Source organism: Plenodomus lingam, assembly GCF_022343315.1.
Source record: "Plenodomus lingam strain CAN1 chromosome Unknown scaffold_20, whole genome shotgun sequence".
Classification (NCBI taxonomy): domain Eukaryota; kingdom Fungi; phylum Ascomycota; class Dothideomycetes; order Pleosporales; family Leptosphaeriaceae; genus Plenodomus; species Plenodomus lingam.
The window spans coordinates 2,096,681-2,595,462 of NW_027093974.1; the positions used below are offsets into that span (position 1 = coordinate 2,096,681).

Below are 498,782 nucleotides of genomic sequence, written 5' to 3' on the forward strand. Positions count from 1 at the left end.
TTAGCTATGCTAGTACTAGTACTACTAGGAGTCCTTCCTATTACTTATCACGCTCTCTATATAAGGGCAGTTAGGGCTCTAGCTAGAGGCAAGTTTAATAATTTTAATTTTAAGTTAAAGAATTCTAAGAAGTGCTAGTACTATATCTCCTAGAATAAGTATTGTAATCTAGTAAGTATCTAAGTCTAATAGGGTTCCTTTACTAATTCTAGTAGATTCCTTCTTTTATTAGCCTAGAGTACTCTACCCTTAGGGGTGCTTTAGATAAGTACTATAGCCTAGTAGCAAACCCTGCTAAAGGGGATAAGGATAAGGATACTATAGTTACTGTTGCAGGAGGGATATCAACCGGATCACGGAGCATCTTGATCCAATTAATCCTAATTAATACCCCTGTATGACCCACTATCTAATCAACTGCTAGCTTACTGCTAAGTGCCTAATAAAAAAGCAGGAGCTCTAGTAAGGAAGGTTTACTAATTATTTACCTTCTAGTAAGGGTAGCTAAAGCTCTATATATATAAGTCTGATTGTAGTAGATATAATCTAATAATCTATCTCCTAAATTATTCCTAACCTTAGTAATCTAGATTTCTATAGTTATAAGCCTAGTTCGCGCTTTATCTTATTAAAGATTGTCCTATCTATTTAAGCGTATTATTTAACTTAGACACTAAGCTAGCAAGCTTTTTTTTTATACTATTTCTTAAGTAGAAGCTTACTTATTACTCTTCTACTATAAGCAACTAAATCCTAAAGGGGGATATCCTACTTACTAGATTAACTAACTAGCCTACCTAGTATATTTAATTTAGATACTATACCCTAACTAAAGGGATCTAGGTAGAGGTAGACCCTAATACTTAGGATACTAAAAACTACTTTAAGAATAAACCTATTAAGCCTAATATGCTAATAGGTATTACGCTATCTAATATAATAAGCAAGCAGTACAAACTCTAAATAGCTTAGTACTAAGCCTACTTATTAGATTAGGTATTAAAGTTATTAGTAATCTAGAACCTTTTTATATAGGTTAATAATATAGTAGATTAAGGGATCCTTACCCTAGCCTATATAGAGCTTGTTAATTAAGGAAGAGTAACCCTCTAAGCACTTATCTAAGTGCTCTGCAATAACCTAGCGCTAACTAATTTAAGTGCTATAATACTAGCAAGATTATAGTATAAAGCTTATCTTACTAAGGTAAAGATAAGTAGCTAAGATATTAATTACTAGTAGAAGGAGTAGACAATCCTATATATATAAGCTAAGGTATACAACATTCCTAATATTAAAGGATAGCTTATAGTATAGGATTATCTTAAAGCTCTATCTACTAGGATCTTACTAGATTAGGGTTAAACTATATTTTAAAGGATTATTAAAAAGTTAGTAATAGGAGAGCTAACTTATAACCTCCTATAGGTTACTAAGATCTATTTATTACTTCTCTAAGAGCATAATATAAGATTAAGCTCTAAGGGTCCTAGAGTGTTTATAATAATAGAAGCTCTACCTTCTAATTAACCTAAGAAGAAGTCTTTATACCTATATAGTAGATCCTACCTATAGAAACCTCCTAAATACAAAAATATTATTAAAGCTTAGACTAATATAGGTAACAAGCTTACTACTACTTAATAATTAGAGATTAAGAAAAAGATTAATAGGAATTAAAAATTTAAAGAGTTAAGAAAAGCTCTAATTAAGTCCTATCCTATTAATTAAGATTATAGTAGTAAGGCAAGCGTGATTACCTATCTAGGTAGTATCTAGGCAGCACTAATTAACCCTATATTAATAGTAGAGAAAATAAATAGGATCTATTTAACTATAGACTTTAAAGCTTACGCTCTATTAAAGAGCACTATCTTTAATAATAGGGGTGTAGTACACCTAGTTAATAATATAAGCTACCTAGAAGAAAGCTTATTTAGATTAGTTAAATATAAGACAGTTAAAGCAGGAACTTAAGCTTTTCTAATCTTAGGCAGAGGGACTAGAGTAATCCCTAATACTCTTAATAGACCAAGAGGTCCAAAAATAGAAGATTTAGTGCTTACTAACGTGGTGTTAGTAGAAGGTTTTTATATAAATATTATATTAGAAGCTTAATTACTTAAAGCAGGAGTTTAGTTCCTTAGGCTAGATACTACCTTGTAGTTTAGATTATTAGGAAAGAGCGTTGTATTAGCTAATTTACTGCGCAAGTTTAACTTAACTTTCCTAGAATATAAGCCCTCTACCCCTTATTAAATAATCTAAAGCATAGTGCCTAAACAACCCTAATAATCCTAGACAACTTACCTAAGACATAATAGTAAGGAGCTTTAGCACTAATAATTAGGCTATTTAGGACCTAAGGCGCTTAAAGCTCTAGTTAAGTTAGTAATAAATATTAGGATTAAAGGAACTCCTAGGAGCAAATGCGAGCACTACGCTATTATACATACCTAATAGGTTATATTAAGATAACTAAGGGAAAGATTACTATATCTATACTACTAGGTATTATAGGATCTATTTAACATACTAACAGGTATAGCTTACAAGTAATAGATCTTAGTATTAAAGTGTAACTACTTAGGAAAGCTTTATACCTATCTACTACAAGCTAAAAACCTTAATAAGATTATATAGGTGTTTAAAAATTTTAAGAGCTTAATACTTAACTAATATAAGCTTAGTATAGTTAAGATTATATAAGATAATAATATTATAACGCTCTCTTAGCGTGGTAAATCTTGCTTTTAGATCTAGGTAGCTAATAATAGTATTAAGATTAAGAGCTTACCTATATATACCTATAAACCTAATAGAGGAGTAGAAAGAGTAGGGTAGGAGATTATAATAAAATTAATTAAAATAAGGATTAGTGCTAACCTACTAATAAAGCTCTAGCCTAAAATTATTAAAGTAGTAATTTAGCTTTATAATATAAGCCTGTCCTATACTTATAATATAATATTACCTAATAAAGTGCTAGATTATTAGTTTACTAGATACTTTAGGTAGTAGTAACTAGAGCAGATAAGGGAGGCAACTACTAATCTCTGCCCTAATTAGAGCGGAATATACGCCTATAGCTGTTAAGCTTACCCCCTTAATAGAGATTAAGTATCTAGGCGTTACAAGAGGGTTTTTAAGGTAAACCCTTAGGGTTATATTAGATATCTAGTAGGATATAGAGCATCTAATATATATAGGATATAGATCCCCTTGCTTAATTAGATTATTATAATGTAGAACGTTACCTTTAATAAGGATCTTTTCTATAAAGAGAAAGATCTGGAGTAGCTTTAATAGTTAGAGGCTTAAAAGATAGTTAATATTATTAGCAAAGATAAGATCTATAATATAGGAGAAGTATATAAAGAGCTTAATATCTTTAATTAGCTTTATATTACAGTAGAGTAATATAAGAAGTCTAGTAAGCAAGGAGGACTAAACCTAGCGTAGGAGCTAGGGGGTAGGGTAGAGCTAGAGGAGGTAGATAATTAGGCTAGCTAGCCTAGTAATTTATAACCCCCTAAGCAGACATTTCTAGCATAGGTACTAAGTATAGCTAGCTTGGCATAAAGGATCTATATAAAGTCCCCTAAGCTAATAGGGCTCTAAACTCCTAAACTAATACTAGAACTAAACTTTAGTATACACTACGGTAAAAAATTGTTTACTATAGAATGGTACGCTAGGGGTTTACTATATAGGTGTAAACTGACCTTGTGTATACCTGTAAATAGGTTTGAAGTGGTGGTTTACTTTATTATAGGTGGTTTAAATTAAGTATAAAAAGTAGTTTTATATCTATTATACGCTATAATACCTAACTAAGACTAAAAGGGGTAGAAAAGATTAGCTTCACGCTATACGCACATATGACATAATAATGAGTCATAATATTTTTACTAATAGGAGGTGGTGATAATAGAGGTGGTGATAGAGGTGGTAGAGGTAGTAGAGGTAGTGGAGGTAGTAGAGGTGGTGGAGGTAGTAGAGGTGGTGGAGGTAGTAGAGGTGGTGAAGGTAGTAATAGAGGTGGTGATAGAGGTGGTGATAGAGGTGGTGATAATAGAGGTGGTGGTAGAGGTAGTAGAGGTGGTGGATGTAGTGGAGGTAGTGGAGGTAGTGGAGGTAGTAGAGGTAGTAGTAATAGAGGTGGTGATAGAGGTGGTGGAGGTAGTAGAGGTGGTAGAGGTAGTGGAGGTGGTGATAGAGGTGGTGATAGAGGTAGTGATAGAGGTGGTGGTAGAGGTGGTGATAGAGGTGGTGGAGGTAGTAGAGGTGGTAGAGGTGGTGATAGAGGTGGTGATAGAGGTGGTAAAGAAGATTAAAGAAAGGAGGGGTAAAATCCTTAAATAGTTAGTAGGAAACTAGTTATTACTAATACTAGTAGATTAATAGAAGTAGAAATAAAAGTAGTTTACTTTTATGGAATATATGGTATAATAAACCCTATTTAGGTTTACTTCTTCTACCTAAACCACTTCTTGGTCTACTTTAGATAAATATGGCTACTGTAAACTAGTTTTGTACTGTAGTAATAGGAGATAAAGGATCTATATAGGTTATAGATTAGGGTCTTACTACCTAAGATAGTAGTAATCTAACTTACTTTAACGCCACAATAGGTAGCTCCTAGGAAAGACCTAGAAGAGAGAGTGCTATTAGTAGGTCACTCTATAAGAGCACAGAGATAGGTAAGGGCACCCTATCTAGCTCTTATAGGGGTGGTAAGTAGAGCTCCTACCTACCTACTTTAGGACTAGATTCTATATCTCCTACAGATCCCTTACAAGTAGCACCTAGAGCTCCTAGAAGAAGTAGAAAACTATAAGTTAAAGGACTACTACTAACACGTATTAGTAAAGAAGCTTAGGGATAGGACCCTAATAAACTACTAGGAGGCTCTATAAGTGCAGGGATATATATAGTAATAGATCTATTAGATATAGATCTAATTAGAAATCCCTTATATAATCTTTTAGTATATCCTAAACTAAATACTATAATCTACGCTATAATCGCAGTAGTAATAGGGAGTAAATCTCCTAAAAACCCTAAAAGAAATACGCACTAGGACGCTCTATAAAAAGAGCTAAAATAATAGAAGGATCTCTATAACTACTAAATAGGATAGCAATTTAGAGATGTAGTATATAAAGAAATTAATACTCTACTAAAAGCTAGTACCTAGGAGGAGATTAATAGGCTAACTATAGGAGAGCATCTACTCCTACTTAAATAGGTGTTTACATATAAGCTTAATTAGGATAGTTACCTAATTAAGTGTAAAGCAAGGATAGTAGTAAGAGGAGATCTATAGCTTACTAACTTAATTTATTTAACCTACGTAGCTACCCTAGCAGCTTAAACCTTTAGGACTATAATAGCTATAAAGGGCTTAGGCTTATGCCTAAGCCTAGGTCTAACACAAGATAGACTAAGTCTAACACTACTACTAAGCAAACACATTGCACACCTATAAAAAGGCGCTAAGGGCTTACCTCTCCTTTAAGATACTAAATACTATTATTAACGCTTATTGTATTCTCCCTTAAGGCTAGTCTATAATATTTTAGTATCTTCTTCTAAATATACTATAATAGTAATAAGAGATAGACGCGCTAGATATTTAGAATAACTAGGTGCAACCTAATATAGTAGAAAGGCTAATATAATAGGTCTATAGATTAATAGAATAATAGGCTTAAGACTCTGCTATAATAGCTATACTACGTTAATAGAATAAGGAAATACGCAATTAGATTCTATCCTAACCCTCCTCTAAGCCTGCTAGGTTTAATAACATGCTACCTCTGCCCTCTCCTACCTTATATTATAAACCCTTCCTAGTTAGCTTACTATATAATAGTACTAAGGTAAACTTCTCCTCCTAGTAAATAACTATAGAGTTTAAACTACGTGTAGATAAGGTCTTTATTAGGGATAAGGAGGCAAGGTTTATATATATTTAGTCCTAGTTATTACCTATAGTCTAGCGCGCTATAGCACTATACTTTAAGGATAGTACACGTAAGCGTTAGGATATAAGCAGGTTTCTTAACTACCTAGTATTCTATTATAGTAACTATTATAGGTAGGAGCGCGCCTAAGTTGCGTTAGAATACTTATATTAGGGCTAAAATTAGCCTTTTATAGAGTTCTTTATAAATTTTATATAGCTTCTTATATAGTTAGGAGGTTTATACTAGGATAATAAATAGAAGCTTTTATAACTTTAGTAATCTCTTAATAGTTGTATACGCTTAGTTTCCCTTAATAGGGGAGTCTTTAGGATAAACTATAACGCAGCTATAGAGGAATACAAGATAATTGCGGTAGATATTAAAATAGCCTCTCTAGAACTAGGTTTTCTTTAGGCTAGTAAGTCTAAGGAACCCTAGTAGAAGTCTAACTTAGATTAGGACAGCAATATAAATATAGTAGAAGTAGTAGCCTTATTAAGTGTACCTACTAAACTACTAATATTATATCCTAACTAGATCCTATAGGACCTATTTAATATATAGAAACTAGCAAAGGTCTACACCTAGTATAGATAGGGCAGTTATTTTATATATATATGCTCTAATACCCTATTACTATAACTAGTAGGTGTTAAGATAGTTATAGTATTAGTAAGTGGCTCTAATTTAGGAAACTAGCCACCCCTAACTTTAGGCTAAGTTAGGGGTATAAGGAGGACACTATAATAGAGGAATTATTAATAGTAGAGGCTATTAAGTATCCCCTAGATATTAAGGCTAGGTTAAATAATCCTCCTTTCTTTATTCCCCTCCTCCTAGGTAGAGTAGAGAACGTGTAAGCAATAGTTAATTTAGGGTGCTAGTGTTTTAGTGTAGTTAAGGAAAAGTTAGTAAGATAGATTAGTAGAAACTTTATAGATATTCCCCTGCGACCCTTATAATATACCTAGGGAATTACTAAGGGTACAAGAATTTTATAGTTAGTAGTATTAGACTATAATTTAAATAGTTAGTAGTCTTAGCTTTTAGCCTATATAGTACCTAGTCTCTCCTATTAACTAATACTAGGTAGACTATAGCTATGTAGAGAGGGCGTTATTATAGATATTCTACAAGGCGAATTAATAATTAGGAAGGCAGGAAATATAGTAGTATAGGAGAGTGGGAGACGCCTATATCCTACTTATATCTCTATTATCTTAGGTTTAGTTATAGTAGGGTTACTAAATTAAGGACCTTAATAAGAAGATATATAGGTATAAATTTTTGCAATAAATATACTAGATATTTTATAAGTAATATATAACTTATACCTAATAAAATATCTAGGAAGTATTAATAAGGGAAGTCCTATTAATATATATACTATCTATATTACTAATAGTATAGTTCCCTATAAACTTAAGTATAAAACTAGAAAGATAAAGTTGCTACTAGAACTATAAGAGTTTAGGGACCTGTTTAACAAAGAGTTAGCAAGTAGTTTACTACCCTATTAGGGTAGTATAGATTACTATATTTAGTTAATAACTCTCCTAGATAGAACCTAGCCTAACCCCCTATAGGGTCCCCTGTACCCTATATCTTATAATTAATTACTAGAACTAAGAATATAACTTACTAGATTAATAGATAAGGGCTAGATCTAAGCAAGCTCTTCTATAGCTAGAGCTCTAGTATTGCTAGTAAAGAAGCTATTAGGTAGTTAGCGCCTTTATATAGATTACTAGATACTTAATAGTATAATAATATTAGACTAATACCTGCTACTACTTATTAAGGAAACTTTACGCACACTATCTAGCGTAAATTAGTTTATAAAAGTAGATATTTGCGCTGCCTTTTATAAAGTTAGAATAGTAGAAGGTTATAAGTTCTTAATAGCTTTCTATACCTAGTTTAGGTTATATAAATAGTTAGTATATCTATTTAGTCTTAGTAGTGTACTATCTACTTTCTAATAATATATTAATACTACGCTTATAAAGTTACTTAGATTATATATAATAGCCTACCTTAATAATATCCTAATTTATTTAGGAGGAGACTAGTTTAATTATATAAAAAAAGTAAAGTGTGTACTTATACTATTAAAAGAAGTAGGACTACACCTAGACTTAGAGAAGTGTGCGTTTAGTATTAAGGAGGTACGCTACCTAGGCTATATTATTAAGGTAGGTAAATTACTTAGACCTAACCCTAAAAAGCTTAGGGCAGTATAGGAATAGGAATCCCCTAGGAATATAAGAGAGGTAAGGAGTTTTCTAGGTTTTACTAACTTCTACCACAATTTTATCGCAAAGTTTTCTAAAGTAGTAGCGCCTTTAAACTAACTAACTAAGAAGGACACCCTATTCTAATAGGGAGAGGAAGAATAGAGTATATTTAATACACTAAAAAAGGTATTTATATCTAGACTAGTACTAACGTAATAGGACCTAGCTAAAGAAATATTATTAGAAGCAGACTATTTAGGATACGCTCTTAGAGGTTGCTTATTATAAAAAGTTAGGGGCGTCTAGCGCCTAGTTACTTACTACTCTATAGTACTAACACTAGAGAGATAAAACTACACTATATATAATAAGGAATTGCTAGCTATTATTAAGTGTCTTAAAAGCTAGTTAGTAGAGTTATAGAGTATTTATAAACTATTTATAATATTTATAGACTATAAAAACCTAGAGTACTTTACTAGCCTTTAAAGCTTAAGCAAGTAATAGTGCTACTAGGTAGAGGAACTTTTAAAATATTAGTATATCCTATAGTATAGACCTAGCTATCTTATAGGATAACCTAATACCTTAAGTAGGCAACTATAAGACTTAAACTCCTCTAAAGCAACACTATAGTTAGTAATACACCCTAAATTAATTTAGGTTACAGTATTAGAAGCAGAGGAGGCGTCTAAGTTACTAAAGGGCGCTAGCCTTTTTGCTAACCTATATATATAGACACTATAGGACAAAGCAGTATTAGAAAATAAGATATACTAAGTGCGTCTTAATACAGTTTAGAAAGGCGCTAGGTCTTTCCTAGTTTCTACTAATATAAAGCAATAGATTAGGGACTATACAATTAGCGCATACAGTACTTTGCTTTAGAGGGGCATTATTTAGTTACTAATATAGGAACCCCTTATAACTACTATTATATAGCAAGTATATAAATTAGGTTTAGTAGGATATCTAGGAAAGAATATAATATTTTAAATACTACGCTGCAACTATTATTAGGATAGAATATTAGGAGATATTACATAGTATATTTAGAACTACTATTATTATAGTGCTTATATCTCCTAGAAGCGCTAATAGGGTCTATTATAACCTATACTAGTTACGTTATAATACTAGTCCTAAATATCTATAGATTTTATAGTTAACCTACCTATAAAAGATAATAGTAAACCTTAGTTCCTATTAGTTATTACTAACAGATTATCTAAATATATTTAGCTTAAAGCAACAGTCTCTATAGCAGCTAATTATTGTGTAAGGATCTTCTAGGATAACTAGTAGTAGTTCTAGGGCTTCCTATCCTCTATTATTACTAACTAAGGCTCTAACTAGTTAGGATCCTTCTAGATAATATTATACTAGATAATAAAGATAAACTAGTTACTATCTACTATATATTACCCCTAGACAGACAGCAGGACAGAGCAGGCAAACTAAGAGGTGTAGGTAGTGCTGCGTATAATAGTATACTTTAAGCAGACTAACTAGCCTAACTACCTACTAGCCTACTAACTTGCACTTAATAATAGGGACTCTAGTATAACTAGTGTTAGCCTAAATCTACTTTTAAATAGGTATACTATAGATACGCTATAAAAGATAATATTACTACTAGTAAAGCCTATAAATCCTTATAGAGAGGCTATAGCATTCTTATCACACCTATAGAGGGGTATAGAGCTAGCGCAAGCTACTATTATATTCTAATAGCAATAATAATAGGAAGTAATAAACTAGTCCTAACGCCTAGCTAAAAAGTTCCTAAAAGGTAATATAGTTTAGTTTATAATATATAATATAAAGATAAACTAACTAAGTAAAAAGTTTAACTAGCTATAGGTAAAGTATAGAGTAATAGAAGTCCCTACTCTACTTATAGTAGTATTAGATTTACTAGGGAACTTATATAAGACTATGTATATAGATCTACTAGAGAGAGCTACTAATAACCCGCTACTAAGCTAGAGGCTTTAGAACTTATAACTAGGTCTAATAGTTACTCTAGAAAATAAAGATACAACGCTAGATAAATAGGAAGTAGAAGAGATCCTTTATATAAAGAATACAAGAGGAAAAGAAAAGCGTTAAGTCCTAGTAAAATAGAAGGGGTATATTAATCTAATATAGCACCCGCTAGAGGTAGTGTAGGATACTAAGGCTCTAGATAGGTTTAAGGAATAGTATAGAGATACTACGTATAATAATAGCCTAATACGTATAAAAGCTAGGAGGTAAGGGTAAAAGGAAACTAGAATAATAACTTAGACCTTTATTATAATTAAGAAGTAAAAAGGTATTAAAGATATCTTTTTATTTATCCTAATAATACTCTAAGCAAGTGCCCTACTACTAAAGTTTTATAATATAGCTAATAATTAGGTAGTAGTGTCTATACTATTACTATCTATAACTAACCCCCCTTTAGCCCCCCTTAAACTATTATTTATATTATTCTAACGCCTTTATATCTCTTAGTAATAGTAGTAACGCTTACACGCGTTGCAGGTAGGGGAAGACTTAGTTAACAAGTACAAGCAGTAGTAGTAGTAGTAGCAGGAGGAGGGTAGTGCTTTAATAGCTTACTAACGCGTAGCACCCTAGGCCTAAAGGAAGTAAATATTAGAATAGATATAAAGGGAATAAGGGAAAATTAATACTAATAATAAGGGTCTTAATACTATAGGTAGTGCGCTTAGCAGCGCTCTTAAGCTTATTAATACAAAGGTTAGTTTAGGCCTAGGTCTTATTTATACACTAGTTAATATACTAGAAGGTAACACTAGTAGTAGTAGTAAGCTATATAATATTATTATTGCTATAACTACTATATAAAGGCGTAATAGTAGACTAAAGTAGAAATACTAGAGTACTAGTAGTAGATAGAATAATAGTACTAAGCTAATACTAATTATAGGCGCGTAAGTAGGTAGTAGGGGCAAGTAGAGTAACAGCGTTATTAGTTTAAGCCCTTAATATAAGATCCTTAAAATAATAGTAGAGCTAGTAGAACTATAGTATAAACTAGTAATAAGTGCCTTTAGTAGGTTTCCCTATAAAGGTGCTAAGGGTCCCCTTCTTTATAATATAGAGGTGATCCTCCTAGTAACTATAATAAAACTAAAGCTAGTTATAAAGGGCTTAGTAAACGTTAGGATTATTAGCAAGGATAGCTTCTAATTAAGTACAGGTCTTATAGCTATAATAGCAGGACTTGTATAAGCGCCCTAGATATAGTTAGAACTTGCTATAGAGAAAATAAAAATTAAGGGGAACTTACTACTACCTTTCTAATAGTTATACTTACTAAAGAGATAAAGCTAGTTAATACACTAATTATAGGGAAGCAGCTTTATAAAGCTACTATTATACTCCTTATTATCTAAGTTACTAGAAATAATAAAGCTGCTAAGTAGCTATATTTAGGGAGGCGTATGCTAAGCAAAAGTTAGTGCAGGAAATATAGGGAGAATACTAAAAGTACGCACCTTATCTTAGTAGGCCTAGCGCGGGGTCTAACTACCTTATAGTAGATCCCTACTACTAGCACTAGTAGCTATAGATAAAGATATAATAGGAACTAGATAGGCAGGATTAATAGAAAAAGATTAGAGAAAGGGCTAATTAGTAGGGAAAATCTGTTATATAATAAAGTAAGTTTAGGAAATTTATAGTAGGGTAGGATAGCTATATTAAAACTTTTATAGTAGGGTGCTAAAATAAGCGCACAGATGCTACACGCGTGTACTACTTAACATATAGGCCTGTTATAAATTAGGAAGGAATATAAAGATATAACAATAAAACCTAAGAATATATAGAAATAAAGCCTAAAATAGATTATAGGGTACAAACATATAACCCTAAACCCCTAGAAAGACAATTTTATAATAGTTTATAGGGAAGGTTAGGGGTATGTAAAGGGCTTAGGCTTATGCCTAAGCCTAGGTCTAACACAAGACAGACCAAGTCTAACACCACTACTAAGCAAACACATTGCACACCTATAAAAAGGCGCTAAGGGCTTACCTCTCCTTTAAGATACTAAATACTATTATTAACGCTTATTGCATTCTCCCTTAAGGCCAGTCTATAACAATAGCTATTAGAGCTAAGTTTAACCTTAAGATATATTAATATAACATTGTTAGAGCTTTCCTTAACGCCTTAAGGGATTAACACCCTATAGTTATCTATAAGCTACCTAAAGGATATTAAATACCTAGGAAGTGCGTTAAGCTTAAATAAGCTCTATATAGACTAAAAGACTTACTATTATTATAGTATAATAAGCTCTTAACTATACTCTAAGAAAATAAGCTTATTACTTCTAAAGAGGAGCTATGCCTATTCTTTAATAGAGATTGCAGTATCTTGTTAATATTCTATATAGACAATATCCTATCGCTCTATTACTAAAACTACGCAAGCTAAGCTTATAAAGTTATCTAAGCTCTAAAGCAAAGATATACTATAGAAGAAAAGGGACCTGTAAGCTAGTTTCTAGGGGTAAGAGTAATCTAGGATAGAAAGAGATAGATAATAACGCTTATTTATAATAAATACATTAATAAGATTACAAAGAAATTTAATCTAGTAGAGATAGGAAAATTCCCTGCTACACTACTATTAAGTAAAGATATTAAAAAGAGTATAGGAGAAGCCACTAAAAAAGAGATTAAGGACTATTAGGAGCGCGTTAGATTAATCCTTTACACCTTAATTATGGTGCGCCCTAATATTACCTATATAGCCTCCTAGCTCTCCTAATACCTTACTAACCTATCTAAATGTTATAGACTGGCCTTAAGGGAGAATGTAATAAGCGTTAATAATAGTATTTAGTATCTTAAAGGAGAGATAAGCCCTCTACGCCTTTTTATAGGTGTCTAGTGTGTTCGCTTAGTAGTAGTATTAGACTTGGTCCATCTTATATTAGACCTAGGCTTAGGTATAAGCCTAAGTCCTTTATATACCCCTAACCTTCCCCTATAAACTATTGTAAAATTATCTTTCTAGGGGTCTAGGGTTATATCTTTGTCCTCTATAATCTATATTAGGCTTTATTACTATATTTTTTAGTTTTATTATTATATCTTTATATTCCTTCCTAATTTATAACAGGCCTATATATTAAGTAGTACACGCGCGTAGCGTCTATACGCTTATTTTACTACCCTACTATAAAAGTTCTAATATAGCTATCCTACCCTACTATAAATTTCCTAAACTTACTTTGTTATATAATAGATTTTCCCTACTAATTAGCCCTTTCTCTAATCTTTTTCTATTAATCCTGCCTATCTAGTCCCTATTATATCTTTATCTATAGCTACTAGTGCTAGTAGTAGGGATCTACTATAAGGTAGTTAGACCCCGTGCTAGGCCTACTAAGATAAGGTGTGTACTTCTAATATTCTCCCTATATTTCCTTTACTAACTTTTTATTTAGTATATATCTCCCTAAACCTAGTTACTTAGTAGCTTTATTATTTCTAGTAACTTAGATAATAAGAAATATAATAGTAGCTTTATAAAGCTACTTCCCTATAATTAGTATATTAACTAGCTTTATCTCTTTAGCAAGTGTAACTATTAGGAGGGTAGTAGTAAGTTCCCCTTAATTTTTATTTCCTTTATAGTAAGTTCTAACTATATCTAGGGCGCTTATATAAGTCCTGCTATTATAGCTATAAGACTTATACTTAGTTAGAAGCTATCCTTACTAATAATCCTAATATTTGCTAAGCCCCCTATAACTAGCTTTAGTTTTATTATAGTTACTAGGAGGATTACCTTTATATTATAAAGAAGGGGACCCTTAGCACTTTTAAAGGGAAACCTACTAAAGGCACCTATTACTAGTTTATACTATAGTTCTACTAGCTCTACTATTATTTTAAGGATCTTATATTAAGGGCTTAAACTAATAATACTATTACTCTACTTACCCCTACTACTTACTTACGCGCCTATAATTAGTATTAGCTTAGTGCTATTATTCTATCTACTACTAGTACTCTAGCGTTTCCTTTTTAGTCTGCTATTACGCCTTTATATAGTAGTTATAGCAACAATAACGTTATATAGCTTACTACTACTACTAGTATTACCTTCTAGTATATTAACTAGCGTATAAATAAGACCTAGGCCTAAACTAACCTTTATATTAATAGGCTTAAGAGCGCTACTAAGCGTACTACCTAAGGTATTAAGACTCTTATTATTAGTATTAGTTTTCCCTTATTCCCTTTATATCTATTCTAATATTTATTTTCTTTAGGCCTAGGGTACTACGCGTTAGTAAGCTATTAAAGTACTACCCTCCTTCTAACGCTACTACTACTACTACTTATACTTATTAACTAAGTTATCCCCTACCTACGCTACGCGTAAGCGTTACTACTATTACTAAGAGATATAGAGGCGTTAGAATAATATAAATAATAGTTTAGGGGGGGCTAAAGGGGGGTTAGTTATAGATAGTAATAGTATAGATACTACTACCTAATTATTAGCTATATTATAAAACTTTAGTAGCAGGGCACTTACTTAGAGTGTTATAAGGATAATTAAAAGATTTCTTTAATACCTTTCTACTTCTTAATTATAATAAAGGTCTAAGTTATTATTCTAGTTTCCTTTTACCTTTACTTCCTAGTTTTTATATATATTAGGCTATTATTATATATAGTATCCCTATACTATTCCTTAAACCTATCTAGAGCCTTAGTATCCTATACTACCTCTAGCAGGTGCTATATTAGATTAATATACCCCTTCTATTTTACTAGGACTTAATACTTCCCTTTTCCTCTTATATTCTTTATATAAAGGATCTCTTATACTTCCTATTTATCTAGTATTATATCTTTATTTTCTAGAGTAACTATTAAACCTAGTTATAAGTCCTAAAGCTTCTAGCTTAGCAGTAGGTTATTAGTAGCTCTCTCTAGTAGATCTATATACACAGTCTTATATAAGCTCCCTAGTAGGTCTAATACTACTATAAGTAGAGTAGGAACTTCTATTACTTTATACTTTACCTATAGCTAGTTAAACTTTTTACTTAGTTAGTTTATTTTTATATTATATATTATAAACTAAACTATATTGCCTTTTAGAAACTTTTTAGCTAGGCGTTAGGACTAGTTTATTACTTCCTATTATTATTACTATTAGAATATAATAGTAGCTTACGCTAGCTCTATACCCCTCTATAGGTGTAATAAGAACGCTATAGCCTCCCTATAAGGATTCTTAGGCTTTACTAGTAGTAATATTAACTTTTATAGCGTATCTATAGTATACCTATTTAAAAGTAGATTTAGGCTAATACTAGTTATACTAGAGTCCCTATTATTAAGTGCAAGTTAGCAGGCTAGTAGGTAGTTAGGCTAGTTAGTCTGCTTAAAGCATACTATTATGCGTAGCACTACCTGCACTTCTTAGTTTACCTACTCTATCCCGCTATCTATCTAAGGGTAGTATATAGTAGACAGTAACTAGTTTATCTTTATTATTTAGTATAATATTATCTAGAAAGATCCTAACTAGTTAGAGCCTTAGTTAGTAATAATAGAGGATAGGAAGCCCTAGAACTGCCACTAGTTATCCTAGAAGATCCTTGCATAATAATTAGCTACTATAGAGACTGTTACTTTAAGCTAAATATATTTAGACAATCTATTAGTAATAACTAATAGGTACTAAGGTTTTCTATTATCTTTTGTAGGTAGGTTAACTATAAAATCTATAGATATTTAGGACTAGTATTATAACGCAACTAGTATAGGTTATAATAGACCCTATTAGCGCCTCTAGGAGATATAAGCACTATAATAATAGCAGTTCTAAATATACTACGTAACATCTCCTAATATTCTATCCTAATAATAGTTATAGCGTAGTATTTAAAATATTATATTCTTTCCTAGATATCCTACTAAACCTAATTTATGTGCTTACTATATAATAGTAGTTATAAGGGGTTCCTATATTAGCAACTAAATAACGCCCCTCTAAAGTAAAGTGCTGTGTGCGCTAATTATATAGTCCCTAATCTATTGCTTTATATTAGCTAAAACTAGGAAAGACCTAGCGCCTTTCTAAACTATATTAAGACATACTTAGTATATCTTATCTTCTAATACTACTTTGTCCTATAGTATCTATATATACAGGTTAGTAAAAAGGCTAGCGCCCTTTAGTAACTTAGACGCCTCCTCTACTTCTAATACTATAACCTAAATTAATTTAGGGCGCATTACTAACTATAGTATTACTTTAGAGGAGTTTAAGTCTTATAGTTACCTACTTAAGGTATTAGGTTATCCTATAAGATAGCTAGGTCTATACTATAGGATATACTAATATTTTAAAAGTTCCTCTACCTAGTAGTACTATTACTTGCTTAAGCTTTAAAGGCTAGTAAAGTACTCTAGGTTTTTATAGTCTATAAATATTATAAATAGTTTATAAACGCTCTATAACTCTACTAACTAGCTTTTAAGATACTTAATAATAGCTAGCAATTCCTTATTATATATAGTGTAGTTTTATCTCTCTAGTATTAGTGCTATAGAGTAGTAAGCAACTAGGCGCTAGACGCCCCTAACTTTTTATAATAAGCAACCCCTAAGAGCGTATCCTAAATAGTCTACTTCTAATAATGTTTCTTTAGCTAGGTCCTATTATATTAGTACTAGTCTAGATATAAATACCTTTTTTAGTGTATTAAATATACTCTATTCTTCCTCTCCCTATTAGAATAGGGTGTCCTTCTTAGTTAGTTAGTTTAAAGGCGCTACTACTTTAGAAAACTTTATAATAAAATTGTAGTAGAAGTTAGTAAAACCTAGAAAACTCCTTACCTCTCTTATATTCCTAGGGGATTCCTATTCCTGTACTGCCCTAAGCTTTTTAGGGTTAGGTCTAAGTAATTTACCTACCTTAATAATATAGCCTAGGTAGCGTACCTCCTTAATACTAAACGCACACTTCTCTAAGTCTAGGTGTAGTCCTACTTCTTTTAATAGTATAAGTACACACTTTACTTTTTTTATATAATTAAACTAGTCTCCTCCTAAATAAATTAGGATATTATTAAGGTAGGCTATTATATATAATCTAAGTAACTTTATAAGCGTAGTATTAATATATTATTAGAAAGTAGATAGTATACTACTAAGACTAAATAGATATACTAACTATTTATATAACCTAAACTAGGTATAGAAAGCTATTAAGAACTTATAACCTTCTACTATTCTAACTTTATAAAAGGCAGCGCAAATATCTACTTTTATAAACTAATTTACGCTAGATAGTGTGCGTAAAGTTTCCTTAATAAGTAGTAGCAGGTATTAGTCTAATATTATTATACTATTAAGTATCTAGTAATCTATATAAAGGCGCTAACTACCTAATAGCTTCTTTACTAGTAATACTAGAGCTCTAGCTATAGAAGAGCTTGCTTAGATCTAGCCCTTATCTATTAATCTAGTAAGTTATATTCTTAGTTCTAGTAATTAATTATAAGATATAGGGTACAGGGGACCCTATAGGGGGTTAGGCTAGGTTCTATCTAGGAGAGTTATTAACTAAATATAGTAATCTATACTACCCTAATAGGGTAGTAAACTACTTGCTAACTCTTTGTTAAACAGGTCCCTAAACTCTTATAGTTCTAGTAGCAACTTTATCTTTCTAGTTTTATACTTAAGTTTATAGGGAACTATACTATTAGTAATATAGATAGTATATATATTAATAGGACTTCCCTTATTAATACTTCCTAGATATTTTATTAGGTGTAAGTTATATATTACCTATAAAATATCTAGTATATTTATTATAAAAATTTATACCTATATATCTTCCTATTAGGGTCCTTAATTTAGTAACCTTACTATAACTAAACCTAAGATAATAGAGATATAGGTAGGATATAGGCGTCTCCTGCTCTCTTATACTACTATATTTCCTACCTTCCTAATTATTAATTTGCCTTATAGAATATCTATAATAACACCCTCTCTACATAGCTATAGTCTACCTAGTATTAGTTAATAGGAGAGACTAGGTACTATATAGGCTAAAAGCTAAGACTACTAACTATTTAAATTATAGTCTAATACTACTAACTATAAAATTCTTATACCCTTAGCAATTCCCTAGGTATGTTATAAGGGTCGCAGGGGAATGTCTATAAAGTTCCTACTAATCTATCTTACTAACTTTTCCTTAACTATACTAAAACACTAGCACCCTAAATTAACTATTACTTGCATATTCTCTACTCTACCTAGGAGGAGGGGAATAAAGAAAGGAGGATTATTTAACCTAGCCTTAATATCTAGGGGATACTTAGTAGCCTCTACTATTAATAATTCCTCTATTATAGTGTCCTCCTTATACCCCTAACTTAGCCTAAAGTTAGGGGTAGCTAGTTTCCTAAATTAGGGCTGCTTGCTAATACTATAACTATCTTAACACCTACTAGTTATAGTAATAGGGTATTAGGGTATACACGTATAAAATAACTACCCTATCTACACTAGGTATAGACCTTTGCTAGTTTCTATATATTAAATAGGTCCTATAGGATCTAGTTAGGACGTAATATTAGTAGTTTAGTAGGTATACTTAATAAGGCTACTACTTCTACTATATTTATATTACTATCCTAATCTAAGTTAGACTTCTACTAGGGTTCCTTAGACTTACTAGCCTAAAGAAAGCCTAGTTCTAGAGAGGCTATTTTAATATCTACTATAATTATGTTATATTCCTCTATAGCTGCGTTATAGTTTATCCTAAAGACTCCCCTATTAAGGGAAACTAAGCGTATACAACTATTAAGAGATTACTAAAGTTATAAAAGCTTCTATTTATTATCCTAGTATAAACCTCCTAACTATATAAGGAGCTGTATAAAATTTATAAAGAACTCTATAAAAGGCTAATTTTAGCCCTAATATAAGTATTCTAACGCAACTTAGGCGCGCTTCTACCTATAATAGTTACTATAATAGAACGCTAGGTAGTTAAGAAACCTGCTTATATCCTAATACTTGCGTGTACTATCCTTAAAGTATAGTGCTATAGCGCGCTAGACTATAGGTAATAACTAGGACTAAATATATATAAACCTTGCCTCCTTATCCCTAATAAAGACCTTGTCTGTATATAGTTTAAACTCTATAGTTATTTACTAGGAGGAGAAGTTTACCTTAGTACTATTATATAGTAAGCTAACTAGGAAAGGTTTATAATATAAGGTAGGAGAGGGCAGAGGTAGCATGTTATTAAACCTAGCAGGCTTAGAGGAGGGTTAGGATAGAATCTAATTGCGTATTTCCTTATTCTATTAACGTAGTATAGCTATTATAGTAGAGTCTTAAGCCTATTATTCTATTAATCTATAGACCTATTATATTGCCTTTCTACTATATTAGGTTGCACCTAGTTATTCTAAATATCTAGCACGTCCATCTCTTATTACCATTATAGTATATTTAGAAGAAGATACTAAAATATTATAGACTAGCCTTAAGGGAGAATATAATAAGCGTTAATAATAGTATTTAGTATGTTAAAGGAGAGATAAGCCCTCTACGCCTTTTTATAGGTATCTAGTGTGTTCACTTAGTAGTGGTGTTAGACTTAGTCTATCTTGTGTTAGACCTAGGCTTAGGTATAAGCCTAAGTCCTTTACACTAAATAACACTTTAATGCGGTTAATTAAGTGATCGTCTATCTATACTAAACTTGATACTAATTAATCTAATATAGGAATAGGGATCCTAATAAGCTTATAATATATAGTAATGCGTTATTTGCTAATAATATTAATACTTAGCAATTATTATATAGATACCTAATTACGCTCTTTAGAGGACCTATTATTTAGAAGGCAGCTTAATAAGTAACTATTACTACTTTAACTACTAAGGTAGAGCTCCTTGCGCTTAAGTAAGTAAGTAAAGAAGTAATAGTGTTAAAACGCTTTTTAACTAAAATACACCTTACTTTAGATACTACCTAGATAATTAATTATAATAATTAACAAACTATTAGGTTAGTAGTAGGTAATAATAAAAGGATTACTACTAAGCTGCACTATATAGATATTTAAAATATATAGCTTAGATAAGAGTATAAAAAGGGATCTTTCTATATTACCTACCTACCTACTAGTAATATACTAGCTAATAGGCTTACTAAAAACCTAACTATATAATAATTTATAAGGTTTAGGGAGTACCTAAAATTATATAATAGTAGAGTATATATTATATAGTATTAATTAAAGTAAGGTAGTATATAAGATCTATTAATATATAATATAAGAATAACTAACTATAGCCTACCTCTCTATTATTAACTAGGTAGCTTCCCTAAGGAGCTCTATTACGCGTAAGAAGCGTGCCTTAGAGTCTATAGGGAGCTACCTAGGTTGCCCTAACCTAGGATTTATAGGGGGAACCTTAGAGGAGCTAGAGTCCTTATCTTCTAATAAGGAGCTCTAGGCGCCCTTAGCTATAGTATTAGCCTTGCGCGTAAGCTTAGTAGCAGTAGCAGCAGCTTTTACTAGCTCCTGCTGCTTAGCCTTGCTCTCCTTAAGGAGCACTAAGACCCTCTACTTCTTATCCTTAAGAAGGTCTTAGCTCTTACCTACCTACTTCCTTACTAGGAAGGATAGCATAGAATATTAGGCAAGCTTAGGGCTATTAGTTTATTAGTATAGATCTTACTAAGTATTATAAAGGAAAAATTCTTATATAGATTATATAGATTAGAATATAGCTATACCTAGAGGAGTACTACTAGCACTAAGTCCCCCTACTAGAAGAGTTATAGCACTTGCTATTAGACTTATTAAAGAGCGTAGAGCGTAGATAATTTAGATAAGTTTTAGTATAATAAATACTAGGCTCTCTATAGTAGGAGGATCTTAGGGTATCCTTAGGAGCTAGAGAGAGAGTAGGAATAGGAGCGGGGATATTAGGCAGGGTCTAGGGAGGAGCAGGAGCTAGAGTTAGAGTTAGAGCTAGAGTAGTAAGAGCTAAGGTAGGAGTGCCCTTCCTTAGCTTCTTAATCTTAACTATAGTAGTAGTAGCTATATGCTTAGCTACTACACGCTCTATAATAGCCTTACGCTTAGTAGTAGCGCGCTCTTCTTTAGTAGTAGTAGCTTTAGTAATAGTAGCTTTAGTAGCGTAGGAGGTAATAAGGGTAGTATAGGTAGAGTAAGCGTAAGTAGTAGTTTTTAACTTTAACTAAGATATAGGTTAGTAGGGATATAAGTATAGTTTAGATCTTTAAGGTTATATAATCTTATAATTTAAGCTATAGTAAAGATTATAGTTAGGTAGATAAAGTTATAGAGCTTAGTCTAGATAATATCTACGCGCGCAAGCGCAGGCTAAATAAGGAAGGCGCGCTAGTTAGTATCTAAAGGGTAAGCTAATTTAACCCTTTAGATATATAACACTCTAATTAGCTACACTACCTACTAACTATAAGCGTAACTATAATAATAAAAGATCTACCTATACCTAGGGGGTGTGTTATAGGAGGGATATTAACTAAATTATAGAGTATCTTAATCTAATTAATCCTAATTAATACCCCTATATAACCTACTATCTAATTAACTACTAGCTTACTACTAAGTGCCTAATAAAAAGCAGGAGCTCTAGTAAGGAAGGTTTACTAATTATTTACCTTCTAGTAAGGGTAGCTAAAGCTCTATATATATAAGTCCGATTGTAGTAGATATAATCTAATAATCTATCTCCTAAATTATTCCTAACCTTAGTAATCTAGATTTCTACAACATGCCTATCCTAACTATAGGCGAGCTGTTCTCTATATACATTAGTGAGTTGGGCCTTTATTAGGCCTAACTTGGCATAGAACAATAGGTAGGCAATTCTGCCTTATTATTACAAAACTAGCATAGATATTACCTTCTATCTAGCCCTATTTGTTCTAAGGAAGCTCCTACGCCTTCCCTACTAGCGTCTACTATAAGGTAGACAGTCCCTCTAGTTTTATAATTAATAGTTATTAGGGCTAGTGCTGTAGTAATAAAATGCTTAAGCTTTTTTATTGCTACCCTCTATAGTTCTTCCTATATCTACCTAGTGTTGCCTTGCAGGAGTATAAATAATAGCTTTGCTTAGATAGCAAAGCTAGGAACCTATATCTAGTAGTAGATATAGATCCTAATAAATATCTAGACTTCCTTTATATTTCTATATTCTAGCTATTTTATAATCTTTTCTACCTTTATATAGTTAGGGTATCTTCCTTTAAAGCTAACTTTATAGCCTATAATACTAAGATAAGCTATACTCTAATAATATTTCTTTCCTAAAACTATACCCCCTGCTTACTTAATATCTACTAGGACTTGGTTAAGCTACTGCACATGCTTAAGCACAAATCTCTAGACCCTAGGAAGCGCCTCTTTGCCCCTATAGTTAGTCTTAGGCCCCTCTACTATTATATTATCTATAAATAGTGAACCAATAGGGAGATTAACCTATTTAAACGAGTAGAAGTAGGAGGGGCAAGGTTTAATAGTAGTGATCCTATAGTAGAGGATATAGGTTTAATACAGAAACATAAGTAAAAAGATAATATTATAGAGTTAAAGTAAAGTCCCCTAGAGTTGTCCTTATCCTATCCTCTAATCCTTTATACCTTTATACTATTTAATCTGCCTAACTTTTTAGGCTAAGCCTTATTTTTCTCCTATACATCCTATACTATAGTATAAACCTCCCCCTCCTTTAAGCTTAGCCCTATTAAGCTTAGCCCTTACTCTCCTTCTCCTAGTCTGCGACCCTAGTTCCTAGCTTATTAAGCTTTAGGTAAGGGAGTAGGAGTATCTAGGGTCTCTAATCTTAAACCTAAACTTAACAAGACAGTTCTCCTCTACGCCCTTACTAGGCTTCCTAGATAGCCTAGCCCTAGGCGCCTAGATCCCTCTACCTTTTATTCCTCTTTAATAGCTCCTAGATACTTTTTAACTATATCTAGAGTCTCTAATTACTTAATCTATCTATTATACCTCTACTACTCTCCTACCTTAGTAGGCTATACCCCCTTTATACTAAAATAGGATTAGTCTAGTACCCTAGCTTCCTTATCCTTACTAAATATAAGCTTCTTATTCTTAACGTAGATAGCCTAATTCTTCTTTAACTCCTTTACTATCTTAACCTAACTCTTCCTAATCTATGCTCCTATCCTTTCTCTATTTAAATCTCCTATTAGGTACTTCTAGATCTCTACCTTTACTAATAGGTTATCCTATTAAACCTAATATATAATTACCTTTAAGACTTAGGTTAGATAGGTAGCCTAGATATCTCTAGGAAATTGCTATTAGACTCTACTATATTTAACTAGGTGCCCTAATAGAGTCTTTAGGGCTATACTTATCTATAGGTAGGCTAGTGCAATCTCTATATATATCCCTATCTCTAGTACCTCTATTATTATTATATTATCCTACACTTTTATATACTATAGTAGAACTATATACTACGTTTAAGTAGTAGGTCTAGTAGATCTATATAGTATTACTAGGCTTATAATCCTTGCCTATCCTTTTTAACAGATTTCCTTCTCCTATTTTACTATAGGGTACTTCTCCCTTAGCTCTTTAGGCTAGTGCACCCTATCTTCCTATGCCTAGATATAGGCTCTCTTGTTCCTCCTTAACCCCCTATCTATCTAATTTACCTAATTCTTCTATACTTCTTTAAATCTAATTAGAAGCTTAGTATAGTTATCTTAGTCCTTATTATTAAAAGAAACTAAGCCTTAGATTATCTTAAGCCCTTATCCTAACTACACTACCTTAGTAAGGTTTACGTCCACGTAATAAAAGAATATCTAGTCTCCTGCCTAGGTGTACTTAGTATAGTATAGGTATAAGATTAGGTTTATAGTTTCCTAGATTATAGTATATTAGAGCTAGTATCCTATATCCCCTTATACTAGCTATTAGATAATAGAGTAGTATATAGTCCTATACTACCCTAAATTAGCTATCTACTTTATCTCCCTTAAGTGCTATTTATATATCTTAAAGCACTTATCTACTATCCTTACTAGTTCTAGGTCTTTATAAATCTAGGTAAAGGTATCTAGGGTTATACTTCCTTTCTATAAGAAGCCTTAGTAACTCTACTTAAATCTTATTACCTATTATAGTTAGGCCTAGTTAATTATTAGTACTATCTTCTTTAGCTAGTAGTAATAAGCTTATAAATCCTTAAAGGTGTAATCTTAGTTAAATAGCTTAGTAAAAGCTACTATAGTAACTAGGTTAGCTTGCAAATTTCCCTATTCTCTAGGCTTATAGTATAGTATATTTAGCTATCTATTACTTGCCTCTATATTTAGAGTCTAAGTATAGAGCCCTATCTTACTAGTAATAAACTTTAAGTAGCTAAAGCATACCTAATTTAAATCCTATACTATCCTCCCCTTAGTGTCCTAGATAGTGCTATAATTAGTAACTTTGTAGTACTATACTTTAACTAGCTTCCTTTGCTTAGTATTATTAAGTGCGCTACTCCTAATCCTAGTAGTAATTAATTATAGTGCAGAGCGTTAGTTTTTATACTAATAGGGCGCTTTATTCTTAACTATAGTATACTTATCTTTAGTAACACCCTCTTCTTCTAGTATTATTATCTTAGTATCTAGAGTCTTATTAAGTTCCTTAAGTAGTCTAGGTAATAAGTTGCGTAATTTATTTATTACCTCTATATTAGTATCCTATAGTTATAGGCCTGCTACTATATATTAACTAATAATTCTAAATTCCTAGTAAATATTCTCTCCTATCCTTTTTAAGAGCTAGGCAGCGTGTCTTCCTTAGGCTCTTATTATCCTTTGCATAGGCAATTCTGCTAGGGATTCTTCCTCTAGGATATAGGTAGCTAATTTAATTTCTCCTAGGGTAGTATCTAGTATATCCTCTATCCTCTTCTTATAACTCTATAACTCCCTTACTATACTTCCTACCCTTAATAGTCCTCTATTCTAGACTACACTCCTATCTAGTAGTATAGTCTAGGCGTGTCTAGTGTAGGATATAGTCCTAGGTAGCTAGTTATAACCTAGATTCTTAATCTCTTATACTACCCTCTCCTCCTCTACTTTCTTTTTAGCTACTTCTCTACTTCCTTGTAGAGAGCTAGCTAGAATATCTTTAATTTCTTTTAGTACTAGTATCCTATAGTTTATTAATAACCTTATACCCTCTTTCTATATCTATTTGCTTAGGGGGATTATACTAAGTAGCACCCCTACCTAGTTCTCTAACTTCTTATACTATTGCAGCACTAGGCGCTAAATCTTAGCGTAAGCACTATCCTCTTCCCTATAGCGTATATTAAAGTTATAAGGGTTACTTATACCTTTAAGTATTAGTCTAGGTAGGGTATATAGACCTATTACATAGTAATAAATAATTGCCCTAATATATTATAAGAAATAGTCCTCTAGTTCCTTCTTAGCCTTTAAGATAGTATCTACCTTTTCTATTAGCTTAGTAATTATAACCTAGACCCTATACTAGTTAGTAATATTAATAAAATTATCTTTTAACTAGTTTTGCCCCTATATTCTATAGTATACCTCTAAGTTTAGGAAGCTAGCAAGCTAGTCTAGACCTACGTAATATAGGAGGTACCTTACGTCTATGTATCCTTAGTATATCTAACCTACTTATAGGGTAATCTAGCTTAGGTATTTCTAACTAAATTTAGCGTAATTAGCGTAGATATACTATATTACTAAGTGTATTTTATTAAGTTACTTCTTATATATATTACGCGCTTTCTTTATAAATAGGTACTATAACCTAAAATTAGCTACACTACTATATAACTATATAAGTGCTAGGCTAGACTTTATAAAGCTCCCTACTACTATTATTAATCCTAAAGTTTTATTAAAGTGCTCCCCTAGTACTCCTATAAAGTTATCTATAATATTCCTCTATTATATAATAGTACTTATACATATCTTATTAATCTAGCTACCTATAGTTACACCTCCTTTCTATAGAAGAGGGATACCTTTATAAAGTGCCTAGGTCCACGCGTTAAACTCTTTAGGCTAAACTAAGTCTAACTTTTTAATAGCTAAAAGACTCCTCTATTATAATATATACTAATAGTCTAGTGCAAAACTTCTAGGTATTATAGGCTATAGCTATAACCCTCTAGGTTATAGGCTTAACCTTAGGGACTATAGGGAACCTATTAATATTAGGGATCCTAGTAAGCCTAGCTTAACTACTAGCTGTTTTCCTTTCTAGACTTCTAATAACTATTTAGGGCTTATTATTTTATTTAGGATCTTCTAGTAGTAGCTTTATTAGATACTTATAGTTTTATTAGATATCTAAAGTTTTTAGTATAGTTTATTATAGTAGTAGTAGTATAGGTAGAATATATATAGGAACACGCGTGCCTTCTTATTATACTTGCGCCTTCCTATTATTCTCCTACCTTTACTTTGTTCTACCTTTACTTATTTATTATCCTTCTACCTTTACTTATTTATTACCCTTCTACCTTTACTTTCTTATTATCCTTATTATAATTGCTTATCTACGCGTAGGTAGGTAGTAGGTATAGCTAATTAGAGCGTTATATATCTAAAGGGTTAAATTAGCGCACCCTTTAGATACCTATTTAGGACTAGCGCGCTTCCTACCTTCCCCCTACTAATCTTATGCCTGTCCTATAGCGCATCCTTTCCTAAGTTTTAACACTAAAGTATTAATACTATTAACTCTTAATTATTAATTATCCTCCTCTTAATTACTTTTACTAGAATCTAAGATATTAAAATATTAGTATTCTGCTTATTCTTTATCTAAGAGTATCCTAGGCCTAATCTTAAGAGTAGGACTACCTATATCTAGTTACAGGATTTCCTAGTCCTAATTCTCTAATCTAACTTCCTTATTTTCTTCTCTTCCCTCTATACTAGACTTATTAAACTACGTAGGTAGCGCTTAGAAGATATACCTATTTTCTAATAGTGCCCTATCCTATAACTTTATAAGTCCTTAGTCTTCCTAGTTTACTTTATCCTAGCTTCTCTAGTAAAAGATCTTTATCCTCTAGCCTAGTGTTATATATATAAACTTAGTTCTATCTAAATCTTTTAGCTAATATATCCCTAACTCTAGAAAGCTTTATACTACTAGGTATAGACCTAGCTATTTATTACTAAGTTTCCTATCTCTAGATATACCTATCTAGTAGACTAAATCCTATAGTAGTACTAATAAGCTAGGGCTAATTTCCTTTCTTTAAATTTCCTTATAGTTGTCCTAATATTCTTTCTTCTATAAGCGTAGCCTCTTAATTCTTAACACTATATCTTTAAGAAACTAATCTCTTAGGTTAACCTAGGTAGCCCTTACTACTAGTAGCTAAGCCCTATCTATTATCTACCTAAAGGGAAGCGTCTGCTATATTAGAAGAGCTAGTTTAATTAGGAGCACTAGGTTCTAACTAGTAACTAGCTAGTATGCAGAGTATCTAGTATTTTCTTAAATAGATATTTAGTTAGCTAGGAGTACTATTAGTAGATTAGAGACCTAGCTCCCCTAGAGCTTTGCAAGTGCGTTAACAATTAGTTTATACCCTCCTTTAATTTTTCTATTAGCCTAAGGGTTATAGGTAGAGATCTAAACCCTATATATACTATAGATAGTAGCTAAATTATAAATAACTTTTTAGAAGTTAGGCCCCCTATTAACTATAATCCTTTACACTATACTCTATCTATATAGGATATCTTTGTATATAAATTTAGTAATAGTTTTTAATCTATTATTTAGTAATACTTATGCTTTAGGCTACCTACTTAAATAGTCCTAGGCTATTACTAGGAATTATTTCCTAGAATTATAAGGCATGTAGACTACGTTAATAGCTACTATCTCCTATAGCGTATAGGAGTAGGTGTTAGTAAGCATGTTAACCTTCTTCTTACTACTTCTTTTCTAACACTTATAACACGTGTGTAGAGTAAGCCTTACTATCTTATATATCCTTTCCTACTAATATTACTAAGCTATTATTAAGTAGATAGTATTTACTCTATAATAACTAATAAGGTAATATATTTCCTATATAGCAGCAATCCTAATATCTTTATTATTAACTACTTATCTTACTACTATATTCTAAGATATCTTATAGAAGAGGAACATATCTCTTATAAAGAAGTTTAATACTTATTTCTTCTATACCCTTAACTCCTTCTATAGAACGTCTAGGATTTTAAACCTAACTAGAAACTAGGTAATTCCTTCTAACTTAGCGCTATATTTAGGATATAGTACTTTATCCTTTATTAGATTATATAACTTAACGTTAGTAATTATATACTTAATAAAGTCTTTAATATTATCTTTAGTTTTTTCTAGGGGTTCCTATCTATCCTCTTTTAGATATTAGGATAGAGTATCTATAACTATATTCCTCTTGCCTAGAATATATTAAATCTTAAAGTCCTATGCTAAAATAGTAGCAAGCTACCTATTTATTACCCCTTCTAGTATTTTGCTTAAGGACTAATTAAGCTAAGCAATTAAGGTTTAAGCGTCTATCTTAATAATAAATAGTGTTCTATAGAGCTAAACTCTAAACTTTTTTAGGGCCTATAGCACTACTCTATACTCTAGCTTAGTAGAGTGCTACTTTACTTTAGACTTTAACTATATAGTACTTTTAAACTAGCATAGATGTTACCTTCTATCTAGCCTTATTTATTCTAGGGAAGCTCCTGCACCTTCCTTACTAGTGTCTACTATAAGGTAGATAGTCCCTCTAGTCTTATAATTAATAGTTATTAGGGCTAGTGCTATAGTAATAAAATGCTTAAGCTCTTTTATTACTACCCTCTATAGTTCTTCCTATATCTACCTAGTGTTGCCTTATAGGAGTATAAATAATAGCTTTGCTTAGATAGCAAAGCTAGGAACCTATATCTAGTAATAGATATAGATCCTAATAAATATCTAGACTTCCTTTATATTTCTATATTCTAGCTATTTTATAATCTTTTCTACCTTTATATAGTTAGGGTATCTTCCTTTAAAGCTAACCTTATAGCCTATAACGCTAAGACAAGCTATACCCTAATAATATTTCTTTCCTAAAACTATACCCCCTACTTACTTAATATCTACTAGGACTTAGTTAAGCTGCTATATATACTTAAGCACAAATCTCTAGACCCTAGGAAGCGCCTCTTTGCCCCTATAGTTAGTCTTAGGCCCCCCTACTATTATATTATCTATAAATAGTATTATATAAGGGGAATAATTATGTAGTATTTTTATTATAATTCTCTAAAAAGCTACTACTAAGTTTATTGCTCCTTATACTATAGTATAGGATTATAGCAGGCTAATAAGGGTGTGTATAGTAGTTATATCTCTACTATCTAGGTAAAGGGTAATCTAGTTATATCCTAAAAACATATCTATTAGGGATAATATCTTGTACCTAGCAAATTTCTTAGAGAATTTATCTATAGTTAGAGGTAGGTTTGCGTCCCTCTAGCTAACCTTGTTTATATAGATAGTATTTTAGACTAGTTAGTGCTTCTTATCTTTCTTTGCTACTAAGAAATATAGGTTCTAGTACAGACTATTACACCTCTTAAGTGTTTCTTAATCTAGACGCTCTTCTAATATTGTGCCGTGGTAAGGGATGTATGGGAGAAAAACAAGGCTTAGCCTAAAAGGTTAGGCGGATTAAATAGTATAAAGGCATAAAGGATTAGAGGATAGGAGAAAAAAAAAACTCTTAGAGACTTCACTTTAACCTTACAATATTATCTTTTTACTTATATTCCTGCATTAAACTATATCCTCTACTATAGCACCACTACAATTAAACCTTGCCCCTCCTACTTCTCCTTGTTTAAATAGGTTACTCTCTATAATAGTTTAAATAGCGAAGCCTAAGGGGAACTTATCTTATCTTAGTAAAGGGGAGGGCCTAGTAGCATGCAACTAAGAGGACGTTTCTCTAAGAATAAGGAGGGTAAAGAAAAATTAAAAAATAGGTAGTGTTAATAATTAACATTATTAAGGCAAAAATAGTAGGCCTATATTAGGACGTAGCAAACGCGCGTTAGTAGGAACAGAGTAACAACACTAAGAGGCTAACTAGAAAACATTAGAAACACTAGAATAACTAGAACTAGAACAACCAGAATAACCAGAACTAGAACAACTAGAATAACTAGAACTAGAATAACTAGAATAACTAGAACTAGAACAACTAGAATAACTAGAACTAGAACGACCAGAACTAGAATAACTAGAACTATTAGAATAATTAGAACTACAAGAAGCATTAGTAATGCTAGAAGTGCTAGAATACCTAGAATATTACTACTAATAGAAAAGCTATAGCAAAGGCTATAGGATAGTGTGCGCTGTTAGCAGGAAAATAGGGCTAGGCTAAAGTTGCTAACGTAACAAGAATCTACTAAAAATAAATATAAGTGCTAGCACTAGTTAGGAAGGGTGTTAGGGATATAGCTACTAAGGAAGAGGAGACAGTCTATAAAAGTAAGAGATAGGAAAGGAGGTAGGTAACACAAGCAAGCAGATACTAACTTATCTAATAATTTTAATTAATATTACTAGTTTATACACCTCCTTTAATATTTATAGAAGCCTACTACCTTAACTAAGCCTATCCTTTTTACTAGGAATAATACCTAGAGAAAGTAATATTACCCTAGGGTTAACTAAAATAGAAACCTCTAGACCCCTAAGAAGAGTCCTTGTCCCTATAAGGCCTAGGAAAACTAACTTTTAGTTCTAGGGGAGGGAGGTTATAGAGTTCCTAGATAACTATAACTACTAGGTAGAAAATAGAGGGCTAGATAAAGTAAATTAGCTAAAAATTCTGCTAGACTTTTATAATACTATATATAGAATATTTGTAAAGAAGCTTAGACCTTACTAGAAGCAAGACTAGGAGGAGCTATAGGAAGCTATAAAGGAGCACTAGAGGGACTAGGATATAGCCTAAAGGATAGGTACCTAAACCTTCCTAGATGCGTATATATAAGAAGCCTCTAGAAACTTCCTAGGTCTCTTAGACTACTATACTAATTTTATAGTATATAGCAATACCTGCCTAGTATCTAAATAGCTATATAAAAGCAAGGTTAGATTCTTCTTCTTTAGAGGGTTACCCTAGGTAGATAAAGAGCTAGTCTTGCTTAGTATGCTAGGAGGGCCTAATAGCGATAAGGTAGCAAGCTATAAGCTAGAGAAGATCTATACCTACGTTAAAAGAATCTATTAGCAAAGAGAAGGAATAAAATATATATTAGCTAGCTAAATAGAGGAAGATACTTAGTAGGTATATTAGATATTAGAATTAGCAAAAGCTACGCCTATAAAGGAGGATATTATAGAGGTAGCAAAAGGCGTTAGAAAGGAGCAAGCTACTACCTAACTACTACTAAACGTTAACCTAGAAATAGACTAGTTAATTAGGGCACTAGGAAAAATAAAGATAAGTTTAGCTAAGGCTAATAGGCTATAGGAATACTATATAATAGGCCCGCTACTAAAAAGCCTAGTAAACTAGCTCTACTTTATTTTATATATAACTAACGCTAGGATAGAGCAAGGAATATATTAGAATACTATAGTAATTAGGGGGTTACTAATAAACTAGCTAAGAACCTAGGGCCCTACGCAAATAATAACTACTTAGCTAGGGCTATAGAGTTATAGGGGGTATAACAAGAAACTACCTACCTATAATATATATAGATTAGAAACCTACCTAGTAAGGGACTACCCCCCCTAGTTAGAACTTATAGCGCTAGGGTAGGTAAGCACTTCCTAGAATCTAGAAATAAGGACTAGGATATTTTACTATAGACTATTATATAAAAGACTAGAGTAGGTTACTAAGCTAGCACTATAGAACCTTACTCTTTACTAGATAAAGAAAAAGTTGCGTAAATACTATAAAGTTACTAAGGATATCCTTAGCTAGCTAGCGTTATAGGTTAAGCTAGAACTATTTAATAGAATAGATTTAAGAGGCTAGTAGTAGAGGTAGACTTAAGGACTAGACTACCTAGTAGCAAAAAGAGCAGGAGCTAACGCAATATCTTCCTAGAATTAAGGATTAGAACTAGGAGATACTTAAAAAGAATATAAGTAGTTCTTAAACTATTAAATACTATAAACTAGTAAGGAAGACCTAGTAGTAATAACACTAGATTATATAGACTTAAGACATATTATCCTAGGATTAGTAGATAAGAATACACCTAGGATCCACGCCTCTATAAGGGAGAAAGAAAAGCAAAGGGACTAAGTCTTAGAGGAAGTAAGGATAGGATTAATCTAGAAGCGCAGGTAAGGAAGACTAATATAAAACCTAGTAAACTAAGAAGAGGGGGCAAGTAAGGAGATAGAACTTAAAGAGACCCTAGAGATTCTATACCTAGCTTAGGCCTATATAGACCCCTTTATAATAATCTAGCTACTAGATAATATAGGTAAAGGCTATATAAATTTAGGGCCTAACTAGGACCTACTAGTAATAAGAAGAAAAGTATAGTTTAAAGAAGTAAAGAATAAGGAGCTTAAGGGGATAATGCGCCTAAGCCTAAACTAAATAATAGCTACTTTTCTTAGATAGGAAGTCTAGGGAATTGCAGTAGCTAACCTACTAGGGTAAGATTATCTATAGGAACAAATTAAGATATTATTATAGGAACCCTAGACTTAAGTCCTGCTAGATAATAACTTTAGCAGGGTAAATATAGTAGAGCTAGGGGGCCTAGAAAGTGCGCTAGTCCTAAATAGGTATCTAAAGGGTGCGCTAATTTTACCCTTTAGATATATTAACTAATTAGAGGAGCTAGAGGTAAAGGACCCTACACTAGGTTAGCGTAATATACGCGTAATGCTAGAAGTACTTAATACCTAAGTAAGGCTCTAATTTAGATAAAACTTAGATAGGTATAGAAAAGATTTAGTTATATAAGAAGAGAAAGATAAGTCTTATACTAACTAGGAATTAAATTAGATAACTCTCTATATAGAACTACTAACCTGCTAGACTAGTATAAGGAGGAATGTAGTAAACTACCTAATTAATATAGGGGTATAAATAAATCTCTTAAGATTAAGTGCTATGCAGGCGTTATAGGTACCTATTAAGACACTAACCTAGACCCTAGGGTATATATAAAGGGTAGTTATAGCTAATAGTAGGATAGACCTATTTATTAGAACTACGTGGAATATACTAGTACGTATAGGGGAGGTAGAGATCCTAACTTATTTTAGGGTAATTATAAACCTAACCTACTTAGCTATATTAGGGGGGCTATAGTGTACCTCTACTAGGCTAGCTATTTAGTACAATATCTATAGGAGGGTCACCTACTAGGTGCTATCCTTAGATAGGGAAAGGAATATAGTCTTTATAGCCTTAGATCTAAAGCTAGAAGATAGAGATAAAATAGAAGAGGAAGATAAGTTAGAAAACTAATAGCAGGACCCTTACTTAGGAAAGAGATCCTATAAAATTAATACCTAGGAGATAAATGCTGTATAGTAGAATATATAATATATTTAAAATTTCTGTAAGAGGTAGACTATATAGAGCTATAAGCAGGATTTAGTAAATATAGATAACTATTCACCTTAGAAGATAAAAAGATACTAGAAAAATAGGTAGCACAAACTATAGGATATAGTGTAGGGGCAAGTAAAGACCTATAGGCTATCTAAGAGCTAAACCTAATATTAGTAATATATAAGCTAAATTAAGGTGTATAGTAAAAAGTAGTGTAAATAGTTACTAAGGTAAGCACTAAGTATAAAAAAGTTAGCAAGAAAATCTAACTAGTAGATAAACTAAAAGAGAAGGATAAGGATATAGAGTTTAGAAGGGAGGACTAGAAAATAGTAGCTAAGGAAAACTAACTGCTAAAGCTTAGTATTCGTGAAAGAGTTAACCTTAGCCCTTTTAACTATCTTTTTAAGAAAAGATATATATTATTTCTAAGAGGGTCTAGGCTAACTACTAAGAGGATACAAGAATAGAAATTTAGTCTAGACTTATTAGTAGTAGAAAGGACTCTATTTTAAGAAATAATTCTTAATAGAGAAGTAGCTATTACCTTTAACTTTAGAGAAAGTAGACATATTACTTAAGATGTTAGCCTACCTTACTAAATAAAGATAATCCTGCATAAGGCATAGCAAATACATAGTTTCCTAGTAGCTAAGGCAGTAGAAGAAGAATTTGTTTAGATATTAGAAGAGCGTCTAGATTAAGGAATACTTAAGAGGTGTAACAGCCTGTACTAGAACCTATATTTCTTAGTAGTAAAGAAAGATAGGAAGTACTATCTAGTCTAGAATGCTGTCTATATAAACAAGGTTAGCTAGAGGGACGCTAACCTACCTCTAACTATAGATAAATTCTCTAAGAAATTTGCTAGGTGTAAGATATTATCCCTAATAGACATGTTTTTAGGATACAACTAGATTACCCTATACCTAGATAGTAGAGATATAACTACTATACACACCCCTATTAGCCTACTATAATCCTATATTATAGTATAAGGAGCAATAAACTTAGTAGTAGCCTTTTAGAGAATTATAATAAAAATACTATATAATTATTCCCCTTATATAATACTATTTATAGACAATATAACTATAAGGGGGCCTAAGACTAACTATAGGGGCAAAGAGGCGCTTCCTAGGGTCTAGAGATTTGTGCTTAAGCATATACAGCAGCTTAACCAAGTCCTAGCAGATATTAAGCAAGCAGGGGGTATAGTTTTAGGAAAGAAATATTATTAGGGTATAGCTTATCTTAGCGTTATAGGCTATAAGGTTAGCTTTAAAGGAAGATACCCTAACTACATAAAGGTAGAAAAGATTGTAAAATAGCTAGAATATAGAAATATAAGGGAAGTCTAGATATTTATTAGGATCTATGTCTACTACTAGATATAGGTTCCTAGCTTTGCTATCTAAGCAAAGCTATTATTTATACTCCTGTAAGGCGACACTAGGTAGATATAGGAAGAACTATAGAGGGTAGCAATAAAAGAGCTTAAGTATTTTATTACTATAGCACTAGCCCTAATAACTATTAATTATAAGACTAGAGGGACTGTCTACCTTATAGTAGACGCTAGTAGGGAAGGCGCAGGAGCTTCCCTAGAATAAATAGGGCTAGATAGAAGGCAATATCTATGCTAGTTTAAAAGTACTATATAGTTAAAGTCTAAAGCAAAGTAGCACTCTACTAAGCTAGAGTGTAGAGCTATACTATAGGCCCTAAAAAAGTTTAGAGTTTAGCTCTATAGAACACTATTTGTTATTAAGATAGACGCTTAAACCTTAATTACTTAGCTTAATTAGTCCTTAAGCAAAATACTAGGGGGAGTAATAAATAGGTGGCTTGCTACTATTTTAGCGTGGGACTTTGAAATTTAACATATTCTAGGCAAGAGGAATATAGTTATAGATACTCTATTATAATATCTAAAAGAGGATAGATAGGAACCCCTAGATAAAACTAAAGATAATATTAAAGACTTTATTAAGTATATAATTGCTAACGTTAAGTTATATAATCTAATAAAGGATAAAGTACTACGTCCTAAATATAGCGCTAAATTAGAAGGAATTGCCTAGTTTCTAGTTAGGTTTAAAATCCTAGACGTTCTATAGAAGGAGTTAAGGGTATAGAAGAAATAAGCATTAAACTTCTTTGTAAGAGATAGGTTCCTCTTCTGCAAGACATCTTAAAATATAGTAGTAAGATAAGTAGTTAATAATAAAGATATTAGGATTACTGCTATATAGGAAATATATTACCTTATTAGTTATTATAGAGTAAATACTATCTACTTAATAATAGCTTAGTAATATTAGTAGGAAAGGATATATAAGATAGTAAGGCTTACTCTACACACGTGTTATAAGTATTAGAAAAGAAGTAGTAAGAAGAAGGTTAATATACTTACTAACACCTACTCCTATACGCTATAAGAGATAGTAGCTATTAACGTAGTCTACATGCCTTATAATTCTAGGAAATAATTCCTAGTAATAGCCTAGGACTATTTAAGCGGGTGGCCTAAAGTATAAGTATTACTAAATAATAGATTAAAAACTATTACTAAATTTATATACAAAGACATCCTATATAAATAGAGTATAGCGCGAAGGATTATAGTTAATAGGGGGCCTAACTTCTAAAAAGTTATTTATAATTTAGCTACTATCTATAGTATATATAGGGTTTAGATCTCTACCTATAACCCTTAGGCTAATAGAAAAATTAAAGGAGGGCATAAACTAATTGTTAACGCACTTGCAAAGCTCTAGGGGAGCTAGGTCTCTAATCTACTAATAGTACTCCTAGCTAACTAAATATCTATTTAAGAAAATACTAGATACTCTGCATACTAGCTAGTTACTAGTTAGAACCTAGTACTCCTAATTAAACTAGCTCTTCTAATATAGCAGACGCTTCCCTTTAGGCAGATAATAGATAGGGCTTAACTACTAGTAGTAAGGGCCACCTAGGTTAACCTAAGAGATTAGTTTCTTAAAGATATAGTATTAAGAATTAAGAGGCTACGCTTATAGAAGAAAGAATATTAGGATAACTATAAGGAAATTTAAAGAGAGGAAATTAGCCCTAGCTTGTTAGTACTGCTGTAGGATTTAGTCCGCTAGATAGATATATCTAGAGATAGGAAACTTAGTAATAAATAGCTAGGTCTATACCTAGTAGCGCAGAGCTTTCTAGAGTTAGGGACGTATTAGCTAAAAGATTTAGATAGAACTAAGTTTATATATATAACGCTAGGCTAGAGGGTAAAGATCTTCTACTAGAGAAGCTAGGATAAGGTAAACTAGGAAGACTAAGGACTTATAAAGTTATAGGATAGGGCACTATAGGAAAATAGGCATATCTTTTAAGCGCTGCCTACGCAGTTTAATAAGTTAGGTATAGAGGGAAGAGAAGAAAATAAGGAAGCTAAATTAGAGAATTAGGACTAGGAAATCCTGCAACTAGATATAGGCAGTCCTACTCTTAAGATTAGGCCTAGGATACTCTTAGATAAAGAATAAGTAGAATACTAATATTTTAATATCTTAGATTCTAGCAAAAGTAATTAAGAGGAGGATAATTAATAATTAAAGAGTTAATAGTATTAATACTTTAGTGTTAAAACTTAGGAAAAAGATGCGCTATAGGACAGGCGCAAGATTAGTAGGGAAAGGTAGGAAGCGCGCTAGTCCTAAATAGGTATCTAAAGGGTGCGCTAATTTAACCCTTTAGATATACAACGCTCTAATTAGCTACACTAACTACCTACCTACGCGTGGATAAGCAATTATAATAAGGATAATAAGAAAGTAAAGGTAGAAGGACAATAAATAAGTAAAGGTAGAAGGATAATAAATAAGTAAAGGTAGAATAAAGTAAAGGTAGGAGAATAATAGGAAGGTGCAAGTATAATAGGAAGGCACGCGTGTTCCTGTATATATTCTACCTACGCTGCTACTACTATAATAAGCTACACTAAAAACTTTAGATATCTAACAAAGCTATAAGTATCTAATAAAGCTACTACTAGAAGATCCTAAATAAAATAATAAGCCCTAAATAGTTATTAGAAGTCTAGAAAGGAAAATAGCTAGTAGTTAAGCTAAGTTTACTAGGATCCCTAATATTAACAGGTTCCCTGCAGCCCCTAAGGTTAAGCCTATAACCTAGAGGGTTATAGCTATAGCCTATAATACCTAGAAGTTTTGCACTAGACTATTAGTATATATTATAATAGAGGAGTCTTTTAGCTATTAAAAAGTTAGACTTAGTTTAGCCTAAAGAGTTTAACGCGTGGACCTAGGCACTTTATAAAGGTATCCCTCTTCTATAGAAAGGAGGTGTAACTATAGGTAGCTAGATTAATAAGATACGTATAAGCACTATTATATAATAGAGGAATATTATAGATAACTTTATAAGAGCACTAGGGGAGTACTTTAATAAAACTTTAGGATTAATAATAGTAGTAGGGAGCTTTATAGAGTCTAGCCTAGCACTTATATAGTTATATAGTAGTGTAGCTAATTTTAGGCTATAGTACCTATTTATAAAGGAAGCGCGCAATATATATAAGAAGTGGCTTAATAAAATACACTTAGTAATATAGTATATCTACGCTAATTATACTAAATTTAGTTAGAAATACCTAAGCTAGTTTACCCTATAAGTAGGTTAGATATACTAAGGATATATAGACGTAAGGTACCTCCTATATCGCGTAGGTCTAGACTAGCTTGCTAGCTTCCTAAACTTAGAGGTATACTATAGAATATAGGGTTAAAACTAGTTAAAAGATAATTTTATTAATATTACTAACTAGCATAGGGTCTAGGTTATAATTACTAAGCTAATAGGAAAGGTAGATACTATCTTAAAGGCTAAGGAGGAACTAGAGGACTATTTCTTGCAACGTGTTAGGGCAATTATTTATTACTACGTAATAGGCCTATATACCCTACCTAGACTAACGCTTAAAGGTATAAGCAACCTACGTAACTTTAATATATGCTATAGAGAGGAGGATAGTGCTTACGCTAGGATTTAGCGCCTAGTGCTATAATAGTATAGGAAGTTAAAGAACTAGGTAGGGGTACTACTTAGCATAATCCCCCCTAGTAAATAGATATAGAAAGAGGGTATAAGGCTATTAACAAACTATAGGATACTAGTGCTAAAAGAAATTAAAGATATTCTAGCTAGCTCTCTATAAGGAAGCAGAGAAGTAGCTAAAAAGAAAGTAGAGGAGAAGAGGGTAACACAAGAGATTAAGAATCTAGGTTATAACTAGCTACCTAGGACTATATCCTACGCTAGACGCGCCTAGACTATACTACTAGATAGGAGTGTGGTTTAGAATAGAGAACTATTAAGGTTAGGAAGTATAGCAAGGGAGTTATAGAGTTATAAGAAGAGGATAGAGGATATACTAGATACTGCCCTAGGAGAAATTAAATTAGCCACCTATATCTTAGAGGAAGAATCTCTAGTAGAATCGCCTATGCAAAGGATAATAAGAGTATAAGGAAGATACGCTGCCTAGCTCTTAAAAAGGATAGGAGAGAATATTTACTAGGAGTTTAGTATTATTAGCTAATATATAGTAGTAGGCCTATAACTATAGGATACTAATATAGAGGTAATAAATAAATTACGCAACTCTTTACCTAGACTACTTAAGGAACTTAATAAGACTCTAGATACTAAGATAATAATACTAGAAGAAGAGGGTATTACTAAAGATAAGTATGCTATAGTTAAGAATAAAGCGCCCTATTAGTGCAAAAACTAACGCTCCACACTATAATTAATTGCTACTAGGATTAGGAGTAGCGCACTTAATAATACTAAGTAAAGGAAGCTAGTTAAAGCATAGTACTACAAAGTCACTAATTACAGCACTATCTAGGATACTAAGGGGAGGATAGTACAGGATTTAAATTAGGTATGCTTTAGCTACTTAAAGTTTATTACTAGCAAGATAGGGCTCTACACTTAGACTCTAAACGCAGAGGCAAGTAATAGATAGCTAAACGTGCTATACTATAAGCCTAGAGAATAGGGAAATTTGCAAGCTAACCTAGTTACTATAGTAGCTTTTACTAAGCTATTTAACTAAGATTACACCTCTAAGGATCTATAAGCTTATTGCTACTAGCTAAAGAAGATAGCACTAATAATTAACTAGGCTTAACTATAATAGGTAATAAGATTTAAGTAGAGTTACTAAGGCTTCTTATAGAAAGGAAGTATAACCCTAGACACCTTTATATAGATCTATAAAGACCTAGAACTAGTAAGGATAGTAGATAAGTGCTTTAAGATATATAAATAGCACTTAAGGGAGATAAAGTAGGTAGCTAATTTAGGGTGGTGTAGGACTATATACTACTCTATTATTTAATAGCTAGTATAAGGGGATATAGGATACTAGCTCTAATACACTATAATCTAGGAAACTATAAACCTAATCTTATACCTATACTATACTAAGTACGCCTAGGTAGGAGACTAGACCTTCTTTTGTTACGTGGACGTAAACCTTTCTAAGGTAGCGTAGTTAGGATAAGGGCTTAAGATAATCTAAGGCTTAGTTTCTTTTAATAATAAGGACTAAAATAACTATACTAAGCTTCTAATTAGATTTAAAGAAGTATAGAAGAATTAGGTAAATTAGATAGATAGGGGGTTAAGGAGGAATAAGAGAGCCTATATCTAGGTATAGGAAGATAGGGTGCACTAGCCTAAAGAGCTAAGGGAGAAGTACCCTATAGTAAAATAGGAGAAGGAAATCTATTAAAAAGAATAGGTAAGGATTATAAGCCTAGTAATACTATATAGATCTACTAGACCTACTACTTAAATATAGTATATAGTTCTACTATAGTATATAAAAGTGTAGGATAATATAATAATAATAGAGGTACTAGAGATAGGGATATATATAGAGATTACACTAGCCTACCTATAGATAAGTATAGCCCTAAAGACTCTATTAGGGCACCTAGTTAAATATAGTAGAGTCTAATAGTAGTTTCCTAGGGATATCTAGGCTACCTACCTAACCTAGATCTTAAAGGTAATTATGTGTTAGGTTTAATAGGATAACCCTTTAGTAAAGGTAGAGATCTAGAAGTACCTAATAGGAGATTTAAATAGAGAAAAGATAGGAGCATAGATTAGGAAGAGTTAGGTTAAGATAGTAAAAGAGTTAAAGAAGAATTAGGCTATCTATATTAAGAATAAGAAGCTTGTATTTAGTAAGGATAAGGACGCTAGGGTACTAGACTAATCCTACTTTAGTATAAAGGGAGTATAGCCTACTAAGGTAGGAGAGTAGTAGAGGTATAATAGATAGATTAAGCAATTAGAGACTCTAGATACTATTAAAAAGCATCTAGGAGCTATTAAGGAGGAACAGAAGGTAGAGGGATCTAGGCGCCTAGGGCTAGGCTATCTAGGAAGTCTAGCTAGGGCGTAGAGGAGAACTATCTTGTTAAGTTTAGGTTCAAGATTAGAGACCCTAGATACTCCTACTCCCTTACCTAAAGCTTAACAAGCTAGGAACTAGGGTTGCAGACTAGGAGGAGGAGAGTAAGGTCTAAGCTTAATAGGGCCAAGCTTAAAGGAGGGGGAGGTTTATACTATAGTATAGGATGTATAGGAGAAAAATAAGGCTTAGCCTAAAAAGTTAGGTAGATTAAATAGTATAAAGGTATAAAGGATTAGAGGATAGGAGAAAAAAAAAACTCTTAGAGACTTCACTTTAACCTTACAATATCATCTTTTTACTTATGTTCCCGCATTGAACCATATCCTCCACCATAGCACTACTACGATTGAACCTTGCTCCTCCTACTTCTCCTCGTTTAAATAGGTTACTCTCCCTAATGGTTCAATATCTAAATAAATTCTTCTTCTACTACCTTAGCTACTAGGAAACTACGTATTTGCTATACTTTATATAGGATTATCTTTATTTAGTAAGGTAGGCTAACGTCTTAAGTAATGTGTCTACTTTCTCTAAAGTTAAAGGCGATAGCTACTTCTCTATTAAGAATTATTTCTTAAAACAGAGTCCTTTCTACTACTAATAAGTCTAGACTAAATTTCTATTCTTGTATCCTCTTAGTAGTTAGCCTAGACCCTCTTAGAAATAATATATATCTTTTCTTAAAAAGATAGTTAAAAGGGCTAAGGTTAACTCTTTTACGAATACTAAGCTTTAGCAGTTAGTTTTCCTTAGCTACTATTTTCTAGTCCTCCCTTCTAAACTCTATATCCTTATCCTTCTCTTTTAGTTTATCTACTAGTTAGATTTTCTTGCTAACTTTTTTATACTTAGTGCTTACCTTAGTAACTATTTATACTACTTTTTACTATACACCTTAATTTAGCTTATATATTACTAATATTAGGTTTAGCTCTTAGATAGCCTATAGGTCTTTGCTTGCCCCTACACTATATCCTATAGTTTGTGCTACCTATTTTTCTAGTATCTTTTTATCTTCTAAGGTGAATAGTTATCTATATTTACTAAATCCTGCTTATAGCTCTATATAGTCTACCTCTTGTAGAAATTTTAAATATGCTACATGTTCTACTATATAGTATTTATCTCCTAGGTATTAATTTTGCAGGATCTCTTTCCTAAGTAAGGGTCCTGCTATTAGTTTTCTAACTTATCTTCCTCTTCTATTTTATCTCTATCTTCTAGCTTTAGATCTAAGGCTATAAAGACTATATTCCTTTCCCTATCTAAGGATAGCACCTAGTAGGTGACCCTCCTATAGATATTATACTAAATAGCTAGCCTAGTAGAGGTACACTATAGCCCCCCTAATATAGCTAAGTAGGTTAGGTTTATAATTACCCTAAAATAAGTTAGGATCTCTACCTCCCCTATACGTACTAGCATATTCCACGCAGTTCTAATAAATAGGTCTATCCTACTATTAGCTATAACTACCCCTTATATATACCCTAGGGTCTAGGTTAGTGTCTTAATAGGTACCTATAACGCCTGTATAGCACTTAATCTTAAGAGATTTATTTATACCCCTATATTAATTAGGTAGTTTACTACGTTCCTCCTTATACTAGTCTAGCAGGTTAGTAGTTCTATATAGAGAGTTATCTAATTTAATTCCTAGTTAGTATAAGACTTATCTTTCTCTTCTTATATAACTAAATCTTTTCTATACCTATCTAAGTTTTATCTAAATTAGAGCCTTACTTAGGTATTAAGTACTTCTAGTATTACGCGTATATTGCGCTAACCTAGCATAGGGTCCTTTACCTCTAGCTCCTCTAATTAGTTAATATATCTAAAGGGTAAAATTAGCGCACCCTTTAGATACCTATTTAGGACTAGCGCACTTTCTAGGCCCCCTAGCTCTACTATATTTACCCTACTAAAGTTATTATCTAGTAGGACTTAAGTCTAGGGTTCCTATAATAATATCTTAATTTATTCTTATAGATAATCTTACCCTAGTAGGTTAGCTACTATAATTCCCTAGACTTCCTATCTAAGAAAAGTAGCTATTATTTAGTTTAGGCTTAGGCATATTATCCCCTTAAGCTGCTTATTCTTTACTTCTTTAAACTATACTTTTCTTCTTATTACTAGTAGGTCCTAGTTAGGCCCTAAATTTGTATAGCCTTTACCTATATTATCTAGTAGCTAGATTATTATAAAGGGGTCTATATAGGCCTAAGCTAGGTATAGAATCTCTAGGGTCTCTTTAAGTTTTATCTCCTTACTTGCCCCCTCTTCTTAGTTTACTAGGTTTTGTGTTAGTCTTCCTTACCTGCGCTTCTAGATTAATCCTATCCTTACTTCCTCTAAGACTTAGTCCCTTCGCTTTTCTTTCTCCCTTATAGAGGCGTGGATCCTAGGTGTATTCTTATCTACTAATCCTAGGATAATATATCTTAAGTCTATATAATCTAGCGTTATTACTACTAGGTCTTCCTTATTAGTTTATAGTATTTAATAGTTTAAGAACTACTTATATTCTTTTTAAGTAGCTACTAGTTCTAATCCTTAATTCTAGGAAGATATTACGTTAGCTCCTGCTCTTTTTACTACTAGGTAGTCTAGTCCTTAAGTCTACCTCTACTACTAGCCTCTTAAATCTATTCTATTAAACAGTTCTAGCTTAACCTATAATACTAGCTAGCTAAGGATATCCTTAGTAACTTTATAGTATTTATATAACTTTTTCTTTATCTAGTAAAGAGTATAGTTCTATAGTGCTAGCTTAGTAACCTACCCTAGTCTTTTATATAATAGTCTATAGTAAAATATCCTAGTCCTTATTTCTAGATTCTAGGAAGTGCTTACCTACCCTAGTGCTATAAGTTCTAGCTAGGGGGGGTAGTCCTTTACTAGGTAGGTTTCTAATCTATATATATTATAGGTAGGTAGTTTCTTATAATACCCCCTATAACTCTATAGCCCTAGCTAAGTAGTTAATATTTATATAGGGCCCTAGGTTCTTAGCTAGTTTATTAGTAACCCTCTAATTACTATAGTATTCTAATATATTCCTTACTCTTTTCTAGCATTAGTTATATATAAAATAAAGTAGAGCTAGTTTACTAGGCTTTTTAGTAGCAGGCCTATTGCGTAGTATTCCTATAGCCTATTAGCCTTAGCTAAACTTATCTTTATTTTTCCTAGTGCCCTAATTAACTAGTCTATTTCTAGGTTAATATTTAGTAGTAGTTAGGTAGTAGATTGCTCCTTTCTAATACCTTTTACTATCTTTATAATTTCCTCCTTTATAGGCGTAGCTTTTACTAATTCTAATATCTAATATACCTACTAAGTATCTTCCTCTATTTAGCTAGCTAATATATATTTTATTCCTTCTCTTTACTAATAGATTCTTTTAATATAGGTATAGATCTTCTCTAGCTTATAGCTTACTACCTTATTACTATTAGGCCCTCCTAGTATACTAAGCAAGACTAGCTCTTTATCTACCTAGGGTAACCCTCTAAAGAAGAAGAATCTAACCTTGCTTTTATATAGCTATTTAGATACTAGGCAGGTATTGCTATATACTATAAAATTAGTATAGTAGTCTAAGAGACCTAGGAAGTTTCTAGAGGCTTCTTATATATATATATCTAGGAAGGTTTAGGTACCTATCCTTTAGGCTATATCCTAGTCCCTCTAGTGCTCCTTTATAGCTTCCTGCAGCTCCTCCTAGTCTTACTTCTAGTAGAGTCTAAGCTTCTTTATAAAAGTTCTATATATAGTATTATAGAAGTCTAGTAGAATTTTTAGCTAATCTACTTTATCTAGCCCTCTATTTTCTACCTAGTAGTTATAGTTATCTAGGAACTCTATAACCTCCCTTCCCTAGAACTAAAAGCTAGTTTTCCTAGGCCTTATAGGGATAAGGACTCTTCTTAAAGGTCTAGAGGTTTCTATTTTAGTTAACCCTAGGGTAATATTACTTTCTCTAGGTATTATTCCTAGTAAAAAGGATAGGCTTAGTTAAGGTAGTAGGCTTCTATAAATATTAAAGGAGGTATATAAACTAGTAATATTAATTAAAATTATTAGATAAGTTAGTATCTACTTACTTATATTACTTCCCCCCTTTTCTATCTCTTACTTTTATAGACTATATTTTATTTTTAGTAGATTCTTATTATATTAGTAACTTTAGCCTAGCCCTATTTTCCTACTAATAGCGCACACTATCTTATAGCCTTTGCTATAGCTTTTCTATTAGTAATAATATTCTAGGTGTTCTAGCACTTCTAGTATTACTAATACTTCTTATAGTTCTAATTATTCTAATAGTTCTAGTTATTCTAGTTCTAGTTGTTCTAGTTCTAGTTATTCTAGTTCTAGTTATTCTAGTTATTCTAGTTCTAGTTATTCTAGTTGTTCTAGTTCTAGTTGTTCTAGTTCTAGTTATTCTAGTTCTAGTTATTCTAGTTCTAGTTATTCTAGTTATTCTAGTTCTAGTTATTCTAGTTATTCTAGTTCTAGTTATTCTAGTTCTAGTTATTCTAGTTCTAGTTATTCTAGTTCTAGTTATTCTAGTTCTAGTTATTCTAGTTCTAGTTATTCTAGTTCTAGTTGTTCTAGTTGTTCTAGTGTTTCTAATGTTTTCTAGTTAGCCTCTTAGTATTATTACTCTATTCCTACTAACGCGCGTTAGCTACGTCCTAATATAGGCCTACTATTTTTGCCTTAATAATATTAATTATTAATACTACCTATTTTTTAATTTTTCTCTGCCCTCCTTATACTTAGAGAAACATCCTCTTAGTTATATGCTACTAGGCCCTCCCCTTTACTAAGATAAGATAAGTTCCCCTTAGGCTTTGCTATTTAAACTATTAGGGAGAGTAACCTATTTAAATAAGGAGAAGTAGGAGGGGTAAGGTTTAATAGTAGTAATCCTATAGTAGAGGATATAGGTTTAATATAGAAACATAAGTAAAAAGATAATATTATAGAGTTAAAGTAAAGTCCCCTAGAGTTATCCTTATCCTATCCTCTAATCCTTCATGCCTTTATACTATTTAATCCACCTAACTTTTTAGGCTAAGCCTTGTTTTTCTCCTATACATCCCATACCACGGCACAGTATAGGCTATTAATTAGGTAGGTTAGGCCTAGGGATAGGATAGGTAATAACGTACTAGTAGTTTATATAAGGATACTAAAAAAAAATCAAATACTATTATTATTATACCTAATACTTATATTTTATTTTTTATAAACTACTTTATATACCCTACTAATAGGTCTATTATAAACTACTTTATTTACTCTACTAATAGGTCTATAGTAAACTATACTATATTAATACTATAAAAAAGTAAACTACTACTTTAAACCTATTTATAGGTATATATAAGGTTAGTTTATACCTATATAGTAAACCCCTAGCGTACTATTCTATAGTAAACAATTTTTTACTGTAGTGTCTATCTATAAAAAGCGCTTGTAAAATCTTTATGTGGGCGGTGGGGGATCGCCTACCAGACACCTCCAGTGACCACATCCACTATTAATAAGAAAGCAGCTTAAATGTATTTGCAAAGTGTTATTGTTGGAGATTTGACGCTGAAGTGATGTAGTCAAGGGAACATACGTCTGAATTTTTTCAGAGACATTGCGGGTAAACGGCAAATCCGCTACCGGTATCAGCCACTCGTTTCCAAAGCTACTTCTAAGCGTATATTGCATTACCCCAGCTGTCTATCTGATATGTGTGGGAATCTATTAAAATATACAATCTAATCTGAAAATATACTGATTGTTTTCATAAGGTATATTGCTGGAGATACGTACACTCTGTACAGACATGTGACTTCTTGTTCGCGATGTTGATTATATAGCATTTGTGTCATTATCAAAACTAATGCTCGAACATGGCCCAGCTACCGACACTAAACATCCATTCAAGTATTCCAACCCTATCCGATGGGGCTGTCAAACGTACTTGACACATCATTAGACGTTCATAAATCTCATGGCACTTTCACTTATGCTAGACTTGATTCTCTGTGTCTGCAAGCTGGAGGTGATTCTCCACGTCTGCACGGCCAACTTCCTCGCCAAGCCGGTAGATTTCCATTATGTCTAGCCCGTAGAACAGTTCCTCTTGCTGTCTCTTGACCATATCAACGTCAGCTGCCTTGGCGTCTCGCTCCGCTGCTAGAGCTGCCAACTGCATGTCAAGGTCGCGAACATCCTTTTCTAGCCTTTTTTCGGTCCTTCTCAGGGTGATGAGCTGGTTTAGTGTCGTTGGAGGCTCGGCAGTATATTTCTGTGTTCAATTAGTGACTCTTCATCAAGAGATCGACTTGGGTCTGATACTTACAGTAAGATCTTGGCCCTGCGCAGCTCTCAGTGTACAGAGCGCCTGATGTCCCTGGATATCCTGTCCTGTGATGCTGAAATCCTCCTGAGCTCCTAATGAGCGGGATAGTGAACTGCTCGGCTTTTCGCAATGCTGTGATTGCGCTACCGGTATGCCTCCGTTGAGAGATGTCTCGTAGATGGCCGAGCACGCAGCTTCCAGTTCGTCTCGCATACTCTTGCTCAAAGGCAAGCCACCCAGAGCGATTTTCTCAGCGTCGGTATTGTTGTCATACTCGACCAATTTCTGAAGGAAGTAGTACCTCGCAAGCGCGAGAATCTTGTTCAGCGAGAACTGTGTCCGACCAGGCAGCGCGAAAGCAGCAGCAGGACGCGACAAGCGCTTCACGATGTATGAACCATCGTATCTAGCGTGTTCGTTCCCTCTGGTCGCATGAGAATGGAACTGTATTTCTGCCCGACCGTTAATCCCAGGTAAGGGATAAAGGTGTATCAAAACTTTGCGTTGCGAGCCGTCGCATCCTTCCTCTGTATAGCCCAAGAGAATCGCAAAAGAGAGACCGTCGGGGTCATCCAGTGGTTGTGTCTCAACTTGCTGCAGCCGCGCATGCTCGAGACATGCCCCATTGTTGCCCAAAGCTGCGCGAAGCTGTGCAAGACTGTCTGCCGCAGTCACCATGGCCTCTGTGCGCATATACGGCTGTTGAATTTTGGGTCCCCGGATCTGATTCCTTGATCTGGTTGATGTTGTGGGTGGGGAGGTTTTGGCGACCACTGGCGGCTTTGTTGATGGTGTTGCTGTGAGCAAACGCTCTCAGTTGTATCAACAAATCAACAAAGGCTCGAAAATGGCTAGTATCACGAAGTCAGAATCTGTAGGTACCTTTGCACACTAAATAACAAGAAGTCAGAGTAACTTGATATTGCTAGGTTTGGATAGTAGCTTCATTCGTCGTGTATTGCAATGTCAGGTTGCTAAGTTGTCATCATCGAACCAAATGTGTACCTAGGCAAAGTAGTAAGAGACCGACAGGATATTAACTCGCCTTATGTGCTAATAATATCGTCGATATATACTAATGAACAAAATGGAAGTCACAACTATCATAGTACATCGGGGTTTGTAAAATATTGCCTTAAAGTTCGCTCGGAACAGGTATAAAGCCCTACCAGACTCCCGCTATACACCATTTGGCAGTCTAAACAATCAGTTCCTGCGATTAAGAGTCCCTTGCAAGATTTCACCGGCACTAATCTTCCTTGCTATCTTCCTCATCCCCGGACAGTTCTTGTTTGCGCTGTCTTGTTGTCTACTCTGTTACGGCCTCTAGCTGTTCACTGATCGAATCTATCTGCTCAAAAAAATTCTTGTAGTCCTGATTAATTGTGAGTTCCAGTCCCTGAATTGAAGCGGACATCTTGGTGACGCGATAACTTGCTGGCTTATGCATCTGGCCAACGCTCTTGGACGCGCTAATCGGTAGTCATGCGTCGAGACTTTAACCGCCCAAATGGATTAACGAGAATTTTCTTAGGTCTTTAGTGATAAATTGAACTTGGCGAGGTCATAATTGGACAGGCGCTTTGAAGGAATTTGCCATTTCCATGTCGTTTTCGACGAAGTGTAACTATCCTTTTCAAAGACGCGAGGTTTTCAGTCGCGACAGCGTTTAGTTGCTCGTCTACCTTGGCACCAGACTGAACCTTGTAGTCAGGTAGTTGTCGAAGAGGTCGTTGGTAGCTTCCGACCGTAGATTGCTGCATATCAGGTGTGAAAAGTACAGAGTAAGGTTCAAGCTCATGTAATCGAAACTTCAGGCAGGCTTCCGTCAGATGATCTGTGAATTTCTGGTTGATCGGAATGAAGTTATGTACCGGTACACGGACAAGAGGCGATTTATTCGCCACTGCAAGAATATAAAATTCATGAGTGCGTACATATGAGGTCGGCTTCTGGCTATCATGAACCCCTGTTCAAGTTTGATCATTTCGTCATCAATGTCTTGCATCCATGTAAACCGCGTAATGAAATTATCATAACGGCCCATACAGCGACTGATCGTATATGAATCTGATGAATCCATGAAGAATGCCGGGCCAATTACCGGATTGGAGCTTGGCAGCAAGTATCCATATACCTTCTTAGTTGGCCCTTTCGAAGCGTGAAAGCGATATAGTCCGATCACAATGCGCAGACGCGCTTAATACGGTCTATGATGGCTAGAAAACTCGATAACATTAAGCCACGGTAGATGCGATAACGGTTCTGAAGGAACACGCTGACACAACAACTGGAAAGAATTGGGACTAGATGGTCCTATGCACTTTTCCTCCAATGAATCTTTCAGGCTGATTTGATCTGGAAGATGGCTGACTAACTAAGCAATGCTTTGGGCTTGTCTAGGACTACCACCACATCAGTTCACCCAAACGTTTCGTTGCCCAATTATGATGAAGTTCTGCCTTCGTCAGTTAAGATGACACGGGGGATGCATTATAGGTCAGATAGAGCCAAGATTATATGTAAACCACATGTAAATGCTCCTACATCAGCTCATTATAAGGAGGTGACTGAAAATGTGAGCACCCATCCTGACTTCTATCCATCACGATGAGTGTCAATAGAAATGTATGTAGCTTTGGTTTGGTAGCGACAGTGGTGGCGATAATTGAATAATGAGCTTAGCATCGCCCATTTTAGAGGTCGTCGTCCCTCACTTCTAGCCCAATACTCCGCCCCGGTCGCCGTGTAGATAAGACACAGAGCCTTGGGCTGTGGCGACATAAGGCTGGAAGGGAAAGCTGCTATCGAGAGTACCGATCAAGGTAAAGTCTTGATCCGTGCCCTCTTGACTATAGAGGTTCTTCAGTAACCATGGTAGATTCTCAGCTGTACGGTTAAGGAGTTGTTTCATTGTATCTCATGTCGCTCTTCAAAGTGTCTCAATTGCTTGGTGGCAAACTCATCCACGTAGATGTGCGGGGTTTCTGTCCAGTCCTCTGTTTGCTAAAAATACCGTAACCCTCGTAAACACTATACCCCAGCTGCAGCAGTGCAGCCTTTCAACATGTATTTAAACAGCCAATTAAAATAAAGAACGTTGATAGGTCTACTTGTGCGTCGACATAGCCCCTAAATATGACGTTGTTGAGATGCCCGCTAGCTGAGCACACATGGTGTAACCAATGCAAGGCTGGCCCCCAAATAAAATCCAATATGTGTTTGCTCAAATGGGTGACAACACTATTTCGCAGTATTTAACTACGAGACGGATTCTGGAATCCAAACATCACCATGAAATCAAATTTCAGTCAAATCGCTTCTCAGGAAAGCTCCGTCTACCTTGGGATCTAGACAAATTACCGGTAGTCTCTTGGCCCCATTTCCGGTTTGACCTTTACCACAACACTCCAGAATGGAGGCCTACTCGTCACTTTCCTCGCACTCTTCGTTACTTTCGCCGGTACCTGCTGTTGGACAATCGTCTCATTTGCCATCCACCAAATGTTGAGCCAGCAGGCTCCCCAGCGCGCGATATACCACCAGCAACAAGCAATACTTCGCAATTCTGGTACCAGTGCTGCGGCGTTCTGGAGACTCTCGAGGATGACATGGGCCTGGCGTAGGCATAACTCTGTCGCTTCGTTTAAGCGTACATTACTGCCGTTAGCTTTGAGTCTAGTTACTTTCAGCGCTTTCGCCATCGCTGGCGTGTTTTCATCGAGAGTTGCTACTTCGAGGGGCGGCGAGGTCCTCATCGCCGGCAGCAAGTGCGCTATCTACAACAATTCTCTAATAACAAATCAGAACTTTGGCTAGGCCAGGCATACTTGGCCAATAGGATTAGATCGAGCGCTAACTATGCATCGAGCTGCTATACTGGTTCGAGGTCCCCAGGAGCCTGCCGCACTTTTATTCGAGATACCCTTCCTTTCAAGATTACACGTAAAACTCCCTGTCCTTTCCCAGGGAAGGACCGGATATGTCACTCTTCCGAAGGAGCCATCCGTCTTGACTCCGGTCTTCTCAACAGCCACTTCGATCTAGGCATTAATTCTCCGCCATCCGCGAGGTTTCTCTACCGAGCAGTTAACGAATGTGTACCATTGCGTAGCGAAGGATTTACGTACTTGAACTCATCTACATCACCAAAAACCTTACAATTCCGCTACGGAAGCAATCCCAAAACCTGTAAGACCGATAGAGATGGGTGCACTTGGGAACTCAATTTCGGAGAGGCCAATGATGTTAACAAAAGCTATGAAGACAGCTTCGACGAAATTTTCGAGTACAACCTTAAGTAAAATCTTCTGATGACCCAAAACTTCTCGAAGCTGACTTTATTCACTAGGGTGATTACACATTGGGACGCACCCTTAAACACCACTGCAAGAATCACGTGGGAACCGATCCCTGAACTCTCGGTTTCGAACGCAGATGTCAGCGTTATTTTTCTCAAGATGGATGGTATGAAATTTTACGCACCTGTAAAAGATCCGTGGTTTAATGCGGAGCATGGGCCTTTCAACGCTAGTACTGTCGTTGGAAAGATGTCACTTTACTCCAGCGATCAGCCAGCACGTGCCTTAGCCTGCGTCAAATCTGCAGCCCTCTTCTTACACAGAAAGAAAGATGTACGCCCCTGCTAGGGATATACGAGGCCATCGAGACTGCATCTTCAACGATATTCCCGCAACCAAGCCATAGGAGAGCATTCTTATGGTCGGGGACCTCAATTCTCTGGAGGTCGAGTGGTGTTAACGAAACTATTCTGACATTAAAGGGCGGAGCCCTAAGAGCAAGTGACTCTCTTTCAGCGGTGGGGCAATACGCTTTACCCAGCAATCAATGGGAGCTTGAGCTTGAACATTGGTTCAGACTCACGTTAGCCGACTTACAACGAGCAATGCTTGACCTTGCAACTGAGCCAGTCATTCCAGAAGCCGGCGAATTTCACACTCCGCCTTCTTTCGCTGAAGAGCGTACTGTTTGTGGCAACTAGAAAATTCGAAGCGATTCCTACACTTCATTCAATGTCCTTGGACTCATTTTGATCCTTTCCATTGGAGGCCTAATCATGCTCATCTCCGCCATCCTACCTTGGACCACTGAACGTATGCAGCGGAACAAGAATGCATTTTCTAGCATAGAGTGGGTCACGAATGCTACGCTACAGCTTCAGCGGCTCGCACACGAGGCGATCGGTGTAGGAGATTGGGAAGGCGCCTGTGATGATTATCCACGGACGAGAGAGAGCAGTGTTCTAGCTGTGCTTGATATCACTGATCGAAAACATCCTGTTTTGAGATTACCACAGGCTGCAGACATCAGGAATGAAAAAGAAAAGCATCGAATGGCGAAGAGAATACAGTAAAACTAGAGAAAAGGGACGAGGACGAGGATATCGAGGAATTAAGAAGAGGAAGCGCTTGAACTGGTTGCATAGTCTTTATCAAGTGTTTGAACACCGCGTGTATCCCCTGGCCGTGCTCAGTGTTTTTACATGTGTCAGATGTAGAAATAAGTTCCAGGGAGCAATGCGTAGGAGGGCACATTGATAGCAACTGTTTTAGAGCACTTCTTACTCACGGTTTTTTTGAGTGTGGATAATGGTACTAGTGTTCTGTTATGAATGAAGTACAATAACGAGAGTATTGAGAGACGGCTAAGCAGCCAGTTGTGCGAATACCGTAGTCGGGCTCCTTCAAAGTGTTTTTCGGTATCCTGTAGGCCCTGGTGGCATTGTACATTCTCACAATTATCGATGAATCGATCACAGAACCTGACTGCGCCCTGTTCTTAAGTAACTTCAGTTAGGTGGTGTTATGGATTCCGGTGAAGGCCTAAACATGTGCCTTAGAGATAGCCTTGCCAACCTTCGTGTCACGTTAGCATTACCGGTATCAAACGAGGAATCTACTCAGAGGAGTGTCACCTTCTGAAACTCTGATGTAATCGTTTCACTTCAGCGAATATCTGCTCAGTCTTTCGGGTTGTAGACCACATATATCTCCAGCCAGGCACCCTTCTCTCGAAGCTTGACGTGCAACTGCATACGATGACAATAAGTGAGACTTTGCATGACTGCAAGGATGTTGAATTACTGTCAATACTCGCTTGGTGGGGGCTGGCAACAAACTCGCGATGACGGCAAAGAGTCATCGAATAACAGCACGAATTGATTAACCGCAATTTGGCACTACGAAAATTTATGCATAGTGAGGTAGATCTGGTTTTCAGTGTCGTACGGTCATAGGTGGGTGGATCGTTCAAGTAATCAGACTGTATTCCCAGTACCTCTGCAAGAGTGCCAGGAACCATGTTAGTCTTGTGTGGACGCCAGTGCGTTCACACAACTGCAACCTTTTCATGAGAAGAATCTGAATTCCACTTGTATTACAGAGATACCCTGCTCGTAATTGTAGGTTAGCAGACCGTTTGTACAATTGTTGATGTTGGCAAGGTGAGATCTCTGGTGTGGAGGTGGAAGGGGGTGGAGGGGAGGGGATTGCCCCACTGTCTGATACTAACTAGAATTGTTTAGCTTAGCTAGACAGTCAACTGGTAACCTACTCTACTAGATACCTCTATAGACCCATATTACCTACTGGTACATACAACTCTCCATCCCACAATTTCTCACGATACTAATAACAGTCTTGTTCCAATCGAACCAACCGTACGCATTCTCCAAACTACACACAGAAACGACCCTGCAGCATTTCCCCCCCTCACGTTCCACTTTGTCAGCCACATATGACACAATTGGGTATCACAGGAATGGTAACCAACGCACAAGGCCCACTCATGATGCACGTTGAGGTCACGCCACTCTGATCAAAGCCACTCACACTTAGCCACGCAGCGCATCCGAGCCATCCGTGGCTGAGCGTTTACATGGCAGCCTTGGTATGCCCGACTTCATTTCTCGAATTCGGCGGCGCATGGATATGGTGTACTACAAGGTGTCGCTTACTACTTCCTTTATGCGCACTTATGTATTCACAGACAGTGACCAAGCCGGAAATACGGCACCTGCTGCTCTGCACCTCACCAAACGGCCGTGGATGACGGTGGGATCAAAACACATCTGCAGTGGCCATTGGTACTCGACGGGCGTAGCTCGTTGAATAGCGCAATTTTTCGTTTGCTCCATGGCACATTGCTTACCTCTCTTAGTTGGAAATTGGTCTGTGTCTCCTGTAGAGCTCCCGTTTGAGTCCTGTACTTAAGTAGAGCTACCTCCACACGCTGCTGGAGAGACTCACTTAACCTGAATACTCTTCTCACTTCACAATCAAACCGATTTCGAAAACTCATCATGACCTTCCAACACTCCGCTGAAGATATCCGCATCGACGATGGTCACATCCTAAGGGCCCGCCTCCGAAACGCCGAAGGCGAGTTGAATGATTCTGAGATTGATCTGAACAATCACATTGGCAACGTCGATGGTAGAGCAATCACAGTCCTTTGTAATCTTTAATCTTGACTTGCTCAGGTAACTTTGTCTGGGACGGAGAGAACTTCTCCCACTCCGCTCAGGACATCGAGTTCACTATCGAGGCTGATGGCGAGGCCGCCGTTCTCCGGGCGTCCCTTTCTGATGCTGAGGGTAACCACGAGACCCGGGACATCAACCTGGGCGAGCGTATCAGTAATAACGACGGCAACTTTGAGTACAGTATGTTACCTTTTCGCAAGCACAGAATGTTCGTGCTAACGCTGAGGCAAGACTAAATGAAACCACTAAATGCAACTCATCTTATCGCTTGGCGAAGCTGACCTTGAGCTGACCCAGCACTCCACATCCGGGGAGCAAAGGATCAGTAATATCCTTTTTTAAGAGAGCCGCGATAGTAATTAGCAATATCTATGATACGACTGCTCAGTTATGAAATAGCAGCTATTACCACATGAATTACTTGTCTATGAACTGATTCGAACTCTGGCGCGTGGATTACTTGTGTGATCAAGATGTCGTAACACAGCAGCATCTCAGTCGTTTTGTGAGGGTATTGACTTACCGTGGTAATATCAGTTTGACCATGACCTGATTACGGTCAATCGTACGGAATTATTCACAATTAGTGTAGGACGCACAAGCCTATAGTCAAAGATTGGAAACACCGGTAAGTTGAAGCCAGCAAAGTTGGCATCCCGCCTCATCAGATGTTACTCACTCAACCCATTCATTGACAGCCTAGTAGCCACAATCAGCTGCATGCTTCAGCCCCAAACACGTTGACATTGATACTGTATATGTCATTGATCGTAAACCTAACCAAATGATTACTTATCACTAACAACAGTGAATTGAGCTCCATGTTCTTGATTCTCGGCTGTCATTACCAAGCCCGTCTTAGGTTCACCAAATACCCAACCTTCAGAACGCATTCTTGCAATGTCAGGTTTTTGCTCATTCTCAACGGCACTGCGAGAGCTCAGTTTATTGACATCATGTAAATCAATCCAGTCTCGCAGGCCATGTGCTACCTCGTCTGTCTCGTCCTGGCCTGGCTCTCGCACGAGGGGCAGATCGTCTGGTAGACTCCAGCGCGCGATCTTCTTCTTTCCGATTCCGTCTCCGCCGTCAAGTGAGCCGAAGGTCCACCATTGAATTCGCAAGTTGTCAGGTACAATCTTGTATGTGTCTCCGGGTCTTAAAAAACGCTTCATCTTCTCCTCTAAGGATTCGCCTTTATCTCCCAATCGCAGGAGCAGTTTTGAGGGCGTTAGCTCCCACATCACTTCTGCGTGACCTTGACTAACAGGCGGAATGGTAATGAATCTGAAGCCGTTTTCTTCTCCTCGCTTGAGCAAGTCTGGATCGCCCGATACACGTGTGATGGTAACCCGTTTGGTGGGTCGAAGTGGCAGCTCTGGGGCTGGGCATCCTGGGTCTGGGACTGTTACTTGAGGCGAGGCCATAGCGCGACTAAAAAATGCTCCCTCAGATCCAGGCGTGTCTACTTCTAGACAAGAATATTTCGTCATGATGGTAATCGCGCGATCAGGAAACGGAGATTTAGTTTGTTTGATGGTGGCGATAAGTTTGAGAGGTGTGGAAGGGAAGGCATCATCGATGGATAGTGTGCCAGGAGGGCTGATGCTAAGGTGAAGGGAAATGTGGACCTTCTGGTCATTCTCTTGCGCGTTGGGCGCCATAGTCAAAGATCACGTGAAGATTGTGTCTGGCTTCCTTTGAACGAACAACTGTAGAAGATAGTGATCTGTCATGTATAATGAGGGTGGGCTGAGGTTAAGCAGAAAATGTAAGACGAAGGCGAAAGCAGTACGTCATCAACGAAAGTATCGTCAGCCTCGGAGTGCGAAACCTGAATTGGCTATTATCAAGGTGAGTAATATGGCCTATTTTGCCTCTGAGTCGAGTTGGTTTTCAACACTAGGCTGGGCTATGCTGTTCAGGCGCACAATATTAGACAATTAGGCGTACTTGGTGGTGACAGGCCAAATAACCATGGGACCACCGAGAGGTGGCGTGGATTAGCTACTAACTAGATAGGGCAACCACCGGCGAACTGTCTTACAGTTCACCAGGCTTTAATTACCTTAGCGCGTATTTTAAGTACTAGCGCTTAGCTGATAACCGTCTATGACCTAATTTAAATTCCTTCTCAAGTTATTTCAGAATTAAATCTGTGGATAGAGATAGAGACTTAAGAGATAATCAGATAGAGAGAGCACTTTTTGAAGATATTTGATAACTCTTACCCTACTGTAACCCTAACCCTACTCTAACCCGAACCTTACTCTAACTCAAACCCCTAAGTAATTAATTTAGTGTTAATGTAGAATTGGTTTGTGACTTTTAATATCACGCTAGTAGTATTCTATACCAGCGAGGGGCGGCAGCGGGCTGACGTGCCCCGTTGTTAGCGCCATGCCACCTCTCGGCGGTCCCATGGCCATGTGGCCTGCCTGAGGCGTCCTTGAAAGTGACCACTTGTGACGTGATAAATGCTAAGAGCGAACGGCTTTGGATACACAAACAATCACGTGTGTCCGCTGAGCTGTTAGGCATCCTACACATGCAGGCATTGAGGAAATAGCGATGACCAATTCAGCCCGCATGTCTTATCCCACGAGGCTGACCGGAGCGAACTGACCATACCATCGCCTAAGCGAATATACCGGTACCGGTAGGCCTTGAAACAGAACAAAGCATCTTTCTTCACTCTTGCACTGTCGTACTATCCAAGCATAGTAGCTATTTCGCAACTGTCAGCCACTAAGCAGCGACAATCCATGTGATCGTGAGCCGCATCCATGTGAAGGTAACATCTTCGTGTGTATCCAGTTGATTCGGACACCGACGTAAATCCTCGCCTCCATGCCAAATGTACGTAGTCGCGTTGGATGTTGTTCCTCACGATCCTACGCAGATGTTCAGTGGAAGGACGCCTCACTACACACGGTCTCTAGGTAGGATCAGTGCGTTCAGGACGTTCAAGATGTATAAGAAGGTCCATCAAGAACGACTATGAACCTCATCTCACATCTCTTTTGTATCATCAAACCAGAAGCTTGCATCTCATCCACATTATTTCAATCGCCCACCAGCAATAAGAAAGCCTTCATCGCAATGCACTTCACCAAGAATTCTGTCGTCCTCCTGGCCGGAGTTACAGTTGTCACAGCACTCCCGTTCGACGACTCCAAGGACAGCGTACATCGACTGTTTGCCCGCGGAGCTCGTTACGCCACAAGTTGTGACCGGAAGATCCCTAATAGAGACATCACCTATAAGGAGAAAGCCCAGAAAGCCTTCACTGATGCCTCTCAGTTGGCATCAACTACACAAGATGGCAAGGACTCTAATGGAAATGCCTTTACTGAGAGTACCGCATTTTCTCATTACTTTGGAGATGGAGACAAAGATCAAGTCAAGCGGATGAACCAGGTTATTTATAATAGCCGCCTTCCCGTCGACGACAATGATGGCGGACAAGGATACTGGATTGACATCGCATGTGGTTCAGATCAAGACCCGAATTGCGGTACTTCAGTCCTTGCGGCTACGAGTCCAAAGCCTGGAGAGTCAACGGTATGTTTAAGATCGTAAAATGAGTTTGTCTTATCTCTGACGTTAGTAGATGGTGCTATGCGACCGCTTCTTTAACGCAAACACCGTACAAACCAAGCAAGACCTTGACACCAAGAAAATTGGGACACGGCGCGGCCAGTGGTGCCAGACAGGCGAAAAGTTCCCTTTCTTTGAAGTCGCCGGCCTTACGATCTTCCATGAAATGACGCATCTGCACGATGTTGGGCAGAGGGCAGGATTAACTGCAAGACCTGATCCGGATGGTTATGACTCGGCTGGCACTGTCGACGTCTATGTCAAGGGAGGCGATGACGATCGCAAGCACTACGACGGCATGGAGCCGTGGCAAGCCGCAAGGGAGCTGAAGCGCCTATGGGATGCCTACAACGCCGACAACAGCCAATACAAGCCTACTACGCCCACAACTGAGAATGCCGAGAGCTACGCGGCTGCTGCGCTGGAGTTTTACTTCCTACGCTTCTGTGAGTGGGACACAATCTTGCCTTAAGGCAGGGATTGGGCCGGCATCTATGCCGGAGGAGGGAGGGAACGAGAGCATAGCGCTCGTGCTTTTCATTTGTCACTGCGGCGGTAACGAAGTTGAACAATGTACGCACCCACTGTTCGTATGTGAGCGGGTTTACACTGGTTGCTACTCATCCTAGCGTCTTGGGACTTATCTTTGCTAAATTCGATGTCTCATAAGCCCTAAAGTAGTCAATAACATTCTTTACATTCAGAACTTTCCCCGCATTAACGAAACATACCTAGATACGCCCAAGGTGCTACTCTCCACCTGCTTTAATTCCGCTTTTGGGGAAGACGGATAAAGAGTAGTTCTTGGACGAGTTGTGAAGCGTTCTTCTGATAAATCTATCCGCAGGTTCCTAAGAGGTTACGTTTTGAGAGTTACGACATTGCTTGATTCTGCGGTATTGGGTCCTGTTATAATCTTTTGCTGAGACAGGTATCAAGAGCTAGGCCTGTTTCAGTGTTGGATGCGTGAATGTGCAATACTCTCAATGATGGATACCTAAGGTAGATGCGCGTGCTGTGTCATCGGGCAAATCGGAAGCAGGCTTTTTGAGGGATTTCCATGTCTCGCCAATGTTACTGAGATTGCCCGTGAACTGCTTGGATCGCATGGAGTTGGCACACGCTTGAAGAGATGGAAGATCAGCTTAGCAATCAATCGCTCCGTACGTACTTAAGACCTGGAAGTCTCCAGTGGGGCAGAACCCACGTGATCTCCTGTTGAGAGTTTCACGGTTGATTCCGTCCTTCCCCGCGGTTCAGATTCACATTGGGAATGGTAAGGTTCTGTACTCTGTTAGCGCTTCATGGAGTAACAAGCGGACCGGCGAGTCTCGGGCTTTCTCCCACAGTATTGCGCCATTCCGCCCCGCAATTCCGCCATCACCATCAATGGCTTTGCCATACTGTGTAGAAAAAGAGTGTGCGAGGATTATCCTTCAACATGGCATATTTAAAAGGTACACTTTCCCCAGTGTATTCGATTCTGCATACTAAAAAGACTACCTGAACTATGTGGCCTACTCCTCGAACACCAACTACCAGGCCGATCGGGCAACAAAACCTCGAAGAGGGTAACGAAGAATATGCTGCATGCTTTACGCAGGGTCATCTCGCCCTGCCGCCCAGCCAAAAATATGCAATCCGTATGTGAAAATCGTATGATGACAGCTGAGGTTGTTTGTTGATACTAACATTTCCCTACTCAGTGACTTGCATGGATGCCCGCATCGATCCCGCGGCCGCCTTTGGCATCCCTCTCGGCGCAGCCCATGTCATCCGAAATGCAGGTGCATCTGCTCGCGAGGCTTTCCGATCTCTTGTCATCTCACAACAACTTCTCGGGACCACGGAAGTGCTGCTGGTCAAGCACACCGGGTGTGGCATGTTATCATTCGAAAACGAATCAGCGCGGGACGTTGTGAGGATACAAAAAGGCGCAGCTGCTGCGAAGGAGGTTGCGGATCTCGATTTCCTTACATTTACAAGCCTGGAGCTAGAGGTCAAGAAAGATGTAGCATGGCTGCAAAGCAAGGCGATTGAGAGTGGTATCACCATCTCAGGCTGGATTTACGATGTAACGACGGGCAAAGTACAGCGGATTGTATGAGCGATGATTCTTTTTGTTTTTCAATGATATCCAACTCGTTTCATGTTCGATCGTCGTCGATGTACAGATCATGCATGTACTCTTCTATAGCCATTCCAATGGGATGAACTAGGCTGTTTCGAGATTAGCGCCAAACTAAGCAAAGTCTCCGCGACTGGAGCTGTTCTCTCGGCTCCGCTTTCCACCTGTGAACACTCCACAGCTCCCTTATCAAGGCACGAGAAAACGACTTTCGCGAGATAATATTCATGAATGATGGATGATGAAAAAATGCCACCATGTATGAGCCTGCTCCAGCTGCCCGATGAGCTTCTTCTGGAGATCATGCGTCACCTCGATAGCCTTCGCGCCTCCGAACCACAAGCTATCGCGATGAGCAAGTTGAAAGAAGAGAGAAAAAGGCAATCAATCAATCAAGAAAGACGGCTCGCATTACATTCACTTTGTCTGACTTCTCGCCGCTTGAGACGGATAGCTACGCCTGTACTGTACGCGTCATTTACCAGTACTTCGACCTGGAAGGGGATGGAGCACCTTACATTGTTTCATCGAACAATCTCTGCTGAAGTTCATCTCGGGGAGCATAGATCTTCATTCTCCAAGTATGTTCGGTACATCGAGAACCGTTTCTCCGACCATCTGGGCAACAATCTATACGACGAAACTGAAGAATATGACACCATACAAATGATTGCACGTTACTTTTATCTACTGGCAGAGATAGTAAAGCTTGCACCAAACTTACAGCATTTGTGCGTGGTAAGCCTCGACACTGAGGACATGTCTTTCTGGCAATTCATCCTTCCCCCTGCCCTAGCCGTCGACCCAGCGATTGAGCATGCAGTGGTCTCACACGTAAGCTTCAGCAAGCTTGAGACCCTGTGTTTTCAGGTCAATACATCGAGTTACAGACACAACACTAGGAACGATTGGTATGCCCGCATCGTTTTGACCATGAAATCTGCACCTCTGCTCAAGGAGGTGCAGGTTTGCGGCATTGAGTCAGACGACGACCCGTCTGCCGCATCGGCAACATCATTTGTTCCTTTTAAACAATTGCGGAGACTTGATATTACCAAATGTTTCCTCAAAATTGAGGAAGTGGTTGACCTGTGGCGCGCTTGCGAGGGCTTGCGACACGTCACCTGCGAATGGTCGTATCTCGATTGCATGACTGAGCCTCCGTTCGGGCTCGTCCCAGGCCTGCTGAAGCATGCGGAAACATTGGAAACTTTGCGTCTCGACTTGCGAGAAGTACGCCTTGACCTTCCCAGGCCGCCCAAGCGCCTCTTCAACTCATTCCGTGCCTTTATCAATCTTCAAAGCTTGACTATTTGCGAGAGATTCACTTCGGACGATCATTATACTTGGGAAGGTCGAATTGCCGATCTATTACCCGTCAGTCTAGAGAGTTTGACGATTCTGCGATATGAGGATGGTCTATTCGAATTTGGCTGCCATGATGATAGAACCAGGAATCTACGTCACCTGGCCGAAGATTGTCCAACAGCTTTGCCGCGACTTAAGTATGTTGCTGTACATGACTTTCTCGAATTTCATGCTTCAGAGCTTCGATGTCTTTTTAGCGATGCTGGCGTTCAATTTGTCATTGTTCGCGAAACGCTATAATTTTGGAGCGCACAAAAATAGACAACAATATCTTGATAGCAAGGCTAAATGTGCCCCTCACATAAGCTAGCTGCGGTGTCTGGGTAAACAAAAGGAGGATCCTGTGACATCATTTGGACTTTTTCGATCGGCAGGACCAAGTCTTACTTCACCTGAACTGGCGGCCTGGCTCATATTCTGTTTGCTCAAGATCAGGTTGTGTCTTACGCAGCAAAGGAAAGCCTATCAAGAGAGATAGTCGCCACCTGCAGTCTTCGGCATATACATGGTCCTGGCTCACTTACTTTGCTCATGTGCGTCCCGTTTGACTCTGGCTCTATCAGGCTCACTCTTAAGGTGTTGTCGCCTTTGAACGCGCAGTGTCGACCAATCATTTGTTTTACCGACTCCCTATCCCCAGAGCTTGATCAGCCGTGAATCCGTCTCTCAGTCACAACGGTGAGAGGCCGGCCCCACTTTGACGGGCGGACCCAGCTTTCACCTGTATATAGAGCGAGCCAGCTCACCTTTTGCACACACCCCGACTATCCACTCTCCACTCTACCTCACAACAAAATACTGAGTTCATTTACAGTACTACCTCGTAAGTGCTTACCCAATTCTGATATCATTATCGAGAGGATATTGTGGACCAACAGGTAGGCAGACCAAGAGCATCTATTGTTTGTTGTCCGTTATTATACGGGCGCGCCGAAAGCTTCGATTCATATCCTGTTACTTCACGAATACGCCGTCATAATACAACACAGCTTCTACCACTTTCTGTGCCCTGGCAAAGAACGAGATGGAGCCCAACAACAACGACAGCGTCTTGGAGAACGTTTCTGCCAGTGAGGCTCTCGTCAGTGCCAACAAGAAGGTTCTTGAAGGTGACGAGGGCGTCGAGTCAGACGAGCTGCTGGTACCTAGCAACGATTTCGAGACCGCAGGTTCCAAAGGCAAAGATGCCGTTGGCCTGAATTGCAAGCTCGGTAATGTTCAGACACTTGACAGGATTGTTGAGCTGGCTACTGATAAGTCGATGCTCACGTCAACAGAGGAGCCGGTCTTGAAGAATTCGATCGTTGCTGATATAGCTCCACTTGCTACGTCCGAATTTCCGATCGAACCATCAACGGCCGGGTGTGAAGAGCGACATGATAATGCGACAGTCAACGCGCAGCAAGGCCTTCAAGACAAGTCACTACCTCCACAAACCGGTGCTATCTCCCCAAGCATCGTCCCAGAGAAGTCGGCTAAGACGCCAGCATTGCCCTCTTCAAGTGGCAGTGTACCCCCTCATCTTCGGCCCGCTTATCAAAAGCCTATGCAGCAAATGCATGGTCTACAAAGCTCTAAGGTAATTGTATGTGGAATTTCTCCACTCGAGCACATCTGACATTTTACAGCACTCAAGCTCCACACCAGTCTCGCCGCACAATCAGCGCATCCAGGACTTTGAGTTACGTCCCCGCCAACCTCGGCAGCTCCAAATTCAGCAATCGTTTCCTCGCTATGATGCCGGTGATAGTGAGCAGGTCGCTCGTCTACATGCACAAGTCATGTCATTAAAGAATGTACTTGACGCAGAACGTAGAAGCAGCGCGAACATGCGCAAGAGCATCGAGTTGGAGCAGCGGCGCAAGAGCGATGCTGCCATGTCGAGCCTCCTGACCAACCTTATTCACGCCCAGGAAGAAGCTCTGGCGAGCAATGCGAGGGCTGAAGCTCAGGAGCGTGACCTGGAGCATCGGCGCAAACAGATCTCACAGATGGAGGTGTACTTGGCTGAAGGACAAAGGCAGATGCACGAAAATCTTGGGAATTTTCATCGAGAATCTTCTCGATCTATGAATGTCGTGGACCGCGAGTTGATCAAGCGCGAGGAGGAGCTGGCTGCTAATAGACGATTAGCCAACGCCCATGGCAAGCTCAAGATGCGTTCTGATCGGGTCCGCCAGCGTGAAATCGTCCAAGAGATTCGCGAGCAGCAGTACAAGATAGCCACCCGCGCAGCCCTGGAGGCCGAATTCTACGAAGCTACGCAGGCAGTTGCGAATGCCAGCGACATTACCGAACGCGAGTACAATCGCGGTTTTGTTGCCGGCAAGGTGGCTGGTCAAGAGGCCGCGAAGATTGCTGCGCCCATCGTTGAGCAGAGGGATGGCTCGATCGAGGGCTATGCCGCCTACCACCGACAACAGATAGCTCTGGACAACGCTCTTCACGGCCGCATTCCGCTGAACGATCCGGAGCTGGCTTTCTTGTTCGATACCGGGCACCCTGGAAATCTGGTTGCTCGTGGCGTGCAAATGGGTCAGATGGGCGCGATGACGGCGACGGTCATTAGACAGAGCGGTACAGCACATGGCGAAGCCACCACCAGTGTCATCAATAGCGGAGCAGAGACCAAGCCCAATGGTAATGGTATCGGCGTATCTAATGGTGCCAACGGATCCTACAGGATCATATCCCAGCCTGTCCCTACCATCGCCGCCGCCGTCAACAAAGCAACGCCCCCCGCGAACCTCATTCCCATTTCAAACGTTCATAACGACAATCATAACGCCACCCCTCCCACCCATCCAGTACCTACCCCTCCTTCTCCCCTCCCTGCCTCCCTAAACCGTGAGCGTCCTCGAAAGTAAGTCCGCACCTCACCCTCCACCCCCTCTCCCTTCCTCACAAACAACCACAACCACCCCAAACCCTCCTTCGCCACACACCACGCACACTAGCTAACGCCTCTCTCTCCCCACAGGATCCCTGCCGCTCGCCCCACCCTCGCAGCTGAACTCCGCGGTGAAACACCCATGCACAACGGCTCCTACATTCTCGCGAATCGCGCTGCAGCAGCGGCCATGGAGTCCCGGCGTGAGGATCCGCCTGCGGGTAAGACAGGGCAGTTTGCAGATGTCGGGCCGGACCTGCTGGAGTTTTACTAGGATGCCTTGGTTGGTATGCAGGTGGCTGGCATGAATAAAGTGAAAAGGATTTTGGGGGTTGGGTAGTGAGCGACGGACGGAGTCTTGGGAGGAAGGTATGGGGAGAGAGCAGGTATTCAGATGGATGTCCTCCTGGATATATCATGGGTTTTCCGGAACACGATGATAGGTTTCCTGGATTACAATAATGGTCTTTCCGGGATACGATGCTGGTTTTTCTGGATGACAATGATGGTCCTTCTGGAATACTTTAATGGTTGTTCTGGAATACATCATCGTTTTTGCCGGAATACGAGAATGGTTTTCTAGAATACAATATTGGTTCTTTCGGATTATAGTAATGGTTTTTCTGGAATACAACCACGATTTTTCTACAATACAATAACAATTTTCCTCACACGCTCTATCCAACTTTTGTGCATTGCCTAGCTTGTACCCCTACATTCACATGGTGCTCGCATACCAGTGCTCACGGCATTACCCACCACAGTCGCAAGCAACGGCACGCAAGTGATCAACTGGGCATATGTTTGAAATGCGTGATTGTGTATTTTCGCTCGTCGTGGCATTGTGAAGGTTTTGAGTCGTGTGAGTACTGCAAAGTTCCATGGAATGGAGTACCTTTTGCATGCGGATACTGATGTATCATATAAATAGGTCTGATGGGGTCATCTTAGGCGAAGACTGCCATTGCTATGCCTACTAACTTATTCACCGGCCATTGACGACTGCTCCGTGGCCCCTCTCGCCCAACATCTTCTTCCTCAACACTGGGCCGTGATATCTTGAATTCAATGGATCTTCACTCGGTTCCTTTGCTCCTTCTCCTCTTGCTTCTTGCGTCCCATGCTGAGTCTCAGGCGACTTAGCAGGCCACTTCTTTGCAAAATCCTGTGCTCCGCCGCCAATTGCTTGCATTTCCTTCTCGCCTCGTCCACCCGCCACATACATGCCCAATGTTTCCAGCAAGACCGTCTCTCCCTGCTGCCTTCTTTCTGCCTCCCACCTTGCATATTCGTCCCACCACCACTTGTGCGTTTCCCCGTCTTTCCCCAGATACCCCGCTGTGCCATCCTCGCTGACGCGCGCCGCCCACGGCTTGTCGACAATGTAGTGGAGTACTGCGACCTGGTCGTCGCGCCAGATATTAGTATGCCAATACCGCCATGTCTTCAGCGCGTTGGTTTTCCAGCTCAGACTGCTCCAGCGTCCATCAAAGGCTTCGTTTAGGAAGTCCTGATCTGGGAACTTCATCGCTCGGAGCTTTTTGTTGCCCAGTTCCTCGAATTTGGCTTTTACGAACCGCGAGAGGGCGGCAGAGGGACGGTACACGAAAGTTCCACTGTTGAAGTTGCCGAGGGTCGCTGGCTGTGGCGCTACCGTGGCAAGTTGGTCGGGCGCTGTGGGTCTCGTCATTGCACAGTTCTCTGGTTTCCAGTCGTCAGGAGCCCAGGAGTCATGATCGAGGTTGCACACACAAGTATGTACCGCCATGACCCGCATGCCATCCCCACCCTTGAGATACTCATCATTCGCCTCACTAAACACAAGCGGACTCGGATCAGAAAAAATCATCATATCAGCATCTAGCCAACAAATTCTCTCAAACTTCTGCTCCATCTCGTGCAAGTCTAGGACCCGGAGTTTGGCCCATGTGTCGATGAAGCGCTCGGCGACCATGCCGGATTCTGTCCCATCTTCTGGAAGGCGGAGATGAGACACGGGGTAGAGTACTATGTTTGAGTGGGCGGCTTCGCGTTTGAAGGCGTTGACTGAGGTTTCGGGCAGAGTGTCGGGCGTATAGGTGATGATGAGTGGTGTGTCCGGGGAGTGCTTGTGTAGTGTATAGGCGAGGAGGATTGCACCAGCGAGGTAGGAAGGGCGTGTTAGTAATGTGACATACGCATTTTTTCTTGCCGTTATTGTACTGCCATTCTGTTGGGTTGCCATGATAGGCAGGGGTGGAAGTTGATGCTGCTCTGGATATCGCTCACGCTGACGCAACAATAGGCTCCAAACTTGGACGATGGGAGGATTGGTCGACGGACGGGAGCTTCGTTGTGTTTGTCGATTAATGTATTATAATGACTTTTGAGATACTTCGCACCTCCCAACAATGTCGACGCGTGACGTCACGACTAGTAGCGTTCCGAAACCGGAATGATTGGATCCACGGTCTCGGAACGACGATTAGATCTCCATCAGAAGAAGTGGGTGAGGAAGGTAGTTGTTAATACCGACATTATAGATTGTGGCATTACATGTCCGAATGGCGGGTATCATTACGAAGCTCCTGTATAGCGCCGTGCCCACTCCAAATTCTAATCATGCATTCAACATCATTCACTTGCTTCAATGCTGCTGCCCGTCCTCCTTTGCCAATGCTTTGCCCCACGCACTCTCAAACTCGGCTTCAGCAGACTGTGCCGACTTGATCGTCACATTCTCGAATTCATTCTCTGGTACCAGACTCGTCGACTGCGGCTTCAATGGAGATGGTGCAGTCGCGGTGCCTGGCCTGTCGGGCGCCGCAATCTCCGGACTCTCAAACTCAAAGTTGCTGGAGTAAACCACGGCTGCAAATGCCTCGAGATCCCTGACCTGCTCAATGGCGGCTAGGTACTCGTTGTTTGCGCCACTGCCAATGTTGTGGGCCTGTCTACAGAAGACTGCCAAGCTATTGGCTACCTTTGCTTTGACATCACCGCCGACAATCTCCTGAACGCGGGCGTGGTTATCTGAAATTGGTGGGATTTTGTAGGATAGTTGGGAGATCTTTGTATCAACGAGGTGGGAGAAGGCGGCGTCAAGAATGAGAGTGAGGACGTGGGTGAAGGCGGGGGAGTCGATGAGGTCGGATGTCTCGTCTATAAGGCGGCGGAGAGATGTTGCAGTGGTGGGTGAAGTCGATTCGGAAGATGAAGTCATGCCTGATTCGCGTAGGACGTAGTCTTCTTGATCTTGTGGCGGTAATAGGAAAGAGAGCCATTTGCACGTCCTGTGAATTGTTAGTGGTTGCTCATGGGTTTGTGATGGGGAACATGCCTCCTCTCCTCTTCTGTGGCGCCCTCGATTTTCTTTCGAACTTCCAGAGTGAGCTCAGACAGCTTCTCAATGGTGATCTCTTCGCGCGGGTTCAGCATGCCAAAGACCTCCTTGACTGCAACCCGTACTTTGCCAATCAGATCTATACATCCCTTGTGTAAAAGCCACCAGCTCAGACTCAAATAGCGTCGATTAGTCTCGAAGTCGTTGCCATACGCTTGGTCAAAATTGTCATCGTCGTTGTTTTCGAGGTTGATGCGTGAGGCTTCCGTGGTAGACTGGGGTGCAGCAAGAGAAACGACTGAGGCGAGGTAGTTGCGGCGGCCGAGGAGGTTCAGTTGAATGCGGGTGAGCAGTGTGAGAAGAGAAATGGTGTAGATGAGGGTAAAGGCTCGTGTTATCGCTGGTCGAGTTAGTAAGTTACCAGATAATAGCAAGGAGAATAGGTACAGCTGATCTTCATCTCATTCCAAAGTTGCGCCTTGCTCTTCTTGCTCTTCTTCCCCTCGCCAGACCCTTGGGCGCTCTCAACGGGTCCAGCCCCACTGTCACCATCAGTGACCACCTGGCTCGCGTGAACGAAGCTGTCTGTCTGTAGACTCGAGCTGTGCGTGTCATCCTCGTTTGTGTCTGCGATGCTCGGCGTGTCTGCCACACTAGGCGGTGCTGAGCTCGCAATCTCGCTTGTCCCTACGCTTCGTGAGAGTCGTTCAGCCTTTTGCTTCTGCAGTTCCTCTAGCACTTGTTCGACCGGTATCGCCTCGAGGATGTTCTCGGTCGCTGTGGGCAAGATAGCGAGGACGGTGAATGTGCAGTCCTCCTGGTTCTGCTCGAATCGACGGCGTAGACTAGACTAACAGTCAGGAGAAGGCTCTTGATAAGCTTTCATACGGGTCAAGGGCTGTCTACTTCTCCTTTGCAATGCGATCATCACTCATGCGTTGTCGCGCCTCCCCGAGCTTCCCCAAGACATACTGCCCCGCCAGATAACCCGCGCCCAGTACCCCAGCCCCGATGGCAAAGTTGGTGCGATTGCGCTTCAGCCAGCAACGTGTCCCCTGTATCATCGTGGCCGTGGTCGTGCAAGCCGTCGGCCTGTAACGCCTACCTAGCTGAAGTCGCGTATGGCCAAGGGCGGGTCGTCGTCGAGTCTGCCAACAAACCCAACGTCACCGAGCGGCCAATTGCAAGGCAGTGGTCAATGATAGATGATTACACAAAAGCAGGAGTCTGGTCAAAAAATAGAGCGATGGTAGAGGACGGAGAACTATGACTACATGTCCCAGCGCAAGAATACAGTCGTGCAAGGCGTTGGAAGGCTGCTGGTGACACTGGTGAGGTGCCCACAGTTACCCGCGATTGGGCCGAGGTCCATGGCCTTTTGCGGATAACAGATCCACCACCGAAGCTTTCACCTGATCGTCCACTCTAACCCCATCTCTGATTGGTTCTTGTAGACGTCAATGATCTGAGGATGGTTATACCTAGCAGGTATCTGCATCAAGACAATCCCCTCTCATAGCTCAGCCCCCTCCCATCATACCTTTGCACCAACCTCGCCCTTGAAGTCCAGCCACCTACTAAGATTCTTGGTCATCACAGAAGCCAAATTATCCGGACGAGCGATATAGACCACTGCAGGGCGACAGTGAGTGGCACAGCTAATACCCAGCATGGGAAGAAACTCGGATAAGTCGAAGTCGTCGTGTTTACCCGAAATGGCAACATGTAGTGTCTGTCTGGGCTCTCTAGTTGACTCTTCTGTGATATTTAACGTGTGAGATAGAGGCGGTGTATGAGCATGGAGTTGCCCTGAAGTCGGGAACCCCATTCTCATGCGATAGCTTGGGTGGTCCATGTGTCGTGTTATCTTCATTAGATATGATGTATTCAAGTCCGTTAAAAAGCTCGAGAAGGATCCATTCGAGCGGCACACGGTGATGGAGTTGACCTCGTCTTCGGGGGTATCCTGGGCCGCTCGTTTGAGGGATCTCCCACCCTCATTCACATCCGGTAAGGTCTTGAGTATTTGTGCCCAGGCGAGCTGAAGGAAAACTTCGTTGACGAGACGTACCAGAGGGCGCGAAGGGCTTTCATGTACAATGAGGCACGGCGTACTTGGATGTTCTGCCATGCCTGAGATTTTGGGTCGCAGGTATGCTGTTACCTCATCGTAGAGTTGCTTACATGTGAGGTGGATTGGCGGGATCGGACTTGAAAGCACAAAAGTCACTTTTGCGGACTCGCCGCCGATTGTGTTCGACCTATCCTGGTGCTCTCTCTCAAGTAAGCAGTCGTATATATCAAGTCGTAATTCCTTTGGCAAATGGAGAAAATTGAATGGTTTCCTTGATCTGGTCCCTCTTTGGGACGGGAGGAACATTTCCTCGATTTCGGTGGAAGAAGCAAGGCTGAAATGGAATGCTTTAGGTGTACAAAATGGGGGAAGTTTTGTTTGGAGGGAGGTCAAGTCTAGGATTGCCCATGACCTCATCTAGCAATACAACCAAACATTTTTAATTTGCCAGACCATCACGACCAAATTTCGACGGATTTCTCGCTGGGACTAACTTACTAGTCACAGAAAGAAAGAAGTACCAACAGCTAGGTGACTGAGCCCACCCATTAGCATCCGCAGAAAGCGCAATTGTGCCTCGTCACGCTGCATACGAATGTCCAAGTCTAGCCATGCAGTCTCCCGCATGCTAGCTATCCAGGTGTACAAATTTTCAAAAATGAGATTATACTTCTTATAGACTCGCATGCATGGAAATACATTATTTGAACGAAGATATGGAACCATTCCCCATTACAAGGACATTGGGATGCAAGACGATCTCATGGTGCGTTACGGTTCTTGGCCACGGTAAAACGAGGTGCATTAGGTCGATAGTTCCGGCGGGCATCATGGGATCAGGATATCTGTGATTGGAAATGCATGCAAATTCGGACCAGATATACAAAACCGCTGTTTTCGCTACCAACCTGCACGATTTCAGGGCCTAGCGAAAATTCTACGTTACCCAACACATTCCCAAGGACGCTTGCCAACAAGACATCCGCGTACTAAAGTCTTCCCATCACCATGCTACTGCTTGTGTTCACTGTCCATCATTCGTGTTTCTTACTTCATACAGCGTCTCCAAGCCGCACAGCCACATGCCGCAGTAAGTTTGCCCCCTGCGCAAGAGAATTTGACTTGTAGGCCTATCTCCAGGTAATCTTTGGGGCGGAACTTCGACCTTGACTGTCTGGTTGTGGTCATGTGGCCATTAGACAGGTGCTATTATTGTGACTGCTCTACGAAGCATGGTCCTTGCCAGCAGAGTCGACCTTCGCGCGAAGGTTGGCAGCAGTCGAGCCAGCCTCGGAGAAGTAGCGGGAGAAGACGGGTTGGAGGAAGGAGCGGAAGACGACCTGTGCACCACTGCAAGTCGTTAGTCAACAACGTTACTTGTGATATGTTGGGCGCACTTACGCAGTCTGGGGAAGGGACATCCACAGGATGAGGACGAACTTGAAGGTGTAGTAGAAGGCTGTCTTTGTCAGCAACGTGCTAAGGAGTTGGATTTCGTTTGACGTACGGAACCAGTAGACGGCATTCACGGCGCTCTCGAAAACGGTAAGGAAAGCAAAAGTAACCCAGTACTATGTAGCCAATCAGCGTCCAGTGTAGGGAGTTGTGTAGTTTACGCAGTTTGGAGGGTGTACGTACTGTTAGCCACTGTAAATGCGTTAGTATAGAATCTTGAGTTGCTTATCGACAAGAATTTGTCGTGAGTTGGGATGCGTACCTGGGTGTCATCGACCTTGTTGGCGCTGAACAAGGCATTCAACGAGTAGTAACCAGGGACGATGAATGCAGCAATGTTCACAAGGAACTCTCCGGCAATGTTGAAGAAGATGAGGAAGAAGTAGAGGCCGGCGAGGCCGAGGACGGCGTACACCTTGGGAACGGAGGTTTGCTTCTCAAAGTTGTTGAGGGCGGGGTACTTGGACAGCTAGGTAGAACATGGTACCATCAGCACTCGAAAATCTCCCACAAGGACTTGCAGTCTACTTGACACAAGAACACTATGGTCCCTGGTTGCCTTGACAGGTATCTGCACTTGAGGCGGTCAGAGCTTACCTCTTTGTCAAGCTGCGAGAGCTGTGCCTGGGCTCTTTCCTGGACAGACATGGTGTAGATTGATGGTAGAGGTGCCAAAGGGGGGTAGAGCGTGCAATATTCAGAGGGCTGCTTGGGCTGCGTAAGGGTGCTGGAGGTGGTAGTTGTAGTGGTTTTGGCGGAGCAGCGATAAGGCAGAGAAGAAGGTTGTTGGTTGAATGATTGTGGGAAGATGCAAGCGGGAGCGTCATATCGCTAAAATACGTCAGTGGCCCTTTCACGAGCCGGTCAGCCAGCCAGTTAGCCAGCCAGCCCGTTAGCCAGTTGGCCAGCCAGTTGGCCAGTTAGCCAGCCAGCGAAGCATACCGTATCTCTTACCGGTACTACTAGCTGCAGGCCTGCAGCTCCAGCCATGCGAGACATGTTGCATGCCACTCACCAACGACTCTGCACTGTGCTATGTAGTTGGACGCGCGCGTGTGATTGCGCTCACTGTGATACATGGCCTTCCTCTGCCATGCTGCCTCCTTCTGCTCGCTCGCAATCGTACATAACTCATTCGCGCCCTCGCCAGATAGAATCTATGAAATGCATCAATCGGCATGACGTTGGTCAGGTGACCCGGGGGCTCGTGCGTGCTTGCCGGCCGGTTCCCGTTGCTGCAGGTGCGATCGCCTCCAGACGAAAGCGTAAACACGCACCAAAGCTCCACATAACAAACCGCTTTCAAGGTCGCTGAGCCTCGCCCACCACGGCTGTTGGTCTTGTCATTCTTGTTTCGAGTATCTTATTAACCCCTGTCTCTCTTTTGCCCGTCCAGAGCGCCCAGCGCCCCGACTTCGACCCCAAACAAACAAGCGCTGCCGTCGAAGAAACTGCATGCAACACGCTGCACACGGCCATCGCACACTCTGTAGCCCCAGGATCCATCTGCAGTGACTCGGCAAATCCCACGGACCCAGCGTTGTGCCACCTGCAATAGTCTTGCTGCCTCGGTGCCACGGTTGCCAGCCCTTTGTTTTGGTGTAAACAGAGCGACAATCGGCCACCCAGCAGCCCTATAATGACCACGGACATCCGCCGATCCAGGTCCAACACGTCAATGTCTACCAGAAGCAACCGGCCGCTATCGCGTGCCTCGACTACCAGTGTGCACTCATTCGAGCAGTTTCAACAACAACAGCCTCAACATGCCCGCGCCGCATCTTTTACGCAGATGCCGCAGTACCATGCGCCCTTCAGCAGCGAAGCGCTGCAACCTGCGCTCATACAGGCCGCGCAGCAGGTCAGCGCGCAGGATCAACTCATCAACATGTCGCTCGAGAGCGTCCAGCAATACCTAGGCTACCAGGCCGACGCTGCCTCTCAGCAGCCCCAGTCCAATGGCCAACCTGCGCAGGCCATGGACCCCCACCCATACCACCACTCTCTTTCACAGCAGTCACAACAACAGCACTTCATGGCGCCACCTATGGAGACGGATGATAAGAAGAAAAAGAACTCGACGTCCGGAGCCGCCACAAACGATAAAGAGTTGCGCCAGCTGCTCAACCAGAATGAAGGACGAAACCTGAAGGAGGTGGCAGCGGAGGTCATCCAAAACGACCGGACCTCCAAGGCGGAAAAGTCGAAGCAACTGTTTGCTATGCTGTGGTTTGTGAATCTCAAACCAGTTGTCGTACTGTCTTAACTCCATCTAGGTTGAAATCCGTCTGCAGATCCGCCAAAACCTCGGTTCCACGAAATCGCGTCTACTCCAAATACGCAGAGCGCTGCGGTACCGACCGCGTTATCCCTCTGAACCCAGCCTCCTTCGGAAAGCTTGTCCGTGTCATCTTCCCGGGCATTCAGACTAGACGTCTGGGCGTCCGTGGCGAATCCAAGTACCACTACGTTGACCTGGAACTCATCAATGATGGCGGAGATGGAGACGAAGGCCGCCGTCCCAGTACTGGTGCCGCAGCTATTCACGCCATGAAACGACAGCAGTCCGCGGGGCCGAAGCTTGACTTCACTTCCATCCCACGGCTGCCTGCAGACAGCGCCCAATTTCCCCCTCGGAACTCTCGAGGCGAATCACACAACAACCACTATACGCCAGCTTCATCACGAGGCGTTCTTTTCACCGATATTTATTCGAATCAGTTCCGACCTACAAGTGCCCGCACGAAAACATCATATGAACACGAACTTAAGTTTCCCACGCCCAACGTATTAGAAGCCCCGGATGCTCTTGAGATCGAATTGCCGGACATTGCACCCTACCTCCCTGCCCGTACAGACCCGGACTCGGCACAAAATTTGGTAGCTATGTATCGATCACATGTGACATCGTTAGTGGACGCAGTTCGGTATTGCAAAGAAAAGCAGTTCTTCCGTCTGTTTGGTACATTCCACGGTACTCTCACTGTCCCCGTGCAAAAGTTGTTCGCTGCACCCGAACTGGCGCCATGGATCAAGGAATGTGACTGGATGATGTATCAGAAGATGGTCCGTAACGTTTCGCAGCTCACCTTACAGGTCGCGCCCCCCACGGTCCTGCGCTTTCTCGACAACGTTGCCAAAACACTACATGCACACATAAGCACGAAGTTTCTGCCACTCCCTAATCATGTTCTGGAAGCCAAGTTAGAACCAGCAACTCTGTTCGCGCATTTGTTACGTCAAATGCTGCGCGTCAATTCAACAGCTCATGCAGCTGCTGTCATGCTTACGGCTGAGAACCATCGCACCCAGATGTTTGCCGATTGGTTGCAGCATGTTAACATCAAGCGCATCATCGCTAACGAACTTCCGGGTGAATGTGGGCATGAAGAGGTCTATCAGATCTTGACAACAGAGATACGATCGATGCTGGGTCCGTTGCCGCAGGAAATCCAGCTACCTTCAGGAGCCATCCACCGTGCCGCTTACCCCGACCCTCCGGCTGACCCTATGGAGTCTGTCATAGATCGCATTGCAGCATTTCTAACGAAGCTACCATCTCGCTTTCCAGGAGCTCACGCTCGCACAGTCCTTCATTGTATTAGTGCCCTTGGATCAGCTGCGCTTCGTGAAATCACGGTGGAGAATGGCATCAGTTTCCAAGGTTGGTGGTTGACCAAGGTGTTTGTAGACGAAATGGCACAGTGGCTAGCATCATTGGGAGGCTTCCTTGGCCATTCACCACCAAACTGGAATTCACCATCCTACTCTCCGGTTGTTGACGACCCTCTGAATGCTGGCCTTACGAACGGAGGCAGCGGTAGCAATAATGAAAGTCGGTACAGTAGTCTGGAGGCTGACTTTGGTCCGGACCATTCATTCATGTCCACTACTAGCAATGTCGCCATGGATCCAGGAACAGCACATGAAGGTAAGACTTTTGATATGCTCGTAGCCATGATAGTAGTTGACTAACCCAAGATTATCAGTCCACGCTGGACGATTTGCTCAACAATCCCAATACGACATGAACTTCAGCTTTGAGTACGATATGAATACCTCACAACAAGAACCCACACATGACGACAGTGGTATCGGTCTTCTCGAAGAAGGCATCGACGCAAAGTTTGCGTCCAAGATGCAACAATCACTAAAGTCACATTTGGCGCAAGCTCCGCTACCCCAAGGCGTCAATTAGCAGGCGCCTTTCTTTCTCTGTTGGCCACGCGTTTACGAAATACTTGCTTGCTCTCTGTTGGAGATATGCAGCTCCCTTGGAAGGCCCTTGATTTTTACGCGTTTATGACGTATCCGACATTACGACTGATCCAAAAGCGGCTGGTCCTACGGGAATGTCCTGTTTATACATTTTAATCTTGTATATATCTGGCTACTTGTACGGCGTTCGCATGTCTTTGTATTTTTTTTCCTGTTCGCTTCGTCTATACCACGGCGGCTTCTTGCATGATCTTTTTTTCTGTTGGCCAGTTCATTTGGCTGTCTTCTGTTCTTGGTGTTCAGATCACGCTTTGCGGTAGCATGACATCGTATGCTTTGTAATGGGTGTTTTGGATACTAGATGAAGAGCTCTCTCTTCGGTAGAAAATCACTGTCAACGTCGAATCACTCTAAAGCCTTGAGGTATAAAGTGCCTAGTACAATATATGGCTTGCTTCATTGCGGTGTTGGACATTCAATAAGGTATCGAAGTAGTGTAACATGATCGCCTACACTTTCCCATTTCAGACCAACACGCCCCAACCTCAATTTCTCCAATCTTTCTCGATCGCTGCGCTCTAGGCATACACTAGCGACGACTGAAGCAAAAATACGGAGTCGTCAATTCTCAACGAGGGCTAAACTTGACACTTGATGCATCTTCCCTCCGTCCATCAATACCCGCGACCGAGGAGAAGTGGGGTCCGCTAACCATATCGGGAGTGCGAGTCCTTCGGCGCGTCTCTTATCGCGTAGATAACCACACAAGGTGCTTGCGAGCTGACAAGTGGAAATCGTCGTAGGGAATATAGTAATGGCTGATTGGTAGACGACTTAGCATTGATTGGATGAGAAGCTTGGTATTCCTGTCAAGCTATGTCATGCTTTCTTGTCAGACCTCGCCTCTAACTTGCCATGCCTATGTTCTATCTATAAAACCCCGCTGGATCCCTTGATTGCCTGCAGGCCAGCTTCCCCTCCTCTGGATATCTACGACAATATGGCACTCGACCGCTTGAAGCAGGCTGCTTCTCATATCACAGGTCTTGGGGCACATCCTCATCCATTCGATCCTCTCACTGGACCTGAGATTGAGCGAGCGGTCGCAATCATCCGAACGGAGCATAGCGAGGTCTTCTTCAATGCAGTCACGTTATGGGAGCCACGAAAGGCTGATATGATGAAATGGATCAAAGACCCAGATCACACACCACGACCGCACCGTGTAGCTGATGTTGTATGCATTGGTCGTGGGAGCAAAGTCTACGATGGGCATGTCGATCTGGATGAAGGCAAGATTGTGAGCTGGGAGTTGACAGATGATGTCCAGCCTCTGGTGAGTTTTCTGAATGGGAGTATGTTGACGTGCGTTCGGGATACTCATTATGTGGAAACAGATTACCATGGAAGATCTGCAAATTGTAGAAACTATCGCGAGGAAAGATCCCAAGGTCATTGAACAGTGTGAATTGATTGGTATCCCACCAGAAGATATGCACAAGGTGTATTGCGATCGTGAGTCTTCTTCAGCGGAGCCGATGTGCCCATTTCCTGATCGATGGCAGCTTGGACAATCGGCTATGATGAGCGCTTTGGAACAAAAGTCCGTCTCCAGCAAGCTTTGATGTACTACCGACCTCATCCGGATGACAGCCAATATACATATCCCCTAGACTTTTGCCCAATTTACAACGCAGACACCCAGGAAATCATACATATCGACATTCCACCAGTTCGGAGGCCGCTCAACCAAGCACCCCCTAACAATTACCACGCTGCAGCCGTCGAGGCAGATGGCGGTTTCATGACTGGTTTGAAGCCAATTAATGTTACGCAGCCCGAGGGCGTATCTTTCAAGATGGACGGACGATATATCTCGTGGGCCAACTGGAAGCTGCATATTGGATTCAATTACCGAGAGGGTATGGTGCTCTCGAACATTACCTTCAACGACAAAGGCACAGTGCGAGATACCTTTTGGCGGCTATCACTAGCCGAGATGGTTGTGCCCTATGGAAACCCAGAGCACCCTCACCAGAGGAAACATGCTTTCGATCTGGGTGAGTACGGTGGTGGGTACATGACCAATTCGTTAAGCTTGGGCTGCGACTGCAAAGGCGCGATCCACTACATGGATGCAGCATTCGTCAACCGCGCAGGTCAGGCCACCACCATCAAGAACGCTATCTGCATTCATGAAGAAGATGCCGGGATTCTCTTCAAACACACCGACTTTCGCGATGACAGCGTGACCGTCACCCGCGCGCGCAAACTCGTCATCTCACACGTTTTCACAGCTGCAAACTACGAATACTGCGTATACTGGATCTTCCATCTTGATGGAACCATCCAGCTTGAGATCAAGCTCACCGGGATCTTGAACACATATGCCATGCTTCCTGGTGAAGACTTGAAAGGCTGGGGCACGGAGGTGTATCCAGGAGTCAACGCACACAACCATCAGCATCTGTTTTGCATGCGGATAGATCCGAATATCGATGGCCCGAATAACACTGTCTTCATGGTTGATGCAGCCCGCGGTGATGGCGAGGTGGGCAGCGAGGAGAACAAATATGGCAATGCTTTCTATGCAAAGAAGACCAAGCTCAGCACCCCTGAGCAAGCGGCTACTGACTACAATGGCGGTACGAGTAGGACTTGGGAGATGTGCAACGAGAGCAAGATCAATCCTTACAGCAAGAAGCCGGTATCGTATAAGCTGGTTAGCAGAGAGGTTCCGGAGCTACTGCCAAAGCCTGGCAGTTTAGTGTGGAAGCGGGCCGGTTTCGCAAGGCACGCTGTACATGTCACCAAGTGCAAGTCATCTTCTTTTGATTGAATTAAGCAGAGAATACTGACAGTTGGCCAGACGACGACACGCAACTCCATCCAGCAGGCCGTCACGTGCCTCAGACCTCCGGCGAACCCTCACAAGGCATTCCTGCGTGGATTGCCGCGAACCCCACGGAGAATCTCGTAGACACGGATGTGGTTCTTTGGCACACATTCGGCATCACACATTTCCCCAGCCCCGAGGATTTCCCCATCATGCCCGCAGAACCGATGAGTTTGCTGCTCCGGCCGCGAAATTTCTTCACGCGTAACCCATGCCTTGATGTCCCACCGAGCCATTGCAGTGTTCCAAGCGGAGTCAAGCAAGGGGGTGGGTTGGTGGACAAGATTAGCAAGCTGGCCTTTGGAGAGAGGGAGAAGGAGCCTTCGCCTCTGCCGGCGGCTGGATCTTGTTGCTCAGACCAGAAGTTTGGCGCTGGCGTCTAAGCTATTGACTTTGTATTAAGTGTATATGACCATGCCAGAAGTACAAATACGACAAGGTCTATGCATGAACCAAAATGTACATGTGTACGCATGTTCTAACAGTGGCTTCATCATTGTCGAGAAGCCGGTCGGCTTACCCTTTTGAAAATGTCGCAAAGACTGACTCAGTTGATGGCAAGATGCATGCGAGACCTATTGTAGATTGGTTAAATCTGAACGCAAAATGGTTGTCATTTGTTTATTAGCTAGACGTTTCATTGAGATGGGGATGGTTTGTAAGTGCGTACCGGTAGACTAGTCGATGGATGGATGACGTTTACCCCCACGCGGACTAGTAGTACCCACCTAAACCTCAGAGGCCCAAGCTTCAGGTTCACGGTGTAAGGGTCCACCATAATTTTTTGTGCTGCCCGCCACGTTCGGAAGCTTGAGACGATAGCTTTTTGTTTTGCGCAATGACGAGAGGACTGGCCATGTCTCAGATGCCATCGTAATTACACACATCAAGAATGTAGCCACAAGCACCGGGGGCACTCACCATCCGCGTCCGCAATGCCCCGCACCTTTCCGCCTGTAGAGGTCAACGATGATACTCAAACGAAGCCGCCCAGTCTTGCTCTACCACGAACGACGTTATCCGCCTCGCTGATCGAAAGTGTCGCAGGCTTTAGCGCTGGTGTCGTCTCATGTCTGGCTGCACATCCTCTCGATCTACTCAAGAACCGCTTACAGCTCAACACCAAGAGTCGCTCACGGCCAGGTGACTCCTTTCGCATCTTGCGCAATGTCATTCGCGATGAGGGAGGCGCAAGAGCGCTCTACCGCGGACTATGGCCGAATTTACTGGGCAACAGCTTGGGCTGGGGCTTATACTTCTTGTTCTATGGCAATTTGAAGGACATGTTCCAGCAGAGGAGGGGGCACGGGCAGATGCTGGGGAGTGCTGAATTCTTCTCTGCTAGTATCATCGCTGGTATGGTATAAGCTCGTGTTTGGTATAAACAATGCGGGATCACGCGAGCTAACAATCCTACCACAGGTCTTCTTACAGGCGCTTGTACAAACCCCATTTGGGTTGTGAAAACGCGCATGCTTGAGCGCGGTGCAAACCATCCCTCTGCGTATAGGTCCATGTCTTACGGCCTACGTCACGTCTATGAAACCCGCGGGATGAAGGGCTTATGGGCTGGATTTATCCCGTCTACGCTCGGAGTATTGCACGGTGCAGTACAGTTCAGCATTTACGAGAATATGAAGAGGCATCGTGGGATACAGGTCGGTGGGCAAGATAAACTGAGTAACTGGGAGTATGTGTATATGAGCGGTGGGAGCAAGCTGCTTGCGGGTGCCATCACGTATCCATATCAGCCTATCAGGGCGCGACTGCAGCAGTATGATGCAACTAAACAGTATAGCGGGCTGTGGGACGTGCTGAGGAAGACGTATAAGAATGAGGGTGTTCTGGCGTTCTATAAGGGGTAAGTAACATCGAGCTAATGGACATGTCCAGTGTGAGTTTGGGCTAATTCATTCACAGTGTTATTCCCAATACTCTTCGAGTCATTCCGACAACCATTGTCACGTTCCTCGTATATGAGAACACGAAGTTGTATCTGCCCAAGCTCTTCCAGGACGATGAGCACTTGATTCACGAAGAAGACTAGATGTATCGGAAAGCTCAATGAGGGGATCTTCTTCTCATATCCAACTCCAAGTCATTCCACACGCCCAGCAACCACTCCACGATCCCCAGCATTTCAGAAACACAACGTCAGAAGGGTAATTCGATGTGATGGTATACCCATTGCTCTCACAATTCTCTGCGTTTGCGCTCTGTAAGGTGCTGCAGGTGAATTACTCTGCACCCAATTGCGCCCGCTGTGCCCAAGCCTTGATACATGGTGGAGTAATAGAGAAGCGGGCAGACTTTCACTGAGACTCCAATACCAGTACTATCATCTATATACGAAACTCCACCTGCGAAGACTGGCCTAGCATTCGCACACGACCTCAACCTTGGGCTCAACCTGCAACAATCACACGCACACCACTACCCAGACGACTTTTCAGCTTGTTCAAGATTCCAAAGCAAGATTTATACGACACAACTACAAATTTCATCAGAATCCACGGCAAAACCATGGCGCCAAATTTTGACAAACCTCGACACAAGCGCACATCAAATATCCAAAACATGTTAGAGGCATGCGAGTCCCTCAAGTCCGAGACCGCATCAGCCCGCGCCGCAGCAGTCACTAGTATCCGAAAACTTATTAGGCGTACTTCTAATGGGATGCGGAACTTGTTGGATAAGGTAAATCGACACCGCGAGGCACGCTCTGAGACGGAGGCATCGTCACAATCATTGGACTCTGTCGACCCTGCGCCCGCTCAAATCACCAGCTTGGCAAAAGCTTTTACAAATACCTTGTCATTCCCATAGCTTAGTAATTTCCTTGCTTGGATGCTGTATTATGATTCTGTTGAGATGTCAGAGTCTCCAGAGTCTTGGTATTCGTTGATCGATCCATGGAGATGCGCGGTTGGGTTGCTTTGGGTAATTATCTTGCAACCCGCAATGATCAGGATTCCGGCTTCGATCTACTTGTCCTTGAGTCCATATGTGATCGGAATAATTTCAATCGACAGACTGTCTTTGAGATGCTGATGCAATTCGCTGATCCCCACAAGACGGAATATTCACAGATTGCCCTTGCCGCGCAGCAGGCTGATAGCAATGGCAGTACACGATTGCAGGCCCTGGAACACATCCAGACCAAACTCCACGACATGTACAAACTCACCATTCGTATCAAGCCAATGGATGGTTCCATGTTCCAGATCGGCCACGCGACGACCAAGTCACGAATGCGAGGATACTTCCATGATGTGATCGAACGGCGAATCAAGTCCATTCGTTATGGCACTCCGCCTGCCACTCCGCCAATTCGAAGCATCTGACTGAGGAGACACAGGAAGCCACCAAGCTGAACTACTACTTCGGAGTCGTCCAAGCAAAGCGTGTTGTGTCACTCACACGCTATGGGGTTCTCCTGTTATCAAATACTCGACGAGGCTCAGCATCCACCGATCGTGTCAACCTAGAGACCAAGCAAGCACAACGGCATGCCCTCGAATTATCCACTGCAAATCAAGCCCTCAAAGCCCAGATTGTCAATCTCCAGCGTCGCAACGCAGAGCTTCTACGCATCAACGCCAACATGGCCCTCAAAATCACGAATATGGGACACTACCAACCTGCCGGCTATGTTCACGTGCACAATTCATCCTCGGCACAAGACCGTCCCACACCTTCGCGCTCCACCTCAGCCCCAATTCAGAACATGTCTTCCACCTCGCATGCCTCAGCGCAAATCTTCCATCCCGCTGAGCCCGCTTACAAGCCCCAGAACCCCAAGCTGACTCCCCCGCGTAAAACCCTCCCCTCAACTGCAACACAAAATCCACCCCCTGCGCCGTCTGCCGCTCTGGTCGACAAGTACGCCAGTGTCTTTGACGGCCTGAGCCCGCAGTCCCCGCCTGCGCTCCGCTTGACGAATTCGCGCACTGGCGAGCAGGTCGCTGCGTCGGGATCAGTGCATGATGTTGGTTCCCCTGCGAAGGGTAGGAAGTCAGAGCGACAAACATTGGATACTTTCCCCCCATCTCTAGATATAGGAGAAACGTGCCGCCGGTGTAGGTGCTTTCGGGTGGTCCTAGGTCACTGGTGACAGTAAATTGGTGCTCTGCATGTTTCTTCGCAGTTGGGAAAGTCGTATCAGAAAGGAAGGAGGACGTACCTTGTATGACGACCTTCCAGAGACCCATGTTAGCCTCACCAATATATATGTCGTAGTGCGGATGTTCCCGCGCCCCGGAATTGCGAATCTCGTTGTGAATTCTGTTCAGACGGAGATTCTGGTCTGCGCGTTGTTCTGTGCCTGATTTCGCGAACCGGCCGAGCTCGATGAGGGACCCGTCGAGATTGGAAATCTGCTTGCGCTCGGGAACAGTCTTCGGTGACACGATGAATGGGAGCGTCCCTTGCTGCTTGCCTGAACTCGGCAATACCATCACCAATCGATCGAATAAACCGATGGCGATGATTACGAAGCAAGTCTGGTACATCATCCGGGCGCTCAAGCAAAGATAAGACGGGCTCCAGCTCGCAGATGGCCAGGGCTTCTTCCAGAGTCTGGGGCGCAAAATTCAAGCCTCCTGTTAGATAGCTGAGAGTTTTGAGATCACCATGCTCGCCATTTCCGAGAATGAAGGAATCGACAACAATGTGACTGTGTATGAGACGCGAGGTCGTCATCATAGTGTTATGCTTGGATTTGTTGTCTTCGCCATCTGAGATGCAGATGATGCGTAACTTTGCTTGGGAATTCTTTTTCGCATAATCGTTGGTCCTGAGCAAGCGCGAGGCTGTCCCACAGTGCGGTGTCTCCCAAGGCTGACATGCTGGTGAACACGTGTGTACGCGACTGCGCTTAATGATGTTCCAGGTGTCCACATCACGGCAAGCCAGAATCCGCCTCGGGACTTCCCCACGTCGGCACCCTCATTTGCGATCCCCAAACAGACAACATCGCAGGCACACATTGTGGCTCTACTCTGTCATTTTCCCTTCAGCTGCAAACGATACACCAATCATGGAGTCGCCCGACACCTTCACCCTCCTCCCGCTGGAGATGGATCCCACCACCAAGGCCATCTCAGCACCCAACGCAACCAGCAACGCGCTCGCAACCGAACTCGAGGCCCTCAACGCCCTACACAGAGGTCTTTTGCATGTGGAAACACCTACCGGAACACCTCCTCCGCCCGTCCCCGTCAACCCAAAGCGCTCGGCGCAGATTAGCAAATTGCGCGAGTCGGGCAACGCAGAGTTCCGCAAGGGCAACGCCGGCCAGGCGGTCAAGCTATACACTCTTGCCATTGACATGGCACTCGGTCGGCCGCATTGGGAGCCATCAGGTCTCGTGAGGGAAGAGGTGTCGAGCTTGTTGAGCAACCGCGCGCAAGCGAACATGGCGCAACAAAATTGGGCAGAGGGCGCAGTGGACGCAGAGGCAAGCGTCGAGATGAAGAAGGTCGGCAATGCCAAGGGCTGGTGGCGGAGGGGCAAGTGTCTGCTCGAGATGGGCAGGCTGGATGAGGCGGAGCAATGGGTCAAGCAGGGTCTGGAGTTTGAGGCCACCGAGCAGGATCTGGTCAACTTGAAAGCGGAAATCGAGAAGAAGAGGTCTGGAACATTTTGAGGTTGCACATAGGTAGATATCGAGGCGTTGGCTTGGGAGAGGCATCAAGTCAAATGTGCATTACATGGCGTTTGGTGTCAGGCTATGAGCTCTTAGGGTGTAGGCTACAATACGATTATTCTGCTTCATGTCCCATTGCATTTTCTTATAAGAAGCCGATTCTGTTTGAGCAGGCATAGACTATGGCCTCGATTGGACTGTAGATGGTGAGATGAGACATATCTACCATAGCCTGGCTTACAGGTAGTACGAAAGCAATGAGATAACGCTGATGAGGGCAGACAGCAGAAGATCTAGCTCACATGTATAAGTGTGCAGAGAGTTAACAAAAAGACGATTATCTCTCAAAGACAATTGCTGTTCTTCCGCAGTTATGCCTAGGCCAGGATAATTAAGTTGGTGGTCAGAGCCCACGTGCACAATGCGCGCATAAGCAGAGTAATCGCTAGTGTTTATGATTTCCTTTGTCACTAAAAGTTGACGTCAGCCCATCTAGACAGTGAGGACAGATTGCAGACCCCGCAGCAAGAAATCACAACTAGAACAGCGGATAGTACAGGTCTAACACATAGATAGGGCAGCCTCTGGTATTCGCAGTGAAACAGTACCCAAAAGGTCAACAAAAATGATAAAAATACAAATCATGCAACGTGGTCCGCGAAAAGGCAAAAAGATGGACTTGCAGGGAATCGAACCCTGGACCACTCCCAGACCAATCGTTCATTGAACGAAATGCTAAGGGAGTATTATACCACTAAACCACAAGCCCGGGGTTTTCGATGAAAAGATCCTCTGTTTTAATATTCATATTCATAATAAATACTGATTGAGGAGGCTGCATCCGTTTAGCGCAATTCCACTTTCGTTCACGGGACCACCTGCCAAGCCTCCAAGCCTCAACCGGTGGAACTCCATCGCAGCCCGTGTAAGCACTGACATATAGCCGAGCCTACAGTCTGGATTACCATGGTGGTAGACCGCAGCCATCAGTATACTATGTGCCATGTCACTCGGATAACTATCACTTGCGCTCTTTGTACAAAAAAGATTAAGTGCGAGTTATACATTCATCTCCTGGAAGTTCTTGTGGATCATCAGTAGGGTGATCGGCATACATTTCATGCACCTCTTGTTGGCTGTTATACGCGTGGTACGTCTTGTGATCAGAAGGTGGCCAGGCTTCCTGAGGAGCGTCCTGGCTGCTGTGACATGAATGCTTTGGTCACGTGTGATTCTGAATGGGCTTAGCCTCTTGGCGATGCTTCCCCATAGATAGCTCCCATCCTCCTAGACTAGGACAATATGATCACATTACACACTGCATTTGGGCCCTCCTCACCGTCGGATACTGCACTGGCCGTAGGCGTTGCCTGCCAGTGTGGTAACCGTGTTTGTAAGTGGTATTCTGTTGACGTTTTCTTTTAGAGCGGAAAACTTGCCATACAAAGAAGGCGACCAGGGCAAGACCCAGTATAGGGCCGGCGACTACGCCTGCGATCCATGCTCTGGATGGGATCGGATCTGCTGTAGAAGATGGGCTCGCAGTAGAAGTGGCCATGGTATTTGTTGCAGGGCTGAACCCAACATTGAAACGGGCAGATGATGGCGATGGAGACTGCGCGCCAATAGCGGTACTGCTAGCAAGCTCTAGTGCTGAGGAGGCCGACGCGGTGACCGTGGTTAGCAAAGTTGCTGACAGATTTAGCCCATGAATAGACTTTCGCCAGGTTGACGAACTTAATGAGGTGGAACACACGGTCCTGTATATGGAAATAGCTGCCCAGTCTGATGTGTCTGCAGATGATTTGCGAATGAACGGGTGCATCATTGATGGGGAATTGGTCAAAGACGGACATAATCTGACAGAAGAAATCCCTACCACTGCAATGTGTGTTAGCTCAGACAAGCTATACATGACTACAAAGCGTACCAGTCATCAGTCCCAATACCAACAGGACTAGGGCCAACACAACTTGTCCAGAAGACAGAGCAGTCAGCCGCGCCTATTGTACAGCACTGTGCATAACTGATGTCAGCAGCAGGCTCTGCGAGTCTGGACGGTTCATAGCCTCGACTACGGATGGTCAGTGATTGTCGAGAGAGCCTGAATCGAAAAACTTACTGGACCCATCACGGCTGTGTATATGCCACCTCTGAAACCGTTGATTGTTGATCTCGGGACCGCTGGTGATTGTCGCTTGCTTTATCACTGTCTTTGTGCTCAGTCGGACTTCCATGGCGGGGGTACTGGGTAGAAGCAGTGTGAGAAGCACCAGGGGATAGAAGTGAATGATGGTAGACTTGTACGAAAGGATTTTCAGAGTCGACGCGAAGCGAGCAGCCTCGTCGTGACGTCTACACAACCACCCTCGAGCTTTGGATTGATCAGCATTGCCGACTGGGGCACTGCCTAATTGTCCTACGAACCATAGGAGATTATCCTACCAAGGTTAGGCTGATTGGCTGGCCAAGAGTTGAGGTCGGTCGTGTCTTGTAGGATGAGAGAAGGTAAGGTAGGCTATGGCAGGCTTATCTAAAGTTACGAGTAGAGTACGGGTACGTAATCTCCTTAAACACCCTCCCCAAAGCAAGTAAAGATGAGCTATGTAAATTAAAATGGGTTACAAGATTTAAAATTAAAGCTGCCAAGATTTGTAATGCTCAACCAGCCAATTCGCTCACCGTCACTCTCAGTAGGTGGTAGGACAACCAGGCGACCCTGTCGTCTAGGCATAACAGCACGATATATTCTCTGCCTGGCTGTACGTCGATGTTCTGGCGTGGCGTCAACTACGGTACAGTCGGTTCTCTGTGAGCTGCCCCAGTCTCCCGCTCTTGTACAGACATTGACCAAGGAGGGTTTGTTGGCCTACAACCCGTTGTAATTCTCTTCAACGGAATGATACTATCCCCGAAAGTCATGGAGATGACAGCTATCAGTCGCGACAAAGTGGACCAATCTACACATGTCCATGAGACTTGAGGTATCATCCAGATCCCTCGCTTGACCCCCTAAAATATCAGCAGGAGAAACACATTGTTTCCAACCTCACCAGCTAGACCAACAAAAACCCCTTCGATTTCCACAGCGTGTAAAAACTCTTCCTACGCAAGCCCAAATGGCCAAAGACGAACCCAGTGCAACGGAAACGATAGCACGAGCCCTCTCGCACCGTTCGGATTGGTAGCGTGGCGTGGCACTCGCACAATACGGCTCGATGTTGTAGCATGCTCCCTGTTTCCTGCGTGAGATGTAGCAGAAACACGCCTACCGATGGCTTGTTGCAGATTGATTATGCAAACTCAAACTGCAGCTAATTATCAGTATGGAGCACTGTTACGGTACACCAGTGGGTTTTATGAGTGTCGTTTGGACTGAAGACTTCATGCAAGGCTTTTTAGTCTGGCACATCGGTCCTCGGAAACTATCATCTCCGCAGTGGTCGATCATTGGGAATAAAAGTAAGCGCGCTTTGGGTCGACAAAGGGACGACATGGTTCAATCCAAGAGGCAACTCACGGTCCCCGAGGTCCACCCACGCTCTGATTGGCTGATGTAAGCGCCCTAGTGCCGTTTGACCCCCCAGCTCGTAGAGTAATACGACCCCAACAACCCTGACATCACTCATCACCAGATTCTTCGTCCCTCCTTTTCGTCATGCCAGCAGCGGCACAGTCTCGGTCTCATGCAGCTATACGGATTATCGAGGGCGAATCCCTTGGTGTGCCTAACCGGGCCTTCTCCAGTGTATGTTGGAGTGATGGGCTGGATGTGGTATGCGTGGGCATGGCTGGTGATGTACCAGGGAGCCTGCAACGTTGTCGATGCGGTGCCCACTCCCATCATAAAACGACCGAGGAGAAAGAAGCATGAGCCATATAACGATACTAGGTGGGGAAAAGATTGGACAGCACACGCAATCACATATCTTACATCGTCAGCCTCTCCTTTGTGCCTACTTGGTGGCCTCCTGGTCCCCATAGACAGCAGATTTCATTATTGATTTTCCCCTACCCATAACTCTTCTCGTGAGTTTTTGTCATAGCGGTCACAGGGTTGTTTCTATATCATATCATCTATAGGATATCCGCACACACGGGGTCGTCGATTTCGCACATCTGTACCACGCGAGTCCTATTCCATGGGTCTAGCAACTTCCTTTCGATCTCGTCATATCCGGAACACCGGTTTAATCGTGCTGTCCTGCGTTTTGGCCCTTCTGATAATCTCACAAGGCCCCAATTCAGTGTCACGGCCGCGATGGCTTCAGGGGTCGTTGGCTTCGTTGCCTTTATCCTCATCGCCGACCCACGAGGAAGATGAATACTGCCAAAGGTTTCCTGACCCTGGGAACATCGCGATAGCAGTAAAGACAGGCGCCACAGAGGCGGCAGAGAAGATACCCATGCTGATGCGCACGCCGCTACGCTGCGCCCACAACGTCGTCATTTATTCCGACCTTGAGCAAGAGATTGCCGGGTATAAACTCCACGACTCGCTGGCGGATATACCAGAGTCAGCCATGGAGGGAAACTCGGACTTTGATTTTTACAAGAAGCTGAAAGAGGTGCAGAAGTACGGACAGATTGAGAGCATGTTGAAACAAATGAAAAATCCACGCTCATCCAAGGAGTTGGCAGCCTGGACGCTGGATAAATACAAACAACTACATATCCTCGAGAAGTTGTACGCTGCCCATCCACACAAGGACTGGTATCTCATGGTGGACGCAGACACCTACCTCGTCTGGCCCAACCTACTCACTTGGCTCGCCCAACTCGCCCCTGCTTCCTCCACGAAACTCTACTTCGGATCGCCCGCCTATGTAGGCGACATTCCGTTTGCCCACGGCGGCAGTGGAATCCTCATATCGCACGCAACCATGTACGACTTCGCCGTTACCCACAAGGGCCTCGCTGGCCGCTGGGACAGGGCCATGCAAGAACATTGCTGCGGTGACTTCGTTATCGGTGCCGTACTCAGGTCAAACGGTATCCCCTTGACACCCGCATGGCCCACGATCAACGGGGAGAAGCCCTCGACGCTGCCCTTTGGCCCAACGCACTGGTGTCAACCTGTAGTCACCATGCACCACGTGCAGCCCAACGAGTTGAACCAGCTAGCCAACTTTGAGCAAGCGAGGAATAACACTCGTGTATGTTTTTTTTTTCTTTGGCTTGATCATTCCTGAGTATGGGCGTTTAGACTGACATGATTTTCCAGACGCCATTGACGTTTGCCGAACTGTACGACAATTTCGTCAAGGACATTCTCCCAGACACGCTTGCAGACTGGTATAGCCAGAGCCGCGACGCCAGATTTGCACCAGTTGACACATACGAAGAATGCAGAAAACTGTGCGAGGGGAATGAGGAGTGCTTCCAGTTTATGCATCACGGGAACGAGTGTGATCTAGGCTATAGTATACATCTCGGTATGTACAAGGAGGCGGAGAATGGGGTGGCGTTTCGCAGTGGGTGGTTGACGGATAGGATTAGGAGGTGGGTGGAAGAACAGAGTCCGTGTGAGCCGGTGTTTCCTTCAGCCAGTGACGAGCCCTTGCCGTTGTAATGGACGAGATGGATAGAGTTTTTAATATTTTCTTGATTTATATATGATAGGGAGGATGTCGTAGAAACGGTATATAGATTGGATTGACGTATCCTGCACATGTAGAAAGACGAAAATTTAACCAACCCTTTTTCCAACCCATACCCATACTTGACATGTACATGCACAACAACACACTCCAAACCCTCATCAAGCTATCCGACTATCCATGTCCCTATCCTCTCCCGCTCCCCTCAAGAATTGAAAATCCGACTATACAACTTCTCATGCCTACCGACCCACAAATCCATCACCGGCACACTCTGCCCCGCATCCTCCACCGACCGATGCCACCCCTCATCCACAAGCCCCCTGATCCTCGCCTGCAGCTCCGCCCCCGCCAAGACAGCCTGCGCCTGATACGGCCCCAAAACACTCGCGCGCACCGCCGCGCTCACCACCGTCCGCGCATGCGAGAACAAAAACAGGTATGCGGCATCGCGCAACGGGACGGCCAGGATACGGGTCACGAGGCCCCATAGCGGAGCAAGATGGGCATTGAGATGGTGCGAGGAGCGCATGGCAATGGAGAAGGCGGCGAGTGCCTTGGCCGCGACATCTGCATTCGTGCCCGCCGTACGCGTGTACTGGGATTTGAAGCTGCGGTCCCAGACGGCGAGGAGGGCGCGGCCCTGGGCGATGCTGGCGCGGCGTGCGACGGTGCAGGGTGTGCTGGCGTCGAGGTCATTGTCGAGGGTTTCGAGGGAGTCTGGGTTGCGGTAGCCGGTGAGGACGTAGGGGAGGGTGGTGCTGGCGAGGGTGGAGAGGGAGAGGCGTAGGAAGGTGTGGAAGGCGGGGAGTTGGGAGGCCGAGGCTGGGGAGGGCTTGTGGTGTGCGAGGTAGGATTCGAGGCCGCTGCTGAAGGCGAAGGAACCCAGGGGGAGGGCGGAGTCGGATAGGAGGAGGAGGGCGTGGAGGGCTGTGGTTGGGTTAGAGTGGTGGTGGCGGTGGTGGTGGGAATGGCTGCTGGGACGACAGACCTGCGTCGTTGGCGACGGGTGGATTCGTTGTGCTGGAGTCTCCTTGCGTCAGCCGGGCTTTCGCCTCTTGCAAGCGCTTCTCGAGATGCGCAATCTCATCTTTGAGCGAGTCTTGTTCTGCAACTCGTAATGTCATTGAACATGGACGTCAAAGTCACAAAGGAGGCCACTCCTGGAGGAGCGGGAGGGGGTTGTGCATGCGGGCTTGGCAATATTTCCGTAAGAGAGCCCGAAAGTTCAGCCAATCTGGACTGGATTTCCCTTTCCATCCAAGCCACACTCCATGTTACTGCTACGACACTGATGCACAGTACAAATCCTGTTATTCCCATTCATATTCATCGTAACCAAAACAATCCAAATTCAGCCCAAAACTCCACAAGTCCAATCATCCACCGATGCCCCTAACGGCCATGTACCAGCCATGCGCAAACCAGAAGAGTACCTAGACGTCGGGCATTTACACCCATGAACGAAGGAGGGTATTGATGTGAGAAAGTGAAAGAAATCCCAGCGCAGGCACAAGGGGCGCGCACAACCACTACGCCGAAGAAAGCAAGGCGGCCTGTTTCCCAACCCTAGGCGCTTTCTTCCTCCTGAACGGCCTCTTTCTTGGGAATATCAGCAAACATGGCCGTACCCTTGGCCGACTCGAAGTTCTTGGAGCTCGTCTTCTTAAACAGCGTCTGTGGCTTCGACCTGTACCTGCGTTAACGCTGCGATCCATCCAATGTGTGTCCACTCTATCGTCAGACAAGGGGATGGATGCTCTTACTTCTTCATAGCGTGCTTGGTCTTGAAGGCCTGCAGCTTCTGTGTGGCAGGAGATTGAATCTCGTCGGATGGTGAGACGAATTGCTGGGGCCTTTGGTCTGTGTGTTAGATAATGTGCTTCCTTTTGGATGAATCCCATGTGCGCTTACTGCTCATCGTTGATGCGCGAATGCAAGACTTGGCGATGGTAGTCAAGGCTCTTGGGCTTCTCCTTCTCTGGCGATGGCGTAGGCTTGATCTGCGCATTCGTGTCGCGCGCGCCGAGCACGTTGGTGGCCATTGTAGGAACGGGTGTGGGAGGTTTTGTTTGGGGGTGGGGCTGTCTTGTAGAGTTGGAAGTTCTTCGAGGCGGTAGAGTTCTGGACAAGGTAGTAGAGCTTTGAGATTGCAGGCGACAACCAGAGTGGTAATGGCTCTTCTTGGTGGTGGTGGCGGCGGGCTCTGGCAATTAAGAATGTGAATCTTGCTTGTTTACTGTTTTCGGTCGCGGAGCAACCAACACGGAACGCGCCCCACGTCATCGTTCACTCAGCCTTGAACCCTGCCATCTTGGAGGCTAGGATACATACTCGCCTTGACACCTTCACACATCCACGCAGATGACTCACACGCTCAGACACAATCGTTGTCGCGTATGTTTGCTCTCGGTCAGCTTGATATGCGTCTATTGGCTTTCTACTACTCCAAAGTCAATCCCTACATCTACCCGTCTCGGTTCCACATCCCCCCAAACCGATTCGCCCCTCTCCCGCCTTTGGGCCGTTTCTGCGGCCTTTGAGGCCTCTCTAGCCTCTTACAGCTGACATCTGCCTTGACGAGGATGAAGCTCTGATCAAACACATGCCCGTTTGCGTTGCCACATCGTTCCAGCGCAGGAGCAAGCGCCAGTTCGACTCGTCTGCCTCTTGCGCCACCTGGGGCACCGTATGCGCCGTCTTCATCACTGTCTTCGTCGTCTTCGTAGACGTCTTCCATTTCACTGTCGTAGAAGCCATAGCCCCAGTACTGGTCTTTTTTCCCGCCGGTGAACGTAACGAATCGGTAATCGGCCAGTTGACGCTTCATCTTCAGATCCAAAGCTACCGATGCAGAGACGATAGTGTGCAACTGCTCTAGGCCTGTTCGAAGGGACCGTGTGGACCAAGGTCGCAGTTTACGTCGTATTCGTTGGCAGAATCGCGTTATGCGTTTTAGGACGGGTGTTGCATCAAAGGTAGGCCGCCATTTCCCATCAACCTGTGGCACAAGGAGGTTTACAGTCAGAGAGCGCCAATAATGGTATTCTTCAGCCTCGGCTTCATTCTTCACGGCTGAACGTTGTTAGCACAATGAGTTCTCGGTGGAACAATAGGATGTATGGCCGCACCTTTTCGCAGGGTATCATTGATGTCGCGCAGAGCCTTGTCGCCTAATTTGCCAGCCCAGACGTACCCAGCGCCCTTGTGCCAGTTGTTGAAGATTTTCTGTTGTAGCCTCGTCCAGACATAAGCTTGTATGAGGAGCGGTCTATCTTCCGGGTGCATCAGATAGACGTGGTAATTGTCGGTGATGCACCCAAACAGCTCCTTGGCCCGGTGGATGTGCGGCCTCTTGCCACGAGACCCAAGAGGCCCACTAAAGTATTCTTCACTCCAGATTCGTATCTCATGCCGTAGTGCGTGTAACTCTTCGATCAGCGTCTTCTCCTCTGACTTGAACACGCCCGGATGGGTCGCGGGTATGCTATTTGGACCCATGGTCTTCTTCTGCAGCTCCTTGCGTAGAGCATCGCGCTCCTTTGTGACTTGGTAGAAGCGCTGCACCAGGTCATCGTGACTACTCCCCTTCCTCGTCGGCTCTGGCCGCGAAGGGCTTCTGGGTGGTACAATCGGGCCACCCTTTGTGGCAATTCGTATTGGACTGGGTTCAGGGGAACTCGATTCCTCAGAAGAAGTCTCGGCGGATGCTGTGATCTTTACATGTGGGGGAATGTACTGCTTCTTTCTCCTGTTCCTCGGGAGCAGCGCCTCTTCGTCCGACCACTCCCCATCCGCATCCCCAAACGGATTGGGCTTTCTTTGCTCCATGGAGACCGAGGAGGGATGGCGAGTAGTAGAGACAGAGGGTAGGTCGCGATCAATGCCCTCAGCCGAGGGGCAGGTCAGCTTGAGGGAGCGAAGGGTGGAATTGCGCACGTCTAGCGAGAAGGATTCAGTCAGCGCGCCCGTCGCCGATGGCCCTGCTTGGACCCGAGGTATGCCCACCTGGAGACAGCGTCGCCATATCAGCAGGCTGCCAGCATGTTTCTTTTTTCTTGTTGCGGTGGGGTGGTTGGAGAGAGGTCGAGGTTCCCGCCGTCTCGGCTCAAAACAGGTCAGATCAGCATCCGCTGGAGGTGTGGCCGCGAATGGTGGTGGAGGGGAAGAAAAGCAAAGCACGCAAGCTTTGGTCACACACGGCAGCACAAGAGGCTCAGGCTGAGGCTTAGCATGGCGGGAAAGCAAGCGTCATGTTGGTAACGTTGAGCGCAGGCTTCGATGCACAAAAGAGAAGCGCTGAAAGAGGCGTGGGTCTGGCGGTTCCCAAGGTTCCAGCCCGCCACTCAGGATTGATCAATGGCTGGGAATGGACATGGCTTGGTGGATATGGCTGGGCTAGAGTAGATATCACGCCGCCGGTGGTCGGTGGTTGGTTGTTGTGTGTGGGTGGATATGGGTGTGACGAGAGGCCCGGGGGGGGGGGGGCCATGCATGGCGGGGACGAACGATTTTGGCGTCTTCGGTCCATCATTGGCCTAAAAGCTGGGTTTGGAAAAGAAAGGCAATCAATCATACTCCTGCATAGAGTACATCATGTATATACTCTACTAGGACGGGGCAGTACAAGAGACAAAGAAATTTCCACATTGGTTGCCAATGACAGGTACAAAGGTACAAGGCGTGGTCAGGTGACGCAAAGCTTGCTCTACCACTCTGCAGTGAGCGTGCCCAGTGTGCACCCTCGTGTGTTGAGGGTTTTAGATACCTACCGCATCGAGCAACACGAAATGAATTCCAGAAACTAGGTTACTTGCGGTATCGTCATGTCGCACATATCCTTGCATGTAGAGAGGACAAAGTATGTAGCTAGTGTAGCTACTGTAGCCAAAACGCGACCGACGGAACAATTGTCTTTGTGCTTTTATACTGGCGGGCTCAATAGGTAAGAGCCGAGTGCTTCGGTACGGTAAGTTCTGGAGCTTTTTGGTATTTCCCAGAGCAAAGGTAGGTGTACCTGGGTACGGTATGGTATGGTACCTTTTGACTTTTTGCCCTTGTCTGAAACCTCTCGATCAAGACCGACGTAGAGCTGTAGCTAGACTACGGTACTAGACTGACGTGGCCAACCGTCAATCACATATAGTATAACCGCAACAAAGCATTGATCATTCCAATGGTAGGTACCCGCCCAGCTTAAACCTAACACCACGCAGGTAACTCACCATAATCACAGAGCTCCCCTCCTGACTCGCCATACAGTCCATGCGCACAGTGCATCCCGCTATCTCGTAAAGTCACATGGACGTACTATGTATGTACCTACATGGTGTCCCACAATCTTCACACGCAAGGAATATCACAGTAGTAGTCACCATGGTGCTGCAGTAGTGTACGAGTACCGTACACCTAACCCACCACCCCCCAAGAGTACGAGCCACGAGCCACAACATACACCAACATGACGTACACCCTGCTTCTTTCTACCCATTGCGAGCAAGAAAAAGCACAAACTGTATTATCGCGACCGAATCAACTCGGTGCACTTGCTATCCCAACACCCAGCCATCCACTGCCATGGCACACGATCCTCAACTCAACATGAGCGAGCCCCATCGTCAAAGACACCATCTGCACCCGTGTCGACGAAAACTCTACCAAAAAAAAATGGCGATTTGTCGGCGACGCGTGTATCGTGGAAACGCTTGCTCAGAGGAGCAAGTTACCTATGGCTCTTGCTTGCACCCACTTCAGCTTGATACGAGGCAGCTAGGTGAGTGGGTAGGTAGCTGAGCTCCGATCGACATGTCTGCGTAGAGCCGCAGATTATGCTATGCCTTGGGATGTGCGTAACGCGCAACAACGTACATTAGTCTCTTAGTCATGTTTGCGCGCCCGAGCGTGCGGGAATTTCATCTAGTCGGTCGGAGCAGAGACGAGAGGTATAAGAGAGCCCGTTAAGAGGTATGTATTGAGAGGGTCTTGCCGGTCCGCAAGGATGATGGTGGAAAGCGGTGTTGACGGCAGACTTGCCGCTCCTGAAGAGGTCGGCTACCTCCTTGCCTGGAAAGTTTACCTACTGCTGCGGCGAGAGTACGGTATGGCGTTTGGACGCGGGTGAGCTGAGTGTAGAGGCGATGAATCATTCTCCACAAGACCTATTCTACAACACACAGGAACAGTCGGTGACGTCTATTTCCGCTGGGCTGATGATATTACGATACTCTTGTATAGACTGGACCAATTACCCACAGCCATGGCAAACTGACTATTTTCATTATTCTTCAAATCTTCCACTAGACATCTTCATCGCCCTTATTGCGGTGCCACGTGAACCTCCCATTCAGCGCCATACACCCCCTTGACCTTTTTCCGCTCTTTACTGCTATCCCCCAACGGCCCAGAAGAACTCGTCACGTTGCTGTTGAGCACACCCTTCTTCTCGCCCGTCTGCAGGAACCTCAAAAAGTCGACCGACACATCAATGTACTCCCGGAGCGCGACCGTCGGTGCCAATGTGGTTCCCGTCACCAGCTTCATGATCCAGGGCACGATCAATGGCGCGTCAGTACAGGAAGGATGTGCAGTCCCGCCTAAAAAAAAAGTGTCAGTAGTTTTATTCTCTTCGCTGCAAAGGTACGCTAGAATCTTACTCAACGTCATGAACCATCCCTCTTTGATGCTCTCCACGATCCGTTTCACAACATCGAAATGCCAGCCCTGGCCGTAGAATTCAGTCTGCCTTTCGGTCCATTCTCCGCTCTGCATCACTAGCATGGGCACATCAATGTCCTTATTGAGCGGGCCAGACCCCTTGCCAGGATCCAGGGCGATTCCGCCGTTGATGGGCATCGCCTTGCTTCCTGCAGATTTGAGGGCCTGTAGCACACCAGTCGCACCATACGAATGTCCAGCAATGGCCACCGCAGAGAGATTCAGGCGGTCCTTGAAGCTAGGAAGGGCGGGCGAGTCCCGTTTCCGATTTTCAATCTCCTCTCCGGCATTCATGCGAGCAAAGAGCTTGATCGTTTCGCTCATCTCGGCCTCGCGATACGCAAGCTGGGCGGCTTTCAGATCGAGTTCGGACATGGGCGGATTCGATTCGAGGTCTTGTAGCTTCACGTGCCAGACCTTTCTTTCTGTATCATCGGAGTGGTGAACAATGCTACCTGGACCACTGCCATCCCTATGCTCCACTGCGGCTACGACGTACCCATGGCTTGCAATGCTTCCAAGGTAATGTGCGTAACTTTGGCTCATGCCTGCCATGCCATGTGTAAAGACGAGACAAGGTAGTGTACCAAACCCTTCATCTCGCTTCAGTTCTGAATGCTCCTGCTCTGCTGCGTGCATAAGTTTGCCAAAGCTGCCAGAACCAGTGCCCTCGTCGGTCAAGAGCTTTTCAGCCCCGGAGATGACTGGTGCAGCAACCACCCCTGGAATGACTGTACTAGACCCCAACGCCCAAAGAGCAAAGGTGAACAACGACGACAGTCGCGGAACGCCTGCAAGTCGTGCGTAGCCTTCTCCAATCAACGAGACAGGCTGGGGAAGCCACGGTCTTGCCCACGGCCGCTGACTAGGCGAGGTTACAGGTAACGAGGACGGGTAGTAAAGTGTAATGGCCAGTGTCTCCAGTGTAAATGCATCGTTGCCCGTGGCTTTCAGGACGGCCTCGTGAATGACACGCTTTTGAACCTCAGTTTCGACGTCTAAGATGCCAACCTCGTGTGGGCCGGTATACGGCGGAAGTGGGGATGTGATTGGTGTTAGGCTGAATATGAAGATGAAGAATAATAGGGAAGCCGAGCCGAAGAATAGTACGCGCCGCCACGTGAAGCGGCGAAGACTGAAGACCATGGCAGGTGTTTTCTTAGGTAGAGGGACGTCCAGCAAGGAAAAGAGCCGGGTAGCAGCGCAACCCAGGATATGCGCAAAGTATATTTGAAAACTTTTGATAGACGAGGAATGGACTGTTCGCGCAACAGCATTGCGAGAAGGATACGATGAGGCTTTGGGTAACGGTTGATGACTACAAGGGCGATGACGTAGTATTCGTCCGAACGTCGTCATGATTCGCTGTCGTGCTCAAATCTTACCCTCTGAGACCCATCGCCATCCAACGTCTATTGACAATGTTTGTCTTCCAGCTCGTTGCCATGTATCTGGCTGACACCAAGACACTATTTCCGAAGTATCCGCAGCGCCCAAAGGTGGCCATGTAGTGTAGTATGAAGCCTTGCCAAGACGGCCAACTCGCTGTACAAAAAGCATCGTAACCAGTATCCAATGTTTGGACTAATATGTTAGTTGCCAGATATTTTGATCTAAATGGCCTACAGCACTCTAGGACTACAATGCGCATGCCCTATATATTTTTCACCTTCGGTTAGGGGCTCACCTGTTGGAGATAGGAGCCTGTGTGCAAGATACAGGAAACCCCAAAAAGTTGAAAGAAGGCAAGTCTCTCTGCTAAGATTACTTAGTGTAGCACCTTCCAATTACCAGATCCTGCTCTGTGTAAGTAAACCGCAGGTATTAGCTATCAATTACGACGATCATCTCAGAGCAGAACTTGTGGTAGTCGACAAGTACTATCAAAGAGCCACCTCGATACTCCCACGTCAGCACCGATCCAAAGCACGACATCCACAACAAAGTCCATAATAACAGTAACATATTCCATGCCAAGGACCAGCAGTAGGCAAGCTTGTCGACACTAGATGTTCTCAGTTTTCCAGCTCATCAACCACATCGCCACTTCGAAAAAGGTCAATCCACTAGAAAACTCTCGCAGCTATATCAAACGCAACACTGGGCCACTCAGCACCCAGCACAAAGACTCACCTAGCGAGACAAAAACGAAACGAATGGTCATACTCATATGATCCTTCTCACACTGAACCCCATGTCTACTGTCCATCCCCATGCACCCCCAAAAAAACCCCTACACATCGATACAAACCTCGTCTCCACATAGCCTGAATACCATACCCCACAGACTCCCCCCCTCTCGCGCCGCAATGCAAGCGACCCTTCCTTCAGGCTCTACCCAGGCATCCAGTCCGCCAGTCTCGACCGCACCGGCCCGGATAATCTCCTCGGATGGTGGTCGAAGCGAGAGTGAGATTGGTGCAATATATATACATGTAGGTAGGTAGGTAGGTCAAGAAGTAGGTAAGGTATAGGCGAGCGGTTGTGCCGCTTCGCTTGCTGGCTGCGTGCGTGCAGCTCGCGTGCGGTACCGTGGGTACGGTAGGAGGGGACGAATCTGCTGTTTATCCGGAGAGAATTGGGATTGGGGGGGGGCTGATTGGTGGTGCGAGAAGGTTGCAGTTTGTCGTTGTGTTTGTGTCAGATTGTGGACACGTCTGCCTACCCGTCTCAAGTCGAGGTGGTTGGGGCTGGGAGAACCCATTTGATGCACAGAGCTACAGAGAAGCACCAGGACAGAAATCTACACAGAACATACAGATATCCTTGTCTCAATCGGCTCCTCGAACCGGTTTCCCAGCACTCCGCTAAACTTTCAAAGGCTGTTGAACCCGGCAGAAATGACCAACGCGTGGGCGCAGGGGCCGACTTGGAATGCTGGGCCAGTTCCATCGCCAACCTACCTGGATACGTGTCGTGTGCCAACCGTGGCATGGCCGATGTACTCTACTCTACTCTACATACTTTTGCGCGGGGCAGACATATCTACCTACCTCATGGGTAACTAACTATCCATGTGCTATGCTTGTGTGCGCAGCTCAAGTGGTAGAATAGAATCCTGTCATCGACGATGCTCCACAGCCATGCACATCTTAGCCGTACAAGCAAGAGGTCAACAAGTCTGTTTGTTTACCGGTCCAAGTGTACACACACCCAGTGCGAGCATGATCTACGCTACACCCGCATTAAGTGGCTGGCTTGGGCGGCGACGCGTCGTCCATCATCCGCGCCACAAAGGACGCCCTAATATCAGCGTTAACGCATTGCGCAAAATCTCCGTGCGCGAATAGGTAGCTAGCTAGTACCGGTAACAGCTGCCAATTCAATGCGAAGCAAAGTCTGTGCATCTGGACGTGGATGTACCGTGATTCCGATGATCCTCGCAGCTGAGTATGTAGGCGTGTGTTTGTTTTTTCAATCCTCCTGTCCTGTAGCTAAGGTACTGTAAACCTGGCAACAAAGCATTCCCTTGAAATGCGCTCAGTCCTTGAAAAGACACAAATGCCGAACCCCCGAACTCCCTGTCCCTGTCCTGGCCCGTCATGTTGTGAGAAAAAGGAGTCCGGTTTCATGCGACGCGGAAACGCCCGTGTTAGTGGGTGCCTGGTGCCAACAGGGCGCCTGTTGACGTGCCTACTTTTATTATGAAGCTGATGCGGTGCAGGTGTGCTTGGGGGGACCTAGGTGGTAGCTAGGTACTTCGTTTCGTCCGCCTGTGCTCGTGCTCGATTTACTTTTTGCCCGTGTCATAAAGGAGCGGGATCCTTGTAGGGCTGAGATCGTCAGGATCGGCCTTGATGAAATCCAGAACCTCAATTTCGAATGAGGGGAGGGGTGGGGGTGTGTGCATTCGCAATCCACACGCTGTGCTCAGTGTGCGGTTTCGCAAAGTCGGGGGACACTCAAGTGCCAAGCATGTTGTTATGGCTTGAGGGTAGGCCAGAAGAGAACAGGCACACGAAAAAAAAAACCATCGGCCGACCAGTGCAACCCCTACGGCCATCCGTTTGCTTTGGCGAGCACATTTTTCTATGAAATGTGGCTCAACATGGTAGGTCATGGAACTTTGTCAAGTATGTGCACCGTACCAGGGTTGGATTGATTGCTACGCTGTGCAATGCCAAAATATTATTAATTTTCCCGTCTATTCGTACCTATGGGCACGTCAGATCCCAATCGGATCAGGAGCTGGCGTGAAGCCGAGGCGGAAGAGGCCGAGTCCAACTATGGTCTAACAAATGAGATTATTGGGGGGGTTGGACCGCGTGCTGAGCGCTACAAGCATGAATTGCTTCAAAGACGGATGGAAAAAAAAAGTGCGCGGTGTTGCGTGCGCTTTGACTCTGTTACAAAGAAAGTCTGACTTTGACAGGATAGGAGAGAGGGTGGGACATCGATCTAAACATTGGTTGAGGCGGTGACGCAGACAAGGAAAAAGTATGGAGGAAGCGCGGAGGCGCTCGTCTATCATCAATATGTACACAAAAAAGAAAGGGGGAATCATTGTTGACGTGATGTGGGAAGCATGGCCAGCCAGGCTTCAGATGACCGCATGGGCAAACAGTCTATTTCGAGAAAGCATTTAGCTTCGGGTCGTGTGTCGTGGTGGTGTGGGGAAAAGACGCAGCATCGGTTGCTGTACTGCGGTCGTGGTCGCAGCACGATTGCGTGCTTTTACTTTGGGTTCATGGTTGGTAACCGGGCTTTCAGAGAGCAGCTTGGCCGCGCCGTCAGACAGCGTAAGCTTATGTTGGCGCACGGGGCTGCGCTCCAAACGTTGGGAGTCTGGAAGGGGTTGGTGGTCTTGGGAAGCACTTTGTTCTTCCTCAGCCGCAGTGGACTTTCTGCGTTGCGAACCGTGTCGAGCCAATTCGAGAGATTCCTTGAGCTCAGAGAGGATGGACCCAGTCTTTGCACTCACGCCTTGGGCATCCTCCTCAACAGTGAAGAAGGTTTGGCTTCCAAAGTGACGGCCAGGTGGTGTAACGTCGTCGTCCATGGTGCTTTGGTCAAAATGCTTCACGCCAGCGACCTGCTCAGATAGTTTATCAATCATCATGCTGAAGCTTTGGTCTTGACGAGCACGCCGAGAGGGCACAAGGTCGGGGACACTACCAGCAGAGCTTGCTGAACGGCGGACTGGAGAGCTCCATAGTCCCGAGCTCTGGATGGATGACATCATGCTGCTGTCGTATGAACTGCGTCGGCTGAAACGAACGCGACTGCTGCGAGTCGAGCTATTGACGCTTTGGCTGGCATCAAGCAGGGGGAAATGACGGTCTGAACCGTTGTACTCATCGAGCAAGTCCTCGTACGTGACCTCTCCGGCATCTTTGTACTCTTCTGGAATAAGAAGAGACGGCGTTAGCACAAAGCCTTCATCGGCGCCAAAACGGTTTGCACTGAATGAGTTGCAAGGTGTTGGCAATCCGGTGCTGGTGGTGGAGGCGGACATTGCCGAGGCTGGAGCCAAGTCTGGCAGGCTGTTGGTGCTAGGGACAAGCAGAGAGGTACGGAAGCTACCAGAGAACCTGTCACCAGTAGATGGTTCGCCTGTGGTGTCTTGAGATGCCATGGTGTACCGAGCTCTCTGCATCGAATTTCTCGAGCTGCCACTCTGAAGGTCAAGGTAGCGATCGTCATCGTAGGCACGATCCCACGCACTATCGCAATCAGCCTCCAGCGCATTCTCGTAGATGTAGTCAACATCATCTTCCCAAGACTCCTCAATCGCTCGCCACGTGTTCGATGTGCGACGAGTTGACATGTTCTCTCGCAAGGAATCTCGATGGGGCACACCCGAGTAACCGAGAGTATCTGACATCTGTGAGGATGGCCGTGGCATCGCGCATCTTGTATTGGAAGCATGGGGCGAGGTCTGCGATAAGCTGTCACTACGAGCTCTGGTGGGCATCGAGTGATGATTTGCAAACGAAAACGTTTCAAAGTAAGGCGACCTGGGCGTTGAAGGAGTCTTGCCCGGCGGAGGAGGAGGAGCAGGTCGGGGACTGGCGAATCGTTCTGGCTCCTCGGCTACATCTGCAAGGCTGGGACTGAATGGCGGTGTCATGGCATGAATCGCCGAGTCGTCTGGTGTCGTGAGAGCATGGCCAAAATAAGAGTCTTCCTGAATGTCCGACAGTTGCTGATCTGGCGTCGAGACTCCAGGAATCATGAAAGAGTCCCAGACACCAGACTCCCGCTTAGATCTTGAAGAACTTGACACTGTTTTTGACTCCTCATCATGCCAGTTCTCAGCTTCGACCCGCTGCACTGGCGGATGTCGTCGTGCAGCAGAACGAGGCGGGGATGCAAGGACCAGTGGCTCATGTTTTCGCGGACTAACCCCTGGTTGAGAAAAGCTCTCGACGGATCGTGCGGAGCGAAGATGTGGCCTAGTGGGAGCAAGTTGCGGGATCGCATCGGATTGTTGCCATTCGTGCTGCGTTGGTGGGCTGCGGAGATACGACCGTACGTTGAAAGCAGATGTTGACCGAGGATCTGCATTGATAACATTATCCGAAGAAAAGTTGCGGAAATGAAGATCGTCCGTCTTGGCCCCATGGAGGCCTCGGCTTGAAGGTCGTGTCGCGCGCGTGGCTTGTGAACCAGAAGCAAGATCCTCAGCAGATGCCTTCTCAAGCGCAGCAATCTGATGGCGATCGGTGTGCGAAAGGTGTTGAAAGTCAAATGGCTTGGAGATCTGATTTATCAGAGCGCCTGCAACACGTGAGCATTGGATGACAAGATTGAATGGAAAGCAGCTTACCAGCGTCCTCGGCATACTCAGTTCGCCTCTTGTCTTTTCGCAACATGGACGTTCTTCTCTCACTCAGATCGGTTTCCGCAAAGTCGGGCGTGCTGACCGCCGTGGCTTCACTGTTCCTCTTCCCTTTTCTTCCTCGAAAAAACGACCTCCTTGTTCCAGCTTTTGATGTCTCACTTTGATTTTGACCCCCTGGCTGAAGACGTACAAGTGGGGAGCCATTCCATGATCCATCATGGTCGGCCATGTCGGGATGGTTGGGTGACATTAGCGAAGGAGCAGTGGAATTTGCAGTGTTGCTCCTTGAACGCAAGTTGAAAACGGAACTCCGCTTTGCCGAATGGATGGCGAAATGACCAGAAGCCTGAGCGCCAGCATAGGAAGCACCAGCCTCTAGCGAGGTACCGAGTTCGAGGTCTGGTGTTGGAGGATGGGGTCCAATGGCTTGAGAGTCTACAGAAGATTGTCTAGATCGTGGAGCAGTGTCGCCTTTGAGGATAGAGAACATTGTTGGGGCGTTGCACACGCGAGCTCCTGTTCTGAGATATCTCGCTGGGACTGGAGGTCTGCAAGGAAGTGTTAGGGAGTCCGTGCAGATGCTGTTAATATAAGACTATTTGGTCCGCAAGAAACGAGGTTCTAGGGTCGCACAAGGGGTGGTATGTATCAAGGCTACGAACCCCAGGGAACGGCGTGGTCGAAAGAAAAGATCAAGCGTTGCGGAGACGTAGGGAATACGATGGAAGGACGGTTGATGCGCACCTAGCAGAGTGGACGGCTCGATTGCAAGAGCCAACAGGTAGCACAGATTGGGCCACAGACCACACCACAACACAGTAGGGCGATAATGCGAGATGTGACTGACCAGATCAGAGGGTGATATGATGAGGGGTGTACTTAGGTAGGCCAGGGATAAATTAGCATGGACGCCGACGACTATGTAGTAACCAGAAGTGGGAGATGTTGCAGATTGGAAGGAATGGCGTTCGTTGTGAGGGTCGCGACAAAAGACGGAGAGAGAGTGTGTGTGTGAGAGAGAGTGAGAGAGAGTGAGAGAGAGTGAGAGAGAGGGAGTGGGAGAGGGAGAGGAGAATCCAGCTGATGGAGAGTGTTTTCAGGAAGACGTCCTGTTAGGCTGCACGTCGTGACGCGGGAATGAGGGAGACTTTTAGTTGCCGGTTAGGTAGACCCGTGGAGGGTAGGGGTGATCTCGCTATGTAAGTACCCAAGTACATGGCTTGCAAGCTCCAGCAAGCAAGCAACCAGCAGCAGCAGCAGTAGCAGCAGCAGCAAGCGGAGAGCATGTGGAGAAGGATGGAAAGGTGCTCAGTGCGTTGCGCTCCACCGCCGAGGGTAGTAACATTTGAGCAACGGGCAGGGACAAGGGCCACTATGCGCAAGAAAGAGGAGCATGGGGTTGGGGGTAGGGTGGGGTGGTATGTGTGCCGTTGGTGAGCTGCGAGCATGTTGTGTAGCGTTTGGACGACTGGGTAGGTTACTGGGTAGGGCATGTACAGTAACATGGCATGGGACGGCGTTGTGCTAGGTAGTGGGTGAGTGGCTTGGGGACAGCGGGAGCAGGCATGTCAAGGAGAGTGAAGAGACATGGGAGGGAGACCCCAGGCTTATTCCTGCCCGCACTGGCCAATGCCAGCATCGACGCAAGAGAAAATGCGGCCCGACAAGTCGTCGCGGGACAATATAACAGAACGGGGGCCATTTGGTGCGCTGTGTGATTGGATGCCTCAGTGAATAAAATGGTTAAAATCGCGCTGCATGCTGGGTGCAGACATGGGTACTACTCCTAGGCTCAGCACCTGTGTACTACCGGTACGTACATGTCTCTCTCTCTGTACATGTTGGTATGACCGCAACAGGGGGGGGCCCGCTTTGCACACACGGCCGTGAACCTCGATCCTCTTCGTCTGACTATCTAGGTGTATCTATTGTACAGTACCTACTATGATGTACAATCTGTCTCTGCCTCTGAGCCTACATGCCGGCCACCTCTTATGCAACCGACCAGGTGTAGTGGGCACTCCTGGCGCGCTGGGGACATTGGGGCACTGAGGCACCGGGGGGAAGAGTCGGGAGACGTCCATGCTGACACAGGAACGACGAAACCCACTACATCATCATACATAGAGGAGCTAGGCTTTGCGGTGCGAGGTTTGACAATGCCCACCACATGTACCCAGGTAGTATTGTCTTCGCGATGCCCCGTTGCACACGCCGCGTGTCGTGCAATCGACTACACGTAGAACTCTCGAGCTGGAGTCCATGGCGGAGTGGGGAGGGACGAGAAATTCGTCTGCTTCCAACAGCTGCTAGTAGTGCCGAGCAGTGCCGGCTCTGCGTTTTCAGGCGGCCACGGCGCAGATGCAGCTGGTTCCAGGATTAGGCTGGCACACACCTGCAGCCTCCTCAGTGTTGACGATATTCGCCGCCTGCAACTCGAGTCTGGCGTTGTGTGGACGGGCAGCAGAGAGCGAGGCGTCGCACACAGCACACTCGTATCGTCCTGGCCATGCTGCACTGCCGCCCTGTCGGTGCTTACCAAGTCTCCAGACTGCGCTGATGGCTATGGGAGGGACAGAGGGAGGAGACGACAGGCTGCCCCTTTTGGTCTAGAAGACGGTCCAGCCGCAACGATCTTCGCTCTTGCGAAACACGAGCGATGAAACAGCCGAGCAAGACGATACCCTCGCCGACAATGTGGTCAGAATGGACTCGGTACCCCGCCTCCTTAGCACGTCTCAAACCACACAGGGCGAATGATGGGTCGATCAGCTTGAGCGTAACTGCTGTTGTTGTTGTTGTTGTTGTTGAGATGAAACCTGGACGATGTCCTCGTCTGTCTCAGCTCTCTCTCTCTCTCAGCACCGGCAGTTGGAAAGACTGGGGAGAGCACGGGGCGATTTGCATTCGTGCCCCAAGGCACGGCGACGAGGCTTCGCAGGCTTTCTGCCTGCCATGCTGCCATCAGTGCAACGGGTGGCTGCCAGGTCGGCCACATGCGATCCAGGTTGGTGACGGTCACGACAGTGGTGAGCTGCCGAGATTGCTGTCAGCCTCAGCCGCAAGGTGTGCTCTGTACCTAGCTCGGTAGGTAGGAACACTTGTAGTGTAGGACGACACAGACGGGTTGGCGGAGAGCTTCTGCGCTTTCAGGAGGGTCGACAGGCTCTCCTCTTGGCAGCCAATTCTCCGTGCGAGATTACCATGGACAAGTATGTACATGGTACCTACTGTCCCTGGGGGATCGACAATCGACGGCCGCAGCGAGGTCAGCAAAGGAGGCGCGCCGTATGTATGACAGCAGTAGCTACCGTACACAGCACAGATGTACTCGTACCATGTCAGGTTGGTACATCTTGGTGTCGACCTTTGGGTTTTCAAACCTTGGTCATGTACCGGTAATGCATCCTGTCCAGAACAGAACTCCAGAGCCTGCATGACTGGCTGCAGAGGCGTGGAACAAGCACACCGACAAACGTGCCCCATCGTTGGCTGTACCTAACTTTAAACTTGCCTACCGGTACTGTGGTACCTAGGCACTACGTACTCTACTCTACAACAGAATAAGTGTGTGAGGCGACGCGTTGGCTCGGATCGGGGATTCGGAGCAGTTACGGAACGATTTGGATTGGCTTGGAGAAGAAGAAGCGAAGCTGTGCCGGCGCACTGACCTCTGATGTCATAGCACACAACGGACCAACCTGACTAAGAAGGTCATGGAGACGCGTCTTGTTTCTCCTCTCCCAAGCCACAAACAAACTCCATCCATGGCTGGCACGCAAGCAAGCACAATCATCCCAGCGGACCGTCACAAAGCCAGAGATCAACCGAGCCCATGTGCTTCCACGAAGTCCACACCGTCAGTCTTGTTGTCCTGCTGTCGTCCAGTTCACCCATTGATCCCAACGGCCTTCTAGGGGTGCCTGCGATCCCCTCGAACTCCCCTCGACCGCTTGCATCGGCCAGAAGTGAGTTACGATGCCTCTGGCCTCCCCTTGTCTACCACGCAGTAGGCTCCACTTCCTTTAAACACAGTACCTAGGCAAGGCTAAGTAGGTACACGCAACACTGTACGCACATCTCCTGCTCTACATATCATGATACTACGTCTCGCTCTGGTAATACCCAATGTTCATCTCCAAAGGTAGAAGGTGTAACACATTTCCTACCGCCATGCCTCGGCGGCCATGCCTGTTTCTTCCAAGTATACTTTATCAGCTGTCGAGCTTGTCTGGCACGGTGACCACATTACCCCTCCGCAACCGCATTCCACATGAGTAGCTACTCTTGCCAGAATACTGCAGCTAAGCATGGCGCAAAACACTCTCACTCCAAAGACGAGTGGCGGCTGCGAACTTCCGTCCCAAACTGTCTCATTCCCGATTCCAGGAACCTGGATGCCAGTCGCCGTCCCCACTCACCTTGTTCTCCTGCCTGAATGGAAAGCTAGCGTCTCTACACTTTTGCTCAAACACAACACAGTCCCGTTCGGGTACCACCGAAGAGGAACGGGAACACAGTCGCGGTGTACTTTGGTCATCACTTGATAGTCACTTGTCCCGACTTTGACACCGCGAAACTGGTCCATAGTGCAGCCGAACCATCAACCAGTATAGGCGCCGGCGCTAGCGACATCTCATCTTGTGTGTGTGGGCCTCCTCGATTCCCTACGGCGAAGGAGCTGGTATCGGGAGAGAAAGGCATGTAGGCTCAACACGATAGTGAGATAGTTTTAGTCCCTTGGTGTATAGTCGTCGTCTTTCATTCGCCCTCAACGATGCCAAAAGTTTGCTGATCCAGACCCTGGGAATCTGACTTACTCGAGGTATCACGATTTGGCGCCGTCGATCACCATGCTTGGCAACAGTCGGGCATGACATCCGCTCGAACCCAGTGGTGAGAGTTTGGACTACGATTGCTGGTGCAAAGTGGTCACAGGTTGTACCTTGCGAGCTCTAACCGGGTCAAATGAACCATCTTCCTTTCTGCGAGCACCCCGCTTGGAAAATCTGTCAGCACTCTCTTTGTCCACGTTGTGGGGGAGTGGGCAGGCGTTCGCCCAAGACACGTTCTCTCAACGCATTTCGTACAATAGGCTTGGAAGATGTCCCGGTCAGTGGAGTCTCCAACGGTCAGTAAACTGTGGGAATTTGGCCGTCGACCCAAATCGTGCACGCTCCCGGACCAAGTGAGATTTCAAGAGAATTCGCAAACACCCTTGTTACGCTTATTTGTACATTGTAGGCCAGGCTCTGCACTACCTGCAGTACAGTTTGGCTTTCACAGGAGCCATGGCGTTGGTGGGTGGATATATGCCTCGCGGCGGATGTTCGCTGCAATCGCCACATCCAGTCGCGTTGGTAAGCTGAGAAGGTGGTGGCATGTCATATGACCATGGGTTTAGCGTCGGGCGACTTGGGCTTTACTCTGAGTGGTTAGAATATCCCTGTAGGTTCAAGTCCACGTTACAGCAGCAAATTTTTATAGTTATATAAACTAGCCTATAGTTAAGTATAAATTAGGGTAATTTAAGCAAGTAAACGTAGTTTTTATTACTATCTTTTTTAAATATATTCTAAACCTATTCTTAATAATATATAGGCGTTCCTAAATACTATACTAGAGTTTAGTATAGTAGTACTAGATAATATATCTAAACTAGATAGTAATATTAGAGATAAATTTAGGCAACTATATAAAGTGCTAGAGGAGGATAGTAGTAGTAGTGTTAAGGAAGTAAGTAAAAGTAAATAGAACAAGTTTAGAATAGGTTAGTAACACGTTATAGGGGTATAATATATACCTTACTTATAGTAATAGTTAAGGACTACTACTTACACTAGTAATTATTAAGTATATAGCTATTCTCCTAGTATACCCTTAATTATATAGCTAAGGGTATAGGTATATAATACTAGTTTAGCAATATAAAGATAGCTCTTACCTAATAAGAGAAGAGGTGCTTATATAGGCTATATAGGTAATATATTAAGAATATATTCTTAAATTATTCTAATTCTAGTAGGTATAATACTCCTGCTAGTCTATCTATCTTAATAGGCCTATAACTTTACTATTCTTTAATAGCTAGCTAGCAAGCTAGTATAAATACTAATACTCTAGGGTAAAAGTATATAAGTATCTTAAGAATATATTATAAACATGTTCTTATTATATTATTAATAACGTATTATATAATTAGATCTAAACCTTAAAAAGTATAGTACCTAAGAAAATTCTATAAAGAGAACTATAAATAAGAAGCTATTATTATAGCCTTATTAAGCGCTTCTCTTTAAGGATTTATAAGGACTACTAGGTGTCTTATTATCCTATAATAAGGACTATAGTAAATTAGGTAGGGAGCAAAACTTAAATATATTTAAAATATATTAATAACAAGTTAGTAAATTATAGAATAGGCTTAACTATATATTAGCTATTAGAACTATAGCCTAATATCTACTACTAGGAAAAAATATTATTTTAGTTAAGTACTACTAGAGGTAGACTTTATATATCTATAAGGTCTTCTAACTAGGGAGATATTAAATCTTTCTAGTAGTCCTGCTTTATATTCTATAGTTAAGCTATAGTTAAGCTAGATAAAGAAGTATAGTAGGTATATTACAACCTATTCCTAATATATTCCTAATATATTCTAGGCGTTAATTATCTATAAAGGTAAGAATCTCTATTTAAAATCCTGTGTAAAGTTACCTTTTAAGTAATTATACTAATAGATATAGTAGTAATACCTTTTTTTACTATTATTTCTTTTAGTATATATATATATATACCTCCTCCTCCCTTAACACTATCTAATAGTAATATTAAGGAAGTAGTAAAGGTGTTATAGCCTATGCTTACTCTATAGCTTATATAATATAAGTTGTTTATAACCTGTTATAAATATATTCCTAACTTATTATAGCCTAGTTCCTAAACTTAACCTAGCTCTAAACCTATCTCTAACTTAAAGGTTTCTATTCTATTAAAGAAATATATATTAGCTTTGCAAATAAAGATAAAATCTTGTGTATTATAAAGTATAAAAAGCTTCTATAGTTCCTATTTAAGAGTAGCCTTAGAGGAGTATACTATAAGTAGAGGACAAAGTATTAGGATCCTAAAACTATACGTAGTATAAGAGAATAGGTTTAGAATATATTACTAATATATTACTATAGGCGTATATATAGCAAATCTTTATATTAAGCTTAGGTAACTTAATTATTTACCTTTTTAAAAAGCAGGCATTAATTCTATTAGATTAAGACATATTCTAGATAGATATGTTATATAAGAGGTTATATAGGGCATAGGTAGAGATTCTAATAGTAATCTTCTACCTATAGGAAAAGAAGTATACGTATTAAGAATAGGTTTATAATATATTTCTAATATATTATAGTTATTATACTTAGCTAAATTATTATAGATAAGGATATAACTAAGATATATTAAGTTACTATTACTAACTTCTTTTAGAAGTATAAAGCACTTATAAAAAGATAAGTGTTATAGAGGTATATTTACTTATAGGGATTCTATAGGACTACTATTAATATATATAATAAGTAGATAATAGGTAAGTTTTATAGCGCACTATAATATATTTGTAACATGTTTCTAACTTATTTCTAGGACTTAGGCGCTATCTCTAGTTAATTAATCCCTATAAGCGTAACTAGCGCTAGCAACTTTAATCTTGTATAAGATTTTGTTAAGTATATCTATAAAGAAGTATTTATAAAGTATATAAAAGAGAGCTAGATAATACTACCTCTTTACGTCTAAGTAAATTACTATAGGTATTAATAGTAGAGGAATACTTTTAGCTTGCTAACCTCCTCTTATATAAGTAAATATATTCTAAACCTATTCTAAACGTGTTCCTAACTTATTCTTATATAATTAGAACATAAACCCTCTAAAGATGCCTAAAACTAGGTAATCTATAAGAAAAACCTAGTAATTACTACTAGGATTATATAATGCTATAGTAAAATATTAAAAGAGGTATAGGAAAAACTAGAATCTTATTTAAATATAGCTAAGCAAGTAGGCTAGAAAGGATATAAAACTAGTAAGTATATAAGTATTCTTAAGGCTACTTAGAAGTAAGTTTATAACCTATTCTTAACCTATTAGAATTATATAAGTAATATTATATAGTACACACTAGATAGATCTATAGGATATAAAAGAGTTTAAAGCCTAGAGCAAGTTTAGAATACACTATAACTATAGAACTCCTAATAGGCTTAAGCAAAGGTACCTTAAAAAGCTTTAAAGGGGAGAAAGTAAGTCTTACGCTAGTGTTATATATATTTGCTAATTAAAATATATTTAGAATATATTTAGAATATATCCTATAATAATAATAATACTCTAGATAATAATAAAGCAAGTCTTACTATATCTAACTTAACTAGATATATCTTAGTCCTAATAAGAAATAAAAGAGCACGCTTAAAAGCCTAAAGCTAGAGGGCAAGTAGTAGAGCAGTATTAGAAAGAAGTTTACTAGCCCCTTTTCTATCTTCTCTACTACTAGGCTCTTCTCCTCTACTAATAGTAACCTAAAGGTATACTTTATAAAATATATTTATAACATATTCCTAACTTATTATTAGTCTATAACTATAAACTTTATAATAAAAGGCTCTTCTTAGTAATTAGGCTCTAAAGGAGAGAAAAGAAAAGCTAGAGGTAGATAAAGAAGAACTTGCATAGAAAAAGGCACTATTTAAATTATAAAAGGTATAGTTTAAACTTAAGAAAGAGATAGCTACTTTTTATATAAGGTAGGGTTAGTCTATAAATATAGTAACTAGTTCCTAACTAGTTCTTAATATATTCTAGTCTATTATATAAGTATATATAAGTAGATAAATATATATTCTTTCTTCTTCTCTTTCTTCTTCTTTCTTCTTACACTCTATAAGAACTTTTTATATTTAAGAGTTTAATACTATTTTACTATCTATCTTTCCTAATATTATTAGATATAACTAGTTAATATAGTCTATAAAGATCTTTTAAAGTTAGTATATAATAGAACGCGTTAAGAATATATTATAAACTTGTTCTAATACTAAGTAGGATTTATACTAGTAATATATTAAGCTTAAGTTACTTCTATCTAATACTAGGGTATTCTCTCCTATAATATCCTACCTAAATAATAGGTGTATAGTATTTCCTAGCAAGCTTTTCTACTAGGCTATTTAGGCTAGATTAGGGGTATAAGAACTTTATAGAGTATATATATATATAAGTTAGAATATATTTATAATATATTAATAACTATTTTAGTATTACTTCTCTAATAGAGGTAATCTTATCTACTACCTTAAGAGGTATTATCCTAAGGTTTAAATAGCCCTAGTAAACTATAGTAGAACTATAATATAAGGTATTATAGAAGCAAGGATCTTCTATAAGAGCTTAATAGTAAATGCTTAAGAACGTGTTCTAAACACGTTAATAATACGTTCTCTACTAGTAGAGTAGACTATACTAAGTGCCTCCTTTAAGGTTTAAGAACCCTCTAAGATAGCTAGTCTATAATAAGAAGTAGTAGCTAGAGTAGAGGCTAAAGAGGAAGTAGAGAGTAAAGAAGAGGAGTAAATAGTTACTCCCCTTTATACTATAAATAATATTTAGCAAAAGTAGTAAAAAGGAGATATAAGTCTAGTCTCTTAAAATATATTTAGAATATATTAATAATATATTATAGCTAGACACCTATAAATACTAGATTCTTCTTTAATCTAAGGGACTACTAGAGCTTTATAATACCTATAAAAGTTAAAAGAAAAAGTTATATACTATTAAAGGACCCTATAAAAGTAAATAGTACTTTACTTTTAGTAGATAGAAAAAAAAAGAGAAGAGTAGAGAGTTTATTTTAGTAATTACTACTACCCCTTTAGGTTATATACTATTATATATTATTTATTAGAACCTATTCTTAACACGTTCTTAATATATTCCTACTTATTACTATTATTATCTCCCTCCCCCTCTCTAGTATCTTCTCTATCCTCCCTATCCTCCCTAGGCTCTATAAAAGTATACCACAAGTAGAACTAGGTAGTATTCTAGCAGGAATTAGCAAGGTCTATACTAGTATTAAAGTAATAGTCTTAAAATATATTAGGAATAGGTTAATAATATATTATAAATAACTTACTATAGCTAGGATAATTATAAGTATAGATAGTATAAGGAACCTAATAACCTTAAATCCTTAGTAGGGTAGATATAGTAATAAAGTTAAGCTATAATAAGTTAGTAATATATTTTTAATAGGTTCTTATAGGCTATACCTTATTACTATTATAGCTACTATAAGTCTTCTTCTAAATTATATTTAGGAGGGTATTAGTATTTATAGGGGGGCCTATAGTAGCTACTTACTAGGCTTAGAGAACTTCTATAAAATATATTAATAATAAGTTTTAAATATATTCTAAATAACTTATAGTAAGAAGTATTCTAGTAATTATATATAACCTTTATATAGAAGTCTATATATATTAGTATAATAAGTTAAGAATAGGTTAATAATATATTTACTCTTTACCTTATAGACCTCTATTATAGAGGGCTAGCTAGTTTTCTTAACCCTACTAACCTTATAGTAGGCTATATTAAGCTTATAATCTTTTTTAGTATAAGTATATAGAGTGCCCCTAGTACCTAGAATAGCCTAAGAATATTAGAACCTATTTAGAACACGTTTAGAACCTATTCTTACTCTATATAAGGTGCCCTTATTATTAATCTTAGTATAGTAGTAGCGCTCTTTACTCTCTATCTTAACTACCCTATTAGGGCTAACTATAGGCTATGCCCTAATATTATCTAGGATATAGCTAAGGGCAAGGTACTATTAATAGTGCTTCTATAACCTATTAAGAATATATTCTAAATACATTTTAATCTACTTATATAGGATAAGAGGGATATATTAGTAATAGGTATAGTAGTAGTAGCTTATAGTATTACTAGTATAGAATATATTTAGAATAGGTTTAGAACGTGTTATAAAATCTTATAGTATAATATTTAGTTAACCTCGCTTAGCTAGCTAGTAGAGCTTGGCATAGCCTAACCCTATGCTAAATACGAGTTCACGCAGCGCTAATTCCATGGTCATATGAACTGCGCCCTCGCTGAGAATGAAGTATTGTGCCGCAATGTGTGGATCGGTGCAGATTGCACTGGTCAGTCCAAGCTCTGTCGACTCCCCCCCCCCCAAGTGACTTTCTCCATATGCACGCCCCAGGGGCTGCCTGAGGTGGTCAAGTTGATCGAAACAGTGCCTTCCAGCTCGGTTGTTGGAGCCGGATCTTCGCTGTTCCCCAAAGACTGCAAAAAATAATATAAATGACGTTTACGAGCCTTGCCGTCTCCAGGGGCTGGGGGCATGCCTGAAATTAAATGTTGTCAATGGCGGAGTCGGAGTTGGGTTCAAATGCTATTTTGCATATAGTTTTGCGGGTCAGATGCATTGTGCGGTTTGGCAAACTTAGTCAGGGTCTCGCGATGTCAAGGTCCGAATGCTGCGAAAGGCTACAGAGCAACATGAACATCAACATTTTCTGCGAGATTCCATCTCGGGGGGTTTTTTTTTGGTCACAGACCGAAGGGGAGTACACGTTGCACTAACTGTCAACCAATGTGGCAATTCGAATTCCCGAGGCGCTCGTAGTGGCACAACGTGTTGGCGCATGTAACGGGATGAGGAGATACCCCAAAACACCAGCTATCATGTCGCTGAAATATCCAGTGCTTGCACAATTGCCTACACGACATCCTCACAGCTTCCCCGCAATAGCACTGATGTCGACTAGTGACATGTCCCATCGACTGTTCCAGCCCCCCCCCCCTTAACCCACTAAAAATCCTGTATTCAATTCGCTCGACAAACAAGACCTGTCGTTCCTCCTCTACACCACATATCCCGCCCAACACTCTCAATCCCATCTGCCATCCACCTCATCGCCAACCAGCGTGAGACGGAAACCTTCACCGTGGCCCGTCCAACAAACATCTAACATCCAACGCAAGAAGCAGAGATCATCCAGCCCACGCCACCAACAAGGCTGACGCGGGTCAGGCGCACCACCTAGAGTGTGGAGAATGTGCGGCGGTGTGGGTTCAGGGTGGGTTTTAGGAGCGGATGCGTGGGCGGTTATGTGAGGGCAGGGAGGGAAGAGTGGGTTGGTGGAGGGGAAGGAGTGAAGGAAAGGGGAAAAAGTTTCTTCAGGTGTGATGGGTTGGTTGGGCTGTGACAGAGGAAGAGGAAGTGGACATGGAAGGGAGAAGTGTTGGTATGATGTGATATTGGAGCCATGAGCTGGGGAGAATCAATGTGTATGATCTACCGGTATCTACGTCAACATCGTATATTCTAATAGTCCGTGTAGACTAGAGGAGAGCAAAGTCCCATCGACTAGACTAGACCAGACCACCCAGCTCCCGACCCCTTCCCCCCTCCAACAAACGACTTATCGTCGAGAGTCCCTACCCAGTACTTTCTCCACTCTTGCGCCCAAAAAAAGCATTGGCAGCAAGAAATTCAGCAAATGAGAGCTAAAGCGCATTCTCACTTTTCCTCCTTTCTGCTCAAACACCTCGCTGATATCCGCGATATGTCACCCCTTGTCTATAGGTAGCCAGTACGTGCCCACTGGTAGCAGAGATCTAGCAAGATAGACCCATCATAGTGCAGGCATCTTTCCCGACCCTCTGGACTCTACACGTGGAACACAGCAATATCACCGTTTCGTTCCCCTGTGGCTCGGGGGGTTTTAGGCTGGGATCTGGGATCTAGGATCTAGGATCACAGCATCCATACACTTCCAATCCCATTTTCTTCCTTCTCGATATTATCTCGCGTGGAAAGCGCGTGCGCTGGGATTACACAGGGTCGGGCTTACAATTGGGTAGTTCTGCTTAATTTGTGTGTCGTTTCGTCTGGAGTAACGTAGCGTGCTTGTACATCCCTACCTGCCTATGCCCGCGCGAGGAATTCAAAAGTGTAAGGGGTAGAGGGGTTGATATTTTTGGCGCTGGGGGGGAGTGGAGTACAAGGCCGTGATGAGTCGTGTGATGGTAGTCAGGGCAGGGCAGGGCAGATGTCATAGCGAGGATTCGACAGCGTGAGTTAGTGTTACAGGGACACGGGTGCGTGGTGGATATTGTGTGACTGGGACTAGTAACTAAGATAGGGGAGACTCAGCCAATACATGAATTCTTTCGGATGCATTATTGCTTCTTCAGATGTTGCCGTGGCCCGTCTATTCTAGTCTGCCATATGAGGAGTAGTCGGCATTGTTACTTATCCTTCTAGTATCGTACGGCGTGGCGTATACTCGACATAGCGTGGGTATGTCTTTATGTAGGTAGCTAAGAGTACTACCATAGGTATGTGACACAGATCCAACGAAAATGGATAGGCACGATATCAGACGCAACGCAACGTAACCTGACCCAGTGCTACCAGGCTATCGACACGCTATCCTCTGCTCGTTCAAACTCCACTGCTACGATAATAGATGTAGTATCACAGTAACCGAAAAAAAACTACCTCGGACAAAGCCATGCTGTGCTGTCGCCCACGAGCCAGGCACATGCGTCCATGGCTGGTGCTTGTTAGTATCTCAGATGAAGTAGTGTAAGGTGTGACACAACTGTAAAGGACAATTGCAACTGTAAGTGGCGGGTGGATGTTTTCCTTGCGCTGTGAATTTATTGGAAATTTATGCAACATGTGCTTAAGTCTGAGGGTCGGATTTATTCTATAGGGTAGCTTTCGCGACTGGATTCTGCAAGGGGCTGACTACCAAGTGGTGTGTTAAGATCCCATTTGCAGGATAGTGGAGAAAAGGCCGTCGAAGATAGTTGGGGTCGAGGTATGAAGGATCTTGAGCAGCTGCGCTATACGGTAATGCAGGCTGAAGCTATGCTTGACTCCTAAATCGAACAGTCCAGTTCATCATGGTACATGGAGGGGACACGGTTGCGTTCCAAAGAACGCTTTGGTGTCGAAGCATGCTTTGTTGTATTCCATATATACAGCTCTTCCCATAACAGAATCAAATCCAACCGGTACGCCCAGGACTTGCAGATCCCCTCTACCCTGCTTAATGCGCTCCCTCGTCGTGATGTGCGTGGTGGTCATCCTTCCACAGGAGCTGCTCAGCAACGAGGTATCCAGCGAATGCGACGGTGGCTATGCCAAGGCCTGGGAAGGAACCCTTGAAGCGGTTGAAGCGGGTGAAAGGGCCAGTGTACCGCCATTGCTCACTGCAGGCGTTAGTAAAGCCTTCCATTGATTGTGCGCAATGGCTGTGAGTGGAAGAGCCTACTGTCGTGCCCATGGGTCGCCCTGGGTGCCTCTTCCGGAGGCCGCGGCGAACTTCTTGGGGTCAAAGCCGGTGATGGAGGGGCGTGGTGCCATGGTCAAGAGCTGCGTCGGTCAGCGGGCGGATGATTTGAGTTTACTTTATTGGATATAGGCAGAGTTATGCCAATTGACGTGTGCTGTCTTGTCTCGAGAGATGACGTACTGTGTGGTGCTGGCCTCTCTGTATGCGACGTGGGCGCGACGACTAGACACAGAGACAAGCGAAGTCGAAGATGGCAGCGGCCGGGTGGAGACGCGCGCAATGTCTTGGCATAGGAGCAACGCTTTGAGACTCTGCGTCGGCCTACAACCACAGTTGCGGCGATATTAAGACCTTCACCGCAGCCACACTTTCTCCCCACCAATCGCTCTTCGCCCCCCGCCTCTCTCTCTCTCTCTCTCTCTCTCTCGCCGATACTATTATTTAGCTGCAAAGCTGAGAATTCTTCTTCTTCTTTGTACCGACCAACTCCTGTCATCTGTCACCCCTACCGTGACAGGATAAGCATCACAAGCAAGAAAAGTCGCTTCGTACGCGCATCTACGTCCTCGAGCTCTACAATCACAAGCACGCCCACACGCGCAATGCCGCCTCATGGGGGCCGCTTCCCTGGGCACAACCTGTCCAACCCCTTCGTACAACTCCCGGGCCCGATGCCGCAGCAGCAGCAGCAGCAAGCACCGCTCCACCAACAACATGCGCAGAACATGCAACACCCGGGCTTTGGTGGGGCAGCACAAACCCATAATCTCAACCTCTTTGGCCAGCACCAGACGGGCTTCCAGTCAAACGCAGGCCTCGGTGGTGGTGGTGGTGGCGGCCTGGGCGGCGCAGGACTAGGTGCAGCAGCAGCGCTCGGAGGGGTAGGCGGGGGAACGGGCTTGGACGGCCATGAAGCGCGCATGCGGTTTGCCCATGGCGCCCAACTGCAAGAGAATGCTGTCCGTGGTCAGGATGGCGCCAAAGGACTCGCCGGTCAGCGCATTCGCGAGGTTTGGCGGGGAAACCTGCACCAAGAGATGGATCTGTTACGCTCGCTCATCGACCAATATCCCTATATCAGTATGGTGCGTATGCCCTCTCCCTTTGTTCGCCAATCAGCTACTCCAAGGAGGGCCTGCTTGCTGGCCCTGTATCTGATGTGTGCCAAAGTGTGACATCAATGGCGGCAGGACAGAAGTTCCTCCCCTGGTAGCTTGTTTCTTCTCTTCTGCTTCTCTCGCCAGTACGGCTATGCTCACACTCCAACAGGACACCGAGTTCCCCGGCGTCGTGGCCCGACCAATCGGCGAATTCAACTCAAAGGCCTCGTATCACTACCAGACAGTACGCTGCAATGTCGACCTGCTCAAGATCATACAACTCGGCATCACCCTCTTCTCTGTACAAGGCGAGGTACCACCCGCTCACCTGGACACCTCCTCACTAGCCTACCAACCCAAATCCTTACAGCGATATGCCAACAACATCATTCCCTGTCCTTGCACGTGGACCTTCAACTTCCAGTTCTCTCTCGATGAAGACATGTACAACGAGGAATCGATACAAATGCTCAAAAAGTCTGGAGCCGATTTCGACAAGCACAACACCCAAGGTATCAATCCACAAGAGTTCGGCTCGTTGCTGATAACATCTGGGATGACGCTCAGCGAAGATGTCAATTGGATATCCTTCCATTCCGGCTACGACTTTGCGTACTTGATTAAGATGCTCAGTGCACAGCCCTTGCCCGAAGACGAAGACTCGTATAGAAAGCTGGTCAATATCTTCTTCCCTCGTTTACTGGACGTCAAGTATCTTTGGAGACATGCCAACAACATGGTTCGCCGAGGAGTGATTGGCTCCACCGCGACCAACATTCTCAACAATCTGGGCACCAAGTCAGGACTACAAGACCTCGCCGACGAATTGGGCTGTCAGCGTATTGGCAACTCGCACACCGCTGGGTCCGATGCATGGCTTACAGGCACTGTCTTTTGGGACATGAGGAAAAAGATATTCGACGGCAACATTCCCGAAGAGATGAATGGCCAGATGTGGGGACTTACAGGCGTCGGTCCACCAGCGAGCGCCACGGCTCAAGCTGCCGTACTGGCTGCACAAGGTGCACAGACGTTGACCGGATTTCAAGGCATGAACGGTAGGTTTGAGTTCCATCCTGGCCAAGCAAGGCACGGTGATGGGCCCAGTACGCCAACGAATCACCCAGCAGGTCTAGCGTCAACACCAGGGCCATCGCAAGGCGGAATGATGACTCCGGGTCAATATGGCGGTTATGGTGGCAAGTAGCATACTCTACCTGACATCCATGCTGAGTCCTTGTTTCTAGTTGCGCAAAAGAAGTTTATAACATCAGATACCCAAGTCGACAGTTCGCAACATCGCGATCGATATGAAATACTGTTTCCTCCATTGTTTCAGCAGTCACTACCTTTGTCTTCAACTCGCTTCGAACCATCTCCTCATTGCCCAGCATTTATACCTGGACAAGATTATCAAGAGGCAGCGTTGCACCGACAACAACAACACCACCAGGGGTCTGAGCCCGCATTACTACCACCATTGCCTCATGTCCGTTCCCATATCATTCCACAACCACATCATGATAGACCAATTCCTTTAGCGCCTCTCGCACACTTCCGAAACCATCATGCACAACTTCCCCCTTTACCACCACCACGACGAGGACGCCCCCCTCCTCGACATATCAGCCCAAAGCAGCACCACCTTTCCTCTACGCCAGCCGACCAATTTGATAACCGCACCGAATTGGAAACCAGGCTTCGCCAATCCAAACGAAATATCGAGTACTTACCCCGTTTACCACCGCCATGCCACCTTCCTCGACATCTCCGCCCAGAGCAAAATCACCCCCGAACCCCGCCAGTTGTTCGATTAGATAAGCGCACAAAAGCGGAGACCGGCCTTCAGCGATCCAAACCAACCCTTAGACAATTCCCACACTCGGCTGCGCCCGCACACGCCGGACTCCAACCAACTGTGCGCCCCCTCGTCGCTGCCGCCGCTTAGCCAGCCCCGCAGGACGGCAAGCTATGCGTTCCTGAACAGTGGCCAAGCCATCAGCAATCAGTTTGGAGACATTTTAGAGACGGAGGGTCTGCTATAGATTGTTTGGGGTCGTCATTGCAGCCAGAACAGCGAGTCCCGGCGGGGGAGAGCGTTAGGCCCCCTCCCGGTCTGGATACTATTGCTGGGCAGTTTGGAGACAGACGCTCGGTGAATGACGGAGATGGCTTGAAGTCGCCCGAACAGCAAGAACAGTGTGGCCGGGAGAACAGCATTAGGCCATCTCCCGGGCTGGGTCCTGATGCTCAGCAGGCCGGACACAGAGGGTCGTTCATAGGGCCGCTCGGTCAGTCAGAAAATCGTGTCCCGGCAAGAGAGCACATTAGGCCTCCTCCTGGGCTGGAGAATAGTGCCGGGCTATTTACTGCTGAGATGTTTGAAGACAGAGGGCCGTTGAGTAATACATATGGCTTGGGGTCATCACCTCAGTCACAACAACGTGTCCCGGCGGGACAGAACATGAGGCCACGTCCTGGGATAGGTCGTGATGCCAGGCAGCCTGCAGACAGAAGCTCGTTACACAACACAAATGGCCAGCAGTCGCCATTCCGCCCACTATGGCAGAGCCCAGACGTCACCATGCTGCCAGTACCTGGTCTAACACCTGATGTCCCGCAGGTTGAAGACGAAGAGTTGGTCCTAGACGGCCTGGGCTCCCCATTCCAGCCTCAACCGCGTAATCCAAGGGAAAGCACTACTACGCCTCCTTCCCGGCCCGCTCGTGATCGTGCTGCTCGCCGGCGTCGAACCAGACGCTGGGTTTATAGTAGCTTTGGGCCCCTCTATCAGAATGTACGGCGGGCCCAGTTGAACAGAGTTAGACCGCCTCCGGGGGTGGAACATAATGCGCGTTGGGACTTGACGGCCTGGGGAGGGGGGGGCAGGGCGCAGCCGCCTGAGCGGCCTGCGTTGTTGCCGGGGCCTGACCAGTGGGGTAATTTGCTGCGATGGGCGGGGTGGGTGGGAAGGGATTGGTATGAAAGGAGTTGGAATGAAAGGGGCTGGGGGAGAAGGGGCTAGGGGAATGGTTAGTTTATTTGAAAGATGGGTGAAGGTTCTTTCTGTATTGTCCATCAAGGATATGGGGGTGGACAGTGTGAGAAAGTGTCTTTTTTCTGCGAGACTTGGTTGCATTCTTGTCTTGCTGGGACAAGGGGATTGAGAGCAACTGAATAAGGTAATGTCTACATGTTGAACCTTGTACGTTGCTTCTCCATCCTTCCTTTCCACTCCCATTCCTGCCCGCTCTTGAATTGGATCCCACGGTCTACTCGGCGCAGCTTGAGCGTCATGCGAGGTCTGTAATATTAGTTATTAGCACAATGTGACTCCGTGGGCAATACGGGTAGGGACAGGATGAAAAAAAAAGCCGACTTACCCAATCTCCTGCATACCCACCTTGATATCCTCGACACCGGGCATCGGCTTCCCATCGTTACCCAGAATCGACTTCTCGCTCTCCCGCTTGTCACGAAAGACGTATCGATGACGGCGGACGAAGATGTAATCGCGCTGATTATGCAGCGTCAGGACCTGTCTGCCCTGTAGTTCCGGGTCGGCAGGGAACAAGCCCTTGAACAGCTGAGCGGTGAGGACACCGAGGGGCGTTTTGAAGTTGTTGAGGATGAGTTCGGGGTAGTGACCCGTGTCTGTGGCGTGGCGCGGCAGCTTCTTGCCCTCGATCCAGTTTGTGACGCTGAAGTGGAAGTGGGGGCCGTTGGGCAGGTGGATGACGTCGAGCCCGTCTGCCTTTTTCTCGTGCTGGGCCTGCATGAGGACGACGAGGGCGGTGTAGTCGCGGGCCGAGGCGAATTGGGCGATCTCGCGGACAGAGTACTTGTGTGCGTGGAAGTTTGCGGTGCGGCGGATGTAGGTGCTGTTGGGGAACAGTGAGGTGAGGATGTCAGCTTCTTTGTGAAGAGTCGAGTTTATCGAGGTGGTGATGAGGATCTTGGGTTCAGGCTGGGTGTTAAAGAGCTGGGGGAATTTCTGTTTGAGGAATTCCGGGGAGAGCTCAAGATTGGTGGCTGTCGAGGTTGTGGGGCTTGCGTCACGTTTGCGAGGGTCGACCTTGCTTTTGCCTTTTCTCGAGGGTGCAGAGTTGGTGTCTGAGTCAAAGTCATCATCGTCGTCTGAATCGAAGTCAGAGGCGGAGTCGGATGCATCTAGCATGCTGTCTGCTTCGTCTTCGTCTTCGCCCATGTCTCCATCCGAGTTGCCCACTTTCTCGATCCTCTCGGCCTTCTTGAGCTTTGCCAAAACGCCTTCTTCCTCGTCTTGCTCCCCCTGCTGTTCTGCTTCCTCTTGCTCCATCTTGCGCCTCTTAGCCAGCCTTTCTACATCGACTGCCCAGCCCAGCGCATCTTCCTCATCGCCTACAGGCTCGTCGTCCCATACTCGCTTGCTATCGATTGTGGCTGGTACATTGCGTGCATGGCGGTCTTCTCGCAGTGACGGATCCTGTTGTTCTTGGCGCTTGCGGCGATGTCTCAAGTCTCGTTTCTCGGCTTCGCGCGTCTTCTTGATGGAGAGGAAGGCAGCTTGTCGACGCAGTTTGTTCTTGGGCTTGAAGCCAGTGGGTACACTGGGCGTGAAAGCCATACTGAAGGGCACGAGACGTGCGTTCACTCTGTGCGAGGGGTAGGTAAGTTGTTCGTGGAGTTTACTAATGGACGGTTAAACCCAATGTGCGTGTATACAATCACAAAGGGTAGTTGAGTCGTGCTGGATATGCGACAGTGAAGAGGGTCTGGGCCAGGCTTGGAGTGAATGGGCGAACTTTTCGGTGGAGCACGGCGATTCCTTCCTCCGACGACAAATACTTTTTGGAGCCGCGAAATCTTGGCGCACGGGCTCAACTATCTAGGAAGTTCAGTCTAGGGGGACACTCGGGAGAGAGAGATGTGGTCAACACGTACTTTGTTTTATAGTTGTAATTAGCAATTCATCATTCCTTTACGTGCTGCTCCCCTTTCGCATACGAGGGGACTATTCATCAGTGTATGCGCCCGCTGTCGTCGTTGGCGCGCATCAGCAGCTGTTTTCCTGCGCGTCTGGCTACTTCACACAGGCTGCCCGCACTTCTTCTTAGTGCCCCGCCTTCACTGATTTCCCCGGTTCGCAACTTCAACACCACTGCCCCTCTTCACCGATACCAAGTCCCTATACGCAAAGCACCGGTCAATATGTCGTCCGACATGACCACGCTCAAGGGTGAGCCCTTTGATCGGGCTGCACTCGAGTCCTTGGTCAAGGTATTATTGCGCCCATTGGACATGCGCCATGTCCCCGCGGGAGTCACACACTGAAGCAATTCGCAGCGCCGTCACTTCTTCCTGCCCGCCTTTGGCATCTACGGTGGTGTCGCCGGTCTCTACGATTATGGCCCTGCCGGTACTGCGCTCACAGACAACATTGTCGATGTATGGAAGCGACACTTTGTGCTTGAGGAGGACATGCTGCAGGGTAGAGACGCACAGAAAGATAATGTATACTACGAGACGTCGACACTGACACAACGACAGTCGACTGCACCATGCTCACTCCCCACGAAGTGCTCAAGACCTCCGGCCACGTCGACAAATTCGCCGACTGGATGTGCAAGGACCCAAAGACAGGCGAAATCTTCCGTGCAGACCATCTCGTTGAAGAGGTGTTGGAGGCAAGACTAAAGGGTGACAAGGAGGCTCGTGGGCAGAAGCTCGAGCCCGAGGTGGATGACCCTAAGAAGAAGAAGAAGAAGAAGGTCAAGAATATTGCCGCTGTCAAGCTGGACGATGCCGTGGTGCAGGAGATTGAGGAGGTGCTTGCACAGATTGACAACTACAACGGCGAAGAGCTCGGCCAGCTCATCAAGAAGTACGACATCAGGAACCCCGCCAACAACGGCGAACTACAGCCCCCGGTTGCCTTCAATCTCATGTTCCAAACCTCAATCGGACCCTCCTCCAACATGCCCGCATACCTACGCCCAGAGACCGCCCAGGGCCAATTTGTAAACTTCCAAAACCTCCTCGAGGACAATCAGCAACAAATGCCCTTCGCATCAGCTTCGATTGGCAAGTCCTTCCGTAACGAAATCTCTCCCCGATCTGGTCTGCTACGTGTACGCGAGTTTCTCATGGCTGAGATTGAGCACTTCGTCGATCCCGAAGGTGGCAAGAAACACCCTCGCTTTGGAGAGGTCAAGGACGTAGAACTTGAGCTGCTGAACCGGGAGACTCAGCTGGCTGGAAAGACTACAGTAGAGACTACCAAGATTGGCAAGGCCGTCGAGACTGGTCTCGTGGACAATGAGACGCTTGGTTACTTCCTGGCTCGCATTCAACTATTCCTTCTGAAGATTGGCATCGACCCAAAGAAGATTCGATTCAGGCAGCACATGGCCAATGAGATGGCGCATTACGCAGCAGACTGCTGGGATGCTGAGTTGCTCACGTCGTATGGCTGGATAGAGTGTGTGGGTTGCGCCGATCGTAGCGCCTACGATCTGACGGTTCACATGAAGAAGACGGGTGCTCCTCTCTTTGTTCGCGAGCCAAGAAAAGAGCCCCTCAAGATTGAAGAGTGGCAATATGACCTTGACAAGAAGAGCTTTGGACAAAAGTTCAAGAAGGATGGAAAGGCGGTGGAAGCTGCCATTGATGCTCTGACCCAGGATTTGCGGGAGAAGCTGTCGTTAGATCTCGAGAAGGAGGGCAAGGTCGTCCTTGATGTACCTGGTGTTGGTGACGGTAAGGTGGAGGTACCCAAAGAGCTCATCAAACTTGAGAAGCGCACAAGAGTCGAGAATGTCCGGGAATACACGCCAAACGTTATTGAACCATCTTTTGGTATTGGACGCATATTCTATGTAAGTTCGGCCATTCAGTGGTTGTACCCGGCACTGCTGACTTTTCAGGCTCTCTGTGAACACGTATACTGGACTCGCGAGCAGGACAAGGCTCGTGGCGTTCTTTCCTTCCCACCAGCGGTGGCGCCCACCAAGGTCCTCATCGTACCACTCAGCTCTCACCCAGACTTTTCACCCTTTGTACAGACTCTACGTAGCAAACTAAGGAGCATTGGCATTTCTAGTCGTATCGATGCATCCGGTGCTTCTATTGGCAAGCGATACTCGGTGAGGGATCCATTCACTCTCTAGGTTTACGTTGGCTAATACAAATACTAGCGTAATGACGAGCTTGGCACACCCTTGGGCATCACCGTGGATTTCCAGTCTGTCAAGGATAACACATTCACGCTACGAGACCGTGATTCCACAGAGCAGGTCCGAGCCAGCATAGATGAAATCATTGCAGCGATCTCGAACATTGTCAATGGTTCAGAAAAGTGGTCAGATGTTGCTGCGCGTCTTCCAAAGTTTGAAGGCCAGGAGGTAGATTAGATTAGAATGGGCAGTTGATGTGTATAGCTATGGAGATATACTTGCAATCAGACCTTATACGTAAGGCAAACTAAGTGCACAAATGCTTGTCGCCTGCAGAACTCTGACCGTTTCCCTAAACTTGACCTATTCTAATCAACGCTGTCCTTCCCGTTGAAGTAACATCCGAAACCCTTCTTCTTTAGAGGACGCCAAGACTTGCTGTGCCGCTGTACCCTTGAATACCTAGACTTTTAGAAAAACCATCACCTTACTGCAATGTTCCTTTATACACAGCCGAGGTTGTAGCCTCTGCAGACCTGCGAGATGTTAGGAGAACCTTTCGGTTGCAAACATCGTTCATCGGTACCGGTAATGTAAGCTACACCCTAGGTTTACCTAACGCCAAGGGGCAGGCTCCCCATATTAGGGGTGAAGATTCCTACCTCACGATCGATTGAAGATGGCTTGCACCTAAAGAACGCATTGCTCGGTCTGTTTGGATATCGCAATGATCTTCATTCTACATAATCTCTGCAGGTTGCTGACTCGACCGCCCAGGCATCTTTCCGCACCTCCTAGGATAGCCGTCGGCGAGTCGACATATGAATGAGTTGCTGACCACATATAGATCCACTTGTAAGAAAGAGGGGACTCTTATATATGCTGTGGTTCCAGGACCAGTCGGCACTGTCCATACGTCAACAACACGTCCTGCCTTGTTATGGCGAACTGCAAAGGAGAGCTCGCGATGGCTTGCTTGATTCACCGTCAATCATGCCGAATCAAATACACAGAATCCAAACACACGTTGTCTTCCCGCCACCTAGCAGACGTTTCAATTCACAATCTCTCACCGAGCGACCGCTGCTCAACTGGATATATTAGGAACCAAAGTTGCGTCGAAAGCCACTCTTTCACCACACGATCAGTAATACCTGGAGCTACGCCTGATACACCGAAATGAAAGCGGGGCTTTGACCCTTTCCGCCTATCGTCCGCAGCACGCAGCTTACAGCGAGTCGCAACGTCGCAACCCCTCCATCATGCCGTTTGGAATTTGCAGGCACACGGAGATTGCGATGTAACGTAGCATTCGCTATAGCATCGCTATGGACAATAAACAAGACTTGTCCAACAAAGCTTTCAAAGTTCCCTTCATCAAGTAGCAGTCTTTGGGCCTGGGTGTCAACGTATCAACCATCCGCATCGCTTTCCAGCCATCGTTGCCATCTTGAGATGGTCTCGGGGAAGCGGTCTGAAGTCCCGCAGTACCTGCATTATCTACTATTTGCTGCAATCACGCTATTTTCTTGAACCGAAGTCATGTTGCCGTGGGTGCTTCTTTGATCCCACCCGCCTGCCTTTGGGCATCCCTTACTTCAGACTTGGTGTACGGAAAACACATTCGACGAACCACCAGACCATAATTGCGCCACCTGCAGCATTCCCCGCCGATCCCGTACTCTGCGCTCTCAGAGCTCACAGCGACTATCGGTGCCAGTTGTGGGCTTGGTATACGGTACCGGTACGCAAAGACAAGCGCGCCACCAGTATCAAGCGACCATCGCTTAGTTGGGTTCTGCAACCACCGAAATCATACCATCAGCCTTGACAAACTTTGCAGATGCAGTAGTCGCCAAGAGGGGGAATCGCTGCACATTATTCACTGCTCTTACGAATCTCAAAAGCGTATACAGCTCAGCCCTGGGAGCCTTAACGTAACTCTTGCACCCGAGTCCATGGACAAGGAACGCGATCAACCGCCACCACCCGCGGCTCCGGAAAGCTCCCCCAAACGCCCGAGAGCTGACTCAGGAAGCTCAAGCTCAACCGAGTCTAAGTGAGTTCTCTTTCTTTAAAATGCAAAAGTCTATTTTCTTTTCAGGCATGTTTGTTGCCCCTGCTGCACCAAGCAATCTCACGCTCTTATGACTGGTTGCAGGAGACACCTCGTAATGGCCAGTATGGCATCATGGGTCACGATACTGATACCCTAGTCTTAGTCGCTCTGTACGCACCGTCACGTCGGAAGATTTGGAATACGTCCACGAGAATGGTCGCACGTACGGAAACGACACATATTACTTACCCTGCATATATCTGCCCAATGAGGATTTTCGAGAACAAGATCGGCTGTCACTGCAACATCGTGCCTTTGTATATGCACTCCAAGGGAAGTTGACGACTACAAAACTGCTACCAAGCACAAGACGCATACTCGACCTGGGTACAGGACCAGGGCACTGGGCGGTGGGCATGGCTCACCAGTACCCTGATGCCGAAGTCGTTGGCATAGACTTGACACAATGGGACATCGAAACCACTGAAGCTACGCTCGGAGAATCACAAGTGATGTGGGAACTCGATGATTTGGACGTGTGGGGCAAAGAGACTGATATCGAAGACCTTCTCTCCCGACTTGCAGAGCATGATTTCTTCGCCGACACTACCAACCGAACTCCCATTGGCTCGCCTACGAAATCACGAGCTGGAACTGATGTGCATAGTCAGTCAGACAGCTCAGTTGAGAACCTGACCATCGACCTGACTACGTTGGAGCCACAGCCAGAACCTGGATGGCACTTCAGTGCTCCCTTTGAGCTCATCCATCTGCGCAACATGAAGGGCGCCTTTACGCACTGGGAGGAGGTCTACGCCGAGATTTACAAGAGCCTCTCGCCGGGTGGGTGGATAGAGGTTGCCGACTATGATCTTGGAAATGTGCCCGCACCCCCCGAGGAGCCTGACTCATCATCATACACCATGGTCAATGTCCGCAAGCTCTACGCTTCACTCATGCAGGCATCCTACAAGTCTGGTCGCCCCCTGGGCCTCTTCTACATGCATCCCTCGTATCTCGAAGAGGCCGGCTTCACCGACATCCAGACGACCCATGTCAACGTGCCGATTGGATCGTGGGGCGAGGACGAAACGCAGCGATCGATTGGCAAGATTATGCTTTTTGTTGTTCTCGAGTCCTTTGAGGCGATACTGCTTCGGCCGTTGACCAAATATGGAGATAATGAAAAGATCTGGACTGCCGAGGAGGTGCATACAACTATTGCAGCGGCCCAACAAGAGGTGTTGAATTGGTGTGCGCGGGCGGAGAGGGGGGAGGTGTCAGGTTGGTGTGCGAGTTTCAAATGGATTACGGGGAGGAAGAGTTGGCATGCTACTTGATTTTCCTTACCAGCAATACGTTATGGTAGTTGTTGTGGTAATTGACCATGGTAATTGGGTCGAATGACGGCGGCATAATGGCCGGAGGAGTGGATAATAGGATGTTGTATCTCGTTGTCGAAACAGTAACAAGATTGATACAAGACTTGCATCCATGTCTCCGGGAAGGATCATGCTGCATCCCAATATGCAACTCCAAACTTTATAGGAAGAAAGGGGAGGAAGCACTTTTTGGTGGAAGAGTGCTGACAATGGGAGTCACGGGACGACAAGGCTGACTTGGCGCCAACAACCCCTGGCAACGGCAGTGTCCAGTTGCGGAGTGGATCCACACCTCCGAGACAGTTGGACAGTTGGACAGATTCCCAGATTCCCGATTTCCAGATTCCAGCTTCCACCCACACGCCGGCCAGACATGTTCATTTCCTACGACCGATGATGCCTGCCCCAACCTACAGGCACAGCAAAAATGAACTTTTCAACTCGACCGGTTTTGCAGGCGCTGCAGCGCGCTTCTGGAAGGTAGGCGCGCAGCCCCCCCCCCCTCTCCTTTGCATAGCACAGTGTATTCTTCCCCGTGGAGCGAGTCTAGCATGCTAACGATCATTTGACAGCGCTCTTATGCCTCGGATTATGTGGGACTGGCGGTCTTGATTACGGGATACATATTGGTGCGTTAGGCATGATTGAGGCCACAAGGGCAGATACATTCTGAACGATGACGATGCAGATTCAATTCCTCGCCGAACCGTTTCACCGCATGTTCTTCCTCGACAATCTTGCAATTGGATATCCGCATGCTGAGATTGAACGTGTTCCAGTCTGTACGTACATGTGGTTGGGCTCTTGGTGTGATTCACTAACGTACAATAGCATGGCTGTTCATCTACGCTGGCGCAGTCCCCCTGGGCATCCTGGTAGCATGGTCGCTCATTGTCCGTCCCGGAGCGCACAAGGCGCACGTTACGATTCTCGGCTGGTTCATCAGCATGATACTCACGCTCTTCATCACGGACGTCATCAAGAATGCAGTGGGGAGACCACGACCAGATCTCATCGCACGATGCAAGCCAGCACCCGGAACGCCAGCACACGTCCTGGTCACATATGAAGTTTGCACAGAGACGGACGACCATGTACTACACGACGGATGGCGCAGCTTTCCTAGCGGACACAGTAGCTTCTCTTTTAGTGGACTTGGATACCTGGCCTTGTTCATTGCAGGACAATGTCACGTCTACCGTCCCCGAGCCGATCTTGGGCGGGTGCTGGTGGCGTTAGCCCCATTGCTTGGGGCTGCGCTGATTGCCATCTCGCGCTGTGAGGACTACCGACACGACGTGTATGATGTATCGGTGGGATCCATTCTGGGCATGGCGGTTGCGCATTACACGTATCGGCGATATTATCCCGCACTTCGCAGCAAGGCATGTGCGACGCCGTATCCGAATCCTGCAGACGATGTCTATGGGAAGGTCAAGGACGACGAGGAGAGGTTGCGAGGGGTGCAGGAATTTGAACTGGAAGATATTGAGGAAGAGGAGGACGGGGGGCGGGAGAGTAGACCGCTGAATGGGAGAAGATGAGGGTGGGGTTTGTTGCTGTCGCTGTCGCTGTTGCAGAGGGTGAATAGATCAATGTCAAATGAAATCACTACTACTAGTTATCTCGGCTAGTTTGAGGATCACGTTACTTGTCTTGTGCCATGAAAATAGCCAGGATGTAGCAGTGGCAAATCACATGATACTCAAACTACCAGAGCGCATGAGTACCTTTGGATCACGTCATGATTTTGTCCCGTGTGCAGCTGGAGTCGTTGTGAACATGGCCTACCCTACATTGTTGTGTCGAATCCATGGAGGAACTGATGAGTGGAGTGGTTCGTTGGTATCAATCAAGGCGTGGAAGCATGGCATGATGGCAAAACGGTGGGACGTGCCGGTAGCCCGAGAGTGTGCCGAGCATGATGTGACTTTTGATCTGATAAAGGGGGAGGCGTTGTGCGAAGTAGCGGTAACTAGGGTAGAGTAGTACTAGGGTAGAGTAGTACTAGAGTAGAGTAGTACTAGAGTAGAGTAGAGTAGAGTAGAGTCTGGTGGTGCTACTCTAGGTGGAAGAGAGAGTCAGTCCACACTCGGCAGCATCGGAGCTGGAACTTCCGGTGCAAGGCAAAGAGGGACGTGACTTGTAGAGACCACTCTCACGTGACTGGTGCGAATCAGAACCTTTGTGTCGAACAAAAGGGTTGCCCCGCTAGCCCGTGTTTGGCTGGATCTTCAGGGACAAGGAGCGAAAGAGAGGCGGCGGGCGGGTTTCGCTGAAAAGTTCATTACCGAGAAAACGGGGCTAAGACAAAGTGAAGTACGAACTCCTCCATTTAGGGGAGAGGAGCAAGTAGGAGGAGGAGGAGGAGGAGGAGGAGGAGGAGGAGGAAGGAGGTAAGGCTGGGTTGTCGCCTCCCGAGTCCTTGCGCCCGCCTTTTTATTTCAACTCCACCTACTCACTCACCCACCCATTCTCACTCCCTCTCACTCTCACTCTCTCTCTCTCACTCACTCTTTCTTCTCTCTCACTCCCCACCCCCCTTTCTTCCTATTACCTCCCCAGTCGGCACGGTCTGCACTGCATAATTTGGCCCGCCTTTTCTTCTAGTGTTTACTTCGGGTACCTGTCGCACACATCACGTGCATCACCCCCCGTCTTATTGATTGGCTTTTTTTTGTCTTGTCTAGGGACTGCCCGCGGCCCTACTGTGCATCACAGCCTGTGTTCCCGTACCTAGACAGCCCTTCCCCAATCGACGACGAGGGCTTTCTCGCCGCAACCACCGGCCAACATGGATATTGTCCTGGAAGTGTGCGACACTTTCCTCTTCGACCCCCTCTACGCCACATTGCTTCCTGCGCAAGCATCCTCCTTCACAGCCAATGCCACAGCCAACGCAACACTCTCGAGTATACGGCAGGAGCCCACCGCCTACGCGCTTCCGCACGCTTCGTGGCAGTACGAGCCCGCCACCAAGTACTTCTCCATTGAACCATCCAAATATGCCTACATGAGCTCATGGCCACGCGACGACTGGCGGAGACAGGCCTTGACACTCTACCTCATCACATGGCTCTTCGGTGTCTGCGTCTACTATCTCTTCGCCGGCCTGTCATACCTGCTCGTCTTTGACAAGGCCACCTTCAACCACCCAAGATACCTCAAGCATCAGATCAAGCTGGAGATGAAGCAGGCCAACATTGCCTTCCCCATCATGGCCATCTTCACCGTCCCCTGGTTCCTCGCCGAGGTGCGCGGCTACTCGAAGCTCTACGACACAACCGAAGAAGGCCCCGGGCGCTGGTACGACTATCTTCAGATTCCCTTCTTCATCGCCTTCACCGACCTCTGCATTTACTGGATCCACCGGGGCCTACATCACCCCATGGTCTACAAACACATCCACAAGCCACACCACAAGTGGATCATGCCTACGCCCTTTGCCTCGCACGCCTTCCACCCTATCGACGGCTACGCCCAGGGTCTGCCCTACCATATCTTCCCCTTCCTATTCCCACTCTCCAAGATTGCTAGCGTCGCCTTCTTCGTCTTCGTCAACATCTGGACCGTCTTGATCCACGACGGCGAGTACGCCCACAACTCCCCGATCATCAACGGCGCCGCTTGCCACACCATGCACCACCTGTACTTCAACTACAATTACGGACAATTCACCACCCTCTGGGACCGTCTCGGAGGCAGTTACAGGAAGCCCAACGATGAGCTCTTCAAACGAGAACTCAAAATGTGCCAGGACGAGTGGAACAAGCAGGCAAAGGCCGTCGACATGATGGTCGAGCAAGTCGAAGGCGAAAACGACCGCTCGTACCAGGGCGAACCGGAGAGCAAGAAGGTCCAATGATTCCATCCATCCCCTTGGGAAAACGGCTTGATGCCGTTACGAGACTTGGTCACGGTCGGACGAGAGGCATTCGCGGGTCGATGGAGCTCGCTGGAGGCCAGCACCGCATTCTGGCGTGTACATGGTATTTTTATTTTGGCGTGTTGGGAAGTGGAGGTAGGAGGACGGGCACTTGCCGCCACACAATGGATTGGTAACAGAGTTCAGTCGGAGTTGGCTGTCTCACTTTTAAGACTGGCGCTTAGGGAGTACAATAGCATGAGATGCGACAGACATTGGCGATTTGTCCGGACGACTGATGTAATGTAATGGAAGAGCAATTTATCAATAATTAATCTACACCCAGTTCTACCGCACGTGAATACACACGTGTTTATATATCCATATTTCGGAATCCAAAACAAGTATCAACCTCGAAGCCCTCGCTATGCAACGCAAACATGAGATAATCAGTGAGTCCACAACTCCCCTCGAGAAACTCAAAACGCAATCCCAGTATCCCACCACCGCTCCCCACGATGCCACCTCACCAACGGCCCACCCCAACACCACCACCCATCCCTCTCATCCGCCCCAAACCCCAAGCCCCGAAACACCGACACGGGGACCGGCTCAAACAGCCAAATCCCGCCCCGCGCAAAATCATCACACAGCAAATGCGCCGTAGAGTAGAACCACACATGCACGTAGATCAACGTGAGCACACGCTTGCCCCACCGCGGCACTCTCCTACCAACCCCACAGCTCTCAAGCGCACGCCTCACACAACCTTCTAGCAAGATAGCCGGGGCCTGTACGGCAAAAAACGCAAAAGAGGCAGACCAAGGCCGCGAGGGTCCTGAAATCGTGGAACTAGCGGTAGCGTGCAAGATGCCGCTTACCGTAAACGCCGTGACCAGCTGAAGGAGTCTCGAGCGCAGGGAGTGTTTGTGCAAATCCCAGTGCTCGCGCAGGACGCGACTGGGCTGGTCGAGGGCAAAGCGAAAGGTTTGGTGCCACCAGTTGCTCCACCAGCCTGCGAGGCCGTGGTCGAGCACGGTGGAGAAGGGGCCCCAGGGTGTGGGGTAGAGGAAAGGGAGGGTGCGGGCGGTGTGGCGGTAGGGGGTGGGTAGGATACAGGAGGCCAGGGGACCGAGGGTGAAGATTGTTTCGAGGGCGGTTTTGACGGCGAGCATGGAGAGGAGGAGGTGGTAGATGTGTGTTATGCGGGGGTGGTGGTGGTGGAGGAGGAAGTAGAGGGTTAAAGGGAGGTGTGAGGATGGAGATGGGGTGTGATCTACCAGACCCCAGAAGTAAGGATCCCACATCATGAGTGTTTTGAGTGCATCGAGGGCGAGGTAGCCTTTGAGCAGAGCTTTGAGGTTGGCTTGGATGAGTTGGGAGCGTGTGGTGTAGGATTTCGCCTGGCCGGCGTGCGTCTTGAAGGAGTGTTTTGGTGTGTTGGGACCGCAGTTTTGGCGGAGTTGTTCTTGGATCCATTTTGGGGGTGGGGGGAGCGCAGAGGTGCGCCAGTTCCAGCCTGCGCCGCGGAAGTTGCAGAATAGGTCGAGGACCCAGTCTAGGCGTTCTATGAAGGGGGTGAGGGGGTAGGGTTGCCATGCGAATTGGCCGTCGCGGTCCGAGGGTCCTGCTGTGGCTTTTGAAAGGGAAAGCTTGACATCTCCGTTCTCGTGCTTTGAAATCCCTTCATGGGGAGACTCTGTATGGTTGATGGTATCCTTCTCTTTCGGTTTGTCGGTGGGGGCACCGAATACACCTCTCATTTTCTCGATCCTCATGAAGTCGGCCTGAGCATCGTTACAAATCAAGATTGCCCCAACCCAGACTACACTCCACGCGCTGAGCAAGCCAACACCGAAGCTTGGTGCAATCAGTCTAGCTTTAGTATAGAGTACTGTATATATTGCGAATCCAGTGACCCAAGCAAAGACCAGGTATCTACAGTGGCGGAGCCATGGACGGTCTTGGTGCGGTATTAAAAGATAGACAATAGCTACCAAAGCACCAAGCATTCCCCAGGGATACAAAAAAGGCCTGTATTCTCCAGACGCGATTTGCCTTTCATATTCAGCGTAGTATTGCTCCAGAAGATCATGATGAGAGCGAGGCCAGGGGTCAGACGGCGCGAATGACATGTCCAGTTAGGTCCTGGAAAGGTCTGAAAAAGGAAGATTGCGCAAGATCAAGCGATGCCAGACATAGGGAAGAGACAAACACAACCACCGCCCAAAAAACAAACAAGCAGAGTAATGAAGTGGCGTTTGATGGTGACCAGCATGACGCACGAGATGATGGCTTCGGCAAGGCCTGCGCTAAGCTACAAGGGGTACTCGCGCAAGACTCCAACACCAAACCTCTTCCATCGTGATGCGGCATCCGCGCAACGCCCGCAAACACATGCACCCTCTTTACTCGGCCTGTAATTTCTCCTTTGCAATACAAAGAGCGTGGGAAAAATAAGCCGCCAAGATGGTGAACATTACAGAGAAGATCAAAGAGTGGGACAAGATTTTGTAAAGTTTCAATCTGCCAAGCGCTAACGGCCCCGCCAGGATTGAGGATGAGATGAGGAGGACGCAGAGTGAGTGAATTTTTTGTTCAAGATGGATGTTGAATGAATGGGTGGCTAATTTCTTTTGTAGAGAACAAGGCTACAGGTACGATACTACGAGGAACCATTGAGCATGCAAAACCCACACGATTGGCCGTACTGACCTGAGGTTCAAGAATACCATCTCGGTCTTCTCAAAGGGTAGGTAGTACCACATTCCATGATACAGCATCCAGACACTGAACAGGGTAGAAAACTCGCGCGCCTGCGTGCCCAACTTCTCGAGCCCGGTCCAGGCGCGGGTGGTGGTGGCGGAAGTGGTTTCGACGTGTCCAAGTCAGGTGATGCGCGTATAGCCCTTGTTGGCTTCCCCTCTGTCGGAAAGTCTACGTTTCTCTCGAGAATCACAAAGACCAAGTCTGAGGCGGCGGCGTACTCCTTCACCACGTTGACGGCCATTCCCGGCGTGCTCGAGTATGGTGGTGCGGAGATTCAGGTGCTCGATCTCCCGGGTATTATCGAGGGGGCGGCCGAGGGCAAGGGACGGGGGAGACAGGTTATCAGTGCGGCGAAGACGAGCGATTTGATTTGCATGATTCTTGATGCGACGAAGAAGGCTGAGCAAAGACGGTTACTCGAGGCCGAACTGGAAGCCGTAGGCATCAGACTGAACCGCGAACCACCGTACGTCAAACATGCCCTCAAGACACTCGTCTGCTACACATGAAAACAAGCAAGCCAGCCTAACATGATGAAAACCCAGCAACATCTACCTCAAGCCCAAAAAAGCAGGCGGAATGAAAATCAACTTCCAAACCCCCCCAAATACCTCGACGAAAAAATGGTCTACAACATCCTCAAAGACTACAAGATGCTCAACTGCGAAGTCCTCATCCGCGACGACTCGGCCACTGTCGACGACTTCATCGACACAATCATGAAAGACCACCGAAAATACATCAAATGCCTCTACGTCTACAACAAAATCGACTCCATCGGCCTCCCCCACCTCGACGCCCTCGCGCGCGAACCCCACACCGTCGTCATGAGCTGCGAACTCGACTTGGGCATCAACGACGTCGTTGATCGCTGCTGGCAGGAGTTGCGTCTGATTCGGATTTATACGAAGAGGAAGGGGAAGGATCCGGATTTTTCAGAGGCGCTGATTGTGAGGCATGGGAGCACGATTGAGGATGTTTGTGATCAGGTGCATCGGTCGCTCAAGGAGTCGTTCAAGCATGCGTTGGTGTGGGGGGCGAGTGCGAGACATGTGCCGCAGAGGGTGGGGTTGGGGCATGTGGTTTGTGATGAGGATGTGGTTAGTATAGTGGCCAAATGAGCCTTGTGTTTCTGGCAAGGTGTTGTCAAAGTAGATATATATACATGTCCTCTGAAATGATGAACCCCACCAAAGCATACATTCTAAACCGCAGATGAAAGTATCCGACAACCTAATCTACATCATGCATCAAGCTATACAAGAAACATCTCATGTGCAGAATCAAGTGTAGAATGATATATTCACTGCAACAAATATTACTTCTCCTCCTTCCCCTCCTCCATCTCCATCACATCCCCCTCCCCTCCCACCCCCACCCCCACAAACCCCCACAACACCAACAAAACACCGCACAAACTCAACATGGGTATCGAAAACACAAAAAAAAAGCAGCCCCAACGGCGCAAAAAAACAAGCCAAAAAACCAAAAAAAAATTACAAAACCCACACCTTTCACACCCGCTAAATAAAAACAACCCAAACAAACAAAGACCAGCCAGCGAACAAGACAGACTTTTTGCTCCCCCTGGCCTGACTGCAGGATTCGGCATTCGATATTCGGCATCGGCATTCATCATGGCTAGTGTAAGTGTAGTGTAGTTAGTAATTTCCGTCGTCGTGAAAGAAAAAAACCCCTCTGCTTGTCCGCGTATATACATATCAAAGTGTGGGACTGTAAGAGAGACGGAGAGAGGGAGAAAGCAAGAGGGAGAGGATGAGTTAGGGAGGTGAGAAAGAAGAAGAAAAAGACGGGATAACAGAGAGGCGAGGAAACATAAAAAGACGCAATGCAATACATGACTCCCCCACCCCGTCTTCTTTCCTCTACTGTCCTCTCCCCTCTCCTTTCCTGCGTTCCATCCGCACACACCATGCACAATCTCCACAACAGGGCCCAAGCCCAACACGCAGCCGGGCTATGCTATGCCAAACTCCAAGGTCGTGTAAGAAAAGACATTAGAAGAAAAAGGAAAAGTCTAGTAAGAACAAGGGGAAAACGAAGAAGATTCTAAACTGCACACGGACTGTTGTAGCTCGAGTGCGGCCGTACGGGTCCAGGTTGAGCGAGGTGCGAGGTGTGAGGTGCGAGATGCGAGGTAGGGAGATGACCGTCATCAGCGTGCGTCGACGGGCTGGGGCTGCGAATTGACCTGGAGCGTGGGCGTGAGAGAGTGGGAGTGGGGCGAGAAATGATTTTGGCGGTTGGGCGAGTGGTTGTACTGGCTTTCTTCCTGCGTGTTGGGCCGGGAACCCGTGTCTGGGCCGAGATGGGGGTCTGGGATTTGGAAGTCGAGCTGGAGGGAAAGAGGGGTCATGTTAGCAAAGCTGCTGATGAGTGTGTCATTAGAGAGGAGGTGGGGAGGAGTGCATAGACGTACGGTCAGGTAGCCTGTGCGGCGGAGGGAAATAATCTGGACAGATTCCTTGGCCCCGACGTGTTGGTTCCAGCTCTCTATCCAGGATTCGAGGTCGGCTAGTTTCTTCTTGACGCCCGTCAGACCGGCATCGTCCCACAGCCAAAAGGTGGCCACGCCCATGACGGCATCGAGCCATGCGCGAAAGGTAAAGGGGTCAAAGGCATCGATCAAGGTGTCGTTGATCTTCTTGATCAGCAGGCGAAAGTCGTCTTCCGAGATGAGGGGATCGAGAATCTCCGGGTACAGGTTGGCAAAGTTCGGGGCCAGGTCGCCCTTGATCATCCAGTCTCTCTTAATGCGGATGATGCGTGTGGTGTTGTACAGGTCCGACGTCAACGGGACATGGGGGTTGGGATGTGGAAAGCATGGGTGCGAGGGACCCCAAGGGAACTCGGAGGCGGCATCGTCGTCGTCGTCGTCGTCGTCGTCGTGGTTGTTGTTGTTGTTGTTGTTGTTGTCGTCGCGCCGACCCGAGCCTGAACGCGAGGCCATGGACGATCTGCCCGAGTCGGGGAGGGAGACGCGCGAATGGTTGGGTTTGGAGGGTAGGGCGGTGCCCAGCTCAAGGTCCTTGTCGTCCTGGGCAGGGTCGACGTCGACGTCCTTGTCAGTGGCCGCATGCAGGGGCGCACCAGGAGGCTCCCCATGACGGGCAGATGCAGGAAACATGGCAGAAGCAGGACCCGGGGTGGGCGGCTGGGAGGCGGTGGGCAGGCTCCTGGGCAGGCCAATGCTCGTGCGACCGGCGATGCTCTCTTCGCCCGTGGAACGTTGGACGACGAGGGACGACGGCGCAGGGCTCTGGCGGCTCTGGCGGCGCTGGGGGAGGGTGAGGAGCGGGTATTCGTCGCGGTTGTCGAGATGAGTGGGCTGCACCTGCACGGGCAGATTCGGATAGTAGTAGTTGTGGTGTTGGTAGTTGTCGGCACGCGGGGAGGCCTGTTGCCGTCGCTGCTGTGGCGATACTGGTGGTGGGGAATGGGGGGAATGGGGGATGGCGAGGGTGCGTGGTGAGGAGTTGACGGGGTTCCAGAGACGCGAGGCTGGCGGGCGCGGGGGCGGCGAGCGCAGGTTGAGGCTGAAGAGACGGTTCGTCAGCGACCAGCGGGCAGGCGCTGAGGAGGATGGCAGTGTCGAGGAAGCAGGCGGCGCAGACGGCGCAGACGAAGCGGCGGGGGTGCGTGGAGGCGCCGTGATGACGGGCGGCGTGGTGTTGAGGGCGAGGGTGGTGAGGCTGCGGCTGCTAGGGGAACGTGGTCCATGCGGGCCAGAGCGAGCAATGTCAGGCTGGCTGGCTGGCGGCTGCAGCGACGACAGTCCCAGCAGTTCACTCTGTGTGCTATTAGGTCGTTGCAGTCCAGTCTACCACTGTAAGTTTGAACCCGGGTGCCGTTCAAGCAGTGCAGCACCAGGCAGGACAGACACGTTGGAAGTTGGCGTCGTAGTCTCTCGTGAGGTGGTGTTGTAGTAGGTAGTATGCAGCAACTCAACGTCTCAAAAAGCCCAGGACAAGACAAGACAAGACAGCAACAGCACAGGACAAGGACGGCGACGGCGGATCTGTTGCGTGCGGAGAAAGAGAACTGATCTGCAACACCATAAGTTCCATGCACAAACAATAATGGGCAACCAAAAAAAAAAAAAGGCCGCTGCGTCTCACAAACTGCCTGGTCACAAACAACTCCACTTTGCTTGCCAAAGACTCGTCCTTTTCTTTCTTTCTCTCTCTCTCTCTGTCTGTGTCTGTCTGTCACTCACTCTCGCTTTTTCTCTTCTCCTCTTGCCTTCGCTTGTTCTTCGTTTTCTCTGTTCTCTCGCTTCTTGCTTCTTGCTTCTCGCTTCTCGCTGCTGGTCAGGCGATCCGGGTCACTCCCGCCTTCTTGTACTTGACGGCGACGACGACGACGACGACGACAACAATAACAACAGCGACAGAGGGAGCAAGCCATGACCATGATGACCGTGACCCCAGAGCAAGTCAGTCACAGTGCACATGCATGGCCCCTGTGCGACACCTCTCGCCCACGGCCAGCCTGACAGCCATCCTAGCCAAGGACCATCACATCACCACTGACGACAGTGGTTGCCCGCCACTCCCACAATGACACTCTTGTCGTGCACTACTGCTCACCACTCTACTCTACTCTACACCATGTACTACTCTACACCATGTACTACTCTACCTACCAGCACCTACACCGCACCCCATCCCATGAAACACATGGACCCCCAACCACCACCACAGAACGTGCGACGTTGACACCACAACAAACCCTCCCCCCCCCCCCCCGTCAGAACAAACATTCTATAATGTCTAGCGCCCCGCACCCACCACAAGCCCAGCAATCTCCTGCCGCTTGCCCTCTTCCCTCCCCATCCGAACACGACCGTCGGCGAGCCAAGGCTGCGAGTTCCGATGGCTGGTGCTTTGGCCCGTTCTGCTATTGTGAGTGATGATTGTGTTTATGCACACTTTTGGCATGCGACCGATCTTTGCCGGGGGGGGGGGGGGTAAAAAGAATGTCGCATATCGTATCCGCCCTATCCGTGGCCAGTCACGGCACGTCTACAGTAGGTACCGGCAGAGTAGCTAGTACGTACTGTGTTTACCATGCCTCTGTTGCATGTAGAGGTACAGTGTGTGCTTACAATAGAAAACTCAAGATTCAGAGTCAGGCCGATGGCCCCACCCCATCGCGATTCCCTGGTCCCAAGTCCCAATGTCTGTTGTAGGAGTGCACTGCCTGCATAGTAGTAGGCATCGTCAGGGCGAAGCTCCCAACACTTCATGCATTGATTGCCCACGCCCCCACACCACATCACATCACAGCCTTCTACTTATCGTACTAGTACATACTGTATGCAGGTACGCAAGCCACCATCACCCTTCCACACACACACACACACACACCCACTCCCCCGGGCCCAAGCCACCTTTTCCCTTCCCTTTCTCTTTTGCTTTTTTCATCCTCTATCCTTCCTCGCTTCGCTTCAACATGACATGATCTTAGTCTCGCTTAGCGCCTCACTTTGATCGACCGGGTGCTTGGGGCTTGCCATCGGAACCCCCCCCTTTTAGTACTTCTGACGCTGAGTTGCGTGTGGTGTGTGTATCCATGTGACTGAGATACCGAAATGGCTATCTGGACATGAACATCGTCATCGTCATCATACCGCTCTACTCCAATGCAGGCACACTGTTATTTGGGTCCAGACCCCCTGGCTTCGAACCCCCCCCCCCCTCACGCCTCTCAACGGCGTCGTCCTCTACCGCGACTCATCATCGTTGGCGGCCAACATTGGCCTTGAGAATGTCCTGTAATTACACATCACACCCTTCCCCTTCATTTACATAGTACAATCAATTTGGGCAACGTAGCCTCCAAGACAAGGCCGAATACACTTCGCATATACCCAACGCTGTCGTAAGCTTTATTCTCGTAGAACTGAATCTCTCTCCATCTAGTAAGCCCAGGGTATATATATATCTCTCTCCTTTCCCGACCACCACGCGCCACCTGTATTTCCATGCAAAAAAAGAAAAAAAAAATCAAGTAAAAGCACTTACCTGATCCCGACCACTCCCTCATTGGTCCCCCTGGTAAAGCACTTGTATACCATGTACCTACATACCACATGTCGTCATCGCCCTGCACTGCACCCCCTTTCAGCTTCGCTTGTTCGCGTCTGCCTGCATCTTGCGCATCGCCTCTCGATGAGCGTCCAGCATCTGCCCGCTACGCATCATACTCTCCATCTGAGACGCCCGCTGTTGTCGTTGCAATTCACGCTGTTGTCGCTCCATCTCCTTCTGCCGCCTCTCATTCAGCAAGACCTGCCGCTGTTGTTCCACAATAAAGACTGCCGTCTGAGGAGGCGTCACATCTCGCACACTATCCCTCCATCCTGCGTAGAGTTGCTCTCGCTTTTGGCTTGATTGAGAACTACTGCTCCGTTTGGGTTGGTGCGAATCAAATCCAACCGGTGGGCTCTGTGCAGACCAGCCTTTCGTCTGCCACTTCTGGGATGCCGATGGAGGCCCTCGGCGTGGAGAGGTCATCGACGTCTGGTGCTGGAGCAGAGAGATCCCACTCTGCTGCTGTAAAATCTGTCGTCGTTGGGCCAGAGTCATGTTGTCCATTTCCTTCTGATCCACCAAGAGGTTCGCTGCCGACGATTTGGGCGTCAAGGACTGAGACGACACCCGATTCTTTATAAGAGACTCTCGTTTTCCCAGCAATGTATTGCTCGGTAAAGGGGCGAGCACGTCGACATGAACGCTCGAGTTGGATCGTGAGAGATTACCCAAAGATGGGGCAGCCGGTGATTGACTTAACGCTCGCTGTCTCTTCTGTGAATTCAGCGAGAATTTTGAACCCGATCGAATCAACCCCTGGCTGCCAGTTTCCTGCGCGTTCTCCTCGGGTAATATTCTTCTTGAAGACCTGCTACTCGCCAGCAATGATGATGCTAGCTCCTCACTGACCGGTGCAGGTGTCTCTTGTGGGAATCCTTTAGAAAGGGCGATGCCTGGAGAATCTGGCGTTTCCAGTTCGTCGAGAGTGGGCTTTTCGGCCACTTCCAGATGCTTGGCCCATTCGTTCGTGCGGTACGACTGTGCCACCTTGGACAATTTTGTGGTTAGTAATCCATCCCTTAAGCTGCCCACGTGTGACTCGGCGCGTTCTACTTGCGTCAATGCCACCGATTTCGCTTGCTTCGAATCGGAATCTTTTTCATCTTCATTAGTTCCAGGTGATGACGTGTCAGCTTGTATTCGCGACTCCCGACGGATTGATCCTCCGTTCGATAACTCATCTGGTCCGGATTTGATGCTAGTTGTCAAGGATTGTCCAGCTCTCATCTGCGAGGCTGGAACTTCAGGTACAGTGTCGAGGGCAGGCTTATCTGTTGCTTCACCTTCTTCCTTCGGCGGCCGATTGCTCGCTGCCTGACTTGCAGCCGACTTGTCTTCTGCCTGCTGTACCGAGACATCGGGACCTTCAGGGATTACTGGCTGTTGGGCGTCCAAAGGTGATACAGGAGAAGTTATTGGACGCGACGAAATGGCATCGTTGTCATCGTCCAACGTAGCCGCAACCGACGATGCTAGGTCGTCATCAGCCTCTCCGCTTATCAAATCTTCCTGCGAGTAGGTGGCATCACACGAGGCTCGAAACTTCATAGCCGACATATCTGAGATCCGTTTCGACATAAGCCTGGTACTGTGGGCGCTAGCTTGGTCAGAGTCCGGAATTGCGGATACAGATGCGTTATCATCTGCGCTATTGGCGTCATCTTCGGTCGGCACAGTAAACGGAAGAGGTACTACTACCGGAGGTGGTGGTGGCGCTGATGCTGGCTCGCTACTCTTCGTTTCCATCGGTCCAGCATGGGCTGTCTGCGCTTCCACTGGGTTTCCCGAATCATCAATCTGGCGGATGTCGTCATCATCGCTGAGAACACCGACAGTGATTGTAGTACCTGCATGTGGATCACCATGGGTGGTCTGTGTAAGCTCACGTTTAGTCAAGTCAACCATTTCCATCCTCTCGCTCCCAGAGAGTTCCGTCTCCCCAATGCTAGTCGATCCTTTGGGCCCAACGGTGGATGATCTGATGCTAGAGGCCTTTGTATTCTTTTCGCCGTTGCCGTTGCCGTAAGCAGCTTCCCATTGCTTTCGCTCCTTTTGGACCTCGTCTTCGATTTTGCGCCCATGAGCCTCGTCTTCGCGTTCTTGATCTTTTTGCTTCTCAAGTTGCTGCGCAGCACTGCTCGCACGATGTTCTTGCACCAGCTTCCATACACGTAACTGTGATATCACGCCAAACAAAGCGATGATGACGATGCCTGCCAGCTCAGCTTTGATATTCCTGGTCAGGGGATAAGAGTTGGTATTAAGGGGAAATACACCATCGTTCAAACCTATATGGGATTAGTGGCGGGTAAATCTGATTGAGGCAAAGACATACTCCATAGATATAGCCAAAATTCCTTCCAGCCCGAGCTGGCCAAACAGTCGATGCCAAGTATGGCAGCCGTAGCGCCCGAAAAAGCAATAGAGGCGATCAGACCGTAGTTCCGCGTGTACTGGCTGAAGTACAAGGAGTAGCTTCCAGCACTCATACAACCGATGAAGATGGCACGGCCTGTAGTCGACGTGATCAGTCCACCTTCTTTCAGACTGAGGAACCACATGCTGAGGCAGAATCCGCCCAGCAAACACCCAAAGCCTTCAGTGATGTCTGCAAAGACCAATGACAAGGCGCCAAAAATGAGTCCCGTGACGAAAGCTGCCACGAAAAAAGCGCCTTGTACTGCATTGGACACTGGCGGACTCATCAAGTATACGATCAAGACTGATACTGAGAGTGCGGTGAGGTATGCTGCAGATCCGAACACATATACCCTAGGCGTGATCAGTATCCGTTGGGGGGAGTGAACCATACTGCGTACCACTTGTTCTTGATCCCAATAATGGCATACACTAAGCCACTGATGAGCAAAACAACGCCAGTCAGTCCCATGGCAGGATTGAGTCTAGGCTGAATGGGTAATGGGTTATCGGGAGCAGCATCTACAAGATGACAGTTAGAAGATATATGCTACTCATCGTCAAAAGACATACCGGCAGTACTCTGAGGGATGGACTGGTCGACAGTAGATGTAGCTGATACATGACTCGTGGTGCTCAAAGTCGGTGCCTCTGATGGACTGATTGATAAAGGTGTTGTTGAAGGAGTGGGAGCCGAATCTAGTCTTGTCCCTGACGGCGATGGAGTGACGGTAGGTCGAGCAGAAGTGATGTCACCTCCTGACCGAATCTCAGCCTGACTGTCGTCTTGCCGGCGCACAGCAGCATGAGGTGCCGCCGCCACTGCATGTATACAAAAAAGGAGCGCGAAGAATGTAATGAAAGAACGTAGGGACGGGCGCATAGTGCCAGATTATTAGTTTTGTCGGTAATAGGTCAATAGGCAAGTAATGCCATGGGTGTATTAAGATTATGTCCTCGAGGGCTCGATAGAGGTCCTAGTACGTTGAAGAGGGAAGGCGCGAGGGGTAGCTACTCGTAGCGAAGACAACAAGCGCAGTGGTAGGATAACCGGCTGGAGAAAGAAGCAGAGAGGGGGGTTAGGTAAAGACTGTGGGTGTGGTTATCGCAGTGTCAGTGTCAAGGAAAGTAAGTGGTCGGCTGAGACAAGCAGGACAAGCAAGTGGTGGAGGTGTTGGCAAGAGGATGCAGCAGGACCAAGTAGGAAAGGGCAAGCCAGGGTAGATACCGGGAGACGTCCACTATGTCATATATCGGCACAGCTGGACAGGATTCTCAACCCGTTTCGTGAAGCGAGAGGCTTAATCCGGCAGGCTGAAGCATGGAGAAGTCGTCGAGGCCTGGTGGCATCTCTTTCCGGGAACTAGTATAGAAAGTAGCCGTGGAGGCAGAGTGTCAGACTGTCATTGGCGTGGCTTGGTCTTTGGGATAGCCGAGAGAGGGAGATTGCAATCATCAAGCCACTGTCCGCTCTGGTAAACAGGTTGCCTAGCTCTCAACTCTCTCGACGCAAAACAAGGCCAGCAGCCAATGAGGCCAGCTACAGTGCCGCCGCTGCTGACTTTGCCCAAGACATGAAGGGAGAAGAGAAAGAGTGAGAGAGAGAGAGAGAGAGATGGTGGACCGGCTCAGACAGCAGGATTGCAGGACTGGGTACCTGGTGAGACGTGTGTGGCCGGGTGTGATGGGGCATGCATGCATTTATTTGCATGATGAACATGGCGATGTATGTGATAAAAATGCCATGGTACCCCATGTCGTAGCAGCGGCAGCAGCAGCAGCCGCCACGACATACAGAGTCCATACAGAGTAAGTAGCGACGCGTCCTGTTACTGTAAACAAGTGTGTATGTACCTATGTACTAGGAGTAGGTAGTAGGTAGGGAGAAAGCAGCAAATGTGGGTGAATCAAGTGGACGCGTTCCAAGATGGCGCACGTGGACCCGGACAAGGCAATTCGATACCGGTAGGGCTGCGGGCTGCGCCTTCCGCTCTCAGGGGTGCTTTGTCGAGCTTTCCCCCCCATGCTTTGCATTAAACTTGAGCGTACATGCATAACTCTGTTCTCCTCGGCCGCCCCGCTCTCATCATTAAATATAGTTTGATCGCTGTGGTGGTACAAATACAATTACCTACTCTACACGGCAAGGGTGAGTCTGTCAGAGACATGGCATGGATTGGAAAAGAAGCAAGATGTGCACAATCAAGGCACTCTTGGGTGTACCTATGCGCTCTGCCATCTGTACGCAGGTACATATACTACAGCACATACCATGGTAGATACCGGTACACTACACTGTTGGCATCGCGAGATGCACTGGCACTGATCGGCCTGCCTACCCATGACCATCGCTCCCTCCATGCATGTGCCGAAGATCCCGTTCACGCTATTTTGTATCGCTTTCGGGACGGGAAGAGAGAGAGGGGTTTTTGTACTAGTAATCTCGGCTAGTTTGAGGATCACGTTACTTGTCTTGTGCCATCAATACAGCCAGGATGTAGCAGTGGCAAATCACATGATACTCAAACTACCCGACCGCATGAGTACGTTACCGGTACCTACCTACCGGTCCATACCGGTACACCACAAGCGTTAGCGCTCCCGAGCACACAGTTGGGTATCTACAAGGCATACCTACTGCTAACAGACTAGGATTCGTCGACAAAATCATTGCTGTTCCCAGTTGTAATGCCCGCAAACGCATAAACTTAAAAAAAAAAACCAAGTGACAAGCACCCACCATTGGCATGGGGAGGGGGGGGTGGCTGATCATCCTGTAAGCCCTCCTCCCCCCCTTCGCAAATACCTAGCTGCTAGTACTACCATCACAACAAGTCTTAGACAGGGGTTACACCACCACCCTCTTTCATCAACCTGCTACCTACTCTCTACATACCATGACCATTGGCAGGGTTGACATTGTGGGCGCAAGCCTTCCAATACTTAAGCATTTCCCTTCCGCCCACTCTCGTAACGAGCGAAAAAAGGACCCCCCTTGCTGATTCCGTCTCACAATCTAACTGTCGATGCTCTTCGCACTTATCCAGGGTCCCGAATCTCCCAGATGAAAACCTACGTACGCATGTGTGAGTGGGAGGCATTCTCGGGCAAATCTTCGTGTCGCTTGTCAAATTGTCTTTTCATCAGCAAACTAGGTAAATTGACGCTGACGGAGGGAGTTGACTGCCGAGCCGCACCAATCTGCACACCAAGGCCCTTAACCATCCACCAAGCAACAGCTATCTACTGCCCCAAACCCAGCAGCCACGCCGCCCTCTTCGCTTTGATCGCCCTTGGTGCGCAACAGGTAGCCCGCCTCCCAGCTCTCGACAATCTCCCCCTTCTTCTCCTCGCCGCTACCGTGTCGCCAGAGACACACTCCGTACACACCCAACTCGCAGATGACGCCCCCGCTCTGAATTTCTCCATTACGCAGAATGGCATTCTGCAGAGGAGGGGGCTCAATCATCTCCATCAGAATGTACGCTGGCCAATGCGTTGTCGGGAGCTTTTCCAAGAACGGCGGGATCGATTTTCGATAGACGTTGTTTCCCCCGCCCTCGCGTTGTGGCTTCAAAACATAGCGAGCAGCTGAAGCGGGGTTGGTGGCGAGTTCCCTTGCTTGCTGTCCAGCTTCACTATCGTCCAGTGGATATATCGGCGCAAAAGTGGCTAGCAGACGGGATGCGACCTCGGCATCAGGTAAGAAGCGCTTGAGATGTGGTGACTGTGGGGTGGCTAGCACTTGTTGTACCTTTTTGCATCCAGCAAGATGTGTTAGAATGCTGGGACATTTGATCGCTCGGCTCTTCTCCATATGAAGCCGTGCGGCCCAATCCTCCTCCTTGGTATAGTCGTCTGGCGAATAACCCGCCCGAAAGTACACCGTCGTTACTTCATACGTCATCGATGGCGAGCCTGGGGGCGTATAGAGTAACGTACGATCCGAGTCGAGCCGCGTATGCAACAGTGTCTCTCCAAACGGAAGGCGGAAGGTGCGCACTCCATGGCTCTCTTGCAATGCATACTCAATGTGTCTCTGATCAAAGACGTTTCTTTCCGGATCTTGTACAATAAACAAAAGGCACAGCGGCCGGTTCGAGAGCCCTGCCCCATAGGCCTTGTGTGCCACAGCCAGACCATTGGCGAGCGAGGTAATGGACTTGCTTTGACGCAGAGAATCTTTCTTGAGGATCGAAGACATTGATTTTGGGTAAGCGTCAATCCCAAGAAGATAGTTGTGCATTGCCGATACCTTCGATGATAATCCACCAAACGATGAAGCGATTGTGTTGAACTCGACTTGCTTCAAACCAAGAGATGAGCCCGCTTTCGCGTGTTCCTGGTGTACCATGTAATCCGACCGGAACAGACCAAGAGAGAGATCCTGAACATAGCCTTCTTTCTTCACTTCCAGGTGTGTTCTCCATAGCCGTGCGACAAAGTCGTCAACATCAGTGAGCTCTCCAATGATGTCGCGTAGCCACTCCTCATCCCGAGAGATGGCCGAGTAAAGCTCATTGTAGGCTTTTTGAATGGCCATTCCCTCCTCGAAACATGACTTTGGGAAGAGACTCGGGAACAGAGTGACGGGTGCTGTCGCTGCAAGTACGCCAGAGGGGTCCTGCGATTGCTGCACAAAAGACGGAGCTGGACGAACCGCTAAGCCATGGGCGATCGACCAGTCTTTCAAGTTCGAGAGCAGGTATGCCTCTTCATCGTGAGATAGCTGCGGCGGGTACTTTGGGTGACCCATTGTAGTCAGTACTGCAGTCTGTCGGTGCAATTGATGTGGTATCCTTCAGCACCTTCACGATTCTTGTCGGAGACTAACCGGTACCATACCGGTACTTACAAATGCTCCCCGCACTAACGTTGACGTTAACTAGCGACGAATCTGTCCCGACCCGCTTACTGCCGAAGGTCGAGACTCCTACCTGAGTGCCTTAGGAAATTCTGGATATTCCCCCTCCACAATCGTCTCATGTGCAGGTAGTAGTGGGATCACAGCTTCTTTTCGCTGGCTTCTCTGCAATGGCTGCCTTGCAACGTACAGCTTCTTGGGTCGGGGTTCACGTTCACGTCCGAATGCCCCTCGTCGCGTCCTCACATGACGTCGCGCGATTCCAAGAACAGCTGCAGCCATAACACAGGGCCACCTCTCACCCATCCTGCCAAACCCCAACCCGCACAGAAAAGAAGAAGGAGAAAGGTTCGACTTGTAATACCGCATTCATCCAAAACCTTCGCTCCCCAAGAACAGACACACGGGCAAATGACGCTCAACGCTCCACACAAACTATCCACAGAACATAGGGCTCATAAGAAGACCGAATCTTCCCGCACCATGGCAGACGCATCAGGCCCCGAAGCTGAGCCCAGCGATTGGAGCTTCCTCCTGAAATGGAATAATTACAGTGGCGCAGAAGACAATGGTGATTTGGCGAGCTGGGAACCAGAAGACGAGTTACTCCAGGAGAGCGGCTCATCTACAGCAGATGAAGATGAGCTAACAGAAGCGCAAACAGCAACAACGGGCTCCAAAATCGATGATGATGAGATTGTCAATATCATCAATGCCAGCATAGCACACTACACGAGTATATGGGAGCCCAATTCAGGCGTACCCAAGGAAGACTGGATCGTTTATGAGCCAGAGAAGATGTGGGAGGATGCAGAGAGTAAAGGCAAACGCCAACAAATGATAAGCAGGTACAAGGCGGAAGTAGACTGGTATACGGGCGGTCTGGATAGACTGTGTGAAGAAATCATGGAGTTCCCAGGCAGCAACTCAGACGCAGTACGTCAACAGTGTAAGAACTTGGAGATGACAGTCTACAATCTGGAGCTGGCCAGTTGGCTTCTGTCAATCTACTCCTTATCACCTGAGAGTGACAGCGACGGAGATATTCATGATACGGAACGTGGCGGCCAGTCACAATTGGCTCCTGTTGATCAGTCAGATCAACATGCTGCTGCAGGAATCATTGACCTCGGATCGCCACCTGCATCATCCATAGGCGATGCCAATGAAGTCTCTTATGTGTCACCGGTTGCAGCTACAGCGGAAGAGCACACGCCAACCTTTCTACCTTTGAATCTGCAGGATATACATACTGCCAATCATGGAGATGAACCTGAACAGGCTTCTCTGGCGACAGTCCGACGATGGCTTTGGAGGGATCTGATAGAAACCCAAGATCGTAAGCGGGTGGTATTGAAAGCACTCCACGAACTACATGCTGCAGATCGTGAAAACATCCGCAGCCGGCTTAAAGTTGTCGGAAAAGCAAAGTGCCGACAAGAGATCAAGGCCTATATCAATATGCTATCTAGAGACGAGCCTCGAATACATGGTGTGCTGCAGAGGGACTTTGTCAAGATCCAGATCATTGGCAGGCTTTTCTTTTCCTGGTGGTACTGCGACGACTACTCCACCAAGGCGCCTTCGAGAGCAGATTTGGGAGAACTTTCAGATGAACTCAGCAATAGCCCCTTGGACTTGGACGTCTTTTACGACTTCCTCTGCAAAATCATGGACACGACATTTAGTCAAGAAGCATTGCAACATCCCGATCGCCCGTCGCAAGCGGAAATCATCGAAATCTCCGACGACGAAGACTGAGAGATGTAGATACCGAGTAGCCTGAACATGGTTGTCCTGGCCTCAAGACAGGAGCCAAATTTTGATTTCTTTCTACTCAACGGTCTAGATGTCCGATGGATTAGAGTACATAGCAGACGATGGCCCCACTTCCTATCTAGATGGAGGATGGCGAATGTGCCTTGTCAGCTAGCTGCATTCAATCTATCCACAACCTTGCAAACCCTTAAAACCGTACAATGCATGATGCGTCCGCGCGACTGGCCACTCGCCAGAACATGACTACCTAGTCGATGTTCATTGTCGTCGTACGATGCGCGCGGCGTGCCTCGGCAGCGGAAGTTGGATGCTTTAGTAGCCGAAGCTGGGAAGAGACTACGAAATCAACGTTGAGGCTAGTATGGGCTGTGCTCCAGGTTGCATCTACTTGGCTTGGATGGGTACCATGGTGGATACTCTTAAGTCTTGACGAACTACTCTCTAATCCCGCGGGTTATGCGGTCCACAACATCTCGTTCGAGTTCAACTCATTCCGGATGTACAACAAAAGCAATAAGGCAAGACATGCTACTTAAGAATGATGAATGTGGATGTGAAGGTGCACGAATACCGAATACACAAGCGGACAATAGACGTGCATTCAAGATAATCTGCGGCGTAGGTACTGTACTGTACTCTAGCTGATGCCGTGCAGATGATGTTTCTCCAACCACATCGCCTCCCGCCAAAGCGTACTAAGACGGTACCCCTCACGCCGATCTGACGGGGCCCATACTATGGTTGTCATAGTCTCATAGACTGTCTAATCAATCAACCATGGTCTACTCTAGTAGTACTTGACTCTACTCCCGTTCCGTAGCCAATGAAAACACGGCCATTTGACACCGAGACCGGCACCCTTACTACTCTTCCTTAGATGCGACTTTACTCCGAATGCGCATGAAGTTATTTCTCTCTAGTCTGCCGCAATCCCGCCTTCTCTCTCTCTCTCTTTCTTCCAGCAACACCTTTCTCCCCCCATTTACCAAGTCAACGCAGCGCTTCCTTCAAAAAAAAAAGCAACACTCTCGCTGTGCATTCGCCATTATGGAGGCTCTTTTGCGGCAATCAAGGACCATGTGTCCATTTCTCTCAAAGACATCTCCCGCCACTCTGCGCTCTCTCTCCACGACCGCCGCTGGTCATGACGTCTCTCCAGGCGCAGGAAGCATGTCGAACCTCCAAGTTCTTGGTCGTCGATGCCCCATCATGGGCAAAGCGCTTGCCGTCCAGAGCGCTCGCATTGGCAACAGCGCTCTTGCGGGTGCCTTTGGCGGTGTTCGTGCTTACCACTCCCGAGTGAACCGCGCCAAGTTGCATACTTCAACCGTCAAGGAGGCCCAGGCAGTCGATCTCGAGAATCTGAGGGCCCAGCAGGGTATGTCAATATTCTTTACTTGCAATCTATCGACTCGCGTGTCCCTCCTACGTGATCAAGAATGGGAGGCGATCATCTAGTCCTGAGCGACCGCTAATCAAGACACAGCCTCCATGCCTTTCCCCCACGCCATCCAGAAGCCCGCAACCGTCAAAAAGACCCATGCTACGGCTCCACCTTCTGTTGAGGCCTCGCATTTCGACTACGAGGGCTTTTACCACAATGAGCTGGACAAGAAGCACAAGGACAAATCGTACCGCTACTTCAACAACATCAACCGCCTAGCCAAGGAATTCCCCCTCGCCCACAAGGAGTCCAAGGATGAGAAGGTCACTGTGTGGTGTTCCAACGACTACCTCGGTATGGGACGTAACCCACAAGTTCTCAAGTCCATGCACGAGACCCTCGACACGTATGGTGCAGGTGCCGGAGGAACGAGAAACATCTCAGGTCACAATCAGCACGCAATGGGATTGGAGAGTACGCTTGCAAAACTTCACTCGAAAGAAGCAGCGCTCGTGTTCTCGTCATGCTACGTTGCAAACGACGCCACACTTGCGACCCTCGGTAGCAAGCTACCCAACTGTGTCATTCTTTCCGACAGCATGAACCACGCCTCGATGATTCAGGGCATTCGTCATTCTGGCGCGAAGAAGATGGTGTTCAAGCACAATGACGTAGCCGATTTAGAGGCTAAACTGCAATCCATCCCCGCCGAGTATCCTAAGATCATCGCATTCGAGAGCGTGTACAGCATGTGTGGCTCCATCGGACCCATTGAAGAAATTTGTGATCTCGCGGAAAAGTATGGCGCAATCACCTTTTTGGACGAAGTTCACGCCGTTGGCATGTACGGACCACACGGTGCCGGAGTTGCAGAGCATCTCGATTATGAAGCACACAAAGCGGGCAGACCCCAAGGCACTATTCAAGATCGCGTGGACATAATCACTGGAACTCTAGGCAAGGCGTATGGCTGCGTTGGTGGCTACATTGCCGGTTCCTCCAAGCTCGTGGACACCATCAGGTCACTCGCACCTGGGTTCATTTTCACAACTTCGCTCCCACCCGCGACCATGGCAGGCGCCAAGGCCGCCATAGAGTACCAGGCCAACTACCAGGGAGACCGACGTCTCCAGCAATTGCATACGCGGGCTGTGAAAGACGCGCTGGATGCAAAGGACATCCCTGTGATACCCAACCCAAGCCATATCATCCCAGTCCTTGTTGGAAACGCAGAAACTGCGCGGAAGGCCTCGGATCTCCTCCTTGAAGATTGGGATATCTATGTTCAGGCTATCAACTATCCTACCGTGCCTGTCGGTCAGGAACGTTTGCGCATCACACCTACACCAGGTCACGTACGCGAATATCGCGAGCACTTGGTGAAGGCTTTGGATGCCGTCTGGACGCAGTTGGATATCAAGCGTACAAGCGAATGGGCCGCCGAAGGGGGTTTCATTGGTGTTGGTGAGGCAGGAAAGGTGACAGAGCCTCCTTTGTGGACAGACGAGCAGCTCGGACTTGACACCGTTTTCAAAGAGTTGCAGGCAGGCCAAGGCGCGACTGGCGTGCTTGAGGCTATTCTCGAGAACGAGCGCAAGGCTACGGCTCAGGCTGTAGCTGCTGCTGCTTAGGCATGTGAGGCTGTCGTTGTGTTTGGCCCCGGTATATATAAATACATATATGTATATAGCATGTATTGGTCTGGTCACTCATTTAAAAGTTCGAGATCTGAGCAGCTGTATAGTCAAATTGTGATTTGCAATCGACAAACGCTACTTGCCTGCTATTACCGTTGGATGTATCTGCTATTGTCATTGTGCGTGTGTGCTATTGTTATCGTACAGTATTGCAAATACCAAAACCTGGGACTTCTTGGCTTGTGGCTGTGACGTGTTCGCAGTAGTGAAAGTGAGAGCACGGACTCATATTGATTGAACAATACACCGCGCTAGCGGGTGAGCTTCTCTTTAGAAGTTCGAGACAAGGCTCCACCACAACCAACAACCGCGACGGCCGCAACGCGACCTCCCATTATCCATCCGCAACCCAAGTCTTTTCCAACTACGGAAACCTTTTCCACACATTTTACGACTTTTTCTCAACGACCGCACTGGACACATCGCCGCATGCTGCACGACGCGTCGTAAAGAGATGGCTCTTCAAAAGCGAAAGCGGGACGACGACCGCCATTCTCGTCCATCGCCGCATCGCCCACAAAACCTCGGGCTTGCACAGCACGGCCAACAGACTAATAGCCCGCGTAGCGGTGGAAACGGGGGTCCTGCGGGTTATGGAGGTGCTGGCGCTGGCGGCGGCGGTGGTGGTGGTAGACGTCAGAGCAGAAATGGCGGACGTGGTGGCTCCATGGTGCCTCAGAGCCCCGTCGTCAGTCACACATCGCCAAGTGCAATGTCTACGCCTCCGAATCCATTCCAGTCAGGGCGGCCAGCACAAGCGGCTTCTTCTGCCCCTGCGCCGCCGCAACAGCTATCGAGGCCTTCCACACCACGCCATGTGCCAGAGAGTAACGAGTATCTGACGCCTGCGCGAGTGGCCAACTGGGACACCGGCGCACGAAATGCCGTGGTGCAGGCCGCCATGACCGCACAGCAAGAGGGCGATGCGCTAACACTTGCCGTTGTCTTTCACGAAATCATCGAGGCATCTATGAACCAACTGCTCGGTGCGGACGACCTGGGGTCTCTTGTGCGCGAGATTGTCGCTGCGCCCACCCATGAATCGATTGATTCCGTTTCTACGTTCCTGGATATGTTGAGCTCTCTGACACAAGATGACGGCAAACAAGCGCTAGTCCGACAGCTGCTCGTTGCGACCGAGATCGACGTCAGTCGCATGCGCTCAGAGCTGGAAAACGACCTACTCAAGACGCTGGGCCTAGTAAGGGACAGCTTCAGTAAGATGGCTGTTCGGAAAGCGACCCACGCACTTTACCGCCAATCCAATTACAACCTCCTTCGCGAAGAATCCGAGGGCTATGCTAAGCTCATGACCGAATACTTCACCACTGTACATAGCGAGCCGCCGTCTCATGAAGCCGTCAGCGAGACATATCAGCGAGTGAATGCATTGATAGGGGCCTTTGATTTGGACATTGGTCGAGTGCTCGACGTGACCTTGGACGTTTTCGCAAATATGCTCGTCAAATATGGAAAATTCTTTGTCAAATTCTTGCGCGTGAGCGCCTGGTGGCCAGAACTACGTGGTCTCGACGGCATTGAGTGGCAGGAAGCCGACGTACCTACCCTTCCACAGTGGGCACTTCCTAGTTCGCCACTGTGGTATTACACAGACGAAGAAAAAGAGACGCACTTGCGTATGCGTGAGGCTCGTGATCGCAAGTTCTGGAAACGAGTTGGCGATTTAGGCGATCGCATGGGCATTCAAGCTTTCTTTGAACTCGGTGGACGCCGCATTACTCTGAACAACCGACCCGCGCAACTGATGCCACCAGTCGAGGGCGCTCCTCTCACCAAGCAGCAAGCAGCTCGTATGTGGATGGACGATTGGATGGAACAGACAAAGACTCTTCCTCCATCTGGAAACGAGATAGCGGCTCAGCTGCTCGGTTTCAAACTTCGATTTTACGCCTCCGATGCTCGCGACAAGTCGGATACACTGCCCGACAACCTTATCTACCTTGCCGCTTTATTGATCAAGATAGGGTTCATTTCCATCCTGGACCTTTATCCACATTTGTATCCATTAGAAGAAGATATGCCTGCGCACAAAGAACGACTATTGCAGGCTAAGAAAGAGCGGGAACAAAAAGAGAAAGGGGGAGTGGTCAATGCCCTCACCATGGCCGGTGCCCTACCAGACGACACATTGCCGCCTGCCGTTTCACGTCTTCGGGAGACCGAAAGCAAGTCTAAACCGGAGTCTGAGCGAAGCACTCCTGGGCGCACCGACGAAGGAGGAGACACCAAAGATGTCTTGCCCGAACCTAGGGACCAGAAGTTTCAGCTTCTTCAGAGTCTACTGTGCATAGGCGCTCTTCCAGAGGCACTCTTCATCCTGGGCCGTCATCCCTGGTTGCTTGAAGTACACCCTGAACTGCTTGATCTTATCTTCCGTCTTGCGCATCACTCTCTCAGCAAGATATACGAAGACGCGAAACCTGAATCTGGCGAGAGCACCGATCCCGTGACGAAGGGCACCGGTCTCCGCACAACTCCGAGGCCAAGCGATTATACTCCCCGACGGACGCTCCGTTGGGCTAAGCCGGACCAGCGGGATGCAGGTGATGGAATTGATTACAAGTTTTATTGGGAAGACTGGATGGATAATGTCCCCGTCTGTCAAGAGGTGGGTGACGTTTTCAAGTTATGCAACACCCTCCTTGGTCTTGTTGGACCAGAGTGCGGCAAAGACGTCGTTCTTCTCGCCAAAATTGTACGAATTGGAAAGAGGAGTTTGGCCGAAGACTCATCGGACGAGAATCGAAAGCGCTGGATTGATTTCTCCGCTGCTTTCATAGCACCCGCCTTGTCCTTTACTGGCAAGAATCCAGGTATCGTCAATGAGGTCTGGGACTTGCTCAAACAATTCGATACTGCCACAAGATACAACATCTATCAGCAGTGGTTCTCCGGAAACAAGCCCGCCATCCGTGCCGCGTTTGCAGAAGTGCAAAGTCGAACGAAACACGAACTGTCCCGAGTTTCTGCGACCAACACCAAGGAGTACGGCCGGAAGCTTGCAAAAATCTCTTATTCCAGCCCTGGCATTGTGTTCAAGTTGACAGTAAAGCAACTTGTTGCCTACCCCAACATGATTGATGCGCTAGTGGAGTGTAGTCGATACCTCACTTTGTTGGGCTATGATTGCTTAACCTGGACATTGGTGAACTTCTTTCTCAATCCCGACAAGGGATCTACGCAAGACGATGGCATGTTATCAGCGCCCTGGCTCAAGAACATCGCCTCTTTTGTTGGCAAAGCTTATCAAAAGTACAACCTCATGGATCCAGTACCAGTGCTACAATACACCGCTTCCCAGCTACTGCGTTCAGAAGGCGAGCTGTTCATGTTGGACGTCCTTGAGCAAATGATCAAGTCCATGGGAGGCATTGCTGTGAGCAGTTCAGTGTCAGAATCCATGGTTTTAGCGCTATGTGCAGGCCCGGTCCTCCGTACCTATACACTACAACATCACCTCTCTGACTATCGTCAGCAAGCTGGCTCATCCGCAAGACGACTAGTCAAATGCCTCAAGGATACAGGCCTGGCGCCACAGTTGCTCATCGCTCTGGCACAACATGTCGAGGCCTATCCCCATCGTAGCGACCAACAAGACACCCCGGACAAGGTAGTCCTCTTCAACATGGACAAGCTCCGGTCCAACCTAGCCCAGTATCTGGAACTGCTCCGGTCATACCTTAGCGTGAACGAGTTCGACAGCCTCTTTCCTCCGCTCATCGAAATGATTGCAGACTTTGGCGTCGAGCCTGATGTTGCTTTCACTGTCGCTCGTGCTAGTATCACCGCAAAGGCGAATGCATTCAGAGCGGAACAGCGAGCAAATCTGCTTCAAAGCAAGTCAATGACGAGTAATGACGTGGTCATGGAAGGAACGCATGATTCAGCCGAGCAACACACGACTCCGCCTAGTGGTGATGTCGAAATGAAAGATGCAAAACCATCTACCAGCCAAGACCTGACTCCTTCAGAAGGTACTCTGCCTGACGTGCCAAATGCACAAATCGAAAGTCTAGCAGAAGAGCTCAAATCTTCGATTCCAGAGACTTTTGCGGAACATCCTTGCGTATCTTTTTACGTCACGTTCTGGCAGTTGTCATTACCTGATGTGGACAGCAACGGCATGGCACAACAATATCAGAAGACGGTTACGGCATTTGAGCGACAGTTAATAGCAACACCCATTGCTGAGCAGCGTCGCGGAGGATATAAGCTGAACCCGCCAAGGAAAGACGCCGACGAAACTCGTCGGATCAAGCTTGAGATTGAGAAACTGAAACTCGAAAAAGCAACTGTTTCTCAGGCCAGTCTTAACACGCAATTGCATTTGCAGAATGAAATGCGACACTGGTTTGATGGTGTACCAATGTTGGACTCACGCTCTGATGCACTACACAATGCTCTGCTCCAGGATTGCTTCCTCCCACGGAGTCGCATGTCTTTGCAAGATGCTCAATTCACCGCTACCATGCTCAATTTCATGCATAAGTCGGGAACCCCAGGATTTCGGACCATCAAGCTACTCGACCTTCTTTTCACCGTCAACAAACTAAGTTGCATCATCAGCATGTACACCGAGGACGAGTCGAGAGCTTTTGGTCGCTTTTTGAATGGCGTGCTTTGCGAATTACAAATCTGGCACGAGAACAAAAACGACGCCTTTGCCCGGTGCGCGCAAGGAGAGAAAAAGAACTTACCAGGATTTGGAAAGCGCTTTGATGCGGATCGGACAGCGACCGATTTCCTGTCGTATATGGAGTTCTGCTCGCTCTTGTACAAGTGGCACAAAGCTCTTTACACTGCACTGAAGACGTGCATAGACAGTGGTAACTGGATGCAAATTCGCAATTCCGTGAATGTTCTGAAGGCACTGCACCCTGTCTTCCCAAGGGTGGACTTCATGGCAACAGACCTACAGCACACAATCACCCAGTTAGCGGAAGCCGATTCAAGACAGGACCTGAAAACTTCTTTGCTTTCCATCCTCGGTGATCTCAACAAGAGCAAGAAATACTGGCAGACAGATCACGAATTTCGTCAGGTGAGTACTCCAGATAACCTCGCTCACCAGGCATGTATTGACGTATCCAAGATGCCCGCACCTCCCACACCAGTGAATGGGCATGACAAATCTGTCACAGAGAAGGCGAAGCCTTCATCGGAGGCATCTACGCCCCAATTGAAGCCAACGGCACCGGCCTTTAAGCCCAGAAACGAAGTGTAAGCACATATTCCGCGTATCAGCACACCCGACATAGTACTAATCATCGACATTTAGTAATGGGATCCATGCAACCCCCCCGGCTTCTAAAGATGATACTACTTCCAAGCGACCGGAATCTACGCCAGCGACACCTGCGCTTCCTTCAAGAGAACGGGAATCGGCAATGGTGCTGGACGACAGGGTAACTGCCCCGTCACAGCAAGAAGCAGGGCTGCCTGCTAGGACAACTACAAAGCCTGGTCCCCCTATGCATCCTTCATCTGTACCTCCTCGCCCCGATGGGAGAAACACACCAATTCACTCAGCCTCGAACACCAGAGCATCGCACGCTTTACCAACCAGGCCAGATTCGCAACCTCCAAGGAACCGACAGCCTGAGCGACCCACCACCATGGACCGCCCACTTGAGCACGGTACACACCACCGTTACGATACTCGAGCCCCTCCCAACGAGTATGGACGTCTAGAGCGACCTAGTGAACCTGTACGCCAACGAGAACCCTCTCCTGGACGCCGTCCACGACCTGTTCCTGGAGGCAGGACGCCTGAGAGAATGCCAGGTGGAGCTGACCATCGTGAGTGGTCAGGCCGAGATCCGAGAGATTATGATGATCGAGCGATGCGTGGACACCCGCGTGACACACGAGCTCCTCCAGTCCGACCACCTCCCGGCTGGGATCCGCGCGACACTAGAGATCCACGCGACCAGCGCGATCGGCCAGATTCTCGCGGCCATACTGCCCCCATTCCTATGGAACCCCGACGCATGCCGCCGACTTCGTCCATGGCACATGAACATGTAACAGCACGTCGAGACGGACCGCCTCCTTATCGTCAAGGTGGAGAGCGAGGCGACGGACCCTCAATAACTCCAAGATCGTCAACTCCAGTCGCTGCTGCATCAGTAGGCGACGGTCCCACTGTGGATCCTGCACGTGCGGCTCTAATCAATCAAAGCGAACAGCATGGTCTACCTGAGCTATCGAGACAGGACCGCGACAGTCGTCGCGACCGAGACTCTCGTCCACAATCCCCTCGTCGCGGAGATGATCGACGTGGCGACGATAGGCGTGGCAATGAGCGTCAGATGGATGACCGGCCACCAGCCTACCACGGCCGTCACGATACTCGGGATTATCGAGACGAGCGCGGACTTATGCAGGGTCCATTACCGAGTGGTCGAGATCGTCGAAACGATGGTTCTGCGATTACCCCAACAGGTCCACGCGTAGATCGAACAGAAGCTTCAGCTTCATCTCGTGCTTCTCGCGAGATGTTTCAGCCAACCCAAGGTTCAAGGCCATCAGGTCAAGATCCCAATTACGGAAGACTAAACCAACCGTCCGAGTCGATGCCGCCCTCTGGCCCGCGGAGTGAGTACACTTCGAAGGGAGACCAAATGGAACAACGGCTAAGTTATACAGGTGATCGTCCACATGGACAATCTCAGTCATCCACTCCGATCGCGCCGACAGGCCCATCTACACCTGGTGGGATTCACCCTAGTAGGCTTGAAAACATACAAGGGAAAGGACCAAGTGGCCCACCCCTTCAAACGAACATGTCCAATGCTCCAAGTGGACCACGAGGCTCAGGTCGAATGCCTCAGGGACCTATGCCTCCGTCGCCTGTTGGACGAGGTGCACCCACTGGCCCAGCCGTCAATGATCGTGGACCCAGAAATGCCACTAACCCACTACGGGCGATCAATAATGTCCTCACGCAGAACACACCTGCAGACCGGTCATTCGAACGAAATGGGCCACCAGCTTCCAATCCCGCTGTACGTGGTCGTGGATCAACGCGTGCCAATGGTTCTATAGATGCACCTGGTGGCATGTCCAGCCCCATGCCGCCACCCTCGCATAATCCCATGGCAATATCACGGCCTGACAGTCAGCAATCACGAAATAGTAGACTGGAGCCCGGACCTCCCCATCTGGAACCCACTTTTCAAGATGAAGGACGGTCAGATTCGCGTGGGCATCGCGAAAGCAGACGCAGTGAGCGCTCCGCTCACGAGCGATCCACCGACCGCAGTGACCGCCGCCTCGATGAGCGAGGCGCCCGGAATGTTCCCGTTGACCGCCTTGGCCCCCCGGAAGAAGATCGTGGCTCAGATCGTGATCGCCGCGAGAAAAGCAGGATCGACCGTGATTCGAGCAGAAGAGACCGCGAACGAGACGGTGGCGAGCGCTCTGGCCGCGAATCGAGGGAGCCCAGCAGACGGGAGAGGGTTCCAAGAGAAGATGGAAGGACCTCTGGAGGCGACGGCAGGGATAGGAGGAGTCGGGCTAGTGCAAGCAGTGCAGGAGGGCCAGAGGACGTCCGGAAGAGGACGAGAGACGCTACGGACCAGGGAATGCCGCATGGAGACGTGAAGCGGAGACGTTAGTTGCGTTGCGACGAGCAGCGAGAGACGGACACGAAGACCCGGCAAAAAAAAACAAGCACGCAAGCAAGCAAGACCACCATTACAACCACCGCCCAGTGCAGGCAAAGGGAGGACTCATCATTCTATCATGGAAACAAAAAAAAACCCAGCTTTCGAGCCTATCATCTATATCCATTATTGGGATTTGTGCATTCTATGGAGTTTTTCAGTTTGTCAACGCATCACGATACCCCCCCCCCCCAATTAAATTTTTGGAACCAAAGGGCACATTGTATTTGTATTTATATCACAGTATATTATGTTTACTTTCAATCATTTAAATTCTGGGATTCTTTGGACTTTCTTGTCTGTGGACGGGGGACGGGGGTTTCTTCAATCGCATAGAGGGGAATTGCGGGGAAAAAACAAAGGGGTTTTATCTTGTCATGATATTTATATCAAGCAAAAGTTCATGGCAAATTGGAGAGGGTATTTTACTTCATTCATTCATAATCCATATCATCTTTTCCTAATCTCGTCAGCCAGTCCTTGACCAGGAAGAGACTGAAATTGGCGTGGGGGGTATCATATATCTCGTGGTAAAATCATTCCCTGACATACCACCATGTCTACTTTTTGCCTTCCCCTTCACTCCCGCCCCCAAGTATCGTCATCATCAATCGTGCCCATAATCTCGACGCCCTGCTCCTCCTGAAACGCAACCTGTTTCCCCTTGTCCCTTTTCTTCTTCTTACCGTTTTCCTTCTCCCCGGCCTCGCCACCCTCATCATCCAGCAGGCCCGCAGCGGCTTTCTGGCGATTCCGTTCCTCCGTCTCTGCCTTGGCTGCTTCAATCTTCTTCCGCATAATGGCCTCATCAGCGGCGAGTTGGCGCTTGATTTCGTCGGCGTCGACAAAGGAATCGTCCCTGCGCTGTGAGGCTTCGAGGAAGACGTCCCAGTGGGATACGATTTCACTCTGACCGTGTAGGGCGGCACGAACTCGTTCCGGGTTCTCGCGTTCCTCGCGCGTGAATTTGGTCTTGATGGAGCGGCGGGTTGAGCCGGGGAACATTTGGGATATCATTTGGAAATCGGTGCCAAAGGACTTGAGACCCTGGTAGAATAAGTCGGTGCTCTCGACGTTCCAGCGGCGGCCCTGGCCTGGGAGGATGAAATCGTTGGGGAAGCGCTTGTTGTTCTTCAGAAAACTGCGCAAGGTGATGCGAGCGGTGATGTCTTGGTCCTCGATGATTTCATACTCGGCAATCTCTCGATCTGCGTCGGCTTCGCGGTTAATGGTACCAGAGTCGGGTACAAGGTAGATTTGGCCTTCCACCTCCCTGATACGTGGGCCGGAGGGTTGTTCGCTCTGAAGAGCTGCACTCGCTTCAGCCAGAGCCCTGTCAGCAGCTTCTTGTTCTTGTTTAGATATCATGGGTCGGGAATCTTCCTTCCTTCGTCGCTCTTTGACTGCCGCCCAGTCCACCTTGCGCATCTCTTTCTCTCGCCTTGATACTTTTCCAACGCGAATGTCGCGAGACGCCAATACACCCATGTAGGTTTCCTCAGGATCAATGGTTTCGTCTTCAGCATCCGATGGGGTCGGTTCTCGTGGCGGACGGCCTTTGCGCTTGGGCTGCGTTTCGGTTTCGCCCTCTCCACCCTCAGCCTCAGTGGTGTTCCTCTTCTGTGCCTTTGGTTGGCGCGGCTTCCGGCGTGGAGCTGTGGCTTGGACCTCGTCTGCAGGCTGCGCAGCGTCGCCTTCTGCCTCTGTCCCTTGGACGACTGCAGACTTCGCTTTCCTGGGCTTTCGCACCCTTTTTGGTGCAGTCTGATCTTGGTCATCGCCTTCAGTAGGAGCCACTGCCGCCTTTCTCTTCCCCCGAGCCTTTGCACTGAGTCGTTTGCGTGGGGGCAGTGATCCTTCGTCATCGCTATGCTGTTGCTCTAAACCTTCGGCATCTGCGTCTGTGTCTGTAGGAGTTGTGACCGTAGCCTTCGTGCGAGTCTTCTTTGGAGGAGCTGCAACCACCTCGTCCGTCTCATCGTCTCGGGGGTGGTTGACAGCTATCCACGGCAGTCGTCTTCGCTTGCGTGAAGGTGGCTCGACATTATCTGGAGCAACGGGTGTTTCGGCTGCCTCGGCCACGGTACCCGGAGCAGTGAAGGGTGTTCCTACTGCTTTCGCCCGTGCTTCTTCTAGTGGTTGTAGGGCATTGAGCTCTGGCTGTGGAACGGGTGGACTTGCCGGGATGTGGGGACCATGTGTTACTGCTGGTTCTTGCGTCTTTTCTCTTGTGGTATGCACTGGTATTGATGTAGGTATAGGCGTAGGCGTAGGCGTAGGTGCGCTTGGTGGTGCGGGTTCTTGGGTCGCGGCGGGTGTGGGTAGTTGAGTGAGGGTTGAGGTTTGGGTGGTAGGTGTATTTGAAGCATCGGGGTCTGAGGCTGGTACGGGCTCTGGGCGAGAAGGGTGTGGTTGGACATTTTGCGCCGACGCCTCAGGTTTCGGTCTGGCCTCTGATGGTGGTTTTGGTGCTGGTTCTGGTTGTAGTTGTGGTTCTGGCGCAGAAGGAGCGGGCTCTGTTGTGGAAGTCGCAGGCCCAGATGCAGACGGCGCAGGTTCAGGTACAGAAGGAGCGGGCGGTGCTGCACCGGGACGTCGTCGCGCAGCCTTGGGTGCAAACTTCTTGCCCGTGGTGTTCTCTGGCCATGGGTTAGCCGTGGGCGCACACTATCGACTGACTGGCTTGGCTGACAAGACTCACTGTTGATGAAAGAAGAGAAGGTGGCCGCTGGCTTGGGCGCCTGGCCTTTGTCAGGCACTGGCGGCGGCGGTGTCGCAGCAGCACCAACAGTGTCTTCTGCAGCCATGGTGGCCGTGTGTGTGTGTGTGTGTGTGTGTGTGTCTGTGTGTGTATATATATATCTGGGTGTCCTGGCCGAGCAGGTGCACAAGGCCTCGCTGTAGGCTATGTACCGACTATTCCGTGTGGGCGTCCATGATTATACCCAGTAGAGATTCCTGGTAAATAGCGGGCCTGTCAATGTCCATGTCCCCGTCCTTGTCCTTGTCCGACCAGCGACGACGATATTGTATGGGCAAGCCGCAAAGAAAAAGATTCAGCAAAGGTGATGCCGTGATTGATTGGGCAGCGTGACAGGGCAGGCTTGCACGTCGCGTTCCAGCGTTGAATGGGTCGGCAAGGCGCCCGGACCATGCCGCTAGTACTCTTACAGTTGTAGCGCCACATCGCTGGCTTGGCGTGGAATCTTGCACCTCGTTCGAGGAGCCGTTGTCCTTCTCCTCCTCACCCATCCTGCCAACCTCCTCGCCTCTCTCATTGCTACTCTCGCTCGCTCGCCCGGCCGCATCCGCCCTCCTCGCGCTTTCGCTCATCCATACCCTCAACCCAGAATCCGTTTCTGTGGCTCTTTGGTTGGTGACTCTGGCGGCGCGCTCTTCTCACGTGCCTCCCCCTCGCCCGCCGTCGTCTGCTCGATGAGGCTCGAAGCAAGGACCGTCGTACCCCCATCGCTTGACGCTGTCAAGATGGAGGATCGCAAACGGCCCATTGCTGACGACTCAGCTCCTCCTGCTAAGAGGCAAGCCGTGACTGTCAACGGTGCCCGCTCCCACCCAGATGCTGACGTGCCGTGGAAAGATGACATGGAGGTTCGTTTCGCCCCCTTCGTCCTTACCCCTACGCGCGCATGCCCGTCTGCTCCGCACCTTCTACGCATGCGCTAACCTCATTGTCATCTCCAGGCTTTCCAGAAAGACGCCATCCTGAGGCAGATGCGCGAGTTCAAACGCGAGAAAGCAACCGTCGAGTCGCAGCTCAGTGAGCTGGAGTCGCGCACCAAGTACCACGACGACCATCTCCGCACAATAGACGCTTGGTTTGATCAGGTCAGTACCCATTGGGAGTTTGATTGAGGTGATGCTAATGTCTTCTTAGCTAGTCGATGACATCAAACTCCTGGGCGCCGACACACTGCCTGCTTCATCAAGGGACCTGGCCTCGAGGGAATCACTTCCAGCTGCCATCTTCTTCGAGGATAGCACACTGTTCAAGAAGCACCTCTCCAGCCGCCAGGAAAAGATCTTGTCGTCACTCTCCGGGGTGTTTGCAGCCTTTCCCCCTAGTAGCCCTGACGTTGCAACTTTGCAACAAAAACTTTCTCAGCTGCTAGCCCACGAAAAGGAACATGTCGTTCAGCTCCAAAGCGTCATGACTGAGAAGGAGCAACTGTCAGACCGTCTAGATACTGCGACCCACCGTTATCTTGTGGCTGAGAAGAAGATTGATCGGCTAAAGAGTCAACAAGTCCAGAAACTCGAGCAACAAGCTGTTGCCACAACTCATGTCAAAGAGGAAACATCTTCAACCAGCAATGGCACTGAGGCTGCCAACGGTCATTCTCCTGGCCCAGTCAGTGAAGAGCTGGAGACTGCAAGGAGGCAAGCCGTGGCTGAAGCAGCGAAACGGAAAGAGCAACTCGAGGAAATTGAGCTAGTTAACAAGAAGCTCACTGAGGAACTTACGTCCCTGAAAGTCAAACTTACCGGCCTCTCAGACGACGATTATGCCAAAACCGATCTTTTCAAGGCTCTGAAGCATCAGCACGAGGATGTTATCAAGCGCATCAACAACCTGGAGGCGACGAATATCCAATTACGTGAAGAAGCCCAAAAGTACCAGGCGGAACGAACAGCGTATCGCATCAAGGTCGATGATGAGGTTCGTGGAGCCCTTGCTGAATCGGAAAGTAATGTCTCTCAGGCGGAGGCAAACCTTGCGAGGATACGAAGTGCGCGAGACGAGCTGGTTGCCAAGAATGCCATACTTGAAAGCAGCCACAAGGATACCAAAGCGTCTGTTCAGCAATCAAAGGAGTTGGTCAGCGCGTGCGAGAGTCGGATTGCCGCTCTTGAGTCAGAATGCGAACGATTGCGCTTGCAAATCTCGGAGCAACGAAGCACTGAAGAGTCGCCACCCCAGATGGACGAACTGACCCCAGAGCAATTGCGCGCCAAGGTGAGCAACCTTGAGAATCAATTGAAGCTGCTCAGCAACGAATTGCCATCAATAGAAACAGCATGGAAGAAGGCACAAGCGATAGCCAGTAAGAAGATTGCAGATATTGCCGCTAACGAAGAGAGCATTGCAAAAGCACACGCGGATAAAACCAAGGCAGATCAAAAGTTCTTCGCTGCTATGAAGGCCAAAGGAGAACTAGAACAGCAGGTCCGAATATTTCGCACTCAAGCAACCAAATCTACGGAAGTGATTGCTCAACTGAAAGACGCAGACTCGTTGAGTCGGTCCCTTGTCGATAAGTTGGAGAAGCAATGTGCAGAGATGCGTTCGCAGATGGACGAACTCTCAATCCAACACCGCCAATTGCAGCAAAAAGTCAGCGAGAATGCCATCACGTCTGAAGGTCACGTCAGCCAAATTGCAGATTTGAAGAAGATTGTTGAGACGAAAGATGCCGCCTGCTTAGCTGCTAAACATGCGCAACGCGAAGCCGAAGTTAAGAGAGACGAAATGAGCGCACAGATTGTTGGCCTTGAGAAGCAAGTGCAAACATGGAAGAAGAAGAGCTCTAGCAATCAAAGCTCTGAGACCGCCATGATGGAGGCAATGATTCAATGTCAGATATGCAAAACTAAGATTAAGGATACTCTGATCAAGACATGCGGACACGTTTTCTGTCACGTCTGTGTTCAGGATCGTCTAAACAACCGAGCGAGAAAGTGCCCGAATTGTGGCAAAGCCTTTGGAGCCAACGACACGATGAAGATCCACCTTTAGATTCCACAGATTCTTTCGAACGACCTTTGTTTGATATGTACATCACCGACTTCACCCTTATTCGCCGGTTCCCTTCGATTCGAGCGGCAGGCTAGCTATGTTTAAAGCCGAGGTTCTTTCATCGAGATATGACCGGTTTCCTATTTGTCCAAATCGATCTGAGTCAATTGACCAGCGGCATTCAGTGCGTGCAATATCCAGGCGCGCAGGACTTGTGTACGATGTAGAAGATGGCTGCATGGTTCACAGCCACGTAAAGTTCCTGGCTTGTTTAATTAAAGATTTCTTGTTTCTTCTTTCGGACGGTAACGGTGGGTGGATTTTGGACACGTTGGAAGCTATGTGAATGTAACGAACGAGTCTAGTCTAGTTGGAGGGAGGGAACGAAATGCAATCACATACCTCTGCGAAGCGCCTTCGTGGAGTATCACGAATCTTCAATCAGGAATAATGATGGCAAATTTTGTCTTATTTTCTATTCTCACTTAACAGTCCTCTCACTGAACCGATCGCCAAACAACTCAAAATGCTCTCTCATGACAACCGTATATTTGACAAACTCCTCCATGCAATCGACCAGCCTATCCCTATTCCCACTTGGCTTCATTCTACTCCCGCCACCCCCTTCCTCAGCATCAGTAAATTGCGTATAAGCCATGGGCACACTACTCTGATTCGGAATAGCAAACATTCGCATCCAGCGGCCCAACACCCTGAGCGAATTCACAGTATTGAAACTCTGGCTGCCGCCCGAGACTTGGGCGATTGCCAATGTGCGGCCTTGTGTGGGACGCACAGAGCCCGTCGACAGGGGAATCCAGTCAATTTGATTTTTAAACACTGCAGTCAGATTGCCGTGCTGTTCGGGGGAAACCCAGATGTGGCCGTCGGACCATTTGCTGAGGTCTCGTAGCTCTTGGACTTTGGGATGGGAGTGTTGGACGTCGTCCTGGTATGCGGATGTCAGATGCTGAGGGGATGCATGGGGGTCAAGAGGAAAAGTTTTGCACAGACCTTGACGGGGAGGCCATTGGGGTTGTAGACGCGCACGTCGCAGCCGAGGCGGTGCAGGATGCGGCTTGCTTCGAAGGCTAGGAGGCGGGAGTATGATCTGGGCGGGAACAGGTAGGATTAGTTTCTTTTTTTTTCGGCGTGGGATCGCGTCACAATGTACGTACCTTTCCCTCAGACTTCCATAAAGAACAAGGACCTTTAATCGGTCCTCTCCGCGCTTCAAGACGTTGAGATCAACCATTTTCAAAACAGTGCTCAGCTCAAGTTGAGATATCCAGTCATCTTCGGCATTTGTGTGGTCGAGCAGAAATGGTCGATATGTCGTTCGCATAGTGGTATCATCCTGAGCATTTGGGATTGCCAGAGAAGTGGTTCGATATGCTGGGTCAATCGTGGTACCTGTTCTAGTGCGCTCTGCAGAAGTATTGTTTAGATCGCCATTTGCGATCGATACCATGTTTCGTAGCGGTTGAAGATTGCACCGAGGGTTTTGGAGTGCTGATATGCTGATACGCTGCAAAGATTGACGGATGCTCATGGGGAACGGGAGTCAGGTAAAGAATGGTTCAGTGCATGTGTATCAAAGCATACAGATTTGATAACTGCTCAAGCGAAAGATGAAGATTGGACAATGAATGAGGATGCGGTCTTGTTTGGGTACTTAGGTAGTGTGGAAGATGTCACTGCTTGTATCTGATTCGCTGTGAAATGGGAAGACCTTGCATTACAAGCGGCCGCCGCTAGGCCTCGACAGTCGGCGGTAGGAACATATGTGACTCCTGTACCGGTAATGAAGCCTACCAGGTATCGGTCTTTGACTCCTGTCAATTGTGCAGAATTCTGTTTGGCTTTTATTTTTATTCCTATCGATCAAGGATCTGCTGCCGGAGGTGCTGCCAATTGCTACCGACTACGATATTCGTCACTAGCTTCCTCGAGTATTTTTATCAGGTGCTCCAGGTCACCGAGAGTACGAGTTTCTTTAGGGAGCAGAAGAGAGACAAGAGACAAGAGCATGGCGCCGGGAGAGTTCAATATTGTTTCAATGCTGTCATGCAGCGGGCCTTTCCCCTTGTCGAAGTTTCATCGACAAGAGCTTTCATAACCGTCACATCTTGGTCGTTTAGCGATCCCGATGTGATCCTGTGGATATAACCATACGTGTACCCATACCTACGATAGCCATTGGAGTTCAGCGGTAATTCTTTGAGATTTGCCAGCTATTGCAGACAATTTGATATTCAGTCGCACTAGAAGAAATCTCTATTTTGCTTCATAGCATGCTGCATGCAAGACCAAAGAACAGTGTGGTTTTGATGATGATATAGTATGGAGCAGGCCGAGTTTTCAGCTCTCGACTACGAGTAGAAGGTAGCATCTGATCACATGGTTTGATCGATAGTGATAGGGAGGGCAAGCAACATGCTGAACAGTATGTAGTCGATGTCGTGTACAAGAGAGGAGACTTTGTGTGCGCTACCGGTAAGGGAATGCCGAAGAGCCGCGAAATAAGTTTCCCATGCCCCACCATCCAGGGCGTCATCACGAACATTGACTGGGAGCTCCGAGCATCGAAGACTTCTTGTTTCACACATTTCACGGCAAGATGGAGCACGATACATTCACAGCAGGTATTTACTGATGGTTCACCCATATCTCCTTGCAAGACTAACTAGATCAGCACAATACAAGACTAGTGATGCGACATCTTTCGCGCATACGTCGGCGCGCGAGAGATGGCCTGTGATCCTTACCCAAGGCATTGATGATGTGCACCGCGCCACATATGGGACTACCAACGATGAGGCGCTGAGCGAAGGCAAATGGATCGTCTCAGAGCTGGCGAAGCTCAAATATGAAGTCCAGCACGACCGCGAACTCACACCAATTCCGGATGATGGACAGTCTGATGTTGCCGCGTATAATGAGGAACTGGCTGCAAGAGGCAACCCAAAGTGGCACAATGTCCCTTGGCTGTACGCCGAGTGCTACCTTTACCGGTATGCTATCTTCTACTCTAGTGTTGCTGCTTGAAGCAAGTGCTCATCGCCATAGCTAGACGCGTGTCGAGCATCTTCAAGCGGACCAAGCAATGGAAATCTTACGATCTCTTCGCTCGTCAGAAGATGTCCACATTCAAGTCATCGCGTCCTGCCGTTCTCGAACTTGCCGCTCGCTACAAAGACATCGTCACCGACCTGCGGGAGAGGCGCACATCGAGCAGCGCACAAATATCAGAGCAAGTGGCGGAAGCAGAGAAGATTTTGTTTGTCGAGATGTGTGAGATTTGTTTGTGGGGTAATGCTACAGATCTGTCGCTTCTTACTAACCTCTCGTATGAAGACATACAAAAGCTACAGGGCTCAGAAGCAAGGAAGAAGGCAGAGAAGAATATTCTCGTCAATGATCTGGACAAGGTATTTGAGGTATTGAGCGCTGCTCGAAAGTCAGGATCGAAGAACCGTCGTGTCGACATCGTTCTGGACAACGCCGGCTTCGAGCTCTTCGTTGATCTCATCCTAGCTGGTTACCTAATCTCAGCTGGCCTTGCTACAACCGTCGTTTTTCACCCAAAGTCAATACCCTGGTTCGTCTCAGACGTACTGCCAGCCGACTTTGCTGCACTCTTGTCTGCTCTGGCCAACCCACAAGGCTTCTATAGCACACCCTCGGAGGATGAGAAGCAAGCTGGAAGAGAGCCGACTCCGCTGTCTGACTCCGAGCACGCGAACCTGCAATTCCTGTTTCAGAGCTGGAGCAGTATCTACGCCGAAGGTCAATTTGTTCTTCGACCAAACGACTTCTGGACGGCTGCTGGCAGCTATTGGCGTCTTCCCAAAACCCAACCGGAGTTGTACGAAGACTTGAAAGGGAGCGAGTTGGTCATCTTCAAGGGCGACTTGAACTACAGAAAACTCACGGCCGATGTGAGTCATACCACAGTCCAATTAAAATGCATATACTGACTATGGATAGGCCGCTTGGCCGGCAACGACTCCCTTCACAGAAGCGATTGGGCCTATGGGTCCCGGTTCTGGTATCCGCGTATCGGCCCTGCGTACGTGCAAGGCCGACGTCGTTGTAGGATTAAGAGAAGGAGAAGACGAGAAACTCAGAGCGACTGAAGGTGGCGGTGGAGACAGTGGTGCGAGAAAATGGGCCTGGAACGGCAAGTGGGCTGTTGTGCAGTTCTCTGATGGTAAGGCTTAGGAACAGGACATCATTTGCTACAGCTTGCATTAGGGCTCTCGCCTTTTCACCATAGAAGAACCTAGAAAACATTGAGTTTACACGGTGGTCTCATGCAGGTGGCTATGGCATGGCCAGAATCCTTCTCAGTGAAACTGAATAAGGTTCTAGGTCGCCTGCTATAGCAAAAGTCTAGAGGCTATAAAATAACATCATCTGTGCTTGACCATCACCACAAATGTGGCTAGAAATATCAAAACATCACATCAATCGCATACTCAATACAATGGCTGGCCCCCCTTTGCAATCGTCACGGTACCGGTAACTGCCGGGGAACCAGCGCCAACGCAAAATCTACGAAGGCACACGCCGCAGACTGGAGAAGGAGCGAAAAGCAGGGATAAGCTGGATAAGCTTTGCCTCAGCTGGATAAGCTTTGCCTCAGCTGGATAAGCTTTGCCTCAGCTGGATAAGCTTTGCCCTGCGTTGGCCTGGCTGATTTACGAGTTTTTAGTGTGACGCTAATGTCTTTAGAGTTTCCCCAGGTTTTTCTACGGTGCGCTAGCACGGTCAAAAGGTTAAACGCTCGTAAGACGAATGGAATCATATCGCAGATACGCATGTCTGCCTAATATGTGTCGAAATAATTGCCCTCCTATCGTTATTTGCTTACCGGTATAATTCGCTTGCTTACAGGCGCGGGCCGAGAACGTCTCTTATATCCTGGCTTTCATGAGTTGTGTTAATGATTGGAGGATTAATATCTAAGAAGCCACGGGGCTATTACAGAGTTTTGGTAGGGGAGAACTTACGGCGCTGTTGCTGGAGATTGTCTGGCATATCATCGTGTGTTCGTTACAGTATCCGACAAGTAAAAAGGGTCAAATGTAGTGTGGATATGATCGTCTCTTGTCTAGTCTAGCAGGGAAATGGCTACCATATCTAATGCACGATCATAGGAAAGGCACACGTGATAACACAACCATGGCCATACCAATTGCCAGGTTGGTCTCCCGGAGTCCCGGCTGTTGGCCTTGCGGTCTCATACCAGTCACCACGGACGATTCACCTATCCCAAACGCATAGTACTTGAGTCGATCTCTTGTTCTCTCACTCCGGCTTTAGGCTCCACTAACTGTATCCTGGTCTCACGCAGAACTCGATTTTGACTTTGTGTGAATCAAAATAGTGCTTATGGAGATTGAGAGTCGAAGAAGGAAGTTAAGGTTTGGAACAGTATACAAGGGTCTAGATGTTCCTGCACACTCCAGAGTAGGGCTAACAGGTGCAGGACTTCCATCTCTCGCGTGGACAAAGGAATACGACTATATTCAGGAACTTGCAAGATTATAGAGTAGCCCCAACCATGGGATAACACAGGCATTTTTTCCTATCATAAAAAGGGAGGAGATAGGTACTGACACGTTGGATCTCGGTGAGCAAGGTATGCAAAGCTAATGCCGTCCTCGGTGCTGAGTATCTTTGTCATGGGGAGGCGTTTTCATGCCTATGGTGACGATCACTTGCATTTTCAATTTCTCAAGATATGCTGGGTTCTAGATCCTAGGCATGACATTCACTGCAGTGGACTATCGAGCCAGATTGGGATCATTTGAAGGCGCAGTCGGTGATCAGGGATCAGTTATTCGACCTCTACAAAATCTCGGGCAAATTGTAACCCCATTCAATGCTCATCTACAGCCTCTACCAAGACCCTACTAGATAATATTGGAATGCTACATAGAAACTTTAATGAGGATTAAGGGCCGGGTGAGACTTGGTGAATCTGTGTGGATATGGTCAAGATCACCGAGGGCATCTCTATATAAACGTGCACGTATTCATTTTGGAAAAAGCATCACGAAACAACAACTCCTCTCTTCCTATAACCAGTACCTTCCAATCACCTACGCATCAAGCTCTCAAACGCAACCACAAAAAATCACTTCCCTCCATCAACATGCAGTGTAAGCCCTTCGGAAACAATGCCCTTATTCAATCACAAGCACTACGGTAAAAAATTGTTTACTGTAGAATGGTACGCTAGGGGTTTACTATATAGGTGTAAACTGACCTCGTGTATACCCGTAAATAGGTTTAAAGTGGTAGTTTACTTTATTATAGGTGGTTTAAATTAAGTATAAAAAGTAGTTTTATATCTATTATACGCTATAATACCTAACTAAGACTAAAAGGGGTAGAAAAGATTAGCTTCACGCTATACGCACATATGACATAATAATAAGTCATGATATTTTTACTAATAGGAGGTGGTGATAATAGAGGTGGTGGAGGTGGTGATAATAGAGGTGGTGGAGGTGGTGATAATAGAGGTGGTGGAGGTGGTGATAATAGAGGTGGTGGAGGTGGTGATAATAGAGGTGGTGGAGGTGGTGATAATAGAGGTGGTGGAGGTGGTGATAATAGAGGTGGTGGTGATAGAGGTGGTGGTAGAGGTGGTGGTAGAGGTGGTAAAGAAGATTAAAGAAAGGAGGGGTAAAATACTTAAATAGTTAGTAGGAAACTAGTTATTACTAATACTAGTAGATTAATAGAAGTAGAAATAAAAGTAGTTTACTTTTGTGGAATACATGGTATAATAAACCCTATTTAGGTTTACTTCTTCTACCTAAACCACTTCTTGGTCTACTTTAGATAAATATGGCTACTGTAAACCGGTTTTGTACTGTAGTGAAGCCTTGAAAACTGACACTATTGTAGTCTTCACCGTCCTCGCCGCCGCCAGCCTCATGGCCATGACCTCTGCCGTCGCAGTCTCTGATTCTTTGGTTGCTCGTAAGCCTATGACTGTGGGCGAACTCCGGAATTCGCCGGGGGCTTCCAAATATTCGGCGGTATGCGCGTTGTGCCTTATCGGCTGCAACGCAGCACAAGAATTCAATAGCTGCCCGTGCTGCCAACCCCGAGGAGATTGCGATAAGCAATGCCCGAATTTCGGATAAGAAGTCCCTTGTCGGCTATCGGATACAATTTAATACAGTTGAGATACTATTTGGGATTTTATGTAATGCAGGAAAAAAGAGGCGTGAAAATGGAGTGGATAAAAAAATTGCGGGCACAAGCGGGTCAAAAAAATTGAGATAAGTGTAGTTTTCACTCGCTTTGATAGACTCTACCAATGAATCACTATTGCTTTCTCACACTGTTCTTTATAATGTCTGCCCAAGTATGAAGAGTTGCCTAGGCACTACCATCGGCCTTCCTGTGTTACTCCTGTTAATGCCTAATATGAGGGAAAAGACAATTGTTTTGACGGCTGCAAGCAAACTTGGTCCACAGTAGTCTACGTACAGTGGGAAATGTGCCCTCTATGTAATTTGTTGAACTATCACCAAGACAGTGATTACAAACCGAATCTAGAACATTCGCCGTGAACAAATAGACGTTCAATATGGTAGGCCAAGGTATCTCTAAATAATAACCACATGTAACGGCATAAGTAGATATGTCTTACCTGTGGCAATAGCTAGTAGTACCTATTATCTTCTAGATCATGTGTGGAAAATCCAGTTTGTAAGCCACGTTACACGTACACTCCTCCTAGAACCTTACTCAGAGCTAATTGCGAAACGATATAGAGTGTTATTACCTAGATAGAAGTTTAGCGATGTATTGTTATACTGGAAAAAGGAAGTCCTTATTGTCAGACCATGGCGTGCGCGCGCATGGCTGACTATAGGGTATGGTGTGCCCTGCGCCTATATATACTGTTCCATTCGTTTATAATCCATATTCATGGATTATATGCTCACCTTTTTGGGTTGTTTGGCGCAGTGGAAATAGACACCGTGTCCTAACACTTATGGGTTTCCCTATAATTCGCGCGATTACAAAGATCTAACCAAATTTGTCCCTGGCTGCCTAGTAACGAGCTGTCCAGCACTTGTATTTAATGTTGTGAATTATAAAAGAAATTAATCTTAGTACATTTCTACGTATATCTCTAAAGCACGTTTTAAGAATCGTGGGATTATCATTCCAGGATGAAGTACTGTGCTAAGAGCCACAAAATTTCTCCCGCAATCCAGCCACCTCCACACTCCTAACAATTCCTGGGAACATACATAGAATCTAAAAATACTCACATAGCGCGCGCAGAAACAAGCCCTACCTGAACGCCTCACTCTCACACTTATCGCCCCCCAAAAACCACTAGTGTCAAATCGGTCCGAACCGTCAAATCGCCTGAACGTTTGTTCTCGGGAATTACTTTCGCAAAGAGATGCTACAGATTCAAACTTTCCTGCTCCCACAGAAAGCTAATAGGCATGGTAGGTTTAGATTATAAAAGTTCCAGTATGAAATGTTTGAATTCTGTTCATGACGAACGCATGGCCTGTGCGGATGGAGAAGTGTGAATCGCTGTGTATTACTCGCACCGTTGGTGGCCCGGGTGATTAGTCGACATTGTGTCATGCAACGGCAATGTCTGTGAAAATAAGTATGAGTGAGTCAATTGCGGTTTAGATTGCTTAAATCCCAAGACCCAAGGCAAGGTGGCTGCGTGGTACACGTGTTGTTGATCTCCAGAGACAAGATCAGGTTGTACTGTCGACATGTATAGATTTATTATATGTGTGTGAAATAATATGTGAGAATATACTCTCCAATAATTCCAGGCTGTTAAGCTGCCTGGATGAAGAAACTGAGTCGTTTTGGGAATGTCGCCCGACGTCTATAGCACTTACACACTCCCCGGTTCATGCTAGACACGGGCTCTGGACAAGCCGGCGTTTGCTAGTCGTATGGTCTCCTTCGTATAGCGCGAACTGCTTTAGTCACACCTCTGACTTTCTCATACAAATGAATATATGCGCAGGATTGTTCTGTCATGATTCAAGCTTTCTTGAACTGCTTCAGCTTCTCCTGGACAGCCTTTTTCACATCAAATCCCTGCATAATACTTCCTCTTCTTCTCCTCTCGTTAAACTCTGTCATCACTTCTTGCACAATCTCATCAATTTCCGCCTCCGTGTCATCTGGGATCCCGAGGATTGGACCCTTTCGCTGGCTAACCCCACTCTCTTGGGAAGTTTGCCTCTGTAGTCTCTCCCCAGTCATCGCTTCTCGTGCGGCCTTCTCGACTTGTGGCTTGTCGATGGTAGCAGGCGCTGGCACACGAGCAGCTTGGAGTCGCGTGAGCTGACTGCGGAAAGGAAGTGAGCGCGAGAAAAGCGCGAAAGAGGCCGCAACTCCAATCAGCGCGTAAAAATAAACACGGGCCCAGACTGTGAGTGTGTCGGAAAATCCAAGTAGAATGAACGGAACGACGACGAAGGTGAAGACAATTTGGGTAAGAATCGTTGTGAACCAATCGTAATACTTCTTGGTTGGCAGAGGGTCCTTGCCGTCAGGGGTCATGAACAGAGGGCGTATCATACGGCGACCGTCTGTGACAATCTGTTAGCAGTGTGTCACTGGGCAATGGATATCAAAACCTACTTTTGGCAGCAGTCTGAACAAATGAGGCAAGCACAAACGCAAGATAGTACCCCGGGTAAAAGCCGTGCCAGAAGGCGCTCGTGACGAACGTTGCCAAAGTCGCTCTGAAACCTGGTTTCTGGCCCTTGGGGGTGACACGGAGATACATGTAGTTCCTAAGCCAATGGTTGGTGTTGATGTTCCAGAAACCAAGATACGCGCGAGCATTTTGAGCGGTCTCAATCTCCAACGGCTTGATATTTGTGAGCCGATCCCACTTGGCACGACCTGTCACTGGATCTATGCCATTGTAGCCAATGCCGGAGAGAATGCATGAGCCTTCAGACAAGCTCCATACAGCGTAGTACTTCATACGCACTGTAAGCCCAAGCATGTATAGCTGCCAAACTCGACGGAAAAAGTTGTACGTCATGTACTCATCACCTAAGAAGTAGCTTGGATAGTACAACGCAGAGAACTTGAGGAAAGCTATCAGCCAAAGTGTTCCATAAACACCTTTGATAATAGCTGGTAGCCCACTGCGGGGAATCTTGCGCTTCTTGCGCGTAGGAGGTGCTTTGGCAGGATCAACACCGGGTGGCAGGGTGAACATGGTAGTTGTGATGTACTCGCTATAATCAGCGTAGTCGAAGGCGGGACCTGCCATCATTGCTGGGAAGAAAAAGACGTAGCCCATGTAGTCCAGAATATTTGGCATAGTTCGGATTGCATGGTTTTTCTGGAAGTCTGAGAGATCGGATTCTGGCAGGCGGCCGTCTTGCACATTCCAGCAGAAAGCGGTAAGCTTCATGACTAGAACCATCTGTGCTCCTGTGATGTCAAAAACGGAAGGATCATTTACTGCTTGGCGGTAGATGTGATTGATAGACATGTGTCCCATCAAGAACACAAAGCCAATCCATGGCATGAATGGGGAGTTGATCCGAGAGGATATGAGGTATGCTCCACCGGCGCTAATGAGGATGGTACGAAGACCGTTCCATAGGTTGAAGAGGCCGACCAGGTAGAACATGGAGACACTGCGATATCAGGTGATATTCACATGAAAGTGTTTTGCGATGACTCACGTTATCACGAATACGTTCTTCTGCCATGGTTTCTTGTCTGGTATCCTCTTTAAGATAGCTGCTAGGGGATAGGACAGATAGAAGGTAAAGACTAGCTTGACTGAACGGTATCAGCGGGCGAGACAGCACAACGAACAGCCATATTTTCTTACGCTCATCGACCGAGTTTCCAAGTGCTGCAGCAGCATACTCGAATGCTGGCCAAGTTGTCAGTGGGGCGAGTCGAGACAATGGAACAAGGGATGCTTAGTCAACGTACGTGCGTTGATATATGGCAACATGATGCAAGAGTATCGTATCTGGTCGATGATAAGAGGGACACTCGAGCATGTTCAAGGAAGGACGGTCTTCGGTAAAGGAGATAATCGAGGAAAAGGCTTGTGCCAGAGTGGCTTGTCTTGTCGCCATGACGTCGGCCCACATGGTAAGTTGGAATGTGCGTTTCCCCCTAACCGCCCTGGGACCGTGCGTCGCGACCGCGCTCCTACTGGCTGGATAGTTTGCGATTTGTTCAAACACACGTGACACCACGACATCAGCGCGCGCCCATGTCGACATGAGAATACACAGTACACAGACTGTACGAGACACGACCATCACGTGGCCACAATGAGTTCGACATACAACCTTGAGCCCAATCCGACGGCGAAGGTGGTCCTACACACCACCTTGGGCGACCTTGAACTCGAACTCTTTGCGAAGCAGACCCCCGTCACGTCGCGCAACTTTCTACAGCTGTGTCTGGATGGCTACTACGACAACACCGTCTTCCACCGCCTGGTGCGCGGCTTCATCCTCCAGGGAGGTGATCCCACGGGCACTGGCCAGGGCGGCGAGAGCAGCTACGATGGCGCACCCTTCGCCGACGAGTTTCACAGCCGCCTCAAGTACACGCGCAGAGGTCTGCTGGGAATGGCCAATACGGGCACCAAGGACGACAATGGCAGCCAATTCTTCTTTACGCTGGCGCCTACTCCCGAGCTACAGGATCGCAATACCCTGTTTGGACGTGTTGCGGGCGACACCATATACAACCTCATGAAAATGGCCGAAGGGGAGATTCGCGAAGGCAGTGAAGACCAGCCCTTGTATCCCACAAAGATCACGGGCGCAGACATCATCATAAATCCTTTTGAGGACATGGTCAAGCGGACGCGATTGGCAGAGCGGACGGCGCCCGAAGCACCCAAGGCCAAGAAGGCCAAGAGGAAGGCTGGCAAGAATGTACTTAGTTTTGCAGACGAGGCAGATGACTCCATGCCACTACCCGTTGTCAAGAAGGCAAAGTTTAACACCAAGCTTGTCACTGATGACGGACAGAAGCTAGTGTCTAAGGCATCTGATCAGACAAGAGAGATTCCCATTCGCAAGCCAAGTCGAAAGTCCCCTTCCAGACCCAGTTCACCCAAACCAACCCCAAAAGCTGCACCACCAGAACCACCCAAGGAGAAAGCTCCGTCACCACCGCCACGAGAGCTGTCTCCCGAGTCTGAGAAGCGAGCTAAGCTTGACCGTGTAAATGCCCAGATTGCAGAGTTGAAAGCATCAATGAAGCGCAACACAGGATCTAGTCGTGCAGAACCAGTGAAAAAGAAATCATTGCTAGAATCCATGGTCCCTGTATCCACAGTGCGCGGTCGCAAGAGAGGCGCAGGCACAAACTCAACTCAAGAACAAGCCGCTCTAGACATACTTTCCAAGTTCAAATCCAAGCTGGAGTCAGCCGAGCCAGTAGTGCCAGTCAAATCCAAGTCTCCCACCATCGGGAGCAACATAACTGATGTTGACAACGGCGCGTTGGACAGTAGTAAAGTCGACGACGAAGAAGAAGTTGCTTGTGATTTACATTTCATCCCAGGCTGTCAATCATGTAAAGCATGGGACAAGCAGGATGAAGAGGAATCAGATGATGATGCAGGGTGGATGGCGCATTCCCTAAGCTTTGCAAAAGACAGACTTGGCAAGGATCTGGAATGGAAGCGGAAGAACGAAGAGGACTTGTTAGTCATTGATCCACGGGAAGAGGCAAAACGACATAAAGCTGGGGTCAAAGGCAAAAGAGAGTGGGACGATGCTAAGGGGAAGAAGAAGATACAAACATGAATAAAGAATACCAAGCTAGTTGTTCATCTAGACAATGCAAGTCTGTGTGCTTCAGAATTGTTGAGTTATCGTTGTCTAATGGTAGTCATTCGGGTCACTGACGGTTTCTTAACTACTTGCAACGTGGTGTAGTCTACCTATCAATCACAGCGCAGTCTACTGCTACTATGCTTAGGCCAAGTCTCGCCAGTATCCCTAATGTTTGCAGCTAAAGGAGCAGAGTTATGCCAAGCGCTAGCTAGTGTGGTGCTGTGTCTGTCTGTTTGATTACCTCTCACCTTCACTTTCACTATGGGGGCTTGCCACAGGTCTCCCCGCCCCTACCACTACTTAAGCTAACCCAAACCCTACTCTAATACCTTCCTTCTACGACCACAACTATACGAGCCGCACACAGAACCTGCAACTGCTTGAGAGCCTAAAACACTTGTTCCTTTAGAATAACCTGTAAGTTCAAGCATTCTGCTACATGCCTTCTCTTGTCTGCAATCGCAAGCACTGTAGCATAGACACAAGCAACCACTACGCCTATAACATAGCTTACCATGGTAACATACTTAAGCCTCTTTGCCTGTATTGCGTCCTGACATCTATTCTACTTGTCTATCATTTTTTGCGCATACTAGGAGCACTGTCTTTAGTTATATGCACTGCTAATCCCACATCCCCATCTAGCTCCCCACAACCGCCACCGATCGCCCACCATGCCGATTAACTGGCAAGACAAGAACGTAGCAGACCGTATCCTCGCGGCCATAATCGCCTCCCACAAGAACCAGGTAAACCACCACCCACTATTTCCAGATCGCTCTTACACCATCCTTCCTGATCACATCTCTAATCACATTTCTTTCACCTACCACCCACCACACCCAAACCAAACCAACACACCACTAATCCCCACCTCCAACCCCCAGATCAACTGCGCAGAAGTAGCCCGCCTCTTCGGCCAAGAAGCCTCCTACGACGCCATCGAGGGCTTCCTCCGCAAACCCAAGAAAGTAGCCGCCCAGCTCATCGAAGAAGCCGAGGGCAAACCATGTCCAATGAAGAGTCCGCGTAAGGCGAAGCGCAGCGCAGCAACGCCCAGTCCTAGAAAGCAGCGGGGTTTGTCTTCTGCAGAGAAGGGTGCTGCTGGTTTTAGTGCTGGTATGTTTGTTCCCTTTCTCTTGTTCGCTTTTCCTTTTTTTTTCCCCCTGTATTTCGTCATCACTGTACTGGTGATAAGGCTGCCAAAGCCCAACATAAAGAGAAAATACACTAGCTAACCAAACCCCCTTCCCACCAAATTAGGTGTCACATCCGGCCGTGTCCAAAAGCACGCCACGACTGTGAAGTCGCCGAGGAAGGAGCAGCAGTACATCAAGCCCGAACAAGTTGAGGTTATTGAACTCAATGAGGATGCAGACGAGGTCTACAAGGACTATGTTGAGGGCCAGGATGATGATGAGGATGATGATGATTTCGAGGACTTTGTCTGAGCGGAGAAACTTGGTGTAGTCTTTTTGCCGTGACAAAAGGCAACTCTCCGATGGATACTTTTTGTAGAGTTGAGAGCATCTTTGCTGGGAGTTCCAGCAGGCAAACTACTTTGGTTTTGGTGGAGGAAAGGAGTTGCGCAATGCTATGAGCAATGTTGGTGTATTCATTGCATCATGATGGACCTTTAACCCAATTCATGAGAAATTGCCTTCCTCATCTTGTTTCCCACAGTGACATACCACATCTACAATAACCCCACCCCACCCACCAGCACAGCCAAACCAACCACCCCCCTTGCACTCGCTACCCCAAACCCACCAGCACCACCCGTATACACAGGCCCCAAGCTCCCTGTCCCAGACGGCACACTCCCATTCACCGTGTGATTCCCACCCACCAAGTCCGGAAACAAACTACTCGTATTCGCATCCACAACAATCCAATTCTTAATCAACGCACTCCCATTCATAACCGTCTCCCACTGCTCATCCGTACACTGTCCGCGATCCAACACGTAGCACTGCGACCCGGGGTCAACAACAGGCTCATTCGTGATATTGGATATATCGCTTGGCCCGACAGTGCTGTAGTCCGGCATATCCAGCGTCGAGGTGTTACCAGTTGCGATATCGCGATTAAACAGGGCGCGTTGGAAGATTCGATAGGCAGTCTCAGGCTGGTAAGCGGGGACTTCGTGGCCAGCTTCGTAGACGCGAGTAAAAGAGAGATTACCGTATTGCCGGACCTGACCGCCAATGTAGGTGTCGTTCACAACGACGGGGGCATATCCGGCGCTGGCAAACGAGGATGCGTTTGCGTAGGGTATGGCGAGGGAGAGCAATTCGCCGCCATACCAGTTGCAGGCGTAGTCGCGGTCGCCGTAGACGAGGCTGACTTTGATACCTTCTTCGAGGAGGTAGGCGAGATCTTCTTTCCAGCCTGGACGTGGATAGTCACCCATGCTGCGGAAGGCGCGCGAGGAGGCTGAGTTGGATTGTGTCCAGTTGAGGGGCACGCCCAGGCCTTGCTGGATGTGGGGTTGGTTTAGCCAGCCTGCATACCAGGGCGGAGGGAAGGATGCGGCTCCTGGTACAGAGATGTCGTAGTAGTTTAAGTCTGTGTCGAAGTATGGGTCGCGAATGTTCTCGGAGCAGAAGGTCTCTGCTGCAGCGCAAATCTTGTTGACGGTATCGTTGAAGCCTTGGTTTGTAGGATCAAATGCAAGACTCTGGTTGCGACAGTCTTCGATTTGATCGAGACAGCCTCCTTCGCGGTATAGGTTGTCCAGGACCTCCTCATGTCGAGATTCATTGATGGCCTTGATGCCATATGAGTTATTGAAAGCCATTGTCGGGTATGATGGCCATTGGACGTAGCGATCAATACAGCCATTGATGATTAACAAAGTGTCAAGGTTTAGAAGGTGCGTTTGGCCAGATTCAGTCCATGTTCCATTCTCTATCCTTTCATTCTGCTCCTGGAAGTAAGCTGCAAATGCGGGGCCGTAGCGGCCACCATAAGACTCCGTAGCAATGGAGATGCGACTGTCATTTGGCTTGTGTTCTGGGAATTCTTGAAACCAAGTCTGCGCAAAATGCCAGAGAGCCCGTGCAGAGTTCTCGGTGCCGCGTGTGGTGAGATTAGAGTCCTGGCTAGGATATGTGCCGACGTAAAAGGAAGCGTTTTGAGCTGGGACACCGTCGGAGAAGTCGGCAATTTCGAGATCTCCAGTGTCCATGTTGGTGGTGATGTTGGTCAGCTTGTCGTAGCTCAAGCCGACCTGGACGGGTTGATCGAGATAAAGCATGTTAACCTCGTTATTCCAAGACCATTCATTGAGGTAGGTTGAATTCGAATCTGAATTGATGAAACAAGGTCCATTTTCGCGTAGCAAACCCAACATCGAACTCGAGCCTGGGCCACCTGTATAATACATCATCAGCATCTATCACAGATAGCTTTGAAGGCTGCAGCAGGCTTACCGTTCATCCAAATCGATAATGGCGCATTCGCAGGGTCCTTTCGCGACTCGAAGAACCAGAAGAACGTGTTGATTTCATAGGTCTGGTTCCGTACACCAAGATCGGCAAGGGCATTGGCGGGAAGGTGAACATAGCCTGAGAAGCTTCGGACGCCTTCAGTGGTCTCACAAAGATCGTTCTGTTTTCGAGGTCATTACTTATCTCAGAGGGCCATTTGCCCAAATATAACAAATTGCAACATACTTCCTTGTACGATATTCTAACACCATCTTCTAGCCGCGAATCCAGCACGGTGACATCAACGGGTGTTGGGGGAAACTGAGCATCGGCGACCCAGCTTACGAGCCCAACCGCACCCATTGCGGCCGACAACATTTTGACCATGGCTGTGGGTAAAGGTCTTTGTATACGTGAAATCGACTTGACACATTATGAGAGAAGGCAGCCGCCAGAGGTTTCTTTTGTACCCATGGTTCGCTCAGGATAGCATCCAATCGCGGTATAAAGCGCGACCGAGCTTCCTACCTGGGCCATAGTGTATTCACCGCTACCGTACGACCACTTGAGGCAGCCAGTAGATGACGTTGAGACCTGCGGGGAATTTGTATGGCCAAGGGTGCCAAGAAGGCTTTTTTGGATCCTTGACATAGCCCGCAAGCTTGTTGACGTGCTTGTGGGGTGGGGGAGTTGGAAAAGGCGGGCGGATGGGGAAGGTGGCTAGGTTGGAGAGCGATAAGAAGGTGGCTGATTGCTCCTCGAACCTCGCTGTGTTGTGGAAACTTGTTGAGCAAGTCAGAGACGACATGAGATTTGAGGAGTGCCTCCAAGCGCATCTCGGAAGCCAAAACAACGCAGTTGCTGCTTGCTAGCCCGTTAGTCTAAAGACTGCAAGCGTGTCATTCGCCATGGAGCAGATGGTGGGGCAAAAGTACACACACTAAACGTTGAATTAGCCGATTGAAGCATCCAGTAGCCAACTGCTTCTTGACCATCAGCCGTCCATTGTTCAAATGCAACCGTCAGCAACGAACAGGACAATGACCGTCAGCGCACATGGTATCCTGGCTCTGGCACTGGATATGATTTGCAAGACTTCCAAGAGCGAGGGTTGAGTTGCGCCCAAAAAACTATCGTAACAATGACCCCCCGGTGCTTGGCCACCATCGACCTAGGTACCCTCCCTCCTCGTACTCCAGAGAACGCCAATCACCGCCGGCCACCTTAATCAAGACCGGTAACAGACAAACAGATGGGATATACATGATGAGTACATGCAACGTCCGCGTTGGGAAAAGGAAAAATCATGCCAAAAGAGCACGGACGAGGTAACAGGACGAGATGACAAACCAACGAGCCGGGCATGGAAAGAGGTCAAACAGGTGCGCCCCAGGCGGCACGTAGCCGGCGAGCAAGCTGTATGTCTTTTTGCTGGATTGTGACGCGCTTGGCGTGAATGGCGCACAGATTCGCATCGTGGAATAGGCTGACGAGGAAGGCCTCGGTGGCTTCCTGCAGGGCTCCGAGCGCTTGTGACTGCCATTGGGTAGGTCCGTTCTCGCCCGAGACATTCTGCGCAATTTCTCGCACCTAAAGGACATGTCAGTGGCGAGGATTGGACGTGTTTGCCTGTGCCAGACATACCAGTCGCTGAAAGGGCAGCTTCAGAAGCAGTAAGTCCGTCGACTTCTGGTACCGTTTGATCTCGCGCAAAGCTACGGTGCCAGGCCTGTAGCGCGACTTCTTGCGTTCAGGAGCCGGTCCTGTCTGTCCCACTGCGCCCGTCAGTCAACAACAACAACATGGGGCAAGAAGTGGCAGCCGGGCTTTATCGGTGCGCACATACGTCGCTTGCCAGATTCTCTGCGCTCGCTCGCCTCGGACCTCCCGCCTGTGCTGGGTCTTCCGCCGCGAGATGGACGCGCCTTGTTGCGCCGGATGGGTGTTTTATTCGTCATGGTGGTGGGCGGCGGAGGGTCGTGATGGTGTTTGTGTGTGAAGTAGAACGCGTCGCGTAAACAATGGGAGCGGGCCGGGCGCGCTGGCGCAGTCAATGCCTTTGGGTGGGGCGACGGGGACGAAGATGTGGTTTGTGGTTTCCGGAATAGGATAGAGGTGGTATGGACTGTGATGGAGTGTGAAACTGTGTATGTAAGTGTAGGGATGGTAGGGATAGGAGCGCACAGTCCTCCGTTCACTGCATGTCTGTCTTGTTCGTCTTGTTCGTCTTTGGTCTCTCTAGTTTCGGTTCGAGGGGCTGGGGGGTTGGGATGGGACTAGCGGAATGTGTGTGTGTGTGTGTGTGTGTGGCTGGAGAGTGTGGCTAGAGAGAGTGGCTGGAGAGAGTGGCTGGAGAGAGTGGCTGGAGAGAGTGGCTGGAGAGAGTGGCTGGAGAGAGTGGCTGGAGAGAGTGGCTGGAGAGAGTGGCTGGAGAGAGTGGCTGGAGAGAGTGGCTAGAGGAGTGGCGCGTGCAGCCATGCAGGAACGGCGGCGGCGGTGCGACCGGCCGGCAAGAGAAGAAAGGCGGAGAGAGAGAGAGAGAGAGAGAGAGAGGGCGGGGGGAGGAGTGTCAGTGTCAGCAGTGCTGACCGGGCCAGACAGGGTGTGTGCACGAAGAGGTTACGTAGCCACAAGACAGTGCGGGTGACGATCGGGTTGACCCACGCTCCAAATGCTTCCATGCTGCCACGCTTGCTCTCCATCTGACTACGTTACTTGGTTCCAGAGTAACACAGTGCCCCTGTCGTTCCACCTACTTTCACCCACGCGCGGACTGGCGCATCCTCCTCTACCTGTCCACCGCCCCAGATTGTGCTCTACACCCACGGCACAGTATTCTTGTTAACAGACGTACCCCTCCACTCCACCACCACCACCACCACCACTACCATCACCATCACCAATGGCAAACGCACTCGCTGGCGGGGATGGCATCATGGGCAACGTGGGCGGATTCCCCCTCGAACAGTGGTTCTACGAGATGCCCGTCTGCACCCGCTGGTGGATGACCGCGGCTCTCAGCGCGAGTGTGCTGGTCCAGTGCCACATCCTCTCGCCCTTTCAGCTCTTCTACAGCGTTCGCACCGTCTTCTTCAAGAGCCAGTACTGGCGCTTGCTCACCACTTTCTTCTACTTTGGGCCGCTGAGCCTCGACCTGCTCTACCACATCTTCTTCCTCCAGCGCTATTCCCGCCTGCTCGAAGAGGCTTCTGGCCGTTCGCCCGCCCACTTCTCCTGGCTCCTCACCTTCACTGCCACCATGCTTCTTTGCATCGCCCCCATGTTCTCCATGGCCTTTTTGGGTTCCGCTCTCTCGAGCACCCTCATCTACATCTGGAGCCGGAAGAATCCAGATACCATGCTCAGCTTTCTGGGCCTCCTGGTATTCAAGGCCCCATATCTGCCCTGGGTCCTATTGGCCTTTTCCCTCATCATGCATGGGACCGTACCCAAGGACGAAATGTGCGGTATCGTAGTCGGCCACAGTATGTCTTCTCTCATCCGCATCTGATGGTATTGTTGCTAATCACAACCCACACAGTCTGGTACTACTTCAACGACATCTACCCGCCGCTGCACAACAACCACAGCCCTCTCCACCCGCCCTCCTGGTGGATCCGACTGGTCGAGGGGCCTCCTGCGCCCACGGAAGAAGCCGTCATGGACGCACCGACCGAGACGGAAGCAGAAGTCGGACCGGCACAATAGACACGAGCATTGGCAATTGGCGTTTTGGCGAATGATTATTATGGCGAGAGATACCCTAGTCTACATGGGCAACATGGACATTTGCATACCCCAGTACAAATTCGCATCATGTGCATACCGGTACAGATTAGCAGCGAGGGCTTAGACTAGGCAGATAGGTAGCACAATGGATCGACCAACTCATAGACTCATCCACTTCTTCCACCCCGCATTCTCGCTTCTGGTGCCCAGCACCACGACGGAATCCAGTCGTTGCTCTGCACCTGCGTTGGGAATTGAGGCTCCTCTGGCTGGGCAGGCCGATAGTCTATCCCGGGATGCGGGACAGCTCCTTCCTGTTTGGGCTAGTACCGCCGGACCTGCATACCATCACCACCTCAAGCCTTCAACCCAGTCCGTCCTCTGGGCCATGGGACGGACATGGCCGATGTCGTCGATAAGTGCTTGCACTAGCCGTCCTTGATAACAGCCGGGCCGGGCTCGACCTTGTACTTAATCATCTCTCATCTCCTGTCCGTCGCAATGTGATCGATCCTCAGGTAACCACCAGTACCGTACCCGTAGCCGTGGGGGATCACTCGAAATCACCACATCCTTGCCATGGCCCCTCTCAAGATGACTGTTCTGCCATGGCTGGCAGCGTTGCCTATGGCCTCTGCATGGGGCGCCCTAGGCCATACCACGGTAGCTTACCTCGCCCAGAATCTCGTCTCCCACAAGACGGCCAAATTCGCTCAGCAGCTCTTGAACGACACTTCGCCTACCTATCTCGCCAGTGTTGCAACATGGGCTGACAGCTACCGGAACGAGAAAGGCGGGGAATTCTCCTCGGTAAGTCGTCGTCATTGTCGTCATCGCATGTCTTGGAAAATCAACATCTCTCTGATTCACCACTGACCTCGAAGATGTATAAACACAGGTGTACCACTACATTGACGCCCTAGACAACCCGCCCACAAGCTGCAACGTCAACTATGAGCGCGACTGCGCCGAAGAAGGCTGCATCGTCTCTGCCATCGCCAACTACTCCAGCCGCGCCGTGACCCCCTCCATCGGCCTACTCGAGCAGCAAAAAGCACTGAAATGGGTGATCCACTTCATCGGCGACATCCACCAGCCCTTGCACGTCGAAAACTATGCACTTGGCGGCAATCAAATCAACGTCACCTTTGCCGGCGCCAGGACCAACCTCCACGCCATCTGGGACACGGCGATTCCGCAAAAAGCCATTGGCAATTTCTCGCAGGCTACAGCCGCGTCGTGGGCTGCTAATCTAACGGCGGAGATTAAGCATGGGCGCTACAGGAAGGAATCCAAGACCTGGGCCAAAGGCCTCAAGGTGAAGAATCCAATCGACACAGCCATGATTTGGGCGAGCGACGCCAATCAATTCGTCTGCTCGACTGTAATGCCCGAGGGCCCGGACGCTGTGTTCGGCAAGGAATTGTCTGGCGCGTATTATGAGACTGCGATTCCGGTTGTCAGGAAGCAGATTGCCAAGGCTGGGGTGCGATTGGCGGCTTGGTTGGATGCTGTGGTCGAACGGGCGGAGAAGGGCGGGTATGGACAGTTTGGGGCGGAGAAGGGCGGGTATGGACAGTTTGAGGCGGAGAAGAGGGTAGTGCGGAAGGAGACTGAGTTGGAGCCATGGATGCGGGAGGCCAGAAAGGCGAGGAGGGATTTTGGGGGCGACTGTGGGTGTACAGTGGAGGGGCATGGTCACTAGATGGTGCTTTTACGGCTTTGGCTGGTTGGTTGGTTGTGTATTGTAGTTCTAGTTGTTGTTGTCGTAGCATGTAGAAAAAGGTCATGATTCAATGATGGAAAACAGTTTTACATGACGGTGGTGAACATACCCTACGAAGATTGAGCAAATACCTTTCGCAAAAGGTTTCGCTGATATCTTATAATCTCGACAGTAAGAAAGAATCCGTCGCTAAAGGGTACTTTATCTACCTATCCCAAACAGTGTACAGAGACAGTCACACACAGTCTCAGATAATGAAGACAATGGACACGGGCGGTGGGTCACTGTGGTAGCGAGGATGGGCATGTGTATGTGATTTGCTGGTTTGGAGTCTGGGGAGGGGGGTGTTGGGTACGTTTGGTTGGGGATTACGAATTAGTGGGCTTGTGTATGGAGGGATCACGGGGGATGGGTGAATGTTATGTAGTCTTGATGTAGGGTGACGATTGCTACTGCGTACCGTATATGCCGCCAGATCAGTGGTACTGTACTGATATCATGTCTTTGGTATGATAACCCGTAGAAGATGTCCCCATCAGATATTGGATCCAGTCCGAAGAGAAGTCTAGTTCTCGGCTACTCTAGCTAGAGTATGTGTAGTAGTAACAACCCCTACATAGTTTTCAAGCTTTTCATCCTTTTCCACGTGACAACGTGTACCCTGACGTCATGACTAATAGCACATAAGGTATCGCCCTCAACCATGAAGTGAACACGAGTAATCAATCATCCCCATAGCCTCACATCTCATACAACACGTACCCCCCCTTTTAAAAAACCTCCCACGTCCCAAGCGAAAACAAAAACAACAAACCACACCACCCCTAACAATGCCCCATCCACCACCCCCAAACCCATACACCCCTTTCCAAAACCACCTCCTCCACTTCAGCACCCCTCCCCCCTCCCCCCGCCTAACCCTCCCCTCCACCCTCCGCGCCTCCCTCACCCTCGGCCTCAACCTCCCCCTCTCCCTCCTCCTCTCCCTCGCCCTCCGCATCCTCTACACCCCCCTTCCCAACTTCTGGACACCCATCCACATCCAACACATCCCGCCCTCCTCGCACAGAACGCAACTCTCGCACGCCGCATTACCGCGCGGAAAACCCGGTTTTAGCTGCGCGGAGTTACTCGCGCTGCTGGATGGGGAGGAGGGGGCTGGGGAGCGCACGAGCTGGGTGGTGCGGAAAATCAATCAGATGCATGTCCTTGGGTTTTGGAGTATGGCGGCGGATGCGCATACGCATGTTGTGGCTAGGGGGGATGTCGAGGCGTTTCAGAGGGGGGATTGGGAGGCGGCTGTTGTGCGGCGGAGGAGGGGGAGGGCTGATGTGTTGCCGTTTTGGAGAGGGGGGCCAGTTTGGGTTGCGGGGCATAGTTGGGCGGTGGGGAGGTTGTTGGGGGTTAGGGTGTATGACAGTGAGGGTAAGGAGGGAGTAGAGAGGAGGGAGTAGAGAGGAGGGAGTAGGGGGCTCCCCAGTTTTGGTAATGTGGATGTGGGGTTGGGAAAGGGAGTTGCGGTTGTGAATGGACGCAGAATTTTGAATCCGTGCAGAACTTGTCAACAGAGTCAATTTCGTCGGATTCAGCAACATGGGAATCAACACAAAAGCCAGTGTGGTAAAGGTGCGTAAACTTGACATTCGGGGGGTATACTACATCTCAAACTCATGAACCTCTTGGTCACATCATCAGCTCGACCTCCTCACCTCCATCCCACCCACTGCATCCCCGCTCATGGAAAAAAATGACATTATCATGTCCACTTCATCCAAGGCATTCCCGCTCCCATTATAATCCACATCATCCCCTCAAACATACGTGCGTATATATATATATACTCTTCTCAAACTTAAACAGCCTTGGTGGGCATCTGCTCATCATGCTGCACACTCCTCTTGCGCTCCTGATTCTGCGCAATATCCGTAAGACTCATCCCACGGTTCTTCTCATGATCAACATCGGCAAACGAGACCTGGGGCACAAACGTCTTGCTCTTCCACGCCTGGGACACAACACCGTACAGCTCGTCGACTTGCTCGAGCGACAGACCCTTGGTCTCGTAGATCATGAAGTAGACGAAAGCGATGCAGACGAAGCAGAAGGAGCCCCAGACGAAGAAGACCTTGGATTCGAGGTTGGCGTGTTCTTCGTCGACCATGTAGGGGGTGGAGTAGGCGATAGCCCAGTTGAGGAGCCAATTGCTGGTGGGATACGTTAGTTGGGTTGCTTGAGGTTATGGGGCTCTGGTGAGCAACTTACGAGGCGGTGGTCATGGAGAGACACTTGGCACGAGCCTTGAGGGGGAAAAGTTCACCGGTGACGACCCAGGCAACGGGACCCCATGAACAAGCGAAGAAGAAGATGTAAATGCACACAAACTGATTGAACAGGTTAGTCAAGGAATCATGCAGAGTGTTGGGTCTCCAAAGAATGGAAGAATGAACTTACGGCAATGGCGGCTTGTTGAGCGGGAAGGTCAGTTGTTCCAGCAACGGTACCGGTGATGGCGACAATGTATTGACACACGCACATGCCAATGGCTCCGAAGAGAAGGAGGTTGCGACGTCCAAGGCGTTCCACCATCCACAGACCGGGCAGAGTAGAGGCAACGTTCACGCAGTTGGTGATGACGGAGATGATGAAGGGGTCCCTGAAACCAGCGTTCTGGAAGTACTGTGTTCCGTAGTCTGAATAGACGTTAGCTCCAATGTTCGTATGATACCTCAGGTTAGCAAGTCTAGGGTTACCCACAGAAGATGAAGTTGACACCAGTAAGCTGTTGGAGGGATTGCAACAAGCATCCGGTGAGGAGACGCTTGCCGAGTGTGCCCTTCACGGTGTCGAGGTAAGTGGATTTACCGAGCGACATCTCGTACAGGTGGTTGGCCTGGACCTCGTTGAGTTCCTCCACGACGGCGGGGTGGTCAACGGGAAGGCGGCGCAGCTTGCCCAAGCTCTTTGCGGCAGCTTCGTACTTGTCCATCTTGATGAGGTAGCGCGGTGTCTCGGGAAGGAAAAACAGTCTATGCCAAAAAAATTAGCCTTGCAATTATTACTGCTGCTGGACATAACTTACCCAACGACGACGATGATCGACCACAAGAACTGGACTGCGATTGGAATACGGTAAGATCCAGAATCAGTGCGGTCCTTGGTGGAGTTGTTCACAATGGCTGCGAGGAAGAGACCAATGGTGATAGCAAGTTGGTAGGCACCGACAATGGTTCCACGAATCCACTTCGGCGAAGTCTCGGACTGGTACATGGGAACTGAAATCGTGTTAGAACCTACTGACAACAGGATGTATTGAGAAGTTAAAGACTTACTGAGAGCGGAGATGAGACCAACTCCGTAACCAGCGAAGAAACGACCAGCAATGAACAGGGGCTGAGAAGTGGAGGCAGTTTGCATGATAACACCAGCGTTGAAGACAACACCAGCAGAAAACATAAGACCAAGGCGACGTCCCATCCAGTCACCGACCGGTGCGGCAGTGAGAGCTCCGAAAAAGGTACCAGCAGACAGAATAGAAACGATTAGAGAGTCCTCACTCGCTGTGAGGTTGCCATCGGCCTGTGTAGCGAATTCGCGCTTCCAGTATGGCATAGCCAGGATACCTGAGATGGTACCAGTATCATATCTGACAAAAAATGTCAGTGTTGCTCGTTCAGAAACGTCAAGCAATGTATGCTCACCCGAACAGGACACCACCAAAGGCGACGAAGAGACCAATGCAAATAGCAGGCCACGCCTTACCAGGCGTGTCTGGCGGTGGCCTAAGCATCAAACCGCCCATGATGTCTGTGAGTATTCGAACGAGAGGATCTACGGGTGGGTGATTGTAAAGGCAGAGTCGCAGTCACAGAGTGAAAGACGCGCGTGGAATAGTCCTCCCAAACCAGCGAGCACGGCACGCGCTCTTTATCTGAGCAGCTAGCCCTTCTACTTCACCTACCCTTTACCTAGTTCAGCAGCCGCCTCTCCATGGGAGCAACCTCGGTCCCCGCAAAACTAACAGAGACCCTTGTTCCCTGCCCTACACTGCTCCGAACCCCCTCCAAGTCCCCGGGGTTGTCCCCAAGTTTGGTGCCATACCCACTTCCGCTGCCAATAATATGCCCAGCCCAGGCGGCGCAGGCAAAACCTTTTGACCCAGATGCATGATGCTGGTGATCTTTGCACCACTGCCGTGGACGGCTAGAACACGGCGCCATTTGCCCAATGACCCATGGTGTGATAGAGCCATGATGTACTCGATCGCATGCGCTGGCCACTCATCGCTCGTCTCGGCACAGTTAACAAAGCAGATGTAACGATTCCCGTTAGACGATCCCAAGGACGGGTTCGTCCAAACTAAGCGAGTCCCGGCGCCCCCAAAAGCCCAAGGAATGCAGACTTGGATGCTCGAGCAAGGTGGAGACGTCAGCCAAGCAGCGTCCAGGTCGCCACCATCGCATGCGATAGGCGTGATGTGTCGAGAGGGAAACAAGGGAAACTGCTTGGAGTCTCAACTCATGGTGCCCATACGATGGTTAGCAACGCGACAGAAAACGTGCCGCCGAATCGTGCGGAGTTGAAACAAGGGCTTCGGCCCGATTGGGCATCTTTTTTTCCCTCATCTTGAAAAGTCGGAGACCCCGCTGGGGGGAAGGAAGCGTTCCTGGCTTCCCACTGCCTAGACTGGAGAAGCATGTAACGGAAGGATTTTCGGCCGGCTCAGTGCTGACGGCAAGTCCACGAGTCCACGACACAAGGGCACAAGGGTCGGCTTGGAATCTGGATGCATCACAAGAGAGTTTGTACCTAGTCGTCGACATGCGGCCCCGGACGCCGCAACCAGCGCCACGAATGCCGAAACGAGCCTCCGTCTATATCACCCCCATAGGTAGTCCGCTTCAACGGCGCAAGTCTGTGGCGTGAACCTTCTACACAGTACGCACATGCAGAGTACCTATGCACTTTATGTGTGTCCATGTACATCGAGGCCGCAATGGCCATCAGCGTGTCCAGGCTTCAATAAGCTCCATGTGTCAGAGACTCGGCGAGCTTGTTATTCGTCATGAGTCGGGTGATTTTGCTTGGTCTGTCGGCAAGCGAAAAGGGCGCGACGCACGTCGTCGCCTTATTGTCGGTCGTCGTACTCTGCCTCTGAACAGACATGAGATGCAACCGTGACCCGCAATTGCCGTCTAAGAGATTGCGTGTTCAAAGTCCGAGCAGCGCTTGCATGGAATGTCGTTCAATCAAGTTGAGGCTCTGTCGCGTAGCCGCGGCGTCTAGCGAAATGCGCGCTGGGTTTACGGGTAAAGCCCTGGTGCGTCGCTAGAAAAGCCGGAGAAGGGGTGACGGCACGTTTTTTGGGATTCCAACAAAAAGGAGTCAAAGACAGGGGCCCGCAGTCCACGGGATGCCTGCGGAAAGAAAGAAAAAAAAATGCCATGCTGTGTACGGTAGGAAAACACGAACAAGCTATCGGCCAAAGTGGAGATCCGACATGTGATCAATCAGAACGCCTAAATGGTTAGCCGGCGAAAATTTTGGATTGTATACCCCACTGCAGGGATTAGCGATGGTACAATAGTGCGACACGAAGACACTTCGCCGTATTCGTATTGGTATTGTAGTGAGTTACCATCGTATGCATGTACCGAACAACACAGAATATCGAGCGCCCCCAACCTTTGCCGATCGGCCATTGATTCATCTGCATCTGAGCTTGGCATCACGGAACGTGGGGATATCTATCGGTTCTCGGGGGGCGTCATGTAGATCCGGGTGGTTGCTGACCCAGCAATCGGTTCTCGGAACAGGAACAACCCTTCTAGAAAGCTAGATGGCTCTGCCCATACCATGCGTAGTAAGCAGTTGCAAACAGGCCTTGGAAGCTAAGCAGGCTTCCCTGGCCGTGATAGGTAAGGGTGCAAGGAGTGGGGCATCGTAGTTGAGGTCATGTTGGGGAAGGGGATCCCAATGCTGGCATAGCCCCAGACCCAAACCAAGTCGGACATTAAACTCACTTCTCCTTTCCCTAATGCTAAACATGCACATTCCTCTTAGACACAGCCCTTCTACGCCTCTGACTTCTTCCCCACACTCTTTCTCCGCTCCTTCTTGGATTGGACGGTGCTTTCCTTTGCCTTATGACCGTTGGACTTTACATCCTTGCCGGCCTCTGTTCCACCAGCCTTCGGCTCCGTTTTGCTCGACTTCTCCTGCACTGCAGGCTCGATCTCAATCCTTTTATCCGCCTTCTTCCCATCCACGACGGGCTCAGTCTTCTCCTCGGTTGTCTTTTTGGCAACTCCGTTTGCAGCTTTGTCGCCCTTGAGTAGGACAGCCCTGGGGTCTTTGCCCTTTCGGCGTAGTTTGCTGGCTTGTGCACGCTCCATGTACTTTTGATCCTCTTCTTCGTCAAAGCCACCAAAGTCTGAGTCGGAATCCTCTCCCTCCAGACGAAGAGGTGTCTTGTCGACAACCTCGAGCTGGTCCATTTTACTTGTGATGTTGTTGCTGTTCCCATTTGGCTTGGTGGCTTCGTTAACGCCAACTGCGTTGGCTGGTGTGGGGCCAGTTTTCTTGAACTTGGCAACAAAGAAGCCATCGACGTTGTAGGTGTGGGGGTAGTATCTTCGCACCATCTACACTTGCTGTTAGTGGAGAGCACGCCAAGCATCCGAATCTTGTAGCTTACCTTCATAGATGGGTGGAATATCTTGCCGCCAATCTTCGTGAAACCCTCCTTACCGAACGTAAGGCCAGTCTCCACGAGCTTAACATTCGGTCGCTTATTCAGCGCATACTGCACCACCTGCTCATTCTCTTCTACCGTGACCGAACAAGTAGAATACACGATGTAACCACCAGTCTTACTGTGATGGTCTACAGAGTCAATAGCTGCAAGGATCAATTGCTTTTGGAGATGCGGGAGTTTCATGAAATCGGCCTCCGTTTTGTTCTGTCCCGTCGTTAGTAAAGACTAGCATACTGGACCCAAGTTGACTCACTGTCTTTACACTCGCGTCCTTTGCGATGACACCAGTACCAGAGCAAGGCGCATCGAGCAATACACGATCGAAGCCACCCATGACCCTAGGGAACTCGAGCGCGGAGTAGTTGCAGACAATGGCATTTCTCACACCAAGACGATGAATGTTACCAATCAAACCTTTGGCACGATCCTTGTTCGCATCGTTGGCAAAGATGCAGCCTGTGTTCTTCATCAAGGCAGCGATATGTGTTGTCTTTCCACCGGGGGCAGCAGTCATATCAAGCACCCTCTCGTTTTCCTGGGGCGCAAGTGCCATGACGGGTAGAAACGAGGAAGCAGCCTGGAGAATGTAGTGACCAGCAAGATATTCGGGTGTGGCACCAAGAGGCACCTGCGACTCGAAGATCTGCAAACCGACCTTTGACCATTTGCCAACAGGTTCAAGTTGTACGCCGCGATTGATGAGTGATTGGGCAAGTTCTCTGCGATGTGTACGGAGGGTATTCGTGCGGATTACGATGGGACGCGGCGTTTCGTTGGCTTCGAAGAAGGCTTGGGCTTCTCGGGCCGGGAAGAGGTTCATGAGCTTGTCGGCGAGAAACTCGGAATAGCCATAGTATGCGCAAATATCCTTCAACATTTGAGTGCGGTACTCTACTCTTGATCGACCTTCCTCGGCGAGATTCTTGAAGTCGTCCAGAACGCGAACCGTGTCATTCAGGCGTGTACGAAGAAGCTGGATGTCTTGTGTGACGAGATTCGTCAAAGGTCGTCCTTCTTCATCCTCATCATCAAGAATCTTTGGCCTCTCTCCTGCAATGTTGGTCTGTAAATTTGCTTCCTCCAACTCAGCTTGAGCCTCTGCCTCTTCAATCGCCTTTTGCATGTCGAGTTTCCGTGATAGACCAGCAATGTTTGCGGCCGTGAGCTTCTCCTGAGCTTCATCCTCATCTTCGTCGTCGGACCACATGGCCGTTTTCCGAACTTCGGTATCAGAGTCTACAACGTCCGAGTCAAATTCATCGTCGTCGATCTCGTCGTCATCTTCTGATGCACTACCGAGCGCGTCCAGTCCAGTGACGTTGAGGTCCGAGGGATCGCTTCCCATGATATCGTCCTCATCGCTGTCTGAGAAGTCATCCTCATCGTCTGAAGGCTGGGGCGCAGATTTCTTTGCAGATTTCTTTACAGGTTTGCCGTTGATCGCAGTCTTAGTGGTCTTGGTGACGATGGTCTTTTTGACTGGCTTCACAGCCGGTGCTGCTTTCGCCTTTGCCTCCCTCGCCGCCGTCCTGCTCCTTTTCTTGCGCTCTACTTCCTGTGCAGCTGGCGCGTCCTTGCGTTTCCTTGTAACGAGCGACTCGTCCAATGGCTCGGGCATGCCCTGCTTCTTCATGCGACGTCCTACACCCATGGCGACAGGATTCTCTTGATAGTTAATTGAGTGACTTATTGGGGTAGGAGAGAGGTATGCTCTCGATGTCTGCGCGAGCCTTCCATCAACTTGCGAACTTTCGGGCGAGCATTTTTTTTAGCGGGTAGCAACCTTGGTTGGGCTTAGCCTCTTCCGCGGCAAAATCGGGCGCCGCTTCCCCCGCCACGTCTCGAACATCGTCATTGCTGCAACGTTCTTGTTATTCATCTGCGCATCACTAGAACTTATATCAAAAGCATTGGCAGTCCTGCATTCTGAAGTGCAACACCAAAAAGTGCTGGATCTTGAGCACCAACTGCAATACTGCCCATCATGTCGGAAATAATGTTCTGCAAGTCGTTCCTCAGCGCACTCGATGCCCGCCCGGCGAAGCTCTCTTCAGATCACATAGCAGATGCGCGACAGTATCCTGCCCAAGGCGCTGTAAGCCTCTTTCTCTCTCAAAATACAGTCACAGATGAGGCCTTTCGTTTTGTTATATTCATACTGGTAGCTGACATGTTTACAGTATATACTCCCCCGCCTACCCCATCCACCCCACCCCCAGCGACCCAAGCGCAAGGCCACAGACCTCTCCAGTGATAATTCCACCACCCTCTCCATAACCCTCAAGCCCATGAAGCCGAGCACCCCCACTATTCCTCTCTCCAACATCGAGCCCAGCAAAACCTCCATCTTCGACCTAAAACAGCAGTACGCGACACAAAGTTCCATACCAGCGGCCAAGATCAAGATTCTGTACAAGAAGAAACCAGTCATGGACTCGAAAACGGTGGCAGAGGTTGTAGGCGCTGATGCGGCGGGTGAGGTCGAGTTTGGGGTCATGGTTATGGGGGGTGGAGTTGCGTCGCCGGCTGTCGGGGGTACACCGGTACAGAGCCCGCCTGCGGTGGCGCCGAGCGAGGCAGACAAGGGATTGGCGGGTGATGTTGCGGCGGCAGCGGCTTCGACGAGCAGTGGGCCTGTAGCGGCGGGACCGAGTGGAAAGGAGCTTGTTGCGACGGACGAGTTTTGGTCAGATCTTAACAATTTTGTGCTGCAGAGGATCAAAGATGAGGTGGAGAGTGAACGACTGCTAGGGCTGTTCAAGAAAACCTGGGAACAAAATAAGTAACTAGACCGCACCTCCACATCGGACGGGTAAATCAGGTCACGCCACATGATAATTTTGAGATAGGAGCAATGTTCCTCAGTGACAATTTCACCAGATCTATATCGACTCTTATAAACACACAGCCTGATAGTGCAAGAACAAACTAGCGTTGCCACGCTGGGATATGCGAGACTTGCTTTCTGACCACCAAAGTGTGTCCAAGCTTCATGCTTCCATTTGGCCTCGTATCATTATGTCGTTGGTCGCCAAATCAATAACATCTGCATGCATGCTTGCTATCGCGAAATCAACGGAAGGGACAAACCGCTTAGCGGCCCTTGGAGACACGGTTCTTGATGTTCTCAAACTCGATATCGTCGGCGTCGTTGGCTTGGATATCGGCAGCAAGGCCGTTGAGAGCGCGCTTGATGGCTTCCTTGGAGGACGAGTACATCATGCGGGGCTATCACATGTACGATTAGCAAATCGATCTTGCCCCCCTTCACCGCCATTCCACGGCACTTTTCTGCAACTCACATATTGCGATGCATCGTCTGGCGTCCAGCTGATGAACGTGATTTTGCTCCTGCTTCCCTCGCCACTCTCAAGGTCGTACTCGACATCGAAGACAGCGTAACGGCCACCAATACCCTCCTTGCCACGGCGGTCCTTGCTCTTTGCATTTAGGAGCTTCTCACGGAAAACATCGAAGTTGGCCTCCTTGGAGGTCTCCTCGACAACGATCTCTTTCCAGTCGTCACTGATCTTGTAAATGATCCACTTGATGTCCTTTCCAAGCTTCAGTTCGTTGAAGGCTTGGATGCACTCGGGCGCGACAGAGACACTGGGTTGCATTAGTGTGCGTGTACAGGGAACTTATATACGCGGGTCGAATAGGAAAGTCGTCGTAGAGGAGAGGGATGAGGGCGCGCCCCACGAGGGTCGTCGTCATGTTTTCTAGTGCGCTACGTACCCAGATTGAGCCTACAACATGCAAAGTCAGTATTGGCTTCGAGAAACGGGCATATCTCTGAGAAGACTCACCATGATGTACTGTGTGTGTTGTAGAGGATGCTAGGGAAGCAACAAGGCACCAGGAGCTTTATGAGCACTGTGATGCCTGTCAGCGTCGTCGTCATCAGTTGCGACCGCAGCAGCGCAAAGCGTTGTCGCATCATTGATTGCTTGCAAGCAAATGGCTTAGCTTACATCGTTATCGAAAACCGATCGTCAAGTGTGTATGGATGCGGATGTGCAGGAGATGGGTGGGCTGAGGTGGAGGGGAGGAGTGATGTTGCTGAGGCTGAGGGGGGAAGGTGGTGGGGTATTTTTAACGACGCTTGGTGGGGTTGCCGTTCAGGTTTACTTTGGACTGCCGCGGCGCCGCCACAGCAACCAGGGCGGCCTGCTAATTAGGATTCATCTTCTGCCTACGGTAGCGAGTAGCCTGCCTAGCCCTGCACCTTTGACAAACTAAAGCTTGATTGTGGAGTGATCATAATGTTTGTTTTGTCTCGGTTCGTTTACATTACTTCGTCGCTTTTACATCTTGTCCTTTTTTGCATGTCCTTCTAGATACACCAAATATTGTACAATAATCAAACATCCAACAGATTGCTACGCTTTTCGGAGGGTGGGAGAAGGATACAGGGAGATGAGCGGAGAACCAACCGGATAACGCACATATAACTTCGTCGCTGGAAAGACTCGAACACTAAACGTGACTATAACGTAAAGGGGTATTAGAAGAGAGAATGGAAGGCAGTTGGGCGTTGGGCGTTTAGAAGCCCATGCCACCCATTCCTCCCATTCCTCCTCCCATACCGCCCATACCGGCTGGAGGACCAGACTTCTCCTCAGGAGCGTCAACAATGGCAACCTCGGTAGTTCCAAGAAGTGAGGCAACACCGCTGGCATCGACAAGGGCAGTGCGGACAACCTTGAAGGGGTCGAGGATACCAGCCGCAATCATGTCAACGTACTCGCCCTTTGCGCTGTTGAAACCCTTGTTGAAGTCACCCTTGTATTCATCGATGAGTTTACCGACAATGACAGAGCCTTCGGCACCAGCATTCTCGACAATCTTGCGAGCAGGGTGGGTAATGGCGTTCTTGACAATGGTGATACCGAGCTGTTGGTCAAAGTTGGCAGCCTTGACGGAGCCCAAGGCGTTGGCAGAGGCCTTCAAAAGACCGGTTCCACCGCCGGGCAGGATTCCCTCTTCGACGGCGGCGCGGGTTGCGTTCAAAGCATCAACGATGCGATCCTTCTTCTCGCCGACCTCGACCTCAGAGGAGCCACCGACCTTGATAACGGCGACACCGCCAGAGAGCTTAGCAAGACGCTCCTGGAGCTTCTCCTTCTCATACTCGGAGGTGGTGGGGTCGTTGATGACTCCACGAATTTGTTCGCAGCGCTGAGAAACCTGGTCCTTGCTACCTTCACCGTTGAGGATGACGGTGTCTTCTTTGGTGATGGTAATGGATCCAGTAGAACCCAGCATATCGGGTGTCGCCTTCTCGAGCTTGATGTCCAAGTCATCGCTGAAGACGGTACCGTTGGTCAGGACTGCCAGGTCACCGAGAATAGACTTCCTGTTGTCACCAAATCCGGGAGCCTTGACAGCGGCAACCTGGAGTTGACCACGGAGCTTGTTGAGAATGCAAACGGCAAGAGCCTCACCATCAATGTCCTCAGCAATGATGACAAGGGGACGGCGGAGTTGTTGCGAGGCCTCGAGAGCGGGTACAATATCCTGGACGGCAGAGATCTTCTTTTCGGAGAGGAGGATCAATGGCTTCTCGAATTCAACCTTGGCGGTCTTAGTGTCGGTGATGAAGTAAGGCGAGATGTAGCCACGGTCGAATTTCATTCCTTCAGTGACCTCAAGCTCATCCTCGGTGGTCTTGCCCTCCTTGACAGTGATGACTCCCTCCTTGCCAACCTTCTCCATGGCGTTGGAGAGAAGCTTGCCAATGTGAGTGTCGCCGTTGGCGGAAATAGTGGCGACCTGTGCAATTTCCTCGCTCGTGGTGATGTCCCTCTTGTTGGCCCTCAGGTAGTCGACAACAGCCTCGACAGCCGCCTGTGTTCCCCGCCTCAGATCCATGGGGTTGCAGCCAGCAGCAACATTCTTGACTGTCTCAGAGAAGATGGCGCGGGCAAGGACAGTGGCAGTGGTGGTACCGTCACCAGCAGCCTCATTGGTCTTGGAGGCGACATCTTGGAGGAGGCGCGCACCAAGGTTCTCGAACTTGTCTTGGAGGGTAATGGCCTTTGCGACTGTTACACCGTCTGCGAATATGTCAGCGGAAAGCTCGGGGCAATGGAAGTAATTTGTAAGGATGCAAGTACCCTTGGTGATCTTGGGAGAGCCGTAGCTAGACTCAATCAAGACATTGCGACCCTTGGGACCCAGTGTTGTTGATACTGCCTTTGCGAGTGTGTCGACACCCTTCAACAGCGAAGCCCGCGCCTCGACGCCGAACTTGAGTTCCTACATAGAGGCGTCAGTATGTCATTGACATCAATTGCAATTTGGGTCTCTCATAGATGTCTTACCTTGTGTGCAAACCGCTGCTGCTGAAGATTGAGCGTAGTAGACCGAAGCTTGGAGCTAGAGTTGAGGACCGAAGTCCGCGCCCGCGATGCAAAAGCTCTCTGCATTGTGCGTAGGGTTGTGTGGAGGAATTGTGGTGTGGGTTAGAGTATCAAAGATCAATCAGCGCTCCCAGACTCCAGCTCAATGCAAGATGACGAGGGAAATGTGGTGTTGTAGGGGAATTTTGCGGAGATGATGCTTGAGAGGTGGACGATGTTCTCAAAATTTCTGGGTCGCGGAAACACCTAGAAGCGTCTTGGTTGGCGCTATGACCGACGCAGAACGGCTACTCTACCTCGGCCTTGCTTACACAGTACCATCTATGGTGCTCCAGAATCGGACCTCCGATCATCAAGACACTTCACGCTCACCAATCATGTTGACGTTGATCTGCTACTCTCAGATCTTGTGTTGGACCCATCCATCTTTTTCCCCCAATATGAAGCAAACAGACGCAGCCTTTACATGCAAAGTGTTAGGTAGATAAGGCAAAAGAGTAGCAGCTCACATGAATGTCTTTGGAATGGCATGATTGCCCCCGGATACTTGTCGTTGGCCTTATAGCTGAATACACTCTATCGCACAAAAGTATCAAGCAATCCTTACGACACTGTCACTCACTGTACCTATGGTCACCCATCGACATTCTGGCTCAACAACAGCACATGATCCTTCTCCCCCTTCAACCCAACTCCAAAAATCTCAAACCTCTCCACCATCGGCCCAATCCTAACCGCCTTCTTCAGATCGCCCTTTTGCAAAACCTCAATACATCTCCACACCTCCACACTCTCCTCCTCCAGCAACCAAATCGACCCCCTGGGCCCCGTGCTAACCTCTCTCATCTTCTTTTGCAACTTTGTCGTGATGATCGCTTTGCGCAGCCGTCCTTTTTCTTCAAAATCTGCTTGTTTTTCTGCCTCCTGCAGGTCCTGAGGCGACTTACCTGGTATGGGACTCGCCTCAGGGGGTGGAAATTTCTGGGTAAAGAAGGATTGGGCCTTTGATTGGATTTCTTTTTTCGAGAATTTGGATTCAGGAGCAAGGTTCTCGTGGATAAGATGGTAGTAAATACGCCTTGGGTCTCTGTCATCGAGTAGGAGTTGGAGGGGCTTGGGATGGGCTGATTTAGGTGGTGGCCAGCGTATGTCGCACTGGGAACATGCGGCCTTTTCTGCATCTGTTACTCCTCTACTTGCAGCAGCTCGTGGTAGTGGTGTTGACGCAAGTTCTTCAGAGTCCTGAAGACCCATCATAGACGGATGATCATCATACAGAGTCTGCTGGTAGCTATGTGCTGGCTCATGAGCATGTTGCGGTGTCGCTAGATGATGTTCCTGCCAACCTGCAAGCGGTCACTCAACGCTGGCGGTGATGGCCCAGAATCAGAAGCCGTTATGAAAATAGGCGGCCTGTCATCATAGACTGTAGCCTGATAGCCATGACCTTGTTGTAGTGACGCTTTAGGTGCTGCTAGGTTCTCCTCTTTCCACCCAGCTAGCGGGTCACCTCGCGGCATGCTAGATTCTCCACCATACGACATTTGGGCAGTCATATCAGAATACTATGAACATAGCTATGCCGAAGCAGGATAATTGTTCCTGGCGTTCGCACGTCACCACTTGCCACAGTGTCGAAAAGGCATTCACTTTTAATGAGGTAGCACTTATTGCTGCTATGTTTAGTACACCCCCTGAGTATCACATCCGGCGAGGGTTGTGTATTTGCTACATTTGAAGGCGGGCCGATTACCTATCTGATTATAGTTGTCGTGACGTTTACAACCGTACCCTACGCAGGGTCTATGTGATAGGTTCTGCTTGTTGAATGTAAAATTCTGACCACCAAGGACTCTGTGTTAAGATTAACCACCACCTCCAATGGAAAACCAATGTCTTATTTCCATGAGCTTAGTGTCGACGATTCAGAGATTGTGAAGGGTATAATGACGCTAGCATCCTAACTCTGACTTTTTCAATCTTGCGTACGCCATACTTTCGAAATCGAGTATATTTCCCGGCTTCATATGGTGAAGCACCATAGGTTCGTACTATCGGTAGAGGCTTCACATAATTTGTCTGTGGCTGCCTCTGGGTCAAACGTCGTAGTAGATAGCGCGATCTAGGCGACATTGTTGGCCGAAGGGGTCGATGACTGTTCACATGTCGCACAGGCGGACTAGGCTGAACAAATTGATATGAACGTGTACGAGTGCGTTTGTTGTATCGATTCGACTGGCCAAATGACTTGGGATTCTGTACGTCGAGCTGTTCAGCCCGGACATCTGGCCAAATACTGGAGGACAAAGGATCTATCGCAACGGTATCGGAAATTGGCAGGGACATGGGAATTGATGAAACTCCGTTCGAGTTGTGTATTGTCTTGCCCTTCTACAAAGTAAGCTCATGCAGTTCCACATGGGAAGCATCCCTGGATTTTGGAAGCGCATTACTAAATTGAGGTTCAGATATAGTAATCACGTCTACAGGGAGGGCTTCCTTACGGTTGTGCTGGCTAATTTCTCCATGCTCTGCCTATTCTTCTTTTTAGGATGACTTTCTCCTTGCCACATTGCTGTCTGTACCGTGCCTCTAACGGCCACACCGCCTGTTGGTCCCTCAACCCAAACGTCGTATGTACTTCCATTCTCCGTTGTATTTTTCTTCGCAGCGCAAATGCGCATTTCTTCATCGCAATACAAAGGCGCAAGATTTCGGTAATCAATACGTTCTACCACCTCTCGATTTCGAGTTGCAGATTTCAAATGCCACGATATGACGTTCAACATAAGTACCAAAGACAGTGGGCCATGTACCAAAAGGTTGCGATGGCCTTCGACGCTACGTGCGTATTCCCGATCAAGATGGATGGCATGTGCATTAAAAGTGAGGGCAGAGAACCGGAAGAGGAGAGAGCGCGTGGGTATAAGCACAACTGAAACTTCGGGCTCGCTAGGACCTTTTTCTTGTTAGTGGTTGTCGTACACGATCAAAGGGTAACCTACGATCTAGATACTTCACCGAGATCATCTGTCCAGCTTTGATTGCCTTGAGCTCAGCGGCAGATCGCTCCTTGAAGAAAACAAGCTCACGCTCCTCTTTAAGGATGGCGCTACCCCACTCATGGTCGTCGCGAAGCAGTCGCTCGAAGATACGGCTTGGAGAGCCGTATTGAGACTCGCGTCTGCGTTCCTCTCTGATAGTAGTGTATATGTCCTTTACTCTTGCGAAGCGACGTTCGATGGTCACAAAGATTTTGGCTGTGTCACCTTCTCCTCGTAGTCGCACATCCTTGATCCGTTCCGTACCTGCCATGGCCGTGTTCAGAATAAAGCCATACTTCCGGTCGTAGTAATCATTTGACCTGAGCGTTACAGAGCCGCCAGCCCACATGCGCCGTACCCAAGGATCTCCCGGACTCTGCGACGCGTCTGTTCCATCGGGCAGCAGCTCCTGCGTTGGTAGTGCTGAGTTGAACCATAGCAGATGTTGCCCGGGGGGGATCACTGGACGCGTGGTTGGCAGCGGGCGGCACCATTCAGCCGGGAGGAATCCAAGTAGAGTATTTGAGAGCCGACTTTGAGGCCCAGCGGTGATGAGCTCATACATGTGCGTGGCCTCTCGACCGAGCATCCTGGCCCGTAGTGCTTGGAACCATTCTGGTTCGTCAGTGCTGTCGACAGCATAGCAACGTGCCGGGGCGCGTCGACATAGCTGCCGAGTTACTGGTGACCGCGAAGCGTTCCAGATGCCTGACGGTCGGGCACACAATGAGGTTGACATGTCGATATGTCGCTGTTTTGTCACCTGTGTGTGCCTTCTGGGCAGACGTCTGTAGGTACTTTTTTTCTCGGTCTTGGCGTACCGGTACCCGTGGACCGGGCCAATGACGTCGTGCTCTACCGGTATGAGCACTCGAACCAGACTCTATATGAGCGTCGATGGTTCACAGCAGCGGGCAACCAGCGTAATGGAGTGAATGGAGTACGCCTGCAAAACGGCCATGAGCCATCATTTGTACCGAGGTCTACCGGTACCGGATTTGGTGATGGGTAGGTAATACAGGTAGGCACGACAAGGCTTCACGGACCACGGCCAAACCATGGATTGTCCCTACTTATCCCTGGAACCTTGTTGTAATTGAGGTCACTAGGTACCTGGAGTTCGTCAAGCTGATAGTAGGTTCGATCAATCATACCTATCTGACCGACCTTTCGAACAGTCTTGGCATGTTTGCGTGATACCTAGCTGGACTTCACGTCAACCTTCACCGACATTTTGACAACACCGACACTGTTGGCAAACATCGATACGTACCACGAACCATTGAATCGTAATTCCAGTAGGCAGTCTTGGACTCGAGCATGTAAGATGCACCCATTCTCAACTCACGGAGCTGCTATCGTCATGCTAAGCTACAGCAAACAGGACACCCATCGGCAGAGTCCATGGTTGTGTACGTCGGAGGTGACGGTTTCTGTGCAGGTGGAGAGCATTGCGTCCTCAGGCCCTGCAGAATTGGACTCCCGAGGCCAACATCACTTTGGCACCAGCCATCGCATTGCATTCAACAACTCCGCCAACATGGCGAGCAGCACGGGTCTGCTGGCGTGTCCCATGTGCGACTTCACAGTACCCCCAAGCGATGACTATGTTCTTCAACTGCACTTTGAGCAAGCGCATACCACCGACTCACCCTTCGTAGTTTGGGACGATCCCGAACCGCAACTACCCGCGTTGTCACCAAGTCCTTCAAAGCGCAAGCACGTGGTAGACTCGCCTTCCTCTGATGAAGAAGAAGGCACCATAGAGTGTCCGAAACTTGACTGTGCCGAAGCTGTTTCTCTCTCTGACTTTAACGATCATATTGATTACCACAACGCCGAATCTTTATCTTTTGACGAGACAACCGGAAAGTATCATTCTCATCATTCATCTGCTACCATGCATAACTTAGCCGCCAGCCATCAGCCTCGTCCCGGTCCTTCATCATCTTCTGATATCGATGCAGTTCACAGCTATCAGAAAAGTTCTAGCCATGGACGCAAGTCGAGGAGACATACTCATCGCGAACGAAGCAATACCAGCAACAGCGAGAAGAGTACCATTTCCAGAAGTATCCTCACATTCAATCCCTTTACAAAGTTGGACAAGTCTACCAAACCACCCAACAAGAGTGCTCGTCTTGGGGTAAGCTCAACTATAAATCGAGCAAGTACTATCCTTGCTAATATCCACAGAAATCAGAGCTTGGTCCCTACGCATGGGAAGAACGCATGCCTAGATGGCTGCATGATCAACTAGATGCAGGTCCAAAGACCAGCATCATTAATCGCATTGGCAGAGACGGTCGTCTGATAAAGCAAGAACAAGTACAAAACGAAACCCCAGGAATCATACCCATTCTGGCTCAGCTTTCTGCACTGGACCGCACCGTGAATGAAGCCTATTACTGCCATCCGTCGACACTCCACATCGGCAAAACTCCGAAGGAAGGAGGTTTCTGTGGATATCGTAATATACAGATGCTTCTTTCTTACATTCAGGGTGGTAAGGCCCAAGGCCACGAGGAATTTCCTGGCCGAACGCCAGGTATTCTGAAGCTACAGGACCATATCGAGGACGCTTGGGACAGGGGAATCAACGTGATTGGTCGTACCCAGACCGGGGGGATTCGAGACACAAGGAAATATATCGGTACTCCAGAGGTAATTTTGCTGCGATCTGAGAAGTTCATGGTGACTGATAGCTCAACAGGCGCAAGCATTCTTCCTCGGCTCGGAAATCAATTGCGCTGTGGAACAGTTTAGTGACAACAAAGATCGAGGTATTGGCGCTCACGAAAAACTCCTTCCTGCTATCGAGCGATATTTCGCGCGCGCGGCTGTCAGCGATGGCTCAAATGTATACAAAACGCTTTTACCACCCATCTATCTCCAACAGCCAGGCCACTCTCTTACTATCGTCGGCTTTGAACGCCGTCGCGACGGAACTAGTAACCTTATAGTCTTCGATCCCATGTACTCAACTAGTCCAGCTATGCACAAATTGGTCGGCCGCAAGAACATTAGGACTGCTCGACCAGAAGTCTTGTATGCCTACAGGCGCGGCCTGGGACAGCTGAAGAAGCACGCTGCATTTGAGATTCTTATGTAAGTTTTGATTTGGGTATCTCCTGGCTAATCACTAACTTTATGTAGGCTTACAGCGACACCACCTTTGTTTCCCGCTTGGGATGTATGCTCAACCTCATCCGTGTCAGCCTGTTCCTGAATCATGCATCTTTATAAATACTTACCCTCTATATCCACGCTGCCTAATTGCATATAACTCAATACCTCGTATCATGATTCTCCTACCATACAACGATCGTCATCTGATTTGCATGACCGCATGCTAAACATATTCTGCCGCAGGTGCTCCGCCAATTCCCAGACTGTCGATACGTATACGCGTTCTTCCGCTCCCGCACACTTGGTTATGATGTCTACCCCGAAGACTACTTCCTGCGGAACTTCCCCTGGCAACAGTACGGCGGCCTGTGGATCTGTGATGAGGCCCGCTTTGCTCGAGCAGAACCCATCAGCGCTCTAACCGCTCAGGCCCTTCGTCGCATTACCGGTAATGGCTCCTCTACCAGGAGTAGCCACAGCAGTAATCTCACCAGTCCACCCACCAGCGTGGCATTGCATCACTTCCACTCGACAGAAGCACACATACACAACGAAGTCCACGACCGCCTACCCTCTTTCGCAGCCTCTCTCGACGGTTCGATGAACAGCTTCGTCGGTGAAGTACAGTCTCCAGGCAGTGTCCCAGTGTTTGGCATGGGCAGTTTCCCAAAGTCCTGCCCCCAGCCCGAAGCTATCAGACCCACATTGTCTCTCTTGACAGACGTGGGTAGAAAGTATCCAGGCTTTCCCACTCCACTTTCGCCGACTTCCAGTGCAAAAGCATTGTTCCCATCACCTGCTTCGGAAGTTGCAAGCGGAGCTTCCACGCCTCGTGCCGCGACTCCAGCAATGCATACAACCAGCCCCATGAGCATCGGCAGCTACACACCATACAGATCTACCTGCAGTGGCGACTACTACGACCATAATCCATGCACCTCACCAATCGGCTTGATTGATAGCATCATCGACGGACACGACAACAATCCACAATGCAGTCCCAACAAATGGGCCATGCGCTCCCCTCCCCGTGCCCCATCCTCTTCCTCCCTCAGCATCGCAACAGCACTTACCAGCCCAACCAGCCCATCCCGTTGCATCTCCCCCCGTACCGCCATGCTCAAAAGCATGGTCAACAAACAAGCCTTCCAAAACATCCCCCATCACTCCTCTCCCGCCTTGTTCCCAGAATCAAAATTCCAGTACACGAGCCCGCTGGCGCCCAGTATCCAGATTGCAAACGGCACCGAGACCAATACTTCGTCGCCCATCGATCCCTCTGGTACCATGTTATTGTATACCTCAAATCGCAGCGTCGACTCTGGTCTCCTGGGTGTACGGCCCTTGTCCGAGATGCAAGTCGCTGAATACAGGTTTTGGCGCCCGTGTGGCAAGAGAGTGTGCGCGTTTGGCTGTGGGGGCGCTCACGAGGGGGAGTGGGCGGCTGCGAAGCGGTTGTTCAAGGGCGCCGAGGACGAGGAGACGCACCACGCTGGGAGAGTGGAGAAGCTGGATCCGGCTGAGGCGGTGGCGTTTGGATTTGATGGCTTGGATGAGGGTGTGGGTTTGGGTTGTGCGGCTAGTTCTTGGGCGGGCAGACGTTTGGTTAAGGATTGGGATTCTTTTTTGAGCGGCTGTGAGAGGGAGGGTGTTGCTAGGTTTTGAGGGTTTGGTTGGGGGTACGTTGGAGAGGAGAGAGGCGGTATACCACCTTGCTTCTGTACTCCGTCTCATTTCCCCTGCGAGAGATGATTTGACGAGGTATTCTTCTTGGGAACCTGTGGCGTTTCGTCATTACTTTTTTTCTCGATTCTTCGCTACCCTCTCTGCTTTTCCAACGACATTCTAGGCACAACATGCTTTCGCGACTGTGAGAAACAATTGTGACTGCAAGCCCGGTTTATCTTCAGACTCAGTAGTATCGATGACATGCCTGTAAAACGGATAGCAAATTCTTCTTACGCCTGGGGCCCAAAGACCTAATGCTGAAAAATATGCTCAAGACTATCAACCATGCCATCCATATCCACGTCACTCACTCCATTCCAAACACACATATACACTTACGCCTGCATCCAAAAATAATGAAATAAATTCAATCGCTATCATCATCACTTCCATATCCCACCAGCGGCCCCGCCACAGGTGCAACTTTCGGTTTTGCCGGCGCGGCCGTATATCCCCTTAGTGCCGCGAGCGTAGAAGTGGAAAATATACCATTGCCCTGACTGTGCTGCCCAGACGGCGCGACCTGCATAGCCGCACAGTCCGCCTCGTGCGCATGTGCATCCTCGCCGCTCTCAATCATTTGTCTGGGCTGAGCAGCACCACCAGCTGCCTCAATCTCCTTTGCTGCTTCCCACTCTGCCTTTTCCTTGGCATACCAGACGTCGTCTGGGGCCTCGTAGCCCTGCAAGCCAAAGCTGCCTTCTATCTTGCGCCTCTTCTTGGCTTCGGGATCGCGGCCTTCTAGCTCGGCGACATAGGCGGCGGGTAGGGCTTTGCGGATAGCCTCTGCGGCCTGCTCCTCGATGCGATGGGCCTCTCGTTTTGCGGCCTGGGGGTTTGGGTCGACGGTTGCCCAGCGCACGTTGAGGATTTCATTGTGGTCGAGGCTCTGGTGCGCCATTGCTTCTTTTGCGAATTGGCTGTTTGCTTCATTCATGTAGGTTACGAAAGCTACGCCGCGGGCGGTGAGGACGCGCGTGCGTTCAATCTGGCCCCATTCTTGAAAGTGACGGGCGACGATTTCTTCAATGTCGTCGGTGACGTGGATGCGGCCAATGTACAGGGTGCGATTTTGCCGTTGGAAGGAGCCTACACCGCCCATGTCGTCGCGGTAGTCCGAGTGCTTGTCTCGGCCGAAACAATCGATGTTGGAGGGGAAGATATCGGTGACGGTGGGGAGACGATGCAGGTATTCGCAGTCGACGCCCTTGGGACATATGCCACGCGCGAAGAAGAGACAAAAGTAGGAACCGGGTGTCTTGTCGGCTTTGGTATAGCCGCTATCTCTCGCAACATTGCAGCGCCCTTGTGCCGCCGTCTTGCTTAGGTATTTGTCTTCGCGATCGCCGCCGCTCCATTTGTTGTACCAGATGTTGAAGATTGTACCAGTTGGGGCTGGCGTGTCCGTCTTAAAGGTCGCGGGGTCGACTTGCGGTCGCGCTGGTCTTCTCTTGCGGCGAATAATCTTCTTGACCTTTTTACCTTCTGCATTGGTGGTTATGATGGTCTGTTCGGTTGTGATGGGCGCAAGCTCGGTGGATGTGGATGTCTCGAGGGTTGTGTCCGGTGCGAGTGAAGGCGTGTCTGCCGTAGCGACAGTAGATTGCGCGGGCGGTGGTTGTACTTCGGTCATGATGTATAATGTGAGGCGTGTCGCAAAAGTGTCCGTTGATGTAACAAACGATGGGAGGAACTTTTGGAGTTGAGGCGCGACGCTAAGCTGGGCGGTGGCGTCGATCACACGTGATTGCGCGCATCTGCCTTTGGAAGCTGGAGGACCCACCTTCGATCAGACGGAGAACTTGGCTGTGATGTGACTTCGGGTACGTCACAGGAGACAAGGTTGATAAAATGCTACTTCATGTTCCAGTGACAAAAAATATAACCCTCGTTGCATCCATATATACTCGTCATACCACCCACTCTACAATGTTCATCCTCTCAAACCCCCATCAATCTCCATCACCGCCCCATTCACATACCGACTCTCCTCCCCAAACAAAACCGCCACCACATCCGCAACCTCATCTGGCGTCCCCAATCTCTCCAACGCATTCCCCATCCTCATCCTCTCCACAAACTCCCCTCCCTTGACTATGCCCGCATTGCTCGGCGTATCAATATACCCCGGCGCCACGCAATTGACCCTGATACCTCTAGGCCCCAGCTCCAACGCAAGCGACTTCGTCATGCCAATGAGTCCGAATTTGGTCGTACAGTAAACAGACTGCATGGCTGATCCACGCATGCCAGAGATGCTCGAGACGTTTACAATGGCAGCGCCGCGCTGGAGATGCGGGAGTACAGCGCGTGTGACCAGAAAACAGCCTTTGAGATTGGTGTTCACGAGCTTGTCCCAGTATGCATCCGTCGTCTCTTCTAGCGGTATGCTGGTCGGGTTTACGCCCGCGCAGTTGAAGACGTAGTCGATTTTGCTAAACCTGGCGAGCGTGGTATCGACGAAGCTCTGCACTTCGGCTGTGCATCCCACGTCTACTTGTTGGGCGTGGGTGGGGGTACAGCATTGAGAGGCAACGGCTTCGAGGTTGGGTACGTTGATATCGCAGAGCGATATCGAGGCGCCCATAGACGCCATTTTCAGGGCCGTCGCCCGTCTGCATTATACAAGTGTTAGTGTAGATATCGGGCTTCCAAAACCCTCCTGAGAGAATGCGTGTTGCCATACCCGATACCACTCCCACCACCTGTGATGAGAACGATCTTGTCCTGGAATGATTTTGACATGATCAGACAAGTGATTTCAAGATACCAGATCGTCAAAAGATTTCAAAAGTTCTACGAATGGCGTGCCATGAAATGACATTAGAAAGGCAAGAGGCATTGTGCTTTAAGACTGACAGTATATACGGTAGATGCGGAGGAGTGGGGGGAAGTGGGATGTTAACGCATGATTAGCGCATCATTCTTATCGTCTACATCAATGGTTCCCCGAAGTAATCCTAAGCTACAAACGTAGCATTGCAGTGATCATTGGTTGCTCCTCCTAAACCGTCCCGAGGCATAACGCTTTCTTCCCCCAAGCAATGCAAATACATAACACAAACCCCAGCCAGAACACCATGCAATGCAATAATGAAGAAATTTGGCCTGGAGGAATAACTTAGGAACGGCTCTGCCTTGATCTCGACCTTTCTCCACCGCGCGCTTCTCCTTCCCGCCCGTTTACCTCGAGCTGATTTTCTCGTCTGACAGTAGCCTTGTCAGGATATAAGTGTGCACGACTGCTGTCCCGAGTCGAAATGCTCTCCTTTTCTATATCATTGCTCTTCGGCTCCGTCGGCTTGTGTTCACTGCTGTCGGGCTCGCAGTGGTTGTGTTTGCCATCATCACTGTCCAGCACAAGGCGCCTCACTCTTCTCACCAAGTCGTCTACTTTGAAGGGCTTGCTTATCACATCGTCCATCCCTGCCTCGCGCATACTGTTGGTCTGGACGTCTCTAACGTTGGCAGACACACCCAGGATGTGACTGAACCCTGCCTTGCCCTCTTCTTGCAACTGGCGGATTTCTTGGGTCGCAGTGTTACCGTCTTTGATTGGCATCTCTTGGTCCATCAATATGCAGTCGAAATAATTTCTGTCATTGGGATTTTCGTCTGTTATCTGCCCGCGTTCGGCTACCGCGTCGATTGCTTCTTGGCCATTGTTTGCAGTGAACACTTCGAACCCGCGCGATTGTAGTTGTCGCCGAAGTACCTTCTGGTTGATCAAGTTGTCTTCCACAAGGAGTAGAGTTTGCTTTTTCTCGGAGCGCTGGTCACTCTGCGATCTAGACACTGATTTGGCATCCTGCTCTTGTCGTTGCGTTTCCCCTCTCTTCAAATTAGGTAATCTTTTCTCTAGCTCTGGAGTACTTTTTGTATATTTCTTAGCAATAGCATACGTCTCTTCATACCGGCTGTCTGCGGTGGATGCAGGATGTGCTTCTGGCACATACTCAGTCGGAGGGTCAATTAATGAAGACTCCATATCTTCAGCACTTGACCGCATTTTAGCTTCTGGTCGCTCGCTCTGGTGTTGCTCCGCTGAAGCCTGTTCTGTTTGACGTTCCTTTATACTCTGAAGATTAGAATTGGCGCGGCTGTATCCAGGTCGTTGTCGAGAGGGCGTTTCTGCCCGATTAGAGGCATTCGAATTCTCCGAGTTACTGCGGGACTGGAAAGGTGGCCGGCCGTCTTCGCTTGTGCCGTTAGAACGGCGAACCTTGAAGAAGAATCCAAAGGTGGAGCCTTCGCCTTCTTTTGAGCTTACGCCTATATCGCCACCATGAAGAGTACAAACTGGTTAATCATCAGACATTGACACAGGAATGTGTACTTGAAAAAAACTCACGTTTACGGGATATGAAGAGGCCTAAACCTGATCCACCGTATCTCTCCTGTGTTTTTGGAGTAGCTTGGCTGCATAATGAGTTAGTCATGGCCATGGTATGGTAAAGTACAGTCGATGACATACCGGAATCTCTCAAATAGCTTCTCTTGGCCTTCTTTGCTGATACCTATGCCGGTGTCTCTAACGGCGACCATGAGGTACAGAGCGTCGCCGGAGCCCCATTCAGAAGTCATAGTAGAGTCAATGTGGAATGCCTCTTTCTCCTGACTGAAGAAAATAACGTTGGGAGGATAAGAAGTTGGACGCTCTGCAGAGGCACCCACGGAGACAGTGATTTTTCTCTCGCTGTTCTTTCTAGATGTGAATTTGATCGAATTCGTTATCAAGTTAACCAGCACTAGAGAATGTCAGACATAGCCGAAAGCGCATCTGCACAAATCTTACCTTGTTTCATGCGGTTCAAGTCGGCAACCACATAATCCACGTTCTGTTCATCATATGATATATCCATGGCGTAATGGAATTTGATATTCTTGGCTTTGAACTCGGAATGGAACACACGAAGTGATTGTGAAAACTCCCATTTCGGCCGAGTTTCTGTAAATTATGAGTATTTTTGAAAATCAAAGCTTGCAGTATTACTTACCGCGAGGTACCAGAGATAGCATCATCGAGTCAAGTTTAGAGAAAGAGAGAATATCATCAACCAACGTGTTTTGATGTGATACACAGAGCAGTATGGTATCGGCAGCATCCAATATGTCTGCCACTTGATCCTTGATATTTCCGCGTGTGGATGCAATTTCTCGCGTTACCTCCTTGACCTCTTCGGCCAGATGCATAACTGCAGAAAGTGGGTTGCGGATCTCATGCGAGACCATGTCAATAAAGCGTTCCTGCTGTTCCTTGCGCTCTTGGGCCTCACGAGCTGCTTTTTCCTGGGTCAGCTGTGCCTGTTTGATGTCTGTGATGTCGATGATGGCACTGATGAAGCCGGCCAAGGGATCATCACTGAGAGGTTTGAGCAAGAAGAGTCTCCACTGTTCGCCTGCCACTTCTGTCGGCTCTGCAACGTCACATCGGAACTCTATTTGCAACGTTTCGCGACTTTCAAAGGCCTTGCGGTATGCCGTCATGACGTGATCATAGTCATCAGGATGAATACTCTCTGGCCATGCACGAAACTCATTTTGGCCCTTGTTGGTGGTCAATTTGAAGAAGCCGTCGTTTACGAAGATGGCCTCTGCATCTTTATCCAGAATGGCAAGTCCAGTGGGCAGAAGCTCGGCGAAGCGTTGGAACAGCGAAGTCTGCTGCAAGTCGGCCTGGCGTCCTGAGGAGTAGTGGCCATGCTCCTCGGGTGCCTGTTCCTTGAGCTGTCTCCCAGGGTGATCGCGCGCCATCTTGTCCAGACCTTCAATGGGCATATACCTGTCGACGTTTGGGTTTTCCAGGATCTGCGCCAGGACGCCCTGGCGGGCGCCTTGGCTGTCGATGATGGTACTCAACAGCAGCTGCGTGTCATGTTCGACGGCGTACTGGTCGAGGAAGAACCTGGCGGCTAACGGAGGACGCTATCAGCGCCCTGGCCTGTCTCTACGGAAGACATGATGTGTTGCTTACCCACCTTGACGGTGCGGCCACGCAGTACTGTCCGCAGTGTCCCCAGCGCCTCATGCGCATAGCTGTCGCAGGCGCGAGTTGCCTGGCCGTCCAAGTTGCCCCGGGCCTTGCCCCAGGCGATGTTGTGTATGACAGTGAGGTCGTTGCCCCAGAAGATGGCGGCACAATGGGGCATGGGCAGCACACAAGTGTTGACGAGACATGTGAGCGTCGGCGGCCACGACTCGCGAGCGCCTATGGGTGTCTGAGACCTGCTGCCGTGTCAGTTGGATTGTCGAGCGTACGGTAGACGCCACACGGTGCATGCTATGTTCATTGTAGCATTGTCGCTGCGCAGGAGGCGGGAGGCCAGGCTGGCTCACCAGTCGCCACTATTGAGATTCTCCCAGTTCAGGTCGAAGACCGGCAAACCCGTTGCGCTGAGCCTGTCCAGATTCTCCATGGTGTCGCAGGCAGTGGGCAGACTCGGGGTTTGGGCGGTTGATACTGGGGGCGCAGAAGCAACAAGGGGCGCCCCGCCGGTCTTGTCACTTGATGTCGAGCCCTGACGACCTGTGCTAGTTGGAGGTTGGCGGGTGACGTCACTGGGCAGACGTCCCTCCATGGCCAAGACATGTCTTCCAGTTGGGGTCAACTACCGGCAAGATAGAGTACTATTGTGTTGTGCAATACAGCGCGCACAAGGCGACGGAATACCTGGTACGCCCTGAAGAAGACGACGAGGAGATGCCGTGGCCGTGGGCCGTGGGTCTAGGCCAGCGATGGGCATGTCTATTTCCATCTATGTCCATCTATTTGGACAATCCTGTATGCCAACCCGGCCGTAGGCCCCACTGTCCTGAACATCATGGCCGATTGTGTACTAAGTAGCACCACATCAGACGTCATCTTGGGCTGGCCACCTGTGGTACACACTACTCTACACATAGAGTACTACTACGAAGATGGCAACGTGCAAGAGTGGATTCACTTCCAGGATCGTGCTAGAGGAGCCACACCCATGCAAGTTGCAACTAGGTACACTGCTCCTACAATACCTACCAAAAAAGATCATCTATACACATGAGTCAGCCGTGCAAGAAAAAGATAGAGTTGGTAGGTACTAGGTAAGTAGAGTACCGGTACCTAAGCTACATAGGGAAGAGGTGGGTAGAGAAGACTTGGTACCTCGTAGAGTACCATGAATGCTACATGACTAGCTACCATCACACAGTTCCCTCCCCTACCTACCAACCCAGATCCATTTCGTCCTCCCGGTCTCCATGACTTTCACGTTGCTCGGCAGTCCCCGCGCGCACACGTCGCAATAACACCGCTTGCATCTCATCCATGATCAGCCGCGTTGGTGGATACATTTGACCTTCTACGGGTCTTCCATTGCCCTTCTTTGCCAGCCACGCACGCAGCATCCCCAACGAGAACCAATCTATCTCGTAACTAGCCATGTTGTTCGTCTCCCCATCCTCGGGAACCCATCCAATCGTCCCGCACTTGGTTGCCAGCACCGTGTCCACCCAATGCGTGGAGTCGAAGTCGCCGAGGACGAAACGCCCAGTCTGCAGATTCACAAATATGTTGCTAGGCTTGACGTCGCAGTGGACGAGCCCAAGTGAATGCATGTGTAGAATAGCTGCTGAAATGTCATCGACGCACTTGGAAGCGTTGAACGAGCAGCCACGGTCCACTAGCTCACTCACGTCCATGTCATACTGATCGAATACCAGACTTGACACATGGCCAGAGTCATCGACGGTGACGCCATGGTAGGCACATACGTTAGGATGAGGATATCGATGCAGCATCTGGCACATCTGGATCTCCCTGCCTGTCACATCCTTCAGCCATGGCTCCTGATACATGCCTATGCCCTGTTCCAGGAGGTCAATTCGCTTCTCATACAGCCCACTAGTTGATCGAGCCAAGGTCATGAGGGACGGAATGTACACTGGCTTGACATACATACAGACCATGCGAGGCCTAACGTCCCAGCACCAAGGGCTGCATACTTCTTCCATACTCAGAGGAAGCTTAGTCTCTGCATACCAGAGGTCACCAAGATTGGAGCGGAACAGAGCTCGCCTGGTGGTGTCAAAGTCTTTGTGCTCTACTAGAATCAGTGGGCACCCTGCAGGTAAGGTAGCATTCGAACTACCTGCAGCCTTGGAGTTAGGATGAGAATTGGCCATCATACAAGTAAGCTACTCCCGTTGAGTGTGTGATGGTGTGAGTTTGATAAAGGTTGGGGACTTGAGCCTGTCTCACGTAGCAGTGAAAAGAGAGAGCGAACGTGGGATCAGCTGTTGCACTGTAACTGAAGGCACAGCACTCATTACCGATGTGATCGGATAGCTTTGTGTTCGATATTCACTGGTAGGTTTTGTTGACTCACTTGACTGCTTCACCTAGTCAGTGAAGCTAGTAATCTGATCGATAAGTTCTATCCAACCATCCTGGATAAGCACTCATATTGAATGTGATTTGATATTCATTGCACTTTTGAGAGCTTTGGAGAACCGAGCCAAGTGAGTGAGTCTTTTCAAGCATCACATGATCGAATACCGGTAAACTTCTAATCATTTCAGTCACAACCAGGCGATGAAGTGATCCAGATCGTTGTCAAGTTTGATTACACGCGGCAATTGATTTTCTCCCTCAGTCTCAGGTCGAAAACACACGGAATGTCAGAAATGAGAATGTCATCGCCATGGCACCCATGTTTCAGCAGAACATACACGTTTCAGTCTCCGCGAAACATGTTTCACGCAATTCGCAGGTAAAAACGCGGCCCCTGATACAAAGATATCATAGTATACTTCCATACTACAATTCGCAAGTACTTCCTTGCATGTGCCATACATGAGAATACAATATTCCCATTATCGGTACCTGAGGCATGCTAGCGCATCCCCAAACACACGGGCTCGGCCCGCCGCCATACATACTTCATCGGGAAAGCCTTCATCCCGTATTGTGACTACGCCATTGCGTCTTGACTCGCGCAAGTCCACCCATCTCACACAGGTTTGCGTGCAATCAACCCCGCGACTCAGGCCAAGCTGGCTTCTAGGTTGGCCGCTGTCCCCTTGCCCGTTTTTTCCCAGTGGAGTGATCCCTACCTAATTTCGCAAACTCAATCTTACATGCGTTCTCACATCTCTCCAACCACACCCCACCCTCTCTCTCCTCGTCCTTCTATATGTCTCACTACCGCTGTCAATAATTTCACATGTCGCCCTCCACTCCTTCGCCTCAACTTTCCACCGGCTCCTCCACATTGTCCGTCCAGAACGCCATGCTCAGCACGCTGCCCTCACCCACTCGCGATCTCAAGCTTCTCGCCCGCGAGGAACGTCACTTCACGTTTGCGCACTTTACCTGCGAGCATGCCTGGGTGATTGGGAATATCCTGCGCAATGCGCTGCGAACGGCTGACTGTCCGTGTCTTATCCACATCTCGATTGCATCGCAGACACTATTCCATGCACCGAGCTTGCCAGGCCTGATGCCAGATTCCGAATCCTGGATGCAGAGAAAGCGCAATACGGTGTTGAGGTGGGGACATAGTACCTGGTATATGAGTTGTATGTTCGATGGGGATTATAAGAGGTTTGCAGAGTACCATGCTATGAGTGGAGACGAGTGGGCAAAGTACACGCTTGAAGGGGGAGGGTTTCCCGTCTTTGTCAAGGGGGTGGAAGGCTGTGTTGGTGCGATTGTGGTGGTGGGCGTGGACAGTGAACAAGCGCATGGAGTGGTGGTCAAGGCGATTGAAGAGTACAAGGATTTGAGGGATGGATTCAAGAGCCCAACGAGGAGCATGACTGTTAAATGACTAGATGGTCTGGGAAAAGGAAGAGGGTTAGGCATTGATCTTGGACACAAAGACAAGTCACAGCCTTCGACAAGGCGAAAGCCTTGATAGTCTCAATTGCTAGATCCTACAACACTGCGCCTGGACTCCTCGTCGGCCGAAAACCGAACCGCCCACCAGTCGCATCGAACGCTATGGAGTAATCAAACAGGAAGCTGCGACCGGTATTGATATACGGCGGCGCAGTTTGATTCAAAGGAATGACTGCACTGGGCTCGTTTATCGACTCACCACCGACAATGAGGGAATACGATGCTACTGGCGCTTGCAGAGACGGAAACCCAATTCCAACACTAGTCCCGGGTTTTACCCGCTTGACCATTTTCGCATAGCCATGCTTATTTGGGTTGCGTATGTGGATAGTTGGTATGGAACGATCCTTATCCGCCCTCAAATACATCTGGGCGATCCCAGTATCCACCAGTGCTGCGCCGCAATTTGGCTCGCCGTCATCGGTGTTGAAGCACATACGGGCCATTGCCCAGTCCCTTTGATCCTGGCTGTGTGTGAGACCAGGCTCAAGATTTATGAATGCAAAGTTGCGTATATTGTCTTGTGTCAGGCCTATCTGCACGCCTGCTGTCGAGATTGAGTATCCAGCCCGCATTGACGATGAGTCTACTGGCTCCCCATCTAAGGAGACGATGTTCAAGAGTGGATTGAGTTTCGGAGCACCAAAAGGCATACCGTCTCGAGGTTGATTGCGTCCGAAGCCTACGCCCATGTAGGTAATATGTGAAGTATCTCGTTCCACTGGTTTCTCGCCATTGGGGCCGAGTGGGCATTCGAATGTGTCCTTGCTAGGGTCGTATGCTGGACACCTCCAGCTCTTATCTACGATGAATACAGGCACTGTTGCAGATGCGTACGAGCTGCCTTCGCCGTGGAAGTTGATGGGTAGTTCAACAAGACGTCCGACATAGAGGATCTTGCTACTTGTGAAGAAGTGGTGGGCCGGTGTACCAATTGTGGAGGAGAGATTTGGTAGCATTGGGGCGCCAATCAACAAGCCAGTCGATCCGGTATCGACTGGCATCTTAATCTTGATGCCTTCGATTGTACATATGACTTGAGGGTCATGTTTGATGCTGAACTTGTGAATAAACGGTACAAAGATTGATTTGCTGTACTGTGATAGATCGACCTGTGCGGATGACATTGTGCCGAATCTGCTGAAGGAATGATATATGATCAGAATGAGAAGGACTGCGAAGCGCCATAAGGGTATCGGATGTCTTGCGACCTTACGAGTGTTGGTTGGAGCTGACGCCGCTGACCGCTGCTCTACGACTGGCGGTGGCAGTTGCTTGAAGGGCTTGGTCTTCATAACTATTTGTAGATTCAAAGACGACCTGCAGCATCCGCTGGCACACACGCAACATACACGCTAGAGCGTTGTGTCAATGCTGCACCCAGATTCGCCAATGTGATGATGTTTTGGGCAGATGATTGGTGATGGAGTGGGAGATCAGAGCGCGCCGTGACCCTCATTCCCCCGCCTACGTGAGTTGGCGGGCCCTTCCCTTCCGGAAGCCGAACGCTCTCCACTTGCCTACTAAGTTATTAGATGCTAAGCATCCGTCACGCCCGTTCCCGTGTCATGGCGATCCAGCATGACGGACTACAGACGACAAACTCCCCTTCCCCCATCAACAACCTCACTCCATCACTTGTTTAGTCTCAATCCTCTACTCCAGATTGTTGCATCAGGCCCCCCGCAGCACCTAGTCCCACGTGATGCGGGTCGCAGGACTTGGCTCAGCTGCACGAGCTGAGTGGCGCACAAGTGATTACCCACCGCAATGAAGGCGACACAGAAAAAACAATGAAGACAAGGTGCAGCGGAATGAACATGGCATCTACATTTCCGGGTGCTGTCCTCCATCGACAGTAGGGCCGTTCATCTCATCTCATCTCGACTCGGGCGCTGCTGTCGAGCACTTCTGCCCGTCTCTATAATCATCCCACGAATCGAGAATTCAGACCATGTAATCCACCATGGGCCGTTCCCCTTCACGATCCAGCGACGGCGCAGATGCTGCAAACGCCCGCGTCGAGCCACGCCTACTCAAAGCCATCGAGGACAAGAAACTCGAAGATGCCGTCGCAATTATCGAGAACGCAAAAGCGAAGTCGCAGCCGACCGACCATCTCTTGCGCATAGGATTAATGCGCGCAGCCGAACGCGGAAACATTGAAATCACCGAATACCTGCTGAAAAATGGCGCGAAGCCAGATGGAGGCCCGGGGGGCAGGGTTTCGCCCTTGTTCAAGGCGATTGAGAAGAATCAGGTCGGGATTGTGCAGTTGCTCCTGAGGTTTGGCGGAAATGTAGACGCGCAGGATAAGCAGGGAAGAACTGCGCTCATGACGGCTGCCTGGAAGAATCACTTCCACATTATGAATGAGCTCCTGAGGTGCAACGCAGATGTCAACAAGAAAGATCACACCGGACGGAACGTTCTACACAATCTAGCGGCAGACAAGCATTGCAATTGGGGTCGCGACGTTATTGCGGAGTTGCTGAAGACGAACATTGCGATCGATGGAGAAGAAGGCCAAGACGAGCAGAAGAGGAGTCCTCTGCATTGGGCCGCCAGCACGGGCAAGAAAGAGCTCTGCGAGATGCTCCTGAGGAGAACAAAGCTACCTCGGGCGAATATAAATGCAATGGAAATCAGACAGAAGACGCCCATGCATCTAGCTGCTGCGCACGGAAGGGACGATATCGTGGAGCTGCTACTTCTATACGGCGCAAACGTCATGGCAAAGAGTGATGGCAAATGGACCGCCTTGCACAATGCTTGCGAACAAGGCAGTGTAAAGGTTCTCCAGATTCTCATTCTTGCAGGCGCAGACATCAACGCGCGGTTATTAAATGGGATGACACCGCTGCATGTTGCGGCACAAGCCGGTCATCTAGACATTGTCAAATGCCTGCTCGAGAAGAAAGAGATCAAGCGCGCAGCGAAAGATTCTTTTGGCATCACTCCATTCTTACGCGCTGCGCAAAGCAAGAAGCCAGCCCGCAAGGACATCATTAACATCTTGGCACCGCACAACCAGGTCGAGGCGCTGAGTGAAGACGCGCTTGGAGCTGCCAACGGATTCCATGCTACAATGGTGGATTTTGGTAATTACCATAATGAGAATAAAGTCACTCGCAGGACAGTATTCGAACTGCTCTACGCTCGAGACCCCATCAATCCAAGGAAGCCAGCAGTTTCTATTCTACCGAAAGATTCAAAGGCAACAAACTTCAGATGGATACATTTGCCAGCAAACAACATGGCCTGGGTGGAAGCACTCTTGACCAAGGCTTTCATTGAAGAGGGGGCAAATGATGTCGACGGATTCAAAGCCCTTGAAAGGTCATTCGGTCATCAGCATCGTGGACAGCAGATCCATTCGCACTTCATGAGGCCCATGTGTCAAGGCGTTCCTCGTGCTCCCAAGCATCATGATGATTCGGACCTCTCTGATGGTACTGAGAAGGGGCCACCAACAATCGTTGTGAGCAGTGGCACAGGACTAGGTATTGATGTAGCTGGTGCATCTGAAGGACCTTCACCTCATGTACCCCGCACGCCTGTGCGGACAGGCACGGCGAGTACAGAGCAGACCGACTGGACAACCGGATCAGGGTCGGGAACACTGCCTGGTAAAGACGGAAAAGGAAAATCCAAGAACAAGCCTAAGAAGATAGCACAATGGGGTGGATCTAGGCCCGCAGGGAAACGAACAGGTGGTACAGACACACCACCATCACGGCGTCCTGATAGTCAGATGCACCGTACGGGGACCAGCTCTTCGCTGAACAATAGTGGGAATCTTCGGTCGCCCGGTAGTCCTGGACGAAAGGAATCAATGCCATCGACAAAAGGCAACATTTTCTCCTTCATGCCATACCTCCATTTCGAAACAGATCGCCAACGTCAAGAGATGCAGAATGCAATCCTGCAAGCACAGCTGCTCAAAGAACGCGAAAGGAATGAAGAACGCATTCTCAAACCGGTGATCCAGCGAGCCTCGACGTATGACGAAATGCTACTGAGAGCCCATCTGACCTCCTCACAAGCTTCACTTCACGTGCGGCGTACGCTTGATCAATTTTTCTATCACAACATTGACACGCAGTCTCGCGACCGTGATCAGGTAGTGTACCGCTATCAGAACAAGTCCTCTGGCCAGCGGAACGGGGATGAAAAGATATTCATGGTCGACACGCTATGGCTCTGGACACTTGGTAAGGATCTCATCGTGACTGCCTTCCCTCAACGTTGGCAGCAGCCGCGCAACGACCCACTCAATGTTCTTGATGGCGTCATTGAAGACATCAACAGCAAGACTGGAGAATCAGTGAAAAGTGTATATGACCTCGCGATGATTATTACAAGTCGGTGTAGCGGGATGTTCGACAGGCATCGAATCGGAGATGAAGACTATCAATTTCTCGATATGTTTGAGGCCACCATTGGCGATGCCACAGAGATGGAAACAAAGCTCTTTGATGAGTTCAACACTGCTTCGCGTCAGGCATCAGCGTGGCTGCAGCATCACAGGCGCGCAAGTCGTTTCTCACGCCATTTAGAAGCTGAAGGCAGGCAGCGCGAGCATCTGAACCGTAGGAACACAGCACATCACTCGCATGATCATGCCTTACTGGATCCCCCAATTCTAGAAGAGCAATTTAGCTACGATGACACGGACCGCACAGCTTCTCATGCACCCCTATTCGTTGACAAGCTGCTGGACATAGGCGCCGAGACAGATCTTCTGCGAGAGACCAAAGATATCCGCGATGAGCTGAACATGATTGCAAAAGTTTTAGATGACCAGCGCAATGTCATTCCAGACATGGAAGCAAGCATCCTGGACATCTATCATAAAGAACACAGAAGTCAACAAGATCTCAAGAGGAGGTTCAAAGACATGGTAAAGACGATTGAAACTCATATCAAAGACTTGGACCGCATGGACAAGCAAGCTGAGCGCATCTACAAATCCATCACTGATCTCTTGGACCTGAAGCAAAAGCATGCCAACGCATTCGAGGCCAGGTTTGCACGCGACCAAGCTGCTGCGACTGCGGAACAGGGTCAGACCATACAGATCTTCACAATCGTAACCATCATCTTCCTCCCCTTATCCTTTATTGCGGCCATGATGGCCATCAATATCCGAGAATTCCCACATCGAGAAGGCAGCGATGAGCCTTCGCTCCCACTCTCCTTTGTCAGCAAATGGGTGTTTGGATTTGGTTTAGCCTTCAGCATCCCCTTCATCGTAATCGCCCTTTCCTTTGACGCCATAAGCGATTTCTTCCGTGAAGTGCGTCGTCGGTTTCGCGACCGCAGAGCGAAGCAAAACCACAGTCAGCCAGGCAAAGACGTCATCACCGACGACAACACCTCCACCAAAATCGAGTACGGAATCGACATTGGTGCCCTCGACCAAGTCCTCAGCACTGGAAGAAGTACAACCGTACGTTATGGCGGTCGACGCAGTATCGAAAGCTATCTTGGCAGTGCACGCTGGACAGAGGGCGGTTCCATTCTTCCCGTCACGAGTCACAGCACAGCGAGGGCGGTGGACAGTACGCTGCCGGCTCTTGGCACGAATACAAGCGGCAAGGTGACGGTTGCGGGCAGATTGAGCTTGGAGAGGCCGGCGCCGAGGATTAGCACGGGCTTTCGGATGAGGGCAAGTGCGGATCTGGAACGCGCTTAGATGAGGTACTACTGTGTAGACGTTGAGATGGAAGAAACATGGAAGAAGTATTTGCTCGAAAATTTAATACCCAAGCGTTACGATCATTAATGACCACTTTTATTTCAATAAACTCTCTCAATTGACAGCATTGCTTCCCAAGTGAATAGAAAAACACAGGCCACCTTCCGCCTTCTCACCCCCATCCCCCACGTCCCTGCCTCTCATTCTCCTTTCTCAATTTATCCAGCTCAGCAAGATATTCATACCGCTGCTGTGGATCCGTCTGGCTCCCTGTGAACTTCCTCTGCAGCTCCGTCTGACCGGGGACATATGCGCGTTTGCCGTACATGCCCAGTGGTCCTTGTTGTGTGACTAGGGGATCGGGGATGCTTTGTGCGGTCGTGTGGTGGTTTTGTTGGAGCTGGGGCGGGAACTGGGATAGAGTTTGGGATTCGAAGTAGTCTGTAGGCCAGTGCTGGAATGGAGCTGGAAACGCATGGCTCGGAGTGTGATGGCGTGGTGTATACAAGGGCTCGTGAGGTTGGACACATCGCGAGGACGTGGGATTGGTATGGCTGAAAAAGGATTTCGAGGCCTGTAAGGCCTGGACTTCCTTGTCGAAGCGAGTTTGAGCAAGGAGAAAGTGCGAGTTGGATGCTGGGGCTTGGTGGGTAGGGTGTCTGGAGGAGCGTTCTCGTTCGTACGGTTTTTTGGGCTGTGGGCACGGAGGCTTGATGCATACTGCCGCCGAATATAGGGGTGGTGGTATCGTAGGTAGTGAGGAGGGGGGGAGATGGGTTTGCGTTTATGCCTCCGCTTGGTATCACAGGCTGGTATAAGTCTCCAGTGCTTCCAAATCCTCTACCACTTCCGAATGATCCAAGACCTCCATGCCCTCCAGGACCTCCAGTCTCCCCAAAACCACGAAATCTCCCAGTACTCCCAACCCCTCCCAGACCACCAGAATCCCCACCTTTCCCTCCCACCCACCTTACCCTTCTTCCCCCTGCTCTTCCTATCCGCCTTCTCCCTATGCAACCTCTCCTGCATATCCCTAAACATAACCGGCTGCTTCCAGCACCCCTCCCCTCCCACAACCCCCATATACTCCACAAACACCGGCACCCCATTCTCATCAGGCATCATAGTCTCTTGACCTGGCACAAAGGTGCGCCCGCCGAGATCGACATTGCCGGCGTTTAGATTGTGGAGAAGCCGACGTCCTGCACGGTCCTGGTCGGCGGCGATTTTGTATCTGTAGGTCGGGCCCTTTTTGGTTGCGGGAGAAGAGGCCCATGGGTTGGGGCGGGGTTGCTTGGTGGTTGTGCTTGGGAGGAAGTGGGGACGTGGGTGTGAGTTCAAGTATGTGGGCAAGCGTGGGTGCGTGGATGCTACTTTGAGTGCGAGTAAGGAGGACGGCGCTATGTATTTTGATAGCCGGAAAATTCTGTTCAAGCAAAAAGTGAGACTAGTTTGCATGTGTGAGAGAGAAGGGTACGGGGTGGGGTAATGACTGGGGGTGCAGAGGCTGTTGTTTGAGAAAGATGGCGATGGAGTGTGAATGAGATATCAAAAGAAACTCAAAAGGGTTGGCTTAGTTGGCATATCGTTTTGTCAAAGAAGCATAATCACCATAAGTATCACTATCACACACAGTACATTGGAACGCACAGGGTTCAGGTTCGAACACTTGTATTTGAGCACCCATTATTGTTTTAAGAAATCGAAAGCTCATACGCCCCGATGATGTCAAAGAGACATGCATTTGCACGGAATATGCCAGTCAGAGAAGACCAAATCGTGCAGCCCTTCTAGAATCCGTCATGATGGCCTTGAGCACAAATTTCCATAGATTCATGTACTTTATTCAGTCCCTTTACGTAACAAGAGACCAAAATTTGTTTCAATTGTACCATTTTCCAGAAACTTCGTTCAAGTCGTGTCGCAGAAATCGAGGTAGTGCAATCGTGTCGTTCAAGATAATCAGAAGCCATCAGGTCATAACGCAAGAATCGTGAGTCATGCACTATTGCATCCAAGCCGGACAGATCAGTCGTAGAGAGGAACAAGTGATGAGCCAGATTAGGTGACAGTGACAGCTTAAAGAAGTATTAGTAAGTGTGGTGGCAATAATGTAGGTGTCATCTTACATTCAGAATAAAGTCCAAATTCAGCGTACCAGGATTGAGACAACATTTGGAGGTGTCACTAAAAGAGTGCGAAGGGATCTTCAGCAGACTTGGGGCCGTATAAGGAGTCTTTGACCTCTGTGTCTCCACGGCTGACATCGAGAGCAGCTTGTGCGTGGAATACGTCGCTGTCTTCATCACTGACTTCGCCAATGCCGCGGTCCATGACGTAGCCTGCCGCAGATGGATCAATCCTGCTGTACGGTGTATACTTGAAAGCACCCTGAGGCTGGGAAGCTCGTGAGCCCATGAATCGCGCGATGATGCTCTTGGTAGCTCCCATATTACCCGGAATGTATTCAACACCACCACGTGAAGCTACGATGAACTCGTTATACTGGCTCGTACCAGTGGCCGGAGAGCCGAGCTGGGTGTGAGTGGCCGAGGTCGGGGTCAGGGCAGGCGTCGGCATGCCTGTAGGGTCATCCAGAGGCAGATAAGTCGTCAGGACACTGTCGTGAATGCGAGCCTTGCGATTACTGTCGCGGGCCCTCTGCTTGGCGAGACGCTGTTCTTCGGCGCGCTGGCGACTGTGAAGTGGGGTCTGCAGGGCACCCTTAATCTTGGAACCAAGGTTTTTGATGGCTTCTAAGTGTTCTTGATCAGCCTCTCTGTAGGCATACTTGAGGGTGATGAGGAGGGTTTGATTACCGACGAAACGTGTTGCCTTCTTCTTTGGCAGCATCGTCTTGCTTTTGATCACCTCCTTGGACACCTTGGCGTCGTTAGCATCGAACAAAGAGGGATCAGAGTTCCTAGATTTGCGAGTCCATGCCATGCGTAATGACGGAATCCAGTTGCCCTCGGCGACTTGCTTCTGGCGTAGCTTCAACACAGCTTGCTGTAAAGCACCGGCAGTACAGCTCTCACCAACGATTTGTGCGGCCTGATCGAAGGGGATCTGCACACCAGTTTCGCCGCAAGCCCAGATGATGCCGAGGACAACATTCTTCCAGTCGTTATCACCCCATTTTAAAAGTTTTGCGCGGGGCTGGCGTGGCTTGCGCCGGGCGCCATCTTTGTTGGTCTTCGGGATAGTCTTGGCCCTAGAACTTTCAAAGGAACCCTCATCGCTCTCTTCACTATGGTCGTCCTCCTCTTCGTATTCACCAGTATAGGAAGGTGTGTAACTTACATAATCGAAGCGGGCATCCTCGCCTTCCGACTTGATCTCAGACTCCTCTACGAAACCGCTGCTTGCTTGAACACCCATAGGAGAACTCATGGTAGCAATATTATCAATGCTACTGCTAGTTTGAATACTCATAGGGCGATTCGTGACAGTAGCATCGTCAAGATCGTTGATTTTGTCGGAATTGGTGTCAGCGTACTGGGCATCCTCGCCATCACTAAGCATGTTAGCAAAGGTCCGTCATAATGGTTTTCATATGCATACAATTCGCTAAGAGCCTCGAAGAACTGTTCAGATCCTGCGGTAGACTGGTAGAACGTATCGGAGTACATGCTAGATCCGTCACGAAACATGTCAGAGCTACCCGGGACACTATGGTCTGCGATGTCGGGCATAGCGGAAGGCACATCTGAGGCCCAGCTGGCTGGCTCATTGAATTCGGCCATGTCGTATGCAGCATCGTAGCCGTTGCGGTTCGCGGGTGTGGACATGCTGAATAAGTGTTCGTACTCGTTGTCGTAAGTGCTGATCAAGTTCAGCTGATTGTCAGATGGCGCCATGGCAACCTGTACAGGTTAGCAAACGTCTGCAGAGAAATATCCTGTGCGGCGCGCCTGATGTATTTGATATCAACTTACCAAAAGGGTGGTGAAGCTGAGCGTGACGTTGTCCCAATATAGGCTAAGCGGGGTAGGTAAAGACTACTCACTTGTAGTTGCTTGAGCACCGTAGCAGTGACGTTCCGAGAGCGAATTGTAACGGTCTCACAGCGGCTATTGCAAAGTAAGCAAAGTTTTGAAGCAATAGCTGAAAGATAGCGCTGGGTCCCACCCATGGCGTGGGAGCGGGGGAGCAGACTTGAGGAAGGAGAAGGACAGGGCCGGATTGCACAGGATTACGCAGGCGACCATGCCATATGTGAAGATGCCCACACATGATGAATGCCATGGGAAATGACGGATGGAACGGCTATGTCGCGCAAGTACGTACCTGGTGTCGATGCGGTGGGTCGTAGGCCCTGAGAAGGTGGTGGGATGAAGAGAAGCCTGTAATCGGCGTGATGAATGAGAAGGCAGACACAAGCTAGCGTTGTTTTGAGCTCTGCAAAGCTCGGCCGTTGACGACGACAGCCTCGATAAGGTCCTTGCAATTCGACAAAGTTCTACCAAGATAGCTGCAGCAGACCTCTCGATATCTTCAGTCAAGCGACTGCTTTTGTATAAGGAACACTTGAAATTTGCAGGTCGTACGTCGAAGGTCCTGTAACTGAAAAGTTGTCGATATTTGCAGCCTCTCCTATGTAGTGCGGGTGGTATATCTCCAAACCTGGGGGCAGCAATCGCTGACGTAACACAATCTCACAGGGATGGAAGGTGAGAGGGGTAAGATATATCGAGCAGTAGCAATAACTGCACACTGGGATGCAATCTGAGGGTAATTTCTGCTTCTGAAGTAAGCTGCTTGAGCATGCACTGCGACCTTGGATCCAATTGGAGGCAGCGATAGCGCCTTAGTGTCTGCAATGCAGTTGTGCTGGCCTAAGCTTTGCGCTCAGGTGAGAGAGGGCAGCAAAGAAACTGTCTTGCAGCAACAGTATCCAACAAGATAGAGTCTGAGTTGACAATGGTGACGTATATCTCCAAACGAAATGCGATATATGCGTCTATCGATTCCGTAATATAAACGTGGTGACGTAGGATTTTGGTTATCGAGAAGTGTTAGAAACAGGGTGAGGCATGCAGAAAGCAACTTCGAGAACGAGTTGAAAAAGCGATGCGTCAAGCGTAGAATAGTTTTCGCAAGTAGCATGGCAAGCCCCAATGTTGAGGCCAACGGGCTGATCTTATACAAGCTCTCCTCTGCCTATAGCAACCATGGTTCGGAGATGTTTGGCCAATTCCACTGTGCACATACGAACGTCATTTCGAGGATTAGGCTGTGGACACAGACTGGGACGTGGACAGTCTGACGGGGCAGAAGCTGCTTTGAATGACTTGACCCGGTCAATGTAAATCCATCAAGAGAGATAGAAATGAAGTTTACCAAAAGAAAGAAAGAGAAAACGAGAAAAAGATGTTGATTAAACGAGTAGAAAAACGACATTGACCAAACGAAGAAAGAGGAGAAGAGGAGATAAGTGCAAGAAGTGTTGAGTCATCTCAAGAGGGTGAAGAAATTTAGAGAACTCTATGCTTTGAGATGTGCGAAAGAAGGGAAAAGAGAAAGAGAAAGAGAAAGAGAAAGAGACAGAATAGAACGGTATGCAAGGGGCAGACCAAGCAAGCTCCTGTACGAGACCGAGGAACTGCTTGGACTTGATGTCGTCTCACTGTTGTCGTCATTAATTATTATGTCTCGACACCGAACGAAAGAATATAACCTGAGGAGACATTCATTTTCGGATGAGTGATATAAGAAAAACAATTATACGTATTACCTGAAAGTAGCGGCCCACGTGAATGTCGTAACTCATGACCTTCGGGATTATCAGGGTCAAGTAGAAGCTGACGATCTGGTCGACCCAAACGTAATCTCTGTGGTGCGCAATACGACCTTGGTCCCTGTTGTGTCAAACTAATTTGCGCTGGAATGCTGTCAGGCTGACTAGAGTCGGAAGAGCGGAGTAGATTTTCAACGGCGGCCAGGCATGTTCTGTCCGAATATCAATCATAGCCTGCCTGCCAGGTCCTCTCATAGATATAATGCTCGATGAACATAGCCAAATAAGCTATGGTCGAAAGATTAAATCCTTCAGAGGAAGGTGAGGACTGTGTAGAAGTATGTAAAAAACAGCCTGTCAGCACGACATAGCGGCGAGAAGTGTGAAAAATGTGGGTATTGGCGAGCCGACCGTCTGGAATCTGGTCATTAGCGCTATGGTCTGGCGACGTGATGCTTTATCAACGTGAGCCATTGGATAATCGTAGTGTTACTGTTATGATTGGACGCTGCCAGCTAATGCGAGGGTTCACAGGGGCAGTTTACGACCCATGGTTCTGTAACGAAGTATAATGATCAGGGACGGAAGCGGTGTACCTTGTCGGATTGGAAGTTCTTGGCAGAGAGTTCTAGCTGGTCTAGCATACGTCTTCTGCCTTTTAGCTGGCTTTCAGGCGAGTGCATGCAAATCATCGAAGTCTCCAGATTCTGCAATGTTAGAGGAGTCTCAGCTGTACATCTAGCAGAAGCGTATAGACTTGAGTGTGTGAGGCCAGCTTGACGGTATGTTGGTGGCGCAGAGCTCGAGGCCAAGAGTCACTCGAAGCTTACAAATACCAAGGCCCCAATTCACTGCTATACAGATCGCTCGTTTGTTTACACGTGGTAGGATCTCATGAAAAGGGTCCTGCTGTGGCACCTGGTGAGACGCGTGATGCTCAGACGCTCAGACGGATTTGGTGACGAGATCCTCGCGTGTTCGTGTTGGCTGGAGCCACCATGGGGAGGATCTCTAGGTTGGGCTCCATATCAGGGACGTACAGTCACTTGGGATGAGAGTCATCTGCTGGATGGACGGGCGTGAGGGAGCGGCGATGAGGTGCTGTATAGGGTTGCTACAGTGGTCAGTAGTGGAGGGAGGGGCAGTGAGCAGACGTGGAAATAAAGTTCCCCAGCGCTAAGCCTTGTGGAAAGCACAACGGGCCAGGCTGGTTGTTGGCCTTGGCACAGCTTTGTCATGTGGGGAATCAAGGCACAAGGAAAGGCATGGAGAGAAAGTCAAGTTCTCCAGTGAATTGCGAAAAAAAAATATGTACGAAAGTAACTAAACGTCTTATCTGCCCTGCCGTTAGCTCAAGTCCGAGATCCGTGCGCATGACTGGAAAGGGTGTGGGCTTACTTGCACATGTAACTGCTACACACAGCTTAAGGACCGCGTCCATCTCATAGATCTGCCCGCAACCGTGTATTCACAAAGCGAAACATCCCAGGCCTTTTGCCTCATGCTGCAGCCTGGTTGTCGACTCGAGTCCTTGCTCGAGGATGGAAGATGGAGTCTCGGGAATGGGGCCGGGGCGGTTGGGCCAACTCGAGCATGGATGATTCGGACCGACTTGCCACCCACTCCAGCGAGCTCGAGACCTGTAAAATCGACTACACTCTTCACAGTACGCGGTACGTATCGAACCACTCTCTTGCAGTCATCCGTTGCGTGCAATAGAACCATTTGATATTCCAGCTCGATATCTTGGTCGTTCTGCTCAACTGCGGCGCGTCCCCCTCTTCTCCGCGGCCCCCCTTGGGATCTTCGTCACAACACCAGTCCGTGACCCGACCACCCCCATCCCCCACCACCAAACATATCGCACCACTTGGCTACCGTACCTTGCCATGACACACAGCCAGATACTCGTACCCTTCCTGTCCTGTTCACATCGCCGCACCTGCCTCCTGAGCCATGGGGAGCCCCACATCGAGGCGGTTCCTTCCCACACATGCTCCACGTCAACGATAACCTAACCATCTCTTCCATCAGAGCTGCGACTGCAGACTCGACAATAGATCATCGACGGAATCTTGTGCTGGCACATGGAAGCTTCCGTCTCCCAATGCTGCAGCTTCATTGCCTAAGTGGGCTTGCGCCTCACATCGACCACAATACCCCGCCCGAGACCCCCTCACACAACACCATAGCCAGGTGAGCAAGAGGCCAAGAACAAGAGTCCAGTTAAGAGATAATGCTCCCCCTCACATCACACAATATCTGCGGTAGTAGCAGCTAGGGTGAGAGGTCCCTCCAGTACGTGTTGGGTCCTGCGGCTTGGAAGACCGCCGAAACGGGCAGATTTACTAGTCGACACACGACACACTTGTCGGCGGACACGCGAAAGGTCACATCTTCAGCATCGCTACGGATGCTTTTAAGATGACCAAACCCCAGGATGGAGCCCCGCTCCAGCCTCCGACCCACGATTGTAGACATGGTCAGCGTGACCAGCGCCTGCGGCAAAGCCCCATTCTGCTACGCCACCGATCGAACGCTTCGCGCAATCAGGATACCAAAACAAGTTCATGTACTGTCAGTCATACTGTGCAGCATGAAAATGCTTAGCAGAGCTGCGGCCTCAGCGCTGATGGTCTCGACAATTATGTTGGGGCCGACAAAGAACAACGCCGACGCGAGCGGGACGCCATGCCTACTCTCACAAGGTTGCAGCAAAGCTTTGTAGCGTCAAATTTCCCAGCTACTCCGTACTCGAATGCAGACTTAACGACGGCTGGCTCGGCCTTTTGCTGCGGATGCTACTGCAGCTTAAAACCCATCTGCAATGTCGCCTTGTGCTCTTCTGGTCTGCGACGCAGTGTGAACCCAACGAACACCACTATCCTTATAGAGGCTGTGCCACGCATGTCGATTGTTTCGTCCTCACGCAAAGCTGCAAGGTGCGATTGTACTTGGACGTCACACCTTGATTAAGGATGGCAATCCACGAGTGCGTGAAGACGCTAAGATCCGCCGAAGGACTCGTATCGCCTTCTGTTAGACATCTGATCATCGTCGTGATCAAGGACAGATTGCCCATGCTGACGAATAACTCTCAAAGAGCGCCTCTACCGCCATAGTCCAAAACTCGAGGCTTCTTGAACGCTCCTTAAATATTTCAGTCGGTCTGCTCGCAGCGTTTCTTGAAATGCTATACATTTCAGGAGTTTCTCGAAGTAAGAGCTGGTTTGCGCTCGTACGCGTTATGGCCTACGCAGCGACCCGTATAAGGATGCCCGATCGTGTTTAAGGCCATGTCGCCATTGCCCTATCGCATTTAATGATGACCTTATCTGGATCCTGAAGCTGGATGTACGGAATCGCACGGCAAATTACTGAGACTGCCGAACTTTGTATGCTTTGTTTCAGCCACCTCAAGAGTTGGTTGGCAGAACAGCTTCTGGTTGAGTTCTGTGCCTGCAACTTGTTCCTCGTCGATGTATTGCCACACATCAAACGGCTGACGAACCGTCATGTCATCAAAGCGATGCGAACGATGTACCTCTGCGAATGTCATGGTCGGGCAACAGACATGGCCTGGCGACGCAATTGAGCCCTCATGATGAGGGTCAAAACAAAACTGCGATCGAGGATTAATTCTTCCTACCAACACCTTCCTTACTTGCCAGTAAACTTGGTTGTCCTCCCGACTTCTGTGTCGATCATCCCGGCCTCAGCGCCGCCACGATGAGAGTTATGTTCTCTATACCGTTGATATAGGTGGCCCTGGCTGGACTCGACAAAAGGAAGGCTTTTACTCAGCTGGATGTATGGAACTGTATTCGCAATCGATGGGATTAAGGAGGTGATGTAAGCTTATCCCAAAGGCCAACCTACGTAATCACTGCGAAGAATGATTGGAAACCACACCAGCGATACGAAGTAAACACCGTGGATCATACTCGTAGCGAACCATAGGCGGCAAGGCAGTTTCCAAGAGCCCGTTCAGCCGATCGCTCCTGGTAATTATAGAGCTGATGCCGCCAGACATCGTATGTGAAAGCTCGTGGAGAAGGCTGTTGGTTCAAGCTTGGATGCATCAGTCGTTTGGTCCTTGGTGCAGCAAGATCGAGAGGACATTCTGAACCTCCAACAAGCCCTCTTCTCGAGACTGTCTTCAAACGTTTCTACAGCAATTCTTTGTTGGTTGTGACTGCGACAGTGGGGCGCTGCCCATAATCGATTCCACGGGGTATTTGAAACCTGTCGCCACGTCTATACGCCGCCGTCTCTTGCATGCACATGTGGAGAAAAGTTATGCTTTCCTCCGATGCCGTTCGTAATGCCGAGAGGCTACATATCTCCCATCCATCCATCTATCATGATGCGAGCAAGTTTCTCTCGAAACGTGGAACTTCCAGAATGCGGAAGGCCCTCCATCCATCAGTTATGTGATTGCTATGAGCCTAGACGACCACACAACTCCATGGCTTCTTGCGCAAGCCACCGTCGGTCGGAATACAGGAAGCGAAAGAGCAGATGCTCACCAATCTTGTGGTACAGGGCAGACTGCAGATCTGCGGTAGCTCTACAAGCACGAGTATAGTACCAGACGGTCGCCGTGATCTCACATGTTGGCAACGAGCGCAGCTGAGCTTGACACTTTTGAAGACGGTGTAGTGCACTGATTGGCAGTTATTACAAGTTGATCGACATATGCCCTTGCTCCTGTGGCTCGTTGACCTTACGCGTACGCAAAGTTCATATCGGAGGGGCTGCGGACGGTGAGGGGATCGTTTCGGAGCGTTCGCGATGGATTATGGCTGCGCAATGCGCTGGCGCTGCTTCTTCGGATCGTTCTGTGGATCTTTGCGAGCTCGAAAGTGTCGGCTGTCAGAGATGTTGGAGTTGCAGTGTGGAATACTCACATGCCGCTTCTGTGTCAATGTTGCCGCTGATCTCTGCTATACCACGAAAAACAGCTGCATGAGCTCGCAGCGACAGTTGAAAGCTTCCTGCTTCGCAGCGAGTGTGCAAGTTGTGGTTGCTGGCTGAGCTGGAGCTGGAGTTGGAGCTGGAGCGGGAGGTTTGTCGTCAAAGGCCGTGCTCCACCTTGAGCTGGCAGCAACAAGCAGACCATGTTTGGGAGCAGCCATATGTTCTGGGCCACATTTAGCTTGCATGGGAATGCCACATGTCGGAACATTACCGACGGTAGTGAATTCTCTACGCTATCAAGCGTGAGTGGCACCCGGCACTGATTCACAACATGGCCGAGGAAACCATGGGTAGCCGTGGCAGCATGATCCCGAAACACTACCTTGAGAATGGTGCCCAAATGAGAGCGCCAGGGCACGCTGCTCAGCATCCAGAAGAACTCCGTCCGACAGCCGGCTGGTCGCTTGCTATGAATACGAATCAAGGCTCACCAGATGATGCTGCAGATGATGACCATAGAGCACACATGGCCTCATCATTCCTCCTAAGCGAAATAAGTCGACTTTCTCAGTGCGATTGCGTATAAAGCGTTCAGCATATTCGTGAGGAAAAGGCAGGTGCCTACTACGAAAAGTGCAAACATGCCATACCTTGGGTGCCCGCAACTCCCGACGTGCAGATGTGTGCAGAGGAATATCAATACCAGCAAAATCATGCGTGAGAGGGTTGTAGGGGTTGCCACTTACAAGAGGTCGTAAATACGTGTTGTGTCATTGGTACATGTCCATTTGTGGCGGCTGTGCGAAGGTGACCTCACCTCCTTGATAATCCGCGCCCAAACTCAAAGCAATACCGGAAAGCGCACAGGAACATACCGACAAAGTCAGCTGTATTAAGTATATATCATTATATATTGGGAAATCTTTCATCGCCCCCTCCACCTGGTGCTGCAGCCAGCCAGGTGGTAGGGGGTGACCGGCTAACAAGTAACAGGTCGGTCGAGACTCGCAGTCTCCGCCCGTTTGGGTGTGTCTTTTTTTGCCTTCTTTTTGTCTTTTTTTGCTCCCGTTCATTATCTGCCACTATCTAACCCAGAGGGATGCTGCACACTGGCCATTTGGGATTTAGGCCTAAATCAGGCAAAGGGTCCTGTACTATGCGCCCTGCATGTTCAGCTCAAGCAGTATGTGCAGCTTGCGTTCAATGGCAGCCTTGTAACGAGGCATACGCGTCCGCGTCCGACACGGAGAGGCTTTCATCATCAAATGTCGCCCTGAGTGACCACGTTCGCGTACATGAAGTTTGCCACAGACCCCTTTGTCGGGTCTATTAGAAAAGGGCTTTAAGTTATAAAGTCTACCCCTTTGACCCGTCCATGCAATTCCAATCTTGGGGTTGCAAAGGGTCAAAGATTGAAATTTGCACGAGCGGCTTGTCACGTACTGTAGTACTCGTCATCTTCGATTTTGGTACTCAGAGATGGTGCGTCGCACTACAATATTTACATGAGCGTGCAAAGTATTGCATCATCTATACCATGGCATATTGCGTTCTGTGCGTTCGATGCGTCAAACGAGGATACTACAACTCAGGAGATGAGACAATGATTCGATAGTCTTATCGAAGATCTTCAGCCCTAGCTGGCCGGCCATGATTCATCAAGGAAGATGGCCGTTTTATCGTGTGGACTAAGGCATCGTCGCATCCCGTACTTTCCATACACCCCTGAGTCTGTCAAAGTTAGACTCAAAATGTTAGCGCTTTACACTGCATGACAGGAGCTGCGATAACATGCGACGCCAGCTGGATTGCTTGGAAGCAAGAGTACGCCCAAACGCGATGCCCTTCCAGGCCATACTTGCCATGTTGGCATGAGCAAATTTTTGAGACAACTGGAGTCGGCACAGTCACTGAGTCGAAAATTCATGCTTTGCACGACAATAGTGTCAAGGGGCTGATTAATATGCTGTCAAGATTGTCGCATTGAGTGCTGGCTGCAATTTATCATGAGTACCATCCATTATCGACACCACGCATATCATCGTATAAAAAGCCGGATTTCATCGTTACTCTGAAGTCATCAGAGCCACATTCAGCCCCAAGCTGTGATGCACTTGAGCATCAGGTCAAGGTTGAGAGACACCAGGGAATCATCCAACTTCTGCGTTCTCAGCGGCCATCCGCAAAGGACGCAATAGCGCCCTGATGCCGCCACACAAGACCTGTATTGCGAAGGCGCAAGCATCAACCCTACCACACAGGGGTCGTAAATATGTGCTCTATAGGCACTCTCCAACTATAGGATATAGGAAACGTCTCGCAGACTCCATAATGATGCGGTTCGACGACAGCCAGAAGATAATGCGTTGTGTACGCGGATCGTTTCAACCACCAGGCTCCGCATAGCAAAGGCGAGTACCGTCCACTGGAAAAAATACTCAAAGAAAAAGATATGCATATCTTTCAGGGAAATTTATTGGAGCTCAGCTCCATACAAGGTTGCTGAGCATATAATTAAGGCGCAGCGAGCTGTGTATATGCACGCGGCCCATTTCTGCCTCCCCTGCTGACATGTGACATTGACATCGATACAAAGTGTCTCTTGATTGTCTCTTAGGTGCGTCCTATTACGAGGCTGTATGAGCTAACACGCAGCAGGACGGCACGCGAAAGCTGCCTTCACGTTTAGCCTCTCCCGTCACAACACCCCGCACGGCCAGTCCTCCGCCACTGCCACGTTTGCTCGTGATTATACCAAATCTTACGCCAATCCACTATATAATGACTAGAATTGGTAAATCCTTCGCCGAGTAAGCTTATCTGAAAGGAAGTCCGAACGCCCTTATGGCCTAGGCAAAACTCCCCTGCAACAGCAGCAGCAGCTTGCGTTTCTGTTTTCTGTTAACATTGGCCGAGTTCCGCTAATAAACTACCCGCAGGTCGATTCGCGGTGTTAGAGGCTCTGCCCCCGACTTCTCTGAAGTTGTCCGTCTTTTTTTGCAATTTTATACCCACTTCGTACTACAGGGGCACGAGACACATAGGAAGAACAAGAAAGGTAAAGATTGAATAGTGTTAGGGACCAGAAGAGCAAGGTATCACCTATAGTTCTGGTGATCTTTTTGATCTTTTTGCAAGTCCCTAGGAGAGTTCGGTGGCTGGAAAGGTACCCTCCGCCGTCTCTATTACCCACAAAACCAGTTACGACGCAACAAGTCCCTAGAGGCCGTAGAAATGAGCTAGAAGTAGCCACGCACTTTGAGCGAATAAGTGGGCAATGGTAGGCTTTTGTATGTCATTTTCACGTCAAGAATTTTCTTTTCTGCATATTACTCCGTTGGAGCTTTCTGCGCAGCATGTGAGCCAGAGATTTGCCCAAGTGTTCCTATTATCAGGACGGAGGACGGTGTTCTAATTACAATACGAGCAAGGGGAGAGTATCTTTTTATCCCGGCACCCCACGCAACAGCCACATATGGGGCGATCCTGGAGCTTTAACAATCGCTTTCTTCGACAAGCTACGCGGAACAAATGCCGGCCTATTTATGCGGTACGCTATTCAAGGCATCCCGCGTCCGTTTTGCATTGGCGGCAGTACCAGTGCCATGGTGTCTCTGCGTATGCCTCGAAGTGACTTTGCACGGCGTGCGATGGCTGAGCTGAGCCAGGTATATATAATAGGGACATCGGTAAGCTTGCTCGTAGGCACGTTTCGGCGTTGTCAGGCGGTTTTGAAACAGTTTAAGTTTGGCTGTCATCGTCAACTTGTATACCTGCGCCATGCTTCAACAATCCGTACTTACTTTAGCAGTGTCGAAAGGCGGGTTCCTGGCCATTTCTTGCTACCCATGATACTCAATACGCCTTGTAAGGTTCCTTCAATCGCCTCTGTAGTATTGCATGTTCGCTCGGTGGAGCTGGCACTGACAGTAATTGTTTAGCCAGGCGACTCGTTAGGACAGAGCATGTACTAAGAGCCTTCGAGGCCGATACAGAGTACTTCAGTAAGCCGGTCAACTTTTCTTTTACTGAGGAGATAACTCGTTGTGAGCGCGGGCTGAAGGAGCTTTGTTGTGGGGGCTGGCGCAGATATTTTTGGACAATCGATGGCCGATTTATGGGAGTATTGTCGCCCTAGAAAGCTGCAAGCTATATCGCAGCGTGCAATTCTTCGGCAAGAAGAACTATCGAAATTTTCTGGATTTGCGGTGGGAAGTGCGCGACGGAGTTTCTGGCGTATGCTGGTGTTGGAGTTGCGGCTGCGGATGACCACCAGAGCAAAGGCATCTGAGTATCGAAAACATGGCCGGCGAGCGAATGGGCTGCACCATGAAAGCAAAGATGAGCAGACATTGCAAAGCCTTGTAATGTTTGTATCGCTCAGAACCATTGTACGCCAACAGCTACCTGTACTGAGTACCTCTGGCTCTCAAGGCTTTAAAGAGCTTGTCGCGGCCTTGACCAAAAGATTGCAACAATGCCGCACTGGCCGCTGTTGCCCATTGTCAACTCTCCCTCGCAGTTTTGCTTGCTCTACGCAACGCGATCTTAGGAAGATCTCGATACCTCGCGTTTCCCCACAGATCACAGCCACCACCGTACAGCCCTCAGCTTTCCTCTCTTTTAGAAGGATATTTTCGTACTCCCTGTCTCCTCACCACCACCTCGCTACTTTCGAGAATTCTCCAGCCTCTGGCCGGCTCTGTACCTCCCACTCCCGCCCTTGACCACCATCATTCCCACCTAGCACCGCTACTAGGTCATGGAGCAGATGCACCTCTGTGTGGTAGTCCATGGGGGCCGCAACTCAGACCTCTGCATGTATGACAGCGCAGCTGAGCACCGAGCTGGTGTGGAACAATGCTCAGAGCGTCTACGAAGGTCATGGAGAAGTAAGGCTTCCGCGGGTAACAAGTTTAGTAAACTGCGATGCTGATTATGGACCAGTGGCGCTTGACCGTCTACACTCTCCTGCCGAACAGCGACCCGCTGCCGCCGAGCAGTCTCGGCGCACCGCTCGTGTTTCGTTCGGTGTCGCCAGAATGCCAGTGCTGGGATGCGGGGCGCGATTTGGGTTCACGTTTTGAAGCAGGGGTGGGGTCATTGAGTCTGGAAGGCATGGGGTTTAGATCTCTGGGGGTTAACACAGATGAAGAATGAAGGTGATGAGGTATTCCGGAGTATGTTATGCCACGATATTGCTGTGGTTGTTGTACTAGACAAAGCTGAGGAGGGTATCATTACGAGGTTTTCTAGGTACAGCTCAGGAAGCTATCTAGATCTTCCAGGACATTTCGGGATACCACATCAGGGCCAAAAGTTGGTCAGGGGGAAGACTTGGATATAACACACCATAGGAGACCAGGCAGGGTTCTTCCCGCAAGTGCAGTCGAAATAAGCTCTTCGCTACTACGGCCCGCTACATGTGGATGACATCTGTAATGCATGCCGATCTGGAGACGTCGACGACTGGATGTGCGTCGGTTCGTCGGATGATCTAAGCGGACAAGCTGGTCAGGGAGCACTATTTGACGGGGTCATAGTGAATGCTTTGCGATCTGAGGTTAGCTTGCGATTCACGCACACATAGAAGGTGTGCCGACGCCTGCTGGGAATCTAGGGCCCGTCAGCACCATGGCATTTCGTTGTATGTGAACTCGATGGGAGATAGCACCTCTCTAAGCGTGAACTTTGATGGAATGGCTAGAGAGATAGGAGAAAATCCTTGCTTAGACATTTGATGAAGATGATGGTCATGGAGTTTCGGGGGGTCACCTTTCTCTTTCGGAGTGGGTTTCCGCTCCTGGGTACCGGCACCGCCCCCGCCAATTTCGTAATGAGCCTTTCGACTAATTCCCCCCCTGCCAATTAGACGAACATCGAGGCGACAGGCCGAGAAGATATCTTCCTTCGCAATGTCATCACGCGCACTGTGACCGTTGGCACTTTGCACGCACAAACACGCACACTGAATGTCTGACCTCTACCATTACCGGTATCAGAGATTGCTTGGACTCGATGTTGTCCTGCGCGGAACGCAACGCCCGAATCCTTTGACAACGACTTTTCGTTACGACCGCTGGAGTAGCTACCTACTACCATAAATGTTTCCAAAGGATTCTAACCTTCTGGTCGACCATGTATTCCTATTGGATGACTAGTATCAAGCATATCGCCTTCAAGAACGTCACATAATCTGTTGTGACCAGGACACGACAGTGCTCAATCAATGACGCCTCCTCGACGAAAGAGCCCAAGACGGTCAGGAGTACACTCGCAAACGGCATTTCATCAACGGGCCCTGGTCCGAACAAATCAGGGGGAAATGAACCGGAACCAGATTCGCGATGTGCGCCTGACACTTTGGTACGTCCTAGAGTGCACGGCAAAGGCCCGAGCTATCACGCCATTGCGCTAGATTGCAACGCAGACAGCAAGTTCGCACAAGAAGCTGAATTTCTAAGAGTAATGGGAACAACTTGAGATGCACAACAAGCACAGGGTGCATAAGGCTACTCGTTGATATCTGGATCCTGCAGGCTCACCATTTATCCAAACACCTACCGTGGCCTGCGCGATTTTGAAAGTCTCTGATACAGGATATCTCTCCGACTTTCTCAAGAGCTCTCGTCCTTTGATTCATATCTATCTGACTTTGATTGAATTCGTTTCGCCCGCATGAAGCACGTCATGGAACGAAATAGAAGGGATCGTTTTCGCGCTCTACATTAAATTACCATGGATCTACGCACGGCACCGGAAAATCTGATGTGACTATGGAATATTGTTGGCCTTGGAAATGTATAATTCCAATTTCGCGAAATCGTGTCGCTGTGCAGTGGTGGACCTATGTACTCATCCGTACAGAATGAACCCAAAAGCGACCGAGTGGACTCCCTCTGTCTTGGTATCAAGCGCATATACCGTAATGGGTTTCATGCAAAGAAACATCTGGCAGTTGAAGGTAAATTCAGGCTCTGGTGGACGAACCATACGCGACCAGATGAGACGAACTGAAGAGATACGAACTAGTCAGCGCAAATGGGCGCAGTGTGTTGCCCACCCAAGCTTGGGATCGTCAAGACCCCAAGATCGGGCCTCCCGGCCATTCGCTGGGCGATGAAAGGTTTCATTCTCAGGAGCGGCATGACACTAAAACATACGATGAGGATAGCAGTACAAGAGCCCACAGGGCATGCAGTCTTGTTAGTAAGCATTTCGAAAGCAAGTAATGCCCACTGCGAAAGCGCGCTGTACATGTCGCTTCATTACCCTATCAGCCATGTTCCGTTCCCTACACCCCACAGGTACAAGCCTCGGAATTGCAGAAGACACGAAGGAAAGGTGGGTAGAGCGCAGGCTCGATCGACCTGGCATGAGTTCGGGTCTACTCGTTTACTACCGAGATTTTAGTGGCAACGTGCCTCTACAACCTGGATGGCATCTCTACAAGATGCGTCAGATGATGGTCACCACCCTTCACAGATTGTCATCTGCCACGGTCCAAAGATCGAACAGGATGGATCTTCCCCATGCTCATCAGGCTTTCAGCGTGGACATGGACACACGCTCCAAAGATGCCCTGATTGGCTTTAGACGACATGCAGCCGCGGAAGCATCGACATGTCATGTGAAGAGAGGCTGCCTGGGATAGGCCATGGTCGATGTCGAGGTGCATCCAAGGTGCAAGCGCTTACGATTTAGGTAAAAGCGTGGAGGTCCACTCTTACACGCGGTACCGGTACCCCGACCGATAACATGGCGCAACCACGCTGGATCGCCAACTTCAGCACTCGACATAGACTCTCGACAGAGCAGGTGGGGGGCATTACCCAAAGACAAACCAAGGCACACTGCTGGACGATCCGATTCTCCTAATAGGACGGCTTCTAATCGCGCATGCAGAGCAGGAACGTCAGTATCCACATCCCAGAAAGACCGGCTCCTAGCTTCCACGAACAAATAGTCAGAACGTCAACTTTCCATCTACACTCTTCGCAAACATTCTCCAAAAAAACGCATTGGAATTGGCAAGATCACGCTGAAGGCGCTTATGCAGATGGAGAGTAATGTCGGAAACACATCGCCAGCAAGCTTTTGGAATGCCGACCTTCATCGACGCATCTGCAAGTGGGAATTTGTCTGGACCTGACCAATTCGACCTACTTGATGCCAACGATTTCTTCAACAACGGCAGCCGGAGTAGTCATGCGTTTTCGCTGCATTTGCCATCTCATGAGGGTTACCCACAAGGCCAACACACTCCTTATGCGTCGCACAGCAGCAGCATGTCGCTTTCTGGTAAGTTTCAGTCTTTACTCGATTTCAGTCTGGACATTTTCCCATGTTTGGTCACAATCGCTGCCGACGAAATCCTTGTGCGAACTTGTTATCCTGTCGTTTCTCACTCGTGGCCACGATGCCCACTTCCCTGGGTTGCTGCTTGACGCTGGTGTTGGATGACGTTCATGGACACCACGATGGCGTGCTCGCACCCGCACCCCGGCGTCAGCAGCGCTCACCCATCTGCAGATGTGCCTTTGCATAGCAGGCAGTATGGGTAAATAAAATCGAGCCCTATCGAGCGATTACTTATCCAATATCTGTCGCTTTTTCTTGTACATCGAAATGGGTACTGACATCATCTCTCAGGACATCAATACAGCATGCCCACGGCGGGGCATCCATCTCAACATTACGACGATGGACTACCGATCCAAGTAGGCCTCGAGGACCTCCAGGGTTTCTCTCCTATGAGTCCCTCCTACAACCTCAACGCCTACCGTACGCCGTACCCCGACAGCACTGCGACATCTGCTTCTTCGGCTGCCTCTCCCGACCCAGCTCATGCAGCACTCATGACGGACCCCATCATTGTCGAGGCCGAAGAAGAGAAGCGTAAGCGCAACCAGGCTGCATCCGCCCGCTTTCGTCAGAAGAAAAAGCAACGCGAACAGCAGTTGATGGAAGCAACGCGTGAAATGCAAGAGAAGTCCAGACGGTTGGAGGCAGAAAACGACACGCTGAGGAAGGAAAATCAGTTTCTGAAGAAGTTATTGGTTGAAAAGGTCGATCATATGAGTGATCAAGATCGTGCGTTGTTGAAGGAGGCTACGGAGAAGGTGTGCAAGGCGTCAGGGGAGGGCAAATAAGCTGCATCGCCAGTGACTGTATTTGTTCATGTTTCCATCAAGCGGAGAAACAAGGGCTGTGTCTGGAGTTTTTAGTTGAGTCGTTTTATCTAAAGGGTGGGAAGGCGTCAAGGAGCTCCGTCATTTCACGGGTCTGCATTTTGCAGGCCAGCAGTACGCACGTACTCCGACCAAGGACAGCAAACAGCAAACGACATGCGCACATGCATGCTAGCATCAAGCTATGCTTCTCAGAAAGGAATTCCATGCCCACAAAGCAACATACCTTCCACAAAACACTACGTTCTAAGCGCCCTCTGCTGGTGTTGAGGAAACCCATGACCGTAACTCGAGTGCTTTCGGCACCTCGCCCACACCATTAGATTGACAGTGCAGCAAGTCTGATGCACAAGTCAGGAATTCGATTAGGTTCCCATCACCCATGGCGCGGCATCGGCTTGTCGCGGGGGTCCTGGCAAGGCGGGAGGGCGGCAAGATGCACGACCGAGCATGCATGCTGGGCACCTGTTTCCCCCACATGGTGCATATACGGTACACACTTGGTCAAAGCAATGACAAGTACTCTAATCGTTAGGTGGTTGTCTTATCGCACGCGAGAGTAGAGTAAGGAACCGATGCAGGTGAGACTTATGTGAGATGGTACAAGGGCCTGGATGGGTAAGATTTGGAGAGACGTATCTGATGATGGATATGATTACTGACATCAGTTGTTTGTTTGAAAGGCCAAGACGCTGCTCTCGAATGTAGAACGATTTGGCAGAAACATTGCCCTTGTACGGTACCCCAGGAGCATAGAATTGCAGTTGCTCCATGAATATGGCAAAGGCCCAATGCGGAGGCCATCTTCCCCGCCTGCAGCCAAATATATAATCTGCAACTCTCTTTCGAAACACAAGCCACCATCCGACCAATCGTCCACCATCAACGACTTGGCTCTGACTATGTATGACTATGACATTGTATGTATGGCTATACTATGTACTTGCAAGCGTCCACGGAAGCGGTCCACGGAAGATGACGTGGGCCTTGGCAATGCGAGAAAAAAAAGTTCCGACGGGCTTCGGAACGGGGGAGGGAATCTACACAGCTCTCCACCATGCGGAGATCCATACAACCTACTCTGAAGCTCCTCCACACGCCCTTGATCCGTCCAAAACATCCTACGCACATACAGCGCTGCAGCTCACCCTTTTCACTACCGCCGTCACCACCATCACCACAATGGACGCGTTCACTTCACGCCTCGGCAACGCTGCGTGCCGTAGACCTCGCATACCGACTCCACGATGACAATGGCAAGGCAAAAGGAGACCCTATAGTCATGATTCATGGCCTGTTTGGCAGTAAAAGAAACAACCAGAGCGTCGCAAAGTGCGCATCTCCCTCTTCCCCCCTTGATTACCATACAGAAACCTAACCCTTCACCCTCCCACCAGCATCTTCGCCCGCACCCTCTCCCGCCCCGTCTACGCCCTCGACGCCCGCAACCATGGCGACTCCCCCCATGACAAAACCCACAACTACACCGCCATGGCAACCGACGTCGAAGCCTTCCTCTCCACCCACAACCTCACCAACAGCACCCTCATCGGCCACTCCATGGGCGCCAAAATCGTCATGGCCATGGCCCTCCGCAACCCAGACTGCTGCGCCAACATCATCCCCGTCGACAACGCTCCCGTCGATGCAGCCCTCAGCAGCGACTTTCCAAAGTACGCAGAGGGCATGCGCAAAGTCGAGGCCGCAAAGCCCATGAGCATGAAGGACGCGGATGCCGTCTTGCAGCCGTACGCCCCCGATCTGGCCGTCCGCCAGTTCTTGCTGACGAACCTCGTGCGCGACGAGCCTGGACAGCCGCTCCGGTTTCGCATTCCGATTCACATCTTGACCCGCGCGCTGGACGACATGGCGGATTTTCCATTTACGAATCCAGAGGAGCGTCGGTTTGATAAGCGGGCGCTGTTTATTCGCGGGACGAAGAGTCGCTATGTGAGTGATGAGGTGTTGCCTATCATCGGTCGGTTCTTTCCGAGGTTCGAACTTGTGGATGTCGATTGTGGGCATTGGGTGATTAGTGAGAGGCCCAAGGAGTTTGTGGATGCGGTGGTGGAGTTTTTGAGGGGGGATGAGTAAGGGGAGGGTTGGGGTGTTGTATGATAGAGTTGTTTTGCGTAGTTTATGGCGGTTGCAAAGCAATGGAATTCATGTCCAAACGTGGATGGCATTTTAATCTCGTTTGCATTGCTGATACACTTTCATGCGATGCTCATCCGAACCACCCCAACTTCCTTCTCCCAAAGGTCCCTCGACGCCCTCAGACTCCACCGCCACCTACTTGCCCTCATCCCTAGCCACAATATCCCTCACATAACCCACCACCTTCTCCGCAACCGGCACCCCATGCCTGATACAAAACCCATGCGGCCACCCCTCCCTCTCATCCACCTCCATCAGCGGCCTCCACTCCTCCACCCCATTCGGATAAACCCCGCCCTCAACCCTACCCCTCCCACTAATCAGCGCATCCCTCGTCGCATCCGCAACCCAATGATCGCGCTTCGCAAACAAAAACCGCAGCACGGGCCGCGGATGCGGATGCTTGGACCGCGGCGCACCGGCACCAGCGCCCCAAATCTCCTCGTCCCAAATGTCCGTGTCGATTTGGAACATTTCGTCGCGGGCCATGTGCAGGGCTTGGTGGATGCCGTGTGGGGATTTGAGGAAGTGGGCGGTGGTGTGGGCGGCGGTTTGGGGGAAGGCGAGGAGCTTGGAGATGAGGGTTGTGAGGAGGGAGAGGGGGAGGAAGAGGGTTAGGAGGGAGGCGAGGAGGGAGGTTAGGGTGGCGAAGTTTGAGTTTTTGAGCAAGGGCTGATAGGGGGTGAGATGTTCATGTTAGTTATGATTGTTGATGTTTGGTTTGATTTGGGTTGGGTTGGGTTGGTGTGGAGTTGAATGGTAGGAGGAATGTGTTTGGTCTGTTGGTTAAACCAGGGGCGTGTGTATGTGGATAGGAGAAAGAAAAAGAGAAAGAAAGATGAAAACATACCGCCGCTTTAATCCCACTCTCACTCCTCGCAATATCCACAATCGTCGGCATCAGCCCAACCGCGCCTACAATCCTCGTCTCAAAGTCCTCGCCCGCAAGCCCATGCGCTCTCAACCGCCTAATCACCTCGAGCGAAATATACGCACCCACACTATGCCCCACAAGAATGACCCGAACATCCTTCGCCCCCTCCTCCTTGACCTCTTCCACAAGCTCAGTCAATTGGTCCTCGGCATGGCGAATCTGGTCCTGCAGTCCATACGGTGGCTGTTTCCCCCATTTCATAGTCTTCATATCCGCCGCCTTGACCTCGAACCCGCTCAACGAGCGCCCGTACACTTGAAACTCCACATCCCGGTTCGACGCCGTGTCCTGGCTCAACAGGCCGTAGAGATGGGTGAGGAAGGTGCGGTAGTATTCCACGAGGCCTGGGTTCCCTGTCACGAAGTAGATGATGTAGACACGTGCTGCAGATTTTTTGCCGGGCTCGGGTGGTGTCCGGAGGTAGATTTGGGTGGCGGGGGCTTGTGACATGGCAATTGATTGAAGATTAAATTGCTAAGAGGAGAAGGGACGAGGTGGAATAAAAGAGCGATTTATAGTGAGGTTTTGATATCTCGGTCGCGCTAGGCTTGATGGGGATGTGTAGCGTTGTGTTTCTTTACGCTAAGGAGCAGCGGTGAACATAGCCATAAATAAGAGCAATTCGTATACCGTAATGCTTTGCCTGTTTAGGCGTGTGTGAAAGTAAAGATATCTATGGTTTTCAAATTTATGTGCTTTTGACTTGGTTACATGTTGTTATGTATAGTGATGAAAATACCAAATCCAGCGTCATGGCTTTGAGGGAGATGTTTCAATTCATCTATATAACCTTATCTTGAAGTCTATTATGTTCGGGTATCACCAGTTACTCTGCAACCCAGAGCATCTATTGGCTGGTAATTTCAAATAGCCTGCCCTTCCAACATGAAGGAAAGCTGCCAAACGCGGTTCTTCGAATCCACACATTCTCAAACTGCAACATTCAGAAACAGCTCAATGGTGCCAACCATTCTCTCTTTCCTCAGTGCTTTTTCTTTCTCCCTCATCCTTCCGTCTTCCTTTGGCTTGAACAAGACACCTGCAAACACATATGCATAGTTCTTCACAATCACTTGTCGAATCGCGACTTCTGGGACCTTGCTCAAAGTCCGCCTCCGAACTTTTGCTTGTGGTGATGCAGGCAGATCGACACTATTTCGTGCACCATCATCTGGCTTGGGCTTCGACTGCTCTGTAATCTGATTGGCAATGTTCTGCAAAAAGGACAAGATGAGCAGGAACGAAGCATTGTGATTGGGTGCAGAAGCCAGGATTTCCAATATGGCCATCTTATCGTCGTCCGGAGAGGTGAATTGCTTGCTCTTTTCGCGCATAATGAGAGCCTCTTCAATTCTCTCCCAGAGACTGCGTGTTATTACGCCGTCTGTCAGACTGGCTAGAAAGGTTAGAAGGACTTCCGCCAACACCTCCACTTTTTCTTTAGCCCGGGTCTCGGGCTCAAAGGCGTCGGCAAATGGAGTATCGCAGTCGAGTGCATTGTACACGTCTGCCAACTCGTCCTCATGTGCCCATCTCTTCGCTTCACCTCTGGAAGCTAGAACGAATGGCCATCCTGCATTATCTTGCCACGGCGCCTTCTCACCTTCTCCCTTGGTCATTTCCCATTCAGCCAACGTACGTTCGATCAGGTCTTCTATGGCTTCCGTCAGTCGGAACATTTCGCGCGGAACGCTCCATTTTACCTCGCCCCGAGCCGGAGTCTGGTTCTGCAGCTTCCTGATGCCACCTTCGGGGATCTTGATCAACTTGTCGATGGAGCGAGCTAATACCGAGGGCAGCCATTGCGCACGCACAGGTAGGAAGTGATCGCGGCCATTTTCGACACGGATGACGAGGACTTCGTCGAGAACGGTTTCACCTTCGTTGAGGTCGCGTACCGCGGTTACATTTTCGATTTTCAGCTTCAGTTCCACATTAAGGACATTGGCTGGGGCGAGGGTAAAGTGTTGGTGTATATCGCCAGGCTGAGGCTTGTCAAGCTTGTCTGGCTCTCTGTCGAAGGTGGCGCTGAGCCAGGGTGGAAAGGGACCTGCCGGTTGATCTTTGTCTACTGGCCTATCTGCAAATCCAAAGGTAGCAGGCACACGCCCGGTGTTCGCGATGGTGAGATTGCGCCTTTTTGACTTGGCGAACTTGACATGGCCAAAATCTACGCCCTCGAATGAGCTGTCCGTCTTGTCATTCTCTTCTGACGATGTGGCGCCCGTAGCCCGCTCGACAACGACGGCAATCGATGGCCGCCCTTCATTCTCCTGTCGATCGAGTTCACGGGCCACTTCGCCATGTATGGCGGCTTTCAACTCGGGCACAACAGCATCGTACTGCAGAGAAAAGACGGCATCCAGAGGCTTATGATCTGAGCTTAATACGCGCATATGAGTGGTGTAGTATTCGAGTAGTATTTCGGCGGAAAGATCATCTTTGGTTGTGATGGGTTCAGGTACTGGGTCTTCGCCTTCATCATAATCGTCGTAGTTGTCACCGTCTGTGTCTGGATCGTAGTCGTACAAGACATCGTCGTCTCCAGGATCATCCAACCCCTTGGCCTTCATCTCCTCATCCTTTTGACGGGCTTCCTCTTTTTCCTTGACTTGATCTTCGTACCGATGCTTTGCTGCACGTGTCCTATAGAGAATGCGGTCGCACCAACTCGGGCAACGTCGCTTCTCACTCGAATCAAACACGCCAACTTTGCCAATGTCGTACTTGTACGAAGGCAGAAAGCGCACTGGACCCTCGGCCCAACCATCGTGAAATGCCTTGCCAGTCTTCATTTGCTGATGCAGCTCATCATGTGGCAACAGAGACGAAATGGTGGTCTGCAGTGAAGCAGGATCTAATTCGTCCGGTACTGGCATAGCATCATGCGCTGTCTCAGATGACTGCTGGGAAGCATATCCAGAGTCGACAGAGGTAGACGGTCGGCCTTCGTTGTCATCATCCATATCCATGGTATGTACCGTGAGCAGTCGTCGCACGTCATCACCTGCCATATCTTGTAGGCGATAGTTGAGATCTCCAAACCAGAATGCAAAGTCCTCTTCGCCGAGTCCTTCAGGCTGTGTATGGGAGGTGCCCAGAGCGTCCACGATCGGGTCGAATTTCGTTCTGGTATTAATCTGAGCAGCGTCCCAGTTTCTCCGGTCTAGCGAGGCCTTGTCCGCGCCGGCTGCAAGATGGGAGTTGACAAATACAAGGCGAGTCGTCTCTCCCAACACAATTCGCGCCGTCACCGCACCCTTATTTCCCATGTAGCCCATGAGGCCAGTTCCAACACTAGTGGTACTGACGTTCTTGATCTGGCCCGCCAGCTCTGGCGAGGCGTATATGACCAAGTACAGGCCGATGAGCTGCTGTTCGGCAACCAGCTGGTATCCCGCGGGCAGACAGGCTTCGATGGAAGTCTTCCACTTGTTCGCTACCGAGGGATCGGTATAAGGGCGTAGGGCCTCGGCGGCTGAAGTGATGTCGACGATTTCTTGCAGGCCCAGTACGTAAAGATCGATGTCATGGTCGGCTGGCAATGCGCTGGAATCATGGTGGGGTATGGTTGGAACCTGTTTCGAGTATCTTGCCTCCTGCGCTTGCACACTTTCTCTGCTATCGTCTTGTCTGTCCTCGGCCGATACTCCCAGTCCGGCCATCTTTTCCTCGACGCCCTTGGCCCGCACAAACCAGGCGCCCACATCCTGCTCGGTGCCCTTTTGCGCGCCAGTGTTCCAGGTACCGACTTTGATGCGCACACTGCGGGGTCGCGTGTACTCGGCGCGGCGGTCATAGAGGATTTGCGACAGTGAGGCCTGGTGGGTGGTGACGGAGGCAAGACTCAGGGCGCGGCCATCGGGGAAGGCACCTGGGATTTTGGCGTCGAGATACTCGGTGGAGCGCACCGAGGAAGCGTCGAGAGCCATGGCGGGGGCGTGGTGCTAGGGAGTAGTAGCAGTAGCAGTAGTAGTAGTTGGTGTGGGCTGTGATGTCGCAAGCCCCATACCGGTACTACCTAGCCAAGAGGGCAGGCAGGGCGCGTCTGGAGGGGTGAATGGAGCCACAGTGATGACGAAAGGTTATTTGGGGTCTTGAGACTTTGCGGAGTGGCTGCCGCTCTCAGTCAGAGTCCAAGCTTCCTGCCACCTGCCAGCAGGGCTGCAGAGTGCATGGCAGGCAGGGAAAGAGGTTTTTTTTTCTTTGTAAGAAGAAGATTTGACGGTGGAAGGTTGACGACGATTGACGATTTGACGATTGACGACGATCAACCGTTGTCAACCTCCAGCTAGGTAGGTAGTTAACGTCACCTAGGCGCGGAACACCACTACGACTGACTCGCCTCAGCACCGGTACACAATACACCGTAACATCCATATTCAAATATTCTAGCATAGCACCATAACATCGCCATGCCTCCTCATAAAGCAAAAGGCCAAGCAGCCTTACAGTCACAGTCACAGTCTCAGCCTCAGCCTCAGTCTCAGTCTCAGCCTCAGTCTCAGTCTCAGCCTCAGTCTCAGCCTCAGTCTCAGTCTCAGTCACAGTCACAGTCACAGCCGCCTCCGCTGCCCTCCGACTACGAGACTGACGCGCCGCCACCCGCCGTCGACGTGCCCCTCCCTCCCCCGCGATCCAACGAAGAGCTCAACTTCTCAGTTCTGCGTCGCGTCTACCCGGATCTGCTCGCGATTGAGCATGTGACCCCCTATGCAGCCCTCTACACGTTCAACCTCGAGACGCAGCAATGGGAGAAGGTTGGCATCGAGGGCACCCTCTTCATCTGTCAACTGACACCTTCGCCCATTGGCGCCGAACGCTACTGCGCAATCATCTACAATCGTCGTGGCCTGGACAACTTCTACCAGGAACTCACTAGCAGTGACGAGATGGAGATAACAGACCCCTATGTCATCCTCCAGGGCGACCTGGTCTACGGCATCTGGATCTTTGCCGACCCTCCGCCAGCTACCACCGCCAACTGTCGCGTCGAAACGGCCGAGAAGATGATGGCAATCGCAGACCGAGCACGAGCTAGTCGGGAGGCCAAGGAGAGAGAAGGGAGGAATGGTGTCATAGAAGCCACCGAACAGGTCGAAGCCTCGTCTGCCTCGTCTGCTCCCATGGGCCGCCAGCTCTCTCTTCGCCGACTGTTTGGCCAGCAACGCGAGCAAGACGCTGGCTTCAGCCTTCACAGCCATCACAACCAGCCGAGTCCATACCAGCAGCAGGCCTCCCATGCTCCAGAGCAGTCAGACGTGCTAGGTCAGCTTTTCATGAAAGCCAAGCAAGACTACAATGGCCATGGCTGATGTAATCCCTGCTCAGGAGCACACATCGAATCGGAAATTTGTCCCCCGTATCAACTCAGACAAGAGGAACATTCATCTCAACGCGAATTCCAGCACTCAGGCTCTGGGCAGTCAGCCCGGAGCACATGGAGCTCAAGCCTGGGCTATTTCGCATACGATGTATGCTGGGGCCTCATACGCTGCATCGCAATGTTTGCAGCCATGTGGCTCGCGGCACATGAGGAACGTGTGGAGCAATGGAAGGACTACGTGCTGATATGCGTCAACATTCTTGTCCTGGATGCAGTTGTCAAAGACATTTGGTATGGCTCGTTGAAAAAGGGCTGCAAATGCACCTGCAACCATCAGCCTTCGACACCACTGCACGAAGCAAGATCGCTCGTGGTATGATCACAAGAGTCTTGTGTCCACTGCGAGCGTTCTGTCAGGTTATTTTTTTTTCTACACTCATATATGCCCCGTAGGCCAATAAAACACCCTTCTAAAAACATGTCGTTCAGGTACCCGGGCACTTGGGGACTGCAAAAGTGACCTCACACCTCAGATCCCTGCAAGACGAGTTTACCCCACGGCGGGGTAATTCCTTTCCCGCCAAAAAATAAAATGAAATCCCCATGCGACATGGCAACATCGGTCGCTCATACACGCCCGCACTCACAATGGCAGACAAAACCCGCGTCCTACTAGTCGGCAACGGTGGTCGCGAACATGCAATCGCTTGGAAACTCTTGCAATCCCCCTCCATCGAGCACATCTACGTCGTCCCCGGCAACGGCGGTACAGCAACACTCTCGCCCTCTAGAGTCACTAATGTATCCACCATCAAAGACAGCGATTTCGCCAGCCTCGTCGCCTTTGCAAACGAGAAGAATGTAAACCTCTTGATACCCGGGCCCGAGGCCCCCCTCGTAGCCGGCATCGTTGACTTTTTCCACACCAACGGCGGCGCGCACATCAAGGCCTTTGGGCCCTCGCAGGCGGCTGCGCGCATGGAAGGCAGCAAGACATTCAGCAAGGATTTTATGAAGCGCCACAACATCGCCACGGCTGCCTACGAAAACTTCAGCGACTACGAAGCTGCCAAAACCTACCTCGATTCCATCTCGCACAATATTGTGATCAAGGCCTCGGGCCTGGCCGCGGGAAAAGGCGTCATCATCCCTCAGACAAAAGATGAAGCTCACGCTGCACTCAAGGACATCATGCTCGACCGGGAATTCGGCAGCGCAGGCGACGAGGTCGTCATCGAGGAATTCCTCGAGGGCGACGAGTTGTCGATTCTGAGCTTCAGCGATGGCAGGACCATCAAGAGTCTCCCGCCTGCACAGGACCACAAGCGCATCTTCGACAACGATCAGGGGCCTAACACAGGAGGGATGGGGACCTATGCGCCCACGCGCATTGCACCGCAAGCCGTGCTCGATCTCATCGACAGGGAAATACTGCAGCCTACCATTGACGGCATGCGGGCCGAGGGATTCGAGTTCAAGGGCGTGCTCTTCACAGGCCTCATGATGACAAAAAACGGACCCAAGGTGTTGGAATACAACGTCCGGTTCGGAGACCCAGAGACACAATCGTTGCTTGCGCTCATGGAAAGCGATCTCGCACTCGTCATGCTAGCATGTGCAGACGGCCGCTTACAAGACGTCGATGTCAAAGTTTCGGCGAAATCCGCAGCAACCGTCGTCGTAGCCGCTGGTGGCTACCCAGGCAGTTATGCAAAGGGTATACCCATGACGCTCGACGCTGTGCCTGACGGTAAGCAGTCCCCTTGCTTTCCTTCGCCTTTCCCCATTCAGACATAGGTTTTCCCCAAGTGTTCTTCCTCTCCCTCCTAGCAAACTTTTCCCTGGGTAGTGCCACAGCCTGGCTAATTCAAAACCCACAGACGTCGTTCTCTTCCAAGCCGGAACCAGCTTCTCAGACGGCACGCTCAAGACATCTGGAGGCCGTGTTATAGCCTCGACGGCGACGGCGCCCTCGCTTGAAGAAGCAGTAGCCAAGGCGTACAAGGGCGTTGAGTGCATACATTTCGAGGGCATGCAGTTCCGGAAAGATATTGCGGGCCGAGCGTTGAGGAAGTAATAGGTAGGCAGGCTTAGGTGGAGTGTGGTGCGGTGCGGTTCAGTTCAATTCACAAGTCAATTTACGGATGAGGTAGGACATAACGACATGGGATAGCTAGGATGAGTGCCTTTTTTTTTGGGGCGTCGGGAAAGAATTTGTAAGTAGAAGGTTTGGATGAGGAGCGAAGAGGTCTGGTAGAAGATGATGAAGAATACGCTGAGCATTGTACCTATGGACCTAGGTAGGCACGCATAGTTGATACTAGCCAGAGTGCAGGCATGGGAATATATACCTACCCTCCTACCTACCTACATCTTTAATGTATCCTCATGAATCAGAAGAATCATTAGTATGAGCCTCATATGCATTGAAAACACACCTGCTATGCCTCTTCATCAAAAGGAAGTTCATGGCGGACGCATTATTAATACCTTTCGCATAGCGGTATGGGTGAGGTCAAGCGCTGTTGCTGTCAGACTTGAGCTTCATATTCTCCTTGTCCTTTTTCTCTTTTTTCCGCTTCTTCTTCTTGTCAGACGATGCCTCGTCGTTGTCGCTCTTTCTTTTCTTCGGCTTGTCTTGGCAGTCCTTGGTCTCTGTGACATCCTGTGCACCATTCGCACCGGTTTTGGGAACTGTCTCTTGACTAGACTCTCTCACGCCATTCTCGACAGTTGCAGCTGGCTCTTTCACTCCTGCCCCTCCATTAGCTGCCTCTCTCTCGGCGTATTCCTTGGCCAACGCCTCTTTTTCGAGCCTCTTAGACTGGAGAAGTTCGGCCTTCTTCTGCGCTGCGTCCTTGACTACTGCGCTGTTCCTGATAGCTGCGGTCGCAGCGGCTATGCCGGCCTGGCTTTTGTTCTGTCCCTCTCCACTGCCAATCCACTCATCCTCGTATCCCCAACCCGTCAGGTAGATGCCAATGTAATATCGCTGGATACTCCCCGTATCAAATGTCATCGGCTTGTCTTCCCGGTACTGCAATGTAACGCCCTTACACATGACCAGCTTACTCAACTCGTCTTTTGCTTTAGGGTTCTCTATCACCTTGGCTTGGAAGCTGAGAAGCTGCGGGGCCCAGAGTTCGGTGAGCCATTCTTCTGCGATATGGAAACCGTGCTCTGGGTCTGATTCTACGAGACCGGCAATATATGCTTCGAATATGTCCGCCGAGACCTTCATCCATGCTTTGGAGCCTCGTTCGACGAACAAACGGTGCGATAGGCGGTCAGGAAAGCCGTATGCATCGGAGAATTTGCTCAGCGTGGAATTCTCGACAAGGCGCTCGCGCCATGAGCAAAGCTCTGGAACATCGACTTGGGGGAAGCGATTGCACAGGGCGCGGGTAGCGATGAGCTCGATGTAGGCGTCACCACTATACTCGAGACGTTCGTAGTCGAGGCCAAGATCGAGTTTGGACATTGCGACAAGGTCACCTGGATTGATGACAGCTGAGCGGTGGGTGAAGACGGCTTGGTGGAGATGAGGCTCATTTATGGGCGGTAATGGTGGAAGGGCCTTTGCTGCATGAAGTTGGCGTTCGATCCAGTCAGGTATTTTGACCCTTGCTTCATTATAGGGCCGCTTCTGGTCCAGTTCTTGCTTCAACTGTGAGGATAGGAAATTGGGACGCGCGCAGAGAAGTCGGCGCAGCTCTCTGGCATGATGGAGTACATCTCGGTCTGCCTTGGGCGTTGTCTCTTCTCCTATGAATCTGTCGAGCAAGGCTACCAAACCGGTCTGTAGTTCCGGTGTCGAGAGTGGAGGCTGCGGCTTGGGGTCGCCTATGAACCCTTTTTGTTTGTGTTGGGGTTTTCCATAGCCAGTAGTTGCTTTGACGGAGTCGTCGTAGGCTGCAGTATTGTATGTCATCCGCGCGGGCTGGTGCCTCTTTCCGCCGCGCTCCATATGATTGAAGTTGCCCACACGCTTGGGTGTTGTCATTGTGAGCGCAAGCGGTACCGTAACTTGGGTTAATGATGTCGACTGTGGAGTGAGAGTCTGTGCATCTCAAAAAAGTTGCCCATGACGCGGGCGCTAGGTAGTTAGTGCCGCATGCCAAGGACACCTCCGAAATGTCCGTCTGAAGGCCGCACTCGCCCCTCGCGCAACGATTGAAGACCAGTCGCGCACAATGGCGGTCCCACGGCAACGAATACTGGACATCATGAGGGTATATGCTCTTCTCCACATCGCCATGTTGTCTCAGCTGATAAGCGCAGGTCCAATGTAGTGTCTTTAATACCACATATAACCCAGAACGCCTCCGCGTAGGATCGCGCATCCTTCACCAGCGCCTCAAGGGGCCCTCTGTCGCTTCATACTACCCACCACGTATCGGAACAATCAGTCAATTGCGATCGCTATATGGAGAGCACCAGTTGATTGACGAAGATGAGGAGGACTGGCTGGAGCATCTGAATGTTGCCAAGTCAAGAGGAAAGGGCGCACCAAAGAAGAAGAGGACTGCTGCGGGTAGGTTGACTGTCTACTATGTGTGTGTTGCGGAATGAATGCTAATTGTGTATAGAATCAAAGAAGTTCAACAAGAGGAAGTAAGCCGGTGTCGTGCAACACAGTCAACGACAAGCGATGACGGCAGTTGCGAAGCGATTGACTCCAATATCCACACTGCACAGTTCTGTAGAAGCCATATGGAAAAGGCGTTTCTGTACACTGTGCACACCTACATTTTTCATAGCAAAGTCGAAGACCTTGCACAGCACATGTCATGTGCGACATGGTGTCAATATATATCTTCTCATATCTTGCTCTCAGTGCCTCCATCTGTCTTGACACCCCACTCCTTCTCGAACTCATCGTCCCAAGGTACTCTAGCCTGACGATGTTCTGGTAATACCGGCGAGTTCACTTTATGGTGCTCAACTGTACAGAAAGTCGTTTTTCCGTCCATGCTTGTCATGTCACCTCGAATCATGGCCATCTGCTTTCCTACACTCACCACCCTGCTCTTCAGGCGAACATGTGTTCCTATGGGTACTGCCTTTAGATAGGAAATATTGAGTGAGCGAGTTACGCCGCCCATGAACTCCCAGAAGCCGGGCCGTGCAATTGGGCACAGAGCAGTTGTTGTCGCCATATCGAATATGACGCCAGCTGCGCCACCGTGCATCACATCTGCTATATAGTCAGACAGACTTCCTCTTTGATAAAGGGTTGAATACCGTCATACTGTTCAAATTGGAGAAGTTAGGGGCTATATACAGGTCATATACAACCGAGCCATCAAGTCCAGCGTCTATGAGCTTCAGATTTTCCATGATTTCACGGTCATAGTCCTTTTGATGCCTTAGCCACAAGTGCAGCAGAACACACTGGATCACTCACAATGTGGTCTTTGGGCCTCTGGGCAGCAAGCAGCTTGTACCGTTCGAACATGGCCCGCACAGCCGCCATTGCTTTCTCCCGGCCTGCAATTGCGCTACCCATCTGGGTGGAAAAAGTAGTGGCTAAATCAATCGACACCTCCTGTAAGCAGACAAGTTGACGAGTAGGATAAGTATAAGATAGTTGGGTTGGTATTGATCGTCAAGGACTGGCCATTTCGTACCAGCCACTACATACATCATCCTACGAGCCTACCAAGGTAAAGCAGAGATCGACACGAAGCTTGTACTATGCAAGTGGTCGTGCCTCGGTTGGCGCTGAAGTAAACCACTCTGCGGGTAAGGCTAATCACTCACTCTATCGCTACTTACTACGTAGCTTGTTGGAAGAGAACACCAATGTCACAAAGAAGATGATACTCGATCATGACTCGGGGGCGATATGGATATGGCAGTACAAGTGTCATCTGTCTTGCTCTGCCTGTAAGTGGTCCCTCATCGTTTCAGGGCATGTAGTGACTAGGTAGTCCGTCTCGTTCCGCAGACAGCCGTCCGCCGCGAGCGTTGGTCTTGGACTCTTCGCAAGGCTTGACCCACTAGAGGAACCATGTTTCATACCGGCTCCACGGCGCGACTTTCGTAATGGTCCGCCTCATACACACTATGAGGGTAGTAGCTTACGCGCCGCCCAATGAAGACATAGCACAGCGCGTGCTATTTGCAGCTCTATACATACGTAGTAGATTGTACGCTTCCGACCAAGCTGGCCAGATCTTCCCCCGCCTCCTTTTGCTTTTGATTGCTTCGTGACACTTAAAAACCAGACAGTGAGCTGTGAAAGCGGTGACAACCACGTCCATCCGCATTTTCCGCTTGCGCCAACCCCTGTGTTGAGGATCAAAGATGGGTACAGAAGCAGCGCCAGTGTCTGCGACACTGCGGAAAAGAGTGTTGAAGGTGCTCTTCATATCTCTCCTCCTTGACTTGGTACGTCACGCATTGCCCTCTGTGTCACCCATGACCACGATGTAAATTGACAAGACACAGATTTCCTTTACTTTCATCCTTCCCTTATTCCCCAAACTCATCGAGTTCTACCGTAACCACGAGACTGGCGATCCGAACACCGTCCTGTCCAAGGTCCTGCTTGGCCTAAACGCATACAAGAACTCGTTCGCGAAACCGATCAACTCCCGCTACGACATCGTCCTGCTCGGCGGAGCGTTGGGATCCTTATTTTCCCTCTGCCAGGCCGTCGCCTCGCCATTCATTGGGACACTTTCAGACAAATATGGCAGACGCACCGCACTTTTGTGGTCCATGTGCGGCAACATCCTCAGTGTTGCTCTGTGGGTTGCTGCGACCGACTTCCGAACCTTCCTCGCAAGCAGAGTTGTGGGTGGATTGAGTGAGGGCAATGTGCAGCTGGCAATGGCAATTGCAACGGACATTAGCGATGAGAGCCAGCGAGGGTCGACAATGGCGCTTGTTGGAGTATGCTTCAGCATTGCATTTACATTTGGGCCAGCCCTGGGCGCCTACCTCTCTACACTACAGGTCATGGAGAAGAACCCGTTTGCCATGGCAGCTGGATTCTCGCTTTTCTTGATCGTCTCCGAGACCATCTACCTCTACTTCTGTCTCCCCGAGACGCTACCCTCGGCCACCGCAGCGCAGAATGGCAATGCAAACAGCAAGACCAATGGGCATACGGAGAAAGCCAATGGAGCACCACGGCCTCGCGTGCGAACCAACTCACACTTTGTCCTCAATGCTACTCACTTTACCTTCATCCTCTTCTTTAGCGGCATGGAGTTCTCCCTGCCATTCATGACGTATGATCTCTTCTCATATCAAGCAAAGGACTCGGGCCGGCTTCTCGGCTTCATCGGGCTTGTAGCCTCGCTCCTACAGGGCTCCGTTGTACGTCGCATGCACCCGTTGAAAGTGGTGCAGATGGGCGTCGTAAGCTGCACAATCGCATTCCTCATTCTTGGGCGCGTACAGACGCAGGGCGCATTGTACGGCGCTGCTGCACTTCTGGCCGTGACCAGCGCCACCGTTGTTACTGGGCTGAACAGCTTATCGAGCTTCGAAGCAAGTGCAGATGAGAGAGGCAATAAGTTGGGCAATCATAGAAGTTTTGGTAAGTCATCATGTCCACAGACGCCGAGACCCATTGCTGACATATGAACAGGTCAGATTGGCCGGTCTCTTGGTCCTCTTATCTTCTGCTCGCTATACTGGTGGGCAGGCCGAGAGACGGCATATGCAACAGGTGCTGCTGGAATGGTCGGAGTGGCTGCGTTGGTGTTTACAGGATTGAAGGTGCCACCTGGCACAGAAAATGTCGGCAAGAAGGTGAAGACGACAGCGTAACGGAGGAAGTGAGGCATGGATGCCACTGCGCTTCTCTCAATTCAGTCTCGATTTGCGATTTGATGATCCAACGCACAGACAATTCCCGCCCATGATCTTACCATCCATGTAGTCGTGTCTCTTCTCCCACTCTCAGTCAGTCCATCGCCAGTCATATCAGTAACCACATTTCGAACAACCATGCTCCCCACAAAATGCCCACACAAAGTCTTCAAACGTTCGTTCTAGATTCGGGGAATACCAACACCGCTGTACAACCGGCGGCCGGACACAGCGCTCCGATCCCGCCCCCGCACTCATGCGCCCACAGCACGACCAGACTGCTGACTCGAACCTCGGCAAGTTTTACCTCCTTTCTGGGAGCGATGCTCGGGCCATGAACTGTTGCCAATTGATGTGCAGCTTCAATAACTCCTGTGCTGATCCCAATCACTTTCCTTGACTTCAGCATTGCGGGATCCGGCCTGGTTTGCCTCTTCGATCCTCTCCTGTCCCTACACAACACAAGAAGCACACCGGTGTACGCAACATGGACACGACAGTCGCTGCTGCATCACTAGCAGCTGTCTCCGGATTGGCCGCATATCTGAACGCAAAGTACCATATCGCATCGGATCTCAAACTCGTGAGGTTTAAGAAGAGGGCCGCGAAATATTATGCTGAGCTGGGTACGATTAAAACCCCAATTGAATACTCCGCAATCATTCGCCGGTTCAATTCGCTTCTAGGATTTAGGTATTAACATTGTGATACAGTGAGGACAAACCGGCAAGCTCTCTGGTATCCTTTTGCACTCCAAGTATCAAGATACAGCAACACCCTTTGCATCTGGTCACGAGGAAAGACCTATACATGGCAACAAGTCCACGACCGCGCCGCGCAATGGGCGCAGTTCTTCCTTGCCAACGGCGTGAAACCTGGCGACATGGTTGCTACCTACATGATGAACAATGCCGACTTCATGGTCATCTGGCTGGGCCTGTTTGCTATTGGTTGCGCGCCAGCTCACCTGAATTACAATCTCAAAGGCGAGGGGCTGATCCATTGTCTCAAGGTTGCGGGCGTCAAGATGATTCTTGTAGACTGTGATCCAGATTGTGTTGAGCGTTTCGAAGGCTGCAAAGAGCAGGTGGAGCAGGAGTTGGGTGTTAAGCCATTCATTGTTGATGACGCACTGCTGGAGAAGATTTATTCGGGGCCTGTTGTTGTGCCTGGAGACGAGTACCGGGAGAATGTTGTGGGGTCGGATCCGACGTGTTTGTTGTACACTTCTGGGACTACGGGCCTTCCTAAAGCTGGAAAATTCATGGTCAGCCGGTACCATGAGCGAGGCAACCCGGACGATCTTCTGTTCAATCAAAAACCTGGACCCAACGGCGATCGATGGTACTGTTGTATGCCTCTTTTCCATGGAACTGGCGGTCTGGCTACTATGGCGGCGTTGACCAGTGGCATGAGTGTAGCCATTGGTCGCAAATTTTCTACCAGTACGTTTTGGGACGATATCCACGATTCGCAGTCCACGATGTTCATCTACGTTGGCGAAGCCGCGCGGTATCTACTCATGGCGCCTCCACACCCACGCGAGCGAGACCACAAGCTACGGGGCATGTACGGCAACGGTATGCGGCCTGATGTTTGGAACCGGTTCAAAGAGCGTTTCAACGTGGCCGAAGTGATCGAGTTCTTCAATTCCACAGAAGGTGTTCTAGCCATGAATGTGTATTCTAGGGGCCCTTTCACGGCAACAACAGTGGCCCAGCATGGCGCAATCATCCGGAAAGCGCTACACGACGTATATGTGCCAGTGCCAATTGACCCAGAAACTGGCGAGCTTGTACGCGATCCCAAGACCGGATTCGTCAAGCGCAACTCGTACAATGAGGGTGGTGAAATCCTTGTCAATATACCTAGCGAGGAGGCTTTTGCAGGATATCACAACAACCCCGAGGCAACGGCAAAGAAGTTTGTGCGCGATGTATTCAAAAAGGGCGACCTTTACTACAGATCTGGCGATGCGTTGAGGAGAGACGATGACGGCCGATGGTTCTTCCTCGACAGATTGGGCGATACATTCCGATGGAAGAGCGAGAACGTGTCTACCGCTGAAGTTGCAGAGGTTCTTGGAAAATACCCCGGTGTTGGCGAGGCCATTGTCTATGGTACTCTTGTACCCCGACACGACGGCCGTGCTGGTTGCGTCGCTCTGCGGCTTGCAGATGGCGTCAGTACGGAGTCTTTTGATTGGAGAGGTCTGTTGCAGTATTCGAAGAGCAAGTTGCCCAAGTATGCGGTGCCGGTGTTCATCAGGCTTGCTAGTGTGGGGAGCAATACGGACAACCAGAAGCAGAACAAGGGTCCTTTGAGGGAAGAGGGTATCGAGATCGACAAATATGGATCGAAGGTTGTAGGAGGTGCGAATGATCCGGTCATGTGGGCGAAGCCTGGTGCGGGTACGTATGTGAGGTTTACGATGGACGATCTGTTGACGTTGCGGGATGGGAAAATCTTGATTTAAAGATTAAGTCATTACACTCTATCAGTGTATACTGTCAATATGTATCTGCTATAGTATTACTACTATTATGAGTTAGGATCAGTTTACTGATTTTCACTGGCACCCATACACTTGAGCATGAATTCTACAACCTCATGCATGCCCTCAGGTTCTTGCAACCAATGCCCTCCCTTTTCAAAATCTCGCCATTGTACCCGCATACCCCATTCCTCTAATTTATCCCTCAATCTTTCGCCGTTACAGATAGGCACCACCTCGTCATCCCTGCAGTGCTGTAACAACACCGGCGTCCCCACAAAATGCTTCATTCTCCCGGGCACATTCATCACATCCCTCATCTCTTCCACTAATGGCAACCACCCAGCTAACCCGACAAACCCACCAACACCCCATCCACTGGTCAATAGCGTGAAAATCGCCGTCGCACAGCCCTGAGAGATGCCTGCGAGGATGATATTTTGCATACCACCCACCCTCTGAGCCTCCTCTTCCATCACCTGTCGCAGCGCTGCAACACTCTCCCATAGCCCGGGCCGCTGTACCTCGACATCCTCCTGCGGCCGCTGGACAGAACTCATATTGAACCATTGATGCACTTCTTCCTGGTCGAGTGCCGAGTGACTCTTTGGAGCGCATGGGAATACCCATTTCAAGCCAGGGCACCGGGTAGTGAAATATTGACCATCAGCAGTCCGAGACACAAAGAGTTCTTCGGCAAAGGTTTCGGCGTCGCTGCCGCGGCCATGCAGGAAGATTATTGTGTGAGTGTGGGCTGAGGTTGCGGGTATGATGTGTGGTTGTTGAGGTGAGGTTGTTGATGGGGTCTTAGTTGGGGATGCTGGCGGATTGGGGTCCTTTGTGGAAAGAGATGATTGATACATATCCACAGAAGTGTCTATCTGCTACACTGATTCGTCGGTTGCGAAGTGGAGGTGATTTACCAGAATGTAGGCTAGCAAAGTCGAGATTGTGTGTGAATTGAAAGTCGGGTGAAAAAGCAACGCGGGTAGATTCTGGGCACATGGACCCTGATAAGCCATGTCAAGTTACCCAACTTACCTGACGTTAGTCCCGCTTGCTGTCCTTTGTGTCGCAATTGCCGAAGTTTTTCTTTGATCGCTCATGGCAAACTTCGGATTGTGTGCATGATTCGAGACTTTTGTTGGCAACTTGGAGATCCTTCTCGTTTCATCTCCAGGTTCCGCAGCATTCCGATGTCCAAGACACAGCGATGTGTAGGTAGGTAGCACGTGCCGCTCACGCACGACCAATTCTTGGGCTACCGGTACCGGTACCTGTTAAGAAGTCTTGGACGGAGAAGACAGTCTGCTTTTATACCTAGTGACTAGACTACACAACTTGCTCACGCAAGATAGACGAATCACGCTTCACCCTGCAACGACAAAATGGTAACCCGCTTAGCAAAAGACGTGGCATCATTGGCTCGCTAGCCCCCCCAAGCAGGGCAACTTTCTCATGAAATGCTCCACTCCTCACGTCTGGGCATACCCGCCATGCACTTCAGTAGAGAAGAAAACCCCGTCGAGAGTCCCTACACATCATGGAAAGATACTACCACTTCTTCTCAGATCGCGATGACGAGCGCAGAAACGCGTCTGGTGCGCAAGCTGGACTGCTTCATCCTGGTGTACTGCTGCGCTGCGTACTTTTTCAATTACCTTGACCGTTTGTCTTATCTGACCTCCAAACAAGGCTTTTTTTGCGAAGCTGTGGAACTAATCTGACTGTTTCTTAGGTAGTGCATTTGCTAATGCCTATGTCTCTGGATTGAAGGAGTCGCTGGGTCTCAAGGGCAATGAGTACAGCATCCTGCTATCCATGTTCACGGCGGGTAGCTGTGTCGGGCAAATACCACATGCACTTATCATCCAGAAGTTGTCTCCGCGCTTTTGGCTGCCCTTCACATTGATTGTGTGGTCTGGCTTGACCATGTGCTCAGCCGCGTGTAAGACGTACGAGCAGCTTGCTGTGGTTCGTTTCTTTCAGGGCTTCTTCGAAGCAAGCTTGTATAGCGGTACGATTTACATCCTTGGGTCTTGGTAGTAAGTGTGATATGCGAAAGTTTTGACTGAATGGTTACTCATGATTCCCAGCAAGCCATCGGAGATTGCAAAGCGAACTGCAATTTTTACCGCAATTGGTCAAATTGGGAGCATGTTTGCTGGAGTGATGATGACGGCGATGAATCAGAGTCTGCACAATCAAACCTCACTAAAGGGATGGCAATGGGTCTTTATTATCAGTAAGACTTGCGAACCTCCCAGTCTTATACTGAGTTACTGAACAACCGAAGATGGTGCTATGGGAATCCCATTTGGCATTTTTGGGCTGGCCTTCTTTCCCAACCTGCCTGAGTCGACCACCGCGCCCTACCTCAGCAAGGAAGAGATTCAACTCGCCCTCGACCGACTACCACCCAAAAAGGACTGGGGCCACGACATCAGCATCAAGTCACTTGTCAAGCGGCTTTTTGCCAACCCTGACTTCTACGTTCTTACCGCGTACTCCATGATCGGCTGCGCCCTCGAAGCAATCGTTCTGCAAGGCCTCTTTCTTCTCTGGATGAGGGACCATATCGAACAGTTTCCACCCCACGCAACGACAACATACCCACTTGGAATTCAAGCTGTCTCTATCGTGTCAAACATAGGCGCTGGGTACGTCATTGACATTACGAACCAGCGTATACCAATGGTTGCACTCGCTGGAATACTACAACTTATCGTGGCCATCATGCTCCTGGTACCTACCTTGCCAACTGCCGGGGTGTTCTTCGCCTTCTACCTGTCGGGTACTTCGTATATCGTGAATCCCATTATATACGGCTGGGCGAGCGTCATCTGTCAGCGTGGCGGTGATGATGCTTCTAGATCAGTCATTCTTTACGTTATGAGTATGGTACAATCCATGTAAGTCCATGTCTTTTGACTCACAAGCACGAGCTCTGCTAACAATTGGCCGAAACTCAGACTTTACACCTTCTGGGGCATCGCATTCTACCCGGCGACTGATGCACCGTACTGGAAGAAAGGATATATAACGATGATTGTCGTTGTGTTTGCATTTTTTGGTGCAACCGCTGCTGTGCAGTGGGTAAGTTGTATCTGTTGATAGATTGATGATATGTATTGCTAACGGCATGCTCAGCTGGACAGAAGATCGCGAAAATTGAGCGACGTCTCTGATGATGACGACCTGATAGCCCCAGAGGCGACGTCGAGTTGTCGTAGTAAGAGTGATTGATTCATGTGCTAAGCAAAGCTCTTGTACACCATGTTACTTGTTGACATACTGCATGGTCAATCTTGCGACAAACCAAGAATAAAGTCGCATATACATGTTCCCGCAATCTGTAGTACCCAAGTAAAAAATGCGACATGTCCTTCAATTTACAACCAAAAAACCTGAGCAGAGTCCTCTTCCAGACTGCACAGTCCAACCTTCCTACAACGTAACCTTGACAACCTTGCCCACACTCGGCGTCCCACTCGCATCCATAGCAAACAACAACCAAAACCCGGGCAACGCAACCCCCGCGTCCCCCGGAATCGTCACACTATAACTATTCCCACTTCCCCCCATGACCAACGCAATCCGCCTCTGATCCGTATTCACCGTATGCGTCGCCGACCCGAACCTCACCAACGCAAACCCCACCACAGCCACACTCGTCTCCACACCCAGCGAAGCGCCCAGCCTAACCGTCGCCGCAACCCGAGTAATCACAGGACGACTCCGCCTCGTCCCATCAGCATTCAACAGGTACGGGGGCACGAAAATCTCCGCGTCAAAGTGATTCGACGCCGGTGTACCGCCGTACATGGTACAAGTACCACAGAGACCGCCGCCGCCATTAAACACGGTGGCGTCGGGCAGGAGGATGGCAACGGAGTGGTAGTTGCGCGGGATGGTCATGGGGTTCAGTCGCGTCCAGGTTCCTGTGCTTGGGCTCCAGAGCTCAGGCTCCATGGCAGAAGCGTCGTCTGTGAAGGGTTTGGCAAAGGCCTGGCCGCCGGTGACGAGGACGGTGCCGTCGGGGAGGACGACGGCGTTGGCGAAACTGCGGGCGTGGGTCATGGATTGGGTTTTTTGGACTGGGGGGGAGGTTTTGGGGGTGTTGAGGGTGATGATGTGGGCGTTTGGGTGGGCGGGGTCGTTTTCGTAGTCTGGGTGCCGGTATGTTAGTATATATATGTGTATGTGTATGTGCAATAGGGGTATCCTAAGAGTCGAAGGGCGGGTATGTTTTGTGAACTGGAACCATCTTACCCGTTGCTCCGCCAGCAGTCAGGATCTTACCAGCGACGGCATCGTACATGACCGAGATACCATTCATAGAATCCATATCGTTCAACCGGTTTCCAGCACCAGTCGTGCTACCACTTCCAACAGTATCGTACCAGTTCATGGCAATCGAAGGCCCAGCTTGAAACACCGTCTGATTCTTCCACCCAAACAGCCAGGCATGATTGTCAGCACGCCAGATACCACCTCTATCTTGGGTGAGCATGGGGCTGACCAGAGCACCGGGGAGCAGAGTCCATGTGTTGCTGGCTGGGTTGTATATCTCGCCGTTCTTGCCACCTGTTCCGCCGCTCCAGGAGCCGCCAATGTTGAATATGCGGCCGTCGGAACATGTGGTGGTGGATTGGTATCCTCGTTGTATCTTCACTGGGAAATGGTACAGCGTCAATGTTTGCTACCAACATGCTAGGAACCAGGATTACATGTCGAAAGGATAGCGCGTAGTTCACTAACTTACTATCAGAACCCCCCGTCCACGCATTACTTGCATAATCATATATACTCGTCTTGGCCGCATTACTCCCTCCAGTCACAACAACTCTGCCGTTAAAGTCGAGCGAGATGCCGGGGCAAAACATGTCGTGATATGTATGCGACACCTCGAGTTGACTGGATTCTCCCGAGACGGGATCGTACATGCCCGTTTGCGTCTGTGTATCTAGTCAGCCACATGGCTCTCATCACACCGCGGATCTAAGCACTTGCCAAACCCCTGGCTCCTCCGAAATCATCTTTGGCATAGGCGGACCAGATGAGCACCTTGCCATTGGGCAGGAGGGATACCGCTGCGGGTACGAGAGGGAAGTCGACCGTCTTCTCCCATAGCCCTTTGCCTGCAATGGGAGCCGCGTATGCAGCCGTGTCTTGGAAAATGTTGATGTCTGCTATGGCGATGGAGGAATCACTTGCACCCTCTGCCTCCTTCGTAGCCGTGATTCTCACGTAGCGGGCTGGCCTTGTAACAAAAGTCGTCTTCTTGACGGCGGCATCGTTGTTGTAAGTTCCGAGAGCAGCGAGCTGCCAATTCGAATTGTCTGTACTGACTTCAACCTTGTGGCCTCCGACTCTGCCGTTGGTATTGGCTGCGGGCCGCGGTTGGATGCTGATTGCTTGGACGTTGTATGTAGCTTTCATGTCCACCACAATCCAGTGGGGCAAAGGAGCAATGGGGGCGGGCGAGTACTTGGAGTGCCAGAATGTGTTTGGATCATTGTCCAAGGCCTTGGTCGGTTCATTGCCAATTTGGAAACTGTTGGCCGTGGCAGTCCAGCCAGTCCGGCTCAAGGCAACATTTGCAGCAAAGGTGACGCTTGCGAACAACAAAAGAATTCTAAAAAAGTACATGATAATGAAGAAAACGGAGGACTTGGAAGAAATTGAGTGATCGACGAAGATCTGAACTCAGGTGCTTTAGCAGACTTGAGTTTGTCTTGGGGACTCATACTTATACCAGGATATCGACACTGTTCTCTTAGAGACGCCTTCGAGATTTGAGAACCTACCGTCGTGATCCCGCGGAGTCTTTGTAGATAATGGCGTTGCTCCAACCTGCACAAGTCTAGTGATCATATGCAAGCCCAAAGGCAACATTTCCCATGTACGATAAGCATTTCATAGAAGTTCATCGACATAAGGTCTGGAAACGAGGTTTTGGAGGCTTGATAGTTATTGAAAAGCATGCAGAAATGCTCCTTCGCGAGCCTGGAACGCAATGCTTTGATCATGGGAACAATGATCTACTACGGATAGGCGCAGCCTTAGGTTGTCCTCATCTGGAAGGCCCAGAATGTCATCTAACAGGATGCATAGGCGTTCGATTCGTTCTAAGTTTGCTTCTTTTATTTGTTCATGCTCTCGTGGATAAGGTTATGAGACGTATTACTGCCTTACATATGCTATATGCGATCATTTTTTACATGAGAAAAGTCTTAGCAGTATGCTTCACCATATGACTGCGCATGGTAGTCATCCAGAGACCAGGCTCAAGGTGTCTGCTACTCTGTTACCGAGCTTACAGCAGCTGGTCACGAGTAGGTTGCGGATCGTGTGGCGTTTTGAACATTTATTGCATGTAAGATGACTCCAGTCCTGGTATTGGCCACGCGAGCGCCAAGTGCATAAGCCAGGCACGCGGGCCTTACATAGTAGTCCGGGAACAAGGGCGTCGAACTCTTAGGATAAGCAGGATTCGATTTCGATAAAAAGTGCATGAAAGGTGTAAGACGCCTAAACGTGATGGTGGGGTGCGGGACGTCTGTCAAGGCTGCAGGTACGTAGTCATCCTGGCCAATAAGCGTCCGTTCAAGTCATATGTGTGGCGTTTTGAAGCACAGTGAGTAACGAATATGTCTTCGTTGGTGCTGTCTGGAGGCCAGTATCCTTAGAACACGGGATCAATCGATGTTTCCTGCATGTGAAGGGCTCGATCAAGTCAAGACAATGCAGTCAATCCATGGGGTCGATCAAATCCGGCATTTCTTCGTCTTCCTCGTCCTCGTCATCGCTGTTTTCGTCGGTCCAGATGTCTCCTTCAGTATCGTACCTTTCGGATATGCTTCCATCATAAAGCGCGGCAAGGCTCGAGCTGATCCCTCCTATCTCACCGACGAAAGTGTCAATTCCACATTCAACCCACAATCTCCACCAAACCTTTTCCACGTATGTGGTAAAGAAATCGGAGGACATTCCAACGTCGAGTCTGCATGAAAGTACCATCTTCGAAAAGGAAGGGAGTTCGCGGCTGATATTGGTCGAGAAGTCTAGAAATCCGGTCGCCCATTCCAAAACTTCTTCATAAGGGTGTGTTATTTCCAGGTATTCTAGTTTTTCCGGGAGACCCTGGAGTGTAAAGTGCTATCATCAGCACATGTGGCATGGAGATCATCTGCATGGAACTTACCCTCGGTTTGCATGACTTGCCTGGAGGAGCAGGCAATTGACCAAGGTGCAAAGAAGAGGAGACGAATAGAAATTCTTGGGGTATCGTCAATCGCTTTAATGCAGTGAAGTGTTTCAGCGACTCTTTAGGCTCGATGCACATCTCCAGCACCCACTCTAGCTCGCCTTCATCATCCCACGGCTCAAAAGTGATACTCAGGCTTTCTAAAGTCTGCTCGACGCTGCACAATTGGTCCATAAAATAACCGGTCTCTAATTGCGTACCAAGCTCATCATCCAGGTGGTATCCGTCATTGATCAGCAGGATTGTGAGCTCGGTTAATTGCTGACAGCCAAGTGCATCGAACATATTGCTGAGTTGAATGTCGGCCTTCTCTACATGTAGGGACTTCAGTACATATATTCAAAACTCTTGCTGACAAGAAAAGCACTTACTAGAGGACGGTCCGCGAACTGGATGGAACAGGTCATCGCAAGCTTGCGCAGTCGTTCAGTGCCCTGCAGGCAGCCAGGACCATTTAAGCGGAGGACGGTGCCTATCGAAACTGTTTTCAAATCTAAGCTAGTGAGGCTGGGAAGCTCAAGACCGCATTTGAGCATTTGCGTGTCGCCCAGTGTTAGATGTTTGATGCCTCTCCATCCATATGCCAATGAGGCTGGCGGACACGTGCTACCGAATAAACCGGTAACGCACTCGCTTGAAGGTGGCCCTCGATGGTGATCCTTGACACAAAAGTCCAAACGGACGAGATTTGGGAGCTGTAGGAGCAACAGTCCTCCAAAAGCAGATTCGATCGTATTTTCAATCGAGCGCCACCATGGGTGACTCTTTCCGTAGCCCAATTCTTGTAATCTTAACAAGGAACGGTCGCGCAATGATGCCAACTCAAAATCTTGACTCTTGTAGAGCTGGGAGATGTCTTTGCGTGCTGTCCTGAATCGCAACAGGCGCACCTTGCAGGCTAGATCAGGACGGTTGAAAAGAGTGCGTAATAGCCTCAACGCGGCGTTGACCTTGGGGTGACAACCACATGACACCGAGAGATTCGCAAAAGTGTGAAGTGTTTCTTGAGCTGCGGGTCGGAACTTGCGTGAGACCAGAGAGAAATTCTTGAGGTGCTGAGGCGTGCCTATTGACTTCAATCAAAAGATGCGCTTTGCTTCACGCATGGGACTTTATGTTACCAGAATCAGAAAGATGTGAAGCGACAAGCATAAGAAGCTCTTCCGGAAGTCGGAAGATGGCTGGCATATCGGTGGCCGCCATGGCCGTCTTGGGGCTGTGTGGGGAAGCAAAGTTGGAGACGGGAAATGCGGCCGAGGCCGATGTCTGGCACCAGGAGAGGAGAATCACGTGCCTCGTGGTCGTCACACCTGGGGGCAGTCTCGTCTTCGACGGGTGCGCCAAGTGTTCAGTTGGATCTGGCCATCAACCACTCACTGTACTGGTTTCCGTAGCAGGTCGCGCGAAGATTGAAAAGGCTTGCCATGAACAAAGTGTAGAGAACACGCAGCAAACATCGACTCAGGGTACCGGCACGGTAACTACGGCAGAGGTACGTCAAGTTACTGTGTGATGACGTAACACGGGCAGCTGCTTCACCAAGCTGGCATCAGTTCCAGTCTGAGGAAGTCAAGATGGCCATGGCCATTCAGTCATTAAGATTCTTCTTCTTTGGGGTATCTCAACCCGTGCACCGACTAACGTTTGCCCTACTTCTCCTGGTTTTGTGCAGGTTGGGTCCGTCTATCACGCAGGTACACCTTGAGCAGGAACCGCAGACTGGTGAAAACGCCGAGTGCGCTCAGTCCGATCGCAAGATGCAAGGCATTTCGGTATCCCACAAGCTCGTCGGCGTGCGTTAGCCCACCGTTGTTGGTATTGACCTCCACTGTGCCTGCAATACCGACACCTATGCTGATGGAATAGTTGATGACCGTGTTGACCAAACTCGCAGCCATGCCTTGATGTTCCTTCTTGACCGCATTGCTCATAATCAAGTTGCCTGCGGGGAAGGACATGTCCATGCCGAACGGAATGATCAAAGTGGCGACGAACGATTGCGCCCAATAGCTTTGGTCGACGGGCATGGTGGCTGTAATAATACTACCGGTCAAGAAGGCGAGCATGCTAATGACCATGACCCACGCGGGACCGATACGCGATAAGACCATACCTGTGGTGAGAGCTGCAATGATACCAGCGACTACTAGAGGGCTCATGTAGGCCATGGAGAGTAGAGGAGTGGCGTAGCGGAGCCGCTGGAAAAATTGGATGATGTAGTAGATCCAGATACCTGTTTCGTTAGCATCGTGTCCCAACATTTGGGATGCTCTACTTACCAAATGCTGCCCATCCGCAGCACTCGCAGATCAGGACGAAGATCACGTCAGTTTTGAGTGCGTCAAAGGGGATAAGCGGCTTCGAAGAAACTTTCAGCTCGATCCAGAAGAAGACCGGGAATAGAAGGATGCCGATGAGCAACAGCACGTAGACGTAAGGGTGCTCCCAGCCAAAGCCGGGGGCCTGGTTCCAGGCAAAGTTGAACAGAATCATTGCCGTAATGCCCACCGTGGCACCTAGCATATCCAACTCTTCCAGCTTCTGCTTGAAAGAAATTCCACGTAGTTCTTCTCGTATCGGTACTGTCGGGAGGATGAAAGCTGAGAGAATGGCCAGCGCGAGCAGTCCGATTCCAAAAGTCCAGAAAGTCCAAGGCCACCAGACCAACGACCAAAGTCCACTCATTGTGCCGCCGAATACACCGCCGCCTGCAAACGGTTAATCCTTTTCTTCCTTGATGGCGTATGTAACTTACATGGTGCGCAAGCCCCAAATATCGAGAAGACCATGTCTTTCCGCAACCCTTCCTTGTATGTTGCGCCCAGCAAACCCAATGCATTCGGCAATAAGATGGCGGGTCCAATACCGCCAATCACTCTTGCAAAAATGAAGAGCACCTGCTTGCCTTGCCCATCGGCATATACGGCGCATCCAGCCACGACATTCCAGATAGCGAACCATGCGAAACCGAATATGATCATGTTCTTGTAGCCGACCAAATCTCCGCATCGCCCCGACAAAAGGATAAATGTGCCCATGGTGAGAGAGTAGCCCGCCACCAGCCAGGACAAGATACCAAGATTCGTTATACCGAGCTCATCGCCGATGACATTTATGATGTTAATCGTGCTCGTCAGAGCAAATTGTGCCACGAACTGTGCCGAGCAGAGCAGGCCAACGAAGAAGAACTCACGAAAGAAGGACATTTGCTCGACATAGGACAGTGTTTTTGCCATTTCAAGATCCATGCCATCCTTGGGGTTCGTAGAGGAATCCTGAGCGTGAGCGCCCTGGTCTAGTGTGATGCCTGATGAGGCGGGGTCGGATACATTGGTTTCATCCTTCAACACAGGGGAGCCATTGTCTCTATCCATGATTTGGCCGCAAAGCTTTCGACTTGTGATTGATTTGTTCTGTCGGTGCAAGATGCACAATCGATACAGTAGCCTGGATCCTCTCTAACTGGGTCACCAAATTATCGTAATGTCTTCTGGGGGTTGGGACTTGGTAAAGGAGCAGTAGTCGTGCAACAAGAGATGTATTAGGCCACACGAGGGTCGCTATATGCCATCTGCCGGTAGGGTTCCCAACACTTCGTCTGCATCCCAGGATTTAGACACGAATATATATGTCTTGTTACAATAGCGCGGAAGTGCATAGAAGTTCGGCATGCGGAACTTCAAAAGTGGCCGATCCGCTTGCAGCAATCCAATCCGAGAACGAACACAGACAGCGCCAAGAAAAAGAGATATATAGACGGGTAACCGCCCGCACAGCGAGTAACCGTCGATGTCCGGTTTGTCCATAGATGTGAATCCACCGGTGAGAACGTGCTCGAGTGCCCATGCGCCCAGGAGGTTCTCAACCGTATCCACCAGGCGATCTTCTGACAAGCAGACGAGTCTCCGCCTCGGGACAAGCCTCGTTCATTGGTAGGTACGGTACCGGTAATCCAGGAAGGTCCAAGTACAGATCTAGGTACGTAAATGGTAGATATGGTACAGTAGGTTTTTAATCACCCCTGTTACCCCACGCAGGTGTCTAAGTGAACTCAATACCTACCCCTACACTCTACAATTCATCCTCTATATCATCTGTAATCTTATGAACATGGGAACAGGTAAAGTATTCTGGCCAGTGTGGGTCCTTAGGTACAAAGTGCATGTTCATGTCTTGACGGTTGCATGTTCTACAGTCGAAAGAAGCACATCTCGTTCGAATGACCCACTGATGTGCGGTCAAACGGGGCTTTGATCGCAGCTGCAGTATAAACGAAGTGGAGATGGCATCTGCGGAATGTTGCCAAAGCAACATGACTGCAGCTGGCCATTCCTACTCATGTGATTGGTATCCGGAACTCCGAAACAACACCGAGGACAGACTGGGTGAACTAAGCCACCTGGAACAAGAAACGATAGCCAATCTACCGTACTCTCCTCCCTCTTTCCCAGCACAATTCTAACCACAGTTGGTGCAGCCATGCTACCTACCCCAGGCAGAGCATGTTCGATCCTAGCACAACCGTACTGCTGTTAGCGTGCAGTAGTTCACTCCACCAGTCTTCCCGCATCTGACATGATGCTTCCTGTTTTGCCAGCCAGACACGCAGACCGCTCACACGTTTCAGCACTGGTGATAATGTGCCCTTGTCTCCCTCACGGATAGGTACGACTCGTTGATAGAGACGATCCCGTCGGTCTGAGTTTGTGGTGACAGTCGCAATGAACAGCGGCCAAATGGGGTAGATTGCGGTGTAGAGGCTACCTTTGACTGGAAGGGACAAAAGCAGTGATTGTAGAGCATCTGAGAGCCGGAGAATGGAGGGATGGAATCGAGTATACCTGAACGAAATTAGTCGGAGCGCTACTTGGCAATATTGGCTGACTCGCCCGTAAATACGGCATTGGAGGTATAGCAAGGTTGCGAGGCGGAAGCACTCAGCTGTAGCAAGCAATATTTCCTCCCGTGGGCCTTGATGTTCCAGAGTCCATTGCTCCAACTCCTTCAGCTTCGACTCTATTCTTTGAGCTCGCGAGAAACTCTCGGGGGTACTGGTGCTGGTCGCAATGGCGTTGATCGACGAAATAAGGAATACAAGCTCAGGGGATACTCCGAGTATTCCACATATTCTTTGCGACTCTTTCGGTACCACATCTACAAGCCAGTTTGACCTTTCAAAGGAATGGAGGGAGGCTGCTTGTAGTTGAGAGGAAGTCTGTGCTGAACGAGCTAGAATGATTTGAGTGCGGATGAACATCGCTGTGTCCGAATGCTGATCAAACAGTCCAGAGGGAATGGCATCGAATATGTTGGCATGGCACGACCAGCATAGCGGCGAGTCCTCTTGATTGAGAGCCCCCTGATGCATCAGTAACATGCTGGTAGCAAGAGCTCCCTCATAGTCCTCCCTAGTGCGAATTTGCGCCGCGAGTGCGCTTATGGCTCGGGAAGAGTAATACAGCTCGGCTTGGTGGTACAAATCATACTCGCCAGGACGGAAATCGCGAATGTAAACAGCGGCTAGGCTCAGGATGGCAAAGCGAATGCTCAAGCATGTGTTCAATTTCTGCAGCAAAGTCACGTACACGTTTGACTGCGCCGCAACTGTCCGACCGGGACATATCGCATTGACGTAGAAGTCGATTAGAATCTGCTCCAGGTTTTCTGGGTGATGAAGATGGAGACCCGAGGGCCAAGATTTTATTAGGCCTGTAGGGTTAGAGTCTTGTGAGGAAGTGCTACAACCTGATCTGACTGAGGAAGAGGTAAAAGGACTGCTGGAGTTGGTTTGTAGTTCCTCAGCGTCGACTGCATGAGGCTCGACTGGCTTAATTAGCTTGGGTGATCTCCTTCATCATTGCCGGTCGCATACCTCGCGCCTCTGTGGAGCCCGAGAGCTCACAAAGGAAGTCATGACATGCATCGGCTTTCGATCTTTGGATATGTTTGATGCGCTGAAGAACCAAGGTTGTTGCATTCGTGTTATGTACCATGGATAAGTAGGATTGTTGCTGCCGGAGGGAGTTTTTGAACCTTTCAAGTTGTTTGCTGTTGAGCTCTCCCAATCGCCAATATAACTGTCCGAGAATTTCTAGTAACACGACACTAGGCCCTTCAGTCACCATCCACCGGCGAATGACCAGTAAGTTTCTACGACTGTTTCTCTGATTGCCTTCTGTGGGAAGGTCTATAACTCGGCTGAGTAGCCTGTCGATGTGTGTGCAATCAAGACAACCGTAGTCTGGCGATATGGACAAGTGTTGTAGTGCATCAGCTGCCGACTCTAGAGCTTTTGCGAGTCGTCGATCAGCGTCCATATTTGTGCAAATCTCGACTTGTGAGAAAGAAGAATGAAGAATGAATTAACGCTGCGTGTGAGTTCTACTTCCTGCTTTCTTTGGGAAACAGAGAAATCAAAGCTAAACATATGAAGTGAAAGAGGAGAAAAGCCGCAAGAGAACAAGAGAAAATAAGACAACAGGAAGATATATGGCACGTTAAAAACAAAAGGGACAGAAAGAAAGAAAACCGAAGATTGAAGACGAGCAAAACAATTGTTTATTCTCGCCATCAGAAGTATAGACATATATCAACTCCACCCAGAAAAGCCAAATTAGCAACAGCCATTCCTCAAATCGGAGCCAAAATCCACTACTGCAGGAAGAGTAAGGCGAGGTGAGATGAGAAATCCATTTTGGTCGGCCAACGGCGCTGTTGCAGATAGTCTGACAAGAAAAAGGTACGTCGATATGCCTCCATCGAGCCACGTTTAGCACCTGATAGGCACGGTAGGCGCTGTTCCGAAAAAAGGGTTCGCGGGGGAAAAGTCGTCTGACGAGAGCTTGAGGAGTGGATATGAGTGTAGATCTGGGTTGTCAGGACAGACTGGGTTTACCTAGGTACTGGGAATTCCATGGAAGCCGGGGGGGGGGGATTGTTCATTCATCAGGTAGTAGTGCTGGACCCTGAATCGACTTCTCTACAAGTGAACTACCTACCGCCGGTGACATTGACTTCCCCCCTCTCCTTCAGCCGCGTCAGCCGCCAAACCGCGCCCTCTCAACATAGATACCTACAGACATATCGAACCAGCTCTCATCTCCAAACCACAGCAGTACGGTACCCGTCCAAGGGCCTCGCCAATCTGCCCGCGCTCTGAAAATAGCCCCACTACACCACCCCGCATACCAAAGCGAAACACGCTGCATCTTTCGAAACGTCAAACTCGTCAAAGACATGCAGGTCGCTGGATTATGGTATATGCATGCATGCATAGCAAATCCAAGACTAGCCATAGGCCAGGTCCATTGATCAAGTTAGATACCATACCGTACTCTACGCTGCTGTGAGCAAACGCCCGAAGCCCTGCCCTCCTGGATCCACGAATCCCGCACCACCCCTACCCTGCACATAAGCACCAAAAATACCGCCCGCACGTACGGTACCCAACTCTTGCCGTTTCAAGTTTCACGTCGCATGCATGCATTCCCAATCATACCTCTTTCACAGACCACACATTTTCCCACACCCAGGTACCCGCAAACTTTTGTCGGCGCGCATGGGTACGGTATCTAACCCCCGCCCATTGCATCTCACACGAGATCTACGCGCGCAGATGTACAGATACCGTGTCATTAAGTATTCCCCTTGCACTACTCGCCGACTCACGCAAACGGAGAAAGAATATCGTGTTTCTGGCGATGAGCGAGGTAGAGTTGCCCATGAGTTGAGGTGTCTGATCCTTTTCCCCAGCGACACGCGGAAGGAAAAATGTGGGCTGTGGTGTGTATCTAGACTCGCATTGTATGGTCTTCTCAAGGGTGTGATGGGTTGGGCGGGATAATGTTTACTATTAGGAGGATGAGTTTGAGTTGAGGGGAGTTTAGAGATTTAGACAAGTGGGTGGACGGGGCGCGGAGATGAGATTCTGCAAGAAGAGGAGGTGAATTCACATCAGAGTATAAAAACACCAGACTTATCCTCCTCTTTCCACAGCACTCACATCACCCCTCCAACACACTAAACCCCACACCAACCCCATCTCATTACATCCAACTTCCCCGACCCCAACAACCGTCGAGTCCTATAGCCTAGCAGTCTACACAAAAGGACACTCCCCCCCCCCCTCCCCTATAATATCCCCCAACTTCCCCCACCCCAAAGAATAAAAAAAGGCGAAATCTCAGCATACTCCAATTAAGCCGATCCGATGCCCACATATCCCAAACCCATTTCTCCCCTTGCGCTAAAAACAAAACCAAATTTATCCAACAAAGGGCGGAAAGGGGCGAGAAGATAGAAGAAGGTGACGCCAAAGCAGCACTGCTATGCATGGAGAGAAAAAAGGGCGGGGAAAGGGGTTGAAACAAGAAACAGGGCTAATTAGTTGAAGTTTAGAGGGAGGAAGGGAGAGGGAGAGGCAGTTTTCCCAACCCCCACAAAACCTACACGAATGCAGGAGTGAGGAGGGCTCTGGCGTACCATGGATTCGACGCGTCCTACTCGCCGTTGACGTGGTTGCCGTTGCCAGCGTCGATGCCCATGTACCGTTGCATATAGGTGATGTAGTCGAATTTGGGGATATCGCGATCTTCCTGCATATCAGGACCTTTGTGTTCTGGCATTTGAGCTATCAGGTCGTCAATGACCTCGTCAGGTACCAGCGAATGCCGTAAATCGAGTTCAGTAACGTATGGCTAGTAGTCATGTGAGTACAGCAATCTTGTGGGGAATTCGACGAGCAAAGGAGACAGCAAACTTACCTTGCCGTCGGCAACCTCCTTGAACGACTCAAACACCTGCTCTGCAGTGTTTTGGTCCTCTGTCTCGTCCACCATGAAGCGGATAAACTGTTCAAAAGTCACATAATCCTTGCCACCACTAGTTTCTCGGAATCGATCGTGCATCTCTTCCTCGTCATAAACAAGACCCAAACTGGCCAATGCAGCTGAAAATTCCAGTTCCGCCAACGAATTGGATACATCGCGATCGAAGTGTCGGAAAACGGATTCGAATTCTTCCAGTTGTATGGGCGTGAGATTGGTCATGTTGCGTGCCACCATTTGGTTCTCCAAGAAGGCCAGTTTCTTCGACACGGAATTGCGCACGAGACCTAGCTCGTACTCTAGTTCGTCGTATGTGTACGTGGTAAAGTCATTCTCCTCGATGTTGGCCTCGGCACACTGCTCGTCAATCGAGGCAATAAGAGTCAGATATTCGTCCAGGGGCTGGAGCGACTTGCTAATCTCCTTTGTATGTTCCAGTTGATCCTCTACGTCGCCTTCTAGAGCCGATATGGACGTTGATAATGTATTCAGTGCAAGCGCAAAGTCGTTCGCCTTGTCTGCGAACGATTTCCGTAGTGCGTTCTTAATGTCTCGTATCGTTTCGTTGATGACTTGAGATCGCTGCCGCTCGGCTTTCATCAGTCCTGTCCATGCCAAATCCAGTGCTTCCAGACTGAGTTCTGCAGGCGGATCATAAGGTCGTAGACGGTATGTGGCCAGCTTTGTCCTGATGTTACCTAGCAAGCCCACCAGATCCGACTTCTCAGCAACCCATGTCCGCTTGTTCTTGCGCTTCCATGCTGTAAACTCTGTGGCCTGGTTCCTAGCGTCGGCGTACGTCCCGTCGAATTGGGCCTCCTCCCATTGCTTCTGTTGCTGTGCAATCTGCTCGAGAAGCGCACGCATGCGTCGCTCAAAGTCGTTTTGCATTTGCCACGCCCCTTGCATGTTGGCCACGAACTTCTCTACGCGGCGACCCGCATTTTCGACACGTTCCATATGCGAGAAGGCGTGGAACCAGTAGGCGATATAAGTCATGAGAGAGCGCTCGTCGGGTTTCGCAACGTCGCATACATCCTCTACATCGAGCAGGTCTGGGATGCCGATTTCCTTGGTAGCAATGTCAAAGGCTAGCTGCATGTTTCCACGGTGGTCGCTCTTGTCGAGGCTGTCGTAGTCGATGAGGTCAGGGCGATGGATATCGAGGAGAGCGCAACTGCGGGAAGGTTAGCTTTCCATGCCCCCCTCCATCAAGGATAGTACCCACAATGCCAGTCCATCGTTCCAGCTGGTGGAGAAGTCGCGAACCTCGACTTCATCATAGCAAGCTGTCTTTCTTTGACACCATAGTAGGAGACCCTCCTTTGCACTCAGACCCTCCTCGTTGATGTCACTGATGGTGAAGCGCAGAATCAGAGTCCATATGAGGCCCAGGATGATCTTGCTGTTGCCATCTACGACATCCTCTGCACCCGTGTTGGTCAGCTGGATGCCTCTGCTTCGAATGTAGTCGAGCGACTTGTTGACATTCTCGAATCTCTGGACGCGCAGTTTGGGGCGGGAGGCATAGCGGCCGAGCGATTCGTTGCTGAGGATTTCGAGGAGGTGGATGAGTATGATCTGGCGTCTGTTAGTAGGCCTGGGCTTGGGATCTGGGATTGCGCGCGTGAGTGAGTTGGGGGGGGGGGTGGACCCTGGAAGAGAGCGGGCGGGAGGAAGGGAGGAGGGAGGAGGGGCACATACGCCGTCGGAGAGATCTGTGATGAGGTCGTTGATCTGAAGTACTCGGCTCTTAAGCTTGCTGTTCAGCCTGCAGTGGTATTGCGATTAGCCATGTGAGCGGGCGGACGGCCAAAAGAAAGGTACAATGCGCACCATTTGGTGAAGGTCTTTTGCTGGACCTTGACCCATTGTTGCTCAAGTGGCGCCATTCTGAGGGTGGTGGTGGTGCATCAGAGGCACTGGCAACAAAACGGCATGCGGATAGAAATAGGCGTGATCAGGTGTGGACGTGGGTGGGTGTGTGCTGGGGGAGTGTGCTGGTCACGGGGTGGTCTGCTATCGTATCGTTCCAAGTTGTTTTCGATGTTCAATGTTCCATGTTCAATGTTCGATGTTCGGATGTTTGTACGGGGCCAAAACAATCAATAGCTTAGCTGGGCGGAACCCAGGCCTGGCTGGCGGCGGGCGGGCGCTCGGCTGGCCCCACGCTTGCCTGGGTTGGGAGATGCCCTGGACTACCTAACTCTAGGCTGGGGGGCGTTCCAAGGTTGGCCCAAGGAGAAAGAGATGTGCAAGTCACCCACTTTCTTCTTCGCACTGGAATTTACTATTATTTCTGTCTTCTTGGTTAGCCATCAACAATGGCTGGAAAGAAGACAACTGCCGGCACAAGAAGGTTTCTGCGCATATGCGAAACCCGACTACCCATCACTTGCCACCTGCTTTGGGCTGCGTACCGGTAGTAGAGTAGGTACCGTAGTAGACTTTGTCCACCTTGTGCTCAAAGGGGCAACCAGCCAGCCATTTCCTGCCCAAGTCGACCTTTTCCCCTGCTATCATTGGCCCGCCCTTTCCTCGTCCCCTGCTTTTTCCCTTTCCCTTCCCTTTCCCTTCCCTTTCCCTTCCCTTTCCTTTCCCTTCCCTTTCCCTTCCCTTCCCTTTCCCCTTCTGTCTCGTTTCCTATTCCTATTCCTGTTCCTGTTCCTGTTCCTGATGGCTGGCCCTTCATATCAGACTGCAGTCTCGCTGCCCTATCATGAGCCTCGGATTGTGCCGATTCTTGTCCTCACCTCCTTTCTCCTATTGCTCAATGTCATCAACTCTGCCCTTGACCGTGTCCTGTACTGTGGTCTGTTGGGCCAGGTCCTGATTGGCATTGCCTGGGGATCCCCTGGCGCCAAATGGCTCTCTGCAAGCCTCGAAGAGACCATGGTTCAATTCGGTTATCTCGGCCTGCTTGTATTGGTCTATCAAGGTTCGCTCACACTCGGAACAAACAGTGACGTCATTGTCATGGCTGCTTGCTGCTTGCTGCTTGCTTCAGCCCAATGCATCGTGACAAGAGTAACATGAATCAGGTGGGCTACATACCTCGTTCCAATCCCTCAAAGCCAACCTACTCCTATCTTCTGCTGTCGCTCTTACTGGCATCGCCGTCCCCATTGGCCTGTCCTACACCCTGCAGGAGCTCCTGGACGCGACCCCTCTGCAAGCATTCGCTGCAGGTGCTGCACTATGCTCGACCAGTCTTGGCACCACTTTCACCGTCCTGGGCTCTAGTGGACTCTCCACTTCTCGGCTCGGTGTGGTCCTCGCCAGCGCTGCCATGATGGACGATGTCGTCGGATTGGTCATGGTCCAAGTCATCTCCAATCTGGGGGGCGACGACTTCAGCTGGGTCACTGCCGTCCGCCCAGTGCTTGTCTCAGTTGCTTTCGCCACGGCCGTGCCTCTCGTGTGCCTATGCATCGCCAGACCCATCACATTCTGGCTAAACAAGTACCGCGAAGAGCATCCATCCACGACACTCAGCCTTCTCCTGCTGAAGCCACAGACTGTCTTCTTCCATCACACTCTCTTATTGATTGGACTTGTCACGGCTGCAACATATGCTGGTACCTCTGGTCTTTTCGCCGCCTATCTTGCCGGAGCCAGCATCAGCTGGTGGGACTCGGAGTTGCCCCATCCACCTTCTCCTGTTCGAAAGCTTTCGCCCACCGCAGCCGATGTGAAGAAGACAGGGCCTGGTGCTGAAGCTATCCGCGAGCCGACAGGTTCACAATCCAAGACCGATGTACCTATGGAGAGCGCTGTCACGGCTGCTGCGAGCGAGGCCAATCACAACAGCAGTCACACTACGGAGACAGCCCAACATGATCATGTGCCCAACGCTCAGCTCCATGAGCAGGACACGACTGGCTCGGCCATTTATCAGCGTTATTACCACCCGTCAGTATCCAAGATCCTACAGCCACTGTTCTTCGCCTCCATTGGCTTCTCTATACCCATCACCCGCATGTTCAACGGGCCTATTGTGTGGAGAGGTATTGTCTACGCCGTCCTGATGGCATTTGCAAAGTTGGCATGCGGTCTGTGGCTTGTTAGATTTTCAGTCATGCCAGGCAAGGGGACCCTGAGCCGATCACTCGCAAAAGTAAAGTTCCCATCGATCCCGCACTTGTGGGGGAGAAGCGCACGGGGAGCTCCATCGAATCCACAAAGTGCGACGAATCCTACTTTGACGAGTGGAGCCAGCCTGGAAGCTCGTAGCTCACCGAGCCCACCCAAGCCCGTCTCACTCCATCCACCGCTTATACTAGCACTCGCAATGTGTGCCCGGGGTGAAATAGGCTTCCTGATATCGGGCGTTGCTGAGTCAAATGGCATCTTCTCGGCCTCAGGGGTTGCGTCAGCAGATGAACCATCGGACATTTTCCTTGTCGTGACCTGGTCTATTGTGCTGTGCACAATCTTGGGGCCCCTGGGTGTTGGCATGTCGGTGCGGAGAGTGAAGAAGCTTCAGGAGCGCAAGAATAGGCAGCAAGAAGGTAGTGGGCGAGATGTGCTAGGTGTCTGGGGTGTTGATTGATGAAAGAGGGAGGTTAGTATTCCACGAGGACTGGCATTGTTGTCTGCACACGGACGATAGCATCTGGCAACGGTTTACGGATTTTTTTTTCTTTGACGGAAAAGGGGGACCATATAGTAACCAGATAGGTAGGTAGTTTGTGTAGACTCTCGAATCACGGGCTTAGCGCGCGAAATGGAACTCGGTCCAGGGATGTGTGTTGTATTCGTCAGTGAAGAGGATGCCCAAACAGAGTTGAAACCCCCATGAATACGGTGTCCCTAGCACGGTGAGAAGGAGCCGAGGGGGGCGTGAAACAGAACGCGAGCCTATTTTTTTCCTTTTTGCGATTCTTTGCAGTGGTGTCTGGTCAGGGTTGTTCGCACGTGTCGAGATGGTAGAGGGTATACGAGGTCGAGAAACTGTGCCTGCTCTGTGCACGATGATGAAGAATCGAAGCCAATCTATAATGTGTGGCGCATACTGGCACAACAAAACCAAAAAGAATTGCGCGCCACAAGAAGCCGACCGAGAGTGGGGAAGGGTTTGCAGGTACTGTAGGATGGGGCTGTTGTTGGATGTCTACCTATCTGCAACCAAAACGTGCAGCCCTGGATTCGAAAGTTACCCATAGCGATACCTACCGATCCCGATCCCGATCCCGATACCGATACCGATACCGATACCGATGCCGTAGGAGTACATGGCAATATCTACATTTTACGTATCAAACCCAATCCAACAAGACCACCCCAGCTATGGAAAAAGGCTTCTCTCCCCTCCCTGATGCCGCAATACCTGCACGTTTCAGAAGCGAGGGGACGGGGGGTTTGGGTCCAACCGGCAGCGCGCTGAAACGCTGAACTCGATGTCTTACAAGCAGGCGCGCCAGGGTACTGGGTAGCGACCGGGCCGTTGTTGCCTGGGACGCTTTTGGGGGGAGGGGTTGCTGTGGGATGGGGATGGGGATGGGGATGGGGATGGTGTGTATTGGGGCAGGGTAGTGTGTGTATAGCACAGTTATGGGTACTTTGTTACGGTTGGGTGGCTGTCATGTGCACGTGACTGGCCTAGCGTTGCCGTTGGGCAATGGGTTAGTGGCTACATGGATAGTGGTCAGTGGTGAAGTGAGTAGTGGTGAAGTGAGTAGTGGTGAAGTGAGTAGTGGTGAAGTGAGTAGTGGTGAAGTGGGTAGTGGTGGGTTGCGGGCATGTACCGGTATGGGTGCAGAAAGGGTCATGGATGGACATGGGAGGGCTGGAAGGGGCAGAAAGCGACAAGAGGAGTGAAAAGAGATGGCCCGGCGTCTAACGTAACTGACTGCCTGCACACTCACTGGGCCGGCGTACTGACTGGCTTGCCTGCTCAAGCTTCTCCTGGGCGGAAACAGCCCAACCCCAAACCTGTTGGCCCTTGTCTGCTCGCCTGCGCATCTCTTTTTGTCTCTGCTCTTTTTTCTTTTCTCGTCTTCTCTCTCTCTCTCTCTCTCTCTATCCTATCTACACTACTCACTTGCACCCACTTGCACATCCACCTGGCAACCGTGTTCCGCAGTGTCCCGCAGTGTCTCATGCGGTCCCTCGTCTAGAAAGAGATTCCGTGTGGCGCACAGCGACCTTTTGACTGACCGCGGCTCTCCTGCTCTTTCTTACTCGCTTTCAGCAACCAACCAACCAACCAATCCTCCGCCACAACGGCAGCCTCTCCCCACCCATCCGCCTTCCCCCCAATCCCATCTCTTGCAACGCTGCGTGCTCCCATGCCACAGGCCCGCACATTCACCCTCACCTCACGCCTGCTCTGCTCTTGAGCCCCCCTCCCTCTCCCTCTCCCTCTCCCTCTCTCTCTCTCTCTTGAGCCCGCTTCACCGTCCATATAGCGCTATTCCATTGTCACCAATAGCGCCCCATTGACCGTGCCTCCTTCACGGCACGACCCACCCCGCCATTCACCGCATTTCCACCGAGCGTCAGGCAGTATTCGAAGGCAACGGCAGGCCCTCGAGTCCCATTGTAAACTGGCCTGCACCGATTGTAGCTATTGTGTGAAGAAGCGCCGTGCCCCAAGTAAGTTGTATTATCGCTTGCTTGCTTGCTCGCTCGTTCGCTCGCTCCTTCCGCTTCTCCAACCCTGCTTTCCCCACAGCAACCGCCAGACGGTGACTTGCCCTCATCTGCAACAGCACACGTACACAAACCCAAAACCCAAACCCCCCCCCCCCCCCAAAAAAACACAAAGATCGGCACCTGGCCACCTGGCACCTGGCAACCACCTGGCCACTAACACGACCACGTCAGAATGTATTCACGCGACCAGTTCATGAACCCCGGCCCCGCCCCACGACCGCCCACCGACCGTCCACGCCTCGCCCTCACACCCAACACGAGCAACACGCTGCCAGGCAACCTGGCCGGCCTCAGCCTCCAGTCGCCCGCCTTTGGCAACACCTCGCAAATGTCGCTCGTCCGCACGCAGTCGGAGAAGAGCGTGTCTTCGACGGCGGTGGTCAAGGAGGGCATGGTCAAGGTCAAGGACGAGGGCCTCTTCAAGTCGCTGGTCTGGGCTGATCGCTGGCTGGTGCTGCGCGAGTTCGAGCTCAACTTCTTCAAGAGCGCAAATGCCTCCAAAGTCTCCAACACCATTCCCCTGCGCGACATCCTGGGCGTCGAGCGATCCGACACCCAGGCCCTTTCCTTTGAGATTACAAGAGCACTCAACTCCAACAAGGGCTCGTCACCGCCCCGCGACGGTCCGACCAAGGTCATCACATGCAAGGTCGAGACAGACGATGATGTCTACTCGTGGATAGACAGCATCTACCAGCGCTGTCCTAGCATGGGCGGCGTCAGCAACCCCACCAACTTTACCCACAGGGTCCATGTCGGCTTCGATCCCAACAGCGGAGCTTTCGTCGGCCTGCCCGTGGAGTGGGAAAAGTTACTCACAGCCTCTGCCCTCACCAAGGACGATTACGCAAAGAACCCCAAAGCGGTTTTGGAAGTGCTCGAGTTCTACACGGAGAAGCTCGTCAAGCGCTCTGAAGATCCGCAACAGTACACCAGTCTGACGCCCACCCCACCAGCGACCGCGGGCACGGAGAAGCAGCTTGGTTATGGTGGCAGTGGCAACTCTGTTGCCCCCCCACGACCAGCACCCCCCGAGAACTATCAGCGCAAGGACAGCTATAGTCGCCAGAACACTCCGCCGGGGGCTGGCCAGTCGAACTCTCAGAATGGAGCTTCTCAACAAGACCGATACGATCAAGAGCGGCGAAAGCAGGAGGAGCAGCGGATGCAGCGCGAGCGTGAACGTGAGAGACAACGTCAAGAGTACGAGCGGCAGCAGCGTGAGGAGTTGGCGGCATACAACGCCTCGTTACCTCAGAAGAAGGTTCCCCTTGCCCAGCAGGAGATTGGAGGCGGTGGCTACGATTCTCGCGATCCAAGCCCCTCCAACCAGCAACGTTACAACCCCAGTCGTCCTGCACCCTCTACCCCCGGTTCTACTAGGAATCAGCAATCGGGCCAACAACCTCCAGGCTCGTTGCGTCAAATGGCTGCGCAGCGGCCTGCACCTTCAGCCCCGCAACAGCAGAATAGCACCTCGCCTTCGGCAAAGACTCCTGCAGCTCAACAGCAGCGCCCACCCCTTCAGACTAGCAACAGTTATACCAAGGGCTCTGGCACTCAGAATCCGCAATCTCGCCCTGCCAATGGCCAAACTCAGCAGAAGCAGTATCAGGGCTCTTCTGCTGCACCAAAGCCTTTGAACGTTGCCAAGCCCTCTGCAACTAGCGACGCAGTAAAGAAAGCGGAGCAGGCGCTGACCAGCAAGCCAAAGGAGGAAACACCGCGCAAGGATGTTCGCATGTCCAGCATGTCTGAGAGTGAGGTCATGGCCAAGCTCCGAGAGGTCGTTTCCAAGGAACGCCCGCTGGATTCGTACAACAAGCAAAAGAAGATTGGCCAAGGTGCTAGTGGATCAGTCTATGTTGCTCGTATTCGCGAAAATGCTACCTCGCCAACAGCACGTAGGGTCATGCAGGAGAATGGGCCTCGCGCACAGGTTGCCATCAAGCAAATGGATCTTCGCAACCAGCCGCGCAAGGAGCTCATTGTCAACGAGATTATTGTCATGAAGGACAGCAAGCATCCCAACATTGTCAACTTCTTGGACGCCTTCTTGCAAGAAGAGCATTCGGAACTCTGGGTGGTTATGGAGTTTATGGAGGGAGGTGCTTTGACTGATGTCATTGACAATAATTCGTCTATTAGCGAGGACCAGATTGCCACCATCTGCTTCGAGGTATGTTCCACTCCACAGTGAACTGATCATCTACTAACTCTTTGCAGACCTGCAAAGGATTGGAGCATCTCCACAACCAAAACATTATCCATCGCGACATCAAGAGTGACAATGTCTTACTCGACGGCCGTGGTAATGTCAAGATCAGTATGCCATATCCTCTTCTTTGTCGTCGGACTTTTTGCTAACAAGTCTCAGCCGATTTCGGTTTCTGTGCGAAACTCACAGAGCAGCGCAGCAAACGTGCGACCATGGTCGGCACACCCTACTGGATGGCCCCCGAAGTTGTCAAGCAGAAGGAGTACGGAAACAAGGTGGACATTTGGTCTCTGGGAATCATGGCCATTGAGATGATTGAGTCCGAACCGCCTTACCTAAACGAAGAGCCGCTCAAAGCTTTGTACCTCATCGCCACCAACGGCACCCCTCGCCTGAAGAAGCCAGACAAGCTTTCGAAAGAGCTCAAGGCCTTCTTGTCCGTATGCCTTTGCGTCGATGTCAAGTCCCGAGCGAGCGCGTCGGAACTGATGAGCCACGATTTCCTCAAGAGCGGATGCAGCCTCAACAGTCTAGCCCAGCTGCTCAACTTCCGCAAGAACGGCAGTCACTAGTCAGCTTCGGGTGATGGTGCAGGCTCATGGCGGATTTTATCCCATCCAACCCATGACCTTTTTTACAAAGCTGACCGTCCCTACCCCTCTGAACTTGTTTGATACCCCCTTTCATGTAAATCTTACGGATCCACTCGGCTTTTCTCTTACTCGCACACATACACACATACACCACAACCTCACACCCTTTTTTGGTTTTTTTCTGGCGCTTTTTTTTCTGCCCGCAAGCATGCAAGAAGGCTTGGCTGCGGACCTGGATGCATCTCAAGGCCCTCTTGGCCGTTTTTTTGGGGGGCGGGGGCTTTGTCCAAGGTAAGCTTGCGAATGACGGGGGTTTCTTTTTTTTCTTTGAATCGAAATGCTCGGGCGTGGCTTGGGGGTGTGGATTGGAGATTGTAGATCGAGAACGTCGTAGTGCTGGTGGTTGGTGGTAGTAGTGATGATGCGCACTCGCATGTCGGGCAGGGAAAGCAATCGGCCATTTGTCCTTGGATCAGCCGGAATTATCATGAGAAAGTCTGCTTTCCTACTCGAAGGATGTCGAGGCGAGGGACAAATTTCAAATCATCGGACCCGAACTTTTTTTTTTTTTTTTTTTTTTGCCGGTTTGCATGTGATGACGGGTTGATTTGACTGGTAGGCTTCTACCAGAAGCCTGCTGTTTGAAGTGTCGGCGAGCTGGATTGATGTCATGCCTCTTTGTATCCCACATCCCGCATCCTACATCCCTATATCGCACAATCCCAAATTCCATGCACCTCTATGTTACCGTTGCTATTAAGTGCCATGTCCCATGTCCCATGTCCCATGTCCTATGCCATGTACAAACGGGAGATGTAGCGAATAGCGAATAAGCAAAGGGTGGTGGGTTGGTGTGTTGAGGTGGTGTGGGTGTGGGTGTGGGTGTGGATTGCTATGGTGGTATACGGATGCATTGAGATTGGGATTGGGATTGGGATGGACATGGACATGGACATTCACATTGACATTGACATTGGCAGGAGTGTAATTACAGGCTAAGAAACGATGAAAAGTGTACAGTAAAGTCACAGCCTCACAGCCGAATTCCGGGTGTTGGACGAGAAAGAGCAACACTGGACAAGCAGGATTGAGTTTTCGAAGCATTTCATTGTTTCGCCTAGTCCCCGACCCCCATTCTATGGATGGAACAAAGGACCTGGCATTGATCATATGCAATCAATCCACACGGCCTGACCTCGCGCAAACCATGGGACCATGAGCTCCGTGACCCCAAATGAACCAGAATGAAGTAAACTCCTCCTTTTTGCCTAGCCACGATTTCCGCATTTCAGTCTCTATGCCTCTTCCTTCTGGGCTGCGGCCTTGGCCTTGGCTCCTCGCAGCTTCGTTGGCTTGTTGTCCGCCTTGACGGGCTTCTGGCTCTTGCGGATGGCCGAGGCGCGGGCGACGGCGTCCTTGCGGAGGTCGGGGCGGTAGTTGCGCTTGGTGGTGGAGTTGACAATGGCGGAGTAGGTCCTGGGAATTGGGTTAGCGCATTCTTCTGACACAATTCCCTTGCTCTTCGCCCAAAGCGCCTATTGAGATGCCATGTCGAGGTGGACGTACTTGCGGGTGGATCGCTGGGGACCGAAGGTGACGGTCTGGATCGAGGTGGCGGGCTGGTGGTGCTTGTCGGCCTTCTTGACCAGGAGGGTGACGCCGCCCTCCTTACCGGGAATGACACCGATGGCCTGTTCCACGTTGTCAACTCCAGATTCTCTTTACTACTGTGCACTCGAAACTGCCGCATTCGAGATTGATCATGGTCCTCGTACCTTGTTGGCGATCTGGCCCTCATTCTGCGCAAGAGTTAGCAGCTGCCCATTTCTTGCTCCAAGTCTTGCATTCACGTACCTTGCGGCTGTAGATGTTCCTCAGGTTCAGAGGATCGCGCGAGAACTGCACACCATTCGCCCTCTTGACAAGCGTAGCGCTGTGTCCCTCTAGTTCATGTTATCAGCCCCCATCCTGCAAACTCCTCTTGATTTTCCCAGGTGCACTCACTGGTAACCTCCCAGGCGAGATCGTGCGAGATAGTGGTGGCCATTGTGTGTATTTGGGGGGTTGTGAATACGGGCTTGGGATCGTTGCTGGTCTTCAAAGTTCCCAATATTGAACGGCGGGCGGGCAGGTGGCTCGTCTGAATTACCGAATTACGCCTAGTGTGCGTCGGGGATGGATCAACAACGGCACCGACGCTTGGGCTCGTTCCAGCACAAGCCCTGCCAGCACCCCTGTCCATGGCGACCCAGCCCCGAGACATGTGGCGGTGCTGCCGACCCGAGACGACTTGTCCGCAGCGCCCAGCAGCCATCGTGACACTTCAGACATCCCACCTCTTCCGCCTATCCGGCATCCGTGTTCCTCCATATTGAGCGTCGTCAGACCCACGCGCTGCGACTGCAGCCCGTACTCCATCTCTTTTTCCTTGTGTCATCTTTTCTCCGAGTCCATCTCTTCATCATCACTGCGCCTCGGTTGCGCTATTGAGGCACTTTCAAGGTTCTGGGCTTGTCGCAAACACATGTCACCGTTCTTCTGAAACGTAAACTTCATACACATCGCCAACATGGCGTACATGCTGTATACCGCCTTCCTCTTTGTTCTGGTGCTTGCGACTGGTACGTTTGTTCTTCTCGTCCTTGTATCCCCATGTACTGATCTGCTCCAGTGGGCTACGTCACTCGGCACCACTGGCTACATCTCCTCCCTATCCCCGAACCCATCTACGCACGCCTTCCCACATCGTTCCGCGACGACCTTGAAGCCGGGCTATCTTCATCCGCCTTCGATCTCAGCAGCAACGTGGAGGAGGGGGATTCGCGACAGGGTCTGGACGATGCGGGGAAGAAGCAAGTCAAGCGCATCATGAAGAGGAAAGGCGTAGACTTTGATGAAGCACGGAGAATCTACATGCAAGACCGGTTCAAGAAGAATAATATTGGTGCAGACGGAGTCCCTCGGGACCCTAAATTTGTTAGCTTTTCTTGATTGTCATTGTCTTGCGCTCGCTATTGTTCGTCTCTTTCGTTTCATTTGTCGGACTTCAAGGAGATTGGGTAGCGGAGTTATCGCGTTCATCTCATCAGGACAGTCGTGGGGGGACGGTGAGGGGCTTGAAAGCGCGTTGGGCATGATTTTTGACATTTAACTTTGCTGAAAGACTGATTGCATGGCAGCGATCCTCAGCGTTAGTGTTTCCTATGTTCCACTACTTCTATTCTATCATGCGGCTCATGGCACATTCTTAGGCAATAATCCATTCCTGGCACCATGCCTTTCACGACTACGATATCTTTTCGCGTCATCGTCTTGGTATCTGACGTTCGAAGCAAGTAAGAGCGTTTGCTGTTCTCAGAATCTTTGTGATTCAGGCGATGGCAAACATGATTCATCGTGACTTGGCCTTTTGATCCCCATTCCGTGCGTGACCGGTCCCTGGTAGAAAGGTCCTGTAACGGCACGAGGGAAGTGCGTTCCAGACGCATCGCTGTGAATGATTCGGGTGCGTGTTATGTACTTTTCGGCAAGGACGTTTCAGCGTTGTGGCGGGAACCCTGGAGGTGCGTAACTCGGTGGAGCACCGTAAGAAGGGTTGAAGCCTGGGGGGCCATTAGGTGGAGCGGCATTGAACCCAGGTGGAGGGGGGTAAAAGTTGGAGGGAGGCCCGCTTGGTGGACGAGCTGGTAAGCCATTTGGAGCGGGTGGTAGCGACGGTGGCCCTCCAGGAGGCCCAGCTGGTGGCCTTCCGTAAGAACCGTTTGGCGCACCATAGCCAGGTGGGCCTGCAGGAGCACCGTAACCATGAGCGCCGTTGGAAGGTCCAAAGCCCGCAGGACCACTGGGCACGACAGGTGCAACTCGGTTGTCTGCGCCCATGCTTGGCCCACTTGGTACCCCACTCCCAGGAGGCAGTTGGAACAGATGTGCGGGAAGGGGTTGTACAGCGGGCGCGACGCCATGAGCCTTGGCCTGTTTTGCAAGCATGCGTTCTGCTTCGTCTCCGTGTCGCTCGCCCTTTCCGTCCTTTTTGTACGCGTACTGTACGGAGATCTGCTTGTTCATGATGTATTGGCCATGCATGCTGGCGATGGCCGCATCTGATGACTCGAAGTCGCCATAGGAGATGAATCCATAGCCCTTGGACAAGTTCGCCTCGTCGCGCGCAATCTTGGGGGCGTTGACCAGAGGCCCGAATTGACCAAAAGTATCGTAGAGCGTCTTCTCGTCCACCATGGCGTCGAGGTTACCGATGAACAGCTCGGCGCCGATTTCGACATTCCGTTGCTTGTCCGCGGATGCCTTGTTAACGCGTATGCGGGTGCCATAGAGAGCGATGTTGTTCATGATCTTGGGCGCATAGTCGGCCTCTTCCTCGGTATGGTATTCGACGAAGCCGAAGCCTTGATGCTGGCCGTTGACACGATCGACGGGCATGTTGACATTACGCACGCGGCCAGCGTTGAGCATCAGCTCATGGAGAATGCGGGGCGTGACGCGCTCATGGAGGTTACCGCAATAGACCGTGGCTTCCTTGTTCTGTTCCCTGGGGGCTGCTGTCAATATGTACACATGTTGTTGCTGGTTTGGCACGAGTGGATATTGACTGACCAATGACGAGCGCTGGGGGCGGACATTGCAATATTCTCCCGACAAAGACTTTGCTATGAATACTCTGCCTATGGGCACACTTATGGTACAGAGTCTCAATACCGACTGTTTTGGAAGTGTGCAGACGATTGATCAGTCGGGCGAACCGTTGAAGCTCGGGGGACCTGGGCGCATCAACGAAGTTTTGGAGCTATGATGACGCGCTAGACTCAACTAGGCCACGGCAACACTTCGGCCTTGGATCCATTCATCAGCCTTTTGCTCGGATCGCGAAAGAAAGCGACTCCAAGGACCAAAACGTCACCTTGCGACTCCCCCACGACCCTCTCGCCGCGCCGACGACTTTTCCCACTCTCCCCCGCATCCATCCAGCACACAGAAGCCAGCATGTACCAATTATCAGAGGAGTCCAAGGTGCGTCTAAGAAGTTGCACACAGCCCACTCACACACTGCCTTCTAACACAGTCTCCAGGAGCGCATTGCCCGCATCATCGATGTCTCCCGCGTCGCTATCCACTACGGCTACCTGCCTCTCATTGTCTATCTTGGATACTCGCAAAGCCAGCCCAAGCCATCGCTCATCCGGTAAGGCGAATCCACTCGCATTGCACCGTCTCTGCTAACCACGGCAGACTCTTCTCCCCACTTGCATAATGTGCATGCGCATACCAGACGAGCGTGAACGAGTATGAATGATTCTTTTGTAAAATATGGCACATTTCAGGCGCAAGCATTCTTTCGGGCTATTTCGAGTCTGATGAGGTTGAGGTACTGTCTGTAGACGGCAGGGTGTTACGATTAGGATTCTCCACTGCAAAATCAGATGGTAATTAGCAATCGGTGATACTGCACAGGGCGCAATGTCCATAATGTAAAACAAAGCGTTTGAACCTATCCATCCAGTCCCTGAAGCAGCATGGCTCGCAGCACGGCAGACACACACATGTCTGTCTAGGTGGCCCCGCCGCTTGCCGTCCACGGACGTTCCTCGCCGCGTCCATGTTACGTTAGTGGAATACAAAGTATTCAGACGGCGATCAATCTTACCTAGACTCCAACTCGGCCGCGTCGCAATGTTGTGAGCCATTGAAATCTCGGTAAGGCACCGAGTGACAGGCCCGGGGGGGGGGGGGGCATATGTTTTCATGTACCAATGATGCAGCGCTAGGGCGCCCACGTGCCACCCTGGTTCGATCGACTACTCGAGCATTGATGATTGCTTGAGACTCCTCAACCGCCAACCCCACGGTCTATGCTATGAGCCGAGTTCCAGGTGTCTTCCCCCTCCCTCCTCTGGTCTGCACACCATCAGTATGGGTTCTTGTAACCAGCCCCTTGGCACCGGGTCCCCTGTAGCCTCTGTGACAGGCCCTATGACTTGCCTTGGCCCCACGCTTGGTAGACCATCTCTGTACCGTATATCGCGGCTCATGCCATGTCTTCCTTTCACACAATCCAAGCCCTTTCGAGCTGGACGCTGTAGATTTGTCGCCATCGAATACTTCTGCATACCCTAGCACAGACACCGACATAGTTTGAGCACGTCTCAGTCAGATGCCCCATTGTCGCTTGCTACAATGACTGTCCCCGATGTTGGGGACATTCTCGTGTCTTCTCAATCTGCATGGAGGATCGAAAGAGCGTTTGCTGCTGGCCGCAAGGAGGCCCCTGCCGACTTTCAGGACATTGAGCTGGAGTTGGGCGGCCTTGCTCGGGCATTGACTTTACTTGCAGAGGCTCTGCATGCGAATACAGGTTCTGATGCATTACAAGCCGCTGGAGAGAGGATACAAAATACCGTCGGTATGGTCGTGTGGTCCTGCCAACAAACGATAGGCGACTTGGATCGCCTGATCGACCAGTACCAAGTCATCAAGAAGCATCGGACTGTGGGCGGATTCGCAATCGAAAGAACGTGGAGTAATGTGATTCTGACAGAATACAAAACCATGCCATGGACAAGAAAAGGTGGCAACCTGCAAAATCTTAAACAACTGCTACAGTTGCATATAAGCTCTATTGCTCTGACCACACAAGCGATACAAAGGTAGACGGTGCTTCACAGTGCAGAAGATTCAACTAATGTCGAGTAGTAAGTCGCTCGAGCAACTACAAAGTGCCATAGACCTCAGGACAGACAAAAGGAGTAGTCTGAATCAATCGTCTCGGTGTACTCCCGAACACCTTGGTGAAATTCAAGACCTCATGCAAACTCTCGCCATCATCGAGCCGATCATGCAAGCGCCGCCGGTCCCTCCAAAGAACCCTGCGAGATCATCTATCGTGGAAGCTCCGAAACCCTTGGGCACGCTCATCGCCCCTGCATCATCCTCAAGAGCATCATCTCCTAGCCGAAAACGAGTTTCGGAATTTAGTTTCAGTGCAGCCTCTCTTCGTTATTCAAGTAGTAGCTACGCGTCTTCAGATGTTGGGGTGAATGCAGTCGGATGGTCGAGCCCCAGCACCCCCAAAGATACATTTGATAGCCACCATGTTCCCATCTCGTCCAAGAGACCCACTCCACTACCAAGGACATCTGAGGTGCAGGAGCCAGGTCAGCCGATCGAGGATAGGCCATGGTCAATACTACCACCTCCTGCCTTAGGTCTCTCTGCGCCTCATGAATGGGAAAGACATATATGGAATGGCTCACGTAGTGGACCGCGTGTCTGCCCAAGTCCACGAGTGAATGTCATGCAGCTTCATCGTAGTTCGACTACCACAAGCCAAAAAACGGCTTTTGAGAAGGAGGCTTTTCGAAATTCTGCAATCTTGTGCGACGTGTAAGCCAAAGGAGGACCCCCTTGGAGACCTTGCATGGGCTGACCACGTATTGCTAGCCGTGGAAGCCTCGTTGAATACTCACAACAACTCGATGAAGAGGACAGGAATGATGTCGAGATGGTGACAGCTTCCGAAGAGTGCCGCATTGCTGTTGTACGCAAACGGATTACAGATCCAGAGACGAGAAGAGTCCATGTTGCTACCTCGGTCTGGACATTGAGTGATGACGGTGCTGTACGAATGGAGCTTCGTATGGCTGAGGATCAGATGTACATCCCATACTCCAGCTACTTCTCGCTTAGCAAGGTTTCCATCACCGTATCCTGCGAGCTGAAATTTCACAGTGTCAGATTTGGTGATAGGCCTGTCAGGATTGCAAAGTCGAGTTGGGTCAACTACGTCTTTGCATCTCCCGATGGTAAGCAGTCGGTTCCGCTACCTAGCCAGCTGTCATCATAGCTAACAGACATGCAGCCGCAGCGCTTTTCCAAAACGAACTCATGGGTCGCACACTCCTAGCGACGTTCCGTACTGAGAAGACGATGCGCATTCACGCAGGTATTGGGGCAACTTTCAACTACGCGCAGCAAATGTGCGCACTGGAGAACCTACGCGTCTGGGAAGACAGCGACAGTGGTGCCAAGATTGCGCTTATCCATTTCTCAGCAAGCTTCCGCAGCGGATATCTCGCCTTTTACATCAATTCCTCAATTCACCCGATCAAGGTGAAGGATCTCGGCGGGCGTGAAGTCAAAATCAAGGGACTACGGGTGCCGATTGACAAGGGCGACAAGGCCATGCGGAAAGATAGCTTCGTTGCGAGCAGTGGTCATGGAGATGCAACGGATAGGGTCACAGACAAGGAAGATGAGGCGAAGAAGATGGAGAAGGGAAAGATGATTTCAGGTGCCAGGATTGAGTTTCGTACAGAAGCAGAGAAGAGGGAATTTCTGGAAATGTGCACGGAAGTGCAGACGCGCTTGATAGAGCTGCCAGATTTGATGGGTGTTCATTAAATGGGTGTCTCTCTGTCTGGTTCTGTTGAGGATCGGCTGTTATGAAACATGGAGACTACAGCAACACATGATCACATCATCGTACTCTACCTACCGGGGGGGGGGGGGGCACAGTCACGCGATCATCATGGCGCGACGACCAAAGAATGAGTTAGATGCAAGTAAAGCGAGCCAATTCGATATCCGCATACCACAAGCCTACACACCGGTCAACAACAGTGCTTGACTGCTCGCTCGCACTCAACCGTCATCCAAGACAAGTCTTTGACATGGTTGTGCAGTACGCGATGAGGTGTTGCCAGCAGCCACCACGGCATTTGAAATTAACTTGCCCTACCCGCAACACGAACTAGTGCGGGCTTCGCGGTTCGGCCCGCAGGGAGGTTGAGAAGCAAAACTCCACTTCTAGTGAAGACCTCATCCAGCTGTGGCGGCTCCGTTGGATTCAGCCAGCGCGGCACCCCATCCTCTACACTGTCTGGGGTAGAGACCGGTAGATGCAGTTCGTACAACACGAGATGGAAGAGAACGTCAACTTGGAGTCATCTGCACCCGTGGCCGCGACCCGTACCGGTACCGGTACCACCCACATCGATTGTCCTCCACTTTCCCCAAACACTCTCTCCCCCGTCCATCAGACTTCGCCTTCCTCTCATCCGGTGCAAAGCGGCAGAGGGTGGCGGGCGAGCAATGGTTCCTCCATCGCGTTCAGGTATTGTCAATCAAGTGATCGCCCTGGGCCAAAACCCGTTGACCGGTACGGTAACAATGGGGGGTCGGCGCCCACTGCAGCATAACCCATGGGCCATACCGGTAACCCTTGCGAGAAAGCGGGCCGGATGGTGCCACGCGTTTTGCAGCAGAGGGCCGCCCAGTTTCCCTCCCTGCATCCTTGAAAGTTGATTCCATCCCGAAGACCCAGGATCTAACGGCAGCCGGCAGTAAGGTTGTTCTTTACCGTCATCTGTCAATTGGCCTGTCAAGTTGTGTACCTAAGTATTGTCTGTTTCCCTTTCCCCCTTCCCCCCCCCCCCCCGGCTGCGCCCACCTCCGCTCTGTTCAGCTTGCTTTTTCTTCATCCCGGCAAGTTGCGCATTTGGGTTCAGGCATAGCGAGCTGAGGGCAACGGTTTTTGTGCGAGTTCACCAAGTACAGCAGCCGCCAGTCATGTCGTGGACGCAGGTTGACTTCAGCTGTGTGAGATATTCGCCGGTGGAGGGCGCCCACTATTTCTTCGACTCTGCCTATCCGACGTCGATTCAGTTCCTGCTATCTGGGCGCTGGGAGCCATGGGATGTAGGCTGGGTTAGGTAGTATGTCTTGCACTCCACCACCCATGGCAGTCTCTCTGCTGTGTTTTCCGTCTTGGGACTGATCTTGCGGTATAGTAAAGCTCAAGACCCGGATATCAGACGCCTAGCTGAAGAAGCCGAGGCGCGACTCATCCAAGATCCCAACTCCAAGTATACACCATGGCCAGAACCACCGCCTCCAGGACCGCCTCCAGCCCCGATTAATGCACCTGTATCCCTGCAAGCCGATAATAGTGCTCCTCCGAACAGCACTCATACACACATGCCCACGCCTTCCCCAGAGTTCGACCTGGCTGTAGACCCTGCACTCCAGCCGCCACAGGGAGGATATGGTGCTGCGCCAGTCAATGGCCCAAACATGCCATACTCATCACCGTACGGCCAACAAGAACGACAACATTCGGCGGGGCCAACTAGACAGGAAGCGCCCCCAGGACCGAGGGCGCCAATCCAGAGCGGTCCTCCAGACATCCCAAGCCCCAACCATCACAGCATGCGGATCCCAGCACACAACCACGTGCAGCCCTCTCAACGCCCTCCTCCACAGCCCGCTCCATCCGTCGACGCCATTCTCTCACGAACCCGCGAGACCAAGATCCTCCTCTCCATCGACGGCGACGGCATCAGAGGCCTGTCCGCCCTGCTAGTCATCGAATCGCTCGTCAACGCCATATGCGTCAAAGTCGGGCAACGGCTGGACCCGCACCAGATCTTCGACCTCACGGGCGGTACTTCGCTGGGCGGTGTCATTGCCATTCTCCTCTGTCGGCTCCGCATGCAGGCATACCGCGCGCGCGAAGCGTATAAACGAATTGCCAAAGAGGTGTTTGCGAATAAGCGCGAATTCTTCATGTATTTGGATTCAGGGCAGGCGCCTAGGTCTGGTGGTAGTAGTAGTAGTGAGGCGCTGGAGAAGGAGATTAGAGCGGTGGTTAAGCAAGAGCTAGGGAATGAGGATGAGCTACTCTTGGATGGACGGGAGGATTCTGGAGATGTGTATGTTTTCCCAATTCCACCTCTTTTCGAAACATACTTTCCCAATCCCCGATCCATCTTCCTTCACAATCCAACTTCTAACACAACCCCCTAGTTTCGTAATCTCCACCCAAATCGAACACAACACCAACAAACCCGCCCTTCTCCGCTCCTACCAAACCCGCCGCATCACCGGCCCAGACCTCTCCTCCACCCCCCTCCCCATCACAACCGCCCTCCTCGCCACCGTCCGCGCACCATCCTACACCTCACCCACCACCACCACCACCACCACCAACCGCACAAACATCGTCCTATCGCCCGGCCTCGCAGACCACGGCACCGCAAAGAACAACCCCGTCCGCGACATCCTTTACGAATGCCGCAAGCGATTTCGCTACGCAAACGACATGATGATCATTGTATCAATCGGATGCGGTGACGTATCTCCCACCTCCCCATCCTCTCCCCCCCTTCCCCCCTCCCTCCCCCACACCCTCCGCGAACGCACCCACTCCGCCACCACCCAAGCGCAAAAATTCTCCACCGAAAACGCAGCGCTCATTCAGCGCGGCTGGATGCGCTATTTTCGCTTCAACGTTGATGCTATGGCTGATGTGCCGCTGGCCGAGTGGGAGCATGAGGAGCGGGTGCGTGAGGTGACGAGTGCGTATTTGGGGGGAAGCGAGGTCGGGGCGCGGTTTTGGGGGTGTGTGGAGGCTGTGGCGGGGGTTTTGGGGGGCGAGGTAGGGGGGAGGTAGGATGGATTGGAGGGAATGGGTAATCGAGTGCGAATGAAGTTGGGCTGGGAGATGGGATTTGGGTTGGAGGGATTCCTCTGCAGAAATCGAAATCGGTTGGGGAAATTCGTCTTGTTCTTCAATCCTAGACCCCCTTGGAATAAAAAGTTCAACCCGCAATCTCCCCTTCCAAAACAGCACCCCCGGACTTGTGCAGGATGTACCGTCTATGCTACATGTCGCTTGGGAATAGCAGAAGGCGAAGGCGAAGGCGAAGGCGAAGGCGAAGGCGAAGGCGAAGGCGAAGGCGAAGGCGAAGGCGAAAGCGAAAAGAAGAGAGAAGCAAGCGGGGGGAGGGCGAGGGAGGGGCGGGGTCTAGTAAGAGCCTGCAATATATGTGTGACCAAACCGTAGCGAATAAAACTTGAACAGGTACAGTACAACTTTATACACTATACCACATGACGTTATCCCATGTTAACTATTCCATCATACAAGGATGATGTAGAAGTGTAGCGTACATGTCTAGTACGAAATGTACTATTCCGTTCGTTCAGGCGTGGGACTTGTATTGTGTGTTTTGTAATTGTGTTTGTGTTTGTGTGTACATGTATATTGTTCATGTCTGTTTGTGTGGTCAGGTTTGTAGGGGGGTCCATGTTTATACTTTCTCCGTCTTTGCATCTTCAGTCCTGCGTCTCCGTGCCTGCCCTCTCCACTTTCCTTCTTCTCCGACCAAGATTACATTTTCGACAGTCACTTTGAGTAGTTTTTTCCTGTCATGGGGGGGGATTGGAAAGGAACTTGAGTGTGTATTTATACATGTGTGCATAATGGATGGACTGGATCGGTGTTGATGGAGTGTATTGTGGATGTCATTGTTCCATCTGGTAGTGCTGGTTATGGTCGTCAATCATCATCGTCTTCATCTTCATAGCTCTCATAATCATCGTAGTCGTCGTCGTCAACTCATCCTCATCCTTGGCATCAACTCATAATCATCCTCGTCAACCCCAACCCCCCAAACCCTAAACATCAGCAACAAAATGCAACCCGCCCGCCCGATCCCGAAACAACATACCCGGCTGATCCCCCGGACCCTGTACCGTCCTCTTAACAAGCGTCCAGTCTCCCTCCCTGCCCTCGTCGTACTGCTCAATCGGGCCTCCATCGCCAGCGCCAGCATCAGCATACCCCTCCCGCTCCGCCTTGATGAACTCGCTGAAGCGGCTAAACTTGACGCTGCCGTCGCTGTCACGAACGGGCAGGGGCTTCAGTGGGTCGGCGGGGACTTGGGCGGCGAGCGGGGACTCGAGTGTGTTCTTGCGCGGCGTGCCGTAGCCGTCTGGGAGGCCGAGGCGCGAGTTGATGCAGCTGATGGTGCTGGTGCGAGGGGAGGTTGAGGAGGCGGTGCTGGTGCTTGCGCGGGGGCTGAAGGGGAGGGCCATGCGGGTGGTGGCGTCGCGCATAAAGGCTAGGGTCTCTTGGTCGATGCTGGTGGGGCGGGGAGGGCGAGGGGGAGGAGGGCCCTTGGGCTTGGTGAAGGGCACTGTGGCAGGGTGTTTGGGGAGAGGTGAGTGGGGGGGTTGTTGGAGAGCCATTGGGCGCGAGATGGAGATGGTGCGGCCTTTGGAGGTGGTAATGAAGGAGGAGCGAGAGCCGCGGGGGGTGGGAACAGGGGCGGGAATGGGTCGAGGCAGCTCTGGCTCTGTTGGAGTTGGTGAGACAGAGATCTGGGGTGATAGTGGGCGCGGAGGTGACTGCGACCCGTAGTTGGTGTTGCGGAAGAACCGCGAGCCTGGGATATACTGTTAGCAAACGACACTCCAACGGACTAGCAATACTGTCTTACTCTTGAGCTTAAGAGCTGTCAGGCTAGAGCGTGACTTGCTCTTTTCTGGCTCTACCTCTGGCAGGTTCAGTGCCGGTTTGCTGCTCCTCACGGGATCCAGAGGAGCTGTGGGTAAGGCAAAAGCCCCCACAGTATTGTCTTCAAAAGAAGTAGTATCAGCATAATGATCGTGAAACGTCTCTCGTCCACTCGGGACGCTTACAGCTGCGTCGCTCCCAGGCGACCCAGCCGGTGACATGTCAAACTTATCATCCTCGTAGAGGAAAAAGAACTACACTGACCAACACGAGTCCCCTCACCATCCCAACAAGGAAAGCAAAAAGGCAAGTAAAAGTTTGACCTCACCCTTGCTTTTGGCATTCTGGTCTTGAATGCCAGCGTCGAAGCCAAAGTCAAAGTCGAAGCCGCCGTTGTCGTCAGCCGCGCTTGCGATTGCAGCCTTCTCGTCTTGGCTGGGTCCATCTCTGAAGAACCGCGAAGCTATCTGCGCGTCAGTATTCAAGTCACGACGATAGGCTTTCAGGTCGCGACTAGTTGTACTTACCTTTGTTCTTGAGGCTTTTTTTCATCTTGGATGGACGTGAGACAGTGTGAACAGTGACTGTGCAATGCGTATCGCTTGACCAAAAAGCTGCAATTCTCTCGCCTTGGTGTTGTGGAAACAGAGCAGGACGAGGAGATTGTTTGGCTCATGGGCAGATTTTTGCGCGCGCCAAGTGCTGTAGACAAGTGATGGTGAGGGTGAATGCGAGAGCACTATGCCAAGATCACGACGACGATGGCGCATCTTGCTCAATGTGATCCTAGCGGGCGCAGCCAATCAATTAGCGATGCTTTGTGATCTCAGTTGCTCGAATACTTGGAGAAGGAAATTTATAGGTTTGTAGCGATGACGTCGAACCACGTGGTGGAAGTCGCCCGATCAATTGACAGCTGGGAAGCGACGAGGACATGTCGATCACACAAAGGTATAATGTTGCCTAAGAGCTAGTCATTGTACAGAGCTCTGAGATCAACCGACAAAGCTACGTCGGGACTGCTGGCATTCACTGAAGAGGGCAAGGAGGCGAAGAGTGTTGGACATGAATACTCCGCGCTGTCCCCAAAAGGAAGGAGCGCGGAGCCGAGCATCATGCCCTTATATTTTTCTTGATTTTTAAATATACTGGGTGGTAGTGTTGATCGTATCGGATCGTGCCAGGTTCCAGAATATGGATGGCGAAGTTGTCAGAGAGTCCAGTGTCCTTCTAGAGCCGACCAGAATATCTCAAGAAATGTGGGAAAAAGTACCGACAAGAACCAAATCCAATACCTGAGCCCAGGCTTCCTTCAGCTCTTTCCATGAACCTTCCCATGTGGTATCGTGAACCGTGTTGAAGATGAGCCCAAACGCTCCGCAGTCGCAACACTACCGCCTAAGACCGGACCGGGCCCAACAGGCCAGTCAATGATTGTGAATACGCCAGAAACGCCATGAGAGACAAAGAAGTGACAGTGTGGTCATGTGAGACGACTACATGAACAACCATGAAGAGCCATATGAACAAAAAAGAAAGGAAGATGTTGAGGACAGGTGAACAATAAAAAAAAATTCGCAGGCTATGCAGCAATCGCAGAGATATAACGCTAAGATTAACGAACAGTAGACGTGTCGCCAGTCATCTTGAGGTTGAGCATTCGCTTCAAGTCTTGCTCCAAAGCTGAAGTGTTTGCAGGTGTAGAAAGCTTGGCCGGTGGCGGGACAGCAGCAGCAGATGGTGCAGAAGAAGAGTGCTGCTTTGCTGAAACTGAAGCAGGAACAAAAGCCATCATCGACGTGGTGGGTTTGGGCACATTGACTGGCTGCGTGTTACCAAAGGCTTTTCCTCCCCGATGGCCTGCACCATTCATGTTGCCCCTTGGCACATGAGCGTTTCGAGGCTGTTGGGGCTGTCGACCAGGTGTCCTCCGGTTGTGTGGGTTTTGTTGGTAAGGCGGGCTGAATGGTGCAGGACCGTGACGAGGATTCGAGTTCCCCGATTTGCCAGGCCCAGCCATGGCAGACCCAGGATGGTCGCGAGAAAATGTATGAGGATCCATCGTATGAGCCGGAACAATGGCAGGGAAGTCTTCGAACATGCCCTCTTTCACGGCGGCTGGTTCGGCAGTGATTTCTGTGCGGAGCCCGGAGTTGCGCTTTGCAGAGTCGTTCCGGGCAGCTTTGAACATTGGAGAGAGGTTCTTGTTGCCATAGAAGAATTCAGGACCCTCTTGCTGTACTGGCTGGGGTGTGGTAGGGCCTGATGCACTCCTCACGGCAGGCCGACCATCATGGAATGGCGAGGGAGTCTGATTAGGCTGAGCATCTGGGTCTAGCTGTGCATTTGGTCTAGGCGGTGTAGCAGCATTCGGCTTCTTCTGTGACATGGAGAGTCTGTTGAGCAAATCTTGCATAATGTCGTTTCCGCCCGTTTGAGGAGATGAATCTGTGACCTGGGGTACTTTCTGGGGGTCGGTAACGGCTCGATGTGCTGTTGGAAAGGCTGCTGCAGGAGGAGACATGTGCGCATTCCGGCCCTCGCCATCCAGCTCGAATGGAAATATACCACTGGCCGAATTGGACGAATCGTGCTGGTGGTGTGGAGGTCTCGGTGGAAGCATCTGGCCAAAGAAATGGGTGGAAGCGGGACTGCCATGGAAATTCTTGGCCCGCTCAGCCTTATCGGCCTTGAAAAGCATATCTAGTGGGGAGTCTTCATTCCGTGTGGGTATGTGGATCGGTGCGCGAGAGGGAGAATCCGGAGACAGGCTTGGAGAATTGGCCGAATCAGAGCTGTCTTCTGGAGGAGGCGTCGGGGGGCCTGGCCTGGACTTTGCAGGGACTGAACGAGAAAGAAATTTGGGAATAGGCAGGGCCGAGGGTGCAGGAGAGGCATGGAAGGTAGGTCCTGCATATGCGGCCTGGATCTTGGCTGGAGTGGTCGAGGGGTTGCATGGGGCCTGTTCACCGTCGGTAGAGGGGCCTTGGGCGCCACTGGGGGAGAAGACGCGATCTATGGATGGCTGGGACTGTGTATGTTTCTTTGTATTGCGTGGTCGCGTGGCCATGTGTGCCTCCTCGCTTGGAAAGACGGCGCTTTCGGCGAGAGCGGGGTTTGCGCCTGTTCCGACTTTGCCTGGGGATACGCCTACCCCGTTGAACTGGTGGTTGAAGCCATTCTGCGCGCGGTTTCCGCGTGGTTTCCGCTGCGAGTTGCGCCCAACACTGGCAGGCGGCGCCTGGGCTGGGCTCTGGGGGGGTTGCTGCTTGCCCCGACGCGGCCGTGGAGAGGCCGTGCTCTGTACCGTCGACGACATGTATGATGAGATTTGGCGATTTCCTATCAGGCTCTGTATAGGCGACAAGGGGTTTGGGGGGTTATCTGGATGGGCGCAGACGGACAGTCCTTGGACGAGAGGTGGGTATGGAGTGGGTCGTGGCTCGGAATGACGGAAGGGTGTGTGTTGTTGTTGTTGTTGTCTGGGATTGGCAAAGTGCAGTTGTTGAAGTGTGTGAGGTGGAAGCGGTCATATCCAGGGTGGAGGGGCAGGGACAGGCACGCGCCGATTGTTCTATGTGGGAGGCGAGTGGGTGAAGGGGGGCGATGGTTGTCGTGGATAAAGTAAGAAGGAGAGAGAGAGGGATTCGGTCGCATCGAGGGTGAGAAGTGGGCGATGGACGTGGCTAACGGTAGCCGGCCAGTTGAGACAAAGCAAGGTTGGGCAGAGCCAGCCTTGGCAGTTAGCGGAGCCTGCCTGGAACCATGGCCGACCTTGTACTGTGTACGCCGTACCATATACTATTGTAGGCAGCCACCGATACCGATGGCCGACCAGACATAGCTCAAGGGCTACCGGTACTGTGACTGTGTGAAAGCGACCATCCATCCTCACCAAAGCCGCCACCACCCGTCCCAGCCACCTGCAGACCTGGACACGTACTTGCGCCATACTACTCTCCCCAGCTTGCTGTCCTCAATCTGAGCCCTCAACCGCCGCGCCGTTTGCCTCCCCTCCCAGCAGCTTCCACTTACCTCCCCGCACCCGCACCCGCACAACCCCACTACAACAAACTACTCCTTCATCATCACATCAACATGGCCGACGTGGACATGGCCGATGCGCCCCCCGCGAAGACCAAGACGGCCAAGGCCAGCACCAGCGCAGAGGGCGAGAAGAAGCGTTTCGAGGTCAAGAAGGTGGAACTGTCCTCTCCAGAATCGGGTGTGACCTGGCTAACATGGTCCAGTGGAACGCCGTAGCGCTGTGGGCGTGGGACATTGTCGTCGACAACTGCGCCATCTGTCGAAATCACATCATGGACCTCTGCATCGAATGCCAGGCCAACCAAGCATCGGCCACCAGCGAAGAGTGCACTGTGGCTTGGGGCATCTGCAATGTAGGCCGACTCCACACGTTGCCATACTCTCTTTGGGTCCCTCTAGCTAAACGATGCACAGCACGCCTTCCACTTCCACTGCATCTCGCGTTGGCTCAAGACCCGCCAGGTCTGCCCGCTCGACAACCGAGACTGGGAGTTCCAAAAGTACGGCCGATAAGCGCGTCCTACACATGGTCACCATGCACAGATGATAGCGAGGACACTTTCGGTCTCTTTTCATTGGGTCGTCTGGCGTTCAGTCACCTGCACAAAAGGAGTATGGGACAGAGAAGTCGTAGCATAGACAAAGTCTTTCATCATCAAAGATAGGCTCATGTTCAGACCAGAGGTCGTGTCTTGTGGTCCGCGTGAAAGTCCTAGCTACCAGCTTGCCCTCACCCTGCCCCGACTTTCTAACCCACTTTCTGTCCGTCCACGTCGACATTGTAGCCGGATGAGGTGGTGTTGTGTGCTGGCAGCCAGCCCTCGGGATTCTTGTTGTAGAAAGGCCACGGTGGAACGACGACGGCGAAGGTGAGCGCAGTGCCGGCAAGGCCGATGTAGAGTGCAAGACGAATGTCCTGGGTAAAGTAGCCGATCACAAAGGCGAGGATCTATCGTGAATGAGTATTCAATGGCAACATCAGCCAGAAGAGTGCGCCTTGCTACTTACACCAGCTGCCCCCAGAAGCACCGTGGTCAGCATCTCAGCCAGTCTCTGGCCCTCAAAGTCCTGGGCGCGTTAGTGACAATCTACGGCTGCTTCCCTAGCCGTCTTGGGAACATCATACAATCTGCGCCTCCACCGCCTCGCGCAATTGTTCAAGGAGAGCTTCCGACATGGTGTTCTTGATGGGCTGATGGTGTGTCTTGCTCCACTCTACTTGATGGCGGACGCTGGCTGTCAATCTTCCAAGGGGTGAGGTAGGTGGGAACGCTGAATTGGCTGGATGGGACGGTTTCTTAGTCGGTCGGGCTGGGCTCACACTACTCTCTTACGTACAGCACGACCAAGGTTGGGCGCTGTTGTGTTGAATGGGAATGAGGCCACTTTGGTGCTTTTGCTTTGGTGCTGGGGCTCCTTCTGGTGACGTTGCTCGTTAGGGCCAGTGTGTTCTGTTCACAACGGGGATGTGCACTGCGCGGCGGCGGCTGACAGGGATGCAAGAGCCGCACAGCCAAGAAGATCGGGCCTTTGCCAGGTTAGAGGGCAGACCGAGAGCAATCATAGGGCAGCACCATCCAAAACCTCAGAGCCAAAAGAATAAGATTTTGTTTCTTGTTGACCTACTCTAGGGCCGCGGATACAACGGACAAGTCGCGACGTCCTCCCAGTTTCATTTGCCCCCCCAAGGCTCGATCACTCAAGTTCTCACCGTCCGTGTTCTGGACGGTCGTCACATGCAAGCCCTGAACCTGGCCAATCAGCTGTCGCAGGCCCCCGTCGTGAAAGAGAAAAAGCTTGAGCCGACGAGCGACCCACTTCCGCCGCCCTTTACTTAACACACCCGCTCCCACAGCAACACACTCTGACCTCCTCCTCCACCACCCACACCCGTCCTCCTGGACTACAACTCAACAACCGCTCCCCATCGCAACCACAACTCAAACAAAGGAAAAGAGACAATACTGCACCCGTCCAATCACCATACCGTCGATATCGACATCGACGAGTCCAAACCTCCTCGGAAGCAGCCCCCGCTGTCTTGGCGAGAAATCCCGTACAACCAACTGTGCCAACTGTGGACTTCGTCATCCACAACGCACTACTGATCAATCAAAGGGGTCACCGTCTCGGTCGCCAATCCCTTCATCAAGCTCACCGACGCTTTGGCGTCCATTGACATCAACACCATCAAGTTGGCGGGACTCTACCTTCACAAGTTTTCCGCAATCCGTCCCCTTCTTGGCCCAAAGGCGTGGGTCTACGGAGGCGACTACAAGAAGCCTCCTTAACTGGGCTTAAAGCCACTCATACACATTCGCTACTACCACTGCTACCACTGTCTCCACGAAATCCTTCCCTGCCCGGAGAGGGTCTGGAAGTCTGGCTACCGGACTTAACCTTCCAACGGCTGAGTGTAGGGGAGGCCCCTACGCGAAGCCCCTCGTCAAGTTGAGCGTGCCTTAGAGGTGAGCGCTCACAAGCGACTCGCCCTTTCCTGTGGTTCTTGTGCTGCCGCAAGAAGACACTGAGACCGATCCAACAAGCTGGCTTGATTCCAACACTTCGACCAACGCAAAGGATTGCCTTCTGAGCTGCCAAGATGACGGACACTCCGAGATCCGACAAGTCCCAGACGAGATTCAGCACTCCGGTATCTGAACTCGACGACCACCGCAGACAGCCTGCAAACATGCCCCTGGCAGACCCTGGGTCTCCAGCACGATCGCGCCGACCTACTTTCGCAAGCGTGCATGGCCAAGATCGACCCACTCTTCTCCTTCAAGTCAACGAAGCCCTCGAGGCAGACATCACCCGACGCGACTTTGAAAACGCCGTTGTCGACGACGATACCTATCTAGCGCCGGAGGCCTATGGACGACGTGGCTCCCAAGCTCATAGTCCACACCATGTTCGCCGCGATACGTTCCGTCGCCCGCGCGATCCCGCTGTGGAACGCCTGTCTAAGAGCAGGGCTTCCTCTACCAGTTCGCGCTCGGTATCTCCGCCCAATTCGGTAGATGCGTTCGCGGGGCCTCGTCGTCGCGACCGTGCCAACACGCTTCAGAGCGTCGCGGGATCAGACGTCGAGCTCGGACTACACAGGACGCATTCCCGAAACACGGCACGCCGCCCCACGATTAGCGACGAGCGACCGGAGGAGTTGCAGAACGCTGATGTCACCTCCGCGCACAGCTCTGCCGAAGAGGACGTTTGCTTCCCTGTGTCAGAAGATCCCGGAAAGACCACAAGGTTTGATTACGAGGAGCTAGAGGAATTCGTCGCCGAGGCACAGGCAAAGACGCCCATCGGCCAGCCCCTGCGTCACAAGGCCAGCGTTGCCTCTCGTCTCTCCTCGAAGCCCAAGGTCTTTTCAGACCTTCGCCCAAAGTCGAGCCAGTCGACAACGCCCAAGAACGATGCTGAGACTGCGACTCTTAAGAATGTGGATCCTTCTATTCAGGAGAAGCTTGCGCAAGAAGGGTTGTCGCACATGTTTACCGAGAAGCCTGTAGAATCGGTAGCCAATCGCTGGACCTTCTTCTCATCCGAATTAGACGACACCATTCATGCTGCTGAGCTGGGTGGCCTCTTGATGCCTGGCGAACGCTTCCGTGACATCTTCGAGACGCCACCAGACAGCGGTGTCTGGTGGCTGGACATGGTCAACCCAACAGAAGAGGAGGTCTTCGCCATCTGCAAGGCGTTTGGAGTGCATCCTCTTACGCGAGAGGACATTGTCATCCAGGAACCCCGCGAGAAGGTTGAGCTGTTCCACCAGTACTACTTCGTCTCCTTCCGCTCCTTTTACCAAGCCGACAAAGAATCTGAAGACTACCTCGAGCCTGTGAACTTTTACGCGGTCGTCTTCAAGGAGGGCCTGTTGACCTTTACCTTCTGCGAGAGCCCTCATACGCTGAACGTTCGTAAGCGTATCAGCCGCCTTCGAGACTATATCAACCTCAACGCCGATTGGATCTGTTACGCTCTCATTGATGACATTGTCGACAGCTTCGCTCCCGTCATTCGCGGCATCGAAGATGAGGCCGAAGCAATCGAGGATTCGGTCTTTACTGCTCGCATCGAAGACTCCCGTGCCATTTTACGCTCCGTCGGCGACTGTCGCAAGCGCGTCATGCAATTGCTCCGTCTTTTGGGCGGCAAAGCCGACGTCATCAAGGGCTTCGCCAAACGCTGCAACGAGTCTTACAGCGTCGCTCCCCGCGGCGACGTCGGTCTTTATCTTAGCGATATCCAGGATCACGTCGTCACCATGATGTCCAACCTGGCTCATTTTGAAAAGATGCTGGGCCGTGCGCATTCCAATTACCTGGCGCAAATCTCGGTCGATCAGGTGATGCAGGGCAATGCTAGCAACGAGACGCTGCAAAAGGTCACGGTTATTGCTACGATTCTGGTGCCGCTCAATCTGATTTGCGGTCTGTTCGGGATGAATGTACGGGTCCCCGGTCAGGATGGCAGCATCGCTTGGTTCTTTGGCATCTTGGGTGTCATTTGTCTCTTTGTGGCCACTTGTCTGGCGGTTGCGAAGAGGATGAGGTACATTTAAGCCAGCCACTTCTCGACTTTTCTTCTTTTCTTTCGTGGCTTCACACGATTACAGTCCTTACCCACCTCTTCTTGTCCGGTTCATCTACTTGTTTTGTTGCCCTGTTCCTCCTGTTTCTTTTCTCTTGTTTTTCTCGTTTCCTCATCTACACTCATCCTGCGTCTAGCGTAGGTGTTGGTGTTGGTGTCGCCTAATGAACGGTGCGAGGCTTATGAGGTGATGACGAAGGCAATGTCGTAGAGGGTTGTGGTAAACACGAGTCTCTGGAATATATACAAAGTCTAGCGTTGATGTTTGTCTTATAGTCTGCATACTTGGTACAAGAGAAAGAAATAGAAAGAAAATGTTGTTGTTGCGTATGTCTATCATCTGCAGCTTTGTTCATGGTGCTATGATGTGAAGGGATATGATGCCTCCCATATACCTACAGACCCTTCTGGACCTACCTGAGTATGCAACGCTAGCTCATGCATGCAGACAGTGTACCCAAAGGGAGCGGGTGCGATGACTTCATCAGCTGTCTAGGCTGGGCGGAGACATGACGCTGAAGTGGTGTGTGTGTGTGTGTGTGTGTGTGTATTGCATTGGGGAGATTTAGGAGTCACAGCTAGAGTAGAGCAGGTAGCAGAACCCTTACCTGCTAAGTCATTTAATTTCGGGCCGCGCGCTGCTTACTTGGACTGAGAAATATACTAGATGCTATGTTACGCTGCGGTACCGCTCGCATGGATCTGTTGTGTATAGAAGGAGGGTGGAGGATATCAAAGGAGTAATGGCAACAATAACGTAGTATGGGTGAAAGCTGGCGGGCAAGCTAAGCGAACCGGCTGAGGTTCGTTGGCGTTTAATCTTATCGCTGTGGTGTTGTCTTCTGTGAACTGTATCGCTGTGGTGTTATCTTCTGTGAAGTGTTCTGTATGTACCTAGCTAATGCTAGGAATCAGGATGATATTAGTACGTACACAAAGTTGGTTATAGAGTGCATGCTTTAGTACGCTGTAAATATGCGTTTCTTGTATATTACAGTATATTAAGGCGGTAGCTAGCTATAGTATAGCATGGAAGTCATGGAAGTTATGGCTTCATTCAAGAGCTCGCTGTGCTTTGAATATCAGCGAGATTGGAGTTCAAAGCGTGAGACTGGTGATTAGAGGAGAACATGCCAACAAAAAGTCTGCTGTGAGCCTATCACTGTTGTGAATGCTGGGGTTGCGCCGCTAGGTTGTCAACGTCACGTTGCGTTTGTGGAACGTTTCAAGGTTGTGGCGCATTTGATGCTCGCAGTCATTTCGGAAAGGGTAGGCGGTAAGACTAGCTCTTTCCGAACGACCGCCTCCCCCGGTCTAGGCCGAGTGAACGCTACTGGCCCTCGGCGTCACCAGCCCTCTAAAACACCCTTCACCCATCCGCTCCCTCTCACATACATAATCCTCGCCTGTTCTCGCTACCCGCACCAACACGCTCTCTACCACATACCACTTCAGCCCCGCCACGAAGTACCTTCGCTCTCAACCTCTCGCTCAAGAACACAACCGCAACCAGACGCCCAACACATCCGTTTCGGAACGAAGGGGCAATATGGACGCTGCACAGAGGATACTCATGAACGAGTTCAAAGAGTTGAACAAGGAGAAGTGGACGAATATCGAGGTAAGCGCCGAACATCGGCTTCGAGAAGTGGTCACAGACGCCAGTGGCAACTCAGCAGAGCACCGAGCTAACCGCCGCACAGCTCATCAACGAGAATGTATTCGAATGGAGTGTTGCACTTATTGTACTCAACGAGGACTCCATGTACTACGGCGGCTACTTCAAGGCGAAAATGACGTTTCCTAGGAACTACCCTCATAGCCCACCAGGTATGTCTCAGATGAGGGGTTGGCGTGACCTCGGCTTGCGGAGCATGCGCCTGAACAGGTGTCGCAGGAACAGTGGCTGACGAGGACACAGACTTCAAGTTCGTTCGCCCCCTGTATCACCCCAACATCTACCCCGACGGTCGCCTGTGCATCTCGATCCTGCATCCGCCCGGCGATGACGCCATGTCTGGCGAAACCGCAGCAGAGCGCTGGTCACCTGTACAACGTGTTGAGACGGTACTCATATCCATTCTATCCCTCCTTGATGACGCCGAAGTCTCATCACCCGCCAATGTCGACGCTGGAGTGATGCTCCGTAACAACCCAGCCGAGTACCGTGAGATGGTGAACAAGGACCTGGAATTATCCAAAAAGGACATACCTGCAGATTTCGTCATGCCGACACACGAGACGGCATGGAGGAAGAAGGAGGACGAAGGCGACTTTGACATGAGCTGGGAAGACAGCGACGTCGAGAGCTTTGGCGGCAGTGATAGCGATATTGACAGCGACCTAGAAGTGGACTCTGATTCCGACGGCGCAGATGACGAGGAAGCCGAGGCTGACGATGACAAGGATGATCAATGAGTGATCGATATCAGACACAAGGCGCCCATGTCCACGACATGCAGGCTCTCAGCTGTAACCGGAGGACTCGGGTCACGTTGTCCTTCATCTTTCTATTCCTGTCACACTGAAGCATTGGGTGATTCCATGCCCTATCCCCCTCGTCACCTGCCTGTCCCACGAGGCACGAAAGACACTCCCCTCCCCTCCCCACACACTCTTCCCTTTTCCGTCATTCTTTCATGCTTTTCCCCCATCAGCGAGGGCGTTTGGGTTATCGTGCAACTTGTTCTGCCCAGGGAGTTCTGTTTTTTTTTCCATCGGGGACACGAAGGATCTAATCACGTGTGTGTATGTTTTTCTTTTTTTTCTTTTCTGCATTGCATGGGAAAGGCGTTTTCTTGTCGGGGTTTTCTTTTTCATTATTCTTTTGCTGCATTTTTAGAGGGTTGTGGAGAAGGGGGGAGGGGGGACAGATTGGTATAGGGGGATATGGAAATATGGAAATATGGAAATATGGAAATATGGCCATGGGTAGGAGGGAGATTGGATGGGGATGTAGATGTGGGAATGTGAGGGTTTTGTGATGTGTCTGTGCTGTGCTGTGTTCTCCTCTGCGATGTTCTCCCGTGCTATACTTGGGCCTATCTACTATGATTCAACTCACGTCTGGCAGTATATAATCTACACCCCCTTTTCGCAGAACAAGATTACCGTATACAACACATCACACAACACCTATCTCTCACCCGCCGTGGGTAGATTATTTATGATTCTTTTGAGGGATAGGATAGTCTGTCCGCTTATGAGTATTATATCACTCTATACTCTTAGCTTACAGGCGTGTTATATTCTATTACACTCCTACCTGCCACACTTGTATTACACTTCTATCCTAACCCCCCTCGTCTTGTCTCGTCTTGCGTATCGCAGAGCCTGGACATACGCATATCTCGCTCGACTCGCTGCATTTTCAACGTACGTGGGCGGATACTGGATTCTAGATTCCAAGGACTTGGTGGGCTTCATTTGGGTGGTTGCATGCTCCGGTGGTTTGTACAAACATACTCCCTGCGTTCTTGCTCGGCTTGGGGGGTGGAGTGTGTGTGGGCGGGTTTGGGATGGGGGATGGGATGGAGTTGATTCGTGTTGATGGGATATGGCTCTTCAGGAGACAAAAATTAGGCACATCTTTTGAATCTACAAGTACATGTTTCCGGTTGTGGAATCCGCGGTATCCACAATACCAAGGGGCTGCCGACGATCCATCATCGCAGGCCCATGGCAAATCTTATTCTTCCCATTTTGAGAGCCGCAGATTGAGTTGCTTTGCCGGCCCCCTGGCGGGCTATGGCTTCCAGCTCTTTTTGCTGTGTCCCCATCATCTCTTCGTAGCGTTCTCTAATGTCTCGAAGATGGTCGTCAATGGTGTCTGCGACTTTCTCCTTGAGTGCGCGCATGCTGACGTCTTTCATCTCCTTGGCCAGCTCCTCGGGTGACGGAGCCACGGATTCGTCCATGTAGTACATCATGTCGAGCAAGTTGGAAACGCCTGGTCTTGCTTGGCGGTCGTAGCTCACTCCTTCGATGCTGTCGGTCATTGCCGTCTTCAGTTTTGCGTGGATGTCGTCACGGGAGTCGGTGATGAGGATTCTGCTCTTGGGGTTTGGTGCGCTCTTGCTCATCTTCTTGCTGGGTTCGGTTAGGCTCATGATGCGTTTGGCGGGGCTGAGTATCGTCTCTGGGACGTTGAGGAGTGGGCCGTATTTGGATGTGTAGAGGTGGTTGAAGCCTATGGCGAGGTCACGGGTGAATTCCAGGTGTTGGGCCTGGTCTTCGCCGACTGGAACATGGGTGGTGTTGTAGAGGAGAATGTCGGCGGCTTGCAGGACCGGATAGGAGAAGAGAGCTAGTTTGAGGGCTTCCTTGTTGGATGGGCTTGGGGCGGTAGGGGAAGCGTCGGACGGGAGAGCCAGCTTGCTCTGGGGGTTTTTATTAGCACATGTAGAGAGATGGTGTAGGCTGCATGCAACTGGTATACCTTCCACTGTGTCATGCGCCCCAGATAGCCCATGCTCGCACCACAGCTCAACAACCACATGAATTCACTGTGGGCGGGCACAGCGCTCTGGTAGAAAACCGTGCTCTTGCTGGGGTCCAAGCCGACAGCGAGAAGACTGGCAAACATTTCTTTCCGCCATCTCCCCAGCTCAACTGGATCTTGCTTGACGGTGATTGCGTGCAAGTCTACAATGGAAAAGAACCGACGGGCATCGGGCTGGTCGTCTTGCAGTTTGACCCATTGCCGCAAGGCGCCCAGATAATTTCCTAGATGGGGTACGCCTGTAGGTTGGATGCCAGAAAAGATGATTGTTTTGGGATTGGCAGCATGCAAACGAGCCCGCACTCGTCCCGCATTCTGCAGCGTGCGCGAGGAGATCATTGAAGTTGGGCTCGTGGTAGTCCTATTCGTAGTGCGCCATTGTACCCATCGCTACCGACTGCCTCCTTGTCTCGGCTCTGGGCGGTGAAGGGCAAGTCAGCAGGTCACGTGGACTGCTCAGCCACCGAGGAAGGCGCGGTCGGGGACTTTGGTCTTCGTCATTGTGGCACTGCCGCCCGCCCGCCCCGCCGACAACCAAACCCAGCCAAGCAGCACACTCCCTTGCCTTTGCAACAAACAACACCACGTCTACTCTACTAGTCACCGTCACCTCACCCGCGATATCTCGAACATTGACTGCAATTCACACACGCACCCCCCCAGTTATCGATTTGAACACCCCGCACACACAGAGCAGCCATGTCGTGGACCGGTAAGTAAGCTGGCTGACAAAGAATGCTACCCAGACGCCATGCGGAGACAGGAAAGCTCACGCTTTGCAGGCTTCAAAAAAGGCGTCAATCGCGCGACGACGCAGGTGCTCATGAAGACCGGACAGGTCGAGCGCACAAATGACCGCGACTTTGAGACCGAACAACGGTAGGCCTCCCTTCAACCCCGCCGCCTTCCCATCCGGAACAGATGCGATTCAGACACGACTGGATCCCCTGTCATGCATGGGCGGATAGATGGATAGATTCATAGGCAGAGCTTCATGAAGACTAACACCCTCCAAGTCGCTACCGCACCATGGAAACAGCCGCCAACAAGCTCCAGAAAGAAGCCAAGGGCTACCTCGACTCGCTGCGCGCCATGACGGCCTCACAAATGCGCATCGCCGAAACAATAGACGCCTTCTACGGCGACGCCGGCACCAAGGACGGTGTCTCACGCTCATACAAACAAGCCGTCACCGATCTCGACGCCGAGACGATAAAAGCCCTCGACGGCCCCTACCGCACCACCGTCCTCGACCCTATTCAGCGCTTCTGCTCCTACTTCCCCGACATCAACGCTTGCATAACCAAGCGCGAGCACAAGCAAATGGACTACGACCGCATGCGCGCCCAGGTCAAGAAACTCACCGATAAACCAGACAAGGATGTGACCAAGCTGCCGCGTGCTGAAAAGGACGAACAACTGGCCAAGGCCGCCTACGACCAGCTGAATGAGACGTTGACGACCGAATTACCCCAACTTATTGATTTGAGAGTGCCATATCTGGACCCAAGTTTTGAGGCGTTGGTCAAGATTCAGTTGCGGTTTTGCGCAGAGGCGTACTCGAGAATGGCTCAGGTGCAGCAGTATCTTGATGCAAATACAAGGGATCAATATGCACAGGGTGAGCTGGACGCGAGGGTTGAAGAAGTACTACAAGAGATACGAGATTTGAGCATTGCGGGCACTGTCTGAAGTTGTCATGTGGAGAAGACGTCGTTTTGAAATTCTTTTGATCACCTTTTATTAAGTTTGGGAGATTAGGCCGCAGCGAGTGGATCTTGCAGGTACTATAGAGGTAGTGGCTGTTGATTGCCGCTGCAGATCTATAGGTTCATTACAATTGTACTCCACATGGCCAATGATTACATTTTGACAACTTTGTTCCACCAAATTCGACCTGCACTAAGACAGGAGGCGGAGCCAGCAATTTCTACAACTACGGCCAAATACGTTACATCCTCCAACCAAATTCTTGTCCATATTTCCTCCGCCTCCTCTTCTGCATCCCACTGCGCATGGCCCAAGTACTTTGTTCACAAAGTGCTACGGTTGTATTCACAAGCGAACAAGAATCATCGGAATATCTACAGGGAGACCACTAAGTTCATTACTGTCTTCTTGTGCACGTTGTGCCTAAACTATAGCGACTGTGCCAGTGGACAGAATCTTCTTGGTACTTACATCGCTGCAGGGAACGGGCAAGTCAAGAGAGATGGAAGATCAATGTCTGCAATACACAGTATAGAGTTCTACTTATACCAGTCCCTATGGTGTACGATCAAATTCATCTTTTCTGAGCTATCAAGCTGAAAAGTTCTATATCACAGTCGATGTTTTTCCCACATCATGTCGATAACTGCATGAATATGGAAAGCTAGTAGCAAATTGCTTTCAGATTCGACGATATAAAATCGCACCCATGCCCATTCCCTTTGCACGGCCGGTCCTGAATTGGTTAGCATCATGCCTTGTGTACCTATGACTCTAGCGACTGTGTAGGTATGGCAGATAAGAAGCGCTTACATTATAGCAGACAGATGTTTGAATAGCTACATTGCCGTTGTATGTGGTAGTATGAACACATTCGCCAGGCGAATTGCTAGAAACCTTGCACTGCTCAATCTTGTTAGCTTGCTGCATAGGTATATATAAGAGGTAGGTAAAGTTTGAACATACACTGTTGGAAGCAGTGCAAGCACTGGAAAGGAAAAGAAGGATAAAGCTCGTGGCAGGTTTCATGACGGGTAGATTTTGCAGGAGACCGGGAGTGAAGCGTGGAACGACACAGGCACGAGGGACGTCCGAAAGGGGTCCGATACGACTCAAGGCAAATAGGAGTGCGCGTCTGTATGGAGATTGAATGAATCGATCCTGATACCTATAGGTCTAGTACGAAAGTACAAGAAGAACTTGCCTATCTATCTATGAGCGTAAGGCTCCTTTTATATAGTGGAGGCAGAGGGCTTGGCTAGGGCACGCGGACCTGAGTCGGGACCGTATCCACTGTGAGGCTGCCTTTTGAATGCTCTGGTCTAAGATGAAACGAGGGTTGCACTCGTTACAAAGAGCAATGTTAATCATGCAGGGAACGAAGACGTGCTCGCATACTAGTAAGCCTACAGTGTCAGGGCCTGCTTAGGTGCTCAGCGTGAATTTCAGTATCTTCAGCAGCTGAGTGGCTCCAAAGCTTCCCGCAGGCGGTGCTACGGCTTTTCACTGAATCAATCTCCTATTTGATACGGAGGTGGCTTTCAAAAGTTCTTGCTAGCGTATTTGTTAGCGGCTGATCTATTGGCCTGACTTTCTTGGCCCACACACACTCAATTTTGAAGCTGTAGATAGTAGTAGTAATAGTCTATCTACTTAATCTTTTAGTGTTTTTACTCTGCTATAGCTCCTAATACTAATCCTTTACATGCCTACTATGCCTAATAACTAGTATATAAGAGAGAGGGAGTAGAGAAGCTTCTCTAGTGTGGCAATTCACCCGACCTTAACGCTATTAAAGTAGCCTGGCTATAGCTTAAGCGGAGAACTACTAGGAAGGGCGCTCTTAAGAGTAGAGCAGAGGGTAAGCTACCTTAACACTAAATCCAGGCTTGGATAGAGCGTATACAGTATCATGTTTAGTAGATTATTAGACTAGAAGGTGGTAATAAGCATAAGGAGGGGCGGCGCGACCAAGTAGTCTAAGCTTCGGTAGTATCACGGCGGTAATATCGACACCCCTGTCAGCAAGAACTTTTGAAAGCCACCTCCGTACTATTTTGAAATATGCGACTGTGTTTGCCCACCAAGACTTTCCACGCTAGGCACCGACCATGTTTGAGCAGTTCATCTCGGCATTGATAGACTGTGTTATTCTCTATGTGTGTAAGCAAAGGTAAAATTAGAATGTACAAGAGCAGTGCCAGAGTTCGAGACGCCGATATGAAAGTGGCGGGATAGTTATTGGGCGACTCGGAGATACTGTAATTCTATGGACAAGTCTACTTTAGATGGTCATGGTCATAGCTCGCCATGTTCCGTATTACGGCCGATATTCCGTTGTTTGATCATCAAATAAATGGGCTATGCTGTACAATATGGGAGGGACCGATTATGCATGTCGGTAGGTATAACTCACGAATTACCACACTGAGAATGCGACCTGACGTGCCTGTTACGGACTGGTAGGTCCTACCTTACCAGGCTTTGTACTAGGACTACCTTTCATAGTAGGGCTGAGCTCAGGGGTTATTACCAACATTCTATGTAAGCTCATCACGCTAGTCAATCAATCAAAAACGCACCACAAAGACCCACTGCTGTGGCGTTCCAGTTGCCCATGACGTGAGTGTTGTGAGGTCTTTCGACGAGGAAAACCGATAACTTTCAAGCAAGAGTGTGCTGTGCGAGGTACATTTTAGAAGTGATAGTGACGGGAATGCGAGGTGCGGAGGTAGGCCCTTACCGGTAGGTGTGATTTCGGACTCATCCGATCTTGTCTACATCCAAGGACCGCGGACAAGGGTTGTAGCACTGTTCTCTCCGTTTCTGCTCGGCGCAACCTGTTTAACGTCGATTCGTACATATTTCTCTAACCATAAGACTTTTGTGCTTAGGCAGTCATCGACATGGTACCATACCATAGGAAGAGGGCGCAGTTCATATGACCATGGAATTAGCGCTGCGTGAACTCGTATTCGGCATGGGGTTAGGCCGTGCCAAGCTCCACTAGCTAGCTAAGCGAGGTTAACTAAATATTATGCTATAAGATTTTGCAACGTATTGCCCGACGCTAAACCCATGGTCATATGACATGCCACCACAAGAAATACCGTAAGAAGTCATACGCCCATACCCATGGTATGGCGAGTGATAATTGTGCAGGTAATTGAAGAAGACTGAAGCAACTCAAGAGTTCCCATGAGGGGTCTCATGAGAGGACAAAGTTTGATGAATTATTTCGCAGATGCTAATGCTCTGGTACTATACCTTCGTAACGTCAATGATTGTGTCCACCCGAACAACCATAGCCTACCAGGAACTGGCGCACTATCTACGTAATCGAGCCCTTGGATATCACTTCACTAAGCGCTTGACCTCCATGGCAACAATTGAGCTTGTAACATGTCAAAAAGTCGTCCAGGATGGTGCTATAGTATTTGGTGGCAGCATTGTAATGCTTGTACTGTCCTTTGGAACTGCCAAGGGCTCCGCCATTCAACCACGGCCGATTGCCGTATCAGGCAAAAAAATAATGTAGATTGACAATCGGATGCTCCCATGCTTTCTGCTGGTGTGTTCTTTGCCAAGGACACTGATGCAATTCTAGATTTGAGACGAAGCATCCATGGGCATCGATTTGCATGCGCTAATCTGGTTGGTCGATCAGCAGAGGAAATTTCTACCAACGTCATGTCTACACATCAACTTCATCAGTCTCGCTTGGCAACTCCTCGCACTGGTTTACACTCTGCCTCCATACGTTGTGTGTTTCTGTAAGATATACTATATTTCTTGGCACACCTCCAATCTCAGCATATAAGCTGCTCGATTCCCTTGCTGACGGCATGTATCTCATTGAGGATCTATACAGAACTCATCAAATCACCGAATACCCCACAAACGCTTGTTCAAGTGCCGCAACATCACCCAGGAACCTCGGTCGCCCACAACAACATCAATATGACTGATGAGCCGTGGGTCCTTACAACATATCTGCTTAGCGTCAATCATCAACAATTCATTCGTGCAACACGCCACCCCTTCTTAGCCCGCGCTGCCAACGGTACATTAACAAAGCCCGTCATTGCACGTTGGCTTGCCAACGATCGACAGTATCTTCAGGGGTACATCTCTACCAGCAAGAACACTCTGGACCTGCTCAATAGCCAGAGGAAGTCGACAAGAGCGGCAGAAGGGGGGTCAGATATCGAAACGAGACTAATCGCATGGTTAGAGTCAGCGGTACAAAATGGCGAAAGAGAAATTCGTTTGTTCCAAGAAGTTAGTGACGCCTACAAGATCGATATTCCTAGCTATCCAGTGACGGACGAAGTGAAGCTCGAGGGACTGCGCCGTTACGAGACCCTGTTCGACACAGTCGCATCACAACCGCCCAATGCCTTCATACCGTGGTTGGAAGGTGCTGTACTTTTGTGGGCGACTGAAAAGGCCTATTACGCTTCATTCTCATGGGCTCGACGACAAGATACACATTCGTCACCAAAGGACTACAGCAATGACCAAGACGGTGGTGCAATGAGGCGCGAGTTCATTCCAAACTGGTCGAATCGTGACTTTCTCATGTTCGTCGAACAGCTTGAGCGCATTGTGAATGAGGGTGTCACCGAGGCGGTGAACCGCGACGAATCGAAGTGGGCGGAGGTCAAACAAAGAGCTGGCGTAATTTGGCAAGCGGTATTGGATGCGGAAGAGGCATTCTGGCCAGACGTAGAGAATGGAGGGAAGTAGTTGGTTGAAGAATCCAGACCACTGAATAACAATTTTTTGCAGACATAACAACGACAAGGAGATCGCAAGAATTATCAAGTGGAATGACCATATTTCCCTGGTGCACACCTGGCACAGTAATATAATCCCAACAGACTGAGGTGGAGTCATTGATGGCGGTGTTCCAATAGGAATCTAGCAGAGCCCTGGGATGAATGGTCGATAGAGTCAGCCCCATGAATGAATGAATCTGACATTGTTTGGCAACTCATCCGCGTTAAAATCTTGCTGTGCAGGTACTTTAGATATGTCTACCTTAGGTTTATGATTGTTTATGACTCTACTACATCACAAGTAGTAATAACTATTCTCATTGCCTACAACTCTAACAGCATTCTGCAGCAGCTACTAAAGTCTCACCAAATTCACTATTGGCGCGCGCTTTTCGATGTCTACGCTGAATTCATACTGGTAGGGCAAGCTAAGAAATATTGGAGATATCTACGTGTTCCCAGAGACATGCAATACCCCTAGATTCCGTGATGTTCAATGACTTGAAGGTACCGATATAAGAATGATCGCTCTTGCATTTTACAACCAGCTCTCTGCCCACGGGGTTTCAGTTGGCACAAGCTGAAATTGATACTGCCTATGGTCACAACTGCTTCTCATTCATATTGAATGTCATGCAGTGATCCGAATGCAAGAGACTAACAATATACACGTCGACAATTCATATCGCTGCTACCGTGCTATGGTATGGAAATGGTACCGTGACATGTGAGCAGGAGCATTTCATTATTCTTGTAGAGATCAACGCCTGTTTTACCATTTCATTGGTTCATAAATTTAACATATTGAATGTGCGACAATACTTCCCATGTGATGAGTAAATGCATGAAACAATTGAAAAGCTCCAGAATCACGTGGGCTCTGAGTGGCGCTAAGCTCAACTTTGGCGACATGGACCGTGCAGACGCTAGCTTCAGCTTCTTGCGAAATTCTCAAGAGTTCGAGCTTCTTTCCCAGCATCGCAATTGCAACCCCAAGAACACACGACAATCCTCGCTATGGCTCTCGTGCAGACCGATCCCGACGCGTACGTCATCAAGCCAGCGGCTTCTGCGCCTGCCATCGACACCAGCGACTGGCCGCTCCTGCTCAAAAACTATAGCGACCGTATGCTATAGCTTTTCACCTAGCTTTAGGATACCCAGCTGATGCGCAAAATAGTCCTCGTCCGCACATCGCACTACACCCCCATTCCCAACGGTTGTGCGCCTTTGTCACGAGACCTCAAGTCGTACATCAGCTCTGGTGTCATCAATCTTGACAAGCCCTCCAACCCGTCCAGCCACGAAGTTGTATCATGGATCAAGCGAATGCTGAGGTACGAGCAACTATTGCCTGTCTATCTAAGAGACCATGAGACTAATTGCTTGCAGGGTTGAGAAGACTGGACACAGCGGTACCCTAGATCCCAAGGTTACTGGTTGTCTCATCGTCTGCATCGACCGCGCGACCCGTCTTGTCAAGTCTCAGCAGGGAGCTGGAAAGGAGTATGTCTGTGTCATTCGCCTGCATGACAAGCTTCCCGGAGGCGAGGCTCAATTTGCGCGTGCTCTCGAGACACTGACCGGAGCGCTTTTCCAACGTCCACCGCTAATTTCGGCCGTCAAGCGCCAGCTGCGTATCCGTACCATCCACGAGAGCAAGCTATACGAGTTCGACAACGAGAGGCAACTGGGGGTGTTCTGGGTGAGCTGCGAAGCTGGAACCTATATCCGTACGCTCTGCGTACACCTCGGTCTTCTGCTCGGTGTAGGTGCCCACATGCAGGAACTTCGTCGTGTCAGGAGTGGAGCCATGGACGAGACCAAGGATCTGGTTACACTACACGATGTTCTTGACGCACAATGGCTGCATGACAACAACCGCGATGAATCTTACTTGCGCAAAGTCATTGCCCCTCTCGAGAGTCTGTTGATGAGCTACAAGCGCATTGTTGTTAAGGACAGTTCAGTCAACGCAATCTGTTACGGTGCAAAGCTGATGCTTCCCGGTCTTTTGCGGTTCGAAAAGGGCATTGAGATCCATGAGGAGGTAGTCCTGATGACCACCAAGGGTGAGGCTATTGCACTGGCCTACGCGCAGATGTCAGCTGTTGAAATGTCTTCGTGTGACCATGGTGTCGTCGCAAAGATCAAGCGTGTCATCATGGAGCGTGACCTTTACCCCAGGAGGTGGGGCATGGGCCCTGTTGCGACTGAAAAGAAGAAGATGAAGGAGGCCGGTACACTCGACGTAAGTAATGTGTTCAATGCAGTAACCGAGGGCTCGACGCTAACAGTCGCTAGAAATTTGGGCGTCCTAATGAGAAGACACCTGCCAAGTGGAACACCGAGTACAAGGACTTCAATAGGACCGACGTCGACGGGGTTTCTGCACCCGTCGCTGAGACCACGTCTGCAGCCGATGTTCTTGCTGCTCCTGCAGTCGCACCGACAGGAGAAGATGCGGAATGTATGGAGGTTGACAGCAAGAGCAAGAGCAAGAAGCGCAAGAGTCGTGGCGAGGATGAGGAGGATGCTGAGGAGAAGGCTGAGCGTAAAAAGAAGAAGAAGGAGGAGAAAGCCGCGAAGAAGGCAGCGAAAAAGGACAAGAAGAAGGCCAAGGACAGTGACTCGGACTCGGACTGAGTGTTCTAAAAGTACGGATACCCACATAATCGGCGACCGTCAGTCAATCACTGTTGATTGTACTTTCGATCCATTGTACACCGGACATCGTGTACATGTAACAGCTACTATTCTCTTGTTGGATACCTGCTCTTCATTGTAGCATATGAAAAGCGTACGGAAATGGCGTTAGGGACAGGCATTCTGGAGTTTGGCGTGTCGATATTCTTGCGGCAGCAGTGGACGATGCTGTGTTATGAATGCGCGGTAGCTCGTCGCTATACTTGCAATGCAAAATCAAAAAGTTCACGCTTTATCCCTGTCTTGATCGTGTCCCTATTATCTAGTTGGTACGTTCACCATTCGTGCCTACTACTGTGATACAAGCTTTCGTCGCAAGGTAAGTGGTGGAAGCTTCTAGAAGGTTCTTTGAACCACCATCCCGAGAGCCCGACGTCAATAGTGGTCAAAGCGCCTCGGTGGGTGGAGAGACATGGAACCTGAGCGATAAAAGCAACTGCACACTTATGCACCCACGAGGACGACTGATAAATCTCACCACGCGAACAGTAAAGAGCCTTAATATATATTGCTAGACATCAAAATGGTCAAGGAGACCAAGCTTTACGATTACCTAGGTATGCTTGCCCTCGGTATACCCCTCCTCAGCCATGCTCTGTTGAAGCATGAGTGGCACGCGGGTAGCTACGTACCTGTACGGCATGCTTACTGACAGCCTCTCACAGGCATATCACCCACGGCGACGCAAGATGAGATCAAGAAAGCATATCGCAAGGCAGCGCTAAAGTGGCATCCGGACAAGAACAAGGACAATCCACAGGCGTCTGAGAAGTTCAAAGGTGCGTACAGAAGACCTCACCATTTTAATTGCTCATGTGCACTAACCACCGTTCTAGAATGCTCCCAGGCGTACGAAATCCTCTCCGACCCCGAAAAGCGCAAGACGTACGATCAATACGGCCTGGAATTCTTGCTACGTGGCGGCGTACCACAGCCTGAAGGAGATGCAGGGTCTGGAGGCATGCCTTTTGGAGGCGGAGGCGGGGGATTTCCCTTTGCCCAGTCAGGTGGCATGCCTGGCGGCACTCGCTCATTCCATTTCTCAACCAGTGGTGGCGGCAACGGCTTCAACTTCTCAAACGCCGATGACATATTCTCCGAGTTCTTGCGTAGTAGTGGAGGGGGTATGGGTATGAATGGTGGCGCAGACGATGACTTTGGCGGATTTGGCATGGGAGGTATGCCTGGCGGTATGCCTGGTGGGATGGGTGGGATGGGTGGAATGGGTGGAATGGGAGGAAAACGCAGCAGGTTCTCTGGTGGAAGAAGAGCGCCAGAGCCAGAAGTTACGATTGTGGAAAAGCCACTGCCTGTGAGCTTGGAAGAGCTATACAGCGGTACAACAAAGAAGCTGAAGATCAAGCGTAAGACGTATGATCAAAGCACAGGAAAGCAGAGTACGCAGGATCGGATTCTGGAAGTCCCGATCAAGCAAGGATTGAAAGCGGGAAGCAAGATCAAGTTTTCAGATGTTGGTGATCAGGTCGAGGGCGGGACTCAGGATCTGCATTTCATCGTCTCTGAGGTAAGACGCCTCCCTGCTCCGTTACAACCAAAGAGCCAATACTGACAGCATGACAGAAACCACACGCCATGTTCGTGCGCGAAGGCGATGATGTAAAGCACATCATCGAACTTGATCTCAAAGAAGCCCTTACGGGCTGGCGACGCACAGTACAGACTATCGACGGCAAGCAACTCAGCGTTGGCAGCGGTGGTCCTACCGGACCAAATTGGACCGAACGATATCCCAACCTGGGTATGCCTAAGTCGAAGAAACCTTCGGAGAGAGGCGATTTCATCATTGGCGTCAAGATTAAGTTCCCCACTAGTTTGACGAGCACGCAGAGGGAGCAGTTGAAGAAGATTCTGTAAGGACCACGCAAGGACATATTTCATTTCACGTACATACATCTATTTAACCTTCACGGTATATTGGAGGCTCTCACCAAGTTCAAAGCACGCGAATGGTGTTGGTGGAGTTCTGATGCTTTAATCTGAGAATTGGACGGAAGTGGGGAGGGGCAAGGACAGGAGAAACGGCGAAAGAGGCTATACAAAGAGGATGGTCGGCCGACACAGCGATGAGTAGATGATGTCAACGATAGACGAATTTATGAATAGTATTGGATACCTGTGCCAAAAAAAAAGGCCCCCTCTTCTCGAGAAATCTACACTGTATAGTGCATGGATCGTAGATTGATCTAGAAAGCAGTCTTCAGGAGATCGCCCATGTGACAGGGTAGTGATGTCATGTCATCGATCAGACGAGAGGGCAGCCTCGGATCTAGCACAGCACCATGTCCACGACTTATTAACAACACCGAAGAGTCCGGCGACATCGCGTATTTCTGTGCAGCTATTTTAGCGACATTGAGACGCCAGGGTCACTGCACATGACGTTGTCTGCGATTCTGTGGAATATCTTTTCTCTTTTTTGTGATGTCAGAATGGACATGTTTTTCGAAGACCTAACAAAGTAATGTGAGATCGTTTTTTTTGTGTCATGTGTACATAGCCCAGCATTCATAGCATGTTTTGTAGAAGATACGGTAATCAAAAGGGGCCAGTAACCTACCGGTATGTCAAGCAAATATGTCATGTGAGGTTAAAAGTGTTCTGCGTTGAACAAGTGTAACGCCAACGATAACTATATGATTGGAGCGCTACTTAGTAAATTTCAGCGCAATGCCGTGCTTACACCAGTACTGGTCACTGCAGTTTCAAAGCATGCTACTTTATTCGACGCAAAACTCGCAGATGAGTAAAAAATGCCAAAAGGGATAGCTTCTTCGCTTTCGAAAGACCCTTTGTAACGGGAAGCGTTGGTTGAAGAAGATAATCGCTTGGCGCAGAGAGCTGTTGTTGCAGGCGTGGCCGCACATGCTCGAGAAGTACCGTCTAGACTTTCCCGCATGTATCACTACTTTCAAAGAAGCTTTGTTGGATAATAAACAGTCTCAAGTACCGCTGGACGCCTGTATGTTGGTCGTACATCAATTTGAAGGCCTCGCAAAGCCAAGGTGCCTGCCGATGTTCTCAACTTTACAGCTGCAATATTCCCATGGAGTTGAACACATCTGGATTTCGGATGGATAACTGGGGTTTCACTGTTCGGACCAGAGCCTAAAATTCATGTGATGAATCGTCGAAATATCGAAATATCTCCTGGCGGCTACCGATGAGATCGGCCGGCACTTGACAATTGCATGCATCAAAGTCTGTCAAAATCACATAAAAGTGTTTCTCGCCCGCTGTTCTGAGGGGTTTATCCTTGACATGACCGGCCGAGACATATTCTGCAAAAAGGCTATCATGAGTGAGCCGTAGGCGCAACGCGAAGACCTGTCATACCTACCTGAGGAGATGCATGATGTCCTAGATGATTACATACACATGGTCCAGATATTTTTTCCATGTCTCCTTATCTTAAATAGTCTAACTTCATGGACTTGATTGTGAGTGAAATCATGTTTGAGGATGTTGGCTTGTTCCATTTGCTGGATGCGATGGTCGCATTAGTTCACATGTACATCAAGCCCTTTGCCGACCGCTGGACAAAGCCGGACGCTGTCGAGAACTACCTGCTCGATATGGAAGAGGCGCTGAATCCTGGGAGCAGGCCGACTCGGGTGACGCCAGCAGATCTTGCCCGGAAGCACAAGGTGTCCGCCGAGCACGACACCTTGGGTCAGGAAAGGGAGGCCAAAAGGCCAAACAGGAGTGAGGCGTAGAGAGGGGGGAGTTTGGCGTTCTTTCGTGGTTTTTTTCGGAGTATGGGTGTTGGAAATTTTCGCTTTGGTTTTGGACTTGATTTTTGGATGACGATTCGCGTATCACTGCGTTCGTCTGGGCTTATATAACGTCTACGGACGAGGAACGAGACTGGTTGTGCACTGAAGCATCAAGCCGGAGTACAGGCTGTGCGGCAGATATATGATACCCATTGAACTTTTGACACTGTATAAGAACAATTGCCACAAAAATGACCGTGCAATACATGTTGTGGCCGCTTCGACTGAAATGTAAGAAGAGTTGAGTCGAGTGAATAGTTTTGATTAGTGTCTAATACTTGCCTGACCTATGTCAACCAACACAAGAAGTACAACTGAGATGCTCTTGTAACTGAATTCCCAAAGTCTCGCTATCTACCAACAGAAGTGCGCGTCCCACTCTAGCCATCAAAGTCATGCAACCATTAGCCCTCTAAAACAGTACGATGAACCACTCCATCGAGCTGAAGGAGTGCAGGAAGCTCTTGTCCATCAAGATCATCAATCTCCGACTGCGCCCGGTCCCAATCCGCAAAGCCATCCTCGTCCTCACTATCACTAGAATAGTCCACAGGCCCTGTAACACCATCCCACGGCGCGCTGCCGGGAGTCTTTGACCACGCCCAGAGACCCTGCACATGAGTGCAAATTGTCCGTCGGCCAATATATGGGTCCAACAGCCCTCCTTCGTTATCATCCTGGGGCTGACCAACCTTGGAAAGATGGTAGAAGCGCGCTACTCGCTCGCAGAAAGCAGAATCAAGTGGCATGGTGTTTGTTGTCTCGCCGAAGAAGATGGGTCGTTCGAGAAGACGCAATACCCGTGCTACATCTTCTCTATCGTAGACTTTCAGAGGCTGGAAGCGGAGATTGTATTCGTAGTCGTGAGCCAAGAGTATGAGCAAGAGGTATAAACGCGACACTGGAGTCCTCCAGTCCGGATGGTGCGAGACGGAGTAGCGGCTGGAGCCAGCCTTCAAAAGGTCATCATCAATGTCCTGTAGAGCAGTTGCCATGGAGGTAGTCGGATTGCGAATCTGGAACATGATCAAGGCACGCAGGAGGATCGAGTTGGGATTCTGCAGACTGGGTAGGAGTCTGGCGACGCGAATGAAGTTGCGACAAAGCACATCGAACGGACAAGTCTCAGGTGTAGAGGCTGGGAAAAGCTCCAGGATGCTGCGCTCGTAAGGAAAATGGATGTATAGGTCGAGTATGACGATGTCATGACTACTATGGGTACCTCCCGCTGATTCATCAATCTGCGTCAGGTTGAGTACGAGCGCTCGAATACCTCTTGACCACGCATTCTGTAGATGTTCGCGTGCCAGTAGACCATATTCCTGGCGGACGTTACGCCATAACGACATCAGGATCCCATGTGGATCACAGAGGTCTAACAGTCGTAAAACACGGCCTTGCGCAAAACGGACTTGGCGGCCACTCTCTACAAAATCTTCCCGCATTTCTTCCAGAGCTTCCGATTCAATCTTTTCAGGGTTGTTGAACAGTACTCCCCGGCAGTGTGGACATGTGCCCGTTGCGTCAGACTGCTGTAGCCACTTCTCCAGACAGATTCTGCCGAACTCATGTCCACATCCGCGAATCCTGATGGCCGTATGGGTGAAGTTGTACGGTTCGTAACAAATGGAGCACTGAGCAGGCTCGATGCCGTGTGCAAGAAATTCTTTCAGTGTGCGAGGCACAGGAGGAGTCTGAGCCATTGGAGGAGGGCGGGTCGCTGAGGTGGGCGGCAGAAAATGGTCGTGTGTTTCGGGTTGTTAGGAATCGCCTAGATCAATGAATAGATCTCAGATGATGGTAGTCAACGTTAAAGTCATTGGAAATGATTATATACAGTGAAGGAGGGTGAGACCTCGGGTCTTGGCAGCTGCTAGCGCGTCTTGCGGTTGCAGGAGGGTAGTGAAAACGCGCAAGGTAACATTGAATGGGAGAGAACTTCGCTGATGCTGAAAGAAAAATGCGCCATTAAACCCCGCAACGCAATATGTTCATATGAACCTTCGGCATTCATTCGCCATCTGAGTTTGCATGGCCAGTTGGACCCTGAGAAGTGTCTGTTGTTATACGTCAGCATCGTCAGGATTTTCGCAAGCCTAACGTTGACCTACAATCCATTGTTACAAACGCACGGTCTACTTCATTCAGACCTTCGAGACAATACTGGAGTGTCTCTGCAACGTCGTGACACCTTCTAAGCGGCGTATTCTCCGGCATAAGCACGTCGATCTCCACACAAACGCCGTCGCCCGCATGATAACACTTGATGCTCTTGAAACCTCCTACGAGCGGCGCGAACCGGTAAGCCATGAACATCATCTTCCTTTCTATGCGATCACTCGCCGCCTCGCCAGTGAGACGGGTAACATTCTCGAGACATGTACCAGCCCAATCGTAGATGATGAACAGTGAGAGAATCGAGGCACCAACAGGATCAAGCCACCAAACGTTTGCTTGGTGTCCTATAAGCGGAAAGAGAAGTGATAGGGTATTGAAGTAGACGTCTGCTTGTATTAGCGGTGCAGATGGCAGTTATCGACTCGATATGACCACTCACCAGTTTTGCAATCTTGTGCTAAGGCCTGCACTTGTGTCGTCTTGACCCTAGCACAACCTATCCAGATGATTCCTTTGACGACTATGGTTGCTACCATAGCAAATATGGCGGCTGGTGGCAATGTTGCCACTTTATGCTCTCCGTCCGGAAGAAGCTTCTTGACCGATTCTTGTAAGATCTGGAGGAAGGAAATGACCATTATGATAGAGAAAACCAATATACCTAGCGGCTCCAGCCGTCTTCGACCGATGGGGAACTTCTTCTTCAGGCTGGTAAGGCGCCATCCCACAAGTCTGTTGGTAACCCAGATGATGACGGTACATAGGAGATCCAAAGCAGAGTCCACCAGGGAAGCGATCAGAGACAGAGAGCTGGAGAAGAGAGCAGCTACGCCCTTGGCTGCGAGTAGAAAAATGTTTACGACGACATTGATCTACACTGAATCAGTAGACATACTTTTGGCATGATTATCTTGCTTACGTTGATGGCCCACTTTACATGCTTGGACGACTTTCTGCGTTTCTCTCGTTCGTCTTCCGGTAGAAACGGCTCGAGGTTCTCTCCACTGGTACCTAGTGGTCCACGATCTTCTGCCACCCCATCATTGTCAGTGTCCCGAGGGTGCATGCTGTCAACAATGTCGTCGGCGAGCGAGGAAACCACCATGTCGACCTCGAGCCAATCATCGATACGACTATTCTGCTCTTCGTAGAACTGTCGCACTTTTTTATTTTTGATGCATTTTAACTAGGACTTGTATCAGTTTCTGACCCCCTTTAGATGTTTCGAATGACCTTACACTCTCATCACTCTTGCGATAAATTTCCAATGCACCGTGGTCGACATTGTCAATCAGTTTTTTCTTCATGTCCGCAGCCCGATTGGCTTGCAGCGTCTGCTCAATCGCATCCCGGAATCTCTGCCGTGAATCTCGGATAGGGTTGATGGTTCCATAGCCGCTCTCTAGATCGACGCGTTTATACTTGGTGTATTCGTCGCCGTCGCGTTCTCCACTGAGACTGTTGTTTGATCCATTTCTCAAGAGGCTTCGACGGGTCCCAACCATGGTAATTAGATTTGCAAGGTATAGATGAAATGTCCAGGAAGGCCTGTCAGAAGAATTGATGGGGAAGAAGAGAGGAGAATGAAGGCTACTGGCAGACAAGGTCAAGCATCAGACGACGGTCCGAAGTCATGCCAGAGACGAGGACGTTGGAATAAGTAATAGCGCCATAGAGCGCATCATAAGATGGCGACATTAGACTTCTTGTGGCTAGTGTCCCGTCCGCGTCCCTGCATACGCTGGACAAGCTTTGTTGATGCTTGCATCGTCGGCCTTTGGAAGTTGAAACGAGGAATGACATCACTTGGGTTGGTTTCTGCGATCCCGTCTTTGCCGCAACTAGAGCGCGATGTGCGGTTAGATACTTGGCAGGCACCCTCGTAGGTAACAGAGGTTAAGAATATCAATTGAGAGATATAATACCTTCTATGGTATGCCTGGAATTTGGTTCGTTGTTCCTAGTCCGTTGCGATTGTGACTTAGTGTGGACGCCTCGTACCGTGGTTAGAATCAGGAGTGCTGACGTCAGGTGGAAATTCCATGTCCAATGCGTTGACCACGTCTCCATAAACCGTTGATATCTGAACTTGGTTACCGCATTTATACTTGCAAGGCATCTATTCCGAGCTGCTCAGTCTCCACTGTGGATTAGGTACACAGTACAATGCATTACTGAGTGCAAAAAAAAAACAATGAGTGTCGCAGGCTTGCTATCCTTTCACAAACCTACTGTGGATGTATCTGTCTCGACAACAACACCATCGGCTCACGGCACAAGTTACAGCTTCGCATTTAACATCGCCCACCATGCACTTGATCGGCACTGCCTTGCAATCCTGTCCGGGATGCGAGTATCAGGAGCTGTGAAACCTGCATACCAAGGTGGGTACTCTACGGCGCCATTCAGGCGTCTACCTAGCTGGCGACCAACGTCACAGACAAGTCTGCACATGCACATGCAGGCCCAAGTCAAACACCGCATCGACGCAGCTGTAGTGACTTCGACGTTATTCCCCAGAAACCACATTCGAAACTTGCAAGCTACGAGCAAGTGTCACTGTCAATAACCTGGTGTATCGCAATTACATAAGCAAATTTTTGTAACCTCGGGAAGGATAGCAGGCCTCAACGGTACCGGAACCGGGTAATGAGCTGTTGGAGTTTAGGCGGCCCAAAGCAAAGCCAACTTCGCGAGATCTCTGTCTAGGCGTGGACTTGGAACTGCACAAACATCTTCATACGATCTGTGTCCAAACGCTCAGAACAGCTACCATGGCACCTCCAGCCCCTTCCACCCGTCATCCACACAACGCGATAATCCTAGCCACCTTCGCGGTTCTTGCATCTGCTGGAGCATGGTTCATGCGTATCTCGCCCATCCTGAACGATGTCCCTGTTGGCTTCGCAGATATTTCCGAAACAGGCACGTTTCCCAATGGCATGCCCGTTAAGCAGCATTTCACTGGGGTAAAGCCCCTCGACGATGGCTTATCGTTTCTCGTCGCTGCGTTCATCTATGGTCCAACTGGTTGGAACGAAGCGCTGTATTGGCAGCAACTCCACTTCCTGTGCCAGATAGCGGGTATGATTGCCATTATGAATGTCGAGGCTTGTCGAGAGCGCAATCAGAGCAGTTGGCTGAAGTAGTAAGTTTCGCCCATACTCCTTGCACGTGACCTATATGCGATCACGGTGGGAGAGGCTGACCTCGAACCAGCACGGCTCTGTATGCGTTTCTGTACCAGAACATCGGTGCTTGTGTGATTGTTCCCATTTGGTGGATCCTTTTCCACCGACTATCCGCTACAAAATCATACTTTTCCCAGGGTCGGGCGGTGCCTTTGCCATATGCACGCCTCATCCTACCAGCCACAATCATACTCTACGTCCTCCCCACAATCGCAATGTTCATGCCAGGAAACGACCTAAACACTGTTCAAAACATCCTTGCTTTCTGGCAAGTTTCCCCAATCCTTGTCAATATCCCGCTCTGGCTTGCCGCGCCCTTCGTCTCGTCTCCGACCTCCACATCAACCACATCAAAGGCAAAAACTGCCGATCTCGCCCATCTTAAAGCAATCTACGGTTTCTTCTTCGTCACAAGCGTAGCAGTACATTGGTACACCATCTACGGCGTCTCGGTTTCTGAAAACCCCAGCGTGACATATGCCTCCGTGTGGGTGCCCAGTACCTACAAGTGGAAAAACGATCTATCCGCGGGCATACTGTACCTCTTCCAATGCGACTGGATTGTTACAGGATTGGTACATATGATACCCGCTTTCATCGCTGTGTGCGATGTACAGCGATTGCTCCATGGCACAGTCACTGGCGAACAGGTTATCGAAGCTGGAATGGCGGCGTTGTCGTTGACGTGGCTTGCGGGACCGGGTGCGGCGCTCGCTGCTGTTTGGTATTGGAGGGAGGGGAAGCTGGCGCTGATTGAAGCGAAGATGAGTGCTGGAGCTGTGAAGAAGGGCTTGTGAGTGTGAGGACAGAGACAGTGAGTACTTTTTGAATTATTGTTACTTGTGGCCATATGGAATTCAATACCCAAGAGGCTACATACGCTTTCAAGCAAGGTGGGAGGTAAACTGGATCCATGTCAAGGAATTTGCATATCCCTTCCAACACTGTTGTGACCCCTCACTCTTTCAATTCAGGAGGCTTTAGATGGACCGAGGATGCTCGAGGGGTGAACAACAAATACATCACCAGCTCCACACAAAAAACCACCTGGAAACACATCCAAACAACACACCCACCCCCCCACTCACACCACCATCCCCCTCAAAACATCCCCCACACCTCCCAGCAACCCCGTCCCAAAAATCCTCTCCCAGTCCCCCTCCAACACCGCCTTCAACACCTCAACCCCCATACCAACCACCACCCGCGTCCCCTCCAAATCAGCCCACTCCACCCTCGTCGGCCAAAACGCAACATGCACCGCCCAATGCACCACCATCCTCCTCACCCACCCCGCAACCACCCCTCCTCTGCGCCCCGCATACGCCTCCAAAAACGCGCGCAACAGGCCCCTACCACCCCTAAACCGATCATGCAACCAAGCCTCAGCCGCAAACTGCCCCACGTCCGTAGCGCTCGTGCCGCGCCGAACGAGTTCCCAGTCTACAATGCTGAGCTCGAGCTTCGTTGCCGCGGCGTGTGGTGCAGGTCCCGTGTGCAGTAGGATGTTGCCGGGCCAGAAGTCGCCGTGGCAGATGCATTCGTTGTCTGTGGCGAGGAGGGTGCCGAATTGCGTGTTTATGGTTTTGCCGAGTTGGGGGTCGTGTGAGAAGTCTTGGAGGGCGAGATGGAGGTTGTCGTAGGAGTGGCGGTAAAGGTGTAGGGCAATGGGGTTGTTGTTGTGAGTCTGCTGGTGTGGCGTGGTTGGTGTATCAACGGTGTTTGTTTGTGAAGACGGTGTCGATGGGGTGAGAGAAGTGGGTTTCGAGGTGTGGTGTAGGTCTGCGAGCCAGTGTGCTAGAGCGTGTCCGACGGCTGGGATGTCGAGTTTGGGATCATCGTATGCGGCTTTTAGGTTGCGAGTCCCGCCGTCGGTGATGCATAGGAGCTTTTGAGGTTGGTCGTAGCTGACCAGAGACGGAGTCTGTACTGTAATTGTGGTTTGTCCGGATGTGTGTGATGTTGGGGGTACAGTGGAAAGGAAGTTCAAGATGAAGGCTTCATAGTCCATGCGGCGGACGTCAAGCGCAAAGTCCTTGCTGGAGCGTGAGTAAGGTGCCGCATGTTTGTAGATTCTGGTCGAACTGTCCGTGCCAGTGACTCGGTAGACGTAGTTTGCGTTTCCACCAGAGAGGAGGACGATCTCGTCGTCGTTTGATTGACCTGTTGCAATGAGACAGTTGCGCAGACCATCTATGGTGGTAAGATGGAGATTAGGGGCCGTTGCATCCATGTCTATTTTAAACTCGTTCAACGAATTCTTGGAAATGGCAATTTATGTCGAAGGAAAAAGGCAGGATTTGCATCAGGCTGGAATGGGAGCTGCTCACCTCAAGGGAATAGTCTCCTTTATGCTTGCCCACCAATCTCATCACCCTTCACAACCCGGCGCGAATTTCAATTGACCCCAGAATAAAAAACATCCATAGGATACACAAGTGACAAAACGGTCCTAGATTTGCCAAGCTGATCGGTATGATACAAAATGAGTCACGTCGCCAAGGCCCCGTCCAGTGAATGTATACCATAGTCAAAGTGGGGTCACAACGCTAACCTTCTAACAGGCAAGCCACGCCATCCACACCCATCCCATTCAAGCAAACAAAAGTGCGCGCCATACACAACCGCCTTCAAAACCAAAACACACCCTCGGCCACTGCACCCTCCTCTCCAATCTTCAATTCACTCAATCTCTTCTTCAGCCTCCCAGCCACAATGTCCCCATACTCCTCCAAATGATCCGGCTGTGGCGGGCCAGGCATCTTACTCTTATCCGTTCTCAGCCACGCGATATGCGGCGCACCATCACAGGCGCCCTTGATCTTGTCGAACATTTCGTCGTCAAAGCCGCCGCCAAGCGCAACCGCGAGGGGAGGCTTGGTGTAGTTTTGCGAGCCGTGGTTGGAGGAGGCGTTGGGTGGGGGCTGGGAATTGAGCAAGAGGGGGATGTCTGAGACGCCGGATTCGACGGAGAGAACGATGTGGATGACTGGGTTGTGGTGTTAGATGTGAGTGAGGGTGTGCTGGTACATGTGTAGACTGGTTTGACGTGTACTGCACATGAATGGCGAAAATCTCTCAAGATGTATTCTCAAGATGCATCTTTTTACATACCATCAAATTCAGGTAGCAATCCCTTGCGAACCGTAGTTGCGATAGTCGCATGCAGACCGCATAGGACGATGGGAACAGGTGCCATGATGCGTCTTGTCTGGGAGAAAGATCTCGAGGCTTGGAATGCAAAATTCCGTGAAGAAGTTGCGAGGTTGAAGACAAGATTTCTGGAGGTACTTATGCGAGAGATGAGCATGCCTGTTCGATATCGAGAACTGGAAGTGTCGTCTACATATAGGTGACGTACAAGGTTGATCCCAATGGGGGAGTTGTCCATTGCACTAGAGGAGATCAAGACTAGGCTCGCTCTTTGGAGAGAGCGAACACCATGTTGCTTACTCATATATCTCACCAGCTGATGCCTAGTAGGATGAAGCTGATAACCGGTCAAGGGTTGAGTCTCGTGAATTGCACATGGCTGCGGTGAGATCTAGCCTCTAGAATGTAAAGTGGAGTATTGATCATGTCTACGCATGCGATCTACCGGTACCTACCCTGGGAACTATCTATTATGATTATGCGATTACCTGAGATATCAGTGTCCACCAAATCACCATACCGAAGCACCTTAATGCTTCCTCAACATCAGCACCACCCAGCCCAACACCCGATACACAAACACAATCACCAGCATATACCCAACATACCTGCCCACATTCGCAGTATTATACCCATACATCCCCAACACCGCCTTGCCCTCCACCATACACTGATCCTGCAGAGCGCTGGGATACATGCACTGACACCCTCCCCCCTCCAGCATCTCGCACGAATAATTCCGCTTGCCAAACTCATTCACCATCATGCCACGGAAGACGTAGGCCTGGTAATCAATATAGTGAAACACATATCGCCAGAAGACATTCAGCGTCTCGGGCTGCACCATGAACCCATTCACACACATCCACAGCCCATTCGCAAACGCCGTCGCAGCCAGCGCAACAACGAAGATGGGGATCAGCGAGGAGAGGAGAACGACGAGCGACTCGGCGGCCAGGAGATCGAGGAAGAGCCAGAGCACCCACATCCAGAAGCCGTCTGCGGTGGGGCGAAAGTTGCCAAGCCAGTAGGAAATAACGGAGAAGAGAATGGTGATGAGGAAGAGGTAGGGTATGCCGATGATGAAGTTTGCAATCATAAAGGCCGTGGGGCCGTACAGGCCATTCGCTCGTTCTTTGGTGTAGATGCTGAGATCCTCGAGGAAGGCGGGGATGTAGGCAACGGCCATGAAGGACATGAATGCTCCGCCGAAGAATATCGCATTGGTGAAGGATTGGATGTTGGCTTGGACGGGGTCAAGGCGTAGCCAGACGGTGCCCATTAGGATGGCAAGCCCAATGTACATTGCGATGCGGATGCCGTAGGCGACGATGTCGCGGTAACTCTTGATGAAGGAGCGGTGGATGAGTGTTAGTGGGACGAAAAGGGGGTTGGCTGTCTTTGGTGACGTTGTGGCTGTAGCATGTGAGGGCAAGGCTGAGCTTGCTGAAGATGTCTCGTGGATGCGAGAAGCAATGGAGGCGGCGGTGCTGGAGTTGGCCCATGAGGTGTGGAGGTGGGTAAGACGGTCTGCCGACTTCCCTTGGTCGTGCGAAAAGTCGGTATTCACGAGCTGGATTACATGTTCGGCGGGATTCGTATAAAGTGGCATCTATGGTTGTCAGTATGTCCAATCATTCATGGCTTGGAGATGCGCACCTCGTAGCCCAGTTGGGAAAAGTAGTCGTTGATAGCAGTCACAGGTCCATTGTACACGACCTTGCCACGCGAAAGCAGCATGAGCTTGTCAAATAGTTCGAATGTAGTAGTGGATGGCTGATGAATGGAAGCAATGACCAAAATCTGCCCTGTCGTTAGTTTTCATGACAATCAGGAAGGATATATGATGAGTGAATTACCTTGTGCTTCTTTGCGACATCCCTTACGAAGCTCATAACCTCGAAACTCGCTGCCGAGTCCAAACCGCTCGTCGGTTCATCCAGAAACAGTATCTTGGGACTAGTTATCAATTGACTAGCCACGCTGACTCTCCTCTTCTGGCCACCAGAGAGGCCTTTGCGAATTGGTGTACCAATAAGGGTATTGGCTTGGTTCTGGAGTCCAAAGGCAGAGAGCAGACCGTCAATTCGTGCCTTGCGTTCGTTCTTCGTCACTGAGCTTGATAGCACCAGTCAGTATCCTGTTAATGAGACACCATGTAAAGTATTGGATGATGGATCAAGGACAAGTAAGTAAAGACATACCTCGGTAGCGCAAGCTTGGCTGCAAAGTACATCGTCTCCCTTACGGTAAGACTTCCAACCAAAGCATCCTCTTGTTCAACATACGAGCTCAGCTTTCGAAAGGTAGTAAGGTTAGTCGGTGCCCCATTGACCAGCAGGTTTTGCTGTCCCGTCGAATTGGCTGTTGCAGCGCGATGTGCCAGAACGTTCAAGAGCGTGGTTTTTCCTGGGATGAATGAGCAGTGTAGGGAGTAGACTGTGAAAACGCAATTTACCTGATCCACTGGGGCCCATCAAGGCGATCATCTCACCTACAAGTCTGTTAGTACCGAGAAAATGGGAATATAAGGTGGAAGGCCTTACCGGCTTCGACGAAGCCATTGACATTGGAGAGAAGATCGAGAGGCTGCTTTGTACCCCGATCCTTCACAGTGACCGTCACGCCGTCCCAGCTAAAGTGATGAAGCTCCTCATTCGTCAAATGAGCATAATCCGCATCCACAGCATCCTTCTCCACATCTGCCGTATTATTCGAGGAAGTCATCCTATACTGGTAATCGTAATCCCGTCAATCTCGTACCTGAACAAAAGACCAAGTACGCAACTGCGTATACCAATTGCTTTCCAAAAAAAGTCGGACGGAAATAAAAACCCAAAGCAGCTTCAGATTTGCATATCCCGAAAACAGCCCTACCACACCCCTCCGTCATATATATATATATATATATATACATCCCACCGGCCCTAAAACCCAGGCGACCTTATCATCGACGAACCCGCTTAGCAACAAAGAGTTTCGGCGACCCGAGTCTGCAACGCTGCACGCGCTAAATAAAAAAAAGGTGACAGCGTAAGCAGGGATCGCCACGCCCGCCTACCATCGTCATCTCTCCTAATTCTTCCCGCTGCAACCTAGGCGCTCGGGAACCCAGTGGGCTAATGATACGAGGGGGATGGGGTGGTTGGGAGAATGCGCATTACGTGAGCTGGGTTGGAGAGGGGCGTGCTGTTGTAGCGCATGTAGGTAAAGAGAGAGAGAGAGAGAGAGAGAGAGACAAAGAAGTACAACTACATGACCGAGCCATCCACGACCAAGGGCTTCGAAATTAACATTCAACCAGATCCCTCCCTCCCCAGGAATGAGAAACCTGGAGATTAACCAATCCAAAAAATAAAAATAAAAAATCCCCCACGCCGTTCATTTACTTGCCAGAATCCTGTTCTGCAGGCACTGCCTAAAAGAGCACAAACACGCATACAACCGCCACCCATTGCACCGGTAATAACTAATCATCCCCAATGCAATCCTGAAAAAATCTTCGCCTCTCCAGGGCGCTCTCCGCCTTGCCTTGCCTTGCCTTGCCATATCTGACAAACCATCGCGGTCGAGCTGGAAGATGGCCGGTGATGGTTAGGAGGATTGAATAGCTAGTGCGAACGATGGGAACTTGATGTGTGCTAGTTGGTTTCGCTGTCGGCGATGTGGGAGGGGCGCGCACGGACGGGGGATACGGGACCTCGCCGACATGCCTTGGGGGGGGGGGGGGTCACGTGGGCTGGTGTGTGGGTGTTCAATGGTTACATGTGCTGTGCAGGTAGGGTGGAGTTTGTGTGCATGGTTGGGAGTATATGGGATTGATCTGGGTAAATGGAAAGGGATGGGTAGGGTGGTGCTGGGTCAGTCGACTTGGTATCTCGTGCGGCGACGTGAAAGACTGGGTACCACCATATCCTGCTGCTAATAGGGCCCATCACAGACATATCCCTATACCGTACATACACAGTCGTCAAGAAAAGCCCACTGCTCTCCAAAGCCAACACGCCAAAATTCTCTGCATTATCCTAGAACCGCGTTCCCGATTCCTACATCTGAATCTTTCCAGAGACGCCATAGCTTATGCAGTAGGTAATGCAACAACGAGCTCCAAAAAAAAACTTGTCCCCTTGGATAGGAAAAGAAAGGACCTGATATCTGTAACTACGACACCTTCCCTTTCGAGTAGCAAGAACAAGACATTGCCAAACGCCTTTTCCCTTTCCCGTTGCTCAAGACGACATTTTCGCTTCCAAACAAGCATCTTTCCTATTCGTCCTCGTCTTCCTCCATTGCCACGTCAGTCTTTGGCGCTGTAGTCCCTTCGTCTTCATCCTCGTCTTCGTCGTCTACGACGCGAGCTTTGCGGGGTCGGGGTGCCGCCGTCGCAGCTTCCTCATCTCTACTCTCTGCCTCTTTGCCTGCTGCCTCATCCTCGGGCGCCGCAGTCTCCGCAGCCAGCTCCTCATCGCTCTCGCTATCAATGTACTCCTTACTCTTGTACTTGCCCGCGGGCTCACTCTTCCTCGCAAGCTTTCTCTTCTTCTTCTCCCGCGGCTTCTCGTCGTCGCTTCCAGCCTCGGTGCCACTCACAGTCGTCCGTCTGCGTCTACTCCTGCGCTCGTCTTCAGACCCACTAGCCGCCGTGTCCGAATCCGCATCCTTCTTCTTGCGCTTCGGGCCTTTGGGTCGACTCCTGCGCTCCGCCTTCCTCGTCTCTCGGTCCTCTTCCTCCTCCATGCGCTTGCGCTCGTCCAGACTGCGGAGCTCCATGAGTTCACGGTCACGCTGGGCAATGCGTTCTTGCTCTTCGAGGAGCTTGCGCTTCCTTTCGGCCGCCTCGGCAGCTTTACGTGCTTCTTCTTCTGCGCGACGCGCAAGTTCGGCTTCGCGGAGGCGGCGCGCGGTTTCTTTCTTGGAGAGTGCTTCACCTTCGTAGGCGAGTTGCTTCTCACGGACACGTTCGAGTTGCTTGACCATTGTGTTGCGACCCATGTTTGCACGAGAGGTAATGTCGGAGCGAGGGAAGGGGGGATGTTCCTCTTTGGCAAGTTTGTCCATGGTATCGATGGCTTCGGCGAGACCGACGATTGCCGAATCAACTTCTTCCAGGGTGCGTTGGTTCTCGGGAAGGTTGTATAGCACGGTTGCCACTTGGAACTGCAGGAAGGCGACGTTGAACTGAGCAGATAAATCTGTGGGCATGATGGAGAGAACCTGCTTGGAGTAGTCGAGCGCGGTGCGGAAACCGGCCATGCTGTTCTCGTGGCGGGCGCGGAGATACCAGGTTCGTCCCAGACATTGAAGGATCTTTGGGTCATTTTGGCGATCGCGAGCCAGGGCTGCTTCATACTGTGATTTTGTCAGCACGTGAATCCTGAGATGGACTTGATTTTACCTACATTTTCAATGGCTCGGTTGTACTGCTTGATCTCACAGTAAGTATGCCCGAGGTTGGTGTAGACACTGTGATCCTTGAGTGTCTCCTTGACCTTGGTAAAGATCTGCAAGGCGGTCGAGTAATCCCTCTTGTCCTCTACCAAAGCGATTGCGATACCTTGCGCAGCATACGCGTTTCTGGGGTCAATCTGCAAGACTTTCTCGAAGAACTCAACCGCTCGCTCGTATTGCTTCCGTCGTTTCTCCTTCTCTTGTTCTGAGCTCCTCGGCATCTCGCGGGCAATCGCCAGAGTGATGTTACCCATACCCATCAAGGAATAGGCGTCATGCTTGTCAAACTTCTGGAGAGTGTGCTTGTAATGTCGCTGTTCCTCGTCGGTTACGAATTGCGAGGTCCTCCTCTTGGTCTTATTCAGCATCCAGCCATACAGCGCCCTGACCTCGGTGTTGTCCTCGTTCGCCTTGAAAAGATCCTTGACCGCCCTGGGACCTTCGCCCTCGGGGTTCTCCCGCAGAGAAATGTAGGCCAAACGGAGGCGTGCGTCAATGTAGTCCCCATGTCGTTGAAGAAGACTGTCATAAACGCTCCTAGCATCCTTCCACATACCCTCGGCTTCGTACGTGCGTGCAAGATTGTAACTGATTGAAGTGACGAGTGCGTCCGTGTCGATGCCCTCGTCACGACTCTCTGCCTTGACGCAGGCATTCAGGGCCGTCTGGAAAAATTCACGTGCTGTAACAAAGCGATCTGCCTGGTAATGGAAGCAACCCATGTTGTTGAGTAAGTGAGGGGGGAGGAACTCGCGCAACGCCGCCTTGACCTGAATTGGGTCTTCAATGCCTTCCGGATAGTCTTCTTCGGGGATTGCGTCCAGCTCCATTTGTTCCACCTCTTCAAGACACCTCAAGCTCTTTTCTGGGTGGTCAATTTCGTATAACCTAGCCAGGTTCAACAAAACTGACTGGTCGGGGACGGCCTTTCGCTTTGGGTCTTTCCAGGCACTTTGAACTGTCTCGAGATATTTGAGAGCCTTTCTGAGTTCCGCCGACTTGTCCTCGGTGGATTTGCTGTTCTGAGCGGCGAAGACATCCTCTGCGTACAGCGTGCCAAGCAGTGTTTGCGCTTCTAAAACGGGCGACTGCTGTAGGATCTTTTCGAGACGAAATTTGGCGCCATCATAGTTGCTCATCAGAACATTCATCTGTGCCAACCCAAATTTCGCTGGGATGAAACCACGTTCCTCACCACCTCGGGCCTGATCAGACTTTGAATAGTACTCGGCGGCTTTTGCAATGTCCTCTTCATGATGTGCCTTCTTGGCCCGAAGATGCCAGCCGTCACTGGCAATGGCATTGGTATCCGTCAGACTGATGGCGCGCATAGCCACCGTCTCCGTCTTTGCAAAGTCACGCCTGACGAGGAAATGGCTTCCTAGGGTGGCGCATGTGAGGGGGAATTGGTTGTCCAGCTTGGTCGAGGGTACAATGTATTGGTTGATTGCCTTCTTGTATAGCTCGACGAATTTGGGGTCTGTCGACGAGTAGCTGGCGGTTAGGTGGAGGTTGTAAATGCCCAACAGGGTAAGCGCAATCTTGGATTTTGGGTTCAACTCGAGCGATCGCTGCCATGCGCCCGCAGCGTCGTGTTTGAAACCGAGCTGCCAAAAGCAGCAGCCGATGCCGATGCGCGGATCAGGATCCAGCATGTCTGGGGAACTCTCCAGGATGTTCTGGTATCCCTTGAGAGCATCCGCCCACTTGCCCATGGAATAATGGACGCGCGCCTTGCCCATCTTGGCCATCAAGTTCCTCCCACCCGATGCCCTGAGTGCATCTTCGAAGCATTTGGCAGCCTGCTTGAGTGTCTCCATGCGTTCGGGGCTCACAGCATTGGGTCCAGCCGTCGTCGCAGGGCCTTGGAGGGAGGCGCGGAGGAGGTAGAGGACACCGCGAGCGAGGAACAGCGGTGGGTGCGAGGGGCTAATTCGAGAGGCGTCGTTGAGCACACTGGTGGCTGCTTGCAGGTAGTAGTCCTTCAACTTGACATCGGGATCCGTCTGGGAGTCTACACAGGTCAGCTTTCATGTTTGCGCGTCTCATGGGTGGGGTTTGTTGCCATACCCTGCTTGGTACGGGGCGCCTCCCGACACTTGAGGAGATACAGCCAGCACAGGCCGTTGAGGATGCTGAGCCTGTCCTCGCCGCGCGCGTTGCCAAAGACCTGAATCGCCTGGCTCAAGACGTCTATGGCCACATGAACCTTCTTGTGCTTTGCGTAGGCCACTGCGACCTTAACCCAAGTGGACGTCAAGCTCTTTTCGTTTTCGAGAATGGCGCACAGCTCGGTAGGGTCGTCCTGAATATCCTCGTCTAGCGGGATCTCGACATCGAGCTGGCCTCCCTCGTCATCGGCGACTGAGATGGTGATGGCACTGGGCACGTCCGAATAGCGCGGCGGGGGGAACATGGAGCCCGCGCCATTCACGCCATTCGCGCCATTCGCGTAGACGGCGGCCATGGAGATGATGAAGGGCTCTCGCGATTGGGAGAGCTGTCCTTTTGTTTTCGGGGCTCTGATGTGGAGAGAACGTGGAGAAGGTGATTAGCGCGACATAGCAAGGGGGAGACAGGCCGTCGAGGGCGAAGTGCGTGCGACGATGGGTTGGATGGGCAGTGAATGAGTGGGTTGAGAAAAGCAAAGCTCCCGGACAAGGGAAGCGCGCGCGACTCGGCAGGCCGTAGTCTTGGCACAAACACCCCTACTCTACAGTGCAATAGCATGCACACTTGCAGTCTTACACTAACGAGGCCCCTACAGCCTACCCGGTTACCTACAAGGGTAGATATGCACCCCCGAGCTCCCCGCAACCACACGCCCAACCTGCAAGCCACCACATTCACAACACTTTCACTTTCACATTCACGACAGCACAACAGCCTCATGCCTCCTAGGACACCGCCCACCTCGCAATCGCACACCATGACCCTGCATCCCGCCTGCACATAATACCAAAACACCATCATTTCGCGGCTCTAAAACAGTCCTCGAGGCGGCCATGTCGCGCAATCCTGGCTTCCCGCGGGCGGGTGCTGGTCCCAATGGTGGCGGCTACACCAATGGCAACTACATCAACAACAACAACAACAACAAAAACGGCGCATCGGCGGGTTATGCTGGGCCCGAAAATGGCCATGGCGACAGACCCAGCGGCGAACGGCCACGGCGACCCGGTGGCTACGGAGGCATGCATCCCGAGCAGGACACGTCCCCCCACCGCCCAAGCAACGACGGCGAACGCGAACGCGAACGACGGCCTGGGGGATATGGAGGCCTTCAACCACCGCGCAATCCATCCACCCAAGTACTCTCACGCCCACTCAGTGTCGAACGAAGCCCGGCACAGCGACGAAGCCCAGATCGACGCGCAGGAGGAAACGCAGGTAGAGCCGGCTATGGAACAGGTCAGAACTATGGGCCAGGCAGCCAGCGCATCGAGCAGGTGCTGCAGTACATCCAGCAGAACTGGGAATTCATGACCAAGGACCAATGCATCCCAATCGAGGTCGCCCTGAAGCTCATGGACTCGAGCTCTCTGGGCCTCGCCAATCAGGCAGGTCGTTTTAGACAAACCCACGACGAGTTGCAGCAGGCTCTCAAGGGAATCGTGAATGGTACGATCCTGTGCAAAGAAAAACACTCCTGTGAGGGTATGCTAATCTTGTGTAGAGCATCATCAGGGCTTCAACAGCTCCATTGGTACCTTCCACCAGATCCAGTCCAGTCTGCAGAGCTCACAGCATCGTGTACGGACCCTCAAGAGCTCCCTCGCCTCGGCCAAGTCGCAGCTCTCCACAGCCAAGCCTGAGCTCAAGGAGTTTGCGACCACCTCGCAGAGTTACGACGACATGTTGCAGATTCTCGACGTCATTGAAAAGCTGCAGCTCGTGCCTGAAAGACTGGAAGCACGAATATCTGAGAAGCGCTTCTTGACTGCTGTTGACATTCTTCAAGATGCCTTGCGCATGATTCGCAAGACGGAAATGGAGAAGATTGGCGCCTTGTCTGATTTGCGCACCTATCTTAGCAACCAAGAAGTCTCGCTTACAGATATCCTCATTGAAGAACTCCATAGTCATCTCTACCTCAAATCGCCATACTGTGAGGACAGGTGGAAAGAGTACGCTCACAACCAGGTCAAGGGTGATATCTCAGAGCGAGCACAGACCGATGCAAGAGGTAGATTACTCTACTACTTCTTGGACGAGCTTGACACCTCAGAACCGGTAAGCACTGCTCTCCAGTCGGATTCTGATGCCTTGCTTACAGTCTCAGATGACAGATGACTCTGCTCATAATCCTGAACAAGACACATTCCAGTACATTCGATTAGTCATAGAAGCTCTCAACAAGATGGGCTGCCTCGAGGTTGCTGTAGATACAATCGAACAGCGACTTCCTGTGGAGCTGTTCAAGGTTGTTGATAAGTCGAACAATGAAGTAGTGCAACGACATCCCAGCATTCTCCGCGCATATGCATCGAGAAAAGGCGGTAAGAAGACGGAGATTGAGAGCGACGACATCCGAAGCACACTCCTCAACGATCTCATGTGGACACTGTATGCGCGTTTCGAGGCAATTGCAGAAAGCCATAGAGTTGTCCATGATGTTGTCGTTGGCATCATTCGACGGGAAGGTTCTGGCTCGTCGAGTGCCAGTCTTACCCGCGGCTTCAAGGAGTTATGGAAGCTGTATCAGAGTGAGGTGGGTAATGAAATAATAAACTTCACATTTTGAGACTAACCATTCATCAGATGCGCTCACTGCTCCACGACTACCTTGCTACCGACGGCGATGCGTCGTATCGCACGGGTCAAGGACAAGCATCCGCTGGCAGTGCATTCTCACGCACCCCACGAGACAGAAACAAGCGCATGTTCAAGCTCTCTGACGTGGATACCAAAAGTCCTGAAATATCAAATGAGCGGAAAGATCTTGCGTTTATTCTAAAGTCGTCTGTTCCTGGACTAGTCACCGATTCGAAGAAAGCAGAAGACTCGGTTGCAAGCACCAGTACCAAGCTCGACGGTAGCGCAACGGGACACAAACTCCTCGTACAGCCATCTGTCTTTAATATGGGCATACTTCTACCACCATCCCTGGACTTCTTGAACAGGCTTAAGGAGGTTGTTCCCCCTGGTTCAGACATTGTCATGAGTACATTGACCTCCTTTCTTGACGATTTCTTGGTCAATGTGTTCCATCCGCAGCTTGATGAGACGCTGGTTGAGTTGTCAGCACAGATCTTTATCGAGGTCGATTCGTTCAACGAAGACCCTAATTGGTCGAGCCACTCCAAAAAGCCCATTTTCAAGGTAAGTAAATCCATGCTACTTATTGAGGTTGTATACTGACTTGCTAGGGTACTGCTCATTTCTTCACGCTAGTCACTGCTTTCTGCAAGATGCTCGATAATTTGCCTCATGATCAAGCTTTCTCACAGCTCATTATTGATCAAATGGACACGTACGCGCAAAAGTGTGCAGATTGGTACAAAACCCTGGCCAGTCGCTCACAGCCTAGTTCGACTGGCCGCCAGATGAAAGCACCCGGGATTTGGGCAGAATCAGAGCAGATGGAAGACCTCATTGCCCAACTCATCCAATCAGACCCATCCGACACCGAGAATTTGTCACAGCTGGTTCAGAACGAGATCGATCTCCTCATAGAAGCAGTCGATGCGGAGCCATTGGATCAGGGAGACATGATACAGGATAAGAAGAGCATCGTAGGTCTTTGTCTCCTCTTCACAAGCATGAAGTGGTTGGCCACGAAGATTGCAAACCTACGCTACATCAGCGACCGCGCCTCGGACTCGTCAAACGCCGAAACAACTGGACAGAGGCACAACAGACGGTGGACAGTGTTGTCCTCCTCTGAACCACGCGCAGAAACCGCACGGGTGTACCTCCCCCTCAGCTCTGAGACTGTCGAGTAAGCTTGAATCCCCCACCTAACCCATACAACATCCTAACTAACCTCACCTCCTCCCCCAGGCACTTTGACCGTGTAGTCTCGACCTACCATTCACTCTCCAATCGCGCCCTCCGCACCCTCCACCTCTCCATCCGCTCCACCATCCTCCACTCCCTCGACACCTCGATCCCCACCACCCTCTACATCGACACCCTCCTCAGCGACCCCTCGCCCTCCATCCTCTCCCTCAACTCCTCCCTCGTCTCCTTCGACACCACCGTATCCACCTACATCCCCTCTTCCTCGTACACCCACATCACCCGCGGCCTCGCCTCCCTAATGGACACTTACCTCCTCTCCCTCCTCACCACCCGCCTCGTCCGCCTCAACGCCCACGGCTGTGCCCTCATGCAACTCAACATCCTCGTCCTCCAGCAAAACTTGAAGAATATCGAACACGCCGCTGCCCTCCCCCACGCCGCCCTCTTCTTCGACCTCTTTACTGCTGGTCCGGATGCTATTGTTCAGCGCGCCCGTGATATGGGTAATGGCTTTGGCGTGCCTGGGAAGTGGTTTGGTGAAGATCAGGTTAAGAGGTTGTTGGTTATGGCGTATGAGCAGCGTGTTTCGGCGGAGAATCGCGAGGAGAGCGTGTTGGCGAAGCGGGCGCTGGATGGGCAGTTGTTGGAGGTTAGTGAATTTATGTATTAGGTGGTGGGGGATGGAGTGTTTTTTTTGGAGGGAAGGGAGGGGCGGCGGGGGTTAGATGGTGGGATGTGTTGATCCTGATACGTATATATGTGTATGTGAAGTTACATGTCTATGTCTATGCATAGATTGCACCCTACCCCCCATTGATTGCAATTCTCTTCTCATCCTTTTCCGCACCAACAGCAACAACAACATGACACCCAACATCCCCACCTCCAACCCCACAACAACGAGGTAGCATCAACCCCACATTTTCTCATTAACTATCATGGTATTTCAGAGTCCATCTATCTAAAGTCCATCTACCAAATCCGTGGCGCTGGCTGGATAACTAACTAGCTGCGACTTATTGGAAACGTGCTCTTAGTCTTGCTATATACGGCCGCGGAAGACGGCGTGGGCGGGGGCTGTGTGGCTATGTGGCTGGGAATCGGCTACTAGGAGGAGAGATTGATGTGGGGGTTGGGTGTGTTGCGTTGTTTGGCAAGACGAGACAAGAGGAGCGCGGGTGGTTGCGAAGATGGTATCGCGAATCTTTGCTCTGTGGCATGTGTACTGTGTCTTTGCACAGGGTGATACAAGAGGAATTCTGAGACGCGTGTGGTGCGGAGTTTGAGATCGTTCGAGTATGGAGGGGGGGGGGTGGGGTGTTGGGATTTTCGCACGTCGTTCTACGCCCTTTTACCTCCCGGGCTTTCACCCCGTACCCTCGCGATTCAAACACTTGAGCAGCAGCTTAACCAAAAGATTGCGATCCACAGGTTTAGCAATATACCCCGTCATACCCTTTGCAATATACGACTCCGCCTGGCCCTTGAGCGCATTCGCCGTCATGGCGACAATCGGCATCGCCACGCCGCTGGCGCGGAGTTGCTTTGTTGCACTGACGCCATCGAGCACCGGCATATTGACGTCCATGAGGACAAAGTCGTAGGCGAGCGGGTCGCGCAGAATCTTGGCGACGGCGTCGTGGCCGTCAATGGCGGTGTCGATGGCGGGGAAGCCGAGGCCAGCCAGCATTTTCAGCATGACTTTGCGGTTGATGGGGTTGTCTTCTGCGAGTAGGATGCGGGTGCCTGCAGCAGCGGATTTGAGGGTTTCCATGGGAGAAGGGGGCTTGGGGGTTTGAGGTTCTAGGGCGAGGGCGTCGAGTTTAAAGGGCAGGGCGTCGATGATGGTTAGTTGTTTGCATTTTTTCAGCTTGGCGGTGAACCAGAAGACGCTTCCGCGGCCTTCGGGGTTGGGGTGGAAGCCAATGGTGCCGCCCATGAGTTCGGCTAGGCTCTTGCAGATGCTGAGGCCCAGGCCTGTTCCTTTGTATCGTTTGGTGGCCGAGTTGTCGAATTGGGTAAAGGGGGTGAATAAGGTGGAGGTGCCACTCGCAGGCACACCAATGCCTGTGTCGACCACCTCTGTTAGGATTGTAAAGTACTCGTCGTCTTCTTTTTCCAGGCGAGCGACAATGTGCACATAGCCTTCCTCTGTGAATTTCAGGGCGTTGGAGAGCAGGTTCTGCACAATCTGGCGGTATCGTAGGGCGTCCCCCTCGGCTGAGGTGGGCAGTTGCGTGTCGAGGAAGCTCTCAAGCTTGACATGAGGACTGTAGCAAGCTTGATGTGCCCGAAAGACTGATTGCACAATATCGGTGACACTGATCACGTCATTGCTGATGGAGAAGCTGCCAGATGCAAGCTTGCTGTAGTCGAGAATGTCGTTGATGACCTGGAGGAGTACCTGTCCAGATTCCTGGATGACCTGCGTCAGTTCCAGCTGATTGGGATCCAGTTTGGTGTCTAATAGTAATGTCAAGGCCGATAGCATGCCGTGCATTGGCGTGCGAATCTCGTGGCTCATGTTTTGCAAGAATTCCGACTTGAGATTCGAGGCCTCTTCGTAGGCAGTAATCAGACTGGTTTCCGCCTTGCGCCTCTCCGTCAGGTCCCTCGTGACCTTGGAGAAGCCGATGAGGACATCATTTCGATAGATGGGGGTGATGACGACGTTGGCCCAGAACCTTGAGCCATCTTTGCGATATCGCCATCCTTCATCTTCGCACCGTCCTTCACGGAGCGCATCCCGCAGTTCTCGCGCTGGTTTGCCGTTGTCGCGGTCCTCCTGGCTGTAGAAATTGGAGAAGTGCTGGCCTATGATTTCGGCTTTGGTGTAGCCTTTGAACGCCTGCGCCCCTGCATTCCAGGTCGCAACAAAGCCATCTGGATCAAGCATGAAAATGGCGTAGTCCTTGACCGTCTCGACTAGGATCTTGAACGTCTCGTTTGCGTGCACGCGCTCTTCCAGCTCGAGCTGCCGCCGATGCTCCTCGGTCATGTCATGATACTCCATTTGGACGTAGCACAGGCTACTATCATGGCGGCGTATGGGGATGATGCGCAGATTCCAGACGGTGCCAGCGTCGAGCACTTTTACCTGCTGCCGACAGCCCGTGTCGATGGCCAGCCGAATGAGGTTCTGGGGAGAGGCAAGGTGGTAGAGGGCGTCGGTGTGGGAGAATAAGTTATGGGCATGCCGTCCTACCAGCCCGTCATTGTTGCTCGCGCCTGAGACCAAGCTGTAGCTGTCTGAGATGAAGCGGACATGAAGGGAAGCGTCTAGAATGAGGGTAGGGACGGGAGTGTAGCGTATCAAGTCGTTGGCAAGACCATCACCACCCTCCTCTTTCCTGGAGGAGACATGTGTCGGTGCATGTGGTGTAGGTCGGGACGAAGGTGTCTGCGGCGATGCTCCTAGCGAAGCAGCGGCGGCCATTGCTCGACGCTCCGGTGGCTACTGTAGGCACGCTTGATTACGGCCAACAGGCTGACAGCCTTCACTTTCACTAGGAGGCAGGGCAGGGCAGGGCAGGGCAGGGCAGGGCAGGGCTACGGTACCGGTAGGGCCAGAAGTCCTGCTAACTAACCGTCCTGTGCTGCTTGGAGGCGAGGGAATCGTACGAGATGTGCATGGCTGGAGGATGTGTAGTCAGGGATCATTCCAGCTTTTGTGTGTCCAGCATCTCTTCCAATCTGGCCTGGCCGCGCTTCTTCACCAGGCCATTTGCCTCTTTTTGTGCGCCGACAGGGTGACACGGCTGGGGGGGGGGGGAGGGGGGGGTTGCACGCGAATCTCGATGACCAAGCCGGCTGACGTCAGTGCTTTCTTCTCTCCCCCTCCCTCTCTCTTCCTTTCTTCCCTTCCCTCCCCTCCCCGGCACTCGGCACACTGTAACATCATGTACTATACTTACTCTACAACTTACCTACATTGGCATGGCGTGAATGAACACTTGTTTTGCACCGCACCACCACCTCGTGCTCTACTCTAGCACAAGTACTCCAAGACTCCAGGTAGGTATGGCACGCTGCTTCACAAGAGTCTTCGTCTTTGCTCCCAATTCATTACTCACACACACTATAGCTCCCCCACCACTCCTCCCCACCGCCATCACCAAACTGCACCCTACCCAGTCAAGCCCATCTTGCTCACCGTGGCATCACCGGGATTTGCATCTGGTCTGGCCCATGATTCCGATCGTCACTTTCGAGCTCAGACAAACGCGATATCTTCGCTGCCCGCCCCTCCCCCGCCCCACTTGGGCCTGTGATGCACTCTATTATTGCAAAGGCATGGGATTGTGGAACCCCTGCATATAGCCAGTGCTGACTGCCAGCCTCAACTGAGCCCGGAAATTGTGACTTTGTCCCACCGTGCGGCTGTTTCGCATCCTGGGTTCTGGAAGAACCGCTGGCTGGGTTTCGCTCCTCAAACCCACTAACCTGATGCACGTTGAACACATCTCCAAATGGAATGTGTCAAGCTTTTTGCTTGCATTTTAACCGCCGTCTAGCAAGTCCCTGCGAAGATGAGGATTATTCATTCATCTATTGCTTTTGGCGTGAGTACGCTGTTCTCAACATGCTACTATTTTGCATACACAGTACGTTTGGTCTATACTGCCATGTTTGACTCACCTACCATGAAGCATCATCCCGCACTAATAAATCACTAGCTTTGTCTCGACTGCACATTCTCATAGTCAGTATCTAAGCAGTGCCAAACAGTCTTGCCCGTTTATTATCTACATGATCTTTCCAGTCACACCTCCTTACCTTCACCTCATAACACTGCCACTAATAGTGGCAATACCTGTTTACCGTGTCTTCAATTCAGCAGTATCCGATCCTTTGCAACGTTTTCAAAACTCACTTGAACGTTGCGCTAAGCTACCGTTTCTTTGAAAGATCATGATCGGTTCTAGTCGATTCCGCATAAGAAAGCATTGACCTTTGTACAAGTGATCAAAGCTCTACTCTCACCTTTTGATACACCACAGACCTACCTTGGTAGGTTTTGAAACTGACTACAGTACGTCCCTATTGGAAACCTCATTCACATTCAGTCAGTAATTATCCTATCACTGACAGTCAAGCGACGGAGATATCCAAACGCCTTCGAGATAACTCGCCAGCACAACCTCGCCCACTCCAGAAAGCCAGGATGTCCCAATTCTAGTTCATCTGCAATCGAGTCGGAGCTCTTGAGCGACGCGGAATTATCCGACTTGTCTGAGGCATCGTCGTCGAGTTCATCGCAGTTTTCAGATTATGTACCCAGTGATGATGTGCAGAGCCAAGCAAAAGAATCAGCAGTCTCCTCTCCTCTTATCACACGACTCGACTCAGGAAGAGGTCCCGCAAAATTACAAGACAGCGAAACGACTGTCCAATCACGAGTAGTAGATCAACTAGTACAACCAGCCAAGATGCAGGTGACGATTCCAGTTCAAAGCTCGCAGCCGGCAGATCTTTGTCTGCGGCAGGTCTTCCAGCCCTGTCGACAGGACTTGGACAGTCCCAAGACAGCACTATAGTGCGTTAAGTACAAGATATACTTGTAGGGATTTTACCTATGCATAGTTATCCTCTTCTATGAAAGATATCCTTACATACCCCAACTTCAACTCAGTGGATAGCTATGCTGCCGCAGAGTCGTTTCCCATCTTCAGCAGCGAAAATGTGGTCATCAAAACCACGCTCGTTTCTCCCTCAAAGTAATGGCGACTTCAAAGCGAGGTCTTGGCTCGACACTCCTCCTGGTTTGCATGTTCATTTCGAGAATTCACGTCGGAGAACCACAGATATCATTTATTGTGGTTCTCCTATACGCTTGAAGAAGTCAATGGTGTTGTCGGACTCGTACCTCACCCCGCTGAAGGTGAGATACCGCCTCCGAGAGTCTCCAATAAAGCAAGTCCCAACGATGTAGTATTCAAAATCGAAGATTCTGAGAGCCAGTCGGCCATGCCAGGGCGGACCCTTGATCCTATATGCACAAATACATCTCATGCCGTCATTGTCGAAATCTACAATCAAATATTCGGGGCATTCTACAGCATACCATCACCATTCTCCTCACGAAAAGTTGATGATGCTCTCGTCCAAGTCGAGCAGATTACCAGATACACCACCACCCTAGACTGTCTCCACCTCATACGCTCCCACGTTGGCAACGCACTCCTACAATACCGCCAATCCCTCTTTATAGCCATCAAATCCGACCCCGCCCGCTGGCTTCTCCTCTCCCTGGCCCTCCAAAATGACGCCTTCTACACCCTCATCCACATGATCGGCGCCCACCCTTTCTGGCCCTGGCTCACTCCACCCTCCACCCTCCTCGAACCCATCCGCCACCTCATCTCCCGCAAATCCCGCCATCTAAACACAGCCTGCATCAAAGCCGAGCGCGCCCTTCTCCTCCTCACCATCGAAGTAGACTCCGGCCCCGTACTCCCCCAATGCCACGCAAACTCCGACACCTGGTTCCTCGTCGCCATCTTTCGCGACATCCTCGCCCGCCAATTCTCCGCCCTCGAACAATGCCAGCCTGGTCCCGCCGCCCTCAAGCGCGGCAGAATTTTTCGCCAGCTCAGACAGGGTGGCTCTGCTTGCATGGCCTATGAGGAAATGGAGCGCCTCATGCTGCGCGTTATGTCCTGTGCCGTGCCCTCGTTGAGCGAGGATTTGGGCTTGCTAAAGGCGTTTGCGAGCGAGTGTGTGCGCGATTTGGCTAGGAACGAGCTGATGCTTAATGTCGAGGGGAATGGAGTGGCGTATTTGGCTTGTTCGAGGGTGGAGAGGGGGGATGTTCCGTGGAGGGTTGCGGATGGGGTTTGAAAGGGGCGATTGGCGGGGGTGAAAGGCCTGGCTGGTGGGCTGTGGTTTGCGATGGGTGTTGATTATTGGGGAATCTCTGATTGAGTTTTGGATAGTGATATATATACTATTCTTCGCTTCAGGATGGGTAGCTTGGAGCAACTAGTGCTAACCATGACTGGCCTATTCAACTCCATGATGACACCAGTTGAACGATAAATCATGCCCAACTTCTCTCTCGCACACAGCACTCTCTCTTCAGTCCCAAAAACAACAGTTTTTATAACAGAGAAAGAAATATACCAAACGTATCAATAAAAGGGGTATCATTCTAATCCAAAAACAAACGTAACATCCAACATACCTACGCATCCAACCCAACCAGTCCCTCATCTGCGTGACGTCGATCCAAACCCCGTACTCTCATGTCGCGAGTTGGAGAAACTGTCGCCAGACGAAGATCTCGAGCTACCTTCCCCATTGCCCCAACGGCTGCCACTCCCGTTGCCCCAGCCAGAACCGGTTTGATTGCGTCCGGTGTTGGCCATGCGACTGGCAGCCCAAGCTGCGGCTGCACCACCGGCGGCGCCGGACCAGAAGCCCGGTCGCCAGCCTTGGTTGGTGCCGTAGCTGGGGTGTTGTTTTCCTGGGTTTGAGGGATAGTAGGGTGGTGGCGGGTCGTCGTGGTCGTCGTTGTAGCCTCCGCCCCATCCGCCGCCTCCTCCACCGCCGCCGCCCCAGCCAGGTCTGCCACCCCCGACGCCGCGGGCACCGCCCTGTGCGCGACTTGTATACGCAGAATATATCATCCATGCCACAACTCCGATGAACAAGCACCAAAACAAGCCTCCTGCAATCCTTTCGCCCATTGTCTTCGGCCCACCATATCCACCGTCATCGCCATCGCCATCGCCAAACCACCCGTCCCTGCCCTTTCCATATCGCTCCCTGCCCTTATCCGTCAAGATGAGCCGGTACTCGACCCCGCAGCTGCCCTTTAAGATGTAGGGGTCCTCGGGGTAATCGTAGCCCTCGCAAATGACGTCTGTGGAGCCGAGTTTGAATTCTTCGGGTAGGGAGGCGGTGCAGGTCCATTGGATGTTGTTTTCGTCGTAGTCGGAGCCAGAGTTTTTGCAGCGCATTACGTCGATTTCATAGAGGCCGCGGCCGGAGCCGCCGATGCATTTGAGCTGGAGGTGTGGTGTTAATGCGATATTGTGGTTTGGAGTGGTGGGGCCATGATGGGATTGGTGAGACGTGTGTATGTTGACTTACCTGAGGGATGGGATCCACGCGTCTATGTGAGGTTTGGAGACCTTTGCGTAGGGTGAGGCTTTGGATGTTTTTGAGTTTGACTTTGGACTCGGAGCGTAGGGCTTCTACGCCACTTGTTGCGAGGAGCGCAGCGTACAAGGCGTTTGTGAGGCGCATGTTGTTGATGTTGAAGATGAAACGGTTCAAGAGGTTGAGAGAAGTAAGAGGGATAGTAGATTTTACGATACCATCCAGTGGCGAAACATGTGAAGGGACACGGTTGAATGTTGTTTCTTGTCCCCAGGCAGCGATTCTAGATCTCTCCAAAGCCTCCACCGTCGTGAGTGACAGGCTTGGCCTCCGTCACTTTCAGGGTCTAGGACGCTATCCTGGATATGGATTAGAGCTGTTCTGTTGCATGGTAGAGCAGCGGCATATGAGCTCTTATGCCACGCCAAACCATCGACAAGCATATCAGATTGTGATCATGAAACAACGAATAACCTATGTGGTCGAGAAGCCAGACGAGTTCTCACCAGATCAACTGTCTGTAGAGAACAGCGGCTCATCCGGTGCACGCTTTCTTCTAAAAGGCGTCAAGGCAGCTAAGGAACACCGTATCACCTTGGGATTGAACGAGCTGCCCGATGAAGTACAACATGATCCTTTTCCCAGACTTGACCATGACATTAGGCTAACATGAGCAAGCTCAGCAAAGTTTTCCAACAATGGCATGAATTGCATATTCGCTGGGCATCACCAAAGAACTACATAGCAACGCCGCCTTTCACATCACGTGTCTCACCGGGTCTCCATGTCTTCTTCACACCCTTGGACTCGACACCTGAGAATGCGCTGTGCGAGCAGTTGCACACGATTTTCAGTGCTGATTTGAAATGCACGTCGACGAATGAGTCGTCCATCAGACTTCCCATATTGTCGGAACGATTCTCCATGTCGACGACGTCGCAGTACTATGCTTTTCTGGAGTCTATCAAAACCCTTTCCGATAATGTTGCGTCCAAGTTTTGCAAAGCAGATGATGGGTATTGTCAAAAGCTTGCCAAGGACTTGCTTTCGGTAACATCTCTTGATATCGACTATGACACCATCTCGCGTGCTGTCGTCCTAACCGCATCATGGCCCACCGCATCCACCAGTGAAGGCTGGTCCGAAACCATCACTCTACCCCAAAAAGAAGCCACTGTAGAAATCGGCGTTTTAAGCCACGAGCCCAACGCCGACCCAGAAGACATTCAATTTGGCGGCTTCCTAACCGTCCTCGGCCAAGACTCTACACCAAGTAATCCCTCCCCCCCCCCCTCCCCCCTTTTCCAAACCCCCTCCCATCACACCCCCTACTAACCCACCCACCAGAACCCACGCGTTTCCAAACCCCCACACGCCACTACCCCCTCCTCGACACCACCACCTCCCCCTCCCTAACCCCAAAACTCCACCCCCTAACCTACACAACCTCGCTCTCCCACCCCACCGGCCTCCACCCCACCCTCCTCCTCACCTTTCCAAAACCCCATCTCAGCCCCCCAAACCCCTCTTGTAAACTCCACACCCACCTCACACTCCCCTCCTACCTCTTCATCGACAAATACCAATTCTCCGACGCCCTCTTCCTCGCATCCAAAAATCTCCGGCGTCTGCACAGTTTGGCTGGGGCTACGGATCTCGAGGCCCCGGATTGGGTGGTGCCGCAGTGGGGAAGTGCGGCGTTGTTTCAACTTGGTCTTCCCGGTGATGACGGCCATGATCACAATCACAACCATAACCGCCATAACAACAGCCACAATAACAACAACACAGATACCCACACAATCTCCATCCCCCTACATCTCCGCTACCTCCCCGCCGCCCCCTCATCCCACACCCGTCTCCCCCTCCCCTGGCCCCCTGTCTTCTGGGCCTGTCGTGCAGACGAAGGCGCAAAGATGAGTGCGAATCCGTTTGATCGCGTGCATTTGGGGTATGAGGCCTTGTTTGGGCCTAAGACGCGGTTTATGCATGTTCAGCCTGGTGGTGCCGGGGCGGTGCTGGGGCGCCAGGACAAGGAGGTGTTGGGGCGTGGAGACCTGGTTGAGTGGATTGAGGTTCCGGTGTTGGATACGAGGGGGGCGGGGTGGGTTGAGGGTGTGACGGTTGGGACGGTGATTGTGGCCTTTTTGGGGCTGTGTTGGGTTTTGTTTGGAGGGGGCAGGGAGGGAGGGGTGGTCAAGGGCAAGGGCAAGGGGGGGAAGAAGGAACAGTGATTTTTATTTTCTTGGGTGGAGGGGGTGCGTGATTGGTATTGTGCAGCTAACATGTGCATGTGTGATGCAAGGACTTGGGATATGAGATTATTTATCTTCTGGCTCGATCATGTGTGGTTGCATGTCTTTGCTTCTTTGAGCGTGTCTTGGGGAGGGGGGGGTATCTATTCATGCCATGCCACAGTACGACCACATGCTGTGCAAATCTCCCCCGGAGACTTTCAAGAGTGAGTCTGGTATGTAAATCCACGAATTTCCCAATGGCTACGCAAATCCGGTATCAGCAACGCCTAATCCCCTCATGATACGCTCGCTCCTTGAACACAAACGACATCGCTAGACAGCAATCACCGGCGCCTCAACAGGCACACTACTCAACACGGGCACACTCGTAGCCGGAAAAATGGGATGAAGCGAGTATACAGGCCCCGCGCTGTCCTCGCCGTCAAACAGCATGAGATTTTGAATCGGCTGCTCGCGCTGGCCAAGCACATTGATGACATCCTGAGCGAGCTGGCCGCCCAGAAACGCCGTGACGGGCGCGATTTCGCTGCCGAGATTCTGCAAGAAACTGCGGAGGAAGTCTGCGGTGAGGGTTTCGGAGGGGAGGAAGAGTTCTTGGTGTTTGATGTTGGCGAGGGTGGTGAAGAGCTGGAGGTCCTGTGGGGTGTGGGTTGGGTAGATGCCGTGGCCGTTGCGTTGGAATTCCCAGAGGGCGCGGACGCAGGTGAGGAGGGGGTGGACTTTTTTCAGGCGGCGGGCGTTGTTTGAAATGTCGGTGGCGAGGGGCGAGTCCTTGGCTAGCATGAGGGGAGAGTAGAGTTCCTGCTTGGTGACCATTTCGACGACTTTGCCGCTCTCCCGCTTCACCGAGACGGATTGGACGCTGCGTGTTGCGCTTTCTGGGCCTGTCTGTGTGGCCCGGTTGCTCTTCTCGCGCTCGATGACAAAGCTGTGGGAGACGAGGTCGGCGAAGATGTAGCCGTACATGCCATGAGAGGCGCTGGCATAGAAGGGCTTGCGCGCGATGCGGGCACCGGCGTTGAGGGCACTAGAGGAGAGGAAGTCCATGTCAGTTGCAATGATGATGTCGTAGGCGGCGTAGAAGCTGGGGTCTTGCTCGTTGCGGATGTCGGTGGTCAGGACGTTTACTTTGACGCGTGGGTTGAGTTTTTGGACTTGGGGGGCTGCTGCTTGGGCGCGCTGGGTGAGTTAGCAGTGGGTAGGCAGAGTCTCAGAGAGACAGCAGGGCAGGCCGTCATACGTTTTTGCCTACATCTTCGTCGGTGATGAAGAATTGGGCGCCCAGGTCCTCCTCAGTGACGAGCTCATGGTCTGCGAGTGTGATGGAGCCTATGCCGGCGAGGACGAGGTTTTTTGCGATTTCGTTGGCGAGCGCTTTGATGGAGACGAGGAGGACGTTGGCGGTGCGGATTCTAGTCTGGTTAGTTGGACAGATGGAATGCTTGTGGTAGTTGGCTGCTTACTTCTCCTGCGCCTGGACTCCCCACAGGCGGATTTGACGGTCGTATAGGGCGATTTCGTCGGCAGAGATGGAGTCTGCTTGAGCCATGGCGGTGACGGTCTGCTCTGCTGCATCATGGGATTGTGCAGGGATGGCGCCATTGCTGATGTGCAGTTGCTCGTTTGTTGCATCCGTGAGGTCGGTCATGGTGATTTTGAGTCTTCTGGCGTGTCGCTTTCGGTTTCGATGTTGGAGGGAGAAGAGAAAAGGGATGGGGTTGGCGCAATATACAGGGGAGAGCAATTGAAAGTTCCTTGTCAACCAAAGATGGCTGGCTCAATTGGTAATGTTATGCGCAAAGCTATATGAGGTGAAGGGGCAGTGTAGTCGAGTGCATAGGGCAAAGTACGTAAAGGCAGAGCGGAGGTTGGTGATGCAGCCAAGCTGCTTTTTGTTTGTTTGCTTGAATGGTAAACAGTGTGTAGGTTGTAGGTTGTGGGTTGTAGGTTGTAGGTTGTAGGTTGTAGGTTGTAGGTTGTAGGTTGTAGGTTGTAGTTGAATGTACCTACGCTCGTTCCCTAGCGCGTGCTGGGGGGAGGGGAGAGAAGAGTGCGGCTCTGCGGTCGGTACGTGTTCCGCTGACCCCGCGTTCCAGACACTCTTTCTCGCACTGGAAACTGGGCTGCCCGAGGTTTGGTTGCCCTTTGACTGCGCCGCTTCTTTTGCCTGGTCCTTCGTTTTTTGATGTGACCCCCACACAGGATCCCCTAGGTATACTCCATACTACTGTGTTCTACCTAGCATAGAGTACACAGTCTACCATATCCCGTCACCTCTGGCCACCATCATCCCACGATCCAGCCCCAACACCCACCTTGCACTGCCCACTCTTGTAGTATTGCCCTTTCTTCGCCCTTCTTCCATCCAAAGGCTCTGGCTCTGGCTCTGGCTCTGGCTCTGGCTCTCTCCCCCATGCCCGTCAGCTGGCACGTCATCGGTCATCAATGCCCCCCAGACCGCCAGCCTCGTCCTCGTCCTCGTCCTCTCCCTCGCCCTCACCCTCACCCTTGCCCTCGCCTCGGCCGACTAGCTTCCCCTACACTATAGCCTCCTTTGACTACCCACACGCCTCGACATCTCCCCGCCCCGCCCCTCGTACAGGGACTACCGGCGGTGGTAGTACTACCAGCACGGCTCGGAATGACCTAGGCTACCCCCTCGCACCACCACCACCACCACCACTACCACCACCACTACCACCACCACTACCACCACCACTACCACCACCACTACCACCACCACCCGAGCCCCTCCTCCCACTCTCCACCCGCAACGACCGAGCATCACGACAACGACGACGACGACAACAACGACGAGACCGCTTTCTTTCACCCGAACCAAGACTTTTGCCATCCATGCGGCCTCCCACGGCGCACCCAAACCGCCCCCGTGCCATGCCAAGCCTGCGCAATCTCCGTCGCTCCCACGCCCGCTCTCGGGACGACCAGTTGACTGCAGACATGGACGCTGTGCCCGACTTTGCCAGCCTACTGAACGATATGCCCGCCAACGATCCTTTGGCTCCCTCCCACTCACAATCACTGCCACTGCCACAACCAAGCCACCGTCCTCGTAGCCCAACCGTCCAGATCAACAGCGAGCGTCGTAGCAAACGGAGAAAATTGCAGCACGACACGCACGAAAAGAATGAATACACTTGCTACAAGTATGGCTACAGAGGCCAGGTGGTACCGGGACGTCTGCGCATGGACATTGTTAGCTGTGACGGCGGAGAACACCGCAAGGACAACACGCCCGGCCTGTATAGGGTACAGAACGTGCTGCGCAACGACAAGAGCGTCTACTGCAGCGAGAGTTCGCAATGCAACCTATTGCTAAAGCACATGGGCGAAGCCCCTTTTGCGCTCGAGAAAGTGGTCATTCGAGCGCCCGATCGTGGCTTCAACGCTCCTGTTCAAGAAGGACTCATCTTCGTTTCCATGTCCGCAGACGAGTTGCTGTCTAGCACGGCCGCCTATTGCATGCAATATCGATCGCAGTCTCCTCTCAGATCGCCTTCCCCACTCTCTCACAGCGAAGACGACGTCTCGGGTGAGGAACCGTTGTTGCTGAGAGAAGCTATGAATGATTCGCGAATCTGGCAGCAGATGAGTCAGGCACACCAGGCCACCCGAATGGACACATCGGACAGTCTGGAGAGTCTTCAACGTCGCAGCGACGAACTGCTCCGAGCCGTTTCCTGGTTGAGTAATTCCGACAGATTGGATCAGCTTGCATTCGATCATCTCACTCGCCCAGAGCGCCAACAACGCCCCCATTCTGACTCCGAGCGACGACGGATTCTGCGCCAGATGGTCGAGCACGAAGAGGAACAGGATGCCGACAACTGCGATCATGCTGCCGACGAGCCTTACAACAATGCCTTGGGACTCTCTGCGCCCACGCCACCCCCTTTTACCGTCACGACAGCGACAGAAGAAGACGAGTCGGATTCGAACGAGGAAATGCCAAGTGCTGCCGTTGCGCAAGATCGCCGACGAAGAGAAAGTCGCTGGCAGCCAGAGAGTGATGAAGAGGAAGACGAGTATATGACGCGTATCGGACGGCTTCATCGCGTCCAAGCTCTCGATTACACCGCGTACGACGAATGGCGAGAAAGGCGTGAAAACGGCATCCTTGAACCGATTCGGCCCGCTCGCGTTGCGACCCCGAGCCGAATTGCGATTACAGAGACTCCGTCTCCTGCCGATGGTCTGATTCCTCCTCACGCGAGGTTCTTTATTGCGAAGAACAAGAATAAGATTACCATCAAATTCACGCCTGCCATGTAAGTCCCTGCTTAGTAAATCCGGAGAGACAATCGGCTAATGATAGATGTAGTTCGGGAAAACATGTGTTGCTTAAACTCTGGAGTCCAAAACACGACGGCAATATTGATATTGAAAGTGTGCAATTCCACGGCTATTCGGGCCCACGATTCTTTCCAGCCACTCAGCCGCGATAGAGAGCCTTCTGTGCCATTATGATGTATTCTGAATATACCGGAGCAGCGCATTGGAAGTCGAACTTGACACTATGGACAACTACTTGTTTGCAATGATTTTACGAATAATGATACCCATGTAGTACCTTTCTGTAGTCCAAAATCCACCTTGCAGATCGGTGGTGGCTTATGTTGGACGGCAGCTATTCTATAACAATATGGGAAATACAATTGCTTGGATTATTCATGTCGGATACTTTTTTTTCCTTTCCTTTAGAACCTGCAGAACTCAGCCACGTAGATGTTCATCTCGAAGGGACGTTGTAGAGTGAAATTGTGTTTGTGACGGTGACTTTGATGATGGATTGCAGTCGTTAGGTAACGCCACACCATGTCCAATGCATCTCCAGCATCGCCGAGGCCCAAGCTCCAAACTTAGGCGTCACCACTGGCGTGACAACCAAAGCACCAAGTCGCCTTCAAGGTCTGCTCCCACCTGCTCAGTGATTTCGCTCGGGCTCACACAGCGAAAGCAACTTGGGCTTACGCACGACGATCATGCGACCCAGATAGAGCAAGGACATCCGACCTCAAGCCTGTCATGGCCTACGACATGTCGAGCGGATATGCTCCGCCGAGCACGAGTAATATGGAGGAAGAGGAGTCGCTTCCCATGTTCAACATAGAGCGCGTAACGCTGCAGTTCAACATTTCCTCCGACTTTGTCGCTGCCGCTGTTGCCAACAACGTTCTCATATTGGCCCTTTCCACCGGGCGCATACTGCGGATAGACCTCGATAGCCCCGCCGACATAGATGGTTCGTTTAGCCATGTTTCAAAACTGCTACAAGCCTCCACGCGCCCAATACTGACCTTGATAAGACATTGACCTACCGAAGAGACCTTCAGAAGTGGGGGTCATTCGCCGCCTCTTCCTGGACCCTTCCGCCTCGCACTTGATCATCACTACTACGCTCGCTGAGAACTACTATCTACACACACAATCACGAACACCAAAGCCACTCTCTCGTCTCAAGGGTGTCGTGATAGACAGCATTTGTTGGAATCCATCCCAGCCGACAGCATCGACGCGCGAGATTCTGGTCGGAGCCTCAGACGGAAATGTCTATGAAGTGTACATTGAGCCCTCGTCTGAATTCTACCGCAGAGAGGAGCGATACCTTAAGAGCGTATACAGGACCAACGATGGCCCAATTACTGGTTTGTGGACAGATATCATCCCAGGAAGAGCAGATCTACGGCGAGTCATCATTGCGACACCTTCGACTTTCTTACACTTTGCAGGCAAGGTCGGACGCCAGGGCTCAGAGGGTAGCGGTTCCATATTCACGAGACTGTTTGAGAGCGAGTCGGCGACGGTACACGAGATTCCGAATGTAGCCTCGACTGCCCCTTCGCTTCTCGCTGTCTCTCCTGAGAGCCAGGATCATCCACACATGGAGAATGCAAACCAAGAGCGGATATTCGGCTGGCTCACCTCGCAGGGCGTATTGCACGGCAAGCTATACCTCACGCAGGATGCGTCTGAACTTGGCAGCAAAGTTCTGGCAGACTCGAAGTTGCTGCCTAGATCACACATTCCACCTTCGCAGACTGCAAGTGGACGGACGCGGAGAACACAAGAAGCAGTCACATCCATGATCTTGAGTCAATGGCACATCCTCCAGCTTGTTGAAGGGCGGATAGTGGCAGTCAATCGCCTCGATGATACAATCGTGCTTGACCAGAATGTGTTGGAGCCTGGACAGAGCGCGTTAGGTCTTGTCGCAGATCTGAAGAAGAACACTTACTGGTTATTCACTACACAAGAGATCTTTGAAGTCGTCGTCACGGATGAGAACAGGGACATTTGGAAAATCATGCTCAAGGCGCAGCAGTTTGAGGCTGCCTCACAGTACGCCAAGACCTCTGCACAAAAGGACGCAGTTGCAACGGCTTCTGGTGACTACTTGGTGGGCAAGGGGCAGTACATGGAGGCTGCCGCAGTATATGGCCGAAGCACAAAGCCTTTTGAACAAGTGGCTCTCACTTTCATCGACAACGGCGAGCAGGACGCCTTGCGCAAGTACTTGCTCACGAAATTGTCAACACTCAAAAAGTCTTCCATCATGCAGAGAACGATGGTGGCTACCTGGTTGATTGAACTGTACATGGCGAAGCTCAATATCCTCGACGACACAATAACCACGAGGGCTGAATTGTCGGAGAGCATGAACACGGCAGAGACGCACGATCAGTTGTCCGCCATCCGAAAGGAGTATCAGGATTTTGTGACCAAGTACAAGGCGGATCTTGATCGTAAGACGGTGTACGACATCATCAGCAGCCACGGGCGGGAAGAAGAATTACTCTACTTCGCTACTGTCGTTAACGACTACAACTACGTGCTCTCGTACTGGATACAACGAGAGCGATGGGCGGAGTCTCTGAATGTGCTCAAGAAACAGACCGACCCCGAAATTTTCTACAAGTACAGCAGTGTGCTGATGGGACAGGTCCCCGTTGAACTCGTCGATATAATGATGCGACACTCCAACTTTGACGCACAGAAACTCATCCCGGCCTTTTTGAGCTACAACAACCATACCAAAGTTCCGCTCTCTCAGAACCAAGCGGTCCGCTACCTCCTCTTCGAAATCAACCAACGCAACTCTACAGATGCTGCTATCCACAACACTCTGATCTCCGTCTACGCCTCCCACCCCACGACCGATGAATCCGCATTACTAGCCTACCTTGAAGGTCAATCCCAAGCCCACGAGCAAAACTACGACGCCGACTTCGCCCTGCGCCTCTGCATCCAACACAAGCGCGTCCAATCCTGCGTCCATATCTACAGCTCCATGCAACAATACGCCCAAGCCGTCGACCTCGCCCTCAAATACGACGAAATCGACCTGGCCTCGACCGTCGCCGACCGCTCGCACACGACGCCGGCGCTGCGCAAGAAGCTGTGGCTCGCCATCGCCAAGAAGGTGATTTCGCAGTCCTCGGGCATCAAGACGGCGATTGAATTCCTGCGCCGCGTCGACCTCCTCCGCATCGAAGACCTGATTCCCTTTTTTCCCGACTTTGTCGTCATCGACGACTTCAAGGAGGAGATTTGCGCGGCGCTCGAGGACTATAGTCGGAAAATCGACGCCCTCAAGACGGAAATGGACGATTCCGAGCAGACGGCGGCGCACATCAAGCAGGACATCAAGGCGCTCGAGCAGCGGTATGCGATTGTCGAGCCCGGGGAGAAGTGCTTTCTCTGTGGCCTGCCGCTGCTTGCCCGTCAGTTCTTTGTGTTTCCCTGTCAGCATGCGTTTCATAGCGATTGTCTGGCTAAGCGGGTGGTGGAGCTTGCGGGCGTGGCGCGTGGGAAGCGGATTCAGGAGTTGCAGGTTGAGGTGTTGAAGGGGGTGAGGATGGGCAAGGGGAGGGAGAAGGTGGTGAGGGAGTTGGATGCTTTGGTTGGGGGGAGTTGGTGAGTTTTTTTTTTAGTTTCTTTTTCCCATTTCCTTTTCTTCTTGTCTTTACTTTTGCTTTCACCTACCTGGCATTTTTCTACTGCGGCCTACTTGTGCACAGAGAGACACAGAGGGAGATGCATGCGCTAACTAACAACCCACAGTGTCTTGTGTGGTGAAATGGCGGTCAAATTGATCGATGAGCCGTTCATCAGGCCGACGGATGATAAGGCCGAGTGGGCGCTGTGAAATCCGCCCAAGCAACCCAATTTAGACGTCCTCAGAGTGGGAGGTCGTCGCCTACATAGCTCCCCCCTCCTTCCCCGCCGTTTTAGACCATTCAATATAACCCCAGTCTAGCACAAGGAGAGGCTGCAAAGGTTCGGTTTGAGCGCGGGCTTCGAGGGTTGGGGAAGTTGGTTGGGTTGTTGCTTTTATGTGTTCTGTGACTGGGGAGTGAGGGGTTTGCTTGGTGGTTCTGTATCATGGTTGTTTGGTGGTAAGGATGCTGGCTGTGGGCTGTGGGCTGTGTGTTTGTAGGTGGCGGGCGTAGTTTATCTTGGCGGGTGATGGAGATGGAGATGGAGATGTGTGCGTGTTGATGTTCGTGTTGGATGTGCGATGTGCAATGTGCAATTACCTATTACCCATTACCCATCCCAGACTCCCTTCCCTCACCCTGTCTTATCCTTTGTGCGTTGTGCGGCCTAGCTTTATTGAATACAACCAACACGCGCCGGCTTTGCAGCCCATGGGGATTTTGTGATGTCTGAGTGAGGACGGGGAGTTGAGATGTGCGGGGATGTGGGTGGAGAGAGGAGCGGGGGGGCGGTTGTAGAGCGTGGACGGAGAGCGGAGAACGGAGGAGGGGGGAAAAGGGGGCGTGGAGGAGCAGAGAGCGGGGGCGGAACCGGGACACTTTTGATTCGAGTGTGAAATAGGCGCTGTTTTGGAAGACATTCTAGCCGTCATGTGTATACTAACATTTGCTTTTCGTTTCGTACAAAGGTTGGCTTCATGTGTGTTTTCTAGGATTGTACGGGTATGATATGTTGGTCGTGTGGTTTACCGAGGGTGTGGTTTTGTACCATGAGGGCTGGGGTTTATCAAAAGCTGTGGTTCCATGGGCATACCGGTAGATTGAGATAACTGTAAGTAGTGTATGATATCACGTGCGCCGGCACATGTGCGAATGAGTGACATCTTGCTAGGATAGGATGCTGGTATTGTTATGAATTCGACCTGATTTCGTCGGAAGGGGCTGTCGGGTAGGGCAGTGGACATTGCAGATAGAACATTTAGTGGCGGACATTTTTTCATACCAGGACTCACTACAGTACAAAACCGGTTTACAGTAGCCATATTTATCTAAAGTAGACCAAGAAGTGGTTTAGGTAGAAGAAGTAAACCTAAATAGGGTTTATTATACTATGTATTCCACAAAAGTAAACTACTTTTATTTCTACTTCTATTAATCTACTAGTATTAGTAATAACTAGTTTCCTACTAACTATTTAAGTATTTTACCCCTCCTTTCTTTAATCTTCTTTACCACCTCTATCACCACCTCTACTACCACCTCTATCACCACCTCTATCACCACCTCTATTATCACCACCTCCTACTAGTAAAAATATCATGACTTATTATTATGTCATATGTGCGTATAGCGTGAAGCTAATCTTTTCTACCCCTTTTAGTCTTAGTTAGGTATTATAGCGTATAATAGATATAAAACTACTTTTTATACTTAATTTAAACCACCTATAATAAAGTAAACCACCACTTTAAACCTATTTACAGGTATACACGAGGTCAGTTTACACCTATATAGTAAACCCCTAGCGTACCATTCTACAGTAAACAATTTTTTACCGTAGTGACTGGTAAGTACATGGGAGGGTATCCGGGCTCTTCTTTGCAGTACGAGGACTCCTACTATAGAGGCTCCAATTGATTATAGTTGTCTCTCTGACAGTAGATGACGCGACTGTGTAAGAAGACGTACTCATGTCACATACACAGTACGCTACTGGAAAGTCTCCCTGCTTGGCATGATCCAGAAGCCCCACTCTCACTCACGAATTGCATGTAAGAGCAGCGTACGACTGCTCCGCCTGTTCCTCGGCGATCCTGCACGTATCGAGAGGGTTTTGGATGCCGAGCCTTCCGATGGCTCATGAAGGTCGTTTTACTACCGCTGCCTTATAGTACTGCCGTAGTATATTCAATCTGCTTACGGTACCTCGGGGTACTCTGGGCAGGTACTTGCCAGCTGAACGGCCGGTCAACACGGACGGAAATTTTGTCACGTCAGCACAGGTTGCGGTGTACGTGCACGGATCGGAATGAAGTGTCTTTTTGTGCAAAGCCTTGCTTGGTTCCGTTCATACTACATAGTGTGATTCTACAACGCCAAGTTTGGACGGGATCTAGTTGGGCGTTTCCTTGTTTTTAGAACTATTTTTGATGCGGTTGTGGCTATGGTGTGTACATAGTCAACTGGAGCTAGGTACGTTCGACGCGGCTCCGCTGTACCTACTCAACGGTAGGACGAGCTTTGTGACGCGGCTGGCTGGTCGTGGACATGCGTGTTGGTACAGGAGGGCAGAGTCAGGTACCTGTCGTGTGCAGAGTACAGCCTCGTAAGCTTGCGATTGAACCCCTCATCATCAGCCACGTTCCGGCTGCGGACTGATGATCGTTGTCTCATTCCATTTGACGAGATGCTGTTCTTCTCTTTGACGGACCTGACGGGTAGACCATGGCAAGCACGGCCAATCCAGCAAAAAGCAGGTTGCACGAGAAGACGTCAGCCCGGCATTTCCAGAACTCTGCCTTCTGCTGTACCTTCATGGATCCATGGCCAGCAAAGTCGTTTATCAAAGCTGGAATTCTTGTCGTGACGCGTTTGCTTTCGGTGGCTCATCGGCCTTGGTGATGGGAGACTTTTGCACCATCCATACATACTGTGTATGTACTGAGGTAGTAGATGCTGCACAGCCTGTCCGTCTGGATGATCACTCACACGTGGTGTTCTAATAATACCACTGGGGAGATGAGCGTCGATGCCAAAGTGTGCCGTAGTAGGAAGACTGAATGAGGCTTTGCATACCAAGTGTAAGCTACGCGTCTCTTGTCGATGCCCAGTGATGGCTTGCGCGTCAGCATAGACCACTCTCAGCCTCAGTTGTCGAGCAAGTCAAACCGAAGAAATGGTCTTCCCCAGCTGCCAGCCTGCCAGCGCCAATTTCTCCAGAAGTCGCGGCATTACCGCATTAGCGGCCGAAGCGTCGCATAGCCTCGCACCGGTCTTCATCTACCTGGTCGATCTTTCAACCTAAAACACGTGCCACTTGGAGATAGGGACCAGTCGGAAACTCTCACCATCCACAATTGCACCGACAGAGTCTTGGAGAGGCCGTAGACCGCTCCATGGGCACGCAGAATTCTTGAGCCGACTGCGTGTTCTGTGGCTTGTACTGGCTGGACAGTTGTCGCGTTACCAAATCCCGGGCATAATGCCAATGCTTGGCGCCGTCACGAAACACCGCGATGCTTGCGACGCTCACGACAGAAAATGGCACCAGCGTGACTCTGACTGGATGTGTCTGCAATGGCCCTGCCCATCAAATCTTGACCATGCTTGGATGTGGCACCACACTGCTGGCGATCATGGTTCACCGAAGGCAGTATAAGTCTGGGGCCGAAGCACCAGACAGACACCATCATCATCACATCATCACATCTCGACATTTACCGACCACAACATCAACGCTCCATTCAAATAACCCACAAATCTCTCAATCAGTCCGACCCTAGAACGCCAACATGCTCTTCCAGAAGCTCGCCATTGTTTCGGCTCTTGCCGCCCTCGTTGCCGCTCAGGACATCGGTCAAGACGACATCCCCAGGGAGTGCACAGCCATCTGTGCTCCAGTAGTCACACTTGCCAGAGACTGCGACAACAGAAACGGTATGTTCACATCTCAGAACCATACCCGAGATCATGGATACTAATCGGGACCCCAGAGAACGACCCTGCTGAACTCGACTGCGTCTGCAGAGCACCCGGCGCAAACACAATGATCCCTGCCTGCGATGCCTGCGTCGCCCAATTCCAGCGTCCTGACGTTGACGACGACAACGACGACATTGTCCCCGACGTCAATGGTAAGCACGATCCTCCCTAGCAGCCAAAATTGCTCTGTCGTCAAGCATCCAACTAACAGACCTGTACAGATGTTCGTGAGGTCCTCTCCCGCTGCAGCTTCACAACTGCTTCCTTCAATCCCGCTGCCACTGCCAGCTCCATTATGCAGTCAATCGGCGGTAACATGTCTGCTCCCACTCCAACTGGCGGCGCTGTCGTTACCACTACCTCTGGTGGTGTCGTCATGACCACTACCCTCGCCAGTGCTGCAACCAGTGCTCCCCCTCAGCAAACTACCAACGCTGCTTCTGGTCTCCAGGCTGGTGCTGCTCTTGGACTCGGTGCTCTGGGTTTCGCTCTTGGAATGTTGTAAATTACAACATGCTGAAATTATGTTTTTAAGCCAGGAGTTCAGAGGGGTGCAGAGATGGACCTGGATGGGCCGGGGCATGAGTAGAATCTCAAGCATGAGTTTTTTTCTCTTTATATGAATGGGGATGCATCGATAGGTCAGCGGCTTGAGGCATTATTCGGATATGATTATGAACAATGCACGTAATACTCTATTTTTTGTACCTTTGGTCTTTCGCAACATAGACTGGCGTTATGCTGATGGGCACGACTGAATAAATGCAAACAAGGTTCACTTCATTTTTTTTTCTGAGCCTACTTACCATTCCTTTCCTTTACTATGTAGTCACACATCCGGGTTCCCGCGCTTACATCTAAACTGCAAAGTTAATACCATTGCCGTAGCTCGTGCACGGTGCAACTAGCTAGCAGAGGCCCGACTCGGGCCGTCCATAACTAAGCTCCGCGCATGGCGGGTGCCGTGCGATCCGGCGTTATGGCTTACGAGGGCATCGTGATGCTTGTGAAGAAGTTTGAATTAGAAATCGGGTGGGGCTTGGTGTTTAGGAGGAAGTGTGGAGAGTGGGACAGTGACTTCTATGTAAGTGGGGCTTTTGGCTGAGTGGATTATAAGGTGTATGACAGGACGGGGAATACCTATGGGTGACAAATATCTTGGTGAGTCTCCGCGTGGTGGCCGGAGGGTTGTGCATGTGTCGGGTGTAGGAGATGTCATCATTGTGATTTACTTAACCGTCGGTAGTGCTTTTTGACCTTCATATCATGGAATGACAAAGTTGAAAGAGTTGATTAAATTTGTGTCTGATAACACTCACGCGCTTTGATGTCGAAGACGAAGTCGTTGACTGGTTTGACTCAAATTGCACAGTGTCATGATAGGACTCGAAAGGTATCTGCGTGTGCGGTATGATGTCATTCAGAAGTGTCTATGAGTATGTGCTTGGTGACTGATTCTTGGGCATGAATCACGGTATGGTGACTGTTTTGCTCTGTGGTTTATGTATATATAGTCCACAAGTTTCCCATGCTGTACTGCGCAATCACAGAAGAGTGAGCGTACTGTCGAAAACATCCACCATCTTCTTCATACCCTGGAACATAAACCATAAAGATGCAGAACATGATGCCTCAGTCACCAAAGCATAATTTGCTGAATCCATCGAGCCCACCGCTTCCTCCACCGCCTCTCTCACCGGAATATATCTATTATCTTCTGCTTACTATGGAAAAGAAAGAGATCTCATTTGGTCCCTTCACCTCGTCCCCAAGCGGCCAAGCAAAGGCCACTGAACAACTTCGAGAAGCGGTCAAGGCCAAAAACAACCCATATGCACTATCCAAACTCGACGAAAAGATCGAATCTGCAGGCCATCCCTTTCTGATAGACTGTTTATTTGGCGAGGTTGAGGAAGTGCCAGTTGCAGATGTTCGCACATCATGTAGCAACGTTGAAGAGTACCTCGCAAAGAGATGTATATACACAACTATTTATGAAAAGAACCCAGTAGTAGCAACATTGATCAACCAGCTTGACGAGGGTACGACACAGACTATATATCTTGTGCGGTCGACCAGCACCAACGAGACAAAAGACGACTTGGAATTTGGGCGCCCATGCTCTTTCATTGATTTGAACAAGGCGAAGGATTACCTGATAAATGTGCTTTCGGGTGTCCAAGGATCCGGCAGTTTCATACTCAAATATGGGGATATGGTTCCCGGATGGTGCCTGATTATTCCAGCATCTATTCGGGAACTCAGGACTGGACATATCACGATGTTCCAGGCGACTTTGGAGGAGAGGAAGAGGGTGCCTTTCTCCGAAACAGACACAACTTCCTGAGTGTGCCGGGTGGTATTAAAGTAGATTGATATCTATTCCCTAGTGTCTATTGATTTTGAGGTCCCTCAAAATGTAATGTTTTGATATAGAAAATGTCAAAATCGATAATTAGGTGAATATTCATGTGTTTCATGACGTCAGCCGTAGTTTGCGGTATGTTTGAAATGTCCATTTGGTGATATATAAGCCATTGTTGATTCAAGAGAAGTCGAGGTCCTCATGTGGTAATTATGGTACCGTGATTTGCCAGAAATCCGGGTCAAAATCTTTTTTGGTCTCTCTTGAGTGATCGCATATCTCAACCCTAAAAGGATTTGGCTAGTATCTATCTTGATTAAGACTCATGCCATGTTTGAAGAGTTGCACCTGTGAGCATGTTGTCAGGTTCAAATGCAATTACCAAATGCTCCTACAGGTGTGACTGGGGATGTTAGACAACTCCGAACTGAGTAGTGCGTCTTGCGAAAGACTGAATACTTGTCAAAGATCTGTATTAGGATTTTTATGGCCATTAGCATACATACAGTACTTCACTTAAATCAGATATCAGGAAGCAATAGTATCAGGGAAACCGCAGGGAAACTGTGGTGACTTAAAGCATTTGCAAATGCATCTTAAGAAAATATTCTGCTTTAATTACCAGTCAACTTGAGCATACACGAGTTCTGCTTTGCTTGATTGAATAACTCAATTAAGACACATCATACTACTTTATAGTTCCCAGGTGGAAGGAATGTGGTCATCTAATGAACTGTATCTGTTAAGATATTGATCTAGCCTAATGAATATACTAGTAAAAATGGGGCTTGTCCAATCCAGCTCTACACATAGTCTGTCTTATGAAATCCAGTCCAAACCGAGTGTAACATGCTCATGGCGGAATAATATTGCTGTCTTTGAGGCAGGTGATTCAGAGTACCATACATGATTCTCTGACTCTGAATACGACCCAAATTTTAGTGAGTACTTAACACTTGGATGATGACTGGGATTGTAAGTGTACTATACGTTGTTCTACATGATGCACATGCATTTGTAGATGAAGATATGCGAAGAGCGACAAGTAGGCATATCTTAACATGTGTCTAATAGAATATAATTTTCTCGCAATGTATAGCTACTATGGTATTACAGAGGTTAAGGAGAACACGATACGTTTGAGTTTTAGGTCGGCACTTGGACGATACACTTTAGGATTTACAAATCTACAATAGGGCATGCGTGGAAATTTCCACTTACAATGTGAAGTAAAAAACGCGATTCGCAAAAGACAAGCTCCTTGACCTCATCGACAAATAGCATCACATATACATGCTTGGAAAAACGATTATCTCAAGTGAAAATCATGAAGAGTGTTTTTCCGACATCAGGATTCTGGAGCATAGCAAACACATGCAGATATTTTAAAATAGATCAACAGCAGATGAGCGCGAAGATCGCTATGCTGTCATCGAACACGCAAATGCTCCTGGAGATGCCACCAAGCTAATATACACGACATTCTTCGATCAAAAAACAACCATAAAGAGTGTAAAGGACTATAAGGCTGGTAATACCAACTTCAAGACAGATGCAATTACCCAAAATCACTCTGCGAGAAGAGAAATGGATGTGCAAAGCCCACCATACGCAGAAGGATTCTCTTCATTTAGATTGTATCAGGAAAGCGGCATTTTGATGCTGTGAGTTTCATAGTTAGGCAGCAATTTGTAATCACAATCGTCGAAAGCCAATTATATCCTCTTACACAACCTGAACATTGGGGATTTTGAACGCGGCTTCCAAGGAGGGCAGTGTGCGATCACGCCAACGGTAAAACTGCGCCATGCTAGGATTACCTTGCAGCATGGAGATCAATGCTGATATGAGGAAAGGTACTTGGCGTGTTGAATTTGCGTTCAGAGATGAGTGCGTAATCGCCGATAGATATCCTGGTGAAATACAATAATGGGTGTAGGATGGACGTTCGGGCTCACAAGGCAGAATTGAAGGAAAAGGAGTCTTTCTCATGAATCGAAGAGATTCAATTGCACAGAGTCTCTCTCAACTGCACGACGGCCTGTCGTTGTTTTGACCCAAGTGTGGGGAAGGAGAATAGATTCATGCAGGGGTCAGGGGTCAGGGGCCTACCTTCACCGCATATTACGATTTTCTGCTGGGCATGCACTTGACAAGAAATGACTCATTTGACATACTCCTTGGAACCAGGTGTGTGCAGTTTTGATGAGCCACAAAATCTGGAAAACATACTCGGTGATGAGGCTAAGAGCCTTGATTGTGACTCGAGTGCGCATTTTAGCAATGTTGAGAAGATGGCAAAATCTATCGGCCGGTTCACCACAGTCATTTGCAGTATCACAACTAAATTTTCTCTACACGTTGATGATGCCGATGCAGTTGCTACGGATTTACAAAGACAAAAGGGTACGATTATATCTGGAAAAGCTTATGATTGGGCCAGTAAAGTGACATGCGTTGATACTGTTCGGTTGTGAGTGCTCAAGTTGAGGTACATGTCCAATGAGAGCGAAGTAAGGACGAAATGTCTACCCGATCTCTGACGTTTCCTGTAGGTGTCGTTGTTACCGAGTCATAACCATATTACTCTTGGACGGAGTCAATTGCGTCTGCGACACCTCGCTTCGACACTGTCAGACACTCAAGACCAACATGTAAGACGAAGAGAATGAAATATCATAGTCAACTCTCGGGCACCGAGAGCATGGGGAATGACTGAGATGCCCCTTGAGTGTATGTGACTGCTTGTAGTGAGATATATAAAAGCATCCATAGAATCACTTTGGCAGTCCTTCAACACCCGCCACAACACAGGAAAGATACTTTAATATCAAACAAGCTTATTTGCAGTACCCACTGATATCCGTCCCATAATCTACCATGTCAGCCAATCACGAAGAAACCCCCAAATGGATAGCCAATCGCGCCCAGGATACTTACGGCAATCCCACTCAACTAGTACACCTACACATTACACACTTGGAATGCAAAGAAACACAGTCCAAGAGCTACCGATTCCCAATCCAAATCAATGGTCCTTATCTGTACTCACAGAACGACTGCGACATCGCGATCACAGAATTGTGTTCGCTGTATCCTAGCTACGGGGAAGTTACAAATCAACTTGGGGACATAAGAAAGGAAATGGGTCATATATTCCCCGCCGAAACGCGACAGGTGATCTCGAAAGACGGCAAAGTATTGTTCACATTCAAAGCAGTTGAGGAAATGAACAAGAATATTGCATACTCGCTGAATCTCATCAAACGGCGAGAAGAATTGGATCTATTGGTCCTTTTTTGCACTGTTTCGGGTCCCAATGACTTGAACATAGAGCAGTATGAGACATCCCATGACTACAATTTTCTTTTAGGCCGTCTCTTAGAGATTTCCAAAGAGCACAAAATGGATGTAAAGAGCGTAGACTTCTATCAACTCGCACGGGCAGAAGGTTTCATAAAGGCCGAAGCGAAAGACGGTAACACTGGCCTGGAAATAAAGGGACAGATTAGGCAGGTTAAAGCGCTGCCGCTTAGTAGGTTGACAGATATTCGGAAATTGGAGGCTTGAAGAATGACTCCTTTCCGAGGAACTGGAACATTTATTCGAGATCAATGGCATATAATAATTGGTGCATTATTGAGCATTGAAGATTCATATGTGGTGTCATCAACAGAGTTTAGCACACAATGTGTCAAGGCTCTCGGACCGACCCAAATTTTCCACAACCACAACAAACCAATGATGCCAAAGTCTTGCACGAGCCAAACAGAGATCAAAATTGAAGTACGTGATAGTGTTAATTCTGTGTCCAAACAAAAGCATGCGTACGCTATACGTTGCAATAAAACAACTCAGCAGTACTTCTAATGTGTAAACATTTAGATATAAACACACTAGTACTTTCGTTTGGAAGTGTGAGTAGCCCTAATGGCCATGGTTCTAGTATTTTGAAGCCAAGATTGTGGAGCAAAAGTCTTCAAATGCTTAAAGATTGAGTATTGGCAAATGGGTGACGGTTCTCAAGCATCAAGCACGCGATAAAAAAATCTATGACAGTGCGTGAGTAAGTTTGATCCTGAATTGAGCCTCAAGTTACGAATGACCGTGACTGGATACAGCTAAGAGGAACGTAACTATGAGTAACATGACAACAGGTTTGTGACACAATCTGAATGACGCCCACGCCCACAAATACAGTCACCAGCGGACTGTATCACGGTATGACACGACAATACGTCGAAGAGCTTGTGACGCCGAGCAATTTACATGTGTTAATCATGAGCACAATGGCACTACGATATATACGAGTCATCCACTCTTCGCATATAAGAAAGGTCTTCAGCACCCCCAGCAAATTCACTACCGATTGATCCATATGAAATATCATTTTGAGAATCACAGGACCATCGAAACCAACCCAGTGGCCCAACAATGAACGTCTTCGAGAACTATGATCACATTGCTCAAGTGGACGTGGAAACTTTAATTTTGACCCGTCTGCGCTTTAACACGGAGCTGAATGCGAAGAATCTATGGCATTTAGCATTTTACAAGCCAGGATTCGACGAGCCAGATGAATTAAGTGGCCCGTATACCACTTCGACCCGCGATCGATCACTCGCCGGAAGAAAAATCCTGTCCAAAATCAAATCGGATTCAAGAGCAGCGGAGCAGATGTTTAATCTGGCGGGAGAACTCGGACATCCCTTCGTTCCAAGAAGGGAGACCTTTTACAATGCGTCAGGTGACGAGCTCTTCTCTTATCGAGCTTTCAAGGAAAAGAACAGCGACGTTGTGGCCATCCTGAACAACATGCCGCAGGGTACTAGTATGGACTTAATTACTGTACATCCGAATTGTTATCTATTCAATAAATCGACGTGCGTTACAGATTTGAGCACAGATTTTCTTGCGGCCATAAAGTATCTTGAAGCTTGTGTTGCTGGGGATCCCAGGTTCGAGAGTGAGAGGACGGAATGGTCATGCAAGGGGCTTATTTTATATTGCAAAGCAGTTAGTAAAAAGGATGGGCTTGTGTTAGTCGGGCTTATAAGGAGTCTTAAAGCAACTTTGACCGAGAGATAGGATGTCGGCAGCAAATGTCTCAGGGTGGTCTGAAAGCAGTGTTCTTGAGGCCAGTGTTCCTGAGACCAAACCTGATGCATGATACCGGTAGATCAGAGAATAGATATCTTGTTTTATAATTGCTCGATCAGAACGACCAAATATGAACGCGCTCTCCTGTGGCTGAGGACCCAGCGTATTTGGGCAAATGCCATTCACTGGGACGAATAACGTATGGACGGCAACTATGCTGGGCGGATGCATGTTACCGAACAGTGGAGTTTCAGCTATGCCTTATCTAGATGTGCCCCAACGGAGACATGCTTTCACGCGGCAATCATAACCTTGGTGGTCATCTGCCGGGCTATAAAGCTTGAAAAAGCAACCTATTCCCAGCGATCTTAGTTTCCTCGAGCCATGATTGTCAGGCGTGACTGGCTCGGACGTTCAATGTGTTGGTAGTATGTATTTAGGGCTGACGTACTCAACTTAGCGTGACCCATGTGTGCCCAACTCTCTCTCCTCAATTCACCGCTTCGCTCGCGCTTTGCGTCGGGACCTGGAGCACCCTGAACAGCAGCGAGCTTGTTGTCGAATGCTTCGCCATTATCCAGGGCTCGATCGGTGCCATTCCCGGTGACGCCCATTTCAGACATTCTCTATCGTCGACAGCAGCTTCGGCCGTGACACTGCCCTTCCCAGCGCATCCGTAGCTATGACAGCACTGCCGCCAAATAGCGCAATATCTCGCGACTTTTCCGCCCATCTTACTCGACAAGAGTCTGTGGAAGACGGAGCGGAGCATACGCCACAGCCGCTTGCAAGATCCACCTGCAACGTCTGCGGCTGAGAAATCGCAAATCCCATGCATGGGATCGACGGCCTACGATTCGGTTGCCAAGGGATATGTCTAGAGCCATGTCTAGAGCGATGGCTAGAGCCACGCCTAGAGCCATGCCTGGAGCTGAACTTCCTAAAGTACAACATCGCCCTATGTGGCTTGAACTTCATGGCTGATCTTCGACTCGCGGAATGCGGCTGGAGGTTGCCGCCCACTGCCATTCGTTCACAACACACCAATGATGCTCCTCGCCGGCTGTCCATTTGAGATATACTCAACGTCCGGAACAGATGGAAAGGTAGGTATACTTAGAATGCTTCTCACGTCTTGATTCGTAATTCAACCTTCTAATCGGACCGCTGTAGCCTTCGAGGATGCTAAAGGGTGCCTACCACTGGGTGCACCTCCGATAAATATACAAAGTACATAGTTCCTTGCTGTCCGTTGTTCCCTGTCTACGACCTCATCACTATTTCAATTTGTCTACCTCATCCAGGACCCTGATTTCTCCTTGTTTCAGAAACCCATCTTCTACACCAACAATTGCATTTCTACACCCAACATGTGTTTCCGGGTGGTTGAAAAGTTTCCGGTCTGCGGATGCATATATCACATCCACTCCATTGACCGCTGCGCCTACTATGGTCGACACGAGGTGATTGAAAAAGTCGTATGGGTTGGATCCTCTTGCCCAGCGCACGGCGGGTAACCAGTTTCACGGATGTCCCGGTACATTGCGAAGAATGCCGCGTGGTCCATTGTGAACAGCTCATCAAGGCCTGCCGCCCTGTCTCGGTCGGACATTATCGCATTTTGGAAGATACACCGTATTCCCGGGAACTTCGGCTCAGGCCTCACGCGATAACGGTTGCGACTGGGTCTCGTGACAATGGCAATCATGGTGGAAACACCAGACGGTGTGTGAAAACAAGCCCCAGTTGATGCATTACCCAATCGATACCGGTATGAGACTAAAGACGGGCCCGTCCGCCAAAACCCAGGACTAATGCGGAAAAAGGAAAACTTGCCAACCCATGTTTGAACATTGAACATTGCAAAACAACAATGCGCGAAGCATTCTCAATCAATCGCGACAATCCTCGTCTAGAATTTCAGGCGTCAAATATCCGGGGGCATCATCAGTGTTAGAAGAGCGCGAAACATCGGCATAGAAGTCTGGCGTAGCAACGAGAGTGCTCTCCGAGCTGACCACAGCCGTGGAGAAGGACGGAGTTTCGGGGTAGCAGCGTTGACCTGATGCAGTGGTTAGCAAAAGCCGTACCATCTGTCAATATTAGAAGGGGAACTCACACCTGTCGCGATCGGACTGCTCACCTGCAGCCATGCTTTGGCTGTCACTTGAGACCTTTATCTGGCCCTGCTTCAACCATCGAACTGATATTCCGTCAACAAATGAAGCAAAATCCACAGACTGGAGCCTTACCCATTTCCGCCATTTGCTCATAGGGCCTGATCAGCTCGGGCGCGGTACCCTCCACGGGCTCGCGATTGAACCTCTTCTCCAAGGTCTTGAGATCATCCGGTTGCCCCTCCTTTGCCATTGTTGGCACCTCATTCCGGATGCTCTTCCAACAAAAACTGCAGGAGGGCAGTGTCTGTATCGGTGGACACGGCACCGAGCCACAAACGAGGAACCGCCACCTCCCCCTTGAAAGCACCCAGCAAGAGCAACAATCTTCCATCCATACCACGGGGATCCATGGCCAATCTTTGACCTCTTCGGACAGTTGTGCTTGGGTGGGGCGGCAGCTTGGATGGTAACAGCGCGGGTTGTGATTGTAATGTGGCTCAGGAGGATTTGGGAAACTTTCAGGAGGATATATGGTCCTCAAAAAGGGAAGCATACATGAAGGCATTTTAAGGAGAAACTTGGATTTGGTTGAAGAGCTTGGTGTGAAGAGAAAGGGAATGTAGTGGTGATATGTGCTTGAAGCTACGAGCGCATGAGATGGAAGGCGATGAAGGCATCTGTCGATGAGAATAACACCAGACGAAAGTGGAAGCAATCCTGAAAACATCCAAATGATTTTATACAAATCACTCTCCTAAAACTCTGGTTCGCAAAAACACTCCAAGAAAAAGTTGCAACCACACAAGATCCAACACGAACACCCAACCCACTAGTAGAATATTCATAGCCTCTCCTACCACGCACACGATTGGCCACCACCATCCCACCCTACCAAATCTACCAAGTTATTCTGGAGATTCTCCCTGCTAGGTCCCCTACAACACATGGAATTATATTCGCAATCCCAGGTCTGGGACGTCAGTCCTGCAAGATCGCAATGCCCAATACACTCGGCTTCGCTCTCAGTTCCAAAAGAATCTCGCACTCAAACTACGCCAGAGTTTATCACGGTATGTTGCCAAATGCAGTACAGTATCATCAGGACGACGAGTATTTTTCCGTATCCTATGATATTGTTATAGTGCAGCGTGAAGTTGTACGAGATGGCAGCGACACAATTTATTTTTCGCGCAGTCAGTGGCACACAAGAATAAACAAGAATTTTACAAATCGCTGTCATATTCAGGAGGTAAGACAGATCATTTCACCCAAGACGAATTTCACAACATCTTTTCCACATGTACCTTGCAGCAAACATGATACAGGAACCTACAGAGATGAATTTGAACACCCATCACAGCTGTACTTTTCTCGCCAATAAATTGCCTAGGTATTTATTCGGCTGGCTTTGTTTTCAAATGTACCCATATAGCTTTGCTCCATACTATACCCTACAGAAAATGTTTCTTGTCGCAGAGAAAGAGAGAGGTTATTAATGTCGTGTAAAACGGGGCGGGAATAAGACGGTCATGTAGACTTGGTAGGTATGCTTGACGCATTATATTGCATATGTTGGTGCTGTATGCATATGGGTGTGTGCGTGGTGCGGTAGGTACCGTACCAAAGTAAGTGTGCATGACTACGCATAGTATGCATGCATTCTACCACACCTTCCTCACCTCACTTACCCTACCACCACCACCACCACCACCACAACCCACACCACCCCATCCCAAACCTACCCCAAAATCCCACAAAACCCTCTTCTCAACATACACACCACCCTCAAACAACCCACCTCTTAATACACCTCCCCCAGCGCCTACCCCAGGACCCTTCAACCCAGTGCTGAAAATACCAAGCACAACTTAGCACAGCCAACACACCATATCCCACCCACGGCGACAACAACTAGACCACTGCACACATCATACTTCACGACTGCGTGCGTAGACCGCGTACATTGGTGTTTCAATACGTAACGCTGTGTCGGTATCGCCATATACGCTATACTATGCCATTCTATCCATCCAACCAACACGATGAAGCAACAATTTTGAATACCGTAAAACACATGCCGTCGTAACCTAGCCACTATGATCTAGCCTGCCGTGAAAGGAGGAGGCGGACTAGGTATGACTTGGCCTCAGCGCTGGAGATGAAGGTTGGGAGCGTTGGGTTGGTAAGAGAAGTAGTACTAGGGTAGGTAGGCAAGTCTTGCTTGTGCTTATTAACAGCATGATGGTAAAATATACAATGGCATACCATTTGTATCTACTCTTTTGCTTTAGAATGCTTGCAATGTCCTACGTATTCGCACCAACGATACAAGCACAGCACCAAGCACCCAGACTTCCATTGGTTTGATTTGGAAATTCTCACTGGATGTACGGTACTAATCGAGTCTATTCTTTATTGGAATTGCGCGTGTGGTAAGGTCGTCTTATCGTGTTTAAAAAGATACAACATCTCATCCAAGACTGCGAAACGCAGGGTACAGGACAGAAGTATGCTATGCGTGAGTGGGTGTACAATATAGCTAGCATACAACATAGCTAGACAAACCGCATCTAAGCGTCTCGTCCTCTATTCGTAACAACACTATCTTCATGTCCATGTCCATCAAAGCCAGCGCTACCGACGCCGAAGCTTCCTCGTTCCTTTTTCGACTTCGCCTTTGATTTGTCGATTTTCGATTTTCGATTTTGTGTTTGCACTGGACTGTACTACATCTCAAGCCCACGGGGCTGTACTGCATGTCCATTCCCGCATCAAAACACCTGCGCCACGCATGCACATGAACAAGAACGGACTCTTTAACCTCAGTAAACATGCTCGCTGCTCTCCTCCTTGGGCTTATACATAATCGTCGTCAGGAACTGCAGTCTCATTAGTCCACGTCACATGACCACTGTAGATGAAGAAAAAGACTCACCTTCTGCTTATACCGCGTCGTCGCACTCGTCGCCAGAATGCCGTCCTTGATACTGCTCGTTGCAAGGTGATTGAGCACCGTGTGATTTGGGTGAATCAGCACGCTGCTGTCATCCTTCATCGGCGTCGTGCCGTTGAGTATGCTCTTGCCCAAGAAGCCTGGGAGCGTGGGTGGGGTCGGTAGATTGCTCGTCATGGCGTTGGCACGCGCAAACCGCGAGGATTCCTCGGGCGCGTCAAGGTCTAGGAGGTAGCGTGGAATATTCTGGTGATATTTTTTGGTCGGCTCTGGGGCGGGAGGTTTTGCGGGTTCAGGCAAGGGCGCTTTGACGGGCGCAATGGTGGGGGATGGTGCACGGTTTTCCGGGGGTTGAGTGCCAGCTGGTGCGTCGCGTTCTTGGACAGGGTCCGTTGCTCCTGATACTGATTTCGTTGTGGCAGCTGCAGCCGTGTTGGGGGGCTGCACGTCATCGTACGAAACTTCGAGGTAGTTGACAAGGATGTTTGTGTAGTCGACTGCCGTGGGCAGTTTATCCGACGTCGTCATCTCGTTGTCGACGAGGAACATGAGGTGGTGGGTGCCGGGTGTGATGGAGACGTAAGCGGAGAGGGCATCTTTCTTCTTACTAGGACCACTATAAAGGATTTCATGTCAGTAACTGTGCTGGTGACTGTATTTGTCGGTGTGCGGTGTAACCCTCGAGAGCACGCAAGAGGAACAGCATTAGGATCAAAATTTTGAAGCCTGCTGTGTGCTGCGACGCCTGATTGATCGTGTCTCAGGCGGCGCGTCAGAATGTGAGCCGCCACACGGGTGGATGTAGGCAACAGACATGGCTCGACTTGCCCCATGCGCCGAGACAACAGGGCTGGTCGAGGTACAAGGAGCAAACAAGAGGTGCACTTACTTGCGATGCAGCCGATATTTGCGATTCCAGCCGGCAAATGTGCCCGTGACATAGACACGCTCGCCAGGCCCCTCCCACTCTATCAGCGTGGGCACTGTTGGCCGGCCTGTGTTGGGCTTGAACTCGTCGCCGAGGTCGTCGTCGTCGGCCGTGGTGGTACTAAGCATCGACGAGCGCTTCGGCAATGCGCCCTCGACCTCGCCATGGTCAATTGGGCTCGAGAGGTCCTGGGGCGATATTATGGGTGAGCCTGGAGTGTGAACTTCCTCCTCGATGGGCAGTGGCAGGCGGGGCGGGCGGTTGAAGTGGGAGGCGGGGATGTAGTCTTGCGAGGCATCGGCGGGGTCAATTGCGGATATTAGGTCATCTTGGGGTTCTGCACGAGGTTCTTCGCGCGCAGGTGCGGGCACATCAACGGGGTGGCTCTGCGGTGAGGACGCACATTGTTGCGGTTGTGATGGCGGTGGTGGTGGAGGGGTCAGCTGTTGCTGTGATGACTCTGGCGTCGTACTCGAGACGGGGGGCTGTGGCTGCGGTTGAGGCGGGGTGATTTGGCGGGGAATCTGTTGCTGCGCCTTGTCCCTCTCCTTGTCCCTCTCCTTTTCCCTATCCCTCTCTCTCTCCCGGTCCTTGTGCTCCTTTTGTCCCTTTTGGCTGCTCTGCTCGTTGCCCATGGCGCTAGCGTTGGTGTTGGCGTCGTGTGCAGATGGTGGGCGCAGACTGTCGTGGGCGGCGCGCAGTTGGCTGGCGACGGTGGTGGTGGCGGAGGGACCGGCGACGACTGCGTTGGAGGGGCCGCGGGAGAGCGGGCGGGTGAGGTGGTTCTGGGTATGGTGGTGAAGGTTGGTGGTGGGATGGCTTTCGGCGTGGTCAAGAGTGGCAGAGGGCGGCGCCGCCTGTGCTTTGGCCGTGCTCAGCGCTTGAATTGATTCTCGACGGCGGGCAGTGGGGTAGTGATGGTGATGGTGGTTGTGATGGTAGTGGTAGTGGTGTGGCAGATGTGAGGCGGGCGAGGCAAGCGGGGCGTGTGAGGCGTGCAAAGAGGGCCGGTCGCGGTTGCGCTCACGGTCACGGTCACGGTCACGATCCTGATGGGCAGAGGAAGAAGAAGATGAAGTGGTAGCAGCAGCAGCAGCAGCAGCAGTAGTAGTAGTAGTATTAGTAGAGCCAGAGCCAGAACCAGAACCAGAACCAGAACCAGAACCAGAACCAGAACCAGAACCAGAACGAGCAACATGTGACACGGTCACGTTGGCGACGGCGGCAGGCGATTGCGGAGTCGACGCGGGCGTCGAGGAGCGTGAGCTCTGGTTCCCCATGGCCGCTTTAGGAAGGCGGCTGTTCGCTGCTGCCGTTGCCGTTGCCGTTGCCGTGGACGTGGACGAGGACGTGGATCTGGGGAAGCGGCGTGAGCATACATGGACGTGAATCCTCGAGAACAAGAGAGAAAGAGAGAGAGAGAGAGAGAGAGAGAGAGAGAGAGAGAGACTGAGACAAAAAGGTCACCATGAGGAGACAACGCTGCAAGCTATCGCCCGTCTCGGAAATGCATGCAGCCCGCCCGCACACAGGGATCTTTTGGCAATGACATGACATTCCCCCCCATCGGCCCCCCTCTCCCCTCCATCTCCCCCCATTGCCGATGATTTTAGTGCACGAGCCAATGGTACCCCATCTTGAAGTTGCCTACTTACTACTTACTACCTACTACTTACTACTCACTACTCACTACTACCTACCTACCTACCCACCCTCGACACAGACAGACAGCAATCTCTACCACCCAAACTCTCTTCCACCTTCTACGTACCGGTACCTTGTCCTTCCTGACTTAGGAACCCAGACCGACGGCTTTGCTATCCTCTTCTCACCACATCATCCACATCCATACGTCACAATGCGCATCCCCTAACCATTCTGTCCACCACCCCCACCAACTGAGCCATCCACACCTCCCACTACCGCGTCAAGCAATGGCCTACTGGGAACAAGCACTCACAATCTTCTTCCTCGCTTTACACCTCATCTGGTGGCCCATTAGCAGACTCTTCGCCTCCCTCGCCTTCCTCCTAGCCCCTTTCTATCGTGTCGCCTTCTTTCTTCTACTACCCTTTATCCACGCTGCGCATGTCCTCGTCAACATCTTGTCAATTCCATTCAGTCTCGCATGGCTCCAACGCATCGAGGTAAGAATGCTGTGCACGGCTTGCCAACCATTTTCCCCTTTTACACATGGCTTGCAAGCTAAGAGGTACCGTACAGACACTATACATCTATCTTGGCACAGCGGCCCTCATCGGTTGCATCACAGGCGTCCTCCTTTACATCATCGTTCAATTGCTGTCATCTGCTCTCAACCTCCATCCATCAGTCGTACCCAAGCCTCGCCAAAGGACCCGTACCGTGGCAGAGTATCGGGCGGCCAAGGCTACCAAAAAGGAAGAAAGTTTTCATCGTGCACCTACCATCCCCCCTGGCATCATGAAGAAGGTGCCCGAGTTCCGCAGGCGCAAGGGCCTCCTTTCTTCCGCCATCATCGAGGAGGAGGACTCGGACTTTTGAAGGCCAGCATTCAGCGTAGCTGAGAAGGACACGTAGAATCTGTCACGAGCGTTGTTCGATTAGACTCCTTCCAATGTGTATCGTCCGACGAAGTGTTTGCTTCAGGACTAGAGAGCTTCGGCGCCTGCTCCACTTGTCCCTCCAAGTCCGTTTTTCCTGGTGCTTCTTCCTTGTCTTCACCAGACGACGATTCCGATATGATAGAGGATGAATAAGGGACTTTTTTCGGCCGCAGAACGGGAGAGTGTGTTGTTCGGGATCTCTGAATGACTTCGGAATTCCGTGACCTGTGCATTGTGATTAATGAGCCATATCTCAGTTTAGAGGGACCGAGTGAGGCTTCGGCTTCCTGACTGACCCTGCCGACGCCTTTTGCCTGGCCTCGCTGATGCCCTCTGTGAGCCAGTGGAACACACAGGTCTGCCAAGTTACTAGGGCACATGGTTAGTGGGGTGGGAAAGGGGCAGGCCATGAGGAAACCAACCGTCCAGCACGCATATGGTCAGACAGACCTAGAACGCAAAGCCAAGATAAGCGGTGGCAACGAGGAAAGCATGCTTGGCCGCCTTACCCAGCCCAATTCTCGTCCCTCGAAGATGCACAATGCAGTCAAGTTGGCTGTAGTAGGAACCATGATGAAGATGGAGCCTACCAAAGTCTTGACAAGCAGATGCTCCATCTGGTGTACAACACGCGGATTGGATCTGTGAAGGTCCACGTCCACTTTGTTCTTGGACCGGTGGCACATGTTTCCCAGACACATTGTAAACCGGCTGGCAGGGAAAGAAAGAAAGGAAATGTCCATGGACCGAACTGACGGACTGATGAGATAGACGAAGATGAGCGTGAGAAAGACATTGAGCCAAACATCGACCACGAGAAGCACAATCGTAACCCGGCGTTTCAAGCCAATATGACATCGCTGATTGTCCCTACCGAGTTCAGCTATTGGCCAGATGAAACCAGTGATGGCGGTGCTTCCGAAGCCGAGTCCGATGGCCAGCATGCTGAAGAGCCACAATTTGTCGAAGTGTCTTTGCCTGAAAGGGGCGCGAATGGCATGGGCTCTTTCTACCAGGAAGACATATCTGCATGCATACCGTTAGTTGTGAAAGCCGGGTATCGCATTATCCTGGTGTCGTATCGGCTACAGGACTGCGTTTCCAGCTGTGCTTTGGTGAAGATGATTGTGTCCTCCCGATGGCTGTACTGACGACGCAGGATTTCTTCTTGTCGACAAAGCTGAACTCACATGATGACTTTGCTACCTACGTAGAAAGCTAGGCAAAAATGTACAGCTATACGGCAGGTGCTTGCGGTCGCAAGATCAAGCCCTATGGTCACGATAGCAGCCGAGACGACAAAGGACGTGGAGAAAGCGAACAGGAGTAGGACGAGTACTTGGGAAAAGTTTGGGGATTTGAGCTGCTGTATGCCCATACTCTGCACGCGATTCCCTTGTCCTGTCAACGGCAGCAAGCAGTGGAGTTTGTCTGACATGTTACCAGCCAAACACGTCAGCGTGGATACACTGCTCAAACACAGGGCTGTAAAGGCGGTTCGTGAAGTGGAGGTTTCACCATGATTGACAGAGTCTTGTGCTTGTAGGTCCTCGGCGTGGTGGGCAAGGGCTGTGGTGTTGGATGTCGGCGCAGCTGAGGTGATGGTGAGTGTGGTGAGTACGAGGTAGCCCAGCAACCAAAGCAGGGGGGCCATGTAGGTAGATGAAGATTCGATTAGTAGGTGTGCCCGAGGGGGGTTAGGCGGATAGGTTTTGGTGGAACAACATAGGAATAGGCTGGAGTAGATGGGAGGGGGGGGAGGGGAAGGGCGAAAGACGAGAGGCAGGAGACGCGTGGCTCTATCAGATGCAATGGGATTGGGGAAAAGGCGATTGGCTGGGATGTGGAGGGTGACATGATTCGCGTGCAGATGAGGGGGAGTGAGAGCGGTTCAACGATGAGGCGGTGACGGCCAAGGATGCGAGCGTTGAGTGGAAGTCGCAGTTTGGATAAGCCATGCATGTGTCCATCTACCATGGACATGGCGATTCGAGCGTGAGATGGTCAAGTAGCGACCATTTAGAAAGCGATGCGGGTGGATTGCCCGTCCTGGACGGGCCGCCGAACCGCTGCTTCTATTGCTGGCATTGGCGTGAAGATGGCAATGTGTAAGCTTGTTTAAGTAGATCGAGCTAGGTAGAAGCAGAGTAGTCGCAAGCCTTCCTACGTCATCACCATTCGCTTATCAGCACAGTAACTACCTAGCTACATACACACACGGGACATGGATTGTGTACCATCATCATCGTCGTCGTCGTCGTCGTCGTCGTTGTCCAGTCTGATCGATCGATCGAGGGAGAGAGAGCAGAGCATGGCCTCATCAATCTAGCAGGACTCGATGTGCATGCCTCTTCATGGTGCTGTATGAGACGGCCATCTCGTCACGTCACCCACACGCCGAACCCAGATATCGGATGCGTAGTAGGCTGCAGGTGTTCGTCATGTCGTCGCAGTCAGACGGTAGATGTATGCATACCATGCCTACTATAAGACAGGTGTCGGTGCGTTGCGCAGTGTTTGTGTAGAGTAGCAAGCCCGCAACCTCGACCGTGCTGGGACAAGTGAAGAGCGTTGTGCTACCGTATTGTAGGTGGACAGGTGGGTGGTACTTGGTTGTATAGTACTGTACTGTACTGCACTGTACTGTGCTGCACTGTGCCTACTGTACTGTGTACACTATGCACGCGGCAACCGGTACCTGGGCGTTCAGGGGGCGCGGTGGGGGCGGGGGAACATGGAGATGGGGATGCTTACTGGCCACAAGACTGGTACTGTCCAAGTAGAGACTAGCGGGGCGCAGACTGTGCACAGTGCGGGCATGTGTGTGGCAGTGTGGGTCGCGCCTTCCATCTGCGCCAGGGTCTTTCTCTCCGTAGCGAAATTGGCGCTTCTTTGGCGCTTCTCTCGCGCTGGCTGGCTGGGTTGCTGGGTGCACTGCCTCCTAGTAGTAACTCCTGCCACTAACAGTACCGCCCTCCTCCAGCTGCTGCTCTCTTTTCTCTTATTCTTTCTCTCTTTCTCTCTCTCTCTCTCTCTCTCTCTCTTAGTAGCCCTTCTCTGCTTCCCAAGTCTTTGCTCACACGGTCCTCCCACCACCCGAATGCCATTTCTTTCACACGCCATCTACTATTGACTGATCCACTGGGACCACTTCCCGCGAGCGCGCGTCTTTGCACCCGCCTTCGGTGCTACCCTGCCCCGTGCCCTCACCACAACCCCCCAAAGAAAAAAAAAAGGAGACCGGCCTACAGAAGCGGCCGCGCAGCACAACACAGCACAGCACCGTCCAGCGCACGCGAGGAACAGCAGTCGCCATGCGGAGAGGCGTCACCATATTTATTGTCGTGACCATTTTGGTCCTCGGTTTCGCCGTTCACAGCGTGTGGACTTTGTTGGGCCTGTTGATCGCCACGGGCCGTGAGGATGCCATTCTCCGCGGCGAACTGCCCGCCCCCAATTCTGGTACCATTAGCCAGCAGCCACAATTGATCCCCAAGATCATCCACCAGACCTACATCAACGAGAGCATACCGAAACACTGGAAGGGCCCCCAGCAGAGCTGCTTGGACTTGCACCCCGACTACGAGTACAAGGTACGGCGCACACCAGCAAAGCCTTGACAACGATGGCTACCATGAACACAAGCATACTGACTGGCTCTAGCTATGGACTGATAAGAAGTCGCGCGAGTTCATTGCTGCCGAGTACGTCTTCACACTCCAACATGTGCCCTTCGCCCTTAGTCTAACCTGCCGTAGATACCCATGGTTCCTCGAAACCTTTGACGGCTACCCGTACCCCATTCAGCGCGCCGATGCCATTCGATACTTTGTGCTGCATCACTTTGGTGGCATCTACATTGATCTAGACGATGGATGCAACCGCAGTCTCGACCCGCTCCTCGCCTACCCGGCCTGGGTTCGTCGAACCCTTCCCACTGGCATTTCCAACGATGCCATGGGCGCCATTCCCCGCCATCCCTTCTTCCTCAAGGCCATTGACTCGTTGACCGACTACAACCGCCGGTGGCCACTTCCCTACATCACCGTCATGGCCTCTACCGGCCCGCTTTTCCTCAGCATCATCTGGCGCCACTACAACAACGCGGACCCCCTCGACCAAGATCGCGTGCGCATCCTCTTTCCCGACGAGTACAACAACCATCCCTGGAGTTTCTTCACCCACCACCTGGGCAACAGCTGGCACCAAACCGATGTCAAGGTCATCTTCTGGATGGCTAAGCACTGGCTCTTTGTCACGTTTATTGGATTCGCCATTGGCTTCTCGATACTCGGCCTGCTGTATAAAATCTTCTTCCTGACCAACAAGCGATCGAATTCGCGGCCATCCTCGCCCACTTCGCCAAGAATTCGCTTCCTGAGTCCGCGCGTGCCCTTTTACCGCCGCATAAGCCAAAAGAGTTTTGAGCTAGACGATAGACATGAGGTCTAGACAATCTTCATTTCCACCACTTTTTATTGCGTACCACATTTTGGTTCCGGAGTACAGAGAGTCGCATTTTCCGGCGTTGATTCATCATGACGGCTGCTTCGCATTCTTCACTTCTTTCGTCAGCCCCCTGTTGTTCATTTCTCCACCATACTATTTTTCCCCTGGGCTTACCAGTCAGACTAGCACTGTTTAACTTTTTGCTTTTCTTCTTGGCGCATCTTATTCAAGATGCGCTCTTCGTATCGAAGAGCTTATAGAAGGGCCATTCCGCTAGCCTCATCGTTGTACAAGCCGAAACACCATGTACATAGAGTAGGTCAAGCAGACGCAGGCGTAGGCGTAGGCGTTTTTGGCACAACCGCACGAGGCTTCGGCGCAAACAACAAGCAACTCGGCCATTTTTTTACGTTTTTTTTTTGGGCAATACGGGCTGGACCGAGGACAAGAAGGGAGACGGAGCTTCTTCAAACTCTGGCATTTTATCCCCATGTAGACATAAATGCAATGTTGAGAACGGACGGTTTGCGAGAGAAATCGTAATCGTTGTTTGTATAAGATTGGTTGGGTGCATGTGATTTGTTTGAATGTGTACTTTTTTTGGCGGGTGCATATTTTCGTAGAGGTACCTCTCTCTGCCTCTGCCGTTGAACTAGCGCAACAGGAACGAAGTAGAGGGTGAAATGTGCTGACGTGGTTTTACGTGCATTGGATATTTGGTGTATATATTTGCTAGCTTGTGGGAATTCTGGAGATGAGGGTGGGGGTTTAGAGCGTGGAGTTTGGAGTTTAGACTTTGTCTCCTCTGCATCCCCATTCCATCCATCCCCATCCCATCCATCCCCATCCCATCCCATCCATCCCCATCCCATCCCATCCATCCCCATCCCATCCCATCCATCCCCATCCCATCCCCATCCATCCCCATCCACATGTAACCCCAACCCCAGCACCATACTCCTACCACATATCCCCCCTCTCCTCCACCCCCGTATTGTACCTGCATCCCTCCCCATCCACCACCCGCACACCTGGAATTCCCACGCAATGCAATGCTCTTGGGCGCAGGGTTTTTGGACGAGGCAGCATGTCAACTGACCATAGGAAAAATGGGTCCGTCCATAGACTAACGCAAAGTCGTAATCTGTAGATTAACCAGACCCTACTATATAGGGGTCTATAGCCTAGTATACTTATTTCGCACATATAATATTAATTATATAGAAATATATTTATAATATATTTATAATATATTATATTCTTTAATATCTATCTTATAGATAACTTATTCTTCCTCTATAATTTAGTACTTAATAAGCTAGAGGTGCTTAATCTTAAACTAGACTTTACCCTTAGTAATCTAGTTAAGACTATTATAATTAAAGAAGATACTATAGAGGAGGATATTTAGTCTCTAATACCTATTCTAAGGGTTTATTCTATTTATAAATATATTAAGAATATATTTATAACACGTTAATATAGGATTATATCTATTTATCTAGGGGAAATAGTAAGGGTAACACCCTTAAGGCTAAAACTATTATATAGCTCTCTACTATTCTATAGTATCCTATAAGCCTAGAGAAAGGCTATACGTACTATATACGCCTTACTTAACTTATATTTAAGGAACTAATATCTAAGAAGGCTATACTAAAGTAGGTACTTAATATAAGATACTATAAATATATTCTTAACATGTTCTAAATATATTATAGTTCTAATATTCTAAGTTAGCTATTTCCTCTAACTAACTAATATTTAGTCCTTACCTAAATATATATAGGCGTAGATAGAAATATAAGTATATAGGAATAAAGTACTATAAATATCTTTAAGATAACCTACGCTTATATATATATAATAAAATTATGCTAAAAGAGTATATAAATCTATAGGAAATCTAGAGTGTATTACTATAAGAAACTTTAAGTATAGGGAAGAAGAAAGTAACTAGGTATAATAGCTTCTTAACACGTTTATAATATATTATAATAAAGTATCTAGGCTATATATTACCCTTAGACGTAGGTCTAATAAGAGGGGTCTCTATAGGCCTATAACGCCTACGTGTAAGCTATATATAGGATAATAATAGAACTAGGTATATATTCTTATTAAACATGTTCTAAATATATTACTAATAAGTTATAGCTGCTAGCTAGGTAATATAAGTGGTTTATTAGATATAAAGTATACTACTTAAGTCTATATACTAAACGCTACTATATATACTAGGTTATAAATAATATTAATTTAGAATACCTCTAATAGCTCTTTTTATATAGCTTACTATAATTATTATCTACTATATATAATATAATTAGTCTATAAATAAGTAATATAAAAATATATAGTAAGTGCTTTTAGAATATATTATAAATATATTAGTAATAGGTTTAGGTATAGATTACCTATATAGGTAGGGAAAGATATAGAGGTATAATAAGTATATAGTAGAATACTATATTATTATCCTAGATAACCTTTAGTAACTCCTATATTTCCTCCTTATTACTATAGGAACTTATTTATATACCCCTCTACCTCTATTTATCCTAATATAAGTAGCTCTTAAGGCCTATATTAATATTCTATATCTATAGCTTACCTTATAAACCTTATACTATAAGTAGCTAGATAAATATATTAGTAATATATTAGTAATATATTTAGCTAATTTCCTTAAGTCTACCTAGCTTCTCTTATATTTAAAGAGTAAGGGCTATATATTAATAGTAGGCTTTAATAAGGCTTTTATAAATAAGGATAGAATAGCCTAGCTTATTACACGTTAGAAGCTTACTTACTTTCTATTTAGTAGGGATATTAAGGGTATAATATTTAAGTAGAAATTAAACTATTAGAAACTAACTATAGTAGGTTAATATATTATAAACGCGTTCTAAACACATTCTTATACCCTAGTAGGTATATATCTAGTATATTACTTCCTCTCTTATTAGAACTATTATTATATACTTCTTTAATAAGTAGGTAAAGATCTTGCTAAAATAGAAAATATTTTAGATAGATATATCCTTTAAGAGGCTTATAGGTAGATAGAGTAAGGTGCTCTTTACTATCTTCTTATAGGATTATAGAAAGAGTAATACTTATATTAATATATTAAGAATATATTACTAATATATTCTAGTTATTACCCTTAGTTAAATTATTATAGACTCTAAGAAGTTAAAGATATATAAGATTGTATTTACCCACTTCTTTTCTCTTATAGCTAAGCGTGGTAGCTAGCCTATAAGGTAGTTCTATCTCTATATAGAAGGATTTTATAGTGTAACTATTAATATAGATAGTAAGCAAATAGCTAGTTAGTACCTTTAGAAACGTGTTAGTAACGTGTTCCTAATATATTATAGGCTTTAGGCGCTATCTTAGCCTTATAGATCCCTAATATTATATATAGTAGTAGTAGTTAATAAACTGCTAGCGCTTCTATTAAGTTTATTTTATAAGAAGTATACACTATACTTGCCTATTATCCCCTTATATAATAGACTTACTATAGGGGTAGCTATAGTTACTACTTAATATAGAGACCTAAACTAAGTACTATAAACTCTATAATCTAATTAAAAGTAGGGCTAAGCTAGAATATATTCTTAACGCGTTACTAACACGTTAAAAGGTAAAGAAAGACTTAAAGCTATTAAGAACTAGGTAAAGTATAAGAGGCATATAATTATTATAGCTAGGCTTATTTAGAGTTATAGTAATCTTCCTAAGGCTATATAGGACTTACTAGAAACTATATTAAATACTACTAAATAGGCTAGATTAAAGGGTTATTATACTAGCACAAAACTACCCTTAATATAGGGGGTAAGGATATAAGTATATTAAACGTGTTATAGATGCGTTGCTAATATATTATATAAAGGGTAATTAAGATAGATAAGTAAGATATAGATAAGTATACAATAAGAGATAGGTATAGTAGCTAATATATAGATTATAATACGCTCTTAATAAGCTAGAGGTATAATAATAATATAGGCTAAGAGCTAAGTAAGACTATATAGAACGCGTTTTAAATATATTACTAATATATTCTTAGAGTAGAAAAATAAGATAATAGACTAAGAGATTTCTAATAAGGATAAAGAATTCCTTACTATATCTAATTTATCTAGACACGTTAAGATACTAAGAAAGAGGAGGTTAACTCTAAGTCTATATTGTGCCTAGTTACTTACTAGACTTCCTAGTCCTATAAGAATATATACAGGGTTATCCCCCTTATAAGGGGAGATATAGATATAAAATTTAAATAAATATATTATTAACGCGTTGCTAACACGTTTATATAGAGACTCTAGTTTACTACCCCTCCTATTAAGCCCTCTACTAATACCCTCTAGTCCCCTACTTTATCTACCTAGTAGACTAATATAAGAATAAGAAGAGTTTAAAAGGAAGCAAGAGTAGGTAGAGTTTAACTTAAAGAGGAGAGAATAGGAACTTAAGTAGAAAGAGGCACTTCTACGCCTATAATAGCGAGAAGTAGTAGTTAAAGAGGTAGAGAGAGAGCTTATAGTGCGTAAACGTGTTTAGAAAGTATTATAGATATATTCTATATAAAGTAAAAAAATTTTACACGCTATACTATTTATAGCCTACTATAGTTTTAAGCTATAATACCCTATTATCTCTATCCTTTCTTCTTATCTTTATACACTAGGCTTAGTATAAGGATTAAGACACTACTACTAGATATATATAAAGAATAATATATTTATAATATATTACTAATATATTACCTATAGCCTACCTATTATAAATATACTTTACTACTATATCTTCCTTATATATTAGCTAATTTTAAAGAAGAAGATAATAGTACTATAATTATCTACTAAAGGGAGCTCTTCTATTAAGTAAGGTATAGTAGTAAGGAATTCTATAGTATAAGTATACCCTAAACACGTTCTTAACATGTTTCTAATATATTACTAGAGAAAGTTTAGTAATAAACTATTAGGGAGAGTAACCTATTTAAACCAGGAGAAGTAGGAGGGGCAAGGTTTAATAGTAGTAATCCTATAGTAGAGGATAGGGGTTTAATATAGCAACATAAGTGAAATAATAATATTATAGAGTTAAAGTCAAGTCTGCTAGAGTTATTATTATCCTATCCTCTAATCCTTTATACCTTTATACTATTTAATCCGCCTAACCTTTTAGGCTAAGCCTTGTTTTCCTCCTATATATCCCTTACCACAGTATAAACCTCCCCCTCCTTTAAGCTTAGCCCTATTAAGCTTAGACCTTACTCTCCTCCTCCTAGTCTACAACCCTAGTTCCTAGCTTGTTAAGCTTTAGGTGAGGGAGTAGGAGTATCTAGGGTCTCTAATCTTAAACCTAAACTTAACAAGACAGTTCTCCTCTACGCCCTAGCTAGACTTCCTAGATAGCCTAGCCCTAGACGCCTAGATCCCTCTACCTTCTGTTCCTCCTTAATAGCTCCTAGATACTTTTTAACAGTATCTAGAGTCTCTAATTACTTAATCTATCTATTATACCTCTACTACTCTCCTACCTTAGTAGGCTGTACTCCCTTTATACTAAAGTAGGATTAGTCTAGTACCCTAGCGTCCTTATCCTTACTAAATACAAGCTTCTTATTCTTAATGTAGATAGCCTAATTCTTCTTTAACTCTTTTACTATCTTAACCTAACTCTTCCTAATCTATACTCCTATCTTTTCTCTATTTAAATCTCCTATTAGGTACTTCTAGATCTCTACCTTTACTAAAGGGTTATCCTATTAAACCTAATATATAATTACCTTTAAGATCTAGGTTAAGTAGGTAGCCTAGACGTCCCTAGGAAACTGCTATTAGACTCTACTATATTTAACTAGGTGCCCTAATAGAGTCTTTAGGGCTATACTTATCTATAGGTAGGCTAGTGCAATCTCTATATATATCCCTATCTCTAGCACCTCTATTATTATTATATTATCCTATACTTTTATATACTATAGTAGAACTGTACACCATATTTAAGTAGTAGGTCTAGTAGATCTATATAGTATTACTAGGCTTATAATCCTTGCCTATTCTTTTTAGCAGATCTCCTTCTCCTATTTTACTATAGGGCACTTCTCCCTTAGCTCTTTAGGCTAGTGCACCCTATCTTCCTATACTTAGATATAGGCCCTCTTGTTCCTCCTTAATCCTCTATCTATCTAATTTACCTAATTCTTCTATACTTCTTTAAACCTAATTAGAAGCTTAGTGTAGTTATCTTAGTCCTTATTATTAAAAGAAACTAAGCCTTAGATTATCTTAAGCCCTTGTCCTAACTACGCTACCTTAGAAAGGTTTACGTCTACGTAACAAAAGAAGGTCTAGTCTCCTGCCTAGGCGTACTTAGTATAGTATAAGTATAAGATTAGGTTTATAGTTTCCTAGATTATAGCGTATTAGAGCTAGTATCCTATATCCCCTTGCACTAGCTATTAAATAATAGAGTAGTATATAGTCCTGCACTACCCTAAATTAGCTACCTACTTTATCTCCCTTAAGTGCTATTTATATATCTTAAAGCACTTATCTACTATCCTTACTAGTTCTAGGTCTTTATAGATCTAGGTAAAGGTATCTAGGGTTATACTTCCTTTCTATAAGAAGCCTTAGTAACTCTGCTTAAATCTTATCACCTGTTATAGTTAAGCCTAGTTAATTATTAGTACTATCTTCTTTAGCTAGTAGTAATAAGCTTATAGATCCTTAGAGGTATAATCTTAGTTAAACAGCTTAGTAAAAGCTACTGCAGTAACTAGGTTAGCTTGCAAATTTCCCTATTCTCTAGGCTTATAGTATAGCACGTTTAGCTATCTATTACTTACCTCTATATTTAGAGTCTAAGTGTAGAGCCCTATCTTGCTAGTAATAAACTTTAAGTAGCTAAAGCATACCTAATTTAAATCCTATACTATCCTCCCTTTAGCGTCCTAGATAGTGCTGCAATTAGTAACTTTGTAGTACTATGCTTTAACTAGCTTCCTTTGCTTAGTGTTATTAAGTGCGCTACTTCTAATCCTAGTAGCAATTAATTATAGTGCGGAGCGTTAGTTTTTATACTAATAGGGTGCTTTATTCTTAACTATAGCATGCTTATCTTTAGTAACACCCTCTTCTTCTAGTATTATTATCTTAGTATCTAGAGTCTTATTAAGTTCCTTAAGTAGTCTAGGTAAAGAGTTGCGTAATTTATTTATTACCTCTATATTAGTATCCTATAGTTATAGGCCTACTACTATATATTAGCTAATAATACTAAACTCCTAGTAAATATTCTCTCCTATCCTTTTTAAGAGCTAGGCAGCGTGTCTTCCTTATACTCTTATTATCCTCTATATAGGCAATTCTGCTAGAGATTCTTCCTCTAAGATATAGGTAGCTAATTTAATTTCTCCTAGGGTAGTATCTAGCATATCCTCTATCCTCTTCTTATAACTCTATAACTCCCTTGCTATACTTCCTAACCTTAATAGTCCTCTATTCTAGACCACACTCCTATCTAGTAGTATAGTCTAGGCACGTCTAGCGTAGGATATAGTCCTAGGTAGCTAGTTATAACCTAGATTCTTAATCTCTTGTGTTACCCTCTCCTCCTCTACTTTCTTTTTAGCTACTTCTCTGCTTCCTTATAGAGAGCTAGCTAGGATATCTTTAATTTCTTTTAGCACTAGTATCCTATAGTTTATTAATAACCTTATACCCTTTTTCTATATCTATTTGCTTAGGGGGATTATACTAAGTAGCACCCCTACCTAGTTCTCTAACTTCCTATACTATTATAGCACTAGGCGCTAAATCCTAGCGTAAGCACTATCCTCCTCTCTATAGCGTATATTAAAGTTACGTAGGTTACTTATACCTTTAAGCGTTAGTCTAGGTAAGGTATATAGGCCTATTACGTAGTAATAAATAATTGCCCTAATACATTACAAGAAATAGTCCTCTAGTTCCTTCTTTACCTTTAAGATAGCATCTACCTTTCCTATTAGCTTAGCAATTATAACCTAGACCCTATGCTAGTTAGTAATATTAATAAAATTATCTTTTAACTAGTTTTAACCCTATATTCTATAGTATACCTCTAAGTTTAGGAAGCTAGCAAGCTAGTCTAGACCTATATAATATAGGAGGTACCTTACATCTATATATCCTTAGTATATCTAACTAACTTGTAGGGTAAATTAGCTTAGGTATTTCTAACTAAATTTAGCGTAATTAGCGTAGATATACTATATTGCTAAGCGTATTTTATTAAGTTGCTTCTTATATATATTACGCGCTTCCTTTATAAATAGGTACTATAACCTAAAATTAGCTACACTACTATATAACTATATAAGTGCTAGGCTAGACTCTATAAAGCTCCCTACTACTATTATTAATCCTAAAGTTTTATTAAAGTACTCCCCTAGTGCTCCTATAAAGTTATCTGTAATATTCCTCTATTATATAATAGTGCTTACACGTATCTTATTAATCTAGCTACCTATAGTTACACCTCCTTTCTATAGAAGAGGGATACCTTTATAAAGTGCCTAGGTCCACGCGTTAAACTCTTTAGGCTAAACTAAGTCTAACCTTTTAATAGCTAAAAGACTCCTCTATTATAATGTATACTAAAGGTCTAGTGCAAAACTTCTAGGTGTTATAGGCTATAGCTACAACCCTCTAGGTTGCGGGCTTAACCTTAGGGACTGCAGGGAACCTATTAATATTAGGGATCCTAGTAAACTTAGCTTAACTACTAGCTATTTTCCTTTCTAGACTTCTAATAACTATTTAGGGCTTGTTATTTTATTTAGGATCTTCTAGTAGTAGCTTTATTAGATACTTATAGTTTTGTTAGATATCTAAAGTTTTTAGTATAGTTTATTATAGTAGTAGCAGTATAAGCAGATTATATACAGGAACACGCGTGCCTTCCTATTATACTTGCGCCTTCCTATTATTCTCCTACCTTTACTTTATTCTACCTTTACTTATTTATTATCCTTCTACCTTTACTTATTTATTGCCCTTCTACCTTTACTTTCTTATTATCCTTATTATAATTGCTTATCCACGCGCAGGTAGGTAGTTAGTGTAGCTAATTAGAGCGTTATATATCTAAAGGGTTAAATTAGCGCACCCTTTAGATACCTATTTAGGACTAGCGCGCTTCCTGCCTTCCCCCTACTAATCTTGCGCCTGTCCTATAGCGCATCTTTTCCTAAGTTTTAACACTAAAGTATTAATACTATTAACTCTTAATTATTAATTATCCTCCTCTTAATTACTTTTACTAGAATCTAAGATATTAAAATATTAGTATTCTAATTATTCTTTATCTAAGAGCGTCCTAGGCCTAATCTTAAGAGTAGGACCGCCTATATCTAGTCGCAGGATTTCCTAGTCCTAATTCTCTAATTTAGCTTCCTTATTTTCTTCTCTTCCCTCTATACCTAACTTATTAAACTGCGTAGGTAGCGCCTAGAAGATATACCTATTTTCCTATAGTGCCCTATCCTACAACTTTATAAGTCCTTAGTCTTCCTAGTTTACCTTATCCTAGCTTCTCTAGTAGAAGATCTTTACCCTCTAGCCTAGCGTTATATATGCAAACTTAGCTCTATCTAAATCTTTTAGCTAATACGTCCCTAACTCTAGAAAGCTCTGCGCTACTAGGTATAGACCTAGCTATTTGTTACTAAGTTTCCTATCTCTAGATATATCTATTTAGTAAACTAAATCCTATAGCAGTACTAATAAGCTAGGGCTAATTTCCTCTCTTTAAATTTCCTTATAGTTGTCCTAATATTCTTTCTTCTATAAGCGCAGCCTCTTAATTCTTAATACTACATCTTTAATAAACTAATCTCTTAGGTTAACCTAGGTAGCCCTTACTACTAGTAGCTAAGCCCTATCTATTATCTGCCTAAAGGGAAGCGTCTGCTATATTAGAAGAGCTAGTTTAATTAGGAGTACTAGGTTCTAACTAGTAACTAGCTAGTATGCAGAGTATCTAGTATTTTCTTAAATAGATATTTAGTTAGCTAGGAGTACTATTAGTAGATTATAGACCTAGCTCCCCTAGAGCTTTGCAAGTGCGTTAACAATTAGTTTATACCCTCCTTTAATTTTTCTATTAGCCTAAGGGTTATAGGCAGAGATCTAAACCCTATATATACTATAGATAGTAGCTAAATTATAAATAACTTTTTAGAAGTTAGGCCCCCTATTAACTATAATCCTTCGCGCTATACTCTATCTATATAGGATGTCTTTGTATATAAATTTAGCAATAGTTTTTAATCTATTATTTAGTAATACTTATGCTTTAGGCTACCTGCTTAAATAGTCCTAGGCTATTACTAGGAATTATTTCCTAGAATTATAAGGCATGTAGACTACGTTAATAGCTACTATCTCCTATAGCGCATAGGAGTAGGTGTTAGTAAGTATATTAACCTTCTTCTTACTACTTCTTTTCTAACACTTATAACATATATATAGAGTAAGCCTTACTATCTTATATATCCTTTCCTACTAATATCGCTAAGCTATTATTAAGTAGACAGTATTTACCCTATAATAACTAATAAGGTAATGTATTTCCTATATAGTAGCAATCCTAATATCTTTATTATTAACTACTTATCTTACTACTATATTTTAAGATATCTTATAGAAGAGGAACCTATCTCTTACAAAGAAGTTTAATACTTATTCCTTCTATGCCCTTAACTCCTTCTATAGAATATCTAGGATTTTAAACCTAACTAGAAACTAGGTAATTCCTTCTAATTTAGCGCTATATTTAGGATGTAGTACTTTGTCCTTTATTAGATTATATAACTTAATATTAGTAATTATATACTTAATAAAGTCTTTAACGTTATCTTTAGTTTTATCTAGGGGTTCCTATCTATCCTCTTTTAGATATTATAATAGAGTATCTGCAACTATATTCCTCTTGCCTAGAACATGTTAAATTTTAAAGTCCTACGCTAAAATAGCAGCAAGCCACCTATTTATTACTCCTCCTAGTATTTTACTTAAGGACTAATTAAGCTAAGTAATTAAGGTTTAAGCGTCTATCTTAATAATAAATAGTATTCTATAGAGCTAAACTTTAAACTTTTTTAGGGCCTATAGTATAGCTCTATACTCTAGCTTAGTAGAGTGCTACTTTACTTTAGACTTTAACTATACAGTACTTTTAAACTAGCATAGATATTGCCTTCTATCTAGCCCTATTTATTCTAGGGAAGCTCCTATACCTTCCCTACTAGCGTCTACTGCAAGGTAGATAGTCCCTCTAGTCTTATAATTAATAGTTATTAGGGCTAGTACTATAGTAATAAAATGCTTAAGCTCTTTTATTGCTACCCTCTATAGTTCTTCCTATATCTACCTAGTGTTGCCTCGCAGGAGTATAAATAATAGCTTTGCTTAGATAGCAAAGCTAGGAACCTATATCTAGTAGTAGACATAGATCCTAACAAATATCTAGACTTCCCTTATATTTCTATATTCTAGCTATTTTACAATCTTTTCTACCTTTATGTAGTTAGGGTATCTTCCTTTAAAGCTAACCTTATAGCGTATAACGCTAAGACAAGCTATGCCCTAATAATATTTCTTTCTTAAAACTATACCCCCTGCTTGCTTAATATCTACTAGGACTTAGTTAAGCTGCTGCACATACTTAAGCACAAATCTCTAGACCCTAGGAAGCGCCTCTTCGCCCCTATAGTTAGTCTTAGGCCCCCCTATAGTTATATTATCTATAAATAGTATTATATAAGGGGAATAATCGCGTAGTATTTTTATTATAATTCTCTAAAAGACTACTACTAAGTTTATTACTCCTTATACTATAGTGCAGGATTGTAGTAGGCTAATAGGGGTGTGTATAGTAGTTATATCTCTACTATCTAGGTGTAGAGTAATCTAGTTATATCCTAAAAATATATCTATTAGGGATAATATCTTGCACCTAGTAAATTTCTTAGAGAATTTATCTATAGTTAGAGGTAGGTTTACGTCCCTCTAGCTAACCTTGTTTATATAGATAGTATTCTAGACTAGATAGTACTTTCTATCTTTCTTTACTACTAAGAAATATAGGTTCTAGTATAGGCTATTGCACCTCTTAAGTGTTCCTTAATCTAGACGCTCTTCTAATATCTAAACAAATTCTTCTTCTACTGCTTTAGCTACTAGGAAACTGCGTATTTGCTATACCTTATATAGGATTATCTTTATTTAGTAAGGTAGGCTAACGTCTTAAGTAATACGTCTACTTTCTCTAAAGTTAAAGGCAATAGCTACTTCTCTATTAAGAATTATTTCTTAAAATAGAGTCCTTTCTACTACTAATAAGTCTAGACTAAATTTCTATTCTTGCATCCTCTTAGTAGTTAGCCTAGACCCTCTTAGAAATAATACATATCTTTTCTTAAAAAGATAGTTAAAAGGGCTAAGGTTAACTCTTTTGCAAATACTAAGCTTTAGTAGTTAGTTTTCCTTAGCCACTATTTTCTAGTCCTCCCTTCTAAACTCTATATCCTTATCCTTCTCTTTTAGTTCGTCTACTAGTTAGATTTTCTTGCTAACTTTTTTATACTTAGTACTTACCTTAGTAACTATTTACACTACTTTTTATTATATACCTTAATTTAGCTTATATATTACTAATATTAGGTTTAGCTCTTAGATAGCCTATAGGTCTTTGCTTGCCCCTATACTATATCCTATAGTTTATGCTACCTATTTTTCTAGCATCTTTTTATCTTCTAAGGTAAATAGTTATCTATATTCACTAAATCCCGCTTATAGCTCTATATAGTCTACCTCTTGCAGAAATTTTAAATATACTATATATTCTACTATATAGTATTTATCTCCTAGGTATTAATTTTATAGGATCTCTTTCCTAAGTAAGGGTCCTACTATTAGTTTTCTAACTCATCTTCCTCTTCTATTTTATCTCTATCTTCTAGCTTTAGATCTAAGGCTATAAAGACTGCATTCCTTTCCCTATCTAAGGATAGCACCTAGTAGGTAACCCTCCTATAGATATTATACTAAATAGCTAGCCTAGTAGAGGTATACTATAGCCCCCCTAATATAGCTAAGTAGGTTAGGTTTATAATTACCCTAAAATAAGTTAGGGTCTCTACCTCCCCTATATATACTAGTATATTCCACGCAGTTCTAATAAATAGGTCTATCCTACTATTAGCTATAACTACCCCTTATATATACCCTAGGGTCTAGGTTAGTGTCTTAATAGGTACCTATAACGCCTGCGCAGCACTTAACCTTAAGAGATTTATTTATGCCCCTATATTAATTAGGCAGTTTACTACATTCCCTCTTATACTAGTCTAGCAGGTTAGTAGTTCTACGTAGAGAGTTATCTAATTTAATTCCTAGTTAGCGCAAGACTTATCTTTTTCTTCTTATATAACTAAATCTTTTCTATACCTATCTAAGTTTTATCTAAATTAAAGCCTTGCTTAGGCGTTAAGTACTTCTAGTATTACAAGCATATTACGCTAACCTAGCGCAGGGTTCTTTACCTCTAGCTTCTCTAATTAGTTAACACATCTAAAGGGTAAAATTAGCGCACCCTTTAGATACCTATTTAGGACTAGCGCACTTTCTAGGACCCCTAGCTCTACTATATTTACCCTGCTAAAGTAGTTATTATCCTATAGGACTTAAGTCTAGGGTTCCTATAATAACGTCTTGATTTGTTCCTATAGATAATCTTGCCCTAGTAGGTTAGCTACTATAATTCCCTAGACTTCCTGCCTAAGAAAAGTAGCTACTATTTAGTTTAGGCTTAGGCGTATTATTCCCTTAAGCTCTTTATTCTTTACTTCTTTAAACTATACTTTTCTTCTTATTATTAGTAGGTCCTAATTAGGCCCTAAATTTGCATAGCCTTTACCTATATTATCTAGTAGCTAGATTATTACAAAGGGGTCTATATAGGCCTAGGCTAGGTATAGAATCTCTAGGGTCTCTTTAAGCTCTATCTCCTTACTTGCTCCCTCTTCTTAGTTTACTAGGTTTTGTGCTAGTCTTCCTCGCCTGCGCTTCTAGATTAATCCTGTCCTTACTTCTTCTAAGACTTAGTCCCTTTGCTTTTCTTTCTCCCTTATAGAGGCGTGGATCCTAGGTGTATTCTTGTCTACTAATCCTAGGATAATATATCTTAAGTCTACATAATCTAGCGTTATTACTACTAGGTCTTCCTTGCTAGTTTATAGTATTTAATAGTTTAAGAACTGCTTATATTCTTTTTAAGTATCCCCTAGTTCTAATCCTTAATTCTAGGAAGATATTACGTTAGCTCCTGCTCTTTTTGCCACTAGGTAGTCTAGTCCTTAAGTTTGCCTCTACTACTAGCCTCTTAAATCTATTCTATTAAATAGTTCTAGCTTAACCTATAATACTAGCTAGCTAAGGATATCCTTAGTAACCTTATAGTATTTACGTAACTTTTTCTTTATCTAGTAAAGAGTAAGGTTCTATAGTACTAGCTTAGTAACCTACTCTAGTCTTTTATATAATAGTCTATAGTAAAATATCCTAGTCCTTATTTCTAGATTCTAGGAAGTGCTTACCTACCCTAGCGCTAGAAGTTCTAGCTAGAGGGGGTAGTCCCTTGCTAGGTAGGTTTCTAATCTATATATATTATAGGTAGGTAGTTTCTTATTATACCCCCTATAACTCTATATCCCTAGCTAAGTAGTTAACGTTTGCGTAGGGCCTTAGGTTCTTAGCTAGTTTATTAATAAGCCCCTAATTACTATAGTATTCTAACGCATTCCTTACTCTATCCTAGCGTTAGTTATATATAAAATAAAGTAGAGCTAGTTTACTAGGCTTTTTAGTAGTAGGCCTATTGCGTAGTATTCCTATAGCCTATTAGCCTTAGCTAAACTTATCTTTATTTTTCCTAGTGCCCTAATTAACTAGTCTATTTCTAGGTTAATATTTAGTAGTAGTTAGGTAGTAGCTTGCTCCTTTCTAACGCCTTTTACTGCCTCTATAATATCCTCCTTTGTAGGCGTAGCTTTTGCTAATTCTAATATCTAATATGCCTACTAAGTATCTTCCTCTATTTAGCTAGCTAATATATATTTTATTCCTTCTCTTTGCTAATAGATTCTTTTAACGTAGGTATAGATCTTCTCTAGCTTATAGCTTGCTACCTTATTACTATTAGGCCCTCCTAGCATACTAAGCAAGACTAGCTCTTTGTCTACCTAGGGTAACCCTCTAAAGAAGAAGAATCTAACCTTGCTTTTATATAGCTATTTAGATACTAGGCAGGTATTGCTATATACTACAAAATTAGTATAGTAGTCTAAGAGACCTAGGAAGTTCCTAGAGGCTTCTTGTATATATATATCTAGGAAGGTTTAGATACCTATCCTTTAGGCTATATCCTAGTCCCTCTAGTGCTCCTTTATAGCTTCCTGCAGCTCCTCCTAGTCTTGCTTCTAGTAAGGTCTAAGCTTCTTTATAAATGTTCTGCATATAGCATTATAAAAGTCTAGTAGAATTTTTAGCTAATCTACTTTATCTAGCCCCCTATTTTCTACCTAGTAGTTATAGTTATCTAGGAACTTTATAACCTCCCTCCCCTAGAACTAAAAGTTAGTTTTCCTAGGCCTTATAAGGACAAGGACTCTTCTTAGGGATCTAGAGGTTTCTATTTTAGTTAACCCTAGGGTAATATTACTTTCTCTAGGTATTATTCCTAGTAAAAAGGATAGGCTTAGTTAAGATAGTAGGCTTCTATAAACGTTAAAGGAGGTATATAAACTAGTAATATTAATTAAAATTATTAGATAAGTTAGTATCTACTTGCTTATATTACTTCCCCCCTTTCCTATCTCTTACTTTTATAGACTGTCTCCTCCTCCTTAGTAGCTATATCCCTAATACTCTTCCTAAATAGTGCTAGCACTTGTATTTATTTTTAGTAGATTCTTATTACGTTAGTAACTTTAGCCTAGCCCTATTTTTCCTACTAACAGCGCACACTACCCTATAGCCTTTGCAGTAGCTTTTCTATTAGTAGCAATATTCTAGGTATTCTAGCACTTCTAGTATTGCTAATGCTTCTTGTAGTTCTAATTATTCTAATAGTTCTAGTTTTAGTTATTCTAGTTTTAGTCGTTCTAGTTTTAGTTATTCTAGTTCTGGTTATTCTAGTTATTCTAGTTCTAGTTATTCTGGTCGTTCTAGTTCTAGTTATTCTAGTTCTAGTCGTTCTAGTTCTGGTTGTTCTGGTTGTTCTGGTGTTCTGGTGTTTTTATTTTTGCCTTAACAATGTTAATTATTAACACTACCTATTTTTTTTGATTTTTCTCTGCCTTCCTTATACTTAGAGAAACGTCCTCTTGGTTGCATGCTGCTAGGCCCTCCCCTTTACCAAGATAAGATGAGTTCCCCTTGGGCTTCGCTATTTGAACCGTTAGGGAGAGTAACCCATTTAAACTAGGAGAAGTAGGAGGGGCAAGGTTTAATAGTAGTAATCCTATAGTAGAGGATAGGGGTTTAATATAGCAATATAAGTGAAATAATAATATTGTAGAGTTAAAGTTAAGTCTGCCAGAGTCGTTATTATCCTATCCTCTAATCCTTTATGCCTTTATACCATTCAATCCGCCTAACCTTTTAGGCTAAGCCTTGTTTTCCTCCCATACATCCCTCACCACGGCATAGTAATAGGGGTAACCTTATCCTTTATATTTAAAATATCTATTAATTTTAGCCTACTCCTACCTAGACTAGTAGATCTTTAGTAAAGCGTAAGTAGGATAGCCTAAATTTCTTCTATACTATAATAAGAATTTATTACCTTACTTTATCTAGTAAACTAGAGTAGGTAATATAGCTATTATTAGAGATATTTTTATAAGAATATATTATTAATATATTACTAATATATTTAGTTTCTAATACTTAGTTACTAGCTACTTCCCTACCTCTAGTGTAAGGGCTAGATTTACTACCTGCCTTAGCTAGCCTACCCCTTTGCTCTCCTAGGCTTCCTAGTATAGAGGAAATTATTCCCTCTATACTAGGAAGTCTAGAGCCTATTTAGAACATGTCTAGAACACGTTCTACCTCTACTAGCCCTAGCTATTAACTAACCCCTAGTAATAGTATTAGCAAAGAGTAAGATATCTCTTAGTTATTATCTCCCCTCTTATATCTACCTTAGTCTCCTCCTTTACCTAGTTTGCCTATAGTAGTAGAGGTATTAAGCTAGGTAGTGCTAGCTAAACACGTTTAGAATAGGTTATAAACGCGTCCTCTTAGCAAACTCTTTAAAATCTAAAAGGTTACTATACCTACTCCTTAATATAAGGCTAGTAAGCATAAAGGAGAGGTTAATAATAAGGAGTGTAATTATTACTTAAAGAGTAAGGGTATAGAAACACTATACCTATAGTATAGCAATAATAACCTAAAAGGTAGACAAGTAAAAATATACTCTTAACGTGTTACTAATGTGTTATAGCATGTTCCTTTTATATAAGGTGTGCTAATAGGTAATATTTTATATAGAAAATCTAGTTTTACTTATAGTTATTAATATTTTAAAAACTACTTTAATATATAAATAATTAATATTATTTATACTTTTTTTATAAAATATATTTACTATAGTTAACTATAGTATATTATAATAAAATATACTTAGTATATAAATAAGTATATATTATTATTAGTTTTAAAAGCCTTTTAAGTTTTCTTATATATAAGTATCTATAGCTATTCTTATAAGTTTAAGTATTCTTTAGTTACTACTTTTTTATATTCTTTTACTATAATATATTAACTTAGTAAAATATATAAAATACTTATAAATATATAACTTTTATTTATATATACCTAAGTATTAAATTAGTAAAGTATTTATTATATATAAAGTAAAGTATACTTAATTAACTAATATATTTATAATATTAAAATATTTAATAAGTTTATAAACTTTTTAGCTATAACTAAATAAAAAAATATTATAAATATATTAGAAATATATTATTAACAGGTTAACTATAGCTTATATTATAACTATAACCTAGGCTTTTTACAAAGCCTACTAGTTTATATTATTATAGTGCTACCTACCTTTAATTATATTACTAAACCTATTAATATTATAATTAAACTAGCACTCTAATAACACGTTAGTAACGCGTTTATAATATATATCTAGTAGACACTTACCTTAAATAGCTTAGCTATAGTAGTAGTAGCAGATAGTATAGGGGACAACGTAGCTAGAGGTATAAGAAAACTATAATATTCTAATAATATTAAGCTATAGATTAAGGTTAGAATATATTTTAAACATGTCTAAAACACGTTCTACTTATATCTCTATTAGGTAGGTAGAAGGGGCAGATAGCAGGCAGACTAGTATTAATAGCCTAGGTTAGGCGGCGCTGCTACTTATTATAATTATAAAGGTTCTCCTCTTTATACTTATACTCCTCCTAGATATCCTAGTACTATACTAAAATATATTAGTAATATATTCTAAATATACTCTATACTATACTTACTAATAATACTATTAATAATATTATAGTTAATATTCCTAGCAGGATTCTTATAGGGGGAGATATTATTATAGCTATAGTTCTTAATATAGGTATAGAGGGTGCCTCTAGTGCCTAAATATACCTATAGTATATATTAGAACGCGTTCTTAATATAATATTAATATATTCTTACGCTATAGATACTAGTGCCTATAGGGAACTAATAAAAGATCTTACTAATATTAATAATAAGGTTATTATTATAGTTATATTTAAAGGGCTAGAGGTTATAGGGGGTGCTATACTAGCTAATATACTAGTAGTAAGCTAGCTAGAACACGTTAGTAACGCGTTTAAAACGTGTTTAGGGAATACTTATATTAGAGGAGAGGGTCTTAGAAACTATAGTAGTAGATAATAAGGTTAAGGATATAAAAATACGTTAGAAACGCGTTCCTAACGTGTTCTCGCTTAGCCTCGCTTAGTAGGGCTAAGATCTAGCTTAGCCCTCCTAACCTGCGTTAGTCTATAGACGGATCCATTTTTCCTATAGCTAGTTAACCTGCTTCCTCGTTTTTGGACCCGTTAGATGCGTTAGTAAGTTTAACAAGGGGAAAGGGAGGTTAAGCCAAGTAAGACCAAGACCAAGACCAAGGCCAATAGGAACCAATACTAGTACTGCGACTAAACGTGCCATAGGTACTGTACATGCCAAACTCCACGTCCATCCTGCTTGGTTTGTTTCTTGTCTCTGCTGTACACTAACGTGATCCACCACCAAGCGCCTACCTGTAACAACCCTATCGTGAAGACACCTTGTGGTGTTCTAGTTAATTAGGTGCATCCCTAGCTAGGTTTAGTGTCTTAGCGCCCAAGCTGCGTAAAACCTGCGCTTCGCGCAGGGCTTAGGCAAGACAAGTATTATTCTTATATTAATACTATACTAATAGCTATCTCTATACTATTCTATCTAGTATAAAGCAAATACTATTACCTATAACTAGAACCTTATATAATAATTTTTATTATTTAATAGTCTAGAGATAGCTCTATTTATATATATAAATAGCTAAGGGGTACTACTAGTAAAAATATAACTACCCCCTATTAAGCTATAACTAAGGGAAGAACTAGTAAGTAGTTCCCCTCTAAGTAATAAGTAGTAAACCCCTACGCTAGATATAGACTTAACGCTTAATAAGTATATCTAAGCTACCTAAAGGAGATATAATAAACTCTAGAAACTATAACACCTATATAAACTAGAAGCTAAAATCCTATACCTTAAAAGCCTAGAAAGGGATACTACCCTAGACTTAATAAGGAGTATAATAAAGGATATCCCTAAGATACTTAAAAATACGTATAAGTAGGGCGTATCTAGGGTACTAACACCCCTACCTTTAAAGCGTATACTAAAACTAAAGGATCTATTAGAATATAAGGGAAAAAACCTTAAGAAATATTATAAATTCTTTTACTCTTATAAGAGAGCCTTTCTACTATTACTATAGACTTTCTACTATAATAAGGATAAGGTTCTTTAGGCTATATAGTACTTAGCAGGAGACCCCTAAGAACTATAGTACACGCACTTTAAGCGTATATTTAGAGCAACTACTATAATACTAATCTAGTTATATTTTAAGGTATATATACTTAACTTACTCTCTAACCCTATTAATTATATACTTAAAGTAGCTATAATATATACTTAGGTAATATAGTATAGGGACTAAATAGTTTACTCCTTTATAATATATTTTAAAGTCCTAGAGGATTAACTTACTCCCTATACTAAATAATAGAGAGTCTAGTATCTTTTCTTAAAGCTAAGGCTAGAGATATAGTAAGTAATTACTAACTACTACTAAGTACTAGTAATAAGAGAGGATTTAATAGTATTAGGCTCTACACTTAAGTAAAACCTATACTAACCCTCTCTAACACGTGATTATAACACACGTCCTAAGGGAAATACTAGATATAAGGACTAGAAGCTAGGGGAGAAGCTACCTCCTTCTATAAATAAGCTACCTTAAGATAAGAATAGTATTATCTATTTTAAATATTAAAAGAAAGACTACTATACTAATAAGTATAAAAGTAGTAACCTAAATTAGATCCTTATATATATTAATAAGATAGGAAAAGCTTAAGCCTTACTAATAACCTAGGGATAGTAAGGCGTATTCTAATATATATCTTACTAGGTATAAAGTATATATATAGCGTAGCTAGGGAGATAACCCTAGAGAGATAACTATAGGTTATTTTAGACCCTTAGGTAGATATTAGCCTAATTAGTTAAAAGACTACTATTAAAATAAGCCTACTACCTATTAAAGGAGTAGAGCTTCCTTAGTTAGGCTAGATTAGAAGATAGTAATAAAGCACTTATATAGTATATACGCTCTAGGTACGCTTAGCTAATAATATAGGTATTAAGCGCTATATATAGATAACTATATATAGTGTTAATAAGGAGGGCTCTCTACTACTACTTAGTAATCTATTCCTTTAGTAAGGATATATTTACTTTAACTATAGCTCTTAAGCCTAGAGATAGGGATATAAAGTAGCTAGTATTTAGCTTATTACTACTAAAGAGTTAGAAGAAGATATATAATAATTAGGTCTTAACCTACTACTTCTTAGTGTCCTATAAACTACTAGTATAGACTTAGAATATAATACCTATATCTACTAAGTATATATAGTGTAAGAGCCGCGTATACTAGACGCTTTAAAGGACTACTCTAATATCTTTAGTAAGGAGGCAGCTACTACCCCTTTAAATTTTAAGTCCTTAGACTATACTATTCCTTTTCTAGAAGGCAAGGAGCCTCTATATAGTCTGCTCTACAACCTCTCCTTATATAAGCTAAAGCTACTTAGAGAGTACTTAGAATAAGCGCTATATAATAGCTAGATTTGCTATAGCACTAGCCCTATAGTAGCCCCTATCCTATTTATTCCTAAGAAAGATAGAACACTTTACCTTTATATAGATTACTATAGTTTAAACGTAATTACTATTAAAGATTATTACCTACTCCTACTAATTAGAGAGATACTAGACTACCTATTAGGCGCACGCTACTATATAACCCTAGACCTCTAGAACGCCTACTATAGAATATAGATTAAGGTAGGAGATAAATAGAGAATAGCTTTCTATACACGCTATAGTTATTTTAAATATCTAGTAATACTATTTAGGCTAACTAATACCCCTACTAGCTTCTAGGCCTATATTAATAGAGCCTTAATTAAACACTTAGATTATATATATATTATATACCTAGATAATATCCTTATCTATACTAGTAGTAATAAAGTTACGCTCTACTAGCATGCTATACGCGCTATGCTTTAATTACTACGCAAGGTAGAGTTATTTATTAACCTACTAAAGTATACCTTTATATCTAATAAGGTCTACTTTCTAGGCTTTATTATTAGCATATAAGGTGTATACGCTAATCCTACTTAGGTAGAGACTATTACCTAATAGCTATAGCTAACTAATATTAAGGAACTATAATCTTTTCTAGGTTTTACTAACTTCTACTAATACTTTATTATAGGCTATGCTATATAGACTACCCCTCTTACTAATTTACTTAAAAAGGATAATAGCTTTACTTAGACACCTACTATAGACAAGTCTTTTAAGATGCTTAAAAATTACTTTTTAAGCGCGCCTATCTTATACTACTTTAATACTAAGCGCCCTATTTAAGTAGAAATAGATACTTCTACCTTTACTATTATAGGTATCCTTTTATAACTTTTTAAAGATAATAAATAGCACCTAGTTACCTTTATCTTAAGGAAATTATAAGCTACTAAGCTAAATTATAAAGTCTATAACTTAGAGCTACTAGCTATTATTTATAGCTTTAAGTAGTAGTAATACTACCTAGAAGGCACCTAGTATACTATATAAGTGCTAAGTAACTATAATAACCTATATAGGATACACGCTATATAGAAGCTAAACCTATAATAAGCTTATTAGGTAATATATCTAGGAGCTTTTAACTTTAAGGTAGAGTATAGATTAAGGAAAACTAACCCTATAGATAGCCCCTTAAGAAGGGTAGATTATATATAAGAGAACCTATTACTAACCTAATTATTACCTACTTTATAGAGTAAACTACTTATAAGAGATAGACTTAGTAGAGTAAGTAAATCTATAGATAAGTAAAGCTTATTAGGCGTGTATAAGACGCACGTTGCTATAGTTTATAGAACTAGAAAGGTCCTTACTACTAGCGCTATAGTGTGCACGCTATACGTACTACTGTTATGGACTAGCCTTAAGGGAAGAATGCAATAAGCGTTAATAATAGTATTTAGTATCTTAAAGGAGAGATAAGCCCTCTACGCCTTTTTATAGGTGTCTAGTGTGTTCGCTTAGTAGTAGTATTAGACTTAGTCCGTCTTATATTAGACCTAGGCTTAGGCATAAGCCTAAGTCCTTTATATACCCCTAACCTTCCCCTATAAACTATCGTGAAATTGTCTTTTTAGGGGTCTAGGGTTATGTCTTTATCCTCTATAATCTGTATTAGGCTTTATTGCTATATTTTTTAGTTTTATTATTATATCTTTGTGTTCCTTCCTAATTTGTAACAGGCCTGTATATTAAGCAGTACGCGCGCGTAGCGTCTATGCGCTTATTTTAGCACCCTACTATAAAAGTTCTAATATAGCTATCCTACCCTACTATAAATTTCCTAAACTTACTTTGTTATATAACAGATTTTCCCTACTAATTAGCCCCTTCTCTAATCTTTTTCTATTAATCCCGCCTATCTAGTCCCTATTATATCTTTGTCTGCCACTGCTAGTGCTAGTAGTAGGGATCTACTATAAGGCGGTTAGACCCCGCGCTAGGCCTACTAAGATAAGGTGTGTACTTCTAATATTCTCCCTATATTTCCTGCACTAACTTTTTATTTAGCATATATCTCCCTAAACCTAGTTACTTAGTAGCTTTATTATTTCTAGTAACTTAGATAATAAGGAATATAATAGTAGCTTTGTAAAGCCACTTCCCTATAATTAGTGTATTAACTAGCTTTATCTCTTTAGTAAGTGTGACTATTAGGAGGGTAGTAGTAAGTTCCCCTTAATTTTTATTTTCTTTATAGCAAGTTCTAACTATATCTAGGGCGCTTATACAAGTCCTGCTATTGCAGCCATAAGACTTGTACTTAGTTAGAAGCTATCCTTACTAATAATCCTAATATTTGCTAAGCCCTCTATAACTAGCTTTAGTTTTATTATAGTTACTAGGAGGATTACCTTTATATTATAAAGAAGGGGACCCTTAGCACTTTTATAGGGAAACCTACTAAAGGCACCTATTACTAGTTTATACTATAGTTCTACTAGCTCTACTATTATTTTAAGGATCTTATATTAAGGGCTTAAACTAATAACGCTATTACTCTACTTGCCTTTACTGCTTACTTGCGCGCCTATAATTAGTATTAGCTTAGTGCTATTATTCTATCTACTACTAGTACTCTAGCGTTTCCTCTTTAGTCTACTATTACGCCTTTATATAGTGGTTATAGTAATAACAACGTTATATAGCTTGCTACTGCTACTAGTATTACCTTCTAGCGCATTAACTAGTGTATAAATAAGACCTAGGCCTAAACTAACCTTTATATTAACTAGCTTAAGAGCGCTGCTAAGCGCACTACCTAAGGTATTAAGACTCTTATTATTAGTATTGTTTTTCCCTTATTCCCTTTATATCTATTCTAATATTTATTTTCTTTAGGCCTAGGGTGCTACGCGCTAGCAAGCTATTAAAGCACTACCCTCCTCCTAACGCCGCCACCGCTACTGCTTGTACTTATTAACTAAGTTGTCCCCTACCCACAACGCGCGTAAGCGCTACTACTATTACTAAGAGATATAGAGGCGTTAGAATAATATAAATAATAGTTTAGGGGGGGCTAGGGGGGGGTTAGTTATAGATAGTAATAGTATAGATACTGCTACCTAATTATTAGCTATATTATAAAACTTTAGTAGTAGGGCACTTGCTTAGAGTATTATAAGGATAATTAAAAGATTTCTCCTATACCTTTCTACTTCTTAATTATAATAAAGGTCTAAGTTATTATTCTAGTTTCCTTTTACCCTTACTTCCTAGTTTTTATACGTATTAGGCTATTATTATACGTAGTATCCCTATACTATTCCTTAAACCTATCTAGAGCCTTAGTATCCTATACTACTTCTAGTAGGTGCTATGTTAGATTAATATACCCCTTCTATTTTACTAGGACTTAACGCTTCCCTTTTCCTCTTATATTCTTTACACAAAGGATCTCTTCTACTTCCTATTTATCTAGTATTGTATCTTTATTTTCTAGAGTAACTATTAGACCTAGTTATAAGTCCTAAAGCTTCTAGCTTAGTAGTAGGTTATTAGCAGCTCTCTCTAGTAGATCTATATGCACAGTCTTATATAAGCTCCCTAGTAAGTCTAATACTACTATAAGTAGAGTAGGAACTTCTATTACTTTATACTTTACCTATAGCTAGTTAAACTTTTTACTTAGTTAGTTTATCTTTATATTGCGCATTGCAAACTAAACTATATTACCTTTTAGGAACTTTTTAGCTAGGCGTTAGGACTAGTTTATTGCTTCCTATTATTGTTGCTATTAGAACGCGATAGCAGCTTGCGCTAGCTCTACACCCCTCTATAGGTGTAATAAGAACGCTATAGCCTCCCTATAAGGATTCTTAGGCTTTACTAGTAGTAATATTAACTTTTATAGCGTATCTATAGTATACCTATTTAAAAGTAGATTTAGGCTAATACTAGTTATACTAGAGTCCCTATTATTAAGTGCAAGTTAGCAGGCTAGCAGGTAGTTAGGCTAGTTAGTCTGCTTAAAGCATACTATTATGCGCAGCACTACCTGCACTTCTTAGTTTACCTACTTTATCCTACTGTCTATCTAAGGGTAATATATAGTGGACAGTAACTAGTTTATCTTTATTATCTAGTATAATATTATCTAGAAGGATCCTAACTAGTCTAAACCTTAGTTAGTAATAATAGAGGATAGGAAGCCCTAGAACTACTACTAGTTATCCTAGAAGATCCTTGCATAATAATTAGCTGCTATAGAGACTATTACTTTAAGCTAAATATATTTAGATAATCTATTAGTAATAACTAATAGGGACTAGGGTTTACTATTATCTTTTATAGGTAGGTTAACTATAAAATCTATAGATATTTAGGACTAGTATTATAACGCGACTAGTATAGGTTATAACAGACCCTATTAGCACTTCTAGGAGATATAAGCACTATAATAATAGTAGTTTTAAATATACTACATAACATCTCCTAATATTCTATCCTAATAATAGTTGCAGTATAGTATTTAAAATATTATATTCTTTCCTAGATATCCTACTAAACCTAATTTATGTGCTTACTATATAATAGTAGTTATAAGGGGTTCCTATATTAGCAACTAAATAACACCCCTCTAGAGTAAAGTGCCGTGTGCGCTAATTATATAGTCCCTAATCTGTTACTTTGTGTTAGCTAAAACTAGGAAAGACCTAGCGCCTTTCTAAACTGTATTAAGACGTACTTAGTATATCTTATCTTCTAGTACTACTTTATCCTATAGTGTCTATATATGTAGGTTAGCAAAGAGGCTAGCGCCCTTTAGTAACTTAGATGCCTCCTCTACTTCTAACACTATAACCTAAATTAATTTAGGGCGCATTACTAACTATAGTGTTGCTTTAGAGGAGTTTAAATCTTATAGTTATCTACTTAAGGTATTAGGTTATCCTATAAGATAGCTAGGCCTATACTATAGGATATACTAATATTTTAAAAGTTCCTCTACCTAGCAGCACTATCGCTCGCTTAAGCTTTAAAGGCTAGTAAAGTACTCTAAGTTTTTATAGTCTGTAAATATTATAAATAGCTTATAAACGCTCTATAACTCTACTAATTAACTTTTAAGACACTCTATAATAGCAAGTAATTCCTTATTATATATAGTGTAGTTTTATCTCTCTAGTATTAGTGCTATAGAGTAGTAAGTAACTAGGCGCTAGACGCCCCTAACTTTTTATAATAAGCAACCCCTAAGAGCATATCCTAAATAGTCTACTTCTAATAATATTTCTCTAGCTAGGTCCTATTATATTAATACTAGTCCTAATATAAACGCCTTTTTTAGCGCATTAAATGCACTTTATTCCTCCTCTCCCTATTAGAATAGGGTGTTCTTCCTAGTTAGTTAGTTTAAAGGTACTACTACTTTAGAAAACTTCGCGATAAAATTATAGTAGAAGTTAGTAAAACCTAGAAAACTTCTTACCTCTCTTATATTCCTAGGGGATTCCTATTCCTATACCGCCCTAAGCTTTTTAGGGTTAGGTCTAAGTAATTTGCCCGCCTTAATAATATAGCCTAGGTAGCGTACCTCCTTAACACTAAAAGTATATTTCTCTAAGTCTAGGTGTAGTCCTACTTCTTTTAATAGTATAAGTATATACTTTACTTTTTCTATATAGTTAAACTAGTCTCCTCCTAAATAAATTAAGATATTGTTAAGGTAGGCTATTATATACAATCCTAGTAACTCTATAAGCGTAGTATTAATATATTATTAGAAAGTAGATAGCGCACTACTAAGACTAAATAGATATACTAACTATTTATACAACCTAAACTAGGTGCAGAAAGTAGTTAAGGACTTATAACCTTCTACTATTCTAACTTTATAAAAGGTGGCGCAAATATCTACTTTTATAAACTAATTTACGCTAGATAGTATATGCAAAGTTTCCTTAATAAGTAGTAGTAGGTATTAGTCTAAGGTTATTATGCTATTAAGTATCTAGTAGTCCACACACAGACGCTAACTACCTAACAGCTTCTTTACTAGTAATACTAGAGCTCTAGCTGCAGAAGAGCTTGCTTAGATCTAGCCCTTATCTATTAATCTAGTAAGTTATATTCTTAGTTCTAGTAATTAATCACGCGATATAGGGTATAGGGGACCCTATAGGGGGTTAGGCTAGGTTCTATCTAGGAGAGTTGTTAACTAAATATAGTAATCTATACTACCTTAATAAGGTAGCAAACCGCTTACTAACTCTTTATTAAACAGGTCCTTAAACTCTTATAGTTCTAGTAGCAACTTTATCTTTCTAGTTTTATACTTAGGTTTATAGGGAACTGTGTTACTAGAAATATAGGAGGTGTGTATATTAATAGGACTTCCCTTATTAACACTTCCTAGATATTTTATTAGGTGTAAGTTGTATATTACCTATAATATATCTAGTATATTTATTGCAAAAATTTATACCTATATATCTTCTTATTAGGGTTCTTAATTTAGCAACCCTACTATAACTAAACCTAAGATAATAAAGATATAGGTAGGATATAGACATCTCCCGCTTTCTTGTACTACTATATTTCCTACCTTCCTAATTATTAATTCACCTTATAGAATGTCTATAATAACGCCCTCTCTGCAAAGCTATAGTCTGCCTAGTATTAGTTAATAGGAAAGGCTAGGTACTATATAAGCTAAAAGCTAAGACTACTAACTATCTAAATTATAGTCTAATACTATTAACTATAAAATTCTTATACCCTTAGCAATTCCCTAGGCATGTTACAAGGGTCGCGGGGGAATATTAATAAAGTTCCTACTAATCTATCTTGCTAACTTTTCCTTAACTGCACTAAAACACTAGCACCCTAAATTAACTATCGCTTGCACGTTCTCTACTCTACCTAGGAGGAGGGGAATAAAGAAGGGAGGATTATTTAACCTAGCCTTAATATCTAGGGGATACTTAATAGCCTCTACTATTAATAATTCCTCTATTATAGTATCCTCCTTATACCCCTAACTTAGCCTAAGGTTAGGGGTAGCTAGTTTCCTAAATTAGTACTGCTTACTAATACTGCAACTATCTTAACACCCACTAGTTATAGTAATAGGGTATTAGGGCATGCACGCATAAAATAACTGCCCTATCTATACTAGGTATAGACCCTTGCTAGTTTCTGTGCATTAAATAGGTCCTGTAGGATCTAGTTAGGATATAATATTAGCAGTTTAGTAGGTGCACTTAATAAGGCTACTACTTCTACTATATTTATATTGCCGTCCTAATCTAAGTTAGACTTCTACTAGGGTTCCTTAGACTTGCTAGCCTAAAGGAAGCCTAGTTCTAGAGAGGCTATTTTAATATCTACTGCAATTATCTTGTATTCCTCTATAGCTACGTTGTAGTTTATCCTAGAGACTCCCCTATTAAGGGAAACTAAGCGCATACAACTATTAAGAGATTATTAAAGTTATAAAAGCTTCTATTTATTATCCTAGTATAAACCTCCTAACTATATAAAGAGCTGCATAAAATTTATAAAAAACTTTATAAAAGGCTAATTTTAGCCCTAATATAAGTGTTCTAACGCAACTTAGGCGCGCTCCTACCTATAATAGTTACTATAATAGAACGCTAGGTAGTTAAGAAACCTACTTATATCCTAACACTTACGTGTACTATCCTTAAAGTATAGTGCTATAGCGCGCTAGACTATAGGTAATAACTAGAACTAAATATATATAAACCTTGCCTCCTTATCCCTAATAAAGACCTTGTCTGCACGTAGTTTAAACTCTATAGTTATTTGCTAGGAGGAGAAGTTTGCCTTAGTGCTATTATATAGCAAACTAACTAGGAAAGGTTTACAGCATAAGGTAGAAGAGGGCAGAGGTAGCATATTATTAAACCTAGTAGGCTTAGAGAAGGGTTAGGATAGAATCTAATTGCGTATTTCCTTATTCTATTAACGTAGTATAGCTATTATAGCAGAGTCTTAAGCCTGTTATTCTATTAATCTATAGACCTGTTGTATTAGCCTTTCTACTATATTAGGTTGCACCTAGTTATTCTAAATATCTAGCGCGTCTATCTCTTATTACTATTATAGTATGTTTAGAAGAAGATACTAAAATATTATAGACTAGCCTTAAGGGAAGAATGCAATAAGCGTTAATAATAGTATTTAGTATCTTAAAGGAGAGATAAGCCCTCCACGCCTTTTTATAGGTGTCTAGTGTGTTCGCTTAGTAGTGGTGTTAGACTTAGTCCGTCTTGTGTTAGACCTAGGCTTGGGCATAAGCCCAAGTCCTTCATAACTACACTTACTAGCTAGGGTGTTAGCTAGTAGTAAACCTATAATAGTAGAGTACTAATTACTTATTAAGACCTTATACTAGTTATAGTAGGGGGACGCCTTTATATAGTAATAGGTTACAAGCTTAATACCTAAGGATAGCACTTAAAACTATAGAAAAGCGCATATTTAGCACTTAGATAAGAAGGAAGTCCTAAGATATAATAGTAGAATATATATTCTAGAGGAACTAGCTATTAGGTAAGAGATTTTATTCTAGAACTATAACTTATATATAGTAGGCTACTTTAGTATATATAGGATACTTAAGCTAATTAAGAGAATATACTACTAGCCTACTCTATATTAAGATATTTAGGATTATATAAGAATATATACTATTTACTAGAGGAGTAAGGCTCTAAGGTATAGCTAATATAAAAAGCTATTACTACTACTAGTCCCTAGAGAAATCTTTAAGGAGGTTACACTAGACTTTATTACTAGCCTACTACTAGCAAAGGACTTTATAGGTTACGTGTTTAATATAATCCTTATAATAGTATATTACTTCTTAAAGATAGCACTCTATATACTTACTTTAAAAATATAGGATATAAAATAGTTTATAGAGGCTTACTTTATATATATTATTTTAAAGTTTAGGATCTAGAAAGGTATTATATTAGATAGAGGAGTGATTTTTACCTCTTTATTCTAGATAGAAATCTACTACTAACTATAGGTAAAGTGTAGGCTAAGCACTACCTTCTATCTATAGATAGATAGGCAAATAGAACGCTAGAACTAGACCCTAGAATAATACTTAAGAATATTTATATTAAGTTCTTAAGAAGACTAGGTAACACTCCTTACTATAGCGTAGTTTACCTATAATAATTTAGTATATAAGTTAATAAAAGTTACCCTATTCTAGGTAGTATATAGTAAGCATCCCTTACTTACTAAGCTACTTAAGGTTAGTAGGCTAGAGGGAGAGATACTAGACGTAATTAAAAGAGTAAAGCGTATATATAGTATAAGAGTAATAATAAAAGAATAGCTAAAGAAAGCACGCAAATATTAGAGCTAATACTATAATAAGAAATATAAGGAAGAAACCTTCTACCTAGGAGATCTAGTACTACTTAGCACTAAGTATATTAACTTAGCTAAATAACCTAGTAGAAAGCTATCTAGTAAGTTTATTAGCCTATTTTAGATATAAGGCGTAGTTAGAATATAGGTATACTACCTACTCCTTCTACCCTCCTATTATATTTATAATATATTCTATATTTCCCTACTAGAATATTAGAATCCTAGAATAGAAGAAGAGGATAATACCCTCCTACTAGACGTAACACCTAAAGGAGAAGAAGTTTAGGAGGTAGAGAAGATCCTAGGGAAGTAGAAAAGAAAAGGTTAACTATAATACCTACTCTGCTAGAAAGGCTATAATAAATCCTAGGATACCTAGACTCTACCCTTAGACTTTAAGAATATAGATAATATAATTTAATAATATAAACTTAGTAAAGCTCCTCTATAAGGAAAGTAAGAAAGGATTATAAGTAATATATAGAAAATATAGTAAAGAAGTATATCTTCTTATATAGCCTCTAGCCTAAATATAGCCTTAGGCCTATAGGTATCTATAAATATAAAAATACCTAATATAATTTATAGGAATTGCGCCCTACGCGTAATATACCTACTCCTCCTAAGTACCCTTGCCCTTAACTGCACCCTCCTTACCTTTAGTATCCTCCTTATCTCTACTACTATTACTAGCTTTAACACTAGCACCCTCCTTATTATTATTATTACTAGAGGAGCTATTAGTATTATTACTACTATTAGGAGCCTAAAACTAGTTAGTATACGCCCTATATACGCTTAATAAGCGCACTTATAAGTCTAGCTATATAGCCTATAATCTACTTAAGTGTAGCTATAATATAACGCTACTCTATAAGGATTAAGCTAAGGAATTAGAGTAAAGTAGTAGGGACCTAGGTAGCTATACCTAAAGGTGTGATAGTATAGGTAGTAATATAGTAGTAGCTTAATAGCTCTAAGTTAAACTAGCGCTAGTAGCGCGTAAGCTTAATACCTATAGTAATTATATTAGTATCTATCCTTAGAGTAGTAGTATTTATAACTATAGTATTATAGTTAGCGTAGAGGACGTATAAATAATTTAATTAGCTATTTATTACCTAAGGCACCTATAGAAATTAGCTATAGCGCACCTAAAGTAAACTCTTAGTATTAACCTTAGTATACCTACTATAGTTACTAGTAATATAGTGCTTATAGTAATAATACTTAGGTATATTATAATCCTTTTTCTACTTAGTAATATTTTAAGCGTAGTATAGGTAGGTTATAGCTAGGGCTACCTAATCTACGCGCTTAGCTAGCGCGTTAAACACGTAGGGCTAGGTACTATAGAGGTGCAACTTCTTAATATATTTAGGGTTTAGATAGTAAACTATATTAATAGGTATAGGATATATAGTTAAGGTGCGTTATAGGTACTTAAAGATTAAGGTATATAGTAGTAAAGTATTTAGTTATTTATAATATATAGAGCTTAGGCCTTAACTAAGTAATAAGTAAATAGTTAACTTTCTATAGTATAGTATAATAACACGCGTGTACTATACACCTATAATATATATAATATATAGAAGGAACGCTTATATAGCGTATTTATAGGTTAAACTATAGATACTCTTTTCCTTCCCTATAGGGTAAGGTTTTTATTAAGGCTATAGGTTACTACTAGGGACTATAGCTAGAGGGGGAGATTCTATAATAACCCTATTATAAAGACACCTTATAGTGTTTTAATTAGGTGCATCCCTAGCTAGGTTTAGTATCTTAGCGCCTAAGCTGCGTAAAACCTACACTTTGCGTAGGGCTTAGGCAAGACAAGTATTATTCTTGTGTTAATACTATACTAATAGCTATCTCTACACTATTCTATCTAGTATAAAGCAAATACTATTGCCTATAACTAGAACCTTATATTAGAGTACTATTAAAAACTAAATATATATTTAATAAGAGTGCCTATAAGTAGAGAAAGATTAGAGCTATACTCTAGGATAGTAATAGGGAGTAAATTACTACTATAGCTTGCATATACGCTAATAGTACTACTCTTACCTCTACCCTTATTTATTAGTCCTAATCTAGAGCTCTATAGGATACCTAGTTATAAGATTTTAACCTATTATAATACTAAGCTTTCTTTATAGGATTACTAAGTAGGTAGATAAGCTATACCCTAGGGGTATCCTAGCTTAAGGAGGTGTTTAATTATAAGACAAAAGCTAAAGCTTGTACTTTATACTAGCTCCTTATCCTTAATAGCTATAGATCTTATATAATAATAGAGTTTATTAAGTACTATAATAAATATAAGATCTTACTTATAATATATCCCCCTTATAGCACTTACACCCTTTAGCTACTTAATATTATAGTATTTGCTCCCTTTATAGCTTTATATAAAGCTTAACTATCTAGTTTTCTAGATAGCTCTTAAGGGCTTATAAGTATTACTAAGAGGGATTTCTACTAGTTATTTAATACTATATAGAGTAATACCTTTAAGGAAAAGCTAATATTAATAGCTTTTAAAGTAATAGGTATCTTACTACTTAACCCTAATATTATCCTTTTAAGGTTTAAAGCACCTATAAATAATAGTAACTAGCCTTCTTTAAGTAATAGTATAACCTTAATATTAAGTATAAGTAATTAGAGAAAGATAGAGTAGTTACTCTATAATACTATAATTAATATCTATAATAAATAGTTAAATAAGCTTAGCTAGATAATCTATACTATATTAGTAAGAAATACTCTACTTAACTATAAAAATAAACACCTAAGGGCTACCCTAGCTAATAAGAAGAAGCGTAGGAAGCGTAGTAAACCTCTATTATTACCCCCTAATAATAATTATAGTAGTAGTACCTAATTTATTTTACTATTAAAGGTAGAGTAAGTATTTAAGCTCTAGAAGTAAAAGAACCTTAAAGAATAGGAGCTATAATACTAAAAAAGCAAGGTAATTAAGCTTTATAAGTAATAGAAGCTTACTAAAGCTTAACTTATAAAGGAGTATTACCTAAATTAAGTAATTACTAAGAAGGAGTAGAAGAAGAAAGCTACCTAAAAGCTACTATATATAATAAGTAGAAAACTACTAAGTAACTAGAAAAGTAACTCTAAAATAATATTAAAATATCCTAAATAGGTAAGAGGTAAATCCTTAAGCCTCCTACTATTATACTAGCTAAGGTAGTTAATAAGGAGCTAGTAGAAGAGGATATAGTAGTAGAGGTAACTTTATAGCGTAGGCGCCTAATTAGACCCCCTAAAAAGCTGCTTATATAATCTAAAATATTTAATCTACTCTAATAGATCTAATAATTATAACTCTAAGAAATCTTGTAATAATAGCTATTGTAGGTGGCGCAATATCCTTATTTAGTGGGTGGTGGATTTTGGTGTTAGTGGGCGCTTGGTGGGGGTGGGCGCTCGGTGGTGGATCACGTTATATACTTGCTCACACAATCGGGCTGTGCTGCTTACTCTACTGTGCTGCTGTACTGTGCTGCTGTGCTGTCCTGTTTCAAGCCTTTACACAGCTTTGTTGCTTGTGTTGTGCGTTTACTGGTACTGTATGCTGTCGGCTAGGTAGGTATGGTACTGTGGCTATGTGTCTAAAATTAGGGGATTTTGAAACGGGGGGTGGGGGTGTGGGGGTGTCAGATGTAGGGTAGGGTAGGGTAGGTGAGAGGTGAGATGTGGGATATTAAATGTGGGATGTAAGGAGGTGTAAGATGGATATAATTATGTGTTTGGGGTAGGTAGGGTGATGGGAAGCGGGAGACGAGAGGGGCGGTATTGCTATCGCTTGGTGGTGTTGGTGTTGTTTTCTTGTGGCGTGGGGTTTGGGCATTGGGGTATGGGGTATGGGTAGTCATTGAGAGTCTGGGTGTTACGGTGACTGCGGGGTGGGGCTAGTCCCTACCAGTTCCAGGTACTACTCTACACATCTAATCGGTCTATACACCATCTGCGCAATCGCCATGTGCTCTTCACATCTGCGTACTATAGCCGCATGGTTACCACACCCAAACTCATTGACATTTGTGTCTCCACACATGCTTCGGGACTTACGCGTACGTCCTCATATATATGGCTTCTTCGTCAGCAGCTCCACACCTTCGCTCTCTACCTACGGTGTACAGCTTCGGTGCTGGATCAAAGCCACAGATACCTATAACGGGAAGTGCGGGTACCGAAGTAGGATGTGCGCGGTGTGTTGTTTGAGCGGTAGTGATTGGACATTACCTGGCAGGCTGAGATTCAAGAGAGTGAGCAAGTGGTTTGATGTGTGGATCGAACACTTATTCATGTCAGATTTATGTGCTAAAGAGCCGAGGCTGCGCGTGTTGTCTGTCTAAAGCCCACTGCGGATCGGTGAGTGCAGTGGCGTGTGTTGGGTTCGAGATGCAGAGATTCAGTTTCGTGGCCTTTTCGCATTGTTTTGTGATGTACGTGTGTTCTAGGTAGGGCGTTGATCAATCTGTGCTATTCGTGCATCCGCTCTCCACAAACGCATTCAAGATCTTGTGTCGGGAAGGGTATCCTGTCTAAGTGTTTAGGTATCGACTAGTAAGATCTGAGCACAATGATTAGCTATAAAGCGTACGGTACCACTGTGCTCGTCTTTAATCATCTTCACAACGGCTACCTACGACAAATACAGTTGTATCCAAATTGTGCTCGCAGTCCGATGATGCGCTTGTTTGTCTTTGGAGCAACTCCTCGCACGTAAATCTTAAAAGAACAGAGAAACAAGCGCATGGTGTTTTGAGAGGATTACTCGACACATGGATTACAATACTCTTTGGGAAACACACTCAATGATTGAGAGATGCGGAACTTCACCAAACTGTGTCTGTATGCTGCTCCTGTACGCTATGGCCTGCTTCTCCCGCAAATTTGTGGTGTAGATCTGTATTTAATCCATCCATCACTCGACCATCTTCATCCTCATTGGAAGTTCCAAAGTGCAAGTGGAATAAGAGATGTTTGCTTGAACGAAACTTCAACGCCTGATAAGCAATAACTTTTATTTCCCGCCAGTGATCCTGCATCTATAAAGATAGCACGCACACACGAGCACACGGCATGTGGAAGATCGCCCTGAAGATGGGAAAAGTGTAAAGACGAAAGATCATGTGTGCGTGCTGAGTTGAGCAAAAGTCCTACCCCGCAAGAACTATGTCTCGAGCACATGTCACTGATCCTCGTGGTATACAAGAGCTATCCAACAGAAGTGGTCATATGCAAGACTGATTCCTTAGCCTTGCATTGCTTGGGAACATGACTGAGGGTGTATATCGCACCAAAACAACAAGATGAAACACTAGCAACATGTGATCTTAGTGACTTTAGCTGCATGTGATATCAACGACATAAGTCTCTGGAGCCAGGCACTACCACACTCCGCTACGGGAGCCTTAATGACCCAAGGGACCATCACGTGACTTTATGGTCTACATATACCTCAGATCCCCCATCCACCACTCCTCTCACCGCTCCACACGCTTTTCTCCACTCGAGCCTGAAGACATCCTTCTGTCGCAAGAATGGTCAACTGCCGCCTGTAAGTCATCCAAAACTTTCAGTATGGCAGACCATCAAACATGACTACACTTTGCGCATGTCTGACTCTCACCTTTCCCACGTCGCTCTAAGAAAATAAAACCCCAAGTTCCATGCCCTTGCATCTAAGTCTTTCCCATCAAAGACTAATGTCTGAGTGAGAATTTTCGAAAATATACACATCTACCTCGGATATCTCCTCTCACCTGTTGACTAAAGTATTTCATTATATAACACGGTGACTTCTTGTTCCTGAGCTCGCAATTCAAATCCATTCCTGTCAGTGTTGCCGGCTCGCGTTTCAAAGCGCCATGTGGATTATATGATGAGTTTCCTCCTGTCTTCTACGCCGTAAAGCCAGAACTTCCACATGCATGCGACTCCGCTCTGTGAGAAAGATTCGAAACACAGCTCTTACTGGTGAATGGCAGTGTTGACTCGGACATGAACCTGCACAGAACACGCAAACATACTGCCAATGTCGCTGCTGCTTGAGATGTCGGAGTAGCTACAAAACCTTGATCTATCCCTCCTGCAACACACATTCTACACATTGGTCCCACTATATTTCCGAAATCTTGAAGGCAACAAAATGTAATGCTCTAGCTTTACATATCCACAGCAAAACTTATTCAATGAACGCACATGTGAAGAACGAGGACATGTCACACCTACCTGAAACATGACAGCAGAGTCCTTCCAAACTCCCCCCCCCCCCCAAATCAGCCTAAAAGCAAAACTCTCCATCCATCCAACCAGACATTCATATGCAAAACAAAGCCCACACGTCTCTGCATTAGCGTAGACCCGGAAGCATACTTACCTATCCAACCAGCCACAGCTTCCCAAACAGAGGGTCCAGAGGCCTGCGGCTCGCGGCTGGGTTCTTGGGTCGGCGGTTATGTGCGTGGATGGATGGGGAAGGATGGATGGGTTTGTGTGGGTTGGGGAGGGTTGAGGGTGATCGGGGGGGAAGGGGGGGGGGGGTGTGGTGGGTAGGGATGATAGGGAGAAGGGATGGGGTCTTGTGATAAATTTGATAAAGTCGATGTACTATCATAACCCGTGCAGTCATGCCTGGCAGGATTATGGTATGGTATTGGGATAAACAGCCCCCAAAAGAAAAAGGAGCACAGGAGTAAGAGGGGTCTTACTAGAAGAACTCCCATAGCAAAGCCTGCCGCCTGCTACGTGAAGCAAACTAAACTGGCAGAAAATTAAAACAGTCACAAAATGTCCCAGCCATGTGCCTGTTCGCGTTTGCCTATGCATATATATAGCCCTCATCAGCAACCACGCCCCCTCCCCCCCACCCACACACCCATACCCAAACCCACCCCTTCCCTCTCGCTCAACCCCCAAAATGTCCACCCTCACCCACCTAAAACGGGCCCTACACTCCATCGCCCCCCCATCCCACCCCCTCACCAACACCCAATACGCCACAGGCCACGACCTCCTGACCCAATCCCACGGCCGCCAAAACCACACCGCCTTCATAATCCCCCAGCTCACAAGCCTGCTGGAGCGACACTGGGGATCGCGAGAGCAGGTCCGGGTGCTGGAGATTGGGCCAGGCCCGGACAGTGTACTTGCGCGTGTTGGCGGGCGCGTGAGGCGGAAGATAGCTGGGTATACTGCGTTTGAGCCGAATACTGAGTTTGCGGAGATGTTGGAGGGGCGGCTGGGTTGTTCGTTGTGCGATGTCAGTACTACCACTGAGATTGCACCGGCGCTGGCGTTTCCGAATCTTGTGGGCGCGCTGGATGTGCGATGGGTGCCGTTTGGGGTAGACGGTGAAGTGCAGGATGGGGCCAGCAAGTACGATCTCGTGTTGTTTTGCCACAGCATGTATGGCATGAAGCCCAGACGAGCGTATATTGAACGCGCACTGGGTATGCTGGATGTGCAAGGTTTGGTGGTTGTGTTTCATCGCGATGGCACGTTGGAATTTGATGGCTTGGTGTGCCATGAGACGGCCACTTTTCCAAACGGCCGTGTCTGCGTGGAGGATAACGACGAGGCGGTGGATTCGTTCGCTGCGTTTGTTGCGGGAGGGACGACGGACGACAAGGCTAGCTGGCGCAGAGTATGCCGCAAGTTGTGTCGCCGGGAGAATTCTCATCTTGAGTTCAGCGCGCCCGAAGTCATGATAGCTTTCAACCGGCACGCCACTGCGCTGATGGATCTCCCAGTAGATGTGGCGGCAGGGAAAGACCGAACGATCAAGAATAGACAGGCGAGACTTCACCATCCTGCTGCTATAGTGAAGCCTAAAACGGTTCGAGAGGTTCAAAAGTGCGTTCAGTGGTCCAGAGAGCACGAGATTGGATTGACGGTTATTGGTGGTAGTCATGGCGGCCAGTGCCTTGCGTCGAATGTCATCGCGGTGGACATGAGCGCTTTTGACGGGGTACATGTCATTGAAGCAGAAACGAAGAGAAGAGAAGGAGAAAAAGAAGACCAAGAATTTCCCCCAAATCCGGGCCCGTTCATCGTGACTGGAGCCGGTAGCACAAATGGAGACGTTATCCGTACAGCCATGGCAGCAGGCTTGACAGTTCCCCTGGGCTCTCGGCCCAGTGTAGGGGCAGGTCTGTGGCTGCAAGGTGGTATCGGCCATCTTGTCAGGCAGCATGGACTCGCCTGTGATGCCATCGTCGGTGCCATTATCGTCAGCATCGAGTTTGGTGAGGTCTTCCATGTCGGACATGTTCCAAACCAACACATTCCAGTCGGTGCCGTTCGCCCTAGAAACGAGGCAGATCTGCTTTGGGCGATCAAGGGCGCTGGTACCAACTTTGGCATCGTGATCAACGTGACGTTCCGAGTTTACACTGCCCCCATCTACCTTACGCGGAACTGGGTTGTCCCGCTAGACGACACCGCCAATGCACGATCTAGGCTCCGCGAGTTTGATGAGAGTGTCGCGAAGAAGCTTGAGCGCAATTGTTCTGCTGACGCATATCTCTACTACGACAGAGACAAGCTGCAACTGGGCGTGGCCACGATTGAGACCTTTACGTCAGTCGACGATGTGGAAGCGCCTGCAGTCATCGTAAACGGCGCAAGTGGTTCGGAGAGTGAGTACAAGATAGTGGATGGATCGGGCCTGTTCGAGACAGAAATGTACGTGTCTCAAATGCATGGTGGACATGCCGGCGGCAAGACTTCAGCATACAAGCGGTGCATTTTTCTCAAAAACATTGGGAAGGAACATATCGCTAGCCGGCTTGTGAAGTCCATGGATAGTCGCCCAACACCATTCTGCTACTTTCATTTGTTACACGGCGGTGGAGCGGTTAGCGACATCGCAGCCGATGCCACTGCATTTGGATGTCGAGATTGGGATTTCGCCTGCGTGATCACTGGTGTGTGGCCCCGTGATCAAGATGACACGGAGTTGTCAGGATCTGTGATTCAGTGGGTCTACGATGTCGCTGGAGATTTGCTACCTCTAGGCTGCGGAGCGTATGGCGCTGACCTTGGGCCTGATCCAAGAGACGCAACACTGGCAGCTAAAGCCTTCGGACCAAACCTGCGGCGGTTGATTCAGCTCAAAAGCGATGCCGATCCGAAGAATGTGCTGGCATATACTTGTCCATTTCCACGAGTGTCGGTACCAAAGCTCATCATTCTTGTCACGGGTGAAAGCTGCGCTGGGAAAGACTATTGTGCGAACGTTTGGGCTTCTACGATCAGCAAAGCCATTACCCATCTTTCGGCACGCACAGTCAGTATCAGCGATGCAACAAAGCGAGAGTACGCAGCTGTCCACAATGCTGACATCAAACTCTTACTTGAAGATCGCGATTACAAAGAGCTACATCGGCCGAGATTGACAGCTTTCTATCGAAAGCAGGTACAACAGCGACCAAGCCTTCCAGAGGAGCATTTTTGGGATGTGGTGCATGATTCTGTTGGTATCGACGTACTGCTAATTACCGGCATGAGAGATGAAGCACCTGTTCCGATATTCTCGCCTCTTGTGGCCGATAGCAGGCTGATTGAGGTTCGCATACAGTCAACCCTAGAGACGCAGCGTGCGCGTGGAGGAGTCGAAAAACCCGAGAGCTATGATCTCCGCGCGGAAGAGACAGTCAGAAATTACCGCCCCAGTCTCACCTTCCACAATGACGCAGCTGGCAGTCAGGCAGCAGATAAGTTCGCTAAAGACCACTTGCTCTTTTTTCTTCATCCTGAGTTGGAGGTACTAGCCTCTATGATATGTTCAGTGCCTGGTTTTCCTCGTCCAAAAATCAGCTTCCGCCATGTCCTCGGCATCTCCCAGCACCTTGGAGGTCTGGAATTGTGTACGAATCAGCTCCAACAGCACTTCAGCGGTGATTGGGAAAAAGTAGGCGCCATTGCGTGCTGTGAAGCCGGCGGCTACGTCTTTGCGTCGCCATTGGCATTGCGTACTAAAGTACCCCTACGGCTGATTCGAAAAGCGGGAAAACTTCCTCCACCCTGTATTTCTGTTACAAAGGCTGCATCACATATCTCGAAGATCCAAGAAGAAGAAAAGATTGAGATGGAGCGAGATGCGTTTGCAGATGGCAGGAATGTAGTGGTTGTGGATGATGTGCTTGCTACAGGGGAGACTCTTTGTGCAGTGTTGGGACTGTTAGAGAAGGCTGGTGTGAGTAAAAAGGAGATTAGTGTTATGGTTGTTGCCGAGTTTCCATTTCATCGTGGCCGGGACTTGTTGCGGCGAAGAGGGTTTGGTAATGTTTGTGTTCAAAGCCTTTTGGTTTTTGGTGGTGCTTGAAGACAGGATGGCGACAACGTGATGGATCTGCGAGAACGGCCTGGTGTGTAGTGTATTACGGTAGGAACACAAGACTCTGATGGTGAAGTGGTAATCACCTCTGTTTTCAAAGCGCACATGTCTTGTTATGGAAAAGCCCTAGTCATGAAGAGATTGAAAAGCGAGTTTGGGCAACAAGAAAGAACAGAACCCAGTAGTGCAGTTGGAAATGAACAATGACTGTTGCCAGTAATGACGCGCTCATGTGCGCTTTTCGAGATTGTTGTGCACACGGTAGTCTGGGACAAAGACGGCTCTTCTAGGTAAGTCCAAAGTAAAACCAAAGTCCTTGTGGTTATTCGAGAGCATGCCATGGCGCTGGCGCAGGCTACCAGTGGTGGTAGAAGTAGTAGTGTCGTGGTAGGGTAAGAGTCAAGATGAATGGTGCTAGTCTCTCTCTCGAGTGTGGTCAGAGACCTGGATTCATCTTCTGACAGCTCGGGAGAATGGTAGTCGAAGCATAGTGGAAGCAAGGTGAGTTGGCATAATGGACCGTTATTGTGTGAGGGGAATGTGTTTGCTCGTTCCCATCACTACTGAATCTGAAGTCGTGATAGACGACTGGCCGTGCACCGCGCTAGTGGATGGCTTCATACCCGATTCGGACAGACTCGCCAGCAAACCATGGTCGACGGCCGGTGGTATCAACAACAAGTGCATCCAGCTCTTTACCATGGAAACAAAGACAGAGGACATGTACATCACTTGCATCATCTCTGCATGTTCGTGATTTCAAAGAATCCAAGAGGACGATACTGTATGCAGCCATGACAACACGACTGCTCTTGCTCTCCGTTGCCCGTCTGCCTAAAGAAAAACGGGCATTCCAAGCATCGGGCGCGCAACACAACCATGATTGGCCCGTCCTCGCTTGCCTTGACCGCCCGCATCCTTGCCGCCCTCGCATTGCAGGCGCGCAGCAGGCAGAGCCCACCCCTCCCCCCTTCCACACCCTCAACAAACCCGCTCCGACACCTGCCTGCCAAACCCAAACCCCCCCCCCCAACCTCTTTCATCGCAAAACATCGGTCTAGAGCCGCTTTCCATTACCTTTCCGCCCATCGTTTGGATGCGCGCGTCGAGGCGAATCTTTTGATCCCCATCTTGCGAGTTTTGGGACGCGTTTTGGGAGGGAAAAGTCGGCGTTCTTCGTCGCGGTACTTGGCCACCTGGCCCTGCTGCGCTGTCGCCCGCCCGCAGCCTGCGCAACATCCCTCTGCCACAGCCTGCCGCAACACCCAGTCACGTGTGCACGGTCCTAAAGAAAAAATAACTCCCCACCCCCCCCCTTCCCCCAACTGGCAGTCTGACGCATCACGACCATGTCGCAGAGGGTGGCCGGCCAGCGCTTTCGCCAGCGCAAATTATCGACAAAGCAGAACCTACCTGTCGTGCGCGAGCATGAGGTGGAGCAGCTGGCCGATGACGATGCCTCGCGTCACATCCCCAAAGTCGAAACGGGTGTCGAGAAGGGAGAAGAGATTGTAAGTTCCACGCTAGGCCCGATCCGGGCTTTCTCACCCTCGCAGCCTGCCACGGCCGTCTCTCTCTCTCTTTTGCATGAATGATCTTGTGCGAAAACAGACGATGCGAATGGCAGAGAAAATACGACCAACTCACCTTTGCCGTCAGCACCGCACATACTAATACAGCCCGCAGGAACACCACTTGCAGGCTGTCATCTCTGCCGCCCAAGCAGCTGTCCACGGCTCTACTGGTGGAGAAATCGCCCAACTAGTCATCCCAACGCCAGAGGCTACGGCAAGTAAAGTGCAGTATGAAGAACTCTATCCCAAAAAGTTCACCCAGCCTGCAACCTACATCCGCTTCTCCTCGACCGTAGAAGACACCTCCGGTTGTCCCTATTGCATGACCAGTGATGATGTCGCCTTTCTCAAGTCGTACAACCAGAAGCGACAAAAGGGTAACCAATGCTCCGAAGACGAGTTCGAGGAGATGATCAACTTCTTCGAGGAGACGACGGCAACAAAACAGCCTTTTGCTGCCGTCGATAATTCGCCTGTCCTCCCCTACGAAGAATTCGAAGCTGAGTTTGATAATACCATTCGCGAATCAGCGCGCCGATTTGCAAAAGACATCTATGCCCACTGGAAGAATCAGCGATTACTCCAGGGCAATCGGCCGCTCATGCCAATGCTGAAATTTGAGACAAACCAGGATACTGATGATGCTGACCCCTATGTCTGCTTCCGACGTCGTGAAGTGCGACAAGTCCGCAAGACGCGTGGTCGCGATGCCCAGGTGACCGAGAAGCTCAAGAAGCTCAGAGTCGAGCTCGAACAGGCTCGTGTCTTGGTGGCCCAAGTCAGAAAGCGTGAGATGTTGATTCGGGAGAGCCTTGCGATTGACAAGAAGATCTTCCAACAACGAGCAGAGGTCAAGGAGACAAAGCGAAGACTGAGTATCAAGGGTGACGATGACGACCTCCTCATCACGCAGAAGGTACGTCTCCATGACGAGTCAAGGAGGGCAGAGACCGCAACTGACACCTCACAGCCTGCTCCCAAGCCTAAGAGGCCCACGGATCTTGAGAGAGTACGCCAGAATATCCCTGGCATGAAGCCTCGGGACACTCGTTCGGATGGTCGTCTTGTGGACAGCGATCTCGTGTACTTGGAGGAGCAGCAAGCCAAGAAAACCGAAGCAATCGACAGCTTCATTGAAGACAACCTGGTCAAACACCAGAAATGGAACGTTGGCTGGGTCGATGCGACATGGCGGCCCATCACACCACCACTGGAACCCGCTGCGGCGAAGTCGGACTTCCGTACAGTCTTTACGGAGAGTCAGCTTCCCACGCCTCCAGCTTCTGTGTCTGATGAAGGTGCTGATGCCATGGCAGTTGAGCCACTTAAGCAGCAGCCTGATCAACGACGAGTTCCCAGAATCCGGTTTGCGACGCCACCTGATGACGTCCCTTTCCAAGACCAAAGTCGATTCCGACGGCGAATAGGTCGGGGTGGGCGAGTGATGATTGATCGACGAGGCGTGAAGCGGCAGAAGACCGATGGTCGGATAGACGATCGCCTTGCAGATCGATGGCGGTATTCTGGCGAGAGTAGCGAGGACGAGCAAGTATATCCAGTTGACTGGACAGATAATCTCCACATCAGGTACAGGATCATGATAGAGCGGCAAGGCGAGAAGCCAAATCATCCGCAGCCACCGCCGGCCGGGCCTGCACGAAGATCCATTGAGAACCACAATCGATCGGCGTCAGGTCACCTGCTTCCCCCTACACCCACAACTGCAAGTGCTGCAAGCAGGTGATAGCGGCGACGTTTCGTCACTCACTGTGGCGTAGACGAGAACTTTGAGTATTGGCCCTGCAATCAGTAATGTCTTTTGTTTTGGAAACAGGACGTTGAAGATGAAGCATGCTTGGACACATCTACCAGAGTTATGATGTACGCTACCCCATTGATCAGCGCGATTGGGGGATGGTTGGAGTGGGTGTACGGCTAGACGGCTGGATGGAAGGATACCAAGGCTGTTAATAGCCGAGCCGAGGGGACCCAACTGGATCGCGGCCGAATCAGTGGTCTGAGACATTCCTATAAAATATCGTCAGCTGCGATGTAAGGCGTGAGAGGGCTTGCATCGCGTGACCCAAAAAAAGCAGAAATACAAATCAATTCAATAAAAATTGAAAAACGTACCTCAATTGTCCTTTCCTCCAACGACTAATATGTCAGTGTCCTCTAGTCCGTCCTTGTTGCGAGGCGAAGATCCTGTTATTGGCTATGGCGCTTTTTTGAATTATCTCGAGCTTGGTGGACTTGTATGCTAGACCTTACGCCCTTGGCTTCTTCTCCGTGCCTCCCATTTCCACATCGCCTTCTTCGTCCACTTCTCTTTGCCTCTTTGCTATACCGCCAGCTCTTGCCAACATTTCAGCCAACGCTTCTTCAAACTGCCTCAAAATCTGCTTTTCGCCAATGCGCACTGCTCGCGCCATGGCCTGTCGATGTCTTGTCACATCAGATGGATCCGGTGTCGGCGCGTCATTCACGAGTTGCAGATCATGCTCCAAGGTGGTTTTGTATTGCGCGAGTCGTGCTTGCACAATCTTGTGCAGTAACTCTGCGCCCTTGGACGAGATCTTCTCGGGCTTTGGTAGTTTGCTTTTGCGCTGTAAGCGCTCAAATTCTTCATCTGGCAGCAGCATGGACTCGACCAAGATGATAAGCTCCGGGGAGAGACTCTCCTGTAGTGTAAAAGGGCTGCTTGCTGTGATGTCGTATCCTGAGTCGATAACCTCCTGCTCGTCCAAGTACTGCAATCTTTGGTCAATCCAAGATCCTGATGCAGTCGCAACTTCAGACACGAGCTCCATGGGAACCTCAACGACATCATACTGCGCGTAGTTCTCCGTGACATAACCATATCGACGTAGTAGATCCGAGCGAGGAAGTGGCCCGTAGTCATTGAAGATCTCCTCACCTGCTTTGATCGGCTTGAGAGCCTTCATCTCGAGGTATTTTTGTTCGTAGAAGAGCCGTGCGTTGCAACGATCTGCGTCAGCGTTGAGCATATCGGCCAAGGGAATCATGCCCTTGGGCAAAGCCTCATCCTCCTCTTCCTCTGCAAACCCCTCTTCGTCGACATCCTTGCGCGGTGTAGCGGGCTCAATGTCAAAAGCATATGCCATGATTAGACTGCCCATCTTGTGCATCAAAGTGATGTTCTTCTCGTCGCGCATCTCCTCAGCCTTTTGCGCTGCCCTGCTGTCGCCCGAAAAGAATATTCCTGCAAACTCTTTGATGACTGGTACGAGCTGGCCCAGGAATGCCTCATTCGCTCCTTCTCTCCCGATCTTAGCCAGCACGGCGCTGGCTTGAAGCTCCGCCAACTCATGTTCAGACCAGAACATCAAGGTGTTGAACTCATTGGGGAGGACGGCAAAGTATGGTGCCCAGTTTGAAGCATCGCCGTTGAGGTGCTCATACAGCATGACAAGGATAAGGGAGAGCCAAGGCCCGAGGAGGTCGAATGTCGAAGTGGGGATCTCGGTGGAGAGGATGGAGTTTTCGACACTCAAGACTGCGGAGCGGGGTATACGAAAAAGGACTTCATGTTCTCTGATCTCCTGTGTAGCAACTGTATTTTAGCATTAGTACTCTTTTTCGATTTCGTGTATGAAGGTGCAGCGGAAGTAAGCACATGGGTGTTTACGAATACGTACCTACGCCTCTACCCGCACCTTTGCTTCGAAGGTCCTCAAGTTGGACCTTGGGACTGATGTCTGTGCCAGACCGACGGAGCCATGCTAAAAAAGCCTGACCAGCTGCGTCGAAGTCTGCCATGCGCGGCAAGAGATCTGAGTGTGGTGGTGGTGGTTGGGGAAGGGAAATGTGAACAGTGGATTGCTTAGCGGTGGGAACCGAGGATGACCCAATTGGTCCGAGTGGAATACTTCATTGTGGGGCTTATAACTCTGTGTGGCTGGAACAACAGCCTGCGAGGATGCAAGATTTTTTTTGAGGGTTGAGTATTGATATAGCGAATCTATAAGATCAATTCTTGTTCAGCATAATCCTTAAGGTTGGCTATATCGTCCTACAATTGATGTTTGATTGTGTTCAACTAGGGTGATTTGGCGACATCATGTGAGGAATACCGGCGATATTAATATTATGGATTTTGGAACACCTGAAACCATACACAAGGAATTTTCAGAGTTGAGTTAACGGACAATGTTGCTCTAAACACTTTCCAAGTCTACAATGACCAGCCAGATGAAGTCCAGGCCGTTGACGATGAATGTATCTTATCGATAACGCAACTCGCAACGTCACCCCACCATTCACGAACTCTTGACGCGTGCACATGCGTTTTGAGATACATCTTTGTCTCCAATGCAAATAATCATCAACAAGCTGTCACATTCTAGACCTGATACTCTCCAGACACAATGATCGCGATAGGTTTAGAAGGAAGCGCCAACAAGATTGGTATTGGCGTCATTTCCCACCCTGCACCAGGCGAACCTCCCATCATCCTCTCAAACCTACGACACACATACATTTCCCCCGCAGGCGAAGGATTCCTTCCTAAAGACACCGCAATACATCACCGAGCATGGGTCGTGAGGCTTATCAAACAGGCTGTGCGCCAGGCTGGAGTCAAGGTCGAAGACATCGATTGTATATGCTACACTAAAGGACCAGGCATGGGTGCGCCACTTCAGAGTGTAGCACTCGCTGCGCGGACGATCAGTCTACTATGGGGCAAGCCGATGGTGGGTGTCAATCACTGTGTTGGGCGTTCGTGTACCTTCTACTCGCAGCGTTGACCTTGTGCTAACCAGAGCAAGATATCGAGATGGGTCGCTCGATAACCCGTGCTGACAACCCGGTTGTCCTCTACGTCTCAGGTGGAAATACACAGGTCATCGCGTACTCTGCACAAAGATATCGCATCTTTGGTGAGACACTCGATATTGCGATAGGTAATTGCATAGACCGCTTTGCGCGCACGCTCATGATACCCAACGACCCGTTCCCCGGCTACAATATCGAACAACTGGCCAAAAATGGAAAGAATCTAGTGGATCTTCCGTACGGTGTGAAGGGTATGGATGCAAGCTTCTCTGGTATATTGGCTGCTGCGGATCTCCTTGCGCGCGGGCTAGACGAGTCGTTACCACACGAGAAACGATTGAAAACCGAGGAGGGGAACCTGGTCACAAAGGAAGACATGTGCTTCTCTCTACAGGAAACCATATTCGCGATGCTTGTCGAGATTACAGAGCGCGCCATGGCGCATGTTGGCTCGCAGCAGGTTCTTGTGGTAGGGGGCGTAGGATCGAACGAGCGGCTTCAGCAAATGATGGGAATGATGGCGAGAGACAGAGGAGGTAGTGTTTTTGCAACCGATGAACGATTCTGCATTGACAATGGCATCATGATAGCGCATGCTGGGCTTCTGGAGTATGGCACTGGAATTGTGACACCTTTGGAAGACACCACTTGCACGCAAAGATTTAGAACAGATGAGGTTTTTGTCGGCTGGAGGGATTAGATGAACTGAGGAGTCGAAGAAAAACCGTGGCTTATAAGATACCCAAAACGCGATCCCACCCTACTTGTAATCTCAAGAGTCAAAGCTCATTTGCAATGTCTTACCAATAGACTACACCACTGACGCCATCTTCCCCAAACGCAAGCATGTAGGGATTTCTCTGCATGAGCATATACGCGTAAAAAAAATCTACAGTCAAAAAACGCATCGCGCCCATAACTCGCGATGAGGAGACGCTCTTGACACAGTCAATTGGATCTTTTCGTCTGATTTTAACTGCAAACACATCATCGCGTTTTGGAAAGACCTTTGCAAGCCCCATAATGCCTATCTGTATGAGATTGGTGGTATGGATTTATTTCGACTTTTGGCCTGTAGGTAGTTGTGTAAGCATAGGTGTTCCTACTACAATAGGGATTCTCATTTTTTTGATTTATTTTTTCCACATCTCAGGGATCCCATCTTTATCTCATATCCTTTCCCCAGAGCTCCACTAGCTATTCAGAGGATCATAATGAGTAAACCAATGGAATTCCAATTATATTACTGTATAGGCAAATTTGGGTTTGAGAGCGGGCTGCTAGGTGTGCTGACACTCATACTGGCCTTGGAACCTAGCTATCCTTGGCCAGCGGGGCGTATTAGCCGTGAGGTACTGTCCATATCCGGCTCTGTATCAGGCGTTTCGCAGTATGTAGTATTTCCCCTAAGCTGTACCGGTAGGTTACCTGAACCTTACTATGGCTAAGAATACGCACCATCGTACCTTGCTCCTTAGAGTTGACGCAACCCAGCTAAAACTCTCTATCATTCCCTCCACTGGGCAATTCGTGAAGCATTTGGATTGATAATGTTTGCAAACCAATTCAGCTGTTTAATTCAGTTTGAAAGCGACTGCGATTGCATGTTTTGGTGCAAAAACAGCTAATATGGTGTGTGCTTTAGGCCAAAGATCTTGTGCTAGACGAGCATGTTGCGGAGCAACTGCAGCCATATCTATTTGATTTTAAATGATTCGAGTGTAATATATAGTAGAGCGATGACATTGTACTACATGTAACATCTGTGAAGCTAAAGCCTACAATCCTGCTTGATTACCTACCCTCTGCGCTCGCGGTACGAGCGAAATGATAAATCAAGGCCGCCCAATATTCCGAAATGGCGTACCGGTAAGCGGCCCCACTGGAAGTGCTTTTACTGTTCTCTAGTACACACGGATCCATGGTAATATGTATAGTACTCGTGTGATGTAGTACGTCGTGCTCGGTTGAGCTATGGTAGAGGTAGGCCAGATAATGCAATGCAAGGCTAAGCCTAAGTGAGGCGCGGCTGTGAAGTACCTATTTGCATGTACCTGGCTTTCACCGAGCTGTCCGATTGCGGGTTTTGTAAATTCGACTGCTGGATCGATGGGCGTAGGCATGCGGCGTATGGGTGATGTCAGTCATAACACTAGTATGTGAAATCAAGAGCTGTTTTACAGAAAGCATCCGGCTCAGGTCATAACACCTATAGCTTCCAGTAGCAGACACTTGATCAGCATCGACAGCGCCCGTCTCAGAACCAGAGGCAAATTCAAAGCGGTCCGTTGCGCCAAGGCCAAGGGAACTAACCTTTTTGCCTGTCCCCCCCTAGTGTCGACCTTCAAACGCGATCCCAGCTGTTTCGGAAGCGCGTTACGCGTGCACTCCTCGCGACCAGCCTGGTACGAACGGTACGGTAGCTCCGCCAATCCACCGGGTCGATATGCTACGCAACGCGCCAGAGAACTGTCAGCATACCTTACCAAGTACATCTCTCGAACTTGACCACGGTCTAATCACGTACGAGGATGCCGCGGACTCTGAAGACAACGTCATCAACCAGTTGGCATACTTCAAAAAGACTAAGGAGTTACTCAACCATCTTTGGGAGCAGAGACGGTCAATCGAAGCGCTCGTCGCACACCATCTTGACCTAAGCCAGAATGAAGCTTGCATTGTACAAGACCAGCGCACATGGATTCGAGGTGGCTTCAATGCCTGCATACCAGCTGTAGTGAAGTCTAGGAACGAAACCAGGAAGGTTATTATGCGCTGTCCAATGCCGCACAAGCTCGCTGAAGCTAGATATCCTGGGACGGCAGACGAAAAGCTAAGTTGCGAGGTTGGAACATATGCATGGATGCAGGAAAACTCTCCTAATGTCCCAATTCCTCATTTATTTGGGTTTGGCTTCTCGAACGGTCGCCATGTAAGACTAAATTCTTATTGATTGTTTCCCTGTCCTGCTAAGAGTCAGCTAACTTGGATTAACCAGTACACGCACGCTGTTCATCGACCTTTCTATATCCGTTTTGTCAATATCGTCCGGCGATGTCTCCTCAACTTCTTCCGATATCCTCTTGTTTCGCATTATACCTCTAACCCAACCGCCTATAGCCTACACACGGGATACATGATTCTTGAATTTATTGGCCCAAGCAGGGGACAGATGCTCTCCAATTCATGGAAAGGGATTCAAGAAGATCCAATTCGGAGGGAAAAATTTGTTTCGGGACATCGCTCGTGTAATACTATCTCTCGCTCGGGTCCCTCAACCAAGAATAGGTTCATTCCGATACCATGATGACGGCACGGTATCATTATCGAACCGGCCACTCTCCTGCACGACTATCATATTGGAAAATAATAGGGCACCGAGGGTAATCCAGAGGAGCGATACATACACATGCACTGACGCTTTTGTGTCGGATATGCTCACATTCCACGACCAACGCTTCCTCAGCCAGCCAAACGCAGCTTATGACGAGGAGGACTGCCGTGGTCAAATGACAGTACACACCCTACTCCGGGCGCTTTCACACCATTTTATAAGACGGGAGAGGCGCAATGGGCCGTTCATACTGCAGCTTACTGATTTCCATGCTAGCAATATTTTTGTTGACCAAGAATGGAACATCACAGGCCTTATTGACCTAGAATGGGTATGCTCACTACCCATAGAGAAACTCACAGTGCCCTACTGGCTCACTGGTAGAGGAGTTGACCAGATAGAGGGAGAGCATCTTGACGAATTTAATGGAGCGCGAGAGGAGTTTATGCGTATCTTTGAGGACGAAGAGCAAAAGACAAGATCGAGCAAACGGCATGATATTTCACTAGCAATGGCTATGAATGACATGTGGGAATCAAAAGGAGTGTGGTTTTGGTATTGTATAGAATCGGTGAACGCGATGTACTCGCTTTTTGAGTGTCAGCTCTGCGAGCGGTTCTCAGGTAGCCTGTCCACAAAAACTGAGGAGTTCGTATCAAAATTCTGGTGAGGATTCAGCGAGCGTTGTTGCGAAGAAGCTCGCCGAGAAGGAAGTATATGACCAAGAGCTCCGTGAGCTCTTTGAAAATAGCAAGGAAAGTTTGCGCATCAAAGCTGAATCGTGAGCCGAATTGCATAGACTAGGAGGGCAAGCTGGCTTACGTCTTTGTCCTGATGAAGTCAATCTTTAAGACTATTCATTCAACCTTTTACAATTTCTCTCCTTCCTCTTTGTTCTTCTTCTTCTCCTCCTCTTCCTCCTTCCTCTTCTCCTCTTCCCCTCTCTTCATCTTCTCATCCCTTATCCCATATTGCTTTTCTTTTCTTTTGTGCTGAGGTCCCAGATGAGATCATACTTGCTATAGAATCTTTTTTGATACCTATGCCTCCAGCAACAGCCTGGTCCAGAACTCCACTATACTCCCCAGATGAGTGGGCGTCATTGTTGCTACCGCTAGTACCAGTATCCGCCATTGTTTTCCACAGGGCAACAGTTGCAGAATATGTAAAAAGAGGGTGCCTAGGAAAAGCATGAACTTTTGCCCAGGTAGACGCGATTCTGAGATACAAGTCATTCGATACGAAAAAGCCTGAATGTATCCTTGTCCGGCTATGATACTAGTCCCAATCAGAACGTATCCTAGCTAATCTGGGATAGGGATATCAAACTCAGTGGGAGCAGTGGTCACCATTACTTGCAGGTAGGTGAACAGAAAGAACATCATTTGCTGACCGATGGTAGTTCGAACGGCTGCGCACACATTGACTTGGTAACCCACAAGCTCTGGCGAGTAGCCGGCTACTAATCATCAAACAACTGATCATACGCATCATACCACCCCTTCATTTCCCACTTCCTACTCGCCAACCAATCCTTGACTTTTTGATTGTCATAAATAAGAGGCGTATCCCAAAACTTCTCATGCACACTTACTACGCCCTGTTCAAAGTCATTCTCATTCGGCTCCCGAATGTTCCACTTGTAATCTAATTCCTTCCAGGGCATCGGTCCATCCCAGCCATGCGCCGTGCGCAGCAGATTCTGCTCCATGTACTCTGAGTTGAAGCGCTCATCTGGCACCAGGAGGAACGAGCGATAATATTCGAATAGTTCTTTTGACGGCGAGCACACGAAGAAGCCTGCATTCATGTACCCCGGAGTTTTGATATCGCCGGGGGTGGGGGGAAATTGGTGGTTTGAGTCGAAGATTTCGGAGAGGCCGGCAAGCACGTAGGTTGATGGCATTGGGGCGAAGCCCTCGCGTGGTTCGTGAGGTAGGGTCTTTTGGGGCCGTGTGGCTGGGTCGTCGAAGACGCCGTCGAGGGAGTGGAGAAGCATGCTGTCGCCGTCTATGACGAGGACGAGCTCGTACTGCGTCATTTCGAAGACGCGAAGCTTGGTCATGATGTTGTTCCAGGTTGGCCGGCCGGGGTGCAATTCGACTGTACCAGTGAGAAATTCGACGGGGTAGATGATGGCGCCGTCTTTTGCGAGGCGTTCACGTCGTCGAGAGTCGATGGTTGGGTCGACCATGACAACGACATCGATGCCATTGGTGCGTGTCTCGGGGTTGTGAAGAAGTTGCCATATGAGGATGCGTGTTGCGATGAAGTACTGGTCATCTTCGAGGGGTCGGTGTATGTTACCGTCGCTGGAGAACCAGGTCACATAAGCCCTATTACTTCCGCCCGGATTCACTTTGGGTCGTTTGTTGCCAACGTTCTTGCACTTGTGACTCTTGTGTTTGTGCTTCTTGCCATGCTTGGAACTCTTGGCTTTCTTCTTCTTTGAGACAGTATGCTTGGCATCGTTGAGATCATTCAATGGCGTCTCGTCCACGTTCCCGTGGTTGAATACACTTCCTTTGGATCCATGTGTATGTCTGTATTCAGCAGTTTCCTCGCCATACCATGAATCATATCTGGATATTGTAATTTCTAGAAGGAGAATCGCTGCAAGAACTGCTAAGATGACCGCAGCCCTGATGCGTGGTTTGCTAAGAAAATTTGCCATGGCCCTGGAAATTCTTTGATGCTTGGGAGAGGAAGAAGCGATCCGGCGAAGGATTCGGAGGACGGGGCTGGAATGTTTATCACAATGACATTGCTGCTTCAGTCTCAAACCCTAACCCAGCAGCATTTGCTCTTCTCGTTTTCGAGGGAGCCTTGGTCCTTCTGAATCAAAGCTGTTCAGTGCTCAGTATGTGGCTCACCGATATTTGTCCCAGCTAGTAAGGATAATATCTCAGATCGCGTGCACATAATGCAAGCAAGAAATCACAAGTGCCGTAGAAACCTTGCGGCATTCAATCAGGAACGAACAAGGTGCATAACACTACTGAATCGATCGAAATTATGTCATAAGATCCACTGTGAACCTTTCCAATGGTTACCGGTACGTTTTAAGCTTTCTCGAAGGGGCCTTTCACAGATTCATTAGCTAGTTTTGGAAAACGCTGCTTGTCCAGAATCGCACACCTGAATCCAGTTCAGAATGCTTCACTTCCCTGTTTTAGTGTGTACGGAATGTGTGGCGGGTACGTTGATGCAAGGTCGATGCTCACTTCACTTTTGATTGGCTGATTTGCCGCGGATCTCGACTTCCGCGTCCTGAGTCGCGAATACATGAAAAGGGTACCTATGAAAAACAATGGGTAGACTAGAGATCTCTGAAATTGCTTTCAAAGAGGCTTGAAATTCATCTATCAACTGCACATTCCAATCTTGCAAAGAGTCAAACGTGCAAAGTGATCCTCGCATGCCTACTCAAGTTAGATTCAGTTGCAATCGTGTCAGCTGGGCATATTGCGTCAAAAAGAAAGGATGGAATTGCGATCCGAGTTGCCTATTCTGCACCCTGGTTATATCATCGTGTAGAAGGCTGGTGTCAGGAAAGGGAGTGCGCGAAATGATATGGTACATAGAGGTAGGTGAAGGATTTAGTGACTATGGGCAGTTGGTGACTTAGATGAATTGCCATCCCCACAAGATAGCGATGAGCAGGTATCATTACCTGCTTGGTCTGACGAAGATCTTACTCATTCACCATTGACGCAACGGCCCAACATTTGGACATGCGGTTGCTGATTGACAATCAATCAGAAACCCCATCGCGAGCAGTTGACTTTCCTATCTGTCGCTACGAAAAATTACAGAACAGTTTTCCAATGTTCCAGTGACAGCTGTGACTAGATCGGGCCTCACCTCACTCATGTTGCACTCATGAGTCACGCTTCTATAGCACAGAGTGAAAACGCGAACGATCAGAACCATCAACTAAATTATACTATCGATCAATTCTTCCTCGGGCAACCGGAAAGCCAGCTGTATCAATGAAGAATATAATGTTCTCTGAAGCCAGGCCCCACCACGCCAAGCTCAGTCAGTGTCACCGCAATCCGAAAATCGCTATAGCACCGTCCTCTCACCACCAGGCAAAGCCAAGTGAGGAGCAAAGAATCGTAAACAAAAGCACACTTGTTCTGGCCATGCAGCAGTCAATTCGTCGTGGAGGCCGTCGAATGGCTATCGAGCCTGACCTTGTCGAAAGCGTATGCGACGAGTCCCCGCCCTGCAGATCCCACTGCAGCCCCAATGTTGGGCGGCTCAAAAAGATCACCCCAGGCAATCAGTTCGAGAAGTTTTTCACGAATCCTCCAAGACCCTGCATGTCCTTTCCACCTGCGGTCAGGCATTCCGATTACCTGCGTGTGTGGAGCTGCTCGATCGACCGTCTCGTATACGTCCATCTACCCCACCATCCTCCACCCTCTATCTCAACCTCGCTCTCGAATCCGGGTGACCAAGAAGGTAAATTGCTTCGTGCTTTGGGGACTTGGGAAGAGGGTGAGGGCGAGGGCGAGGAGGGCTTTATATATTGCACCAGAGCTTGCGCACAGACGCCATCACATGGTCTGACTAGGGCGACGGCAAGGTGACTGTGTTGCTGAGTACAAGATGAGATATACAATAGGAAGGAGCGCGTGTTTTGGGTGCAAATTTGCTGAGTTGTCGCCTTCACTGGCGATGTCATTGAAGTTGATGGAACAAAGCAAAATCTACGCGATATGAGGAACACGACGAATAAGACTGCTGTAGATGCTAATGCTGTGTGATTAAATCTGGGGAAATCTATGCGTTAGACCTTATCCGAATGAGGGGACATGAGTGGCTATTAGGTTGCACAAGATGACAGCTTAGAAGAATCCTAATCATGACAGCCATCTTCTACTAAATACGCAGTGAAGAATGTGAGACCGGCCTCTGAATCTTATAGAAATCGAAAGTGTTGCAACAGGTATCAAACTAGCATAGCATAACGTAATCATTCAAACATATCCACCTTCCAACCCCATCCTCGAACAATCTTCATCCCCTCTAACTCTCCACAAGTATGCCCGACCTCAAATTTCATCCACATCATCACCATCTCCAATCTGACGGAACAAATAATAAGCACCATTCGATTAGCAGTAATGCCCAACCACATCAACCCAACTATAGCTCCTCCCCTTATCTCCTCAAATACTAATATCGGCCGACATATGCGGATTGAACCCGCCCACCTCGCACCGCACTAATATTGACAAGTCAAAACCGTGCAAGATGCCAGCGAATTTGTCGCATTCGTGCCTTGTCAACCACAACAAGTACACCATCCTCTCGCCAGTCGCCCCAGCCAAAGTTTCCAAGGACCAACCAACCCCACAAGAGGCCAGAGACGCAAAAAATTGACAGACACTCAAACAAATACCCCAATTTATCTTCGTAGCTTCGGGTCAAGGACAAGGGAAGCAAGTTCCATCGTTCCTCTCCTGTTGGCCTAGGCGCGAGAAGCCTCGATGTAGGATATTGGAGCGAGGTGTCGTGAGGTCGGGGTACGTAGTAGATCTTACTCGTGTGGTCTTGACGAGGGGCATCGTGGTGGTAGATTTGACATGTATTAGCAAGTCGTGAGTTCATGGGTTGCAAGCAATTCATAAGCATGTATTTGAAACTTACAGAGCAACCCTGCTTCAATCTTCCATTGAAATTCCGATATGTCTTTGGAGCTATAGCATTATGAATAATAGAGTTGAGAATAACGGCGGGGCTGCGTGTATATATATGGTCGAGATCATAGTCGTAGAGCAGGTAAAGAGGGAATGTTTTGGGGCCTAGGATGCACTATGTCTAAATTGAAGGCTTGTCATGGCTCAAAGTCCTTGATCAGATTAGGTGAATGCTTCGTTCCATTATTTTGTTCCCTGATGATGATCACCGAATCACTTTCTAACCAACGAGATGCTCATATGCCTTGCCTCGATGATCCTCGAACACCACGGCACCTGGAAAACGAGCATCACCACATCTCTGAAACTTTCAAAGTCTCGCTTCCCCATTTTTTCCATGCTCCGCGAGCATCTTGTACATGGTCTCCTCAAACTTCTCGTTTAGCACCCCGATCTTCGCGTCGCCAGGAGGCCAGACCAGCCCGGCATAGAAGCCACAAAGTCCGCTTTTGCGATCGCACCACTGAGAGCATGGTTAGCAAGAAAAGGCAAAAAGACTTGTTGTACCCAAGAAGGTATGAAGCACGAGTAGCTTACCCATCTTAGGTTTGGTGCACCACCCCAGATCATGGTCCCTGCTTTACTGCCTGTGGGAGAATCAGAGTCTATCAAAAGACCTCCTAGACCCCAATCCTTGGTGATGGACTTGTCTGTGTTACCCATCATGGTATTCATCTGCGTAATGATCAAGTTAGCGGCCAGCTTCGTTAGATTCACCGAGAGAACCAATAGACATACCATATCATTCTGCAAGCTTGCATTCAGCGTATTCTTGCTCCTCTCGCCCAGCTGCGGCGTGAAGAAAATATCCATCGTCTCCTTCTTAAGCAGCTTTTCATTCTCCTCATTTGTCAACATCGCCTTGAGAACCTTCACATACTCCTCTGCTGATGTGAAGACACCATTTCCGCCGAAACAATCCTGGAGTTCCTTTCCTTCGCCATCATGCCACGGCATCGGCCCATCATAGTTTTGTACCTTCCCTGTCGCAGGATCACGAATCGCCATATCCGCCATTCGCTCTTTCATGTCTGGACGCGAGGAAGGATGGAACGTCATGTCCTTGATACCGAGTGGCTCCCAGATATTTTTTCGCATATAAGCTTCCAGCGTCTGGCCAGTGACGCGTTCAACGATGAGCCCGGCGAAATCGGTCGAGCTGCCGTATGTCCAACTCTCGCCCGGCTGAAACATAAGTGGCAACTCAAAGCGCTCGAGGAGTTTTCCGCTCGTGCGCAAAGGCTGCTTGTGATATTGTAGCCAAGCCATGGCGTTGGGGTGTAAGGCATCATATGTCAAACCGGAGGAGTGAGTCAGTAGGAGGCGGAGAGTAATCGGCTTGGCCTGTTTGGTCTCGATGGGGGCGCCATTATCGTCGAATCCAGACAATACCTTATAGGACTCCAGTTCTGGGATGTGTTTGTGCACTGCTTCGTCTAGAGATACGAGACCTTGATCGACGAGTTGCATACAGCAAAGAGAGGTCATGAGCTTGGTACAAGACGCTGTCCACATGATCGTGTTAAGCTGCATTGGTCGCTCGCTGCCCTCTTTCATTGAGGCACTTCCGAAGGCCTTGGTATATGTGAATGACCCTGGGTATGATTAGATGTATAGCTCATGTTAAGAAACTGAAGCGAATAGTAGCTACCATCGCGGTTGGTGACTGTGAGCGCACAGCCGGGTATATCATGAGCAGCAATCGCATCGTTGATGGCGGCTTCTAGATCTGCCATGATGAATAGCCTGAATTGCCTCAGATGGCCTCTAAACAGTTCCAATACAAAGACAGTAGTGGGACAGAATGTGCCAGAGATGTATCCACGCTCCAAGACTACAAATGAGCCGACCCCAAGTCTGAGCAAAGAAAGCTCCCAGAGAACCTTTTCTTCAGCATTTAAAGTGGCACCATAATCGGGTCAAGTCCTTCCGGATATGACGGTGCTGTTGATACGTATGCGTCTTGGCGCGAAGCGGGGCATCCAGCGTTTGGAAGCCTTGAAGCCTCGGTCCAATGATGTTTACGGTATAGGTGAGCATGGGGAGTTAACACTTGAATGTCTGTAAAGCGACTGAGATGACCTGCATGGTGCGGTGCGATGCGCCAATATTGTGGGACTGTACTATGCTTCGTTGCATGCGTTGGAGTGGTCCACACCTGTGTCGTGTTGCTGAACAGGACAATGAACGCAAGTAATGACTTACCTATCAGACCAACAATGCGAGGCCATCAAAGGAGCCTAGTTGAATCTCATCTCGACTTGGGCCTGTCAAAGCTGCCTTTATCATTACATCCAGCCATGATTGTTTCCCATGGTGTAGCCGTTGCATTGCTAGCAGGACTACTCCGCGAGAGCGAGGTGAGCATACTAAGTAAATATATCGATGGGGTAGCCCTTGTAAGTTCTGTTTTGTTGAGGGAGCTGTCAGAGATGGTGCAAAGGCTTGCGGGGTAGGAGATAGCGCGCGGTCCAGCGTGGATTTCAGGCCTCAAGTGCTTGCAGTGGGAGGCCTACGTGACACCTGGCAGCGAATACAAGTAGGTAAATGTCATCGTGCTGGCTGCCGATGCCAAATGGTCAGAAGTCGATGTCCCATCTTCCAACCCCTCCGGTACGGTAGGTAAGTAGTTGCTTGGAAGCGACAGCAAAAGTGAAACTGCATGCACCACCTGATGAATCGATTTCACATCTGACTGACCGGGAGGGTCAAGCTGAAAGTCTATCTGCTTGTTTGTTGAAGCAAGAACAAGCCTTCTATTTGGGTGTCGGAGCTGTATACCGGTAGTTGTCTCTCCCGTGAGACGGGGAACGTATGGATGGTCCGAGATGAAATACCTTATCGATAGGTGAGGTCACATGATGGCGCGGATGGATGTACCGGTAGCGATGGGCTACCGTACTTGGAGGGTCAACACATCGCGTCGTCCCAACTGTCCTCTGAATCCTCTCGTCTTTCCGCAACAACACATTTTGACGATGAGAAAGCCACTAGGACTACCATGATCATTCGTTGGGAGCTACCGGTAGTATAAGTCTGACTGAGAAGCGAACGTTGAGAAACGAGAGGCCAGAGGATTGACACCTAGACCTAGACATACCGGTATCAGCTACGTCGCCTCATTGCTTGGGGTAGCTTGAGGCTTGAGGGCTAGTACCCAGTATGACCTCAGTATACAAACAACGACTACACTACCGTATCCGACGCACGCGGTGAGGATGCGGGAGACTGTCGATAGGTCGACGACTGCGAAACCGCCCACCGCGTGAACGCAGTGTGTGTGTGTGTGTGTGTGTATGTGATAATGAATAAACTTCAAAGGCCGTGAGTTGTTGTGGCTACGGTCAGAAAAGAACTCCGTTAGAAGAATCTGGTCGTTCCTCCCCAATTCGATCGCACCTTCCAACTCTACTGCTTTCCATCTCAACAGCTTCCACCTCCAGACGGCGCTCCTCCTCATAGTCCCCATAGACAACACCACAGATAACACTGGACAGACTCTCTTGCCTCCTGTACCATCGATTCAATCTGCGATACACACGCCCTCTTTTCGTTCACAATCATTCATAATGACCCGAAATTCTAAGCCTTCAATACCTAGACGTCGACCCGGCTACAGCAAAGTCAAGGTAGTGGACCTTGTCGCTGATCTGGCAAGACGCGGCCTGCCTACCACGGGCAAAAAGCCAGACCTGATTGCGCGTCTTGAGGAGGATGACAGAAATCAGGCTGAAGCGCGGTTCAGTACTGCCCTTGAGTCGCCCCAGGATGCAGCCCACGCTTTTGGGCTTTCGCGCATACCAACAGAGACCTTTACGGCATATCACACAGCATACACCGGCAAACCTGTGACCGCTAACGGCAAGTTTCACCACTTTGAGAGCATCACAGACGAGTCGCATCGACAGCGGGGTCATTGGTGTTTTGAATCTGTACAAGACGATCATAGAGCGCTCGCTCGCCACATGTTAACACCGGAGGCCATACTGGTCGAGCAGGATCGCAGCGGAGACACCTCCTTCGATGAGATCATCCTGCGATGGATGCCGGGTTCCGACGAAACAGAAATGAAAGCCGGCCTGGTAGGGCCAGCAAGTTCTCACTTGAGGACATTGTACACATTAAAGAAGATTACAGGACAACCCTTGTCATTTCGAGGGCAAACACCGGTGTACCCTATCAGCCAGGATCCACGGGTCAAGCAATACTGGGCCACATATAGTTCGCCACATTCAAAAGTCTCTACTGACGCCGCAGCCGTCGATTCTTCAAATACCATGAATTCCACAATATCCCGAGGAACTCAATCAGGCCCTAGCAATACTTCAGGTTCGTTCCACGATACAAACCTGGCCCCCAAGCCTTCAAGTTTGTCGCATGGAACGCCCAATACTCCAAAGGCTCTCTCCCCGCTGAAGCCACCCAATGACTTTGGCTTTTCAGAGCCACATCAGCCAATTGCCTCGCCTTCCACACCCGTAGCCCATGGACCCTCGACGTCTACTGTGCGCGTCAAGAATTCGAAAACATTGGACAAGGCCGCTACACATAATAAACATGGTGAGTTTACACCCGCCGGAACTGAGCACCATGGAGTAGATTCTGCTCCACAGGTCCTACAGATGGAATTGCTAGGCGGCCCTGAAGTCTTTCCCGCAACCAAAGGACCAGTCACACCTGACTTCCTCAATGACGGACCAATCCCATCATCACATTACACTGCGCTGTCTACGCGAGACGCATCGCTCCCAGTCAGCCCCGAGCACGCGCTGCTACAACAGTCCGTGTCCCCCCCACAACACCCTGCACCACCACCTCGAAGTTATGAGGAAGCGCCTCAATGTGATCTCGAGGAGTGGGGAGGTATGGAGCAGATTGAGAAAGATCTTGCAGCTCTTATTGCATCCGATGCTGTTTTGGAGGATACTGAGCATGTCGATGTGCGTGCTGGTGATACATTACGCACAGCAAGTTTGACTTCTTTCGTCGATACCAGCGAAAGCAAGAAGGGCAACACGGACCCCAATGAAGCGAAATCATCCCAACTTTCGGTTAGCTCTAGCAATGCGCCTAATAGCCCAAGTTCTGTCGCAGATGATGAACGAATTGTCATTGACTGCGAGGGCGACATTGGCGTGGTTCAACCCATGAGCCCACCTGCAATAGAACCAGATATACACCCCCGGTCCTCAGCAGGCTACCTTGACATACCATGCATGGACTGCGGCTTGATGGAGATAGAAGGCCATGCCTTCGATTGCCATATTGGCAGTAAGTCTTATCTATCAAAATCAACTCCCACAAAAGCTAACATCATCCATAGACATTATCTTCTCAGACAAGCTAACCTTCCTCGACTACCGCCGCATTGCTGACGCCGTTGAGTACTTTGATCCTGGTCCGTGGACTACACACTTCGATCCTTACCCCACCCCGCCGCCTGAGGACCCGGAGGCGCAGATTATTGGCATGGCAGATGTAATACGCAACGAAGAATCATACAAGAATGATGAGGAGTTACATAGTCTTCCTGACTCAATGATGGTGTTGTTATGGGCTTTGAGATCACTTCCAGGCGTTAAAGTACTCAGAGAGTAGGCAAATGGTGACAAATTGTTGCCATTCTTATATATAGTGTGTAGTCGTCAATCCTCAACATCCATCAATCAAACCCATCTCCTTCCCAACTACCCAGGCCACCCAAAGTGAACCCTCTTCATTTCTCAACCCCCGTCCATTCACCCCCAAACACCCCTTAGCGGCGTCGCACATCAGTACGCTGCAGTGCCTCGTGCTGGCGCGTGGCGCCACCCACCGCACCAGGGCCCAACTCCTCCACTGCCTGCTGCACCATTGCGAGATCTCTGGGAGATCTCGCTCTGGGAAGAGGAGGGAAGGAGGTCTTCTCGCCCGATAGAGACGACCCATATGGGGACGACGAGGTCGTGACGTTGCCCAGCATGACCGAGTCGACCCCATGGAGGAGGGGGATGACCAGGCGGCATTTCTCCTCATGACTGAGGGTGTCGAAGTGGACGGCGTAGAGCTCCTCGAGGGAGCGGACGGCGGCGGGAGAGAAGGAGGTGGGTGAGGAGGTGGGAGACTTACGCTTCGCGGCGGTGGGCTTGGTGACCTTGGTGGACACGGGAGTGCGCTTGGCGGGGGCGGGGGCACGGGTCTTGACTTTGGCTTTGGGGCCAGGGGGAGAAGAGGAGATGGGGGTGGTGGAGAGTGGGAGGGGAGAGGAGCCCATGGCGGGTGCGTAGGCTGATGTGCCATTGAAGACGACACCGGGTGGGTAGGTGGGCTGCCCGTAGGCAACCATTGCAGCCGCTCTTGAAGTCCCGTAGGGGGGTGAGACCGACAACCTCTTCTTGGAGGCTGGGGCGCGGTAGAGAGGAGGCTCGGGCAGGCCCTGGACCATTGCCCTACGTTGCTCTTCCGACGTCTCTGAACTCCACATCCGCTGGATGAGGTCGGGACCGCCGTGTGGGCCCATCGGCTGCGTGATCTTGTGAGTCAGCCCCTTGCTGAACTGCTCCAGACGAGTCGTCAAGATCTTGTTCTTGCGCCTCATGGCTTCCATTTCTGCTGCGTGCTCGGCCCTCAGCTTGGCCATTTCTTGCTCGTTCTGACGCCGCATGTCGGCGATTTCCTCCTGGAGATCCCCAATTGTGGGGCAATCCAGGGGAGGCTCAGCATGATCTATGACCAGATCATGCTGGCCATGGGTGGCCGATGAGGGTGTTGTGGTGGAGGTGGTGATGCTAGCAGGACTGAGTACCTGCTGTACCTCATCTGGGCCCCACATGTCGTTGATGAACTCCTCAAAAGCCGCGACGTCAGACGCCGGGGCATCGTCGGACATGGCGAAGATGGCGTCGAAATTTTGCTCGGAGTAGACATCAGACATGATGAGAGATGAAGACTCAGAAGGAGGAGTGCTGTTGGAAAGATGAGGGTGAAGAAAAGCTGTTGGAAAGATGAATGGGGAAGATAGCTGTGCTGGTATACTGAGTCGGGAAACTCTGGAAAAGGCTGAAGGAGAGACAGAGTAAAAATTATTTTGAACTGTTGATATGTGCCCTCTGAGCGAGGGGGGCTGGGGATTGACTAAATGTTTCGTCATGAGCCAGTGCTTTCACCGCAGGTCAGTGCTTTCATCGTACTTGTCACCACGAACTGCCGCGGAACCGCCTGATCTCTCGTCAAATGAGTTCACAGCGGCCGTTTGATACAGGTCCCGCTGGACCAGCCTCCCCTGATATCTTAATTTTGAGTGGGATCAGTCCAGACGACTCTCGAAGTTGGGCTGCGCAAAAGGTCATTTGAGCGACTGTCACCTCCACAAAAAGCACAAATTAGCCGACTCTGCGTATGTGCAATAGCGCTACAAGAGTAACCATAATATGATTACATACCATGGTCTGAGTGCGCCTTGAGTGTCTGCCTTTGATGTGGGTGCCTGGAGCGACAAGGTGAGAGACGAGGGTTCAGCGAAATGGTTTGTGGGCGTACGCTTGCGCCTATCAGAAAAACGACGGCGGAGACGGATACTGCTAGGAACGTCAGACTGGGTTTCCAATGCATATAGAGAGTTCGAGATACCTTCATCGTCGGCCACTATCCTCGGGTGTGCCTATCATACATGGTTGTGTTTCGCTTGGTGAAATGATGGTGAACGTCTTCGTGGTAGCCACACACTGAGCACACCTAAATGAAAGAACATTGAGACCTTTCAAATTTTTATTTACTGTGAATTAGTTATGCCTGCAATGCATCATGTGGCCTAGTCGTTTCGTTGACCGTACAGCTGATGCAGTGCGGTGGCTCATCCCTACCGCGACCACGATGCGCAAAATTGCGACAACGTCTTGGTCAAAAGACCAGAGAATTCCGCAATACGATCATTGCTCAGCTAACTAGAAGATGTCAGTATCCATCACAACGCCCCATTGCCTACCAAATAAAAGTTGAGGTTGAACGCAGAAGAATCAGTACGACTTTGACGGTAGATATAGCAGTGTGCAGTACATTTACGAGTGGCTTTATAGGGGCCAGACATACAATAGAACCATATATTGTACAATAGCAATTAATTATGTGTAGACTGCAAGGCCGACGACAATGTCAATGTTCGACAGAGGATATGTCGTTGCTAAGCGTGTCCGTGGAAGCACTAGCGTGGCCGATCTCAAATCTGATTCGCCAGTTGGCGGTGCCCTGCATCTCCAAGGATGATCACCGGTACCGGCATCTCACGATCTATTTTCCTCTCCGGACCAAGGCTTGCACTCCGAGAATACTGTATACTTGAAGGTCTAGCAAGATATCGCCCACCATGTTGCATATCCTAGTCGCTTACCTAATGACAATCTGTCCGTCACGTGTCACACAGTCTTCCCATATCCATATTTGGCATCTCGCTCTCGATTGCGTGTTCAATCTTCCAGTTGAAACAGTATCAGGAAGTACCAATGCCTGCTCTCGAAGCCCACATTCCCAGCCCACCAGACCGCAGAACTTGTCATCCACTTCTCCGAGAAGTTGAATGAGCTCAAGGCTCAACGGCATAGATGTCCAATTACTGACAACAAAGCGGGGTTCAAATGTAGGACTAGCGAATATTTCGGCCAATCATCACTGGTGCATGCATGTAGTTTGAGAAGATGATCAGCATGACTAATCATGTTACGAGGACATACGCAGGCTCGAAGAAAAGCTTGGTATGCTTGTTCCTGAGCAGGAAGCCTTGAGGTTGATCACGACAGGGGAGCAGAAATTCAATGCGAACGCCTACGAAAACATGTCACTTGACACGATACGTGTGGCTGGAGAGACTCCTGCTTTTTGTATACCATCTTTGACAACTCACGGCTTTCACTACGGTAAAAAATTGTTTACTGTAGAATGGTACGCTAGGGGTTTACTATATAGGTGTAAACTGACCTCGTGTATACCTGTAAATAGGTTTAAAGTGGTGGTTTACTTTTATAGTAGGGGTTTACATTAAGTATAAAAAGTAGTTTTATTTCTATTATACGCTATAATACCTAACTAAGACTAAAAGGGGTAGAAAAGATTAGCTTCACGCTATACGCACATATGACATAATAATAAGTTATAATATTTTTACTAATAGGAGGTGGTAATAATAGGAGGTAGTAATAATAGAGGTAGTGGTGATAGAGGTGGTGGTAGAGGTAGTAGAGGTAGTGGAGGTGGTGGAGGTGGTGATAATAGAGGTGGTGGAGGTGGTGGTAGTGATAGAGGTGGTGGTAGTGATAGAGGTGGTGGTAGTGATAGAGGTGGTGGTAGTGATAGAGGTGGTGGTAGAGGTGGTGGAGGTGGTGATAGAGGTAGTGATAGAGGTGGTGGAGGTAGTAGAGGTGGTGGAGGTGGTGATAATAGAGGTGGTGGAGGTGGTGGTGGTGATGGAGGTGGTGGAGGTGGTGGAGGTGGTGGAGGTAGTGGAGGTGGTGGAGGTGGTGATAATAGAGGTGGTGGAGGTGTTGGTGGTGATAGAGGTGGTGGAGGTGGTGGTTGTGATAGAGGTGGTGGAGGTGGTGATAGAGGTGGTGGTAGAGGTGGTGGTAGAGGTGGTGGTAGAGGTGGTGGTAGAGGTGGTAGAGGTGGTGAAGAAGATTAAAGAAAGGAGGGGTAAAATACTTAGATAGTTAGTAGGAAACTAGTTATTACAGTACTACGTAATACTAGTAGATTAATAGAAGTAGAAATAAAAGTAGTTTACTTTTGTGGAATACATGGTATAATAAACCCTATTTAGGTTTACTTCTTCTACCTAAACCACTTCTTAGTCTACTTTAGATAAATATGGCTACTGTAAACCGGTTTTGTACCGTAGTGTTTAGGTTCAAAATTCTCATCATACGCTAGAACACGACTATGTGATATACCCAGGGTTGGTGATCATTCCGCGTGAGTAGTTTCAGAGATACAAAAAAATAGCTTGAGTACATAAAAGGGGCGCTTCGGCCGCAGGATAATGGTAATCATACAGCTTTTATTCATGAAAAATAGAGCTTTTTAGCCGTGGGAGATGACGGAGTCCGCCATAATACTTTCAAGCTTCTATCTACATCTAGTGCCGGCGAGCAGCCCTGTAAGCCTTTGAGTGCTTGATGATATCCGCCGCTCTCTCAGCAACAGCGTACACTGTGGTCATTGTGTGTGCAGCAGGCAGCATGGGCATCATGCTAGCATCCACGATCCTCAGACCTTGGACACCGTAAACCTTGAGATCTTTGTCAACAACACCTCCCTTCTCCTTGGGTCCGAGCTTGCAGCTACCAGCGGGGTGGAACAAGGTAGCAGCGTTGGCGCGGATGAAAGTGTCAATGTCTGCATCAGCGGTCACGTTGGCTCCGGGAACAACCTCAAATGGGTTGAGTTCAGTGATGCTGGGGGCTTGAGCGAGATGGCGGGTGAAGCGGAGGCCTTCGCGTAGGAGGGCAACATCGACTGGGTTACGGAGGAAGCCGGCGTCGGCAATCGGGGCGTCGAAAACGCTTGATGAGGATGCCTTGACGCTACCACGAGAGTAAGGGTGCTGAAGACCGAGAACCATGACACCGTCTGCCCAGATAAGCTCAAGGACAGCAGAGTCCTTGGCAGCCAGCTTCTTGGTCAAAAGGGCATGTTGCGCGGCGTAGCCATCGGTGACCTCGCGGGGTGTGTTGACTGGCAAAGAGGCTCCGATGCCTAGACCGTTAGCTTGGGTGATGATGGCCTGGGAAGCGTTCGAGTAAGTCGTCAGAGGTAGGAAGAGCACGAAGTCGGCAGTAGGAGAAGTCAAGGGACCCTTCTTCTGAGAGTCGTATTCTTGCCTAGCCTGGGCTGCGAAGGTGGTGTTGCTAGTCAGGGTGTTTTGGAGGACAGTGGTGTTGAGAACGTTGACCACGGCAAGCAGGACATGATCGTGGAGGTTGTAGCCAACACCGGGAAGGTCGACAACCTGGGGGACATTGATAGACTTGAGGAGGGATGACTCGCCGATACCCGAAACCTGGAGAAGCTGAGGGGTGTGGATGGTGCCAGCAGCAAGAATGGCGTCCTGCTTGACCTTGACAGTCTTGCGCTCAGCGCTAGCGGATGTGGCAAACTCAACAGCATTGACTTTGACGGCGCCGTTGACAGTGGAAGTCACGATGCGAGTGACCTGGTTTCCAGGGAGCAGATGGAAGTTCTTGCGTTGGGCGGCAGAAGCATAGTAAGCCTCCTTGGCGGAAGAACGAGTCACAGTCTTGGGGTCCTGGTTGTGAGGGCAGTAGTATCCACCAATCGCGTTGCCAGTCGCCTGGTCGTTGATGGGGATCTTGAGCTCCTGTGTGGCCTTGACGATGTTCTCTGTCATGGCAGTTAGCAATTGGATCATATCATGAATTCAAATTGCAGACTTACTCGTAGTAGGCCAAAAGAACGGCGAGTACGTTGATTGCATGTACCCTTTGTCGCCGTGGAACTCCGGGTTGTACTTGATGTCATACTCGGCTTGAATCTCCGCGGTTGGGGGTGTGAACTTCTCATTCTGCAGACTGTTAAGCACTGAACGACACATAGAATACGAATGCAGCCTTACCTTCTTGAAGTATGGAAGCAGACTTGCAAAGTTCCAACCCTTGTAGGACAGACCTTCCCAGCCATCGTAGTCTGACTTCGAACCGCGATCAAAGACCTTGGAAGAGTCAGTATGCACTTCTGTGTGAATTCGATACAACAACACTTACCATACGATTCAGTTTCGTCGATCCGCCAACCACTTTACCAAGAGGGATAGGAACGACGCGGCCACCAAGACCCTGATCTGCGGCATATGAAACATTCCAGTCGTATTTTGTGCCTACCGCACCACCGGCAAGGCCCGGTATTGTCACGAAATCTTCATTATTGTCACTGTAACATGTCAGATTGGTGTGAGCGCCGAATATGACTGTAACTTACAAGTCTCCAGCTTCGATGACGAGCACGTTGATGTCTAGAATTGGTTGTGTTAGATTTTGATCGATAGTAAGATTTCGTGTTTTGGCTGCCACCTACTCGGCTCCTCTGACAGCCTGTTGGCAACTGTAAGACCCGATGCGCCGGCACCAACCACAACGTAGTCGTACTCTGCTAGTAATTCACCGGCTCTTGAGACGACTTGCCCTTTGAAAGGCGGATAAGCAACAACGGTCGTGGCAGAGAGCGCGGCGACCAAGGAAAGAGCATTCAGTCTGAGTATTGAAGGCATTGTGCTGCAGATGTGAGGCGTGCATTCACAAGTTGTGGAAGACCATGGTAGAGTACATGTATGAACATACTTGATAGTCAATTCAGCCGTAATGACCCCGAATAGCGGGCCTGTACTAATCCATCTCAACTGCCGATGTTACAAACAAACAGCTCCAGACGTTCGTCCTGACACATGCACAAGGGCATCCCTTTTTAGGCTCTTGGTGTTGTGCAAATTAGAGTTGGAGGATATTATAGGCTGCCCGTGCATCCGTCGCATGAAGGAGTCAATCTCCCGCTCCGCGAATCTTGAAAGCCCAACAAGCCAACCAGGCCGCTCGAAACATTTGAAACATCGACCTTCTTGGTGAAACCTCCGATGGCTTCATTCGATGACAGCGCTCACTGCCAGGCCGCCCCGGCATCATGTGCCCGGAATGGACTGCGCCTCATGCTGCCAAGCGGTCGTTCCTGAATCTCCGTCGATCTAGCGGACTGGCCGCTTGAAAATGCGTCTTCTTGTTCGGATCGAGATTCAAGGTAAATGATCCAGTATACGCAACCCGCTGCCGGATTGGGTCTTGTTCCGAGTAAATCGTACGAGATGAGGGCGTCCATGAGTTCAGAAATGGCAAGTGGGCCTTCGGCTGGTAGGTAAGTATGGGAGATGCAGGATTAGTCAGTGATCGGTCACGTTATGAGCAACACACTATCCGAGGTTACACAACCTCATTCTCTTCCGCCGATAATCAGCATACCATGCGACATTTTCGTCCTCCAGGATTCAAGTATTGCAAGTCTATTATAGCCAGGCTGACGTGGCAAGCATCCAAATACAGCACTTGAAGACGCTTGAGCCCTGCAACGAGAATCATTCCTGGGCATAAGATGCGAGCCATATATCGCACGCGTGTACACGGAGCTTGCAGACACCTATTGCCACCGCAGCAAAGCTCTCATCCGAAGCCGCAAGCATCGTTACTGTAAATTGATTATTGTTCTAGTTCAGTCCATGAGATAGATAACGCTGGTGAACAAAGGACTCGGCCCTACTGTGTACTGCCTCGAAACGTACCGAAAATCACGACTGAAGTTGCTAGACAAATTAGGGCGTTGAGATTTTGCAAGCTTGCCGAATTTTGCATCCGAGAACACAGCCTCACGCGTTTTCTTTCCTCACAGCCCGCCAAAATATCACCACGCGATAGTGTTTTTCAAATCATAAGAGTAGCTGGAAAGTAATAGGGTATGAGCTAAGCCAATTCCAACAATTACCACAAGATTCATCAGCACTCTAGTCCTTGGCGCCGTCGTTGAATTTGGAAGCCACAGAGCTAGAAGTCGACATCGATTTAGTAGGCATTCTAGAAGAAAGACGCACATTTGAGCCTTCACCAATCATTTTCAGAGAGCTACCTCATTCCCAGTACCTACATAGTACAACAGAGAGTAAGCGAGCAATCTGAGTGATCGCCCGCCGCCATTCTGTGGGTCAAGTGCTTGTCTAGCGGAGGTATTTCCGATTAATATCAAAATGGGATCGTCGTATTCACGAGATGAGTAGAAAAGGCCAGACTGCTTTGAAGTACTGGGTGCGCACGCGAGTGCTCTGAGTTCGACCGAGCCACGGTCCAGAAAACATATTGGAAGTGAGATTGTGTTTCGGAGAGGAGACACCGAATTTGAGACGTAGTAATAGCTGAATCCTCTCGCACGCCGAGTATATGCCAGTAGGATCCCAATTACGAGGTATGCAAGTCTATAGATGCAACATTTGCGTCTTTTCTTTTCTGGGATGAATTGCCATGAAGCTTTCAGATTTCCTGGGTTCCACAATTCACACTTGAATAACATCCCTCTGACCTGGAGGACAAGGTGCCCCTGCAAAGATCACATAAGTTCCAGACGTGTCAGCGTCTTAAAAGAGGAATCCGGGTCTGTGCCACAGGGAGGACTCTTCCATTAACCAACATTGTATACAGTCAGTACAGATCCTTTTCCCATCCTTCATGACTACCTCTCCCAACAGTTGGCGGCAAGCAACTCCACTCCCAATCCACATGTTTTGCAAAAACATTTGTAAAACAACAGAATCCTCTTTTCTAAAATCATCAAAATTTCCTCTATTCCTGGCGCCAATGTTGGCAACAACGGCAATAAAATACTGCAAAATAGACATTCGCCACTTCTCCACATGCTTTTTCAATAATAATAGCAGCACCACAACCAACATATTCTCTCCGTATATCCGCTTCAAACACAACCAGAGACATTGATTGGATGCAAAGTAATTTGATCCAAGCACCCCTCCCAGCGCACCAAAGCGCCAGAAACGCAATTTTGAATCCTTTTCAACCCTGTATGTACAAGGGCGAAAATTTGAACAGCACGAGACATCTATCGTTTGTGTCCATGATTTGGGAAGCAAAATGGCGGGAATCACATGAGCTGCACCACTGGCTGTTCGATTTTCCCCAGGGCGTGCGATGGGAAGGATGTTGTCAGTCTTAATTGTTGAGTTTATATACTTGTTGGCTATGCAGTTAGCTGTCATTCTGTCGGGCTAGACATCACATGAATGCATGATTGGGTACAGCAGCTCAAATGCTTGGAATCAAGCCACGGCCTCATGGCCGTACGATGTCGAGGGGAGAAGGCTCGGCACGGCATCACATGGAGTTTTGTGGAGAGAGGTGGGTTGCATTCGTTGCTGTTGAAATGTATTCGGCTCTGTAGAAACGAGTCGTGTACACTGAATTCCACCCTTTAGATACAGTGCCTTGTCTTCGTGCTGTTCCTCTAATTATTCAGCACATCAACATATATTACATGTTACATTCCACAACCCAGTCCAGCTCTGATTACACAGCAAACCAAAGCCAGCCAGGCACATTGCTCACATTCAAAGTTTTAAACCCCATATACCCAGAGATATGAAAACAACGTCACCCCCTAAACTGAACATAATAAACTGTACATAATTTCCCCACCCCTAACCCGCATGATAGACCGTGTAATAGATATGCCATAATTTCAATTCGATTCCGAATCTTCCACACGCACATATTGTTTGGTCGTGTCATTTTTGAACAGCGAAACAAGGCAGGATAGATAATCCCGACTACTGAAGCAGGGAGGGGGAGGAAATATATAAGGAAAACACAAGACTAATATATCTTTGGAGTTGGAGGTGTAATGTCTTGCTTGTTTGCGTGCTTTGCCCTGCTTGATCGCAATACTCGCATCCCCCTCCTACTACCTTTCCTATCCCCCCCTAAAATAAACCCAACATCCACAGCCTTCCCCCTCCACGCAGTCTGCTCAATCTGCACAATCCACATATCCCATTTCCCAGTATCGACATTGAACCGCGTAAGCCGCGACACCAACTTGTATATCCAACGACGAACAGAACAACGTTGAACACATTGACAACTTCTAAATTGAGCAGGGGAATGTTTACCATGGGGAACAAGGCTAAAATGTCCCACTTCTTACTCAGTGAGCAGTGAAAAAAGTGATTGCCGAATCCTAGCTCGGAGAGAGAGAATAAACAAAAATGCTGACTGCAAACTATGCATACGCGTTGCCCCAACCACTACTACCCTAAACCCCTCCCGCCACCGAGCCCCCAGCATTACAATATCCCATCTCTGCAATGCCATGGCCTCATCCGCCCTTCCTCTGCTCAACCTCTCCATCCCGCATCTCCACATCCCCCCTCGTCTCCCTCGCGCGCTCGCCCCGCTCCTCCCCAATAGTCTCGCTACTCTCCCTCCTGCGCTTAAACTCCCTATCGCCTTCGGCCCCAACCTCGACCATCTCTCTCATCACCACGCCCGTGTCCATTTCGGGCTTGCCATCCGCCTCCTCGACTTCGGTATTCGGCGTCAGCGTTGCAGAACTCATGTTATCATCCACCCCCACACCTACACCATGGCCGTGCCCGTGAGAGTGAAATTCCCTCGCGCTCATATTGTTCCAATCGTCGTCTTTGTACTCTTGACTGCCGTAGTCTGGAGGAAGTGCATCCTTGTCCCAATCCCCTGCTGTGGCTGAGTAGTCTTCACCATACGTCTCCCAGCCCTTTGAAGTCTTTTGCAACTCCTCGAGGAAATTCAAATTATCCTTTTTGACGAATTCCAGTAGGGGTTTGGAGAGGGGTGCGGGTTCCGATGTTGTGGCGGCTTCATTGGCATATACGAGGAGCACAGTTGCGGATTCCGTCGTGGCACGCTCAAGTACGTCTTGCAAGCTGAGGCGATCGCGCATGATGACTGGGCTGACGGATTCGGTATCGTATTGCATGCGCCACCACTGTTGTGCGTCTGGAACGTCGGACGTGATGTCCGGGTGAAGCAGGTACACGACGTCGCGCCGGGTTGCAACGCCCCAGAGTTTGTAAGGACGATGCATGGCATCCTGTGGGGACTGGCCTTCTGGGAAGTCGGTGGCTGTGGCGTCCATGACAATGTCCGCGCCGTCGTCGATAATGGGTTTGAAGCGAGCGCATATGCTGTCTCGGGTCTTTTGGATTTGTTGTGCTTGCTCCTCGAGGACTGTCATAATTAGCTAGGACCTTGATAAGCGACAGCGGGCTCACTCACTGGCAAGCTTGCTCTCGATGCTCTGATATAGGTGTTGCAACTGAGCCAGAACTTCAGCATCCCGAGATTCAGAATCTGAGCCATTGGTACGCGGCTGATACGCCTTGATGCTAGTCTCCAGCAGCTTCAACGATTCCACACGTCTTGCTCCGGGCCTTGCGGGTGTGTGATACTTTAGTCTCTCCACTTGGTTGTTGATGTGCCCCAGCTGTTCCTCATGCTGCTGCATGTCAGAGTACATGCTTTCTATGATATGCTTATTCTTCTCCAGATATCGATCAATATACACGGTCGCTGGAACACGGCAGCCTATGTCAGACGCATTGGTCGTCGAAGACGTCAGTCGAAGGATGAGAACATTGCTGGGCTCGACCAAGTGCGCGCTTCCGTTATTGCCTGAGAAGAGGGTATCATCCAGCACGTCATAGACGCTCACATCTGGCCTTGACGAATGCCGCGTAACAGCGCCATCGAGAACGAAGTTCTCCACATGCTGACCTGCAACATTGACGACCGAACGCAAAGAGCCGTTGAGTTCTGCATCCGGAACTTGCGTCTGGAAGGCGAATCCCCAGAGCAATAAAAACTTGAGCAGATCATCATCTTCGTCCTCGAGGCCTGCTGGCCTTGATTCCTTCCAAGCATCCATGCTCAAGAGCGCATCGACTGATCCGTATATCCTGTCAGTATTGTCCAGGAAGGCCATCAAGCGCTGCGCCTCGTAGAGAATATCCAAACCATGCATCTCAGCAAGGCCCTTTGACCCATCAATGATGCGCGCGGATGGCGACGCAACTCCTCTCCACCAATCTTCGCCAACCCAGTAATCTGTAGCCACCACACCCGGGCTAAGGAGTGCATTTCGGAACTGCGGTATCGAATGTAGGATTGGGATGAGACACTGAAGGTGGTTGAAATTGGGCGAGGGTTTCAAAATCGCAGGCTGGCCTTCTTCGCGCTGCCGTTGGCTCGGTGTAGGGTCTGCTATGACCTCTGTGGCCGTTGGAACGATAGCCCATTGTGATGCTTCGTAGTGTGACTGGGTAGCAGGCCCAAAGACTGTATTCGCGTTACCCACGACGCCCGATTCCTGGGGACCTTCGATACCTGCTGCACTGTCAGCACCGAGTCCGACCAAGATCTGACCTCTCTACTGACTCTGCATTGGCGCATCCCCAGCGTGTGTAGAGAGGGCGGAGTGTTGGCTCGTTCGCGAAGGAGGACGTGTGGGGGCCCTGCTATGGCCGGTGCTGTGGGGGTAATTCTCGAAACCTGGTGCATAGTCAATATTGAAAGCTGCGATGAATGCTGTCAGCCAAAACTCCCTGCATATCAGCTATCCATGGGGGAGGATCAACCTACTGGGAAGAGTGGCATCATTGTCTCCGTACCTCCCCGCACCAAACGCCGACTCGTCCCATGTGGCCGGGGAGTCACGCAGTAGACTTCTGAGACTTTCTATATCTGTGTCGTAAAATTTCTGAACGGCTGCTTGCAGATTCTTGCCGCTGATCTAGAGGCCAGGTTAGAGACGGCGGTTCATTGCAAGCCTGGGCGGAAGCAACCTACGGCCAGGAGCTTTGTAGCTTCTTCCTTGTCCAGCTGGTAGCAGATCACGTCTAATAGCTGACCGACATTCTCATTCATGGACATGGTCGCGGATTGGGGCGATCTCTGCGGCAATACTTGTTTTGCGAAAGCAGATGTGCGGCGTTTCGTGATAGGTATGACGTCGGGAGGGGAGAGGGAGAGACAGCGAGCTTGATAGAAAAGTGGCGCAGCTAGGTTTGCCCGCGTCGCGATTACCGCAAAGCCAGCGGCAGGTACGAGACCGAGAACGACACGATGCGCAGCTGGAAAGTATAGGAGGAGGATATAGTCAGGCACACCCGTCGCATATACCGGTACTATGCTGAGGTTCAAAGCCACTAACTACCGTGGTTCGCGGGCATGGCGGGGGAGACCAAAGCATTGGCGAAGTTTCGCGGAGGTGCCGTGCTAGCATGCGGAGCTACCACGTCGCTCACTGGATGGACAGGGACCCTGGTCAGGCACATCATACATGGCACATACCCATATCCATTCCTTGTAGTACAACGACACTACTCTACCTATCCACTGTAAAAGCTGTGATGGAATAGACCGTGTCCATGCAACACTGCTTGCACGTGGGAAAATTTATATTCGAATCAAATAGCTGAATGTATTGATTGTCTTGACATCTACTCATCATACACTGCTAACTATCTAAACTGTGTTTTGGCTATAATATACAAATCCTTCCCTTTTTGATGAGTACTCATACAGATACATAGTCGTTCATTGGCGTGGCATTATACAAAGTACCTTGTACAAGCCGCGAGATGACGGCTAATCATGATGGCGCCGACGGCATGCCCTCCAGGATCTCCTCTTTCGCCTCCTTGGACATGGGCTCCGCAGGCTCCGATTCCCCAGCGTTTGCCTCGGTCGCGCTCTCCTTGTCAGACTCCATGTCTACAACATCCGTCCCTTTTGCACTTGAGCCTGGCGCAGTCAACTCGGAAGCGGCAGCAGTACCCAAGACCCACTGTCCATCCACGTACTCGCCACTACCACTTCCCGGTCCCAACGGCTTGTACACTCGGACGCCCAACTCTTCATTCATCTTGTCTTGCTTGTCTCTCCACTCGCGGCCTCTGTTACTAAATCTTTGAATGACCTCGCGATACGCTTTCAGTCCCTTGTCAGCTTCCTCCTCGTCTTGACCAATGAGCTGGCGTCGTCGCTCTTTGACAGCGTCGTAGAGTGCCCACCGTTGACTCTCGGGTATCTCCTGGATGTGGTATTCAATGTTCCACACGTCTTCACTGTCGATCTTGACAGGGCGGTCAACATAGCCTTGATTGACTTTGGATCGGACGGTAAGAGTCCAGCCCATCAGTGGGCCGGACGGAGCTACTTCTTCTCTCGTAGAAGAGTTGATAGGTTCCGCATCCACTTCGTTTTCGGCTTCGGCGTCGACTTTTACTTCAGTGTCGGCTTCAGTTTCAGCTTCGACCTCGGCTTCAGTCTCAGCGTCAGCATCAACTTCAACATCAACTTCAACATCAACTTCAACGTCAACTTCATCTCCATCTTCAGCAGTGGCTTCAGCCGCAGCCTCCTCATCTGCTTGCTCGGCTTCTTGCTCCACCTCCATCTCCACCTCATCCTCCGACTCCACAACGACCTCTTCCCTTGCCGCCGCGCCGTTCTGATCCTCAGCGAGCTGCTCATCCACCTCATCCTGCGTCTTTTGCCACTCTGCCTGGACCTTGGGATCATGCTTGCCCACCCCTATCACCGTCCTTGCAAACTCCTTTTGCTCTGCATCCCCCTTATTCTGTATTTCATCGGCCTGCTCATCCGTGACCGGCTCAGCAAAGACGTACATAAAGGGCGTTTTTGCCTCTCTTGCCTCGACGTGTAATCGAAGTGTCTGTGAATGGTTAGCTGGGATGTCGGATGAGTGAGTGGATAAGATGACCTACCGTGTTCGGGAACTGTGCTTTTGCCTTTGAAAGGATCTCGTCGAGCAGGGCAATCGAAAGCTTAAACTCTTGGTCGCCCAGGAACGTGTCACGTTGGCCGTGGAGAACCTCATCCATGTCGGCTAAGCTGAGGTACTGGAAACCAAATATCCGCTCAATGTTATGGAACGCGATGAAAATACCGTCCATTCGCCCCATTCTGACCTGGAGTGAATACTTCAACAACGTCGCGCGTGTCATGTCGTAGAATTCGCGCTCATACGATTCCCATTGGCCAAATGAGTGTCGGAGTTGGTAGCCAACGCCTTCTTCGTACTTTCTGTGGTTCATGCGGATGGAGACCACAGCTCTCGTCTTCAAGTCAAACACGCCAGTGCCCGGAAGTCGTGGGTCATAGGCGTCTAGTTGAGAGCGCATCAAAAGATTTCCTTGTCTAGAGTAGTGGTAGCATCGACTCGATTTGTCCTCCGCCGGCGCCTTTTCTGGATTTGACTTCCTGAAGCGCTCGAATTCACTTCTTTCGGTCGTGAGTAGCTTCTCCAGCGAGTGACCGAGCCAGCTCATGATGTTAGGCCTGTCATAAGACTTGTCGGCATCTATAGCATATACCCCATTCTTGTAGCGCAGGAATACGGCGGTAGGACCAAGCGTGATTCTGGAAAACTTGTCTGAAGGTTTCGGGAAGTCGCGTGAAAGCATGTCGTGATTTAGAGGGCGGAAGTTGGAGAGTATGTAATGAAAGTGTTGCAGGACGCCCGACATGCTGGAAGTGGAACCAGTGAATTGTGCACCAGTATTTTGAGTTATCTTAAGAAGTTCCTCATCCTTTGACGATGTCTTGTACTCGCTGAGTGCATCAAAGTCGAATTCGCTGACCGGCATGATTTTTTCAAGATATGGGTCGAAGTTGTACACCAGTGAGCGCGGGTCTTGTAGACGATATATGCCTGGGTTAAAGAGGACACGATCGAGACCATATGACAGCATCGGCACCGGCGGCTTATCGACCTTGACGGGCGTGAACTCCAGATTTTCGGGGAACATGACGCTGATGTCGAGCGGCTCGCGAGGCTGTGCGTGTTCCGATGCAAGCAAAGCTTCTTTGAGGGACATTGGGGCGCTCTCAACCCCATCTTCGGGTTCTGATTTCCCTTTTGCGACAAATTTCCTGATCTGCACCCGCTCTGAGGCTTTCTTCTCGCCATCTTTACCAGCTGACTTAGCTTTCGCCTTGGTTACTGATTTCTTCGTCTTTTTAACTTTTTTCTTGCCATCTCCACCATCTGTCTTGTCCTCAGCCTTGGATACTGATTTTTTCGCCTTTGTGGCCTTCTTCTTCGTCTCAGCAGCGCCATCCTCGGTCGTCTGATCGGATACACCCTCTTTCTCCAAGCCCGCCTCATTAGATCCACCTCCCTCCAAACCCACCCCATCAGACCCACCCCCCTCCAAATCCGCCTGAATCCTCGCCAACTGTTTCGCTTCCTCCTGCTCCTTAATCTTCTTAATCCGTTTCTCCTGCCGCCGCGCCAACACCGACCTAGGCGACGACTTCTTCGCAAACAAAGCACTCGATGTGGCAAATGGCCTCAGTTGCGGTGTTGGGAATTGGCTTCGCGCGGCGCAGAAGAGGCAGACGGAGCCTCTACGCCATGACGAGGCTTGCGCGAGCTGACGAGTCAGCATTGAGGGGCGCGATTGGTGGGAAGGGGAGTTGGTGTGGTTGGAAGATGCGATGCGCTTTGGGTGAGGGTGTGAAGTGGTATGGGTGGAAAATGTTTCGGCGTTTCTTTTTGCCGGTGGAGAGCGCGACTGCGAATTGACTCTGACGTATGGGTTGGTGGGGACTTTGGGGCTAAGTAGGTAAGGGTTTCCCTCTTGTACGCGCCTGTCCTTTTCGAGACAAATGTCCAGGAGAGCAAACTACACAGTAGGAGTACGTGATTAGCACAACAACAACACTGCACGCACAAATCCCAACCACACAAACTCCCTCACACGCATTTCAAGCCAAACAAATCCTCCTCATCACACCCAGATACCCAGGTAATCCAAGTCTCAGCTGTTCAAAAATTGATTATTCCCCAATCTACAAAAGCTTCCTCGCATATATCCATTTCTTCATTTCTCCCCCAGTATCCCAACATAGGACGCGCCTCTGTCTCTCTCTTCGCCGCCCCCTTTGCTCCCAACCAGAGAAAATAATAATAACAGTAGTAATAATATCTTCGCCCGCTTCCATACCGCTATATGCGCGCGTCCATGGGATATACACAAAAGCTTTATGAACATTAGGATGAGTCCCCCACCCCCCCAAAAAAGTTATCAGTCAGAATGGCCACGTCCAAAAAAGAGCTCTCGTCTATATGCCTCAAGATTCAGCCTTTCTACAAGAAAACAAGGCCTCCCCTCCCGTGGCCCCTAAGCCCTCTCTTGTCCCTCCCTCCAGGATTCATCCTCCCTCCCTCTCAAGGAAACGGAAATCCCATGCCCTTCGTCTTAAACGACATCTCCAACTCCTTCTCCAGCGGAGTGACGTCGTAATCCGTATCCGGCGTCGCAGCCCCCAACTGGGCATCCCTCTCCACCGTCGGCGTCGTCTCAATCTTAACCCGCTCAATAATGCCCGACAGGCTCGTCGCCGTATCCGGGCGTTCAAAGTCCTCTTCATCGACGTCGAGGGTGGTGGGTATGCCCTGTGAGATGTTGTAATTGCGCTGCAGATATTGCTGCAGTCTGTATTCCTGCCGGGCCCAGCTTTCGTCCACGAGCCCGAGCGCGGCTTTGATGTCTTGGTCGGAGAGGCCGCAGGCGTGGGCTTGGGTTTTTGTGATGCGGCTGCCGACTTTGTTGGCCAGCCGGCTGCGGACAGAGTCGCTTTTTCCGGGGTGATGGACGGAGACTTCGTCGCGCATTTGCTTGACCTGGTCTTCTGTTTGCTTTAGCGCCATCTGCCGAGCTTCCTCCATGGTGGGCAGGTACAACAACGTGGTATTTCGGTGAAGCGCGTTGATGAGATCGGTGTAACCACTTAATGCGATACCGTTGTTTTCGCAGTACAGGTACTGTAGAGTTTTGTTGACTTTGAGAACATCGGCAAGCGTACTCGCGCCTTGCATGCCAAGCTTTTGGTCTATGATAAATCAGTATTGCACTCAGCCATACGACAGGTAGTACTTGCATCTGATATACAAAGCGCGCAATGTCGTGTTCTGTTGCAAGCCTCGTAGTGCCCGGTTCACTCCCACGCCCAGCTTCGTAGTCTCTAGACGTGAGTCTTCGCCTGAGATGTCCAACCACTCAAGGCTCTTATTCTGGGCGAACATCTTTTCCAGTGCCTGGCACGTCTCCTCAGAGGCATCGCATGGCAGCGATGCCCTTGAGATGTCTAATTGTCTGATTGTATTGTTCTCAGCGAGTGCAAGAATCATCTTGCGGAAGTCTGCTTCTTCCTCAAATTCCAGTAACCGAATCGTGAAACTTGATGGCGCAAGGCCACTTGAGATGGCTTTTGTCATCATACCAAGATCCTGCTCAAAGTTGTTTTCGCTGACATCGAGGTGGAGCTCGCGCGCCTTGCCTGGAGTCTCTGTCATTGAATGTAAGAGATAAGCCACATCTTTTCCAGTAAGGAAACAATGATCTAAGCGCAGCTCACGGAGCGCTTCCGACTGTTTATAATTAACCAGATATCTGTGCTTCTGTTAGAAGTCGGAGAACCACTTTGTATAACATCAACGTACCCTGCAATTGCGTCCACCATAGCGGCATTCAATGACGTGCCGCTTAATATCAATTCTTGTAATCTCCAGCCCTGGAACGTTTCCACAGATATAAGAGACTCCAATGCAGATGCTCGTGCAACGTGGGAGAGGTTCAACCGAGTCAGATATCCAAACACACCAATCTGAGAGTCGAAGATGGATGGGGAGAGGCGGAAGGGATTCGATGACAGATTAATGGCTTCTAGGGTGGTTTCTTGCGCACGAAGCGCATCAAGAATCAAAGACAATGCTCGATCCGTAAGCCCGCAGCCGCTCAACTCTAGACCACGCAAGTGACAAGCGCGCTCGACAGCTGCTGCCACGAGATAGTCTAGATCAGTGTCACCAAGCTGAATGTTGTTCAACGCGATCCAATCGACATTTGTAGTCTGATACTTGCACAGAGGGAACAGAGCCTCCACAATACCACAACCAATGTCTCTTGCGCTATCCCTTGCTTCACCGTGGTCCTCCGGCTTTCTGTTAATACAAGATGTGAAATCAAGTCTCCGTAGTTTGCGGTTGCTCAGTGCCAAAGCGCGGATTTCTTGCACCAACAAGCACGAACGCCCCAGCTCTTCAGCATCTAGCCGAGCATATGTGCCTCGCTTAGTCTTTAAGCAAAGATGCTCGGCGCCGTATGGATCTCTCAACCCATTTAGAACATCAAGATGTACGTCTTTGAATGATATCGATGCGAAAGTTTCGTTGTATCGCAAGGAACGCATCACAGCTAGTAGCTCAAGAACGGTGTATTGATTTCTTCGCAGACCAGTTGGCCGTAGCAACTCAAACCGTGGAGCATCTTCATTGGGATAGGTGATCTGATAGCTGATATTCTCAGGTTGCAGGTCGTAGGCTACGCAGTAGCCTATCAGAGTGCGGTCCAGCGAGTCCTGGTCTATTGGATGTGGACTCGCTTGTCGAGAAATGTCCTGGTGTACGTCGTCGGGTACAAGGTACTCGAAGGGACGTGACTCCCATTCGGGCCTCAGATGTCCCTCCATAGTTCGCAGGCGAAGAGCAATATCGCGTGATGCGAGAGAGGCCAAATGAAGCACTTTTGGTCGTTCCAAAGGTTTACTAGTACATGTCAATGTGGTCCATAGGGCCAGACAAATCGCGCTTACCGAAAGGTCAGCTGGAAGGTGTCGTCGACCTCACTAACCCTGACTTCGGTCAATGTCAAAATGCCAAGCGAAGATTGCACATGATGTGAGCCCAACGATGGACTCGACGATCTCTGCGAAGCTCCCTTGAACAAGGGAATCAAATGTACTTTGTGCACACCAATCGCAAGAAAGCACACAGAGGCCGAGATCTTGGCTAGATCGTCAGATGAAGACCTGGTTGTAGTCTTGCCCTGTGGCCGAAGCACAACCTTGTAAATGGCATAGTGAGGCGGCACATAGTCCCGTTCGGCTTCCACCACGCGAGCTGCTTTGTGCGAATTATGAGCAGACAAGGGGTTCGCATCTGCCAGTCGCGAACGGTTCGCTGCTTGTCTAATCGTTCGGAGCCAGGCGAACATTTCCTCTGGGTCTCCAAACTGAAGCGTCATGGATGAAGCGTGGTTTGACTCTTCGTCCAGATAGAAGAGTTCTATGGCGAAATGTGGTCGCCCATCGTCCAGATGATAGACGGCGACAATGTGGCGCAAGGGTATACCATGGTGTCGGTCACCAGAGGATTCCGAAGCGAGAGATGCCAGATCATGGGACGATCCGATGGACGGGCTGTGGCTATGTCGGTAGGTACTATTGCGATTGTAGGGCGCAGGAATGCTGGAACCTAGTCAGCGGTACTCGACGTATGATTTCCTTGACACGGCGTCTCACCCGGGAAAAGCCTCTGCAGCCTTGGTGCTGCTCTTGAACCTGATCAGGTGCTTTTCGGTGAGCACCAGATATTCCTTCTTCTTCCTGAACATGGAGCTGCTGGTCTGCACCTCGCCGTGTTGGAGTACCTGGCGGTCGCGCACGTCTTCGGCCAGGTAGTCGCCCAGGTACATGGAGGCTCGCGTCGAGGTCGCCGACAGCGGCTCGTCATCTTCTGGCGTCAGATAGCCCTTGAAAGAGCTGAAGACGGAACTGGCGCGCTTGACGTTGCCTCGCGACATGTTTGGCCTGGGCGACGCAGGCGTTTCGATAATCGCATGGTTCTCGAACGACTTCTCCTCGGCAAAGGGCGAGACGTCGGACAGCGTGGACATGAAAGACGCTGTTCGCCGCTTGCGCAAGAGATTCGAGGGCTGCGAATCATCTTTGGTGCTCTGGATGCTCGTGAGGGCCGTCAGAGAGGTGCGCCCAAAAATGCTCCTGCGCTTGTCTCGCGACATGCCGAGCGACGAAGTGGGCGTGCGCCGCCCAGCACGAGCTCTGCGGGCAGGGCTATCGCATGCGGAGGCTGGCGCGCAGTCGGCGAAGCAATTGCCACGTTTAGAGGGGCGTCAGTGTGTTTGCGGAGTGGAGAGAGGCCGTGGTGGTATATCAATGTCGAAGATGGAGGTGGAGAGAGATCGACCAATCGGGACCGTTGCATCGGGTGAGGTCTTCTAGATGTATCTCCACGACCGCGATCATGACAGTGGGCAAGTACCTAGGTTCTGCCTACTACCACCTACTTGTACAGTACCTGCGGCGGAATCGCTTGCCCACGTGTGTTTCAATTTACGGGGCCGGGACTGGGCGGGGGAGAGGGGAAGGGAAAGTGTGAGTGGCACTGGCAGGCTTGTGATGGTCAGATCATGTCATTACAGGTTGTACACTATGCCCAGCGACCCGCGAATGCGCGCTGTTCGCATCTCAGTCTTCGGTCCGTTGCTATATCAGAGGGGCTATCGGTGGAGAGGGCTCCGCTGCCAGAACGCTTGTTCTGCAACGGCCACCAGGTTCAAACCTGGGACCCAGGCAGAAGAAGAACAGCGCGTCCCAATCGTGTGTGTATGTGTGTGTATGTGTGTGTGTGTGTCAAGGTAGCTAGGTAGAGCGGCGCAAGGCTTAGGCGACAAGGAGAAAAACAAGGCCGACAGATAACTGGCAGATGACAGGACCCGTTTGAGAAGATACGGTTCGGGTCATAGTGCATACAGAGTAAGTAGTGTAGTAGCACCTACCAAAGAAGACAAAAACATGTGTGCGCCCCGGTGGCAGAGCAAGCGGGTTGGTGAGTAGACAGTGGACAGTAGAGAGTAGAGAGTAGACTGTAGACTGTAGACAGTGGACAGTAGACGGTGGACAGTGGACGCAGTGGACGGTAGACAATGGACGCGAGCTCATGGTTACATGGCAATGCAGCTCCACGCGTCACTTTTGGCCGCAATCTGTGTAATCATACGTCAGCCCGCCCCGTCTGGGAAGGAGGTAAAGGGTGATCGAATCGCCAAGACGTGCTCTTCTTCAGCCACCACAGCCACCACAGCCACACAGCCACCGCAGCCTCACATCCATCGTACTAGGTTTCATAGGTTTCACAACTTTTCACTTCCGATGGCTTATGCACTGTGGCGCATGTCCCCCCTTGTCAAAAACACTCCCCATGACACTCATCCAACACTCCTTCAACATCTCTTTCCTGTACCCTCGACTCCTTCTCCCTCCACCTTCCATTATCGCCATACTCATCATTTCTCTCCCCCCGCATTACCTACCCTTCTTACCCGCATTTCTTACGTCAAGGGTCTAACGAGATTGATGTGTTTCACCCACAGGACAGGAGATGAACCGTAATCAAAGTGTCATCCTCCGTGCATCTCGCAATAAAAAAAACCCCTTCACTCCTCGCCATCGTCCAAATCACGATCATCCCAATACTGACACAGCCTTCTCACCGTCGATCGAAGCATAATCTTGCCATAACTCTCACAACTTCTCTTGCCATGGCTTGCTTAACAAGAGCTTTGATGATGGCAATTCACAGAAGAATGCCGCTTTGTTCTCCCACTAGTGACAAAGCCAAGGCGACTATGTAGGTATCCATGTATCGCTTAATGTGTAAGAATAATATAAATGCAAAAGCAAAAATATACACCCGAGGGGATTCGCCAAGGGGCACCCACCTCACTACTACCGGTACTCCGCCGCTGCACTGCTCATCTATGACTGAGCGGACGCGAAGCCAAGTTATCTCCTAACAGCTCACCATCAAAGTCCTTACTTCTACCGCATACGTTAGTAATGGTGCGGGAACTGGGCAAGGAGCGCGCCTAATTAGCACTGATTACAGAATTCAGAGTATGTGTTGACAGCTACTACCTACCTACTAGTACGGGGGAGTCCAGCTTGGCACGAGTATTAAGGACTCAGGGTTCTCAAACCCAAAGGTTGGGCACCAACATCACCAGACTGTTTCTTCGTCTTGAGCTCATCGCTCATTTGACACTATAACACGGTGCGGTAAACTCGTACAGAACCAACCAAACGTCCACGTCAAAGAAAAATCAACAACAATCAGCACAAACTCAATTCAAGAAAACCCATCACCACAGCAGTACAACACATCTTTCATAGCTACAACGGTGCTACAGGCCACCACCCGCCCCTCCATATTGGTTTGATACCTGTAGAGCCGCCGTTGTAACACAAGAATATCTGCAAACGCAATGATACGAAATTAATAAACAGGCGCCAGGACGTTGACATCTGCAGTGTCATTAATACAGCTTACGGCAACAAAACTGTAGAGAAACTAATCAAGTCTCTGGTCAAACAGCTAAAGACAGTGTTAGGCACTAATAATGTTTACTATAGAATGGTACGCTAGGGGCTTACTACATATAGGCTGGCCGCTGGGTTAGGGTTGGGTAGGGGTAGGGTCTTACTTAAGCATAACCGTACTATAAAGTGATCTTCCTCCCGACTCAGAGCATCTGCAAACCATAGCGCAACCATGGACCCAGCCAGTCAGGCACTGGCTCTAGATCTGCCCCCAAACGTGCGCAAGAGTATCTCTGCTCGAGCTCGATATGCTAATACTTTTGCATTGCCCGCCGACGAGTAACGAAACGCCCCGCCGAACCACCGAAAAAGAATTGGCCTCAAGGCTTCCGTCGCCGCCATCCAGAAATTAAGTTAAGGAGTAATAGAGCGATGCCTTGGGAGCGTCACGATAACAACATATACGATAAGGTTAAGAAATGGTTTAATGTGATCGAAAAGGAACTCCGTAGACCAGACGTCTTGCCTAAGAATGTCTACAATATGGATAAAACAGGCATCATGCTTTCTATGCTTGGTTCTGTTAAAGTCCTTGTAGGTAAGGATGATCGGCGAAGCTATAGAGGTGCTAGCGTGAAGCGCACGATGGTAACTGCCATCGAGTGTATATCCGCAAGCGGTGAGTATTTGAACCCAATGATTATCTGGCCAGCCACTACCCATAGGAGCAACTGGACAACGTTCCCCACTCCTGGATAGGCATACGCTTTATCTAAGTCAGGATACAACGACTCTTATATCAGTCTTAAGTGGATAAAACGAGTGTTTGATCCCCAAACAAAAGCTCGCGCTAATCAGAAGCCACAAATACTAATCTGCGATGGCTTTAGAACACACGAGACCCTTGAGGTCCTTGAGTTCTGCTTTAAGAACAACGTTATCCTATGTCGATTGCCCTCCCACACCTCCCACAAGCTACAGCCGTGTGACGTATCCGTTTTTGGCCCACTAAAGACGGCATATCAAGACAAAGTCGAACTACTATATCGCGGAGGTCTAACGACCATTAACAAAGAACATTTCACCACCATATACAGCCCAGCAAGGAAAAGGGCCATGACTAAGAAGAATATCCTTGCCGGCTGGGCAAAGACGGGACTCTTTCCGTTCAACCCACCAAGGGTTCTTCGTGACATCACGAAGCCTGACGCCCCACTGACTGTTGCTCTAATGACTGTTCCGATACCATGTGTAGATGCAAGTGATGTGATGTATCAGTAAGAAAAAAACGCATTTGGAATTGAAAGTAGCATAGGACTTTTCTTTGCCTCCTTTAGACTTACAAGGCTTATTCACTGCAAGTCCTGGATCCTAATAGCCTCGCAACCTACGCAATCTATCATAATGGCGTCACGTGGTAATTTTCTTGTGCGCTATATAAGAACGGAACTGCGCGGGGATGCTTCGGATGTTATTGGAGAGACTGTGGTGGGTGAGATTCATGGTTGTCCCATGTGGTAGGTACTCTCTGGAGCACTCCAATGATATGTGCAGGAAAGGCAGGGGTGGGTGCATATGAGTGAGCGAGCGTATCGGATAATTTCGGCTCCTTCAAAAGTCAAAGTGCACGGCATTTGAGTAGGTTTTTGAGATTGAATAGAAGGCTTTTTCATTGATGGTGAGTTGGATATATGTTTGTTGGCAAAGAAGACCTGAGAAGGTCCGCCAGTCGAACAAGGCTACAAGATTCCGCCGTGTAAAGCAAATATCGCTACAAGTGTTTCATGACCTTGGAAATTTCCCTGATGCTCGTCAGAATCTTGTTTGCAATTGTGAATTGCAAGGACTTACTCCTCGTGCAGAAGTCCAGAGACCATTTTCACAATACTATTCGTATCATTGGCTCTGTCTACTGCTGTGCCTCCATGTACAATTCATACTCGTAACTCGAGTACAGGAAAGGAGACACGCCCTTAAGATCATTCTCGAAAAGTGGTACGCTTGCGTAGTACTGAGTGAATTAGCAGATAGTCGCTAGCGTCCTTTGGTGATCTTACCTCAAAAGTGCCATTGGAGCTCAAGCTACCAGTCTGAGCGGTCCATCCCCAGACCAAGGCACCATCACTATCACGCTTGCTTGAAAATGTCTCCGTCATAAGCTCATATCCGCTGAGTGCTGCGTTGAGATACTTGTCGCCCTGGACGTATCCCATGCGCAAACTCTTCATTAGACCGTAAACGAACATGGCGGATCCCGAACTCTCAATGTAGTTACCAGACCTGGACTCAAAACCAGGGTCCATGACATTGTACCAGCCCTTGTATACGGGGTCCTGTGCGGCAACAATGGCATCTGCAAGAGAGTGGAGATACTTCAACAAGCGTGCGCGTCCTGGGTGGGTCTCAGGGAAGTAGTCGAGAGTGTCGACAAGCGCCATGATGTACCATCCTACAGCACGACCCCAAACGTGCGGTGCGGCACCAGTCTGGTTGTTCGCCCAGATTGACTTCTTGCTGACATCGAAACCGTGGACAGGTAGGCCATTGGTACGGTTTCGGTCCACGGTAGTTCCAGCGTCAATCAGATCGAATTGAAGGGCAATGTCGTCCCATGCGGTGGTGTTGTCAGGCTCGAACTCATGGGTCCAGCGTGCATAGAAGACGTCAAGCATGAAGATGCCGTCCAGCCACATCTGATCAATGTAGACTGGGTAGCGATGGTAGAAACCGCCATCTGGTGTGCGGAAAGTGCGATCGATCTGGTCACGCAAGACTTGTGCTGCTTTCTTGTAGATCTCATTGCCGTCTGTGAGGTTGTACATGTCTAGGAAAGTATGACCGAAGCGAATGTCATCAATTGAGTTGCTGTTGTTGTGCAAGAGGATATCTTCTCCATTCCATGCTGGGTAGAGCACATAGTCGGTATGATGCTTCACATAGTTTCTGTACTTCTCATCATGGGTACGGTCGTATGCACGTAGGATTCCCGAGAGATAGGACGAGACGGTATATGCAGTGGTTGGCTCAACACCGTGTTTGATCTGGGAGTCGGCCATCCATGTGAGATACCGTGGTTTGCCATGGAACTCCTGTGGCTCGATCTTCTCTTCCGGAGCAATTGTAAACCATCCATTTGGTAGATTGACTTTTGCGGATGCCAGGCTCACGCTGGCCAGCGCGCCGGTTGCGAACAGGAGAGACTTCATGGCAGTACAAGGTGTTCAGAATCAAGAGTTAAAGAAAGAAACCTGTGAGTTGATTTGGGCCACTACGAGCATCTTCTCCCTTCTTTATATATCCGCGTTTTCCATTCTAGTCAGTGGACACGGATATTCTCACTTCCTGGCCGGAGCAAATCCATTGACGAATGTGTACTTGGCCAGGTAACTTTTTGCATAGTACGAGTTGTTGCCTTGGCCCCAAGAGAACTTTCGAGTTTCCTTTCACGCGAGATTGTATGAATCGTATATCCGACATGGTTTCCGGAGTCCATGCAACCATGTATATGGACGGAAAAAATCGAGTGGGGACTGTGGAGTGGACCTTGGCAGATGCGGGGAAGGACCATGATGCAAGTCTTGCGAGCGACCTTGCAGGAGAATTCGGTCTCATCTAGAATTTGTGCCATATCTGAGCATGTGTACTGCTTCGAGATGGGAGAGAGAGTAAGCTTTGCTGAGTGATGAAAGGCATGGAAATCTTAAACTACCCATCGGACCGCGCCGATAGAAGTGGCCCGAATTACTGTGGAGAGGATTAGAGTGTACCAAAATCTTACGGCAACCGATGCTTGAAATGTACGATACCCAGAATGTCTTATTTAAGGGTAATTTTATATTAAAATCCCAAGAGATGCTAAGTTAAGACAGGCATGCAATTGCGTCAACACTTACCATTTCGAGCTGTGTCTAGTCAGTCGTCCACCGTCTCGGATTATCAAGTCATTGGTCGTGCTAAGTTACGTTACTCCAGTCTCCGCACGTAGTATCGGTATTGCTTCGGCTGTGGCTTGTTTGTTGATTACTATGGTAGTCCAGCCACGCCAGCCACTTCCGCCTAAAGTCAACTTAGTAACATAGCATGTCCCTAGTACGCATCGCCGCGGCACGGCAGTCCGTGCTTCTGGTGAGATTCTGAATGCAGACTGACATCACCCCATCGCCAGTGCGAAACATCAACAAAACTCGGCCATCGCACATCATCGCCGATTCATCTTGGACAATTTGTTCGATGATAAAGCGCACACGAATATGACGCGTCTAAATGGTAGTCTGGAGAAGGACGAGGAGACGAATCAAGCTGCATGGGAAGCAGCAAAGGGATCCCTGGTAGGAGCAACGAAGGTATGTCGTGTGTGCTTTTACAGTATTTTATGCATCCTGGACTGTGAGAGTCGGGGGTTTTGGGTGTTGGACACAGTATGCTTCCTTCGCTGAGAGAATTCTGCCGGTGGATCATTCAAGCTGCTTAATCCGTCGTGATGCGAACCTTGTATCAACCTGTCTGGTTCATACCGCGGAACAAGAGGCGATGTGATGCAGTAGCTGATGGATTTTGACAGTGGGGTGCCCTTTTCGCAGTCGGCGGTGGCATAGCATACGCCTTCTCACCATTCTATCGCAGCCTCACCGTGCAATTCAAAACGTTAGTTATTTCTCTCTCTTCCCAGCCAATTCAGCAGCAGAGAATAAAAAGTCGAGTGGTGGCTCTTATTCCGTTCACGCAACACGTACAATGATCGAATCACCCCATTGACCAATTCAGATATATCCAGATGTCGGGCATGATACTGGGCGGTATGCTGGAAGCCGATAAGCGTATGATCAACTACCAACATCAGGTACGGTACCAAAAGAGGCTCACAAGGGATATGGAAGTCTGGAGACAGTACGAAGAGAGCTTCGAGGAGCGAGGGACGCCAGGCGTTGGGGCTGAAAGCAAAGTGCAGAGACCGGATGGAAAAGATTAGGTTGAAGAAGGAATTGAACTTGAAGGTTTAGGGGAATGAAGAAGAATGATTATATTCGTGGAAAATATTGAATATTGCGCATCACGGCTGCCGTGGGCACTCATGTGACGCAATGCAAAGCCTATGAGATCGAGTAGAGACATGTCGTGTACTGTCTGAATGGCATACCGGTAGAGTCGCAGCAATGGTGCATGTGATGGTAAAACAGAGAAACAAGCCCACCGATGGCCATCTATAGTGAACAGCACTCTTTGGCGCCGTATTTACCGGGTTTCCTCCTCCTCCTCGTCCTCCTCCTCCTCGTCCTCCTCCTCCTCGTCATCCTCTACCCAATTCTACAAGACGGACGAACTTTCTCGAACCTGGCCATTGATGCCTGCTGGATTGGCCAATGACGTGGGGCGTGTTTGTAGCGCGTCGGGCTTACATAAGACGCCCCACGAACGCCGCTCCCCTCAAAAGCCAGCTGGTCAATTCGCTTTCTTCTGGTCTCCAGGCAGCATCCGCTGCTCTCACCTATTTCACATACACCAACACCATTGCTCGTAGTCACTTCAGCTATAGGCAGTTATGGATGTCTTTTGGACGCTCCCGCCTGTCTCCAGGTAAGCTCTGCCGCACTCGAGCCCTCTCACCAGTCGCCCAAGCTAACACCTATACAAGGACCATCACAGCATTGGCTGTCGGTGTATCCGCCTTGGGGTACAGCGGCCTCATCGATCTTTCTAATTATGTGTTTGTGAGCCAATGGGTCTTTACCATGAAAATGGTACCCCAGCTCTGGCGTGTCGTCACGGGGTTTCTTATCACGAAACCCAAGTTTGGCATCCTCTTGGACCCGTACTTCCTGTACCAGTACGGCAGTGGCCTCGAACGCGAGTCCTCCCGCTTCTCGCAGCCGGGAGACTTCTTCGTATACACGGCGTTTCTCGCCAGCATCATAGTTGTAAGTACCTCTGTGTGCTTTCAATCTTCGCCCACAACGCTTGCACTATATACCTCGCATCGACACGACTGTCTGCGACCAAACAATCGGTCTTACAGACCACCTCGGATTATCTGCTCGCCCAGCCTATACTTCTAGCTGAAGCGATTCCTGGAACCGAGGGAGAGTACCCTTGCACATTATGCCGTTCCGTCATTCGCAAAATCCAAAAGGGACGCGTGTGGTGTGTGAGCATGGTGGGAATGCTACTTGAGAAAGCTTTGCGAATGCTCTCCATTTCGTTAGGCGGTGTTGGCTCCCTACATATCTTGCGTTTTTCATGATCTTCGTCACAATGTTTTGCTGCGATTGAGTGTCTATATAGGAACTCTACGCTAACATTGCTCGTGTCAAGGCAACAGCAGGTGCTGCATTCGGCTCCTACACCTTCCTCCCCGCGCTCTCACTCGCCTACGCATATACCTACGCGCAAGAAAACCCCACCCGTAAAGTCTCCTTCTTCGTCGTCACTTTCGATTGCAAGTTCCTTCCGTACGCCATGCTCGCCATGTCGTTCGTCATGGATGGTCCCGGGACCGCCCTCGTGCAAATTTGCGGTCTACTCGCTGCACACATGTACGATTTCTTGACGAGGATCTGGCCTACATTTGGCGGAGGCAAGAATTACATCTTCACCCCACAGATTGTGCGGAGCTGGTTTGGTGCGACGCCCGGTAGCGTGCAGAACCGAGGATACGGACATGCGGTTCAGGGACGTGGAGCAGCGCCGAGCACTGGAGCAAGCACGAGCGTGAGGAACGCGTGGGGTAGCATGGGACCCGGTCGCCGACTAGGCGGATAGGGCATTGCACTTGTACTGGAAACGTCTTGTGTAAGGATTCATGGGTTGGATGTCCATCAAATAGATATAGTTGCCTCGCGTTTCGAGTAATATCAATGCATTGTAGGCATTCATGTTTGCGAACTGTGACAATTTACATCCAATCTACAAATACCGCCGACTTGTATCACAAGCGATAGTACCTGCGTGCCACCCCTCTTTGTCACATCCGCACATATCACATTCAGCAACAAAACCATGATCAAACTGAAGTGGTTATACTCCTTAACTATATCTAATCATCACTATACAAACCCCCTCCCCTCCGCCCCAGAAACATTCATCTACTTCGAGCTCCCAGCTGGATTACTCGGCCCATCCACCGCCCTCTCCACATGTCCCGCAATCCCATTCTTACTCGCATCAAACTGACTCCCAATCACGCCATCCTTGCTAAACGGACCCCCCACCGCCTGTGGAATCTGGCCAATTGACCCATCGGGATTGACTGGTGTTTTTCTGTTAGCATTGTGCTATGTGCAGCGCCTACGCCTCGAAAATGAATTCCACGCAAGCGGGAGAGGTATGACAGAGCACGGCCGAGAAGAGGAAGAAAAATAAAGATACATACATTGTCGTCCGATTGCCCCCGCGCTACTAAGCACACTCGGATTCTCCTGTGGAATAGCATTGGTATCCTTCTTTGCGCCTATCTTATCTGCAGCCGCGGTCGTATTGTCCGTCATATTTGGCGAGTTTCCGGGTTGAGAGAGGCCGAGTTGCTGGGAGAGAGGTTCTGTTGATTTGGGCATGGATATGCTTTTGAGAGAGAGAAGTATATTTGACTGTGGTGAAGGAGGATTGAGTAACTGGAGAGTGAGGTTGCAAGTCGAGTTGTAGATATGGGTTGGGATGGTATGGAGGTCAGGTACAGTGTTTCAATGGGTTAGATTATATAGGGGGATTGTAGATGGGGAGTGCGTGTAGAGTGCGTCACAAGGAGGCGTTGAGGTTGATGATGGGTGGTGATGTCATGATGAGAGTGTGTGGGCGATGTGCGGCGTTGACATGTGGGACATGTATGATGCAAGGGTTTGAGCTACGGTGCGTTTTCAACTACACTGGAGGGGAGAGAAGGTCTCTGATTTCGACTTGTGTGGTGATGCTGTGGGGTAGCTAGTGGCTCGTGAGCGGCAATGTAAGTGTCGTACTTTTGGAGTGGCGAATAGTGATCTATGGTGAACACGACACCCCAATCAGTAAATACTGGGTATCAACAAATCATAAGACAATTCCGGTTCCGGGAAATGCTTCATTGAAATTGCTGATTCTGGTATCATAGCACGCTACTAACCCCTCCTCTTCTGCCGCGCACCGCCGACTTTTGGGAATCTTAATGGTAATTTCAACTTTGCGATGAAGTGGTTAGCACTCTCGGCCTTGGTCAACTTCCACTTGGCCATATCTGTCTGTGTTGGTGCTGAAAGCTTGCATCCCAGTTCCAGGAAGTACTGTTTGATTCTGTTGGGTATTAGCCGCAATACCCTTTATAGAGAAAGGGGAAACGTACTCTTTGTTTTCGAGCTTGAGGTCCTCCCGAAGATCATTAATGTCGACTTCGTGATCGTCGACGATGAGCGCTGCTGCTGCAATGTGTGTCATGAGGTTGTCGATATTCCAGCGAGGCATGTCACCACTATCAATGTTAACTCGGAGTACATCCACATCGTACAAAGACTTACTTTTCCGAGGCAAACTTCCTCCTGATGGCCAAAACACATCCTGCAGGTGTGTCATCGCCCATGGCAGCCTCCAGCTTTCCCTTTATGGGAATCTTCTTGGGCTTGTTTCCACCAGAACCCTGTAGTGCAGCGTTGAAGTTGATGCACAACAGTATGAAGCGCAACAACTTGAGCTTCTGGATCTGCTTGCCTCTGGCGAGTTTGACAATGCGCTTGGCAACAAACTTGCTGCTGACTGAGACACCCTGACCAGCTGTTGATGCGTCTACCCAGTCCTTGACTTCTAGCATGGTCATTAGCCCGCTACCCACGATGTTATCAATCGTGTAGACATCGCCTGGGTATTCGGCGGCCAAGTTGGGCGTAGGTCGAGGCTTGGATTTGTCCACTGCTGCTTCGAGTTCTGCCTTGGTAGGCATCGGGACACCAGTATTCGCCATATTTGTGAGGACATTCTCCGCCACAGCATCGTTCTGCGCTGTGCTCGGATCGCCTGGCTTGCCGCTGTGTATGGCATTCAGCGTCCGATCCTCGAGCGCCTTTCTTGACTTCTTCGATCCGAATTCTGAAGCGAGTGCTGCGCGCTTTGCAGTGATATTGCCCAGTTGTGCTTCCTTGCGTGCCTGCTCTTCTCGCATCTCTTCGGTCTCGCTGCGCAGAGTGCTCCGTACAACCAGTCTCTTTACAGGCACGACCTGCAGCTTGCTAGTGCTTGGATCGTATACGGCAACATAGTCCTTCAATTGACTCTCTGAGCTGCCATCATGCTCTTCTTGTGCGAGATAGTCGAGACGGGGATGATCCGAAGACTGCAAGAGCAAATCGGTGATTTCGCCTTTGCGTAAGATCTTCGTGCGCTTATAGGGATTGAACTTGATATGCGGCGGTATTTGGAAACCAGGTGTGGCGGCTGTAAAAACAATGAGCAACCGTGGTGCGTAAAGCTGTATTGCGACAGATTGTGCTTACCTAGTATCGGACCCAGTAGTTCCTTGTTCTCCACCAACTCGACGCTCACGGTTCCTTTTGGCGTGGTGGCCGCCTTCTTCTTTGGCCGCTCGCCTTTGCCGCTCTCCTCATGTCTCTTTCTCTTCTTCTCTTTCTCACTCATCGTGGCGGGTGGCTGGGCAGACGCTGGTGACACTGGTGACACGGGCGATGGTTCCGGCGATGGTTGTTTGTCGCGACTCTCAGAAAAAGTTCGGATCTCGAATTGGCAGAATTGGGCGGTGAAGCACTAGCGTGCCATGAACTACGCATGGATGACGTCTCCGCGTTTAGTGGACGCGTTCCAGTCCAAATCGCTCCTTCTGCACATTTAGGCAGGCGCGACACCAAAGTGTTTGTTGGCTCTTCTTAGTCCCTTCCTCGTTCCAGAGAATAATTGTCTGGATTGATCACATGCAATCACCCTTATCTCTTAAGTCAATGTAGCCTCAACCCATTCTCTGCTTCTTCGTCCCATTTCATTCCACTCTCATTCTCCTTCTCCTGCTGTCCACCTCTTCCTTTGATCCTTTTTGCGCCAGTCCTCAGACGCTGCCGTACCCCAATCAAATCAGCCATGTCCAACATGTTCCGAAATGCTTCAGGAGTCGTGGGAAATGCAGGCAAACAACTCCAATCTACCACTAAAAGGGTGGGCAATACTATCCAAGCCACAACCGATAGGATGCTCCCAGCCCAGCAACGCAAGGAAATCGCCCAAACCCTCCGCTTCTTCGCTGAGGACAACCCAAAGCTGGCAGTGTGGACCCCTCGAGTCCCATGATGTCTCCAACCGCTGACAGTCTAGGCCTTCCTCGCGACACAAGCTGTCCTAGCTGGCCTTCCTCTTATCCTCTTCGTCGCCTTTGCTACGACGACTCTTCTAGTCTCACTTACCACCTGCCTACTGCTGGGTCTTCTGGCCTCTCTAGCCTTCACTTTCATGGTCGTTGGCTTTGCTCTCATCTTCGTTGTACCCACTGTCTTTATTGCCAGCTGTTCGGCAACCTTCATCTTCATCTGGGGTCTCGTCGGCTACACTATCCTTCGACGGCTCAATGGGGGTGAGACGCCCTCCAAGCGCGGTACACGGATGGGAGATAAGCTGCACGGGCTGAAGAAAGGCCAGACTGGAATACACGTTGGTGGTGAGGCAGGTTATGGCCAAGACAGCAAGGAAGTACGCAAGCCGTCCACGAAGAAACACGGTGCCAGCAAGAGCGACGACTGCGACAATGCATCACGTCGTGGGAATGGTGGGTACGCGAATGGAGAAAATGGCCACCAGAGTACGATTGAGTGGGAACAGAAGTGGGACAATGGAGTTCAGCCGCACCCTGTTTCCGTTGAAGTTGATAACCCTTATCAGGTTCTCAAAGCTGTAAGTCTTCAAATTACACACAAAATCTGAGCTTTGCGATCTGTCTGACAGTTCAAAATAGGAAACTGAAGTATAATGAGTTCTCACTCTGAAATTTCTTGACGACCAACAATTGCCAAAAAGCTACACAAGATGATGGTTTGATACTTCAACATCAATGGTAACGACATCTCCAGGAAGGTCTTGAAATTAGCTCCAGAATGCAAGGGATAATTTGAGTACCAACTTCACATAGCTAAATTTAACATCTTTCTAATGATGGAAGCCGCCTGCGACAAGATGACGCCTGCCCAAGTGCGCCTGAACAATCAGATCTCACATGCACGTGACCCATTACTTCACGCATAAAATCTCTCACTTCTACTAACACAGCATGCATCCTTCAAGCACACGTCAATTGCTCGAATATTCAAAAATTAGCCGACGCACCTTCATATCGCTTTCCCGTGCATTCAAGCGTATCAACGACACATATATGGAGTCTATTCAAAAAAAAGCCTGGTCCAAGTGTAATGTCTCGACTCCATTGCATGGCGATCAAATTGTATCATCAAAAAAACGCTTGCGTCTTCTCTTGGACCTGTCTTCAAAACAAGTTAGTCCGTCAAGTGAACATATCCTGATCGTCTTTTTCGACAGCAATCATCCGCAAGCCTCACGGCTGCAATCTAAATGTTCTTACTACATCTTTGCAAATCAATGATACTGTCAGCAAATGAGAGTTGTGTCTGGTATCCTCATTCGAGTACATGCCCATGCATCACGTCTCGGTGCCATGAGAGACTAGTGCACTTCCGAAATGAACACCATTACAAGCGCAGATGATCTCAGGAGATTTGCGGGTCATATTCATTCTGCAATGACAACGTACAAAGACTTTGTTGTACTAGACAAGGTCGTGAAGGCGTTGTCTGGACTCTACCTCCATCACCAATGTCGCAGTGCGAGGGGGAGCCACTGCCCAGAAGAACATGGAGAATTATCTCTGGAGGGATCATCAGAAAGGCCCTCCAGTAAGGACTTCAAAGGATGCTAGACTAGACTGCAAAGTCCGTATAGCCCCGCAGTATCCTTAGTTCTTGAGAAGTATGAAGTACAAGCAACATGTCCAGATCACCATCTGCCAACGCTACTTTACACCAGTGCCACCCCAATTGCGCCACCTCAACCCTACCCGTAAGTTCAAAGTGTTTGCAGCCTTCAATCCGCAACTAAATTGAAGCTTTTGGTATCCTGCCAGAACATTGGGCGTAACGCGCAATATCTTGGATGCGAAATCACTTGGGCTCGACACCCATCGCTAAAACTTCTCTCCAGCAAGCGTGATGTTCGCAGTCACTCGCTCATGGTCAGCTTTACTTTCTGTGGGGGCATGGGGGAGCGGGGGAGGGCATGACAAAGAATATGCCGGCGACATTGCAATCGAGCTGCGTTGGTAAATAAGAGATAGGCCTCAAATTTCTCGCTGGCTTGACATTTGTCACTGGGTACAAACGCTGATACCCATTCCCAATGCGTATGCGCGAATTTTCTTGTTTGCTGCGCATGATGTATAAATTGCAGATTTTGGGTATATGGAGACGCTCAACCACGGCACTGTCAGAAATCGTAGCGGCCATGAGGCAGAGAGAAGATTCAATAGCAGAGCTGGGGAGGTGAATGTCTTGCCACGTTTTCAAAAGGAGCAAGAGAACATCTATGAAGTTTGGACCTGGCTTGAAACACAGGCTTGAAAAGAAAAGTGCAAGGCATCACATCACATGTCTTTGGAATTGGAAGGGCAAGTATGCTATGAATGGTTCGTGCGGAGTACATTGCAGAGTTTTTTATTCCACAGTGTTTTCACAATTTTCGAAATGCCGACTCATGTGATATTGTGTGAGGGTCTGCTTTTCTTCATAAATCCTCTCCGCACCGATGATGGCCTTTGCTCTGGCGAGTTCAGACTATAAAGCTTGAATGAACATGTGTGGAAGAGTGGATGTCTACTCTATTTTGTTTTTGCAATACTTTACCTGTCTTGTTGCATGCACTTTTGGTTTTCAAAGGAATATATGAGACTGCCGACAACATCGCTGGACTAGGCACAGTAATGGCTGGTAGGCGTAGTGGGTCCATATAAAACCTCCATCGATACCACTTTGCTCCAACGCAAGCTCACAAAGTCCCACCTATGCCCTTCTTCAGCCATGAAACACACACCAGTGTCTTTGACATGCCTGGACATCACTACTGCTACGAATTAATGCTATCTAGCATTCGTTTTACAACTCTTTCAAACCACGAAGCTGGTCCTTCCATGCTCCTTGCGCGCGTTTTCTAAACCTACTTCGAGAAAGTTCATGTCATCACCTCCTTTACACACGCGCGTACATACATGAGAGCTTAATAAAGGTATAAAGTCTGCGCTGCTGTTCATTCATAGCTCTCTAATTACCCAGTTGAGATTCAACTTTGGAAACTGGAGTACTGGGGCGACATGTATGCTTAGGTCGTCACAAATAGAAGACTTACTACAGAAATGTTTGCTTGTTTCCTACCGTTGAATTACGCCACGTTGAGAAAAATGAGAAGCTCGAAATCCCGTTGACAATGCATGTACGCAAGCTCGACAACAGTGATCGAAGACATGTTATGCCTCGGGGTTTTGGTCTCCTATCATCAGTACACGGCGGGTGAAGTCCGAAAGGAAGAAGCAAAATGGTACATGTCCCTTGTAATCCAGTGCATCCACTTAATAAGACCACGCTTTGGATCCAACAGTATTGTAGACATGTACCTTGCCATCCGCGTGCCGGAATATCAAAATATGCAACGTAGAAGAGGCATGTTTCGGATCAAACGTTCGCCTGAATGACTAATGGTTTTGAGATCCAAATCCTTGGTCGATCTTCTCCATGACTTCGAAAAGAGGGAGCAAGGCACTTTGATCTCGAGGACCCCCCGGTATATCTACACTTGCTCCTGCATTGCCTCTCTCTTTCAAAGTGCGACCACCAGAGGCCATATATTTTGGTCAATATATTCTGGTTTATGACACCCACGGCGCACTGGGCCGAATACGTCTACAACGAGTATAGTCAAGTCTCCATGTGCCAGATAGCCTGGGGGCGACCACTAATCCCAGCCTAAAGGAGCGACATGAGCGGATATGTCCTTGTCCTCCTTTCCAAAAATTACCTTACAAGATACTTTCTCTGGCCAATCTCTATCATATCCATCCCGCCAATCAAACAACTCCAATTCCTCAAAGACATACAAATATATGATCCTGCTTCCCTAGAACATCTTCTCCATCCACCCCTTCACTGCAACGATACCAAAAAAATCAAACACTTCGTCCCGTGAAAGCGTAACGATTTCACATGAAAGATCGTTTCAAAGTTTTCTAATGTCCACCCTTGCTATCGGCGAAATCCCATCTCGTTTCATCCATGCGACTTCCACCAAGAGCGTCCCAAACCCCCATATCCACCAAGAACACAATAAAGCACCCTCAAAACATTGAACCTGTCCTCGCGCAAAAGCTGGTATAGCAACACATATATATACTCCATCTGACAAACGTCGGTATAAAAACGCCTTGAATCGCCAGACCCAGCACCCCGAACAATGTCGAAAAGGTCAGCGTCTACGCGATGAGAATTACTTGAGTGGAAGGATTACATTACCAAAGTCTCCAGCGAAACGGGAAAAAATACGCGTCATGGGTTGTGCTGGGCTTGTCGGAGTGTGTAACAGTCTACATGATACTAGTTCACTTTAGTATTTAATGAAATCTTCCAAAGGCTGGAGGGGTGTCATACCGAGGCCAGAATATTCCGTGACTTGCATTAACATTGCGATAACTTCTCCATTGGATTCGGGGTCATCTTGCTGCTCCGACGCCGCGGTAGGTAATGCAGAGCTGGATGATCGCAAAGTACGGTACCGGGAGCGTATATCCAGGTGACTACCTATCCTACCATACCGCGCCACCTCGGCCTACTATAAAACCACGTCTTCTCTCACATTCATGACTCCCCAACCACACCACAACCCCATCTCCACCTAACAGGCACAAAAACCCAGAACCCGTACATGATGTCCTGTGGTGTAACCCGCCAAAAGAGCCAGTTATCGGACAACATGCCCGCGCTCTCTCGAAACCAGCATTATACATTAATTGGAGGATCTGGCCTTGTACCTACCGGTACTGCAAGGCTCCAAACATGCCTGGCTTAAAGATTCTTTGTTCCTCGTGTAACATACCCTACCCCGTGCCTCGAAAAAACAAGGGCGGGAGGGGGGGTATATTTGAAAGAAAAGCTTGTACAACCAACCCGTCTCCGTCTTCAAGAGATGAGAATCAAAATAAAACCTCCGTCATTCTGAACACGTACAACAGTGGATAGAATGTGAATAGGATTGCCCGCTGAGGTAAGTACGTGTATTAATAAGCCAAGAGGGACATGGTTAGACGCAACGTATAATGATATTTATTTTGGTCACTGATCTCTATCCCTCTCCATATATAATCATGAAATTCTAACAAGGTTCTTACTTTTGATGCAAGTATTCGTTGCAAAGATTCATCATCGTCTGTTTTAATTTCTCCTTTTCACTACCAACTTCTCAGACACGAGAAATTACTACTTTTTTATAGACCAAGTTGTATGTCTAATACAATACTCTTGTACGGATACACGCTGCATTGCTGGTTAGAACCTTCCTCTTCTCGAAAGCAGGAGGGTAGGCAGGGGGAGAGAACATAGAGGGAAACTTACAACTCAACTCCTGCAAACTGGTGAATAAATCTTTGATTTCGCCCTCCTTGACCTCGCTAATGTCTGCCATGAGATAGGCGACATCGCCTCTCGAATCTGACATTTGCTTTTCAATGTTGTGGTGGAGGAGGATACCGTTGACTGGGTTGCCAGGTTAGCGTCCAGCACATTCTCGTTTACTTCAAGCTCATGTCTTTGATGTAATAAGACTCAAACTTACCTTGTCTAAGCACACCAGGAACGTTCTTGTGGATGAAAATGACACGCATGCAATCTGGTTGATCCTTTGCCAACCCCCTCAAGTTTACCTCGGGCATGTTGACGGCACCCAGCGTAGCACCTTCATTCACATATCGCACCAAGGCCGTGCTAACTTCTACTCCAATCGCACTCTGTGCTTCTTCGGTGCTGCCGCCGATGTGTGGTGTCAGGATGATGTTCTTCAGGCCGACGAGATCCTTGGTCCAGCTGTTGAGGTCGTTTGAGAAGTAATCCCCGTTGCCAGCAGGTTCGTTAGGGAAGACGTCTAGCGCTGCGCCGGCGAGCTTACCAGCGCGCGAGGCTTCGATGAGCGCGGGGATGTCGACAACGGTTCCGCGAGCATTGTTGATGAGGTAGGAGCCGTCTTTCATTTTTGCAAATTCAGCAGCGCCAATCAAGTTCTTGGTTTCGCTGGTCGCGGGAACGTGGAGAGAGACGAAATCGGCTTGTGAGAGCAAGTCGTCGAGAGAATTGACCTGTGTTGCGGTGCCCAGACCCATCATGGTCAAGACGTCGTAGTAAATGACATCCATACCCATGGACTCGGCCAATACACTGAGTTGACTGCCAATGTGCCCATAACCAACTATGCCCAGCGTCTTGCCACGAATCTCCCAGCAGCCTTTGCTGACTTTGTTCCATGTCCCGTTGTGCAGCTCCATGCTGCGGTCCGTGAGTTGGCGGGCGAGGGCGATGACCTCGGAGATGACGAGTTCGGCGACGGAGCGGGAGTTGCTAAATGGCGAGTTGAAGACTGCAATGCCCATTTGCGCAGCGGTTTGGAGATCGACCTGGTTTGTGCCAATGCAGAAACAGCCAATGACTATGAGGTTCTTTGCTTCTTCGAGGACGCGCTTGGTGAGCTTGGTCTTGGACCGGATGCCGATGACTTGTACATGGCGAATCTTTTCGATGAGCTGGTCTTCGGGCAGGGAGGCTTTGATGGCTTCCACTTGGTAGCCTTGGCCACGCAGGATGTCGACACCAGCTTCGTTTACATTTTCGAGGAGGAGCACCTTGATGTCCTTTGTGTCAAAGGGTTTCAGTTGCTTGGCGAGCTGCGAGGCGTTGGAGGCGTTGGGCATGTTGCCTAACTGGGCATTGCCAAAGCTACCAGACGGCGGGTTGCGCAGTGTGCTGGGTGGGCTGTGGAAGGAGAGATTGGGGCTGGTGCTGAAGTTAAGGCTGTTGGAAACGCTGCGGGCCAGCTTGTCGACATGGTTGCCGGCGATGTCCTGTGCGGGAGACATGGTGGGTACAGTGTGTGCGGCGTGTGCGTGGTTGTGGGGGGGGGAAGTGCTAATTGTCCTCGCCACAATAGACTAATCGTCCTCGCCCTTACCACTTAGCGCCGGGTACCCTGGCCGCCTAGCAAATTAGTAGCAAGCTAAGGTAGCACTAACTATATTGTGCTTTTAAAATATATTAGATAGAAAATATCTAGTAAGGAAAAATTCTAGGTGTACGTGTAAAGTAGACTAGCAGTAAAAAATAAGTAGTAGTAAGGCTATTTAACCTAATATATAAATATTATATAGTAATAGGATCCTACTAAAACATGCCTAAATATCTAATTTCTTATTACTTAAATATATTACCCCTAACCTAACTAATATTACCTACTACTATAGAGTTAGTAGGCTCTATTAAGCCTATAGAGCTACTATTACCTACTACCTTAGAGGACTTACTAGAGTCCTCTACTAAGGATTCTAATATTAAGGAGCCTAATCTATCTTACTAATATAAGTAGGAAGATAAGGAGTCTAATTTAGAAGTCCTATTAGATACTAAGCCTAAATCTAAGTTAGAATCTAAGCTAGACGTTCTAGTTAAAGCTATAGTTATTTAGCCTAGCCCTTAATAAGGCCCTTACCTACGCTATAAGTAATACTAGCCTTACTAGATTAAGTATAGAGCACTATGTAGTAAGGTTAGTAAAGGAGTCTATAATCTTACTAACCTCTAAGAGCTATTAAATTATAAGTATAACTATCTCCTACTACTAGAAGCTATATATAATAGCTTTAATAAGGCTATCTAAGCTATAAATAAGTAGGTAAAGTCCTATAGGGTAACCTATAATAAGTAGTAGTAGTAGAAGAAGGGGCGTTATTAGCTTCTTATAGTATATAATTAGTAAGGAGGCAAGCCTAAGGTAAGTGTAGTAAGGGTTTAGGTAAGGGCAGGCGCTAGCACTATATAGTATAACTATAAAATAAAGTTTTAGATTATAGTAGATAACTATTAGGATCTTAGTAGTTAGTAGTAAGTTAAATAGGTAGAGGATAAGCTAAGTATTACCTATAATTACTTACTAGTTTCTAACCTATACGTAATAGCGTAGTACTAATAGGCAACACGTTTAGCTAAAATAGGTGCTAAACTCTAGAGCGTGTTTAAGATAGCGCGTAGTTCTAAACAAGCGCTTCTATTAATATAGGAAAGGTATCCTAACGCGTATTTTTTACGCAAAGATATTTAGAATAAGTATTACAAGTTCTAGATAGCTAGAATAAGTAGCTAGATATAGGTAGAGGCGTTAGTAGAGGAGCTAGATAAGGGAAACTATTAGTATTAGTAAGTAGTATTTTAATATTTCTTATAGTATTATAATCTATAAAAAATATTTCCCCCTAAGCTAGGCTTCTTTAGAGATATACTAGTCTTACTAAGGTTAGACTGCGTCTATGCTTTAGAATTTCTACTACTAATTTAGAACACTAAAACTTTTAGTTATAGTATTAACGTGGATAGCTATATTACCTCTATTATATTTTTCTATCCTAACTCTATTTAGCTATTCTAGGAGTTGCCTAATATCCTCCTTATTAACTGCACCTTTAAGACAAATAAATACTACTTTCCTCTTATTAATTTTATTAGCTTAGGTAGTAATAACAAGATAATCTAGCTTAGGGTAGTAATAATCTATAACTAAGATAAGGCTATATTCTTATAGGTGCTCTAAAACCTCTATAAGCTCCTTAACTCCTATAGTATTGTAGTATAATTTTAGGCTATTAATTATAATCTAGTATTTCTAAATATATTAGATTAGGTATTTAACATACCTAGAGTTATTATCTACTACTAGTATATAAATAAGGACGTTCTATTATATCTATAGTTAAAAGTTTTAGTAGAGTTTAGGCAGCGTTATAAGGGTTACACCTAGGTTAATAATAATAGCACTACTAAATATTTGCAGCTATACTATAACCTTATTACCTTACCTACTAAAGCTAACTATTTAGCTAATCTGCTATTATATAAGCAAAGATCTACTACTATAACTACCTACTTCTAGTAGTATTAGCTTAATAACTACTCTACTAAGATTGTAAGTTATTATATTAATAAGCACCCTTATTTCTAGCTTACTATAATAAGCAAAGTTAAGGGAGCGCACCACGTTATTAAGGAGTGGCTGCAAGGTAGTTAAGCTAACCTCCTTACGCTATTTTAAAGGCTCTACCTATTCTATAAGGAGCACGTAAAGCACATAAGGTTAATAAATAGTATTAAGAACTTCTAGCTTTAATTTAACTATTATAACCTAATATTTTTAGTAGTATTTAGGTATATAACCTAGTATACGCTTATAATAATAGTAAATAACCTAGCTTACGCGCGCACTAAGCTACGCAAGTAGTAGCTTAATAGTGCCTATAAGTTCTTGCAGTGTACTAACTAATATAGTAGGACGCTTAGTATACTATATTAGTATTTTTTAGTAGATCTAGAGCTTTATTTAAAGGTACTATAAGTAGTAGATTACTACCTATATTAGTAGGTTAATTATAGCTAGGCTCCTTACCTTAAAGTTACTACTACTCCTTATAAGCTATAGATAATTATTACTAAACTACGCGCTAAAAAATCTTACTACAAGGGCGTAGGCTAGTCTAGCAACTAGCATAACCCTACTTTAGCTAAGTAAATTAATAATAACTACCTAGCCTTACTACCTACTATAATACTAGCTTATATAAGGTAATAGTAGCCTACTAAGCATGTATATATTATCCCTTGCCTACCCTAATTATAGCCCTAACCTCTACCTATACTATAACCCTTACCCTACCTACTATAGCTACTCTACCTATAGTAGGTAATTTACCTAGCTCCTTATCCTTACTAGGCTCTAATAGCTTAACTATAGCCCTTGCTATAGTTAGCTATATAGTAGTACTATTACTAGCCTTAATATTAGTAGTTAGGTTAATATATTAACCTACTTACTAGTTATAACTACTAAAATTAGCTCCTAGGTAAGTAATTTAGTAATCTAATAGGCAGGTAGGCAGGCAGGTAATAGGCCTACCTATAGTCGCT

General features: G+C 48.0%; 179 protein-coding genes across 179 annotated transcripts; 94 read left to right on the plus strand and 85 right to left on the minus strand.

Moving 5' to 3' along the window:
- Nucleotides 1-47,468: 47,468 nt before the first annotated feature.
- Nucleotides 47,469-49,218, minus strand: IAQ61_011739 (uncharacterized protein; the record flags this gene model as incomplete). Its single annotated transcript, XM_066099328.1, has 3 exons — nucleotides 47,469-47,711; nucleotides 47,802-48,611; nucleotides 49,123-49,218. The coding sequence occupies 3 exons, from the start codon at nucleotides 49,216-49,218 to the stop codon at nucleotides 47,469-47,471; spliced, it is 1,149 nt and encodes a 382-aa protein (XP_065950847.1).
- A 1,768-nt stretch (nucleotides 49,219-50,986) lies between these two features.
- On the plus strand, nucleotides 50,987-52,803 carry IAQ61_011740 (uncharacterized protein; the record flags this gene model as incomplete). Its single annotated transcript, XM_066099329.1, has 3 exons — nucleotides 50,987-51,423; nucleotides 51,529-52,101; nucleotides 52,548-52,803. The coding sequence occupies 3 exons, from the start codon at nucleotides 50,987-50,989 to the stop codon at nucleotides 52,801-52,803; spliced, it is 1,266 nt and encodes a 421-aa protein (XP_065950848.1).
- A 613-nt stretch (nucleotides 52,804-53,416) lies between these two features.
- On the minus strand, nucleotides 53,417-54,098 carry IAQ61_011741 (uncharacterized protein; the record flags this gene model as incomplete). The annotated part of the gene is made up of 2 exons (XM_003844261.2): nucleotides 53,417-53,587; nucleotides 53,859-54,098. Coding segments are annotated over 2 exons (411 nt in total), but the record flags the coding sequence as incomplete, so codon positions are not given.
- A 686-nt stretch (nucleotides 54,099-54,784) lies between these two features.
- IAQ61_011742 (uncharacterized protein) lies at nucleotides 54,785-55,991 on the plus strand. The gene is made up of 3 exons (XM_003844262.2): nucleotides 54,785-55,255; nucleotides 55,303-55,485; nucleotides 55,537-55,991. The coding sequence occupies exons 1-3, from the start codon at nucleotides 55,123-55,125 to the stop codon at nucleotides 55,539-55,541; spliced, it is 321 nt and encodes a 106-aa protein (XP_003844310.1). The 5' UTR covers nucleotides 54,785-55,122; the 3' UTR covers nucleotides 55,542-55,991.
- Nucleotides 55,992-56,093: 102 nt separating this feature from the next.
- On the minus strand, nucleotides 56,094-56,969 carry IAQ61_011743 (uncharacterized protein; the record flags this gene model as incomplete). Its single annotated transcript, XM_003844263.1, has 1 exon — nucleotides 56,094-56,969. The coding sequence occupies one exon, from the start codon at nucleotides 56,967-56,969 to the stop codon at nucleotides 56,094-56,096; it is 876 nt and encodes a 291-aa protein (XP_003844311.1).
- A 1,085-nt stretch (nucleotides 56,970-58,054) lies between these two features.
- On the plus strand, nucleotides 58,055-59,610 carry IAQ61_011744 (uncharacterized protein). Its single transcript, XM_003844264.2, has 2 exons — nucleotides 58,055-58,869; nucleotides 58,919-59,610. The coding sequence occupies exons 1-2, from the start codon at nucleotides 58,306-58,308 to the stop codon at nucleotides 59,375-59,377; spliced, it is 1,023 nt and encodes a 340-aa protein (XP_003844312.2). The 5' UTR covers nucleotides 58,055-58,305; the 3' UTR covers nucleotides 59,378-59,610.
- A 762-nt stretch (nucleotides 59,611-60,372) lies between these two features.
- On the plus strand, nucleotides 60,373-61,135 carry IAQ61_011745 (uncharacterized protein). Its single transcript, XM_003844265.2, has 2 exons — nucleotides 60,373-60,548; nucleotides 60,612-61,135. The coding sequence occupies exons 1-2, from the start codon at nucleotides 60,416-60,418 to the stop codon at nucleotides 61,010-61,012; spliced, it is 534 nt and encodes a 177-aa protein (XP_003844313.1). The 5' UTR covers nucleotides 60,373-60,415; the 3' UTR covers nucleotides 61,013-61,135.
- A 147-nt stretch (nucleotides 61,136-61,282) lies between these two features.
- IAQ61_011746 (uncharacterized protein) lies at nucleotides 61,283-62,641 on the plus strand (the record flags this gene model as incomplete). The annotated part of the gene is made up of 1 exon (XM_003844266.2): nucleotides 61,283-62,641. One exon carries the CDS (start codon nucleotides 61,283-61,285, stop codon nucleotides 62,639-62,641), a length of 1,359 nt encoding a protein of 452 aa, XP_003844314.2.
- A 784-nt stretch (nucleotides 62,642-63,425) lies between these two features.
- On the plus strand, nucleotides 63,426-65,565 carry IAQ61_011747 (uncharacterized protein; the record flags this gene model as incomplete). Its single annotated transcript, XM_066099330.1, has 4 exons — nucleotides 63,426-63,612; nucleotides 63,679-63,980; nucleotides 64,030-65,264; nucleotides 65,382-65,565. 4 exons carry the CDS (start codon nucleotides 63,426-63,428, stop codon nucleotides 65,563-65,565), a joined length of 1,908 nt encoding a protein of 635 aa, XP_065950849.1.
- Nucleotides 65,566-66,276: 711 nt separating this feature from the next.
- Nucleotides 66,277-67,515, minus strand: IAQ61_011748 (uncharacterized protein; the record flags this gene model as incomplete). Its single annotated transcript, XM_003844268.1, has 1 exon — nucleotides 66,277-67,515. The coding sequence occupies one exon, from the start codon at nucleotides 67,513-67,515 to the stop codon at nucleotides 66,277-66,279; it is 1,239 nt and encodes a 412-aa protein (XP_003844316.1).
- A 402-nt stretch (nucleotides 67,516-67,917) lies between these two features.
- Nucleotides 67,918-69,677, minus strand: IAQ61_011749 (uncharacterized protein; the record flags this gene model as incomplete). The annotated part of the gene is made up of 4 exons (XM_066099331.1): nucleotides 67,918-68,563; nucleotides 68,611-69,013; nucleotides 69,061-69,458; nucleotides 69,520-69,677. 4 exons carry the CDS (start codon nucleotides 69,675-69,677, stop codon nucleotides 67,918-67,920), a joined length of 1,605 nt encoding a protein of 534 aa, XP_065950850.1.
- A 470-nt stretch (nucleotides 69,678-70,147) lies between these two features.
- Nucleotides 70,148-70,993, minus strand: IAQ61_011750 (uncharacterized protein; the record flags this gene model as incomplete). Its single annotated transcript, XM_066099332.1, has 1 exon — nucleotides 70,148-70,993. One exon carries the CDS (start codon nucleotides 70,991-70,993, stop codon nucleotides 70,148-70,150), a length of 846 nt encoding a protein of 281 aa, XP_065950851.1.
- Nucleotides 70,994-71,910: 917 nt separating this feature from the next.
- YOP1 (ER membrane protein DP1/Yop1) lies at nucleotides 71,911-72,790 on the minus strand (the record flags this gene model as incomplete). Its single annotated transcript, XM_003844270.2, has 6 exons — nucleotides 71,911-72,037; nucleotides 72,089-72,146; nucleotides 72,195-72,258; nucleotides 72,326-72,334; nucleotides 72,405-72,611; nucleotides 72,740-72,790. 6 exons carry the CDS (start codon nucleotides 72,788-72,790, stop codon nucleotides 71,911-71,913), a joined length of 516 nt encoding a protein of 171 aa, XP_003844318.2.
- A 633-nt stretch (nucleotides 72,791-73,423) lies between these two features.
- On the plus strand, nucleotides 73,424-76,771 carry IAQ61_011752 (uncharacterized protein). Its single transcript, XM_003844271.2, has 3 exons — nucleotides 73,424-74,371; nucleotides 74,419-76,073; nucleotides 76,132-76,771. Exons 1-3 carry the CDS (start codon nucleotides 73,782-73,784, stop codon nucleotides 76,338-76,340), a joined length of 2,454 nt encoding a protein of 817 aa, XP_003844319.1. The 5' UTR covers nucleotides 73,424-73,781; the 3' UTR covers nucleotides 76,341-76,771.
- A 589-nt stretch (nucleotides 76,772-77,360) lies between these two features.
- IAQ61_011753 (uncharacterized protein) lies at nucleotides 77,361-79,639 on the plus strand (the record flags this gene model as incomplete). The annotated part of the gene is made up of 4 exons (XM_066099333.1): nucleotides 77,361-77,696; nucleotides 77,758-77,875; nucleotides 77,926-79,176; nucleotides 79,230-79,639. The coding sequence occupies 4 exons, from the start codon at nucleotides 77,361-77,363 to the stop codon at nucleotides 79,637-79,639; spliced, it is 2,115 nt and encodes a 704-aa protein (XP_065950852.1).
- Nucleotides 79,640-80,191: 552 nt separating this feature from the next.
- On the plus strand, nucleotides 80,192-81,303 carry IAQ61_011754 (uncharacterized protein; the record flags this gene model as incomplete). The annotated part of the gene is made up of 3 exons (XM_003844273.2): nucleotides 80,192-80,612; nucleotides 80,679-81,117; nucleotides 81,177-81,303. The coding sequence occupies 3 exons, from the start codon at nucleotides 80,192-80,194 to the stop codon at nucleotides 81,301-81,303; spliced, it is 987 nt and encodes a 328-aa protein (XP_003844321.1).
- Nucleotides 81,304-82,300: 997 nt separating this feature from the next.
- IAQ61_011755 (uncharacterized protein) lies at nucleotides 82,301-83,370 on the plus strand (the record flags this gene model as incomplete). Its single annotated transcript, XM_066099334.1, has 2 exons — nucleotides 82,301-82,448; nucleotides 82,550-83,370. 2 exons carry the CDS (start codon nucleotides 82,301-82,303, stop codon nucleotides 83,368-83,370), a joined length of 969 nt encoding a protein of 322 aa, XP_065950853.1.
- A 104-nt stretch (nucleotides 83,371-83,474) lies between these two features.
- Nucleotides 83,475-84,157, minus strand: IAQ61_011756 (uncharacterized protein; the record flags this gene model as incomplete). The annotated part of the gene is made up of 2 exons (XM_066099335.1): nucleotides 83,475-83,931; nucleotides 84,123-84,157. The coding sequence occupies 2 exons, from the start codon at nucleotides 84,155-84,157 to the stop codon at nucleotides 83,475-83,477; spliced, it is 492 nt and encodes a 163-aa protein (XP_065950854.1).
- Nucleotides 84,158-84,294: 137 nt separating this feature from the next.
- Nucleotides 84,295-84,903, plus strand: IAQ61_011757 (uncharacterized protein; the record flags this gene model as incomplete). The annotated part of the gene is made up of 1 exon (XM_003844277.2): nucleotides 84,295-84,903. One exon carries the CDS (start codon nucleotides 84,295-84,297, stop codon nucleotides 84,901-84,903), a length of 609 nt encoding a protein of 202 aa, XP_003844325.2.
- A 1,059-nt stretch (nucleotides 84,904-85,962) lies between these two features.
- Nucleotides 85,963-87,772, minus strand: IAQ61_011759 (uncharacterized protein; the record flags this gene model as incomplete). The annotated part of the gene is made up of 4 exons (XM_066099336.1): nucleotides 85,963-86,031; nucleotides 86,348-86,784; nucleotides 87,026-87,322; nucleotides 87,586-87,772. Coding segments are annotated over 4 exons (990 nt in total), but the record flags the coding sequence as incomplete, so codon positions are not given.
- Nucleotides 87,773-88,229: 457 nt separating this feature from the next.
- Nucleotides 88,230-88,463, plus strand: IAQ61_011760 (uncharacterized protein; the record flags this gene model as incomplete). The annotated part of the gene is made up of 1 exon (XM_066099337.1): nucleotides 88,230-88,463. One exon carries the CDS (start codon nucleotides 88,230-88,232, stop codon nucleotides 88,461-88,463), a length of 234 nt encoding a protein of 77 aa, XP_065950856.1.
- Nucleotides 88,464-88,561: 98 nt separating this feature from the next.
- IAQ61_011761 (uncharacterized protein) lies at nucleotides 88,562-90,475 on the plus strand (the record flags this gene model as incomplete). The annotated part of the gene is made up of 5 exons (XM_066099338.1): nucleotides 88,562-88,651; nucleotides 88,710-88,795; nucleotides 88,846-88,877; nucleotides 89,140-90,059; nucleotides 90,128-90,475. The coding sequence occupies 5 exons, from the start codon at nucleotides 88,562-88,564 to the stop codon at nucleotides 90,473-90,475; spliced, it is 1,476 nt and encodes a 491-aa protein (XP_065950857.1).
- A 233-nt stretch (nucleotides 90,476-90,708) lies between these two features.
- On the minus strand, nucleotides 90,709-91,630 carry IAQ61_011762 (uncharacterized protein; the record flags this gene model as incomplete). Its single annotated transcript, XM_003844280.1, has 2 exons — nucleotides 90,709-91,433; nucleotides 91,495-91,630. The coding sequence occupies 2 exons, from the start codon at nucleotides 91,628-91,630 to the stop codon at nucleotides 90,709-90,711; spliced, it is 861 nt and encodes a 286-aa protein (XP_003844328.1).
- A 5-nt stretch (nucleotides 91,631-91,635) lies between these two features.
- IAQ61_011763 (uncharacterized protein) lies at nucleotides 91,636-91,902 on the plus strand (the record flags this gene model as incomplete). The annotated part of the gene is made up of 1 exon (XM_066099339.1): nucleotides 91,636-91,902. One exon carries the CDS (start codon nucleotides 91,636-91,638, stop codon nucleotides 91,900-91,902), a length of 267 nt encoding a protein of 88 aa, XP_065950858.1.
- A 170-nt stretch (nucleotides 91,903-92,072) lies between these two features.
- Nucleotides 92,073-92,707, minus strand: IAQ61_011764 (uncharacterized protein; the record flags this gene model as incomplete). Its single annotated transcript, XM_003844281.2, has 3 exons — nucleotides 92,073-92,193; nucleotides 92,270-92,359; nucleotides 92,418-92,707. Coding segments are annotated over 3 exons (501 nt in total), but the record flags the coding sequence as incomplete, so codon positions are not given.
- Nucleotides 92,708-92,970: 263 nt separating this feature from the next.
- On the minus strand, nucleotides 92,971-94,530 carry IAQ61_011765 (uncharacterized protein; the record flags this gene model as incomplete). The annotated part of the gene is made up of 3 exons (XM_003844282.2): nucleotides 92,971-93,578; nucleotides 93,635-94,444; nucleotides 94,512-94,530. The coding sequence occupies 3 exons, from the start codon at nucleotides 94,528-94,530 to the stop codon at nucleotides 92,971-92,973; spliced, it is 1,437 nt and encodes a 478-aa protein (XP_003844330.2).
- Nucleotides 94,531-94,756: 226 nt separating this feature from the next.
- Nucleotides 94,757-95,311, plus strand: IAQ61_011766 (uncharacterized protein; the record flags this gene model as incomplete). The annotated part of the gene is made up of 1 exon (XM_066099340.1): nucleotides 94,757-95,311. The coding sequence occupies one exon, from the start codon at nucleotides 94,757-94,759 to the stop codon at nucleotides 95,309-95,311; it is 555 nt and encodes a 184-aa protein (XP_065950859.1).
- Nucleotides 95,312-96,609: 1,298 nt separating this feature from the next.
- On the minus strand, nucleotides 96,610-98,482 carry IAQ61_011767 (uncharacterized protein). Its single transcript, XM_003844283.2, has 2 exons — nucleotides 97,157-98,482; nucleotides 96,610-97,096 (listed from the first exon to the last, which is right to left on the minus strand). The coding sequence occupies exons 1-2, from the start codon at nucleotides 98,361-98,363 to the stop codon at nucleotides 96,819-96,821; spliced, it is 1,485 nt and encodes a 494-aa protein (XP_003844331.2). The 5' UTR covers nucleotides 98,364-98,482; the 3' UTR covers nucleotides 96,610-96,818.
- A 3,317-nt stretch (nucleotides 98,483-101,799) lies between these two features.
- Nucleotides 101,800-105,218, minus strand: IAQ61_011768 (uncharacterized protein; the record flags this gene model as incomplete). The annotated part of the gene is made up of 4 exons (XM_066099341.1): nucleotides 101,800-103,937; nucleotides 103,987-104,549; nucleotides 104,746-104,761; nucleotides 105,209-105,218. The coding sequence occupies 4 exons, from the start codon at nucleotides 105,216-105,218 to the stop codon at nucleotides 101,800-101,802; spliced, it is 2,727 nt and encodes a 908-aa protein (XP_065950860.1).
- A 1,801-nt stretch (nucleotides 105,219-107,019) lies between these two features.
- Nucleotides 107,020-107,439, minus strand: IAQ61_011769 (uncharacterized protein; the record flags this gene model as incomplete). The annotated part of the gene is made up of 1 exon (XM_066099342.1): nucleotides 107,020-107,439. One exon carries the CDS (start codon nucleotides 107,437-107,439, stop codon nucleotides 107,020-107,022), a length of 420 nt encoding a protein of 139 aa, XP_065950861.1.
- A 10,077-nt stretch (nucleotides 107,440-117,516) lies between these two features.
- Nucleotides 117,517-118,685, minus strand: IAQ61_011770 (uncharacterized protein). The gene is made up of 3 exons (XM_066099343.1): nucleotides 118,590-118,685; nucleotides 118,389-118,489; nucleotides 117,517-118,326 (listed from the first exon to the last, which is right to left on the minus strand). Exons 2-3 carry the CDS (start codon nucleotides 118,478-118,480, stop codon nucleotides 118,164-118,166), a joined length of 255 nt encoding a protein of 84 aa, XP_065950862.1. The 5' UTR covers nucleotides 118,481-118,489; nucleotides 118,590-118,685; the 3' UTR covers nucleotides 117,517-118,163.
- Nucleotides 118,686-118,753: 68 nt separating this feature from the next.
- Nucleotides 118,754-120,716, plus strand: IAQ61_011771 (uncharacterized protein; the record flags this gene model as incomplete). Its single annotated transcript, XM_003844290.2, has 2 exons — nucleotides 118,754-119,494; nucleotides 119,679-120,716. The coding sequence occupies exons 1-2, from the start codon at nucleotides 119,012-119,014 to the stop codon at nucleotides 120,714-120,716; spliced, it is 1,521 nt and encodes a 506-aa protein (XP_003844338.2). The 5' UTR covers nucleotides 118,754-119,011.
- A 361-nt stretch (nucleotides 120,717-121,077) lies between these two features.
- IAQ61_011772 (uncharacterized protein) lies at nucleotides 121,078-121,326 on the plus strand (the record flags this gene model as incomplete). The annotated part of the gene is made up of 1 exon (XM_066099344.1): nucleotides 121,078-121,326. One exon carries the CDS (start codon nucleotides 121,078-121,080, stop codon nucleotides 121,324-121,326), a length of 249 nt encoding a protein of 82 aa, XP_065950863.1.
- Nucleotides 121,327-121,886: 560 nt separating this feature from the next.
- IAQ61_011773 (uncharacterized protein) lies at nucleotides 121,887-122,534 on the plus strand (the record flags this gene model as incomplete). Its single annotated transcript, XM_066099345.1, has 1 exon — nucleotides 121,887-122,534. One exon carries the CDS (start codon nucleotides 121,887-121,889, stop codon nucleotides 122,532-122,534), a length of 648 nt encoding a protein of 215 aa, XP_065950864.1.
- Nucleotides 122,535-122,698: 164 nt separating this feature from the next.
- IAQ61_011774 (uncharacterized protein) lies at nucleotides 122,699-124,115 on the minus strand (the record flags this gene model as incomplete). The annotated part of the gene is made up of 2 exons (XM_003844291.1): nucleotides 122,699-122,813; nucleotides 122,893-124,115. The coding sequence occupies 2 exons, from the start codon at nucleotides 124,113-124,115 to the stop codon at nucleotides 122,699-122,701; spliced, it is 1,338 nt and encodes a 445-aa protein (XP_003844339.1).
- Nucleotides 124,116-124,385: 270 nt separating this feature from the next.
- Nucleotides 124,386-127,082, plus strand: GRS1 (Glycine--tRNA ligase 1, mitochondrial). Its single transcript, XM_003844292.2, has 5 exons — nucleotides 124,386-124,768; nucleotides 124,835-124,979; nucleotides 125,039-126,366; nucleotides 126,415-126,633; nucleotides 126,685-127,082. Exons 1-5 carry the CDS (start codon nucleotides 124,517-124,519, stop codon nucleotides 126,898-126,900), a joined length of 2,160 nt encoding a protein of 719 aa, XP_003844340.2. The 5' UTR covers nucleotides 124,386-124,516; the 3' UTR covers nucleotides 126,901-127,082.
- A 1,539-nt stretch (nucleotides 127,083-128,621) lies between these two features.
- Nucleotides 128,622-130,062, plus strand: IAQ61_011776 (uncharacterized protein; the record flags this gene model as incomplete). Its single annotated transcript, XM_066099346.1, has 2 exons — nucleotides 128,622-128,722; nucleotides 128,886-130,062. 2 exons carry the CDS (start codon nucleotides 128,622-128,624, stop codon nucleotides 130,060-130,062), a joined length of 1,278 nt encoding a protein of 425 aa, XP_065950865.1.
- Nucleotides 130,063-130,500: 438 nt separating this feature from the next.
- IAQ61_011777 (uncharacterized protein) lies at nucleotides 130,501-131,648 on the plus strand (the record flags this gene model as incomplete). Its single annotated transcript, XM_003844294.2, has 4 exons — nucleotides 130,501-130,584; nucleotides 130,677-130,733; nucleotides 130,793-130,886; nucleotides 130,936-131,648. The coding sequence occupies 4 exons, from the start codon at nucleotides 130,501-130,503 to the stop codon at nucleotides 131,646-131,648; spliced, it is 948 nt and encodes a 315-aa protein (XP_003844342.2).
- A 1,250-nt stretch (nucleotides 131,649-132,898) lies between these two features.
- ERG3 (c-5 sterol desaturase) lies at nucleotides 132,899-133,969 on the plus strand (the record flags this gene model as incomplete). Its single annotated transcript, XM_003844296.1, has 1 exon — nucleotides 132,899-133,969. The coding sequence occupies one exon, from the start codon at nucleotides 132,899-132,901 to the stop codon at nucleotides 133,967-133,969; it is 1,071 nt and encodes a 356-aa protein (XP_003844344.1).
- Nucleotides 133,970-134,448: 479 nt separating this feature from the next.
- Nucleotides 134,449-136,104, minus strand: IAQ61_011779 (uncharacterized protein; the record flags this gene model as incomplete). The annotated part of the gene is made up of 1 exon (XM_003844297.1): nucleotides 134,449-136,104. One exon carries the CDS (start codon nucleotides 136,102-136,104, stop codon nucleotides 134,449-134,451), a length of 1,656 nt encoding a protein of 551 aa, XP_003844345.1.
- Nucleotides 136,105-136,329: 225 nt separating this feature from the next.
- Nucleotides 136,330-137,247, plus strand: GTP1 (GTP-binding protein 1; the record flags this gene model as incomplete). Its single annotated transcript, XM_066099347.1, has 5 exons — nucleotides 136,330-136,467; nucleotides 136,522-136,550; nucleotides 136,612-136,626; nucleotides 136,697-136,721; nucleotides 136,773-137,247. The coding sequence occupies exons 1-5, from the start codon at nucleotides 136,439-136,441 to the stop codon at nucleotides 137,245-137,247; spliced, it is 573 nt and encodes a 190-aa protein (XP_065950866.1). The 5' UTR covers nucleotides 136,330-136,438.
- A 21-nt stretch (nucleotides 137,248-137,268) lies between these two features.
- On the plus strand, nucleotides 137,269-137,859 carry IAQ61_011781 (uncharacterized protein; the record flags this gene model as incomplete). Its single annotated transcript, XM_066099348.1, has 1 exon — nucleotides 137,269-137,859. One exon carries the CDS (start codon nucleotides 137,269-137,271, stop codon nucleotides 137,857-137,859), a length of 591 nt encoding a protein of 196 aa, XP_065950867.1.
- Nucleotides 137,860-138,180: 321 nt separating this feature from the next.
- Nucleotides 138,181-141,172, minus strand: IAQ61_011782 (uncharacterized protein; the record flags this gene model as incomplete). The annotated part of the gene is made up of 3 exons (XM_066099349.1): nucleotides 138,181-139,094; nucleotides 139,179-140,547; nucleotides 140,976-141,172. 3 exons carry the CDS (start codon nucleotides 141,170-141,172, stop codon nucleotides 138,915-138,917), a joined length of 1,746 nt encoding a protein of 581 aa, XP_065950868.1. The 3' UTR covers nucleotides 138,181-138,914.
- A 964-nt stretch (nucleotides 141,173-142,136) lies between these two features.
- On the minus strand, nucleotides 142,137-147,119 carry IAQ61_011783 (uncharacterized protein). The gene is made up of 4 exons (XM_066099350.1): nucleotides 145,846-147,119; nucleotides 145,674-145,794; nucleotides 145,190-145,626; nucleotides 142,137-145,142 (listed from the first exon to the last, which is right to left on the minus strand). Exons 1-4 carry the CDS (start codon nucleotides 146,153-146,155, stop codon nucleotides 142,885-142,887), a joined length of 3,126 nt encoding a protein of 1,041 aa, XP_065950869.1. The 5' UTR covers nucleotides 146,156-147,119; the 3' UTR covers nucleotides 142,137-142,884.
- A 1,370-nt stretch (nucleotides 147,120-148,489) lies between these two features.
- IAQ61_011784 (uncharacterized protein) lies at nucleotides 148,490-150,028 on the minus strand (the record flags this gene model as incomplete). The annotated part of the gene is made up of 1 exon (XM_003844302.1): nucleotides 148,490-150,028. The coding sequence occupies one exon, from the start codon at nucleotides 150,026-150,028 to the stop codon at nucleotides 148,490-148,492; it is 1,539 nt and encodes a 512-aa protein (XP_003844350.1).
- A 519-nt stretch (nucleotides 150,029-150,547) lies between these two features.
- IAQ61_011785 (uncharacterized protein) lies at nucleotides 150,548-151,897 on the plus strand (the record flags this gene model as incomplete). Its single annotated transcript, XM_003844303.2, has 1 exon — nucleotides 150,548-151,897. The coding sequence occupies one exon, from the start codon at nucleotides 150,548-150,550 to the stop codon at nucleotides 151,895-151,897; it is 1,350 nt and encodes a 449-aa protein (XP_003844351.2).
- Nucleotides 151,898-152,373: 476 nt separating this feature from the next.
- Nucleotides 152,374-155,079, plus strand: ALV1 (5-aminolevulinate synthase, mitochondrial). The gene is made up of 2 exons (XM_003844304.2): nucleotides 152,374-153,293; nucleotides 153,402-155,079. The coding sequence occupies exons 1-2, from the start codon at nucleotides 152,810-152,812 to the stop codon at nucleotides 154,928-154,930; spliced, it is 2,013 nt and encodes a 670-aa protein (XP_003844352.2). The 5' UTR covers nucleotides 152,374-152,809; the 3' UTR covers nucleotides 154,931-155,079.
- Nucleotides 155,080-155,450: 371 nt separating this feature from the next.
- IAQ61_011787 (uncharacterized protein) lies at nucleotides 155,451-162,636 on the plus strand (the record flags this gene model as incomplete). The annotated part of the gene is made up of 4 exons (XM_066099351.1): nucleotides 155,451-160,058; nucleotides 160,110-160,237; nucleotides 160,296-161,614; nucleotides 161,666-162,636. 4 exons carry the CDS (start codon nucleotides 155,451-155,453, stop codon nucleotides 162,634-162,636), a joined length of 7,026 nt encoding a protein of 2,341 aa, XP_065950870.1.
- Nucleotides 162,637-163,263: 627 nt separating this feature from the next.
- On the minus strand, nucleotides 163,264-166,017 carry IAQ61_011788 (uncharacterized protein; the record flags this gene model as incomplete). Its single annotated transcript, XM_003844307.2, has 3 exons — nucleotides 163,264-165,323; nucleotides 165,386-165,481; nucleotides 165,630-166,017. 3 exons carry the CDS (start codon nucleotides 166,015-166,017, stop codon nucleotides 163,264-163,266), a joined length of 2,544 nt encoding a protein of 847 aa, XP_003844355.2.
- Nucleotides 166,018-166,119: 102 nt separating this feature from the next.
- IAQ61_011789 (uncharacterized protein) lies at nucleotides 166,120-168,439 on the plus strand (the record flags this gene model as incomplete). The annotated part of the gene is made up of 3 exons (XM_003844308.2): nucleotides 166,120-166,293; nucleotides 166,387-166,530; nucleotides 166,580-168,439. The coding sequence occupies 3 exons, from the start codon at nucleotides 166,120-166,122 to the stop codon at nucleotides 168,437-168,439; spliced, it is 2,178 nt and encodes a 725-aa protein (XP_003844356.1).
- Nucleotides 168,440-168,920: 481 nt separating this feature from the next.
- IAQ61_011790 (uncharacterized protein) lies at nucleotides 168,921-169,910 on the minus strand (the record flags this gene model as incomplete). Its single annotated transcript, XM_066099352.1, has 1 exon — nucleotides 168,921-169,910. One exon carries the CDS (start codon nucleotides 169,908-169,910, stop codon nucleotides 168,921-168,923), a length of 990 nt encoding a protein of 329 aa, XP_065950871.1.
- Nucleotides 169,911-171,008: 1,098 nt separating this feature from the next.
- Nucleotides 171,009-172,911, plus strand: IAQ61_011791 (uncharacterized protein). Its single transcript, XM_003844310.2, has 4 exons — nucleotides 171,009-171,084; nucleotides 171,135-171,453; nucleotides 171,513-172,380; nucleotides 172,430-172,911. Exons 1-4 carry the CDS (start codon nucleotides 171,060-171,062, stop codon nucleotides 172,661-172,663), a joined length of 1,446 nt encoding a protein of 481 aa, XP_003844358.2. The 5' UTR covers nucleotides 171,009-171,059; the 3' UTR covers nucleotides 172,664-172,911.
- Nucleotides 172,912-177,213: 4,302 nt separating this feature from the next.
- Nucleotides 177,214-179,571, minus strand: IAQ61_011792 (uncharacterized protein). The gene is made up of 5 exons (XM_003844313.2): nucleotides 179,432-179,571; nucleotides 179,325-179,369; nucleotides 179,173-179,272; nucleotides 178,106-179,124; nucleotides 177,214-178,053 (listed from the first exon to the last, which is right to left on the minus strand). Exons 1-5 carry the CDS (start codon nucleotides 179,451-179,453, stop codon nucleotides 177,500-177,502), a joined length of 1,740 nt encoding a protein of 579 aa, XP_003844361.1. The 5' UTR covers nucleotides 179,454-179,571; the 3' UTR covers nucleotides 177,214-177,499.
- A 210-nt stretch (nucleotides 179,572-179,781) lies between these two features.
- Nucleotides 179,782-181,275, plus strand: IAQ61_011793 (uncharacterized protein; the record flags this gene model as incomplete). The annotated part of the gene is made up of 1 exon (XM_003844314.1): nucleotides 179,782-181,275. One exon carries the CDS (start codon nucleotides 179,782-179,784, stop codon nucleotides 181,273-181,275), a length of 1,494 nt encoding a protein of 497 aa, XP_003844362.1.
- Nucleotides 181,276-181,979: 704 nt separating this feature from the next.
- IAQ61_011794 (uncharacterized protein) lies at nucleotides 181,980-182,756 on the plus strand (the record flags this gene model as incomplete). The annotated part of the gene is made up of 2 exons (XM_003844315.1): nucleotides 181,980-182,424; nucleotides 182,569-182,756. 2 exons carry the CDS (start codon nucleotides 181,980-181,982, stop codon nucleotides 182,754-182,756), a joined length of 633 nt encoding a protein of 210 aa, XP_003844363.1.
- Nucleotides 182,757-183,001: 245 nt separating this feature from the next.
- Nucleotides 183,002-185,123, minus strand: IAQ61_011795 (uncharacterized protein; the record flags this gene model as incomplete). The annotated part of the gene is made up of 3 exons (XM_066099353.1): nucleotides 183,002-184,680; nucleotides 184,740-184,917; nucleotides 184,983-185,123. 3 exons carry the CDS (start codon nucleotides 185,121-185,123, stop codon nucleotides 183,002-183,004), a joined length of 1,998 nt encoding a protein of 665 aa, XP_065950872.1.
- A 987-nt stretch (nucleotides 185,124-186,110) lies between these two features.
- On the minus strand, nucleotides 186,111-186,694 carry HH3V (histone H3-like centromeric protein hH3v; the record flags this gene model as incomplete). Its single annotated transcript, XM_066099354.1, has 3 exons — nucleotides 186,111-186,326; nucleotides 186,381-186,511; nucleotides 186,583-186,694. 3 exons carry the CDS (start codon nucleotides 186,692-186,694, stop codon nucleotides 186,111-186,113), a joined length of 459 nt encoding a protein of 152 aa, XP_065950873.1.
- A 944-nt stretch (nucleotides 186,695-187,638) lies between these two features.
- Nucleotides 187,639-188,444, plus strand: IAQ61_011797 (uncharacterized protein; the record flags this gene model as incomplete). Its single annotated transcript, XM_003844322.1, has 2 exons — nucleotides 187,639-188,221; nucleotides 188,278-188,444. 2 exons carry the CDS (start codon nucleotides 187,639-187,641, stop codon nucleotides 188,442-188,444), a joined length of 750 nt encoding a protein of 249 aa, XP_003844370.1.
- Nucleotides 188,445-189,044: 600 nt separating this feature from the next.
- Nucleotides 189,045-190,170, plus strand: IAQ61_011798 (uncharacterized protein; the record flags this gene model as incomplete). Its single annotated transcript, XM_003844323.1, has 2 exons — nucleotides 189,045-189,275; nucleotides 189,364-190,170. 2 exons carry the CDS (start codon nucleotides 189,045-189,047, stop codon nucleotides 190,168-190,170), a joined length of 1,038 nt encoding a protein of 345 aa, XP_003844371.1.
- A 1,439-nt stretch (nucleotides 190,171-191,609) lies between these two features.
- IAQ61_011799 (uncharacterized protein) lies at nucleotides 191,610-193,990 on the minus strand (the record flags this gene model as incomplete). Its single annotated transcript, XM_003844325.2, has 7 exons — nucleotides 191,610-192,395; nucleotides 192,454-192,572; nucleotides 192,643-192,881; nucleotides 192,946-193,217; nucleotides 193,271-193,463; nucleotides 193,521-193,834; nucleotides 193,890-193,990. 7 exons carry the CDS (start codon nucleotides 193,988-193,990, stop codon nucleotides 192,044-192,046), a joined length of 1,590 nt encoding a protein of 529 aa, XP_003844373.1. The 3' UTR covers nucleotides 191,610-192,043.
- Nucleotides 193,991-194,230: 240 nt separating this feature from the next.
- On the minus strand, nucleotides 194,231-194,440 carry IAQ61_011800 (uncharacterized protein; the record flags this gene model as incomplete). Its single annotated transcript, XM_066099355.1, has 1 exon — nucleotides 194,231-194,440. The coding sequence occupies one exon, from the start codon at nucleotides 194,438-194,440 to the stop codon at nucleotides 194,231-194,233; it is 210 nt and encodes a 69-aa protein (XP_065950874.1).
- Nucleotides 194,441-196,262: 1,822 nt separating this feature from the next.
- On the minus strand, nucleotides 196,263-198,713 carry IAQ61_011801 (uncharacterized protein; the record flags this gene model as incomplete). Its single annotated transcript, XM_003844326.2, has 3 exons — nucleotides 196,263-196,832; nucleotides 196,886-197,149; nucleotides 197,199-198,713. Coding segments are annotated over 3 exons (2,349 nt in total), but the record flags the coding sequence as incomplete, so codon positions are not given.
- An 84-nt stretch (nucleotides 198,714-198,797) lies between these two features.
- On the plus strand, nucleotides 198,798-199,767 carry IAQ61_011802 (uncharacterized protein). The gene is made up of 2 exons (XM_003844328.2): nucleotides 198,798-199,040; nucleotides 199,126-199,767. The coding sequence occupies exons 1-2, from the start codon at nucleotides 198,930-198,932 to the stop codon at nucleotides 199,729-199,731; spliced, it is 717 nt and encodes a 238-aa protein (XP_003844376.1). The 5' UTR covers nucleotides 198,798-198,929; the 3' UTR covers nucleotides 199,732-199,767.
- Nucleotides 199,768-201,005, minus strand: IAQ61_011803 (uncharacterized protein). Its single transcript, XM_066099356.1, has 4 exons — nucleotides 200,920-201,005; nucleotides 200,755-200,821; nucleotides 200,248-200,694; nucleotides 199,768-200,173 (listed from the first exon to the last, which is right to left on the minus strand). Exons 3-4 carry the CDS (start codon nucleotides 200,563-200,565, stop codon nucleotides 200,039-200,041), a joined length of 453 nt encoding a protein of 150 aa, XP_065950875.1. The 5' UTR covers nucleotides 200,566-200,694; nucleotides 200,755-200,821; nucleotides 200,920-201,005; the 3' UTR covers nucleotides 199,768-200,038.
- On the minus strand, nucleotides 201,006-203,533 carry HSP60 (chaperonin). The gene is made up of 3 exons (XM_066099357.1): nucleotides 203,272-203,533; nucleotides 203,065-203,206; nucleotides 201,006-203,004 (listed from the first exon to the last, which is right to left on the minus strand). Exons 1-3 carry the CDS (start codon nucleotides 203,374-203,376, stop codon nucleotides 201,491-201,493), a joined length of 1,761 nt encoding a protein of 586 aa, XP_065950876.1. The 5' UTR covers nucleotides 203,377-203,533; the 3' UTR covers nucleotides 201,006-201,490.
- Nucleotides 203,534-203,943: 410 nt separating this feature from the next.
- On the minus strand, nucleotides 203,944-204,854 carry IAQ61_011805 (uncharacterized protein; the record flags this gene model as incomplete). Its single annotated transcript, XM_066099358.1, has 2 exons — nucleotides 203,944-204,594; nucleotides 204,657-204,854. The coding sequence occupies 2 exons, from the start codon at nucleotides 204,852-204,854 to the stop codon at nucleotides 203,944-203,946; spliced, it is 849 nt and encodes a 282-aa protein (XP_065950877.1).
- Nucleotides 204,855-204,989: 135 nt separating this feature from the next.
- IAQ61_011806 (uncharacterized protein) lies at nucleotides 204,990-207,225 on the minus strand. The gene is made up of 2 exons (XM_066099359.1): nucleotides 206,316-207,225; nucleotides 204,990-206,269 (listed from the first exon to the last, which is right to left on the minus strand). The coding sequence occupies exons 1-2, from the start codon at nucleotides 207,091-207,093 to the stop codon at nucleotides 205,794-205,796; spliced, it is 1,254 nt and encodes a 417-aa protein (XP_065950878.1). The 5' UTR covers nucleotides 207,094-207,225; the 3' UTR covers nucleotides 204,990-205,793.
- On the plus strand, nucleotides 207,226-211,148 carry IAQ61_011807 (uncharacterized protein; the record flags this gene model as incomplete). The annotated part of the gene is made up of 6 exons (XM_003844333.2): nucleotides 207,226-207,676; nucleotides 207,739-208,500; nucleotides 208,551-209,018; nucleotides 209,068-209,462; nucleotides 209,511-209,547; nucleotides 209,727-211,148. Exons 2-6 carry the CDS (start codon nucleotides 207,895-207,897, stop codon nucleotides 211,146-211,148), a joined length of 2,928 nt encoding a protein of 975 aa, XP_003844381.2. The 5' UTR covers nucleotides 207,226-207,676; nucleotides 207,739-207,894.
- A 430-nt stretch (nucleotides 211,149-211,578) lies between these two features.
- CWC2 (Pre-mRNA-splicing factor) lies at nucleotides 211,579-212,844 on the minus strand (the record flags this gene model as incomplete). The annotated part of the gene is made up of 1 exon (XM_066099360.1): nucleotides 211,579-212,844. The coding sequence occupies one exon, from the start codon at nucleotides 212,842-212,844 to the stop codon at nucleotides 211,579-211,581; it is 1,266 nt and encodes a 421-aa protein (XP_065950879.1).
- A 1,488-nt stretch (nucleotides 212,845-214,332) lies between these two features.
- Nucleotides 214,333-217,789, minus strand: IAQ61_011809 (uncharacterized protein; the record flags this gene model as incomplete). The annotated part of the gene is made up of 7 exons (XM_003844336.2): nucleotides 214,333-215,510; nucleotides 215,563-215,630; nucleotides 215,686-215,959; nucleotides 216,007-216,159; nucleotides 216,209-217,123; nucleotides 217,186-217,436; nucleotides 217,548-217,789. The coding sequence occupies 7 exons, from the start codon at nucleotides 217,787-217,789 to the stop codon at nucleotides 214,333-214,335; spliced, it is 3,081 nt and encodes a 1,026-aa protein (XP_003844384.2).
- A 622-nt stretch (nucleotides 217,790-218,411) lies between these two features.
- Nucleotides 218,412-219,374, minus strand: IAQ61_011810 (uncharacterized protein; the record flags this gene model as incomplete). Its single annotated transcript, XM_003844337.1, has 1 exon — nucleotides 218,412-219,374. The coding sequence occupies one exon, from the start codon at nucleotides 219,372-219,374 to the stop codon at nucleotides 218,412-218,414; it is 963 nt and encodes a 320-aa protein (XP_003844385.1).
- Nucleotides 219,375-220,411: 1,037 nt separating this feature from the next.
- Nucleotides 220,412-221,017, plus strand: IAQ61_011811 (uncharacterized protein; the record flags this gene model as incomplete). Its single annotated transcript, XM_003844339.2, has 1 exon — nucleotides 220,412-221,017. The coding sequence occupies one exon, from the start codon at nucleotides 220,412-220,414 to the stop codon at nucleotides 221,015-221,017; it is 606 nt and encodes a 201-aa protein (XP_003844387.2).
- Nucleotides 221,018-221,123: 106 nt separating this feature from the next.
- IAQ61_011812 (uncharacterized protein) lies at nucleotides 221,124-222,383 on the minus strand (the record flags this gene model as incomplete). The annotated part of the gene is made up of 1 exon (XM_003844340.1): nucleotides 221,124-222,383. One exon carries the CDS (start codon nucleotides 222,381-222,383, stop codon nucleotides 221,124-221,126), a length of 1,260 nt encoding a protein of 419 aa, XP_003844388.1.
- Nucleotides 222,384-223,054: 671 nt separating this feature from the next.
- On the plus strand, nucleotides 223,055-226,786 carry IAQ61_011813 (uncharacterized protein; the record flags this gene model as incomplete). Its single annotated transcript, XM_003844341.1, has 1 exon — nucleotides 223,055-226,786. One exon carries the CDS (start codon nucleotides 223,055-223,057, stop codon nucleotides 226,784-226,786), a length of 3,732 nt encoding a protein of 1,243 aa, XP_003844389.1.
- Nucleotides 226,787-226,961: 175 nt separating this feature from the next.
- Nucleotides 226,962-228,187, minus strand: IAQ61_011814 (uncharacterized protein; the record flags this gene model as incomplete). Its single annotated transcript, XM_003844342.2, has 2 exons — nucleotides 226,962-227,509; nucleotides 227,764-228,187. Coding segments are annotated over 2 exons (972 nt in total), but the record flags the coding sequence as incomplete, so codon positions are not given.
- A 789-nt stretch (nucleotides 228,188-228,976) lies between these two features.
- On the minus strand, nucleotides 228,977-230,649 carry IAQ61_011815 (uncharacterized protein; the record flags this gene model as incomplete). The annotated part of the gene is made up of 2 exons (XM_066099361.1): nucleotides 228,977-230,306; nucleotides 230,420-230,649. 2 exons carry the CDS (start codon nucleotides 230,647-230,649, stop codon nucleotides 228,977-228,979), a joined length of 1,560 nt encoding a protein of 519 aa, XP_065950880.1.
- A 4,320-nt stretch (nucleotides 230,650-234,969) lies between these two features.
- Nucleotides 234,970-235,572, plus strand: IAQ61_011816 (uncharacterized protein; the record flags this gene model as incomplete). Its single annotated transcript, XM_066099362.1, has 3 exons — nucleotides 234,970-235,106; nucleotides 235,157-235,471; nucleotides 235,551-235,572. The coding sequence occupies 3 exons, from the start codon at nucleotides 234,970-234,972 to the stop codon at nucleotides 235,570-235,572; spliced, it is 474 nt and encodes a 157-aa protein (XP_065950881.1).
- A 288-nt stretch (nucleotides 235,573-235,860) lies between these two features.
- IAQ61_011817 (uncharacterized protein) lies at nucleotides 235,861-236,088 on the minus strand (the record flags this gene model as incomplete). The annotated part of the gene is made up of 1 exon (XM_066099363.1): nucleotides 235,861-236,088. The coding sequence occupies one exon, from the start codon at nucleotides 236,086-236,088 to the stop codon at nucleotides 235,861-235,863; it is 228 nt and encodes a 75-aa protein (XP_065950882.1).
- Nucleotides 236,089-237,475: 1,387 nt separating this feature from the next.
- On the minus strand, nucleotides 237,476-237,667 carry IAQ61_011818 (uncharacterized protein; the record flags this gene model as incomplete). Its single annotated transcript, XM_066099364.1, has 1 exon — nucleotides 237,476-237,667. One exon carries the CDS (start codon nucleotides 237,665-237,667, stop codon nucleotides 237,476-237,478), a length of 192 nt encoding a protein of 63 aa, XP_065950883.1.
- Nucleotides 237,668-237,780: 113 nt separating this feature from the next.
- Nucleotides 237,781-238,035, plus strand: IAQ61_011819 (uncharacterized protein; the record flags this gene model as incomplete). The annotated part of the gene is made up of 1 exon (XM_003844346.2): nucleotides 237,781-238,035. One exon carries the CDS (start codon nucleotides 237,781-237,783, stop codon nucleotides 238,033-238,035), a length of 255 nt encoding a protein of 84 aa, XP_003844394.2.
- Nucleotides 238,036-238,603: 568 nt separating this feature from the next.
- Nucleotides 238,604-239,341, minus strand: IAQ61_011820 (uncharacterized protein; the record flags this gene model as incomplete). Its single annotated transcript, XM_066099365.1, has 3 exons — nucleotides 238,604-238,775; nucleotides 238,810-238,891; nucleotides 239,218-239,341. Coding segments are annotated over 3 exons (378 nt in total), but the record flags the coding sequence as incomplete, so codon positions are not given.
- Nucleotides 239,342-240,726: 1,385 nt separating this feature from the next.
- On the plus strand, nucleotides 240,727-241,406 carry IAQ61_011821 (uncharacterized protein; the record flags this gene model as incomplete). The annotated part of the gene is made up of 4 exons (XM_066099366.1): nucleotides 240,727-240,739; nucleotides 240,881-240,999; nucleotides 241,261-241,316; nucleotides 241,391-241,406. The coding sequence occupies 4 exons, from the start codon at nucleotides 240,727-240,729 to the stop codon at nucleotides 241,404-241,406; spliced, it is 204 nt and encodes a 67-aa protein (XP_065950885.1).
- An 866-nt stretch (nucleotides 241,407-242,272) lies between these two features.
- On the plus strand, nucleotides 242,273-242,609 carry IAQ61_011822 (uncharacterized protein; the record flags this gene model as incomplete). Its single annotated transcript, XM_003844350.2, has 2 exons — nucleotides 242,273-242,341; nucleotides 242,397-242,609. The coding sequence occupies 2 exons, from the start codon at nucleotides 242,273-242,275 to the stop codon at nucleotides 242,607-242,609; spliced, it is 282 nt and encodes a 93-aa protein (XP_003844398.2).
- Nucleotides 242,610-243,553: 944 nt separating this feature from the next.
- On the plus strand, nucleotides 243,554-243,932 carry IAQ61_011823 (uncharacterized protein; the record flags this gene model as incomplete). Its single annotated transcript, XM_066099367.1, has 2 exons — nucleotides 243,554-243,589; nucleotides 243,669-243,932. The coding sequence occupies 2 exons, from the start codon at nucleotides 243,554-243,556 to the stop codon at nucleotides 243,930-243,932; spliced, it is 300 nt and encodes a 99-aa protein (XP_065950886.1).
- Nucleotides 243,933-244,731: 799 nt separating this feature from the next.
- On the plus strand, nucleotides 244,732-245,103 carry IAQ61_011824 (uncharacterized protein; the record flags this gene model as incomplete). The annotated part of the gene is made up of 1 exon (XM_003844351.2): nucleotides 244,732-245,103. One exon carries the CDS (start codon nucleotides 244,732-244,734, stop codon nucleotides 245,101-245,103), a length of 372 nt encoding a protein of 123 aa, XP_003844399.2.
- A 415-nt stretch (nucleotides 245,104-245,518) lies between these two features.
- On the plus strand, nucleotides 245,519-245,896 carry IAQ61_011825 (uncharacterized protein; the record flags this gene model as incomplete). Its single annotated transcript, XM_066099368.1, has 1 exon — nucleotides 245,519-245,896. One exon carries the CDS (start codon nucleotides 245,519-245,521, stop codon nucleotides 245,894-245,896), a length of 378 nt encoding a protein of 125 aa, XP_065950887.1.
- A 219-nt stretch (nucleotides 245,897-246,115) lies between these two features.
- IAQ61_011826 (uncharacterized protein) lies at nucleotides 246,116-246,601 on the plus strand (the record flags this gene model as incomplete). Its single annotated transcript, XM_003844352.2, has 1 exon — nucleotides 246,116-246,601. One exon carries the CDS (start codon nucleotides 246,116-246,118, stop codon nucleotides 246,599-246,601), a length of 486 nt encoding a protein of 161 aa, XP_003844400.2.
- A 1,096-nt stretch (nucleotides 246,602-247,697) lies between these two features.
- IAQ61_011827 (uncharacterized protein) lies at nucleotides 247,698-248,734 on the plus strand (the record flags this gene model as incomplete). The annotated part of the gene is made up of 2 exons (XM_003844353.2): nucleotides 247,698-247,972; nucleotides 248,038-248,734. 2 exons carry the CDS (start codon nucleotides 247,698-247,700, stop codon nucleotides 248,732-248,734), a joined length of 972 nt encoding a protein of 323 aa, XP_003844401.2.
- Nucleotide 248,735: 1 nt separating this feature from the next.
- IAQ61_011828 (uncharacterized protein) lies at nucleotides 248,736-250,181 on the minus strand (the record flags this gene model as incomplete). The annotated part of the gene is made up of 2 exons (XM_003844354.2): nucleotides 248,736-249,469; nucleotides 249,648-250,181. 2 exons carry the CDS (start codon nucleotides 250,179-250,181, stop codon nucleotides 248,933-248,935), a joined length of 1,071 nt encoding a protein of 356 aa, XP_003844402.2. The 3' UTR covers nucleotides 248,736-248,932.
- Nucleotides 250,182-250,660: 479 nt separating this feature from the next.
- Nucleotides 250,661-253,663, minus strand: IAQ61_011829 (uncharacterized protein; the record flags this gene model as incomplete). Its single annotated transcript, XM_003844355.1, has 1 exon — nucleotides 250,661-253,663. One exon carries the CDS (start codon nucleotides 253,661-253,663, stop codon nucleotides 250,661-250,663), a length of 3,003 nt encoding a protein of 1,000 aa, XP_003844403.1.
- Nucleotides 253,664-254,146: 483 nt separating this feature from the next.
- IAQ61_011830 (uncharacterized protein) lies at nucleotides 254,147-255,046 on the plus strand (the record flags this gene model as incomplete). Its single annotated transcript, XM_003844356.2, has 1 exon — nucleotides 254,147-255,046. One exon carries the CDS (start codon nucleotides 254,147-254,149, stop codon nucleotides 255,044-255,046), a length of 900 nt encoding a protein of 299 aa, XP_003844404.2.
- Nucleotides 255,047-255,705: 659 nt separating this feature from the next.
- ADE1 (Bifunctional purine biosynthetic protein ade1) lies at nucleotides 255,706-257,134 on the plus strand (the record flags this gene model as incomplete). The annotated part of the gene is made up of 2 exons (XM_003844358.2): nucleotides 255,706-256,807; nucleotides 256,938-257,134. 2 exons carry the CDS (start codon nucleotides 255,706-255,708, stop codon nucleotides 257,132-257,134), a joined length of 1,299 nt encoding a protein of 432 aa, XP_003844406.2.
- A 438-nt stretch (nucleotides 257,135-257,572) lies between these two features.
- IAQ61_011832 (uncharacterized protein) lies at nucleotides 257,573-259,060 on the minus strand (the record flags this gene model as incomplete). The annotated part of the gene is made up of 1 exon (XM_003844359.1): nucleotides 257,573-259,060. One exon carries the CDS (start codon nucleotides 259,058-259,060, stop codon nucleotides 257,573-257,575), a length of 1,488 nt encoding a protein of 495 aa, XP_003844407.1.
- Nucleotides 259,061-259,250: 190 nt separating this feature from the next.
- IAQ61_011833 (mitochondrial 37S ribosomal protein mS33) lies at nucleotides 259,251-259,675 on the plus strand (the record flags this gene model as incomplete). The annotated part of the gene is made up of 3 exons (XM_003844360.1): nucleotides 259,251-259,289; nucleotides 259,339-259,591; nucleotides 259,647-259,675. 3 exons carry the CDS (start codon nucleotides 259,251-259,253, stop codon nucleotides 259,673-259,675), a joined length of 321 nt encoding a protein of 106 aa, XP_003844408.1.
- Nucleotides 259,676-259,877: 202 nt separating this feature from the next.
- On the minus strand, nucleotides 259,878-260,566 carry IAQ61_011834 (uncharacterized protein; the record flags this gene model as incomplete). The annotated part of the gene is made up of 3 exons (XM_003844361.1): nucleotides 259,878-260,254; nucleotides 260,310-260,415; nucleotides 260,465-260,566. The coding sequence occupies 3 exons, from the start codon at nucleotides 260,564-260,566 to the stop codon at nucleotides 259,878-259,880; spliced, it is 585 nt and encodes a 194-aa protein (XP_003844409.1).
- A 323-nt stretch (nucleotides 260,567-260,889) lies between these two features.
- Nucleotides 260,890-261,158, plus strand: IAQ61_011835 (uncharacterized protein; the record flags this gene model as incomplete). Its single annotated transcript, XM_066099369.1, has 2 exons — nucleotides 260,890-260,946; nucleotides 260,991-261,158. The coding sequence occupies 2 exons, from the start codon at nucleotides 260,890-260,892 to the stop codon at nucleotides 261,156-261,158; spliced, it is 225 nt and encodes a 74-aa protein (XP_065950888.1).
- A 208-nt stretch (nucleotides 261,159-261,366) lies between these two features.
- Nucleotides 261,367-262,842, plus strand: IAQ61_011836 (uncharacterized protein; the record flags this gene model as incomplete). The annotated part of the gene is made up of 3 exons (XM_003844363.2): nucleotides 261,367-261,450; nucleotides 261,511-262,609; nucleotides 262,661-262,842. The coding sequence occupies 3 exons, from the start codon at nucleotides 261,367-261,369 to the stop codon at nucleotides 262,840-262,842; spliced, it is 1,365 nt and encodes a 454-aa protein (XP_003844411.2).
- A 529-nt stretch (nucleotides 262,843-263,371) lies between these two features.
- On the plus strand, nucleotides 263,372-265,360 carry IAQ61_011837 (uncharacterized protein; the record flags this gene model as incomplete). The annotated part of the gene is made up of 2 exons (XM_066099370.1): nucleotides 263,372-263,577; nucleotides 263,656-265,360. The coding sequence occupies 2 exons, from the start codon at nucleotides 263,372-263,374 to the stop codon at nucleotides 265,358-265,360; spliced, it is 1,911 nt and encodes a 636-aa protein (XP_065950889.1).
- Nucleotides 265,361-265,443: 83 nt separating this feature from the next.
- IAQ61_011838 (uncharacterized protein) lies at nucleotides 265,444-266,241 on the minus strand (the record flags this gene model as incomplete). The annotated part of the gene is made up of 1 exon (XM_003844364.1): nucleotides 265,444-266,241. One exon carries the CDS (start codon nucleotides 266,239-266,241, stop codon nucleotides 265,444-265,446), a length of 798 nt encoding a protein of 265 aa, XP_003844412.1.
- Nucleotides 266,242-266,841: 600 nt separating this feature from the next.
- On the plus strand, nucleotides 266,842-268,624 carry IAQ61_011839 (uncharacterized protein; the record flags this gene model as incomplete). Its single annotated transcript, XM_003844365.2, has 6 exons — nucleotides 266,842-267,046; nucleotides 267,117-267,423; nucleotides 267,475-267,623; nucleotides 267,675-268,290; nucleotides 268,351-268,474; nucleotides 268,529-268,624. 6 exons carry the CDS (start codon nucleotides 266,842-266,844, stop codon nucleotides 268,622-268,624), a joined length of 1,497 nt encoding a protein of 498 aa, XP_003844413.2.
- Nucleotides 268,625-268,825: 201 nt separating this feature from the next.
- On the minus strand, nucleotides 268,826-271,030 carry IAQ61_011840 (uncharacterized protein; the record flags this gene model as incomplete). Its single annotated transcript, XM_066099371.1, has 4 exons — nucleotides 268,826-269,547; nucleotides 269,651-270,052; nucleotides 270,144-270,336; nucleotides 270,392-271,030. 4 exons carry the CDS (start codon nucleotides 271,028-271,030, stop codon nucleotides 268,826-268,828), a joined length of 1,956 nt encoding a protein of 651 aa, XP_065950890.1.
- A 491-nt stretch (nucleotides 271,031-271,521) lies between these two features.
- IAQ61_011841 (uncharacterized protein) lies at nucleotides 271,522-273,851 on the minus strand (the record flags this gene model as incomplete). The annotated part of the gene is made up of 4 exons (XM_066099372.1): nucleotides 271,522-272,524; nucleotides 272,586-272,957; nucleotides 273,020-273,714; nucleotides 273,770-273,851. 4 exons carry the CDS (start codon nucleotides 273,849-273,851, stop codon nucleotides 272,132-272,134), a joined length of 1,542 nt encoding a protein of 513 aa, XP_065950891.1. The 3' UTR covers nucleotides 271,522-272,131.
- A 446-nt stretch (nucleotides 273,852-274,297) lies between these two features.
- Nucleotides 274,298-276,225, minus strand: IAQ61_011842 (uncharacterized protein; the record flags this gene model as incomplete). Its single annotated transcript, XM_003844368.2, has 3 exons — nucleotides 275,404-276,225; nucleotides 274,928-275,356; nucleotides 274,298-274,881 (listed from the first exon to the last, which is right to left on the minus strand). Exons 1-3 carry the CDS (start codon nucleotides 276,020-276,022, stop codon nucleotides 274,298-274,300), a joined length of 1,632 nt encoding a protein of 543 aa, XP_003844416.1. The 5' UTR covers nucleotides 276,023-276,225.
- Nucleotides 276,226-277,134: 909 nt separating this feature from the next.
- Nucleotides 277,135-279,894, minus strand: IAQ61_011843 (uncharacterized protein; the record flags this gene model as incomplete). The annotated part of the gene is made up of 4 exons (XM_003844369.2): nucleotides 279,729-279,894; nucleotides 279,233-279,515; nucleotides 278,521-278,977; nucleotides 277,135-278,471 (listed from the first exon to the last, which is right to left on the minus strand). Exons 1-4 carry the CDS (start codon nucleotides 279,884-279,886, stop codon nucleotides 277,135-277,137), a joined length of 2,235 nt encoding a protein of 744 aa, XP_003844417.2. The 5' UTR covers nucleotides 279,887-279,894.
- Nucleotides 279,895-280,799: 905 nt separating this feature from the next.
- IAQ61_011844 (uncharacterized protein) lies at nucleotides 280,800-283,571 on the minus strand. The gene is made up of 5 exons (XM_003844371.2): nucleotides 283,310-283,571; nucleotides 283,178-283,244; nucleotides 282,702-283,054; nucleotides 281,411-282,650; nucleotides 280,800-281,344 (listed from the first exon to the last, which is right to left on the minus strand). The coding sequence occupies exons 1-5, from the start codon at nucleotides 283,363-283,365 to the stop codon at nucleotides 281,147-281,149; spliced, it is 1,914 nt and encodes a 637-aa protein (XP_003844419.1). The 5' UTR covers nucleotides 283,366-283,571; the 3' UTR covers nucleotides 280,800-281,146.
- A 578-nt stretch (nucleotides 283,572-284,149) lies between these two features.
- On the plus strand, nucleotides 284,150-286,025 carry IAQ61_011845 (uncharacterized protein; the record flags this gene model as incomplete). Its single annotated transcript, XM_003844372.2, has 2 exons — nucleotides 284,150-284,411; nucleotides 284,515-286,025. The coding sequence occupies 2 exons, from the start codon at nucleotides 284,150-284,152 to the stop codon at nucleotides 286,023-286,025; spliced, it is 1,773 nt and encodes a 590-aa protein (XP_003844420.2).
- A 1,001-nt stretch (nucleotides 286,026-287,026) lies between these two features.
- On the plus strand, nucleotides 287,027-287,293 carry IAQ61_011846 (uncharacterized protein; the record flags this gene model as incomplete). Its single annotated transcript, XM_066099373.1, has 1 exon — nucleotides 287,027-287,293. One exon carries the CDS (start codon nucleotides 287,027-287,029, stop codon nucleotides 287,291-287,293), a length of 267 nt encoding a protein of 88 aa, XP_065950892.1.
- A 164-nt stretch (nucleotides 287,294-287,457) lies between these two features.
- IAQ61_011847 (uncharacterized protein) lies at nucleotides 287,458-291,543 on the plus strand. Its single transcript, XM_066099374.1, has 4 exons — nucleotides 287,458-288,070; nucleotides 288,302-290,309; nucleotides 290,357-290,456; nucleotides 290,508-291,543. The coding sequence occupies exons 2-4, from the start codon at nucleotides 288,303-288,305 to the stop codon at nucleotides 290,918-290,920; spliced, it is 2,520 nt and encodes an 839-aa protein (XP_065950893.1). The 5' UTR covers nucleotides 287,458-288,070; nucleotide 288,302; the 3' UTR covers nucleotides 290,921-291,543.
- Nucleotides 291,544-292,889: 1,346 nt separating this feature from the next.
- On the minus strand, nucleotides 292,890-293,204 carry IAQ61_011848 (uncharacterized protein; the record flags this gene model as incomplete). The annotated part of the gene is made up of 1 exon (XM_066099375.1): nucleotides 292,890-293,204. The coding sequence occupies one exon, from the start codon at nucleotides 293,202-293,204 to the stop codon at nucleotides 292,890-292,892; it is 315 nt and encodes a 104-aa protein (XP_065950894.1).
- A 306-nt stretch (nucleotides 293,205-293,510) lies between these two features.
- IAQ61_011849 (uncharacterized protein) lies at nucleotides 293,511-293,932 on the plus strand (the record flags this gene model as incomplete). The annotated part of the gene is made up of 2 exons (XM_003844376.1): nucleotides 293,511-293,562; nucleotides 293,613-293,932. 2 exons carry the CDS (start codon nucleotides 293,511-293,513, stop codon nucleotides 293,930-293,932), a joined length of 372 nt encoding a protein of 123 aa, XP_003844424.1.
- A 546-nt stretch (nucleotides 293,933-294,478) lies between these two features.
- On the minus strand, nucleotides 294,479-295,578 carry IAQ61_011850 (uncharacterized protein; the record flags this gene model as incomplete). Its single annotated transcript, XM_003844377.1, has 2 exons — nucleotides 294,479-295,487; nucleotides 295,553-295,578. The coding sequence occupies 2 exons, from the start codon at nucleotides 295,576-295,578 to the stop codon at nucleotides 294,479-294,481; spliced, it is 1,035 nt and encodes a 344-aa protein (XP_003844425.1).
- A 196-nt stretch (nucleotides 295,579-295,774) lies between these two features.
- Nucleotides 295,775-296,734, plus strand: IAQ61_011851 (uncharacterized protein). The gene is made up of 3 exons (XM_003844378.2): nucleotides 295,775-295,966; nucleotides 296,026-296,138; nucleotides 296,186-296,734. Exons 1-3 carry the CDS (start codon nucleotides 295,940-295,942, stop codon nucleotides 296,205-296,207), a joined length of 162 nt encoding a protein of 53 aa, XP_003844426.1. The 5' UTR covers nucleotides 295,775-295,939; the 3' UTR covers nucleotides 296,208-296,734.
- A 134-nt stretch (nucleotides 296,735-296,868) lies between these two features.
- Nucleotides 296,869-299,452, plus strand: IAQ61_011852 (uncharacterized protein). The gene is made up of 4 exons (XM_003844379.2): nucleotides 296,869-297,600; nucleotides 297,647-298,336; nucleotides 298,394-298,755; nucleotides 298,812-299,452. Exons 1-4 carry the CDS (start codon nucleotides 297,131-297,133, stop codon nucleotides 299,351-299,353), a joined length of 2,064 nt encoding a protein of 687 aa, XP_003844427.2. The 5' UTR covers nucleotides 296,869-297,130; the 3' UTR covers nucleotides 299,354-299,452.
- Nucleotides 299,453-300,520: 1,068 nt separating this feature from the next.
- Nucleotides 300,521-302,402, plus strand: IAQ61_011853 (uncharacterized protein; the record flags this gene model as incomplete). Its single annotated transcript, XM_066099376.1, has 3 exons — nucleotides 300,521-300,666; nucleotides 300,742-301,662; nucleotides 301,757-302,402. 3 exons carry the CDS (start codon nucleotides 300,521-300,523, stop codon nucleotides 302,400-302,402), a joined length of 1,713 nt encoding a protein of 570 aa, XP_065950895.1.
- Nucleotides 302,403-303,409: 1,007 nt separating this feature from the next.
- Nucleotides 303,410-304,802, minus strand: IAQ61_011854 (uncharacterized protein; the record flags this gene model as incomplete). Its single annotated transcript, XM_066099377.1, has 4 exons — nucleotides 303,410-304,179; nucleotides 304,234-304,371; nucleotides 304,579-304,713; nucleotides 304,778-304,802. 4 exons carry the CDS (start codon nucleotides 304,800-304,802, stop codon nucleotides 303,410-303,412), a joined length of 1,068 nt encoding a protein of 355 aa, XP_065950896.1.
- A 1,063-nt stretch (nucleotides 304,803-305,865) lies between these two features.
- On the minus strand, nucleotides 305,866-307,569 carry IAQ61_011855 (uncharacterized protein; the record flags this gene model as incomplete). The annotated part of the gene is made up of 1 exon (XM_003844382.1): nucleotides 305,866-307,569. The coding sequence occupies one exon, from the start codon at nucleotides 307,567-307,569 to the stop codon at nucleotides 305,866-305,868; it is 1,704 nt and encodes a 567-aa protein (XP_003844430.1).
- A 779-nt stretch (nucleotides 307,570-308,348) lies between these two features.
- Nucleotides 308,349-308,810, plus strand: ROC1A (RING-box protein 1A; the record flags this gene model as incomplete). The annotated part of the gene is made up of 3 exons (XM_003844383.1): nucleotides 308,349-308,450; nucleotides 308,501-308,650; nucleotides 308,712-308,810. 3 exons carry the CDS (start codon nucleotides 308,349-308,351, stop codon nucleotides 308,808-308,810), a joined length of 351 nt encoding a protein of 116 aa, XP_003844431.1.
- A 235-nt stretch (nucleotides 308,811-309,045) lies between these two features.
- On the minus strand, nucleotides 309,046-309,474 carry IAQ61_011857 (uncharacterized protein; the record flags this gene model as incomplete). Its single annotated transcript, XM_003844384.1, has 3 exons — nucleotides 309,046-309,246; nucleotides 309,306-309,365; nucleotides 309,424-309,474. The coding sequence occupies 3 exons, from the start codon at nucleotides 309,472-309,474 to the stop codon at nucleotides 309,046-309,048; spliced, it is 312 nt and encodes a 103-aa protein (XP_003844432.1).
- A 1,425-nt stretch (nucleotides 309,475-310,899) lies between these two features.
- Nucleotides 310,900-313,226, plus strand: IAQ61_011858 (uncharacterized protein; the record flags this gene model as incomplete). Its single annotated transcript, XM_003844385.2, has 1 exon — nucleotides 310,900-313,226. The coding sequence occupies one exon, from the start codon at nucleotides 310,900-310,902 to the stop codon at nucleotides 312,865-312,867; it is 1,968 nt and encodes a 655-aa protein (XP_003844433.1). The 3' UTR covers nucleotides 312,868-313,226.
- Nucleotides 313,227-314,220: 994 nt separating this feature from the next.
- On the plus strand, nucleotides 314,221-315,782 carry IAQ61_011859 (uncharacterized protein). The gene is made up of 3 exons (XM_066099378.1): nucleotides 314,221-314,517; nucleotides 314,600-314,726; nucleotides 314,818-315,782. The coding sequence occupies exons 1-3, from the start codon at nucleotides 314,446-314,448 to the stop codon at nucleotides 315,312-315,314; spliced, it is 696 nt and encodes a 231-aa protein (XP_065950897.1). The 5' UTR covers nucleotides 314,221-314,445; the 3' UTR covers nucleotides 315,315-315,782.
- A 9-nt stretch (nucleotides 315,783-315,791) lies between these two features.
- IAQ61_011860 (uncharacterized protein) lies at nucleotides 315,792-317,775 on the minus strand. Its single transcript, XM_003844387.2, has 2 exons — nucleotides 317,335-317,775; nucleotides 315,792-317,275 (listed from the first exon to the last, which is right to left on the minus strand). The coding sequence occupies exons 1-2, from the start codon at nucleotides 317,734-317,736 to the stop codon at nucleotides 316,562-316,564; spliced, it is 1,116 nt and encodes a 371-aa protein (XP_003844435.1). The 5' UTR covers nucleotides 317,737-317,775; the 3' UTR covers nucleotides 315,792-316,561.
- Nucleotides 317,776-318,148: 373 nt separating this feature from the next.
- HOB3 (BAR adaptor protein Hob3) lies at nucleotides 318,149-319,089 on the plus strand (the record flags this gene model as incomplete). Its single annotated transcript, XM_003844388.2, has 2 exons — nucleotides 318,149-318,276; nucleotides 318,414-319,089. The coding sequence occupies 2 exons, from the start codon at nucleotides 318,149-318,151 to the stop codon at nucleotides 319,087-319,089; spliced, it is 804 nt and encodes a 267-aa protein (XP_003844436.2).
- A 159-nt stretch (nucleotides 319,090-319,248) lies between these two features.
- IAQ61_011862 (uncharacterized protein) lies at nucleotides 319,249-319,707 on the plus strand (the record flags this gene model as incomplete). The annotated part of the gene is made up of 1 exon (XM_066099379.1): nucleotides 319,249-319,707. One exon carries the CDS (start codon nucleotides 319,249-319,251, stop codon nucleotides 319,705-319,707), a length of 459 nt encoding a protein of 152 aa, XP_065950898.1.
- Nucleotides 319,708-319,771: 64 nt separating this feature from the next.
- IAQ61_011863 (uncharacterized protein) lies at nucleotides 319,772-321,220 on the minus strand (the record flags this gene model as incomplete). The annotated part of the gene is made up of 5 exons (XM_066099380.1): nucleotides 319,772-319,843; nucleotides 319,921-320,010; nucleotides 320,074-320,095; nucleotides 320,518-320,531; nucleotides 321,218-321,220. The coding sequence occupies 5 exons, from the start codon at nucleotides 321,218-321,220 to the stop codon at nucleotides 319,772-319,774; spliced, it is 201 nt and encodes a 66-aa protein (XP_065950899.1).
- A 1,847-nt stretch (nucleotides 321,221-323,067) lies between these two features.
- Nucleotides 323,068-323,856, plus strand: IAQ61_011864 (uncharacterized protein; the record flags this gene model as incomplete). The annotated part of the gene is made up of 1 exon (XM_003844390.1): nucleotides 323,068-323,856. One exon carries the CDS (start codon nucleotides 323,068-323,070, stop codon nucleotides 323,854-323,856), a length of 789 nt encoding a protein of 262 aa, XP_003844438.1.
- A 1,049-nt stretch (nucleotides 323,857-324,905) lies between these two features.
- Nucleotides 324,906-326,829, plus strand: CBF5 (centromere/microtubule-binding protein cbf5; the record flags this gene model as incomplete). The annotated part of the gene is made up of 4 exons (XM_003844391.2): nucleotides 324,906-325,014; nucleotides 325,069-325,225; nucleotides 325,281-326,139; nucleotides 326,193-326,829. The coding sequence occupies 4 exons, from the start codon at nucleotides 324,906-324,908 to the stop codon at nucleotides 326,532-326,534; spliced, it is 1,467 nt and encodes a 488-aa protein (XP_003844439.1). The 3' UTR covers nucleotides 326,535-326,829.
- Nucleotides 326,830-327,024: 195 nt separating this feature from the next.
- On the plus strand, nucleotides 327,025-329,163 carry IAQ61_011866 (uncharacterized protein). The gene is made up of 4 exons (XM_066099381.1): nucleotides 327,025-327,151; nucleotides 327,260-327,373; nucleotides 327,431-328,119; nucleotides 328,176-329,163. The coding sequence occupies exons 1-4, from the start codon at nucleotides 327,118-327,120 to the stop codon at nucleotides 328,467-328,469; spliced, it is 1,131 nt and encodes a 376-aa protein (XP_065950900.1). The 5' UTR covers nucleotides 327,025-327,117; the 3' UTR covers nucleotides 328,470-329,163.
- Nucleotides 329,164-330,040: 877 nt separating this feature from the next.
- On the plus strand, nucleotides 330,041-330,328 carry IAQ61_011867 (uncharacterized protein; the record flags this gene model as incomplete). Its single annotated transcript, XM_003844393.2, has 1 exon — nucleotides 330,041-330,328. One exon carries the CDS (start codon nucleotides 330,041-330,043, stop codon nucleotides 330,326-330,328), a length of 288 nt encoding a protein of 95 aa, XP_003844441.2.
- A 464-nt stretch (nucleotides 330,329-330,792) lies between these two features.
- Nucleotides 330,793-332,091, minus strand: IAQ61_011868 (uncharacterized protein; the record flags this gene model as incomplete). Its single annotated transcript, XM_003844394.1, has 1 exon — nucleotides 330,793-332,091. The coding sequence occupies one exon, from the start codon at nucleotides 332,089-332,091 to the stop codon at nucleotides 330,793-330,795; it is 1,299 nt and encodes a 432-aa protein (XP_003844442.1).
- A 147-nt stretch (nucleotides 332,092-332,238) lies between these two features.
- Nucleotides 332,239-334,519, minus strand: IAQ61_011869 (uncharacterized protein). The gene is made up of 5 exons (XM_066099382.1): nucleotides 333,745-334,519; nucleotides 333,426-333,692; nucleotides 332,946-333,378; nucleotides 332,500-332,892; nucleotides 332,239-332,445 (listed from the first exon to the last, which is right to left on the minus strand). The coding sequence occupies exons 1-5, from the start codon at nucleotides 334,009-334,011 to the stop codon at nucleotides 332,399-332,401; spliced, it is 1,407 nt and encodes a 468-aa protein (XP_065950901.1). The 5' UTR covers nucleotides 334,012-334,519; the 3' UTR covers nucleotides 332,239-332,398.
- Nucleotides 334,520-335,280: 761 nt separating this feature from the next.
- IAQ61_011870 (uncharacterized protein) lies at nucleotides 335,281-336,494 on the plus strand (the record flags this gene model as incomplete). Its single annotated transcript, XM_003844396.1, has 2 exons — nucleotides 335,281-335,654; nucleotides 335,726-336,494. The coding sequence occupies 2 exons, from the start codon at nucleotides 335,281-335,283 to the stop codon at nucleotides 336,492-336,494; spliced, it is 1,143 nt and encodes a 380-aa protein (XP_003844444.1).
- A 555-nt stretch (nucleotides 336,495-337,049) lies between these two features.
- On the minus strand, nucleotides 337,050-341,835 carry IAQ61_011871 (uncharacterized protein; the record flags this gene model as incomplete). The annotated part of the gene is made up of 10 exons (XM_003844399.2): nucleotides 341,397-341,835; nucleotides 341,309-341,344; nucleotides 341,055-341,259; nucleotides 340,710-340,968; nucleotides 340,510-340,653; nucleotides 339,582-340,462; nucleotides 338,812-339,092; nucleotides 338,345-338,686; nucleotides 337,103-337,890; nucleotides 337,050-337,058 (listed from the first exon to the last, which is right to left on the minus strand). Exons 1-10 carry the CDS (start codon nucleotides 341,575-341,577, stop codon nucleotides 337,050-337,052), a joined length of 3,126 nt encoding a protein of 1,041 aa, XP_003844447.2. The 5' UTR covers nucleotides 341,578-341,835.
- A 1,281-nt stretch (nucleotides 341,836-343,116) lies between these two features.
- IAQ61_011872 (uncharacterized protein) lies at nucleotides 343,117-346,765 on the minus strand (the record flags this gene model as incomplete). Its single annotated transcript, XM_003844400.1, has 3 exons — nucleotides 343,117-344,199; nucleotides 344,250-346,312; nucleotides 346,369-346,765. The coding sequence occupies 3 exons, from the start codon at nucleotides 346,763-346,765 to the stop codon at nucleotides 343,117-343,119; spliced, it is 3,543 nt and encodes a 1,180-aa protein (XP_003844448.1).
- Nucleotides 346,766-347,303: 538 nt separating this feature from the next.
- On the plus strand, nucleotides 347,304-350,932 carry IAQ61_011873 (uncharacterized protein; the record flags this gene model as incomplete). Its single annotated transcript, XM_066099383.1, has 6 exons — nucleotides 347,304-347,919; nucleotides 347,975-348,531; nucleotides 348,581-349,009; nucleotides 349,060-349,620; nucleotides 349,668-350,239; nucleotides 350,302-350,932. 6 exons carry the CDS (start codon nucleotides 347,304-347,306, stop codon nucleotides 350,930-350,932), a joined length of 3,366 nt encoding a protein of 1,121 aa, XP_065950902.1.
- Nucleotides 350,933-351,628: 696 nt separating this feature from the next.
- On the minus strand, nucleotides 351,629-353,698 carry IAQ61_011874 (uncharacterized protein; the record flags this gene model as incomplete). The annotated part of the gene is made up of 1 exon (XM_003844402.2): nucleotides 351,629-353,698. The coding sequence occupies one exon, from the start codon at nucleotides 353,696-353,698 to the stop codon at nucleotides 351,629-351,631; it is 2,070 nt and encodes a 689-aa protein (XP_003844450.2).
- A 2,531-nt stretch (nucleotides 353,699-356,229) lies between these two features.
- IAQ61_011875 (uncharacterized protein) lies at nucleotides 356,230-357,102 on the plus strand (the record flags this gene model as incomplete). The annotated part of the gene is made up of 1 exon (XM_003844404.2): nucleotides 356,230-357,102. The coding sequence occupies one exon, from the start codon at nucleotides 356,230-356,232 to the stop codon at nucleotides 357,100-357,102; it is 873 nt and encodes a 290-aa protein (XP_003844452.2).
- Nucleotides 357,103-357,470: 368 nt separating this feature from the next.
- On the minus strand, nucleotides 357,471-358,647 carry IAQ61_011876 (uncharacterized protein; the record flags this gene model as incomplete). Its single annotated transcript, XM_003844405.2, has 2 exons — nucleotides 357,471-358,271; nucleotides 358,357-358,647. Coding segments are annotated over 2 exons (1,092 nt in total), but the record flags the coding sequence as incomplete, so codon positions are not given.
- Nucleotides 358,648-358,822: 175 nt separating this feature from the next.
- On the plus strand, nucleotides 358,823-360,599 carry IAQ61_011877 (uncharacterized protein; the record flags this gene model as incomplete). The annotated part of the gene is made up of 3 exons (XM_066099384.1): nucleotides 358,823-358,987; nucleotides 359,044-359,638; nucleotides 359,713-360,599. 3 exons carry the CDS (start codon nucleotides 358,823-358,825, stop codon nucleotides 360,597-360,599), a joined length of 1,647 nt encoding a protein of 548 aa, XP_065950903.1.
- Nucleotides 360,600-360,935: 336 nt separating this feature from the next.
- IAQ61_011878 (uncharacterized protein) lies at nucleotides 360,936-362,271 on the minus strand (the record flags this gene model as incomplete). Its single annotated transcript, XM_003844408.1, has 3 exons — nucleotides 360,936-361,802; nucleotides 361,864-362,035; nucleotides 362,087-362,271. 3 exons carry the CDS (start codon nucleotides 362,269-362,271, stop codon nucleotides 360,936-360,938), a joined length of 1,224 nt encoding a protein of 407 aa, XP_003844456.1.
- A 797-nt stretch (nucleotides 362,272-363,068) lies between these two features.
- On the plus strand, nucleotides 363,069-365,089 carry IAQ61_011879 (uncharacterized protein; the record flags this gene model as incomplete). Its single annotated transcript, XM_003844409.2, has 2 exons — nucleotides 363,069-364,912; nucleotides 364,966-365,089. 2 exons carry the CDS (start codon nucleotides 363,069-363,071, stop codon nucleotides 365,087-365,089), a joined length of 1,968 nt encoding a protein of 655 aa, XP_003844457.2.
- Nucleotides 365,090-365,492: 403 nt separating this feature from the next.
- Nucleotides 365,493-369,802, plus strand: IAQ61_011880 (uncharacterized protein). The gene is made up of 3 exons (XM_003844411.2): nucleotides 365,493-365,886; nucleotides 365,951-368,558; nucleotides 368,706-369,802. The coding sequence occupies exons 1-3, from the start codon at nucleotides 365,670-365,672 to the stop codon at nucleotides 368,788-368,790; spliced, it is 2,910 nt and encodes a 969-aa protein (XP_003844459.2). The 5' UTR covers nucleotides 365,493-365,669; the 3' UTR covers nucleotides 368,791-369,802.
- Nucleotides 369,803-371,846: 2,044 nt separating this feature from the next.
- Nucleotides 371,847-373,427, plus strand: IAQ61_011881 (uncharacterized protein). Its single transcript, XM_003844413.2, has 3 exons — nucleotides 371,847-372,517; nucleotides 372,574-372,714; nucleotides 372,784-373,427. The coding sequence occupies exons 1-3, from the start codon at nucleotides 372,373-372,375 to the stop codon at nucleotides 373,065-373,067; spliced, it is 570 nt and encodes a 189-aa protein (XP_003844461.1). The 5' UTR covers nucleotides 371,847-372,372; the 3' UTR covers nucleotides 373,068-373,427.
- Nucleotides 373,428-374,177: 750 nt separating this feature from the next.
- Nucleotides 374,178-374,909, plus strand: IAQ61_011882 (uncharacterized protein; the record flags this gene model as incomplete). Its single annotated transcript, XM_003844414.2, has 1 exon — nucleotides 374,178-374,909. The coding sequence occupies one exon, from the start codon at nucleotides 374,178-374,180 to the stop codon at nucleotides 374,907-374,909; it is 732 nt and encodes a 243-aa protein (XP_003844462.2).
- Nucleotides 374,910-377,086: 2,177 nt separating this feature from the next.
- Nucleotides 377,087-377,404, plus strand: IAQ61_011883 (uncharacterized protein; the record flags this gene model as incomplete). Its single annotated transcript, XM_003844415.2, has 1 exon — nucleotides 377,087-377,404. The coding sequence occupies one exon, from the start codon at nucleotides 377,087-377,089 to the stop codon at nucleotides 377,402-377,404; it is 318 nt and encodes a 105-aa protein (XP_003844463.2).
- Nucleotides 377,405-377,807: 403 nt separating this feature from the next.
- Nucleotides 377,808-378,497, plus strand: IAQ61_011884 (uncharacterized protein; the record flags this gene model as incomplete). The annotated part of the gene is made up of 1 exon (XM_003844416.2): nucleotides 377,808-378,497. The coding sequence occupies one exon, from the start codon at nucleotides 377,808-377,810 to the stop codon at nucleotides 378,495-378,497; it is 690 nt and encodes a 229-aa protein (XP_003844464.2).
- Nucleotides 378,498-379,361: 864 nt separating this feature from the next.
- Nucleotides 379,362-379,827, plus strand: IAQ61_011885 (uncharacterized protein; the record flags this gene model as incomplete). Its single annotated transcript, XM_066099385.1, has 2 exons — nucleotides 379,362-379,775; nucleotides 379,822-379,827. The coding sequence occupies 2 exons, from the start codon at nucleotides 379,362-379,364 to the stop codon at nucleotides 379,825-379,827; spliced, it is 420 nt and encodes a 139-aa protein (XP_065950904.1).
- Nucleotides 379,828-380,288: 461 nt separating this feature from the next.
- On the minus strand, nucleotides 380,289-380,650 carry IAQ61_011886 (uncharacterized protein; the record flags this gene model as incomplete). The annotated part of the gene is made up of 2 exons (XM_066099386.1): nucleotides 380,289-380,380; nucleotides 380,479-380,650. 2 exons carry the CDS (start codon nucleotides 380,648-380,650, stop codon nucleotides 380,289-380,291), a joined length of 264 nt encoding a protein of 87 aa, XP_065950905.1.
- A 388-nt stretch (nucleotides 380,651-381,038) lies between these two features.
- IAQ61_011887 (uncharacterized protein) lies at nucleotides 381,039-381,544 on the plus strand (the record flags this gene model as incomplete). The annotated part of the gene is made up of 2 exons (XM_066099387.1): nucleotides 381,039-381,133; nucleotides 381,266-381,544. The coding sequence occupies exons 1-2, from the start codon at nucleotides 381,074-381,076 to the stop codon at nucleotides 381,542-381,544; spliced, it is 339 nt and encodes a 112-aa protein (XP_065950906.1). The 5' UTR covers nucleotides 381,039-381,073.
- A 375-nt stretch (nucleotides 381,545-381,919) lies between these two features.
- Nucleotides 381,920-382,712, minus strand: IAQ61_011888 (uncharacterized protein; the record flags this gene model as incomplete). The annotated part of the gene is made up of 3 exons (XM_066099388.1): nucleotides 381,920-382,089; nucleotides 382,280-382,451; nucleotides 382,545-382,712. 3 exons carry the CDS (start codon nucleotides 382,710-382,712, stop codon nucleotides 381,920-381,922), a joined length of 510 nt encoding a protein of 169 aa, XP_065950907.1.
- A 1,132-nt stretch (nucleotides 382,713-383,844) lies between these two features.
- IAQ61_011889 (uncharacterized protein) lies at nucleotides 383,845-387,461 on the minus strand. The gene is made up of 3 exons (XM_003844421.2): nucleotides 385,990-387,461; nucleotides 385,083-385,716; nucleotides 383,845-385,026 (listed from the first exon to the last, which is right to left on the minus strand). Exons 1-3 carry the CDS (start codon nucleotides 387,306-387,308, stop codon nucleotides 384,970-384,972), a joined length of 2,010 nt encoding a protein of 669 aa, XP_003844469.2. The 5' UTR covers nucleotides 387,309-387,461; the 3' UTR covers nucleotides 383,845-384,969.
- A 501-nt stretch (nucleotides 387,462-387,962) lies between these two features.
- IAQ61_011890 (uncharacterized protein) lies at nucleotides 387,963-388,551 on the plus strand (the record flags this gene model as incomplete). The annotated part of the gene is made up of 2 exons (XM_003844422.2): nucleotides 387,963-388,175; nucleotides 388,252-388,551. 2 exons carry the CDS (start codon nucleotides 387,963-387,965, stop codon nucleotides 388,549-388,551), a joined length of 513 nt encoding a protein of 170 aa, XP_003844470.2.
- A 10-nt stretch (nucleotides 388,552-388,561) lies between these two features.
- IAQ61_011891 (uncharacterized protein) lies at nucleotides 388,562-390,267 on the minus strand (the record flags this gene model as incomplete). Its single annotated transcript, XM_066099389.1, has 4 exons — nucleotides 388,562-388,982; nucleotides 389,064-389,622; nucleotides 389,652-389,793; nucleotides 389,824-390,267. 4 exons carry the CDS (start codon nucleotides 390,265-390,267, stop codon nucleotides 388,562-388,564), a joined length of 1,566 nt encoding a protein of 521 aa, XP_065950908.1.
- A 1,267-nt stretch (nucleotides 390,268-391,534) lies between these two features.
- Nucleotides 391,535-393,640, plus strand: IAQ61_011892 (uncharacterized protein). The gene is made up of 3 exons (XM_003844424.2): nucleotides 391,535-392,206; nucleotides 392,277-392,317; nucleotides 392,372-393,640. The coding sequence occupies exons 1-3, from the start codon at nucleotides 391,928-391,930 to the stop codon at nucleotides 393,063-393,065; spliced, it is 1,014 nt and encodes a 337-aa protein (XP_003844472.1). The 5' UTR covers nucleotides 391,535-391,927; the 3' UTR covers nucleotides 393,066-393,640.
- A 37,327-nt stretch (nucleotides 393,641-430,967) lies between these two features.
- On the plus strand, nucleotides 430,968-434,375 carry IAQ61_011893 (uncharacterized protein; the record flags this gene model as incomplete). The annotated part of the gene is made up of 1 exon (XM_066099390.1): nucleotides 430,968-434,375. One exon carries the CDS (start codon nucleotides 430,968-430,970, stop codon nucleotides 434,373-434,375), a length of 3,408 nt encoding a protein of 1,135 aa, XP_065950909.1.
- Nucleotides 434,376-435,378: 1,003 nt separating this feature from the next.
- Nucleotides 435,379-438,116, plus strand: IAQ61_011894 (uncharacterized protein). The gene is made up of 3 exons (XM_066099391.1): nucleotides 435,379-435,898; nucleotides 436,074-436,877; nucleotides 436,932-438,116. Exons 1-3 carry the CDS (start codon nucleotides 435,737-435,739, stop codon nucleotides 437,703-437,705), a joined length of 1,740 nt encoding a protein of 579 aa, XP_065950910.1. The 5' UTR covers nucleotides 435,379-435,736; the 3' UTR covers nucleotides 437,706-438,116.
- Nucleotides 438,117-438,228: 112 nt separating this feature from the next.
- Nucleotides 438,229-439,741, minus strand: IAQ61_011895 (uncharacterized protein; the record flags this gene model as incomplete). Its single annotated transcript, XM_003844428.1, has 2 exons — nucleotides 438,229-439,535; nucleotides 439,621-439,741. The coding sequence occupies 2 exons, from the start codon at nucleotides 439,739-439,741 to the stop codon at nucleotides 438,229-438,231; spliced, it is 1,428 nt and encodes a 475-aa protein (XP_003844476.1).
- A 608-nt stretch (nucleotides 439,742-440,349) lies between these two features.
- On the plus strand, nucleotides 440,350-441,458 carry KAE1 (putative tRNA threonylcarbamoyladenosine biosynthesis protein kae1; the record flags this gene model as incomplete). Its single annotated transcript, XM_003844429.1, has 2 exons — nucleotides 440,350-440,701; nucleotides 440,752-441,458. 2 exons carry the CDS (start codon nucleotides 440,350-440,352, stop codon nucleotides 441,456-441,458), a joined length of 1,059 nt encoding a protein of 352 aa, XP_003844477.1.
- Nucleotides 441,459-443,204: 1,746 nt separating this feature from the next.
- Nucleotides 443,205-444,065, plus strand: IAQ61_011897 (uncharacterized protein; the record flags this gene model as incomplete). Its single annotated transcript, XM_066099392.1, has 2 exons — nucleotides 443,205-443,690; nucleotides 443,757-444,065. 2 exons carry the CDS (start codon nucleotides 443,205-443,207, stop codon nucleotides 444,063-444,065), a joined length of 795 nt encoding a protein of 264 aa, XP_065950911.1.
- Nucleotides 444,066-444,766: 701 nt separating this feature from the next.
- On the minus strand, nucleotides 444,767-445,226 carry IAQ61_011898 (uncharacterized protein; the record flags this gene model as incomplete). The annotated part of the gene is made up of 3 exons (XM_066099393.1): nucleotides 444,767-444,866; nucleotides 444,915-444,945; nucleotides 445,109-445,226. The coding sequence occupies 3 exons, from the start codon at nucleotides 445,224-445,226 to the stop codon at nucleotides 444,767-444,769; spliced, it is 249 nt and encodes an 82-aa protein (XP_065950912.1).
- Nucleotides 445,227-445,554: 328 nt separating this feature from the next.
- On the minus strand, nucleotides 445,555-446,766 carry IAQ61_011899 (uncharacterized protein; the record flags this gene model as incomplete). The annotated part of the gene is made up of 1 exon (XM_003844431.1): nucleotides 445,555-446,766. One exon carries the CDS (start codon nucleotides 446,764-446,766, stop codon nucleotides 445,555-445,557), a length of 1,212 nt encoding a protein of 403 aa, XP_003844479.1.
- Nucleotides 446,767-448,096: 1,330 nt separating this feature from the next.
- Nucleotides 448,097-448,690, plus strand: IAQ61_011900 (uncharacterized protein; the record flags this gene model as incomplete). Its single annotated transcript, XM_003844432.1, has 1 exon — nucleotides 448,097-448,690. The coding sequence occupies one exon, from the start codon at nucleotides 448,097-448,099 to the stop codon at nucleotides 448,688-448,690; it is 594 nt and encodes a 197-aa protein (XP_003844480.1).
- Nucleotides 448,691-449,887: 1,197 nt separating this feature from the next.
- Nucleotides 449,888-452,576, minus strand: IAQ61_011901 (uncharacterized protein). Its single transcript, XM_003844433.2, has 4 exons — nucleotides 451,455-452,576; nucleotides 450,542-451,398; nucleotides 450,341-450,478; nucleotides 449,888-450,266 (listed from the first exon to the last, which is right to left on the minus strand). The coding sequence occupies exons 1-4, from the start codon at nucleotides 451,537-451,539 to the stop codon at nucleotides 450,114-450,116; spliced, it is 1,233 nt and encodes a 410-aa protein (XP_003844481.1). The 5' UTR covers nucleotides 451,540-452,576; the 3' UTR covers nucleotides 449,888-450,113.
- A 796-nt stretch (nucleotides 452,577-453,372) lies between these two features.
- IAQ61_011902 (uncharacterized protein) lies at nucleotides 453,373-455,178 on the plus strand (the record flags this gene model as incomplete). Its single annotated transcript, XM_066099394.1, has 1 exon — nucleotides 453,373-455,178. The coding sequence occupies one exon, from the start codon at nucleotides 453,373-453,375 to the stop codon at nucleotides 455,176-455,178; it is 1,806 nt and encodes a 601-aa protein (XP_065950913.1).
- A 380-nt stretch (nucleotides 455,179-455,558) lies between these two features.
- Nucleotides 455,559-456,716, minus strand: IAQ61_011903 (uncharacterized protein; the record flags this gene model as incomplete). The annotated part of the gene is made up of 1 exon (XM_003844435.1): nucleotides 455,559-456,716. The coding sequence occupies one exon, from the start codon at nucleotides 456,714-456,716 to the stop codon at nucleotides 455,559-455,561; it is 1,158 nt and encodes a 385-aa protein (XP_003844483.1).
- Nucleotides 456,717-456,864: 148 nt separating this feature from the next.
- On the minus strand, nucleotides 456,865-457,532 carry IAQ61_011904 (uncharacterized protein; the record flags this gene model as incomplete). Its single annotated transcript, XM_066099395.1, has 6 exons — nucleotides 456,865-456,916; nucleotides 456,973-457,000; nucleotides 457,056-457,139; nucleotides 457,225-457,359; nucleotides 457,412-457,426; nucleotides 457,517-457,532. The coding sequence occupies 6 exons, from the start codon at nucleotides 457,530-457,532 to the stop codon at nucleotides 456,865-456,867; spliced, it is 330 nt and encodes a 109-aa protein (XP_065950914.1).
- Nucleotides 457,533-459,858: 2,326 nt separating this feature from the next.
- Nucleotides 459,859-462,053, minus strand: IAQ61_011905 (uncharacterized protein; the record flags this gene model as incomplete). The annotated part of the gene is made up of 6 exons (XM_003844439.2): nucleotides 459,859-461,170; nucleotides 461,225-461,351; nucleotides 461,403-461,498; nucleotides 461,551-461,716; nucleotides 461,765-461,798; nucleotides 461,861-462,053. 6 exons carry the CDS (start codon nucleotides 462,051-462,053, stop codon nucleotides 459,906-459,908), a joined length of 1,881 nt encoding a protein of 626 aa, XP_003844487.2. The 3' UTR covers nucleotides 459,859-459,905.
- A 383-nt stretch (nucleotides 462,054-462,436) lies between these two features.
- Nucleotides 462,437-462,652, minus strand: IAQ61_011906 (uncharacterized protein; the record flags this gene model as incomplete). Its single annotated transcript, XM_066099396.1, has 1 exon — nucleotides 462,437-462,652. The coding sequence occupies one exon, from the start codon at nucleotides 462,650-462,652 to the stop codon at nucleotides 462,437-462,439; it is 216 nt and encodes a 71-aa protein (XP_065950915.1).
- Nucleotides 462,653-465,666: 3,014 nt separating this feature from the next.
- Nucleotides 465,667-468,620, minus strand: IAQ61_011907 (uncharacterized protein). The gene is made up of 5 exons (XM_066099397.1): nucleotides 468,211-468,620; nucleotides 468,004-468,154; nucleotides 467,800-467,937; nucleotides 466,642-467,748; nucleotides 465,667-466,593 (listed from the first exon to the last, which is right to left on the minus strand). Exons 1-5 carry the CDS (start codon nucleotides 468,292-468,294, stop codon nucleotides 465,704-465,706), a joined length of 2,370 nt encoding a protein of 789 aa, XP_065950916.1. The 5' UTR covers nucleotides 468,295-468,620; the 3' UTR covers nucleotides 465,667-465,703.
- A 217-nt stretch (nucleotides 468,621-468,837) lies between these two features.
- IAQ61_011908 (uncharacterized protein) lies at nucleotides 468,838-472,076 on the minus strand (the record flags this gene model as incomplete). Its single annotated transcript, XM_003844441.2, has 2 exons — nucleotides 468,838-470,101; nucleotides 470,154-472,076. Coding segments are annotated over 2 exons (3,009 nt in total), but the record flags the coding sequence as incomplete, so codon positions are not given.
- A 136-nt stretch (nucleotides 472,077-472,212) lies between these two features.
- IAQ61_011909 (uncharacterized protein) lies at nucleotides 472,213-477,231 on the minus strand. Its single transcript, XM_066099398.1, has 6 exons — nucleotides 477,033-477,231; nucleotides 475,756-476,646; nucleotides 475,048-475,701; nucleotides 473,897-475,000; nucleotides 473,335-473,846; nucleotides 472,213-473,286 (listed from the first exon to the last, which is right to left on the minus strand). The coding sequence occupies exons 2-6, from the start codon at nucleotides 476,253-476,255 to the stop codon at nucleotides 472,622-472,624; spliced, it is 3,435 nt and encodes a 1,144-aa protein (XP_065950917.1). The 5' UTR covers nucleotides 476,256-476,646; nucleotides 477,033-477,231; the 3' UTR covers nucleotides 472,213-472,621.
- Nucleotides 477,232-479,004: 1,773 nt separating this feature from the next.
- On the plus strand, nucleotides 479,005-479,331 carry IAQ61_011910 (uncharacterized protein; the record flags this gene model as incomplete). Its single annotated transcript, XM_003844444.2, has 1 exon — nucleotides 479,005-479,331. One exon carries the CDS (start codon nucleotides 479,005-479,007, stop codon nucleotides 479,329-479,331), a length of 327 nt encoding a protein of 108 aa, XP_003844492.2.
- A 1,012-nt stretch (nucleotides 479,332-480,343) lies between these two features.
- IAQ61_011911 (uncharacterized protein) lies at nucleotides 480,344-482,608 on the minus strand. Its single transcript, XM_003844445.2, has 3 exons — nucleotides 482,466-482,608; nucleotides 480,630-482,316; nucleotides 480,344-480,583 (listed from the first exon to the last, which is right to left on the minus strand). Exons 2-3 carry the CDS (start codon nucleotides 481,776-481,778, stop codon nucleotides 480,482-480,484), a joined length of 1,251 nt encoding a protein of 416 aa, XP_003844493.1. The 5' UTR covers nucleotides 481,779-482,316; nucleotides 482,466-482,608; the 3' UTR covers nucleotides 480,344-480,481.
- Nucleotides 482,609-482,652: 44 nt separating this feature from the next.
- On the plus strand, nucleotides 482,653-483,541 carry IAQ61_011912 (uncharacterized protein; the record flags this gene model as incomplete). The annotated part of the gene is made up of 4 exons (XM_003844446.2): nucleotides 482,653-482,684; nucleotides 482,738-482,915; nucleotides 483,134-483,216; nucleotides 483,337-483,541. 4 exons carry the CDS (start codon nucleotides 482,653-482,655, stop codon nucleotides 483,539-483,541), a joined length of 498 nt encoding a protein of 165 aa, XP_003844494.2.
- A 357-nt stretch (nucleotides 483,542-483,898) lies between these two features.
- Nucleotides 483,899-485,459, plus strand: IAQ61_011913 (uncharacterized protein). The gene is made up of 3 exons (XM_066099399.1): nucleotides 483,899-484,146; nucleotides 484,205-484,487; nucleotides 484,882-485,459. The coding sequence occupies exons 1-3, from the start codon at nucleotides 484,112-484,114 to the stop codon at nucleotides 485,326-485,328; spliced, it is 765 nt and encodes a 254-aa protein (XP_065950918.1). The 5' UTR covers nucleotides 483,899-484,111; the 3' UTR covers nucleotides 485,329-485,459.
- Nucleotides 485,460-485,651: 192 nt separating this feature from the next.
- On the minus strand, nucleotides 485,652-486,119 carry IAQ61_011914 (uncharacterized protein; the record flags this gene model as incomplete). The annotated part of the gene is made up of 2 exons (XM_003844448.1): nucleotides 485,652-485,815; nucleotides 485,939-486,119. 2 exons carry the CDS (start codon nucleotides 486,117-486,119, stop codon nucleotides 485,652-485,654), a joined length of 345 nt encoding a protein of 114 aa, XP_003844496.1.
- A 537-nt stretch (nucleotides 486,120-486,656) lies between these two features.
- On the minus strand, nucleotides 486,657-488,286 carry IAQ61_011915 (uncharacterized protein; the record flags this gene model as incomplete). Its single annotated transcript, XM_003844449.2, has 4 exons — nucleotides 486,657-486,828; nucleotides 486,878-487,003; nucleotides 487,050-487,959; nucleotides 488,019-488,286. Coding segments are annotated over 4 exons (1,476 nt in total), but the record flags the coding sequence as incomplete, so codon positions are not given.
- A 327-nt stretch (nucleotides 488,287-488,613) lies between these two features.
- IAQ61_011916 (uncharacterized protein) lies at nucleotides 488,614-489,493 on the plus strand (the record flags this gene model as incomplete). The annotated part of the gene is made up of 3 exons (XM_003844450.1): nucleotides 488,614-488,796; nucleotides 488,845-489,417; nucleotides 489,479-489,493. The coding sequence occupies 3 exons, from the start codon at nucleotides 488,614-488,616 to the stop codon at nucleotides 489,491-489,493; spliced, it is 771 nt and encodes a 256-aa protein (XP_003844498.1).
- A 1,012-nt stretch (nucleotides 489,494-490,505) lies between these two features.
- On the plus strand, nucleotides 490,506-491,150 carry IAQ61_011917 (uncharacterized protein; the record flags this gene model as incomplete). Its single annotated transcript, XM_003844452.2, has 2 exons — nucleotides 490,506-490,593; nucleotides 490,981-491,150. The coding sequence occupies 2 exons, from the start codon at nucleotides 490,506-490,508 to the stop codon at nucleotides 491,148-491,150; spliced, it is 258 nt and encodes an 85-aa protein (XP_003844500.2).
- A 2,722-nt stretch (nucleotides 491,151-493,872) lies between these two features.
- SER3 (Phosphoglycerate dehydrogenase ser3) lies at nucleotides 493,873-495,746 on the minus strand. The gene is made up of 3 exons (XM_003844453.2): nucleotides 494,404-495,746; nucleotides 494,184-494,324; nucleotides 493,873-494,105 (listed from the first exon to the last, which is right to left on the minus strand). Exons 1-3 carry the CDS (start codon nucleotides 495,692-495,694, stop codon nucleotides 494,077-494,079), a joined length of 1,461 nt encoding a protein of 486 aa, XP_003844501.1. The 5' UTR covers nucleotides 495,695-495,746; the 3' UTR covers nucleotides 493,873-494,076.
- Between the last annotated feature and the right edge of the window lie 3,036 nt (nucleotides 495,747-498,782).

What these genes read in the sequence shown, in the direction of transcription:
- IAQ61_011742 (XM_003844262.2), top strand. Translation starts at nt 55,123, where the DNA reads ATGACCTTCCAACACTCCGCTGAAGATATCCGCATCGACGATGGTCAC. An exon ending in TCACATTGGCAACGTCGATG is followed by an intron (nt 55,256 to 55,302) that starts GTAGAGCAATCA and finishes TGACTTGCTCAG; the next exon opens with GTAACTTTGTCTGGGACGGA.
- IAQ61_011744 (XM_003844264.2), top strand. Translation starts at nt 58,306, where the DNA reads ATGAACCTCATCTCACATCTCTTTTGTATCATCAAACCAGAAGCTTGC. An exon ending in CAAAGCCTGGAGAGTCAACG is followed by an intron (nt 58,870 to 58,918) that starts GTATGTTTAAGA and finishes TGACGTTAGTAG; the next exon opens with ATGGTGCTATGCGACCGCTT.
- IAQ61_011745 (XM_003844265.2), top strand. Translation starts at nt 60,416, where the DNA reads ATGTGGCCTACTCCTCGAACACCAACTACCAGGCCGATCGGGCAACAA. An exon ending in CAGCCAAAAATATGCAATCC is followed by an intron (nt 60,549 to 60,611) that starts GTATGTGAAAAT and finishes TTCCCTACTCAG; the next exon opens with TGACTTGCATGGATGCCCGC.
- IAQ61_011752 (XM_003844271.2), top strand. Translation starts at nt 73,782, where the DNA reads ATGACCACGGACATCCGCCGATCCAGGTCCAACACGTCAATGTCTACC. An exon ending in CAACTGTTTGCTATGCTGTG is followed by an intron (nt 74,372 to 74,418) that starts GTTTGTGAATCT and finishes AACTCCATCTAG; the next exon opens with GTTGAAATCCGTCTGCAGAT. An exon ending in TCCAGGAACAGCACATGAAG is followed by an intron (nt 76,074 to 76,131) that starts GTAAGACTTTTG and finishes CAAGATTATCAG; the next exon opens with TCCACGCTGGACGATTTGCT.
- IAQ61_011767 (XM_003844283.2), bottom strand. Translation starts at nt 98,363, where the DNA reads ATGGTCTTCAGTCTTCGCCGCTTCACGTGGCGGCGCGTACTATTCTTC. An exon ending in GGGATGGTTCATGACGTTGA is followed by an intron (nt 97,097 to 97,156) that starts GTAAGATTCTAG and finishes CTTTTTTTTTAG; the next exon opens with GCGGGACTGCACATCCTTCC.
- IAQ61_011770 (XM_066099343.1), bottom strand. Translation starts at nt 118,480, where the DNA reads ATGGCACCACGCCCCTCCATCACCGGCTTTGACCCCAAGAAGTTCGCC. An exon ending in GGCGACCCATGGGCACGACA is followed by an intron (nt 118,327 to 118,388) that starts GTAGGCTCTTCC and finishes TAACGCCTGCAG; the next exon opens with TGAGCAATGGCGGTACACTG.
- GRS1 (XM_003844292.2), top strand. Translation starts at nt 124,517, where the DNA reads ATGCGCCCGCTGTCGTCGTTGGCGCGCATCAGCAGCTGTTTTCCTGCG. An exon ending in TGAGGAGGACATGCTGCAGG is followed by an intron (nt 124,980 to 125,038) that starts GTAGAGACGCAC and finishes ACACAACGACAG; the next exon opens with TCGACTGCACCATGCTCACT. An exon ending in GTATTGGACGCATATTCTAT is followed by an intron (nt 126,367 to 126,414) that starts GTAAGTTCGGCC and finishes CTGACTTTTCAG; the next exon opens with GCTCTCTGTGAACACGTATA.
- IAQ61_011783 (XM_066099350.1), bottom strand. Translation starts at nt 146,155, where the DNA reads ATGCGCCCGTCCCTACGTTCTTTCATTACATTCTTCGCGCTCCTTTTT. An exon ending in CATCCCTCAGAGTACTGCCG is followed by an intron (nt 145,795 to 145,845) that starts GTATGTCTTTTG and finishes GTCATCTTGTAG; the next exon opens with ATGCTGCTCCCGATAACCCA. An exon ending in ATTGGGATCAAGAACAAGTG is followed by an intron (nt 145,627 to 145,673) that starts GTACGCAGTATG and finishes GATCACGCCTAG; the next exon opens with GGTATATGTGTTCGGATCTG.
- ALV1 (XM_003844304.2), top strand. Translation starts at nt 152,810, where the DNA reads ATGCGCATGAAGTTATTTCTCTCTAGTCTGCCGCAATCCCGCCTTCTC. An exon ending in GAATCTGAGGGCCCAGCAGG is followed by an intron (nt 153,294 to 153,401) that starts GTATGTCAATAT and finishes ATCAAGACACAG; the next exon opens with CCTCCATGCCTTTCCCCCAC.
- IAQ61_011791 (XM_003844310.2), top strand. Translation starts at nt 171,060, where the DNA reads ATGGAGCACGATACATTCACAGCAG. An exon ending in GCACGATACATTCACAGCAG is followed by an intron (nt 171,085 to 171,134) that starts GTATTTACTGAT and finishes TAACTAGATCAG; the next exon opens with CACAATACAAGACTAGTGAT. An exon ending in GCCGAGTGCTACCTTTACCG is followed by an intron (nt 171,454 to 171,512) that starts GTATGCTATCTT and finishes CGCCATAGCTAG; the next exon opens with ACGCGTGTCGAGCATCTTCA.
- IAQ61_011792 (XM_003844313.2), bottom strand. Translation starts at nt 179,453, where the DNA reads ATGTTGCCATATATCAACGCAC. An exon ending in TGGAAACTCGGTCGATGAGC is followed by an intron (nt 179,273 to 179,324) that starts GTAAGAAAATAT and finishes GATACCGTTCAG; the next exon opens with TCAAGCTAGTCTTTACCTTC. An exon ending in TGTTCAGACTGCTGCCAAAA is followed by an intron (nt 178,054 to 178,105) that starts GTAGGTTTTGAT and finishes AGATTGTCACAG; the next exon opens with ACGGTCGCCGTATGATACGC.
- IAQ61_011802 (XM_003844328.2), top strand. Translation starts at nt 198,930, where the DNA reads ATGTCGGAAATAATGTTCTGCAAGTCGTTCCTCAGCGCACTCGATGCC. An exon ending in AGTATCCTGCCCAAGGCGCT is followed by an intron (nt 199,041 to 199,125) that starts GTAAGCCTCTTT and finishes ACATGTTTACAG; the next exon opens with TATATACTCCCCCGCCTACC.
- IAQ61_011803 (XM_066099356.1), bottom strand. Translation starts at nt 200,565, where the DNA reads ATGCAACCCAGTGTCTCTGTCGCGCCCGAGTGCATCCAAGCCTTCAAC. An exon ending in CAGACGATGCATCGCAATAT is followed by an intron (nt 200,174 to 200,247) that starts GTGAGTTGCAGA and finishes TACATGTGATAG; the next exon opens with CCCCGCATGATGTACTCGTC.
- HSP60 (XM_066099357.1), bottom strand. Translation starts at nt 203,376, where the DNA reads ATGCAGAGAGCTTTTGCATCGCGGGCGCGGACTTCGGTCCTCAACTCT. An exon ending in AGCAGCGGTTTGCACACAAG is followed by an intron (nt 203,207 to 203,271) that starts GTAAGACATCTA and finishes GCCTCTATGTAG; the next exon opens with GAACTCAAGTTCGGCGTCGA. An exon ending in CTCTCCCAAGATCACCAAGG is followed by an intron (nt 203,005 to 203,064) that starts GTACTTGCATCC and finishes ACATATTCGCAG; the next exon opens with ACGGTGTAACAGTCGCAAAG.
- IAQ61_011806 (XM_066099359.1), bottom strand. Translation starts at nt 207,093, where the DNA reads ATGTCAACCTCATTGTGTGCCCGACCGTCAGGCATCTGGAACGCTTCG. An exon ending in CTCGGTGAAGTATCTAGATC is followed by an intron (nt 206,270 to 206,315) that starts GTAGGTTACCCT and finishes AACAAGAAAAAG; the next exon opens with GTCCTAGCGAGCCCGAAGTT.
- IAQ61_011844 (XM_003844371.2), bottom strand. Translation starts at nt 283,365, where the DNA reads ATGGCGCCACTTGAGCAACAATGGGTCAAGGTCCAGCAAAAGACCTTC. An exon ending in TCACAGATCTCTCCGACGGC is followed by an intron (nt 283,055 to 283,177) that starts GTATGTGCCCCT and finishes AACAGACGCCAG; the next exon opens with ATCATACTCATCCACCTCCT. An exon ending in AGGAGGTTGCCGACGGCAAG is followed by an intron (nt 281,345 to 281,410) that starts GTAAGTTTGCTG and finishes CATGACTACTAG; the next exon opens with CCATACGTTACTGAACTCGA.
- IAQ61_011847 (XM_066099374.1), top strand. Translation starts at nt 288,303, where the DNA reads ATGTATTCACGCGACCAGTTCATGAACCCCGGCCCCGCCCCACGACCG. An exon ending in TTGCCACCATCTGCTTCGAG is followed by an intron (nt 290,310 to 290,356) that starts GTATGTTCCACT and finishes AACTCTTTGCAG; the next exon opens with ACCTGCAAAGGATTGGAGCA. An exon ending in CCGTGGTAATGTCAAGATCA is followed by an intron (nt 290,457 to 290,507) that starts GTATGCCATATC and finishes AACAAGTCTCAG; the next exon opens with CCGATTTCGGTTTCTGTGCG.
- IAQ61_011851 (XM_003844378.2), top strand. Translation starts at nt 295,940, where the DNA reads ATGTACCAATTATCAGAGGAGTCCAAG. An exon ending in AATTATCAGAGGAGTCCAAG is followed by an intron (nt 295,967 to 296,025) that starts GTGCGTCTAAGA and finishes CACAGTCTCCAG; the next exon opens with GAGCGCATTGCCCGCATCAT. An exon ending in CCCAAGCCATCGCTCATCCG is followed by an intron (nt 296,139 to 296,185) that starts GTAAGGCGAATC and finishes TAACCACGGCAG; the next exon opens with ACTCTTCTCCCCACTTGCAT.
- IAQ61_011852 (XM_003844379.2), top strand. Translation starts at nt 297,131, where the DNA reads ATGACTGTCCCCGATGTTGGGGACATTCTCGTGTCTTCTCAATCTGCA. An exon ending in ACCACACAAGCGATACAAAG is followed by an intron (nt 297,601 to 297,646) that starts GTAGACGGTGCT and finishes AATGTCGAGTAG; the next exon opens with TAAGTCGCTCGAGCAACTAC. An exon ending in TCTGCAATCTTGTGCGACGT is followed by an intron (nt 298,337 to 298,393) that starts GTAAGCCAAAGG and finishes ACGTATTGCTAG; the next exon opens with CCGTGGAAGCCTCGTTGAAT.
- IAQ61_011859 (XM_066099378.1), top strand. Translation starts at nt 314,446, where the DNA reads ATGGACGCTGCACAGAGGATACTCATGAACGAGTTCAAAGAGTTGAAC. An exon ending in AGAAGTGGACGAATATCGAG is followed by an intron (nt 314,518 to 314,599) that starts GTAAGCGCCGAA and finishes ACCGCCGCACAG; the next exon opens with CTCATCAACGAGAATGTATT. An exon ending in CTACCCTCATAGCCCACCAG is followed by an intron (nt 314,727 to 314,817) that starts GTATGTCTCAGA and finishes ACGAGGACACAG; the next exon opens with ACTTCAAGTTCGTTCGCCCC.
- IAQ61_011860 (XM_003844387.2), bottom strand. Translation starts at nt 317,736, where the DNA reads ATGATCTCCTCGCGCACGCTGCAGAATGCGGGACGAGTGCGGGCTCGT. An exon ending in GGCGCATGACACAGTGGAAG is followed by an intron (nt 317,276 to 317,334) that starts GTATACCAGTTG and finishes AAAAACCCCCAG; the next exon opens with AGCAAGCTGGCTCTCCCGTC.
- IAQ61_011866 (XM_066099381.1), top strand. Translation starts at nt 327,118, where the DNA reads ATGGTCAAGGAGACCAAGCTTTACGATTACCTAG. An exon ending in GGCGTCTGAGAAGTTCAAAG is followed by an intron (nt 327,374 to 327,430) that starts GTGCGTACAGAA and finishes CCACCGTTCTAG; the next exon opens with AATGCTCCCAGGCGTACGAA. An exon ending in TGCATTTCATCGTCTCTGAG is followed by an intron (nt 328,120 to 328,175) that starts GTAAGACGCCTC and finishes ACAGCATGACAG; the next exon opens with AAACCACACGCCATGTTCGT.
- IAQ61_011869 (XM_066099382.1), bottom strand. Translation starts at nt 334,011, where the DNA reads ATGGTTGGGACCCGTCGAAGCCTCTTGAGAAATGGATCAAACAACAGT. An exon ending in ATGTAAAGTGGGCCATCAAC is followed by an intron (nt 333,379 to 333,425) that starts GTAAGCAAGATA and finishes GATTCAGTGTAG; the next exon opens with ATCAATGTCGTCGTAAACAT. An exon ending in TGCGTTTGTAACAATGGATT is followed by an intron (nt 332,446 to 332,499) that starts GTAGGTCAACGT and finishes GTATAACAACAG; the next exon opens with ACACTTCTCAGGGTCCAACT.
- IAQ61_011880 (XM_003844411.2), top strand. Translation starts at nt 365,670, where the DNA reads ATGGCCTACGACATGTCGAGCGGATATGCTCCGCCGAGCACGAGTAAT. An exon ending in TAGCCCCGCCGACATAGATG is followed by an intron (nt 365,887 to 365,950) that starts GTTCGTTTAGCC and finishes GACCTTGATAAG; the next exon opens with ACATTGACCTACCGAAGAGA. An exon ending in GCTTTGGTTGGGGGGAGTTG is followed by an intron (nt 368,559 to 368,705) that starts GTGAGTTTTTTT and finishes AACAACCCACAG; the next exon opens with TGTCTTGTGTGGTGAAATGG.
- IAQ61_011881 (XM_003844413.2), top strand. Translation starts at nt 372,373, where the DNA reads ATGCTCTTCCAGAAGCTCGCCATTGTTTCGGCTCTTGCCGCCCTCGTT. An exon ending in AGACTGCGACAACAGAAACG is followed by an intron (nt 372,518 to 372,573) that starts GTATGTTCACAT and finishes TCGGGACCCCAG; the next exon opens with AGAACGACCCTGCTGAACTC. An exon ending in CATTGTCCCCGACGTCAATG is followed by an intron (nt 372,715 to 372,783) that starts GTAAGCACGATC and finishes AGACCTGTACAG; the next exon opens with ATGTTCGTGAGGTCCTCTCC.
- IAQ61_011889 (XM_003844421.2), bottom strand. Translation starts at nt 387,308, where the DNA reads ATGGGGAACCAGAGCTCACGCTCCTCGACGCCCGCGTCGACTCCGCAA. An exon ending in AAATATCGGCTGCATCGCAA is followed by an intron (nt 385,717 to 385,989) that starts GTAAGTGCACCT and finishes AATCCTTTATAG; the next exon opens with TGGTCCTAGTAAGAAGAAAG. An exon ending in CGACGCGGTATAAGCAGAAG is followed by an intron (nt 385,027 to 385,082) that starts GTGAGTCTTTTT and finishes ATGAGACTGCAG; the next exon opens with TTCCTGACGACGATTATGTA.
- IAQ61_011892 (XM_003844424.2), top strand. Translation starts at nt 391,928, where the DNA reads ATGCGGAGAGGCGTCACCATATTTATTGTCGTGACCATTTTGGTCCTC. An exon ending in ACCCCGACTACGAGTACAAG is followed by an intron (nt 392,207 to 392,276) that starts GTACGGCGCACA and finishes GACTGGCTCTAG; the next exon opens with CTATGGACTGATAAGAAGTC. An exon ending in CGCGAGTTCATTGCTGCCGA is followed by an intron (nt 392,318 to 392,371) that starts GTACGTCTTCAC and finishes AACCTGCCGTAG; the next exon opens with ATACCCATGGTTCCTCGAAA.
- IAQ61_011894 (XM_066099391.1), top strand. Translation starts at nt 435,737, where the DNA reads ATGTCGCAGAGGGTGGCCGGCCAGCGCTTTCGCCAGCGCAAATTATCG. An exon ending in TCGAGAAGGGAGAAGAGATT is followed by an intron (nt 435,899 to 436,073) that starts GTAAGTTCCACG and finishes TACAGCCCGCAG; the next exon opens with GAACACCACTTGCAGGCTGT. An exon ending in ACCTCCTCATCACGCAGAAG is followed by an intron (nt 436,878 to 436,931) that starts GTACGTCTCCAT and finishes GACACCTCACAG; the next exon opens with CCTGCTCCCAAGCCTAAGAG.
- IAQ61_011901 (XM_003844433.2), bottom strand. Translation starts at nt 451,539, where the DNA reads ATGGCAGATCTAGAAGCCGCCATCAACGATGCGATTGCTGCTCATGAT. An exon ending in CACAGTCACCAACCGCGATG is followed by an intron (nt 451,399 to 451,454) that starts GTAGCTACTATT and finishes AATCATACCCAG; the next exon opens with GGTCATTCACATATACCAAG. An exon ending in CAAGCTTGCAGAATGATATG is followed by an intron (nt 450,479 to 450,541) that starts GTATGTCTATTG and finishes ATCATTACGCAG; the next exon opens with ATGAATACCATGATGGGTAA.
- IAQ61_011907 (XM_066099397.1), bottom strand. Translation starts at nt 468,294, where the DNA reads ATGTCCATGAATGAGAATGTCGGTCAGCTATTAGACGTGATCTGCTAC. An exon ending in AAGCTACAAAGCTCCTGGCC is followed by an intron (nt 468,155 to 468,210) that starts GTAGGTTGCTTC and finishes CCTGGCCTCTAG; the next exon opens with ATCAGCGGCAAGAATCTGCA. An exon ending in TGGGGATGCGCCAATGCAGA is followed by an intron (nt 467,749 to 467,799) that starts GTCAGTAGAGAG and finishes ACAGTGCAGCAG; the next exon opens with GTATCGAAGGTCCCCAGGAA.
- IAQ61_011909 (XM_066099398.1), bottom strand. Translation starts at nt 476,255, where the DNA reads ATGTCGCGAGACAAGCGCAGGAGCATTTTTGGGCGCACCTCTCTGACG. An exon ending in GCTGCAGAGGCTTTTCCCGG is followed by an intron (nt 475,702 to 475,755) that starts GTGAGACGCCGT and finishes ACTAGGTTCCAG; the next exon opens with CATTCCTGCGCCCTACAATC. An exon ending in ATGGTGGACGCAATTGCAGG is followed by an intron (nt 473,847 to 473,896) that starts GTACGTTGATGT and finishes ACAGAAGCACAG; the next exon opens with ATATCTGGTTAATTATAAAC.
- IAQ61_011911 (XM_003844445.2), bottom strand. Translation starts at nt 481,778, where the DNA reads ATGAAGTCTCTCCTGTTCGCAACCGGCGCGCTGGCCAGCGTGAGCCTG. An exon ending in GCTCCAATGGCACTTTTGAG is followed by an intron (nt 480,584 to 480,629) that starts GTAAGATCACCA and finishes TAATTCACTCAG; the next exon opens with TACTACGCAAGCGTACCACT.
- IAQ61_011913 (XM_066099399.1), top strand. Translation starts at nt 484,112, where the DNA reads ATGGATGTCTTTTGGACGCTCCCGCCTGTCTCCAG. An exon ending in ACGCTCCCGCCTGTCTCCAG is followed by an intron (nt 484,147 to 484,204) that starts GTAAGCTCTGCC and finishes CACCTATACAAG; the next exon opens with GACCATCACAGCATTGGCTG. An exon ending in TTCTCGCCAGCATCATAGTT is followed by an intron (nt 484,488 to 484,881) that starts GTAAGTACCTCT and finishes GCTCGTGTCAAG; the next exon opens with GCAACAGCAGGTGCTGCATT.
- SER3 (XM_003844453.2), bottom strand. Translation starts at nt 495,694, where the DNA reads ATGTCTCCCGCACAGGACATCGCCGGCAACCATGTCGACAAGCTGGCC. An exon ending in TCCTGGTGTGCTTAGACAAG is followed by an intron (nt 494,325 to 494,403) that starts GTAAGTTTGAGT and finishes CTGGCAACCCAG; the next exon opens with TCAACGGTATCCTCCTCCAC. An exon ending in CAGTTTGCAGGAGTTGAGTT is followed by an intron (nt 494,106 to 494,183) that starts GTAAGTTTCCCT and finishes CCAGCAATGCAG; the next exon opens with CGTGTATCCGTACAAGAGTA.